At 38.2% G+C, this 576716-nt stretch overlaps 2 protein-coding genes across 4 annotated transcripts; one reads left to right on the top strand and one right to left on the bottom strand.

Moving 5' to 3' along the window:
- Positions 1–112928: 112928 nt before the first annotated feature.
- ANO4 (anoctamin 4) lies at positions 112929–493766 on the top strand. Of its 3 annotated transcripts, XM_044227346.1 has the most exons (28): positions 112929–113185; positions 241897–242088; positions 261166–261270; positions 276939–277075; positions 280114–280272; positions 322813–322913; positions 326940–326984; positions 336987–337118; positions 367208–367314; positions 387492–387547; positions 390194–390315; positions 401296–401430; positions 402436–402532; positions 407954–408014; positions 433987–434069; positions 436496–436636; positions 439789–439953; positions 445993–446029; positions 448340–448451; positions 449444–449501; positions 449640–449737; positions 451477–451619; positions 468719–468871; positions 469837–469984; positions 476556–476675; positions 488859–488964; positions 490612–490807; positions 492996–493766. In XM_044227346.1, exons 2-27 carry the CDS (start codon positions 242034–242036, stop codon positions 490801–490803), a joined length of 2868 nt encoding a protein of 955 aa, XP_044083281.1. In that variant the 5' UTR covers positions 112929–113185; positions 241897–242033; the 3' UTR covers positions 490804–490807; positions 492996–493766. The 3 variants fall into 3 exon arrangements, with proteins under 3 accessions (XP_044083281.1, XP_044083284.1, XP_044083283.1); XM_044227349.1 differs by lacking the exon at positions 261166–261270; XM_044227348.1 differs by lacking the exon at positions 326940–326984.
- Positions 493767–510376: 16610 nt separating this feature from the next.
- On the bottom strand, positions 510377–576392 carry SLC5A8 (solute carrier family 5 member 8). Its single transcript, XM_044226624.1, has 15 exons — positions 575985–576392; positions 570727–570792; positions 569221–569272; positions 562743–562810; positions 561531–561685; positions 558800–558940; positions 555513–555642; positions 551971–552059; positions 550987–551099; positions 546798–546865; positions 526051–526137; positions 522628–522833; positions 515833–515936; positions 512467–512546; positions 510377–512211 (listed from the first exon to the last, which is right to left on the bottom strand). The coding sequence occupies exons 1-15, from the start codon at positions 576333–576335 to the stop codon at positions 512086–512088; spliced, it is 1836 nt and encodes a 611-aa protein (XP_044082559.1). The 5' UTR covers positions 576336–576392; the 3' UTR covers positions 510377–512085.
- Positions 576393–576716: the final 324 nt, after the last annotated feature.

The raw sequence follows: 576716 nt of genomic DNA, 5'->3' as shown, positions 1-576716 counted from the left end.
TTCTTACACTTTCTTTTTTTCCTTTTATTTGGTGATATTATTCTTAAAAAAAAAAAACAAAAAAAACAAAACCAAAAACCTTCCCCCTCCTCCTTTTTTGAGTATCACTATAGAATCATAATTTCTTAAAACTAGTTCATTGCTTCTTTGTCCTTTTGACATAGCCCCATTAATCTTTGAGTACTTCCTTGATATCTGGCCCAAGATGTCTTGGTATCACCTTTTATGTTCCCTGCCCTGGGCCTGGAATCATGTCCATAAGAAACCCTGGTTTCCTTGAATGGGAAACGGCATTACAAACAAAAAATTCAGTGTGAGGTATACTCATTACTCCTGGAGTATTACTGTTTCTGGTTTTATAGAAAAAGCTAGAAAAAAATATTAAATGATGAACCATAATGATTCCTCAACTGAAGTAGAAACCAATCCAAAACCTTAATCCCACACAATATATATGTATTTTCCTTATCTCATAGTGAAAACCTTGGCTTTCAACATTAACATATTTACGTGTTTATACTATCATAAACACAATAACACAATAAACATAATATGGTTTCAGAAACACAACAACCAATAACCCTGTCAATTATGAACCTATTAAGCTCAAGATGTCTTTGCAATTATTTTGATCTTAAAATATATTCTATTAAAAATGCACAATCTTAGTATCATATTTAAAAGTTACTTGAATTAATTTATTATCCTATTTGGTGATCCTATTGTAGATTCATTTCTTTCTGTAGTCAGTGTTAAGGTTTCTTTTTTATTAAATTTTATGGTTTGACTATATAAAGTATTTACACATTAAACTTAAGACTAGTAAAAAGTTCTAATCAGAAGTCTTGCTATCACCCTTATTCCTTATACCCAACCAGCTGCCCCCTATGGGCTCTTTTTAATTTACCCTCCCTGACTTTCTTTTTGCAAAAATAAGGAAATATATACATATACGTTTTAAGTTCCTCTTTCTTATACAAAAGGGCATACTATGAACACACTTGTACTTTGCTTTTTATCAGTCGCCAGTATTTTCTGCAAACTACTCCGTATCAGTTCATAGAGATCTTCCTCATTGTTTTGGATGGCTGCGTAATATTGTGTGGATTTACCATAATTTATTTATAATGCCCTGTAGATGGGTATCTGGACTATCCTTAATGTTTTGTTATTACAAATAATGCAATAATAATGAACTTGCATATATATTTTGCTTTGTGAAGGTATGTTTTTCAAGGTAAATTTCTAGCAGTGAGATTGATGGGTCAAAGGGTTAATGTATATATAATTTTGCTAGCAGATGCCAAAATCCACCTCCTTTTGGGATGTACCATTTTTCTCTCCCATCATCAATATACAAAAGTTTTCTTTCTTCCCCATAGTCTTGCCCTAAGTATATTATCCAGTCTTGAGTTTTTTACCAACCAGAATAGTTGAGAAATGGCATCTCAGTGTAATGTTAATTTGTATCTCTTTTATTATGGGTAAAATTGAGTATTAATATATATTTAAAGGCCAGTTGTGTATCTTTTTCCATGAATGGCCTGCTCATATCTTTTAGTATCCACCAGATTTTTAATGGATATCTTAGCAATCATCAAATTCTATTTATAATGTTGGAGTTTACAAAAGACTTTCACAAGTCATCCTATTTGATTCTAAAAGATTTTGAAAAGCTCAGAAAGAATAAGGACAGCACTGGTGAGATAGAACAGTCTTGTTAATCTGGAAAATATGGGAGTCCCTGCAATTACATATGAACTATCTTGTCTGATGCTGATAGAGCCCTTGAGCAAAATGTTTCATGTAGAAGATTATTAATGCTGCCCAAGGGAAGCTTGTAACATCTGTATAATCATTTAATGATCATCCTAAAACATCCAGAGTGGTCACACAAAGCTCCAGTTGTTTCCTGGTTACAGTATGCCTGAAAGGAACAGTGGGATGGAAAAGTGGGTCGGCAGAGCAGTAGCTACAGCTGGGAAACACTACAGTCTGTGTCTCTGGTCACTTGGCTGATTTTATGGCTGGTTTTTGGAATTTTTGCTTTTATTCTCCCTTTTATTCAGAAAGTAACTTGAATTCTCCTCAATATCTATACAGTTGCTAATCTCCAGCAATTTTCCTTAAGAGGTTCCCTGCTGGGATGCCTGTGTGGCTCAGTTGGTTGGACGACTGCCTTCGGCTCAGGGCGTGATCCTGGAGTCCCGGGATCGAGTCCCGCATCAGGCTCCCAGCTCCATGGGGAGTCTGCTTCACTCTCTGACCTTCTCCTCGCTCGTGCTCTCTCTCAGTGTCTCTCTCTCTCTCAAATAAATAAATAAAATCTTTAAAAAAAAAAAAAAAGAGGTTCCCTGCTGAAAACTTTCTGTTTAGCAAAATGAACCACTAAATGCTATTGTTTGGCCAATATAGAATGAACCACCCTGCTACACTGTGACCCAGAGAAAGGTTTTTGGAAAATAAAGATCATTTTCCTCCGTTGGAATAAAACTGCTCTGCAAGGAATCAAATTGGTCCTCTGTCAGCATGATCTTCTAAGTAAAGAGAAAGATGAATGTGTTCTGTCCACAAATGAAGTTGGCCAGGCAAGTTGGGGGGTGGAGTGGGTGTGGAAAAAGCCTTACTAGCTTCCCGATTGATCTGAAAATCACCTTCTCGAAGAAGTAAGGTGAGAGAGAGAGCACACATCTCTACTTTACAAACCACTTTCACTCATGGGCAGGAAGAAAGATACAATATAGTGTCTCCATTAAGCTTACACTATCCTCAGAAATCATGCCAAAAATGAACACAGCGTTGGAAATGGAGGGAAATGGATGACTCAGGGTTTCTCATGAAGGATGCAAAACAGCTACTCTCAGTTGCTGTCCCTTGACGAAGGCAGAGGTCAGAAATGACTAAACAGAGCACCTGGGTGGCTCAGTTGGTTAAGTGTCTACCTTCGGCAGAGGTCACGATGCCAGGGTCCTGAAATCAAGTTCCGCATTGGGCTCCCTGATCCACAGGGAGTCTGCTTCTCCCTCTGTACCTCCACTCACTTGTTCTCTCAACCTCTCTCTCCCTCTTTCTCTCTCTCATATAAATATAAATAAAATATTTTTTAAAAAAGAGAGAGAAATGACTAAACACAGTTTCCATCTGAAGTTATGCACCACAGACAATGATGTACTTGAGGCTTCCAGATTGCTGTAGGGTAGGTTGTTACAAGGGTAAACACCAGGCCCAATAATAAATATGAGAGACAAGACAGTATACGTAGATCACAGGAGATTAAGAGTTGGGTGCAGGAGAGTTCATATACTTTTAAACTAACTTGGCTAAAGTATCATTCATAAATAATAAAATGCATACATTTAAAGTGTAGTTTCAAGAGTTTTAACAAATGTATATACTCATACCACCACGACTGTCAAGGTATAGGATGTTTCCATCATCCCAGAAGTTTCCCTTTTTTCCCTTCTCATTCCTGGACCCAAGCAACCACTGACCTGCCTTCTGTTCTATAGATCAAATTGAAATTTCCTGTGAGTTTCATGGAAATGGAATTCTGTAGTATTTATACTTTTGTGTCATGCTTTTCACTCAGCTTAACATTTTGAGATCCATCCATGTTGAATTTTGTACCAGCACTTAGTTCCTTTTTATTTATCCATTGTTTGGGTATATGACACTTTGTTTATCCATTCACACATTGATTGACCTTTTACCTGTTTACAGTTTGGGACTATTATAAATAGTTTGGAACTATTATAAATAAAGTTGCTGTGACCATTCACATACAAGTCTTCGTGTGGGCTTTTGTTTTCATTTTTCTTGGATAAATACTAGAAGTAGAATTTCTGTGTCATGTGGTAAGAATATGTTTAACTTTGTAAGAAACCACCAGACTGTTTTTGAAGTGTCTATAGCAGTCTACATTCCCACAAGCAATAAATAAGAGTTTAGTTACTCTACATCCTCACCCACACTTGGTATTGTTACTCTTTTAATTTTAGACATTCTAATGGTGTCTTGACTTGCATTTCTCTGTTAACTAATTATTTTAACATCTTTTCATGTGTTATTGGTGGTTTATATATGCCCTTTACATATTTTTTTGCCCATTTAAGAAATGTGGGGGGGGGTATTTGCCTTATTGTGGTTGTTAAGAGGTCTTTAGAGATATTTTTGATTTCTTGGTACAAATTTTTTTTTCATCTACTTGTATTGCTAATATTTTCTCCTAGCCTGTGTTTTGCATGGAGTGCTATTGGTGGACCAAAACAAAACAAAACAAACCAAAACCAAAACAAAAAAAACCAAAGCACCCAAACAAGAGACAAGAAGAAACACTTACTGTAGGAGGAGGTGACTTTTGAATTTAGACTTGAAAGAGGAGTTAGTGGGTGGCTGAAGCCACCGTGGTGGAGGTTTCTCAAAGGCATCAAAAAATGACCGAACCTTGCGTTGTTCTTTCCTTTCTCCTAGATAAAGCTCCAGTCTGAGCTGATATCATTAAAGTAGTTGATACTAATACTTGAGTCACTATTAAGGATATTCCTGCAAAGAGGTAAATACTAAAAATAACAATCTTCTTGCCAAATTACTTTGTCTACTCTTTTTTTTATAAATCTGAAACTGATGGAATTATAGTGGGGAATTTTGGAGAAGGGTGACTTCTGGCTTTATCTGTAAATGTTTGTCAATAAGTGTCTATCAGTAAACTGAAGAATATGCCAAGGCAACACTTAAACCATTTCTTTCAATTTCCTTTGTCCTATAAGTGGCAAAGTAACCATCCTTTGTAAATTGTCATTGTCAAAGTATTAAAGCAATCTATGAATCACCTGGCCAGGTTATGGCCTTGATGGACAGTTGCTTCATTCCCTTTTCTGTAGTAACAGCTAGAAATACTATGAAGTGAAGAAACACAGTAGTTCCTGGTCACAGAAACTGAGAGATAATAGTGACTGTTTCCCTGGGATAATTGTTTTCTGTTGGTGTTTCCAGGGATTGAACTGGCCCTTTCCTTCAAAATGATGGAGTTTCCTGAGATAGATAATGGGTATATAGGTGAATGGGTGGATAGAAGAATAGATAGAGAATAACTGGGCAGCCAGAGGGAATTTTACCTATCTGTGAGGCTGATAGATGAAGCAGAAGTAGAAAGAGTGTGCATTGAATGGGAAGGAGTGAAAGGAGGAATCAAGAGATAATAGATCACTGTGGTGCTACTCAGGAAAAGCAGAAACAAAAGCAAACAGAAATGGGGCACCTGGGTGGCGAAGAGGGTTAAAGCCTCTACCTTCAGCTCAGGTCATGATCTCAGGGTCCTGGGATTGAGCCCCACATTGGGCCCCCTGCTCAGAGTGGAGCCTGCTTCTTCTCTCTCTCTGCCTGCCTCTCTGTCTACTTGTGATCTCTCTCTCTCTGTCAAATAAATAAATAACCTTAAAAAAGAACACAAAAAACAGAAGAAGCTAACTGTAAGCAGAGGACCACATGCACCTTAAAATACTCATAACTGAGTGCCTGGGTGGCTCAGTCATTGAGCATCTGCCTTCGGCTCAGGACATGATCCCAGAGTCCTGGGATTGAGCCCCGCATCGAGCCCTGCATAGGCTCCCTGCTCAGTGGGGAACCTACTTCTCCCTCTCCCCCTGCCTGCTGCTCTGCCAACTTCTGATCTCTCTCTCTCTCTCTCTCTGTCAAATAAATAAACAAAATCTTTTAAAAATACATATTACTGGAGGGACTATGAAAGGGTAAGATTTTTGAGAGCTGATTCAGCAGTGGCCTTGCCGTACAGTTCATCAGAGGGTGAAGCGCAAGGTTGTCAGGCAAGAGAGAGGAACACCCTTGCTGGCCCCCTTCCCTCTAAACTCCACTCGCTCATATTCCACTGTCTCCTGGTCAAATGAAAAAAAGATGAGATCTTCTTTATACTCAGTACAGGGTTTTGTTTTGTTTTATTGACATATTCAATATGAAATATGAAATGATTTCAATATGAAATCAACCCTTTTAAAGTGTAGAATTTGGGGGTTTTTAGTATAGTCAGAGACTTGTACAAACATTATCACTATCAAATTCCAGCACTTTTTCATCACCCCCAAAAGAAATCCTAGACCCATGAGTAGTCACTCCCCATTTCTTCCTCTCTCCAAACCCTTGGCAACCACTATCTACTTAATTTTTTTTTAAGAGCAGCCTTAAGTTTACTAAAAAAATTGACATGAAGATAAAGATCTTCATGCTTCCTGCCCCAACACATGCATGGTCTCCCATATTATCAACATCATCTACCAGAATGGAACATTTTTTACCAAGGATAAACCTACATTATTACATCATATTCGCCCAAAGTCCATAGTTTACATTAAGATTCACACTCGGTGTTGCATATTCTATGGATTTGGACAAGTGCATAATGACATGTACCCATCATGATAATATCATATAGAATACTTTTGTTTCTCTAAAAATCCTATTCATCTGCTCCCCTTCCATTTCCTAATACACACTATCTACTTCCTGTCTCTATCGCTTTGCCTACACTGGGAATTTCATATAAATGGAATCAAGCATATGGCATTTTGTATCTGGCTCCTTTCACTTAGCATAGTGTGTTTTTTCTTTTTTTAATTAATAAATTTTATTTTTCAGAGCAGTTTTACAGAAAAATTGTATAGAAAAATTAAGAGGAAATAGGGAATTCTTGTACCTTCTTTCCCCACACCTTACACAGTTTCCCTACTGCCTTTACTAATTTTTTTTACCATCTTACTCATTTTTACATGTACAGTTCAATAAAGTTAACTATATCCCAATAGTTGTACCAGTACAGTGATTTTTTTTTTTTTTAAAGGTTGGGAGGGGGCGCACCTGGGTGGCTCAGTGGGTTAAAGCCTCTGCCTTTGGCTCAGGTCATGATCCCAGAGTTCTGGGATTGAGGCCCCGCATCAGGCTCTCTGCTCAGCAGGGAACCTGCTTCCTCCTCTCTCTCTGTCTGCCTCTCTGCCTGCTTAAGATCTGTGTCTGTCAAATAAATAAATAAAATCTTCAAAAAAAAAAAAGGTAGGAGGAAAACAGTCTTTTTTTTTTCTTTCTTTTTCTTCTTCTTCTTCTTCTTTTTTTTTTTTTTTTTAAGAGAAAGAGAATACGGTAAGGGGAGAAGGAAAGGGAGAGCAGGCTCCATGCCAAACCAGGAGTCTGATGCAGGGTTCCATCTCGCAACCCTGAGATCTTGACCTAAGCTAAAATCAAGAGTCAGACGCTCAACCAACTGAGCCACCCAGGAGCCCTGGAAAGTAGTCCTCTCAGTCAAGGAGAAAGAAATTGTGCTCTCCCTAGAACTGGGAGCTCCTGACCTTTATAAGACACTCTTATTATCATGTAGCACCCCAGAGGCAGCCCCATGGGGCTGGGGGTTCACTTCCCCTTGCCAAGCTTCATGAAAGGCCCGAGGAGCAGTGGTGACTCTCCAAGTATGTGCACGTCCTTCCCTGACCTTGTAGCATTGATTTGTTCTCCTCCACTTTAGTAAATATTTTAAGGTATTGAATTGGATTTTAAGTATCAGAGGCTTATTTTTATCTTGAATAAAATTTAACTGAATTCATATCGAAAGCACTAAATGATTCAACTTTAAATACTTGTTGAGTGAGTTCTTCCTAAAGCAACTTCAACTGTTTATTTGTAATATATTTGTCTCTTGGTGCACAGAGGCCGACTGTTCTGGAATATTGATATTGATATAAGTTCTGGAAAATTGATAATATTCTTGAACATTGGAGATTTTTGCATGCATGCAAGGTAATTTAGGAATAATTCCCATAGGACTGCATTACTTTTCTATGAATATCGATGAAAGGATAAATTGAAGAAAAAGTATAAGGGCATAAAGATGCTCTCTGCATTTTTAGTTTATCTATATCCAGTAGGGAAAAAAAACCACCTCACTGTATTGGAAATAATAATTGTTACCATTTTTTGAGAGATTAATATGTACCTGGTACCATGTTAAGCATTTTTACATGTGTTTTCCTTTTTGAAACTCTTAAGAGACATGAGTTAGATGTTATGAGCATTTTTTATTGAAATATATATATATATTTTAAGATTTTATTTATTTATTTGACAGACAGAGATCACAAATAGGCAGAGAGGCAGGCAGAGAGAGGAGGGGGAAGCAGGCTTCTTGCTAAGCAGAGAGCCGGATGCGGGGCTTGATCCCAGGACCCTGAGATCATGACCTGAGCCAAAGGCAGAGGCTTTAACCCACTGAGCCACCCAGGTGTCCGTATTGAAATGTATTTGACATATAACATTTATATAAGCTTAATGTGTACAACATATTGGCTTGATACTTATTGATATTGCAGCATTAGTCAACCCCTCTATCATAAAATAACCACCACATCTTTATGCACATCTTTTTAACAATCTTTTGCATATGCACATTCTCAGGGTGGGAATAATTACAGTTCTGGTCTCTTACAAAATTTAATGTTTATAATATAGTTTTGTTGTCTGTCGCTACTGTACTGTGTATTAGATCTCTAAGACTTAATCTGTGTTCTAATTGCAAGGAAGCACACTTAAACATCTCATGACTTTTGGAGGTAAATTTAACTTCAGAGTCAAAGTGTTCAAGCACTTTGCTGACATGCAAGTTAGATCAAGTAAATTATCATGCTGGTTTTGTGGCTCAGTGTAATTGGGTCTCATTTTCCTCATCTGTAAAATGGCGATATTGGCTTATATCCCTGATTCTTAATCTGTGGTTGCCTTGGAAATGTGCTGAACCATGCAGTAGGGAACATGGTTTACTAACAGCCCCCAGCTACTTCCCCTGTGAAACTAAGGCCATACTTTACCAGGCTGCTTTCAGCCAATGACTGAACATGGCAGGAGTACTAAGGCTGGCCCAATCTGGGCTTCCTCTGATGGGCAGGTTTGGCTCAGGGACTCCCAACAGCTGGGCAAGTGATCCTCAGAACTATACTGCAGTCTGAGTTTCTTCCTACCCAACCCTTTCTACCTTATATCTCCTTCCCTGATACTAGACCAGCATCATGATCTGCAACCTCTCCAAGCCTACTCTTGTCCACATCCCATTATCCTTCCAGAAATATCCTTCAATAAAGGATATTTTTTGCACAGCTAATCTGGTCTTGGTATCTGCTACTCCGAAGACCAACTTCCAACCTGGGTAGAAGGGTCAAGAAAATGTTTCAAAGGGTCCAGAAATTCCACACTCAATAAGCAATGTCTTTAGATTCTATGAATTCTGTGTATTACATTTTATGAACTATTGTTCTCCAAATGAATATGGATAACAAATACAATGTAGAGTCATATAAGAAAATTATTGTATTTATAGTTATTTTTGTTACTATGCATGTTTTCAACCATGAATTTTAAAAGAAAGATAACAAGAGTCTTTTTGCTTGAAAATTTTGGGAGCTACTGGGCTGGAGGCTCACTCAGGGCCTCTCAGATCTCACGTGCTGGGCTGTACAGCACAGTGGTCACAGAGCAGAGCTGAGAGAATAGGCTTTGGCACAGGGCAGACCTGGGTTTGAATCCTTACTCTGTTTCTCATGAGCTGTATAAGCTCAGGCAAATTGCATAACTTCTCCAAATCTTTATTTCCTCCTCTGTGAAATAGAGATCTTAGGATTGACTTCTGCACAGTATGGTTGTGGGGGTTAAATATGAAAAAAATGAGTGTAGAGTACTTTGCCTGGTGCAGAGTAAGTACTTTGTAAAAGTCCACTTGAGTTATTAACATTACTCATTCTTAGTTTCATTTTGTGTATTCTTCTTCTCTTCTAACCAAAAGATCATTTGTAGTGTATTTCATAGGGTTTAACTCTACTTCATGAGAACAGGAGATAGTGTTTCTTATCTTCCTAAATTATGTGTTTCATCCTTCCAAAGAAAGTGCATCTCATGTTGAATATACTCCCACTCCTTTAGGCTTAGACCTTTGAAACCAACTCTGCTTTCATTTAATCATCTGGAATAATATGGATCTTAGTGTTTTCCCCCATGTGGTTTCCTTTCACAGCCAATTTTGTCTTTAATGCTTCGACTGAATAATAACACAGAGAATTGAGGAAATCTATCGTTCACATAACCCCATCTCAAAGAGATGACAATTTCAGGCAGATGTAAGGGTTTGAGGTTTGGAAGCAGGGCAGCTTTTGGAATAATATAAATGATTGCTTATCTGAATGCTGATTTTACATTTGACAGCAAAAAGTCATCTGGGGTGGCTCATTAGTGAAACAGGTGCACGGGCAGCTGTTCTAATTAATGTGTTTGGAATCCCCATTCTTGATTTCTATTAAGGATTAGAGAAAAGCTTTGCTATCTACCTGATTATACAAGACTGGGATGAGGTCATATAACCACTAGGAATGTTGTTAGCTGAAGGTAATAAAATACGTGACTTCAGTGGCTTAAACAAACAAAAGTTTATTTTTCCTATAAAAAACAAGGTCAAGAAGCAGACAGTTGTTTGTGCTGGTTTATCAGCTCAACAGTGTTTATGCATATCTCCCTGAGATTCTTTTGGCCTGTCCTTCATTGTCTCAAAATGGTTATAAGAATGTCCAGTCATCATGTTCACAGTCAAGGCAAGAAGAAGGAGGAAAGAGTGGGGAATGAGGAGGTCCAGCAGATTCCCAGCAGACCATTAGTATGAGCAAACCCCATGCTTATGTCTCATTGGCCAAGACTGTACATGTGGCCATGGCCTTACCTGAAAAAAAGCTGGGAAATGAAGTTTTTAGCAGAGCACTTTGCTGTCTTATACACAATCAGGATGCTATCAGTTAGGGAAAGCTAAAGCAGGTATGTTGGGAGGGTTACCAATTCAAGGAGCTCTCAGAGACAAGTCTAAGAATGTTATTGATATTTATGTCTTAGATCCACCTTGTTTTCTTTGTGGGGAGAATGAGAGGACTAAGAAATGTTGTAGTGAATAGAGATCAAAACATATCACAACAAACCTGAAAGAGGCGTCTGCTGCATTCTATTTAAGCTTCCACTATATTGAGAAATACTTGTGGTAAAACTTAGTCATCTTATTTTTAGTAACGAAGAAATGTTTGCGGTAACAATCTCGTGTCAATAGGATTTACTGCAATCACAGATATAACAGAGATTCCTACAGAATTGCCTTGATTTCTCTGAAACAATGAGATATATTTAGGGGACAGTATATCCTGGAATGTGACAGGCAGTTATAATTCACTGGAATTAGTTGTCCCCAAATTCACAATTTAGTTTTAAGTTATAAAAAAGATTCAAACTACATCAGGAGCTTAAGCAGAATATAAATAGATCTTAGAGTCCTGAGGTGTGCAATATAAAATAGGCCATGCCTCAGGAGTTTCTTGTGAAGATGCCTGCAACATGAACTTTTGGACCCTGATTCTGCAAAAATTACACATCTTCAGAACTAGGTAAAAGTGTGAAAGGTGGGCAAGTATCTATCTGAGCTCTTTCTTGTTTGTATGGTATTTAGCTACCTTTGTCAGAAATTATAATGGATATATATAGTTTTCATTTCTATTTTAAATATTGCTTAAAATTAATTATATATTTGTCATGGGTAAAACCAATGTAACTACTTGACTTGTAGCATTTATTCGCATTGCTTAAATAATCCTCTTTCCTGATATCTTTATTATAACATCTTTAAATGATCTAGGCATCAGATTTCCCTTTAAAAATTAATGATATTTGGAAATTGTTATTCATGGAAAATTTGAAAATTACACAAAAATAAAAAAGAAAACTTCCTATTATTTAAGACACATTTATTTATTTTTTTTTAAAAGATTTTTTATTTATTTATTTGAGAGAGAGAGACAGTGAGAGAGAGCATGAGCGAGGAGAAGGTCAGAGAGCGAAGCAGACTTCCCATGGAGCTGGGAGCCCGATGTGGGACTCGATCCCGGGACTCCAGGATCACGCCCTGAGCCGAAGGCAGTCGTCCAACCAACTGAGCCACCCAGGCGTCCCTATTTAAGACACATTTAGATGTGTTCATTTGATTCACCCCAATGACCACTTGTAGCAGTGTCAAGGATATCCAAGATATACACAGATACATAGTGAGTGATGTTATATGCCTGGAATGTACCAATACCTACTTAAATCTGGACAAATAAAATCATATTCTAACCATGTACCAATTGATGCATTTGGTGAGAGCGGTCATTTACAGTCCAATTTGAAAATGGAAATGAGGTTGAAGATGGCAGTCAAGAAGAGGCAGCTAGAAGAAGCATTTTATTATTTATCATACTATGAGTAGACCTGGTAATTCACTAATTAAAAAAATATATGTAAATACATATAACCAGAGAAGTTAGGTGACATAACAGGACACAGAGACAAAGAATCAGAACTAGAACCTGGGCTTTCTTATCCTTACACTAATGAGTTCTCCCACTAAAAATAGATGTTCAGATCATGCAAGTGAACTACAAACCTATTCAGCTAAATCTCCTCTTTTTTATATTTTCATATTTTGTATATGCTTGAGGATAAGTTTAGGAAATAGAACTATTTTAAAATAATGTCTGTATTTCTTGCTTTGTTTTCCTTTCTCTTCCCTCCCTCCTTCCCTTCCTTCCTTCCTGCCAGGTGAGTGACCAAGAGATTTGCATGGTCTTGGGAATCAGGCTTGGATTTGAATCTTGGGTCAGCTGCTCACTAGATATGGGATTCTATGCAGTTTGTTTAAACTTTCTATGCCTCAGTTTTCTTCACCTACAAAGCTGATGTACGTGCACTTGTCTTAAAGTATTATTTACTGTGTAATGGTCCAATTATCCTTGATTCTACTTCTATCCTTGATTTACTGCAGTAACAGCTCAGGTTTGTTTCTTGTTCCAGCAAAGTCTATTGTGGGTCTGGGTGACCCAACATTCAACATTCCACATTGCCTCATTTTTATGGCACTGGAATATTAACAGAGCCTTGTATGATCACCACAGCAATTAAATACTTCAGCCTAGAAGTGACATGTATCATTTCTGCTCACATTTCTTTTTTAACTAATAAAGAATTTCATGGAAATTCCTGACTTTAACAAACTAAAGAAGTGCAGTGTTCCTCCTGTGCATGTAGAATGGAAAGCACCACTTGTTGGTAAGCACCACTTACATCTACCCCAGCCTGCTTTCCTCATCAAGTTTTCAGTGCACTCTTCTCTGCACACACAATCCATTCATTCTTCCCCAAGTTGACAACCCAGTAGTTCCATCTCTCTCTGAGTCCAGGATGAAACACACTTGAGATCCACATTTTGCTTATCTTAATCCAGAGCCAATGATGTAGAGTTCATGAAGTGCTTCATGCCTGACACAGGGCAAATTCATTATGACTAGCAGTGGGGATAGCAGGTAGACAACAGCAGCAATGACAATATCTTTCCAATCCTGCTATAACATAGCAACCTCTTCTTCATCAGGGTATTTTTGTATTTCAAGATACCTTTTGTTTCAGTAGCTAAGTATCAAGTTCCCCTTCTTAGGGAATTCACCTCTTTTCAATTGAGTCCATGTGATTCATTCATTTATTTATTTATTTAAAGATTTTATTTATTTATTTGACAGAGAGAGATCACAAGTAGGCAGAGATGCAGGCAGAGAGAGAGAGAGGAGGAAGCAGGCTCCCTGCTGAGCAGAGAGCCCGATGCGGGACTCGATCCCAGGACCCTGAGATCATGACCTGAGCCGAAGGCAGCGGCTTAACCCACTGAGCCACCCAGGCACCCCTGAGTCCATGTGATTTAAATGGGAGTGCTCCTGCCCTCCTACCACAAGAGGTGGGCATATGACTAAGTCCTACTAAAGAATCGATTTATTCTTGTCTTACTGGCCATTGAGATAGGTTTACTGAGATAAGTGCTCCACTCAACTTGGTTCAGGGAGTCTCAATCCTTAAACTTTTACTGGAAAGTGGGGAAAAACCCACTTTTTCTTTTAGGATGTTGAGAGGTTGAGATGAAAGTCTGTACCTGCTGAAGGTCATCTTGTGACCAAAGTGAGAGCCTTCTAGAAATGAAATTAAAAAAGAAGGAATGTCAAGGAGTCATGAGAACCAGTTCTGCTGACAGTATTTGAAACACTGGATTCATGCACTACTGATTCTCTGGTATTTTCAATGACTTGAACCAGTAATTTCTCCTTTTGGTTAACTTGGATTGTTTGGGTTGTGTTGCTGATAATGGTAGATTACAAAAATGGCCACATATTCTTCCCCTCCTTATATTCATACCCACTTGCTGTATAACTTTGAGAGTTATTGACTCTGGGCCTAGTTAGGTGATTTGCTTTGGACAAAAGATCCCCACAAACAGGACACAGAAGAGGTCTGAAAACCATGTATGCAACAGTTTTTCCTCTCTTGATGCTTTTTAGACCCCTCATCACTGCTGCTATGTGAATAAATGCAGACCACCTCCTTGAGGAATAATGAGAGATCATGAAACAGAGAACTGCCTTAGCTGAGCCATCTCAGATTAGCTAGCCCAACCAATCTACTAACTAACCACTGACACACGAAAAATACAGCAGAGATCAGCCAAGCTTTGTTCATACCAGAAAAACTTCCCAGAGGATCATGACCCAAATTAATGATTGCTTATTTTAAATTAACAAAATTGGGGGGGGTTGTTAGGCAGCAAAACCTGATTGATACATTTGCCAACAAAAGTGTGCTACCTGCTATAACCACGTTATGATAGTTCCTTTATACTTGTCTTGCCTTTTTGTTTTATTTTTAAAGATTTTTATTTCTTCATTTGAGAGAGAAAGAGAGAAAGAGCATGAGCAGAGGGTTGGAGCAGAGTGAGAGGGAGAAGCAGACTCCAAACTGAGCAGGGAGCCTGATGTGGGGCTCAATCCTAGGACCTTGGGATCATGACCTGTGCTAAATAAAGGTAAATGCTTAACCAACTGAGCCATCCAGGTACCCTTTGTCTTGCCCCTTTTAAAGCATACCGATTTTATAATAGTTTAATGAGCATGTAAGTAAATGCTTGACATGAATAGGGGAACTTAGGGTCAATGTCTTGCCCACAGAATTGATTCCAATGTTGACTGTTTTAGGAAGGGAAGAACTGTGGAGGGAAGAACTGTGGGGATGCTGACTATCTTTTTATGCATTTATTGACTATTTGCAATCTTTTTTTGGAAAGTGTTCAAATAGTTTGCTCATTTGGGAAATAGTTTATCTTATTATTGAGTTGTAAGAGTACTTTATATATCTTAGGTACAAGTCCTCTATTAGATAAAAATATTGTTAATTTTTTTCCAATCTGGGATTTTTGTTTTCTTAATGGTGCTTATTGGATAGCAAATTTTATAATTTTTAAGTCTAATTTATCAATATTTTATTTTATTTTTTATTTTTATTTTTTAAAAGTGGGCTCCACATTCAGTGTGGAGCTCAACATGGGCTTTGAGTTCATGACACTGAGATCAAGACCCAAGTGGAGATCCAGAGTTGGATGCTTGACCTACTGAGCTACCAAGGTGACCCCTAATTTATCAATATTATAAATGGTCCATGATTTTTATATCTTATTTTATAAATTTTTACTTATCTCAAGATCACAAAGATTTTCTCCTGTGCTTTTTACTGGAAATTTTTATTGTTTTAGCTTTTTACATTTAAGGCTGTGATCCATTTCAAATTAAAATTTGTTTTGGTGTGAGATAATTTTTCATCTTTCCCTTCTGCTCCCTTCCCTCTCCTTCCTACCTTCCTTCCTTCCTTTGCATATGAATGTCCAATCATTCCAGAACCATTTGTTGACAAGACTATCCTTTCCTCATTGAATTACCTTGGCATCTTTGTTGAAAATCAATTGGCCCTATACGTGTGGATCTATTTCTGGGTGCTTTATTCTGTCCCATTGATCTTTATGTCCAGGTTTATGCCAATACTACACTGTCTTGATTCTGCAGCTTTAGAGTAAATCTTGAATCAGATAGTATAATCTCCCAGGACGGTTTTTCTCTTAAAATTGTTTGACTCTCCATTGTCATATAAGGTTTAGAATTATCTTATTATTATTATTGTTTAAAAGACCTGCTGGAGTTTTCACATGGATTGCATTTAATCCATTGTTCAATTTGGGGAGAATTCACATCTCAACAATATTGAGCTTCTCAATCCACAAACATAATATATCTAATCCCCTATTTAGGTCTTCATTACTTTCAGCAATGTTTTCTGGCTTTAAGAATACAGATGTTGTACAATTTTGACAATTTTATTCTCAAGCATTTTTAATGCTATTATAAATGGAGCATTAAAAAATTATTGCTGGTATTGAAATAGAATAACTTTAGTTTTGGTAGTTTGTGTCTCTAAAGGAATTTGCCCTTTTCATTTAAGTTGTCAAATTTGTTGGTGTGAAGTTATCATAATATTATTTTATTATTCTTTTTATTTTATTTTAAAGATTTTATTTACTTATTTGATAGACAGAGATTACAAGTAGGCAGAGAGGCAGGCAGGCAGAGAGGAAGGAAAGCAAGTTCCCTGCTGAACAGAGAGCCCCATGCATGGCTCAATCCTAGGACCCTGGGATCATGACCTGAGCCGAAGACAGAGGCTTAACCCACTGAGCCACCCAGGTGCCCCCATTTTGTTATTCTTTTAATATCTGTAAAATCTATAGTCACTGTCCTTTCATCTCTAATATTGATCATTTGTGTCTTTTCCCATTTTTTTCTTCATCAGTTTACCTAGATGGTCTCAATTGTATTAATCTTTTCAAAGAAACAGCTTTTGGTTTTATTGACTTTCTTTATTGCTTTTATGGTTTCTATCCCTTTGGTTTCAACTGTTATCTCTATAATTTCTTCCCTTCTACTTGCTTTGGGTTTAATTTATTTTTGTTTTGTAGTATATTTAGGTGGAAACTTAGATCTTTGATTTAAGACCTTTCTTATTCTCTAATATAACCAGTCAGAGCTGGTTATATTAGAGATTAAATTAAATTTCCCTTTAATTGCTAATTGAGTGTACACCACAAATTTTGACATGCTTTTTGCCAATTTTTATCCATTTCAAAATATTTTCTAATTTTACTGATATGGTCTTTGACCCATAGGTTATTTAAAAGTGTATGTTTCATTTCTAAGTATTTTGAGATTTTCCAGGTATCTATCTACTATTGATTTCCAATTTAATTCAATTGTAATTGGGGCACACACTCTATAGGATTCAATCAATTTTAAATTTGTTGAGACTTATTTGTACCCAGTTGTGGTTTATTTCAGTGATTATTCCATACGCAACTGAAAAGAATATGTATTCTGCTATTGTTCAATGAAATGTTTTATAAATTTCACTTAGGTAAAATTGATTCATGTTTTTCAGATCTGTAGCCTTACCTTTATTTTGTTCTACTTGTTTTATCTTTTACTGTGAATGTCAAAGTAGCCAACTATAATTGTGAATTTGTTAATTTATTTCTTTAGTTCTATCACTGTTTTGCCTCACCTATTTTATTATTAGGTCCACAAATATTTAGGATTGCTGTGTTCTTTTGATGAATTGGTTTCCCCCCCTTTTTTTAAAAAGATTTTATTTATTTATTTATTTGAGAGAGAGAGACAGAGATAGCAACAGTGATAGTGAGAGAGAGTGAGCAAAAGCAGGGAAGAGCAGGAGAAGCAGGCTCCTTGTCCACCAGGATGATGTAGGGCTCCATCCCAGGACTCTGAGATCATGACGTGAGCTGAAGGCAGATGCTCAACTGACTGAGCCACACTGGAGCCCTGAATTGGTCCTTTTAACAGGAAATGTGCATCTTTGTTATTGGCAACAGTCCTGTTTTAAAGTTTCCTTAATCTGATGTTAATATATCTCCTCTAGCTTCTTATTAGTAGTATTTCATGTTATATTTCTCTCACCTTTTAGTTTTAACCTCTCTGTGTCTTTGTATTTAAAACACATTTCTTGTAAATAGTATATAGTTGGGTCTTCCTTTTTTGTTTCATCTAAAAATCTCCTCTCTTTAATTGGTATATATAACATTTATATTTAATGTAATTGTTTTTATTGCTGGGTTTAATTTTACCTTCTTGCTATTTGTTTTCTATTTGCCCAATCTGTTTTTTTTTTTCTTTCTTCTTTTGGATTGAGGTTTTGTTTTGTTTTGCTTCACTTTATCTCCACTATTGGTTTATTAGTTATTATTCTTTGTTGTACTTTTTGCTTGAGAATTAGAGCAGGCTTCCTTAACTTATCATATACCACTATGAATTAATTAATAAAATGCCTCTGCACATATAATGGAAGAATCTTTCAATACTCTGTGTTACATTTATCACCTTTTCTATTATTATATATATCTATTTTATAAATCCTGTAATACATTACTATTATTTTTTATCTTTTAAAGAAATTAAGAAACTATATAGTCATCCTTAAACAAATTAGCTCATGACTAGTTGATTTGCTTAAGTCTGATTAACTGAATTAATCATTGTCCAAGGGAGATGGATTTATCTTTACACCACTCAGACCTATAGAAACACTTGGACACACTTGGACCTATAGAAACCTGGACACACTTTTTCTGACTAGTATAGGGTTTTTAGATAAGAAATAGAAACACGAAGAAACAAATTTTGTCTGTTTTAAAAGGAAAAGGAAGTAATTGATGTGGTCTTGGTAGCCAAAAATGGCCACTGGCTCAAGTTATTTGCTTATTTTTAATGGGTGTGGCTCCAATACTTTAAGTGGCTGTCATCCACTAGAAACTCACACAAACATACTCTAAGAAAGACCAGTTCTGTATGTTTCGATTGATTAGGTTTCATAGGTATCATTTAATGTCATTATTGTACAACACCAATGTCAATGTATCTTATATGAGTTGCAGTTAATTTCAAGGATGGCGGGTATAATGCCTCTGTATAGCACTCCTGGGAATCTATGACATATAGGACAAGAATCTTACCATAAAGTTTATCAAGAAGATTGATTAACAGAAAATATTAAAATGGAATATTTGAAAATCAATTAATGTAATCTATCACATCATTAATCTAAAAAGAAAAGTTACATGATTATATTAAAAATGCAGGTTATACAAAAAATTCAGTAAACAGAAATAGAGAGGGACTTCCTCAACTTAATAAAGACTATATTTACAAAAACCTCCAGCGAATATCACACTTAATGGTGAGAAACTCAAAGCTTTCCCACTAAGATCAGACACAAGGCAAGGATGTCTCTCTCACCATGACTTTTCACATCACATTGGAAGTTCTACCTAATGCAAGAAGAGGACACAAAAGGTATCTAGATTGGGAAAGAAGACTGTCCTCGTTTGCAGATGACATGATCAGCTGTGTAGTAAAGGCAAAAGAATTGACAGCCCACCTCCCTCCAAACAAATAAAGTTCTCCTGGCATTAATAAGTGGTTATAGCAAAGTTGTAGGATATAAGGTTAATATACAAAAATCAATCACATTTCTATATACCAAGATGAACAAATATAATTTGAAATTAGAAACACACATCCCCTAAAAATGAAATGCTCAACTATAAATATGATAAATATGTGCAAGACCTATGTGAGGAAAACTATAAGGCTGGTGAACAAAATCAAAGAAGAAATAAATGAAAGCTTTTCCATGGTCATGGATAGAAAGATTCAATACTGTCAAGATGGTCAGTTTTTTCCAGCAAGTTATTTTGTGGATATTGAAAAAGTGTATGGAGAGGCAAAAGACCCAGAATGGTCAATACAATATTAAAGGAGAAGAACAAATTTGGAGGCTGACATTACTTGACTTTAAGGCTACTGTAAAGCTACAGTAATCAAGACAGTGGTATTGATGAAAGCATAGACAAATAGATCAATGGGACAGAACAGAGAGGCCAGAAATAGACCCACATGAATATAGCCAACTCATCTCTGATAAAGGAGCAAAGACAATACAATGGAGCAAAAATAGTCTCTTCAACAGATGGTCATCTACACATCATCATGGGAAATGCAAATTAAAACAACAATGAGAAACCACTATATACTTATTAGCATGGCCCAAATCCAGAAAACTGACTACATCAAATGCTTGAGAGGATTTATGGAGCAACAGGAACTCATTCATTTCTTCGGCCGGGGTGGGGGCGGATGTAAAATGGTATAGCCACTTTGGAAAATAATTTGGCAGTTTCTTACAAAACTAAATATACTCTTACTATTCATCCTTCGTATTTACCCAAAGCAGTTGAAAAATTATATCCACAGAAAAAAACTGCACATGGATTTTTATTGTAGCTTTATTCATAATTGGTAAAATTTGGAAACAATCAAGATGTCTTTCTGTAGGTGAATGGATAAATAGAAGTGTACACCTAGGCAATGAAATATTATTCAGCACTAAAAATAAATGAGCTATCAAGTCATGAATAGACATGGAGGAAACCTAAATGCATTTTACTAAGTGAAAGGAGCCAATTTAAAAGGGTTACACACTATGTAATCCCAACTATATAATATTCTGGGAAAAGCAAAACTATGGAGACAATAAAAAGATCTGTGGTTGCCAGGAGCTGGGGCAGGGGGTGAGGGGAAGGATGAATAGGCAGATTATAGAGGATTTTTAGGGCAGGGAAAATATTCTGTATGATACCATATTGATGTATATATGTCATTATACATTTGTCCAAACCCATTGAATGTATGCTATCAAAAGACTCTAATCTAATGTAAACTATGGACTGTGAAAGATTATGATGTGTCAATATATGTTCACTGGTTGTAACAACCGCACCACTCTGGTGGAGAATGTTGGTAATTGGGGAGGTTATGTATGAGTCAGAGTGGGCTATATGGGAAATCTCTATATCTTCCCCTCAATTTTGTTGTGAACATAAAGATGCTCTAAAAAAATGAAACCCTAGTGAAAAAAAAAAGGAATTCTTTTTCTTCTTTATTTCTTTCTCCTCTCTTTCTCTCCTCCCCTCCCCTCTGTTCTCCTCCTCTCTTCCCTTCCATTCCCTTCCCTTCCCTTATCTTCTTTTTCTGACTGATGTGCCTAAAAATCAAAAGCAAAACAAATGAAAAATGTTCCATTCCAAAATGAGATGTCACATTTCTCATTTAAAGCTTGCAAGTGACGTGGTTACACACTGGTTTTGCAACCTTGAAAATACAGTATTGAAAATGAGAAGGGTGAACTACCAGAGTCCTGAGGGCTGAGAGATGAAGTACTAGCAGCTAGCCAGAGGAGAAGATTGCCTGTGTCCTGAGAAGTTTAGATGGATATTCCCAGAGGGGAAATCTCTGAGGAACCTACAAAATTGTCCCACCAGGTACAGAAAGATCTAACCTGACATGAAAGGCTGTTGTCACCCAGTATTGGCTCTCTGGGCTTTGGGATGTTTCACCAAATGGAGAACCATGAGTTCAAGACAATGAATGGAGAACCAGGGAGCTCTTTGATTTAACATGTTCTTTTCACTTAAGGATTCTCCTGCCACCGTTGTTTAAATCTTCTCTGGGTTTTGTTTACTTTTTATTTCTTAGTCTGCTTTTCTGCAGTGGAGGCAAATATTTTCCTCCCTAATGACCATATTCTTCTCACATGAAATTTATTCTCAGAAGACAGCTAGCAAAATCCGTTCAGCATTTCTCTTGGTTATTAGTTTTATTTTGAATGAGTAGATGTTATTTTAAGCCACTTTTCCTTATACATGTTGTATCAAAGAGATATTTAAAATATCTTTTTAAAAGTGCTCATAAATAGGGGGTTTATTTATTTACTTTTAAAAAGATTTTTTAAAAATTTATTTGGCAGAGAGAGAACAAGCAGGAAGAGAGGCAGGCAGAGGGCAAGTGAGAAGCAGACTCTTCACTGAGCAGAGAACCGGAAATAGGGCTCTATCTCAGGACACTGGGATCATGACCTGAGCCAAAGGCAGATGCTTAACCAACTGAGCTACCCCGGTACCCCATGGATAGAGGCTTTAAATGTCTCCCCCGAATATCAGTTTGTTATGTACATTCTGATAATCCCATTATGTTTGCTTTCACTTCTCTCAATAGGGACTTAGAAACTTAAATATGCTTCAGATGAGGTCTAATTTGTTCTTCGGAGTCATTAGGGAGTTCAGTGACTTGGATGTCTAGGGTGGGCAGGTGTGAAGCAGAAAGATATGCAACAAGAACACATTGCTACCAGTCATAAAGTATTAAAATACCTCCATCCTTGGTTGGTAATAAACAGGCATTGCCCTCAAGACCACCACTGCTTGGCAGCTTGGTTTCCCTAGACTTCTCCAGCAGCAAAATGGGTAAGCCAGGCAAGCTTGGGGTCGCTGTTTGACTAGTGGTGCCTGCACAGTATTGTCTGTTCAATATTATGAATGCCACCACTTGATGAAAGAAACGGAAAGGAATTACTCCTTGATTGGTATTCTTAAGGGAATCCTGAAAAACTGGACATGATAATCATAGGAGTTAACATCTATTAAAAACTGTTCTGGGGGCGCCTGGGTGGCTCAGTGGGTTATAGCCTCTGCCTTCGGCTCAGGCCATGATTCCAGAGTCCTGGGATCGAGCCCCGCATAGGGCGCTCTGCTCGGCGGGGAGCCTGCTTCCTCCTCTCTCTCTCTGCCTGCCTCTCTGCCTACTTATGATCTCTGTCTGTCAGATAAATAAATAAAAACCTAAAAAAAAAGAAAAGAAAACTGTTCTAAAGGTTTTATACATATTTATACATATTTAAGTCATTTAATGCCCTCAACAATCCTATGCTGTAACTATTATTATTATTACCTGCATTTCACAGATGAGGAACTGAGGCCCAGGATGGGTTATTTACCCAAGGTCACACAACTAATTAGTGGAGGAATTTGGAGTTTGAACTCAGGCTGACCCCAGAATCAGTGTTTTTTGTTTTTTTGTTTTTAAGTCTCCTCATGGCTCTGATCTTCTGTGAGTCTCTAAGCAATAAACTTTTATTGGGCTCCTGCCATGTAAAATACTGTGTAAAGCACCATGGGTGAACTAAAGAAAAATAAGACGGAATCCTATCTTTTCATAGTTTACCATCTAGCAAATTTGGTCATGCTCTTCTTCTCCTGATTGGGACAACACAAGTAGGGCATAATCCCTTTCCGTGTCAAAGAGACCATATGAAGAACAAATTCTAGAGGAAACGTTGGGTGCATAGGACTCTTGTTAAATGGTGTTCACTGAAGATCAGAAAGGTGATATTTTCAAAGGTTATTTTCTGGGACACAGGAAGTAGTTTTTTAATGTGGACATTTTGGTTTTTCACATTGAGAAGGAAATTTGTGATAATGTTTTCATGAATATGAATTTAGAATAAGGTAGATCAAACTGCATCCAACCAAAAGGGTTTGAATAGAAAACATTTTCATCTATCTGTACAGCTATTACAACACTCAGAATTTTAGGATGAGATACATGTGCCTGTTTTCAGAAAAATTTTGTCATTTATTTAACAACATAGAGTATATTTAAGGTAAATGTGATGCGATCCTCCCATCCAAGTACTAACCAGGCCAGACCCTGCTTAGCTTCTGAGATCAGATGAGATTGGGCATGTTCAGGGTGGTATGGCCGTAGACTGTGATACGATCCTATCTTAAATTTTCTCTGTATTAATGCATGGGATTTGATAAAAAGGTAGTGTCCCCTTAAAGCAAGTTCTATTAGGGTGATATGTTATGAAAGGCATTCACACAAGGACAGAATGCCTGAAGCAGATTCCAAACACTTACTACTGGCAAAATTTTTCTGTTTTAAATTGAAGTGAGATCTTCATGACACTGAGAAATGGAGACAAGGAAGACAGAAATAAAATAATCTACTCTCTTCTTCGAGATAAGAACTCACTGTTCAGGGGTGCCTGGGGAGCTGAGTGGGTTAAGCCCCTGCCTTTGGCTCAGGTCATGATCTCATTCATGTCCTGGGATCGAGCCCTGCATCAAGGCCCTCTGCTCAGCAGGAAGCCTGCTTCCCCCCACCCTCTGTCTACTTCTCTGCCTACTTGTGATCTCTGTCAAATAAATTAAAAAAAAAAAAAGAAGAACTCACTATTCATGTTTACTTTTGCAGGGTTATTCAACTGGCTGGCCCTGATATACTTAGGAAAACCTCACGTAGCCTCTTCTAGACCATCACACCTTCTACCTATCAGTGCAGCTTACCTATTTTTTCTTAAGGGAAAAACTATAAATAAAATGGTATTTTAAATAGATTTAGAAAACAAGACAATCAGATGCTTTATATATATTCAACAACATTTGGGAACAGGCTATCATGAGCTCTGGAATCTGGTTTCAAATCTTGGATCCATTCTTACTAACAGTTAATTAGTTACTCTGGGACTCAGTTTCCCTAACTGTCAAATGGTCAATAGTATCTATTTTGTTAGTCTTAATATTTGTTAAGACTATATATATATATATATATATATATATATTATATATAAACATATAGGACTTTACATATGTACTTAAATATATATTAAAATGAATATGTATACACATATGTAATTAGTTATATGTAAATAATTGTACCATTAATTGTTACAAATTTGCCATATTTTATAGAATATGTTATAAACATTTATTTAAAGTCCTAAAACATGAACTTGATGTATCTGTTTCTTTGACATCTTATGTTACTGGGTTTCTGTTTTTGTTTTGTTTCAGAAAAATAGTATGGGGATTTTACATTTCCATTTGAAAACCCCAGATTTAAACATAAAGGATTAAATGCTTTATATAATTTAAATTTATTTAATTTTGGAATTTTGAAAAAAGAGATTGTTATTTCATTTTATCTATATGTATTTTTCAAGTATAACAAATTAAAGCATGGGTCCGAGGGGGTCAGATTGTTATAGCAAAACGATCTAATATGTAGTTATAATTCTCCATTGTTGCTATAATAAGTGATATACAAGTATATTAAGTGTTACAGGAATCCAGAGGAGGTAGGGACATAAAGCTTTAATCAGTCATTAGCAGTGGTATTTTAAAATGTCCAATTTGTTAAATTTTGATAATGGACCAAACTCGGATGATCAACTTGCCCAAGTTGATCATGGGCAAATGAAAACTAAATTATGCTTCATAGTTTAAAGAATGAGTATTTACAGAGTAGCTACTAAAATCCAGAATTAAAATATTATTAAAAATGTTAATCACAGAGAGTCAGTCTCTTCCACTGTCAAATGCAATATAATCACATTCAGGCAGTTAATAGTGAATCGAATAGTTCTAGCTCAGGGCATGCTGAGAAGAAAACTAGTTTTCCTCAGTCTACTATCTGAAAAAAAAGCATTTCCTGGAAAGATTTAGAACACAGCTTTCATCAAGGTTGTGGCAGTTCATACTTTACTCCCCAAAACATGGCAGATGAATAAAACATAAGAAAATCTGAATGACAAGCCTGTCTTAAGAAATTTTCCTGGCAACAACACAAATTCTGAACCTCAGCTTTTAAATTTCATTTCCTTGGTGAAGTCATCTGTGAATCCTGCAAAGACAGAAAGAACCACTTGCTCCTGGTGGCCAGGTATCTTTCATAGCCTATGCTCCATGACAGTATCATAATTCTTTGTTGATATTTGTTACCCTCAAGAATGTTAGATAGGGAGACCACCCCCTCCTGCTCCAGACTGGGAGGCAGGAGGCTGCTTAAAGATGTCAATGTCACCAGACAGCACAGGATTCTTAACAAATCTAAGATGTATTTGTCCATCAATTCCTCAACCAAGAGGCCTGGTATTTTCAATCTTAGTTTTATTGAGGACACTGACTATCTCAAGGACTTGGAGTGGTATTGTTTGGGCAGAGGTTCAGGTGGCCTTAAGAGAGGTTAATTAATTAGACACTACATTTTAGTTCTTGCTAATTAGAAAGAGCTGCCAAGAAGAATTAAAGTGCAATTTGTAACTCATTTTGATTGTCCTTCTTCATGACCCTACCTGAGCTAAAATGTGGAGGTAAAAGGAGAGGAAAGCTGGAAGTCAGAAGACAACTTGAAAATGGCCTTGGGTCTCAGCAGTGACACAGAGAAGGACCAGAGTTGGGACAGGCTGACACCTGCTCCCAGACTCAGGTGCTAAGGAGCTAGGAGGTTGGGGAATAGGGAAGCTGCTGAGGTCCTGGAGGATGAACTGGGGGAGGTCCTTGGGTGCACTGGGGGAGGCAGACCTGCTCTGAAGCCCACCTTCCGGCTACACCGTTGTCCTCATAGAGGATCTGAGGCAGGTTTCCACATGCTCTAGGCCTGGGAACAGCAATTCAGTGTGGGAGCAGGTGAGTGAGAGGTTGAAGAGAACTAAGGGAAGAAGCATATGGCAGCTCTCAGGAGGCAAGTTCAAGGCAGGAGCAATGTCCAAAACAGTGCCTCAGAGGCCTCAGGGATGAAACCACCTGCATTCCACCTAACCCCAGCTGTCGTCCTGTGAGGTGGGCACGGCAGTAACAATGGCTACCCTCACTTTAGGGATGGGGAAAATGAAGGTGGGAAAATGAAGGTTCAGAGGGAGTGTCTTGACTAAGCGTCACACGCTGGTGGTTGGTTGACCTAGCCAGCATAAACTGTCAGATCTATGCGCTCTCACTCCCCAGGGCACCCTTTCCCCGACATAGCTCCACTTATTACAAAGGCGAAGGAAGCGTGGGCACTGATATTTCATCCCTGAGCCTCCACCACCACGGGTCACCTGCTGTCACCTCGCTGCCCTCCCAGAAGAGCAGGAGAAGGGGGGGGGGCATGAGGGTGGTCAGAGCAAAAAGCTGATGATAGGGTTAGACCGAGGACGCCCAGGGTCTTCAGCCGCCAGAGAAGGAGTGTGCGCGAAGCTTCCTAAAGAAACGCCCCGTCTTGCGTTCCATAGGTTTCTCTGCCCTCTCTGTGCCTCCATCCGAATTGGTACAACCCCAAACACAGTTGATAGCCTTGACGTCATCACCAATTTGTTGGACGCTGGTGGATTTCAAGGCCATGATTCCCTTGGTGACCAGGCCAGTGGAAAGCCCTCCCGCCCCGCGGAGGGGCACTCATGGGCTTGTGAATTCATTCTTGGGACTAGCGCCAGTCCTCTTGATCTCAAGGGCGTCACTGGACGGCCTCTCCCTTTTTCCTGTTCTCCCAACTTCTTACCAGTTTGTTCTTGGGAATGGCAAAGCTCCACGTGCTTCTGGGTCATTGGGCGGCCTTCTCTTTTTTCCTGTTCTTCCCTGCCCCCTTACCCGGGATCCCAGGGCTTCCCACTCTCTTTCTCCTCCCGCTTGCCCCTGAGCTGATTCCAAAAGGAGAACCCACCCACGCAGTAGGATGGGTGGGCTTCCCGGTAGGAAGAGCTGGGCGGGGCTAGGGCATTCAGTCATTTAACAACTACTGCGTTTTTGCTCTGGTTGAAGCACGGGTAGTCACTGTGGGACAGGGCACCGGTCAGAGCCTCGTGCGGGAGACAAATGCACCAATGAAAGTGACAGGATGGTGAGCTGCGACAGGTCTGGGCTGTTGGGGTCAGAAGTTTGTACTTGGTAGAGAAGGAGTTCATTAATAAAAATCCACAGGACTCATTTGCCACTCTCGCCTGGGCTTTGGCCTCAGAGGCAAACCCTTCCTGAGACTGTTCTCTAGGCTGGGAATTGCGCCCGAGAGTTATAGGCGGCCAGTGCCACCACCTGCTTCTTTAGGAAAAGAGCTGGAGGCTTGAGGTCCGAGAGGCTGTGGCGCTGTGGCGCGCTCCGGACTCCCCGACCCCAAGTTTGCCCGCGTGACCCTACCGCCCCCACCTGGAGGGGCACCCTGCTTGGACTGGAACCAGTCGGGTCCCGCCCGACGTCTGCCCATAGGGGCCGCATCCGCCGCGCGCCCGGCACCTCCCACGGCTTGCTTCGCTCCTCCTCTCTCCTGGTCGCCAGTCCTGCGCTGCAGGTTCAGTCCCCGCGGACACTGGAAGTGCGGGGACCGAAGCGCGGCTGACCGTCTGCGCCCTCGCTCCCCACGCCCTTGCAACCGAGACCCGGCCGGGGGCACCTGCGAGCCGCGGGCACCTCTCCGGGGCGACCGCGGCGGGCTGACTGGGCATGCTCAGGAGCGGGGCGGCCGGGTGCCGCGGGAGCCAAGCGCATGCACTCGTGGGGCCAGGGGCCGACCGTCCAGGGGCGCGGCGTGCAGGCGGCCGCTCTGGCCGACGCCCTGGCCAGCCTGGGCAGGACACGAGCCAGGATGGCCTCCCTCACGGCATATGGTAACGGCGGGCGGTCGCTGGCTCTCGGGGAGGCTGGAGCGGGCGGGGCCGGGAAGCCGTCCGAGCACCCCGGGGAACTTCGGGGTTCGGCTCCCGGAAGGGTCAGGACGGAAGGGAGGGGGGTGCAGCGCAGCGGGGCGTGGGCTGGGGGGCGGGGTGGCGAGGCTTTGCGGGGTTGGAGTTGCCTGAAACCTGGGAAGGGGGTATTAGCAGAAGGAGTTGATGGAGTAAAAACGCCTGAAATGTAGGTGTCTGGGAGCTTTGGGTCTCCAGAAGAATTCCACTCGCTTCAGACCACAGAAGGGAAGGGATAGTGTGTTAAGTTCGTTTCTAGCGGTGCGAGGCTTGGAATTAGGAGGTCTTCGTTCAGTCAGGGCTTATTCTGTCCCTGACTGACCTTGGGCAAGTTATTTAAACTTTTTTTTTGTTTTTGTATTTCTCCATCTGTAAATTAGAAATGAGAACATCTCTGACAGATGCTATGGGGTTAAAATAATATGTACCAAAATACGTTTTTAATGCAAAAAAAAATCAGCTTGGAAATAAAAGTTCCATGGAAATGGAAGGCATTACCCCCCCCCCCCCATTTTGGCTAAAGAAATATATATTTTTATTATTTCTTTAAAGGCATTGCAGAATTCTAAGGAAAGCAAAATCACAGTATGAAGGTTTCCAGCTCAGCTAAAAATCCCAGCGCACTGGGGAAGCCCACAAGGCTTTTTTATCAATATTACTGCTTGTGTGAAAAAAGCAATTCTGTATAGACCTTTGTCAGAGATGCTGCTGAGATTGGTTATAGGAGGCTGAAACTCAAGTAGACCTCCCCCACCCCCCTTCCGGGCTTGCGATCAGTTGCTGTGATAACATCTAGTTTTGGCGTTTTAAACGTGAAGATAATGAGAATTGTTGGAGAATGTTTTGCGGGGACCTCTCCAAGCCTGGAGTTAGTGGGAGGGAATTTGCTGCTTTTTGGTGTGGATACTTCATCTCCAGGCCAGTGATGTCACCTGCCATTTTCCCAAGGTTAAAGCGGTTGGTCTTTCTTTTGGGGGGGTGGGTGAAGGGTGGGGGAGAATCTAAACTGTTTAAAATGATCACTCAGGTGGTCCTGAGGGTTTGCAGTTGATCTTTGTGAACTGATAAAGAACTGTGAGAAGATTACAAACTGCATACTACTGGTGTGTGTGTGTGTGTGTGTGTGTTTTAAACTTAATGCATCTTCTGCTGGGCTCTGAATTGTTCTTACTCCTCCTGCACATTTAACACATAACGTTGTCATTCTTGGGTTACCATCTAAGGATAATCCAGCATTCTGATAGTCTTTTAGGTATATTCATTGGCGGATATCTATTTTTACACTTTTTTCTATGAGAAGTATCCATTATGTTAGATTTCGCATGGTGCCCTGTGGATACTGTCAGTGATAGTAATAATCAGTTCTTTAAATTTCTAGAAACTTCAAAAGCTTAATTGGGCACCCAGGTAGAGAAAATGAATTCAGAAAGAGTGAAATTGTTTTTTGAAAAGCAAGTATATTTCAGTAATTAAAGGTGTGACTTTTGTGGGGGGGCAACTTGCACAGGTTTCTCTTTAGGACCTTAAAGGGAACTAAAGGAGATTTAAATAAATATATCAATTAGAATTTGCACTATTTTAAATATATTCTTCACACTTGTCTTCCTTCCTCATCCCTAGAGTGGTGAATACATTTGACCACAGAGTAAACATTAATTCTTTGGTCCATAGCGAAGTGACCCAAGACATGACAAGATAAGTTAGTCCATCAGGGATTCCATCCTGGTGAATGAGTTAAGGAAAAACAAATTTGAGCACAGTCAACATATTCCTTATCCGCTGAATGCTGTTGAGATCATTATCTGATGAGAGCTTGGTCCGGCTCTGGAACATTCTACAAATCATCTCTGACAACCGAACTGCTTTAAAAAAATGTTCCCTTTCAGTTCTGTTGGATTTGGGTTTAGCTATCATGATGGGGGATGATCTAAGTTTCTTACCTGGGATTTATAGGTTTCAATTTTTATATTCATTTGACTGACTTAATAAATGCCTTAGTCCTATCTTTAGCACCGGGGCTGCCAGGAGAATGAACAGTTATACTGTAGAGTGTGTGTTTTAGGATCCTGAGGGAGAAATTTGGCTTATGTATGCATTTCATTAGCAGCAGCCTCCAGTAAACCTCATTAGCTTCCCATCTAAATATGCATTTTTGATCCTATATTGGAACTTGTTCTTTCACATTTTAGCATGAATTTTTACTTTCAGACAACCATCTAGACTCCTATCTTCTAGAAATGTGAAATGAAATTCAGGTAGTCAGTAGCTGTAATATGCACTCTAACAAATATATGTTCAGTGGATGATGCAAGTTTTGAAAATTCTGGATTTTTAATGCCTCAACCTTTTGTACTCACTGCTGATTTTTCTTTCCTTGTCCTTTAAATGGTTTGGGTTCTTAACCACTTTTAGCTTATTATATAACCATGTGCATGAGACGAAGGATGGGTGACAAGTCTTCTTTAGAGAGAAATGACTGGGACTTGATTTGAAGGCAGAGGGGCTGTGTTCTAGTCTGAACAAGAAAATGACTTGTGGTTGGACCTGTCAGCTTCGGATCTGAAGATACTTAATATGAGGCTTGAGGAGCTTACAGAACATAGTGGGGCTATTTAGGGAAAGTGTCTCTGAGGAGATATTTGAACAGAAGGGACAGAAACAGAATTTGAAATGAAGGGATGGAATGAACCATTCCATTATGTAGGGAAAGATTATTCCTGGCAAAGGGAATAGTAAGAGCAAAGGCCCTGGGGTAGGAATGAGATTGTCATGTTCAGAGCTAGCTAGAAGGTCAGTGTGGCTTGAGCAGAGACAACAAGTAGAAGATCAGAAGGAAATGTAATCAGAACCAGTATTGTTCTTATAACTATTCTCTCCTCATTTTCCTCCTACCTCTTAAATCGCTTCTTTGTGGAGTCCCTCTGTTTATGTTGGTGTTTTCCTGGGTTCTGTCTTTGCCTTTATAATCTCACTCTCGACCATTTGGAGGACATTAATTAGACACCTACCAAATGCTGGACAATGACCCTAAATGCAGAGCTAGTCCCTTGTTGGGAGACCTTTAAATTAGGGTGACAAATTTTCTGCATTTTAAAGTGGAAGTGTAGGGCATGCTGGGACATAAATAATTGATAATTGTACTCTATATGAATGGCCTTGGTGAAATTTCACAAAAACCTTTAAGAAATTGGTCCAGTGTTACCCTGTTATCCATTTGAAGAAATTGAGGTATGGATAGGTCGAGGAACTTACTTAACCTCACATAATAAATTGGGAGCCCAAATATAGATTTAGAGAGTTTGGCTCTGGAGACTCGGGCTAAGGGTAGTTAGGATGAGGAAGAAAATGAACAAATGTGTGTGTGGGTAATTCCAGACAGAAGGCGTGGCTTAAGCGAAGTTTAAAGACCACTGGTGACCAGAAGTTCAGCATTTATGATTAGAAGAAGGTATGGGAGGGACGCCTGGGTGGCTCAGTTGGTTAGGCAGCTGCCTTCGGCTCAGGTCATGATCCCAGCGTCCTGGGATCGAGTCCCGCGTCGGGCTCCTTGCTCCACAGGGAGCCTGCTTCTCCCTCTGACTCTGCCTGCCACTCTGTCTGCCTGTGCTCGCTCTCGCTCACTCTCTGACAAATAAATAAATAAAATCTTTAAAAAAAAAAAAAAAGAAGGTATGGGAGAGGGGTATAGTAAGAGTCAAGACTAATCATACAGCTTGAGTATGAAATGAAGCAGAGAAGGGATGAGAGCATAGGACACAATTTCTCTTCCTCTGACTTTGTCTTTATTCAGGTGATTTCCCAATGGAAATCGCCAAGTCACCGACTCAGAACTTTTTCGTGTGTGTTAGCTTGTATACCTAGTTGTGGGCTAACCTTCTCTATATATGTCTCTCTAGCATCTCAGTTTAGCTCAGTGTATCCAACACAGAATCCCCGCCCCCACCCCCCAACGTGTTTCCCAGAGAATAACTTCAGCTCTTCAGCTGCTGAGCTCAAACTATGTTCCAGGCTCTAGCCTGGACCTTGGACGGCCTGGATGAGTGAGATTTCATTCTTTCTCTCACAGATGGCGTGATCAGCTGGAGGAGACAGACTTCTAAACTAAGAATTATAATGCATTGCTGGGGGATGGTGGGGACTGGGAGGAGTGAGGGATAGGTCAAGAACAGTTCCCTGGAGGAGACAATGTTAAGAGGCTAATTGGGAGAAGGAAGGCATCCCAGGAGGGAAAATAGTGTGAACAAAGGGGAGAGATGGTAGGGGGCATAAAGGCAGGTACCAGGAACACATGCTGGTAGAGCATGACAACCTGGAGAGGTTGACAGGGGCCATTGTGTTCTCTTTAGGCACCTAGGCCAGAATTCTGGGAGCCCTCTTTGAGTCCTCTCTGGAACATACTAATCATAATACCTTGAGTAAAGGGATTCACCTCCCGTGTCTTATTTGTAAAATGGGGTCATTGAAGTAGTACTGTAGTTGCATATGGATGGTACGTAGTGAGTAGTCAGGAAGCATTAGCTAGTTGTCACTGTCAATGGCTCTCCCAGCCATTATACTCTCAATCACCAAGTCCTGTTGATTCTTCTTCCTTAAAATCTTTCTACTGTATTTTCTCCTCTCTCTGCCCACTGCTCTTACATTAGTTGAGACCAACATCATTGTCATTCTGACTGAAGCAGCAGCCTCCCAGATGGTTTCTCTGCCTCTAGTCCTGTGTCTTTTGGTCCCAACGGCAAATCTCATCCTGTATTCTGCCTATAACATTTTGGTAGCTCCCCTCTGCTCCTAAGTCAAAGTTTAACTTCTCTCATTTGGCCAACACGGTTCTTAAGGAGCTGACCACCCTTCTCTCTTGTGGTCTCAGCATCCCACCTTTTAGGGGCAGGGGTTGTTTAGCATGACTAATTACATCAGGCTTTCTCAGGTGTCTGGACCTTGGCCCATGCCCTGAAACATAGCCCCCTCCTCCCTTACAAGGTTTCCTTTTCTTCCCTTCCTCTTGACTTGAGATGTCTCATGGGAAGTCTTCTCCCACCCAACTTTTCATTTTGTACTATGGATATTCCCCTCAGTGGGCTGTAATATCCCAAAGGACAAGGAACATATCTTGTATCTTTGTAATCCTGCACTGGGCCCTGTACAGTGCCTGAAGCATAATAGGAGATCAATCCTTGGCTGTCTGACTAACTGAATGGACTATATCAGGGGACAGTGCACTGCATACAAGTTTTTAAAACATCACTTTCCTGTGCAACTAACAAGCAAAATGACTTTTATCCTTCAGAAAAGAGGAACAAGCAAAAGACCAAAAGCATTGACACCATGTGGTACAATCAGATGTATGCTAACTAACTGGAACTCATGCTTTATTTACAAAATAAATCCAAGGAGGTATTTGATGACTTCTCTTATTTTTGCTTTCTACCACCTGGCATGCTTGTTATTATGCAATGCAGAGACTCATGGTCAACATTGATTAGGATCCTTTTGATTAAGAAGCTGCAGCAAAACATGTACACATTATTCTTTGACCTTCAGTCTCCACATTTTAAAAGTCTCTTTCTGGGGTAAGATCAAATTAAAATTTTATTTTGATGCTGTGAAGAAACATTTTAATCTTTTCTTTCAAAACACTATGTTCTTGGGGCTCCTGGTTGGCTCTGTTAGTTAAGTGTCTGCCTTTAGCTCAGATGATGATCCTGGGGTCCTGGGATAGAGCCCCATGTTGGGCTCTCTGCTCAGCGGGGAGCCTGCTTTTCCTTTTCCCTCTGCTGCTCCTTCTGCTTGTGCTCTCTCTCACTCTCTCTTTCTGTCAAATAAATAAATAAAATCTTAAAAAAACCCCACTATGTCCTTTGTAACAGTCATGTGAAGTCTTCTATTAGAACATAGTCCTAGACAAGTAGTTCACAGCTACTAAGGACGTTTCTAGAACAGACAATTGAAAATATGTTTTGTGAGTGCTCACTCTGTGTCAGGCACTGTTGTAGGTTCTGGAGGTAAACAAAAACCAAAAACTACTTGTTTTCCTCAATCTTACATTTACTAATAAGAAATGATCTTTACCTCCTGGAAAAGTGAAAATAGAATGTAGGATTTTCAGCACTGAGGCAAATAGGTAAAGGGGGAAAGAAAGGAAAGGAAAGGATTTTCTCTAATTAGGCTTCAAGAAAGGGCTTTTGTAGCTGTGGAGACTGTGAGAGTGGAATCAAAGGGAAGCTGAGATAATGAATATCAGGCACAGTGTTTAAAATTCAGGAACAGTGATTAAAATTTTTGAAAGCTTACTAAAGGCTTTGGCAAACATTCATTGCGCCTTCTGTGCATTAGGCAGAGCTAGGTACTATGGCACAAGACACTGCCGTCTAGGAGTTTGGGTCTAGCTCAGTTCCCTTGGGGGATGCAGAGGCTGCTACTTCCAATATTGTTACAACTAGTGCCTGTCTTGCTTGTCTCCTAGTGCTATTGCCAAAATCACATGAAAGAGCAAATGGAAACATTTATGAAAACTAGAAAGCCCTATAGCAATTTAATATACAGCATTATGTGTTGCTTTTATTGTAGTAATAAAGAGATCTGGTGTAGGATCTGGTATAGGTTTATAGGAACTGCTGTGTTGAGTGGAAACACACTTACTGCACTTTGACTGATTCATCAGCACCTTAGCGAGACCTCCCAAGACACCAGTTCCTGCTGGTGGCCAGCCTTGTCTACTGTATGTGGTGGGCAGTCAACACTTTTTGAATGAATGAATTTCAGTCACAGTGTAAAGGAGGAATTTAAAGCCCAGGGAAGTTAGCTGATGATATACGGGTTATATGGCTAGGAGGAAAGGCTGGGTCTTGAATATAAACTTTTCTGTAAGCCTATAAAATATATAGCAAATGTAAATAAATCACATCAATATTTCTGAGCAATAGATACATGCATATGTACATACACATATTATATATATATACACATACATATATTCTACTAGTAGGTTCTCTAGAGCCTTTTACAAACAACATAAAGTGATTCTTTAAAAATTAAGATGCAGTAGACAGCTCATGCTATACAATGAATATGTATTTTATAAATTAAGTATTTCCAGTGCACTAGTGTGGATAGTTACAAAAGGAATTGTAGAATGTTTGTTTTTGTGGAGCTTGTAGTTATGTATCATTTTTCTTTTTGGTGAATTCTTGTTTCATCTGTTCACATGTATAAGCAGATGTATGATATGATTTAAAGTGTTTGGTGAAAATATTTTCTTTCCTTTTTAAAAAATCCCCTTCCTTTTATTGTTGGCGAGATATTTCCCCAGGCTTTTTGGATTCCAGAGGGGGGCTATACCTGTCTGCAGTCCCTCTACCAGCAACACTGGCACTAGCTGAAAGTCTTTTCAAAATGCAATTGTCAATTTTATCTCAGTAAAACTTAAAAGAAGAAAAAGAAAAGAAATACCAAATTAAAGGCCCACCCAAGACCTACTAAATCAAGATCTTTATTTTTTTAAGATGATTTTAATAAAATGCTCAAGTGATGTGTAATCTTAAATTTTCCTTTTTAAAAGAGATTTTATTTATTTATTTGACAGAAATCACAAGTGGGCAGAGAGGCAGGCAGAGAGAGGGGGGAAGCAGGCTCCCTGGTGAGCAGAGAGCCCGATGTGGGGCTTGATTCCAGGACAGGACCCTGAGATCATGACCTGAGCTGAAGGCAGAGGCTTAATCCACTGAGCCACCCAGGCGCCCCACATTTTCCATATTTTTACTAAATTTTTGCTTGCTTAACCAGTTATTGTGTATTGAAGTCTCTCCATATGATGGTGAATTTGTCAGTTTCTTCCTGCAGTTCTATTAATTTTTGCTTCATGTATTTTGAGGTTATTTTATTTTGGGCACACAGAGGTAATATTTTTCATACCTTCCTGAAACATTGAGCCTTGAACCTTTTATCATTATTTATTGACCCTTTGTATCCTTAACAATGATTTTTGCCATAAAGCCTTTTTTATCTAAAAATAACATAGCTACTCTGGCTTTATTTTGGTTAGTATTTGCTTGCTATTTTTAAAATATTTTTTACTTTTAACATTTTTGTGTCCTTATGGTTTAGACATTTCTTTTCTAAGTAGCATTTGATTTTTTTTAAGAAATCTTTCTCACAATCTCTTAAATAGCAAATATCGACCATTTACGTGTATTGTGATTACTAATATATTTGAATGAATTCTGCCATTTTACTTTGTATTTTCTTTGTCTTGTTTTTTATTCCTGTGCTTTATTCCAATTTATTTCCTTTTCCTAAGTTAACTTTTCAAGAAAAAAAATTTATTATTAAATCCTCTCTCTCATTCTTCCCTACCATCTATCTGTCTCTCCCTCTAACACAATCAACTGGTTTGAAATGCAGTTTATTTCTGTTGTTTCAGTAACTACTCTTCTACTTTCATTTAAATCATGCCTAACAAATCTTACACCTATTCATTACACATTAAGTAACTCTAAATTTAATATGTTGACCTCACCGCTGAATAGTCCTTTGCCTTTGAGTGTCCAGCTTCTGGCTTGTGTACTATTATTATTTAGTATTTGATTCCTATCCTTTGTTTTTAAGTCTCCCAAATTAGACATCATAGTGATCGTTTTACATTGAAAATTTTTGTTTAGGTTTGCCTACTTATTTCCTAGAATTCTGCAGTCAGTGGAAAGACATAAATAGGTGCAGTGCTTTCTTTATCCCCCTGTGGTTAAGATGAAAGTAAAATACAGTAAGTGTTGAAATGGATGAGGTTTTCTTTTGTTATAAGAGGATTCTGTTAATGAGTATGCCCAAAATAATTTGAGACATAAAAGTGTTAATTTTGTCATAAAATTTCTGTTAAGAGAAATATATAGGATGATGTCCACCTTATTCCCTATAGACTCTCAGTGCTGATCACATCAGATAAATGACTCTCAAAGATTTAGCACCAGATACCAGAGGAATCCCTCTAACACAGCTTGTGATATTAGTCTGTCCTCCTCCTGTCTTCCCCTCTGTTCTCAAATATTTGTCTAGTGTAAGACAAACCTGGGTTTTAATTCCAGCCTCATGACTTCCCAGAAGTATGAGTCTGTGCACATTCCCTAATTTTGTGAGCTTCTAGTTCCTCATCTGTGTAGAGGAATAATCAAAGAGTTGTTTTGGAGCTTAAATGAAATATGGATGTAAATTAAATAATCAGTGTTTAGCGTAGTGCCTGGTAAAGAGCCAAGCTCTCAATAACTGGTATTATCTGATTCTACCACCATCTCCTTTTCTTTTTTCCTTAAGATTTTATTTATTTGTCAGAGAGAGAGATACAGAGAGAGAGTGCACGCACAAGTAGGGAGGGTGGAAGGCAGAGGAAAAAACAGGCTCCCTGCTGAACAAGGAGCCCCATGCAGGACTCAATCCCAGGACCCTGGAATCATGACCTGAACCAAAGGCAGTTGCGTAACCCACTGAGCCACCCAGGCACCCCACCATCTCCTTTTCTTGGATTTTTTTTTTTTTTTCAGAATTTTCATTACTGGTTTGCCCTGTCATGATTTCTTATCCTCTTTATTTCTTAAAAATAATTACTGTGAGTTATAACACATATACAAAAGGAGGGGAGAGAAATTTGTAGTTTAAAAAATACTTAAAAAATAAATATTATGTAATCACTACCTAAATCAAAATACAGAACATTTCCAGTACTGCAGAACCTAACCCCCTCCCCATCCCTTTTCCAAAATCAAGGTTGCTTCTTGTCCACCAAAAAGAACCACCATGCTGAGTTCTGTCCTAATTATTTTGCTACTTCTCTTTATTGTATTACCATCCATGTGTGCATCCATAAATGATATAATTTAGTTTTACTGTTGAAATTTTTCATCAGTAGGATCATGTGTTTTGGGGTGGTTTCTTTCATTCAACAGTGTTTGTGGGATCTATCCATCATATTTTGTGTAGCTTTACTTCATTTCTTTTCTTTACTATATGACATTCTGTTTTATGGATATCCTTGCTTTTTTGAAGTATAAAATAAACCATAGCTAACACTAATTGAAGACTTTCTATGTGCTGCCTTACAAAGTAAGTGCCTTTATTATTCTCATCGTACATATAAGGAAACAGAGCTACATAGAGGTGAAATAATGTGCCCAAGGTTTGGAACCAGGTGTCTAACTTAGATATTGATTCCAGAACCCACAAGTTTTATTAATCTCAATTATAGTCTCACATTTTCCTACTAGTTAACCTGATTTTTTTCTTAAGTACAATTATCCCTAAAGGATTAAATGATATTTAGACACAGCCTTCAAAAATTTAGCATTTTTATTTTAATTCCTACACGGGAGAAGTATTTTTTTACACAGAATGCCATAACTTGTGCCGAAACTACCACAGTCTTTATACTTTTGTGCTTTGAGTCTTTTCAGACTATTGCCACCAAAATTATGCCCCAGTTTTACCATTCAGCTTTTATTCAAATTTCAGTAGCTTTACCATTAAGTTTTATTTATGGCCTCTTCCTGAGCATTCATTCCTTATTCAAGCATCCTGCTTCTTTGTTGATTGCTGATTTCTGACTATGCTTTTCTCCTTCATTTCTTTTCTTTTCTCCCCATGCATAGCCACTTCTGGACTTACGAATTTCTCTCTATATGTACTTATTTATATATCAGCTTTGATGCTGTTGACCTTATCCCTGGCAGGTCTTGTCTCTTCCAAAAATCTTTTAAGGACAGATCATTAGCAAAGAGTTTACAAAGAAATTAGGAATGACAACTTTAGAGCAGTTAGGTATGTTTTAGGTCTGGATCTTGTTGATTCAGCTGATTCCACAAATGTGTACTGAATTATTTGCTAACTATGCATTTGTGTAGCCAATTTATTTTTATTAACCATATCATATCAACTCCCCCACCACTAGCAAAAAAAGAAGTGAGATAAGCATTATTGTCACCATTTTTGGGTAGAAACAGCTAACAGTTTGACTAAATTCTAAGAGTTCTTGTGCAGCAGAAATGGGCTTCAAACACAGGCCTATTGTCTCCCAGCCCAGTGTTCTTCCTCTAATGAAGTTACACTAACAGAAAAGGGAAATGGTCATTGGTTTATTTTTTTAAAAATTTCATGCATCCTTTTCTCTTTCTTTCAACCAACAAACAGGTACTGAAGATTCAACTGATGGCAGGCACAGCACTAGATTATGGAAATCACAAACTGAATAGTGCATGGCTATGCCCTTGACAAGCCCACAGTTTAGATCTGTGTAAATCAGTGCAATTTCTCCTGCTCAGTGCTGGGGTAGGGGGGGTGTCTGAAGATATGGGAATACCCAGACATGCTCAGGAAGTACCCTAGAGAGTGCAGATGGTTTGGGAATGTTTCTTGGAGGAGGAGTTGGCCACATGAACTTGCTGAAATTATGTTTCCCACATTAAAAATAGTTCAAAATATTTTCTAGCATCACGTTTGTGGATGTACTGTGGCCTTGACATAGTTTCTGAGGGCCACCACCATTTCTCTGCCCTCTGGATCACCATCTGCTTTTGTTAATATTTCCCAACTGCTTTCCAACCACAGGTATATAGGGATACCCCTGCAGGGGCCTCTCATTTCCTTCCTTCTGTCCACGTACCCGCTGTTCTTTCCTCCCAAGAGTGTTCACGTACCATACCGTCTTCTCTACTGGTCTGCATCGTGGTCTCATTAAAATCTGATTCTCAGGGCGCCTGGGTGGCTCAGTGGGTTAAGCCGCTGCCTTCGGCTCAGGTCATGATCTCAGGGTCCTGGGATCGAGTCCCGCATCAGGCTCTCTGCTCAGCAGGGAGCTTGCTTCCTCCTCTCTCTCTCTGCCTGCCTCTCTGCCTACTTGTAATCTCTCTGTCAAATAAATAAATAAAATCTTTAAAAAAAAATCTGATTCTCAGAATGTATCATTGAGTGCAATTGACTTATTCTTTTTTATTTTTAAGATTTTATTTATTTAATTGACAGAGATCACAAGTAGGCAGAGAGGCAGGCAGGTGGTGAGGTGGGGGGGGGGGAGCAGGCTCCCCGCTGAGCAGAAAGCCCAATGCAGAGCTCAATCCCATGACCCTGAGATCATGACCAGAGCCAAAAGCAGAGGCTTAACCCACTGAGCCACCCAGGCACCCCACAATTGACTTATTCTTAATAATTATGTCCCCTAGCCCCATAATTTTCACCATTTATAGATCAGAGTTTCAAAGTTTTCCTAATATTATATAACTTAATATTCCAATAGTTCCTTTATATCAGTTTGGTAACCATTATTATAATGACTCTTTGTCTCTAACCTATAGAGTTTCATATTAGAAAATATATATTTACTGGGACGCCTGGGTGGCTCAGTTGGTTAAGCAGCTGCCTTCGGCTCAGGTCATGATCCCAGCGTCCTGGGATCGAGTCCCACATCGGGCTCCTTGCTCGGCAGGGAGCCTGCTTCTCCCTCTGCCTCTGCCTGCCTCTCTGTCTGCCTGTGCTCGCTCTCTCTCCCTCTCTCTGACAAATAAATAAAATCTTTAAAAAAAAAATATATATATTTACTTTGATATTTTAAAATCACGTATTTATGCCCTGCTATGTTTCCTAAACAGTTTGAAGTAGTTCTGATCTCCATGTAGGCTCTGTTCTGCTTCATGCTGTGGTGTGGCCCTGGGGGCCAGAGCCGTCTCAGCCTTCCCATCAGAGACTGGGGTTGGGGTGGGCAGGGTTGACGCCTGCTTGTCCTACCTCATGCGTGATGCGATGTGGGTGAAAATGCTGGGATGCTATCTATGTCAGTGGAGCCTTTGGGTTTCTTTTGTCCCGAATGCCTGGAGCATTTTCTGTTCACAGTCATGAAGAATTTAGTGTGGTGTGTTGTCCTTTTAGCTTCAAGGGGAATTGCTTCTATGTCTCTCGTCCCCACTGACCTTCTCCCATGGCTCGGCCACCCTCACTTCCGGTCAGGATGATTGCAGCAGCCCCAGAAAGGAGTCTCTTTGCCTCTAATCTTGCTTCCTCCAGTATGTTCTTCATAGGGTCACAGAGTGATCTTTCCAAAGTGAAAATGGGATCCTGGTCTTTAGGCAAGATCCACACTGGTTAATGTGGTTTATAAGACCTGTCATAGACTAGCTGCTGTTTATCTCTTCTTTTCCTGTGTTCAGCTGCCAACTCAGGAAGCTGCCTGTGGCCTCAGCCTCCGTACATGAGGAAGCCTCTCTGTTTGGATCTTTTCCCTCAGTTCCTCCCCCTTTGGCCTAGTCAGGCAGTACTCACCTTTAGGTTTTAGTTTATTTTTTTAAAAAAGATTTTATTTATTTATTTGCCAGAGATAGAAGGAGAGCGAGAGAGAGAGAGCAAGTGCACAAGCAGAGGGAGGGGCAGAGGGAGAGGGAGAAGCAGATTCCCAGGTAAGCAGGGAACCCCCAATGCAGGACTCAATCCCAGGACCCCGGGATCATGACCTGAGCCCAGGGCAGATGCTTAATGGACTGAGCCCCCAGGCGTCCCTACGTTTTAGTTTAGATGTCACATCCCTGAAGCCTTACCTGCTACCCTCGCTAGATCAAAGGTTCTCTCACCTGTCCCTGCACCTTTGCCAGCATCCCTTTTCACCCCCATCATAGTAACAGTGGCACCCAACTGAAATCGCCTGTGTGGGGCAGTCTAGGTTGTTTGCTGAATGTTCCAAGTGCCTGGCGCTGAGCACTAGCTAAGTATCAGTGAATTGAACAAATGAAGGAGCAGGAGCCTGCCCAGAACTGGGGGCTGGCTCATCTAACAGTCCTATATTCACACTGTGTTCATGGTGTCTACCAGGATATAACCCACCTTCTCTTTTATTTTCTTAACAGACAGAGACGTGAGCAGTGGGAGTTATAACCTTTCCTCTGCAACGACAGGCAGCTTCTACAGTTGTGTCAGCCAGATCACCATAGGTGAGCAATTTTGACATTTTGTTTTATAAAAACTATTATTGCTTGGAAGTGCGTGGGGTGGAGGTGCTGAGGAAGAAGTAAGTAGAAAATGTAAGAGCAGGCGCCTGTATTTTCAGAATCAGAGCAGGTGCTCCCGGCTCACCTTGCTGGAGCACCCTCTTGTGGATTCTTAATGCTTTTGCACAGGTTTTGTTGGAGGAAATGTGGTCCAGAGAGCCAGAAAAATAAAAACAAAAACAAACCTCCATGTTTTCCCAACATTTCATCATTTGCTTTAACTTTTTAATTTGTATATCACCTGTTTTATTATGTATACTTGATATTAAAATTGACTTCCTTTTTAAGGTTTATATTTATCTACTGCTACTGTTGGCCATTAACATGCATTATTTTGCTTCATCAGGATTCTATGAGGAGGACACTGTTACTTTCCCATCTCACAGATGAGGAAATCTGATCTTTTCCACCTAGGCAATAATTAAAGTATCCATGATTTCAATCCAGATTTGTTTGACACTGAACTTCATGCTCTTAAACACTATATAATGGTTTCTCAAACCTCCGTAATGTGGCCTCCAGTGAAAAGAAATAATAACGATGAACCCCTAAAATTGATTTAAATTATTTTATTATAATGATACTTAAGTATGTTCAAACATAAAACTAAGTATAAACACCTTATTCATACAAATATCTATGTAAATCAAATTGAGTTTTAAGTTTTATTTAAATAAATAATTATTATATTTATTATTTATAATAATTATTTATTTAAATAAAACTTAAAACGCTGTCAAGCAAAAAATTACAAATCTATCACATTAATTTACTATGATAAATATTGGTATCTTGCTGATGTACAATTACTTCTTGTAATGCAACGTGGTATTGGCTGCAGCTGTGTGGGATCTTTGAGTTTAGTACAGCTTTATAGCTAATTCATGATATCTCTGCTCTGCCATTTGCTTTCTCTGCACAGCCCACTATGAAATCTTTGCTGCTGAGGTTATTGGATCTTCCTTTGGCATGAATGCTCCTTGACATATCCATCTCTCTTCTTTTCTCATTGAATGTAGCAGTTGGTGCCAACTTGCTGGAAACAGAGAAGAAAATCTAGGCCCTAAAATTAAATGGTAGAACTGAGTCCACAATATGCATCTATTAATTTTTAACTGGCTAAATTAACTTTAAAATGAAAAATAAAAACAATTAAAAAATTCTTGTGGAGACTTCATGGACTCTGGTTTGAAAATAAGCTACAATGACATTCCTAAAGACATTTGTTAATTAGTGGGAGGTTCAGAGGATAAGGGTGACAAGATGAATGCATGGATGAAAGAAGGGATTCTGTTGATGGATTTCATGTGTGTGTGTGTTGGGGTCTGGTGTTATAACAGAGTAAGTGGCTGTGACTTTATCCTTGACATGAGACAGTAATGAACTTGGTAGGTGGGATAAAGAGCAGGTCTGGAGGGACAGATGTGGGAGAGCTGGCAGGACTAGTCATTGACTGGATAGGTGGAAAGACAGGTGTGTTTGAGTCAGGTGACAGGGTGTCTGAGCCATGCCTAGAAATACAGCAGTCAGGAAGAGGACTTGATGGCTATAGGTTAGATACGTTGGGCTTGAGGTGCCTGTGAGACTCCCACCTCAGAATGACCCACAGGAGAGAATGGGCAGGAGATGAAGATACTGGAATTCTCTGCACAGAGAAGTCAGTTGAATTTTTGCAAGAGGATTAGATCATAAGAGTCAGTATGTGGAGTGAGTAGATGGCCAACAGCCAGTCTTTAGGAGAAGCATAATTGGTAGAAATAAGACAGAGATAGGAAGACCAAGTGAGCACATTTTTTGGAAAGCCCAGGGAATTTCTAAGAGAGGATGAAGAGGTTAGATTTCAAGGGCTGTCCTGGTGATATCCCCAAGAGCCATGGCAGTAAGTGGTAGGAGGGAAGCCAGGTGGCAAAGCTTGGCATGAGGATTGAAGAGCTGCAAACAGACACATCTCTTAAGACATTTGTTCATGAAAGTAGAGAGGTAAATAGTGAGGACCACATGGGAGCTTTCTTAGTTCCAAGAACTATTCTACATCCTTTTACTGTATTTACTCATTTAATCTTCACAAAAACCTTGCAAATTAGATATTGTTATTTTCCCCATTTTTCAGATGAGGAAACTAAATTCTAGAGAGGTTAAAAAGTAATTGAAATTACATGGATAGTGACAGAGGGGATTTCAACCTAGGTAATCTAGCTCTCACTGGATGACACTCTTGCTATTTGCTAGAGGCCTAGTGCCCTTTCTTGATCCTTTCTGGGTTCCTAGACCCAAGTCCAGTGTGTGTGGAGGTTCTTCCCGGCCCCCCAGTACTAAGAAAATTTCAGACACCAACAGAGTGTCTGAGATTTCAGTTCAGTTCTGACACCAAAGCCACCTTTGTTAATAACAAGACACCCGTGTCACATTTATGGCTCTGAAACATTTTCAGTAACTGTAGATGAAGACCAAATAGACCTGGAAAATATGGTCTCAATGGCCAAATATATATTTCTTGTATGTCATTTTATTGCACATAGTCAGCTTCAGCCACTATGTTAAGGTATTATGGGTTGAATCGTGTCCCCTGAAAAGATATGGTGAAGTCCTAACCTCTGGATGTGACCTTATTTGGAAATGAGATCTTGGTTGATGTAATCAAGTTAAGAAGAGACTCCATTAGGGTGGACTTCTAATCCAATATGGCTGGTGTCCTTACAAGTAGAGTAGAAGAGGCACAGACACACATGGGAAACATTACGTGATGGTGGAGGCAGAGATCAGAGAGTTATGTGTATAAGCCAAGGACCACCAAGGATGGCTAGTAAAGTCAGAAGCTACGAGAAAAGCATAGAACAGGTTCTCCCCTAGAGACTTCAGAGCACGGCCCTGCTGATATCTTTTCAGACTTCTAGCTCCAAAGCTGTGAGAGAATAATTTTTTTTTATGCCACCCTGTTTGTGGTACTTCATTAACAACCCTGGGAAACTAATAACAGTAGGTCTGTACTATGCAGTCGCCTCTGAAGGGGCGGTGGGTATGACAGACAGTTTTCTCAGAAGATGACAGCATAACTGAAAGCCTCTTTAGTGTTTCTTCAGTTCCCTAACTCAAAGTGGCTGAAATCATAAGGAAATGTATTTCACATAACAGGAAGACCAGAGGCAGGTCCGTCCTCAGGACGGGTTGATTAAGCTGCTCAATGATGTTGTGAAAGACCTTCTCCTCTTTGCCTTCTGGGAGAATTTATCTTAGTGTGGCAGCCAGATGGCTGCCATGGTTCCAGGAATTACATCCAGACACGATCAGAGGGGAAAGAGCTTTAGTGGCTTCCTCAGCCTTTCATTTGAGGAGCTGACACTTTCTCCTGAAGCCCTCAGACACTGCTCCTATCTCATTGGGCAGGATTGGGTCACATGACTCCCCCTTAAACCAGTCATTGGCAGGGAAGATGAGACACGTCAGAGTGGTTGGGGGGAGGGATGGGGATGATGTCAGGTTGCCCTCATTGCTTTGGCGGAGTGGGGGTACGCTGAATTCCCAAAGTAGAACTCTGTTGGGAGGAAGGAGAGGGATGGATTCTGTGCAGGCAACAGGCAATGTCCACTATCCACAGTTTTTTAAAAATATTTTATTTATTTATTTATTTGGCAGAGAGAGAGAGCACGAGCGTGTGAGCGCGCCCAGGCAGATGGAACAGCAGGCAGAGGGAAAGGGAGAAGCAAGGAGAGAGAAGCAGACTCCCCACCCAGCAGGGAGCCCCACATGGGGCTAGATCTCAGGACACTGGGATCATGACCTGAGCCAAAGGCATATGCTTAACCATCTGAGTCACCCAGGGGCCCCCTCACCACCCACAATCTTTCTAGTACAAAGCACATGGGCAATATTTATAGTAAAACCAGAAAATAAATAATTAATAGCCTTATACTCAAATTACTAGAGGGAGGACAGATCTGTGGATCACCAAGCAATTCTTTTTTAAAAAGCTCTTTTTGGTCTCTTTCATCTCCTATATTTCAGTCCTTCTCTTATGGAGTACTTACTCATCCATTCCATTGTAAGAAATAGCATGCCTGTGGAATTCCTATTAATAATAGTTCCTTATAGGAACCTATGTCCTACCAAAACAAGAATTGCTAAACCAAACAACAATAACAAAACAATTAAGAACCAACAACAATAACAAAAACAACTAAGGAACAGAATAAAAAGACTCCTGAAATCTTTCTATATATCCATGAGACTCCTGGATAGCTCCTTATTTTCTGATAGTAAACTCCCACTCTACCTAAGTATGAGAGATTTAAACATGTCGTAGTTAATTAACATTTTCAGTTTACATTAGCATTAATATTAACATTAACATTTCAAAACAGCTTACATTTTGAGTGTCCATTACATGCCTCTTCTCATGATTTTGGGTGATACTTTGAAATAGAATTCCAACGGAACTGAGACCCCTGTTCCTACCCCACTCCTCATCAGGGGACAGGATGGTAGGTAAGGGAGGATGGGTCGGCTACTAACGTGACATTTCTGTTACTTGCTTCTTGGACATTTGGATGCCAGCTGTTCCCCTGGATGGTTGGTTATCCTCTCAAAATACTTTGACCTCATTGCAAATATAGGCTGGTCCATTTATATTCCATTATAATCACACAGATATGATTATAGTTAATTTGTATCAATAGCATGGATTAAAATATTTGCTAATGAACTCCATTTCTGGAGTAAATGATGTGGTAATTTTTAAAACTAAAAAAAGGGCTTGCTAGCTATGTGAATGATGTTTCAAAAATTAACTGTAGGGGTGCCTGGGTGGCTCAGTGGGTTAAGCCTCAGCCTTTGGCTCCGGTCATGATCTCAGGGTCCTGGGATCAAGCCCCGCATCAGGCTCTCTGCTCAGTGGCGAGCCTGCTTCCCTCTCTCTCTCTGCCTCTCTGCCTACTTATGATCTTTGTCAAGTAAATAAATAAAATCTTAAAAAAAATTTAACTGTAACTATAAGTCAGTTCTTTTATAAAAGAAATGGTAAAATCTGAAATTGTGGAGAATTCAGATTTCATTGGGACTTTAAAACATAACACTCTTGCTCTGTGCTTTATTCTGTGCAATGGCTTCAGAGAAGCTTGGGAATGTGGAAAGAGAAGAGGGGTTTAAGTAAGGTTCTGAATGAAGCAACAGGCAAGGGAAAACAATTAAATAATAAAATAACAATAAATAATATGTCGAATATATATGTATAGAATATTATTATTAATAAGTAAACTATATTCTTATAAAAGGATTGTTCAGTGTAAATAGAAGGTACTACATCTTCAAGTTTTTTTTAACAAATCATAATGGAATGTCAAGTTAAATGGAAATCAGGAATTTCATTTCTATGGTCCAGTGAGCTGTGGGAGAGTGTTGGTCATACAATCAACAAATTTGTGTCAGAAATTTAGTCCAGGGCACCTCAGTGGCTCAGTCATTGGGCCCTGGCCTTCGGCTTGGGTCGAAATCCCAGGGTTCTGGATCAAGCCCTGCATTGGACTTCCTGCTCCACGGAAAGCCCGTTTTCCCTCTTCCACTCCCCCTGCTTGTGTTCCCTCTCTCGCTGTCTGTCTCTGTCAAAAAAATAAGTAAAATCTTTTAAAAAAAAAACGTAGTCTAACAAACATGATCAGGGCAGGCCTGGGGTCTGTAGCATTCAGTTCAGTCCTCTGCAGCTCTGGCTCCATTGCAATTCTAAACATTGAGAGTTCGTGTTCCCTTTGATTATCTTCAGTGGCTCCGAAGCCCTCACTCCAGAGAGAAGCACTCACCTTCATCATTACATTCTGCATAGCAGAACTCACCGTTTAGGAAGGTGACCTACCAAGAAGAGTCCAAACAATCCAGTAGGCAAGTTCTCATGTTTGTCACCATTTCCTTTCTACGATCATTCTGTCCATTGGGATTTGTCTAAAGTTGTTGAGGAAGGAATAGATAATCTAACAGTGATTTGTGGGGCTGGGATTGGGGGGATGGGCCCCATTTCAAGCCCCCAGAATCCCTCTTGCCACCTCCTCTCTTAGCATCCATGTTCATCTTTAGCGAGCCTAGCCTTATATCTTAGCTGTTGCTTCTGGAGAGCTATTGACTTTGAGGACATTATAATGTCCTTTGGCCTCATTTTCCTTATCTGTCAAATGGGAATATTAGTAGTATCTGCCTGACAGGGTTATTGTGAGGTTAAATGAGGTGGTAGGTCCCTTAGCACAATGCCAGTAAAAATTAGTTAGTGAATTTATTATTTTATGACAATGATGTTACTTTTTCCTAGGCCTCACCTATGATTTCTATGTGGGTAACTACTAGATTTATGGCTCTGGTCTCAGTTTTCCTGATCCCACTTCCATTTTTCTCCTAGCTACCTGCCAGATGTTTCTACATAGGTATTTCCATGAAGGCTCAAACTCCTCATGTCTAAAAACACACTCAACCTTCCTCAGCCCTTGCAAGGCCAGTCCTTCTGATTGCCACAGTTAGGATGAGGAAGTCTTTGTTTTCGTTTGTCTCAAGTCTTCTCTGATATCTTGCCAGGGAGGGACTGAACTACCCCAGGCTCTTTCTTTGGTCAATATCATGTATCTCTCTGGACTTCTTTTCCTTTCCTGCTGCCAACACTTAAATGTGGTCCCTTAGTAATACTCCCCTAGCCTCTCCCTCACAGCTTTTTGCATTATCTCTTTGATGCTGGCATCGAGGAACTCAGTGAACAGTGGGTATCCATTGAGTGCCATTCCTAAGTCTAGCTTTGTGCTAGGGACTGGTAGAAGAGGAAGGAGGGAAAGAGCCAAATAGACATTGGAAGGGAGTTTCAAAGATGACTAAAACACCCTTGAACCTTGAGGAAGGCTCAGTTCATGAAGGACCCATGTATGGAAAGAATAAAATGCTTGGGTGTAAAGTGTAGGCATTGATTATTTGACACATACCCTGTTCAAGATGGCCCCAGACACCATGTTTGGGCTGCAGAATCTACATAGATGTCCTCCCTTGTTACCTCCTCTGGGCTTTCTTTTATTTTCTTTCTTTTTAAAGATTTTATTTATTTATTTGACAGAGAGAGAGATCACAAGTAGGCAGAGAGGCAGGCAGAGAGAGGGGGAATCAGGCCTCCCGCTGAGCAGAGAGCCCAATGCAGGGCTGGATCCCAGGACCCCAAGGTCATGACCTGAACCGAAGGCAGAGGCTTAACCCACTGAGCCACCCAGGTGCCCCATCCTCTGGGCTTTCTTGATTCTTCAACCTGCCCTCCCCAGTTTGGACTTTCTCTTCCAATACCTCCAGTACCCACACACCAGCACTCTGTAGTGGGCTATCCTTCACAAATGGTTTAAAAAGCTTGGGGGTGTCAGCGGAGGCCTCCCAGAAGAGACAACCACCACAGCAAGAAGGGACGGTTCTGGCTACCTTTGTTTTCGTTAATTTGATTATGCTAGTCCTCACTTCATAGACTTTCAGGAATATTGTTTTGCTTGCCAAAAAATTAAGTTTTCTTACATTGGCATTTAAGACCCTCAACTGACTTGTATCAGCTTACCTTGCCATTCTTTTTTTTTCCCCCCTGGATTATACTTATATTCCTAAATTCTATATCCAGGTTGCAAATGTAAAATCCTGGAGAAGTTAAGAATGTAAGACAAAGGAGTAAAATAGGCTGGGAGTAAGGTATTAGGGAGTGGTGGGGACTGTGGCAGACTGGAATTCCCTCACTCCACCTGAAGAAAATAGCTCTTGGAGTTTCTCCAGCTGACACTTGCCATGTGGTAATGTGGTCCAGTTTCACTTGATCTTGAGGAGAAGATCAAGAGATTTTTCAAGAGAAACTAGAAAGCTGGATTCTCTTGAGAACTCTCTAGATTTTATTGTTGTTAATTTGAATTTGACTATTACTTCACCTTAATAAAAGAGTGGGCCAGATAAGACACATCTGCAGAACCGATCTGTCCCTCTATTTCCTCTGGCCTCTAGGTTGCAAGACTTGCTTATAAGGCCAAGTTTATACCACCTTCTTCATGACCTCGTCCCTTCACCAAGAACTTTCTCCCTTGAGATCCTGAGGGGGTACATTTCTGTCCTACTTTAAACTATCCCTTTCACTTTATTTTGTACTGTAGTCCATTGTGGTTTAGAGGAAAGAACACAGATTTTGGAATCAGACAGATCTGGGCTTAAATTCTGCCTCTGGCACTTCCTGGCTGCTTAACCTAGGGCGAGTTGAGATCCAGTTTCCTCATCTACGGAACTGAAATAGTAACAGTCTCCTTGTACAGTGGCTTCCTAAATATATGTTGAACGGTGAACATGACCCATGAAGTGTGACGATTCCTGCCTCTTTGTTAGTAAGATGCATCCTTATCTCAAGTGGTATTGGGTTTGATTCACAACTAAGACTCTGAGAAATACGAAAGCGGATATGGTAAGAGGCTTTGCTTGCTGCTTCTAACCTGATGTGTTTGTTTTGCCAGGTTATGATGTTGCTGGGCCTGTTGCAATTGGGCTCACCCACTGGAAAAATCCATATGCACAAGGCAGACCCACCCTTCCATCAGATCTGCCTCTCTTTGTCTCCAAAGATGCGGGCATCCCTGTGTACCACCGATCCCTCACCTGCAAGACTGAGCTGGCTACACCTTTGTCTTGTCCAGCCTCACTGTCCATCACTCCAGTGCCTTCTTACAGCAGCAGCAGCCAGGAAACCCTCAGTCAAGACACGACAGGTAATGGTGTTGGCTCCCTGTTGGAGATTCAGGACTCAGTGTATTTAAGGTTCCTTCACCTGTTTGTTTACCTGCTGAACAAATTGCATCTGCATTCCTGATTATATGGTGCTGTGGACTCCCAACAATTCCCCTGTATTCACTGGTCTTTAATAGCTTGGCTGTACCTGAAGGAAAGTTAGATGTGTTTAGAAATATTTGAGCTAAGTGTTAGTTCTATCATCTGGAAATCAACTCTGAATCAGAATTCCAAGTTTTGTCATATGAATTTTTGTTTAATGTCTTTAATCTTATGTTAGTGGCAAGCCATCTTTCTTGGGCTAAACTTTTATATTCAGAAAAGTTATCAATAAGTCATTTATGAATACCTTAGTTACTACCAATTCATGTTGCTCCAAAACTGATCTTTGTCACGGGTCTGCAGACTGCTGCCAATGGGCCAAATCTGAGCCATCCACCCGTTTTTGTGCAGCTCAAGAACTGGGAATAGTTTTTACTTTTTAAAAATGATTAGTGTCTTTGTTCATTCATTATGTCTAATTTCGTCTTACTTAGAGTGGCTGTAACAACACCTAGACCAAGGTAGTTTATAAAGAACAGAAATTTATTTCTCATAGTCATGGAGGCTAGAGGTTTGAGATCAGGGTGCCAGCATGGTCAGGTGAGGGCCCTTTGTCAGGTCTCAGACTTCTAATAGTATCCTCATATGGTGGAAGGGACGAGGGATCTCTGTGGTGTCTCTTCTTTAAGAATGCGAATCTCTTTCTTGGTGGTTCCACTATCATGACCTAAACATCTCTCAAAGGCCTCATCTCCTAATACCATCACTTCAGGTATTAGGATCTTAATGTATGAATTTGGAGGTGGAGGGGGCAAACAGTCAAACCATACAGTTAGAAAAAATTAAAATAATAATAATATTTTGATACATGTGAAAGTTACATGAAATTCACCTTTCTCTGTTCCACATTTCAAAGTTTTATTGGGACATAGCTACACTCATTAATTTATGTATTGTCTCTGGCTGCTTCCCTGTGATAGTGGCAGAATTGAGTAATTATGACAGAGGCTGTATGGCCTGCGAAGCCTAAAATACTTATGATCTGGCCCTTTGCAGAAAATGCTTGCCAGCTGCTGATCTATGTAATCTTTGGGAGTCATGACTTAACCAGTCAGGGCAAGAAAAATTCTCACAACACATTGCCTTAAAATTTATCACTTACATTTCACTTTAAATGTTACAGGAAGCTTTATGCAAGAATAACCAGTTAATTGTTTTTATTTCTAAAGTCTAAGTTGGAACTTTAAATTACGAAAAAATCTATCCTGCCACATTTTTCTTCCATAGATATAGCACTTAGGAGTAATGGCTTAGTTGGACAAATCCACTGTGTAATTCCTGTTCTGGAAATAAATCTTTGAAGTTGACAGACACTCACCAGTCGCAACAACGTGTAACAGTTCACAGATGCTGCCACCTAGAGGTGAGATGCTGATGTTGCAGAAGTTCCAGATCAAAAGCAAACTGAAGCAGTAGATTGCTGACGCAGCACCAAGTGTGCAGGCTCACCATTGAACTTGTTAAAAATGAAGATTCCTGGGGTCCTCCAGGGGATGCTGTGTCCATGACACAAAGTAAGCTTCAGCAGTCTGTATTCGGCAGACTACTCTCTCCTGGGATTTTGGTTTCTGAGGTTCACCCCTCCAGATGTCTTTGGTTAAGTGGCTAGATAGTACTACTCACCATTGAGCATGGAGGGACATTTGCATACCGTTAGCCCAGCCGTGGCAAAAACAAACTATCTTTCTGGTTGTCCTGTTTGAGGATCAACTTGATAGTAGAAAAATTACAATCTGGGCTGAACTTTGAAATCCTCTAGGATTTGAAATTATCATGAATGAAAATGGATTCTGTTTGCTTTAAAATTTTAATACAATCTGAAGTTAAAAAATGAAGTGCTGCCTTTGGCTGGGGTAGCTGCAGCGTTCTGGTATTTCTTGGCAAAGAAGAGTGTGAAATGGCAGCTGCCAGATTAACATTTTATCACGTTTCTCTGTGAGTTGACTTCTTTCTTTCCATAGAGCGCCATACTCAGAAGCAATCCAATTTCTAGAGGAGGTTTCTATTTTTAAACTGCAGATTTTCAAAAACAAATTAAGAGCCCATAGTTTTCTTCATTCCTGGGAATTTTCCATTAGCAATAAAATACTGTATTTTTTCCAAGCAACTGTTTATTATTTTTATTTGTATACTATAAATATTTTTATTTGTAGCCTCAACATTTAAAGATATATTAAACAAGGTTGTAGTATTTTTAAATTAACATATAATGTATTATTTGCCCCAGAGGTACAGGTCTGTGGATCATGAGGCTTTCACATTTCACAGCACTCACCATAGCACATACCCTCCCCAGTGTTCATAACACAGCCACCCTATCCCTACCTCCCTAACCCTCAGTAACCCTCAGTTTGTTTAATGAGATTAAGAGTCTCTTATGGTTTTTTTCCCTCCTGATTCCATCCTGTTTCATTTTTTCCTTCCCTACCCGTCAGACCCCACCTCCGCTTCTCAAATTCCTCATATCAGAGAAATCACATGATAATTGTCTTTCTATGATTGACTTATTTCACTCAGCATAATACCCTCTAGTTCCATCCACGTCTGTTGTAAATGGCAAGATTTCATTTATTTTGATGGCTGCATAGTATTCCATTATGTTTGTGTGTGTGTGTGTGTGTGTGTGTGTATCACATCTTCTTTATCCAATCGTCTCTTGATGGGCATCTAGGTTCTTTACTAGTTTGGCTATTGTGGATATTATTGCTATAAACATTCAGGTGCACGTGCCCCTTCGGTTCACTACATTTGTATCTTTAGGGTAAATACCCAGTAGTGTGATTGCTGGGTCATAGGGTAGCTCTGTTTTCAACTTTTTGAGGAACCTCCATGCTGTTTTCCAGAGTGGCTGCACCAGCTTGCATTCCCACCAACAGTGTAGGAGGGTTCCCCTTTCTCTGCATCCTTGCCAACATCTGTCATTTCCTGACTTATTAATTTTAGCCATTCTGACTGGTGTGAGGTAGTATCTCACTGTGGTTTTGATTTGTATTTCCTTAATGCCAAGTGATATTGAGCACTTTTTCATGTGTCTGTTGGCCATTTGGATGTTTTCTTTGCAGAAACCTCTCTGTTCATATCTTCTGCCCATTTCTTGACTGGATTATTTGTTCTTTGGGTGTTGAGTTTGATAAGTTCATAACAGATTTTAGATACTAGCCCTTTATCTGATATGTCATTTGCAAATATCTTCTCCCATTCTGTCAGTTGTTTTTTGGTTTTGTTGACTGTTTCCTTTGCTGTGCAAAAGCTTTTGATCTTGAGGAAGCCCCAATAGTTCATTTTTACCATTGCTTCCTTTGCCTTTGGTGATGTTTCTAGGAAGCAGCTGCTGTGGCTGAGGTTGAAGAGGTTGCTGCCTGTGTTCTCCTCAAGGATTTTGTTAGATTCCTATCTCACATTGAGGTCTTTCATCAATTTGGAGTCTATTTTTGTGTGTGGTGTAAGGCAATGGCCCAGTTTCATTCTTCTGCATGTGGCTAAGCATGTAGTGTTTTATTATAGAAAATTGAAGATGCTGGGGTGCCTGGGTGGCTCAGTGAGTTAAGGCCTCTGCTTTCGGCTCGGGTCATGATCCCGGGTTCCTGGGATTGAGCTCCACATCGGGCTCTCTGCTCAGCAGGGAGCCTGCTTTCCTTCCTCTCTCTCTGCCTGCCTCTCTGCCTACTTGTGATCTCTGTCTGTCAAACAAATTAAAAAAAAAAAAAGAAAATTGAAGATGCTGGTATAGCTTCTATAAATCTCAATTACGATTTTATATAGGTAAATTATTATATTTATTTGATTTCATACAGTAATTTATTGATTTTATTATGTATTTTCTGTGTGAAAGCATCCAGTTTCCTTTCTCCTTCCTTTTTTTTTAAGTAGAGTTAATGTCTTTATTTTCTTATATTTTATTTTTTGCTTCTCTTGCTAGTTTGAAGAAACCTGTGCGGTGAGATAAGTCAGTTCTGCTACACCAGGATTTCTTAAGCATTCCAGATTTTGCCAGACATCCCTTCACATTTCTAAGTCATCTTTCTTCTGCACAAACTGTCTAATGGGAGGTCTAATGGGAGGAGCTGACAAGTTTTAGTCACAAAATCACTCTACATTTATTTATTGATTGTTGGGATTTTCTTATGTTTAAGAATTTCTCCAAACATACTTAAAAATAATCTTTCCATTTTATAAACCCCACCACTCTACAATTCTAGAAGCAACTAAAAAGACACAGAATGCCTAGAACTTACCTGGGATTGTCATTTTATTGAGCTGTTTTTACTCTTGTCACTGCCCTATGCCATCATCCTTTACCTTCATTGTGGGACTAACCTGTACAATAGCTTCTCTTGATTTGACTTTACTTAAACCTGTTTGCCACCTTGCACAGTGAACAACCTGTGAAACTCTGCATGGTGGCCCTGGACATGGCACTCCTTCCTCATGGTGGAGAATGTTTTAATCGGTAAATCAACTGTAGCAGGTTAAGTTGGAAAAGCAGTCTCCATTGTTCGGCTGGTTCCATCCATTCATCCTTCCAGCCATCCATTCCTCTGAGACATACTAAGTTCCTACTCTGTGCCATGTACTGTGATAAGTCCTTGGAATAGAAAGCTGAGTAAGGCATCACCCCTAAGGGGCTCAGAGTCTACAGGAGGGGGCATATAAGTAAATCAAGTATTTTAATTCAGCGTAATAAGTGCTAAGATAGAAGATTTCACAAGTGAATAACAAAGGAAATAACAAATAAAAATAACAATACACTTTTTTGTTATTGAATTATTTCATTTATATACTATTAAAATACAAATAATAAGGTATTAAAATATACTGTTATGAAAATGTAACATTAAAATATATTTATCAAAATATATTGAGTACAAAAGCTGTTATTGAATTATTTCATCAATGAAAAGAAGGTAAATTTGAGAGAACCATAGGAAGAAAGTCTGAAACTGGCTCTCAGATATTCTGTGTAGGTTTGATACTCAGTTTTTGATGATCCGGCTTTGTAACTTGCTTCGCTACCTGCACATGACTTACATTTTTGGTCACTCTGCCCCCAGCTAATTCTCGGTCACTTTCTCCTATTGTATTCAGTGCCTCGCTGCAAGCTCATGACTCTTAAGTGCTATTACCATGTCTGGTTTCCCTGCCAAGCTTTAAAGATGTATTTACAACTGCCTTCCAGAACATTCAGCCTGGATATATCCCAGACATCTCAAAACTATATGCCACAAAAAGAACTTGCTTCTATTACCACTCAGAGTTGAATTTCCTACTCTATTTAATGGTGGCACAGTCTGTCCAGACTCCTAAGCCAGAAAGTCAGTGTCCTCATGCTCCACTCTCTGCTGGCCATCAGCCTACACAGCCAGCTGGCTGACACATGCATTATGTTCACCTTAGAAATATCTCTAATTAAGAGCATTCTCATCATCCCTGCTGCCACTATCCCAGCTCCAGCTCTTATCATCTCTACCTGCACTAGTATAGCAGTCTTCTTAATTCATAATTGATTATTTAAAAAATTCTTAATTCTTCCATATCCACCGGTGTCACTTTTCCAAATTCATCTGTCTGTCTTTCTCTCTTGCTCTCCTCTTTCCGTGCTCTATTACTGCCCTCTCCTTTCACTTGGGAACATTTCTCCCATTGTCAATTTCATGTATGGTACCTGAGGACTTTTCTAACAAGCTTACCAGACCCCCTAACAACTCTCACTACTCCCTTCAGATGTATCCACACCATGGTTACATGGAATTCTTTACTGAAACTCAGAGAATCATGGCTTTACACATGCTGTGCCATCTGCGTGGATACCTTTCTTTACACTCTACTCCTAGAAAATTTTCTCTTCAAGCCTACCTACAAGGTGGCCTTCTCTGTGAATTCTTTTCCTTTTCTCTCAGCGCATTTAATCATTTTTTTCTGTTTCTGGCAATTTCTGTTGACACTTTGAATTCTGTTCTTGTTAGATTGTAAAATAGTTTTTTTTTTTTTTTTTTCCCATGTTGGCTGGCTTAGTAGATGTAAAGATCTTGAGTTGAGAATTAGTGTCTTAATCATGTATTTGTTTGGTCAATGTAGATCCTGGTATATGGGAAGTATATTTTCTATGACCATTTCAACTGCAGTTTAGACGCATTTGAAGAGAGAACTAGGCCTGAAAGATAGAGCTGAAGGAATTACCCTAAATACAAAATAGAGGGGATGTAGAAAAACAAGGAGGAGGAGATTGAAATATAGAAGACAGAATGAGAAAGTCCAACATACAATTAATAGAAATCCTATTCTGGAGTAAGAGACTAGGAAGAGTGGAGAGACATAGAATATTTAAAAAAAAAAAAAAGACAATGAGAATTTTCCAGAATTGATGAGAGACACAAATATTTTGATTCCTGGAACAGTGAATACCAAGCAGAATAAGTAAAATCCACTATTATTATAAAATAAGTAAATCTACTATTATAAACATATTGTGATGAATTCTGAGGGGGGAACAACAGATTTCTTGCAAATGACAAAAAAGTGAGGAAAACCTTTCCAGTAATAATGATAAAGGCCAGAAGACAGTGGATTTGTATCTTAGAAGTGCTGAAGAAATAACAGTTAATTCAGAATTCTAAATCCAGCAAAATGATTATTGAAGAGGGAGGTCAGTATAAGAACATTTTTGGAAAAAGACTGGGAAAGTATACCCAACACAAACCTAGTGAAAGAATGACTGAAAAGCCCATTATTGAAAAGAAGGAAATTGAACCTAGAAGAAAGATGAAAGAAATAACGAGGGGGGAATATGTATATTTTTAATTCAGGAAGGTCCCTCTAGAAGAATGATTTTCAACCAAAAATAATTTGGTTTCATGGTGGACATTTGGCAATGTCAGGAGATATTTTTGGTTGACACATGTGGATAGAAGGTATTACAGGGTTTGAGGCCAGGAATGCTGTGATACATTCTGCATGTGACCTGGTCCTTAACTTATTGTTCCATTAATTCTTTTTTTTTTTTTTAATTTTGTTTATTTATTTGACTAAAAGGGAACACAAGCAGGGGGAGTGGGAGAGAGTGAAGCAGGCTTCCCGCCAGCAGGGAGCCCAATGTGAGGCATGATCCCAGCATCCTGGGATCTTGTCCTGAGCCAAAGGCAGATGCTTAATGACTGAGCCACCCAGGTTCCCCTCATCACTAATTCTTAATGCTACTTCCTCCCTTTGAGTTTCTCTTTCTGTGTGTTATACCATGACATTGCAATGGGCCCTGCCTTTGTGGCATTTCCAGGACTCTTCTTGCTGTTCTATCTGCGGCCATTCTTAATAAAACACGTCTTTGGCACTTTTGGTTTTCCCTTTTCCATACTTCTTCCTGTCCTCTTACTCTTCCTAAATTTTATTTCATGCTTCCCCTAGGCCTTTTCTCTTCTTGTTCACTTACATCAGTTTCTCAACCTTGGTATTATTGACATTTTGAGCAGAGTAATTCTTTGCTGTGGGAGCTGTCTTGGGCACTGTAGATGTTTAACAGCATCTCCGGTCTCTATCCAACTGGGTGCTAGGTGGGACAACCAAAAATCATCACCAAACGTTGCCAAGTATCCCTGGGTGGGGGGTGCAAAATTGTCCCCAGTTAAGAACCACTGATTTACACCAATTAAATCTGGTCCTATTCTTTGGAGTTCTGCTTAGTAGGAGTAATCTGGTAACCTAATTGTTTAGAATGTGTCTGTGGGTTGTAATGGATTTTACCTTATATTTAATAAGAGCCTTTGCAAATCATATCCTAGTTGAAAGCAAGGAGGGACTTCCTTTCTGAAGACGGAGATTCCCACCCCCAAGTTTAAAGTGTCACGTTTAAAAAAAGAAAAATTTTTATTTCTTTTTTTTTAAAGAGTTATTTATTTATTTATTTTTAAATTTCTTTTCAGTGTAACAGAATTCATTGTTTTTTGCACCACACCCAGTGCTCCATGCAATACGTGCCCTCCTTAATACCCACCACCTGGCTCCCCCAACCTCCCATCCCCCACCCCTTCAAACCCCTCAGATTGTTTTTCAGATTTATTTCTTTATTGAGAAAGAGAGAGAACATGAACTGTAGGAGGACCAGAGAGATAGGAAGAGAGAAATTCTCAAGCAGAGTCCACGCTGAGCACAGAGCCTGATGTGGGGCTTGATCCCACAACCTGGGATCATGACCTGAGCTGAAACCAAGAGTTGGATGGTTAACTGACTGAGCAGATTTTCATTTGTGACAGGAAAGGAAGGTGGGAAATGACTATTGTGTTTCAAATTGGTAATCATTACCCAAGAGTCGAGCTTTTACCTGTGTGCCTACAGTCTAAGCAAAACACTGTGTCTCACCATGGGATGGAAGATGTTCACTTATGTTTCCTAGTGACCTCGTAAGCTTACCAGTGCTTCTGTGTGTGGACTCTGACATCTAGAGATATGCCAGACTTGTGATGCCATGAATTTGTCTGAGATAAGAGAGTACCTTAGAAGAGGTGTCTGTTTGTGTGATTTAATTTCTTTCAACAAATTGTGACCAGATACATTCTAAAGTGATGCTGAAGAAAACAGGGGAGTTTTAAATTTCAGAGGTAAGGTGCCACAAAAAAGTGATTCTGCAACTTGAACTCCTGATGTGACTGCGAGCGTAATCTGACCCAATTGGGAGCTCAGTGGTCTCCCTTTTAGAGATGCCTAGAGATGCTCCTTGGTCTGCCCCTGCTTGTGCACTGTGTGCCCAGTCAGGCAAAACCCAGAATTCTGCTTGAGTGTCAGCCCTATAAAAAACAGGACCATATAAATTAGACATAGTTTTTCTAAGCCATTATATTTTTTAAATATGAAAAAGTTCGAAAGGTAGACATGAAAGGAAGGAAAGAAGAGAAAAAAGAAGGAAAGAAAGAGGATTTCTTACAGACAACATAAAGTTGGGTCTTGTGTTTTTATCCACTCTGACAATTTGTCCTTTAAGTGATGTATTAGACATTTAAAATGATTGCTGATACAGTTGGGTTAACATCTACCATGTTAGTAGCTGCTTTCTACTCATTGCATTTGTTCACTGTTTTTTTTTTTTTTTTCCTTGCCTTCTCTGTTTTTTTGTTTGTTTGTTTGTTTGTTTTTTCCTTCTCTGGTTTTAATTGAATATTTTATATAAATCATAATAGAATGGGTACCCCCTGCTTCTGTCTCTGTTTTCAAAATTTTTCCTCTTGTCAAAATGTCCCTGAAGGAGTGTTTCAGTTTTGTAAAAACGATATTTATCTATTTAACTTTTCAGAGCACTATGCACACAGTGGGAGGGGTAGTAAAAGAGGGAAAAAGAATCTCAAATAGATTCAGTTCTGAGCCTAAGGGCTTGATCTCATGACCCTGAGATCATAAGCTGAGCTGAAACCAGGAGTCGGATGCTTAACTGACTCAGTCCCCAAGGTGCCCCAGGAGTGTTTCAGTTTTAACTTTACACTGTGGAAAAGATCTCCCGGTAAGGGTTACGTGAAATGTGGGTCTGATGATTAACCTATGTAAGTTGGGTAATTGTAACAAGTAAAACCACTTGTCCTGACTTTTTGGAAGGTGATTTGTGGTTTTCTAGAATACTGGTGGGGTAGAAGATATCACAGTAGAAGGGCAGGCGTTTGAGGAGAGGTTGTTCAGTTAAGGGACTGGTGTTTGAGGCAGTGGGACAGTGTACGAAGGCTGATTCCAGAGCAGCTGGGAATAGCTGTATTGTTCTGTTCAAGGTTGAGCACTGAATGCGTTGTCCATAGAAATACTGTTACATGTGCTAGCTGGGTTCTCTCAGGCTACTACTCCGGTATTTCCAATGTTTTTTGGCATTGAGTGAATTAATTGACATTTGTGATTAGGTCCAGAATCTTAATCACCACGTATATGCCACTTCTCTGAGAAAAACTCACATGGAGTTAGGGACTACTTGCACTTTAGGACTAAGAGGATCATTGGAAATATTCATTTGACAAGAGAATTGGCTTAGAGAAATAAATCAGTGAACTACCTTCAAGTTTCTGAATTTCCCTACGTTCTCTTATATTTGGCTGTATTGTTCTTCTCAGAATTCAAGGCCATGCCCTGTCACTTGATTTCTGATTCTAGCACAATCCTTCTCTGTTAATTCCTTCTCTGTGTGTGGTGGTTATTTAGTTTTAGAAGATTGAAGCATCAGTGAATCAGGAAATGATTAATGGCACATGAAGACAAAGTCAATTAAACGATGCAGCTATGAAGTTACTTGAGGATTTCTGATATAAGAAATTGAAAAGCTTGACTTAAAGCTGTGTTAAATCTGATTTGCAAAGAATAATATACTTTAGAATCAAAGACATGCAGATGCTCCGAAAAAGCCATTCATTCATCTAGTCATCTAAACTCTTGCTACTCCCAGTTTTTTCCTCAAGAGATAAGAGGGCCTGATTGAAATAGTTCCAAAGGCATAGAAATGATGGGCATTTTGGAGATAGCTTCAGTTGGACTTGTGATTGATGGATGAAACATGTGAGTGAGTGGTGATCCCAAGTATTTCCATAAAGTTAATAAATAATACTGAAGCTTGGAAGCTTAGACCAGTGGTTCTCAAACTTTAATGTGAGTAAAAATCACCTGGAGATCTTGTTAGACTGCAGATCCTTCTTAAGTAGGGGTGTATGTGGAGGGGGGGGTTGAGATTCTGCATTTCTTACAAGCTCCCATGTGTTGGTTGTGGAGCTTGGAATTTAGTATGAGATGCAAATAACAATATTATACCAAAGAAAGTATGGTTACCAACAGGCAGGTGCTGTGTGAAGAAAAGGATTTTCTTAAAGATCCTTGATAGTATTGTTTTGATCAAAACATGTGTCTGAGTTCCCAAAACAGCACTGCATAACCACCAGTTGTAAGTGGGAGGTCTCTGATGAAGGGGAAATTATTGACCTGTGAGGTATAGATGTTCTCAGTTTTTCATATACATTGTTTAGGTCCTAAAAAGCAAGCCAGTAAACCAACGGCCCTGGTAAGAACTTGAGAGGGAGCTTAGTTATCTTAGTTTGGGTTCTCTGGGAAATGGATTCCGAGCGGGAGATGTACATGTAAGAAATTTGTTAGGGAGAGCCCATGGGATTAAGGGGTGTGTGTGTGTGTGTGTGTGTGTGTGTGTGTTTAGGGGGGATGGAACAGAGGAGGATTAGGCAGAGAGTGGGTCTGGACTGTAATGATGCACAAAGGCCTCAGTCCATTGCAAAAAAAGATCTGGAGCTGGGATGACCCTTCAAAATTGTCCCATCCTGGGGTTTTTGGACACTCCCATCATTGCCTGAATGCACCCTGCTACAGGGAAGGGGGGTGATCTTGAGAAACTTTGTTTGGGAGCAAGGTCTGGAGACAGAGACTCAGCCAAGAGCCATACAGTGTCAACACCGGCAGCAGCTGGTGGAGTAAGAGGACACAGGCTGGCCTCCACCATGTGGGCTGGTTGAAATGAAGGCAGAGGATATAAATAGGAAGGTGAGGTGGAGGAACCTTGTTGCCCTCAAGCTTTGGGTAGGGTAAGTCTCTGCAGATCTTGGTGGGATCGGAAGGAGATGACTTGCTGCCTGTTTGTTAGAGTGCTGGGTGGAATCGGGTTGGCGTTTTTGAGATGAGGTTCATCAGAGTTCATTCAGCAGGTTTGTGCCTACCAGCTGATTTGTAAGTAATTTGGAAAGGCAAGACCAGGTAGAGGATCAGGGCTTAGCTCTGTGGAAAAGAGGTCCAGCGTCGGGGCAGATTTTATGAGCACCTGGATTCAGGTTCAGTCTGTAGCTCTCTCCAGCAAGGAGGCAGCTAAAATATCCCCCTTCTGTCACTGTTCACCTTGTTATGAACCTGTATATTTGGAAACTTTGTACAGTTTTTTTCTTTTTCAGGAAAATAGGATACCACTGACTTAGGGTTGTAATTGGAAAATGGGAGAGTTGGCTGTAGTTTTCTCTTTAGAGGTAGAGTGATTCGTATTTATTCAAGGGCTGTTCCATCAAGTGCCTAATACGCGCCAAACACTGCCGCAGGTACTGGGGATACCGTAGTGAACCCTGGGCAAGGCCCCTTTCTTTATGGAATGATGGTGATGCGGGCTAGTGGATGCGACCGATATTAAGTCATTGCACAAACACGAAAATCTGGTCAGCTCAATGAAAGACAAAGACACTCTCCGGGATTTATGGAGGGCGCTGCTGGTGGGGTGCAGCGCAGCCCCTAGCCCAGGTCCCGGCCTGGACTCGCAGCGGCGGGCAGCGTGGGCGGTGCCTGGGGCTCCGGGGACTCGGCGGTGGCTGCGGCAGGCTGGGGCAGGCTGGCGGACGGCAGAGCGCGGCCGGGGAGCGGAGGCGCGCGGCGGGGGTGTCGCCGGGGGCCCGAGTGATGGAGGCGGCAGCGGCGGGCGGGCTGACGGTAGGTGGAGGCGGCCGAGGCGGCGCAGGTGGAGCGGCGGCCGCCCCGGGAGTCTCGGCGCGGCGCGTACAGCAGGGCCGCCCAGGGCGAGCCCGGCCACCTGGCGGCGCAGTCAGATCCCGGCTCCCACCGCGGGGGCAGAGCCGGCTCGCCCCCAGCAAACAGCAACGAAACCAGACTAGGAGTGTAGCAAGAAGGGGTTTATTTTAGATTTTGGAAACCGGTGCAATCTCTGAGTGTGGCAGCAGGCGGAGAGCGATCTCAAAGATGCACTGGAGCTCGGAAAGTAAGGGTGGGAATGTGGAGACCAAAGACGGGGCTTCTCTCCCAAGCTGTGTCACTTACCATGTTACCTTCGCATGAAGGGCTTGACCTCTTAGAGCTTTGATTTCTTCATCTGTGAAAGGTGCCATTATGAGACTCAGATGAGGTACAGTAGGCAAAAGTGTTTTTAAAATCCTAAAATGTGAGTGAAAGCTGCTATTAATTACCCGGGCTTACTGATTGCTTCTCTTCTCTTACGGGTCTCATTTCTCTTGGGCTGGGCTTGGATGCCCAGTTTGGTGGGCTGTAAAATGTTCTTCAGCTGCCTTCTCTCAGCTTGTGGCTTTCAACTTTGGGGTTTTTTTGTTGTTGGTGGTGGTGGTGGTGGTTTTTGTTTGTTTGTTTTTCCTTTGCTTTGACTCTTACCTAAAGTGAGAAATACTTTTGTATTGTGACTCCCCCCTCCCCTATCGCCTCTGAAAAAAGTTTCAGAAACTATTTAGCCTTATTATTTGTCATGTATTCTGTTATCTTTCATTCCAGTCTTACTTCCCCTCCCAAAATGCTCATCAAGATCTACCAAATCAGGGGCACCTGGGTGGCTCAGTGGGTTAAAACCTCTGCCTTCGGCTCAGGTCATGATCCCAGGGTCCTGGGATTGAGCCCCTCATTGGGCTCTCTGCTCAGCGGGGAGCCTGCTTCCTCCTCTCTCTCTCTCTGCCTGCCTCTCTGCCTACTTGTGATGTCTCTCTCTGTCAAATAAATAAATAAAATCTTACAAAAACAAAAAAAATAAAAAGATCTACTAAATCAATGTCATTCTTACTAATGAATTGCAACTTATAAATTGAACATTATTAACTTGATTCCTTCTGAAACCATATAGGGGTCATAGGAACAGTTTTTTCCTGGGGTCTGTACAAGGTTTATTGTACAAGGAAATTATTTCTTTGAGGACTAATTATTAATGTTCCTTAAACCCTCTGTGATGCCTGTGATGGCGGGACTGTCTCGAAGCCGGATCCCACAAAGGGCCTCTAGGTTCCCTGATGTTTCCACAGTGTTGAGTCAACAAAGAACTGTGGTAAAGAATCCCGTTTCAGTTGATCATTACCATAATATAATACCATATATCAAGGGACAGCAGAACCTCAGTGGCCTACGACACTAAGCATTTACTGATACATCTGTGATGAGGTGGCTCTGTTGATCTGGGTGGAGCTCATTCAGTGTCTTAGCTGACTCTTGGCTGATCTAGGCTGACCTAAGCTGTAGCAACTGGATGACTGTGCTCTGTTCTCTAAGTCTTTCATCCTCTAGCAGGTTATCCCCGGTGTGCTGTCATGAAAGAAAACTTTGCAAGCTTCTGCTGGCAACATACTTGCTCATATCCCATGGAACAATCCATGTTAAATGGCTGAGCCTGGAGCTAAGGATGGGGCAGAATGTCTCTCAGTGGGAGGCACTGCAAAGTTACATGGCAAAAGGATGCGGAATTAGGGAAAGATAAAGAATTAGAGCCAATGACCCCATTTATCACAGCTTATCTTCACACACTTTGCTTCCTTGATTCAAAGGAGGCCCTTTCTCCTTTCAGATCAGACTCCTTGGGCCTGGGTTAATGATATTTGCCCAAAAGAGACCTAGTGCTGTTCTCCTCATACCCTGATTATATTGTTGTCCTTTACCTGAACTTCCTTGTAGAAGCCCCTCTTTTCCAATGCAGATAATCTTAGAAAAGTATGCTTGCATGATCTGCCAACATAAGATGTGCCTGGGGTTGCCCGAGTCCTAGCTATGGACATAATTTAGATGAAGCCATGACCCACACCACTGACTTTACTCATTTTCCCCAGTACTTCCTAGGAAGTAACAGCATATTACTTATGACATTGTTTTGTGGTATTTTGAGTTAATCCATGAAGTTAGATATCAAAATGAGAGATCCTAATGAGTAAGGCTACCAATAGTCTGTTTCAAAATATGGTCTTTTGTCCCATTTTTTTCCCCCTGAGACTTTGTTCTGAATTTCTAGCTGTGTGCTGGACATCCTTACTTCTGTATTTCCATCAGCACCAGTCTAAACCATTTCAGTGTTCCCTGTTTCAACAAAATGTAGCGCTATCCATTCTGTTCCTCACAGAGTAAGAAGTCCTTTTTACCTCCTCATCTACAGTCATGATCTGTCATTTCTCTTACAAATAATGTCGGGTATCCTTATTCAGACAAACACGACATTGTTCTTTGATTATCTGTGGAGCAGCTTCCCTGTTAAGCGCTGGGGATGACAGGGTCACTAAGACATGGCTCCTCTTTGAAGCACAGCATTCATTCAAGGAGGTGAATTGTCAGCATAGAATTCATGCTCTAACATAGAGCTATGAATGATTTCTTCCATCCTTTCCCATATTTAGTTGTTTATCACCTCAGAAATCTACCCTTTTCTCTTCACTCTTGTGGTCACTTCCCCTGCTGAGGATTAAAGTTTTCTATGCTTGACTAGGGCAGTAGCTTCCTGGATGGCCTCTTGGCCTTCACTCTTACCAGTCTCTTCTGTCCTGGCTGGCTACACTGGTTAAAACATCAGTCCCAACGTGCCATTCTTGGCTTGAAAACCATCAGTGGATTTGGTGCTTCTACAAGAACTGTAACAGTGAATTATTGTATGACCCAGGAATCCTCTTAGGTACATAATCAAAAGAATTGAAAAGAGGTGTTCAAACAAAAATTGATACACTAGTGTTCCTAGTGGCAGTATTCACAACAGCCTAAAGGTATAAACAGTCTAAATGTCCATATGCTGATGAATGATAAACAAAATATGGTATATTCATGCAATGGAACATTATTCAGCCATAAAAAAGAATTAAGTACTAATAGATGCTATAATGTAGATGAACCTTGAAAATATTGTGTTAAGGGAAACAAGCTGGACACAATAGGTCATATATTTTTTGATTCCATCTATATGAAATATCCAGACTAGGCAAATCTGTAGAGACAGAAAGCAGATTACTGAATGCCAGAGGCTGGGGGAAGGGGAAAATGAAGAATAATTGCTTAATATAAATAGGGTTTCCTTTTGGAGTGCTGAAAGTTTTCTGAACTGGATAGTGGTATGATTGCACACATTATGAATGTACTAAATGTTTCAGTGATTAATTTTATTTGTCACACAAATAAAAAATCAAACTATCTGTGGTTGGGGACCACCAATAATTTGAGTCTGAACTTCATAGTATGGAGTTTAAGATTCTTATGCTCTTGCCTGGGCTGTTTTCTTATCTATGTTGCCTTCAGATCTCCTATGTTCTGGCCCTGATGGTGTACTGTAATGTCTTCCTGCCTTTACTTATGCCGATCTCTTACCAAGAATGCCCTGTTATTCCTTCTTTTCTCCCTGATAAAATTTAAGATCTGGATCAAATGGCATTTCTCTATGAGGACTACCCCACACTCCTTCCTCTGTGCTCCCATAGCACCACATTCAGACAATTAACCACAGCAAGTCCTAGTTGAGTATATATCCTTACCCTGCCAGATGGTAAGTGCCAGGGAAGCAGGGAAAATAATCTGATTTGAATTTGGATCCCTATGGTCTTGGACAGTAAGTGATACATAATTGTTGATAAATATTTGTTGAATTAAAGACTTGTTTATTAAAGTCTTGGTTTTGTCCTTAAACTAAGGCTGTATCCCTAATCCTTAAAACTCTTTGTAATAATCATTATCTTTGGGTTACAGTCATCCTTGATTTTCTTCATTTAATTACCAGTAATTGACTTAACCTTAAACTTGTTCCCAGTTTACTAGCTCCTGCTCAACACAACGATTGGTTTTCTTGGCACTTTGAGCACTCACTTTGTTTTTGCTGGCTCTCACATTTGCTAATATTGCAGCTGATGTTGTCTTGCTTCCCTTTCCTAGGCACAGAAGTCCTTTTGATATTTTAATATTGAACCATTTTCTCTATTCTAGGATAAGTGTGACAGAGGACAAATCTTTTACTCCTTTATCAGAGCATCATTTGGTCTTAGAATAGCATAGTTTGCAAAGAGGGTCTGTGTGGTCAAGCATGAAAAGGGTGGTCTTCTTGACTTTATCCCAAGTCAGGGTTTCAAGTGTCATTAGTAATACTAGTACCATTTTATGAAGCATTAGATATCATTTCTTTCCTAAATAAAATGCAACCAGGAAGATTTAAAAGTTCCATCTAATGATTTTGAATATTGTGCATTATCCATTATCCATCTGTGCTGCTAGCATTTTCCTCCCAGTTTTGAGATAGAATTGTTGTATAACATTGTATCAATTTAAGCCATACAACACAAGGATTTGATTCATGTATTCTATAGATGGCCTTTTCATTTTGTTGGTAGTTTTCTTTGACTGTACAGAAGCTTTTAATGTGATATAGTTCCACTTCTTTGTCTTTTGCTTTTGTTATCTTTGCAAATCCCAAACACCAAAACAGTCATTGTTATGACTATTAAGGACCTTAACACCCCTCATGTTTTTAAGAAATTTTATGGTTTGTACTGATAGCTTCAAATTACAACATAGCAAAGACAGCTAAAGTTAATATTTTTGAGTTGAAGATTCAGGATGAAATTGAAGGTGTCACTTTAATTTGTGCACAGAAAATTATTTTATAATGAGGTTTAAAGATGGAATAGGGATTCACCAGAAAGTTCCAAGAATTAACAAGGGGCAGGGGAAGAGTTAGGTGATATACCTCATCTCACCTGACCCAACATTTGATTTTTTTTTTTAATCTGTCTTAAATCTTGAGGAAACAATTGCTGTATAAATTCAGTTGTACTACTTACTGAGATATATTCTTATCATTTGACTAAAACACAATAGTAGCCAAAAAATCTGAACTTTCAATTTGGTCTTATTTGCTTTGAAATTTAAAAATAAATTAGGGATGATGATAATACCTACACTATGGTGTTTTTGTAAGGATTCAGAAAGTCACTCAACTTAAAGTTTTTAGAACCAACAGACACACAATTACTGCTATTCTCATGACCATAAATCTAGTTAGGTACTTAATTCATCTAATACTTTCTGGTACCTCCTATGTGCCTGCCATTGTGTAAAGTATTGAGGATGTAAAAATGAAAATGTAGGGTCCCTAGCTTACATTTTGAGGCTTCCAGAAGAGGAGATTGTTACGTAAATAGTAGCGATTCACTGGAATACACTCCTCTCTCATCAACTGCTTTCCTTCCATCCTTCTTTGTTTCATGGCTGCTCTTTATAATAGTGGGTTCTGTTCCTTTGGCCTCTTCAGGTATTTTACCTTTTTGGTTCCCCTTCTTCCCAATTAGCATATATATTCACTAATTCTACACCCTATAAACAAAAAGACAAAACTCAATTCTCAATCTGTTAAAAAAAAATATGCCCCCAAATCCCCCAACAAAATAAGCAACACTCAACTCTTAATCCCCTCCAGCTACTGCCCATTGTCCCGCTCTTCACAGCCAGACTCCATCAGAGAGAAGCCAGCGCTCATTCTCTTCCCTTTTTTGATCTTCTATTCCTTAACTCTGTATTTGACATCCCCTCCACCCCCACATGAAATATAGTCTTCTCAGGTCTTCAGTGACCACCCCACTGCCAAACCCAACAGATATTTTCTCATCCTCACTTTTCCTTCTCTCTGTGTGGGATATTTCAACTCTTGGGATATCTCTTCCTTAAAGTTCTGTTGCTATGAGTTTTGTCGTACTTCTCTGTCCATCACTAGACCTTCTCTTACATATGTCTCTTAACAGTCTGCTCAAAGTCTGCCCTTTGCATCCTCTTACTCCATCTGCCTTTCTGGTCTGTAGCCACTAATCCTATTTCATCTGAGGTCTGTATTCTGTATTTTAGGCTCAGATCTTCCACCTGGTCCTTTCTGACTTCTTTCTGGGCATGTCCATATAGATGTCGCACAGCAACCTAACTCAGGTTAACCAAAAACCATCTTTTACCTCAAATTCTTTTCTGTCTTGTCTGTATTTTCTATCTTGTTGAATGTACTCCATTGTCCAAGGCAGAAAATTAAATTAATCCTAGGTTCTTTGCTTTGTCCTGTTCCCCACATCCAGGTGGTAAGCCTTGCTGAGTCTGTGTCCTCATCCCCACTCTCCCTGCCTTGGTTCAACCCTTTGCACCTTGGTCTGGACTATATTTAGTTTCTGGTCTTCCTTGCAGTCTCTCTAATCCATTCTGTACATGGCTATTGCCTTAATCTTTCTAAAGGGCAAATCTGGTTATGCCACTCCCTTTGTAACTCTACTGGTTTCCAGTTTCTAGAGAATAAAGTTAAATCTCTTTAGCCCTTTATGATTGGGTCTCTGCCTGCCTCCTTTTCATCTTCTCTCTGATTACTGCTATATACTCTTCTTTACCTGGTTTAGTTGCTAAAGTAGGCTTGATTGTGAGAGCCTTGAGTGCTATATGCCAAGAAACTTGACCTTATGTAGGAGGGAGTGACTGAAAACTTTGCATTTAAGGAAGGTGAATTTCAGAATTGAGAGAAACCTTTGAAGCCCACTGAGTCTACTCTGTTAATTCTTGATGAGTAGATGTCTCTTCTCTGAACACAGTTTGGCAGCCTGTCTCCTGTTCTTTGTTCTGATTTATAAAGTGGGAACAGTACCAGCTTCTATTCAAGCATATTATGAAGTCAAAAGTTACCATTAAATTCATCAGAGATGACCATCCCACTGTTTTCTTCCATTCCTTTTCCTTTAGGGTTCTTCAAGAACTTTTTCCTTCTGTTTCTTCCATCCAAGATGTTCTTTCTGCCCATTTACACTGTATGTCCATGAATTTCAGTGAATGTATATCTACTCTCCATTCCCTCAAAAACTGTAGATTTTGGTATAAAGGAAAATAATAAACACCCAAGACACCCTGGATAATGTTATACTTGGGAATGTACTAGATGAGGTTTCTTGGATCTGAGATTGACAATTGAGGGTCTTGCCTTGGGTCTGCCCTTCTTCAGCCTGGAGTTGATTTGCTCTGAAATACTCTGATCCAGATGCACTGTTTGAAGAAAGACTCTGGCCCCAGAGTCACCTGCCCTTGTTCTTGGCTCATTCAGGTTTAGAGTAAGGTTGACATTGAACTATACTTGGATGTGAGTTGTTGGTGCAGATGGTGACCTCCGAGTGGAATGCTTGCCACGTGGTCAGTGTCTGAGAGCAGATGGGTGCCTTCTTTGAAGAGGAGGCAAGTGTCAGCTGGTGCACAAAGGCATATCATACAAGTGGAGTGAGTAGGGCTGGAGCCGGCAAGAAAAGGAGGCAGATCCCAGCTTTCTAACAGTCATATCTGGAGAAGGCTGCCGGCTATCTATCCTTAGGAGCAGATTTAGAATTTGTTTCTTCACAGAAGATAAGTTACTCTTCCAAATTCTGTGACTTAATGACAGCTACCACATTTAAATAGTTCACCATGTGCTTTCACATGCATGATCTTATTTGATGTTCACACTGACCCCAAAAAGTATTGTATCACTTTCCTAGGATTGCTACAAAAAATTGCCACAGACTTAATGGCATAAAACCACAGAAATTTGTTTTCTTCTAATTCTAGAGGTCAGAACCTTATCAGCAGGACTGTGCTTCTTCCAGGGAACTCTAGGGAAGAAATTCCTTTTCCTTTTCCAGCTTTTGGTGACTCCTCTTGGTTTGTGACAGCATAACACCAGTCTCTGGCTCTGTCCTTGCATGGCCTTCTCTGGGTGTGTCTTCCCTTTTCTGTCTCTTTATAAGGACAACTATTACTGGATTTAGGACCCATTCTTTTTTTAAGATTTATTTGAGAGAAAGAATATGTGAGCAGGGGAAGGGGCAGACAGAGAGGGAGAGAACCCCTAAGCAGACTCCCTGCTGATCAGAGCCTGACACAGGGCTCAATCCCAGGACCCTGAAATCATGACCTGAGCCAAAAAGCAGTCAGATGTTCAACCAACTAAGCCACCCAGGCACCCCTTTAGGGCCCATTTTAATGCAGGTTGACCGTGTCTTGAGAGGCTTACCTAAATTATGTCTACAAAGACCCTTACTCCAAGTAAGGTCACATTCTGGGGTTCTAGGTGAACATATATTTTAAAGAGCACTATTCAACTTACTATAATTAGGTATAAATCAACTCCTTTGAGGATGTGGAAACTTAGAGGGTGATTTTGCTCAGAGACACATGGAACATGCTAAGTCTTCGGACAAGAAATCTCTTCCTTTCACTGGGTCTTCTTAGTCCTCCATCTCTCCAAACATGGGCCATCTGTATACAGTGGGGGTACCAATTTCATTCTATGTATTTAAGAACCTACTGCATTCCTTGTGAAATGCATATATCCTTGTCAAATTAAGAACAGACTAATTTAAGAGCTTTTTAAATTTTGGCTAAGATCAGAATGAGGAAAGAATGAGTTCATAATGAATTCCTCTGTCTTGGCTGATTTGTTTTTTCTCCCCTAATTCTTTTTTCCTACATCTTCAGAGCTATCAGGAGGAGCTGGGCAAAGCCTAGCTGCAAAGGTCTGTGATCAGTGTGGCTGAGCCAACTCTGTGAAGACTTGTGACCTTTACAATGTTGCTGTTTTTGTTGTTGTTGTTTCTGGACAAAAGGCACTTACACCTCAAACCTGAAGTATGAAAGGAATGTAAATATAAGTAATGTTTTCTGTTTCTCTATACATTTCTTTGGGCCAGATGAAACTGTGATGGGGTGCAAGGTTGTCCTGTATCCTTCTTAAGCCTGTTTTCCAGGGACCATCCCACTATCCTACCATTGCTGTTCAGGACCCTTCCCCTGGAGCAGTTCCCCATATCCCCAAAGTTTTCCCCTTTTTTGCCCTCTTGCATATAATCTGTGTTCCATGTGCCATTTTCTCAAGGATTTATGTGTTTTACTTAAACAATTCATTATGAAATATTTCAGAGATAAGAAAACACTTTAAAATAGGAAACCCATATCCATGACTTACCTGAGGACCTCAAATATTGCTGGTACATTTGAAGCCCTTATGTACAGTTCCTTTCCACCCAGAGATAAGTGCTATTCTGAATTCAGGGTTTTTTATTCCCATGCATTTCTTTTTTAAATAGTATTTTTTAAAAAGATTTTATTTATTTGACAGAGAGATCACAAGTAGGCGGAGGAGCAGGCAGAGAGAGAGGAGGAAGCAGGGTCCCCGCTGAGCAGGGGACCCACTGAGCCATCCAGGTGCCCCTCTCATGCATTTCTTTACATGGTTACTCCATTGCCTCTATTCCTGTGACACACAATTTTGATCCCATGGGAATGCAGAGCTTCTCTGGGCTTTGAAGGAGGCCATTTGGGGTGATGTATAGGGGAAAGATAAGCTGCTAATATTGGTGCTTACTGTGTATTGGGTCTTGTGTTTAGGGGTCTTCTGCGTGCTCATATCATGACACTGGCAGTGTGGACATCAGCCATCAGCATTTGGAGTCATTATCCTTATTTTATAGCCATGAAAACCAGGAACAGAGATGGGAAGTAGTTGCCCTGAAGTCCAACAGTTAGTATCTGTCTGACTGCACCAGGTTGTTCCTCAAACTGCAGCTCCTCTCTCCATATAGGGTTCTAGTTGGGAGCCTGGCTGTATGACTCTGAATGAGTTTCCTTACCTCTCTGGTCTGTCTTCCTTTCTAAATGAGTTAGCTCCTGCATACCCTCCGGACCTGGTGAAGGAGGATCTACTGGTACCCAGAGTGCTTCATCCTTAGTTCATGGGTCTGGGTGCTTTATTTTAGTCATGAGGGCTTTTGTGAATTGGCCTTGAATTTTACCATGACTTATATACCCACTTCATTCACCAGTCTACCCCACATTTATTAAGCATGGGCCAGCACTGGGGCTTCACCCTGACAGTCAAAGAGGGGTACATACTCGTTAGTTATGTGCTGAGCTTCCTTTCTGGGTTCTGAACAAAAGGCCTAGTAACTCCTTCTTTACTAAACTGAGGACCACCTCTTAGCATCTCAAGGAGAAAATGCAAGGACAGTGTGTGGGGACGTGCATATTTGGGTAAGAATATCCTCTAAGGAGACCTAATACATTTAGCTGCAGACAACTTTTTAAAAAATTTATTAATTTTTTTATTAACATAAGTGTATTCTTTGCCCCAGGGTACAGGTCTGTAAATCGTCAGACTTGCACACTTCACAGCACTCACCATATCACATACCCTCCCCAGTATCCATAACCCAACCACCCTCTTCAAACCCCCCCTCCCTCCAGCAAACCTAAGTTTTGTTTCATGAGAGTTAAGAGTCTCTTATGGTTTGTCTCCCTCCCGATCCCATCTTGTTTCATTTTTTCCTTCTCTACCTCCCAAACCACCCCCTCTGCCTCTCAAATTCATCATATCAGGGAGATCATATGTTAATTGTCTTTCTCTGATTGACTTATTTAATTCAGTCTAATACCCTCTAGTTCCATCCACATCATTGCAAATGGCAAGATTTCATTCCTTTTGATGGCTTCGTAGTATTCCATCATATATATATACACCACTTCTTCTTTATCCATTCATCTGTTGATGGACATCTAGGTTCTTTCCATAGTTTGGCTATTGTGGCCATTGCTGCTATAAACATCTGGGTGCATGTGCCCTTTCAGATCACTACATTTATATCTTTAGGGTAAATACCCAGTACTGCGATTGGTGGGTCGTCAGATAACTCTATTTTTGACTTTTTGAGGAACCTCCATGCTGTTTTCCAGAGTGGATGCACCAGCTTGCATTCCTACCAACAGTGTAGAGGGTTCCCCTTTCTCCACATCCTTTCCAACATCTGTCATTTCCTGGCTTGTTAATTTTAGCTATTCTAACTGGTGTGAGGTGGTATATCACTGTGGTTTTGATTTGCATTTCCCTGATACTGAGTGATGTGGAGTATTTTTTCATGTGTCTGTTGGCCATCTGGATGTCTTCTTTGCAGAAATGTCTGTTCATGTCCTTTGCCCATTTCTTGATTGGATTATTTGTTCTTTGGGTGTTGAGTTTGATCAATTTATAATAGATTTTGGATACTAGCCCTTTATCTGATGTCATTTGCAAATATCTTCTCCCATTCTGTCAGTTGTTTTTTGGTTTTGTTGACTGTTTCCTTTGCTGTACAAAAGCTTTTGATCTTGATGAAGTCCCAATAGCTCGTTTTTGCCCTTGCTTCCCTTGCCTTTGGTGATGTTTCTAGGAAGCAGTTGTTGTGGCTGAGGTCAAAGAGGTTGCTGCCTGTGTCCTCCTCAAGGATTTTGACAGATTCCTGTCTCACACTGAGGTCTTTCATCCATTTGGAATCTATTTTTGTGTGTGGTGTAGGAAATGGTCCAGTTTCATTCTTCTACATGTGGCTGTCCAATTTTCCCAACGCCAATTGTTGAAGATGCTGTCTTTTTTCCATTGGACATTCATTCTGGTTTGTCGAAGTTTAGTTGACCATAGAGTTGAGGGTTTATTTCTGGGCTCTCTATTCTGTTCCATTGATCTTTGTGTCTGTTTTTGTGCCAGTACCATACTGTCTTGATGATGACAGCTTTGTACTAGAGCTTGAAGTTTGGAATTCTGATGCCACCAACTTTGGCTTTCTTTTTCAATATTCTTCTGGCTACTTGGGGTCTTTTCTGGTTCCATATAAATTTTAGGATTATTTGTTCCATTTCTTTGGAAAAAAATGGATGGTATTTTGATAGGGATTGCATTAAATGTGTAGATTGCTTTAGGAAGCATAGACATTTTCACAATATTTGTTCTTCCAATCCATGAGCATGGAATGTTTTTCCATTTCTTTCTGTCTTCCTCAATTTCTTTCATGAGTACTTGATAGTTTTCTGAGTACAGATTATTTGCCTCTTTGGTTAGGTTTATTTCTAGGTATCTTACTGTCTTGGGTGCAATTGTAAATGGGATCAACTCCTGAATTTCTTTCTTCTGTCTTCTTGTTGATGTATAGAAATGCAGCTGATTTCTGTGCATTGATTTTATATCCTGACATGTCACTGAATTCCTGTACAAGTTCTAGGAGTTTTGGAGTGGAGTCTTTTGGGTTTCCCACATAAAGTTTCATATTGTAAACTTGTATCTGCAAAGAGTGGGAGTTTGACTTCTTCTTTGCCAACTTGGGTGCCTTTAATTTCTTTTTGTTTTCTGATTGCTGAGGCCAGGACTTCTAATACTGTGTTGAATAGTAATGGTGATAGTGGATATCCCTGCCTTTTTCCTGACCTTAGGGGAAAACCTTTCAGGTTATCCCCTTTGAGAATGATATTCGCTATGGGTTTTTCATAGATGGCTTTGATGATATTTAGGAATCTACTTGCTATCCCTACACTTTGAAGAGTTTTGATCAAGAAAGGATGCTGACAAAGCAAACTGAGGATTGCCAGGGGGAGATGGGTAGGGAGAGGGTGGCATTGGGGAGGGTATGTGCTATGGTGAGTGCTGTGAAGTGTGTAAACCTGATGATTCACAGACCTGTATCCCTGGGGCTAATAATACGTCATATGTTAATTTAAAAAAAAAGGGAAAGGATGCTACTTTATCAAATGCTTTTTCAGCATCTATCGAGGGTATCATATGGTTCTTGTTCTTTCTTTTATTAGTATATTATATCACATTTATTTTGTGGATGTTGAACCAACCTTGCAACCCAGGAATAAATCCACTTTGGTGAATAACCCTTTTAATGTACTATTGGATCCTATTAGCTTGTATTTTGGTGAGAATTTTTGCATCTGTGTTCATCAAAAATACTGGTCTGTAATTTTCTTTTTTGATGGGATCTTTGTCTGATTTGGGGATCAAGGTAATGCTGTCTTCATAAAATGAGTTTGGCAGTTTTCCTTCCATTTCTATTTTTTGGAACAGTTTCAGGAGAATAGGTATTAATTCTTCTTTAAATGTTTGGTAGAATTCCTGTGGAAAGCCGTCTGGCCCTGGGCTCTTGTTTATTGGGAGATTTTGATGACTGCTTCAATCTCCTTACTGGTTATGGGTCTGTTCAGGTTTTCTATTTCTTCCTGGTTCAGTTTTGGTAGTTTATATATCTCTAGGAATGCATCCATTTCTTCCACATTGTCAAATTTGCTGGTATATAGTTGCTCATAATATGTTCTTATAATTGTATTTCTTTGGTGTTGGTTGTGTCCCCTCCTCTTTCATTCATGATTTTATTAATTTCGGTCCTTTCTTTTTTTGATAAGTCTGGCCAGGGGTTTATCAATCTTATTAATTCTTTCAAAGAACCAGCTCCTAGTTTCATTGATTTATTCTACAGTTCTCTTAGTTTCTATTTCATTAATTTCTGTTCTGATCTTTATGATTTCTCTTCCCCTTCTGGGTTTAGGCTTTCTTTGCTGTTCTTTCTCTAGCTCCTTTAGGTGTAGGGTTAGGTTGTGTCCTTGAGAACTTTCTTGTTTCTTGAGAAAGACTTGTATCACTATATACTTTCCTCTCAGGACTGCCTTTGCTGTGTCCCACAGATTTTGAACAGTTGTGTTTTCATTTTCAGTTGTTTCCATGAATTTTTTCAAATCTTCTATAATTTCCTTGTTGACTCATTCTTTTAGTAGGATGCTCTTTAGCCTCCATGTGTTTGGGTTCTTTACAAATTTCCTCTTGTGATTGAGTTCTAGCGTCAGAGCATTGTGGTCTTAAAATATGAAGGGAATGATCCCTGTCTTTTGGTACCAGTTGAGACCTGATTTGTGACCCAAGATGGGGTCTATTCTGGAGAATGTTCCATGTGCACTAGAGAAGAATGTGTATTCTGTTGCTTTAGGATGGAATGTTGTGAATGTAACTGTGATGTCCATCTGGTCCAGTGTGTAATTTAAGGCCTTTATTTCCTTGTTGATCTTCTGTTTGGATGATCTGTTCATTTCAGTGAAGGGGGTGTTGAAGTCCCTTACTATTATTGTATAATTGTCAATGTGTTTCTTTGATTTTGTTATTAATTGGTTTATATAGTTGGCTGCTCCCATGTTAGGGACATAGATACTTAAAATTGTTCTTCTTGTTGGGCAGACCCTTTGAGTAAGATATAATGTCCTTCATCATCTCTTATTATAGTCTTTGGCTTAAAATCTAATTGATCTGATATAAGGATTGCCACCCCGGCTTTCTTTTGATGTCCATTAGCATGGTAAATTGTTTTTCCACCACCTCACTTTAAATCTGGAGGTGTTTTTGCATCTAAAATGAGTTTCTTGTAGACAGCATATTGATGGATTTTGCTTTCTTATCCATTCTGCTACTCTGTCTTTTGATTGGGGCATTTAGCTCATTTACATTCAGAGCAACTCTTGAAAGATATGAATTTAGTGCCGTTGTAATGCCTGTAAGGTGTCTATTATTGTTTATTGTCTCTGTTCCTTTCTGATCTGTTTCATTTAGGCTCTCTCTTTGGTTAGAGGACCCCTTTCAATATTTCCTGTAGGGCTGGTTTGGTGTTCGCAAATTTTAATTTTTGTTTGTCCTGGAAGCTTTTTATCTCTGCTTCTATTTTCAATTATAGCCTAGATGGATATAGTATTCTTGGCTGCATATTTTTCTCATTTAATGCTCTGAATGTATCATGCCAGTTCTTTCTGGCCTGCCAGGTCTCTGTGGATAAGTCTGTTGTCAATCTAATATTTCTACCATTGTATGTTACAGGCTTCTTGTCCCGAGCTGCTTTCAGGATTTTCTCTTTGTCACTAAGATTAGTAAGTTTTACTATTAGATGACAGGGTGTGGACCTATTTTTATTTATTTTGAGGGGTGTTCTCTGTGCCTCCTGGATTTGATGCTTGTTGCCTTTGCCATATTAGGGAAATTTTTCTATTATAATTTGCTCCAATATACCTTCTGCCCTTCTCTCTCTTTTTTCTTCTGGAATCCCAATTCTAATATTGCTTCGTCTTATGGTATCACTCACCTCTCAAATTCTCCCCTCGTGGTCCAGTAGTTGTTTGTCTTTCTTTTGCTCAGCTTCTTTATTCTCTATCATTTGGCCTTCTATATCTCTAACTCTCTCTTCTGCCTCATTTATCCTACCAGTACAAGGCCCCATTTAAAAAAAAAGATTTTATTTATTTATTTGACAGAGAGAGAGATCACAAATAAGCAGTGAGGCAGGCAGAGAGAGAGGGACACAGGCTACCCACTGAGCAGAGAGCCCAACAAGGGGTTCAGTCCCAGGACCCTGAGATCATGACCAGAGCTGAAGGTAGTGGCCCAGCCCACTGAGCCACCCAGCAGCCCATAAGCCTCCATTTTTTTATTGTACCTCATTAATAGCTTTTTTGATTTCAGCTTGGTTGGATTTTTGTTCTTTTATTTCTCCAGAAAGGGATTTATTTTTCCAGACATGATTTCTCTGATATCTTCCATGGCTTTTTTCAAGCCCAGCTAGCACCTTGAGAATCATCATTCTGAACTCCAGATCTGACATATTACCAATGTCTGTATTGATTACATCCCTAGCCGTCAGTACTGCCTCTTTTTCTTTTTTTTTTAGTGATGAGTTTTTTCACCTTGTCATTTTATCCAGATAAGAATATATGAATAAGGGAAAAAATAATTAAAAGGGTGGCAAAAACCCCAGAAAAATGTACACTAACCAAATCAGAGGAGACCCCAAACTGGGGGGAAAAATGGAGGTAAAAAGAAATTTAAAAAAAAATGTATATATATATATATATCTATATCTATATATATATATATGTTTGTTTATTATTAGACTGGTAAATAGTACAGAGCCACCCACTTGATTTTTCGTGTATTTTCGTCTCTTAGAAGAAACTACCTCCCAAAATTTTAATGAAAGAAAAACATATATATATATATATATTTACACACACACACATATATAAATAAAATAAGGGTAAACACGAGGGTTGGAATATGACTATAAAGATGAAAATTTTAAAAAATTCTAAAAAAGGAATTGATAAGTTGGTTAGAAAAAGAAAGAAGAAAAAAAAGAGAGAATGCATTCAGGCTGGAGACTAGAACAACGCCCTGTGCTAGATTTAAGGTATATTTTGATCTATTAGAAGAAATTGCATCCCAAAATTTTTTAGGGAGAAAAAAAACCCCTATATGTATACAAAAAAATAAGGTTAGATTCAAGGAAGGATTAAATATGACTGTAATAATGAAGGTTTAAAAAGATATTTTTAAAAGAAAGGTATTGTAAAGATAAACTAGTTAAAAAATGTTGAAAGAGGAAGAGGCAAAGTTTAAAAAAAATAGAATATAAGAAAAAAAATTATAAATTTAATTTAACTTTGCAAGACTAAAGGATCATAGGGAGAAAGCCATGAACCCATGCATTGCTTTCCCCTCTCTCTGGAGTTCCACTGTTCTCCTTGATCAGTGAGCTTGGTCTTAGCTCCACGTTCTTGCTGATCTTCTGGGGGAGGGGCCTATTGAAGTGATTCTCAAATGTCTTTGCCTGAGGCAGAATTGCACTGCTCTTGTCAGGGCCCCATCTAAGAAATCTGCTTGAGTTTGCTCTCAGGAGTTTTTGTTCCCTAAATGCTTTCTGTAAAGCTCTGGAGGATGGGAATGAAAATGGCAGTCTCCCATTCTTACGTCCTACCTTTCAGAAAATGGTTGATTTGTTATGCTCCACAAATAAGTGAAACCATATGATAATTGGCTCTCTCTGCTTGACTTATTTCACTCACTTATTTGTGGAGCATAACAAATAGCATGGAGGACAAGGGGTGTTAGAGAGGAGAAGGGAGTTGGGGTAAATTGGATAGGGAGGTGAACCACGAGAGACTATGGACTCTGAAAAACAATCTGAGGGGTTTGAAGTAGCGGGGGGATGGGAGGTTGGGGTACCAGGTTGTGGGTATTATAGAGGGCACGGATTGCATGGAGCACTGGGTGTGGTGAAAAAATAATGAAAACTGTTTTTCTAAAAAATAAATAAATTGAAAATAAATAAATAAATAAATAGGTAAATAGAAAGTTGTTGATTTCCTGTTCCTAGAATTGTTGCTATTCTTTTTTTCTGTCTCCTGTTGAGTTTGTAGGTGTTCAGAATGGTCTGATAGCTATCTAGCTGAACTGGGACCTGATGTCATTTCAGTCTGCTACTCCTCTGCCATCTTGCCTCTCTAAATCTGCAGACTAATTTTAAACTGGAAAACCATCTAATACCCATGGATGGTTGGGCTAATTGTCACTTGATCATTTTTGTTCGTATGCTTCCTCAGAGCATCATTCAACCGAACATGTGTCCTGGAAAGTATAGTGCTGGCAGTGTGTAAAGTGACAGCTAATACTCTTGGTCATACTCTTATTGGGGATGACAAGAGGTGAGTCCAGAAGCCATGGTGATTATAGGTGAGTTAGTGGTACTGCTTGCTTGATTATATACCGTCATTCCCGCTATTAGGGTTTGCAAGGAGAAAGGTGCTTGAGAAGGACTTCAGTTAAAGTGAGTAAAAATGTCAGACTGCTTTGTTTACTTAAAGAAATGTACTGAGAAGGAATGAAAATGTGGTAAAACCTTGTTTTTCTGAAACTGGGAGGAATGAAAGATTTTACTGATCTCTTGAGGGTAGGGACAACAAAGTAAACTTCTCTGGAGAGGGACTGACTGCTAGACAGTTTGCGTTTAGAGTTTAGGCTTTAGGGGGCTAAGTCGTAGCTCTGTGACTGATTGGCCAGAGAATCTTACATCTCAGTTCTTGTTGGATAATGCCACACCTTATTCACATGAAGCTGCCAGAAGGGCCTTTTTTTAATGCTGGAAATGTGACTTAATTACTAAAGTTGTTTAACAAGACAGTAGGTAGAGATATTCAGGTAGGATTGGAGGAATGCGAGGACCCACAGTGCTTGAGACCATGTGGAATGGTAGTGATGGAAGATTTGAGTCTTATTCGTATGTACACTGTGTATAGTGCTCACCTAAGAGTTGTGTTCCCCTCTAACTTGGCCAAAAACGAGGTCCAAACCAAACCAGAGGGACCAGACAGAAGTCCTCATGCTTTGTAATATACATATTTCACACGGTGGGTGGAATGAAGGTTGTGGAGATGAAAAATTCTTTGAAACCCAGGGAAAATATTATGACTCTGACCTTGTACATTTTACATTTATTTCAACCCTCCTCACACTGCATTTTAATTTATGTGCTTACATATCCAACTCTCTTGGGTCTCTGAGTGCTTCTGGGTCACGAACTTCATCTTATTCCTGTATTTTCAGTGTATTTTTAACACCACGCCTCATAGGTCATAGGGCATCATAGGTCCTCAATGCGTTCATTGAATTTAATTGCTTTATTTCGTTTGTTACAGCTTTGAGCTGTAAATGCTGTATTTTTAAGTTCGTTTTTGCTAGTATATTTGAATGAAAGAAGACAGGATATTTTTCTGTGACTGCAAATGCTACAGTTTCCCCCAAATTCTTAAATTTCCCCACACTGAGTTTACATTTTACTCAGATGTATTAAGTGGAATGGGAGTAGCATTAATTTTAAAGGCAAAATGATGTTTTTATAGAATCTGACTTTGACTCCTTTAAATCTAAGTAATTACCAGATATTAAAAATGTCATGTCATGAATCTCTGTGCCTATGATAGCATCTAATGTGTGAGGAACCATCTGTTTAGGTAGCTATTTACAATGTGACAAATAGCTTCTCTCTTGAAACCAAGAAAAAACCAAAATATGTAGATAAAGAAATTTATTCATGGAGTCATTTTTTAAATGAAGAAAATACTCATGCCTTCACACAGGACTTTAGAAATCCATTTTCTTGGGTGTCATTGACAAAATTATGCATTCCTGTCAATCTCACTTTTCTCATCAAAGATGCAGGGATATCTTGAGATGTATTTGTGATTTAAAAAAAAAAACATAATGTATTATTTGTCCAGGGGTACAGGACTGTGATTCATCAGTCTTACACAATTCACAGTGCTCACTATAGCACATACCCTCCCCAATGTTCCCCACCCAGCCACCTGATCCCTCCTACCTCCCTCCCCTCCAGCAGCCCTCAGTTTGTTTTCGGAGATTAAGAGTCTCTTATGGTTTGTCTCCCTCTCTGGTTTTATCTCGTTTCATTTTTTCCTTCCATTCCTCTATGATTCTCTGTCTTTTTTCTCAAATTCCTCATATCAGTGAGATCTTATGATAATTATCTTTCTCTGATTGACTTACTTTGCTTAGCATAATACCCTCTAGTTCCATCCACAGCATTGCAAATGGTAAGATTTTGGGGTTTTGATGGCTGCATAGTATCCCATTTGTGTGTGTGTGTGTGTGTGTGTGTGTGTGCATAATCACATCTTCTTTATCCATATTTAGAATTTATCCATATTTAGAATTTTTCTAAGAACTGTAAAGGAATATACAATAGAATTATCATAAAAGGGCAGGTCATCTGGATTGTAGATTACTTCTAGGAAATCTTTGTCAGTTCTATGGACAAAAGAAAGTACAAGTGCATCTAGAATGATACTCTCATTCCCTATGTCTAATATGACCTCTTTGTTTCCCACCCATAGGACTATGGTAGGGCTCCATTAAGTTTGTTGAAACTTAATGAAACTTAATGAAAGCCATGTCTTGGGGAGGCTTAGGAGCCAGAGCCAGAATTGTAATTGTTATAGGACATTGGCTTCACACATTACTTCCAGGAGTAAAATGAACTTAGAATTTTATTGACTAATACTATTTTTACATTTTTTTCCTCAGCCAAATTATTCAAACTTTTAGGAGATAATATTTACATATTTCAAGTAATTCAGCTTAGAGACTGTTTATTATATAAATAGTAATAAAAACACATTATATTAATTTTAGAATGTATAAGATATTTGGATAAATATAGTGATAGTTACATAATATGTCATGTTTCCCCTTTTTGCTTTGGCTACCAGAAAACACAAAGCTCAGCTTTCAATTATAATGCTCATTTTAGCAAAAGTCAGTTTTAAGAAGGTTGTCCTTAGACTGCTAGCATCAGAAATCACCTGGAGTGCTGTTCATATGGACTCTGGACCTCACCCCAGATCTGGAGTAGATTTCTTGGACCCTGGGCCTTAATCTGCATTTTATTTTAATATATTTTTTTAAGATTTTATTTATTTATTTGACAGAGAAAGAGAGAGATCACAGGTAGGCAGAGGCAGGCAGAGAGAGGAGGAAGCAGGCTCCCTGCTGATCCAGAGAGCCTGACGTGGGGTTCCATCCCAGGACCCTGGGATCATGACCTGAGCCAAAGGCAGAGGGCAGAGGCTTAACCCACTGAGCTGCCCAGGTGCCGCTTTTATTAATTTTTTAATTAAAGATGTTTATTGAGGACGAGAGAGCACAAGAAGGGAGCAGAGGGAGAAGGAGAAGATTCCTCACTGAGCAGAGAGCCTGACATGAGGCTAGATCCCAGGACCCCAGGATGATGACCCAAGCTGAAGGCAGATGCTTGACTGACTGAGCCACTCAGGTGCCCCAGTAATCTGCATTTTAGATGAAACACTGGTTATTCTTAGGCACATTAAAGTTTGAAAATTCGTGGCTTAAGATTTCAGAATCTTGATTCTTCATTTCATTACATGAGTTTTAACTTTTAATAGCCATATTTTATATCTTATAATCACCCATAGCCTTTTTGGAATAGGCAAAGCAGAATAACTAAAAATATTTGTCTGTTTGGAAAAGATTATTCTGTCTTGGTTTTTGTAATATACATTCTGCCAGTTTCCTTGTATTCCCTTTCCTGAGGTGTAAGGTCTTCGGATCAACTCCTATGTTGAAGGAGGTGAGAAAGAAGGCTTGTGGGTAGACTGCTAGCTCCTATTTGACCCCTTTGTTCTGGCAGGAGTGCTGGCACAGAGGATCTAAAAAGGCTGGACATATATCTCATGGTTAAGAGTGTAAGAGTCCCTGTCTTGGGGTGGGTGCGGTGTGCATGTTGCATCAATTAAACTCTTTCTAGCGCAATGCAAGGATCCTTGGGGGCGGGACTTTTTCAGTCCCTTGAGGATGGCACAGAGCCTGGAACTAAGACTGCAGGGGGAGGGAGGAAGGAAGGAAGGAGCAGAGGTGCTGACTGGTGTCCAGAGCCTAAATTTAACCTATTGGTCTAAGTTGCCGAGAATTGTTAGATCCTTGGATATGCCTATTTTTAAAAATATACATTCTGAGCCAAATCTAAATGATTTTAGAATATGATTGATTCTGTAGTACCCCCCACATCATGGACTCTATTGAAAAGGAATTGGTTAAATTAGCAGATTTTGGCCTGAAACCAAAATGCTCTTTGGTTTTCTTGAAATATTCCTATTACTTTGTCTGGCCTGTATTCCTTCACTCCCAAATCTCTGCACTCTTTCAGCACCCAACACAGATGGCATTTGAGTCACAGGGAAACCATGTGGCATAATGTAATGACTTATAGGCCAAGAACACCTCAACTCAGGGATGCCAAACCCTCAGGGAATATTGACACTTGGAAATCTGTGACCAGGCACACTAATTAATTGTAGATTTTTTCCTACCTTGGAGTCCAATGCAGCTGCAGAATCCCAAGGCTGTGCCACCAACTAGGTTGATAAAAAAGAATCCTATTGGCCATAATGACCTCCTTTCCTATTCCTCCCAGTCACAAGTAACCTCTCTTCCTTTAATTCTTTTTAAAAATAGGTTTATCAATTATTAAGTAGATATAAAATATTTATAAAGTATACATAAGGTAAAGAATGACACAATCTTAAACACCTGTTTATCCACTACCCAATTTAAACAAAAGACCATAAACATTGCCTTTGAACACTCCTGTGGCCTCTCCCTGATTGTATTTTTTTCCTCTTCCATATTAAAAGTAATTACTCTAATAAATTTGGAGATTTTTATTTTCTTGCTTTATTTTACTTATTTTTTTACTTTATTTTATAGTTCTACTACACATTCATATCCCTAAACAATACATAGTTCAGTTTCTTAATTTTGAAAATTTCTGTTTCTTAAAATTCAAGGATAACTAGCATGTATCATTATACATAGTTTAGTTTTTGAATTTTATATAAAAAGGAACAGTGTATTTTTGAGACTTTTTTTCACCTGAAGATAAATTGGAGATTCATGTAGGCTGTTATGGACTGGTCTAGTTTATTCGTATCTGCTCCTGTATAGTATTTCAGCGTACTAATGTACTCAACATATCTATTCTACCATTTACAGACAATTGCACAATTCTAGTTGGGACTATTAAGAACAATATTTTTTACATAGCCATCCAAGCCTCACTCAAAAAATTGAAAAATCCCCAGAACACCAGCTGTCTTTACACCTTAAAGAACTGGAAAATCACAACAGATTATTTCCCTTCTTGTGCGTGGGGTTAGCTTAATCAAGATTAGAGCAGAGATCAATGAGTTAGAAACTAGAGATACAGTAGAAGACCTCAATGAAACTAGAAGCTGGTTCTTTGAAAGAACCAGTAAGATCGATAAACCACTGGCCAAACTAGGCCAAAAGAAGAGAGGACCCAAATTAATAAAACTATGAATGAAAGGGGAGAGATGACTAACACCAAGGAAATAGAAACAATCATCAGGTATTATGGTCAACAGTTATATGTCAATAAGTTAAGCAACCTGGAAGAAATGGAGGTATTCCTAGAAACCTATAAACTTCCAAGCCTGAAACAGGAAGAAATTGACAACCTGAATAGACCAATATCGAGTAATGAGATTGAAGCAGTGATCAAAAACCTCCCCAAAAAACAAGAGCTCAGGACCTGATGGATTCCCTGGGGAATTCTACCAAACATTCAAAGAAGAAAAAATATCTATTTGCCTGAAGCTCTTTCAAAAAATAGAAGGAAAACTTTTTCTATGAAGGCTCTTTCTATGAAGCCAGCATTGCCCTGATCCCCAAACCAGGCAAAGACCCCTTCAAAAAGGAGAATTTCAGACCAATATTCCTGATGAATATGGATGCCAAGATTCTCAACAAGATCCTAACTAATAGGATCCAGTAGTACATTAAAAAGATTATCCAACATGACCAGGTAGGATTTATCCCTGGGATGTAAGGGTGGTTCAACATTCGCAAATCAACCAATGTGATAGAACAAATAAGAGAGGAGAGAAGAACCACGTGGTCCTCTCAACTGATGCAGAAAAAGCATTTGAGAAAATACAGCATACATTCTTGATTAAAACTCTTTAAATTATAGAGATAGAGGGAATATTCCTCAACTTCATAAAATCCATGAAAAACCCACAGTGAATATTCTTCTCAATGGGGAAAAGCTGACAGCCTTCCCTTTGAGATCAGGAACATAACAAGGATGCCCACTCCTGCCTCTGTTGTTCAATATAGTGCTAGAAATTCTCGCAACAGCAATCAGACAACAACAACAAAATATATTCAAATTGGCAAAGAAGAAGTCAAACTTTCTTTACAGATGATATCATACTTTATATGGAAAACCCAAAAGACTCCATCCTCAAACTACTAGAAATCATGCAGCAATTCAGTAATGTGGCAGGATACAAAATCAATGCACAGAAATCAGTTGCTTTCTTATACATGATCAATGAAAATATAGAAAGGGAAATTAGAGAATCAATTCCATATACTATAGCACTAAGAACCATAAGATAGCTGGGAATAAACCTAACCAAAGAGGTAAAGGATCTGTACTCAAGGAACTACAGAACACTCATGAAAGAAATTGAAGAAGACATGGAAGAACATTCCATGCTCATGTATCAGAAGAATAAACATTGTTAAATTGTCTATACTGCCTAGAGCAATCTATACTTTCAATGCCATTCCAATCAAGATTCCATTGGCATTTTTCAAAGTGCTGGAACAAACAATTCTAAAATGTGTATGAAACCAGAAAAGACCCTGAATTGCTGAAGAAACATTGAAAAAGAAAAACAAAACTGGAGGGCATCACGTTGCCTGATTTTAAGCTTTACTACAAAGCTGCGATCACTAAGACAGCATGGTACTGGTATAAAAACATACACTTAGACCAGTGGAACAAAGTAGAGGGCCCAGATATGGACTCACAACTCTATGGTTAAATAATCTTCAACAAAGCAGAAAAAAAATATATACAGTGGAAAAAAGACAGTCTCTTCAATAAATGGTGCTGGGAAAATTGGACAGCTGTGTATAGGAGAATGAAACTTGACCATTTTCTTACACCATACACAAAGATAAACTCGAAATGTATAAAAGACCTCAATGTGATGCAGGAATCTATCAAAATCCTAGAGGAGAACATAGGCAGTGAACTCTTTGACATCAGCCACAGCAACTTCTTTTAAGACCCGTCTCCAAAGGCAAAGGAAACAAAAGTGAAAATGAACTTTTGGGACTTCATCAAGATAAAACCTTCTGCACAGCAAAGGAAACAATCAACAAAACAGAGGCCACCCATGGAATGGGAGAAGATATTCGCAAATGACACTACTGACAAGGGCTGATATCCAAAATCTATAAAGAACTCCTCAAACTCAACATTCAAAAAAAGATAATCACATCACAAAATGGACAGAAGACATGAACGGACACTTCTCCAAAGAAAACCTACAAATAGATAACAGACACATGAAAAAATGTTCCTCATCATCAGTAGCCATCAGGGAGATTCAGATCAAAACCACACTGAGATACCATCTTCACCAAATGGCTAAAATCAACAAGATGGTAAACAAGTGTTGGAGAGGATGTGGAGAAAGGGGAACCATCTTATACTGTTGATGGGAATGCAAGTTGGTATAGCCACTTTGGAAAACTGTGTGGAGATTCCTTAAGAAATTAAAAATAGAACTACCCAATGGCCCTGCAATTGCACTACTGGGTATTTACCGCAAAGAAACAGTTGTCGTGAAAAGAAGGGTCATCTGTACCCCAGTGTTCATAGCAGCAATGGCTACAATTGCCAAACTGTGGAAAGAGCCAAGATATCCTTTAACAGATGAATGCATAAAGAAGATATGGTCCATAAAAACAATGGACTATTACACCTTCTTTAGAAAGGATGAATACCCAACTTTTATATCAACATGGACAGGACTGGAGGAGATTATGCTGAGTGAAGTAAATCAAGTAGAGAAAGTCAATTATCATATGGTTTCACTTACTTGTGGAGCATAAGGAATAACATGGAGGACTTCAAGAGAAGGGAAGGAAAAGTGAACTGGAGGAAATTGGAAGGGGAGATGAACCATGAGAGACTGTGGACTCTGAAAAACAAACTGAAGGTTTTGGAGGGGGAGGGTTGGGCGGGAATAGGCGAGCCTGCTGGTGGGTATTAAGGAGAGCACCTATTGCATGGAACACTGGATGTGGTGCATAAGCAATGAATCTTGTGACACTGAAAAAATAAAATTTAAAAAGAAATATACCATGCTACATGATTGTTGGATTTAATTTTATGTTGTCAAACTATAAATTCTTCAAATTCAATAAATACATAAATTTAGTCAAAAAAAAAAAAAAGAACAGTTTTGTTGGGATGCCTGGTGGTGCAGTCAGTTGTGTCTGACTCTTTTTTTTTTTTTTTTAAAGATTTATTCTATTTACCCATTTGACAGACAGAGATCAGAAGTTGGTGAGAGGCAGGCAGAGAGAGAGGAGGAAGCAGGCTTCCCACAGAGCAGAGAGCCCGATGCGGGGCCCGATCCCAGGACCCTGGGATCATGACCCGAGCCGAAGGCAGCGGCTTAATCCCTGAGCCACCCAGGCGCCCCAGTTGTGTCTGACTCTTAGTTTTGGCTCAGATTGTGATCTTGTGGTCGTGATCTCAGAGTCATGAGATGGAGCCAGGCATTGGGCACTGCGCACAGTTCAGAGTCTACATAGAACCGTCTCTCCCTCTCCCTCTTCCCTCTCCCTTCTTCAAGTAAATAAATCTTTAAAAAAATTTTTTTCCCTAGTAAATCCTCTTGTATATGTTTCGAGGTGCAAGAGTTTCTCAAGGGATCTACCCAGGAGTGAAATTCCTGGGCTGTATGTGTAAACCTGCTCAGCCATATTAAAGGCCAAATTGTTTTCCAAACTGGTTATATCCATTTACACTTTGACTATCAGTACATAATTTCGAAGAGCATGATGATGATGGATGGCTAACTCACACAGTTCACTGTGCCTGGTAGTCCTCTGAGCACTTCATACCTATAAACTCATATGGTCCCCACAGCAGCTCTGAGTGTCCTCATTGCACTACACGCCTGCCAGCTCTGAAAGTGTCCTTTATAATTTGCATATCTAGTGGATGGGGATGATAAGTTATTGTGATTTTTACTTAGTATTTCTGTGGTTACCAATGACATGGAGCATCTCTTCCTAGGTCTATGGAGTGCTTGTTCAAGTCCTTCCCTCATTTTTAAGTTGGGGTTTCTTTGGTTATCTTTAAGTCCTAATACCTATACTTTTTCTACTTTCTGTTGTAACTCTGAATCCTATCTTATTTCTTCCAATAAATTGTGAGCTCCCAAAGAGACTGATAGTGTTTTAGATGTTTGCGTTCTCACAGAGCCAAGCATTATGATTTGCACCTGGTCATTGCACAGGAATACTTATTTTTGAAAGTTTGTACCCTCTTACCAACCTCTTCCTATTTTCCTTAGCCCACAAACACCACTTTTCTATGAGTTCCTTCCTTCCTTCCTTCCTTCTCTATATATAAATGCTACCTTGAAGTATTTGCCTTTCTCTGGCTGGCTTTTTCACTTGTGTATTTTACTCAAGGCTCATCCATATTGTAAATAGCAGGATTTCTTTCTTTCTCATGGCTCAATAATATTTGTGTGTGTGTGTGTGTGTGTGTGTGTCTTGGTGTGTGTGTGTGTGTCTTGGTGTGTGTGTGTGTGTGTGTGTATCTTGGTGTGATATTGTGATTTATAATAAGAAATTTGAATTTTTTTTTTGGTCCTTTTTTATGGTACACAGTTTCTAATACTCTTGGAATTTTCTAAGTGATGTGAGCAATTAAGTTATTTTCTTAATGAGGTGACTTTGGTAAAGCAAAACGGGGGCTGGTTGCCAGTGGAGTTAGCCATGTGATTAGAGGGTTGGAACTTACAGTCCCAGAAGGGAAGAAGAGCTGTAGGGTTCATCAGTTGCCAATGACCAATGACTTAATATGTCATGACTATGTAATGAAGCTTTCCTGAGACCCTAAAAGGTCATGGTTCAGAGAGCTTCTGGGTTGGTGAACACATGGAGGGACTGGAAGGGGAGTGCACCTAGAAAGAGAATGGAAGCTCTGTGCCCTTCCCCATGCCTTGCGCCATGCTTCTCTCCCATTTGGCGCTCCCAAGTATATCCTTTTGTAATAACCCAGTAAGCAAAATGTTTCTATAGGTTCTATAAGCTGTTCTAGCAAATTAATCAAAGCCAAGGAGAGGGTTTTAGAAACTTCTTTTTCATTATCTAGTCAGTTAGAAGCACAGGTAATATGTAACCTAGACTTTCAATTGACCTCTGTGTGGAGGATTGTCTTGTGGGGCTGAGCCCTTTTATCTGTGGAATCTGATGCAGTCTCCAGGTAGTGTCAGAATGGAGTTAAATTGAGTTGAAATCTTGGACACCCTGCTAGTGTCTGAGAATTGCTTGTTGGTGTGAGGAAACCTACACACAGTGCTGCAGTGAACATGAGAGAGCAGATTTCTCTTCAATATCCTATTTTCATTTCATTTCATTTGAATATACAGAAGTAGGATTGCTAGATCATATGGTAGTTCTATTTCTAATTTTCTGAGGAACTGCCATACAGTTTTCCATAATGGCTATACCAGTTTACATTCCTACCAACAGTGTACAAGGCTTTCTTCTTCTCTGTCCTTGCCAGTACTCATTTATCTTCTTGATGTAGCCATTCTATTAGGTGTGAGGTGATATTTACATTTTGATTTGGATTTCCCTGATGAGTGATGTTGAATACCTTTTTGTGGATATACTGCTTAGCCATCTGTAGGTCTTCTTTTAAATGTCTGTTCAATTATTCTACCCAGTTTTTAATCAGATTTTTTTTTTGACTATTGAGTTGTAGGAGTTCTTATACTTTGGATATTAAACCCTATAAGACACATGACTTGCAAATACTTTCTCATCTTCTGTGGGTTGTCTTTACATTATGTTGATGGTTTGCTTTACTGTGCAGAAGATTTTAATTTGATAGAGTTCCACTTGTTTGGCTTTTGTTGCTTTTGGTGTTCATAGGAATATTTATTGAATGAAATAAAGACCAGTTTTGCTTTATAAAATGGTAATCCTTTCCCCCAGTCTAGCCTGAAACATTTTCTGTCACAGATTAACTGAATACTTGCCAAGGATGTTGCAAAAGGAATTCCTCCATTGGGAAGGAGGTTGGACTATGTAACATTAACTTTCTTCCAACTCTAAAATTTTTCAATCTCTGTGAAAATCTTTGTCCTGTCTAGGAAAGTTCCCTTTGTATCTTGCTTCTAAGCCTTGACCAACCAGCTTCCTAGATCACTTAGTCACTTACTTAAAAACAAAACCCAACTTTATCATGAAATATAAACACAGATATGCAGACAAGTACATTAAAGTATATGGATAATTATAGTACTCAATTTTTAATACAACCTGTATTGCGATGTTGGGTAACAGGTCAGCCACCCTTAGAAATTCAGCCTCTTGGGATGATCTAGAGAGGGCTGGCAAACTGGTCTGTGGGCCACATGTGGCTCAATGTCTGGTTTTGTAAATAAAAATTTCTTAGAACACAGTTATGCTAATTTGATTTCATATCCTCTATGGCTACTTTCATGGTACAACAACGGAGTTGAGTAGTTATAACAGAGACATATATGGCTCACAAAGCAGAAAATATTTATTCTTTGGTCCTTCACAGAAAGTTTGCCAACTGTTGTTCTAGAGTCTGACTTGGAAAAACGGAACTGCTTCTATGTCCTGTGTGGTATCTTCTTCTCAATAAAAGTAGTCTAGAAAACCTTTGTTTAAGAAGAGGAAGTTAAATAATTATAACATTCGAAAATGTTAAGCTCTAGGATCTATTTTAATGAAATCTTAAGAATAGCCAGAAACTAAACCCAAAGCAAATTACCTCTAAATCTTGACCTCCTTAAGGGTGTACTGAACTGCATCAACAACATTTTATAACGAAAAGACTGGAGCAACCCAATAATTTTTTAGGTCACAGGGTATAACTAATTGAATAGAAAGAGATCAACATCTTGAGATTATATCCCTGGAGAAGGCAACACCTGAAACAGATTGAGTTTTTTGATTAACTTATTCCTCCGTGAGTAGAGGTGCAACATCCCAAACAGATGAAAATACTTGATGGGAAATAGAGCTAGAGCATGCATCATTCTGGAATTGACATTTAGGACGTGCACATGCACACTGCCCCCTTCCCCACACCACACACACACACCACACACTCACACATACACATGATGTGTTTAGTCAAATACAAACCAGGAGGAGAGGATCCCTGTTTGTATGTTTTCTACTTGGACAAAGAAAGTTTTGGCTTTAGTTCTTTTTTACAACTGTCAATTTCACTACAGCAAAATCAGTCTAATTTTCTTTGGACTGTCTCACAAATGAAAAAGTAAGGAATAATTTTTGCTTAACTGCCTATAGGGTAAGTGCAGTTGAAGCCCAATGATTGTGTCAAGTTAATTAAAGAAAAAAAATTCCAGTGTAATCTCTACTCCAAGCTGTATTTCAGTCTAGAGGTCTGATATGCTCAGGGGTGGGATACCTTTCATTGTGTTTCTCTGAGGCGAAGAGTGAGTTGTAATTTGAGAAAGGGCTAAACAATTCAATGCCTGATTATACCACCTTCCTCCTCCTTCCTTCTACAATTAAAATACACACACACACACACACACACACATATATATATGTATCTTTTCAAATTTGCATTTGAAGAATGCTTGTGTAGGGTTTCTGAGTGAAAAACTAAACACATTAAAATAGCTGTCTTTGAAATAGAATTTTTTTCCCTTTCCTCCAGAATAACTATTGGAAGTACAGCTCTTTGGAAATGTCTTTCTTTTTTTTTTTTAAGATTTTATTTATTAATTTGATAGAGCGAGAGATCACAAGTAGGCAGAGAGGCGGGGGGAGGGGACACAGGCTCCCTGCTGAGCAGAGAGCCTGATGTGGGGTTCGATCCCAGGCCCCTGAGATCATGACCTGAGCCGAAGGAGAGGCTTAACCCACTGAGCCACCCAGGTGCCCCAGGAAATGTATTTCTTAAAAATGATGTGTGGAACATAGGTGAGCTGGAGATTAGAAGGAGGCCACAGACCCTCTCTTCTAAGAAGAGGGATCCATGTTCACATGAATACGTATCTTTTGCATTATTAGTTCCTTTATATCCTTCATCAAAGCAGGTGTAAATGACAGGTGGCAGTGTGATACAGTGTTTGGGAGTTCAGTGTTTGTCATCACACCTGGGATCACTTCCTGATTGTGTGACCCTGGGAAAAGCTGTTTGTCCTCTCAGAATTTTAAGGAGCTCAGCTGAAAAGTGCCAGCAATACTGATGTCTACCATAGTGTTGTTTTAAGTATTAAATGAAATAATATTTATAAAAGCCTTAATGTAGTACCTAGAATATAGTAAAGGAGTGAGAGAAAAAATGAGCAGGACACTCACAAGCTTGTTAGTTGCTACTCCAGGGATGAAGCTACTGACAAATGGTATAGATTATTTGTGTGTGTGTATGTGTGTGTGTGTGTGTGTGTGTGTGTGTGTGATTGCCATTATGACATTTTAGAGGTAAGAGCCTTTTGCTTGTTAAGGAAAACGTTTAATAGCTTTCTCCCACCTGTGTTTTTATACGTAGATTTTTAAAAATTTTCAATCCATACTTCTTACCAATCACTGATTAAAAGCAGCACTGAATAAAGGTGCCAAAAGGCTAAATGATGATAGTAAACATTTAGTGAGTGCTTGCTATAATGCCCGGTGCTACTTGTTAAAGAACTAGTTCTCTTAATCTTCATAAGACCTTAGAAGATAAAAGTTATTATTCCCATTATGTAGGAGGGGAAGTAACCTATCCAGGTTACACAGGTAGGAATGGGTAGACCCAGAGCTCAAGGCCCCGAAGTCTGGCTCCTAAGTCTGTTCTGGGCATGCCATTGTGTCCTGGATGCTCAGATTTTCCTGACATCTTCTCAGCAGTGAATACAGTGGTTTCTGGGGCTGAGGCTATTAGAATGAACTCCTGGGAGAAGTGTACAGAGATCTAGACCCATGTTCGAACTCACATAAGTTAATGGTTTGGTTCAAAATCACCCTAGGGATTCAGCACCAGAAATGACTCAGGGCCTCCCTACCTGGGAAGATGAGGTCTTGCTGCCTCAGCAAGATTCCTAGATCTTTCATTATGGGGGTCAAAGAGTATAGACTCTGATATAGTTGTTGGAGTCTGTTGGTAGGATATCTTTTGAGGACTTTTTTAATGTGAAGGGGCTACTTGAATTTGTCGTAAAGAAATACTTGTAACCTTTCAGAGTTGTTTCTAAGGATTAATTTAAGACTGAAGAAAATCCCCTTCATCTTCAGGGCCCACCTGGTCAGTTGATTTTCTTTTCTTTTTTTTGCATTTATTTCTTTTACAAATACTAATCAAAAAAGGAAGAAGGAATGCCTTTTCAAATAACTCCTAGCCTTTTCTTTTCCTTTGGGGTAATTTTCTTTGCAGACTACATTTTTAAGAACTGGCTAGGAATGAATAGAAGATGAACAAAGAAAGATTACGTGGGAGAAAAATATCCAGGTAGTCCTATTTAAGATTATTCCTTAGGGACACTGCCAAATGTCTTAGATGGGACACACAGGTATTCATTTTTTTAATTTAATTTATTTTTTAAAGATTTTGTTTATTTGTCAGAGAGAGAGAGCCAACATGCGCACAAGCAGGCAGAGTGAGAGGCAGAGGCAGAGAGAGAGAAGCAGGCTCCCTGTTGAGCAATGAACGCTGTGCGGGACTTGATTCCAGGACCCTGGGATCATGACCTAAGCTGAAGACAGTGGCTTAACCAAATGAGCCAACCAGGTCCGCCAACACACAGGTATTCAGTCCAGGATTTTAGCATTGTGAGGCACCTCAAAGACCATGTAGTCCTCATTTTTGCAGGTAAGGAAGCTGAGAAAAAGCAATTGAGCAACATCTTTTCGTATTTTGAACTGATTGCTGGGAAGAGCAAAAAGCCATGACAAAGAGGCAGCTCCCAGAATTCTCCCTAGGCTGGCAGATGCAGCCTTAACATTTAGTTTCCCTAAAGTTTGGGATCTTTCACAAAGAGAGTCTATAAATTAGACATTTTCTAAGTTTTATGTGGGAGAAGGAAAATGTTGCCTTTGTTGCATGTAAAACTTGGCAATAAACAGTGCCTTATATTTTGCAATGATATTGCTTGGAATTCAGGCTTATTTAATTTAATCCCTGTCTTTCTACTTCCTTCCACAAAAGGAATCTTTGTGTCTACAAAGATTTTCCAACCTTTTACTTCTACTAATATCCCCCATTCAGAAATTGCGATTTATTCTTTTGATTTTCACTTGTGACTAGGAATGCTCTTTTTAAAATTAACATGTAATGTATTATTTGCTTCAGCAGTACAGGACTGTGAATCATCAGTCTTACACAATTCACAGCGCTCACCATAGCACATAGCCTCCCCAGTGTCAGTAACCCAGCCACCCTATCCCTCTTCCCCAACCCCTCAGCTACCCTGTTTGTTTTGTGAGATTAAGAGTCTCTTAGGGTTTATGACTAGGAATGTTCTTACACAGTCATTTCATTGTCATTCCTCATTGGCTTTAGAAGATAGTGCTTAATATTTTTGAAAATGTCCTTTTTCTGGGGCGCCTGGGTGGCTCAGTGGGTTAAAGCCTCTGACTTCGGCTCAGGTCATGATCCCAGAGTCCTGGGATTGAGCCCGCATCGGGCTCTCTGCTCTGCAGGGAAGCCTGCTTCCTCCTCTCTCTGTCTCTCTGCCTGCCTCTCTGCCTACTTGGGGTCTCTGTCTGTCAAATAAATAAATAAAATCTTTAAAAAAAAAAAAGAAAAAAAAAAAGAAAATGTCCTTTTTTTTCCTCTCTGCCACAGCAAGGAGTTTCAGTAGACTTTAATATTTCTGAAGGCAAATGAGGGTGAATGTATGCTTGAGTTTTCTGTGGAATCTTATAGTATTTGAAGGCAATGGGAGTCAGTAAGGTAGAAAAGTATAATTTAATTAACATACACAAATTAGAGATTACAGCAGCTGAGTTCCAGTTTTGTTTTCTACCACAAGGAAGAATCAAAATACAAGACTCCTGGTTATTTAAAGTCCAGAAAAGACAACTCCTGTGTCTCCTTTCCTGGTCTGCTCTGGGGCTGCCCCCAGAGCTGCCCCTCCTATTGGAGATTACATGGTGTGCTAGAAGGAACACTGGACAGAAAGCTGTACGATCCAGGATTGTGGGCTGACTCTGCCCCCACTATACCCTGTTAGGTTTGGGGTGCATAACATTACCTCTGTAGTCCAAAGTTCTCTCATTTGTCAATTTGGGTTATGGCTTAGACCAGTGATTATGTCCTGGCTTTGCATCTTGATCAGTTGGAGAGATTTTGTTTCCTGGATATTTTATTATGACTGTATTAAAACAATTGTTGGTTGAATTTTATAGTGAACACTCACCACCTGGATTCTACCATTAACACATTATTTTAAAGACCCCCCCACTAATAGATTAAACACAGATTCACTGACCAACTCATACATATTATGGAATAAATACCTCTGGGATTAGGGAAGGTGAAGAGGGGAAATTTCTTTATATACTTGTGTTTGAGATTTTGTTTCATAGTGAACATGTATTACAACTGCTATTATTGCTATTACTAAAAACTTCCATAGCAAAACAAATACCTACACACATTATTCTTGGACTCCAACCTCCAAAGAGTGATACAGCCGGTCTGGGGTCAGTCTTTGGCATCTCTATTTTTCTGAAAAGTAGGCAGGATTGAGATCGCAGAACTATGCAGTCACTGAAGTGCCACTGAAGGTTTAGTATTCTAAGGGGCTATGAACTCCCTTTTTTTGTTTACCAGAAGCCCCCTCTATAGCAGATTGGTTTCAGTTTCCTCTACATTGGTTCCGTATTTTTTCCTGGTTCATACACAGGCATGCAGCTGAGAGCTGCTATTGTCATAGTGATGAGTCTGCAGCATAAGGAACATCCCAATGTAAGTGGAGGAAACCTCAGTTTCAAGCAATGTAACTGGCTTCCTGCCCTCTTTTTTTATTTTTTTATTTTTTTTTCCCAATTCTAACTTGGGACAGTTTGATATCTCTCTAAAGCCCTTAAAACTACCTTCTTTTCCTCTTTCTTTGTAGATGATTGCCGGTTTGTTATGATTCAGACCATTGCTGTTCTAGGTGGCTTCCTATTCTCCTCCATTGGTTCCGTTCAGACATGCTTGCTCCCCAGGGAAACCCTCTTTAACCTCTTAGATCTGGGCTGGGTGCACTAAGCTCCCCAAACATCTTGGCCGTTCCTCCTTTTGAGGTACTTTTCTCAGTCCTGTTGCAGTTGCTTATCTGTGCTTCTTTGTGTCTTCCTTACCATGCTGTCTTATGTATCTTTGTTCTGTCTTTTGGTGGCATGCAGTAGGTGCTTGATATCTAGGTTCCAGACGTTTATCTCTTGGTATCAGTGACCCATGTCAATAGGAGTTTCTTGCTATCCTTGATGAGACTTTTGTGTTTCCAAAAGACTTTGTATTTGTCAGCCATTTAAATACTAATATTTTATTCAAGTTACTAATTTAAAATTCTAGTTTTTCCTTAAACTTTTAAACTCAAACTTTTTATTCAATTTTAAATTTATAAATGTTAATAGTCACAAGGAATCTGGTTATAGTTTGGTCTCATTTAGTTAATTAAATTCTCTTAAACACTCTAATGCATTAATAATTCTAAAATTGTTTTGTTTTTAAGACCTCATTTTCCTGCCTAATAAAAATGTTCTTAATTCTTACAAATATAATAAGTGTATAATGTGGTGAAACTTCTCCTAAACCTTCCAATATTGTAACAAGCTTAGCAAAGTTCTGCCTTACTTTTTAAGTTCAAGTCACAGAATCACGTAATTTACATTGGAATTGCAATGGTCATCTGCTAGCTAATCCAATATGCCACACTCTCTTAAACATTATAAACACTTCAAATATTGAACACGAAAATACTGAGAGATTTTGACAGATTTAATTTAAAACATTATTTACATGAATTTCTAGTTACTCCCAGCCTTAAGGGATGTTTGTCCACCAAAAAAAGGAATTCTACCATCAACCATTCCACTAGGTTTCAAGGTCAGGAGGTGCTGATGTTCAGGTGGATTTTTCTTAAAAATATGGGGGACATGTAGACTGCTCTTTCATAGTTGCTATGCCAGGGAGGTCTCCAAATCCACATGTCCACATGGAATGAATTGTCTTACAGTCCTCATCTGATGGATTCTGGTTATATCTTCTGTGGTCTGCTTTAGGTCTATCATCCTCCATCCTGGTTGCTTCACTGCTAGACTGGTTAAATCCGATCTATTTACTGCTTGATTGTATTCCATTTTCTCTTTTCTCAATCTAATGTTGTAGCTATTTAGATAATATTTGATTGTATTCTGTGTGTTTCTGTAGTTCTGCTGACATAGTCTTTAATGACAGTTAATAATTGTTTTGCTATGAAGGACCCTTTTATTATCCCCTACCATGGATTTTGGAAGACTATGGGGGAGGGAAAAGGGCAATATTTAATAAATGATAATTATTGATCACTTTATTTTGGCTGACCAAAGACAAATTTAACTTTCTATCAGAGCTTCTTATTTGCATGAGTTAATCCGTACTACAAAATGGATTGATAGAATTCCAATCAAAAGGAAAATTGTTTGTTTATTTGTAGCCTGATCAGTGCATATGCCTAACATCTGTTGGGCTTATTGGCAAGTGAAATCATTTCTCAGGTCCTCCTCATTTCCTCTGTAGGTATCAGGGGGTGGACTACAACTAAATCTTAAAAATTTATCTGTTTGTTTTCCTTCCTTTCTCAATGGCTGCTTCATTCTTTCCATCTTTTTGGGACCTTGCTTATTCACTGCCTTTACCCATCACATCTCTGATTTCCACCTTTCACTCTTCTCTTTGGCCCATAAACATCTTGCCCTTGTTAAAGAAGTTCCTGCTTGATTTTGAATTCCTGTGAGCATTTTTTCATCTACCCTGATTTGTTGTTCTGCTTAATTGGCGATTATGTTCTAGTATTTTCTGTACTTCTCTTCTTTCCTCTCTGACCAGTCCTTTGTCACTTTCATTAACTCTTCTCATAGAGGCTGAGGGAGAATAATGAGCACAGGTTTTAGAGTCAGGCAGATCGAGATTTGAACCTCAGCTCTGTCATCAACAGGTATGTGACCTTGGGAAGTGCCGTACTTTGCTGAGCTTCAGTTTCCTTCTCTGTAAATGAGAACAATAACACCTCACTTATAAGTCATTATAAGAATTAAAGGACAATGTGCATATAGTGTCTTAAGTGATGACTGGCATTTTATAGACTCTTTTCGTAGTTTCGTAGTAATGTGTATTAGCCAATCTTCACGGAAGCATTGTCTTTTCCTTCCTTCTTTGTGAAGCATTCAGCTTTTATTTTGTGCAGTAATTCCAAAATTTCTGTCAAATCTATTTCCCAGCCTCCAGATTTCTGTGTCTACTGGTGTGCTAAATATCTTCACCTGGATGCCCCATCTGATCCAAGATTCAACATTATTCAAGAAATACTCAGCCTGTGATTACTTGGTTAACAGAATCTCCTTCCTCACAGTTGCTCTGAGGTTGGAGATTTCCTCTCTCCCTTTTTACCTCCTCCCTTCTATCCAACCAACCGGTATGCACTGAACATTCTTTTATGGACTCTTCATTGTGTTCTGCACTTAGGCTGCAGCAAAGAGCCAGAAGGTCTAAAGCCTGAAGAGAAGGATGAATTTTAAGAAAGTGTGATAGGTCCTATTATGGTGAAGAACAGAGTACAGAGGACCCTGGCAGAATTGGGATGAAGTAGGGCCAAGTTTAAATTTCTTCTCCCATCTCCATTTTGAATCAACCCAATAAACTCTACTTAGGAAAATTGTATTTCCATTCCTTTTTCTCTCTTCCCACTACAACTCTTTTGTTCAGTCTCAGTATTCCAGACACATTGGTCTAGGCTGGACATTCCTAAGAGTTTTGCAAATTTGTCTCCACTTTGTCCTGCAAGCAGCTGCCAAGGTCTCTTCCTGAAGCACGAATCCAATCATCTCTCTCTTGCTTAAAACTTTTTTTGGCTATCTCTATCAGAATTCAGTATAGGAAACAGAGGTCACTCTAGGTATTCTAATCATGAAAGGATTTAACATGGGGGATCAGGGATTATAAAATCAGAGGAAGATTAGAGGAGCAGATACAGGAAGGATACACCAAGAATCTACCTCTAAGGTCTCTACGAAAAGTCTGGAGTTAAAGAACCTCAGCCGTAGTTGTTCATCAGTCAGGAAGCCAGAGGTGCTACTGCCACTCAACTGCCTTTCCTTACCCAGCAAGACAAAGTACCCCAGACTGGTGCTGCTGGAATACATCGTTTCTCTGTAATCTTACCAAATTGGAAAGCAGCCAAAAGAGATCAGAAAATGGTCTCCTTTTAATTTCCACCTTCCAAAGCTCGTGCAAATGCATCAAATTCATGGGACCTGATTTTTCTTCTGGGTCCTGGCTTCAAAGAGTCTGGTAAATGTAGGTTTTAATTTGCTAGCCTCTGTATGGGAAGGGAGACTAGAAAGAGGGAGGGGTTGAGGGTGAGCAAGGCACTCATGGCATCCGTCCTGCCAGGCTCTCTGCTGCCTATAACAAATGCAACCTAATGTTCAAAGCTGTGTGCAGTTTCATACATGCCCATCATATTTTGCTTAACCTCTTATACCACCTATAATGTCTGCCACTGGCAGGTGCTAAAAAGATGTTTGTTGAATGTCTGAATGAATGACTGAATCCATTCATTCTTGATGCAGTTCTCTCCTACTTCTGACCATAACTTTATCAGGTGTGATCTTCATGGCTGGTCCCAACTTCTACCTGCAGAAAGCCTGCCATTTCTCTGAGGCCCAGCCAAATCTGCCCTCCTCAGAAGGTCTTCTAAAATTCCCCTGCTCCCCGCTTGTACCTGTATCTCAGAGCTTATCACCATCTGTCTATGTTGCATATAGCTATGTACTCATGTTTTTTTTTTTTTTTTAAACTACCATGTTGTGAACTTCAGGAGAACAGTTATTGTTTTATTCATGAACATGGCATTCTTTCCCTCCATGCTTCTTCCCTTCCACTTTTCTGACCACCTTCCCCTTTCCTCCTCCTTTTCTCCAGATATAGCCACTCCAAGACCCTTCTTGGAGATTTTCCTTTCACTTTTCTTATTTTCCCATATTGCAGTTGAAACTTGATAATTTATAGGTGTTAAATCTTTGTAGCTGCCTTTCTCTTGTCTTGCATGAAGACCTACATGCCCATTTTTTCTTAGCCTAACACATTTTTCCTGTTTTACTCCAAGGCAGTAATACAGAATAAACCTAAAAGGGAAAGAGCCTTAGAAGGAAAGAGGATAAATTTTAAATTTCTTTTTAGTTTTTTAGTGGAATTCACAATATGTTCAGTGTTCTGGTTTTGTAGGCCTTGACAATAGAAACTGTACTAGTGGAACATTCCAGACATTATCATATTCATAGCTGGGATTCTGAGGTATAAAGACAGAGTCATGTGATTTGTCTGTGTTAGCCACAGTGAAGTTCTTAGAACTTTACTTTGTTTGGAGTATGGGAATCTTCTCACTATTCGTTCAAAAAGTTCATTTTCCAAGGACCTCTACCTCATAAGACAACTGAAATTTGTAAAACAAAAACCTGTAGTCTTCAGGGAAAGTGAGTTTTTCTTTTTGTGCTTAAATAGACTTTTAGAGAAGTTTTAGGTTCCCAACAAAACTGAGCACAAGTACAGAGAATTCACATATACCTCTGTCCCCAAATCCATTGCCTCCTCCCTTATTAACATACCTTACCATAGTGGTACACCTCTTAAAACTTATGAACCTACATTAATACATCATCCCCCAAAGTCCATAGTGAATATGAAGGATCACCCTCAAGGTTATACCTTTGACAAAAACCCATGAAATATATGATGTATCTACCATTACAGTTTTATACAGTAGTTATAGGCCTTAAAATTCCTTTGTTCTCTACCTATTCATCTGCCTACTTAACCTCTGGCAACCACTTATCTTAACTATCCTCATAGTTTGGTGTTTTCTAGAATGTTATATAGTTGGAATTATACGGCATGTACCCTTCTAATATTGGCTTTTTTCACATCCAAGTTTCCTCCATGTCTTTTCATGGCTAGATAGCTCATTTCTTTTTACTATTTAATAATAATGTTCCATTGTCGGGATGTAACACTGTTTTTGGACATTCACCTACTGAAGGACATCTTGATTTTTTCCAAGTGTTGACAATTATGAATAAAGCTGCTATAAATACTTGTGTACTGGTTTTTTTGTGGACATGGGTTTTCAACTCATTTGATAAAAAATGAGCACAGTTTTGGATTGTATGGTAAGAGTATAAGAGTGTGTTTTAAAGAAACCACTAACTTGTTTTCTAAAGTGGCTGTATGACTTTTACATTCCCACCAGAGATATAGATTAATTTTTATTAGAGGTTCAAGGGACCTCTTAAAGATTCATAAATGGAAAAATCCATTCCTACAAAGGTATAGAATGGTTAGTGTATGGCCTGGTTTCATTTTACCAAAATATGAGTTTACCAAAATCATAGTTATTTCAAATGCTCATTCTGTTTCTCCTTTCAACTCAAATAATAGAACTCAAGATTGGTTACAGGGAAAATTATATTTTAAAAAAAGGCAGACTAGATAATCACATCTGTAGCCCTGATACTATGGTTCATTCTTGACTTTTTCTGCTTGTGGATTAGCAACTTTGGAAGGATGAGGAATGCAGGTGTTCTTCTACTCCCCACCCCAGCTGACTTGGCCAGGTGTCTGCAGTCATTTGGGTGGACTTCCTTGCTGATAAGGCTATCACCCAGTTGGTCACACCAAGGGGAAACTAGTTCCTTAGGTGTTAGTGGACATTGCAGCTACAGACAGAGTTTTATTCCTATTCTTTAGATCCATTGTAGCTAACTTTCTGTGAGAAATTAGATAATAGTCTGACTGGGGTGGAGGGTCCATTGTAAGAGATAGATCTTGCCTTACTTCCTCAAGCCACACCACTTCTTGCAGTGGTGCCTTTATACTGGGTGCGGTACTGGATTTTCAAGTAACAGCCGCAGACCATTGGTAGCCTCACTGTTAAGAGTGAAATTCTGCATTCAGGAACACAGGACTCTGTCCCCTCCAAACTTAAAGGCTGGTGAAATTTCTCCAAGAAGGCCCTTCTGCTCAAGAAAATCAATAGCCTTTCCTCTTCCAGTTAATTCAAAGTAGAAATTATGTTTGGAATGCCTTATTGCTCCCAAGGTGCCCTAATTAGTTGGGTTATCATTAAAAGCCAGGAATTTCAGAGGTTGAATCTTTGTGGAGTAAATTAATGCCTGTGGTGTTCTATAATTTCAAGGAGAAGGAGAATTCTTAAATAAAAAAGTGAGCTAATTAAAAATCATCTCAGAGGGATTTTTAAATTTTTTGAACTGAAAGATTTTTTCCCAATAATATTAAAAACAATTCCACAAATACACAGAGTATCCGTATATACCAGTTAGTAAGCTGAGGGGTTACATCCCTCAGGAAACACAGACTCTAGTAGAAGAGTCAGATACAAAGAGGAGCCTAGTCTCCCTATTACCATTTATTTGAGTGTGAAGAGGGAGAGTTCATCTGAGGATGCAAAGGTAAATAAAACTCAGGACTAGGACTTTCCTGAAGGAATCTGCTAAGAGAGAATATCATGGGATCAGTGCCATAATGTAGAAATGGTTAACTCTAGCATGTAGGGAGTGGTGTCTGGAAATGCTTCAAGGAAGAGGGAGATGCTTGAGTTGGGTCTTAAACAGTAGGCGTTCAGGAAGAGGAGGGCAGGGAGAAGAAATTCTCAGCAACAGAAAAAGCTTGTGACAAGACCCTGGAATTTTAAATAGCTTGGTAGGTCTGGAGCTCTGAATATTAAGACATAGATGAATGGGAGTAGTGAAATGGGAATATGAGAGTTAAGGAATACCCTTCATCCTGCACATGGTAAGAAGCAGGGAAGAGTTTTCAGTGGGAGAGGGAAGGTGTTTTCACTTAAAAATCCTCAGGTAGTTGTGGGGGATGGATTGGACAAAGTGAGATGTAAGTCTTCTGAGACCATCACATTAGCCCAGAGGAGAATTGGTAATGATCCTGGGGTGTGGCAGTGGGTTGCTGATGGACAGAAGAAAGAGATGTTTTGGAGTACAGGCAAGATGAGTTAAAGAATGATGCCTGGGGGCTGCCTGGGTGTCTCAGTCAGTTAAGCAGCTGACTCTTGATTTGGAATCAGGTCATAATCTCAGGGTTGTGAGATTGAGACCTGTGTTAGGCTCCACACTCAGTGGGGAGTCAGCTTGTCATTCTTTCTCCCTCTCTCTCTCTGCCCCTCCCTCTGCTTGCTTTTGCTCTCTCTCTAAAATAAATAAATCTTAAAAAAAAAAAAAGAATGATGCTGAGATATATATGTACCCTATAGAGTAGCCAAAATTGTCTTCTACATAAAGGTCAATAAAAATTTTATTTGGGCAACACAGTAGAGTGATGCTCTTAATTGAAAAAAAAAAAAATCCAAAGGAAGAACAGGTTAGGAGAAAAAAATTGTTTGGTATCAAGTCTAGGATTTTTTTCCCCTTTTTAAAAGACAAGACAAAACTACTTGATTCCTGCCAATGACAAATCCATATGCCTGTTTTGTAGATTGGCATGCTATTGCTAATTGAAAATATTCTAATTGAAAACGATGTCCTTCCGATGACCATTGGAAAATAACCTTCATACATTATACAGGATTGCCATGGTTATTTATTTATTAGGCCTCCTCTCAGGCTGGGCTAATCAGAAACAGGGATGATGTGGTCAGGCTCGGGAGGATTTCTGTATTTTGCCTTCAAGACAGCTCCCTGGGAGGGGAGAGAAATTGCCTAGATTCCCGGGCTGCTGGTAGTCTGAAAACCATTTGTTCTAGTTGATGCTTCAGAGATCAAGGACCTTGTCAACTTCTCAGGATGAGCTTGGACCAGAGTACTTTAAACATTAAAGAGAAGGAAAATGCAAAATAAGGATCTAGTAAACCCCCTGATTTATGAAATAAACATAATTTAACATTTTTTCTCAGTTCTTTTGTTCCTGTGTATAGGTGAGGATCAGTATGCCATTCTTGGTAATTCCTGTTTCTCATGGGGCAAGAGTTGGCATATGACATGTAGATGCCCCCATCCCTGAATAATACTTTAATGTCTGTTATACATTATTAAATATCTATATAAACTTGAATATTGTGGTATTGTCCTGAGTATCATATTAAGTGACTTCTGAGATTTCATTCCACCTCAATAATCATGGACGATTAGAACTTTGGATAGATGTAGTTAAACAATATATACATATTGGTCCTGCTGTAAATATTTAAAACATATATACTGAGTACTGAGTGATATAGCATGAGTACTGAGTACATAGCATGTTCTGGATACTTATTTTTAGGCTCTGGCGACATAATAAGCACAAGAGACCATCTTGGCCTGAAGGAAACCTTCTTTATAATGTAGAAGATAAAATGTTAAATCAATAATCATATAAGATGGTTACAGATAGATGTAAATATGTAAAGTCTAGAGAGGAATGTGTTGGAAAATGATTGGCAGAGTTAGGGATCTGAGGTAGAGAAAACCCATACAGAGATCCTGTAGTGAAATGAGCTTTGTGAGTTCAAGAGACAGAAGGAGAGCAGTGGTTGGGGTGTACGTAGATACCATAGAATGATGGAGAAATGGCTTTTTCCAACGAGTAATAGAATGCTTATTAGAGACTCAGATTTATGTATGCTGCATATAAATGCCTATCCCGTCTCATTCAACAGCTTAGTGAAATAGGCATTCTGACTCCCATTTCTGAGATGAAGGACCTGGGTGTGAGGGACTAGGTTTCTAGGACCTGAGTCTGGGCATTCTGACTCTTCCACTGTCCCTAACAGCAGACCCACAGGATTGAGCAAGGCACTTGGAAAGAAATGCTGAGTCACTGGCTTCCTAGGCTGCCTTTCAGAAGATATTTGTCTTAAATTTTGTGATGGCTTTGATGGGCTATTAACGATAATCAAGCAATGATGATAGTGGTGGCAGTAACTCTGCCAACTAGCATAGAGTTTTATAGTTTGCCAAGTATTTTATGTGGTTCCGCATTTGTGGCTCAGAAGAGCCCTCAAAGGTAAGCAGAACTTGTTTTATTCTTCTCATTTAGGTTAAGAGATTACCTGAGGTGACACAGGGGACAGGGCTGGGACTTGACTCCTCTGATTCTAATTCAGGGCTCTTGCCTTAAACCACAGAAGCTCCTGATGGAAGGAGGAGATATATATGGCTCATAAGCCTGTAGTCCTTCAGACTTCCAGAAATCAAATTTGTGCTTTCTTTAGAGTGCTTTTGCCTGTGAAGAAGAAGTATAAAAAAATGGACTCACTCATGAGTTTATTGAACTCCTATTGTGTGCCAGACACTGGGAACATGAAAGGATCTCAAATAGGTTAAAAAATACAAATTATTTTAGTACAGTGTTTCTGGCCCTATAATACAAGACTAGAAATAATGCTATGAAAATGCAGAGGAAGATGTGATTAAATCACTTTGGGGAAAACTTCATCAAGAAAATAACCATAGGGCGCCTGGGTGGCTCAGTCGTTAAGCATCTGCCTTCAGCTTAGGTCATGATCCCAGGGTCCTGGGATCAAGCCCTGCTTCGGGCTCCCTGCTCAGCAAAGAGCCTGCTTCTCCCTCTCCCACTCCTCCTGCTTGTGTTCCCTCTCTTGCTATGTCTTTCTCTGTCAAATAAATAAAATCTTTTAAAAAAATAATCATAAACTGGTTTTAAAGGGTAAACAGTAGGGTTTCTTAAGGGAAGGAAGGTTATTCTAGGAAAAACAAATAGTTGGTGTTCCTCAGATACTCTGTTCCTTTATCATGGTAATTGGGTGTATACAGAGCATGGAATATACAAGAAGGACTCATGGGAAATGAAGAAGTTCAGTTGCAAAAGGCCTTGAGTGCCAGGCTCAGGAAGCTCTGTATTTGGTCTGAACTTCACAGGTGTTTTTAGCAAGGCAGTGGTATGATTATACTCACTGTGTTTTAGAAACCAAATGCTATTAGCAAGGGGATGCCAGGTTGGGACAAGGGAGAAGTCAGAAATTATCGTAATAGTTTGGTAGAAGGAACAAACACCTGAACTGGTTGTCATGCCTAATTATACATTGAGGAGAAATGTAGGAGTAACAGTGAGATTTAAAGATTAATGTGGAGACAAACCAGTTGAGTTTTTGAATGCACACACTGGTGTTTTTTTTTTTTTTAAGATTTTATTTATATATTTGACAGAGATCACAAGTAGGCAGAGAGGCAGAGTGGGGAGTAGGCTCCCTGCTGAGCAGAGATTCCCAATGCAGGGCTCCATCCCAGGACCTTGAGATCATGACCTGAGCTGAAGGCAGAGGCTTAACCCACTGAGCCACCCAGGTGCCCCACACACTGGTTTTCTATCTGAATGCACAAACATTGTTGTTTTGGTCTCCCTAGACTCAATCCAATTCTCTGATTCTTTAAGCCACTGTTGATTTATTTTTCTATCTTCAAAAAGGAGAGAAAAAGTTTTAGGTCTGTGATCTTAGGGATCCTTTCTGTGTGATGTGATTGTTGATTCCATAGGATTCCTCTGGCTGAGAAATGCTGAGTGCAAACACATCCTTGAAAATTTGGATGCTATGACTATATTTATGTATTGCAGATTATTTACCTTTTATGTATTTGGAACTGTTATTGCATATTTGAAAGCCCGCCTACTAAGCACTTTGGGGAAATTATTCTCATCCAGTGACCCCTGGTAGGGAATCATTAGCAGAGCAACATACTCTTTGAATTTCAGGCTTCCCACTGAAGGCTGAAGGAAAATTTAGGTACAGAAGTAAGGGATTATACTGCAGTACTTACATCAGATTCCACACTTTTCTGGAATATTCTCTGCTCTTCTAGTAATTAGGGACCACTCATCTTGGTTTTAACATGTAATGTAGAGTTAGATTTGAGAAAAAGAAATCAACAAATACCAACTGCTTGTTCTTCAAATTCTAAGCATCAAGAATTCATTTCTGTTGTGTAAAAGGGTTACACTTAATCTGAGGTAAAATGAGTGTTTCTCCTTTAACATGGATTTGTCTCATTCCTACTCACCCAAATTTGCATAACACTGTAGGAAGAGTCCCTAAGGCATCTGGCCTGTTCAGTCAAAAAGATTTTAGGGGTTCTCCTATGCCCAAGTCCTGGGTGTCCATGGGGAAGAGGAAGCATTTGAGACTGTTCTGGTTGTTCATATGCTGGTATTAACACCTGGGCAAGGAAGCTCCTTCAACTTCTTGGATTCCCAGTTACTGCACTGAACATAATCTTATTCATGTCCTGGGAATGATGTGAAGACGAAGATATGTCAGTCCACTTGAATGAAGTTGCATACATAGTAGGGTTCAGAATATATTAGTTCCTTCAGACACTGGTTTATGGAAGTTAGGTAAGAGGCAGGCTTTTTCTTTAGGAAGATTTTAACTTTGTTTTCAAAACCATTGATGGGCAACATGTTACTTAGAATTCGCTGGTTCTCATACCTCTGTAAACAGATTCTGATGTCAAAAATGGCGGTTATATGGCCAGTTACCCTCTTGGCAATCAAGAAAATAGGTATGTTTTTACTTTTTTTTCTTTAGGCTGGTTATGGAAAATAGAATCATTTTAGTGTCAAAAGACTGATCTTTAGGAATCCTGGTCTTTCAGACTTTTTAAAGCTCTGTCAGCAGGCTTCTCTAAAGCAGATTTTCTGAAAAAGCTATCTTTTTTTCTTTTAAAACACATGGCAGGTATAGGTACATATTTCAAATTACCTTCCAGCTTTTGAAAAGAAGTGTTAGTAGTCCCAGAAATTGTCCCAAGTATAATTGACTTGGATATTTTGTCCTCCACAAAATTTAATTGGCATTTGTAGTTATCTGAAATGGAAGGTGATTCTATCATCTTTTGAGGAGGGAGGAGTGGAAGACTGGCCAAACTTTAAAAAATTAATTGCATTAGGGTAAGTGACTGGAATACCCATTTTCATTGACCTAATTGTATATAGATGTGCAAGTATTTAATCTAAGTAATTTGTACTTCTGTGCTTTTATCGTTTTCATGCTTCATTATCACCCTATATAGTCAAGCTGTTGAACCTGTTCCATAAACAGTATTAATCTCAATTACTTTGGGAATTTTAAATAATATTCCCTTATTAAATATATTCTTTGTTATGCTGCCCATGTTTTTGCAGTGTCAGAAGCTGTTGATGCTGATAAAAGCAAACATTTATTTAAAAAACCCTTTCATGTTTTAATGAGATTAAAAAAGAAAAACACACACATTTCTATTTTCCCAGGGTTTTGGTTATGGAAAACACCTTGTTAGGCTAATTTAGAACCTTGGAGTCCAAAATCCAACCTCATGGCTTGGTTTTATTTGAGGGACATTAAAATAGTAGATCATTTTCAGTCTTGGCCAGAATGACAGTGTTGATATTTCGAAAAGAAGAATTTTAATTTGGGGCACCTGGGTGCCTGGGTGGCTCAGTGGGTTAAAGCCTCTGCCTTTGGCTCAGGTCATGATCTCAGGGTCCTGGGATCGAGCCCTGCATCAGGCTCTCTGCTCAGCAGGGAGCCTGCTTCCTCTCTCTCTCTGCCTACCTGTCTGCCTACCTGTGATCTCTGTTAGATAAATAAATAAAACCTTAAAAAAAAAAAGAAGAAGAATTTAAATTTGTCCATGAGACTATAAACTTCTTGAAGGCAGGTTCTGTCACTTTCATCTCCCTACCTCTGACACATAGTTGCTTATTTTTTAAGTGTTTGCTGGTTGGAATTGAACTGAAGTGAATAACGAAACAGAATTTGGGACTCTATGTTCCAGATTTTCCTTATTTAATGTACATCAGACTACCCTGCAAACCATCCTTTCTTCATTTCAGAAATTCCATTTTATTATGTTCATCTTTGATGTGGAACATTTTTATGGCGTCCTGCTGTGACTCATTTGAGTGAGTTAACTGCTTCCTTGGAGCCCAGCCCTTCCTTTTAAGCTGTGGTATTCAGGTTCCCCAAAGTTAGTTTGCCCCTGGCTGGAGATCACAACAAAATGTCCAAATGATACTTCAACTTCTAGGTAAAGAAAGAACTAAAATTAAAAACTCTGCATCATGTAAGTCACCTGTAAAACAAAACTAGGAGCATTTGTGTCTTCCCATTAACTCTTTAAATTTTTTTTTTTTTAAGATTTTATTTATTTATCAGAGAGAGAGAGGGGGAGAGAGCAAGCACAGGCAGGCAGAGGCAGAGGGAGAAGCAGGCTCCCTGCTGAGCAAGGAGCCCGATGTGGGACTCGATCCCAGGACGCTGGGATCATGACCTGAGCCGAAGGCAGCTGCTTAACCAACTGAGCCACCCAGGCGTCCCCTTCCCATTAACTCTTAACCAGCACAAGGGAATTAATCTTTTGTGACAAGATAAAAAGGTGACCCAAGGCCATTCTCCCTACATGAAAAAAAAGTTCTGAAGTTTTAGTGTGGAGTCCGATTTGACTGGCATTTAACTTGAGAACCTACTCCTCTATCTAATTTAACTGTACAACCCCAAACAGATTCATATATATGTGCTAAGTTTATAGGTTCAGTATTAAAATTGAATGGGGGAAAAGCAAGAGGGAAAAAGTGTTAACTTCTCTACTCATCCTTTGTCTCCAGAAAGGGGTTTGCTCCTGTGCCTCTTCCATTAGTCTAGCACAGTTTGTCACACTTCATTGTGCCTATGAATTGTTGTACAGGGTTGTTTACCCAGTACCACACATTCTCTCTTACCAGTGATTTAAGAGACCTCAAAGGGAACTTTTAGCTCTCTTCATACATTCATCTCTAACAACTACTTCTGTGCATATATTACACAAGAAAATGATGACATCGAGAGGCAAATTTCTGGGGAGAACTTTTCAGCCTTTTCTGCCTAAATTTTGGACTTGTGTAATAGGGAGACCAATCCCTGGTCTTCTCATCCTGTGCATTGGCCATAAAGAAGCTCATGTCCAAGTTGCCGTCCCCAGACTCAGGGCGACCTCTCCGTGCACATGAGCAGGTTGTCTGGTCTGGAGATGCCAGTAGATCTCATTTAGGGTGGGTTTCAAATCTGGATTCTTGCAGAGATGCTGTGGGATGCACAGGAAACTTCCTGAACGTCTGGGTCTCAATGGGGTTTTAGAGCTTGTTTTTAATAAGAAGCAAATATGAGCAGCAACTGGATGGAGAGCGAGATGCCAATCCCGCCAAACTTCTTTTAGAGGCAGGGGGCTGTCCTGCCCCTCTCAGAACCGGCTGACTTCTGATGCTCTCTTGTCACACTGACACTGACAACGGCCCCGTGGCTGGGCTGATTGGTCGCCGGCAATAACTGATATGGAATACTGATACATTCTCCCTGGCAGTTCCTTTCACTCCAAAGAGGCTCCTTTCCTCCCCTCTTCTCATGTTCCCGACCCCAGCCTGGTGCCCAGCCAACCCCGTCCAACGCCCCTGCACCCGGGGGAGGACAAGTCCTGGGCGTGATGCTCTGAGCCGGCGGTGGTGAAATCCACCCGGCTGCTTTCGCTCCAGCTCGCTCTCCGGAGAGTCCTGCTCCAGACTTCTCAGGGTTTTTACAGCACAAACAACTGCATGCGGGGCAGAGGGGAGGCTGAAAAGGACTTGTGTGTGGTGGTTCTATCGCCTTTCATCACTTTGCTGGCCTCATCCCGAGCCTTGCCTGGATTTCTTTCTGCCTAAGACCCTGAGGAAGGATCCCTTCTCCTTCTTTTGACTCTTTCTATTTTTATGGTAAGTGCTTGCATTGAATGAGCTGCTCTGCTGCAGTGAACTGGAGGCTCTCGCTGGCTCTGTCTCTTCCCAGCTAAGCTTTAGTGACCTTCTCTTTGCGTTGCTCCCTTTTCTCATGGATCTGTGTCGGGGGTGATCCGGTTAACTAAAATGCCGGGGGTCATTGGTCTGGGCTGTTTGTCTTTTAATTTCAGTTTTATTTATTTATTTTTCATAAACCTGAACTGCTCGCTGTGATGGAAACATTAGCACTGTCTCTTTGTCCTTGAAGCAGCAGCCAGGGGAATGTGTTCACGGTGGTAAACTGCAGCAGTGTGCAGGGAGTCTGTGGAGGGTGGCTGACAAATTTGGGCAAGATGAATCCTTGGCGTGCTGAGGGTGCACTCTCAGAATCCGGAAGGGCTAGGGCTGGGCTGCCCACACAGCAAACTCTTCCCTCTTTCCAGGTGAAGATGAGCACCCGTGTGAGTTACGTTGGAGTCTGCCCTCGGCAGCGGCACTTGAAGTACCTGTCCCCCGAGTCCAGAAAGGCCCTGTATCTTGTGGGCTTTACAACTTGGGCAGGAACATTCACGGCAGGCGGAATCCTGCACTGGCAGATGGAGTAATTCATGACCTCATTGCTGCTTTTCCTTTGGAATCTCAGGGTGCCTGTTCTGCAAACCCTATTTTACGTCCTCTTCAGAGGCCGGTGGGGCAGTGGTGATAGGAACGTTTTTTTGAGTTGACAACATAGTTTCATCCTCCTGGGAAAGAAAATGCTTTGAGGCTACTGGAATGGTCAGACTTTTCTAAGTGGAAAATGAGCAGGTTTCTGGGAAGAACGTGCGTGTTGCGGTGTCCACAGGCAGATTGTTTATTCCAGAACATCACTCTTAGAAGAGTGCCCTAATTTTTCACCTGGTCTCCCAAGGCTTGCTGCAGACAGAACCACAACTTCAGGTCTGTTGCTGGCTACCTGCCTCTTGCAGCCCATAGGAAACCAAGAACATTTTGGTATAGTTCTCACTGGTGGTTGATGGGAGTAGCTCTCTTCACAAGGGGGTTTTCTTCTCTTGTTTTTTAGTAGCAGGTGTGTTGAATTGTTTTGGCATTTCAGAAAATAAGCCTTACCATAGTAATGCTGCTTAGTTCTTTTCCAGCCTTGGGCTGGAGCTAGGTTGTCTTATTTGATTTTGTATGGGGTTTCCAGTTCTGGTCCATTTCACTCTGGGGAAGGTTCTGATCAAATGTAATTCAGCCTGTGATTTGTAAGATACTGCACTAAAAAATGTGATTTTTGGTAACAGATGAGAAAAAAAGTGGGATAAAATGTCTGGTCTTTCCCCCTGTTGATTGGGAGTTTGGAATATAAAGTTCCTTAACTGTTTTGCTCATTCTCACCACTTTTATTTCTACTGCCTGTGTGGATTTTTCTTAAAATAGTGGTGATGACATACGGCATATGCTTTTATTCTGTTCCTTGGGTTCAAAGTAGATATATTTGGTGGAAGGTTTTTACATGAAAGCATACATTTAAATAAAAAGCAAGAATTTGTGGATGTTTACATGATAGCCCAGTTGCAGAGTGAAACCCACAAATAGGTTAACTGCAACAACAAAAAAATTAGAACCCTTGCAGACTGTGGTCTCTGAATCCTTAAGTAATGTTTGAAATACTTTCAGCATTGTTTGGATTAGCTGTTCTAATATCTACTCTTTTTCCTACACTCAATTATGGCTCAAAGCAATGTCGTGATCTGACTGGTGGACTTCTTGGCTTCCTTTGATCATTCTTTCATGCTTACTTGTTTACTTTCATCCTTAATGGTGTTTTCTTACATTGTATATTCCTTTTTTCCCCTCCAGTTGTAAGGATTTTTATCAGGTGCCTGGCAACACAATTTCAGGTATTCATCAAGATGGAAAGAGAATCAGCTTGTATGTCATGGAAATAGACTCTGTATTTCACACTGTGAACAATTTTGGATGCATTTAGAAAATATTTCCCTTTAATTAGTAGCAACTTAAGCTTTGGGAGAAAAAGCTCCTTAGGCTTCTTTATCTTGCTGAACAGAATGTTTGCTTATGCAATGAGAATTTTGTGTGTGTGTGCATATATGTGTGTGTGTATATATATATATATATATATATATATATATGCAAACATATACACAAATGTACTGTTGGTCTATTATGTGAACATATTTTTAATAGTTGTAGCATGCCCATTTAGAGAATAGAACAAAATTCCCAAGCTATTGCTTAGCATCCTCTAGCTAGCTTTTTTTTTTTTTGGTAGGGATTTCCCCACTTCTTACACCCCTCCTCCAGATAACGCCTTTGGGAATTTCTTTGAATTGGGGGAATGCATTCTACAGCATTTCCTTGTCTCACAGCATGGTGTGATGTTAATTCCTTTGCAGGGTCTCTGAAGGCAGCCTAGGAAACTACTGCAGGAGAAATTGATAGAAGCGGTGCTGAGTGGAGTCAGTAGCCTCTTGGTGTGATGAAGTCATCACAACATTTTGTGTGTGTTAACTTAGCTGCTTCACCTTGCAATGGATTTTGCTGATTGGAAATGGGTCTAGAATCACCTAGATTGGTGTAGATGCACTTACTCATTTTTCACATTTCTTAATTATAGCTATTGTTAAAACCGTGCTTTTACAGTCTCTGTTAGTGGTGGTTTAATATGAAACCTGCAGCTTCTGTTGTATATCAGTCTTCCATGTTTATCCTCTTCATTTCTGTGTTCTTTCCTACTTCTGCTTTGTGTATGTTTCTGCGTGTGAGCACGCATACGTGTACACATAGGAACTCAGGCAGTGAAAGTTGATGACTAATGAAGAGTTGGTTACAGCTTCTTTTTTAGTAGCTTAACTCCAGAGTTCAACCTGCAGTCCTGTTCACGAGGGAAGAAATTGCCCCCAATAATACAAACTCAACCTCATACTTCTGCAAGCATTCTTGTCATTGAAACTATTTTCCATAGTTGATTACCAGTACCAGGAATAGAATCAGTTTTGCATTTTAATTAATGACATTCTAGATCTGTCTAGGTTGGACTGCCCTCAAATACTGACATGCTTACTACCTACAAGGTCTTTGTATTAAGAGGAGGAGTTTATGGAGTTCATTTTTATAAAGCAAAAAAAATTTTGATTATGTGACACAGCCTTTCTTTGGGAGTTAGATGAACCATATTAAGGATGTTGGCTGAATTTTTCTGTTGCTTTTTTCAGTACAATTAATATACTTCCTTTACCATCTCTTTCCATGAGTCTTTTTTTTTTTTTTTTTTTTCAACAGAGGATAGAGGGGAATGTACAACTCCCACATAAAGCTGTTTAGGGTAAGGACTGTTCTTTAACAGAGATTCAAGACCACTTCTAACACCAGCTATGGTGATCTACTTTGAAAGGAACTTGCTATTCACTTGGCAACTTAGATTTTATAAAATAGAAGAAATGCTTCATGGGCTGTGTCGAATAGTGCATTTTTGATCTGTGCCTCCCTATTGAATTCATCTAGGGCTATAGTCATTAGACAGCTTTGCAGAAGAAAATCATGTCCTCAGTAGCATAATAATCTAGCCAGACTGTCACAAATGTTTTTGTTGCAAGTTATATTTCTTGGGTTGTAGAGGGAGATGGCAGAATTTTGGAGGAGAACCAAATCACAGCCCCAAAATTCTTCCCTTCATTTAGCATTTAATACTCCAGTCAAGCTGTTTGCTCTTAAGTCTGAAGATCCAATAAATTGTTAAAAACACATAATGACATGTTTTGAGAAGCCTTTCCACTAATAGAAATCTTTGACCCTTCATTAGGCATCTGTGCTAAGACATCAATGACCTTTCCGCTTGTGTGAGCCAGCAGCCATTCTTATAGAAAGCAGACATCTTGTAATACAGCAGGAATTTACTTACTTACATTTTTCCTGTTTGTCCCCTACTGGGGACCTCCTGTGAGTGTCAGAGGGAATGAGTGTCTGGAGACAGTCAGAGAAGACAACTAGTCACAGTGGGATGCCTTCAGAACCCAGGGTTCCAGTACAGCCCCAGGCACCAACTGCTGTGAGACTAAGACTCCTATCTGCCTCCTTGGGCTTGGGCCAGATAATCTCAGAGGGCTCTCTTAGCTATTGAAAACTATGAACTGTTATTTTACCTCTGTTTTTTACTAGATGGATGGTACTTTTTAAGGCAGTTGATCCAGATTAGACATTCTTGGAGAGAAGATGGGTTATACATTCGCTCGATCCTAGAAGTTTGACCATGGCACGAGCATCAGTATTATTCAGAAAAGTGTGATCATGGTGAACCGTCACGAACAGAGCTCCTGTGTATGTGATCACTACCAGCTTACCCTGGGATATTTTGAAATGTTTCTTCTTACCATCAATAAAGGACCTTGAGGAGTGTCTTATCAAACCTCTCATTTCCTAGATAAGGTAGCTAAGGCTCAGGGAGGCTAAGTGCCTCCCCAGGGTTGGAGACCTGGTTAGCACCTGGGCAAGACATTTTACTGCAACGTGCATGAATTTACTCAGATCTTTGTTCCATTTCTGGTGTGGGGCCCTTTCCACAATACACAGCTGACACTTACTGTGTCATTCATTGCTCACAAAACTGCTTTGTGGCATCTAACTCACTGGTGTCCATTATTTCTGGGTTTGTTTCATGCAGATTACGTGGCTGTACCAGTCAGAGTGAGTCACATCAAGCCAATATTTATGGTAATTTGTTCATGCTTATGTAGAAATGCATTTTTTTTTGTATTGAAGTTTTGCTTTTCTTTTGAACATTTAAAAAATTTAAAAACACTGTGCTTAATTTTTTTCCACCTGTGCTTCAACTATTTAACTGATGATCAGTTTTGTAGAGAGAGTATTTATGGATTGATTCTTCTATTCATTCACCTAATACTTACTGAGCACCTATTGTGTCCATCCAAATGCCACACGGCAGGGGTCCAGTGGTGAAACAGCTGGATGCTGCCATTTCTGAGGTTATTCAGAGTCTAGCTACGCTTCATGGAGTTTGTCTTGATTCCTAGCCAGTGACCTGTTTCACATCGCTTCTCAAAGAATCCAGCTAAAAAGCCGTTTGCTTGGTCAGTTTCTGCCTTGCGATTATTCCACTGACAAGTTCTTTTCCTGAAAAGGCACCTTTGCTGTCATTGCAGCATGTATCATCCAGTTTTCCAAAACCCTGTTCTTAGCTTCTGTTCTGTTACCTGACTGAACAAAAGAGATTAATTGGCTAAACTTGTTTGTACTATTGTGATTCACAAAATGAGTGTTCCCTTCTTCGGAAAAACTGTTCCCTGGAATCCTAAATGGATAGTCTAGATAGCATGGTGTCTAGGGAACTAATTGCAGGTTAAAGACCAAATCCCTTGGCCTTGCATAGCAAGCCCATTATTATGTACAGCCCATATTTGCTTGTTTTGCCTCTTGTTCTGAAGCTCCTGTAGAATGTTTCAGAAGCACCAAACCTATTGCAGTGCTTAGAGATATGCAGTGTTCTCCCTTGATACAGTGCCTTTGCGTGTGCTGGTTCCTCGGCCTGAAATGTTTCTCTTCTCTTCAGACTCTTTCGAGGCAAGTTCGGGTACCGTCTCTCATGAATGCTTTGTGACATTTACCCTCTTTACTGACCCCTGTTGTACAGAGCTGAGCTAGGTCGACGGTGTCTGTCTTAACATCCCTTAGTACAAAGATCCCATAGGACTTGATAGACTGTATTGTGATTATTTGTCTATTGGTTCTCTTTCCCAAATAGGTATTTTGTTCCTTGAGGGCAGGGACTCTATTTTCATCTCTGTATCCCAAGGCCTAGTTCAGTGTACAGCAGATACCAATAGCTAGCAGATTGGGAATCACCATATGAAGCCTATGGTGCTGGTATTGGCAGCTACTGCTCTATGTGGAGAACTTAATTTTTCAAAATAATGTGACTATATGAATTAGACTACAAAGGATAAAGAGATTGGCAGTCATCCTAATGTAATCCATTAGAAATTTTATGTAAAACCCCCCAGAAAATGATTGTCTCCAAATGAGTTTCAGTAAAGCAAACAAGAATTAAGTGCCTTCTCTAAGCAAAGCATTGTATTAGATCTCTGGGAATGAAAGATTTAAGAAAAGCCATAAGCTAGTAAAGATTTGTTTCTTGTATAAATGGTCTGATAATAAGGCAGAGATTCTGCTAGGCTGGAGATAGGCATATAAGTTTGGAGGTAGAAGGTACATTCCAGAGAGAGGAGCTGGCTTGAGCAAGAACCTAGAGATCTGATGGTCAGCAAGAAGATGTCTTGGGTGGTGGTGGTGATGAAATGGAAAAGGCAGGGAAAGACCAGAGACCTTTGGGTGGGGGAGATGGGGATGGTATCAGAGGAGCTAAGTGATACCTTATTATTTCCTGAAATACAGGAGATAATTAATAGGGCCTGGATAAAGCCAAAAAGGAATCTCTCCTCAGGTTTAATTAAATCAAGTCTGTATTCAGGGAAAGAGAGCAGTTGCTCAGTATATAACCACATAAGACGTTTGCTTCTCCCCCAGCCCGTTTACCCTTGAGGGTACACTTTGACATTCAAAGTCATCACAAGGAAATGAAGCCAGGAAATCTAATCTGAATCAATCAGTTTAGACCTAGAGAGAATTTAGGATGGAGGTCACTGAAGTGCCTGTGAAAATACCGTTCAGAGTGTAAAGAACCCCATGGTCCTTTGGTGCTTCATTACTCACACCTTCTGTTTCTTTTTCTTTGGCAATTAGCTTTGTGCTATTTACAAAGAATACAATCATTTTATTAATTAATGAGGTTATGAATGGAGAAGCTGCTTTCATGTAGGTGAAAGAGTCGCTTATTAAAAAACTATCTGTATTACACTGTTGGTGGGAATGCAAGTTGGTGCAAGCTCTTTGGAGAACAGTGTGGAGATTCCTCAAGAAATTAAAAATAGAGCTTCCCTATGACCCTGCAATTGCACTCCTGGGTATTTACCCCAAAGACACAGATGTCGTGAAAAGAAGGGCCATCTGTACCCCAATGTTTATAGCAGCAATGGCCACAGTCGCCAAACTATGGAAAGAACCAAGATGCCCTTCAACGGATGAATGGATAAGGAAGATGTGGTCCATATACACTATGGAGTATTATGCCTCCATCAGAAAGGATGAATACCCAACTTTTGTAGCAACATGGACGGGACTGGAAGAGATTATGCTGAGTGAAATAAGTCAAGCAGAGAGAGTCAATTATCATATGGTTTCACTTATTTGTGGAGCATAACCAATAGCATGGAGGACAAGGGGCGTTAGAGAGGAGTAGGGAATTTGGGTAAATTGGAAGGGGAGGTGAACCATGAGAGACTATGGACTCTGAAAAACAATCTGAGGGGTTTGAAGTGGCGGGGGGGTGGGAGGTTGGGGTACCAGGTGGTGGGTATTATAGAGGGCACGGCTTGCATGGAGCACTGGATGTGGTGAAAAAATAATGAATAATGTTTTTCTGAAAATAAATAAATTGGGAAAAAAAAAACTATCTGTAATCACTTGTATTCATCCCCAAGGTGTGATATCTCCTATGCCTCTTCCCACTTTCCTTTTTTCTAAAAGAATCAGGGAACATATGTTTAGGGAGTGGTAAGTTAAGTTTTGTGCCTCTGAGAATTGGATCTGGTCAAATGCCTCTCTTCCCTGGATGTAACCTCAGAAGATGGAATTGTAAGGATAATCTCTAGATCCCTTGGCCAGAGCATGAAAGCAAAGAGATTTTGAGTGAGAGATGATGAGGTAGAAAAGAAGTTCATTCACAAACAAGTGCTTATTCAGGCATAGTTCTGGGTAGAGAAACTGTGAACAAAACCACCTATATTTTGCTTTCATGGAGCTAACATTCTGGGAGAAAGGGGAGGAAGGGGAGGGGACAATAGACAAACACATTAGCAGATACAAAGCATGTCACAAGGGTGAAAATGAAGAATGTTTATGCTACTATTATAGTCATATTTGGGGTTTCCATTTATTGAACATGTTCATAATATTTAATTTGGCCCCATGCATTGTTTTTAGCTCACTGCTTTTATATTTACTTTCTGACTAGGCTACATAAACTGCAAACTTGAGGGTTTTTTTACCCACCTAGGTAAGTATAGCTGTTAAAATAATTGGAGTATGGTGAACAGAAGTTATAATCAGGCATTTAGCTCTGGAATTGACTTAAAGAAAAAGTAAGGTGGACATCAGAGCTCATGAGTATTTTTCTCAAGGGTAGAACTGTCAGAATTCAGATGAAGAATATAGGATAGAAACAGACCTGTCTCTCACTTGAGTCTGAGGGGAGCAGATTGGACTGCTCTTCTGGAAGACTGGGAGCTTGAGTTTAGGGAGCTCTGGCCCTGGGAGGGAGGCAAGGAAGTGGTGGACACCACCGGTGAACACAGCTCCTTAGGAAGAGATGAGAGTGATCTAGTAGGTGAACATACAAGAAGTTTAGCAAGGAATTTCAATTTGGGTGGGAAGGAAGAAAGATAAAGTCAGTGAGATGCATGTACCTCAATGAGCAGTACTTGTAAAAATAGGTTCTGCCCAATTTAGAACATTTGGGTAATCAGTTGTTATAGAAATGATGCCTTGAAACAAAAAGCAATATTTATGAATTTTTAAGAATTCCTACACTATTATGTGTGATCTTTAATTCAGTGTCAGTGTTCTATTATATTCCAAGCAAGATTTTGGTCTGTACTTTCTACCTTTCTTCTAAAATAATTAGGATTTAAAGGAGAATTTCTTCTGGTGGTGGAAAGAGACTGGGCTCTGGTGTACACATTCTGGTTCTCATCCTGCCTCTACCACTTACTCACCTTTGGACTTTGGATAGGTTGCATAGTCTCCTTGTATATCATTGTCCTTCAGTTGTAAAACTCAGTAACTAACAGTCCCTACCTGATAGAGTTATTGTGAGTGTTAAATGCAGTAGTACATGGAAAGCACTTGGCACAGTGTCTGTAAGATGGTTATGTTGCCCAACAATTGTTAACTCATTATTTGTCTCTCTGGTGTTAGGAATTTGTTTGTGTGTACATATTTACCTGTTGAGCAGACTCTTTGAATGATCATGATCATACTTTCTTCTACGTGTTTGGATGAATGATTTTATGATGAAGTTTTTTAGAAAGAGCTCTGTTTTTGCTAAAGAGCTCTGTTTTTGCTATTAGTCTTTTAAATGCTGATTCAGTTCACTTGAATTGCAAGTCTGTATCACAGTGACCTATGAACAGGGGAATTGAAGGAGTGAATGACCACAGGGGTCCATGAAGGAGGATCACTAGACATAGTAAGTGACTTTCTGTCAGGAAAAGAGAAAAGTGGGGTTGGGGAGGAGCAAGATAGCAGTAAATAAGATTAATTCCTTTCACTGGTACAGAGGAGTTAGGGATCATTTCTCCTTACATGGTGTGTGGTCTAAGCAAGCCACTGCTACAGTGTAGTTTGCTCTTTCTAGGAGAGAATAAGCAAGGAGATGGGATTGGTATAGATGTGGGGCAGGATGGTCAGGGTGGAGTTGTTATGTGGCGGTTAGTTTGTAGAAAAGATTTCTAAAAGCAGAGTGCTTGGGTCCCAGTGTAGATGGGTTTAAAATGAACTCTTATCAAGTAGCTAGTGACAGAAGTATGCCAATTTATATTCCCACCAGCACTGAATGAGAATGCCTGTTTCATCAAATGCCTGTTGCATCAAAATGCAAACATTTTGATCTCTGCTAATCTGCTAGGTGAAAATTAGTACTCATAGTTTAGTTCGAGCATCTTTTCATGTGTTTAACCCATATTTTCTTCCTCTGTGAACAGTCTGTTAATGGTTTTTGCAAGCTCACTTTTGAGTTTTGGTCTTCTTGATTTGGAATAAAGAAATTAACATTTTCTTATGATTTTACCCCCTACTTTGTCATCTGTCTTTTGATATTGTTTGATATTGATATTGATATTTTGGGGATAAGAAATTAAGTTTTATGTAATGAAAGTTGTCATGTTACTTCTGTTGTTTTTGGATTTTGTATAATAATGAAAAAGCCTAACCCACTTTGGTATCATAAAACTGATCCAACAATGTCTTTTTTGTATTTTAATGACTTTATTCTTATTCACACGAATTTTAGTTTAATAAGGAAATAGAAATTTATTTCTTCCCAATGACTACCTAGTTGCCTCCAAACATTTTTTGAACAATATATCTTCATATCTTTTCTTTGCCTGTGATAGCTTAATTCTTGAGAAAGTTGATATTTACTTAGACCAGGGTGGAGGTGACATGAAAGGGTAGCATGAAAGGGTGGCATCATCTATTAAATCTCCTTCAGCAGTTTGAACTGTTTGGGGAGTTTGCTCTGTTTTATTAACTGTTAGTTTCTTAACTAGCTCTACACTGTTAATTTCTCTATTTTTTTTTCTCTACTTAGCCTTATTATCTGGTGTGGCTAGTCTCCTCTTATTATTCTTTGTTCCAAGAGTTTCCTGGATCTTCTTACATGTTTGTTTTTCTATATAAACTTTAGAAGTTGTTTAGTACTTAAAAAAAAATGATGTTTTGGAGGAAGGGTTAAATGTATAGGTTAGTTTACCAAGAATTTATGAAATTGAACCAACCTGTGCCCAGAGTTCCCATTTATTCAAATCCTTTAGGATCTGACTAGTGTTCTTATAGTATTCTTCATATGTCTTGATAGTAGTTTTTTATTTAAATAATTTGCTATACTTTCATGATAGGTTCTTGTCTAATCTTCATATGTTTCCAGGTATTGAGGGATGAGAAGGGAATAGGAGTGTTCTTTAGGCACCATAGAATGAATAAATAACCTAGGGGGAAAAATACTGAAAATTTGCATAGATGGATATGATTGACTCACGTTTCTTTTACCCCTACTTAAAAACCCCATCTTTTGAATTGTTGTTCTAACTAAAAACATGTATTTGCCTTGAATCTCTAACTGTGTTTAATACATGTTTTTCTCACTCCCAGATTGAGAACACCAATTGCTTGGATCCTTTTGCACAGTGTTCTGAAACATTGTCTTTTACTAATTTATTTACCCATTAATAAATTAATTAAGGAGGCATTTAACAAGTACTTACTATAGGTCAAACATTAGGAATATGCTAATGAGATTTCCCTTTCATCAAAGGGTTTGCTGTTCACTAGGAGACTGGCCTGAAAACAAATAATAATAATGTACTTCTTGAAATTATATGAAGGGTGGAATTGAATCCTGGAGTTGGAGCACTTAAGGCTATCCTGGGACAAACAGGGAATGCTTCACTGAGGAAGTAGCATCTAAACTGGGCCATTTAAATGAGTTGCTGCCAGGTGAGCAGAGCAGGGGAAGCTACACCAGAGAGAAACTAGCAAATACCAAGTCACTGGGATATGAGTGAATTACAAGTAATTTAGTTTGAGACAGGAAGGAAATGACGCTTAGCCAATGTGCAGCTACTGCATTTCAAAAGAATTTATATAACATGTAGAAGAAGTTTTCCTTATTCAAAAGGCATTGGAGAGGATTTTTGAGCAGAAGAGACTAGGTCAGATTGTAGACTGCATCATTTGGTAGCTATATGGAAGATAAATGAGAAGGGCAGGGGTATACACTCAGGAATACTAGTGTGGAGGTTACAAGACTAAGCACAGTGAGAGACTATTTTCTCTTAAACTAGGCATGTGGCATTAAGAATGACAGGGATCCTAATTCAATGATTCAACAGTTATTTATTACATTCACCTATGAGGCCAAGCTTTGTACTAGGCTTCTAGGATGGAACAGCATATAGGATAGATATGCTTTCTACTTCTAATGAGATTACATTCAAGTGGGAGGAAACTGACAAAGAAGCTGATAAATAATCTGATATGACAGGCATTGGTAAATGGAATGGAGCAGAATGAAGGGGAAAGGCAGGGTGGTGTGGAGCATGCTGTTCAGGACACAACTTTCAGCAGAGTGATTGTTGAATACAGACCCAAGGTGGGGTTGAGGAGGGTGTAAACCAGAGGTAGTATGGGAAGGAGGTCCATGCAGAGGGAATGGCTGGTGCAAAGGCCCTGAGAAGAGACCATGATTGGCATGATTAAATAATAGCAAAGAAGCCAGGAGGGCTGGAGCTGAGTGACAAAGGAGGAGCTGGGAGCCAGAGGTCATTGTGGGAATTAATTAGATGTTAGAGTGAGATGGGAAATCCAGCAGTGGTTTGAGTACAGGGGTGTAATGATTTGTCTGGTAGCATTGAAAGCATCTTGTTCGTTGCTACATGGAGAACAATAGCGGATTAGGGTATAAATAGATCAGTCAGGAGGCTAGTCCAGGAATCTAGGAGAGGTGATGATGGACCAGGGTGGTGGCATTGGATGTGATTGAAGGATGGCAGGATTATGGATTTGCTTCCAAACTGAAGCTAAAAGGATGCTGGTAGAAATGCCTAGGAAGTGAAACTGGCAGGAATGGATAAGATAACTACTACTAAGGAAATTTGCAGTCTTTTCAAGGGAGATGAGGAAAGAATAGTTCGGAGCGCCACTGTAGCACAAGCAGTCAACACAGCCAGTGTGGTGAGTGGGCCATGGTGAGCTCTTGCCGCGTTCTTCCATGCATCTGTATACTTGTAAGCCACACTGGAATGTGTGAAATGATTCAATAGAGAGTTCCTAGGATTGCCTTACTCTAAGAGGCTGTTAAATAGGGTTAATTGAAAGTATATAAATGGTGTCTACTTTCCTGGGCAATAAAATTGATGAAGAGACTACACTTAAAGTTAACTTTAAACAATTTCACAGGCTGAGAACTTTCAGCAAACAGTAATCAGAGCTTTGATAATGTAAGAAATTGGCAGCCCATTTGTATTGACATGGGTCAGAGGAACATTGTGGAGGACACAGAAAAGGACCCAAAGATCATGGATCTTAGGAGTGTGGGGGAAAATGAATTAAGTATGGTTGAAAATTATAAATTGCCTAACCTTTTATCCATGTGCTTTTAGCTAAGTGTTCTCTCTAAAGCTTAGGTACTTTTCTTTACTAGCAAAAAGGTTATAAAATGTTCCAGAGAGTTGAGTCAGGGCTAATTCCCTTATCTTTGGACGTTATCTTTGAGAGGTGCAGGGCTGTCTGTTCCAATAATAAGTATATTTCTGTAAATCATGTGGTGTATTCTATTATGAAACAGAAAATACATTCATGAAGGTTTTTTATGGATCTAAGCCAGGTACCCCTTTTTTCAGACCTTATCTTTTGAAGGATTTTAGACTATTCATAAGAATTCAGATTCCCCTTGCAAAATTTAGGATGAAAACCATGCCCAAGGCTGTTGCAGTCACTGTGGATGGGGTAAATTTCCACAGTATAAGACAAGTTAGAGATCAAAGCCATATAGGATTGAAGACTGTTCTCTTGGTCATAACTGATCAAGGGCTATAGTTCGATACATATTTTTCTCCAGTTAACTGTATATACAGTCAACCATGCACAATCCTCATTGAATTGGGTGGGTTCATTCTTTCTTAAATTCATCTGTTTTGTCATTATAAGTCACAAAATTAACTCGTTATTATAGCCAGAGTAATGGATAAAAAGGAATCTCTTAAACCACAGAGGTTAATGTAAAAATCCTTCTTCTGTTAATTGGCTTGTTTTTATAACTTAATATAGGCTTAGGTCGACTTATGTCATTGTGTTAATGATGTACTATGTGTGTGTGTGTGCATGTGTACATGCATGCCGACACATATACATATGTAATTCCTCTCTTTTCCTCCCCAGACTGTAGTAGTCTTTCTGAAACATGAACTCTTCTTATGTTTTTAAATTTCTTTTCATCTAGCTTAGTGTCTGACACAAAGTAGGAGCTCAAAAAATGATTGTTACTCAAAACATAAAAACATTGTATTTTATTGTTCTGTTGACTATACACTAATGTACCTTGTTTACTTTTGAAATACTGATAGAGACTCTAATGATTGTACCCTGTGTTCTTGGCATCTTGGTTTTATGTGACAGTCTATGACATATTCATGACTCCAAACATTAAAAAGGCAACCTTTTTTAAAAAAATTTTTAATTTTTTTAAAAGATTTTATTTATTTGACAGAGATCACAAGTAGGCAGAGAGGCAGGCAGAGAGAGAGGAGGAAGCAGACTCCCTGCTGAACAAAGAGACCCATGTGGGGCTCGATCCCAGGACCCTGGGATCATGACCTGAGTCGAAGGCAGAGGCTTTAACCCACCGAGTCTCCCAGGTGTCCCAAAAGGCAGCCTTTTAAAGGGAAGTGACTCTGTGCATGAATGTAGAAGGAGCATATGAGATTATGAGACAAAACTCTAATACATATGTACATATATAGGTATTATAGGCTTATTTTCTCCTATTAGAAGGAATTTTAGGCTGCTGATAGGAATAGATGATATTTGATGTAGTGAAAGTTCAAAAGCAAGGAGGACATGGTGGGAACAAAATGGAACCAGGTATGCAATTAAATTGCAGGTCAGAATGATCTAACTGTAGGATACAGAGGCCACAACTTTGGCTCTAAGCTTTCTGTCAGCCAGCAGGAAGAGGAAGTTCTTGACGAAGTAAAGAGAAGCCAGTTGCTCAGAATGATTATAACTATTCTTGGCACCAACATCAGACAAGAATTTCTCCCAAGAGTCCCCGTAAAGAGTACACTGTGTTTTGTTTTGAAAATGATCAAGTCTTGTAAGGCTGATTCTCCTGAAACACATTTGTTTTAATAGTGTTGCTTCAAAGCCGATTTTGTAAAAGCAACTGCAAGGTTCTGTCCAGGTACTCCATTCTCTAATGATGTGGTTTAGCCCAGAGATGTGAAGAGCAGATGAACTACTTGTCCTTCAGTATGCCCTGTGTACTGTTTTTCTCAGCTGAGGTTTTGAGAATTATTCATTAACATTGAACTTAAAGGTGGCGTTACTGCCTCCTACATAGGCCTAGATTGCAGCAATTCTGTGTGGCCAATTACAGAGAGATACGGTACCCTAGCAGAGTGTCAAGTTAAAACTGGGCTTTAGCATCCTTTGGAGTGAGCTGAGTTGCTAACAAAGACATTTGCCTGAATAGAAAGTAGCCCTCCTTATTTCCAAGGGTTGCATGGTGGGGAGTCAAACAGCTAGGCCAGGATTATACACAGAATATTCTCTACTGGGGCGCCTGGGTGGCTCAGCTGGTTAGGTGTCTGCCTTTGGCTCAGGTCATGATCCCAGGGTCCTGGGATCAAGCCTTGTATCTGGCTTCCCTGCCTTTCAGGGGAGTCTCCTTCTCCATCACTCTTTGCCCCTCCCCTAACTTGTGCACTCGCTCTCTCTTTCTCTCTCTCTCAAATAAAAAAATAAAATCTTAAAAAAAAAAAAAAAGTTCTTTAGTACCCAGACAAAGGGGATGGTCTACTCCAGGGACTTTAAACAAGTATTCCTGGGGGTGTTTCTGAACAGTCATGAAAGTGTGGGAAGTTCCAAGGGCATCCGTTTCCAAAATCTGGACTGTGTGCTCAGTCTTGTTTCTCCTCACCCTTTCACAGTTACTCTTTTCGCATTTTAGCGAAGAAAGACATCTCTCTTATCTGTCCTAAATTTTGCTGTAATGTGTTGTGCATGGGCGTAGAATCCACCTGGGCACTGAACAGAGCAGCAATTTGAAATATTTTCTTACAAAGTAGTATGGTAGTGTGAGCCATAAAAGACTCACTAACATAAACATATGCTGTCTCGGGATGAACTTCTGTGGGGAAGGTAGACTGATGTTAGAGCTAAAGAGAAAAACTTGCCAGATACGTTTTCCAACTAGAAAGGAGGAAATTGAATTTATTTATAAAGTTGATAATGGTGCTTATATAAGGGTTCTCTAGAGAAACAGAACTAAATAACATACATAAACACACACACACACACACACCTGGTTGTGGATAGGGCAGAGAGAAAAATGATAAGTGAAAAAGAGATTAAGAGATTATAAGGAATTGACTCATGTCATTATGGAAGCAGAGAAGACCCAAGTTCTGCACTTGGCAAGCTGAAAACCCAGAGGAGACAATGGTATAAATTTCATTCCAAACCCAGCAGGCTTGAGATCCAAGAAGAGCCAATATTTCAGTTCTAGTTCAAGGACAGGAAGAGACCAATGTCCCAACTGAGGGCAGTGAGGAAAGAGTTCCCTCTTAGCCTTTTTGTTCTGTTCAGGTCTTCAATTAATTGGAGGAGTCCCACAGGCTTTAAGGAGGACAAACTGCTTTACTCATTCAAACATTAATCTAATCCAGAAACACCTGTACCAGAATAATATTGGACTGAAAATCTGGATACCTTGTGGCCCAGTAAAGTTGAAACATTAAATTAGCCATCATGGTGGGAAATACAATTTATATTATTAAAATTTAACTGTCTACTTATGGCATAAATTATGTTTTTGTAATTCTATATAAGTTTACGATGATGTCAACTTTAATCTTCATGGGGTGAATTAAAACTTTGGGAGAGGATACTTAAGTTTTTGTTTGTCTTTTGTTTTTATTTTTTAGGATCTATATGAACAAGTATTTGAAGACCACAAATTACTCCCTACAGTATGATCAAAATAATTGCTAGCTTGACACATGCTATACCCAAAACAAAATCTCAAAGATAGGTCAAAGTTTAGTTCCCCTTTTTAAGGTAAAGAGAATAGGTTCAAACTATGTCATTGCAGGAATTTTCATTATCACCATCTTGATCAAAGTCATAGTCCTTTCATGACTGGACCATCACAGCAGCTTCCCTGCTTGACCTTGACTGTTACCCTGTGTTCTCAGCACGGATGCCCAGAGTTATCTGGTTAAAACAGAAGTCGTGTCATGCCAGTCTTCTGCTCAAAGTCCTGTTTTGATCTTCTCTGGATCCAAATGATTTCCCCACTCTGTCTTATCCTATTTGCCCCCATACTCAGCTGGCTCACTGTGCTCTAGCCACAGTGGCCACCTTGCTGGCCTGGAGCATGTCACCAGGTGATTTACATTCTCCCATCTTTGCTTTGTTATTCCCTGTGCCTGGGAACCCTCTTCTGTTTCTCCCCTTAGCCAAGCCCTACCCTCAAGTCTTTGCTCAAATTCTCCGTGAAGTCTTGCTCAACCACCCTCTGTACAACTGCATCACCTTCTACCTTTTCATATTCTCTGCATTGCAGCTTAACTTTTTTTCCCATATGCTCACTTCTCAACAATTTTGTGTGTCTTGTTCACTGGTATTCCCCAGTGCTTGGAATAGCACATAGCAGGCACATGGCAGCCACATAGTAGGCATAGAGTAAGTATTTATTCAGTGAGTAGGCCTATATTTTGTGTAGTTTTCATAGATCAAGTTCATTATTTTATCTCCCTTTTGACAACTAACAAGATAGGTAGTAAAAAAAAATACGGAATCTTGAAAAGGCACAATTATTATTTAGTGTTTTACTAAATTTGAGTTGAAAATCTTTACTTACCCCTGTTTTCCCTGTTTCTTGATAATGATTTTTATCTTAAATTATATTTTCTGTGCATTTATCCTGTTTGAATTTTTGATCAAAAAGTGTTTATTTTGAAATCTTGAATACCTGTATTTCTTAAAAAGTCAAATCCATTTTAGATGAATTGATGTGAACATAGCCATGCACAGCTGGGCTTTCTGGATGACTGCAAGGTCAGGAGGGGCTATTGCTCAGAGGTGCTCAGGTGTTGACTCTGTTTCTCCGACTCCTCCCCACTTTCTTACTGTGGCAATATGGCCTTGCACATGTGCAGCTGGGCTTACGAACCAGGAGATGTTTTTAGCACCACTTCAAAAGAAAAGGTAATGTTGTTAGCATAAGTTCTTCCAGAGCAGTAAACTAAACATGAGAAAGGAAAGGGCAGGAATCTGGTGAGATTTAGGTTTCTCTCTCAATTCTGGCAGTACCCTACCCCCATGGAGAAAGAGGGTCATTGGTGGCACCAACAAGCCCCAAAGGGAATCAAGGAAGAAGAGAAACTCTGTGCAAAGATATGCTGCATCTCCCACTACTTCGTATAGGTACCTTTTTTTTTTCTTGTTAAATTCTCTGTGCTTGCTAAATAAATTAGGAATTTATAGCCAAGAAGCGTGTCTATGTGTGTTGCTGGTGGTGATGGGATTGTTGGGAAGGTTGATGGTATTGGAACTGTTGGTAGTAGACTGTTTTGATGGGGCCGGGTGGTGCTGAAGGAGGAAAACGTGCTGGTGGTATGCAGAGTTTTTTCTATCAATCCATAGTAAGACCCATTGTGCCATATGACCTAAATACAATTATTTCCATTTATATATATTTGTATATACATATATAAATAAATTATTTTGGAATAGCTATAAGGAGACTATATTAATGTATCTTTCAAGACATCCTAAGATTTCTAGGAATTTCTTTGAGTCCAATAAAGCCACTTCTCTGTTTGAGGTCCTTTGGACTCTAGCCTTTAAAAAGTTGTTTATCTGGTGGTTGTTCATACACACGTGCTCTCTCTTACTCATAAGGATTCTCTGTCAGGGTAAGATATTTTCAGCCTAGTGTGTTACACCAACCTAAATCCTTCAAAGCAAAAGCAAATCTTTTGTTTCCCCATTAAGCCTGTTTGCAGGGTTAGCATCTTGATGGTACAACATTTTCCAGCAAACTTCACACACTCTGTCCTGTTGTGTCTTTACAATAGTTATGAAAGGTAGGCAAGGATTGCTATTATCTTTATATGTCATTTGAGGGTTCGTTTTATAGATAACAAAAACTGAGACTCAGATAAAATTAATTACTCAGGTCAGTAAATCCCAAACAGAATCAGGATAAAGACCTGCATCTTGCAACTCTTGATCCTTTAAGCAGCCTGTTTTTCCTTTTCTGATCCCCAGTGGTTTCCTCTCATCCTCCCCCACTGACAGCAGACAGGGAACATCCTCCCTCTCAGTATTAGCTCCTTGTCTGGATCATTGAATCCTTGCTCTAGATCAATTCTCCAGTTTGTATACCAATACAGAATGTCAGGTCAGCCTCTAGCTCTACTTTTCCTTTTTGTTCCTATTAATACTTGGCTGTATACTTGCATATAATTCTAACAGATTGGATTGTGTCTATGCTAATTCTCCTACCAAATAGAAATATCTTTAGTTCTAGAAAACTGTATAATATTTCCCAGGAGTTTGTTTTGTTTTGTTTTTGTTTTTGTGACAGCTTATATAATACAGAAAGACATACTTAAAAAACTTTATTGAGGTATATTGTACATAGCATATAATTCATCCATTTCAAGTATGGTTGACCCTTGAACAATGTGGGGGTTAGGAGCACTGATCCCCTCCCTGTACAGTCAAAAATCTGGTTATAATTTTTGAGTTCCTAGAAACTGAACTACTAGTAGCCTAATGTTGATTGGAAGTCTTATCAATAACATAAATTGTTGTTTAACACATATTTTGTGTATTTGTTTTATACTGTATTCCTAAAATAATATTTTTTCTAAATTTTTTTGTATTTCTAGGCTGTGCAGTTCATCTGAGTTTTTTAAATTATTACAAATCTCAATTTTCTAATATATTTCTTGAAAAAATTCTGCAGACAAGTGGACTCACACTACCCAAACCTGTGCTATTTATGGGTCAACTGTAGAGAATTCAATGATTTTTAGTAATTTTTTCAAATTGTGAAATCATCACCATAAACCAGTTTTAGAATATTTTCATCAGCTCAGTAAGACTCATCATGCCCATTTACATCAATATTCCTTTTTTTTTTTTCTTCTATTTTTGAGAGACTGCAAGTTCACATGAGAAATGCAAAGGAACAGTTAGCTAAGGATGGAAGAAAGCAAGAAGGGCAGGACCAATTTTATCATTTATCAAAATATGAATAATAGGATTGCCTTTTTAAAAAAATAATATTTCTACTAGTTTTTCATATATTTTTATAGCTATATATGCAAAAAGATATTAAAGCAGGCTCTATCTCACTTTTGCCAGTGATCCCAAAGACCAAGACTAGTATAATAGGTTTGCCCATACCAGTTACCTATTCAGAAGATAAGAGCCAGAGGTTAAACGTCAGAATTAGTTACTGTCTCCACCATCTTATGCACGAGATTAAAGTTGGGGTCCAGCTGACCATGTGGGGGTAGAAAGAGTGTGCTCATCCTTATGAAGTTCTGGAATCTCCTCTATATCCCAAACCAGAACATGTGAAAAACTGAGTAGAGTTTCCATGAGAATGAAGTGGGAGAGGCGGCCCTAGGTACAGGACCATAAATTGGTGGGGCAGAATTGTGAGATTCTTTTCATAGATCAAGTAGATGCTCAGATTATTTATCTGAGATAAAGGAGTACATGCAAGAGGATTGCCTGGGAGGCTGGATGGGAGAGAGAGTAATATAAATATACTATATATAAATATTTATTAGTATAAGTAAATATTTATGATATATGAATATAATATAAAAATATAAGTGATTATAATTTCCCTCAGTATTCTGAAAAACATAGGAATGTACTCCAAACAGATCATACAAAAAGTGGCCCATTTGCAATTTGACCATTGCGCAGAGCTCTGGAATCTGACACGCCTGGGTTTAAGTCTCTCCATGGTCCTCACCAAATTACTTTGAGCTTTCAGAGCTGTTATGACCAGTATTTGTTGTAATGATACAGTCATTGACTTTGTTAATCCTGAAACTTGGATTTCACATGTTGAAATTTCTGATATTTGACATTGGTTGTTGAAAGGCAAATATAACTATTCTATATAAATAGTCAATGTCCATGATTTAGCTAGAGATCTAAAGTCATCATTAACAGATAACTTGAACATTTAGCATATAGCATATTCAATATTTAGCAAAACCCATGGTATTTCACTTACTGTACTGCCATTTACTTACTTGGATTAAATTTGTTACAAGTTTTTATAAGCTTGTATTCATATATGTTGAAAGTAGAAATAGGGACGGCTGGGTGGCTCAGTTGGTTAAGCAGCTGCCTTTGGCTCAGGTCATGATCCCAGCGTCCTGGGATCGAGTCCCACATTGGGCTCCTTGCTTGGCAGGGAGCCTGCTTCTCCCTCTGCCTCTGCCTGCCATTCTGTCTGCCTGTGCTCACTCTCTCTCTCTGATAAATAAATAAATCAATCTTAAAAAAAAAATCCATACATCTTAAAAAAAAAAGAAAGTAGAAATAAGTAGAGTATAAATAGTAATCCCATTTTGTCTAGACTACAATTCATATTTACTAATTTAAAAGTAAGACTATTTTAGGCATTATTGTTAGTAAGACTTTAGCAGATAATATTACATATATGAGTGTGTGTGTGTGAATTTGAGTGTCTATTTTTTGCCAACCAAGAGAAGAGTCATTTGAGGACAAGACTGAATATTTATGACCATGAAAATAAACAATTGAAAAATTTGGTATATTGCAATAAATAAGCAAGAATACTTAACTATTTATACAATTTGTGTATAGAAATGCATTTTGCACATTGGCAGATGGGATCCATGAATTTTAAGAGGAAAGTTTGGTAAGATTTAGAAGAGAATGAAGTTAATTTTAAAAATATATTTAATTCAATGTTCTTTAATTATCTTCCCAAAGCATTTAAAATATGTAACTCTCATAGCACCACCCACATGGCATAATATTTTTTAATTTAAAATATTTACTGAGCATCTACTGTATGCCAGGCAAACTACTAAACAGTGGGCATACAATACTGAATAATATGGTATAATCTCTGTCTTTAAAGAACCTAGAATTCGGTGTGATAGACATAAGAAATAAACATGTGACTGAATATATAATGGTCATTTCTATGAATAGTGAGAAGAACATTACATGAGTGAGAATAACTGGAGAATCATAATTTGTGGTAGTAGGGAAAGCCTCTATGACAAAATGGTATTTACGTGAAGATATGAAAGATGAGGAGACATTATGCAGTTTAGAGTAGGTTAAGAATAGCTCAGATGGAGGGAATAGCATCTGCAAAAGTCCCGTGTTGGGAGGGAATATGGACTATTTAAGGAGGAGGCAGGGAATGGATATGAGTAGCTCAGTTAGCAGGTTATTACAGTAATTCAGTTGAGAAATGAGGTAGTCTAGAGACTAGACTAGGTTAGTGGCCATAAAATTATAAGTAAATGGCAAAGCAGTTTATGTGCTTATGGTGATCACACTTTCTAACAATACTACTTATTTTTTCCCAAACTTTTCAATTGTAAACTTCTTAGAATTGAGGATTTGTATCTTCTTTACTTGTGAAGTCTTCAGAGTTCTTAGCCCTTTAAACTAAGTTGTTGAGCCAATTTTTTTTTAATGTAGAAAAAATAACATTTAATTTTAGAGAAAAAAAATCTTGATTATTTATTTGGTGGGGGGATGACTTAGGAGTTTTCTTGAAGGCAGAGCTATGAAATGTAAATCCTTTACAATTTGCCTTTGGGTTGTTATTTTTTAGGGATCTGGGAAAATACAAAATTCAATCAATGGACACAATTGGGCATTTATACAATTCCATAAAGTGTATGTCATAGAGACCTTTCAAAAGATAAGTAAAAGGTAAAAATTGCTTGATTATCTGACTCTTATAGAACATGCTTACTTGGTAACATCCAAACAGGAAGGTACAGTTTATATTCCATTAGTAAGTATTGTATCTGAGTAATTTAACTAGTTCCCAAGGGATGGAACGAAGACAAATAACCCCTATTTAGGGATAGCATAGTTAGAGTCTGGTTTAGGTCTTTTTGGTTTGTGTATGACTTGAGATTTTGGAAACAAAATGCTTGAGAAGAATCAAAACAATATTATAATGAAGATGACAGCAGGTTTACTGAAGAGCTCACTTAGCCATATAGCTAACAAATTATATGTAAAATGAAGATTTTATTATAATGTAACCACTACAGATCCTCACTATAGTATGTAACCACTACAAAACCACTATAGGTAAACATTATAGCCATGAGTGACAGAAGGAAACACTGTTATTCGGTTGTTGGGTCCCATATTTTTATCTGCTGAAGTGGCCATTTGACTTTCATACTGTACACTTTTTCTTTCTTTCTTTCTTTTTTTTTTCCAATTTATTTATTTTCAGAAAAACACTATTCATTATTTTTTCACCACACCCAGTGCTCCATGCAAGCTGTGCCCTCTATAATACCCACCACCTGGTACCCCAACCTCCCACCCCCCCGCCTCTTCAAACCCCTCAGATTGTTTTTCAGAGTCCATAGTCTCTCATGGTTTCTTTCTTTCTTTCTTTTTTAAAACATTAAGAGCATTTTTAAGCTCACAACAAAATTGATCAGAAACTATAAAGAGTTATCTTATACCCCTAATCTCACACATGCTTAGCCTCTATCTTAGCCGTTGTCAACATCCCCCATCTGAGTGGTACATTTGTGAGAATTGATAAACCTATGTTGACCCATCATAATGGCTCAAAGTCCATAGTTTACATTATGGTTCATTTTTGGTATTGTATATTCTCTGGGTTTGGACAAATGTGTGATATTATTCATCCTTATGGTATGATAGAGTGTTTTCATGGCCTAAATATCCTTTGTGATAGGAATCCTCTGACTGTTTATATCTTCTCCACCCAGCCCCTAGCAACACTGATCATTTTACAGTTTCCATAGTATTATTTTTTCCAGAATGTCCAATAGTTAGAATTACATAGTATGCAGCTTCTTCAAATTGGCTCCTTTTCAGTGAGTAATATGCATTTTAATGTCCTCCCTCTTCCCCCAAGTCCCCAATGGAATAGAATAATATTCCGTTGTCTAGATATATTATAGTTTACTTACCTGTTCACCTACTGAAGGACATCTTAATTGCTTCTAAATGTTGACCATTATGAATAAAGCTGCCATAATATTTGTGGGCAGGTTTTTGTGTGGACATAAAATTTCAGCTCCTTGGAGTAAATGCCAAGCAGTAGAATTGCTGGATCACATGGTAAGAGTATTTCTAGTTTTATAAGAAACCATTAAACCCTCTTCCAAGTGGTTGTACTGTTTTGCATTTCTATCAGCACTGAATGACCGTTCTTATTGCTCCATAGCCTCAACAGTCATTATTCTGGATTTGAACGATTCTAATAGGTGTGACTGGAACCTAATTGTTTTAATCTGACTATGATGGAATGTACTTTCTTAATATCATCAGAGATAGTTAGAAGGCTTTTTAATCTAAAATGCTTAGGACTAATTTTGTTGGTCAATGGAAAAACGTATTTAGATGAGAGAATAATTAAGACAACTTAATGTATGCATTTTTGAACATTTCACTTTAATTGAGAACACAGATTAGGCTGATTTGCTAGTCTTTTGTGTGCAGCCATAGGCATTTCTTCAAGTAAGAATCTGTTAATTTAATCTGTTAATTTGTTCTGTGCTATCTTGTATAAACCATGACTGTATAATTCATGAATTAAGAGGACTTAAATACTTATGAAAATAATCTAAGTGCATAATTCATTTAGTTTTTATGATTTTCCTCATTATTACCATAGTTTCTTGTTCTATAGCAAGTTTTTATATATATATATGATTCAACTTTATCAACTGTTTTCAAAGCTTTTAACTTTTTTCATAGAAGCACCAACTCTTCTTAAATAAATACTAAAATTTTATTGGCTTACAAACTAATTTAAAAAGAAAAAAATGATCACAGAATTACAATAATTATGAATGGCATAAAAAGTTTTGGGGAGCAAGCACAATTTTTGAAAATTATACAACTCCAAAGGGAGCAGAAGTAGATGAATACGCTAAAGATGAGCTAATTTAAACTCTGATTTTGGTGAACTGTGATATCAGTCTTTTTACACTTTACAGAGACTGAACATTGTTGTTTAAATTGAGGTTAAGTTGGTTAAGTTGGCAATGACTAGAAACCATGACCTTGTAGATTGTGATCGGCATGATTGACTTGTGGGAAACTGAGGAAAACCTAGCCCCCTGGAAAATGATTGATTATCCAAGTTATTTTCTAGCTTCTTCTTAATGGAAGAGTCTGCCAAAACTCAAGACTCAGAACGTAGGGCTATGCTTTATAGGCAAAACATTTTTTTTACTCTTTAACTATGTGTAGGTTTTATAATATACTCAATATAATTCATGTGTATTAAAAACTAATCCTGCTTTTAAATGAGGAAATGTATTCTTTGGAATGTATTCATAAATAATTAGTTTTTGAAAGCCCTTGCATCCTGGCCTCTTTAGTTCTCTAACCTAATCTTTGGTCATTCTTCTCATGGTTTGAAAAATTAAATAGTAAATTGCAGTTCCCACTGTTTCATGGTCCCTTGCCTTTACTTTTGCTATTTCCTTTGTTGATACTCTCTTCCCACTTTTGATTGACTTCCTAATATATTATCCTTAAGAACTCAGTTCATGTGTGGCTTTTCAAGAAAATTTTCCCAGCAACTCAGTTTGGGCTCATTATTCCTGAATTTTGATAATGTGGCATCTTTTTTGTAGAATTATTTTAAAATTGACTGCACATATTGTACATTGGATAGTAGGTCTTTCAAAGGCAAGCACTGTGTCTCTCTTTGATACACTGGATTTAGCAAGTGCACATGCTAAACCCTCAGTGCTTGTTGAACTAAAGAGCAGTGTGCTGAAGCTCATATTTTGTAAAGTTCAAAACAGCCATTCAGGCATAGAATTTTATAACTAGCTGCTGTAAAAGTTGGCTGTAGAGAGCAAACACTCGGTAAAGGACTAAAAAAGGGATAATGTGAAAATTGCATTTTAAAATTGCTGGTATAATATATTTGTATCTTGGCTACATACTGGTATTGTCATGTTAGGATTTGAAAAATCTGGATCAGCTACAGTAGAAAAATGTACAAATGATAGAAGCTTAAATATGTTCATCTGAAGTTGAGTATCTTAAATCATCCAAGGCTAGTTTTTTTTTATAAATCTTAGATTGCCCTCAAGTGGCTAAAGAAAATTGAAGGTGGGAGAAGTTTCTTGTAATGCAGATAGAGTTAATTGATTTTTAAAGTTGTAAAAAAAATTGTTTATTATTAATCAGCTTCATCATTATAAACTGAATGACCATCTAATTACCTAATATGGTAATACCTAATGGGAGAAACAGAGAGGCATTGTTGAAAGACTATTAACCTAAGATTCAGATAATTTGGCTCTATTCCCAGTGATGCTTTATTCTAGCTTTGTGGCCTTGAGTAAATTGCTGAAACTCTGATTCAACTTCCAAATTTGCATACTGGTGGTTTCAAATGTGGACGATTTTGTTCCACAGCAGACATTTGGCAATGTCTGGAGACATTTTTCATTATCATGATTTGGGGGACGTTATTGGCATTTGGTGGATAGAGACCAGAGCTATTGCTAAGCATACCTATAGCACACAGAACAGCTGCCAACAACAAATTATCTATCCCAAATCTCAGTAGTGCCAAGACTGAGAAATTCTAGGTGAGATCACATATCCTAAGAGGGTCTTTTCCAACCTAATTATCTCTTATTCTCAAACTTAGGCTGATAGTGTGGTTTTTTGGCCTGTTTTAAGTGACCTGAATAATATAAAGGTGACATTGAATGAATTCAGTTGTCTAATAGGTCTTTAATTGAGGTTTTAGTGATTTAGAATGAATTAAATAACATAAGTGGAGAAGAAATGTCAAAATTTACTACTCTGCACTTTATGTGATTCAGCATTTTCAAATGTAAGTTAATTATAATTATAGAAACCCCAGGATAGATGAGGATGTTTATTTTTTCTGTAGTGTGACAGTTTTCCAATGTTAACTGTCAGAGAGGTACTATTAGTATTTATAGAAAAGGGGAGAAAACTATTTAATGTTGGAGAGTTTAAATGCTGTAATTTCTTTGAAAGTCATATTTCAGTAAATACAGATTTAGGGATGGATATGCATCCTTATGATTTAAAGTAAAATTCATCAGTGGTATAAAAACATTTTAGTATCCTGAATTTTATGGTGTGGGATAGTTACGAATGAGCATCAGTGCTAGTAGAATTCTAAATTATTTTGGAGGAAATGTGCATTTTGAAATTCTTAGTGGTGATTAGTGGTTATACCCCATCTGCTCCATATTTTTATGACATAAATGTTGGCTTAAAGAGCTTGAGAACAGGTTTCAAAAGCAACAGCATAGGTACTCTCTTTTAAGAAGAGAGCCTTAGCTTCTCTTAAGAAGCACTCTCTTCTAAGGTAGATAGTTTTTCTTCTGTTGTCTTCAAGGTCTTTTAGAGACTGTAGTGAAAGCATGAAAGCCTTGAGGTAGCTATGGAAGGAGAAGTTGGAGGTGGGTCTCTGCCTTTTGTCTTGTCACTTCTCTCTTTATTCTTTGTTCCTGTTTGCCTACTCCAATCCCATGTACACTTACTTACCCTGCCTGGAACCCCAGTTGGAACCCATGCCAAGTTCCTTTGATGGTAGTGCCACGTCTGATTTGTCTTTCTATCTCTAATGTCTGGTATGTGGTGGCTCTAAATTATTTCTCTGTCCTTAGGCTCTTTCCCTCAGGCAGCAGTAGCATAGTTTCTCCTTTTTGTTCTGTCTTCTTTCCCCTTCTACCTATCCCCCACTTCCTTCCTACTTGGCTTGGCATTTAAAATTTGTGTGGTTGTAAAGCTACATTTTAGCATTTGTAGATGTTTAGAGCAGAAGAAAAACCTTCCCACCTGTCTTTAACCTGCCACACTGCTGGAACCCATTCATTCTTCAATCTATCTTACTCCTACCTTTTATTACCAAAGAAATTCTTTCTAACAGCTAACTTGTAGGTCTCCTGGTTTTCTTTCCACCCCAGTAAGAAGATCATTTTTCTCAAAACCAATGTCCCCTTTCCCAACCCTGATTATTATGTAGCAGGAGATTTGACAGAACAATGACAGGGGATGATTACAGAACAATTCTTTCACTGTTGAAATACATTTGTGGCATTACTGTCTCAAGGAAAACCAAACACTTCTCAAAACCGAGAAAAATGTAAGTCAGCAAGCTTATCTCTAACTCCCCATGATAAAAGAAATTGAGTGTGTTAGGGCTGTCAGTAGTACTTGTATAGTTCTTTCTCTACTGCTCTGTCAATTATTTTTCTCCCCCTTAAAATAGAACTGGTATACAGGCAAAATTTAAACTACTGGTAGATTCTGGACTACTTCCACTATTGAATTTAAGTCCACTATTTGGACTTAAATTCATAGTGTATCCCAAGGGCCTGTTCATTCCTGGTTTGCAGTGCAGAGTTGAACTTTTAATCTTTTGTGTGTATGCTGAAAAGGAAAATGATTTAAAAAAAGGGATCCTTCTCTTCCTTCTTCTTTGTCATCCTGACCCTGGTTGTTCTGGTTGACTTCCCTTTTTTTTTTTTTTAAGATTTTATTTATTTAGTTGACAGACAGAGATCACAAGTAGGCAGAGAGACAGGCAGAGAGAGAGAGAGGGAAACAGGTTCCCTGCCAATCAGAGAGCTCGATGCGGGGCTTAATCCCAGGACCCTGGGATCATGACCTGAGCCAATGGCAGAGGCTTTAATCCACTGAGCCACCCAGGTGCCCCCTGGTTGACTTCTTTATTAAAGATGCAAGGTCCACTTAATCTGCATTGTAGTCAGCTGGGCATCGTTTTTCATATCTTACTTTTTATTGGTCAGCACTGTTATGAATAGTGTTGAAATTCATTTACCTAAACACTCTGTCTGACTATGCCATAGCCAGCACATTTTCGAATAGAAGTGCTTGCATTTGTCAGAACTTAAGGGACATACCTGTATTTCTGATTGGCTCCCACATTTATCTGTTGATGCCCTGAAGGTAATTGTCAGCTGTTTTATTTATAGAAATGGTTTATTCAGTATAGTCCTATCTAGTAAACTCCCATATGGTACCTTAGTATCAAATGGGTAATCAAAGCTTAGGGACTAATTTCCAAGAACTAATAAAACAAATGTGAGCTTTATTTGGGATAGTCTAGGCATCAGTGACTGGGATACTGAGAATGGTTTTGCCTTTCTCTCAGCTATTTGGTAGACAGGTAGACAGCAGTTTTTAAACAGGTATGCCCAGTATAGTACTTTAAAATGTTTTATTTTTATCATTAAAAATCTGTATGGACTAGAAGAATAAAAATGAGGTGACTCAATTTATCCTCCTACTACCTTTATATTTCTCTTGGCAATATGCTTTCAGATAATCACAAAAATAGAGATGGAATCATATATATTAAATTTAAAAATAAAAATGAATCTATATATGTATTTATTTATTTATTTATTTATTTCAGTTAATTTGTCCTGGAGCAGTTTACATGTTAGGATATGTAGGTCCACCTCATTCTTTACAACAGCAGTGTGGTACTCCAGATCATAGATACAATGTGCCATAATTTAGGTAACTTTTTCACTATTGATAAACACAAGGCTATTTCTAGGGTTTCACTGTTATAAATAGCAACTTAGGGAACATTGTTGTACCTATATCTTGGAGTAAATTGGCTGATGTTTCTGTAGGATTAATATGTAGAAATGGAATTTATAGCTTAACAGTTATATATATTTTGAATTCTGATTAGGTATTCACAAAAATGCTTCTCCCCAGATAGTCTTTTAATTGACATGTTCACCAGCATTGAATGCAAGTGTTTATTTGCCCCAGACCCCAACTGGTGACCAGTGGTTTTCTTGATGTAAAAAATTTTAAGGTTCTTTGGTGTTTGGCCCCATAATTCTCACCCTGATCACACTCACTAAATAGATTCCTATTGTACTCCATGAAGAGTACAAACAAACCAAAAAGCCAAGGATATGGATCTTTTGAGCAGCTTAACTAAACCTAGGCAAAACAATGAAGTGATTGTTAGCAGCAGAGTCTTCTGCTCACCCTGTGCTAAACAAGCAGGCAGGCTGGATCACATGGAGAATTGCACAAATCAGGATTGTTATGAACCAGTTGGCAAGTCAAAGGTGTTTCTCCATTTCTTCATCCAAATTCCCAGGCTGAGTCTTGGATCTAACAATCTCCTTTGGAAGAAAAAGTCCACACCTACTAGTGTTCAAGTGATAGGAAGCATTTACTTTGAGACTTCACGGTCACCCTTCTCAGATCTTCTCAAGTGAGACAACAGCCCCTGGACCTGGCCGCATGTGTGTGAGAGAGAGTCTGGGAGAACAAGCACCCCCTCCTAACCCCATGCACGCACATGCACACAGAGAGAGCAGGACAGAGGGAAACATTTCTCCAAGGGAGTCCAAAAAATAAGCAAAGAGTATGGATAAGAGAGTGTTAACTGGGCATTATCCCAGCTATACTGGATGGGTGGGGGATTTTTTTTTTTTTTTTTAAGACAAAGTCTTAAATCTTGATCAACTTCTTACTTGATGGACAGAGGAGTGCAGGGGCAGGTGGTAGAAGAACACAAACTTCCAGTGGGAACCATTACACATTGTATTAGATGTGTATTGCTTATCCTCAGCATTCTTACCCATACTACCTTTGTGGCTAAAATTTGAACTCTTTCTATTTGTTATTTCCTTTCAGATCTTACCACTTAGTACATTATGCTTTGTTTTGTATTTTCCTTCTCTTGATGTATTTTTTGCTTGAAAACAACAAATCTACTTGAAAAAATTCCAACTTCAACTTTTTCATTAAGTATGTTTTTTTATTATATTTATGGATAATGTACAGAACTAATTTTATGCTGCAGTTATGTCTAGGTTCAATGTCATCTTTACCACCTATTTATTGCATCATGTAAACATTAAGGCATAGAAATACTTTTTTTTTTAACTGTGCCTTAATAGGAAATTGGCAGCCAAATTATGTCTTCTACTTAAAAATTAATTTACTTATACACATGGTAAATTCTTAGGTAAGCCAGCTCAAATTCTATACCAATTCAGGAAGTCCTCTATAAGTAGGTTATCATGAGAATTGGTAAAATATGTCATATCACTTAAAAGTAGAGGGTCACTCCTTTTTGTTAAACATTTATCCCTTCTTTTCCACACCTCCCATTTTCCCTTATTTCTTGTTGCATAAAAGGCATTTGGGACATATATTGCTGCTACCTTTTACTTCCTCATGTAGGATAGAACTCTGGAAAATTAAAGACTTTGTAGTGTCATCCTTGACTTAAATCATGAGCCAGGTATTTTAAAACAACTTTATATTAAACAATTTAAAAAACCAGTTTATTTGTATAAATCAAGAAATTTCCTTTTTTCATAAAGTTTCTAGTTTTTTTTTTCCCCTTCGAATGGAAGCCACTTGGAATTACAAACTGTATAGTCTGTAAGTATTTTACAAGTCTGATAAAGCTATGTTTTGTAGTTTGAGATTACTCTGCAGGTAGCAACAAAATCTATTTGGAGAATGAGCTATTATACACCCACAGACTGGATTTGATGAAATGGTAGGCAATTAAAGTTTACATAAACATGTACTGTATTAGAATAGTTCACATATAGTAAAGATAATTGGATTTTTTTGGTACAGTAGCCAACCAGTTAGACAATAGGAATAAAAGTGCTATAAAACTTATTTATGAAGAATGCCATTAAAAGACAGCCCTTGTTAATATTGAGAAGTTTGGGGGGTGTGAGTGGGCAGATGAGGAACTAAAAAAATAATGTCAACATAAAAATCAAACCAAGGGCTTCTGAGCTTGTTTTTCACAATTGAGAGCTTTTGAGACTGTGTAGGAGACTGTGCACTTTCAAAAGAGCCCTGTATTAGAAGCAGGAAAATCTGGCATTGGACTTGGCTCTCCTGTATATTAGTCATGTTACTTTCTCCTTCAGGTCTCCAATTCCTCACTTTATTTATTTATTTTTTTCAGTTTCTCACTTTAAAAAGGACTCTGTGCTGCAGAGGAAGGACTTAATAAATGCTTGCTAAATGAAAAGGCTTTTTTTTTAAAGAATCCTTTTCCAAGATTAGGAAATTCCATTAGGAATACAAAAAATAAACATGAAAAGATAGCAACAAAGATTTTCAAAAACCCTCCAACCAAACATTCTTTTTTTTAGCTTAAATTTGTAGATTTTTGACATTTTTCTAGAGAATGCATTTTCTTAGATGGGCACAAAATGACTTCTGGTCTCAGAATACCATGCAATATTAACTGATTTACAACGAGTCTGGTATCCTACAGAAATACAACTCTGGATAACGCCAAATTGTCACAGATGGGAATGAATTAGTTGTCCAAAACATCCAAGTATGTGATACATAAAGCAACATTGGCAGCCTGTGGGAAAGCTCTTATCAATGAAGTACACAAAACAGTGAATGTTTACTTCACAGAGGAAGTGGCTTCAGAGACCAGAAAACTAAGTTGTCATAGAAACTCCCATGACAGATATTTTAATTCTAGTATTGACACATTAAGTTGAGTCAGAACAAAGGAAGTATATTCTAAATACTAAACTTAGATATTGTGGTTTTACTTTTAACTTCCTTAATTGTCCATTTTCAAAAATATTCTTCATATCTAGAAGGGGGTAAAATATTTCTCTGCAACTCATCCATAGATTTTTACAGAAAAGCTTTATGGCATTGAATCTTTTTGTCAAAAATGGTGAGCTGTCTCATGTTTCCCATCATAAATTATCTTTTTACTTGAATTAAAAATAATTTCACTGGTATCAATAGTGACATAGGAAAGAATATGTCCCAACTGTCTACATTTTCATACACAGGATCTTAAAATTTTTTACTTAAGGAATCAAATAGTAGCTATTATTGGTTTACAAGTAAAAAGTATTTTAATCACCTTAATAGTCAGCCATTTAGTAAAACCGACATATGGAATTACTGAATTATCTGGAAAACTAGTATTTATTGAGGGCCTATTATGTGCCTGGCTATGCTAGACTATGTATATAATTCTCATTTAATCTTCTAACTACTCTGTAATATATCTTTTTAATTTTTGATGTATAAGCTGAGGCTAGAGATACACAATGATGTGGCCAAGATCACATACAGGTAGATAAGCTAAGGTGGAATTTAAACTCATTGGGCTTCCAAAATGGCACCATGCTGCTACATATAATTAACTGGATACAAAATCTAAGGAACAGAATGGACTTCTAGAATAAATAATATGTGGCTGAGATAGGGTAAAGATTAGGATAATATCTAGGCTTCACATGTGAAAGACCAAGTTAGATGGAGTTAGACTTCTATAATTGGATTTCCAGCCTGGTGTGAAAATTTGAAACCCTTAATTATGGATATGAACATATTTCCACATAATTTAACTAATGCTACTTTGGTAAATAATCCAAAGTATGCCTTTCTGTGTTTTCAGCTTTTATTTTTTATATTTTTAAAAGATTTTGTTTATTTATTTGAGAGAGAGACAGTGAGAGAGAGCATGAGCGAGGAGAAGGTCAGAGAGAGAAGCAGACTCCCCATGGAGCTGGGAGCCAGATGTGGGACTCGATCCCAGGACTCCAGGATCATGACCTGAGCTGAAGGCAGTCGTCCAACCAACTGAGCCACCCAGGCGTCCCTGTTTTCAGCTTTTAAAAGGGAATGACATGGTTCTAGGTTTTTGATTATTTACAACCTATTGACTGGATATTTTCAGATGTTTTCCTGCAACATTTATGTGTTATTATCTATAACATGTTAGATATTATTAAACAAAATTAGTCCTAAATTCCACAAAATTACTTTATCATAGAACTTGTTACCAACATTAACCATCTTGGAAATATGTATCACTGAGGAATTTGGACCAGTCAAATCATTAGGAAGAAAAATGTAATCATCTGGACCCTAGCCAAGCACCAGTGATGGGCAAATTAGTTGCACCATGCTCTGCTGTGGCTGATGTAATATTTTATACAAATGAACATAGATTAGTTGAAAAAGAGTAACATTTAGAAGTGAAAGATAATGTAATAGAGACTGAAAATTTGAATTGGAATGTGAAAGATGACTGAAGAGGACAGCATTGGTAAATGTATAAGCATATTTTTCTGAAGTATGTGTTTAGACAGAAAAAGTATGTCTGAAGATGAAGTTGGGAAAGAAAGATATGGAAAATGGTGACTGGCCATAGAAAAAGATTGACAGAAGTCATTCAGTATGATATGATCTGACGGATGCAACTAATAAAATGACTACAGATAACCAAGATGATCCATTAATATTGACACATTGAGTTCCACTAATCTAACTATGGATGCACTATGATGAATACTTCTCCTCCACCCCCCAGCCACAATATGTGGGCACTGTCCATGGTGCTGAACTTGTGTTGCATGTGAGAAATGGTAGGGATGTTTTCCTTCTTTCAAGTGCAATGCTGTTTCCTTACCTTGCACTGTTTTTGATTGTAAATGCAATGTATAAATCTTTCAGTAATATTCCTTGTTACTGCCATTTCCAAGTATGGTATTTCATAGAGATTCCAAATTTAACATCGCTAAAAGTTAGATCCTGATATTTTTTCCAAACTAATTCCTCTTGCAGTCTTCCCCATCTCAGTTAATGGCAGCTTTGTTCTGTTACTCAGGCTGAAACCTTTGGCATCATTCTTTACTGCACTATTTCATATACCACATCTATTGGGTCTAACCTTCAGAATAATCTAAATTTAATCAGAATCTAACCAGTTTTCACCACCTTACTGTGACCATCCTTGTACAAGCCACCATTATCTCTCTCACTGTTCAAACTTTTCACTGGTCTTCCTGCTCATGTCCTGCTCCCTCTTCATTCTCACTTTCAAAGTCTGTTCTCATTCCAGCAGCCAGAGTAATTTTGTAAGATGATAAAGTCAGATCATATCACTTATTTTCTGAAATCCTATGATGGCTTTCTGCTTCAGTCAGAATAAAAGCCAAAGTCCTTCTGGTACACTGTGGCTTTCTTTACTGCTGTGTATTTAACTTATCTACTTTTCACCACCTCATGTATCCTATTTCAGCCACACAGAAACCCCTCCTCTATAACAGTTTGTCTCCTCTTCCTTGATTTTTTCCCCTTTAGCATGTTTATAATCCAAGAAACTATATATTTTAATTAAATGTATTGTGTTTCTCTCTTAGATGTAAACTTAATGAAAGTAATGATTTATTTTTGTGCTTTGTCTACTCCTATGCCTAGAATAATGCATGGCACATAGTAGGAGCCCCAGAAATATTAATTGAATGAATGGGATTCACAAATGATTGGTTTGGATGATAATTAAATGTCAGTATTTGATTATATACTTGGATACATCTCATTCTGTAAGATTATTTAGACAATAAAATGTTCTTAATATTGATTGTTTTATAGTTTAGATTCTGGTTTCTATGTGTAATAAACTAGGTATGAAGTCCAGCCATTTAATATACAAAAGATCTTAACAGAAGTTCCAGAGCTGGTCAGTTCTCCAGGAGAAATCTTACATGACATCCCTTTATCCTATATATCTTGCCTTCATTATTTACCCTATTTCTAACATATATGTCTTAGAGAAACTGAAGGTTTCTAGTGGTATAGGGCTAAGAGGTGTATTCTTCTGAAACGATTTCAGGTGGAAAGAGGTAGGTTGTATCTAGTCTTACTTTTAGAAACAAGATTTAATTTGTGATCTTACTAAAAAGAAAAAGAAATGAATGTGCACCATCCACTAGGGGGTGCTGAGTATTTATATTCAGAGTAGGGTCTACAGTCTCATTTGTCTTGGCCAGTTAGGACGTCTAGTCTAACTTCAGACCATTTCCTTATTTGTGTTCCTTTTAGTATTTTGTATGAAACTTACATATATTTAATACTTAACCCACTCCCCTCTTCCCCAATATATTCTCCAGTCGGAGAGAGCACTCATGGGATTGTTTGTCTTTTCACTTTTAGTACTGTGTATAATTACTGATAATCTCATTCTCATTTGCCTGGTGGCAGTGGCTCATGCAAGGAGGCTTATGGCACTACAGGTCTGCTATGGCCTTCCCACCTTTAGTAATCCTTCACTTTCCTAAAAATTGGCAAAATCTTTTAAGTGATTTTTGCCTATGCATGTAGGAGACTTCAGTAATATATTTATGAGTCCATGTTTTTTCAAGTTTTTGGTTTTGTGCTGTTTTAATTTAGGAACATAACAGCCCACACAGCACCACCCTACTCTTAGTAATTTCTATACATAACTGATTGTAAAGGAATGGGAAGACCAATATCCCATTGCCAAGAGTTAAGCAGGAATCAGATAAGAATAGGGGCAAAAAGTGGAGGTAGAAATACATATACGAATAACTTTTTTCTCTCTAATGTAATATAGCTTACTAGGTCCTTAAGTTAAACTTTGTTCTTCTTTAGTTAGGACAAAGTACCCTTATTCGAGTGCTGGTAGAGATCCATGTGTGAAAAATGTATCTTGATTTCTTTCAATACATTACTATATGGAAAAAATGAGTCAATGTATGTTGTAATGCAAAGGTTAAAATCAAGTTCTTTGGTGTTATAGACCTTGGCTTATAACTAACCCTGTTGCTGTTGGTGCACCTGCATGGCTCCATCAGTTAAGCATCTGACTTTGGATGACATCATAGGTCTTAATCTCAGGGTCATGAGTTCAAGCCCCACACTGGGCTCCACGCTGGGCACAGAGCCTACTTAAAAAACAATAACAACAAATAACTAACTGCTGCTTATTAGGTGAGTTAATTTAGGCCTCAATTTCTTCACCAGTCCAATAAGTTTAATAATCTATACCCCATAAAATAAGTATGAGAATTCCTAGAGACTTATGTATCTATATCTATATCATCAGTAGTGCTTGTGTAGTCCTTTATATATGCATATAAAAATGCACGAATGCACATGTATGTGTATAATGGCCAACACACAGAGTATAGCATACAGTAGCTGCTCTACAGAAGGTAGTCCCTTTCCACTTTCATATTAAGATTCTTAATTTAGTTTTTAGATTATCCCAGTCCTAGCAGAAAAGTTAAAAATTGGCTTCGTTCTCCCTTAACACAGTAGAAATCACTAGTAGGAATTCTGTCATTAGAATTTTTAGAAAGTAAGTACAAACCAATATTTTGCTTTATGAAGATATTTTTATTACTCCTGGGTGGAATTCAGAGAAGAAATCAGTACAAGGTAATTCACTCAATATTAAAGTCATGCCTGTTGAGTTATGCTTGATTGCAACACTGCAGGAAGAATCAACTTTAAGTACAATGAGCTACACAAAAAACTCTGTATGCAGTCCTTTCTTTGGCATAATGAATCCCCAGATCTATTCCTTTGTGAAATGGGTGCCATAGCTTTCCGTGATGCAGTGTCCCTGTAAAATTACCTGTCACTCCTCCATATTTTGTATAGTTTTCACAGGTCATGTGTTGACAATTTGTCTGACATGATGCACCATGTTAGAGAGAATTAACAGTATTATATTTAGTCTTGCCTCTTCTACTCAATATTTGTGTAACATTGGACAATTCCATACAGTTCTTGTCTATTAAGTGGAATAGTAATTTTACCTATTGCATATCCTTGTATTGGGGCTTAAGTAAAAATGTAGACATAAGGGCTTTTATAAACTGTAGAATGCTCTCCAACTGTAAGGTGGTTTTTATTGCTGGACTGGTGGCTTCTGCTTCCACTTGCCAACCATGTTTCTGAAGCAGTATAGAGTTGCTGTTTAAAGTAAAGAATATGTAAGAGGCCCCAGGTGTTGGGAGGAAACCAGCATTTCTACTTATTTTTTCAAATGGCAGTGGTAAGAAGTCTGAGATAGAAAATCAGGGGATTAATTAGGAGATGATTCTCTATCTGTTCAGGGAAATGAATGGTCTTTTTAGGATGCTTTGGAAATTAAACTTTTTTTTTTTTTTTAAAGATTTTATTTTATTTATTTGAGAGAGAGAGACAGTGAGAGAGAGAATGAGCGAGGAGAAGGTCAGAGAGCGAAGCAGACTCCCCATGGAGCTGGGAGCCTGATGTGGGACTCGATCCCGGGACTCCAGGATCACGCCCTGAGCCGGAGGCAGTCGTTTAACCAACTGCGCCACCCAGGCGTCCCTGGAAATTAAACTTTATTTAGGATTCTGTTACATTTCCTGCGTGAGTGTTTCCAAGTATTCCTTGAGTAGATTCTCCTACCTAATACCAACATGCTTTTTCCTTTACTTGGAAGGACACCATAGTGTAGGTCCTGTTACCTGGGATCATCTGATCTCAGCCTTGACAGCAGATGACACATAAGGGCCTGCTTCTTGGGTCATAATGCACATCATGTGGGCTCTCCAGCCTCTCTTTCAGGGCTCCTATTTTCGTTCTTCCTTGCTTGAACAAGGGTTTCAGACAATGCTCTGCTCCTGTCATCAATGGTGACCTGGCTGCTGAGATCATGTTTCTCACATTTTATTTCACTACTCCAGCATATTTATCTTAAGACATAGTTAACGCTAGTTGTATTTATTGGTGGCTTATGTATCTACTTTGAGCACAAAAGTCTGGATTTTAAAAAAAAATTTTTTTAAATTTTCATTTTTGGTTGTTTCAGTGATAGAAGGCTTTTATAAGTGCTATCAGAAACCTGCTTCATGTGGAAAGTAGACTAGAACCTATGCCTTAGTAACATAAAAATATATTTCCCTTTCATGAAGAGCTCAACATGTGTATAGTACATTTTAAAATTTTAATGTTTACAACTTGTGTTTTTACAGTGCCTTTTCTATTGCATTGTAACTTGGCCAAATATACCATTTTAAACTGATATTTAAAACTGTAAGAAGAAGGGGTGCCTGGGTGCCTCAGTCGTTGGGCATTTGTCTTTGGCTCAGGTCATGATCCCAACGTACTTGGATTGAGCCCCACAGCTGGCTCCCTGCTTGGTGGAGAGCCTGCTTCTCCCTCTCCCTCTCCCCCTGCTTGTGTTCCCTCTCTCACTATGTCTCTCTGTGTCAAATAATAAATAAAATAAAACTGTAAAAAGATCCTGTGGCTATTGATAAAAATACTTTAGTAGAAAACACTCACATTTAAAACATTGCCATGCTGTACTGGTTGACTTTTCTTTGACATTATTGCAAACATCCCATTGTTGATATTTAGCCATTTTCCTGATGCCAGGTTCCTTGCATAAGGCCTTCTGAGTTTATTGATGCTTGTGAATTATGCATTTCAGAGGTCCAGAGAGGGCCTCCTCCAAAAAGAAAATGTTTCTTCCATCAGTTTTCTGATGGAGATTTGCTATAATTCCAGATAGTTTCCTTTTGAGTTTTTGTTTTTGAACAGGTAGCTTCACAAATAAAGTCACTCAATGAATATTTGATTAAATGAATATTTGTGTGCCTACTATGTGATATGTACCATAATTAATTGTTTCTGCTCATGGGAAAAGTGATGAGCTGGTTTTGATGGGAATGGAGAGGAAGAAAGCAATCTAAGAACACTGGGCTCCTGAGTCTAGTAATAAAGAACTGGCACAGAAATAGGGTATAGGCAAGTTTGACCAAAGGATATGTTTAATAAACTTAAATAAAATGTAGTTACTGAAATAATTCTGTGATCCTGGCATCATCAAGTTGTCCTGTAGTGGAATGCCTAGTGACCTCGTTGTAGGTAAACATGGGTTTTACATGGCTGTCTGCCACTAAACCACTTATTTGTGACCCTTGAGAAAGGCCCCTCACTTCTCTGGGCTATAACTTATTAGTGGAGTAGTGGAATGGGACTAAATAACTTATAAAATGAGTCTTTCTTCTTCTCTGAATGCTGCACACCTGAATTTTAATGCTGGTTAATATTTATTGAGAAGTTAAAATATAGCAGTCACCATCTTTATTCCCATATGACAACGGATATGATTTGTAAGTTATCAGTCCAATACTCGGTTCTGGTGTCAGAGCCAGGATTTGAACGGAGACCCATCAGTCTCTGCAGTCCTTGTGCTTAGCTCTTACGCTCCACAGCCTCTGAGTGAAGACTGAAGAAGAAAGGGAGCCTCTCCTCCCCTGCTCTCTAAGATTTCAAGATGCAACTTACCATGAAAGATTGCAGATGATCTATGCAGGAGAATTATGTTCCCTTATATTTCAGGAAGCCCAGCAGGCCTGCTAGGGTCCATACTTATTTTTTTGGTTCAATGCAGGAATCCTTTATATAAAATCTATGACCAAAACTATTTTTGCTAAAGGGTGTGTTGGGATCAATTGGCAAAGAAACAAGGCCAATAGTTTCTCTGAAACACCCATTAGGGAGAACTAGCAGTGACAGAAGAATATCTCTTTAAGTAATCCCTCTTCTAATTCACATAGAACAGATGACATTTGTCCACGTTCACTTATCACCTCAGGAGTCAGTCATTCTGATTTCTCAGAAACTTGTGTAAAGTGTCAACTTAGGTAAACATTATTTTGTGTTGCTGGTGTTGGAGCATTTGCTTTAGTCAGGAATATTCAGCTAATAGTTCTTTTTCTCGCTGTGCTTATTGCGTGTGTGTGTGTGTGTGTGTGTGTGTGTTCAGATCTACTGATCAGTGATTTCAGGTAGTCACCTGCCAAGTCTAAACCATTTGCCTCTCAAGATGTGCTGAGTTAGTTTTATCTTATCACAGCAGAAATGAATTTATTGGATCATTTTCTGCTACATGATCTTAAAGATACCATCTTAAATAAAGAAAAGGTAAAGAAAATAAGATTTCAATCCCAGCTTTCTTTCCCAGATCTATCTCATTGCCTTTAGTATATTGTTCATTTCCTGCTAATGCTTTTAACATTTAAGCTCAATAAATATTTAAACTCATGTGTAAGCAACTGATTTTTAGACTTTTAGAAGACTGATTGCCTGGGACTGACCCTTCCAACCAAGTAAAAAAATTTTTTTTCTCAAAATAGTCTATAGTTGGGACACCTGGGTGGCTCAGTTTTTTAAACATTTGCCTTCAGCTCAGGTAATTGATCTTGTGGTCCTGGGATCAAGGCCCATGTCCAGCTCCTTGCTCACTGGGGAGTCTGCTTCTTCTCTCCTCCTCATGCTCTCTCTCTCTCAAATAAATAAAATCTTAAAAAAAAAATTCTGTAGTTTATTGTCTCCATTTATTTGTGAACACCAGAACTGAGCCCAGATGGGGGAAGGTATGCATGTTTTCCAGAAAAGTATTGAGGAACTAGATAGTGTAATGAAAATGGAATATGTAGCTTATGGTGGCCAGTCTCTATTTTTAACCAATTGAGAAATGAAAAACTAACATTTAACACTTTCATTCCAGCACCTGATTAGTCATTGGGTTTTGTGGTAGCTCAAGGAAAACATTGTATGAAAAGAATAATAAACAAATGGAACATATTGTTAGTAATATGCATAATTACATTTGTTTATTGTTTTAGATAATTCATTTACTATTCCATGAATAAATATGATAAGAAACACATTGTTTTCAAATTTGTGTTTCTTAACAAATTTGTTTCTAACCTCACTTTCATTCCTGAATCCTATTCAAAGATGAGTAGTCATAACCTGAAGATTTAAATTGAGATGTTCTACCATTTACTACTTCACACTTAATTTCAGATCTTTTTTTAAAAATTTTTTTATTTTTTATAAACATATATTTTTATCCCCAGGGGTACAGGTCTGTGAATCGCCGGGTTTCCACACTTCACAGCACTCACCAAAGCACATACCCTCCCAATGTCTATAACCCCACCCCCCTTCTCCCAACCCCCCTTCCCCCAGCAACCCTCAGTTTGTTTTGTGAGATTAAGAGTCATATATGGTTTGTCTCCCCTCCCCAATGTCCATAACCCCACCCCCCTTCTCCCAACCCCCCTGCCCCCAGCAACCCTCAGTTTGTTTTGTGAGATTAAGAGTCATTTATGGTTTGTCTCCCTCCCAATCCCATCTTGTTTCATTTATTCTTCTCCTACCCACTTAAGTCCCCATGTTGCATCACCACTTCCTCATATCAGGGAGATCATATGATAGTTGTCTTTCTCTGCTTGACTTATTTCGCTAAGCATGATACACTCTAGTTCCATCCATGTAGTTGCAAATGGCAAGATTTCATTTCTTTTGATGGCTGCATAGTATTCCATGGTGTATATATACCACATCTTCTTGATCCATTCATCTGTTGATGGACATCTAGGTTCTTTCCATAGTTTGGCTATTGTGGACATTGCTGCTATAAACATTCGGGTGCACGTGCCCCTTTGGATCACTATGTTTGTATCTTTAGGGTAAATTCCCAGTAGTGCAATTGCTGGGTCATAGGGCAGTTCTATTTTCAACATTTTGAGGAACCTCCATGCTGTTTTCCAGAGTGGTTGCACCAGCTTGCATTCCCACCAACAGTGTAGGAGGGTTCCCCTTTCTCCGCCTCCTTGCCAGCATCTGTCATTTCCTGAGTTGTTGATTTTAGCCATTCTGACTGGTGTGAGGTGATATCTCATTGTGGTTTTGATTTGTATTTCCCTGATGCCGAGTGATATGGAACACTTTTTCATGTGTCTGTTGGCCATCTGGATGTCTTCTTTGCAGAAATGTCTGTTCATGTCCTCTGCCCATTTCTTGATTGGATTATTTGTTCTTTGGGTATTGAGTTTGCTAAGTTCTTTATAGATTTTGGACACTAGTCCTTTATCTGATATGTCGTTTGCAAATATCTTCTCCCATTCTGTCAGTTGTCTTTTGATTTTGTTAACTGTTTCCTTTGCTGTGCAAAAGCTTTTGATCTTGATAAAATCCCAATAGTTCATTTTTACCCTTGCTTCCCTTGTCTTTGGCGATGTTCCTAGGAAGATGTTGCTGCGGCTGAGGTCGAAGAGGTTGCTGCCTGTGTTCTCCTCAAGGATTTGGATGGATTCCTTTCTCACATTGAGGTCCTTCATCCATTTTGAGTCTATTTTTGTGTGTGGTGTAAGGAAATGGTCCAATTTCATTTTTCTGCATGTGGCTGTCCAATTTTCCCAACACCATTTATTGAAGATGCTGTCTTTTTTCCATTGGACATTCTTTCCTGCTTTGTCGAAGATTAGTTGACCATAGAGTTGAGGGTCTATTTCTGGGCTCTCTATTCTGTTCCATTGATCTATGTGTCTGTTTTTGTGCCAGTACCATACTGTCTTGATGATGACAGCTTTGTAGTAGAGCTTGAAGTCCGGAATTGTGATGCCACCAACTTTGGCTTTCTTTTTCAATATCCCTTTGGCTATTCGAGGTCTTTTCGGGTTCCATATAAATTTTAGAATTATTTGTTCCATTTCTTTGAAAAAGGTGGATGGGACTTTGATAGGAATTGCATTAAATGTGTAGATTGCTTTAGGTAGCATAGACATTTTCACAATATTTATTCTTCCAATCCAGGAGTATGGAACATTTTTCCTAATCTCAGATCTTTTCAGCTCTTCTTTAATTAAGCAGTTTTTCTGTTAGTCACTTAATCTTACATCCCCCTGAAACCACACTTTGATATTACCTCCAGTCCAAGTTCCACCACTTTCTTGCTGGTTGTGGGTTCTTGTGTCAGGATTGAGCAAAGTACCTGGCTCATAAGAGTTCTTTAAATCATGGTTTTGATTCCCTTGCCTCAGAGCCTCACCCTTTTTAAACACCAGACTAGGTTTGGTCACATCTCTTACATGAAGCCCATGGGACTTATATCCTGCTCTGAGCCAAATAAGGAAAGTTATTTGTCACTAAATAGATACCACTGTGAATTTTTTTTTCGTGTTGTATCAGTTGGGGCTCTTTGGCTAGAAGTATTAAAAATGGATTTGGCTAACTTGAGTGAAAAAATAAAATTTGGGAGTAAGCTGTGCATAGCCCACTAAATTCACCAGAATCTGGAGAACTAGGGCTGGAAATGAATGGAAACAACACAGTATCACATGGATGAAGAATGAAGAATCAGGTGAATGGTCTCATAGCTGGAACAGTCTGATCAGCAAGCCACTGCTGAGATGAATGAACTCTAACCACTTCTCCCACTGTTGTGGCAGTTTCTCAGGATGCAAAAAGGAAGAGACCATGTAATGAGCTCAGCACAGCCACACCAAAGCAATGAGTTAAAGGATTTGTCTTTTTCATTGCCCTAGAAAAAGGCCAGGTGCCTGAATTTACCATCCCCAACGACTGCACGTAGTGGGAGACAATAACCCCCTTAAAAGAAAAAGGTGATGCTGTTAAGAAGGAGAAATAGATGGTTAGTGACCAAATAGGATGTTCTCCAGCAGTTTTGCCCTTCAATCTCCAGAAATTTTTATTTCTTTGAGAGCACAGATTGTATTGTACTATTTTTTTTAGCATTCCTACAGTTTATTCATTACATATTAATACCTTATGTGTGCACCAGTACCTATCTTAGGTGTATATACTACTATATACCATATATATATGGTATATACAGGCGTATATACTGTATTCAGTAGTATACACATTAACACTTCAGAAATCTTGCCTTTTGGTGAGGGAGTGAGACAGTGAGCAAAATGAGTAAAATTTGGGTTGTGTTAATAATGTCAGTTATGGAGGAAAAATAAGGCATGGCAGGGTGGTAGAAAATGCTTTGGTACAGAACTTGCAGTTTCCAAAAAGAGGCCAAGGAAGGTCATACCAGGAAGTTGACCTTTGAATAAAAACTGGTTTGCACAGGTAGCAAGCAATGCAGATATGCAGGGGAAGAGTGAGACATCAAAGGGAACAACAAATGTAAAAGGACTGAGACACGTGTTCCCTTGGGAGGCTGAGGAATAGCCCGGAGGCTGGTGTGGTTAGAGTGTAATGAAGGAGAAGGAGTTGAGATCAGAGATGTAGGTGAGAACTAGACCACCCTGGAGGCAATACATGAACAACACGTGGCCTCTGTTTCCATGGGCCTTATGGTCTAATAGGCACAGATGCGTGAAGACCTACATTACAGTGAGTATCCACATTAGACATATGGGTGGAATTCACTGCACCCAGGCAGCAGGACAGGCCTGGCGAGGTGTCTACGAGCCTGTGAACTCTTTCATGGAAAGACCTATTTTATTCATTTTACTTCCTTAACTTCTTACAGAGTGCCTGACATGTATCTTTTTTTTTTTTTAAGATTTTATTTATTTAATTTAGAGAGAGAGAGCATGTGCAGGGAGGAGCAGAGCAGGTTGGAGAAGGAGAAAGAATCCGAAACAGCCTCTGCACCCAGCACGGAACCCATGCCCAGGTGGATCCCTTGACTGAGATCATGATAGACTGAGCCACCCAGGTGCCCTACTGGCATATACCTTTTATGTATATATTTTAAAATTCATTTTGAGTTACTGAATAAGAATAGTTTGGGCATAATACTCTAGAAGGAACTTATTTTCCTTAATCACACATAGGTGAGGCTTACAGAGATGACTGGGAATAAGGAAAAGTCACAGAGGATGGAAAAGCTGGGATTTGAATCTCTGCAATTTATTCTCTACTCAGTATTTTTCCTTTCCCTGGCATCATTGCTTTGATGTTATGAAATACTGAAAACAAAAATCACTGAAAAGAAATTTTAAAAAGGGGGGGTACTTTCCAAAAAAATTGCTAAAAAAGATTTTGGAGAGAGACACATAATATTAGTTGTGTGATTTGTAATGCCAATGTAGTTAACTATTTTACTGCAAAATAGGGATTTGATTTATTGGTTTATTTTTGCTGTTTTATCTCCATGTGGAAATTTTTGAGATTGTTATTGTAATTTTTCTCTGCAGTGTACCCAACGAACATCCAAATGTAAAATGAAACACATCCCGTATGGCTGCAGGCGGCTATCAGGCACCTGATAATTTGAATTTTTCTATTGCAGCTGGTGCTGTCAGTATCTTCAGCTATTTAGTATTATTTAATGCTGAGTGGCTCCTTCCACCATGGCCCCTTGAATTGTGAAGTGGAAGTTTGGTGCCCTTATGTAACCCAACACTTGTATTATTTAATTAAGCAAGGTGCTACATTAATCAACAAAATAATCCAAGCAGAAATCAGGAAAACACATTTCAATTAGTGACAGCAGGACCACTGCTTGAGGGCCCCATTCATTCAGCAAAAAATATGACAATGCCAGAAAAATATAAAACATTACTTATAATATTGTCTGCTAAACCAGTATTTATTGGAGTTGATAATTTTTGCAACATATCTCTCGCTTACTTCCCTTCATATTCCATCTGTCATTAAATTTTTGGAGTCCTTACAGATAAAAATGTAAATTTGTGTTAAATATTTAAAACTCCTAGTAAAGGCTTGTCTGGGTTCAGAAGCCTATTAATTTGAAAAACATTTTGTGTCAGGTATTGTGCTAGGCATTAGGGGTACAAAAATGAATTTAAATACAAAGTCTTTCCTTAAACTTTTAACAAGAAAGCGAGAAGCCATTAACTAACATACCACGTGAAAATGGCTATGTTAGAATATTTGGAATAGAACACTTTGAGAGTCTAGAGGAAAGAGAAGGTATTCCAGCAAGGCACAGAAAATGCTTCCAAGAAACTTTTATGATAAAATGGAGAAAAAGGGAAGAGATTTCCAGGTGAAGGAAACAGCATGAGCCAAGATCTAGATCATTGTTAAAGTCTAACATTGTAATAGAGCCATATGAGATGCATACAAGAAACCTGGCTGAAGGATTGAGATTTATTCCGTCGGTCAAGGAGAGAGGTTATATGTGAAATTCTTGTGGAATGTATAAGTGAAGATGTCAGAGGACCTTTAAGAGACAATAGGTGTGGAACTCCTGAGGGAGTTGGATTGATATCCCTAGAGAAGAAATTCACACTGAAAGTGAAAAGGGCTGGTAACAGGAGGTCAGAGAAAAAAGTACTCTTTGTGGGTGGGATGAAGAGAGGATATCAGAGGAGCAGGCTTCGCCTTGTGTTTAGACCTGGTCTGCCAGCTATTCTTTTAGTAGTAAAAGATAATAACAATAACAAAAAAAATGATAATAGTGATAATGGTAGCTAATATTCATTGACTACCTATTCTGTGCCAGGTATGTTCTAAGAAGTTTTTGCTTAATCCATATAGCAACCCTATAAGATAAGCAATATTGTTGTCATTCCCATTTTACAGATGAGGAAAGCCAAACACAAGGGTTTAAAGTCATTTGCCCAAGGTCACTGAGCTACTAAGCAGTGAATCTGGGACTCCAACAGAGGCAGCCTGGCTCCAGATTCTGTACCGTATTATATCTCTGAATTCTAACCATTTTTTGGAGAAGAATTAGGAATAAAAATTGGTTTCTAATGCCCAACAGTCAGCGCCCAAGAGTTTTAGTGAAGTTACGTAAAAGTATGGCTTTTAACAGATTTTTATCTTTAGATTTCCAAGTCAGCATGTGATTGTCTGATAGAAGCATCGTAGACATATTGAAGCAATTACACTTCTCAGAAAGTCCCCATGCCCCCTTGTAACTCCCCTTCCTTTCTAATAGACCAGCTGATTCTGTTCAACATGAGTGAGGCTTGGGTACTCAGTATTGCACTGGAACATATCTGACCTGTTGGTGGTCAGGGTAGGCAGCATGTCTGATTAGCTGATCCCTGTGATATTAATTATGGATAGAAGACACAGTCATGCCAGCTGGCTGAATTTGGTGGTGGTGAAGATGAGGGGATACAGTAGCAAATGGTTGGAAGGAGCATGGAATAAAAATGAGTTGGGTGCCAACTTGATAGATGACTGAGCCCCAAGATTTTTAAAGTTTTTGATGATTCTAAGACGACAGTCTCCTAGGGAAAAGGAATAGAGTGCATATTCAGTGTAAAACCAAGAAATACCATTAGTGTAACAGGGATACAGAAAAAGAGGAAGTTCACAGGGCCTGAAAAAGTCAAGGAATTCTTTGCCAAGAGAAAGGGATTAGAACTCAGTAAGTGTGCAATAGCTTGAGCAAAGAAATGCTGGGAATGCATATGGTGGCCACAAAAGTTAGAACAGCCTAAGTATCAGGTCACATGTGTGATGAGGAAGGTGGGAAATAATTTGAGTGAGATCAGATTATGGGGGCCTTCAAGGGAGTTTGGTGTTTGGGCATCTCCACTGGCTCCCTTTTTCTTAAACAAAGAGTTAATAAATACAAGGGTGTTTTAGGGTCATTGATTCTAATACATTGCATTACAGAGAGACTGCAAGAGGGAAGGGCAGTTAGACTGAGATCCTAAAGTATGTGTGAAATGGATGGAGGCCTGGAAGAAGTTGTAGCTATGGGACTAAGGAGTAATGTACATGTCCATCAAAGTGAGGATTGAAAATACAGTTAGAGTAGATGGAAGAGAAGGGACATGATAAGTACATTCCAAACCCAGCCTTGAGGAGTGGAATTCTGAGAACACCATGGATGAGGTACCTGGGAAGATAAGCCTATTGCATTATCAGAAGATTGTTCAAAATTGATTCTCCCAGGAATTATATGCTGTAGTTTACTGATTCCAAGGTGTCTATCTTTATCTTTCTGGGATTAAGATGCATCCTATATGGAGTATTGGCCAGTCTGCAGTTATGATGTCCTTGCCTTTATCTGTAGGTTTGTACCAGAACTTCCAGAATTCATGTCACTGCCTCCCATGGGAAAATTTGAGACAACATGAGATCCTTCTCAGTGACAGAATGATTTTGTATGTAAAGCCCTGACACTGGAAACACCTAGTCAAAACTGATTGGGCATTCACACTGTGCAGATGAGCAAAAGTTTAGGGATAACTTAACCAATCTATGTATTTTTACTCTATGTACGAGAATAATATATGATGAAATACCAGACTTAGTAAGTTTAAAAGAGCCTTTCAATAGAGATAAAATAAAAATTATGAATGGTAAGAAAGCATCATTTCATAGTTGGTGGTAGTTTGTTGTTGCTTATTTTTTAAAATTATTTTTATTAACATATAATGTATTATTTGCCCCAGGGGTGCAGGTCTGTGAATCATCAGGCTTACACATTTCACAGCACTCACCGTAGTCCATACCCTCCCGAAGGTCCATAACCCAACCACCCTATGCCTACCCCCCAACCCCACAGCAACCCTCAGTTTGTTTTGTGAGATTAAGAAGCTCTTATGGTTTGTCCCCCTCCTGATCCATCTTGTTTCACTTTTTCTTCCCTACCCCCCAAAACCCTCTGGACTGCCTCCCAAATTTCTCATATCAGAGAGATCATATGATATTTGTCTTTCTCTGATTGACTTATTTCATTCAGCATAATACCCTCTAGTTCCATCCACTTTGCTGCAAATGGCAAGATTTAATTTCTTTTGGTGGATGCATAGTATTCATATATATATATATATATATATATATATATATATATCACATCCTCTTTTTAAAATTTTTTTAAATTTTATAATTTAAAAACAATATTTTTATTTATTTATTTGACAGATCACAAGCAGGCAGAGAGGCAGGCAGAGAGAGGGGGGGAAGCAGGCTCCCTGCTGAGCAGAGAGCCTGATGTGGGGCCTAATCCCAGGACCCTGGGATCATGATCTGAGCCGAAGGCAGAGGCTTTAACCAACTGAGCCACCCAGGTGCCCCTATTTTATAATTTTTTACTTTTTTATTAACATATAATGTATTATTAGCCCCAGGGGTACAGGTCTGTGAATCGCCAGGTTTACATACTTCATAGCACATAACTTCCCCAATGTCCATAACCCCACAACCCTCTCCTTACCCCAGTAACCCCTCAGTTTGTTCTGTGAGATTAAGACTTTCTTATGGTTTGTCTCCCTCCCAATCCCATCTTGTTTCATTTACTCTTTTCCTACCCCCCAAATCCCCAACAATTCCTCTCAACTTACTCATATCAGGGAGATAATATGATAATTGTCTTTCTCTGACTGCCTTATTTTGTTTAGTGTAATACCCTCTAGTAACATCCATATCATCACAAATGGCACGATTTCATTTCTTTTGATGGCTGCATAGTATTCCATTATATATATATACAACATCTTCTTTATCCATTCATCTGTTGATGGACATCTAGGTTCTTTCCATAGTTTGGCTATTGTGGGCATTGCTTCTATAAACATTTGGGTGCACGTGCCCCTTCGCCTCACTATGTTTTTATCTTTAGGGTAAATACCCAGTAGTACGATTGCTGAGTCATAGGGTAGCTCTATTTTCAACTGTCTGAAGAACCTCCATGCTATTTCCCAGAGTGGCTGCACAAGCTTGCATTCCCACCAACAGTGTAGGAAGGTTCCCCTTTCTCTGCAACCTCTCCAACATCTGTTGTTTCCTGACTTGTTAATTTTAGCCATTCTGACTGCTGTGAGGTAGTATCTCATTGCAGTTTTGATTTGTATTTCCCTGATGTTGAGTCATGTTGTATATTTTTTCATGTGTCTGTTGGCCATCTGGGTGTCTTCTTTGCAGAAATGTCTGTTCATGTCCTTTGCCCATTTCTTGATTGGATTATTTGTTCTTTGGGTGTTGAGTTTGATAAGTTCTTAATAGATTTTGGATACTACCCCTTTATCTGATATGTCACTTGCAAATATCTTTTCCCATTCTGTCAGTTGTCTCTTGGTTTTGTTGACCATTTCCTTTGCTGTGCAGAAGCTTTTGATCTTGAGGAAGCCCCAATAGTCATTTTTGCCCTTGCTTTCCTTGCCTTTAGTGGCGTTTCAAGGAAGAACTTGCTGTGGCTGAAGTTGAAGAGGTTGTTGCTTGTGTTCTCCTCAAGGATTTTGATGGATTCCTGTCTCACATTGAGGTCTTTCACCCATTTGGAATCTATTTTTGTGTGTGTTGTAAGGAAATGGACCAATTTCATTCTTCTGCATGTGGCTGTCCAATTTTCCCAATACCATTTGTTGAAGATGCTGTCTTTTTTCCACTGGACATTCTTTCTGGTTTTTCAAAGGTTAGTTGTCCATAGAGTTGAGGGTCTATTTCTTGGCTCTCTATTCTATGCCATTGATCTGTGCCTCTGTTTTTGTGCCAGTACCATACCATCTTTTTGATTACAGCTTTGTAATAGAGTATGAAGTCTGGAATTGTGATGCCACCAAGTTTGACTTTCTTTTTCAACATTTTTCCTCTGGCTATTCAGGGTATTTTCTGGTTCCATGTTAATTTTAGAATTGTTTGCTCCATTTCTTTGAAAAAAAAAAGGATGGTATTTTGATAGGGATTGCATTAAATGTGTAGATTGCTTTAGGTAGCTTAGATATTTTCACAATATTTGTTCTTCCAATCTATGAGGATAGACTGTTTTTCCGTTTCTTTGTGTCTCTCTCAAAAATTTTCATGAATACTTTATAGTTTTCTGAGTACAGATTCTTTGCCTCTTTGGTTAGGTTTATTCCTAGGTATCTTATGGTTTTGGGTGCAATTGTAAATGGAATTGATTCTTGAATTTCTGTTTCTTCTGTCTTGTTGTTGGTGTATAGAAATGCAACTGATTTCTGTGCATTGATTTTATATCCTGACACTTTACTGAATTCCTGTACAAGTTCTAGGAGTTTTGGAATGGAGTACTTTGGGTTTTCCACATAAAGCTTCATATCATCTGCAAAGAGTGAGAGTTTGACTTTTTCTTTGCCAATTCAGATGCCTTTAATTTCTTTTTGTTTTCTGATTATTAGTGGTGATAGTGGATATCACAACTAATAATTTTTGTGTTCTTGACCTTAGGGGGAAAGCTCTCAGTTTTTCCCCATTGAGAATGATTATTTGCTGTGGGTTTTTCATAGATGGCTTTGATGATATTGAAGAATGTACCATCTGTTCCTACAGTTTGAAGAGTTTTGGTCAAGAAAGGATGTTGTACTTTGTCAAATGCTTTTTCAGCATCTATTGAGAATATCATATGGTTTTTGTTCTCTCTTTTAATAAAGTATTATATCACATCGCTCTGTAGATGATGAACCAAACTTGCAGTCCAGTAATAAATCCCACTTGGTTGTGGTGAATAATCCTTTTAATGTACTGTTCGATCTTATTGGCCAGTATTTTGCGATAATCTGTGTTCATGTGAATCTGTGTTCATCATGGATATTGGCCTATAATTCTCCTTTTTGATGGGATCTTTTTCTGGTTTGGGGATCAAAGTAATGCTGTCCTCATAGAATGAGTTTGGAAATTTTCCTTCCATTTCTATTTTTTGGAACAGTTTCAGGAGAATAGGTATCAATTCTTCTTTAAATGTTTGGTAGAATTCCCATGGGAAACCATCTGGCCCAGGGCTATTGTTTTTTGGGAGATTTTTGATGACTGCTTCAATCTCCTTACTGGTTATGGGTCTGTTCATGTTTTCTATTTCTTCCTGGTCCAGTTTTGGTAGTTAATATAGGTCTCTAGGAATGCATCCATTTCTTCCACATTGTCAAATTTGCTGGTGTATAGTTGCTCATAGTATGTTCTTATAATTGTTTGTATTTCTTTGGTATTGTTTGTGATCTCTCCTCTTTCATTCATGATTTTATTAATTTGGGTCCTTTCTCTTTTCTTTTTGATAAGTCTGGGCAGGGGTTTATCAATCTTATTAATTCTTTCAAAGAACCAGCTCCCGGTTTCATTGATTTGTTCTACTGTTCTTTTGGCTTCTAGTTCCTTGATTTTTGCTCTGATCTTTATGATTTCTCTTCTCCTGCTGGGTTTAGGCTTTCTTTGCTGTTCTTTCTCCAGCTCCTTTAGCTGTAGGGTTTTTGAGACCTTGTTTCTTGAGCAAGGCTTGTATCGCTATATGCTTTCCTCTCATGACTGTCCTTCCTGTGTCCCACAGATTTTGAACAGCTGTGTTTTCATTTTCATTTGTTTCCATGAATTATTTTCAGTTGTTCTTTAATTTCCTGGTTAACCCATTCATTCTTTAGTAGGATGCTCTTTAGCCTCCATGTATTTGAGTACTTTCCAACTTTCCTCTTGTGATTGAGTTCTAGCTTCAGAGCATTGTGGTCTGAAAATATGCAGGGAATGATCCCAATCTTTTGATACTGCTTGAGTTCTGATTTGTGACCCAGGATAGGATCTATTCTGGAGAATGTTCCATATGCGTTAGAGAAGAATGTGTATTCTGTTGTTTTGGGATGGAATGTTCTGAATATATCTGTGATGTCCATCTGGTCCAGTGTGTCACTTAAAGCCTTTATTTCCTTGTTAATCTTTTGCTTAGATGATCTGTCTGTTTCAGTGAGGGGAGTGTTAAAGTCCCCTACTATTGCTGAATTATTGTCAATGTGTTTCTTTGATTTTTTTATTAATTGGTCTATATAGTTGGCTGTTCCCATGTTAGGAGCATAGGTATTCTTGTTGGACAGACCCTTTAGTATGATATAGTGTCCTTTCTCACTCATATTATAGTTTTTGGCTTAAAATCTAATTTATGTGATATAAATATTTCTACCCCAGCTTTCTTTTGATGTCCATTAGCATGGTCAGTTTTTTTTTTCCCTCCCCTCACTTTAAATCTCGAGGTGTCTTTGTGTCTAAAATGAGTTTCTTGTAGACAGTATATTGATGGGTCTTGTTTTTTTTTTTTTTCTATTCTGATACCCTGTGTTTCTTCATTGGGGCATTTAGTCCATTTACATTCAGGGTAACTATTGAAAGATAGGAATTTAGTGCCCATGTATTGCCTGTAAGGTGACTGTTACTGTGTGTTGTCTCTGTTCCTTTCTGGTGTGTTACTTTTAGGCTCTCTCTTTGCTTAGAGGACACCTTTCAATACTTCTTGTAGGGCTGGTTTGGTGTTTGAAAATTCTTTTAATTTTTGTTTTTCCTGGAAGGTTTTTATCTCTCCTTCTATTTTCAATGATAGCCTAACTGGATATAGTATTCTTGGCTGTATATTTTTCTCATTTACTGCTCTGAATATACCATGCCAATTCTTTCTGGTCTGGTCTGCTGGGTCTCTGTGGATAAGTGTGCTGTCAATTTAATATTTGTACTTTGTACATTACATATCTTTTGTCCCGAGCTGTTTTCAGGATTTTCTGTTTGTCACTAAGATTTGTAACTTTTACTATTAGATGATGGAGGTATGTACCTATTTTTATTGATTTTTGAGGGGGGTTCTCTGGCCTCCTGGATTTTGATGCTTGTTTCCTTTGCCATATTAGGGAAAATCTCTATTATAATTTGCCCCAATATACCTTCTATCTCTCTCTTTCTCCTTCTTCTGGGATCCCAATTATTCTAACACTGTTTCATCTTATGGTATCACTTATCTCTCGAATTCTCCCTCATGGTTCAGTAGTTGTTTGTTTCTCCTTTGCTCAGCTTCTTTATTCTCTGTCATTTGGTCTTCTATATCACTAATTCTCTCTTTGCCTCATTAATTCTAGCAGTAAGAGCCTCCATTTTTTATTGCACTTCATTAATAGTTTTTTTAAATTTCAACTTCATTAGATTTTAGTTTTTATTTCTCTAGAAAGAGATTCTTTAATATCTTCCATGTCTTTTTTCAAGCCCAGCTAGCACCTTGATAATCGTCATTCTGAACTCTAGTTCTGACATATTACCAATGTACGTATTGATTAGGCCCCTAGCCATAAGTACTGCCTCTTGTTCTTTTTTTTTGTGGTTCATTTTTCTGCCTTGTCATTTTATCCTGATAAGAATATATGAATGAGAGAGTAAATTCTAAAATGGTGGCTAAGACCCCAGAAAAATATATGCTAACCAAATCAGAAGAGACCCAAAATGGGGGGGGGGGGTCGCAGAAGAACAGGGGAGAAAAGTAAAAATAAAACATATATATGTGAATGAGACTGGTGAATAGAAGAGAGCCACCCATTTGATTTTGGGTGTATTCTGGTCTCTTAGAAGAAACTACCTTCCAAAATTTTAAAGAAAGAAATTTTATATATATACAAAAATAATGGTAAACATGATGAAGAGATGGAATATGATTGTAAAAATGAAAATTCAAAAAGATTCTAAAAAAAGAATTTATAAGTTGGTTGGAAAAAGAAAAAATAGAAGAGAGAATGAGATCAGGCTGGAGCTTGATTTAGGGTATATTTTGATCTATTACAAGATGTTATATCCCAAAACTAAAAATAAAAAACCTATATGTATACAAAAAATAAGGTTAAATAAAATGAAGGGATAAAATATGACTATAACAATGAAAACTTAAAAAAATTTTTTTAAAAAGCTATTGATAAGAGAAAATAGTTAAAAACATTAAAAGAGGAAAGAGGAAAAGTTAAAAAAATAAGAAAAATAATTTTAAAAATTTAACCTTGAAAGGCTAAGGGATCATGGAGAAAAAGCCATGAATTCTATGTGTTGCTTTCCCCTAGCTCTGGAGTTCTGCAGTTCTTGGTGAATGTAGTCTTGTTTGGATGTTCTTTCTGATTTTCTGGGGGAGGGGCCTGTTGCAGTGATTCTCAAAAGTCTTTGCCTGAGGCAGAATTGCACTGCCCTTGCCAGGGGCCAGACTAAGTAATCTGCTCGGGTTCACTCTTGGTAGCTTTTGTTTCCTGAATGCTTTCCATAGAGCCTTGAAGGATGGGAATGAAGATGGTAGCCTCCCAATTTCTAGCCTGGAGAAGCTGAGAGCTCGGGGCCCAACTCCTCAGTGCTCCCTCAGAGAAAAGCAGTCAATCCCTCCCATCTCCCTGGTCTCTTGCTGTACTCTGTGCTCACCCAACCTGTGACCGAGCATTTCTATCTGGTGCACAGCCCCATTTGGAGTATCCAAACCCAGCAGATCCCTGCCACATGCTCCCGCACCAATCCTCTAGAAGGAGAAGGACAGGGTCTCTCTGGATCTGTCCCTCATGGGGTCTCTGTTCAAAGAGCAGTGGCGCAACTGTGCCTTGGCTCATGGTTTAAGGTAACCCCAAACTGAGAGCCCCCACCTCAGCTCTGTCTCTGTAGCTAGCTTCCCAACTTGATACCTGACAGCTCTGCTGCACTCAGACATCCCCAGTCTTTCTGTGACCCTGCAGGTCCTGAGACCATGCTCCCCACAAGGACTCCATCCCTGCTTAGCCTCTGTAGCAATATCCCTCAGTGGAACAGACATTTAGTTTTGTTCTGTTTTTTGCTCTACTGCTCCACCACTTGCCGGGAGCCAGCCCCTCACCCTGCGGTTTATCTTCCTGTCCTTTCGTATTCACTTCTCTGTGCATCCTACCTTCCCGAAAGTGGTTGATTTTCTGTTCCTAGAATTGCTGCTCTTCTTCTCTTCTATTTCCTGTTAGACTTGTATGTGGTAAGAATGGTTTGATAACTATCTAGCTGAACTCCTGGGACCTAATGCTATTTTAGTTTCCTGCTCCTCTGTCATGTTGCTTCTTTTTGTTGCTTGTTTTTAATTCTCAGTACATATAATGGGCATCTTAAAATCAGAGACATTTTCTGTTCATTGAAATAAGGTAAAATATCCAGGACCCACTGCTTGTTTGATATTTGCTTACTGTGGATTTAAGATAAACATTTTAGAGACTTCTTTAGGCAGAACTTTGTTTCATTTATGTGGATTGAGTGGATTTGGATGCTGTCCACTGGTTAATTTAGGGTGTCAAGAAATAATGATGCTGTGTCTATGAGCTTGAACTTTGAGAAAACTAGTGAATTATTATAAAATATACAGTAGCTACAGTGTGTATTGGTCTTCTCTGAAGTCTGAGTAAGTAGTGCTTTGCACATTCCTACACTGCTTCTTTTCTTCTGAACATGGATCCATTGCACTTTTACATAACATTTCTAGTACTCAAGAATAGGATAAATGACTTCTCAAGGATAAATTATGTTAGCCACATTGATAATCTGTGTTGTCAGTTTCTGTTTGAATTTTCCCAGTTTGAAACAGTTTGTACTACTGGGTTAGTTCAGGAAAAAACAGGCATTATGCCACTTACATTTGGGGAGGTGAGACCCAGAGAGGGTAAACAACTTGTTCAGGTCATGCTGGTTAGTAGGAAGTGTCAGAGAAGAGATGGACCAAAGTTGGATGGCTCCTTGTTCAGTGCTCTTCTTCTTCTTTGTTCCTATTGAGTTGTTCTAGAGGCTGATTTGAGAGCAAAATAAAACCAAATCCCTTTTTCTGAGTCACAGCCCCGCAGGTATGTGAAGGCAGTCCTCACAAGTTGTCACTTCATTTCTAGGCCACACATATCCTTTTTCCAAACTGGAAGTATCAGAACTCCCCCAAAGATCATTGAAGTGACATTTATGTAGGAACAGGTCAGATTTACTCAATTGTGGATTGGCCAAGGGGGTATGTTGGGCTATGAAATGTTATTTCCTACATTTGTCTTTATTTAGCCTCCACTCAATATACTATAAAAGTACCTTCAAATCTACCACATCATGTCATTTTTTGACCTGGGTCTCCAGACCCTGTTAGAATCCTTTAGGTATACATACAACACTGTTTGACAAAATCCAATGAAATGACCATCTCCATTTGTCTAGCACTGGTTCTTAAAGGAAAGTGAGCAATGACAACTCTCTCTTAAAAAACAGCAAAAACAAAACACCCTTACCACATAGCTACTGGAACAGAAATTTGGGGAGAGCAGCCCAAATAAAGGTACCATTAAAGTAAATACACTTGAGAGATTCTAATGTATCTTTGAGATATTACTGTTATACTAATAAGTTCTAAAATGACATTTAAGAAATGCTCCCACAGAAGTTTTTTTGCTTATACTAATCTCGCCATTATTTGATAACATCATGACTTTTTCCATAAAAACTGTTACTGAGCTAGGTATCCCTACTTATGCACATATTCATGTATTTATTCCTTCATTCAACAAATACACAAAGAGTAAAACACATGTTTTAGGTATGGCAGTTAAAGAGGTAAATGAGAAAAATACATATTGCCATGGAGCTTATATTCCATTGCAGAGGCAAGCAACAAATAGGTGGAAGTCTCTTTTCAGAAGTGGTAAATGCCATGAAGAAAGATATAGCTGTGTAAGAGGATAGGGAATAATGGATAGGAGGTTGAAACTATACAAATAGAATGGTCAGAGAAGGCTGAGGTGGTATAGTGAGGAGAGTCTGGAATAATGTGAGAGAAAACCATTAGAAGATCCAGGGAGAAAGGTAGTCCAGGCAGAGGGAATAGCAAGTGCAAAGGCCCTGAGGCAAGGAAGAATTTGGACTGTTACATTTCATCTTAGTATACAACTATTTTTGATTCTTCAATTCAGTTGGGCTAGTCTTTCAGAAACTTAGGATAAAACTTAGCAGAGCCTTGTCAAAGATTAGTTGACCACAGAGTTGAGGGTCCATTTCTGGGCTCTCTATTCTGTTCTATTGATATGAGGAATTTGAGAGGCAAGGTGGGAATCATAAGGGGAAGGGAAGGACAAAATGAAACAAGTTAGGATTGGGAAGGGATAAGAGGCTCTTAATCTGAGGAAACAAACTGAGGGTTGCTGGGGGTGGGGAGAGAGGGATAGGGTGGCTGGCTTTTGGACATTGGGGAGAGTATGTGCTATGGCGAGTGCTGTGAATTGTGTAAGACTGTTGATTCACAGACCTGTATCCCTGAAGCAAATAATACACTATATATTAATAAAAAACAAACAAAACAACAACAACAACAAAAACCTAGCAGAGCCTGAAGGTTGAACTTATTGAAATAGTTTAGGGGTTTCTCATTTTCATTTTCTTATCTTAGTCAATGTCTTTTAAACAATATTTAGTCTACTTTTTTCTATTTGCTCTTTGTAGAAGATAATAATTGAAGTTGGATGATGGTGTATCTTCAATCACAGTTTTGTTAGTGTGTTTTAAGAAAGGTATGTTGCCTTCTTGTGGATGTCTAGAATTTTCCTGGTAACTGAGTCAACCAGACTGGTGGATATGACACTAGCATATATCTCAGCCAAATATACTGTATATCTTCTGATGTATGCTTATACTGTAGTGTCCCTCCTCCCTGCCCGCCCCAACCCAAAGCCAAGGACATAATATTCTTACTCATTTTCTGGCTCTGAATGTCTTTGTTTTTTCAGCCTAACCTTTTGTCATCTTTGGCATTTTTCACAGGCTCCATATCATTCCTGGCTTTAGTTAAACTTTACTGACATTCTTACAGATCAGTGCTTTTGTCTATTTCTTTCCTTGATACTTGTTTTCCCTTCCATCTTCTGTGTGCTTGTTTTAAAATCTGATGTTCTCAGAAAGTTCTCTTTATGTTATTTTCTTTAGAATTTTGCTGTTTTGTCTGTTCTTCAGAGCTGTTTGTGCATGTGTGCATACCCAAGCACATCTGTGTTATGTGGATGTCATTCTTAGAGTCTCTGGTTCCTTTTGAGGGAGGTGGGTTTCTATTTAGAACATCCTGAGTATAACATCATGCTTACTTTACTTCAAAGGTTGATGAGCACTTTTGTTAAAATCCTAAGTACATGTCTTAACTCAGGCTTTATCTTCTTTTGTGAACAAACTCATATGATACAATTTCTTTTTCCCAAAGTTCCTGTTTCACAACAGCATCACTAGCCAGAGATTCTTTGTTAGAATTATGGTAAAGGAGCTGTTGCTCTTCTGTTAGCGTAGTGATTAAGAGCAGGGCCAAAATATGGGTTCAAATCCTTCTCTGTCACTTACTCTCTGGGTGACTCTAAGAAAGTTGTAAGGAAAACAGAAGTAATGCACTCTAGCTGCTTTGGACAGTGCTTGGTACATGACCATCACTTAGTAATTTTAGTGATCTCTGAGGCCTGGGTGCCTCAGTCGGTTGGGTATCTGACTCTTGATCTCGGTTCAGGTCTTGATCTTAGGGTCATGAGTGGAGCCCACTTAAAATAATAATAATAATAATAATAATAATAATAATAATAATAATAGTCACTACCACCACCACCATCGTTATCCTCCTCCTCATCAAATCATGTTTCTGAGAAAATGAATTGTCATGGCCAGTCAAGAATTAAGAGGTTCTCTAAAGAGGTGTCTGGATTGATAAAATTTCCCATCACCATCATATTTTAACTCTATAAAAATATTTCCCATCTACATTAAGAAAATATACTTCACACCTCTGTTCCTAAGAACTTCAATTTCTTTTTATATAGCAGTTTAATTCTCCTCAACCTCTGGTCCCAGACTTATAAATCCAAATCCTCATCAAAGTGTTCAATAGAATTGGAGGCCTTACTGGTGTCAAAAGTACCCAGTAATGTAGAAGGCAGAGAGATAAAAGGAGATTCTGCTACTGTTAGGAATAATTACCATCCCTCTAAAACAGACAAATTACTTTTTAACTTGATTAGAATTTTGAACCAGGAGAAAGAAAGAGCTTAATTAGTCATTTTAGGGTGAATAATTCAACCATGCTGATAGAGTGGCATGTAATAATCTGACAGTGGTGGTAAGAATTTAGAGTTTCATCTGAAATACATAATGTTGTTCATATTGAAAAAGTGGTCAGGGGGCACCTGGATTGCTCAGTGGGTTATGCCTCTGCCTTTGGCTCAGGTCATGATCCCAGGTCATGATCCCTGGATCCAGTCCCCGGTTGGGCTCTCTGCTCAGGGGGAGCCTTCTCCCCTCCCCATCCCACCTGCCTCTCTGCCTACTTGTGATCTCTGTCAAATCAATCAATCAATCAATCAATCAATCTTTTTTTAAAAAAGTGGTCAGAAGTAAAGAATATTGATTATTAGACACTTCTCTTTGGATAGAATTTAAGCTAATAAACTTACTACTTTATTTCTGTTTCTTCCACTTAAAGTCAGAGACAAGACAAGGCACATCAAAGATGTTAATGCTGCATTCATTCATTCGTTCATTAGTTACCTATTGGGTGGCCTCTGTACATCAGGCACTGTTCTGGGCATTAGGGTTATAGAGGTGAACAAGATAAGGTGCCTGCCTTCACAGAGCTTATATTCTGGAGGCAGGAATTAGATGTTAAATAAATCAGAATGATAATTTCAGCTGGTGCTAAGGGCTGTGAAGAAATAGACAGACAATATAATGGAATGGGAGTACTACCAAGGGGAAAGAAATGCAATACTTAGAAGAGAGATAGGAAGGATGAAAAGTTGCAGTTCTGTGTGGGGGTAGTACTTATAGGTGCAACTGGGTTTTCTATTTTCTCCTGTATGGATTGGGAAGCCATTTATGGGTTTCTGGCAGGAGAGTAACATGCTCTGAATTTCATTTCACAGCAATTCCTCTCTCTCTCTTGTCAATAATGTATTAGAAAGAGATGAGAATGTATGTGAGGAGACCCATTAAGAGTTGGGACTATAGGAAGGAGGATGGTGGTTTGGACTCAGTGGGGGAAGTGGACTTGGAGAGAAGTGAATAGGTTCAAGATATATTTTGGGAGCTGAGTTAACAAGACCTGCCAGTAGACTGGCTGTGTAGGATGATAAGACAGAAGGATGTTTCTGGCCTATCTAATGGGTGGAGGATGGAGCAAGCCCTTTACTGAGAAAAGCGGAAGAGAAGCTGGCTTTGGAGAGAGTGGGGATAGAGAAAGAATGATGAAAATGAAGGTGGGTTTTATTATGCTTGAAAAGCCTATGAGGCATCCACATGGAGGAATAGATAGCTCACCAGTAGAACGATCAAGAGAAGAGTTAAATTTGGGAGGTTTAATACTCTGGGAATGGGAAAGAAAAGAGCCCTGGACAAACGTTGGTGAAATCCAATTTGGTAGATAGAGGAAGAAGAGATTATTAAAAATAGAGCTTTTTAAAAAACAATAGCAATCTTTTTTGTTCCTCATGATTCTGAGGGTTGAGTGGGCTCATCTAGGTAGTTCTTAGTTGTGGTTTCAAGCAGCAGCTGGGGTCTGGGGTCCCCTCAAATCTTTTCTGTCCCACACAGATTGCCTGGCTGGAAAGACTCCAGTGACTGGGGCTCCTCAAGCAACTCTCTCTTTGAGGTCTATCCATATGGCAGCCTCAGGGATCTGATCTCCTTACACGACAGCTGAAAGATTGAGAAGGAACAGCCTGAGCGGAAGGGGGAAAACCAAGAGAATATTTTATTGCTGAATCCAAGAAGAGAATTTTGAGGGAGGTAGTTGTCTGTCATGTCAAGTTCTACTGGAAGATTAAGCTGAAGGCACAGAAGGTGCATCATATTGGCAAGATGGAAGTCCTCATGCCCTAAGCATAAGTGGTTTTGGTGGGATATGTGGAGCTGGGGAAGATTGGAGGGATTAAGGAGTGAACAGAAGGAGGGAAAAACAGATGGAGATGGTGAATGCATTTGATTTCTCTAAAGAAGCTGTAAAGGGGCCCAAGAGAGTAGGACCCAGAGGGGGATGTGAATTTAAGGGAATCTTAGACATTTGAGATGATACCTAAAAGAAAAGTTCATCTGGGCAGAGGACTGGCTGGCATATGGTAATTCTGGGGCTTATAGGGTGGAGATAGCTTGGAGTCAAAGTCTCTGTTTCCTTTTCAGCTTAAGGAAGTCTCTCTCCCTCTGTCTCTTGCCAGGGGCTTTTTGAGTATCCATCTGTGACCTGAAATTAGCCTGTCCCTACACATCTTAGTAACATGAGCCAATAAGTCTGCTTCTTTTTTCATGGCTTAAAAATACTTGCTATAGAATCTTTTTATTGTCTATATGGTACATATATCTATATATGAAACATGTCTATATGATGAACTTCCAAAGAATTTTAAAAAGCACACTGTATAGTTCCCTTTCACAGCCATCCAGACTAAAGAAAGGGGGGGGTGGATAGGAAAAAGTATATTTTATTATAGAGTTGTTTTTTGGATAGCATATATAACATTTACTTTACCATTTCAGTGTAAGTTACTAGGTATTTAGAATTGGAAATGAAATCTGACACCATCTGGTTCAAATTCTTCACTGAATAGAAGACATGGTTGCCTCAAGTGAGTGAATGACCTGTGGAAGAAAAAAAGCTAGGACCTGGGTTGTAACTAAGAAACCAGATTTCGGGGTCACACAGATATGAATTTGAATATGAATTTGAATATGAATTTCCTGGCACTGACCCTCACAAGTCCTGAGCTTATAAAAATTATTTAACTGTTCTGTTTGTTTTCTAGTATTTACTTTGAGTTAGTTAATACATTGACCTCACCATTATTGTGAGGCATAAATCAGATTGCAAATTAATTAGTAAGGCATCTCGCACCTACATAACCTTTGTTTAGTGTTGGCTCTATATAGTCCCAATTTCTTGAGTGAATTAATACTCTAAACACTGAAAAATTGAAGATCACAATAATAAGGGTCTGAATTTTCTCTTGTCAGTTTATTGTTTGCTTTGGCTAAACCAGTAATTTGACTTTTCACTTGAAATTATTATTCAGATAAATTGTAGATTCACATGAAATCATAAAAAATAATACAGAGAAAACCCACATACAGTTTATTCAGTTTCCCCAATGGAAGGACTTTGGAAAAATTATATCACTCACAATTTGGTGTTATAAACAGAAAATTCTTTAAAATTCTATTTTGTTTTTTTTTCAGTGTTCCAAATTCATTGTTATGCACCACACCTAGTGCTCTATGCAATACATACTCTCTATATACATACATACACCTGGCTCACCCAACCCTCCATTCCTTCCCCTTCAAAACCCTCAGTTTGTTTCCAGAGTCCACAGTCTCTCATGGTTCATCTCCCCCTCCGATTTTTTCCCCATTCACTTCTCCTTTCCATCTCCCAATGTCTTCCGTGTTATTTCTTATGCACCACAAATAAGTGAAACCATGTGATAATTGACTGTCTCTGAAAATTTTTAATTGATGCTAATATCTATTAAGATACCAGAAGTTATTTCTTAATACACAACCCTTCAATAGAAAACAAAAATTATGAAGCTTCCAAATTCTATCATTGTTCAATTGGAATTGTGGATAGCATGCATTTTGATACTCTTTTTTTAAAGTTATAATTAACTTTACTTAATTTGGAGCTAAAACAATGTCCTGATTTGAACATCTGATAGGACCATTTGACAAGAGGATTTATTGCAGCAGACTTCTGACTTGGCTTTCATTTGGTGACCTTGGCCAAGCCATTTAAATTTTATATTCTAGAGCTAATTATAAACTTGGGCAAAAGTATGTATCTCTGCCTGATTCATGGGAATATTCTGGAAGAATTAGATACCATGTTTATCTATCCCCTGCCTATCTTTTCATCCTCCTTTCTTGATACTCTCCTTTTGTCTTCTATACTTGGCCATAAGAATGTTCTCAGTTCCTCAAGCACAGCATGTTTTATCTCATTTGCACTCATTTTCTTATGCTTTTCCCTTTACCTGGAATATACCCCCATTCCCTCTCTGCCTTGCCTCCCAATCTATTCATACATGCATTTCCTCCCTCCTCCCCTCTCCAACCTTCTCTAAACCTACCTATTTTCCTGATCATATCTTTAACAAAGTCTATAGGGGAAGCTCCCCATGACCTCTCAGCTGGATTAGGTTCCCATATTGTATGTTCCCTTAGCATTCTGTGCCCTTAGCATTCATAAGAATAATGAAATTCTTATTTCATGGGACTTAAGCCCATGTCCTTTCTGTGTTTTGTCTGGTGCCTATTTTCACCAATATACAAAGGCAGGAATCCATCTGTGACCTGAAATTAGCCTGTCCCTACACATCTCAGTAACATGAGCCAATAAATTTTCTTTGTTGCTAATCACACCTATCATAGTACCTGCTGCAGAGTGGGTTTTCAATAAATATCCATGGAATGAGTAATTAAATAAATTTAATAAACATAGGCTTAGCTTTTTTTTTTTTTTTTAAGATCTTATTTATTTGACAGAGGGAGATCAGAAGTAGGCAGAGCAGCAGAGGGGTGGGGGGGAAGCAGGCTCCCTGCTGAGCAGAGAGTCTGATGGAGGGCTGGATCCCAGGACCCTGAGATCATGACCCAAGCCAAAGGCAGAGGCTTAATCCATTGAGCCACCCAGGTATCCCTAGGCTTAGCTTTTTGGAAGAAAACACCACACAGGTCAGGTGGAATTATGGGTGGTATTTATTTAGTATGTGATCATCTAGATTTAAGACCATTAAATGTTTAGAACTCTATCTTTATAGGGTGGTTTGGTTTTCCCTTTTCTTTTGTTTCATGTCAGAATTGTTGTGTAATTATCATGCAAAATCCTCAAAGTGTGGCCAAGATGAATTTTAAAAAGGAAGACTAGCCCAAAATAGAAAGGAATGTTTACTTTAATGAATTAGAGTTGTGAATGTGAAGCTCTTGCCAGTCCTCAGTAAAACACATACAGTAGCAAATTGCTGCTTCTCATTCTGCCTCAGATGGTGAAAATACCTTGCAGTTTTCAGGCCAGTTGAGGTTGTATGTGCTGTGTGCATCCGATTGCCAAATACGATGCTGTAACTAATTTTGTTGTTGAGATAAAATAATGTTAAAGTGTGCTGTGTGCTTTGGTGTCTTGTACTGACTTAAAAAATAATCAAAGGAGAAATTTTTGTGTCTCTGTCAACTGAAATCTCAGTGCTTTTTTTTTTCTCTCCTTGTAAGAGGTGGTAAATGTTACCTTTTGCACTTTGATTTGCGCTTTGATTTATCGCATTGTTCCTACTTTCCATTTTCTCTGTCTTAAGTCTTGGGAAAATCCCAGTGAAGCCAGCTTTCTGCTTACTCAACACTTAAATTGGAAGGGGGGAGCCAAAACATCGCTGTGTCTCTTTTTCAGTCTTCAGCAAAGTATTTTGAATTTCTGCCAGGAGATCCTAGATCCCAGTGGTTCTCATACTTGGTTTACCATCAAAATCACCAGCCAAACATCTTAAAAACTTAAATTTTCAAAGCGTCATGCTCTAAAATCCTCATTCAGTATGTCTGGAGTGGAACCTGAAAATCAAACTCTTTGATGATAGTCATGAACAATCACATTTGGAAACTGTGGGAATCCCAAATGCTTGAAGATGTTTCTGACCCTTTGATACTTTGGGGCTAACATCTCAATGCATGAACTTGGTCCTTTGTGGTTTTTCTTCTCCTGGTCTCTTGCTCCTAGGTTCATTTCTCTTCATGACCTTGTACTTTCTCTCAAACCAAGCCAACCACTGGTAGGCTGCAGAATGTACCACAGGTTTTGTCTACATTTGGACATGGTAGAGAGTTCTTATCCCCTCCATGCCCTGGGTAATTCTCACTTACCTCTTAGACTTCTCTCTCACCTCCTTTGATTGAGTGGAGCCCCTTGTCTGGGCTGTCCTTGGCCTTTGTTCTTCCCTTCCCTTCCATGCTTATCACATTGTATTGATTTGCCCAGCACAATGTAGATGCTTAATAAATAGTTATGGACTGATTAAGTTGGCCTGTTTGCTTCTGTCTTTCCTACTGTATAGTGAGTATCTTAAGATATGACCTGTGTCGGGAGGGCTGGGTGGCTCAGTTGGGTAGGCTTCTGACTCTTGATTTCTGCTCAGGTCATGATCTCAGTCATGAGATCAAGCACCGCATCTGGTTCTGCATTCAGTGGGGAGTCTGCTTGACACACTCTTTCTCCCTCTCTGTCTGCCCTTCTCCCCGCTAATCCCTAGGCTTGTGTGCGCACGCATACTCTCTCTCTTTCTCTCTAGAAGGAAAGAAGGGATGGAGGGAGGGAGAGAAAGAGGAAGGAAGGAAGGAAATCTTAAAAAAAAAAAAATAAGACCTGTGTCTTTTCCACTTTGTAACCCTAGGACAGGTGTTGGTTAGCTCATGGGGAGTACTCACCCAATCATAGTTAAATCAATGAATGAATGAATTAACTGTTAAGGAAAACAGAATAATCCTGACCTTTGGCTAGAAAGATATTTTGATGTTTGTCATTGTTCTGAGTTGGAGAGCATTTGCCTATTACAATACATATATATTTTAGTGGAATAAAAAAAGACCTTGGGCTGTTAGCAGTATTTGTTTATTGTGCATATTGGAGAAACAGGAACATAATAGTAAATTGTCTTGTATTTTTCAAGTGTTTTATTTTTATAGATGTAACACCTATATAAGCTGTTAAAAATTTTAAAGATACAGGTAAGTATACAGAAAAGTTTCCTTCCTGCCTCTGTTTCCCAGCTACCAATTTCTTCAACCCAAGACAATCAGTGTTGCAGTTTTATGCCTCTTAAAAGATAAATGATACCATATGCTACATATTTGTTCAACTCTGAAATTTTTTTACTTACGGCTGTGTTTTAGTAAACATCTCATGTAAATGAATACACAAGGACCTACTTTTTATCTCTTTTACAACTTCAAACTAATCTACTTTATGAATGTATCCCAATCTACACATTCACTTTAGTACCTTATTGATGGATATTTAGGTTCCTATTTCAAACTCCCTATCTATGAATTAGTTTCCTTATACATGTTATTTGGGGTATTCATATGTATATGCAGGAAAATTTTTAGAGTTATATTTGTTGGATCATTGAGTACATACCTTGTAATATTGGCAGTGCCAAAAATAGGGATCGTCTTAATTGTCCTGTTAATTGTCATCACAAAACTCCTACAGTACCTTGACTATCCAGGCCTTGTGGCTCTGACCATTAAGCACATGGTCCTTTCTTAATAAATAGAGTTGGTTGAAATTAGTTGGAAGTATCTGAGGGCAGTGGGAACTTGGGGAGCTTCCTGTAAGTTACCTTGAGGCTGAGTTTTTAGAATGTTCATGTTTATAGATTAAATATTTAATAATTTGAGGATACTTGTTTAAATACTGTTAATAACTATAATTAAACATGTTCTCATCAGAGTTTCAATACTGTTCTGCCATGATTCTTAGAGAGGGGACTGTGTGTGTGATTAAAGGAAGGAATTTGGAAATGGTAGTAAGTAATAGCAAATAGTTAAAAGACTGACCTGGATGGATATGGTTCTTCCCTGTATATGTACCATCTTAACCACTAAAGAGAATCATTCTTCTTCTATTCTTTCCATTTTAATAAGAGATCATGACAATAGCACTTTCTGGTAGGATTTCCCATAGTACTCATGTTAGGTTCAATATCACTTTCTTTTGTTTTTCTGTTTTGGAGCTATTGATTTTGTTTTAGGTGATTTTTTCTGGCATTACAAAATGTGAGTCTATTATTCCTTATATCTAAATGATAAGCATAAATTTTACCTGAAATACCCAATGGCATGATTAATATTTACTATAACTCATAATTGCACTGGCAGAACTTAGATCATGAGCATTGTATTTTAAAACATGCATTTTTATTATATTTGAAGTAAGATTCATTTGTTCTGATTTTTTCCTGATCATTGATCAAAATTTAGGAAATACAGAAATCTATTTTAAAAAGGAAAAATTCCTAATCTTGTAATATAAATGCAGAAATTATCGATATTTGGTCTATTTCCTTTGACCTTTTTGATGATACATTTATTTTCAAATACTCAAAAGTTTACTCTGTGTAATCTATGTGGCATCCTGTATTTTTCAACCACCATAATATTATAATATACATTTTTCCAGATTGTTAAATTTCTATAAATTATTTTAATAGGGCACCAATAGTCCATCATAATTGAAGTCCATCAATTAACCATCATATGGTTAATATAATTAACCATTCTCTTATTGTGGGATATATGTTTCTGATTTTTAACTTTTATAAAATACGCTACAGTAACATTATCTTTGAATGTTAGTCTGCATATACAATTATCCTAGATATACACCTGAAAATCTCAACACTGGATCATAAGATATAAATATTTTTTAAACTCTTGATACAAACTACCAAAATGTTTCCAGCAAGAGTTTATTAATTTATAGCTTCACTATCAATTGTTGAGATTGCCCATATCACTGTATTCTTTCAATACTGCTATTTTTTAAAACCATGCAAAATAAATCTTCCTGATTAAATTTTTAATTTTATTATTAAATAGAGTATTTTAGAAGTTTGTGACCCATTTTTTTTCTCCCTTTTTGTTAAATATATATTCTTACCTGTCCTTTTGTATTTCTGTCTTTAGGTGATTTATACTTCATAAATTTTTAATGTTATTTTCATGTGAACCCTATTTCTATGTCACAGATTTTTTTTCAGATAATTCTAGTTTGCTTTCATTTAACTTTTCTTGAACTAGGCAATTTCAAGAAATTTTATTTAGATCAAATCTATTGGTGTTTTTCTTTGTGAATCTTCCCTAGTTTTTGTGTTTGGAAATCATTTCCACATCCACAGTGCAGACAGATATTTAGCTATATTTCCTCCTATATATTTTAAAAGTTTCATTAAAAGTTTGAAATTTCATAAAGGAGTAACTCTGAAATGCATCAGGTGGTGTGTAATAAAAGAAGCAGAGTATAACAACCACAAGGGTGGGTAATTCAAGGCTAGGCTGTTAGGGAAGGCCTCACTGCTATGTACACATTTGAGCTGAGACCTGAGGGGGCCTGGGAGTAAGCCAGCCAGATGTGTGGATGTACATGTTCCAGCAAGAAGGATTAGCAAATATGAGGGTTGTTGATGGGAACATGCCTAGCATATACACTGAAGGAATATTAAAAAGGCTAGTGTGGTTGAAGCAGAGTGAGTGAGGGGGAAAGAGCCCGAAATGAGGTCTGAAAGAGAATGGGCTAAAAGCAGGAGTGGTCCAGCGCTCATAAACCATTGCGAGTACTTGGGGTTTTACTTCTAATAATATGGGTACTATTGCAAGGGCTTAAATAGAAGAGTGCTTTTAAAAAATTACTCTAGCTGTTTGATAAAGCACAGATACCTAAATGAACACATCCAGGAGAGGGAAGGTCCTAGCACGGACCCTGAAGTGGAGCAACCTGGCATGTGTGAGGAATGGCAACAAGTCTAGTGTGGCTGAAGAGGGGGCGAGAGGAAGGTGAGAGCAAGGTCAGAAAATGTGGGAGGTCAGTGAGGAAAATTTCTTCCTTCCATTTCTTATTTTCTTATTGGTTATCTAGTTTTCACTCCTTTTTGGGTTGATTTTGCTGGTTTATAGTTTATCAGAAAATTGCTTACATTTCTACTGTTTTCAGTACTCAACTGCTTAATTTTCTCTAAAGAACTTTTCATCCACCTGTATCTACCATACCTTTTCTTTTGAATTTGGTGTTTTCTTGCTTCTCAACTTGCTAAAATCCATTTGCAACATTAATTAATGAAAAGAGTAGTAAATTTTTAAAAAAAGCTTATTCCTATCCCCTTTTTTTCCTTTTTAAAGTTTTTTTCCCAATTTATTTATTTTCAGGAAAACAGTATTCATTATTTTTTCACCACACCCAGTGCTCCATGCAAGCCATGCCCTTTATAATACCCACCACCTGGTACCCCAACTTCCCACCTGCCCCACCACTTCAAACCCCTCAGATTGTTTTTCAGAGTCCATAGCCTATCCCTTTTTAATTCATCTGTAATATCAGGTTGCATTCACATGTATGTGATAAACCCTATTGCAGAGGTTCGATCTAATGTGGCTTTATTTTTCTCACATTAAAGAAAGCCAGGAGGTGGGTAATTCAAGGCTAGGTCAGAAGTTTCTGGTAAGGCATCAAGGATCTAGTCTTCTTCTATCACACTAAGCATGTATGTGGCTGCCATATTGTTTACAAAATTGTCCTCTAGACATGAAGTTCTGATTCCAGACAAGGGGAAGAAGGGGAAGGACAGAGGGCAGGTAAGACTGTCCTTTGTCATTAGGAAACAACTTTCCTATAATATCCAATAGTAAGCATCTGATTATTTCATGGTCAAAATTGGGTCACATACCTGCTCTTAACTTTAGGGGAATCTTTAGAAGGAAATATTTTGAATTGGGTACTTTGCTGCTTTGACTACAAGCTGCACTTTCTTAGTTAAGAAAGAGGGAACTAACAGTGTTTGCCACAATGGATAGCCTATAGCAGAAGCAATACAGATAAGTCTCAAAAGAAAAATATACATGGTCTGGTCAATATATGTGTAAAAATGATAAAATCTTTAAAATTCCAAAAATGCAAGTTAAAACTGTGATCATTCTGGCTCATTAAGTTGTCCAAATTAATCATAGTTTGCAGTACTCAAACTTAGTGAGCATAAGGTGAAATGACACTCCTTTAGGAAGTATAACTTGGTATAACCTTTCTGGAAGCAATTTAATAATACATGTGCTGTGTCTGTAAGGGTATCTTAGTGAGGGTTTGTTTTGCATTTTCCTGATGGCTAATGAAGTTGAGCACCTTTCATATGTTTCATGACCATTTGAATTTCCTCTTTGGTGAGTTGCCTGTTCAAGTCTCTTGCCCATTTTTCTACTTAATTGTTATCTTTTTCTTATTAATATGAAGTTCTTTTTATTTTCTGGATACAAACCATTTGTCTGGGATATGTGTTGAAAAACATCCCAGTCTGTAGCTTAATTTTTCAGAGCTTTCCTAATAATATCTTTATATACAGAATTTCTTAATTTCAATGTTGTCTAGTTTAGCAGTCTTTTTCTTTATTGTTAGTTTGTACTTTGTATGTCCTGTTGAAGAAATTTTTCCCTTACTTCAATTTAAGATATTTTCTTATAAGATGTTCTGGAAAATTTACTGTTTTTATCCTCATATTTAGATCTAAACATACTTATTTAAAAGGTTTCTTTTTCTCAATCATTATCTTTGCCATAATTTAAATATCTTTATTCACATCCATCTTCTTCTGAGCTCTTGCTTCTGGTTGGTCTATTTATCAATCTGCACTAATACTATTCTTTCTTATTTACTGTAGTTTAAAAATAACTTTTGATATCAAAGATTTGGCAAGTTCTTCTATGGTTTTTTCCCTGTTCATTTGAAACCTATAAAGTCCTTCATGTGTCTTTACTATAGAAACTGCAGTATACTTCCTTGACCTATTAAAGTCTACTGTTAATTGAGGTACAAAGAAGTGTTTTATATGTACACTTACTGAAGGTTAAAGATAGTTAGTGTCTCTATCCCAAACAACATAAGATTCTTGTTTATTTTTTTCAAGAAGGCCTCCTGTTCTGCCTATTGAGTTTACATATCAATTCTAGCATAATCTTGTCATAAAAAACCTGTTAGGATTTTGACTAAGATTGCTTTATATTTAGAGACTAATTTGGAGAGAATTGATATACTTTTAATCTGTAAACACAGTATAGCTCTTTATTAGATTAAGGCTACTTAGATGTTTAGGCATGTTTTTCAGTTTTCTTTATAAATAATAATGCATAATATTAATTTTTAGCTTTATTTGTAGATATATGTTATTTTGATGCTCCTACAAAGACATTTTCTTAATTTTCATTTTATTACTGGGATTAGAAATACATTTAATGCTTAAATTACTAACTTTATATTCAGCAACATTGCTACATTTATTTGTAGATCCTTGGATTTTCTATGAACATAATTATATCATCTATAAATAATGATAGTCATGTTTGTTTCCTTTCAAACATTTTATCTTTCTTGTGTTACTGTCCTGGCTAATTTCATCTGTTCAGTGTTTAACTGGTGATAGCATGTGTATGTATTTTGTACTCTATCTTAAAGAAAAACTTTCAGTAATTCACCAGTGTGATGTGTGTTGCAGATTAATCATCAGATTAAGGAATTTCCCATTTTCCCCTAGTGTACATATGATTTCCCTTTCATTCTGTTGACTTTTAAGACTTTTTAATTCTGAAAATTTCAAACTTACAGAAAGGTTGCAAGAATAATGCCATGTATTCCTTAATATTCTTTATTTAGATTCACTCATTGTTAATATTTTCCTCATTTATTTTATCACTGGCTAGTCACATTTTCATTGTAACTATTTCTGAACCATTTGGGAGTCAGCTGCACTTATATGACCCTATAATTCTAAGTATCTTCTAAGAAAAAGGATATCCTTTTTTAAGCCTCTGTATAAAGATCAAATTTATGAAATATGACATTAGTTTGATTCTATAATCCAATGTGCAGTCCATAGTCAAATTAACCCAATTGTCTCAATAATGTCCTTACAGCAAAGTTTTTCCTCTCTGGGATCAGGCATTGTATTTAGTTGTCTTATCTCTTTAGTTTCCTTTAATCTGGAACCTCAACTCTTCTTTGTCTTCACTTTTATTATGTGCTTTCTATTCCTTTTCGGTATTCTTTCCCCAACCCCCCCTCCTTTCCTGCTTCCTTTTGGTTTGGGCATTTAAATAAATTGTTTTTTTATTGTTAGTAAAGACTGTAGTCTTTCATTTACCTTTACCTTATATATGAATTATGTCATTTTTCCTTGACTTACTAAAGCCTAGTGTTAATAGTAATATCCATAGAGGTTTAACATGTATATTAGTCAAGGGCTAAAGATAATATTTCTTTCCTCTTTCCCAATAGCACAAGGATCTAAATACTAAATCTTCCCACATTTTTATGTAATACTTCGGTTTAGTATTTTACATACACCTGCTTTCTGGTCCTCTTATTATATTAACTATTATTTCTTGTTGTTTTTTATACTCAGTAGTTTTGCATAGTTTTACCAGCATAATAACCAGTTTATTTCCTTACTATTGCTTTCTGCATCTCACTTATGCCTCTGGATTCTGCTTGGTTCTTAACAAGGAGCATCTTTTTTGGCTCTATGCATGGTAAAATCGTTCATGTTTGCTTGAAAATGTCTCTTTTGCTTCATTCATGAATCATAGTGTTGCTGAGTATAGAATTCTAAAGCGAGTTATTTTTCTTCAATTCTTAGAAGATAATTTCCTAGACGTTCTTAGAAGATATTTTTTCATTGCTTCCTGCATCTTTTGTAGCTGATGAGAAATCTGTCACTCTACTCATGCTTTCTTTGTTATCTATTGTCTTTATTTGCTTTGGCTACTTCCTCTTTTCTTTGAAGGAGTTTAGTTTTAAGTTGTGGTAACTGTGGTCAAGTTAAGAAGTATTAGAGACCTGGGGCGCCTGGGTGGTTCAGCGAGTTAAGCCTCTGCCTTTGGCTCAGTCCTGATCTCAGGGTCCTGGGATCAAGCCCTGCATTGGGCTTTCTGCCTAGCAGAAAGCCTGTTTCCCTCTCTCTCTGTCTGCCTACTTGTGATCTCTCTCTCTCTGTCAAATAAATAAATTAAAATCTTTTAAAAAAAGAAAAAGAAGTATTAGAGGCCCACGTCTTCTTTCAATTGTAAACATTTTTCAATTACTAGTTTGAATTTTCTCCTTTACTATTGTCTTCTTTCATTTTAAATCTTGTGTATACACAGGTTGACTATTCTGTGCTTCATGTTTCCTAATGGATCCTGTATATTTTTCATTTCATTTCTCTGTGCTGCATTCTGCATGGTTTCCCCAGTACTATCTTCTAGTTTATTAACTCTCTCCTAAGTTGGCTTCTTTTTTGGTTCTTTTTCAGAACAACATTTTATGTCCATAGAACTACATCCTAATCCATTTTACTAATTTGATATAGTAAAACATTATCTCTTTAAAACTTTTCTATTTCTTTAGTTCTTGGGTCACAAATTATTGTTTTTTATATACTTAATTTTCCTCATCATGTTCCATTTCTTTATGTGTTTTGTAGCTTTCCTTTGTGAACTGATCTTCTACAGGAGTTTTGACTGTTGAGGTTGTTTATGTGTGCGTTAGTGAAGGGGTTTCATATGTCCTGGCTCCTACGTGGGTCCTTTCAGAAACATTTGATGTTTACCCCTAACTGACTAGATCTTGAACCAGTTTCTCAGTTAATTTCTCAATTCAGGAATCTCGATCCATGCAAATATGAATTTGAATTCTGTACCTATACATGATCAAATCTAGGGTTTGGATTTCTCATAGGTGGCTTTTCTTTTTTCCCTCTCTCATTGTTCAATCAGCAGGATTCCTTGCTACTTTCTTGAATGAGTGGGCATAGTTTATCTAGTGCCTTTTTCATGGACTGGGTGACATTTTGAGTTCCTGGGGTTTGTTTAGGAAGACTTAATACTCTTACCTCATGTAGTACCAAGCACATTTTCTTTTACCTCCTTTTATGGGCTATGACCCAAGTTCCTAGGTTCTTATGTCTTAATTTGAACTCCATTTGGACCACAAGTGTATCAGTTTCTGCTTTCTTATCAGGAATTGAGTTCCTTATTTGTTTCTGTAGCTTGAGTATTCCATTTCTTATTTTCAGACGCAACTCTGATCACTTTGTTATATCTGTATGCATAGCTTCTCTGTATGAATAATGTCAGCTTGGTTCAGCATATGCTTTTTTATTTTTTATTTCTGTTTTTTAATCTTCATTAACTTCTGCTTTCTGTCCTTAAGCTTTTTATTCTTATTATTATTTACCAAAACAATTTTATGTTAACATTGGAGGAGATTTTCCCCATAATCTCATAATTGGGGCAGAATGGCTAATTTGTAGTATCTGGATATTCTTCAAATCTTTATTCATAGGTTTTTTTAGTTACGACTATGCCACATATTTAATTTTGTGTTCTAACTCTCTGGTTTACACTTTTCCCCACATTTCTAAGTAATCCTCAAATTACCACTTTTAATGGTTCTGTGATACTTTCTTGAATTGATGTACTCTATCATGCTTAGGGAGTTTCTTATTTTCAGTTTTTCATTGTTTTAAATAATTTTCCCAGAATATTTTTTGAAGGCATAACTTTTACATTATTTTCTATTTCCTATTTCCTATGGCTGAAATCTCAGTTAGGAAGATGTTCAAATAAAAATCATTGGTCAGGCATTGCCAATTTGTCCTTTGAGTAGACCTTCTCATCTTATAGTAACATTAGGGATACATTTACATAGCAACCACAAGCATTTATTTAACACCTACTGTGAGGACAGCTCTGGTTTTTGAACACCATAGTGATGAAAAAGACCTACGTCATGTTTCAAGTAACTTACAGTGAAGTCAAGGATGTAACTGTGTTAAGTTTTATAATATTATGGCAAAAGGAACAAATGCTATAGTCAAATCTAATCAAGGAAGAAATTTCACAGAAGAGCTTGCATTACAGTTAAGGGTAGAGGAGAGAGTGGGATCTCCCTGGGCAAGGAGAGGCTGGACAATGTTCCATGCTGAGAAAACTTAATGGACAAAGCCAGAGGCATGGAAAATTCTACAGTGCATTTAGAAAACATTGAAATTGATGGTGTGGCTGAAACAACGGGTGAGATAGAGGATCAGGTGGCAGATAATGTTAAAGGAGTGTTGTTGGATTGTAAATCTTGAGTACTTTGCTAAATGGTTTTGAATATAATCAGCCAGAGTGTTCATTTCTGCCTCTAATTGCAAATGCTGGGTTTAGAAAAGCATGCACTGTAGAATCATGGTACCTTATGGTATGCAGAGGTCTTAGCCAGTTCTCTATTTTTTAAATGAGAAAAATGATTGCTATAGAATTTAGGAAACTTTTTCAAGTTTATACTGATACATTGAGGTATATCTGAGGGTAAGCTTATTTCCCTTTTCCATGAAATATTTGTTGAATTATCTGTTCATGGCTCTATACTAAGCACTGCTTCTGAAGAGAAGAAAGTGAATAAAGTATATGGCCTGCTGTCATAGTTGGTCAGGGAAAACAGAGTGGGGACAATGATACAGATGGGTAGAAGGTATTCAAAAAACATAGAAGAGGGGCTGCTATTTTAGCTTGGCAAGGTGGGTGGGAGAGAAATTGTGGAAGATGATGTCTTATTATAACATATCATGAAGATGATGTCTATATTGTATCATAAAGAGTGGGTAGAAAGAAGTTTGCCAGTTATATAAAGACCGTGGTGAAGGAAAGGTGTTCCAGCATGAACAAAAGCATGAGGTTGGAAATAGCAAGGTGAATATGGGAAACAAGGCCATTTCTTATTGTAGGAGAATCTATTGTGAGGCAGAGAGTGTCAGGATCTAAAGCAGTGACTAGATGGCTAGATTGTACTTGTCATGGTAAATAGTATGAGCTTTATCTTTCAGGATAGCAGAGGATCTTAAAATACTTAAGAGGGAAACTTGGCAGGACTTTCTGACTGATTGGAGGTAGGGGCAAGGCTATGGGAGAGATGAGCAGAATATGATTCTCATGTGAACTTACGTTCCTTCTCTAGTTAGTTGGGTTCATCAAGATTTAAGGTGATGGTGCTTTTGTTTTAGTAGAAGCAGTGGTGTGGTGGTATGTGAGGTCTACGGCAGTGGAGCAGGCTTTATTGGGCATATGGTGGCTCAATCATTCTTGAAATACCTGAAAGGACAACCAGGTACATTTGGAGGTCACTGCCAGGGGCATGGACATTATCACATTTTTAAAAACCCCTCTTCATTGCTAAGAAGTTTGCAGGTATTAAAAAAAAAAAAAAACAAGATTCAGAAAACTTTAAATGGATGATTTCAAATGTACAACAGACAAAGCAGAACTAGAAGTTCTTATGGGTAGAGCAGCTCCTCGTTATAGAATGACAATGCTAAGTGGTAATAGTAACTAATATTTATGGGACACTCATTTTCTACATGTGGTGCTAAATGCTTTGCATTCATGATCTTATTGAATCCTTACTACAGCCCTTAAATGAGGAAAAAAGAGCACAGAGAATGTAATTACTTGCTCAGGGTCACTAATTAATACACATGCTGAGGGATACCAACTCTAAGCCCCTCACTCACAAACTAACTCCAGGCCATCCTTCTTCCCTGTGAAGCTGATAGGCAGACACGTGTGGTTCCACATCGAGATTTTCAGGGTTCAGCTGTCAAAACAATGGCATCATTGGTTCACCCATGTGAAATAAGAGGTTGAGTGCTTTACATCAGCTGTTTGAGAAGTGGTAGATGTGGGATGAAAGAAAGACATTAGATGATCTCTGAAGCTGAGTCTGTAGCAGAACTACAACCTCCTTAAACCAGAATTATAAAATCTATGTCATTGCTTCTCTTATGAAAGATTTTTCTTACTAAATAGGTCAATGGGAGAAGACAAAATGAAACAGATTAAATATTAAAGGCCTCCATTTGAAATCAAACCATTAGAACCAGCAAAGAAAATTAAATATAACCATTCCTTAATTTCTTGGCAGGGATATATGTATGAAAAACATAAATTCTATCATCAGAGATAGAAGTATTTGAGATTGAGGACTTCATGGGTTGAGGAGAACAATTTTTTTAAAACTGCGCCTCTGGAAACCATATATATAATTTATATTTGCTAAAATAAAGCCATAAACCTCATACTAAATATAGAAAATAGACATTTTCTACATTTACATGGGTGTGGATTATATAATTAATTTATTTATTCTTTGCTTTTTAGACACTTTATGCTCCTCCATAGTTCATAGTTCCTTTTAATTTCCTCTGTTTACATAAAACATAAAACATTTGCACATAAAAAGGCTTTTGTCTTATTTGAAATGGAGAACCAGGCACAGAAAATGTGACTTACCTATCTCTCTTTTTAGAGATAGAAGTGGAGTTTCAGGATTTGGGGTCTATTTTCCGTTAGCTTCCTGTTTCTTGCCAATAATTTCATCACAAAAACCACTTCTCCTCTGCCATCTGCCCTGCTTCCTTTCTCTATTTTCCACCCCCGTTTCCTCTTTTTCTAATTGCTCCCAACAGCAGTGACTCAAACATGTATTAGAAGCAAGTGTCACACAATTGCCAAATAGGAGTAAGAATTTCACAAAAGGAGTCATTGTGCATCTGGATTTTCATCTCCCAGAGAATAAGAACAAGGACCCTTAAGGAAAGATAAGCCTTAGTGTACAAAGTAACATTATAAACTAAACATATTCAGGAAGAACACTTTCCTATGCTTCCACTTCTGTTACATCTTTAAGGTAGCCTTCCAGGCTGTTTACAGTTACTTGATTCTCTCCCTCTTTGGGATACAGTATCATAGAGTGGCTCTTCCTTACTCAACTGAATTCAAATATGGCCATATACTTGTCAGAGCCAGCTAAATTCAAGTGGTAGTGGCAGATGTCATTTCTGAGCAGAAGATTCAAGAGTCAGTGCATGCTTTGATATATTGTAGTTTTTTTTTTTTTTAAAGATTTTATTTATTTTTTGACAGAGAGAAATCACAAGTAGACCGAGAGGCAGACAGAGAGAGAGAGAGAGAGGGAAGCAGGCTCCCTGCTGAGCAGAGAGCCCGATGTGGGACTCGATCCCAGGACCCTGAGATCATGACCTGAGCCGAAGGCAGCGGCTTTACCCACTGAGCCACCCAGGCGCCCCTATTGTAGTTTTTTTTTAAGATTTTGAGAGAGAGAGAGTGCACACAAGTGGAGGGGAGGGGCAGAGGCAGAAGGAAAAGCAGATTTCCTGTTGAGTAGAGAGCCCCAGCGCACTTGATACCAGGATCCCAGGATTACTGCCTGAATCGAAGGCAGATGCTTAACTGACTGAGCCATCCAGGCACCCCAGTGTATTCTGATTCTTGACAGTAGCTCTTTTCAGCTTGAGTTTCTTTAGGGATGATATGAACAGTCCCGTAGCTGACTCACAACAGGACATGTAACTTGATCAAGAAATAAATCATTGTTGTTTAAAGTCACTGAGATTCTGGGGGTTGTTTCTGTGCCCAAACCCAATCCATCTTCATATACTAAACTCTTCCAGGATCTTAGGCGCATTAAAAAAAAAGTATAACCCTGGGCACCTGGGTGTCTCAGTCAGTTAATCTTCTACCTTCAGCTCAAACCATTGATGCCAAGGTCCTGAGATCTATCAATCGATCAAGACCACATGGGGAAAAAAATCCCTGCTCAGTAAGGAGTCCCTTCTCCCTCTTCCTCTGCTTCTGCCCCTCCCTCCTGCTCGTTCTCTCTCTTTCTCTCAAATAAAAAAAATCTTTTTAAAAAAATGTATACTCTTGGGAATACAAGTTGGTGCAGCCACTTTGGAAAACAGTATGGAGATTCCTCAAAAAATTAAAAGTAGAGCTACCCTATGACCCTGCAATTACATGGATATTTACCCTAAAGATAGAGATGTAGTGCAAAGAAGGGCCATCTATACCCCAATGCTCCTAGCAGCAATGTGCACAGTCACCAAGTTGTGGAAAAGGCCAAGATGCCCTTCAATAGATGAATGGATAAAGAAGATATAGCCCATGTATACAATGGAGTATTATGCCATCATCAGAAAGGATGAATACCTAACTTTTGTATCAACATGGACAGAGCTGGAGATTATGCTGAATGAAATAAGTCAAGCGGAGAGAGTCAATTATCATATGGTTTCACTTACTTGTGGAGCATAAGGAATAACATAGAGGACATTAGGAGAAGGAAAGGAAAGGTAAATTGGGGGAAATTGGAGGGGGAGACCAACCATGAGAGACTGTGGACTCTGAGAAATAAAGTGAGGGTTTCGGAGGGAAGAGGGTGGGAGGCCTGGTGAGCCTGGTGGTGAGTACTAAGGAGGGCACGTATTGCAGGGAGCACTGTGTGTGGTGCATAAACAATGAATGCTGGAGCACTGAAAGAAATAAAATTAAATAAAATGGTAAAAAAGTGTATAATCCTATATGTAAATCACAGATGATTTGCAGACTTAAAAATTTAAAGTATTTTTAGAGCATTAACTTTGAGAATGCACTTTTTCTGCATTTCTACAGTAGTGACTAACCTATTGCATGATAGTTTAGTGTTTAGAGATCCAGAGGCTTCTTAAGGACAGGATGATGTCTCATTCTTTCTTAACCCTAGGCATCTAGCATTATATGTGACATTTAGTGGGGACTAGATGATGATAGATTAATGAAAAGGACTAAAAAATTGCCTGGCACCTAATAGGTGACCAATAACTATTTGGTGTTAAATATCTTTGTATTTGTGGTTGCACAAAGTTCATTCACCTCCTTGGTGGTAGCTCCTTGGCTCATTTTCCAGGCACAAAGGAACAGTGTAATGTGAATTCTCAAGTTGTATTTTCCATGCCACCAGGGCCTTTAAAAAGCTTTATTTAAAGAAGTACCGTTAGTGCAGCTTTGGCTGGAGGGCTGATGAATTTGCATACAAACTTGTTTGGAGCTGGATGCTGAGCTTCCATCTTGACCGTCTTTCCACTGGGCATTATAATTAGGAGGAAATCCTGATGCTAAAGCTTGACTAGTGCATAGTTTTTGATTCAAGGTTTGTTATTTCACCAGGGATTGTGAAGAATTTTATCTGGTTCAAAATGTGCCTAATACATGTTATTCTGAATGTTGAGGGACTATCAACATTCTGCTTTATGTGCTTGTCTTGGTCCAGTGAAAGCTCTGCCTCAGTCCCTTTGCTCCTCCCACCAGCCCCATTTTATTTGTTTCCTCTCCAGAAGGATTTCAGGCATCTGGGAGAACATGCATACACAAGCTGTTGTGATCAGGTTCCTACTTGCCTACCCTTCCATTCTCTCCCACCTCTCTAAATTTAAATTCCCTAAATGGAGCACACTTGGTTCAGTTGCCTTTTTTCTAAGCAGGTTCTCCAGTGTCCAAAAAGCCATTCTCCAGGTTTGTTCATTTATTCTTAAATATTTATTGAGAGCCTACGCTATACCAGACATTGTTCTAAGCTTTGTAGAACAGCTTCTTGGGAGCTTACATTCTGTTGGAAGAGACCAATGACTAACAAATAAGTAAATATATAGTATGCCAGGTAGTGATAATGAAGAAGATAAGCGAGATCATGAATGTGGGCGTGGGGCAGGACAGTGCTGCTAAATTTTGCAGGGAAAGGAAAGCCTAAAAGTGCTTATTAGGTGCCTTAAGCAAGGAAGAAAGCTGTGAGTGCAGGGGATAAAGGGGAGCTGGAAGGGTTCACAGTGATAAATGCAAATACAAAGGCTCTGAGGTAGGAGCATGCTTGCGGGGGAGACACAAAGAAAAGGAAGGAATCCTTGTCAAAGTCAGAGGGGTAGGCTGGAGATGGGCTGCACAAACCACGTAGGGCTTTTTGATCAGTGTATTTTTATCTTTTTTTTTTTTTTAAGATTTTATTTATTGATTTGACAGACAGAGATCACAGATAGGAAGAGAGGAAGGCAGAGAGAAAGGGGGAGGCAGGCTCCCTGCTGAGGAAAGAGCCGAGGATATGAGATGTGGGGCTTGATCCCAGGACCCTGGGATCATGACCTGTGCCAAAGGTAGAGGCTTTCACCCACTGAGCCACCCAGACGCCCTAGTGTATTTTGATCTTTAGTCTGAATGAAGTGGGAAGCTATTGGGCATTTTTTGGGCAGAGGTATGTCTTAAAAGGATGGCTGGTGATGTGATGAAAATAGATTGTCAGGTGGGTAGAAAGGAAAAGGGTAACCAGTTAGGAATCTCTTAGACTTATTTAAACTTGATATGAAGGCATTGACCTTCAATACTCAACTTAAGTGTTGGGTTTTCTAGAAAGCCTCTCCTAATTTCCTTAGATTGAGTTGGGGCCACTTTTGAGGTCCCATAATGAATTTATTTTTGAAATGAAGGTGTGTACTTGAGTTGGCTTAAGTCTGGAAGTCAACTGTAGAATTGAGAGTTCTCTGAATTCATTGCCAATTAAACACTACATTTATTTAAAGATAACAAAATAAGGTAATTTAAAACATATATGTTTGGTATGTTATCATACTTTACAGTAACTGCCATAAATATTTGGAACTTCAGGGAAGGAATATTTTGGTAAGGTTTTAAATTACCAGTTAATGGTAATAATAAAAAGCAGACTGACTCATAGTGGGTTCTATTATTGTTCTTAAATTCTTTATAATCTACTCTTTCTTTTTTTTTAATTGTCTGAAGCTGAAAGCTACTTTTTTTTTTTTTAAAGATTTTATTTATTTATCTGACAGACAGAGATCACAAGTAAGCAGAGAGGCAGACAGAGAGAGAGGAGGAAGCAGGCTCCCTGCTGAGCAGAGAGCCCGATGCAATGAGGGGCTCGATCCCAGGACCCTGAGATCATGACCTGAGCCGAAGGCAGCGGCTTAACCCACTGAGCCACCCAGGCGCCCCTATAATCTACTCTTTTAGTGCCTGTACCCAGGGTCGGCTTTTTCCACCATGTCCTTCATTTGTCACTGATGGTAAAAATTTTTTCTATTGTAGGTGACAGGGCACCCAACTCAAAGTGCCTTGAGCAAAACAGAAGTCCAAAGGACTATCTAGCTTTAAGCATGATTTAGTCCAGGGATTCAATTTTCCTCTGGGCTGGCTTCCTTCTCAGGCAGGCTGTCTACTCTTGGGTACAAGGTGGCTGACAGTGTCGCTCCAGCCCTGTGAATCCCTTGCTCTGGGTCACTGCAGCAATAGTCCCAAAATATCACTCTAATACCATTATATGCTCACCATCGAGTCAATCACAGTGGCCAAGAGGATATGAAATTCTAACTGACCAAACTGGTCTAGGTCTCTTTTCCCCTTGTCACTGTAACTTCCTCTTCCTTTAGGGTTAGGTTTACGAGTGCAAACCCTCCCTCCCTCCCTCCCTTCTCCTTCTCTCCCATCCTCTCTCTCTCTCTCTCTCTCTCTCTCACACACACACACACACACACGCACACACACACACACCCTTTCCTAATCTCTGCGTTTCCCTCAAAGCCTTTACTTGAGCAGATCTCATATTTCATGTGTGTGTGTGTGCATGTGTGTGTGTTCAGAAAAACAAAATAATGCCTCACAAAAGCTGCATTTTGTTTTACCCTGTTGATGCTATATAAATCTGAGTCTCAGCATGAAACAGATGGAACACTCAAATTAGGATAATTTGAGAAGAATGTAATAAAGGGACCATTTGCAAAGGTGTAGGCAGGGTGTAAGGAAACTACAGGAACAGTATAGCACTCTGGGGCTTGTAAGTACAGCTCTATTTACCTCCCGTAGGCCTGAGGGGGCAGAGGTAGATAGAAGCCTCTGGCAGACTTGTGCAAGGGGACACACCAGTTGTTGCTAGAAATTAGGATGTATGTCTGAGTCTGTTTAGGTCTAGAGACCATCTATATAACTGGCCTCCCGATGGCAGCAATTAACACAGGACCTTTAGTAACCTGACATCGCTCTCCTTTAGCTTTCCTGTCTTCTACTGGTGGCTCCCATTGGCAGAAACCTACCAGAAGCCACAGGGCAGAAGAGCCCATTGATATAACCCATCCAGGTCAGCTCTTAGTGCATAGGACAGGATGGAGAGGGTGGAGGGAAGGACAGAGGGTGATACTTGGCACAGTTCATGCCTTTGGCCTCTCTGTATATCTGTTTATCTTTTGTCTAAGTGTAATGTTCTTGTGACTTTCACAGGGTTCTCAGCGAGTCTCATCCTATGGTTCATTGTTGAATAATGTCACTTCAGTGATGCTCCCTCCTCAAACCAGGAGCAAGGGAATAAAGAAACAACGCAAAGCACAGCTGCTGCAGTGCTGGATTCTGTTGCTTGAGTTGTCTTTCCCCATGTCATGCTTTCTGACCCTTATTTCCTCCAGCTTCTCAGCTATATAGGATAGGAAGAGGGAGACCCAAAACTTTTATTCCTGCAGAATCTCAGTTTTGGCCGTCTGTTTTTTCTTGGGTTGCTTCAGTGTTCCCTGGTTCCATGGAGGAGCACAGTTCTCCGTGTTATATTAACAGCCCAGTTTCTACCCACTAATTGGGATTAGTCAGTGAGTCCTTCTCTTGCCTGCTTAGTCATATGGCCAATTCAAGTGACCCAGAGCCACCTCAGCTTCCAACTCAGTGGAACTCTGGCTGTGTTTCCTGATTAGAAGCGTGTCACTAGGCACTAAGGCTTCCCAGGTCAGGTAGTCAAAGTTGTGGGGATGAAAAGCAAAATTTCTATAAGTGGATTTTTCGGTATTAGGGTGAGAGTTAGGATAAGAACACTCTCACCTCTCTTCCTTGTTTCTGGACCAGAATATTTTGGTGGAGGAGGAGATAAATTATGTAAAATGCTGTTTACATGGGAAACATGGTAAGATCAGTAGATCCACGGATGAGAGCGCAATGCTGCCCTTCTTTTGTCTCAAAATACATTCCTGGGACATAGGCAATGTTGGATAAGAGAACACAGCAATGGATAAGTCATGCTGCAAGTCCATGAGAGGTGGTACCGGCAGAACTGTTCTAGAGAAGAAAACGACAGATCTGCTGCCACAGTAAAGGTATATACTGTTTTTCCCAATAACTGAAAGCAAATTAATTCTGATTTTTTTACTATGGGGATGGAGGGAAATAGCATTTTCCTGGTTAGTAACTGCATACCATATGCCACAGTCTGTTGATTTCTACAATAAAATACTGCGGCTAGAGCCGCAGTTGTGATTGGCAACGCCACTTGGTTCAGTTTGTGATTGTCTCCCAATAGTCTCCACAAACCATCTGGCTTTTTCTGAGTTAAATAAAGATAAGATAGGAATCCCCACCCTTTAATTCTTCCAGTCTTGGGTAGTAGCCCCAATCCCTGCAGTTCCCCTACGTGTATGATTTTAGTTTATTCTTTTGGATGGAGTAGTTCTAGGAGTGTCTATGTGGCCCTCACTCAGTGAGTCAGTGAAACAGTGTGAGGGTTTTGCTAATTGATAAATATATCTGTCTCTGCTATACATTCTAGATCTGGGGAAATGGCCCTGGGATAAGTGTCTGGTCCACTGGAGCTACTGTGAGGTAGACTCAAGCCAAGACTCTTACCACGTATCTCCCCAAGCTGCCTTACTTTGAAAGGGGCAGTATTTCAGAGAGTGTTGTAATTCAGATCTGGTATCTAGTTTGTGGAAGTTCTGAGTATTTTTCCTTTCTTTAGTGCATAGTCACCTTAGAAACAGCCACAGGATCCTCCAGCGGAGGTCAAAGGGATAACTGAGGCAGCATTGTAGGGTTATCCTCAAAAGGACTCAGGCTCTCCATCTGTTGGGAAGCTGTGTGTTAGTGAATCTTGGTAAGAGGGTGAGAAGCCCTATAGTGACTGTATTAAATCTCAGTCGATCAGACCTAGAATTTTTCCTCTCATATGTGTCAAGTAGCACCTTCATAGGTTGATCTGATTTTCTTATATTTCTTCAAATCTTGATCCTTGTGGATCAAGGCTCTAATTACCACTCATTACTGCATCCATCTTGTCACTCTTAGTCAAGTACCACCATCTGGCTTCTACCATTCTTGGATCCCTTTATCTCCATTGAGATCAAAGAACTTGATTTCTTTTCAGCATTATCCCTGCCACTTTCTATCTTCATCTTCACAGGACAGTCACCATGAGCTTTTAAAGGGTGCCTCCCTTCCCAATCTTGGTGAAGGGTGGGAGTTCTGGTTAGGGATTGGTGATTGTTCATAACAAGGACACTTTAGCATCCCATCTCTTTAAGGTTTTAGACTCTTTCCCCTACAGTAGAAATAAGCTCCTTCAACTTGTCTAGGGCCAGATGGTATGTATTTTCTCAAGACACAAAATTTAGCAAATGTTTTTGCCAAAGACTAATAATTTTTGTTGTTCTGGTGGTGGTGGTTGTGGTGGTTTTTACGCTTATATTTTAAGATTAAAACAACTAAAAATTATTCTTAGGTTGTGGACTATACCAAAACAGACAGAAGTCCAGATTTGGCCCAGAGGCCACAGTTCACTGACCCTTACTGTACAGGATGGCAGGGAGATTTAAAGTGACATCATAAACTTAGGGCACCTTTGAGTCCAGGATTTAATTTGATGATATGTGAAATCACTGATGCCACTCTCTGATGCTCAGACAAAAACACGAAATCCTAAACATTGAGTGAGTGTACACTGTTGCTGATTTAAACCAGACCAATGTCCTTAGAAACTCAAATCCTCCCCTGGTTCCTGACAATACAGATTGGCAAGGTTCTAGGAGTGTTAAGCCATGTAGGCTGTCTGATACTCCTCTCTCCAGGCTTTACTAGGTTAGGTATAGACCTAGAGGTAATAAGAGGTGGTAGAAATGGGTTCTGGGAGAGAATGAACCATATACGGCTTATTATGGAGGGAGAGGCTGATTTTGTTAGGGAGGAAATATCTATCCCCATGTGCAGAAGGATTTTGTGGGTTCAAAGTTTTTGCCTTTGTCTATGACCATTTATCAGGGTCACACACCCTGACCACCAAGACCTTACCTTAGTATCAAACACCTGCTGGAGCTGATTGTGTGATTAGAACTGCAGTTGTACAACCTTTATAATCTGGCCCTAGGCTTGTTCCTCAGCCATGTCTGTCCTGTGACTCTAGAAGATGAGTGACTGCTGTACTGTAGGAGATGAGTAGCTATGAGAAATTTCTCTCTTATTCACTTATGCTCTTGATTGTATAATCACAGATTTCAATTTCTCATTTTCCATTTATATACCTTCTAGGACTGCGAGAAGAAGCAAGAGACTTGATAATATTTATAATCACTGCCATCACCATAGTAATAAAGTGCCTTGACTTCTTAACCTCCCAACACCTTCCCTTCCACCTGTATTTCATCTCATGCCACCACTGGTGACAACTTGAGTAACTGATGTCACCCTTGGCCTGTGTTGTTGGCCTTCCCTTTTCTCCTGCCAGGGAGGTTTTGCCTGCATTTCTCAAATACACAAGAAATCTGATGCCAGAATCCCACTTCACAGTCTTTGTAGAAAGCAAATAGCTTGTTCTGATTAGGATAATTTGAGAGGAATTTCATAAAGGGATATGATGGGAGAGAGCAGTTGCTGGAACCTAATGCAGTTGTCACTATGTAGGAAGGGTTCCCAGAAAGGAAATAAAAAGATCCTAAGTTGAGAGATAGAGTCCACACCTTTGACATTGTCCTGTAATATTTGATGCAGTTATGCAGCCAATCTCATTTTAAATGTACCTTATATATAACTCCAGAGCGTCCTATGACTCCTGTTTCTAAAAGTTCACAAAATAATTTTTTCACTTTCTTTAGACATCCTTATCAGGTTTTTTTAGCTGATGGAATTCAGTTAAACAGCCTTGGCTGTCTATTGAAAAACTAAATGAATACAGTGAGGATTTTTCAGTTTTCATTAACTTTTTTTACAGCATAGTCCTTGAAACATGACAGTTTGTCATTCCATAATTTGTAGGAATTTTTTTTAGAAAACCATCCCGATCTATTTTCTTCAAATACCATCATAGCATAGTTTATTTTAATCCCTTAGCCTGTGGGTCATTTTTATCTGATGATTACTTACATTTAAATTTTAATTAGGGTTTATAAGCTCTTCCCTTAGATACTGCAGGACAATAAATAAAATTTTATAGTGTGGCAGTGTGATCCATAGCTCAGGAAATCAATATCCTGGCTTCTGTATGCATTAGTTCAAAGCAAGAAATATTTTTTCATTTGTTCTTGAATTACTTTAGATTTCCAAACATAAAGTTCTACATTCTGTAAGTTAAAGATGTAGGTTCATTGGTTCTAAAGAAGTCTCCTTCTTCACAGTGTTTTTTTTCAGGTATTATTGGGATATGTTCTTATTTGTCTGGAGAATGGGTCCTCTTAACTCTTCTGCATATCTCCTACCCAGTACTAGGAGATGACAAAAAACCTCATTTAATAGGTGGCATACAGGCCTCTTAACATTATTGTCCCCATATAAGGGGTTATTAATTATTTCCTGGAAATCATTTTACTAGGGCAGTTCCTAGTCACCTATCTCCATCCATCACTTTGTGATTACTGAGTTTTTATATCACCTTAAATTTTGATGAGCTGTTGCTAAAAGAAAGAAGGTAATTTATCATGTCTGTTTTATTGAAAGGACTAGACAAGACAAAGAGGAACTACCTAAACTATTATGCCCATGAGACTTTCTAAGCCATGTTCTTCAAGAGATGAGAATTTCTTTAATCAAACTTTGTACAAAATAAATGGGGGTTTTGAAGGGGCGGGGGGTGGGAGGTTGGGGGATCCAGGTGGTGGGTATTGGAGAGGGCACGGATTGCATGGAGCACTGGGTGTGGTGCAAAAATAATGAATACTGTTACGCTGAAAAAATAAAAAATTAAAAAAAAATAAATAAATGGGGTGTTGTTTGTGAGAAGCCCCTTTCTCTCCATGCCAAACTTTTTTGCACCTTTCAATATATAGCTTAAAAGTCTGCTTCTCTATGAAGTGTTTTTTTTCTTTCTTTTTTCTTTTTTTGAGCCTGCAAGAAGCAATTAGCTGTTCCCAGAGCTGTGCCCCAATGCACCTTGTATGCATTTCTGTTATAGCACTAAACACCTCTTGGTTTGTTAATGTATGTTTTTTTTTTTTTTAAAGATTTTATTTATTTATTTGAGAGAGAGAGACAGTGAGAGAGAGCACGAGCGAGGAGAAGGTCAGAGAGCGAAGCAGACTCCCCATGGAGCTGGGAGCCTGATGCGGGACTTGATCCCGGGACTCCAGGATCACGCCCTGAGCCGAAGGCAGTCGTCCAACCAACTGAGCCACCCAGGCGTCCCTGTTAATGTATGTTTTTACAAGTCTTTCTCCTCCTGTAGAGTGAGTGCCCTGAGAGCACAGACTGTTAATTATTTACCATTCTGTACACAGGGCTGCTCAGTGCATGATGCCTGGCTGAGTAAATTTTAGAGCAGCAAGCTTAGCTGACATGTCTTTGCATTTATGTGGGATTGCTATTAATAACTCAACAGAATTTATGATGCATTGAGGATGTTGTTTTCCTAGTCTTGGCAGCCAAATGGTTACTGGATGAACTTTTTCAGTATTTTGCATTCATTCATTCATTTAGCATTGATTAAGCACCTATTAAACGCCAAGCTCTGACTTATGCTTTGGGAATTATTGAAGAGTAACTCCTTGTGCTGACTTGCCCTTCTTTTAGTTAGGAAGAAAACATAAAAACAGAAAAGTTGTATCACTGCACTATAGATGCTGTCACAAGTCAGAGTGGGAACAAAGAAGTTGGAATGGAGCAGGGCAGCTGAAAGATAGGCACCAGCCCCCAAAGGAGAGTAAATGCATGATCATGAGGTCAGTTCCATTTTCTGAGCAAACCTGGCAAGCTGGTATAGTCAGGAACATGGGCTCATGTGTCCAGGTAACCATTTATTTTTCACTGTATTATGCCAAGTGATAATGAGGATTAGCTGCAGAATTAATACATATTATCAGCTAAGCAAGTCATTAAACATAAATGTAAATCCAATTAAGCTACTCTTTTAGCTTTAATAAACTAATATGTTACCGTAAGAACCTTGTTAATTTGTATGTTGATAGGAAAAAGCTACAAAAATGACCTGATTTGCACTTTAATTTATATTCAAGAAGCAGTGATTTTATAAAAATGGGACACATTGGCCATCTTCAAAGTACTTAATATATGATTTCTACAAGTCATTTAAAGTGATTTTCATATAATCCAAATGTTTCCCTGAGGTTCCCATAGGTAGTAAAGAATATTTAGTACTAAGTACATAGGTCCTTTTTCCCCCCATCATCTATTAATGTAACAAACACTTACTGAGTGTTCACTATGTCCCAGCAAACAAAAAGACAAAAATCCTAAATTTACTCTTGACCTGACTCCTGAGGTCACATAGAATAATTACTGGAAAGGATACTTTCAGAGGCTCCTTCCAACATGCTGCAGCTGGGACTCCTAAGCCAGTCTTTTGTGGGGCTCTCTCCTCTTGAAACTACATACACTCCAGAGGTCTGCTGCCAGAGAAGTGAGTTTGTGTTAATTAAAGTAACTGGTGTGGCTGTAGCAGATAAACATCAAAATCCCTGGCAAGATGGTGGAGAAGGAGGAGACCCTGTTTCAATTGGTCCCCTAAAGTGAGCTAATTATCTACCACAACACTCTGAACACCCATGAAATCAGCCTGAGATATAAGATTATACACTTCTGCATCTCTATGGGGGCAGAAGACGTCAGTGGGGAGTAGTGATTCTGATTACTCAGAAGTGTTTCAGGGTGAACCTTGCCAGGATTGCAGTTGATATATTCAGCTACACATCCCCTCAACCACCTTTCACCAAAATCACTAGGGGGAGGAGCACCAAACAGGAAAAATTCAGCAACTGTGCCCTCTCCATCAGAACTATTGGATATGGACATAAACAGTATGTCAGAAAGGGAATTCAGGGTAACAATTATCTGGGCAATGGCTAGGTTGGAGAAGACCATTAGTGACAATATAGACTCTCTAAGGGCAGATGTGAAAACTGCCTGGGAAGAAGTTAAAAATGCTATCAATGAGATCCAATCTAATCTAAATACTCTTAACAGCTAGGGTAACTGAGGCAGAAGATAGAATTAGTGACCTAGAGGACAAACTGATAGAGAAAAATGATCAGGAGGAGGCATGGAAGAAACAGCTTAGAAACCATGAAAACAGAATTAGGGAAATAAGTGATGCCATGAAACGTTCCAATGTCAGAATTATTGGGATCCCTAAGGGGAAGGAGAAAGAAATAAGACTAGAAGATAGTTGGACAAATTCTAGATGAAAATTTTCCCAGTCCAGGGAATGGAACCATTCTTCACATCCTAGAAGCAGAAGGATCACCCCCCAAGATCAACAAATATAGAAAGACCTTGAGACACTTGATTGTCAGACTGATGAATCATAATTTTAGACAAGAGCTCCTGAGGGCAGCTATGGGGAAGAGATTCCTTAGGTACAGAGGAAGGTCTATCAGAACAATGTCAGACCTGTCCACAGAAACCTGGCAAGCCAGAAAGGGCTGGCAAGACATATTCAGGGCACTAACTGAGAAGAAGATGCAGCCAAGAATAGTTTATCCAGCAAAGTCGACATTCAAAATGGATGGAGAGACAAAGAGCTTCCAAGACCAGCAAGGTTTAACAGAGAATATAACCACCAAGCTGGCACTACAAGAAATATTAGGGGGGGGGTCTATAAAAGAAGAAAGAACCCAATAGTAACATAGAACAGAAATTTACAGAGACAATCTATAGAAACAAGGACTTCAGAGGCAACATGATGTCAATAAAAAACATCTTTCAATAATTACTCTCAAGGTGAATGGCCTAAACACCCCCATAAAATGGCACAGGGTTGCAGATTGGATGAAACAATAGGACCCATCCATATGCTATCTACAAGAGACCCATTTGGAACCTAAAGATATATCCAGACTGAAAGTGAAGGGATGGAGAAGCATCTTTCATGACAAGGGGCCTCAAAAGAAAGCTGGTGTAGCCATTCTTATATCAGATAAATTAGATTCTCAACTAAAGAGTGTAGTCAGAGATAAAGAAGGACACCACATCATTCTTAAAGGGTCTATCCACCAAGAATATCTAACAATTGTAAATATTTATGCCCCTAAAATGGGAGTTGCCAACTACATAAAACAACTGCTAATCAAGATAAAGAGTCATATTGATATGAATACATTAATAGCAGTGGATATTAACACAACACTCTCACTAACAAATTATCCAAGCAGAAAATCAATAAAGAAACAAGAGCATTGAATGACACATTGGACCAGATGGATTTCATAGATACATACAGAACATTCCACCCTAAAACAATAGAATACTCATTCTTCTCGAGTGCACATGGAACTTTCTCCAAAATAGACCACATACTTGGTCACAAATCAAGGCTCAACCAATACCAAACGATTGAGATTATTCGCTGCGTATTCTCAGACCACAATGTTTTGGAACCGGAACTCAACCACAAGAAAAAGTATGGAGGGAACTCAAGCACTTGGAAGCTAAAGACTACCCTGCTTAAGAATGTTTGGATCAACCAGGAAATCAAAGAAGAACTTAACAATTCATGGAAACCAATAAGAATAAAGACACGTCAGTCCAAAACCCGTGGGATACAGCAAAGGTTGTCCTAAGGGGGAAATACATAAGCATCCAAGCCTCACTCAAATAAAAAGGAAAAATCCAGAATACACAGCTCTCTTTATACCTTAAAGAACTGGAAAATCAACAACAAATTAAGCTAACCCCACACACAAGAAAGGAAATAATCAAGATTAGAGCAGAGATCAATGAGATAGAAACTCGAGATATAGTAGAACACATCAACAAAACATCAGAAATTATTATCATCAGAAATTATTATGAAGTCATATGCCAATAAATTAATCATCAGAAATTATTATCAACAGTTATATGCCAATAAGTTAAGCAACATGGATGAAATGGATACATTCCTGGAAACCTATAAACTTCCAAAACTGAATCAGGAAGAAATTGACAACCTGAATAGACCATTATCTAGTAACGACATTGAAACAATGATCAAAAACTTCCCCCTAAAGAAGAGCCTAGGACCTGAGGGATTCCCTGGGGAATTCTACCAAACATTCAAAAAAGAAATAATACCTATTCTCCTGAAGCTGTTTCAAAAAATTGGAGCAGAAGGAAAAATTCCTTTCTTGTTGCTATTATTATTATTAATTACATTATCCACAATTACCATTTATTGAGCACCATCTTGCAATAAGAATTTTACACTAATTGCCTCAAAATTTTCACAACATCTCCATTTACTCCTTGGTTCACTGGCACATATATATTGTGCTGCTCTCATTAGCCAAGTATTAAGCTAGGGTGGACACAGTAGTAAAAATTTGATCATATTAGGGATATATATTTTGATAGGATTTTTTTTTTACATACTACATCTGCTATAAACAGTAGAGGAATCAAGAATGACTTTCAAGTTTGGGCATGAGAAACTGGAAGAATGTTGTCATTTGCTGAAATCAAGGGATTGAGGCAGGGGCAGAATATGGGGAAATGCAGAAGTTGTTTTTTGGGGGGGGGTGCTTATCAAGTTTGAGATATCTCCTAGACATGCTGCCAAGGTGGCAGCTGGATAAAGAAGTCTGGAGCTTAGGGGTGCCTGGGTGGCTCAGTTGGTTAAGTAACTGACTCGATTTCAACTCAGGTCACTGTCTCAGGGTTGTGAGATCAAGCCCCGCATCAGACACTATGGTACTCATGGAGCCTGCTTAAGATTCTCTCTCCTTCTGTCCCACCCCCACCCCTGCTTACATCCTCTCTCACTCTCTCTCTCAAAAAAAAAAAAAAAAAAAGAGGAAAAATTCTGGAGATTAGCAAAGGTTGGGACTAAGGATTTAATTTAGATGTCATCAACATAGATATGGTTATTAAGCCAAGAGAGCAAATGAGAGCCTTAGAAAAAAGGCATAGATAGAAGAAAATGGTTTGAGTTGGTGTTTAGGGATCCTCTAACTTTGAGGAAGAAACCAGAGCCAGCTTGGGGCATGTGACTTTCGCAGGTGTGTACACAGGGCTCCTAAGCTTTAAAGGGTCCATGTTTGGTTTAATGGTTTACTATTGCTATCTGGGAATTCTTAATTTTTTAAGGACCCCACATTTTCATTCTTCAGTGGGTCAAATAAATTATATATAAATTCATCAGTCCTAGGAGAAATTCCTTGTGAAGCAGAGGAAATTGAATATGGGGTCCTGAAGACAAGGCAAGAAATGGCTTTTAAGGTGGAAGATGTTGTGAGAGAATCAAGGAAAATAAAGACAGAGAAGTAACTATGGGATTTGACAAGATGGAGATTGCTGGTGACTTTGACAAGAGGGTACCGAGTGGAGTGAAAAGGGCAGAAATCCCACTGATATTGGCTGAGAAAAGAATGGTCTTAGAAGAATAGGCAGGTATCTGATTCTACCTGCAGGTTTGTGGTGGGCAGGGTGTAGGGAAAAGTGATGGTAGCTGGAAGGGGATGCTGAGTCAAGGAATGTTTTTGAAAGTAAAGGATGTTTATCTGCAATGTGAAGAACTCAGTAGACAGGGAGACACTGGTGATGCAGTGAGAAAGGGAAGAATGGTAGGGGAAAGTTCTTGAGTAGGTGAGAGGGAGCATGTGGAGGACAGGTAAGGGGTGATTTTAAGAGTAGACATCTTCGGGGCACCTGGGTGGCTCAGTGGGTTAAAGCCTCTGCCTTCAGCTCAGGTCATGATCTCAGGGTCCTGGGATCGAGCCCCACATCGGGCTCTCTGCTCAGCGGGGAGCCTGCTTCCTCCTCTCTCTCTCTGCCTGCCTCTCTGCCTACTTGTGATCTCTCTCTCTGTCAAATAAATAAATAAAATCTTAATAAAATAAAAAAATTAAAAAAAATAAGAATAGACATCTTCATTTCAAAAGCAGAGAAGGCATAGCCCATGGATTCAGGTAGGTTGTCAATTGAGAGTTGGTTCTAGGCTGAGTGCCTCTTTTTTTTTTTAACAGAATCTGTGGTAAGGTTAGTAGCTGAGGTGTTGGTAGAAGGTGTCATGGGTTTGGTGAGTCACTTTGGAGAACTGACAAGTTAGTTTACTATGAAAAAGTAGGATCTGGGGGAGGTCTTGTGCTGAGGTCCCATTTGAGATTTTGCAAACATCCCTGTCAGTCAACATGGTTGAATGACATTTTTCAGCATCTTTCAATTGTTCAGGTGCAAGTCTAGAGTAGAAGAATAGTGGGATTTAGACAGAATTGGTTCTGTTATTGTCCTTGTTTTACAGATGAAGAAACTGGGATTCAGAAAACTTGCTAGTGATTGGCAGAATTCAAATGTAAATCTCTGACTCCAGACCCCAAGTTCTTGAGTACTATGCCATATTTCAGAGCTCTTCTTGTTAATATGCACTAATCAGTATAGATTCTATAATATTTTGCTCCTCCCCCAGTGGTGAGTAGGTGGGTAATAGCATAGTTTGTATCTCAGTTTTTTTCTAGTGTTATCCAAAATGTCATGCTTGGGTGCCTGGGTGGCCCAGTGGGGTAAGCCTCTGCCTTTGGCTCAGGTCATGGTCTCAGGGTCCTGGGATCCAGGCCTGCATCAGGCTCTCTGCTCAGCAGGGAGCCTGCTTTCCCCTCTTGCTCTGCCTGCCTCTCTGCCTACTTGTGATCTTTCTCCCTCTGTCAAATAAATACATAAAATCTTAAAAATAATGTCATGTTTTCCAGCTAGTCAACAAATCATGGGCTTTAGAATTACAAATTAATATTGTCCTTTAGAGATATGCTGGTGGGTGGGAAGAGTTTGAACAAATTTGTGTAATACATCTCCTATTGGCCATGTTATTTGCAGGGTTGTAAAAGGATCCATTCAACATTTATTGAGCACCTGTGGTGTGCCAAGCGATATGGAAGGTGCTGAGGAGATAGTAGTGAATTAATCTTAGTCTTATCCCCATGGAATTATAGTCCATTGAATTCAGTGATATAATATATGGACAGTGTTGTGTCCAACACAAGTTGGGCACTTGATACAAGTTACCCTTTGCTTTCTTTATGTGGTTGTCTTCAAGTAACTGATGATACTTCTTGTTGAGAACGTAAACAACCAGGGGGAATTTGTTCCATTTTCTGACAGATACTAAGTGAGGGTCCCTATTATATGTAAATATCCAACTGTGTTACCACTTAAAAATTGGTTCCCTCCCAGCCAGATCATAATCAACAATTTGGAGCCAAGGCAAGACTCCTACTGAGTTGATTCTTTCTCTCTCTCTCTCTCTCTATATATATATATATATATATATAAATATATATATACACATACACACACACCCCTATAATATATATTATATATAAAAATTATATATATTATATATATAGAATATATGTAATATATATAATTGTTATTTTGTATATTATATATAAAATAACATTTTTTAAAGCAATAGGAATAAACACAAGTTAGCATGATTGCCTGTTGGCAGTAATCCCTGAATAGTGTTTTTGTCTAGTTGGCAGTTAGGTATTCTATTGTATTTTATTTTATAATGAAAGAAGCATCAACTTTTTGTGGTTTATTTGATCTCTAAGCCCAATGAGAATTCTTTAAGTGAAGTGAATCAACCATCGATAGATCTTAAATTTTACCCTCTCAATGATGCATGCTGTGATTCACCAGTCAATATTATTTCTGAGCTCCAGACCTTGAAAACTCTGTGGTACTTGAATTTATGTTTCCCAAGAAGCCAAGCCTTGGGATGGTGATTGTTTTATAACACAAATGAGGGTAGATTTTATACTCCTGGAGGAGGAAGTATTTTGTCTTTCAGCCCTGCATCAAAGGGTCTATTGCAGGAAAGTTTGTAAAATGAATGAAGGAATGGACTCACAGTGGGGAAAAGAGCCCATTTGGTATTAATGTTTTTGAGTTCAATGCCATAAATCTCACTTTCTAACATTGCTAGTACTGTTAAAGTTTCTGATAGAGAAACAAGCCATTGAAACATAACTTCATCAATATTAGAAGTATTATTCACTCCGCTTAGCTTCTTATTTTATACATTCCTGTCCTTGTAGAAATCATGTCGTAGATAATGTATTAAGAAATTAAGAATTTTGGAGACCTATAGATTAGTCTCAACCTCCTCTAGTGGAGCTGATGCTGATAGTTTTAGATAAATAACTGTGAGCTCCAGCTTCGTTTCGGAATCAGGGGTTGGATTAGAGTGCATGAATGTATTTGTGCTCTACCTGTAAGATCAGGCGTCCCTCTGGGCTGAGATCAGATCATCTTCTTTTGCATCTATTATAGCACTCAGAACAGTACTAGGCACATTATAAATATGTAATAAATATTTGGTGAATTAAAAGTTAAGTATTTTGAGAAAGATATATATATATATATATATATATATAGAGAGAGAGAGAGAGAGAGAGAGAGAGAGACTTTTTGTATACTTGAAAGTTGCTGAGATCTTAACCATTCTTACCACATGTTAACTATGTGATATCATGGATGTGTTAATTACATCTTGGTAATCATTCTATAATGGGTAATATTTATTGAGTGCTTACTACACACAGGTACGGTTGCAGGCACATGACTCATCTAATCTTCATAATAACTCTTTTGAGGTCGATTTTTTCATTATCTTTTGTTGACATATGAGGAAACTGAGGCATAGAAGTGCCAGGCCACAGTCCAGACTTGAATCCAGAAAATCTGGCTCCAGAATTTTGTCTTAATCATTATGCTCTATTGCTTACCTCCTATGTTTTCTTCTAGGAATTTTACAGTGTCAAGTATTCCATTCAAGTCTTTAATCCATTTTGATTTGATTTTTGTGTATGGTTTAAAAGATAAAGGAACAGTTTCATTCTTCTGAATGTGACTATTTTGTTTCCCTAGCACTATTCATTGACAATATTGTCCTTTCCCCCATTTTCCCCCCATGAATTTATTTCTGGATCCTCTTTTCTGTTCCATTGATCTATGTGTGATTTTTGTATCAATACCATATTGTATTGGTTACTATAGCTTTGTTATAGTTTGAAATCAGGAAGTGTGATGTCTCCAGTTTTGTCCTTCTTTCTCTAGATTGCTTTGGCTATTTGAGGTTTATTGTGGCTCCATACAAATTTTAGGTTTGTTTATTCAATTTCTATAAAAAATTCCACTGGATTTTTAATAGAGATTATATTCAATCTGTAGATTATTTTGGATAGTATGAATGTTTTAACAATATTCTTCTAATTCATTAGCACAGAATATCTGATCACTTATTTGGGTCTCTTTAAATTTTTTTCATCAGTGTTTTGTGGTTTCCAGTGTACAGATCTTTCACCTGCTTGGTTAAATTCACTTCTAAATATTTTACATTTTTGATGTTACTGTTAATGAGATTATTTTCTTACTTTCTCTTTCAGATAGTTTGTTAGTGTCTAGAAATGTGGCTGATTTTTGCATGTTGTTTTTGTATCCTGCAACTTCACTGAATTTATTCTAACAGTTTTGTTGGAGTTTTTAGGGTTTTCTATAAATAATACATCATTCAAACTGAGGAAATCTTACTTGTACTTTCTCCTTTCCACTTTGAATACCTTTCAATTTTATTTCTTACCTAATTGCTCTAAGACTTCTAGCACCATGTTGAATAAATGTGGTCACAATAGGCATCCTCATATTTTTCCTGTCATATGGGAAAATCTTGCAGCTTTTCACTTTCAAGGATGATGTTAGCTGTGGGTTTGTCATATGTTTTTATTTTTATTATGTTGAGGTACATTTCTTCTATGCTCAGGTTGTTGAGAGTTTTATTATGAAAAGATGTTGAATGTCAGATGCTTTTTCTGTATCTATTGAGATGATCATATCATTTTTTCTTTCATGTTGTTATTGTGGTGTGTCACATGTATTGGTATGTAGAGCTATCTTTGAATTCCATGAATAAATCCAACTTGATCTTGGGTATGTATGATCCTTTTAATATGCTGTTGAATTGAATTTGCTTATATTTTGTCTGAGGATTTTTGAGAATGTTCATCAGGAATATTGGCCTATAATTTCCTTTTCTTGTAGTGTCCTTTTCTGGTTTGTTATCAAAGATAATGTTGGCCTCATAACATGAGTTTAAAAGTATTCTTTCCTCTTCAGTTGTTTTTTGGAAGCATTTGCAAATGATTGGTATTTTTTTAAAAAAAGACTTTTGTTTCTTAGGAGGTTTTTGATTACTAATTTTTATCTCATTATTAGTATGTATGTATATACTCATTCATTCATGCATTCAGATTATTTGTTTATTCATGATTCAGTTCTGGTAAGTTGTACATTTCTAGGAATTTATTCATTTTTTTCTAGGTTATCTAATTTGTTGGCATACCACTATTCATACTAGTGTTCTTTTGATTCTTAGTATTTCTGTGTTATCAGTTGTAATCCCTCTTTCATTTCTTAGTTTTCTTTCTCTTCTTCTTAGTCTAGGTTTGTCAGTTTTGCTGATCTTTGCAAAAAAACAGCTCTCCATTTCATTGAACTTTTGAGTCTTATTTCTTTTCAGTCTGATCTTTGTTTGTCTCTACTTCTGCTAACTTTGGCCTTAGTTGTTTTTCCTTATCCAGTTTCTTGATGTGTAGAGTTAGGTTGTTTATCTGAGATGTTTCTCTTTTCATCTTTTTAAATTAAAAAATTTTTTAAATTAACATATAATTTATATTTTGCCCCAGGGGTACAGGTCTGAGAATTATCAGGCTTACACATTTCACAGCACTCACCATAGCACATACCTTCCCCAGTGTCCACCACCCAGCTGCCCAATACCTACTCCGTCCCCAACAACCCTCAGTTTGTTTTGTGAGATTAATAGTCTCCTATGGCTTATCTCCCTCCCGATCCCAACTTGTTTCATTTTTTCCTTCCCTACTCCCCACCAACCTCCATCTGCCTCTCAAATTCCTCCTATCAGAGAGATCATATGATAATTGTCCATCTCTGATTGACTTATTTAGCTTGACATAATGCCCTCTAGTTCTATCCACATCATTGCAAATGGCAAGATTTTGTTTCTTTGATGACTGATAATATTCCATTATATATATAAACCACATCTTTATCCATTCATCTGTTGGTGGACATCTAGGTTCTTTCCATAGTTTGGTTATTGTGGACATTGCTGCTGTAAATATTTGGGTGCACATGTCCCTTCAGATTACTATATTTGTACCTTTAGGGTAAATTACCCAGTAGTGCAATTCCTGGGTTGTAGGGTAGCTCTATTTTCAACTTTTTGAGGGTAGCTCTATTTTCAGCCTCCATGCTGTTTTCCAGAATGGCTTCACTAGCTTTCATTCCCATCAACAGTGTAGGAGGGTTCCCTTTTCTCCACATCCTTGCCAACATCTGTTGTTTCCTGACTTGTTAATTTTAGCCATTCAGACTAGTGTGAGGTGGTATATCACTGTGGTTTTGATTTATATTTCCCTGATGCTGAGTTGAGCACTTTTTTATGTGTCTGTTGGCCATTTGGATGTCTTCTTTGCTGAAACGTCTGTTCATGTCCTCTGTCCATTTCTTCACTGGATTATTTATTCTTTGGGTGTTGAGTTTGATAAGTTCTTAATAGATTTTTTTTTATGTTTTTTTTTTTTTTTTTTTTAGATTTTGGATACTAACCCTTTGTCTGATATGTCATTTGTGAATATCTTCTCCCATTCTGTCAGTTGTCTTTTGGTTTTGTTGACTGTTTCCTTTGCTGTGCAAAAGTTATGATCTTGATGAAGTCCCAATAGTTCACTTTTGCCGTTGCTTCCCTTGCCTGTGGTAGTGTTTCTAGGAAGGAGTTGCTGCAGCTGAGGTCGAAGAGGTTGCTGCCTGTGTTCTCCTCAAAGATTTTGATGGATTTCTGTCTCACATTGAGGTCTTTCATCCAGTTTTTTTGTGTAGTATAAGGAAATTGTCCAGTTTCATTCTTCTGCATGTGGCTGTCCAATTTTCCCAACACCATTTGTTGAGGAGACTGTCTTTTTTTCATGGGACCTTCTTTCCTGCTTTGTCAAAGATTAGTTGACCATAGAGTTAAAGATCTATTTTTGGGCTTTCTGTTCTGTTCCATTGATCTATGTGTCTGTTTTTGTTTCAGTACTATACAGTCTTGATGATTATAGCTTTGTAATAGAGCTTAAAGTCTGGAATTGTGATTCCACCAACTTTAGCCTTCTTTTTCAATATTCCTGTGGCTACTCAGGGTCTTTTTGGTTCCATATAAATTTTAGGATTTTTTTTCCATTTCTTTGAATAAAGTTGATGGTATTTTGATAGGGACTGTGTTAAATGTGTAGACTGTTTTAGGTAGCATAGACATTTTCACAATATTTGTTCTTCCAATCCATGAGGATGGAACATTTTTCCATTTCTTTGTGTCTTCCTCAATTTCTTTCATGAGTACTTATAGTTTTCTGAGTACAGATTCTTTAGCTTTTGGTTAAGTTTATTCATAGGTGTCTTATTGTTTTGGGTGCAATTATAAATGGGATTGACTCCTGGATTTCTCTTTCTTCTATCTTGCTGTTGGTGTATAGAATTGCAACTGATTTCTGTGCATTGATTTTATATCCTGACACTTTAATGAATGTGCAAAATGTGCAATTGCACAAAAATGTGTAGAGTCTTTTGGGTTTTCCACATAAGGAATCATATCATCTGCAAAGAGTGAGTTTGACTTCTTTGCCAATTCAGATGCCTTTAATTTCTTTTTGTTGTCTGATTGCGGAGGGTAGGACTTGTGGTACTATGTTTAGCAGTGGTAATAATGGACATCCCTGCCACGTTCCTGACCTTAGGGGAAAAAAGTTTTTCCCCACAGAGAATGTATACTCGCTGTGGGTTTTCATAGATGGTTTTGGTGATATTGATGTATCTACCCTATATTCCTACACTTTGAAGAGTTTTGATCAAGAAAGGATGCTGTACTTTGTCAAATGCTTTTTCAGCTTCTGCTGAGGGTATCATATGGTTCTTGTTCTTTCTTTTATTAATGTACTGTATCTCATTGATTGATTTGCAGATGTTGAACCAAACAGCAGCCCAGGAATAAATTCCACTTGGTTGTGGTGAATAATCCTTTTAATGTACTGTTTGATCCTATTGGCCAGTATTTTGTAATAATTTTTGAATCCATGTTCATCACAGATATTGGTCTGTAATTCTCCTTTTTGATGGTATCTTTGTCTGGTTTGGGGATCAAAGTAATTCTTTCCTCATAGAATGAGTTTGGAAATTTTCCTTCCATTTCTATTTTTTGGAACAGTTTCAGGAGAATAGGTATCAATTCTTCTTTAAATGTTTGGTAGAATTCCCATGGGAAACCATCTGGCCCAGGGCTCTTATTTTTGGGGAGATTTTTGATGACTGCTTCAATCTCCTTACTGGTTATGGGTCTTTTCAGGTTTTCTATTTCTTCCTGGTCCAGTTTTGGTAGTTTATATGTCTCTAGGAATGCATCCATTCCTAGAGACTTATTTCCACATTGTCAAATTTGCTGGTGTATAGTTGCTCATAGTATGTTCTTATAATTGTCTGTATTTCTTTGGCATTGTTTGTGATCTCTCCTCTTTCATTCATGATTTTATTAATTTGGGTGCTTTCTCTTTTCTTTTTTGATAAGTCTGGGCAGGGGTTTATCAATCTTATTAATTCTTTCAAAGAACCATCTCCTAGTTTCATTGATTTGTTCTACTGTTCTTTTGGCTTCTATTTCCTTGATTTTTGCTCTGATCTTTATGATTTCTCCTCTCCTGCTAGGTTTAGGCTTTCTTTGATGTTTCTTTCTCCAGCTCCTTTAGGTGTGGGGTTAGGTTGTGTTTTTGAGACCTTGTTTCTTGAGCAAGGCTTGTATCGCTATATGCTTTCCTCTCATGACTGCCTTTGCTGTGTCCCACAGATTTTGAACAGTTGTGTTATCATTTTTATTTGTTTCCATGAATTTTTTCAATTGTTCTTTAATTTCCTGGTTGACCATTCATTCTTTAGTAGGATGCTCGTTAGCCTCCATGTATTTGAGTACTTTCTTTTTTTTTTTAAGATTTTATTTATTTATTTATTTGACAGAGAGAACTCACAGGTAGGCAGAGAGGCAGGCATAGAGAGAGGAAGGGAAGCGGGCCCCCTGCTGAGCAGAGAGCCCGATGTGGGACTCGATCCTAGGACCCTGAGATCATGACCTGAGCCGAAGGCAGTGGCTTAACCCACTGAGCCACCCAGGCACCCCTATTTGAGTACTTTCCAACTTTCCTCTTGTGATTGAGTTCTAGCTTCAGAGCATTGTGGTCCGGAAATATGCAGGGAATGATCCCAATCTTTTGGTACTGGTTGAGTTCTGATTTGTGACCTAGGATGGGATCTATTCTGGAGAATGTTCCATGTGCATTAGAGAAGAATCTGTATTCTGTTGTTTTGGAATGGAATGTTCTGAATGTATCTGGGATGTCCATCTGGACCAGTGTGTCACTTAAAGCCTTTATTTCCTTGTTAATCTTTTGCTTAGATGATCTGTCCGTTTCAGTGAGGGGAGTGTTAAAGTCTCCTACTATTGCTGTATTATTGTCAATGTGTTTCTTTGATTTTGTTATTAATGGTTTATATAGTTGGCTGCTCCCATGTTAGGGGCATAGATCTTCTTGATGGACAGACTCTTTGGTGTGATATAGTGTCCTTCCTCATCTCTTATTATAGTCTTTGGCTTAAAATCTAATTGATCTGATATAAGGATTACCACCCCAGCTTTCTTTTGATGTCTATTAGCATGGTCAATTGTTTTCCCTCCCCCCACTTTAAGTCTGGAGGTGTCTATGGATCTAAAATGAGTTTCTTGTAGATAGCATATCAATGGGTCTTGTTTTTTTTATCCATTCTGATATCCCGTGTCTCTTGATTGGGGCATTTAGCCCATTTACATTCAAGGTAACTATTTAAAGATAGGAATTTAGTGCCGTTGTATTTCCTGTAAGGTAACTGTTACTGTATGTTTTCTCTGTTTTTTTCTGGTGTGTTACGTTTAGGCTCTCTCTTTGTTTAGAGGACCCCTTTCAATATTTCCTGTAAGCCTGGTTTGGTGTTTGCAAATTCCTGTAATTTTTCTTTGTCCGGGAAGCTTTTTCTCTCTCCTATTTTCAATGATAGCCTAGCTGAATATGGTATTCTTGGCTGCATATTTTTCTCATTTACTGCTCTGAATATATCATGCCAGTCCTTTCTGGCCTGGCAGGTCTCTGTGGATAAGTCTGCTGCCACTCTAATATTTCCACCATTGTATGGTATAGATCTCTTGTCCCGAGCTGCTTTTAGGATTTTCTGTTTGTTACTAAGATTTGTAAGTTTTATTATTAGATGATGAGGGTGTGTACCTATTTTTATTGATTTTGAGGGGGGTTCTCTGTGCCTCCTGGATTTTGAAGCTTGTTTCCTTTGCCATATTAGGGAAATTCTCTATTATAATTTGCTCCAATATACCTTTTGCCCTCGCTTTCTTCTTCTTCTGGGATCCCTATTATTCTAATACTGTTTCATCTTATGGTATCACTTATCTCTCGAATTCTCCCTCATGGTTCAGTAGTTGTTTGTTTCTCCTTTGCTCAGCTTCTATATTCTCTGTCATTTGGTCTTCTATATCACTAATATATCACTATATCACTAATATAATCACTTCTGTATCACTAATTCTCTCTTCTGCCTCACTTAATCTAGCATTAAGAGCCTCCACTTTTGATTATACCTCATTAATAGCTTTTTAAATTTCAAATTGCTTAGATTTTAGTTATTTGTCCAGAAAGGGATTTTATTTCCCCAGAAAGGGATCCTGTAATATCTTCCATGCCTTTTTTGAGCACAGCTAGCACCTTGATAATCATCATTCTGAACTCTACTTCTGACATATCACCAGTGTTTTTATTGATTAGGTCCCTAACCATCAGTACTGCCTCCTGTCATTTTTTTTTTGTGGTGCATTTTTCTGCCTTATCATTTTATCCACATAAGAATATATGAATGAGAGAGTAAAATACTAAAAGGGTGGCAAAGACCCAAGAAAAATATATGCTAACCAAATCAGAAGAGAACCAGAACTGGGGGGGAGGATAAATGGGGAAATAATAAAAATTAAAATATATATATATATATATATATATATATATATTAGACTGGTGAATAGAACAGAGCTACCCATCTGATTTTGGGTATATTTTGGTCTCTTAGAAGAAACTACCTCCCAAAATTTTAAAGAAAGAAAAACTTATATATATATACAAAAAATAAGGGTAAACAATATGTAGGGATAGAATATTACCATAATGATGAAAATTTAAAAAGAGTCTAAAAGAGGATTTGATCATTTAGTTGGAATAGAAAAAAAATAAAAAGAAGAGAGAATTTGTTCAGGCTGAAGCTTGATTTATGGTATATTTTGATCTATGAGAAGTTGTATCCCAAAATGTTAAAGAATATAAAACCTAGATGTATACAGTAATAAGGTTAAAAACAATGATGAGATAAAATATAATAATGAAAATTTAAGAAGTTTGTTTTCAAAAGGTATTGATAAGAGAAAATAGCTTAAAAACATTTAAAGAGGAAGGAGGAAAAGTTTAAAAAAAAACAGAATAAGAAAGAAATAAAATAAAAAAAAAATCAACTTTGAAAGACTAAAGGAAAAAGCCATGAATTCTATGTGTTGCTTTCACCTACCTCTGAAGTTTCACAGTTCTCGTTGATTGGTAAACTTGGTCTTGATTGGATGTTCTTGCTGATATTCTGTGGGAGAGGCCTGTTGCAGTGATTCTCAAATGTCTTTGTCCAAGATGGAGTTGCACGGCCCTTGCCAGGGGCCAGGCTAAGTAATCTGTGAGATTTTGGTCTTGGTAGCTTTTGTTTACTGAATGCTTTCTGTAGAGCTTTGGAGGACAGGAATGATAATGGCAGCCTCCCAATCTCTTCCCATAGGATCTGAGAGCTTGGGGCCCCACTCCTCAGTTCTCCCTCAGAGAAAAGCAGTCAAATCCTCCAATCTCCCTGGTCTCTGGCCATGCTCTGTGCTCACCCGGCCTGTGACTGAGTGTTTCTATCTCTGGTGCCTAGCTCCATTTGGGGTCTCCAAACCCAGCAGATTCCTGCCACATTCCTATGCTGCTCCAGAAGGAAGAATGAGGGGGTCTCTTTGAATATGCCAGTTGTGGGGTCCCTGCTTGAAGAGCAGTGACACGACTATGCCTTAGATCATGGTTTAAGGTAACCCTGAGCTAAGAGCCCCCACCTCAGCTCCATCTTTGTAGCCAGCTCCTCCGTTTGATACCTGGCATCTCTGCCACACTCAGACACCCCCAGTCTTTGTGTGACCCTGTGGGTCCTGAGACCACACTGTTTCCACAAGGGCTCCATTTGTGCTTAGCTTCTGTAGTGATGTCCCTCAGTTGAGCAGACTTCTCTAAAAGTTCTGTTTTTTACTCCACTGTTCCTCTGCTTGCTGGGAGCTGGCCCCTCCCCCTACAGTTTATCTTCTTGTCCTTTCTGATTCACTTCTCTGCATGTCCTACTTTCCCAAAAGTGGTTTATTTTCTGTTCCTAGAATTGCTGCTCTTCTTTTCTTTGATCTCCTGTTGAGTTTGTAGGTGTTCAGAAGGTTTGATAACTATCTAGCTCAACTCCTGGGACCTGATGTTATTTCAGTCTCCTATTCCTCCTCCATATTGCTTCCTCTACCCCTGTTTCTTTTTCTTAATGTAGGTGTTTATCACTATAAGCTTCTTTTCTAGAACTGCTTTTGCTGCTTCCTATACATTTAGTATGTTGTGTTTCCATTTTATTTGGCTCATATTTTCTGGTTTCTTTGTTGATTTCTTCTTTGACATATTCAGGAATATGTTTTTTAGTCTTTACATATTTGTGACTCTTCTTTTTTTCATAATTTGTTTCTAGTTTTATATCATTATTTTCAGAAGCGATGATTGATAGGGTTTCAGTATTCCTAAATTTATTTGGACCTGTTTGTTGCCCAGCTTATGATCTATCCTGGAGAATGTTCCATTGCTTTGGAGAAGAATTTGTATTCTGCTGCTGTTGGATAGAGTGTTCTGTATATATCTATTAAGTCCCTCTGGACTAACATGTTATTTAGGCTAATATTGCCTTTTGAACAGACTTTCAACACTGTGTAACAAATGACAAAACAGTTTTAAAAGATCCTTTAGAAAAACTGTATCTTGCTTTGAGTTATCTCAAATCCTTTTGCTAAATATTTTTGCAATGTAAGGAATAGGTTATATTAAATGTTTAAGGAAAAAAAAACATTTACAATTTAAGGTATCTCAGATGGGTCTTAAAATATAAAAATTGTCTCCTAGGCAAATTTTCATTAATTATTAACTGTACCAGAAATTAATACTAAAATTAGTCAAGATCAATTTTATAACTCAAATCACGTAAATAACTTTCACTGTTCTTGGAAATAATCATTGTAAATTTGATTTAAAAGTTATATTTCATAGTGCATGTAACTTATTGTCATTTTGTTCCTGTTTTTCAAACATTCGTTAAACCAAGTGTCTATAGAAGCACATTATATAGTTAGAAATCTAATTGCACCATTATTAGCATAGAGCTATAATCAGTAAATAATTAGTGGGTTGTATTCTGAAGTTAGTTTTGATAAATTTTTAGACATTTTTGAATTAACATTTGTTTTATGGTCAGTTAAATTAAATATTGATTAAGGAAATTGAGACAGAGCCATCTGTCTCCTTTCCTGTTCCCTCAGTACACTGCCTTGAACATCTGGGAGGCCATACTGACTCTGGGGAAGGCTCATCATCAATGGGGGTGACCTGGGATTGGCCGGAGGACCAGGGTGTTGGAATCATTAGCAAAAATATTAATCAGATTAAGAAGAGCTGGGGACCTGGATTAGTGTTTTATTGCTATGGTAACAAACTTCCACACACTTTGTGGCTCAAAATGACACAAATTTATTAACTTAAAGTTCTGCAAGGTAGCGGTTTGATATAGCTTTCACTTGCCTAAATTAAATTGTTAGCAGGGCTGTGTTTCTTTTGGAGTCTCTAGGGAAGAATTTGTTTCCCTTCCTTTTCCAGCTTCTAGAGCTGCCATATTCTTTGCTTCATGTCCCTTCCGTGAGCCAACAACTGAGCATCTCTCTCTGACCCCAGCCACAAAACAGTCTCTGTTTTTAAGGCCCGATGATGGGATTGGGTTTCCTTATTTCACCCAGCATAATCTCCCCATACAAAGTCCTTAATCAAATTTGCAAACTCCTCTTTGCCACGTGTATGGTTCTGCCTGCCGCAGGACTTGAATTCAGTGTATTGGATTCACTGTCTTCACTTTCTGTGTTTACTGACCATCTTCTCATTCTTTAGCATTTTGTGTTTTAACTTCCATTTCTGTCTCAGTGTACTTTGAACTCTTCTCTTCTCCGTTCTCAATTTCCTCAACATTTCTTTAGCAATTTGGTACTTCTCCTACTTTTCCTTAGAGCAACATTGCTGTGTAGGCTAGTCAGGTTGCCTGGGTTCAAATCCTGGCTGTGCCACTTATGTGTGGCCTTTGGTAAGTTACATATTATTTCTGTACCTCAATTTTCTCATTTATAAAATGGAAATAAAGAATTTGTATGTCTCATGTGTGATTGATATAATGATTAAATGAGTTAATGTATTTATTACTCATAGAATGGTGCCTGGCACATAGTAAACCCTCTACAAATGTTAACTATTGTTGCTTTTATTTTGTTTACTCCCTTTCTAGAAATTCCATTAAGATTTATCTGAGATTTCATTTCTTTTCTACAAAAAATATAGTCTCTCTCAGAGCTTTAGCATTAATCTCTCTCCTTCACTCACCCCCTCAGTGCAGTTGTGGACAAAGAACTCCAGCCAGAAACATTTCCAGACTCCACACCTCTATTTCTGGCAGTGCTGGGTGAACATTTTATTTGGATGTCCAACTCCAAAGTCTGTGGCTTAAAATTAATACCTTGGAAAAAGTTATTTTTCCAGGGGGAGCCAGAAACCTAACATATACAAAGCTTAACCCAACATCTTGCCTATCAAATATCCCATCTGTTTTTATTTCTGCTAACCATCTTCAGATCCAAAGTTAATTTTGATTCTTTCCTCACACCCCTAAACCTCAAAAAGTTTATCAAATTCTACAGAATCTACTTTCAGTCTCTTCTGAATCTGTTTGAATCCTTATTGCCACTGTTCTGATCCAGGCCTCTATGGTTCTTAGCCTGATCTATTTCCCCAGTTGAAGTAGTCAATATCTTCTTAAATCCCTGTTCTGATGATACACCCTCCCAACCTTGCTCACATAGCTTCAGTGATTCCTTGCTGTCCTAAAATGAAGATTATACTCAGGGGCGCCTGGGTGGCTCAGTTGGTTGGACGACTGCCTTCGGCTCAGGTCATGATCCTGGAGTCCCGGGATCGAGTCCCACATCGGGCTCCCAGCTCCATGGGGAGTCTTCTTCTCTCTCTGACCTTCTCCTCGCTCATGCTCTCTCTCACTGTCTCTCTCTCAAATAAATAAATAAAATCTTTAAAAAAAAATGAAGATTATACTCAGTGCAGTGTTCAAGGCTCTTGACAAATTGTCTAAAAATTTTAAAATTCCATGTAAAAGTCAGTTATCTCAGTCTAAACAGCCAGTGTTACTGCTCACATATCTTAAACATGCTTGAAACTGGACACCTCTTCCTCCCATGAATTCACTCTGTTCTTTCATACCCTCAATGCCCTTGTTTCCAAGAATGCTCTTTCCCTCCATGTTTGCTGATTAGAAACATACCCATCAGTCTAGACTTAGTGACACCATGTACGGCCCTCTTCACTTGATCTTAGCCAAAAGGCTGAGAAGCGATGTACTGCCATCTTCATGAAGACTTTCCTTGATAGCCTTTCCCCCATAATTCTGGGTGGGAAAAACTATAGCCCACGGACCAAATCTGACCTCCTGCCTAGTTTTAAAAGTAGAACTTCATTGGAACTGAGTCACACTCCTTTTTTTATAAATTATCAGTAGCTGCTTTGGAGCAATATGAGCAAAGTTGAGTAATTGCAACAGAGATCATATGGCCTGCAAAGCCAAACTATTTACTATATGGCTCTTTATAGGAAAAGTGTGCTTGGAGTGTATATATTTTGAATCGTACCTCCCTTGTGGCCCTTTCACCTCCCCCTTCTTTTAGAGTTACTTCCACATACTTTTTTTCCTTGCCAGAACACAGATTCTACCTTCATCATCCTTATTTCTGTCATTGGAGGGTGTAGAGCTCAGTTACTGTCAGTAGAAATGTTATTTTGTAAGAAGGAATTCTTTTTAACTAAATTTTTGCTCACTTACTTAAATGACCAAAATCTTACATAAAGCACTGTTCCTTTTAGGGGGTTAGTGCTTATCATTTGATGTTTTTTTTTCCAATTTATTTATTTTCAGAAAAACATTATTCATTATTTTTTCACCACACCCAGTGCTCCATGCAAGCCGTGCCCTCTATAATACCCACCACCTGGTACCCCAACCTCCCACCCACCCCCCGCCACTTCAAACCCCTCAGATTGTTATTGGCAATAAACCATTTTGTTTCACTTTTAGAAGTGTCTTATTGATTGCCAAGATAAGTTAAAGTTGAGTCCAAGGATCTTAAGGAATAATGTTCTTAGGCTATTTAAGTTGCTCACTTGGAGATACCACTTAATAAGTGATTCCACTGAAATTTAGCAATTGCAGTGTTTACTGTTTCACAATGTGTGAATTTTACCATATAAAGGAGATACCTAGTTTCTTCATTATTTTTGTTGCCTACTGCGAACTGTATGTACTTGGGATGTGGTAACAGTTGACTACACCACTCTATTATGAAAAATGCCAAATTGTTAAATTTGTTTTAGGAAAACCAGAGATGCCTTTTCACTGGTTGCTTAAGGAAAGACAAAATGACCTGATCTTTTTTTTAAATCCAAGAAGTGTTGCTATCTTTCTCCAGATGACATTGGAATCCCTAGCTCTTTGCTTCTTTAGGACTGGGGTATGCCTCCTCTATCAGACTCTGAGCTCCATGAGTGTAAGGACTTTATCCTTTAATCTTTGAATTCTTGAATCCTCAGTGCTTAGCAGAGTGAGCTCTTAACAAATGTTTGTTCCATGCATCAATCAATAAACAACTGAAGGTCTCACAAAGAGCTCTTTCCCAAAGTATTAATTTTAAACCATACTCTTGTAATTGCCTACTTCCATCTTGTTTATATCCTTAAATATAACCTATGACAAGTTTCTGGTTAGAAGTTTTATATCTGTGTGTATGATGGCAGGGTGGGGAGAAGGTACATTTTGTCTAAGGCCACACAACACAAGGAAAACCCTTAAACTTTCATGGAATGACAAGAATTCCATAGCCTTTTTCTCAGTGCTCACCAGTGTGAGAATGTAAAGATTTAGGTTAAGTTAAATATTGCTGGATGAAGTGAAGTGAGAAATCCAGGTCTAGATTAGCATTGAGTAGTGAAGAAAAAAATAAAGATGACCAAAATGTCACAAAATGAGAAAATCTTGGGGAATAAAGATGAAGGATAACACACATGAAGTTTTTGAGAACCTTCCAAGGAAGTTCTCAGTGATATTGTTGTTGACTTACGAGGGTGTAGTACCTTTACATGTTAAAATTGAAAAGGATGGATTTCCAAGTCTCTGATAACCAAAGTGCAGGAGAAAACAGAATTCTAACAAATGAAGAGACCAATAAAGGTGATACTTTGCATGTTGCATAGGAGGGATTGTGTTAAGGAAATTAAGAGATACAGAAGCACTCAGGGTCTAGCAACTGTGAAGGCTTAACTAATTTTTTTTTATTATGTTATGTTAGTCACCATACAGTACTTCCATTAGTTTTTGATGTAGTGTTCCATGATTCATTGTTTGTGTATAACATCCAGTGCTCCATGCAAGATGTGCCCTCCTTAATAACCATCATCGGCCTAACCCATCCTCCCACACACCTCCCCTCTAAAACCCTGTTTGTTTCTTGGAGTCCATAGTCTCCCATGGTTCATCTCCCCCTTCAATTTCCCCCTCCTTCATTTTTCCCTTCCTTCTTCTAATGCCCTCATGTTATTCCTTATGTTTCACATATAAGTGAAACCATATGATAATAGACTTTCTCTGCTTGTCTTATTCCACTCAGCATAATCTCCTTCAGTCCCAACCATGCTGATGCAAAAGTTTGGTATTCATCCTTTCTGATACCTGACTAATAATCCATTGTGTATATGGGCCACATATTCTGTATCCATTTGTCTGTTGAAGGGCATCTTGGCTCTTTCCACAATTTGGCTATTGTGGACATTGCTGCAGTGAACATTGGGGTGCATATCGCCATTCTTTTCACTACATCTGTATCTTTGGGGTAAATACCCAGTAGTGCAATTGCTGGATCAAGGGTAGCTCTATTTTTGATTTTTTGAGGAACCTCCACATGGTTTTCCAAAGTGACTGCACTAACTTGCATTACTGCCAACAGTGTAAGAGGGTTCTCCTTTCTCCACAACTTCTCCAACACTTGTTGTTTCTTGTCAATTTTTTATATTAACTGGTGTGAGGTGGTGTCTCAATGTGGTTTTGATTTGAATCTCCCTGATGGCTAATGCTGATGAACATTTTTTCATTTGTCTGTTAGCCATTTGTATGTCTTCTTTGGAGATATGTCTGTTCATGTCTTCTGCCCATTTTTTGACTTGATTATTTGTTTTTTGGGTGTTGAGTTTGAGAAGTTCTTTATAGATCTTGGATATCAGCCCTTTGTAGTATCATTTGCAAATATCTTTTCCCATTCTGTGGGTGACCTTTTTGTTTTGTTGACTGTTTCCTTTGCTGTGCAGAAGCTTTTGATCTTGATGAAGTCACAAAAGTTCATTTTTGTTTTTGTTTCCTTTGACTTTGGAGACATGTCTTGAAAGAAGTTGCTGTGGCCGTTGTCGAAGAGGTTACTGCCTATGTTGTCCTCTAGGATTTTGATAGATTCCTGTCTCACATTGAAGTCTTTCATCCATTTAAAGTTTATCTTTGTGTATGGTGTAAAAGAATGGTCGAGTTTTATTCTTCTGTACATAGCCATCCAATTTTCCTAGCACCATTTATTGAAGAAACAGTCTTTTATCCATTGGATATTTTTTCCTGCTTTGTTGAAAATTAGTACCATAGAGTTGAGAGTCCATATCTGGTCTCTCTCTTCTGTTCCATTGATCTATGTGTCTGTTTTTGTGCCAGTACCTTGCTGTCTTTGTGATCAAAGCTTTGTAGTATAACTTGAAATTAGGCAATGTGATGCCCAAGCCTTGTTTTTCTTTTTCAGCATTTACTTAGCAATTTTGGGTCTTTTCTGGTTCCATACAAATTTTAGGATTGTTTGTTCCAGAACTTTGAAAAATGCCATTGGTATTTTGATTGGGATGGCGTTGAAAGTATATATTGTTCTGGGCAGCATGAACATTTTAACAATGTTTCTTCTTCTTATCCAGGAGCATGGGATGGTTTTCTATCTTTTTGTGTCTTCTTTGATTTCTTTCATGAGTGTTCTGTAGTTCCTAGAGTATAAGTATTTTACCTCTTTGGTTAGGTTTATTCCTAGGTATCTTATAGTTTTTGGTGCTATTGTAAATGGAGTTGATTCTCTAATTTATCTTTTTATAGTTTCATTATTAGTGTATAAGAAAACAACTGATTTCTAGGCATTGATTTTATATCCAGCCACAGTACTGAATTGCTATATGAGTTCTAATAATTTGGTGTTGGAGACTTTTGGGTTTTCCACATACAGTATCATGTCATCTGTGAAGAAAGAGAATAGTTGAACAATAGTGGTGAGAGTGGGCATTCTTGTCATGTTCCTGGTTTTAAGGGAAAGGCTCTCAGCTTTACCCCCTTGAGAATGATGTTTGCTGTGCGTTTTTCATAGGTATATTTCATAAAATCAAGGAATGTTCCCTCTATCCCTATAGTCTAAAGAGTTTTAATCAGGAAAGGATGCTGTATTTTGTCAAATAATTTTTCTGCACCTATTGAGAGGATGGGCTTCTTGAGAGACTATGGGTTTCTTCTCTCCTCTCTTATTTATGTGTCCTATAACATTGATTTGTTTGTGACTGCTGAACCACTCTTGCACACCAGGGATAAATCCCACTTGGTTGTAGTGGATAATCCTTTTAAAGTACTATTGGATCCTACTAGCTAGGATCTTGCTTATAATCTTGGCATCCATATTCACCAGGGATATTGGTCTGAAACTCTCCTTTTTGATGGGGTCTTATCTTGGTTTTGGGATGAAGGTAATGCTGGCCTCATAAAATGAGTCTGGAAGTTTTCCTTCTGTTTCTCAGGACAATAGTTATTATTTCTTCTTTGAATGTTTGGTAGAATTCCCCAGGGAATACATCAGGTCCTGGACTCTAGTTTTTTGGGAGGTTTTTGATCACTGCTTCAATCTTGTTACTGGTTATTGGTCTATTCAGGTTGTCAGTTTCTTTCTGTTTCAGTTTCAGTAGTTTATAGGTTTCCAAGAACGCATCCATTTCTTTCAGGTTACTTAATTTACTGGCACATAGCTGTTGATAATAATTTCTGATAATTGTTTCTGTTTCCTTGGTGTTAGTCATGATATCTCCCCTTTCATTCATAATTTTATTAATTTGGGTCCCTTCTCTTTTCTTTTGGATAAGTCTGGCCAGTGGTTTATCAATCTTATTAATTCTTTCAAAGAACCAACTTCTAGTTTCTTTGATGTGTCCTACTGTATTTCTGGTTTTAATTCAATTGATCTCTGCTCTATTTCCTTATTTTCCTTCTTGTGCATGGGTTAGGCTTAATTTGTTGTTGATTCTTCAGCTCTTCAAGGTGTAAAGACAGTTTGTGTATTCAAGATTTTTCTGTGTTTTTGTGTGAGGCTTGGATGGTTATGCATTTCCCCCTTAGGACTGCCTTTGCCATATCCCATTTGTTTTGGTGTTTTTGTTCTCATTGGTTTCCATGGTTCTCTTCATTTTCAGTTTGGGTATATCTTTAGGTTCAAAATGAGTCTCTTTTAGATAACATATGGATGGATCCTGTAATTTTATCCAATCTGCCACCCTGTGCCATTTTATAGGAGCATATCGGCCATTCATGTTAAGAATGATTTTTGAAAAATATGATTTTATTGTCATCATGTTGCCTGTGAAGTCTTTGTTTCTGTAGTTTGTATCTGTAAATTTCTGTTCTATATCATTTCTGGGGTCTTTCTACTTTTAGAGAACCCCCCTTAATATTTCTTGCAGGTCCAGCTTAGTGGTCACATATTCTTTCAGTTTCTGCTGGTCCTGGAAGCTTTTTATCTCTCCATCCATTCTAAATGACAGCCTTGCCAGCTAAAAAATTCTTGGCTGCATGTTCTCATTTAGTACCCTGAATATGTCTTGCCAGGTCTCTGTGGACAGGCCTGACGTTATTCTAATATTCCTCCCTCTGTATGTAAGGAATCTCTTCCTCCTAACTGCCCTTAAGATGGTTTCCTTGGTTCTAAGATTTGTGAGTTTTACTATTATGCTGGGGCATTGGTCTGTTCTCCTTGATCTTGGGAGGGGTCCTCTCTGCCTCTAGGACATGAATGCTTCTTTCATTCATTCATTCTTGGCTATGATTTGTTCAAATGTATCTTCTAATTCTTTCTCTCTCTCTACCCTCTCAGGAATCCAAATAATTCTGACACTGGAATGTTTCATGGCATGATTTATTTCTCTAATTCTGTTTCTATGGATTTTATGCTGTTTGTTCCAGGCCTCCTCCTGTTCCTTCTTTTCTATAAGTTTGTCTTCTAAATCACTAATTAGTTCTTCTGCCTTGTTTACCCTAGCTGTTAGAGTATCTAGATTAGATTGGATCTCATTGATAGCATTTTTAAGTTCTGCCAGATCAGCTCTCACTTCTGCCCTTAGAGAATCCATGTTGTCATTAATGGTTTCCTCTATTCTAGCTATTGTCTTCATAACTGTTACCCTGAAGTCTATTTCTGACATCTTGCTTATATCCATATACATTTGTTCTGTGGTAGAGGTCACAGTCTCTGAATCTTTCCTATGTTGGGGGTACCTTCTCTTAGTCATTTTGTTAAGAGGTGGTTGAGGGAATGTATAGAGTCCAAATTATTGACCACAACCCAAGCAAGATGCACCTGTTTGTTGGCCTCTTGTTCTTCTAGCCTACCTTCTGGGGGAGGGCCCTGCCATGCTATTACTTGGGCAAACCTGTTTGGGCAGAGTTGCCCTGCCCCCAGTGGGAGTGGGGTGGGGAATGGGCTCAGTAAAAACCAGTTTGGGGGGCTTTTGTTCCCTGAGGTCTTTCCCTGGTGGTTTTCTGTGTCTCTTCTGAGAGTCAGAGGAGAAGTGACTGTATCTAAACCTGTCTCAGAGCAGAGAGATCGCAGTCTGTTCTTCAGTGAGCTCTCCAGGCCTCACTGTCTCCATTTCCATCTGTGCTGCTAAAAACTGCAGTGTCCTGGGTTGTGCACCCCACAGCAGCATTCCCAGCCCTTGCTTCCAGGTCTGGGCATGTCTCTGGCCTTTGTGCTTCTAAAACTGCCAGCTACCCCCTGTTCACATGTGCACCCTGACAGCTCCAGGTTTCAGTCTGGGAGGCTGCCTTAAAGTCCTTTTCCCGTGGTTACTGGTCTGCGAGTCTGTGCTGGGTCCCCAGTGCAGGAGGCTTTTGGGCTCTGGTGGTGCAGGATCCCAGATTCCACCTCCCCCTTCCATTTATCTTCTGATATCTGTCCGCAGAATCATAGCTCCCCACTTCATATCTTGAGACCAACTGTGAGGTATCCCATTTGTAGAGATCCAGGTGTATCTTTTTACATCACAGGCTGATTTTGTGGGTGTTCAGAATGGTCTAGTATATATCCAGCTCAATTCAGGGGACCTGTTGAAATAGGATGCCTTACTCCTCCACCTCTTTGCCTCAGAGGGGCTTAACTATTTGTAAAGAAGCAAGGGCCCAGCAGAAACACAGCCATGTAAAAGGGGCCATCCAATAGGAGTAGATCTTGTAGAGGATCCTCAGAAGTGCTGAAGTAGGGAGGGAGCAGGGAATAAGTAACTCGGGCAAAGCAATGCAAGCACATTTCATGTCTCTGCTTTCATTATGTCCCATAGCATCTCATTAACTGAAGCAAGTCATGATGACCAAGTCCAAAATCAACAGAGCAGGAAACATACTTTCTCTCCCTACTGGGAAGGACTGATGGATCACATGATAGAGAGGAGGTATGAACTGAGGACAATCATTCATTGTGTCACCGTGATTTCCTGAAATGAAGTGCTTCTGGTAGAATTCTGTAGTGGGTCGGGGGCGGGGGAGAGAAACTCTTAATCAGACCCAGGCACAGGAAAGAAAGTAGTTACAAAAAAGGTTATCTAGAATCTTTATGTGGGTTTGAGGGAGAGAAACCTGGTAATTTATCTCCAGCACTTTATTTGAATTTAGTAATGCTGGTTATACATTCTTATAGTCTCCTATCCTTTCTGGTTCTGTAAATTCTTTATGTAGACATTGAGCTAAAAGTTAAGTCTGGGTAATATCTAATCCTTAGCATTTTTGTCTTTTACCAAAGTGCTTGAATGCCAAGTACATGTGGCTTTAGATAGAAAACTGTCAAAAATTTCCAAATAACAGTGTCTTGGCAATTTTGATATGTTTTGATGTGTTGGTGCTACTAGATTTTTGCAACATGTTTATGCCAATCCGTCAAATAGCCTGCTACAAGGCAGGGAGACCAAACAGGTGACATGACAAACACAAGAACCTGGTATGATGGAGGAAGGTTGGGTTGTAGCAAATCCTGTCATCAGGTCTACTAAGACTAAACAGTCCTCCATCTTCAGGCCCCCAGAGAGGTCTCATATGGGTTACATCTCAGCATCTGTGATTGCTCCCTATAATGCACCCACATTCAGTTGCCCACCATTTCTGATACTCAGAGCTCCTCAGAATGTTTGCTGTGGGTCCACCTGAGCTCATCTGACTGAGGTTGCACAAATTCTGCCCCTGTGATGGGATTTGGCCTAAGCTAAGAATAATTGGGGTACATCCTTGGCTATGGGCAATCTATGTGTTTGAATTTTCTTCCTCCCTAGGGTATGGGAGGATATCAGCCTATTTTATAAATATTTTGTAAAATGTACTTTGAACCCAAAAAAGAGGATATTAGAAAAGCTCCAGAAGTTTGGGAAAGCAGTTCTAAGCCTGAGAAGCAGCCAGGAGAATTTTCATATCTGTTCTCATAACTGTTTTGGTAAGAGGAAGTGTTAGATTCATTCTCTACTTTGTAGTTAAATCTGAGAAAAAAAGAGAAAACTAGAAATAAATATCCCCTTGCACAAATTACTTTTTTTCTTAATTAGGAATAGGTGAGTTTCATGTTTTGCTCATGGTAGTGACATTCAAAACATAGGTTTTCAGTGGTTTGAAAAGTAATTTATCTAAGAAATGACAAGGAGAGTGATGCAACACAGAGATGCTCTGGCTGCAAGTTGTAAAACATCGACAGAACTGCAGATGTTCCCATGGCACTGAGCTCTTCTGAATCACAGGAGTGACATTTAGATGAAAGCAAATCGCTTTTACATGGGTGTACTTCTACTGCGCAATGCAGCCAGAGCTAGTGAACCTTGGAAGTGAGCCAGAAAGAAGGAGCACCAAAGAATTTTATTTTATTGAAAAAAATATTCACATTTTAGATAAGATTTTAAGGAACTGTGAGGTACTTAAAAGAAATCTGAGCTTGTTTTCTCTTATCAAAATATTAAACATTTATTGTATTTCTGTGGACTCCTCGAATTTCTCAGGGGAAGGCAGCCCAAGTAAGAAATATGGGCTTGAAATTTGGGAGACAGAGCAAGAGTGACTTTGGGAGAGGACCACATGAAGACAAGAGCTGGAGACATGGAATCATGGAAGATTGCTTGGTTAGGGGATAGAGAGAAAGAGAAGATCAAAGTCAAAACCTTGGGAAACAACCCGCTGTGGTAGACTGATAATAGTCCCCAAATATACATCCATGTTCTAATATGCAGAGCTTGTGGAGGTGACCTTATTTGGAAAGAGTTTATAGGTGTGATTAAGGACCTTAAGATGAAGAGATTATCCTTTCTTACAGGTGGCTTCTAATACCATCATGCATGTCCTTATAAGAGAAAGGCAGAGGGAGATAGGAGGTGATGAGACCATGGAGACAGGTATAGGAGTGATGTGGTCACAAGGCAAGAAATACCAAGGAATGCCAGAACCCATGAGAGGCTGAGAGAAGCAAGGAGAAAAGGTCACCTCCACAGCTTCTGGAGGGATCACAGTACTTCTTGACTTCAGATTTCTAGCCTCCAGAAGAAAGGAATGATATATTTTTGTTGTTTCGAGCCACCAAAGCTGTGGTAATAAGTTATGGTAGCCCAAGGAAATTAACACCCCCACCTTTGGGAACAAGTTAGAGAGTTTCCAATTAGGAGAGGGAGTGGTAACAAGCATGAGTGTCATGGAAACCAATGGAAAAATTTAAAAACAGATGAGCAGAAGCAATGGTGTTAAATTGTAGGGCCTAAGGAGTGAGAGAGGAAAGTGCAGGGAAGTCACTGATATGATAGAGGCAATGATGACCTTTGCCTTGCACTGAACACTTGCTGTATGCTGGGCACTGCCCTAAGCACTCTGTAGGTATTAACTCATTTTCATGACTCTGTGAGGTAGAAACCGTTATTGTCCCCATATCACAGGTGATTAAACTGAGGCACAAAAGACTAAATAACTTGTAGTAAGGAAAATAGGTAGAATATGGTATGACCCACAATCGAACCCAGAAATCCTGATTCCAGCACTCACATTTTAACACCAAATATGCTTGCCCTCTTCATCCCTAATGGATGTGTTTCTCAAGGCTCTGCCTGCATATCTTTTATCAAGTAAGGTAGATGCTAGGTCTCAAGAAAAAAAGGTACTTTTTTTGAAAGGTATTTTGAGGTAGAAAGGTGGTAAGATTAGAAACTTGACATTGCCTGGGCTCCATCTTCTCAGCTGCATTGGGGAGGAAGCTGTCTGCTAAAGCTGAGGAAAGCAACCAAGTTTCAGGCCTTAAGGTGTCTGAGAAAGATGATGAATATATAATGATACAGGAAACATGAAATTAAAAATTTGTTGCACAGGTTGACATACTCAGTGTCATTTCCTTGGCTGGCTCTTAACTCTGCTCTGCCTATTCCTGAGGAGTCTTTGCACCATGTAGAATGCAACGTGCAGAAGAAGAAGGAACTGAAGGCAAATTGTCATCCCACATCTCTGTATGGAGTGTACTTTTTTCAGAGCTGAGGAAGGACTCTGAGAAGTACACAATAAGATCCTTGCTCTTAGAGACTCTTGAGCTAGTTGGAGAAATAGGATAGCCATGTGCTGACAGGTGAATGAGAATATAAGAGTACTGGCTCTTACTAAGGTATTTGGTAGATGGTCGAAAACCAGGAAGACATTTCAAAATGGATAGAAAAGAGAGAGAAGAGATGGTTTCATAAGAGTTTGTGTCCAAGTCATGTCAGCATGACATACATTCTAACGCTGCTTTGTTAAATTATTTAGAACCACTGTAGACTTAAAACAGCCTATTTAGGGGCACCTGAGTAGCTCAGTAAATTAAGCATCCAATTCTCAATTTTGGCTCAGGTCATGATCTCAGGGTTGTGAGATCAAACCCCATGCCACGCTCTACACTAGGTGTGGAGCCAGTGTAAGACTGTTCCTCTCCCTTCTTTCAGCCCCTCCCCCTCCCTCTCTAAAAACAAAAACAGAAACCCACACACAAAAAAGCCTATATATTTGTATATAATTAATTAAATTCATCAGATTGCATGCTACAGTGGAAAAGATGAGGGTTAAAATTTCAGTTACTCACTCGTGTGACATTGGACAAGTAACTTTGCCTCTTGAGCCTCAAGTTTCCTATCTGTAAAGTGTGGATATGACTTCTCTGTCTTGTAGGGTAGGGGTGAGGCATTAATGGTATAATGATCGATATTTAGCACAGTGCCTACATTTAATAGATGACTAGCATCAACATTTTTTCCCAAAGTAATTAAGAATTAAATGGACCATGTAATTTATTGACTGATAATTCATTTCTGAAGATGTAACTGCTGAGTCTTCAGTAAATGTTAACTTTTCATATCTGTAGTATATTTGATGTCTTATGTGCTATTTGTTTACATATCTCTCTCCCCCATGGACTTAGCCATTCTATGAAGAGACCTCTGGTGGACCAGGTCCTTTATCTATACCTCTGAGAAATCTTAATTTTTTGGAGGACCATATGAATTTGCTGAGCCAGTAAGGATTCCTCATGAATTTCCTTATAGCATACCATCTTCCCCATATTCATCCTCTCATGGCAATACTCATGAATTTCTTTGACATTTTCCCCATGATCTACATTTTATATATTTTAATATGGAATTCATCATTCCAAGTACCTATGCCATTTATTTCCACAGTGTTATTTTTATTATCATTTATTTTATATTTATTTATTTATTATCATTTACATTTTATACTTCCTTGAAAGGAGTTTTATAAGAGCTAGAAGTGCCACACTGACTCATAGTTCTGGTTCCTTTACCCCAATAATCCTCTACAAAAGGGACAAGGAGAAATGTTTTTTCAAGAGTGGTCTGTTTCATGGTAGCAGACTCAGACTGCATGTACTGTCTGATGTTGATTTAAAGCATCTCCTAGCCCTTTCATTTGTCACCTGAAAATTGTCTACATTCTTCTGGAGTCTTGTGGGTCTACAGATAATTCATTTTGCATCTCTCTGGAAGTATGGAACATATAGCCATGGTAGGGAGCATGACAGAGTGGAAGAAAACCAGCTTGATGCTGTTATGTTAGTTCTGCTCACAAACACCTAGGAGCAAAAGACTCACAATTGGCCAGGCATCTGAGTGTCAGAGTGGGACAGGCATTGTGAGGGAAAGGCTGCCTGTGGTCTCCCAAGGGGTTACCCTGCATGGCTGGCCTTACCTCGGTGAATTTCCCGAACAAGACTCGGGCTCATAGCATTGTGGGCTTAGAAACCAGATCCGTGGGCAGATTCATTCTAAGCCATCATGAGGAGATATAAGTGTAGAAAGAAATTCTGGGTGCCAGTTTGTTAGCCCACACTGAGAACCTTGGTCTCTGGGTCCGTGGGAACATTAGTATGATTATTTTCTCCCTGCAATAGAAACCAAATCCTAATCTGAAGATTGTCTGGTGAGTGCTGTTAGAGCAAGGGCAGTTAAGTGGATAAAGGAAAGTAAAATTGTGTCTCAGGACTATCTGGCTCTTGGTATACTTGAACTTTCAGGCTGTTGTCTGGATGGGCACTACTCATATTTGTTTATTATGAGCTTTATTGTTGTTTTTGTTGTTGTTTTGCTTGGCTGACCAAACCTTATTCTGATTTGAATCATCTTTTCTTAATATTTATTAGAATTTACAGTTTGGCCCAGTTCACATCATTTTGCTTTTATTTCCCTCATTTCTGTGGTTTTTTTTTTTAAGATTTTATTTATTTATTTGTCAGAGACAGAGAGCTCAGGCAAGGGAACAGCAGGCAGAGGGAGAGGCAGGCTCCCCACTGAGCAAGGAACCAGATGTGGGACTTGATCCCAGGACCCTGGATCATGACCTGAGCCAAAGGCAGACACTTAACCAACTGAGCCACCCAGGGTCCCATTTCTGGGTTTTTAATAGACTTCTTACTGTGGCCTTCCAGTACTGATAAGTAGACTGATTGTTTTTCTTTGGCAGGCTCAGTTTTCTAATCAATATAAGGCACCAGATTAGTTACCCAACCACTAAGGTAACTTCCAACTCTAAATTTCTACCTTCAAATTATAAGATAATTCTTCTTCTTAATAAAAAAAAAAATTCTGCAGTTGGGTGAAGCTCAGCTTTTCTCCCTCAGATAGCATAATTCCTGACCATGTTCCACTCCCCTGGCTTGTTGGCATTAAATAAGGCTAACACATTTCTGTGGCTTTTTTAAAGATCTGGATTCAGTTTTCCATGAGTCTGAATTCTACTCTGTCCTCGCAGTGCTCCTTTAGACAAAATTTATCCTTCATATTTCAGTGAGGCCTCTAAAATTATTTTCCAATTCTCTTTTTCATCAGTAATTTATTAGTTGGAAATATGTAGTGAAAATTTTATCAACTATTTGGTTACCTTCAAATATGGCTAGTAAAGGAAAAGCAGGGATAAATATTTGCTTCTTTCTCTATATCAATTTTCTGAGTAATGAATTGGTGTTTTAGCAACATTTAATGATCAATGAGTGTTTTTTTTTTAAAATCTTGGAGTATTAATAATTTATTATTTTAAAATATCTTCAATATGTTATATGGTTCATATGTATCAGTAGGTGTAGTCCATATTGATATAAACAACACAAGTCAATACAGTCAATATTGTTTTTTATGAGATTGACATAATGTCTAGAGTTTGCTTTAAACTACTTTAGCACCTAAAAAGCATATCAACAACAGAGGGAGTGGAGTATGTTGAAACAAGATTAGAAAAATCTTTTTTTCTCTCCATCTTTATGAAAAAATCTGGATATTTTTTGAAGTTAAGTGATGGGTACATAGAATTTATTATACTAATCTTTTTGCCTTTGGTATGTTTGAAATTTTCCTGGAAAAAATAGCTCTTAAAAGGTACATAATTCGAATATTATCAGAGGTACAAATCTGAGTTCAATCTTCAACTCTGGTCTATGCATGAGTCCTATGGAAAAGTTGCTTTTTTTTTTTTTTAATTAAAAGTTGCAAAAAAAAAAAATAGAAGTTGCTAGGGGAATCCTAGGGAAGATGGCTAAGGACCCTAAGTTCACTTTTCACAGATACAACTAGATACTACTCACTTCAGAACAAACAACCCAGAAAAGGAACCAAAGACTGGCCAAACCACAACTAAATGTAGAGAAGAGGCCACATGGAGAGGGTAGGAGAGGAAAGGACTTGGTAGGAACATAAACCCCATGAATTTAATTTCTTGAGGGAGGTTAGCCACAGGTACAGAGAAGGGTGAGAAACCGATTAGCACACTGGGGAGCCTATAAGCGGAAGAGGAATCCCCACAGCATTTGGCTCTGAGAATCAGGGACTGAATTTCATGAGTACTTACAATCAGCAGGACCTAATGTTTAGAACTTTAAAAATCAGCTGGCTGAAGCTCTCAGGGTCCCAGGGGCAAAAGGAAGCTGAGCCCCTATCCTTAAAGACAGCAGAGCAAACAGCCTCTGAAAATGCCACTTGGAAGAAGCAGTTAGAAAGACACCTGGAACTTAAAGGAAGGAAAGTTAATTACTAATTCAAAGTTCGCTGAGAGATTTTCCAGGAACAAAGGAGCTGGCAGGTGTCATTTTCCTCCTCTACCCCTCATGATAAACACACAGCCACCTGTGGGAACCAGCTGGACACCAGCACATGCTACCTAACTTGCTTATACTGCTTCCTGCCCCTCCATCAAGTCCTCCTTCAGTCCTGGTGATGTAGATCCCTTCCCTGAGAAGAACCATAGAGACATCACCAACACTGTATCTCCCAGCCACCCGTGGAAGATGTGGGCACCTTGTTAAGAATGCATCTCTCACCTGTGGGTTAAGAATGCATCTCTCACCTGGTGCTGTAGATACCTTCCCTGAGAAGAACCATAGAGACTTCACCAACACTGTATCTCCCATCCACCTGTGGAAGATGTGGGCACCTTGTTAAGAATGCATCTCTCACCTGTGGGTGGTTTGTGGGGTGACCATTCTAACCCAGGTCTCTGCTAAGACTGTGTATTCCCTGTGGAGGAGGACCAGCACTACCTAGTTAAAAATGCACAGCTGGCCCACTACTTTCAAGAGCAAGAGATGTAGCTGACTTCCCAAACACACAGAAACAGACACAGAGAACCAGACAAAAATGAGGAGACAGAGGAATATATTACAAATGAAAGAACAGGACAAAATCAGAGCAAGAGACTTAACAGAAACGGATATAGGTAACATGCCTGAGAGAGAATTTAAAATAATTATCATAAAGATACTCACTGGACTTACGAAGAGTGGAGGACATCAGTGAGGCCCTTAACAGAGAGGGAGAAAACATAAAAGAACCAATCAGAAATGTAGAACACAATAAGTGAAATTAAAAATAAACTTGAAGGAAAAAATAGGCTGGAGGAAGCAGGGGAATGAAATCAATGAACTAGAAGACAGAGTAATGGAAAGTAATAAAGCTGAAAAGCGGAGAGAAAAAATATGCAAAATGAGAATAGACTTAGGAAATTCAGCATAGTTCCATCAAGCATAACACTGAATTATAGGGATCCCAGGAGAAGAGAGAGAAAAGTGGTCAGAAAATTTATATGAATAAATTGCTAAAAACTTCCCTAATCTGGGAAAGGAAATATATCCAGATCCAGGAGGCACAGAGATCCACCAATAAAATCAACCAAAGGTGGTCCACACCAAGATACATAGTAATCAAAATGGTAAAAAGCAATAATAAAAATTTTTAAGAGCAACAAGGTAAAAGAAGTCAGTCACATACAAGGGCATCCCCATAAGGCTATCTGAGGATTTTTCAGCAGAGACTTTCCAAACCAGAAGTGGGTGGCACGAAATATTCAAAGTACTGAGAGAGAAAAATCTATAACCAAGAATACTCTATGCAGCAAGCCTATCAATCAGAATAGAAGGAGAAAGAGAGTTTCACAGACAAAAACTAAAGGTGTTCATGACTACTAAAGTAGCCCTATAAGAAATAATATAGAGAGGGTATCTGGGTGGTTAGGTTGTTTAAGTGTCTGCCTTCAGCTTAGGTCACAATCCTGGAGTTCTGGGATGGAACCCCACATTTGGCTCCCTGCTCAGTAGGGAGCCTGTTTCTCCCTCTCCCTCTGCCCGCTGCTCCCCCTACTTGTGCTCTTTGTTTCTCAAAATAAAATCTTAAAAAAAAAAAATAATAAAAGGAACTCTTTGAGTGGAAAGGAAAGACCATAAATCAGAGTGTGAAAAGTAGGAAACACAAAAGCAGTAAAAATAAGTATTTCTGTAAAAAAAAAAAATCAAGGAATCCATAAAATAAAAGGATGTAAAACATAACATCATGTAAATAAAACATGGAGAGGAATAAAGAATGGGTTTGAACTTAAGTGACCATCAACTTAATATGGACTGCCATATGCAGAAGGTGTTATCTACAAATCTAATGGTAACCACAAATAAAAGCCTTCTAATAGAGATGTAAAGAATAAAGAGAAAGGAATCCAAGCATATCACTAAAGAAAAGTAGCAAGCCATGAAAGAAAGAGAAGGATCCGAGAAAAACTACCAAAAAAAGTAACAAAATGGCAATGAACACATATCTGTCAAAAATTAACTTGAATGTGGGTGGGGTTATGGACATTGGGGAGGGTATGTGCTATGGTGAGTGCAGTGAAGTGTGTAAATCTGGCGATTCACAGACCTGTACCCCTGGGGATAAAAATATATTATATGTTTATAAAAAATAAAATAAAAATAAAAAAAATTACCTTGAATGTAAATGGACTAAATGCTCTAATCAAAAGTCATAGGGTGACAATAGATTATAAAAAACAAGACCCATCTACATGCTTCCTACAAAAGACTCATTTCAGATCTAAAAATACTTGCAGATTTAAATTGAGGGATGGAAGGGCACCAGGGTGGCTCAGTGGGTTAAGCCTCTGCCTTCAGCTCAGGTCATGATCTCAGAGTCCTGGGATCCAGCCCTGCATCAGGCTCTCTGCTCAGCAGGGAGCCTGCTTCCCACTCTATCTCTACCTGCTGCTCTGCCTACTTGTGGTCTCTTTCTCTCTGTCAAATAAATAAATAAAATAAAATCTTTAAATTGAGGGGATGGAGAAACATTTATCATGTAGATGGGTGTCAGAAGAAAGCTGGAATAGCAATACTTAAATCAAACAAAATAGACTTTAAAATGAAGACTTTAAAATAAAAACTTAAAAGAAGGGCATTATATAAATAAAAACAAATATAAACTATTGGGACTACATCAAAATAAAATATTTCCTCACAGCAAAGGAAACAATCAATGAAACTAAAAGGTAGCCTACTGAATGGGAGAAGATATTTTAAAATGCTATATCTGATAAGGGGCTACTATCTAAAATATACTTAAAAACTCAACACCTGAAAACCCACAAATAATTCAATTAAAAATGGGCAGGAGGCATGAATAGGCATTTCTCCAAAGAAATAGGCACAAGAAAAGATGCTCAACGTCACTCATCACCAAGGAAATGCAAATCAAAACTATAATGAAATATTACCTTACACTTGTCAGAATGGCTTAAATCAATACAAAAACAAGTTTTGGTGGGGATGTAGAGAAAGGGGAACCCTTTTGCACTGTTAGTAGGAGTGCAAACTGATGTAGCCACTGTGGAAAACAGTATGAGGGTTTCTCAAAAAGTTAAAAGAGAACCATCATATGATCCAGTAATCACACTTCTGGGTATTTACCCCCCCAAACAAAAAAACACTAATTCAAAGGGATTCATACATCCCTATGTTTATTGCATCATTATTTACAATAGCCAAGTTATGGAAGAAGCCCAAGTGTCCATCAGTTGATGAATGGATAAAGAAAATGTGATATATCTATATATCTATATAAATGAAATAAGTCAGAGGAAGTAAAAATATAATGTGATTTCACTTATATGAAATTTAAGAAACAAAACAAATGAGCAAAAGTAAAAGAGAGACAAACCAAGAAACAAACTCTTAACTATAGAGAACAAACTGATGGTTAGCAGAGAAGAGGTGCATGGGGGATGGGTGAAATTGGGGATTAAGGAGAGCATTTGTTGTATTGAGCACTGGATAATGTATGGAATTGTTGAATCACTATACTGTACACCTGAAACTAATATAACACTGTACGTTAACTCTACTGGAATTAAAATATTTTTTTAAAGATTTTATTTATTTATTTGACAGAGAGAGATCACAAGTAGGAAGAGAGGCAGGCAGAGAGAGAGGAGGAAGCAGGCTCCCTGCTGAGCAGAGAGCCCGATGCGGGACTCGATCCCAGGACCCTGAGATCATGACCCAAGCCGAAGGCAGCGGCTTAACCCACTGAGCCACCCAGGTGCCCCAGAATTAAAATATTTTTAAGAAAGGGGAAAAAATGCTCGATTTTTATTGAAATTCCAGATACCCCAATAGAAATTTGTAATCTAAATGAGTGCATATTTTCCCAGGATTCTGGTAAGAATTTTAATATTTGACTTCATTGGATCTCCATTCATGAAACTCTTGTCATGATAACCGAGGATGTCCACTTTTGAATGAAATAATGTTCAGTGAATAATCCAATGTGAAAGTCAATCAGTGTCAGAATTCCAGTGTCATTAACATCCCTTAAGAATTTGAACCATTGTTACTTAAACTGTCTGTATTTAAGTCAGAAAGTAATTTGGTATTTTAACCATTCAGAACTGACTTTTTTAGATAATAATTGTGCTATTTCTCATTCCAGGTTTAAGTTTATCTATTCATGGGGCTGAAAAGCATTTGCAAATCCATCAACGGCGAAGTGTGGCAAGACGCCCAGGGTCACGTCGCCTGCCTGTTGTCAGGCATTCCTCACTTCCACCAGGCAGGAGGTCAATAAATATGGAGGCAAGCTCTTCTGGAATCACTAATGGGAAAACCAAAGTCTTCCACCCAGGTAATGCATGGGAAATATTCAACAGAGACCCATTTTAGTAGCAACGTAGTGCTGTCAACATTATATTTTTATTCCAATTAAACTTACATTTTATTTTTATGTTTATTTTTTTAAACTTGTCTTTTAGAGTCTTGTTTTTTTCCCTCCTCTTTTCCCTTTGGTCAGTGGTAAATATCTCCAAGACCAATAAGAAGAGAAAGAGCTCAGTGTGTCAGAAAAAGGTTAAGGCTATATTCTACCTACCTAGTGGAATCTAAGTGAAAATCTGAGTGAGTAAACTCTTACTCAGTTCAGAAAAGCTTACTGTATAATACAATAAAATAGAAATGTGGCCATTTTCTTGATAATTTGCTCTAAGATAGTCCAGGTCAAAATTCAAGCTAAAAATGCCCACTTCAAAGCCTACATTACCTGACTTGCCTTGGCTATATTGTCTGGAGATTAGGAGAGAAGACTGGAGTTATATTGAGTTATATTGAGCTTTAAGGCTCTGGAAAACATGATTTCTTAAAAATATTAAATGAGTCTATGTTAAAATAGGTAATCTCAACTAAAAGGTTTTATTTGCTTGTTTATATGAGAAGCTCATCTAAGCTTTTAGTCATTCATTCATTCATTCAGCAGATTCTTTGAGTGCCTTCTATATGCCAGGCATTGTTTTGGGTATTGAGAAAACATCAGTGAATAAGGCAACATTTCTGCCCATCTGATTCATAGAAACACTGAACTGTGAGGCAGTTCAGAAGTCCTTTAGTATAACTGTCACCTGATCCTGATTCCTCTGAGTTATGTACTGGCTGTTGGCTACCCAGCCCCAACTAAAGCCAAACCTCCATCTCTAGATCTATCACACCATCTCTCTCTCAACTGATAACCTTGTTTCCTAACCTCACTGAGCTACTCCAGGGCCCCTGGGTATGAATTACTGCAGATTCCTTACCCTCCTTCTCCAAATTTGTCTCTGCTTACTTTCATCCTTCTTCTCTTTCCTCCAGTTTTCAGAAAGTGAAGGTCCTCCCACTGTCCTTGACCAAGCCTTTACCTGTGGTCTTGGCCACACTCCTCTCTTGAGCCTCACTCAGGAGAATGTGTACCCTTATTCTTGTCTTTTCTCCCTCTCTTGCTTTTGACTTAAGAAGACTTAAAATTTCTCCCATTCTAATCATTTTTATTTGAAATTGATCTTTTCTCTCTTCTGCCATGTTTTCTTCTGTAAAAGAATAATCTACTCCTATTTTCTCTTTTCTCTCACTTCCCAGCCATTCTTGAACCTAATACAATCTAGTTTCTGGATTCTCCACTCTAGCACAGCTGTGTTGTGGTCCTTTGTAACCTTTTATCACAGAATACTGAGTGGCAGACTCTTCTGATGCACCAGATCAGGGTGGACCACCACTTCTTCCCAACACTGTTCCCTGGTTTCCATGATGACCTTCTTTCTTGGTTCTCCTCTTACTTTTCTCACAGGTAACTTGGATGGTTTCCCAACCACCAGCATCTCTCTCTTCCCCTTGCTTCCTATCCCATTATATCCTTTATATCAAATCCAGAATGATTTGTCTCAACCCCTAATCGTGTCATTCACCTTGCTGATCCTACTGATTTTGAGGTAAAGTTCAACTCTCTGAGCATGTTAAAAACAAATGCCTTTTTTGTTCTAGCTCTACTACATCTCATCCTTTAGTTTTGCCACCTTCTGCCTTAAGCTTTATATTCTAGTGTATCAGTCCCAGTTCAACCAAAAAAGCAGAACCCGTAGAAGATGGATATTTAGAGATTTTTATTATAAGACATTGGCTTTCATAATTGGGAAGGCTATGTAGGCAAGTCTGAAATCCATAGAGCAGGCCCATATGAATGGCATTCTGGAACTTTTGGGCACAGATGAAGCTTCTGTCTGTAGGAGGAATTTCTTCAGAGAAGCCTCAGCTCTGCTTTTGAGACCTTTCAATTGGTTGAATCAGTCCTACCCAGATTATTTAGGACAATCTCTTTTACTGAAAGAAACTAGTTATGTACTTTAATTATATCTAGAAAACACCTTCACAACAACACTTAGATTAGTGTTCATTGAGTAACTGGGGACTGTAGTCTCTCCAAGTAGTCATATCAACCAGACCATCACATCGAACCAGACTGACTTTCTTTCAGCTCTCCATCACATGATGCTATTCCATGTCTCCCAACCTTTGTTTATGCTGTTCTCTTTAGGGTGCCCTGTCTTTGTTCCATTATATTTAAACATTTTGAAATTACCTGTGTATCTCTCCACTATAAGGTATTCAAGGGCAGAAATTCTGGATTATATATCTTTGTCCTTTCAATAAATATTTGTAGGGTAGAATTGAATTGAGTATCCATTACTTATTTACCAGACTATTAAAGTAGTTTTATTGTACATTTTTCCAGCTTTATTGGGATATCATTGACACATTACAATTGTTTTATAATTGTTCTACCTGACTTTCTATCAACAAAGGTTTTTGGAAGCCTATTATGTTACCAGGTACTCTTCAAGTATTTGGGATACATCGGTGAGTGAGGTGAGGGATGAGTCTGTAGTTTGAGGAACAGCACAGAGACCCCTGAGCCTAGAATGAGGGGAAACACCAGCCTAGATAGGTCAGATAGAGCAGGGCCTTGTAGGCCACTGTAAGGACTTAGTTCTTATAGGTTTTTGAGCAGAAGAATCCCATACTCTGACTTACTTTTTTTTTTTTTTTCTGAATTTACTTATTTATTCGGGAGAGAGAAAAAGAGAGCACGAGAGTGTGTGAGGGTGTGGGGAGGGGCAGAGGAAGAAGGGGAGAGAATTCTCAAGCAGATTCCCCACTGAGTGCAGAGCTTGATGCAGGGCTTGATGCTAGGACCCTGAGATCATGACCTGAGTCAAAATCAAGAGCAGGATGCTTAACTGACTGAGCCACCCAGGTGCCCTGATGTGACATATTTTAAGAGGCCCACAGTTGCAGCTATGTGAAAATACATCATAGATGGAGAGGGTGAAAGGAGAAAGGTCAGATAGGAGACCATCATAACAGTCTGGTAAAAGGGAAAGTGGTAACCCTAACTATGTGTGGCAGAAATGGTATTAAGAATTTGGATTCTGGAAGTATTTTAAAGTTGGACCATCAGGATTTCACAGTGGATCAGATGTGGGGTAAGAGAGAAAAGAGAGCTAAAGATGGCTCTAAGGTGTTTGGCCTGAATAAATTAGATTGGTATCAACTGAGATGGAGAAGGCTGCAGGTTAAGTAGATTCAGTGGATTTTAGGGAGGAAGGAGGGAAAAGATGAGAAGACCAATTGTAGACATAATAATATTGAGAACTAATGAGATCATATGGGTCAGTGGAATAAGCATGTCTGGAGTTTGAGAGATTGATCTGGGAAGGAGATATAAAATCAACTTTTGTTGACATATAAATGGTCTTTAAAGTCATATGATGAAAAGAGATGACTGAAGGAAGAAGTAAAGATGGAGAAGGGGAGAGGATGAAGGACTAGAATCTGGGTGACTCTAACAGTAAAGGTAGGAGAGAATGAAGACCAAGAACGAATGACTGTCAAGGATGTAAAGAAACTAGAAATAACATGTTTTGGAAGTAAAGAAAGTTTATCAAGAAGAGAGGAGTGGGGGCACCTGGGTGGCTCAGTAGGTTAAGCCTCTACCTCCAGCTCAGGTCATGATCTCAAGGTCCTGGGATGGAGCCCCACATCAGGCTTTCTGCTCAATGGAGATCCTGCTTGCCCCTCTCTCTCTGCCTGCCTCTCCCCCTACTCTCTCACTGTCAAATAAATAAATAAAATCTTAAAAAAAAGAAGAAGAAGAAGAGAGGAGTGATTATATAGGTTAAATGTTGCTGAAACTCAAGGAAGATGAGAGCTAAGAGTTGGCCATTGATTTTAGTAAAGTGGCAATCAATGATGACTTTGATAAGAACAGTTTTGGTGAAGCAGTGGGGATGAAACCCTGATTAAAGTGAGTTAAGTGGAGCCTGGGTGGCTCAGTCCTTACGTCTGCCTTCAGCTCAGGTCATGATCCCAGGGTCCTGGAATTGAGCCCCACATCAAGCTCAACATCAGGCTCCCTGCTCAGCGGGAAGCCTGCTTCTCCCTCTCCCTTTCCCTTGCTTGGGGTCCCCCTCTCGCTGTGTCTCTCTCTGTCAAGTAAAATAAATAAAATCTTTCAAAATAAATAAATAAAGTGGGTTTAAGAGAAAATGGAAGGACATGAATTAGATATTGTGACTATTGACGACTTTTTAAAAGCAGTCTTGCTGTGCAGGCTCGTGAAGAAATAAGGCCTGGGCTGAAGATGAAGTAGTCAAGAGAGAATTTTGTTTTTTTCAAAATAGCACATCTCAGCAGATAATTTATGATGTTCAGGAGAGGGGAGAATTCATGATGTGGGTGTCAGTGAGAAATGAGAGTTATACACAATAGAATTATGAATAATTTATCCGTGATAACAGATGGGAAGGGAGAGTGTATGTGGCTGTTGTCAGTGCAATGAGGGTCTAAAAGGTTCTTTCCTACTCTATCAGTTTTATCTGTAATGTGGGAGGCAAGATCATCACTGAGAATGAGAATGAAATCTTGCTCAGAGAGGGAGGGAGAGGGAGATGGTATAAAGATAGGTTGTACGGATGGGGGAAATAAGATTGACAGCCAGCCTACAGTAAAGGACTATTTGAAATTCATGGTCATGAAATTAGGACAAGTCATCATGGTTGTGTGTTTTTCTTTAACTCTGTTTAGGTATATGCATGAAGACATAGAATAGATGCACAGCTATATGTAGTCAGGGTTGTGATTTTTGCCAACGAAGTAGGAAAAGAGAGAGAGAATCAAAGGTGTATGAGAGGGAATGATGACAATTGGTTATGTGATTCAAATGTGATAAAGAGGAGAGTGAAGCCAATAAGGGAATGAGGGGGTAGTGGGAAGTTGAGAGAATCGGTTGAAGGTTCCAGATGGGTTGAAAGCATGTCAGGTTAGGGTAGGGAGAAGTAGAGCTAGAACATTAAGAGGTGGTTGTAAAAGAGTGAGTGGAATGACTGGCACTGATATTATGGAGGATTTTGTTATTATTAGTAATGACAAGGTCTGTACTAGGGTATGAAATGAATGGCTGTAATAGAGTGGAAGGCAAGATCATTGGAGGAAAGAATTCATAAGGACTGAGAGGCCAGGGTTTGGGAAAGATCATCTGTATAGATATTGAAACTGTCAAAGATTGAATAGTATTTAGAAGAGGAATAATAAACCATGAATTGAGCTCATCCAGAAATGAGGGAGCATGACTTGAAAGTGATGTAAAAACCTGAGATTCAATACTAGGGATGTTTAGAGTATAGGGAAAATTGGTGGTCTGAAGGTGTCATTAATATTCAAGGAAGATACCTCTTCCTCTCCAGGTCCATTGGTGTTAGGACTATAGAAGAAAAAATAGTACCATAGGAAAGAGCCACAGGGAAGCAGTGACTTCTGGAACAGTCAGGCTTTGATAAGAGCAAGATGATGAGAAAAGTCTGAGAAAGACTGATGATGGGAGGAGAATTCTGGAGGGCCTAGTGGAAGGGATTTAGATGCGGGGGAATTGCATTCAACAGCTTTCTTTAATTATTTTTCTGAACCATCCCAAAATTTTCCTCCAAAGATCATTAATATTATCCCTCTTCTACTTAATAGTCTTTATGGCTGTCCAGAAGAAAGTGCAACCTTATGAATCCAGTTTCTCAGGCCCTCTACAGTGTAACCTCTCCCCTTTTTTCCTGGCTTATCCTTATACCCCAGTCTCCCTTATTCTACTTTAACCACCTATGGCTCTTCATTATTTCTCAAATAAGCTCCTCCCACTTTTGGAAATGCCCCTTCCCCCAGTAAATCTCTACTTAGCCCTTCTCATTCCGCAAAATGTAACCCAGTTCCATATCCTCTCAAAAGCCTTCCTAGATCTCATTGGTCAGAAAGCCCACTTTCTTGTACTTCTACAGAATTCAGAAGCCTTATCAAAGTCCATATTTTTTTATATTTCATAGTTCTCCTGGAAGTCAGGAACTGTATTCAATTTTTCTTTGTATTCTCCATCTCCACTAACCCCGTGCTTTATTCAGAGAAAGTTTACTAAATGATTATTTGCTGTTTGTCGAAATCTATTCCACCTACTGCATACAGGTTTGCATACTGAAGTTACACAGGCTAAATCTAGTTCCTTCAAGTGATGTTCCTTTAAAAACTCATCTTGAGCTATTTCCCAACTGAAACATTTCCTTAAGTGTCTTCAATGCTTCCTTCAATGATATTGTATTCAGATTGTTTACCATCCTACTCACTCTGCTATTAGAAACCATCTTATTTCAATTACTGCCTCTTTGACTATACAGTGCCCAGAATTACATAGAGTATTTTGTTTATGTGTGACCCAGGTAGAGTCAGTCAATGTTCGGTTGACATCCTATGCTGAAATAAATATAATAAAAATTTGAAAAAATGTTTAAGTATTTGCTAATGGTATAATGTCAGTGTGAGATAATTTAGCAGATCTCAAGTGACTGATATCACCTTAAAAACATGACTATGTTTATCTCTACTTCTATCACAGATATTGAAACCTACTTGCATTGGGTAATGGTAGAAAATATAAATAAAGCCAATTCTTTAGCAATGAATTATAATTAAAAATTATTTTGAATTATAATTAAAAACCCATTTTTAAATATATATATTTTAAACTATTCTGCAAGTTAGATGTAACTTCAGTTACAACCTTTTATTTTTAGTATACTTACACTAATGCATCATAGCTCTCTGTTGGGAGATTATACAAGAGCTCTCAAACTTATTTGTAGTGAGTCATAGATTTTAGAAGCATCATGAACATTTTAGTAATATTGAGGCCTATTATGTGATCATCATCTTTTTACAAAGTTAATAATCCCAGTTCTCAAAGTGCTCTCTAAAAGCTCACTCAGACTGGTTGTGGAGTACAAAAAGAAAAAAATAAAGAGTCTCGTTAATATTCGATGCTATCATCCCTGAACAATTTCAATTCATTTATTCCCCTTTGAGATTACCAAAATTGCTGAGTTCCTACTATGTACAAACAAATATTTATTTGGAAGATAACTTGTTGGGACTGGAATGGTGTAGAACTCTATTATACATGGACCTTAGGAGGCTTACAGTCATGTCCAGAGAGAAATCAGCCTGGGTTCTTTGGTTATAAACAACTGAAACTAATTATTTAATCCACACAAAGAATGAATTTAAATCTGGAGGAAATGTATGGAAATGGATGGAAACAGCCTTGGAAAAGGAAGAAAAATCAAGAAATGAATTATTTGATTATCTGGAATAAATAAACCATTTGTTTTAGTTTTGCATTATTTGGCTAAAGTTTTGAAGACTTGGGAAAGCCAGTCTTACTGGCCATGCACCTTTCCCTTGGCTGAGGTGGTGATGAAAGAAAGAATGGTACAGAAGGAGACTTCTCCCTTCAGCTGTTATAATAGGATTGTAGGACCAGCTGGGCTACATATTGTAAGGGAAAGACACTGCCCCAAAAGTAGAGGGGATGTTAGAAAAGAGAAATGAATATACAAGAATGTCCACTACAAGGACCTGTATGTAACCTGCTGTATTAGAAGCCAAACTGTTTTAAGGGCTGGAACAAAGATATAAATAAATCAATGGGAATATTCTTAGTGAGAAAAATTTAAGAATTCATAAGGTGTAAAGTCTACACATTGGACTTTGAAGTCAACTAGAATATCAACAGGAGAATGGAGGGCTGGCCATTCATATGTAGGAGAGTTATTATTCTAATAACAGAGAATGTATTGTGCTGTTTATGAATGTAGACTTTGTTAGAGATTTTTGAACCCAGATATGTTAACTGATAGCTATGCAGACTTAGGCAACTGACTTAATTTCTATAAATCTCAGTTTTCTGACTAGCAAAATGAGGATATTAATACCTATTTCATAGTGTTAGAGTTGCCAGCTGAAATACAGAGTTCACAGTTAAATTTCAAATAAACAGCAAATGCTTTTGGTGTATTTCTTGATACTACATGGGGCACCTTATAATAAAATATTACTAGTTATTTATTTGAAATTCAGATTTAACTGGGTACTCTGTATTTTTATGTACTATAGCTGGCAACTCTATATAACAGTGTTAGGACAAGTTAATAAATTCATCAATGTAAAATGCTCAATATGGTCCTTGTCACGTAGTAAGTGCTCAGGAATAAATAGTAGTGATTACTTTTGTTTTCATCATCACAGACAAAATTCAGAAGCCTGAAAGTGAATATGTCACAGGACATTTTCTGGCTCAGTCACTGTACCATAGAGCAGTTTTTCAACTTGGGCTAGAATGAATATTCTCATTGTGCTTTACAACACAGGAGCTGTTTGCCTTTGTCTTGTATGTGTGTGGTTTTGTTTTTCTTCTGATTGTTTCAGATTATTTCTCTCGTGTGTTGATTTCAATTTGACCTTATCTTTTAGCCACTCATATTTAACAAATATTATTTTCTATTCCCTTTTATAGGCCAATAATAGAAGTATTAAATGGCACCAAGCTTGGGACTATAATTTAAGGATCAAGAGCAGAGTAAACTGAAGTATTGACTGCAATTTTTTTAATTTGAAACTGTAAAACTTTGTGGGTATAGATCACATTATCCCAGTTTAATGACTATGCCACATAAAATAGAATTAGAAGCTTTCTGCAATCTTAAATACTTCTTCTATTGCTTTTCCTTTATCTGTTAGGCCTATCATATAGTCCCAGAGGAATATCATCAATCCCAGAATTTGTCCATTATTCTCTTTTAGAGTTTGTAAAATGGCGTTTTTACTGATATGTTTAATGGTTTTCCCAAGTAATTTCTGACACAATTCCTTTTATCTTTTAATTTAAAACCTGAGCAGCCCTTTAAGCTTGATTATTATATACATATGTATATATATGTGTGTGTGTGTGTGTGTGTGTGTGTATGGTAACTAAATGCTGGGACAAGTTGATTTCACACAAGAGACACTTAGTTCTGTCTGTATATGGAGGTTTTAAGTGTTTGATAGAAATAAAATTATAGCTACAATTTATTAATTACTCTACCATATTCTCAATCTCAAGAACTGTTAAGCTGCTTGCATCATTCCTTATCTCATTTAATTTCCCTAATATTTTTATGCAGTTATCCTTATTTTTCTGACTGGGGAAACTAAGGCACAGAGATGGTTAAATAACTTGTCCAAGGATGTATATCCAGTAAATGGCAGAAGCAAGATTCCACATCAGTTAGTCTGATTCCCTTATTCAATGTGCTTATGTTACCTTCTTCTTTAAATGATGTGGTGGCAATGTATTTCTAGCAAGTTAGTATAACAAAGCCTTGGAAAACTTAAATTACAAGTCCCATAATATTTCACACTTTAACATAAGAAGACTGTACTGAGGAAGGGATCAGTAAGATTCCATTGGAAAGTGATGATCCACTTCGTGGCTTCCTTTTTTGTTGTACTTACTCTGCATTAGGCCTTTATTTATTTATTTATTTTTTTATCCTCCCTTTTTCTGGTTCCAATTCTGGTTCTGATTATAGAACACATTCTCATTTCCCTGAGTTTTAAAGATTACTTTCTGGCCCTCATGTCAAGTTCTGATCTCAAATTAGGGAACAGATTGAACTCAGCAAGTGCCTTTCATGTTCTCTTTCACCCCTTAAATGGCAGTACCAGGAGCTATGCGGAAAGGGACAGGGAAAGACAAGGAGCAAGTAAGGAGAGATTTTTTTTTTTTAAAGCCAAGAAAGACTTGTGTTTTTCCTAAGAAGCCAAATGAAGGTTGACTTACCTCTAGTTCTGCCAAAATGAGAGTGGAGATTCAACTCGTTCTTTAGGGAAAGAGTAAGGAAAAAGCAAATGGATGGCCATTCTTTACCACAGTAAGGATTATAATACAGCCACCTCACATTAAATGATGCTTCATTGTTTCCAAAGGGCTTTCACAAATATTTCTCCTACATCTCATTTAGTTCTTCCAGCAGCCCATGAGATGGAATTATTCCTATTTTACTGTGGCTCAGGAATTATTCCTATTTTACTGTGCCCAAATGCATAAAATTAGTAATTGGTGTACCCTATGACCTATGTCTTTAATTTCTTATGAGTGGTTTTTTTTTTCCAGCTATGCCCTTTTCCCCCCTTGAAGATGAAAATTAGTTGAGTGTGAAATTTTAATGTTTTTCTCATCACTTTATCTGGAAACAAACATTGAGAATTGTGGCTGAAATTTCTTTACTGAACCTAAAGAACCTGGCTACTCTTCCTGAATAGATCTGAAGCTGGGTAAAATTACATGTTTGTTTTATCTGTGAAGTGGGTTTTTCATGTGACTGGAAGTTAAGATCTTCCACATGGCTTTGAAATTATGTGGTAGAAAAACTGTAAGAGTTACTTTGGGCTTCTCTTTCATTTCTCGTTGCGTTGAAGGTGAATGCGGTATCTTTCACAACAGTCAATGGTATGATTTGGAAATAACCCTAATCATCCTTCATTTGAATCTCTTCTGCTTTAAGTGTTTTTTTTTTTTAAATGTGTGATGTGAGTTTAGTAAATATGGGGTGCTTAGGAAAACAAGCTATTTTGGGCTTTGTTATCTGTGTTCCTTGCCCTCACTTGCTGAGTAACAAAATTGTGTTTTCTAAAAATATGTGCCAGATTCTTTCCTTAGATATTTACATTTTCCTTTCTCTTTGCTGAGGGACATATGCACATCTTTTGACTTATATCATGCATGTAGAGTGAATTTTCTGAGGTATCTTTTCACAACCATTTGAACACACGAAATGAAGAAAGTTGAAGAAAAGCCAGCTACAAGGAAAGCCAAATGACTAATTTCTGGAACAAGGATTATATTTTGTGGAACATAAAACTCTATCTTCTGCCCAAGGTTACTTCAAAAATTTTATATTTAAGAAGTAGAGATTTAAATTATAATTTAGCTCAAGACCATACAAATATAACTAGTGACCTTACCCCAACCTAAGCCCTTAATTGTGGTATTTAATAATAAACTTCCACTATGCTTAATTTCCTCAGTTAGAGGTGAGAATCATGTACAAAATGCACAGAATCTTAGCTCTCAAGAGACTTGTCTTTTAAGGCCATGCTCTCATACATTCATCTCAAGTTCTTCTGTAGATTTATTGTGCAAGTTAAGAAAATAAGCAACATTATAGTAATGCTGAAGGTCTCATGGTTTCTATTCTGCAACCTCTCCTAAAATCCTGAGGATTTTTCCTTCCCTTCTTCTATAAGAACACATTTCATCATAGCAACAGAACTCAGTGGCTAGGAGATAGGAAGACACCCCCCCCCGCCCTTTTGCCCCCCACCCGCCACGGAGCCCTTTCTATAGGACTCCCAGATCCTTCCTGCCCTTTGGAGCTTTGCAGCTCTGATTTCTAAGCCCTCTTTGGAACATCTAGTGCAAGGATGCCCTATAATTTAGGAGACACTGTTTACCAATCCTGAGAAACATGAAAACAATTTTGTTGAAAGTCAGCCATTACTGGCTCAAGTATTAGAATTATTCTTTCCATTTTAGACCTGAAAAACATCTATCTGCTATTAGCCAAATGTGGTTCTCTGTCAGGACCTAGTCCAGAATTAAGTCCTTAGAACTGCTCAGTGTTAATCATTTTGGAAAAAATATCTAGCTTTTATAGTGACTGGTATCAGTGAATCTGTCTGTTTATTCCTTCTAATACAATGCTGGGCTTTCTTTTGTAAGACAATAATCTTGCAATATTACTAGATTTATAGTTATACAACACTCATATGAAAGAGTGATTCATGTATCTTTTTACAATAGCATCTATGAAGCATCCTCTCTTGCGAAGCCTTTTTAGCTTACAGCATGCTAGATAGATTATTGGTAAGCAATATAAATGAAATTAAGAAACAGAGATAGAAAGTTTTTCTAGAACTGGTGGAATATCCCACATGTGAATCTAGGGTTTCCAATTTCAGATTCTTCAGAAGAACTGAATTTATTTACTTCCTTCTTAAAAGATGTATCTTGAGCATTGTCTGATGCAGGGAAAGTTTGTAAAGAAGACAGAACGTACCTCCCCCTCCTTCTTAATACTGTGCTTCATCTTAACACTGTCATAAAAACACTGAATTCACTACAGGGAATTGAAAACAAACTCTCAATTACAAGAATGTTGGTTTTTTTGCAGCCTATTAAGTCCAAAAATATTCATGTGAGGATTTATTTTAGATTTTGTTATCATGTTTTGATATATCACTATTTGCTATTCTGTAAAAATGTTGCATTTGATAATTTGTACTAAAAATACCTCTTGGGACAGGAAATACCAATTTTTATTTGCAGAATATAAATAGAATGTAGACAGATGCTCAGATCAAGCATCATTCATTCTGAGGAAATCATAGAAAATATCATTGTCCCTTTTAGCCCACTTTACAGGGTTCCCCATCTTGTAGGTTGTATGTCAAAGGTAAGATTTAACTTGTCACACTTCTCTTTATTTCTGTTTCAACATGAAATAATTATCTCAAGTCTAATTAGAGGTTTTTAATGCATTTTTTAATTTAATCCAGACCCTAAACTTGGAATTGGCCTTCATTTTTCAGAGAACAGAATTTGTCATTGTAAAATTAGACAGTTGAGACATAGAAAATAGATCATCAAAAAAAAATAAAAAGAAAATAGATCATCACTTGATGATCTAACACTATGAACCATATTTGCATGCACGTAAACAATTGTCAATAATTTTTAATAGAGCTTCTCAAAAATTTCCTCCTTTCCATTTTATAAATGAGAAAAATAAGGCTCATTATTTAATGGTTCAGGGTTACATACAAAAGGAATTCAAATCCAGGTCAATGTAGTATCAAAATCTGCTTTTCTATACTGCTATGTATAAATTTGCAAATATAGGATCTATTTATATTTGAACAAGATATTGAATTTAAAGTCATTTAAAGTTATTGACCTAAGACAATATAACAGAATAACTAAGAATAATGATTGGATGGGTGGGTGGAGGGCAAGAGGAAGTGGCAGTCTATCATATAACTTATATTGTCTTGTATCATAGCAGGAAGTAATAAGTAATATATAAAATTGATCAAGATACAATGGCATAGGGGCGCCTGGGTGGCTCAGTGGGTTAAGCCGAAAATCTTTAAAAAAAAAAAAAAAAAAGATACAATGGCATACCCACATGGAAATAGCCAAAAGAAGTAAAAACAAACTCTTGAGAGTATTGATGCTAAAGGAATGGGTTTGGGGTTAAGAAGGGGGTAAGGTTGACAACTGTTGACTTTCATTATAAGATTTAAGATGTTGGTACCTTAGCCTTTTCTTTATTACTTGACAGGATTTGAGAAGAGTTCACAAAAAAAGTAAGTGTTTGATTTAGAACATGTCTTTCACAGTTATCTATAGATAACCTATCAAGAAGTCTTAAAATTATGTACAATGAAAGAAAACTGGGATGTTTTCTCAGTCTGTTTCCACTATTACTAGTAATATAAAATTGCAGTGTAAGAACTTTAATTGAGAAATTAATATGTTCAAGGCATTGATCTAGATTCTGTAGGAGATAAAAAGGTAGATGCAGTTTGGTCCCAGGCCTCCATCATGTTATAGTTTAGTTGAGGGTGCTAGAGATTTAGAAGAAAATCTAGATGGAGAGAGATAAGAGCTCACATGTTGTCTGTGTCTACTCCATACTGTGCCAAATACTTTACCTACCTGATTTTTGATGGAAAACATGTACCATAGAAAAGATAAAATATAAGTAGCTATAGAAGTTCAAAATAGAAATGCAGGAAATGGTATTTGCTTGTTAGGGTCAAGAAATGCTTCCTAAAGCAGAGGATTTAGGCCATGAGAGACTATGGACTCTGAAAAACAATCTGAGGGGTTTGAAGTGGCGGGGGGGTGGGAGGTTGGGGTACCAGGTGGTGGGTATTATAGAGGGCACAGCTTGCATGGAGCACTGGGTGTGGTGAAAAAATTATGAATACTGTTTTTCTGAAAATAAATAAATTGGGGAAAAAAAAACAAAAAACAAAAACAAAAACAAACAACAACAACAACAACAACAACAAAAGTAGAAAGGGAGGAGAAGGGAATTGGGGGAAATTGGAAGGGGAGGTGAACCATGAAAGACTATGGACTCTGAAAAACAATCTGAGGGTTTTGAAGGGGCAGGGGGTGGGAGGTCCGGGTACCAGGTGGTGGGTATTATAGAGGGCACGGATTGCATGGAGCACTGGGTGTGGTACAAAAACAATGAATACTGTTATGCTGAAAAAAAAAAAAGTAGAAAGGGATTTCTATGGGCAGAGATGGAATGGGAGAGGTATTGACATATGTGTTAATTGAGACTCCTATTTAGAACTTTTTTTTCTTTTTTTGATTCCTTTTGTATATAACCATTTAGCTAAATCCATGTAAACCAATTATAAATCTAAAATGAATTTTTAACATTTTTTTTGCTCAGCTGAAAATCTTTTATTAAATGTAAGCACTGTTATCATGGTTCCTTTTTATTAGAACTACTTTCAACTTGACTCACACAACAGAATCACAATTAAGATTTGAGTATAATCATTCAATCAAGTGTGAGAAAAGCTCAAGACGGATTTGGATCACATGACATTTGTGGCTATTTTTGATTTTTAAAATTGTTCATTATGTTCTCCACATCATCAGGAATCTTTTTAAAGTTTCCCCTCTTTAATATAACTTATTGGTTTAGTTTCCTAGGGATTACATTTGGTTGCATGCCAATGACTGAGGCCCAGTGTTGTTACATTTTATTTTAAAACTTCATCATTTTGAAACCATGACATTTTCACCATCTTGCCTCTGAAAAAGAGCTTTGTGTTTTGACTCAAAGTCAGAGGCATCTCTGACTGTAGAAAGAGCTTTGATTCTTTACTTTTTAGAGATCACATCAAAAATGTGGGACTAATAATAAACAAATATCAGAAGTTCAAAATAGACATAGAACTTTCTGTATTGAAGTGTTTTGTCTTGTTCACTGGGCAGTGTGTGCTAAAGGTAAAGATTGTCACCTTGAAGGATTCATTTGAAAATGTCCTTGAACAAGTGATCACTTTCTATTTAGAAAAGTTTACAAAAGTCCTTGTTTTATAACATCCCCTACTTTGTCATGTTGGGCTTTAATGAATGACTTCTTGCCAGAAGTTTCAGACCCTTATATTACAATTTAAAGTGTATTTTATATTTTTTCGAGAGTGGAGGAAGGAAAATACCTTGTATTTTAGGGATTCTAAATGTGATCTTACAATTTACCATGAAGAGAATGTTGCATCCCGCAATTTGGAGCTATTTAAATTATATATTTTAAGAATTAATGTATTCATTAATTTACATTTAAGAATTTAGAAAATTATATGTTAGATTTTATGTTAGATTGATCCCTTATTAGCAACTGTAGTTTTTAAGTCTTGAATCCTGAACTCTCGATATTTAATGTTCTCCAGTGCCACAGTCTGAATTTAATGACTTCAAAATTATGAAAATATTTTGTTTATTGTTAAAAAAAATAGAGAAGATAAAGAATTAAACAAAATATATGAATATTTTACAGGTGAGAGATAACTTCTGTACCCATTTGGACTATTTCTTACTGCCTTTTTTTCTAGTATATAAGGATAATTTTAAAAAAAATTTATTTTTTATTTTCAGCATAATAGTATTCATTATTTTTGCGCCACACCCAGTGCTCCATGCAATCCGTGCCCTCTATAATACCCACCACCTTGTACCCCAGCCTCCCACCTCCCCGCCCCTTCAAAACCCTCAGATTGTTTTTCAGAGTCCATAGTCTCTCATGGTTCACCTCCCCTTCCGATTTCCCCCAACCCCCTTCTCCTCTCTAACTCCCCATGTCCTCCATGCTATTTGTTATGCTCCACAAATAAGTGAAATCATATGATAATTGACTCTCTCTGCTTGACTTATTTCACTCAGCATAATCTCTTCCAGTCCCGTCCATGCTGCTACAAAAGTTGGGTATTCATCCTTTCTGATGGAGGCATAATACTCCATCGTGTATATGGACCATATCTTCCTTATCCATTCATCCATTGAAGTGCATCTTGGTTCTTTCCACAGTTTGACGGCCGTGGCCATTGCTGCTATAATCATTGGGGTACAGATGGCCCTTCTTTTCACGACATCTGTATCTTTGGGGTAAATACCCAGGAGTGCAATGGCAGGGTCATAGGAATTTCTTGAGGAATTTCTTGAGGAATCTCCACACTGTTCTCCAAAGAGGCTGCACCAACTTGCATTCCCACCAACAGTGTAACAGGGTTCCCCTTTCTCCACATCCCCTCCAACACATGTTGTTTCCTGTCTTGCTAATTTTGGCCATCCTAACTGGTGTAAGGTGATATCTCAATGTGGTTTTAATTTGAATCTCAACAAATCCATTTATCTCTATCCCTGTATCCATTTTCCTTACATTTTCTTGAGATCTTAAGCATTAAATATTCTTCAAAAACAGACTTTAATGGCCTGAATGCCTCTTTTATGTTGTTTTTTTGGTGACTTTTATACTTCTATACTGTTCTCAAACCAAAATAATTACTAAAAAATTGTGGAATTTCGGTTATTAGAAACTATAGCTATTAGTCAAAACTACTTCTACATGAATTTATGAGCTCCTGACTAAGACAAACAAGATAAACAAGTTGGGCTTCTGTTTATTAGCCTCTTTAGCAAGTCATTTGTTTTTTAGTTTATGTAATGGTATTTGTCATGATCTGAAGCACTAGAACATGGGACTATTGATAAATCCATTTCCCTTATTTCCAATAGCCTATATTTTTGACTGCTTTGATATGAGGGGTATTCAAGACTGGTAGGAGCATGTGTTGAAGTTGCATCTTGAAAACTTAGTAGATGTGTGACTTTGGGCAAATTATTCCTTTTCAGTGCACCTTCATTTCAAAGGTAAAGACTAAATGAGATGATAAAATACATAGCCCAGAGCCAGCCTATAGGCAGTATTGAATATTATTTATTTTTTGTCATTGTCATTATAAGGCCTTTGATTATTGAGCAGAACAAAGGCAGTTAGCCTTAGCAGAAGTTGAAAAGCAGTAGACCATCTTTGTACTTATGCACATTAGCTGGCCATTGGGGGAAAAACCAAATAACCCATTTTAATTCCTGTTGAGAAGCTTAGTCTCAACTGTTAACTTCAGTGAGGCAACTGCATGCATGCATTTGAGAAGTTCACTATGTCTGCAGTGCTTGACAATGCTTGATAGTCACTGAAATGCATGCTGGTGTCCCAAAGAACAAGCTTGTGGCTTCCTTCTCATTATTCAGTAGCTAGTTTCTGTATAAATGTCAATGTTCCTTTAATACATTATTATGGATGATAATAGTAGTGGCTTCCATTTAGTGAGTGCTGACTATTTAACAGCTAAGAGCTGTTCATGCATTATGTCATTTAGTCTTCATGGTTGTTTTGTGAGACTGTTATTATCACCCCTATTTTTTTTATTAACCTATAATGTATTAGTTGTTTCAGGGGTACTGGTGTGTGATTCATCAGTCTTACATCAGTTCACAACACTCACCATAGCACATACCCTCCCCAGTGTCCATAACCCAGCCATACCCAATTCCTCTTCCACCCCCAAACAACTCTGTTTGTTTCCTGAGATTAAGAATCTCATAAGGTTTGTCTCCCTCCCCAGTCCCATCTTGTTTCATTTTTCCCTCCTTTTCCCCCACAGCCCCCTGCCCTGCCTCTCAAATTCCTCATACCAGAGATATAATTTTATAGATGAGAAAACGAAGATTTAGAGAGACGCTGTTCCCTAATAATTATTTGAATGCTGGTTTGCAGGACTCTAGAATCTAAGTTTATAGATTTATTTAGAACTGTTATGGCTTTTGTTTCAAAATTATCATTTTGGCTTAGTCATTTGTTCAGCCTTCCTTTGTTTAGGGCCTGCTGGGCACTGTTCTAGGTACTGGGTGATAGCTCTTCTAAAGCGTACCTTCTATTATATTAAGCTACTTCTGTCCACGTCCCTCCTAGAATGAGTGTCCTTATACAATAGTGACTGTGCCATATTCTTTGAGTTTTAGGGTTGTAACTAAAATCTATTAATTCTGGGCTTATGAAATAATTATTTCTACAAAAATATTAGAAGCTTAGGCATGCCCTACTCTATTTATCAGGCTATCTTTTTATTTTAGCACTGGCTTTTTAGCTCTTCGAGACTCCTCAGAGTTAAAGATGTTCTTAGTGATTATTTTAAGAAACATTTAAAGGTTTATTATTATTAGTGATAAAACTACTTTTTGAGGTCTTGGTTTCTTTGACATCTTTAATGTTCTATAGATGTGTGGAACAGCACACACACGCAAAAATTCTTCTTTAGAGCACACCAAAGATACACGAGACAAATGTAGTACAACAGGTTTAATTATATCATAGAAAAAAATAAAAGTATTCTGATAGAATTGAAAAATAAATGATGTAGCAGGAAAGTCCAACTGTGAGGAGAAACACGATGTCTATTTTCCTGTATTATCAAGAATATTAAATCCTTTTCTGTGAATGAATCATAATTTTAGAGAAGATGATATGAAGTATTTGTGTTGAATGTCCCTTTTTAGCCATATGAAGATGAAAATAATTTTAAACGACCTTGGGTGGAGGCTAACATATATCTTCACCTAGATCAGTAAATACTGTGAATACTGTGTATGATATTTTAGTAGAGTAATTGCCTTATTTTTTACTTTGGAAATACAGTTAAACCTTTTTGGTCCCATAAGGAGCAAATGGTTGGTAGTGTTTCTCATTTTTTTTTTTAAAGTCCTTTTTCTAAGAGGGAGGATCATTGGTGAATCAGCTGGCTATTCGTTTTAGATTTTGACATTGCTTCTCCTTGGGACCCTAATGCTGGGCTCTCTGATAACCAGTGCAAACTCCATGAATATCTTTCATTTCTCTAGAAGGAGGTGTGGATTTGCAAGGCTACCAGCTGGATATGCAAATACTACCTGACGGCTCAAAGAGTGATGTGGACTTTTCAGAGATTCTTAATGCAATACAAGAAAGTAAGTTTCCCTCAAATTTTAATTTGACCATGAAAGGAGAAACTATTCTAATACTTAGGAGGGATGATAAAACTAGAAGCCTTAGATGCCAAGTTTAAAGAAAATGTTGTAAAGGAGATACTGTGTAAAATAATTTTGAGTCCAGAAGAGATGGTTAGTGAAATGCAGGTTTAGTTTGTGAAACTAAGCCACACAGTATTGGGGCCTTTGAAGAGGCCTGATGGTAGAACTGGAGTTCCATATTTAGTATACTATAATACATCGTGAATCACTAGATACTATATTTAGATTCATTGATTCATCATAATAAAATAAATTTTCAAGAATACTATTATTAGAATACTATTCCTTTGCTCAGATGTATGAGTAGTAAGAAGTAAATGTTGATGTAGTGGTATCATGAATTTATTCTCCAAAAGTGTGTATTTCAAGTCAATGATGATAGGCTATAACTTGAGAAGTGACCTCTCTCTTCTAAGCATTTTGATTAAGGTTAACTCTTCTTACATTACTTTGTTTTATAGATTTTACTAAGAATTTGATCTTAATACATTTACTCAAGTTGTAGATTTAGCATTGAGGATGGATGATGTGGTATCATAGACTAAGTCATTAAAATTTGTGTTTCATTATCAGAGCCCTAATACTAGATAATGATACTCTTTTAAGATCAAATAGTATTCTACAGTGTTGTGCTTGAAGGGATTAGATCTGAAGAGCACTCCAGGAAGAACCACTATAATTTTTTGCTACTTTTTTTGACATTGAATTTCTATACTAAATTTTTAATGAGAAAATTTAAGTATTTTCATAGCAGTTATCCCCTTTTGTCATCATACTACCCTCCCAACCTTCTGAGATAATTAATACTTCCACTTTACAGGTAGAACTGAGGGTGGAAGAAGTTATGTGCCAGGCTAGTATGATCAAGAATGGAGACCAGCTGGAATGGAGGGTCTCCTACCCTTCATCTAATTCCTTTCTGAATGTGCTCAGTATGGGGTTGAAACACATCAAGCGGAAGGATCCTAAAATTGAAGATGAGGCTGGTTCTAAGAGAAATATTTTTAATGAGAAAGACAAAAGGACCAGCTATTTGTTCTGCTTGGGTAATCCCTTCATATAAGGTTAATGAATAAAAGAGAAAAAAATTTCCCCAGGAGATTAAAAATCCAATTAATAGACATGGGGGAGAAAATAATTTTTTCATGGAAAGTTATAAAATTCTGTAATTACTTCATCTGATTTGAAAGATGATAGATTATAGAGTGCCGAAAGGATTTTTTAAAAAATTTTAATAAGTGATAAAGTTGGCTTCTATGCAAGTGCAGATGAACCTAAGGTTTTTTTAGGGCTGCATAAAATGACTTTATCAAAGTCCTTTATATCAAAATGACTTAAATGGTTATAAGACTATTTTTAAATAATTTTTTATTTTTTTAATTAACATATAATGTATTATTAGCCGCAGGGGTTACAGGTCTGTGAATCGCCAGGTTTACACACTTCACAGCACATTAAGAGACTATTTTTTTAAAGTAATTTTTATTAGCATATCTTACTAAAGGCAGAGTTGTATATGATGACTTTTATTGTTTAGAACAGTGAGCTCTTTGTGAACTAATAGAAGCATATAAGTTTGAGTAGTTAATATTTAAGTTTAAAAATAAGAAAAGGGAAATATTCTTTCATGGTTTGTCTCCCACTCTGATATCCCCGCATTCATTTTCCCCTTCCTTCTCCTAATGTCCTCCATGATATACCTTATGTTCCACAAGAAGTGAAACCATATGATAATTGACTTTCTCTGCTTGACTTATTTCACTCAGCATAAACTCCTCCAGTCCCATCCATGCTGATGCAAAAGTTTGGTATTCATCCTTTCCGGCGCCTGAGTTATATTCCTTTGTGTATATGGACCACATATTCTTTATCCATTCGTCTGTTGAAGGGCATCTTAGCTCTTTCCACAGTTTGGCATTTGTAGCCATTGCTGATATGAACATTGGGGCGCATATGGCCCTTTTCACTACATCTGTATCTTTGGGGTAAATACCCAGTAGTGCAATTGCTGGGTCATAGGGTAGCTCTGTTTTTGATTTCTTGAGGAACCTCCACATGGTTTCCAAATGACTTCACCAACTTGCATTCCCACCAACAGTGTAAGAGCGTTCCCCTTTCTCCACATCTTCTCCAACACTTGTTGTTTTTTGCCTTGTCAATATTTGCCATTAACTGGTATAAGGTGGTATCACAGTGTGGTTTTGATTTGAATTTCCCTGATGGCTAATGACGATGAACATTTTTCATGTGTCTGTTAGTCATTTGTATGTCTTCTTTTTTTTTTTTCCAATTTATTTATTTTCAGAAAAACAGTATTCATTATTTTTTCACCACACCCAGTGCTCCATGCAAGCTGTGCCCTCTATAATACCCACCACCTGGTACCCCAACCTCCCACCCCCCCGCCACTTCAAACCCCTCAGATTGTTTTTCAGAGTCCATAGTCTCTCATGGTTCATCTCCCCTTCCAATTTACCCAAAAGCACATACCCTCCCCAATGTCCATAACCCTACCCCCCTTCTCCCAACCCCCCTCCCCCCAGCAACCCACAGTTTGTTTCGTGAGATTAAGAGTCACTTATGGTTTCTTTAGAGAAGTGTCTGTTCGTGTGTTCTGCCCATTTTTTTGACTTATTTGTTTTTTGGGTGTTGAGTTTGAGAAGTTCTTTATAGGTCTTAGATATCAGCCCTTTGTCTATAGTCTCATTTGCAAATATCTTCTCCCATTCTGTGGGTGGCCTCTTTGTTTTGTTGAATGTTTCTTTTGCTGTATAGAAGGTTTTTATCTTGATGAAATCCCAAAAGTTCTTTTTTGCCTTTGTTTCCCTTGCCTTTGAAGACGTGCCTAGCAGAAAGTTGTGGTTGAGGTCAGAAATGTCACTGCCTCTTTTCTCGTCTAGGATTTTGATGGATCCCTATCATACATTTAGGTCTTTTGTCCATTCAGAGTCTATTTTTGTGTATGGTGTAAGGAAATTGTCCAGTTTTATTCTTCTGCATGTGGCTGTCCAATTTTCCTAACATCACTTGTTGAAGAGACTGTTTCTCCATTGGATATTCTTTCCTGCTTTGTCAAAGATTAGTTGACCACAGAGTTGAGGTTCCATTTCTGGGTTCTCTATTCTGTTGCATTCATCTATGTGTCTGCCTGTGTACCATGCTGTCTTGGTGATCACAGCTTTGAATTATAGCTTGAAATCAGGCAACATGAAGCCCCCAGTTTTATTTATTTATTTATTTTTCTTTTTCAACATTTTCTTTGTGATTCAGGGTCTTTTTTGCTTCCATACAAATTTTATGCTTATTTGTTCCAGCACTTTGAGAAATGCCATTGGTATTTTGATCAGGATGGCTTTGAAAGTATAGATTCTTCTGGGCAGCATAGACATTTTAACAATGTTTATTCTTCCAACCCATGAGCATGGAATGTTTTTCCATCTTTTTGTGTCTTCTTCAATTTCTTTCATGAGTGTTTTGTAGTTCCTAGAGTATAGATCCTATAAAACACTGGGTGTTACATGCAAACAATGAATCATGGATCACTATATCAAAAACTAGTGAAATACTGGGTGGTGACTAACATAATATAATAAAATAGAAATATATTATTTCACCTTCAAATGCAAATCAACTCTTTTTAGGTTTAAGAATTTTCTAATACTTTGGAACCAATCTGTTTTTTTGTTTAAAAAAAATAAGTTTTTTGTTAAGTAGTTTTAGGAAACTGCCTACATGGCTTTGGTCATTTCTGGTAGGAAAGATTTGGGCCATTTATCTACCTTCAGTTTCACCCTAGATTCCAAATGTGATTCATATATTTAACAAATTAGTTGAAACTTCTAAGTATAAATACACATAGTTTGGTTCTTAAAGGGACTGTGCCTTAGACTATTATTTATAGGAAGCTTTGAGAGACCAACTTACAAAAATGTAAAAATACATAGGATTTGGACATCAGAAAAACTCCTCTCTCCTACAGACATTTTTGTTGAGATGACAGAAAATTTTATTATTTTCTTGGAATTTTGTGAATATATATATATATATATATACACACACACACACACACACATACACACACACATATGTTACATATATATAAAGGTTATATATATATATATATATAACCTTTAAGATCAAGCTAGGAGAGAGACAGAATTTGAAACATTTTTTGAGTTTCTAAGACAAGCCAGCCATTGTAATAAGTGCTCTTCCCTTACTATCTCTTTTCTTAAAACAACCCTACAAGAAGTAGTAGATGTGTTTTCTCCATTTTAAAGATGAAAAAACTGAGTATACTTCCCCAAGGGTCTATGGTTAATATTTGACAGTCAGTATTTAGTCATATGCTGACCCTTATTCTGATAAATAAAAGATTAAATAAACATGATTAGGAAAAGTGAGCTACTCAGTATTTTTTTAATTTATTTTTATTTATTTTCAGCATAACAGTATTCATTATTTTTGCACCACACCCAGTGCTCCATGCAATCTGTACCATCTATAATACCCACCACCTTGTACCCCAACCTCCCACCCCCCCACCACTTCAAACCCCTCAGATTGTGCTACTTTATTTTTAATAAAATTATTCTTATTTTGTTGTGTCTTGTTGCAAGAATTCTTCCCCATGCTTCTATACTGTAAAATACTTTACATTTTTTTTCCTATACTGCTTCAGCCCTAACAATGGCTTCTCCTGTTCAAAAGATATCTTAGAGTGGCTAGCCACCTACAAGTTGTTTCTCAGATTTCCCCATAACAGATGTACAGCTTATAAAGAAGGAAAGTTATTTCAACCATTCATCCATCTCTCCACCTGACCTGTCATGTACCAGGGCACTGTGTTATGCGTAGTATCTTAAAGCAATGGTGAAAGTTTTTGTGCACAGTTCAGTTCAAAAGAAATTAAAACAGAGATCACATTTGTTTTATTGTTCAAAATGAAAGCAACCTGATTGTTTTCTAAGAGGAAAACATTCCTATATGACAGTATAATGTAAGGGTGTATGTGTATGTGTTTTCCTTGATGTAATTTTTCCCTCTCTCTCTTCTGACCCATTGTTTCCCCATCTCAAGGTGGTATCTAGGTGCCCTGAACTCCTTTGTTTCAGCAGAGTTCTGTGTTACCTAAAGTTCCTGGCTTTTGTTTTCTGAAAGTCTGAGCTTCTGAGAGGCTAATCCTTGGTAAAAAGAGACAGACACACAGAGAAATACCCAGACAGTGGGAGAAAAGGAATTTCCTGTCCTTAGACTGTCCTGCAGTGGTAGCATGGCTTCCCATGGATGGGGGAAAAGGCAATGAATGGCTGGGTTGTATGCTAGGAGCCAGCACTTGAGCCGCCTGAAAGCCAGCATTGGCTAAGATTCTCCAGGCTGAGGAGATCTTCCATATTTCAGCAAGCTTTGGGGGTTCTGGAAAGGGGGCAGTCTCATCTTCCCGTTTCATTGTTGCGTATCTAGTACCTTAAGCAGAGTACAGAGTATAGTAGCTGCTCAACAAATTTCGTTAGTGAGTGAATGAATGAATTTTACTCTAAACTTACAAAGTGAGTGGCTCAGCAGTAGCAGTGTGGCTTGAAGACCTGAGTGGTCTCTAAACATCCTTTAGATGTTTAGAAAACCTTTGTCAAAATCTTTTACAGTCCTACATATGGTGGGTAGAGGAATGTCAACAATGACTGAAATTAAATGGTCTACCAGGCCAGTTGGGGGAGGGACTTAGACAAAGATATAACTTAATGTAATGATGACAAGGTCATGGGGGCAATGCTTACTCTTGAGTTTGTCTAATAAGATTCATACCACCTTAACAGTCCAAGGATTTTAGTGCCTACTGTATCATGTACAATAATAGCAATTAAAACAAAAAATCCTGCTTTTTTAGTCACTAAATTTTTATAATCTGGACATTTTTTTGAAAATCAGACATTTAGAAATATTTCATTGTGACATCAGATTGAGAATCAAGTCTTAAAGCCCTGTAGTCCATGTCTATGTGTATGTACATTTATTATATTAGCAAACAATTAAGAAAGATATTATTCAAAGGCTATACTGAGCCTTTAAATTCTTGCTTTAAATTATTACCAGAGCCCAATCTTTTCTAGGGATCAGTTCTCTCCCCTCCCCCACTTCTTGTTGCCCACCCCTCCTGCCTTGTCTTTAGTTTTTCTTTTCTGGATTCCTAGTATATGCAGATACAGATTGTGAGGACTGTCAAGTGGCATTCATACCATAACACGTTATTGTGTTATGGTCTGTTAGGTTCTAAAGAAGGAAAGAGAGCAAAAAGCAAAGTGTCTGAAACGAGGACTTGCAGGTTGGAAGGATCTTGTTATCCTGTAGTTGGACCCTCTGCCCTTGCACGTGTGTCTATGTAATCCACAGTGCTGTTCCTGCACTGTGCTTCTGCGTCCGCAAGACTGAGTCATTTCTTGGTGACATCCAGTGAGTCATTTTGAATCCAATTACTTGAGCCCTGATTTCCATTTTTTTTTTTTAATTCATATGGTCATGCTGTTTCAAAGGAGAAGATGGGGAGGGTGCTGACATATATTGAAGACATAATCTTGCCTGACAACTCTGTGGTTGACCTTTTACCCATATTACTGTATTTAGTCTTAGATTCTGATTGCCTTAATTTCCACATCTGATGAAGGGGGGATAGTTCTAATAAACTGTGCAAAAGCCCTTAGTGTGGTGCCTGGCACATGGCAAGTGCTACATTAGTGTTGGCTGCTGTCTTGTCTTCATTCCTATCAAAAATCCTGTGTGAGACATTGTATTACACCTGCTGAAAATATAAAGACATTAAACCTTAAATAAATTAAATAATCCAATCTAAGAGCTAGTAGGTATGAGGACTAGCATTTGAACCTAGGCTTGTCCAAATCCAGAGCTTGTCCAAATCCAGAGCTAATGTTCTTTCTGAAGAAGAGACTCGGAGGATCTTTAATACAGAACATCATTGATTTCATTTCACATTGTGAAAAGGTAACCAAGGCTATTGAGCAAAACCTGCATTAGGTACTTGGTTCTTCTCTAAATATCATTCCCAGGTAGTTAAGAGGTACTATTATTATCTGCCTTGTTATAGAATCGAGATGTCTGTCCTTTTCTTTAGAACAAAGTTAATAGCAACAGAAGCTCTTCCTAAGAAACATGCTGTCCCAGGAATAAGTTAATGATCTTTGCCCCATTGCACAGTGTTCTGTGGATGCCCCATGCTGTGGTCTATGCTCTGTTTTATAAACTGTATCATTACTGAGCCAGGAGATGCCAATGAAATTTTTTTAATGACCACAAATTCAAAAAAAATATATGAGTTTTTTTCTTTGCAGAGATCTATTTTCAAACTTAAAATATTTCAAGTAAACTTCCCATTGCAGAAAAAAGTGCCTACTCTCATAGCTAGAACAATTAGAACCCTAGCTTTCTCTCCTCAGGTTTTCTTTGGGGAGATGTTAGTACAATCATATAATTGTTGTTGTACAACACTAGAAGAGATTTCCAAAAATTTTAAAGCAGTAGAATCTATTTTTTCTTCCTCAACTATATTTTCACATATAATCTCAATATATAAAAAAGGTAGCTGAGTTGTTTGGGGTAGCTGGGAGTGGAGGGTGCAGTGCTTTTCCCACTTAGTTTCCTCTTTGTCCCTTCCATTGCCCCTGAAACTCCCCCAAAAGGATCCTGCAGTTCTAGGGAACACACTTTAAAAGCCACTGACCTTTGGAAAGGAATAAAACTAGCTAAGGAGGATTTATATCTTTTCCAACTACTTTATTTATTTTGAGTTTTCCAAATTGGGCTCTTTTTTTTCTCTCATTGGCAAACCAGATAGTCTTTGCGTTAGGGGTATTATAAGATTCACTTGAAGCATGTTGAGCAGAGTCCTAGGCTTGCTGTTATACACATGTTAAGTGGTGTTTGGTCTTTAAAATCCCAGCCTAAGGTGCTCAAAACTGTGCTCAGTCTGTGTGTTTCTCTGACTTTTTAAAAACATTGAATCTATCTGTTAAATTTTTAAAAGTGTCAGACCTGTTCAGCAGCAGATGTAAAGTCTAGCTTTATTCAGATAAGTATTACAACAGTGACAAGATAGTTGGTTGGCAACTAAAGGACTTACTGTGATTGAAAGCCAAACATGATTTTTTTAAAGATTATTTATTAGGGACAGAGAGAATGCGCATACACTATGCATCCATGAAAAGGGATGGTGGAGGGAACAGAGGGAAAGAACTGGCATACAGACCCACTAAATTGGAAACCCAATGCAAGGCTGAACTCCAGGATCCAAGACCATGACCTGAGCTGAAACCAAGAGTTGGATGCTTAACTGACTGAGTCATACAGGTGCCCCAAGCCAAACATGATTTAGGAACAGTAGTATGCTTTCCACAGAAACAAGAGGCCAGCTAGAAACAGCATAGATGTGAGGGTCAGAACTGGGTTAGATTTTATCTCTGTCACTTACTAGCTTTGTGGCCTTACTTAGTGTCTCTGAACCTGAATTTTTTTCTCATAATGCCCTTTTCCTAAGGTATTTTGAGGAAGAAAAGGGAAAACAGACCCCAAAATTCTTAATACATAGTCAGCTCTCAGTACATTGTACTGCTCTTGTTTTTGTCTTCCTTTCCACTGCTTCATATTCAATCTCTGAGTCTGGGAAAGAAACAGACACTTTATTTATTTTTTTTGGTGGGGGGGTGTCTTGTTTTTTTTTTTTAGTTTCTTTTCAGTGTAACAGAATTCATTGTTTATGCACCACATCCAGTGCTCCATGCAATACATGCCTTCCATAATACCCACCACCTGGCTCCCCCAACCTCCCACCCCCTGCCCCATCAAAACCCTCAGGTTGTTTTTCAGAGTCCATAGTCTCTCATGGTTCACCTCACCTTCCAATTTCCCTCAACTCCCTTCTCCTCTCCATCTCCCCATGTCCTCCATGTTATTTCTTATGCTCCACAAATAAGTGAAACCATATGATAATTGACTCGGTCTGCTTGACTTATTTCACTCAGCATAATCTCTTCTAGTCCCGTCCATGTTGATACAAAAGTCAGGTATTCCTCCTTTCTGATGGAGGCATAATACTCCATAGTGTATACGGACCACATCTTCCTTATCCCTTCGTCCTTTGAAAGGCATCTTGGTTCTTTCCACAGTTTGGCGACCATGGCCATTGCTGCTATAAACATTGGGGTACAGATGGCCCTTCTTTTCACGGCATCTGTATCTTTAGGGTAAATACCCAGTAGTGCAATGGTGGGGTCATAGGGAAGCTCTATTTTTAATTTCTTAAGGAATCTCCACACTGTTCTCCAAATTGGCTGCACCAACTTGCATTCCCATCAACAGTGTAAGAGGGTTCCCCTTTCTCCACATCGTCTCCAACACACGTTGCTTCCTGTCTTGCTAATTTTGGCCATTCTAATTGGTGTAAGGTGGTATCTCAATGTGGTTTTAATTTGAATCTCCCTGAAGGCTAGTGATGATGAACATTTTTTCATGTGTCTGATAGCCATTTGTATGTCTTGATTGGAGAAGTGTCTGTTCATATCTTCTGCCCATTTTTTGACATGATTATCTGTTTTGTGTGTGTTGAGTGTGAGAAGTTCTTTATAGATCCTGGATATCAACCTTTTGTCTGTACTGTCATTTGCAAATATCTTCTCCCATTCCATGGGTTGCCTCTTTGTTTTGTTGACTGTTTCCTTTGCTGTGCAGAAGCTTTTGATCTTGATGAAGTCCCAAAAGTTCATTTTCACTTTTGTTTCCTTTGCCTTTGGAGATATATCTTGACAGCTATATGTAGAAGAATGAAACTCGACCATTCTCTTACACAGTATACAAAGATAAACTCAAAATGGATAAAAGACCTCAATGTGAGATAGGAATCCATCAGAATCCTAGAGGAGAACATAGGCAGTAACCTCTTTGATATCAGCCACAGCAGCTCCTTTCAAGAAACAGATACTTTAAAGCAATCTCTAAGATAACTAGAAAAAGAAAACAAATTGGTGGGTATTAAGGAAGGCATGTATTGCATGGAACACTGGGTGTGATGCATAAACAGTGAATTTTGGAACACTGAAAAAAATAAAATTTAAGTTAAAAGAAAATTACAACATATAAAAATATTCTGAGTGAAATAAGTCATGCAGAGAGAGTCAATTATCATATGGTTTCACTTACTTGTGGAGATAAGGAATAACACTGAGGATATGGGGAGATGGAGAGAAATGAGCTGGGGGAAATTGGAGGGAGAGACAAACCATGAGAGACTGTGAACTTTGAAAAACAAACAGGGTTTTGGACAGTTGGGGGGTGTGGGTGGGATGAGCCTGGTGGTGGGTATTATGGAGGGCACATATTGCATGGAGCACTGGCTGTGGTACATAAACAATGAATTTTGGAACACTGAAAAAAAATTAAATTAAAAAATATTGACTAGAAAAATCTTTTGGGCACCAAGATTTATAATAGTTCTAAATCAAAATGAGCTAGGACCCTCAATATATGATTTCTATAAAATTTGATCTTTAGTTTAGCATTGTGAATGCATAGTAAAAAAAAAAACCAAATTGATAGACTCTTACAACTAGTTTTTATTTACTTAAAAATGGGCACCAGTGCCTCCTATTTGCTAATCAGTTTTAGAGAACTGCCTTGGGCTTTTACCTGGAAGAGTCCCTAGGGCTAGATGTAAAGAGAACTTATTACAAAACAGACAGCTAAATGTTCAAATTAAGATGTAAGCAAGTTTTTTGTTTTGTTTTATTTGCATTTTAAATCATTCCTGAAGGTTTCCTTTTTTGTGTGTGTTTTCTTTTTTGTCTGTGTTTAAAATCAATATGCAATATTTTCAAAGTTCTGAATATCGGATGTAATAATTTGGAACTCGGGACAAAAATAGTAAAATGAGCTGGCACTCTGGAGGACAAATATAGATAACCTGCATTACACTACACAGTCTTATGTTGTCTTCAGTGACCTATAATTTCACTTGATTTTCTCTGTATCAGAAAATACTGAGATTAAAGTACTCCTGTGCTGTTAATGCTACCGTGGGATTTTTCTGCTGCATTTGAGGAATAGGAGAGTTAAAAGAGCAGTGAGTCGAGTGCTTTGATTTTTTGGTATTTATTTCTTACTCTCTAAAAGATACAAGACTCCCTTAGTGTTTGTTTTTCCTGCCTTTATAGTCCTGATTCGATTTTATTCACTCATGTCTTGTTCATGTTCGTGCCTCTAGCACCTAACATAAATGTTGGCTCAGTGAACAAATGACAGAAGATAATTTATTTGCTTACTTATTTGAGCCCTTGAAATACATTTGTGGCCTTTTGCCCCTAGAGGTGAATAATGGCTAATAATCCAAGTGATTTTCACTGAATAATTTAAATAATTACAAATATTTAGTCAGAAGATTCAGTGCTGTCAAGGTAAACTTGCCTTCCCATAAAGAATGTCAGAATTGCCCTGTCTTCTGACCCTCTGCCTCCTCTGCTCCGTCTCTATTCTGGGATAACATAGCAAGTCAGCCTACAGAAATCTCTTACCTATTCTGAGTTTGATGATTTACTCAGATTCTAGCAGGTTTTTGGTCTCCCAAAATTGCCTCCCAGGCAATCTGAGGTTCTTGACTCTTGTGTAGCTATTATATGTGAGTTTTTGCTACTTTGTTCCCTGGTCTTCTTAGGCTGAGTGCCTGCTTTTTGTGAAGGACAATTATTTGAGCCTCTCTCTTGCTTTCCACATGTGTGGTATCTATTGTGACTCACCTTCCCAGTTCTGTTCGCACAGCCCTTCCTGAGTTTATGCAGAGCAGGTCTGTTACTTGGGCTGGTGGAATCCATTAAAAGTAACATTGTTTGAATGTAGAGTATCTTTGTGACATCCTTGCCATGGATAAAAAGGCCCCACTGTCTCCTTGGCTGGATGGTGAGCTCTGTGAGGACAGGGGCGATGGTTGTCGTGTCTAGTACTTGACCTAACCCAGCACAGTGCCCGACCAAGATAGGTAGCTAAGTACTTGCTGAATAACTAAAGTAACTTGCTGAATAAACAGATTTTTAAAAATTGATTAACTCTGGAAGTTGGAGGTTGTTTTTCTCCTTAAAGAAATGATGTAAGTTTGCTTCAAAGGATATTATACTTTGTTTCTAAAACTTAGCTTGTACAGCTGATCCGTCAGTAAGAATGGTGGATTATTGATAACGGACAGGTGTTTCTTCTGTCTGTATAGCTGTCTACTTGTTCTACAGTCTTCTTACTGACCATGTGTTCAGCTGAGAATTTTGACAGATCAGCATTTTTAATCCCTGTTAAAACTCTTGGGAGGCTGGCAGGTGATAATGAGGTCTTAATATAACTTAATTCTCTAATAATTCTCTAAAATTCAGATTGTATGACATACTGATTTCCCTTGAGCTCTCAGGTAGCATTAGCCGTATCACAACTTCTTCAGCAATAATGATGGGCAGAAGTGGGGAAAACAGACTTCTCTTCCTTTTTCCAAGTGATCTGGTCCCTTTAGAATCAAAGAGTTGCACCTTTAATAGAGCATAATTTTTCAGTGTCGACATTATTGATATTTTGGACTAGATATCTCTTGTAGGGGGCTTTTCTGACATTGTAGCATGGTTAGCAGTACCCCTGGCTTTCACCTGCTGGATGTTAGCACTACCCCCTCTTCTTAGCCATAATGATAAAAAATGTCTACACACAATGCCATATATCTTCAGGGTGACAACAGAATCCCAATTGGGAGCCCCAGAATATAGAGGGCTTTAAAGAACTGGTTGTACCAACACCAGAAGGTGATACCAGCAGAAGATCTTGTAGTTTTCTACATTAGCAAAAGCAAAGGGGCAATTCTCATGGATGGATGAATGCAAGAGTTTGTCCCCAAGGAGAGCCAGTCACTTGGACATGAATCTCATTGTCCTCTTTAGCTTCTTTATTTCACACCTTACCCCAGTCTACCCTTCATAACAACCATTCCAACTTGTAAATAAATGCCTGACCTGTCTTGTGCTGCTGAGACCCAAGTGCTGATGTAAGGTCCCAGAGTCTAAAATTGGTAAGCCAGCATTCCTTGCAGCTCTGCTGTGGGTCAGACTAACATTTATATGATCTCACTGAATCCTCCTTTCAGCTACCCTGAGAGAGAAGTTTCCCATACCTGCCTCACTAGTGAGGACATGGGAGCACAAGTTCACACAGCTGAGGGGTGGAATTTAGAATCGTAAGCAGATCTACTTTGTTGAAATATTTTTATGCTGTTGTTCAAATCTAATCAATATCTACTTGAAATTTAATCACTATGCACTTAAAATTTAATCAGCCTCTACTTGAAACTGTGGAGCTCCTGGCTCGTGAATAAGAATTGTGTTAGGAAAAATATATATACAATGTCCTAGAACCATAGGATATTGGAGAAAGGGGTACTCTCAGACATCATTAGATGTGTCCACCTTGAGATCATTGTTCTGTCATTAAATATGTGTTGAGGGCTATGCCAGGACCTCTGTACACCAATCAGGACAGAAGAGGTCCCTTATGGAACTTCTATTCTAACAGAGTAAATATCCATCACACAGTAAACAAATGAATAAACATTTGAATGACCATTTGAATAAACAAATGAATAAACAATATATTTACATGAGTGGGCCCAGTCACAATATATTTACATATAATATAATATAAGTGCTGTGAAGAAATGAGCAGTGAGAGGGGTTGGAGAGTAAGTGGAGGAGAGGGACTTTCCTTATGTAGGCCTGTCAGAGAAGTTGTCTTTCCTCTTGACATCTCCCACAACACTGGACAGACTGTGCTCCTTCAAAACTGTACCTTTCCTTGAGTTCCTGGCCCATCAGAGGTGCTCCTAAATCCCAGTTGTAGGAAAAGACCATGATTTTTTTTTTCTTTGGATCTACAGAGTCTAAAAACCTGTAACAAGTGTATTGGTTTACTCTTACTGCTGCCACAAATTGTCACAAACTTAGTGACTTAACACAAATTTACTTTTCACTGTTTTGAAGGTCAGAAATCATCATGTTCCTCCTCAGGTATCGGGGAGAATCTGCTTTCTTGCCTTTCTCTACTTTCTAGGGCACCTGCATTCCTTGACTCATGGTTCTATCCTCCATTTCCAAAGCTGACATCATAGCATTTTCCAATCTGTCTCTCTGATTCTGACCCTCTTGCCTCACTTATAATTATACTGGGCCCACTCATGTAATCCAAGCTAATTTCCCATTTTAAGATCCTTGAATTAAGCACATCTAGAGTTCATTTTACCATAGAAGGTGACATATTCATGTGTTCCAGGATCTAGATCACCTTTGAGGGGCATGATTCTACCTGCCACAGTAAGCAGTAAGTGTTAATTTTATTGCCATGCCGATTTTATTTTACAGAGGAAAAACTTAGATGTTAAATGAATTGCTTTAGAACCTGGTCACACCAACTAAGTAGATGATCTCTATTCCCACTGTATCCAAACTATGTTCTTTTCTTTATAGCACTTGATGCAATTTATAATTCTTTGAATATTTGTTTTGTTTACCAGTTACCACAAAGGCAGGAAGACATGTCACTTTTGTTTATCAGGGTATGGCTATCACTCAACTCTGTGCACAAGATAATGTGCACCTCTCTAAAATTTTTCTGAATGAAAGGATGAATACTCTTGTATGTGATAGATAAATAGTACATATTGCCTACAGATTATTCTGCACAGAGGCTTGTGGTGGGTTAAAAATCCTTAGCAATTTCTAAAGCATCAAAGGAAAAGGTGAACTTCAATGTTGGTCTGCCATTCGAGTTGCTAAGGAAGGGTCCTGTACCTGGTACTGTATGTCTTCAGCCACTAGTGCTGAACTTTCATGTCTGGTCCACTTCAAGGTATTATGTATTTGAATGGTAAAGCCTTTATTTGGAAGTCTGATATATAGTTCTTTATGTATTGGCATCAACAATCTCTTGGGAAAGCCCTTGAATGGGTACCTTCATGATTTCAATTCATGATTAGAGAAAGAGAAAATGCAGAAAACCTAACTACATGCTTTATTACTGTATAAAGTTTTCTTTATTAGACCTTGGGAAGGAACAAAGGAATAAAATTACAGATCTTACTGAACCTTGACAGTTGGCACATAATATGGGTTCACTTAGCAAGTTGTAAGGCACTTTCATGAAAAATAAAATGAGATAAAGTAAAAGAGGTTAGGTCCAACACAGAGAATGAGTTCTTAGAAGTAATAAGTGAAAGTACTTGATGCTAAACAAGTAGGTGAAGGAAAACTAAACAAACATAACCCCTCCTCTTGTCATGGAAGGCAAGCTATATTTATATTATGGAGGTACTTCACTTTGCTTCACATTTTCCTTGCCTTAACAAGATACTGTTTGATCAACATGTTTTACATCTGACATTATTTTCTCAAACAAAATAATATACCTATCATTCAAGGTGTTATTGAAACAATGAAAAAATATGAAGCCAAAGGGAGTGTCTTCCATTTTGGTATTGATTTTAAGATCCCAAGTTCTTAACCCCACTTCTAATGAATTTATTTTGGTTTTAGTGGCCAAGGATGTCAATATTCTTTTTGATGAATTAGAAGCTGTCAACAGTCCTTGCAAAGATGACGATTCTCTGCTTCACCCTGGAAACCTGACCAGTACTTCAGATGATGCTAGTAGATTGGAAGCAGGGGGAGAGGTAAGTGTATGATTTCTTAAAAATACAATATTTCATCCAGGTAGAAGCCTGTGAAGCATATTCCAGTGGATTGTGTAAAGTCATCATCTCGTTGAACTGTGGGTTTCCAGAAAACAAGGGACAAGTCTTATAGTCTTTTGATTTCCTCCATAGGTCTAGCAGATTTTAGGGATCCTGAATCTACCTATGCTTAAAACAGACTTTCACTAAGTGATATATTTCCCTTCTTATACCTAGAGACATTTCATTTATATAAAGGGAGACACTTAAAATCACTTGTCATTTTGTGATAATCTACATTCTGAGTGTCACTATTAGAAAGAAAGATTTACAAGCATGGACTTCCTTGTATAAATCTCCCAGCACATAGAACAGTGATTAAAAATGGACCAACTTTCAGTAGAATATGTTGTCCAAAGCTGCCCCCAGTTTCTGTTCGCCTCTGTAATCTGGAAACATTGCAATTGTAAATAGATCTATCTGTTCATATGTCATTTTGGAAGAAGAGTCTTTTGTTAGGGGCATTCACTATTGCTTAGATTTTGTCTCAGTGGAGTTTAATACCTTCTTTGTATATGCATTAGGTATAGGTAATAGGAACCAAAATCAGTCATTTATGCATATTCCTACTGTTATTATTTGAGAGGCAGTTAACCATTGACAGGATAACACCTTTGAACAGAAAAAATTGTTTACTTCTACCAAGCTTCCCGGACTTCTTTCTACCAACACCATATGCTACTATTCATGTATTAAAACAAAAACAAAAACAAAAAACCTCATTCCTTTCCATCTCTTCACCTAGTTACCTTGAGTGCCATGATGTGACATAAAGGAGGACTCTCAAAAGGGACCTTGAAGAGCACCTAGTCTTATCTCCTTAACTTACAGAAAAGGAAACAGTCTCAAGAGAGTTAAGGCTTTGGTAACCCAGCTCCTGATGCTGTGGCTGAAACCTTATTTTTGCAGACAGATACTGTTGTGCTAAGTCTACAGAGTAGTTCCCTTTTCTGGTAAATAATTGTGAAGAAAGTGTTTATTTGGATAGACCTCTGAGTACCTCTTAAAGCAAAAGTAAAATCATCATCATCATCATCATCATCATCATCATCATCATCAGTGAGGACTGGTCATCCATTGAGAGTGTCTGCACCAAGACATGGGATGTGACATTTCCATTGCTCCTAGCTGACACTTTCCCTTTTGATGAGACAGCAGGCATTGCACTTGTGCAAGAAGGTACATTCTAGCAATGACCTTGGAGGCCTGGCATGTTTGCCTCCCATATACCACTATTTGAAAACTGATGTAAACTGGGCCTAAAGAAAAGACAGTCAACCCCCATGCCCCCATTTCCACTTTCTAGGTTCATAGACATGTTTTCGAAATCTATCAGCCTGAGAAACTGGGCTAAAGCCTAATTGTCCTGTACTTGATGCCTCTTTCAGTGTTGCACATGATTATAACAAGCCTAGGGAGCCTGGAAGAAAATTACAACTACTGTTTTGTTCTTTAATTTTTTATGTGTGATGACTACTAAATAATATTTGTAACTTACATGTAAGTTTTGAAAATAACAATTGAATTACCATCCAAAGGATGAACTAAGTATTTTTCAAATTATGATGGCAACCTAGTTTTGGGTTACTAACTCCCAATTATTTTTAGTGGAATGGAAAATTAATATTAGCATGTATGCAAATAGAAAGGATAAGTTCTTGTGAACTTTTGTCTCAGATACTTGGTATATTTATATATGCACACAGATATCACAGAATAAGCTTTTTTTTAAAATTGTAAGCAAAATTTCTGAGGAATGTAGGACTAGAATAATCCTAAGACCACCAAAGCAACTTTAATCCCATCCCTCTACCATATTCCTGAATCACTGCTTTTTTTATTCTCTTGCCCTAAAAATAGTTTTACTATGTACATATATAGCCTTAACAGCTTCTTTCTAGATTCATTTTATTTTGTGCTTTATTAAAAATCATGTAGCATGAAGTCTTCTGTGATTTTTTTTCTGTCAATATTGTTTTAAGATATATGCTTGCTATTAGATGTAACTGTAGGTCATTCATTCTTTTTTAATTTTTTTCAGTGTTCCAAAATTCATTATTTATGCATCACCCCCAGTGCTCCATGCAATACGTGCCCTCCATAATACCGCCCACCAGGCCCACCCAGCCCCCTACACCCTCCCCTCCAAAACCCTCAGTTTGTTTCTCAGAGTCCACAGTCTCTCATGGTTTGTCACACGCTATGATTCCCCCCCGCCACTCACTTCTCCTCTCCATCTCCCAATGTCTTCATTTTTATTGTTGTATAATATTCCACCATATGACTGTCCTATAATTTTTTTACCTCTTTGCCTGTCCATAGACATTTGAGTTGATTCACATTTTTTATTTTCTATTCTTATGAACAGTGTTGCTATAGATAGTCATATACATGTCTCCTAGTTGCTTTTTTTTTTTTTTTAAGATTTTATTTATTTATTTGACAGGCAGAGATCACAAGTAGGCAGAGAGGCAGGCAGAGAGGGAGGAGGAAGCAGGCTCCCCGCTGAGCAGAGAGCCCGGCCCTAATCCCAGGACTCTAGGATCATGAACTGAGCCAAAGGCAAAGGCTTTAACCCACTGACCCACCCATGCACCCCTCCTAGTTGCTTTAATAAGGGTTTTTCTTGTTACGGGTTGTATGTTATGTAAATGTTCAATTTTACAAGATAATGCCAGTGTGTTTTCCAGAATAAGTATATCAGTTTTCACTCTCACTTTTAGAATATGATCATTTTCAGTTGTTCCACATCCTTGCCAACATTTGGTATTATTGTTAGGTGTCTTAAGTTTTGTCTATTTCACTCAGCTCTTTTTCCAATTTTTATTTTCTCTTTCCTGCTGTTTACATTTTTCATTATAAAGATGTGATCTTGGTAAAACATAGTGAAAAATTCACATTTACTTATAATTCTTTAATATTACTTCAGGCCCATTTTTATGAATGTCTTAAATTGATTTCTTCCTCTCTGTGTGCAGACAGTGCCAGAAAAACACAAATCGAATGGACTTTACTTCAGAGATGGAAAGTGTCGAATTGACTATATTCTTGTGTACAGAAAATCCAACCCACAGACCGAAAAGAGAGAAGTATTTGAAAGAAATATTAGAGCAGAAGGATTACAAATGGAGAAAGAGGTAATCTTTCTTGGATGAGAATCTCGTCTTGGATGAGAAGAAACACAAATGTATCTATTCATATTGAGAGGCAATTTATGTTATGTTTGTTATGTTAATTGAACATTTCATTTGGTTGGAGTTCACCAGTCTACAGTGTTTGGGGATGTTCCAATAGTTAATTTTTTGAAGCACAGTTTGACTTTGAGAGCATTTTAATGCCAAAAGATTCTATGAAAATCAAAATACTCTATTTTGATTAAATGAATTATTTCAAAGTGTTATGATTTACTTGAGTTCCTATGCCCATTTTCTCTGTCTTTGGGAAGGGAGGGTTCTATTACATGGATTTAAGAAAACTTTGGATAAAGCACAATCATCCTACTCTGGAGCCTCTTTTGACATTTCAGGAAACATAATGAGCATGGGCATCACGTATCAGGAGAGACTGTCTCGCTGAATTGGCCAAAAACAGCTGGACTTTAGAAAATGATTCCATTTTAAGAGACATTCAGGTGTCTACCAAGTTCCATAACTCAAGATTTAACCTTACCAGTGCTTTAGTAAAACACTCCTCTTTCCTTCTCTGTATTGGTATTTTTAAGAGAAAAATTACTAAGGTCCAGCCACACCTCTGACCCACAATGAGATTATTGTGTACCCCAAAATACTGCACATTTATAGAACTTGGCCCTGTTAGCTAGATTATATAACTCTTCTTAGATTTTCCTTAAACAAGTTGCAAAGCTTCTGGAGCTTTTCATAGTCAATGAGAAGAACATATTGGCAGTTAAAAATGTTTGCTTCTGATTCTGCTCCTCAAGGCTGAGGGGATACATTTTGAAATCAGACATCTACATTCTTCTTTGTATGGTACACATGGGTTGCGTGCTGGTCTTAGGGAACTTTAGGTATGTGGGATTTTTCCAGATCTGTTTGACCTTAACTCTTGAGCTTTTATGAAACAGAGTAGTATTTTTCTGGAACATCTCCAAAAAGAGAACTAGAAAAATGGCAAGGTTGCCAGGGTGGCTCCATTGGTTGAGCATCTGACTCTTGCTTTGAGCTCAAGTTGTGATCTCAGGGTCCTGAGATTGAGCCTCATGTCTGGCTCCTCACTTGCTTCAGAGTCTGTTTCTCTCCCTTTATCTATCTCTCCCTCTGCCCCTCATCCTGAGAGCATGCCTTCTCTCATTCTTTCTTTTTTGACTTCTCTCTCAAATAAATAAATATTTTTTTAAAAAATGGCAAGATGACAGTGGCCCTAAGAGGTTCTCCTCAGGAAAGTGAATCTGGGTTTCTCCAAAGACTATCTCAGTTGGAGGCTTTTTTGGAGCAACACACAGGGTTAAATATGTTGTTTCCACTTTTGGGGGGCTTCAAGAAATCTTTGTTCTACTCATAGAACATATGTTTGATAAATCTTGCTCTTTAAGTGCTTATTGAGACAACTGTATACTCTTTTCTTAACATGGTAGTGCATTAATATTTTTATTTTTTATAAGATTTTATTTATTTATTTGACAGAAGGAGAGCACAAGCAAGCAGAGGAGCAGGCAGAGGGAGAGGGAGAAGCAGGGTTTCTGCATTGGGCTTGATCCCAGGACCCTGGGATCATGAACTGAGACCAAAACAGACACTTAACTGACTGAGCCACCCAGGCACCCCTTTATTTTTATCCTTGGAAATCATTCCTTCATCTTTTTGTTTGTTTGTTTGTTTGTTTGTTTTTTCTTTTATTTATTTATTTTTTATTTATTTTCAGCATAACAGTATTCATTATTTTTTTCACCACATCCAGTGCTCCATGCAATCCGTGCCCTCTATAATAACCCCGCCACTTCAACCCCTCAGATTGCTTTTCAGAGTCCATAGTCTCTCATGATTCACCTCCCCTTCCAATTTCCCCCAACTTCCTTCTCCTCTCTAACTCCCCATGTCCTCCATGCTATTTGTTATGCTCCACAAATAAGTGAAACCATATGATAATTGACTCTCTCTGCTTAACTTATTTCACTCAGCATAATCTCTTCCAGTCCCATCCATGTTGCTTCAAAAATTGGGTATTCATCCTTTCTGATGGAGGCATAATACTCCATACTGTATATGGACCACATTTTCCTTATCCATTCATCCGTTGAAGGGCATCTTGGTTCTTTCCACAATTTGGCAACCGTGGCCATTGCTGCTATAAACATTGGGGTAGAGATGGCCCTTCTTTTCATGACATCTGTATCTTTGGGGTACATTCCTTCATCTTTTACTCTTTTTCTTTATTCGGAATTTTTATATAAAGAAATGTGAATTGCCGTCTGATCCTAAATAATGAAAGTCCTTCTTCTGATCCATTCTGACTCTGTCAGACAGTCTTAATTCCCATTAAAACTAGGCAGCTTTGTTCAGTTACTGAGAGATTTCTATTTTAAGCTTCATAGCTATGTACTTCATTCCTGGGGTTTCTTCTGCCTAGATCAATTTAATGCCATTTTATGACTTATTAGTTAAAACTCAAAAAGCTCAATACTTTTCTGAATAATACCCAATACTACAGAGATTGAAAATTTTCTGTGTCTCCTAAAATATCTTCTGTGCTACAGTATTCATCTACTGGAATTAACGCAGGTAGCAGAGAATTGTTCTGCCTTTTGATACCCAGTTGTGCTGACCATGGTGTGCTGGATGATTGCTCTATGATTTTGGTTGCATACAAGATAATTTTATTTGGTTGTAATTTTTAAAAATTTTAATAGCTAAGTATTTGTTTACTGTATACTAGAAAAAAAATAACAATTAGAAAAATGGTCATGTCACTATATGGAAAACTTCATAAAAACTTATCTAAGCATTTCTTCTTCCTTTTCCCTCCAAAACTACTTCTCCAGATGGCAACTTTCCTATATCTCCTTTTCCCCCACAATCCTCCATCCACTACCAACAGCTAGGTTTTTCCTTTTTCTGGAACCTTTGTTCTGAACAAACTTTCCCACTCCCCGGCTCCAGTCTTTTAGACACATGGCACAACTGGCTCTAATTCAGCTCTGAGCTCTGCTTTGTGTTCTCACGGCCACAGCAGGCTCAGCAAGAAGAGTCTTTACAGGTTCTTCTCTGCCTGAGAGGTAGCAGGAAATTATAGATAAATTAATTTTTCCCTGTCACAAATAATTAAATAAAATATCCCTTAGTTGAACAATAAACTTGCATCTACTTAGTGTTATTAGATTTAGAAGCCTTCAAAAGCACTCTTACTTGGGGCGCCTGGGTGGCTCAGTGGGTTGAAACCTCGCCTTCGGCTTGGGTCATGGTCTCGGGGTCCTGGGATCGAGCCCCGCGTCAGGCTCTCTGCTCGACGGTGAGCCTGCTTCCCCCTCTCTCTGCCTACTTGTGATCTCTCTCTCTCTCTCTGTCAAATAAATAAAATCTTAAAAAAAAAAGAGCACTCTTACTTAAATCAAGTGTTTTATAAAGAGCTACAGCCAAGAGACAATAATACTCATAGCTATTTCAGCTTCTGGAAGTTACTTCACTCTTTCACCCAGAAAACAAAGAACTTAGCTCAAGGTGGAAAAGAAAAAAAAAAACCTGTAAAGCTTACTATGAATCCATTTACATCTGAAATGATTAACACTACATACATTTTATGATTAGTGGTTTTTCTTCATTAGCTGTGTGTCATGATGCCCAACAATTACAGAAAACATGTCTCATAAACTTAGAGGGTTTTGCCTTCAAATGATAAAGACAGGCTCTGTAGTTAAACATTTCGACACTAAGAGAATCGTTATCTCTTTTAACACTAAATTTCAAGAAAGAACTAGGAGAATCTTTAATTCATGATAAAAGTGAAGACATAGTCAAATTTAATTTCCCCTAAAAAACTTTGCCACTGTCTGATTAGTCAGCAGCTCAGTGCTTACTTTTGGCACCCTGGGTCTTTAATATTCTGTAGCTCATCTTTCATATTTGACCAGAGAAAGCAGTCCACAGCAAAATTCCCAAATAAAGTATCATTAAGTCCAAATCATCTGCTTTTTTAGTGTGTATTTAAGGAAATCCCCCCTTTAAAGGTAAACTCATATTTACTTACTCACATTTTCCATTTCACATTTTTTTCATTTAAAATTTTATATCCATCATTGGCCATTAGTATTTGAAATGATTTTGAAATGATTATCATCAATAAGTTTATCTTTTCCTTCATATAAATTATCAAATTGTGGATGATTTTTGAATTTCTTGGAATGTGTGAGTAGTAGTTATATTAATGAAGTGCTCTTTCTCTTTAGACTGATGCAGAACTTGGGGGAAAACCTCTATCATTGGTCATTACAAAATAACTATAATTAGATAAATCATACCATTTTGATGATACTTAATTCATTCAATAAACACATACACTTTCTCTTTGCCAGGCACTGCTTCAAGTACGAAGAACTTAGCAGTAAATAAAACAGACAAAAACCCTTTTTCTGTTGGAACTTAAGCACAAAATAAAAAAGTAAATATATATATAAAATATCAATAAACATCATGTGGGAAAAAGTAAAGCAGAAAGTGTTGGATGGGATTTGTAGTTTTGTAGAAGTTGCTAAGGGTAAGCCTCTCTTTCATAAAAAGAGAATAGTAAGTTCAAAGGCACTAAGGCAGAAGTTTTCCTGGCATGTACATGGAACAGTAAGGAGGCCAATATGACTGCACTAAACAAGGTGCAGAATAGTAATAAATTACTCCAGAGAGACAATGGAAGACATATGACATCAGGCCTTAGTGGTCACTGGGAAAATTTAGCTGTTTTGAGTAACAAGAGCATCCCTGAACAGTTTTGAGCAGAGGCATGACAAGATTTGTTTTCTATTTTATTAGGGTCACTCTGGTTGCCTGGTGATTTTAGGCTATGGAAAGGGGAGTCATGGCAAGGGCAGAAGGAGGGAGATCAGTTAGGAGATGTGTTGCATGGATCCTGGAAGGAAGGATGGTGGCTTGGTCAAGCACACGACAGAGATGTTGGGAAGAGTAGAAAGTAGACCTTATGGGAATTTCAGGTATGTTGGGTGAGCGATGTGAGAGAGAGGGGCCACAGGCTGTTTATCTGTTACATGCTATTTAAGGAATTGGAAGAAAGGAACTATCATTTATAGAGATGCAGAGAACCTATAGAGATGCAGAGAAGAGTGGATCGTCTTGTAGACAGATTAAGCTTGATCTGTTCCAGTGGTAGAGATGTTGACTAGGACAGAAGAGCCTGGAATATGGAGAGCTCTGACTGGGAGATACACACTGGAATGAGCTCACTGAAGGAATGACTACAAATGGAAGAGAGATTGAACTGTGGGACACACCTGTGTTGTAAATTTGGAAGATAGAAGAGTCAGCAGAAAGCCAGAAGGGAACTCAGAGGGTGTGGAGCCTGGAGGAGAGTGTTTCAGGGGGGAGCAATTGTGTCATATGCTGCAGAGAGGGCTGGTAAGATCAGGACCAAAGTCAGAAATTGAATATAGCAACATGGAAGAGTTTGGTGAGCTGGGCAAGGGAAGTTTCTGTGGGGAGGTGGAAGCAAAAGCATGACCAAGGTATATTCAAGAGAGAATGGGAGGAGAAAACTTGGAGAGAGAAGTTATAAATAGCTCTTTCAGAAGAGAGAAATGGGGTGAAAACTGGAGTAAGAAGGTGGGTCAAGAAAGAGTTCTTTCTATTTAAGATGGGAGAAATAACTGCATGTTTTCATGCTAATAAAAATTACTTACTTTCCAAAATTAACATTGTAGGAGAGTGAAGGAAGAATTTACAGTGCAGTGCCCTTGGAGCAATAAGAAAAGAATGACCACAAGTTCTGCCCATTGCAGGGATCCACTTGCTTTCATCTGTGCCCAGAAATGCAATCTTCCCTCTCATGATAAGGGTATCTTGACCATGTTCCTTGCTAAGACCAACTCTTAGCTTTGGGTTCAAGATCCTATCCACTCAGTCCTATTCAACAGCATTGCCCCTAAATGTCATTAATTATAGTAAGCTTTAAAAACACAACAAAAAATGCAAAATAATGCATTCTGTCAATTTTTTTTCCAGTTTTCACTTATTTCTAGAAGGATCGAGAACCTAACTGCAATAATCACATACACAACACTTAAGGTTAGGCACCTTGGATATTTTCCTTTGAGATTATAACAAAAGCAGTATTAAAATTTTAACTCTTTAATTTATTAAGCACCTACTATTATCATCCCCATTTTATAGATGAGACAATTGAGGCAAGGCAATAATTTGCCTCAGGGGATGAGGCCAACAAGAAATAAAGCTAGGATTAAAACCTGAGCATACTTGCTCTTCATTTTTTATATATAGTGTTTATTTCTGGTATTTGAAGATGGATCTCAGAGTTGAGGAGATTAGGAGAAAGGCTGAGGGGACAGGTGGACTTAGGAAAAGGAACCAGGAAAGCTGGGATTCATAATGAAGTTGGGTGCTGTTTAGATTGTGCACTTTGGCTGCCATTAGCCATGGACTTGAATCTTGTTACAACCATTTACAAGCTGCATCATCCTGAGTGGCTAACCAAGCTTTTCTGGATCTCAGTTTCCATATATTTAATAAGGAGGATGATATTGCTTACTATGAATTGTGTGATGATTAAATGAGACCGTATAGGCAAATACATAGTACATTACAAATCTTTGGTTTTTTAAAATATTATTTTACATTTTACTTTGCTTTGGTTTTACCTTCTATTTATGACAACTAATATTGATTTTCCTATATGACTGTGTTGTAAAAGTTTTTTTATAATTATTTAAAAAGCGAGTCCATTTAAGGAAATATAGGAAATTAAAATATTGTAAATAACATGTGCGCTTTCGGCCAAAATTGAGAAGTTGGCACAAGCATGATTCCATTTTGTTACTTGCCTAGTGGTTGTGGTGGAAGAACCTAAAGCCTCTTGGTTTTCACACCTTTGTATAATTTCCTCCCCTTGAATGCAGGCAGGATTTGTGACTTGCTGTTAACCAATAGACTATAGCAAATGTAGTAGAAATTCACTTCTGTGATTATGTTATGGTATTTATGACCCCATCTCAATCAACTGACATTAGAAAGACTCTTGTTTGTTGATTTTAACGAAGTAAACTACCAGGTTGTAAGACAGTCTGTGAAGGGGGCCAGGTACAAAGAAAGATGGGATGGCCTCTAGGAATCAAGAGTTGCTCCCAGTTGACAGCCAGCAAGAGAACAGGGACCTCAGCCCTAAAAACATGAGTTCTGCCAACAACTGGGGGAATTTGAAAGGAGATCTTTCCTCACTTGAGCCTCTAATGTATCTGTAGCCCTAACCATGAGTTGTATTGGAACCTGGTGAGATTCCAGAGCAGAGAAGCCAGCTATGCCGTGCCAGGGTTTTGACCTACAGAAATTCTGACATCCCCAATGTATGTTGTAAGCCTGTAAATTCATGATGTGATCTGCTATACAATCATAGGTAGCCAATAGAGGGATTAAAAGTCTGGGTCTAGACATTCTCAGTGCTTGTTTTTATTTTCCAACATTAAAAGCTGTGTGCTCCTGGGGAAGTTAGGTCAACTACATAATGAAACTAATGAGATACACTTCATGGTTATTATGACAGTTAAATGAGATAATTCATATCAAGTGTTTAGCTCTATACCTGTCATATTTTAAGCATTTAATAAATATTTATTATTATATCATTATAGTTATAATAGCTGAATAAAGTATATTAATACTTTAAAAATAGTTTTTCAAGGCAAACTTTAGAAAATTTTTCTTACAGTTTATAAGTCCCTTAAAATATAACTATTAGGAATAGTAACATCAACTGACCATTTGTTGCTAATGTATATACATTAATGAGCTTAATGGTTATCTGTAATGCTCTTGGAAAAACTCAATACGTTAGGCAACAAGTTTAGCATTCTCAAGGTTCAGGTATTTATCTCCTTCCAGAGGATTTAGTTTTGGATTCATCAGGGAATGAAGTTATAGATCAATCCAGAGCTTTAAAAAACAAACACCTAGGGGTGCCTGGGTGGCTCAGTGGTTTAAGCCTCTGTCTTCAGCTCGGGTCATGATCTCAGGGTCCTGGGATCGAGCCCCATGTTGGGCTCTCTACTCAGCGGGGAACCTGCTTCCCCCTACTCTCTCTCTGCCTGCCTCTCTGCCTACTTGTGATCTCTCTCTATCAAATAAATAATCTATAAAAAAATCATTAAAAAAAATTAAAAACACCTAAACCTAAATATTTTTCGCCCATCCTAATCTTGCTTTACTCTCTTCAAGGGAAAATTTCACAAAGATTTCCCCACTTAAAACTAATTTCACCCAGAAGTTCTTGCCTACAGAGGCTTCCTGCCCATACCACATTTTCTCTTTTTAATCCCTGTTTATGTTCTACAATCACATCCAGCTAGTTGCTGTAAATGCTCTCTCAGGATCCAGAGCTCTGAGATATGAGGAGAAGAGAAACAGGGGCTCCTTCCTTCCTTCATAGTTAAAACTATGATGATGAGTGTCAGGACAAATTGAACTATCCAAATTCCTGTCCTCTAGTGCTTTCTGGCCTTAAAAGAGAGATTTACTTTACTTAATAATCTCTACTTCTTTATATGTCACATATAGGTATTACCAAGGATCTCAGGTTGAGGAAAAGGGAAAAGAAATTTAAGGGCAATCGTAAGAGCAGAGAAAACAGATTTTCTCTGAACATCAAAGCCCTAGAGATTCCTTATAGTTCTGTGTTAGTCCCTTCAGGCTGCTGTAACAAACTACCACACACTGGATGGTTTATAAACAGTAGAAATTTCTCACAGCTCTGGAGATTGGCAAGTCAAAGATCAAGCAATCCACAGATTTGGCTTCCGCTGAGGACCCACTTCTTGGTTCATAGCCATTGCCTTCTCACTGTGTCTTCACATGGCAGGAGGGGTGATCTAGCGCTCTGGTGTCTTATTTATAAAGGCTCTAATCCCATTCATGAAGCCTCCACCTTTCTGACCGAATAACCTTCCAAATACTCCCATCTCTTAATATCATAACATTGGGGATTAGGATTTTAACATATTATGTTATTCAGACCATAATAGTGTCTATCAGGGGTTACCATTGGCTTTTTCATTAAGTTTTTTAATTCCACCATAGTTGACATACAGTATTATATTAGTTTCAAGTATACAATGTAGTGATTCAACAATTCTATACATCATTACTCAGTGCTCATCATAATAGGGTATTCTTAATCCCCTTCACCTATTTTACCCATCCCTCCACTGACCTCACCTCTGATATGCTTTGTTTTAAATGAGTACCCTCAATTAAATTTATTATTTTTTCAATGATAATATTTTTTACTTGAAGCATACTTCAGAACACATGGTTCTAAAAGATATATATAAACATACCATCCAAGAAAAATAGAGTACAGATTTTCTCCAAGTACACGCTGAAGAATCCCCTGGTTAAATCACATAAAAAGAGGCATAACAAATACTACAAATTTAAGAAGACTGAAATCATACCAAGTATGGTTTTCAACCACAATTCTACAAAACAAAAGATCAACAATAAAGAAGGCTGGAAAATCTACACTGTAAATATTAAATATTTAATATGTAAATATTAAACAACATACTACTGCACAAGCCAGTGGTCAGATAAGAAATCAAATGCCAAATCAAACTATGTTTCAAAACAAAAGAAAAAAAATATAGTATTCCAAAATCTATGGGATACAGCAAAAGCAGATGTTAGAGTAAAATTTATGCTTGTATTAAAAAAAAAAGTTCAAATAAACATAACACCACAAAGAAGTAGAAAAAGAAGAAACTTAGCTGAAATTTAGTAGAGGAGAAGTAACAGAGAAAAATCAGAAATAAAATAGAGACCAGAATAAGCAATAACATAACATTGAAAGTAATAGCCAGTGCCCCTCCAAAAAAAAAAAAAAAAAAAAAAGGCAGTGCTTTAACTACATTAACTGAGGAGAAAAGAGAAGTCTCAAAAACCAAAATGATAAATAGAAGAGGAAACAATACAACAGATAACTATAGAAAATACATAGTGTCATAACAGATTACTATAAAAAATTACATATTAACAAATCAGATGACTTAGAAAAGAAAGGATAATTCTTAAAAATGCACAAGTTACCATGATTGAATCATGAATCTTGAATCTAAGAAATAAGAAATCTTTTTAGACCAATAACAAGAATGAAAGTTGAATTTGGAACCAAAAATCTCCCAGGACTGGAAAGCCTAAGACCACATGATTTCATTGGTAAATTCTACCAAACATTTAAAAAAATAATTTATGACAGTTTTTACCAAATCTTAAACACAATGGAATAGAGGGAACACATTCAGAATCATTCCATGAAGCTAGTAATACCCTAATACCAAAGCAGGATAAAAACAAGGACAAGAAAGTCTATTTTGTCTGATAAGTGTAAGTATATCACTCTGACTTTCTTTTGACATCCACTTGTGTGATAAATGTTTCTCCACACCCTCACTTTCAAGCTGCAGTTGCTTCTAGGTCTAAAATGAGTTTTTTATAGGCAACATATACAGGGGTCTTGATTTTTTTTTTCCCCAATCTATTTTGACACCTGGTGTCTTTTGATGGGAGCATTTAGTCCATTTACATTCAAAATAATTATTGATAGGGATGTATTGATTGCCATTTTATTACTTGTTTTGTGGTTGTTTCTGGACATTTTTTTCTGATCCTTTCTTGTCTTTGACACTTTTGGTCTCTCCTTTGCACTCAAAGAGTTCCATTTAACATTTCTGGTAGAGCTGGTTTAGTGCTCACAAACTTCTTTAGGTTTTGTTTGTCTGGGAAACTCTCTCTCTCCTGCTATTCTGAATGATAGCTTTGCTGCATAGAGTACCCTTGGCTGCAGATTTTTCCCACTCAGCACTTGGAACATATCATGCCACTCTCTTCTGGATTGCCAAATTTGTGGTGGGAAATCTCCAGCTAAACTTACAGATTTTTCCTTTTAAGTTAAGGACTTCTTTGGTCTTGCTGCCTTTAAGATCTTTTTCTTTATCACTATGTTTTTAAATTTAATTATAGTGTGTCTTGGTTTTAGCTTACTTTTGTTGATTTTGTTAGGTGTTCTCTACCTCTGGATCTGGCTATCTCTTTCCTCCCCAGGTTAGGGAAATTTTATGCCATTATTTTTTGAAATAAATTTTCTGCCCCCTTTACTCTTTCTTCTTCTTCTGAGATTCCTGTAACATGAATGCTGTTGCATTTGATGGAGTCACTGATTTCCTTAGGTCTATCCTATTGTTACTAAATTCTTTTATTTCTCTTGTTCACTTCATTTTTCTCCATTATTTTGTCTTCTAGGTCATTCACTAATCAGTTCCTTCACTTCTTCCATCCTGCTGTTCATTGCATCAAATGTGTTTTCAATCTTGCTTATTGTATTCTTCATCTCTAGATGAACTCTTTTTTAACTCTTTTATCTCTGTTGTGTTTCACTCATGTCTTCTTTTCTCAGGCCCAGTGAATATCCTTATGACTGTTACTTTAAATTCTCCATCAGTCATGTTACTTATACTTGTTTCACTTAGATCTCTGCCTGTAGCCTTATCTTGTTTGTTCTTTCTTCTTTTTAAAAAAATTTTATTTATTTGACAGAAAGGGACATAGAGGCAGGTAGAGGGAGAGGGAGCCCAATGTGGGGCTTGATCCCAGGACCCTGGGATCACGAACTGAGCCCAAGGCAGACCCTTAAACAAGTGAGCCACCCAGGTGACCCTCTTGTTGTTTCTTTTGAGATAAATTCCTCCATCTTGACATTTTGTCTAAGTCTCTGCCTTCTTCTCTGTGTTAGAAAAACCAATTGTGTTTCCTACTCCTAAAAGTAATGGCCTTATGAAGAAGAGATCATGGAGTACCCAGAACCTGGGGCTTTAGGGAGTGTCTCTGGTATGTGCTGTGTGTGCTCTGCTGTTGTGTTTTGACTGTTCTATCCTTTATGCCAATCATCCGCAGAGACTCTCCTTGCCAGCTGCAGGCAGTGTTTGGTTCCTGGCCTGAATGTGGTGAGTTTTAACTAGGTGTGCTCTTGTCTGCTTGTGAAATGAGGCCTGACACAGACTCCACCAGAATGGAGGCCCTGCAGAACTCTCTGGGCAGGAGACATGGTGTAAGCAGAGTTTTGTGCTGGTCTTCTGGGGAAAGGGGTCCACCATGCTGGAACTGATGCAAGCTTGACTGAGAAGGACTGTTCCACAGCAGCATAGGGGTGGGTGGGGTGTGTGTGTGTGTGTGTGTGTGTGTGTGTGTGTGTGTTGGGGGGATGTTGATGTAAGCAAGTTAGGCAGCCAGTATCTGGGCTGAGCTGCTTCCCTCAGGTGACTCTGTTTATGCTCAGGGCTTGGAGACAGAAATGGCACCAGCCAGTTCCTTTGTTCCTGGAGAGATGTCTCCTCCAATGCTGCCTCTAGATTAACAAATAATCTCCCCACACGTCCCAGGCATTTTTCAGATCACTATTTCCATACTGTCTGCCCCCAATTTATTTGCCTGCCTTCTCTCCAGGAACAAGACTGGCCTTTTGAGCTCTATCCCAGCCATGACCACTGACCTTTAAAACTCCAGATTTTAAGCACTATTGGTTGCAAAATCTCACAAAATTCAGTCCCTCTCTTTTTCCAAACCAGTGGCTTTGGGGAAATATTCTCCTTGTGTGTTCCCTTGTGTGCTCCTTTTTCTCTTTCCTTTCTCTGCAATCACAGCTCCCTCCCCTCTGCAGCACCTATGATCTGTTTCTCTCTTTCTCTCTTTTTTATTTTTATTTTATTTTTTTAAATTTTATTTTATTTTTATTTTTTTCAGTGTTCCAAAATTCATTGTCTTAAACCACATCTCCACACCTACTTTCTTCATGTGGCTTCTTCTCTCCCTTTAGTTGTGGACTTTGTTCTGTCAGTATTCAGGCTAATTTCTGGGATATTTAGGATGATTTCATAGTTATCTAGTTGTGTTTGTGGGATGAGGTGAGCCTAGGGCCCTCCTACTCTGTTGCCATCTTTGATCAGGGGTTACCATTGTTGATGCATGCTTTCACTTGCCCCTTTTTAAAAATGCTATCTTAGGGGGCACCTGGGTGGCTCAGTCTGTTGAGTAGCTGACTCTTGATTTTGGCTCAGATCATGATCTCAGGGTCCTGGGGTCAGGCCCCATGTTGGGCTCTATGCTCAATAGGGAGTCTATTTAGGTTTTCCTTAGCAGAAGCGGAACCCGAGGTGAGGATTTTGCTAAAGTTGATTGGCAGAGTACTCTCAGGAGAAAGGGAGGTGAGGAAAGTAGAAAAGGGCAGGGAGTAAAGCTAAGACAAAAATATGTTCTTTGATTCAACAGGGAAGCTCTGCAGCAGAGAGTGCACCACATAGCTGGGTGACTTTTAAACCAAGGGTCCCCATGTTAGTCACTGGCTGAGGTTTGTGGAGGTGGTAGGAGGTAGATGGTATTCGTTTTTGACAAAAGATAATTCTCCAACATTCATGGAAACTTGACTTCTGGGCCAGGCATCATTAGCATTCACTACCGCTGATAATGAGTTTGTAGTTGAGATTTTAACAAGTCTCTGGGGTTCAGATGGCCCACTTTGATATCCCAGTAACCAGGGAATTCATGAGGGTCCTTGATGGAAATAAAGAAAGAAGAAATTCACACGGACATTTTAATTTTGCCCAGTCAGTGAACAGCTGATTTCCATGGCTGTGTCTAGGTAACACCAATCAATTTAGGTCTAGGGTTTCTCAGCTTCTGCACTATTGACATTTTGGGCTGGGTAAGTCTTTGTTGTAGGGGCTGCCCTGTATACCAAGGGTTGTTTAGCAGCATCCCTAGCCTCTGTCCACTGCTCCTAATAGTGCCTCCCCCAACGTTATGATAACAAAAAATGTCTTTAAGCATTGTCCTATATCTCCAGGAAGGGAAGCACATGAGTGCCAAATCATTCCTTGTTGAGAACCACTGAGTTAGACCCTTTGATTCAACATCAAATAGTTGCAGGGTTCATGAGGTAGCTAGAGGAACTAAAGGCAGCTATTTCATGTGGACTAACTAATTTAAATACTTTTGACATCAGACTCTTGAATCAGAAAGAGGCCTATGTATTTGAGTGGGAAAATAGGGTAACATTGGCCTTTCAGGGATTGTGGATCCGGTTACTACTTTATCACTTGTTAAATAAATAACTAGATATGGTTCCTAACCTCTTACTACCTCAGTTTCTTCATTTATTACATCGCAGATAATTCTCTCTTTTTAATCTTTTTAAAAGATTTATTTATTTGTCAGAGAGAGAGAGAGAGAGAGAGAGCGAGCACAAGTAGGGCACAAGTAGGCAGAGTGGCTGGCAGAGATAGAAAGAGAAGCAGGCTCTCTGTTGAGCAAGAGGCTGATGCAGAACTCGATCTTAGGACCCTGGGATCATGACCTGAGCTGAAGGTAGCCGCTTAGCCAACTGAGCCACCCAGGCATCCCAAACATGGGAAATTCTAATGGGGTCATTAAAAGAAGCAAAGGAGTTAACACACTATAATATGCTTAGGTAAGAGTCTGGCGCTCGTTAAGTGCTTGGTAAATGCTCGCTACTGGTATTGATAATGAAGGGAGTGACTTCAACCACTGGTCACCTGTTAACTTATCTCAGGCAATCAACCCTATCACCTCTTGGCCTGAGGGTCCTTGCCCTGATCTGTTAAGAAGCAAAGATACGAGTGGTAAATCCTACCTCATTGCCAGGACTCAGTCCTTTTTGGTGTCACCTACAACTACAAGCTCCGTATCAGTCCATCAGAATCATGTCCTTATTCTCACTGTTCCATCTTCTTAAGACAGTTCTATCAGATTGTGGGAGAATTCTCTCCTCCTCTATCTCTGTCTTATTCTGTCTCCCCCTCTTCTCTCTCTTTTGTTTCTCTTCCTCTCTCTCCTTCTCCCCACCAACCCCTTTACTTTTACTATACTTTTTTGAGACCAGTTAAAGATCTGAGGGCCTAATTATTATTGCCTCCATTGCTTTTGCTTATTTAGGTACTTCTGTTGCCAGGTCAAGATGACCAGTACAAAGTTATCTTAAACTGACTTACTCAAAAGTTTATCTAAATAAACACACATTTCTTACAATTCATGCATATTCCTTTGCTAGACACAGAATAATATTAACAGAGAAAAACACCCATTATACAACGCACAGCTGAAGAACTGAATTGGTATTATCCCACAAGACAAAATAATCTGAAAGACTTCCTAAGTGATCTAAACTGAACTTGTCTGATATAAAACAAAATTTGCATTGTCATCCCTTACTTTGTACCAAATGTGCGCATTGCATTGTTGCACTCCTGAAAGGAACTGAAGCCCTTTCTTTATGGTGTTATTTTTGTTCCTGTTGTTTTTACTGCATGTTATATGAAATTGCTGAAGGTGACTCATAGTATATACTGGAGATATGGCATACTTATTTATTAATGAGATAGAGAAATTTCAAAGCTTTGAAGCAGTCCAGAGAACTATAAGTTCATGGTCTCCTGCCTATAATCCATGTAAGTGGAAACTTTGAAAATGATGAATTATATGCTGAATTTCATTACCCAAGCCTGATATACTTTGGTTGCAAAAAGGATGATGCAACACTGTCCCTGGAGGCAGGGACCAAGGTTTAACTCATTTTCTATTGTGTTTTAGGCATATTTTAAGAGCAATTGTTGGTGTCTGATGACTTCATTTCCAGATGGATTCATTCTTTATTCATTCATCAAATAACTAATGAGTATCTGCTCTTATTTAGGGAAGAGAAGCATAAATAAACAAATATGTCAGATGTGATGAGTACTATGGAGGAAATAGGCAAGAATACTGGGAGGGAGTCACTAGTTCATTCCAGAAGTTCAGAGAAGTTCTCTAAAATACTGGGAGAGCTGATAAGCACAGAGAAATTGGTATTTGCATTCCTAACTTCTATGCTCTGAGACAGTTTAGAGGTTTCCACTGTTTTACATTTGTCTTGCGTTTTTGCTTGTGTGGACAGAGATGAGGTTGGGAAGACTAAGTTGAACTGACTAGGGAGGGTATACTACAGGAAGGGGAACCAGCTGGATTTGGCTGGAGGAAGGACCTGGAAGGACCACAGTGTTTTGCATCTAAATGGGTTCCCCAAAAGTTCATTTTCGCTTTTGTTTCCTTTGCCTTTGGAGAAATACCTTGAAAGAAGTTGCTGTGGTATCAAAGAGGTTACTGCCTATGTTCTCCTTTAGGATTCTGATGGATTCCTGTCTCCCGTTGAGGTCTTTTATCCATTTTGAGTTTATCTTTGTGTACGGTGTAAGAGAATGGTCAAGTTTCATTCTTCTACATATAGCTGTCCAGTTTTCCCAGCACCATTTATTGAAGAGACTGTCTTTTTTCCACTGTATATTTTTTCCTGTTTTGTTGAATATTATTTGCCCATAGAGTTGGGGATCCATATCTGGGCTCTCTACTCTGTTCCACTGGTCTAAATGTGTCCGTTTTTATGCCAGTACCATGCTGTCTTGGTGATCACAGCTTTGTAGTAAAGCTTGAAATCAGGTAATGTGATGCCCCCAGTTTTATCTTTGTTTTGCAACATTTCCTTAGCGATTTCGGGTCTCTTCTGATTCCATACAAATTTTAGGATTATTTGCTCCAGCTCTTTGAAAAATACTGGTGGAATTTTGATTGGAATGGCATTAAAAGTATAGATTGCTCTAGGCAGTATAGACATTTTAACAATGTTTATTCTTTCAATCCAAGAGCATGGAATGGTCTTCCATCGTTTTGTGTCTTCTTCAATTTCTTTCATGAGTATTCTGTAGTTCCTCGAGTACAGTTCTTTTACCTCTTTGGTTAGGTTTATTCCCAGGTATCTTATGGTTCTTGGTGCTATAGTAAATGGAATCTATTCTCTAATTTCCCTTTCTGTATTTTCATTGTTAGTGTATAAGAAAGCCACTGATTTCTGCACATTGACTTTGTATCCTGCCACATTGCTGAATTGCTGTATGAGTTCTAGTAGTTTGGGGGTGGAGTCGTTTGGGTTTTCCATATAAAGAATCATGTCATCTGTGAAGAGAGAGAGTTTGACTTCTTCATTGCCAGTTTGTATACCTTTTATTCCTCTTTGTTGTCGGATTGCTGTTGCTAGGACTTCTAATACTATGTTGAACAAGAGTGGTGAGAGTGGGCATCCTTGTCGTGTTCCTGATCTCAATGGGAAGGCTGCAAACTTTTTCCCATTGAGGATGATATTTGCTGTGGGTCTTTCATAGATAGATTTGATGAAGTTCAGGAATGTTCCCTCTATCCCTATACTTTGAAGCGTTTTAATCAGGAACGGATGCTGGATTTTGTCAAATGCTTTTTCTGCATCAATTGAGAAGACCATGTGGTTCTTTTCTCTTCTCTTATTAATTTGTTCTATCACATTGATTGATTTGAGAATGTTGAATCATCCTTGTAGCCCAGGGATGAATCCCATCTGGTCATGGTGGATAATCTTTTTAATGTGCTGTTGGATCCTGTTTGCTAGGATCTTGTTGAGAATCTTAGCATCCATATTCATCAGTGATATTGGTCTGAAGTTCTCCTTTTTGGTAGGGTCTTTGCCTGGTTTGGGGATCAGGGTAATGCTGGCTTCATAGAAAGAGTCTGGAAGTTTTCCTTCTGCTTCAATTTATTGAAACAGCTTCAGGAGAATAGGTGTTATCTCTTCTTTGAAAGTTTGGTAGAATTCCCCAGGGAATCCGTCAGGTCCTGGGCTCTTGTTTTTTGGGAGGTTTTTGATCACTGCTTCAATCTCGTTACTAGATATTGGTCTGTTCAGGTTGTCAATTTCTTCCTGGTTCAATTTTGGGAGTTTATAGTTTTCCAGGAATGCATCCATTTCATCTAGGTTGCTTAGCTTATTGGCATATAACTTCATCAAGATCAAAAGCTTCTGCACAGCAAAGGAAACAGTTAACAAAACAAAGAGGCAACCCACAGAATGGGAGAAGATATTTGCAAATGACAGTACAGACAAAAGGTTGGTATCCAGGATCTATAAAGAACTCCTTAAACTCAACACACACAAAACAGACAATCATATCAAAATATGGGCAGAAGATATGAACAGACACTTCTCCAATGAAGACATACAAATGGCTATCAGACACATGAAAAAATGTTCATCATCACTAGCCATCAGGGAGATTCAAATTAAAACCACATTGAGATACTACCTTACTCCAATTAGAATGGCCAAAATTAGCAAGACAGGAAACAACGCGTGTTGGAGAGGATGTGGAGAAAGGGGAACCTTCTTACACTGTTGGTGGGAATGCAAGTTGGTGCAGCCAATTTGGAAAACAGTGTGGAGATTCCTCAAGAAATTAAAAATAGAGCTTCCCTATGATCCTGAAATTGCACTACTGGGTATTTAACCCAAAGATACAGATGTAGTGAAAAGAAGGGACATCTGTACCCCAATGTTTATAGCAGCAATAGCCACGGTCGCCAAACTGTGGAAAGAACCAAGATGCCCTTCAGCGGACGAATAGATAAAGAAGATGTGGTCCGTATACACTATGGAGTATTATGCCTCCATCAGAAAGGATGAATACCCGACTTTTGTAGCTACATAGATGGGACTGGAAGAGATTATGCTGAATGAAATAAGTCAAGCAGAGAGAGTCAATTATCATATGGTTTCACTTATTTGTGGAGCATAACAAATAGCATGGATGACAAGGGGAGATGGAGAGGAAAAGCAAGTTGAGGGAAATTAGAAGGGGAGGTGAACCATGAGAGACTATGGACTCTGAAAAACAATCTGAGGGTTTTGAAGGGGTGGGGGGGGTGGGAGGTTGGGGGAACCAGGTGGTGGGTATTGGAGAGAGCACAGATTGCATGGAGCACTGGGTGTGTGCAAAAACAATGAATACCGTTACGCTGAAAAGAAATAAAAAATTTTAAAAAATGGCTTCTCCCAGGGCACAGAGCAGGGATAAATCAAATGCTTGAAACTACTTTCCTTGGGGAGACCAGATCTGGTTGCAAATCACCTCCTTAACTTTTTCTTTGCCATTCATCAGTTTAGCTGTCACCTCTGTTGGTGCAACCTCTTTTGAGTTCTTTCACCCTTTTGTCTATACACACACCAAAATTTCTTCTTTTCATGTCTTCCCTACTGCTTGTAACTGCTTAGAGTTAGGGTTCTGCACGAGGACAAGCCATTCTGTGTCTTCCAAGAATAAAGTGTTCAATATTGATGCTTATGGCACTGCTGATAAGGCTACTGAGTGAAGTACAAACTACTTCCTGAAGTACCATAAGGGTGGGTCTAGGAGCTTGTCTGGAAACCACTACAGAGATCTCAAGAATGTCTGACTATGGGACAAATGAGTCTCAAAAAACTCACTGAAGCTGTCTTTAACTTACACCAATAACTTATACAACTGCCTCTAACTCCTTACCTGGGGTGGAGAAATAGCTGCTTCTTTTCCATCTTCCAGATTTCACCTAAGCATCATTCATCTTTCTATAGGGAAGGGGATTCTGTAAAATGTAGTCCTAGCTTTTTTTTTTCAGCAATAGGGAGGGGGCCTTAGGAAGGGGCAGAGGTGCCAAGTTGACAAAGAACATTACAGGGCGGCCATCAGCCCTACTCCTGACAGGATTGATTAGCCACCTGTCCCTTCACTTAGGGCTATGCCAGCACCCCCTCTGTCATATCCAAATAGTTTTACAGTTGTAAATCATGAACCTTAATACCACCCCCACCAAGATGGTGGGGGGATAGCCCTTTCTGGTGTTTCACATGGGCATGGCTGAGTGAATTGTCTACAATCACAGTGCCTTCCTCACACCCACACCCTTGCTTTGATACTAACACTAAATAGTTCTGTTTGTTCAAAACAGAGCTAAGCTCATTAAGACCAAATCTTTAATTTGAGAAACAGTAACTCAAAGCCTGCATAGATATCCATGTATTTGTGATGCACAGGAAAGTGAAAGAACAAAGCAAAGACAAGCTGAAAACTCCTTCTCCCACAACTGCCCACAGGTGGAATAAAAGAGGAAGGTCATCTGCACCATGTCAAACTCTTGTGATGTGTATTGATCATCATGCATATATTTATTGAGTGTCTATCATATTTTAGGCACTGTGCCAGGCAGTGGAAAATCAAAAATAAAAAAGTGTTCTAGTTACCTATTGTTGCATAACAACTCTAGAACTAGTGGCTTAAAATAACACTCCTTGGAGCCTGGTTGGCTCAATGGGTTAAAGCCTCTGCCTTCATCTCAGGTCATCATCCCAGGGTCCTGGGATCGAGTCCTGCATTGGGCTCTCTGCTCAGCAGGGAGCCTGCTTCCCCCTCTCTCTCTGCCTGCCTCTCTGCCTACTTGTGATCTCTCCCTGTCAAATAGATAAATAAAATCTTGGGACTATGGACTCTGAAAAACAATCTGAGGGTTTTGAAGGGGCGGAGAGGTGGGAGGTTGGGGGAACCAGGTGATGAGTATTAGAGAGGGCACGGATTGCATGGAGCACTGGGTGTGGTGCAAAACCAATGAATACTGTTATGCTGAAAATAAATTTAAAAATTTAAAACAAAAACAAAAAAAAAGAACTCCTTTATTTTACTCTCAAATCTATGCTTGAATAGAGCCAACAGGAATAGCTTTTCTCTGCCTCTTGGGGTATCAGCTAGAACAGCTCTTTGTAGGGGTCTGGTGGATCTCTTTTCAAGATGGCTTATTCACAGAACTGGAAAGTTAGTGCTGGCTGTTAGCAAACAGTTCAACCTGGCCTGTGGGCTGTGGGCCTTGGCTCCTTTCCATGTGATCTCTCCACAGGCTTTTCTGAGGCTCCTTTGGTTCAGGCTTTTCTGTCACATGGTGGCTGGGTTTCAAGAAAACAAGGCGGAAGTGCATTTTTATGACCTAGACGCAGAAGCATTTCTTCTACTATATCCATTTGCAGAAGGAGGATCAAAGGGAAGGGACAGATTCTACCTTTTGATGGAGAGTGAAAATGTTCTAAAAGATGTGTGGAATGAAGGGTACTGTCAGGGCCATCTTTGGAATATACAACCTCCCATAATATGCTCAGTGTGTTGAGAGGTCGTTGATTGCTGTGAAACAGATGGTTGGTCTACAACCTGAAAAGTTTCTGTGAAAGTGCTAAGGGAACTTCAGACTCTGTCCAGAGGTTTCAGGAAGGTTCAAGGAAGTGACTTGGGTCTTGAAGGATGAATAGATGAATAGGTATTTACTGAGCAGGGAAGTAGAGGACATGGCATTGCAGAAAGGGAGCAGTTAGAGCAAAGGCATAACTTCTGATTGAGGCCTCAGGGCTTCTTTGTGCATCTCTGCTTCCCCATGTAATGTTCATGGAAATCTCATGAGGACTGCAAGGGTTTTCCCCACAGAGCCTAGCATAGTGCCTGGATCATCATTTCTTCTTGACTTTCACATTATTTATGCTCCTTCAGCAGTTTCCCCTGAATAAAATTCATGTCAGATATAATTGTTTTCCTAAGCCTTAATAACTGGACTGATACAAGCCAGATATGCCTTTTTTAGTTATTTTTTTAAAATATTTTATTTATTTATTTGAGAGAGAAAAAGTAGAGTGAGAGAGAGCATGAGCAAGGGTGAGGGGTGGAGAGTGGGGCGGGGGGTTGGGAGGAGCAGACTCCACAAACAGGGAGGCCAATGTGGTGCTTAATCCTAGTATCCTGGGATCATGACCTGAGCCGAAGGCAGACACTTAACTAACTCAGCCGCAGAGGTACCCCTAGTTATTTTTTTAAGGGTCTAACTTAGTATTATTTAGCTTCTTTGCAACCAAATCCATCACATTGTGCTTCTGTTTAAATAGAGTAATCTTATTGCTGGATTTCTTGCTGGCCCAGAGTTTTAGTAAACCAATGGTGCCAGCTATTATCTGCAGATTTAATTTAAATGAAGACTGTGATGGTCTTCTAAGAAAATGATGTTTGTTACTCACTAGAGTTCTTTTTTTTTTTTTAACTTCTGTTCTCCTCTGTTTTGACTTTTTCTACATGCATTGAAATAAAGAGCTTTATGGAAGGCTAGGAGTAGAACAGGCAGAAGAATGAAACTGTACTACCAGCTACTTCCCTTGACCTTAGCAGTCCAGCAGGCAGGAAAGAAAATTACACACGGTGAGACCTCATGTCCATTAGTGTTTCAGAATTGCATTATGTCTCCTCTTGGGACCTCTCCTCCTCCACAGTCTGTAGGTTCCTTGGTTTATCCAGGATATTATTTTGGACTGCACAGCAGTACATCACTTCGGCATTCATTTGAAGCTGCCTTGATTCAGCTTTTCAGACTAATAAGTGCCTTTGGGTTCTTCTGAAATCTAGTTCTTCATTCAACACCTCATGGATAACACAGTATACATTATGTTTGAGGCATCTCCTCTTACTTCTGATGGCTGGAAGGGCTCTCCCACCCCGCAGTTCTCTGTACAAACTCCAGTAGAATGAAAACAAAACACAACACAACAAAACTACTAGTTTTGATTCATTATGTCATACAGTACTCTGTTTAGTTGGCAATACAAAGAAAAGTAATCAACATTTCAGTACTGAATTTTAGTTTGTGATTTTCCTTTTTTCCCCCCTGTTTATACTCAGTGAAGTTGTACCTCTACCTCCCTTTAAAATCAAGTCTCTTAGGGCTTCTGGGTGGCTAAGTTGGTTGGACATCCAACTCTTGATTTTGGCTTAGGTGATGATCTCAGGGTCCTGATATCCAGCCCATGCCCCATGCTCAGCGGGGCATCTGCTTGAGATTCTCTTTCTTCATCTCCTTCTGCTCCTCCCACCTCTAAAATAAATAAATAAATCTTTTTAAAAAAGATAAAATGAAGTCTCTTTAGGGAAAGAGAGGTCTAAGTAAACTCTTAAATATTTGGAACTGAAGCTTACTGTGAATGAATGTAAATGTTCTAAATTGTCACTGGGAGGTACATCAAATATGATAATGAGCCTGTTGAGTAATTGTCCCAGTCATGTTTTTAGCATCATTTCATCACCATCATCATGAACATCAGTGAACAAAACAAAGAAGCCCTATCCTCATGGTGCTCACCTTCTAATGCAGGAGACCGTGAACAATAAACACAATAAATAAGAAAATAGCATAGTATATTAGAAAGTAATAAATGATACGGCAAAGGGAAGAGTAGAACAGGATAGGAGAGTCCTGAGGATGAAGGAATTCTGATTTTAAATAGGGTATTGAGTAGGAGGCTTACTGAAGGTGACATCTGACCAGAGACTAAATAGATGAGGGAGTTGGCTACTTTTCACCCCTTGAGTGTCTCACCTTTGTATCTCCCCCTACCACCACCACCACTCACACAGGCTTCCCTGATAACCTTGCTTATGCTCTGATAAGAGAACAGAAGCAGTTGAGCAGGATCTTCTGCATCTGTCCCTATCTCTGCCTTCCCTCTGTTGCTATGCATGAGTGTCTGCCGCTTCCCAGGAGCACTTTTATTACGTGCTATGTCCCTTCCCATTTCACCTTCTCAAGGACCTTGCTCGTGTAACCATCTCCTCTCTCTTCAACATCATCAGTTTTTTTTTTAAGATTTTATTTATTCATTTGACAGAGATCACAAGTAGGCAGCGAGGCAGGCAGAGAGAGGGGGAAGCAGGCTCCCCACTTAGCAGAGAGCCCAACGTGGGGCTCGATCCCAGGACCCTGGGATCATGACCCGAGCCGAAGGCAGAGGCTTCAACCCACTGAGCCACCCAGGCACCCCAACATCATCAGTTTTTGCTCTCTTCTCAGTCATTACAAACATGCTCCCGTTAACTCACATCTTAAAGAGAGAAATCCCTTAACCCCCTATGTTCTTCTCCAATGAATGCCTCATTTTTCTTCTCCACCTCACAGAAAATCTTCCTGAAAGATTTGTCTGGTATCACTCTCCCCACTTTCTCACCTACCATTTTCCTTTAAGACTACTCAGACTGAGCTTTCTCCTTCATTCAATAGAAACTGCTTTCATAAGTGTCAGTCATGACCAAATCCAGCCGTCATGTCATCTGTTATCTTACTGACATTGTCTCAGCATTGTTGCTTATAGTTTGTTTGTGCCTTAAAAAAAATGTTCCTGGCTCTGGAGTATGTCATGCTCTCCTTGCTTTCTCCCTTCTTGATTGGTTCTTTCTCAATTCCCCTCTCTTGCCTACCTCTTCTCTTTGATCTCCAAATGGTAGAGCATCCTCAGTCTTGCTCTTGAGTTCCCTTTGCTTCCAGATCTCCTTGTGATCTCGTGAAGTTCCACGCAGATCTTTATATAACTTCTACATGTCACTCCAGGCTTTGTCATCTTAGAGGCATAAGGCAACAGCATTTAGTTCTTGATCTCCAGATAATAGGTGAGGGTGAAAAAGACTGCTTTTATAGTTAGCAGGGAAGCTTCACACAACAGTGTTCAAGGCTCTACACACAGCTCAATGGCCAGAGCTCATGATATGGTTCTAGCCTACCACAGTGGGCCAGGAAGCTCAGAAGACCATTTTCCCTGAAGGAGAAGAGAACCTAATGTTAGGGACACATTAATGGAATCCACACAACATTATTTCAAATGTATTATTTAATATATTAACATTTATATCATCTAATATTTAATCTATTTAATATTTATATATTATATAATACCTAATAACATATATATCTCTATAGGCCAGAAGATATATATATATATATATAGATAGATAGATAGATAGATATAGATAGATATATAGATATATAGATAGATAGATAGATAGATACCTTAGTTCTATAAAGTGAGGCAAAGATATATAGATAGATAGATAGATAGATATATATATATAGATAGATAGATAGATAGATCTAGAAGATAGATATCCAGAAGATATATATATATATATATATATATATATAGATAGATAGATAGATATAGATAGATATATAGATATATAGATAGATAGATAGATAGATAGATAGATAGATAGATACCTTAGTTCTATAAAGTAAGGCAAAGATGTTACATCAGTTCCTCACTGGCATAATGTTGATATGAGTTAGGTAAAACGTATCAGGTACATTTCTTTGTTGTCAAAACTCATATGAACCTCATTATTGACAAATTTTTCATGACCTTTAGGTAAAAATCACTTTGAAAGCTATACAGCCTTGTGCCCTATTATTCAATCCTCCAATTTTGATTAGCATTTCTACCAAAAGATAAATAGAACAGGCCTAGGAAGGATGTCATAACCTTTCCAAGCTCATTAGAAGGTATTTCCAAAGTTAAATTGCTTCTTCACTGGCAGTAGCCACCGTGTGCATCTGTCCTTTCTGGGTCATGGTTATTTTATGACTGTTAATCACTGTAATTTAGTAAGGGCATAATGATACATGGCTTATTGACTAAGTCATAACTGTAAATAGTTATCAGTGGGTTGATCGTTGATGTTAATATAAAGCATAATAGTGATGATATAGATGTTTTCATGTTCAACTTATCTAATATGCTACCTTGAAGGAAGAAGGAGATGTTATGATGATCTGTAACAAGTGAAAGGACTTTTCAGGGTATGTAGAACAGAAATGACATTGCTTATTTCCGAGGAGAGATTTAGTGCTACACAGGGAGAGCATCCACAAAGGGAGCGTTTTCACTCCTGTCCTCCCATAGGACATTAAACCCACTTCTGTTCATATCCATCAAATTATTTATAGTTAGTATAATAATGGCTCTGCTAAAATGTGAGTTCCCTGAGTTGCAGGAATGTGTCTCAGGTTTCTCTAAATCCCTAGGGTCCAATATAGTGCTTGGGATGTAGTTAAGATTAGCTTTTATAATATTTGTTTGAATGACTTTATGATTCATTATGTTGTGAGGAAGAAAGGACATTTGCTTTACACACTTGGTTTACTGTGATCCTAAGTAGGTGATGGAGGAAGGCTATTCCATACCAGTGTGTATTAATTAGCACTACTCATCAGATATAATCCCTCTTCCTGATGGTCTTATAGACAAATGGATCCAAATGACTATTTATGTCCAGTGGGATGGGCACAGAAGTGGCATGTGTCCTTATGAGATCCTTATGTCCTTATGAGATTTTATGAGATCCTTATGACCTTATGAGATCTTCCTTCCCTCTGGCACAGTGACCCATCATCATGAATCACTGAATTATTAAAGTGAGCTGACCTGTAATGAATAGGTAGCAAAAACAAATTAGCCTTTATCATTGCACCAGCCAATAAAAATTATGTAATTTAAAATTTTCTAACAGTCACATGTGAAAAGTAAGGAAAAAAAACAAATTAATTATAATCATTTTATTTAATACAATAGATTTAAATTATTTAAACATGTAAGCCATATAGAAATTAGGCATTTTACATTCTTTATTTCAGATATTCAAAGTCTTTAAAGTTTAGTGTATATTTTCTACAGGCAGCACATCTCAGTTTGGACTAGATATATTTTAAGTGCTCAGTAGGCACACGTGGCCAATAGCTACCATGTTGACAATATAGCTCTACCATTTTAAGTCACTGATATTTGGGGTTATTTGTTGTTGCAGCATCACTTAGCTGATCTTGACTGATAGACCAGACATTGATTTTCTTCAGATATGCTGATGAAGTATGTTTCCTAAGCTTGATATAGAGATCACCAGGATTGATGCAGAGTAACCAAGAGTAGGTTGCATTGGTGTTCACTTAATGGCAACAGAGGGAACTTTTGATGAACTGTGTAAAGATCAGACTTTAGCTCCTTAGTGCTGTATCTCCTGATTATGACCTAGAGGAGTGTTTACTTGAGCTCCTCATGTGTTTAAGCCGGAAAAAGATGAATTTTTTTTGATAGGGTTTTTTTTTCCAATTTATTTATTTTCAGAAAAACATTATTCATTATTTTTCACCACACCCAGTGCTCCATGCAAGCCGTGCCCTCTATAATACCCACCACCTGGTACCCCAACCTCCCACCCCCCCCGCCACTTCAAACCCCTCAGATTGTTTTCCAGAGTCCATAGTCTCTCATGGTTCACCTCCCCTTCCAATTTACCCAAATTCCCTTCTCCTCTCTAACGCCCCTTGTCCTCCATGCTATTTGTTATGCTCCACAAATAAGTGAAACCATATGATAATTGACTTTCTCTGCTTGACTTATTTCACTCAGCATAATCTCTTCCGGTCCCGTCCATGTTGCTATAAAAGTTGGGTATTCATCCTTTCTGATGGAGGCATAATACTCCATAGTGTATATGGACCACATCTTCCTTATGCATTCATCCGTTGAAGGGCATCTTGGTTCTTTCCACAGTTTGGCGACCGTGGCCATTGCTGCTATAAACATTGGGGTACAGATGGCCCTTCTTTTCACGACATCTGTATCTTTGGGGTAAATACCCAGGAGTGCAATTGCAGGGTCATAGGGAAGTTCTATTTTTAATTTCTTGAGGAATCTCCACACTGTTCTCCAAAGAGGCTGCACCAACCTGCATTCCCACCAACAGTGTAAGAAGGTTCCCCTTTCTCCACATCCTCTCCAATACATGCTGTTTCCTGTTTTGTTAATTTTGGCCATTCTAACTGGTGTAAGGTGATATCTCAATGTGGTTTTAATTTGAATCTCCCTGAGGGCTAATGATGATGAACATTTTTTCATGTGTCTGGTAGCCATTTGTATGTCTTGATTGGAGAAGTGTCTGTTCATATTTTCTGCCCATTTTTTGACGTGTTTGATAGGGTTTTAACAAGGTAATCAACAACGTGAAAAAGCCACTTGTAGTTTAGATCCCAAGACGTTCATAAATTAATTTAGGGAACATTCACTTTCAATGACTCTGTGCTAAGTAACATACTGTGCTAAGTAACATACAGCTGTAGAGAAGATGAACAGTCTCCTAGAGACAACAGGGTAATATGTAATTACAGAATTAACTTATTGAAATGTGGCCTGTATTGGTTTTATATTGCTGCATAAGAGATTACCTCAAATTTTAAAAACTTTAAATAACCTATGTTTATGCTTTCATAGTTTCTGCAGGTGTCAGGAGTCCAGGTATAATTCAACAGGGTCTTTTGATCAGGATCCCATAAGACTGACATCAGGTGTCAACCAGGCTGCATTCCTTTCTGGACCTTAAGATTCTCTTATGGTTTTTAGCAGAATTTAATTTCTAGAGGTTGTAGGACCAGCACCCCCATTTTCTGAGGGACTTCTCTCAACCACACATGATTCCTTCCCATCATAGACCCTCTTAAACACAGTATCTCACTTCCTCGAAACCAGCAGAAAAATCTCTCTGATCTTGAGGATAATCTGTGCTAGTGATTAACTTAAAGTCAGTAGATCAGTATCCTTATCCCTGAAGTGATAGCCCCTCATATTTACAAGTTCCACACACCCTCAAGGAAAGGAGTTTATGCCAGATGAGTACATTGGGAGGGTGGGAATCTTGGAAACAATATTAAAATTCTACCCACCAAACAACTTGATACCTGAAAGAGTTGGAATCTATCAGGCAGAGAAAGTAGCATATGAGAAAACCCTGAGACTATCAGAAGCTTGGTGATGAAGAAAGAAGAAGAAAGGCCCATGGGAATGTAGAGAAAGAAAGAGTGGCACTAAATAACCACTTTAGTGATCTTCTGGAGAGCCATGGGAAACCATGGATCACAATGCATTTTTAAAAGCGTTTCTGATGCCAGTGAAAATACACAAGGAAGAATGGAAGTGGGAAGGGGGAAAAAAAAAGAATGGAATCGGAATGAGCCCCCCTAAGAGGCTGTTGCAGTCTTTGAGGAGATAGATGATGGTGGCTCAAAGGAGGATGGTGGCAGTGGAGATGGAGAGAAGTGGGCAGATTCAAAGGCATTTAAAGAGGGAGAATCAATAAGACATAGTGAGTAATTTTATGTGGGGTAAGGAAGGAGTCAAAGACAACTCCTGGACTTGAACAATTTGATGAGTGGTTTTACCATTTCCTGAATCTAGGGATACTCAGGAGTAGAGCAGTTTTGCCAGAGAAGTGGATCCATTTTAGATACTTTGAGTCTTATGTGCCAATGAGACAGCCAAGGGCAGGTATCATGGTGATCATTGGCTAGGCTGATCCGGAACTCTGAAGAGTGGTCTGGGCCAGAGATAAGAATGTGGAAGGTTTTATATGGTAGGTGACATTGAAAGCCATTGGGAAGGGATGAGATCATCCAGGGAAACAAGGAGATGAGACTAGAGCATGAAATGGACAACCCCATTTAAAGGTCTGCTGAGGAGGAGTGAGCAGTCCTTTCACACATATATTTCCTGTTGCTGATTCTAACATCATTCTTGGGGAATGAACATTGAGGCCATTTAGGAATAGATACAGTACCTCAGAGGTTTCTCTCCATCAGGGCATAGTGACAGTGTGTATGTGCATGAGTTGTAGAGAGAGAATTACATCAGAATCAGCTGAAGAGCCTTTTTGAAGTACACTCACAAATTCTCCTGTGTCTGTAAGGGAATCAAGTATTAAAAAAAATGCAAAAAAGGAAAAAAATATCTCCTTAGAGATGTATGCCCTTATTTTTCAGAGAAAATGGGAGCTCAGAAAAGTGCAAGTAGCTAGATGGCATGACACACAGCTGGCTAGATGGCAGACCAGCTGAGAGGAGCAGAAATTGCTTGGTGATTACCTCCAGCCCTCCACCTCTCCAGAAATGTACAATTCTCCAGCAGTTTCAGAGCATAGATTACTGATCCATCAAGAACTTATAGCATCAGCTAGGGGTTAGCAGAATGTCCACCAAGCATTCAGGAACTCTAGGAGCAAGAAGAAATCCTTATTCAGCAATTTACAGCACAACCTTATCAGTTTTAGAACAACCCTGCAAGGTGTGTATTGTTCTCCCCATTTTACAAATGAGGAGATGGACGCTCATGAGCTAAGTAATATGCCCAGAAATACACATCGTGAGGGGAAGAACTGGGTTTCATATTTGTTTTTACTATTGACCCTACATTCATTTTAAGATGTATAGAGGGAACTGTATGCACTATTCGCTGGATTCCAATGTGTCTCTAAGCATTTTTTCCAAAAAATAAAATGATGTTGGAATTGAATCCATGAGAAAATACATTCACATGAGCCCCAGCTCTCCTTAATCCAGCTGCCTGGATGAGAACCTAGGCTCCACTCCTTACTTACTCTGTGAGCTTAGCAAAGGTACTCTACCTCTTTGTGCTTTGGTTTCTTGTGTGCAACAAATCAGGATAACAGTAATGCTTGCCTCATAGGGTTTGGTGAAGGTTATATTATTTAATGTGTGCAAAACCCTAAAAATATTTCCTGGCATGTGGTAGCACTATGTAACTGTTCCCACCTCTACCACTGTTGTTTTTTTTTAATTGAACTCTAGTTGACATACAATGTTATATTAGTTTCAGGTGTGCAACATAGTGATTTGACAACTCTATACATTATTCTGCGTTCACCATAAGTGTAGTTACTATCTGTCACCAAAGAATGTTATTATAATATTATTGACTGTATTCTCTTTGCTGTACTTTTCATCTTCATGACTTATTTTACAACTGAATGTTTTTACCTGATTATCCCCTTCATCCTCCCCCCAGCAACCACCAATTTGTTCTCCGTATTTATGATTCTGTTTCTGTTTTGTTTTTTAGATTCCATATATAAGTGAAATCATGTGGCATTTGTCTTTCTGTGTCTGACTTATTTCATCTAGCATAATATCTTCTAGGGTATAATATAGGGTCTCACACATACACACACAGCCCACATCTTCTTTACCCATTCATCTATCATTGGACACTTAGGTTTCTTCCATAACTTGGATATTGTAAATAATGCTGCAATAAACACAGGGCTGTGTGTATCTTTTTGAATTAGTGTTTTCATTTTCTCTGGGTAAATACCCAGTCATGGAATTATTGGATTGTATGGTATTTCTATTTTTAATTGTTTGAGGAACCACCATACTGTTTTCCACAGTGGTTGGACAAATTTATATACTTGAGTCCTCTCTTTTTGTCTTGATGAATCTGGCTAAAGGTTTATCAATTTTATCTTTTCAAAGAACTAGTTCTTGTTTTCATTGATCTTTTCTGTTGTTTTCTTCTCCATTTTATTTATTTCTACTCCGATCTTTAAAAGATTTTATTTATTATTTGAGAGAGAGAGTACAAGCAGGGCAGGGGTACTAGGAGAGAGAGAGAGAATCTCCAGCAGACTCCTTGTTGAGTGCAGACCCTGACGCAGGGCTGTATCCCACAGCACTGAGATCATGACCTGAGCAAAAACCAAGAGCCAGATGCTCAACCACCCAAACACCCAGGCACTCCCCTATTCTTATCTTGATTATTACTTTCCTTCTATGAACTTTGGGCTTTATTCCTTTTTCTAGTTTTTTTTATATGTAACGTTAGATTGTTTGAGATTTTTCTAGTTTTTTGAAATAAGCCTGCATCACAATAAATTCCCTTTCAAAACTGCTTTTGCTGTGTCCCAAACATTTGGGACAATTACATTTCCATTTTCTTTCGTCTGCATGTATTTTTTTTTTATTTCCTCTTTGATTTCTTCACTGTTTGTTTAGTAATGTGTTGTTTAGCCTCCATATGTTTGTGTTTTTTCTGTTTTGTTTTTTGTTTTTTGTTTTTTCTTGTGATTGATTTCTAGTCCTGGCATTGGCATTTTGCTCAGAAAATATCCTTGGTATGATTTCCATCTTCCTAATTTATTGAGACTTGTTTTGTGGTCTAACATGATTTATCCTGGAGAATATTCAATATGCATTTGAAAAAAATATGTATCCTGCTGTTTTTGGACAGAATGTTCAGTATACATCCCTTACGTCCATCTGTTCTAATGTGTCATTCAAAGCCACTGTTTTCTTATTGATTTTTCTGTCTGGATGATCTACTCACTGATGTAACTGGGGTGTTAAAATCTCCTACTATTATTGTACTACTCTCAATTTTTACCTTTATGTCTGTTAATATTTGCTTTATATATTTAGGTGTTCCTATGTTGGGTACATAGAGATTTACAGTTGTTACATCCTCTTGTTGGACTGATCCCTTTATCATTATGTAATGCCTTTCTTTGTGTCTTCTTATAGTCTTTTTAAAAGTCTTTTTATGTAAGGATTGCTACCCTGCCTTTTTTTTTTCCATTTCTATTTACACGGAATATCTTTTTTATCCCTTCACTTTCAATCTGTATGTGTCTTTAGGTCTGAACAACTGTGGTCTTTTTCTTCAAGAGGCCTGAGGTCCTTGCTGAAATTAATATCATTTTTATTTGACCCAGCATTTTACGGGTTTGCTTTGTTTTCCTACCAGTAAAGTTATGAGAAAGTGACATCCAGCTATTTGCCTAAGGGGATACAGAACAGGTGCAAGTGACTACCCTGATTTGACTCTTTGTGCTCAATAAAATGAAACGTGAGGCATATTTATGCCTCAGGCCTTTTGGCTTTGATTCTTCTTGCTGCCTGGAATGTTCTCTCCCTGGATAATGAAACTGCATTCTTATGCACTTTCTTCAGGCTTCTGCTCAAATGTCACCTTATCAAAAAGCCTATTCATACCACTGTATCTAAAATAATATCTTCTTCCTACCATTACTTTCTATTTCCTTACCCTTCTTTTTTCTTCTTCAAAGCATACTATCAGATATATTATATACCTGTTTACTGAGGGTCTCTCTTTCCTCCTGATACCTCATAGGCTCTCAGTAAAATTTTGTAGAATACAAGAATGTGTAAGTAAGCGAGTGTTAAATTATAGTTCCCAGGATGAGATTTATGGTCATCTGCAAAGAGCACCATGATTTTCAGGTGCACTTCCCCTGCACATGTTTGGAACAAACTGAATGATTCCAGACCTTCCTTCTGCAGGTAAGGAAACTGAGGGCAGAGGGGAAGAGGCCTGTTTCCAAATCTAAGGTCCAGTCAGAGACAAGGCCAAGACTGTTTTCAATGTGCTTTCACAGCTTATGCCAATCAATGCCTCAAAACAGCCCTGGAAGTTGGCAGCTCAGGGCTCATGTTATCTCTGCGTGGTCAGGGGGGAACTGAGAGAGGAGCAAAGTGATTTATCCTGGTGTGCAATGGAGAAAGCTGTGGCAGGACCTGCACATGTCTTCTTTCCACTGCACAGCACCACCAAGCTGGTTGTTGGCCAATGGTTACCTTTCAAGAGAAGCCAAAGATACTTCTGGATACTTTTAGAAAGTATGCCTTGGTCTTCTTTAGTCTTTTGTGTCCTAAGTTCCAGCTCTGTTAAGCCCATTTCCTTCAAGTTAAAACAAACAAACAAAAAAGGATTTGGTGTCATCTTTTGAGTTCAGTTAATCTAAGATGTTAAAGGGGCATTTTTAACTTTGGCAACCACTTGTAGAACCCCCAGGACTTCTCAGGTACTGTGGACAGTCCTAGACCTATGGAGACTCTTTCCAGTCAGACCTCCATTTCATTTTTCCCATTCCACCTGTTCCCTCTTCCTTTTTGGTACAGACATAACCCCAATCTTACTTTTTATTTTAGATGAAACCAGAATCTAATGAGCTTGCAAGTAAGAGAGGCAGGCTCCCTTGAGCCAACCATTCACTCTATGATATCCATGGAGAGGAACAATCTTCAGTTCTCACATGCAGGTGCCTTTCCTAGTCCCTCCAAGCAAATACCTCTTTATTCCTAATGTTCCATCACTATATATTCATGGCCAAAATTTGCAAGCCAGGTTAGAAGAAAGTGACCGTTTTTTGTTCCTCAGTCAAAGCTTTAACTATGAAAATATTTTCAAATGTCTTTGATGATGCATCACATACCCTCTTCCCCATTTAAAGAGTGCTTTCGTGCACCAGGGAGTAACTAAATACTTGCATGCATTAAAACTTGTAGCCCTCAGAAAAAATCTGAAGTAAATTCTGTTATTCACACTTCACAGATGAGAGAATGGAGGCTTACAGAATGAAATATTTTGCCCAGCCTCACCAGCTGCTAAGGTAGCATTTCTAGCTGTTGAACCTTGGATTCCAAAGCTTAGGGATTCCAAAACCAGGACTTTTAACCATTACACCATGTGGTTCCTCTACTCTATTTTTTTTTTCAATATATAGAGAAAGGTTACATGTCATGCCTTGTTTATTTCTTATTTTATAATTCTCCTCTAATTACACATGCAGTTATTATATCTTCATGGCTAGGATACTAGTTTCTCATGGATAGGAACTCTCTCCTTTTTTGCGTAGGCCAAGGCACATCAGAGTTAGTTGCCTCATTAGAACACAAATGACCCTTTCTTAATGCAAACCTAGTGATTAACAGACATGTAATAAATGTTTGGTAAATAAGTGATTAACCAAATCCTTTTAAATTACTTTTCTTTCTCCTGCTACTTTTTAAGAATTACCACCATCCTGTTTTAATATAAACAAATTAGTGAACATGGACCTGAAATGAAAATAAATGGATAAAAATTTCTCAGAATGAGATTTCTATGGCAAATGTGATTTCTGGTATGTTTCCTTTATGTAAACACACACACACACACATACACACACACACACACACGCACACTATCCATGTGTATAAGATCATGATCTCATTCAGACCTGTATCACAGATGTAAAATGAAACTCAAATTGCAATGAGCTTTTTCTTTGAAATCAGCATATGTGTGTGTGATGAGGGCATGGAGGTAGAGTGGAGGTCAGTCTGCATGTCCATCTCAGAAATCCTAGGAGGTCGTCAGGAGTTTTTGCCTGAGAATTCCTGGGAGAAGTGTGGAGAGCATGCAGTCGGAGACCGGGAACTCCAGGTGCAGTGCACAAACTCAAGTCACTACTGACTCCTTGACAAAGTTCTCTGAGAGGACTGACAGCTGTCCCCAGTGGGAAAAGGGAGCCGTTCATGGGCTTCGTTCTTTGCTGTGGGCAGGGAGAGGCACTTGGGAGAGACCTGACTTGGTACTGGTGTGCCCTCCTTGAAATTAGCTCTAACTCCTCATGAAAGCTCCTGGCTTCCTTTCAGGAAACCAGCTGAACGCTGTTGGACACAGTTCCACCCGAGCTCTGCAACCTCTTCAGGGCCAGGGCCAACAGCAGTGTCAGCAAGCACAAAGAGGAAGCTGCAGCAGCAAAGAAGAGACAAATGGCACTACTGAATAAGACCAACTTCAGGCAGCAGCCTGGGGTAGCTGAGGGAAGGGCTCCTGAGTGTCATCCTTCTAGAAACCTCCATTCTTCCCAGCTTCTATTTTGTCCCTCTTCTTGTTGTTTCCCATCTACCTTTCAGGCAACACTTTCTTAGTCTTCTTTGATGGTTGCTTCCTCCTTTCTCAGACCTTCTAAATGTTGATGTGCCCTAGTGCCTAATCTTTGTTACTTCCTTAGGTAACCTCATCAAATTCTGTGCTTTTAAATATCAATGGTGTGTCTGTAATTCTCAAGTTAATAAGTCCCATCTCCCCACTCCCACCCTGAGCCAGATTTATATACTCATTTGTCCACTTCACACCTGTATGTAAATATCTCCCAGGGATCTCAAGCATAGAATATCCCAAAGTAAACAGAAACTTTTCCGTGATTCTTTTCTAATTCATTGTGTTGTACTACCATCCATCTACTTCTCATCTGTGAAATTCTCTCATCCGTGAAATGTGAATAACAAAATTTACTTCAGATTTCTGAAGAAATAGCATGCATACTAATCTGGACACTGGATTTTTTTTTCTCTCCTCATTTGACCAATCCTAAATCCTTTGAAATCTACCTCCACATTAATCTCTGCGCTGTCCCATTTTTTCCTCACTACATCTACCTTCGGGTTTCAGCTACCATCTTGTCTCACCTGACCTACTGGAATAACTTTCCTATTAACCTTCCAACTCTTGTGTTCCCTCTGGGACATTTTTCCACAGCACATTCAGAATACACTTTATAAAAGAAGAAATTTTCTTCTCTTTCTGCATTTAACCCATCGGTGACTTCTTAGTAACCTTACAAAATAAAATCTGAACTCCTTACCCTATTGAACATAGCCAGGCATAATCTGTCCATAGCCATTTTCTTTAACTCCATCTCAGGTAACTCTCCCAAACTCACACTACAAAGTCCAGTCACCTGAGTCTTTCAATTTATGGTACAATCTCCGTGTCTTCCTACTTGCTGTTCCGTCTGTCTGAAATGCTCTTCATTTGGTTTCTCCATGGTTAGCACTTTCTCATCTTTTGGATCTCAGGTTAGATGCCATACCTTCAGAAGTCAACCAGGCAATCTAAAGTCAGGGGCCTCCAGTTCTTCTCTCCCACAGCATTATATATTTTCCTTTTTGCCACTTCTCATAATTTTAAATCATATATTCATTTGTTGTTTAATGTTTGTTTACTGCTCTAAATTCTGTCTACTTGGAGATTGAGCAGAGTATCTGATATGTAGTAGTCAATGAATGTCTGTTGAATCTTATTGAATGAATGGATGTTCTTAAAGGTACATGTAAGAGACTCTGGGGACCATGGAGCCACCTGAGACAGGAATTGGGGGCTTGAGTCTGTGGGTTTCTTCAGACTTAGACTTGTCTTTCTAGACTGGAAAATTCTCTTCAGGTATTGGTTCCTTATTTATCGGTTGTAACTTGGATGATTAGGAGTGCTGTGTTCTTCCCAACATCATCAATATGACTTGGCCCTTCTGGAGATCATGATAACTAACATGTGTTACCTATGCATCTTATCCATATTATGCCATTTAATATGATTCCATAGTTAGATTTTGTTATTATTTCCTATATTACAGTTGAACACACTAAGGCACAGAGAGGTTAAACAGCTTGCCCAAGATCACAGAGCTAGTAAGAGAGACACATAAGAACATGAATATGTATAATCTGACCTCAGAGTCTGCATTTTTTTTAGCTTTTTTCCTCTTTGAATTTATTTAAATTCAGTATAGTTAACATATAGTGTAATTTTAGTTCCATAGGTAGAATTTAATGATTCATAGGTTACATATAACACTCAGTGCTCATTCCATTCTGTACATTCCTTAATTCCTATCACTCAGTTACCCCATGCCCCACAACAACCCTCAGTTGTTTCATAGAGCTAAGAGTCTCTTATGATTTATATCCCTCTCTGATTTTGTCTTATTTTATTTTTCCTTCCCTTTCCCTAGGTTCATCTGTTTTGTTTCTTAAATTCCACATATGAGAGAAATCACATGATAATTGTCTTTCTCTGACTGACTTATTTCACTTAGCATAATACCCTATAGTTCCATCCTTGTTGTTGCAAATGGCAAGATTTCATTCCTTTTGGTTGCTGAGTAATATTCCATTATATATAAACACCACATTTTCTTTATCCATTCATCTGCAGATAAATATCTGGGTTATTTCCATAGTTAAGCTATTGCGGATATTGCTGTGATAAACATTGGGGTACAGGCACCTTCTTACACTACTGGTGAGAATGCAAACTAGTGAAGCCACTCTAGAAAGCAGTATGGAGGTTCCTCAAAAAATTAAAAATAGACTTACCTTATGACACAGAAATTGGACTACTAGGTATTTACTCCAAAGATTTAAATGCAGGGGCTGCATTCTTAAATTAACCTCTGATGTTCAACTACCCATGTAGCCCTGTACTGGCTCTCAAAGTGACCTCTTCAAATCCCGTAGATTTAAATACCATCTATGTCCTGGCCATGCTTGCTTTATATCTCTGGCCCAGACTGCTCCCCTGCACTCCAGACCAATTTATCTTAACTACCCACAGGCATCTTTTCATAGGTAACTGAAAGTTAACATTTCCAAAACTGAGTTTGTACTCTATCTCTATCCCCCACTTCCAAACCTGTCACTCCAGTAGCATCTCCTTCTCAGCAATGGTATCAGGGGTCATGAGATGTAAATATGTGTACATCCATACATGTGTCTTAGAGAGATGGCCTGAATTAGAAAATGGCATGATATTTCTTCTTTTCCTTGCTATTGATTGATCTAAACTTCCCTTACTAAATCATGGCATACCCAGGACATACCCAGGACCAGGACATATATTATCCTGCATTCCTAGCATCAAGTGCCTAGAAGGTGTTGAAAGGATCTTGTTGAATAAAGGAAAGAAAGAAGGAATGTTTTCTGTGAATGTTATCTATTTCTACTGCAGGTAGTTTCTATTCTACTTCTTAATTTCTCAGGATGTTTTCTTCTTCCCATGTTTCTAACCTAAGATGGGATATTAATGAAACTGTTTCCAAAAATCATTTTCATTTCTCTTCGCTTTGTCACTTGCACCCTTGGATTTATGTGGAAAGGAATGCTTAATAATGAGGAAAAACCTATTTAGAAATGTAGTGTAATCATTCAGTGGTAGAGAAAAGAGTGATATATGAGCCATATAATTAGCAGTAATCTATTTCATATTTATTTTTCTGGGCTGAAGTTCAGTTCCTCCTTGAAAAATTGAATGCAAGTAATAAGTTACACACACACAGCCTATGAATAGACATCCATCGTCATCCAAGGGAATTCAGCTAACATTTTCTCAAGATTATAAAAATAACTTTTAATTGTCTCAAATAAAATTTCTGTTCTTAATAGCTTAATATTGCTTCATTTTTGTTGCTTTGTTTTCTAAGATATAGAACTCAGTTTATTTTTTATAAACTAATAAAAGAACAGTTCAGAAATTAGGTATCTTCAATGTATGTACAAAGCCATGGATTTAATTATTTATTTATTTAAACCTCAGAATTTATTAGGTAGAATTGACAAGGGATCCAAGGGATGTGAGTGTTTACTGTATCTGGGATAAATGTTCAGTTTGGCTGTGAGTGAATTACTTGGCCATTCTCTCTCTCCGCCTCTAAGTAATTGAAAGAAAAAGCCTCTCTTTACAAGGTTTATGTAGGAATAAAATGAGGTAACAATGTCAAAGTGTTTCCAAAATTACAAAGGTCTGGAAGATAATAGTAAAGTGATGGCTTTATAATTATTGTTATAATTGAAATAAGCAAAATGAAGTTGTTTTTATCATGCTGAATAAATCAAAATAGCTATACTTTTATGCAGAAAATGGAAGAGATCCCACATTAGAATTTTAGTTGATTTTGTGTGCGTTCAGATAATGAAGTTGGCTTTTCCATGCACAGAACTGTAGCATTTAAAATGTGCCCTAAGTAGAATATTTTAATGATTTCTCTTTAATATTTTAATATATTCATGGAGATATACAAAATGATTTGTCTTCTACTATATTTACTTTCTGTAAACCTAGCAATTACAATAATTTCATGGAGAGAGTATATCCTAAGATGATATTCTGCTATAAGTAGTTGATACCAATTTGATTTTCATAATATCTTGACGAATTCTTATAAATTAAGTTCAGTTTGAGTCTGTGAATCATTCACGTTCCCATATTCCTTGTTGTGCAGTTTCCCTCTTTAGTATCATAGGAAGATGAGAGAAGAAAGAACAAGTGAACGTAGAATCTTGTGGGAAATCTGAGTTTAAAATCCCATTACACAATTAACATTTTTAGGTGGGAGAGCCGCAAAACCTTCCCAGACTCTAAAGTATGTCTTTAATATAAACAATAAGATCCTTTTTTTTTTTAAAGAAAATAAAGTCTTTCTTTTGTTTTATAACTTAGATAACTATACTATATATTGGAAAACAAGTGTCAATATTTTCTTTTTTTTTAAAGATTTTATTTATTTATTTGACAGAGAGAAATCACAAGTAGGCAGAGAGGCAGGCAGAGAGAGAGAGAGAAGCAGGCTCCCTGCCGAGCAGAGAGCCTGATGCGGGGCTCGATCCCAGGACCCTGAGATCATGACCTGAGCCGAAGGCAGCGGCTTAACCCACTGAGCCACCCAGGCACCCCCAATATTTTCTGATGTACAAAAATACTCAACTTATAAGCAGAGACCATCTCAGATCTGCATCTGCAGACATGAAAGGGACAGGATGGAGATTTTCATGGGTGTGTGCTATTTCTCCATGTTCTGTATGGACACGGACACCTGTGAGCTCATGCCCACTCACCCTGGCTACAAAGCTCTAAGCACCCAGTACAGAAAGGATTGGATATAATGAGTTACTAAATAGAAAACCAGTTCATGCAAAGAGACCCAGCACTGGTCCATTACATCTTCAGTGTGTACTAGCTTGTCTGTGCTCTGGCTGGGCTCCTCATTTGCAGTTACCAGATATGTTGGTTCTAAGAGTCACTTCATCTGCAGTTACTCCTTGCTTCACACGACAAACAGCTTTCATCGGGGCCAGGACTAACTGTTCACATTTCACTAACCATATTCTGAATTAGAAAAGTATTGGTTGTGTGCTCCCTCTGGACCAGGCATTGTGCTAGACCCAGAGGATTTTACTGTGAATAACAGAAACTTTCCTTGTTTTTAGGAGACTTACAGTCAGAAGTCTGCTTGTCCCAAGCTAGAATATACAACTTCATTTCAGCCTGAATTGCCAGAATGTTTGGTTTTTTTGTTTTTGTTTTTTTTTTTTAAAGATTTTATTTATTTGTTTGACAGAGAGAGATCACAAGCAGGCAGAGAGGCAGGCAGAGAGAGAGAGGAGGAAGCAGGCTCCCTGCTGAGCAGAGAGCCCGATGCGGGGCTCGATCCCAGGACCCTGAGATCATGACCTGAGCCGAAGGCAGAGGATTAACCCACTGAGCCACCCAGGCGCCCCAGAATGTTTGGTTTTTTAGACCAATATCAAAGGGTGCTCTTCACCATGGTGGATTTGGGCCCAGGCCCTCCTCCTTTTGGGAAATTCAGTCCTGTCAGAGTCCCTGGGAAGTTTATAGTTGATACCAATTTGATTTTCATAATATCTTGAAGAATTCTTATAAATTAAGTACAATATTTATAAGCCCAGCAAGATGACTTTGAATGAGAATTTGAGCAATGAATTGTAATTGCACATCATCTGGAATTTAAAAACAATTCCCTATAGTGCAAATTTACCCCATAAATTTGGGCTTCTATTTTTGCCAGCGTGTTAAACTATTGGACTGTTTATGAATACAGTTACAAGGAGAGGTTAATTACAAAAGCCTAACACATCTGTTGACATTCTTATACTATAAAAATTTAAATTGCATGCAGTCCAGAATGAGCCTGTGTGAAAAAGATATGGATAAATAATAGTCCATTTTGCTGGTTTAAGCTGGTTTGGCTCACTATTTTCTCATTTTTCTTCTACCTCCTTCCACAACCCAGCCCTCCCCCTGGGAAATAACTTCCAAAGAAAATCTAATTGGAGAAGTCCTTTTGGTCTTGTTGGGTGGTTTTTAAAATGCAAAGTCCTTGGTGGTTTGGTGGCTCAGTCAGTTAGGTGTCTGCCTTCAGTTGAGGTCATGATTCCAGAGCCCTGGGATTGAGTCCCACATCAGGCTCCCTGCTCAGCAAGGAGGGCCGTCTCCCTTTGGCCCTCCCTCGGCTTGCGCTGTTTCTTGCTCATTCTCTGTCTCTCAAATAAATAAAATCTCTTAAAAAAATAAAATGCAAAGTCATAGTTTACTTCCCTCTCTATGTGTTGTATTGATTAAAAAGCCCAAGAGGAGGCAAAAGTTTTGGGCCAAAGAACACAGTCCTTTGAAAAAGCCTTCCCTGACACTGACCCAGAGTCAAGACCCACATCAAGTCCCTCCTTCTGCACCACCACCAATTTTTGGCTTTTGCCTGGTTGGTTGAAAGCATCTTTTCTCTCTGATTTTGCTGTGCCTCTCCTCCCTTACATTATTTTCTCCATGCAGCAGCCACAGTGATCTTTGAAAGCCTAACTCAAAATGACTTCCCAGTGTTCCTAAAATAGGGTTCAATTGTTCTGTTGGGGCGGGTAAAGCACTGCACAGACTGACTCCTCTCACCTTTTTAGCCTCTTATGCTAATTTTCATGATATATACACTCCAGCCACCCTGCTCTCCTTACTGCCCCTAGAACATCAGACACACCAAGCAATTTCCCAGCTTAGGGTCTTTGTACCTAGATCACTCATCCCATGCCTTCCCCCAGTCCTGGCTCCTTTTTGTCTCAAATTTGTATGTCCTCTTTGCAGAGGAGCCTGAACCCCTTGCCCAAAGTAGTGTGTGACCCCATCCCTATAACTTCTCCCATTAACTTCATTATCTTCAGAACATTCATCACTACCTGAATTCATCCCTTTCTTTTAAACTTCTTTTGCCTATTTCTTTTTTTGTTTGTAAGTTTGCAGAATGTAAATGCCATTCATATCTCTTTTGTTCACAGCTGGGTCTCCAGTGCCTGACACACAGTGGTATATTTTTTGAATGACTAGATGCACATGTAAGGACCCAATTTTTTGCTGAAGAATGCCCCAAATCTTAAACTCCATATAGGTTCATGTGTTCTAAGTTCCAATTCAATTTAAGCCATAGGAAACTTGGATATACTTTTCAATTTAGTTTCTTTTTTCTGTTTCAGTCCTCTCTAATAAATAGTGACATTATCTTTGTGAAGTTGCATGCCCCATGGGAAGTGCTTGGAAGATATGCAGAACAAATGAATGTAAGAATGCCTTTCAGGTAGGTGTAAATATGTATTTCCCTACTCTCTGCTGCTTCCCTGTAAAACTAATATGCTCCTCTCTTGAAACAAATAAAACTGAAAAGCATACTGGAGTAGTATTAGAGAGGATTCTTAAAATATCTAGGAAATGCGTTAAGTCTTCATGACTTCTAATGACTTCATGACTTTTTGTGAAAATTCCTGGCTAATTCAGTCCTTAATAGGTAGATATGTCAAGTGCCTGTGAGAAAGAAGCATTTTCCAAGTAGGATTTTCATTTCCCAAATGCCATTTTCAGAAGCCCTGTGTGTTGTTGCTTTGAATGGCCACACTCCAGACGTTAATGGTGCAGGTCTTTACTGACATTCAAATCTGCTTCCAATAAAGCAAGTTCAAGAAATTTCATAAAAATGTGATACACTTTTAAAATTTTTTTAAATTTTTAAATTTTTTAAATTTTTAAATTTTTAAAAAGTCAGGTCATAAATACTGTATAAGCATAAGCATTGGTATTTTTCCCAAGGGTAATTAGAAAATACTTTATGTTGATTGCTTAGTTATTTAAAGTATTAATTTACCTTCATCTCATAGTGAATATTCATATTTTCCACAAAGATTAAGGGAAAGTGATCTGCATTTGCTAAAGTATTAAACTTGAAATTATAAATGCCAAGATATGTGGGAAGTAAATAATAGAATCTTCTAAAGGAGATGGAGGGATTTATTACCAAGGACAGTTCTAACGGAAATAAAGAATTAAATACTTTTGATTCACAATTTGCCCATAAGAACAAGTCAGATGACAGAAACCAGGCAAACTGGTGCCAATTCTAAAATATACCTCCTAATGAGCTGTGGAAAATTATAGAGACAGAGAGGCGCTAGGGACACATTTAGAGAAGGGCAATGTCCATTCAGAGGTCTGTAATGTATCTCCCTGGTGTATCTTGTTTTCTTTGTTTATTGGCCTTTATATTCTAATACCAAGTCAAAATACAGGCTGGGATTTCTAGCATCTGTTTATGTTGAGGCAAAATTCTCAAGGGAATTGAGATAGCCATAGTTCTGAACTTTTGATTTATTTATTTATTTATTTATTTATTTTCAGCATGACAGTATTCATTATTTTTGCACCACACCCAGTGCTCCATGCAATCCGTGCCCTCTCTAATACCCACCACTTGGTTCCCCCAACCTCCCACCCCCAATCTGAGGGGTTTGATTTATTTTTGTATTTAAAATGTAACAAAGAAATCTGAGAATCCAAGAATTAAAAAATATATAAAATCACTTGAGTCATTTATCAATTTAGTTTTCATTGAAACTTATTTACTATAGTTATAATTAAAGCCAGTTATTTATCAATTCTATAACTGTCCACTATGGATTAATGCTATATTACACATAAAAGCCAAAAGGAAAATGAAATCTGTGCTTAGTTACAGTCATATATATCAGACCAACATCTTATAGCCAACAATCAAAAGTCTACATTCTGATGTAAGTGTGATAGTAAAACTTAGTGAAATTGATATATTATCCCTCTGAGCAATCTCACAAAACCTTCTGCCAGAACACACTTTTCAAGCCAAGAACCCAAGCAGATTGTACAAACTTGAGCAGTGTTAACGCACAGCAAGTTCCTTATACCTGGAAGCACATCATATATGAAGGGCCTGACTGTATCATAGCTAACACTCCTATATGCTCATTACATAGCAAGGAAGTGCTGCCTTCAAGCAACATTAATACTTCCCTTATTAAGAGAATGTGATCCAGGGAATAAATGATAACCACAATAACTATGAATAATGTTCTTTTTAAATGTAGGTGTTTCTGCAAGACAGTTTTAGGAGACAGTACTATTTATGTGTGGACACTAATTGCTCTCATAAATATTGATGTGATTTTACCTAAGCATAGCTTCACTAGCTACAACCTGATGTATTTAAAGTGTGTGCTATTATTTTATCCAGTGTTTCAGATAAATAACTCTAGCCTAAGAAGATCTATGTATTTCCAAAGGAGGAATTTTTATGCCATATCACTTCAACAAAATGTACAAATATCAGTTTGGCTACATGTAGATGCCTCAAAGAATGTTCTATGTATTTATTTTTTTTCTGTAGATTACACTTTTGAATCCCAGGTATAGTCTTCTTGGATTTTTATTCCTATAATGTTTGAAACAAAGTTGAAGAATAATTTTCTTATGGGAAGTTGTAAACAAAATTTGCTTCTTAAATACCTGTATGTCCATGGATATAGACTCTTTTTAATTAATAGACTGATTTTAGGGCATTTTTAAGTTTACAGAAATTTGAGTTGAGAGTACAGTGTTCCTATATATCTCTTCTCATCCCATTCACAGTTTCCTTATTGTTACCATGTTGCATTAATGTGGTATCTTTGTTACAATGAATGGACCAATGTTGATGTATTATTATTATTATCTAAAGTCCATAGTTCAGTTTAAGGTTCACTCTTTGAGTTGTATAGTTCTGTGGGTCTTGAGAAATCCATAATATCATGTATCCACCATTATGTATCACACAGAATGATTTCACTGCCCTAATTTCATCTGTCCATCCCTTGTGCTGCCCACCCCAGAACAAACCCTTAACAACCACTGCTTCTTATTGTCTCCATTGTTTTACCTATTAAAAACATGAATATATTTTTAAGTTTTCACAGATATACAAAGAAAGTTGTATGTAGACTTCCCATTTTCCATAAGTATCAGAATACATATAAACCACATCAGTTTCATTACTACTCCATTGGTGAAAGCCTTAACTATGGAAAGGCTGACTGCAGTTTTTTAAAAATATCTAATCCATACACTCCCCATTCAAATTACATCCTAAATTTTATCTGGAATGCTTTAAAAATGCAGATATAAAGAAGTACAACACATCCTTAATAGTCTCACCTTTTTTAATGATTTTTTATTTTTTTATTAACATGCAATGTATTATTAGCCCCAGGGGTACAGATCTGTGAATTGCCAGGTTTACACACTTCACAGCACTCACCATAGCACATACTTTCCCCAATGTCCATAACCCCACCACCCTCTCCTCACCCCTCTCCCCCCAGCAACCCTCAGTTTGTTTTGTGAGATTAAGAGTCTCTTACGGTTTGTCTCAGTCTCACTTTTAATAGAGTCTCACTTTTAACAGATTTTTTCCAAGATTCTCTGTTTTGTTGTTGTTGTTGTTGTTTTTTAAAATAAATTTATTTATTTTCAGCATAACAGTATTCATTATTTTTTCACCACACCCAGTGCTCCATGCAATCCATACCCTCTATAATACCCACCACCTGGTACCCCAACTTCCCACTCCCCCGCTACTTCAAACCCCTCAGATTGTTTTTCAGGGTCCATAGTCTCTCATGATTCACCTCCCCTTCCAATTTTCCCCAACTCCCCTCCAAGATTCTTTGTTTTATCTATTTAACTCACCTATATTAGGGCCAGTGTTTAGGTAGTATTCACTAGTGTGGTTATTTGCAGCAGGATGTTGATCCTGATTAGTGTTCTTCCCATACTAGTTGTAAAATACATCTTTTTATATTACCTTGTCTATATCAAAGGAAAGAAGGCTTCTGTAAACTAAAGTGCTCTGTAAATATTAGCTAATATAATAGTATGTCCATTAAATTGTGCATGTTGCCAGCCAGCTGGCAATCCATTTCTTCATTCCTTGAAAAAAAGCTGACCTCAGCTAAATTCATACAAATACCAGTTGCCCCAAATCATTGCTCTGCACTGGCTATGTAGATAAGGAGTGACCCAAAAAAAAAAAAAATGATGATAATGAGATGAAGAAATATCAATGGACAGTATTTCATAAGATTTCATGACTCAAATGCATGCCCTATGTTCCCACTACATTTCTCACTGTTAATCTCTTTTTAGTTTTTTCTTCTTCACCTCTTACAGGCTTCTATCTTCAATCTCCTTTCCTTCCTTGCTAGTTCAAACTGTAACTGACGATGGGTTTTCTTCTCGACTGGCTTCATTTTTGCTGTTCTTCCAGGAGAAAAATCTATTACCTGCCCCGCCGGTACAAGTTCATGAGCAGGTTAGTAGCATGCTTTGTCATAATGTGTTTGATATGCTGGCCTGTTTGTCCCAACAATGACAAGGAATATGAGCTGGGGAGGATGAGCTTTTGTCCCATGGCAAAAGGGGTTTCCAAGGGCAATCCAAAAATCGCTATTTCAGGTTAGCCTGAAAAGAAAAAAAGCAAGATGGGAATGTTTCTCTCAGAATCTTTCCTATGATTTCTCCACACTTGGAAGGACAGCATTTATCTGCAGTTCTGTCGGGGCTGCTTTTTGTCTTTAGCCTATTCTCTTAGACAAATTACCAAAAAACCCAGATGTTCAGCACATCTTTGGTCTGAATGTTATTTTTTTCTACACAATCCCACCCTCCACCATAAGTAACTTGAAATCTTGAAGTGTAGATAATCAACATCTCAAAAAGCTGATAGCTGTCTAGCCCACCCCCATGGGTGGGGCCCTCCTATGTTAGTAACATTTTGTTAATAAAGTATGCAGATGTATTACCTTATCAGAAGCCCTTTCTACCCCCCTTTTTTTTCTTTTAGCCTCCCTCACCCACCCAAAATTCTACTGGCTAAAGATTGCCTTTAATGTACTATGTATCTTTATAAAATTTGTTTCTTAATTTTTTGAGACATTAGGGAACAAGGGGGAAGCATCAATGATGTCCTATAATTCAATTCTATTGTGATCACTGGAAATCTAATTTTAAAATTTTAATTGGTCTTATGTAATCATTTACCCTGAGCTGAGCTAATGGTTAAATTTGGAGACCATTGCATTTCTCTGAAAATCCTTCTCTTTTCAGTTCTGTGAGAATTAAGATTTATGTTTTCTCTGTTTATGTGCTGTGCAAAATATAAGAGTAATTGACATATTCTAGTGGGTTTACTCAAATGCATGTACATTCAATAAAGTATGATATAAGAATTGACATCCAAAGAAACCAAGATGTGTTTTCCAAAATTTCCCTCTGCAATATCTTTACTTAGCAGTGCTTCTTTGCTTAGACTGTAGCCATGGCATTTGGATTCACCATGATTTAGATTAGTCCCTTGTCATATAATGACCCTCTATAAAATCCCAAGATAACATATTAGCCTATATCAGTAGTCCTCTATAGTTTTCAAACTTTAACCAGCATTAGAATAACTTGGAGGGCTTATTAAAACACAAGATTGATGGACCTGTCCTCTAATCTATGGTGTTGATGTCCACCTCTCCACCTGGATGGTATGTGAAGGCAAGGATGGCTTATCCAATTCTATATTTCTGGTACCTATCACCTAATAGATGGGGTGAATAGGAAAATGAATCTCTACACATGTGAGAAGATTTGAATGAGGAAAAAGGAGGTCACAAAGAAAAGCATAGAAAAACCAGTGTGCCTGAAGTGTCAGACACAGACTTGGAACTGAAACATTTGCCCTCACTATGGAGGAGGGGTAAGCAATGAGGGCTTGAAAGAAAATGGTGTAAAAGGAACCAAAAATCTCAAACTTGGATTGGACATCAAATATCATCAAGTCCAGCCATTCAGCAGATACCTGAACCTCTGCTAAATGGTCAGCCAGCCCGTGTTTGAACATCTGTGGAGACAGGGAATTTCAGAACACAACTGTGGGTACCTGACTTTTAGGAAATTCTTTCTTAAAATAAGCCATAATATCTCTGTCCCTTCAGTTTTTACTCCAAAGAACGTTCAGATTACAGTTCTCCCTGGATAGATGAAAAATAATCTACAGAGCAAAAAAGGCAAAATGTATGAGAAAGATTGTGAAATTATAGGCAAAAAGACTTATTATTTGGAAATTGGGGTGGGGGGAGAGAAAGAGGTTTCCATATCTAAGGAATTGGGAAAATGTTGAAGGTAAAAGGAGAGTGGAAATTCAGAAGAGATATGGCTATGGTGAGAAAGATGATGATTTTTGTTTTAATAATCTTGTATTGTAACTCACAGTAGGTCTTTGACACATAGGTGTCCTGAGGCCCTCTGGAAATGATGGCAAAGCAATTGAGAAAAACAAGGCTATTGATGGCAAAGCAATTGAGAGCAAGGCTAGAGAATCCAATTTGGGAGTCTGAAGTATAGAAGTCATGACTTGAGTCAGAGGAGTGGATAGAGTTCCCCAGGGAAGGACTAAAATGCAAAAAGAAGGCCAATGGCAAGTCCTTGGAAAATCTCATTAAGAAGGCAGGAAGAGATGGAAGGAAGATGAAAAATAATAATTTAAGAAAGAGGCAACCTAAGGGAGGACAATGTCAAAGGGACCAGGAAAGAGTTCCCATAAAAATGGGTGTTCTTCAACTTCTGATGGAGGCTGAGAGATGAGAATTGATTTTTAATATTTAGAAGTTAGTGATAACTACCATGATAGCAGTCTCCGTGAGAGATTGTTCTCAAAGTTGAGTGGACCTCAGGATTATCTTCAGGGTTTTTTAGTACTCAGCTTATCTAGCCCATTCCACGAGTTTCTGAGATGAGGCAGAATATTTTGCACCTCTATCAAGATCCTAAATGATGCTAATGTGGCTGATCTGGGACTACATTTTGAGAATGAGGGCTGCAGAGAGGAGGGTAATAGAAACCAAATTACAGCTGGTGGGGGATGGAAGGCCCTGATGAATTAGAGGCAATGAGGGATCAATATTACCCTCATAAATTTTGAGACAGAGGAAAACAGAGAAGGGACAGGCTTAAGAACAGTAGCCAAGAGAAAGGAAGCAGAGGAGAGGAGACTGTGTGACAAGGGACCAATCACATATTCTCCATGAGCAGCAGAGAGGTTTTGAATGAGTAGGAGTTTGGGACATCCTCGTTTCTTGAACTGAAAGTACAATTTACTGAACAGTCATCTTTGGCCTGAAAAAGTCAGGCCATAAGAGTGCATAAATCATAACTATAAAAGAATTCGGGCATTGGAAGTCACTGGAAGACTCAGACAAATGAAGGGAAAAGAAATCCTAACTGGTAGTATGACCCATCAATTCAGATTACCTTTTAAGACATTCATTGCTTACCACATCACTGTAGTGGTATACCTTAATGAAGCCCAGTGTACGGTGTCATTTTTAAAGTGCAGTTTGTCAGAAATTTTGCTATCTATTTTAAGTCTTGTTTCACCTCAGGACAGATTTAGACAATGGAAAGTATCTCTTTGTAGACAGCTCTGATAGGCCAAATTGAAGGGCATATCTATATCTGGCTGTCCTGGTTGTACACCAGTAATAAAACATTGACTCAGTATTCTAAAATTCTCTTGTCATACTAAATATGGATATTCAATTTAGGCTTTAGTTTCATCCACTTAAATAATAATTTCATTGCTTCGCAAAAGCCTCCCTGAAACAACCTTATCTCCTTTAAAGCCAAGGGAAATTATATTATAAAATTTCTGAGCAGGCAGAGACATAAAGCATCTTTTCACAAATATCTTTATTTTTGAGAATCACCTGACTCTCATAAAATACACTCATGTAATTCAGATTTATATTTTTCGATTAAATGCTATTTTCATCACGTACTTGGTCCATTAAATGCTCCTTTGACTCTTTGGGAAGATTTATAGGCCTTATAAATTGTCTATCCAATAAAGAAGGGAATTTATCATCCGTCTTTCGCCCCCCTCCCCCATTTTTGCCTTTGCTAAATATTGCAAATAGAGTCAGTAGAAGATGTGATTACAAAGGAACAAATTGGATTATGGTCAGTGGTTTGTAGCTAATGTCTCATTACTTCTCATTCCTTTTCCATCCATTCCCCCATATGCACCTGCCTGATGTTATCCTTTGCAGTCATTTGGCAAAATGTCTGCTGCCCCTGCTACATGATACATTCAGTGCAGTTGCAGTCTTATCAGTTGCATATACAGGTAAATGACAAAATGACTTATATTTTCTATCCTAGTATTAAAAAATTAATATATGTAAATGTTCCAAAGCCTTTGGAATCTGCTATGAAATATTTAGGTTGTGCCCCAGTTAGTAGCCTTGTGACCTAAAAGAATCCTAACTCCTATCCAAGGAGAGGCTATAAATATAGGAGACTTGGCTCTCAGAAGAGGAAAAAGAAATTCAAGGCTCCTGCTGTCTAACTGTTATCAGTCCAGGAGGGCTTCATTTATTACAATGTAGGGCTCTGTGTGGTGCCTCCACTTTAAAAAAAAAAAGAAGAAGAAGAAGAAGAAGTGGAAGAAAGAAAGAAAGAAAAGTTTATCTGTATGTTCCCTCTAGGTATATCATCCCTGAAAATGTAATCTGTTAGAAATGCGATGCTATTCTAATATTCTGGTCTGGGAAAAAGCAGATGTCTCTGAAGTAGCCTATTTCATTTCATTTAGCCTAATTAAGTTGTCAGTACAAACTCCCTCCTGGGTCCTGGTGGCTCAAGGGAAAGGCCTTGTCTTCTTCAGGGTATACCCACAGCATCCAGGTTGGGGCTCTGCACACAGCAGGTAATTTATAAAGGCCTATTGATGGCTTAGTATGTGGGGAGTGAAGCCCTTTGGCATGTGGCCTTTAATTATCACCACTCCTAAGGTGAATAGGATAGTCTTCCCTTTGCAGCTGAGGGAACCAAAAATCAAAGAGGTTCAAGCAGAACCTTCCCACAGCACATTTCCAAGGCACAGCTTGGGAAGGTACAGCACACCCAAATGGGCAGTCTGTGCCCATCTGCCTGTGCTGGGCTGCCAACTCTTTACAGCCACGCTGGATCTGACCTGTCATGAACCAGAACTTGGCAGGGGTGGGGTGGTGGGGTGGTGGTGGCTGAACTTACTGTAATGCTTTCTATAAAAATATCCATCTTTTAGTCTAGATACTAGCTTGACAAGTTAAGGCTAGAAATGCCCAAGTGGATGACTGATCCATTGTCTCCTTACTGATTTGCCTATATAGTCTATAAGACTCAATAAATGAGCCTCTATAAGGCTCAATAAATGGCAGAAATAGAACAGTGACAATGTGTCCAACCAAAATCAATACTAAATCAATAAGCCAACATTTTCTCTTTGCTTTTCCCAGTCAGTGAAGACTTTATTAAGTATGGCCAATTCCTATATTTAAGAGACAAATTGGGTACTTTCTAGTTAGCTGGTTCCTCAACTCTGTAACTAAGAGAATTTCAGGATTGCCTCTTTAGGGAAGTTTATTAGATGGAGATGGGGGCACAGACCTCAATATAGAAGTGAGAATCTTAGTTCTTGAATTCCCATTGATAACTCTACATAAGAGTTTATCATCCTCATCATCTTCTTCATCCTAGACACCACCACTGAACTGAGCATTTTGTACATATAAGGCAATGAGCAGACACCTGATATTTGTTATCTTGTGTAAGTCCTCACCACTGACTCATGAAACGGGTGCATTCACTCAAAGAGGTTTAGTCACTCACTCAGCATAGGACTTCTCACTAGAGAGATGTACAACAAATTGTGAACCTACTTTAACTTCAGAGTCCTTCATCTGTATGAAAGGTTATCCATTATATTGTGAAAAGGAAAGCTCTCTATTAACTTACGTTTGTTTAGGATATAGCCAAGATACTATTGCCCAAATCACCAGCAACATGTAGTATCTAAAAAACAGCAGAATCAGAAACCCAATGTGGGTCTCATGCTTTCCAGCCTGGTGGTTCTTGCACTATGTGTTTTTATCTTGCACTGTTGAAGAGGATCCTCAGTGATTCCTAAGTAGCAAGTTTGGTATGAGAGTGTTTGTTGAAGAGTGGCCAATAGTCATCCAGCCACAGAGAAACAGATCCTTGTTCCCAGAGCCACTGGACTGGCAGGTGGAGTAGCATGTGGAGTGTTAGCCTCAGCATAGGGAGCCTGACCAGCCATGGCCAGGTCTCAAGGAAAAGATCAGATCAAGACTGTTTTCAGAGGTGTATTAATTTCCTATTACTGTTGTAACAGATTCCTGCAAATTTAGGTGCATAAAACAACACAAATTTATCATCTTATAATTTTGCAGGTCAGTAGTCTAGGGGAGGAGACTTAACTGATTTCTCTGCTCAGGGTCTCTCAAGGTTAATGTCAAGGTGTTGGTTGGCTAAGGCTCTTCTTGAGGCCATGAGGGAGAATAATCTTTAGGCTTGTTCAGGTTGATGGCACAATTCAGTTCTGTGCAGATTCTTTAGGATTCTTAGACAAAGGTCATTTTCAACTTCTAGAGGCTGCTCGCACTCCCTGGCTGCTGGCTTTTCAAAGCCAGCAATGCCCAGTTGAGTCCTTCTCACACTTTGAATCTCTCTGCTATCCCCTTCTCCCTCCTCTTTGCCATGTCTAGATAGAGAAAGTTCTCTCCTTTTATTTATTTTTCTATTTAAAATCAATTTAATTAACATATAGGGTATTATTAGTTTCAGGGGTAGAATTTAGTCATTCATCAGTGACTTACAACATGCAGTGCTCATTACATCAAGTGCCCTCCTTAATGCCCATCACCCAGTCCCCATCCCCCCCACCCACCTCCTGCTTATTTCCTAGAGTTTAGAGTCTCTTACAGTTTGTCCCCATCTCTGATTTTATCTTGTTTTATTTTTCCCCTCCCTTTCCCTATGTTCACCTTTTTTTTTTTTTTAAGTTCCACACATGAATGAAATCATGTATTTGTCTTTGACTGACTGACTTCACTTAGTTAGAGGGTATTATGCTAAGCAAAGTTCTCTCCTTTGAAATGGCTCATATGATGAAGTTGGGCCCACCTGAGTAATTTAGGATGCTCTCCCTCTCTAAAGGTTTATAAACTTGCTTACATCTGCAAAGTCCCTTTGCTGTGTTGCATGACATATTCACAGGTTCGAGTGATTAGGATACACACATCTTTCAGGAGTTGTTCTGCCAAACAGAAGAGGGTACAAACTGCTATCCACATTTGAGTATTTGTTTCTGTCATTTTGAAGAGCACACAGCATGGACAAGCATATGTGGTAGAACCTGTACAGTCCATGATTTGTCCTGCTTCATGTAAAGGCCTCCATGTGAAGGCCTATTCACCTACCCCAACCCTCAGCCAGTGTCTCAGGGGTTTTGTTTTTAAGATATTTTTTGAATATCTTTTTTTCCACCATAGTGTTTTAAAAGCCCAGGTCCTCTGCTTTTTATCACTTTTATATTAGCCTCCCTTGTCCTTAAGAAGTTGTTAATGACACTGTTTGCCTGGCAGTTTCTCCAAAGCATTGCGTGCACACCATGTGTAGGCTTCCTAACAACATCAGTAAGATGGTTGATGATGATGATTAGTACATTTTAAAATAAGGTTTAAACAGGTGAGTGATTCCTGGAAGATCACACAGCTGATAAGCAACAGATCCAGGGTTTAAGCACCCCATTTCCACACCCCAGCTTCTTTTAGGAGCATCCCTTCCCTTCCCTCCACTTCTGGCCCCTCCTCATTTTTCAATGAATCATTTTCATTACCCTGTTCCACTCTCTTTTCACCATCTCCACATTTCATTTAAATTGTGGTGCTATAAGCTGTTGCTAAAAGCTGCCATTTCATTCCCATGGAGTATTGATGCCTGCTTTTTCACAGCTTTATTTGTTTTTATCCACACTGAGCGCCATACCCAGCTAGATTTAATTCATAGTCGTGGCACGCAGAGCCCAGATTCTGTAAGAATGTGAACCTTGCAAAGTGTAATCCGATTAGTGCTGCAGACTGGAGATGTGTGGGAGTAAAAGCTCTATTATGAAAAGCTCTGGGCCAATGTCCTTTTTCTTGAATGAGTTTAAAGGCAATCAGATGAAATAAAGCCAGGAGTTACGGGGAAGACCACCAGCTTAGCCTAGGAAGTATAGTTTATGAGTCAATTTAAGGACTAAATCATTGAACTTAGACAAGTTGTAGATGCCAGTGAAGCACAATTAACTTTGAATTGAAAAAAAAAAAAAAAGAAAGAAAGAAAGAAAAGAAATGTCAAGAAGTTGTTCAATTCTCATTGGGGGGGGGGAAGATCGTAATATTAGCAGGTACTCAGTGTACACCATACTTCTGGAGATTTTATGTATATACTGATTAATCACCATAACCCTATGAATTGGGTATTATCATGCCCACTTTTATAAAAAAGGAAATTAAGGCACAACAAAGATAAATAACTTACCCAAGGTCACACTGCTAATATTTACAGAACCAGGATTTTTTTTTTAAGATTTTATTTATTTATTTGACAGAGGGAGAGAGGCACAAGTAGGCAGAGAGGCAGATGGTGGGGGGGGCGGGAAGCAGGCTCCCGGCTGAGCAGAGAGCCTAATGGTGGGGCTTGATCCCAGGACGCTGGGATCATGACCTGAGCCGAAGACAGAGGCTTAGCCCACTGAGCCACCCAGGCGCCCCCAGAACCAGGATTTAAATTCAATCACTGCAACCCCATGTTCTGAGTCACTGTGTTCTACTGTGTGTCTGATGCACATTATGTCACTATACTTCAAGTTTTTTTAAAGAGTGGTGAGGGAGGGAGGACCAGGAGAAGGAAGGATGGAGGAGATGGGAATTGTTTCCTCTCATCCCACTTAGGGCTCTTCCAGTTTGCTATTCTTTTCTGGGCACATGACCTTTAGTAGAATCTTGATTTCTGTGCATGTATATGTGGTAGCTATGAGTTGTCTTTGAGAGGAAGGGCCTAGAAAAGTTGTGAGAATCTTTCCACTTTGAACTTTCAGGGGTTCTGAAGAAAGTCCAGCCACCACTGGGCAGAAGGGGGTTATAGTGAGACTGGAACCCTGCAGAGAATAAAAGAAGTGGTAAAAGAGTTACCTATTATTGTTCATCTTGGAGCTGATTGGTTATAGAAAAAGCAATTCCTTAACCTGGAAATTTCATTGAAAATGATAAATTGCCTTGTAAATATTTTTTTGAATTGGAAAAAAATCCACCCAAATTCCATGTGTAATTAATAGACTTAGAAGGCATTTAGATATTTTCTTCATTAGAAGACTCCATCTAAGAACGACAGAAGTTCTAGTAGTTCTAGTATCAACTGTTTTGATGTGATCACTAACATCAAGAGCCCCAAACCTGCATTCCATTCCTGGCTTTATTCACTGGCTGGGTAATTTGAGCTGGATACCTAACCACCATGGATTTCTTCTGTGATGTGTAAAATGAGTATGGTACCTGTTCATTCTGCCTTACTGAGATGCTATTTGATATGCGCTCTTGGAAGACACTTGCTTCAGTGGATATAGATACCTGATATAGCACAGTTGTTTTTAAGTATGCTGTGCATTTTGCTCCTTCTGGTGGTTTTCTGTGAATAACTGACAATATGGTCACTTGGAAGTCAGATGTTTTCATAAGCAGAAGCCAGAGGAAATCAAGAGGGGGCCAGGGGAAAACTGTCTTGTAAACCACCTTCACAACACTGTTGTTTTCTGTGACTTTGCATCCTTGTGCACCCTGGCCAGAGTGACACATGCGTCATCGTGCCCCTGTACCTTGAGAGCCATGGAATCAGCTTAAAAGACAGAATGAAAGCTGAACTGCCTGGTATCTGAAGAGAGGCAGCTCAGTGAAGGTGTGAGAGGCAGGAAGCAAATCATGACATCATGCTCTGTGCACACAGGCAACCCATTGGGATGTGCTGTCAGCTGCCCTGAGCACTTCCCTAACCAAGAGAAGATGGGGAAATTTTCCAAATACAGAATGAATTTCTAGAACCTGAAGAATGTAAAAAGTTAAAGTCTCTGCTGCTTTGCTTAAGGGGCTGTCCAATTCCTTTCCAGAGCCTTCCAGGCTTGGTCATTTATTGGCATGTTGGTGAACATATAACACTTGGCCACTATTTCATAGACAATAATTTTGAGGTCCTGTGATGAGACTGAAAAAACACTGGAGTTGAGACTCTCTTCTTTCTGTCTGTGAAATGGGGTGTCATGTACTCATGTTCAGTGGGAGTGTCTGGGGTGTCTGGTGTTATAATTATTGCTCTGTGGAGGCTTCCCTCTTATATTTTGGGGCAATGCTGACATGCTGTACCCTTTGGTCTTGCCTTTCATGTACCACAGGATCGATAAACAAATAAGCAGGTTTCGGAGATGGTTACCTAAGAAGCCCATGAGGCTGGACAAGGAGACACTGCCAGACCTGGAGGAGAATGACTGCTACACTGCCCCTTTCAGCCAGCAAAGGATCCACCAGTGAGTGTTTCGTGTGAAAGCCTTTGTCTTACTAAGGACATGCAGCTGTGGTAGACCTTCTCCTGCACGCCTTTGAGTCCTTGGCATGTGGAAGGAACAGCTTAGTGCCCTTCTTCCCTGAAAGTCCTGTGAGTGTTCATATCCCTTTTGTATTTGGGTAAGCTAACTATTCTAACGAACAATCTCCATATCTCAGTGGCCTGACACAGTAGAACATGTGTTCATATATTTGTTGGGTAAATGACCTTCTCCACAGTGATTTAGAGACCCAGGCTCCTTCTATTTTGTGGCTCTGCCAGTCCCCATGTTCAGAGCCCCTTCAGGCTCATCATCATCTAACCAGCAGACAGGGAAGTTGGTCTACCCTTGACCTTATTGAAAAGAGGTATCATCGGTTTGTTTTAATCAATATCTGTTCACTTCTCTATTTCCTTTTCTTCAGCAACTCACCAGGTTCCCCAGGAAAAACCACATTCCTGAGTAGCCCACCTGCTGGCTCTTCCATCAGACAGTCTCTGAACAGTGATTTTTCAGTTTTGACATGCAGGGGGAAAGGTTGACTGAGTAATTGAGCCTTTGGAGTATTGCAAAAGTGATAGAGAATTGACTCTGAAACTTCTGCGATGACAAGAAATTGCAATGGCGGGGTCAGTGGTAGGAGAGAAAAGCATGCCAAAAACTATAAACAACTAGGCAAAAACAGCCTCTCAAAAGACAAATAAGTAAGTTTGGCCCAGCCTTGCTCTCAGCCAGACTTCCGGAATTCCTGGCTCTCCCCACTCCAGCCATAGAGACAGCCTCAGTAAAAAGGACTTCCCCAAGGGGAGGAAGAGGGTAACAGATTTTTTGAAAAAAATAGGTTGCTAACTTTGAGGGAAAAAAACCCAACAACAACAAAGGGCAGTCATCAAGTTGCAGGGAATATATGGTTGGGGCATGTTTTGGCAACAGAAAATCAGTTAATGTCTTTGGACTTCTAGAAGGTGAAGGAGAAAAGAAAAATCAAGGAGTAGATGTTCTGCATCAAAATATGTAATGTTTAACGCAAGGGAAACAACTTTGTAAGCCTCTAAAATAGCCAAACTTTTGATCCCCAGAAGTCAGATTGATGCCAACCCAGCCACATTATGGGAACATTGAAAAAGGTCATTGAAAAAGACATGAAACTCATAGCCTGGCCCCCAAATCCTAGTTAGATCCTCTGCAGGAAATAAGAAATGGAAAGGTTTCACGTTAACTCCAAGATCAAGACTGTGTTGTTTATCATAAAATTTCTTGGACAAGTGATTGGATGTTTTAAATTTTTCTGGAGTAGAGTCTGGTTTACATGCAGAATTTTCTCTTTGCCTCTCACCTGCCCAAGAGAACACCTAGCACAGTACAGGAACATCTCACAATTTTCAGATGAATAGGTACTTATCAGATGGATAAGTGGGTAGTTAGAAGAATCAAAGAAATATAGGGTATGTGCATAGGGTTTTGCTTTGCTTCAAAGGGATATATGTAAATAGAAAAGGAAGATTTTCTACTACTCATCTTCATGCTGGTTACATTTCCTGATGTTCTTTCTTGCTTTAAAACAAATTTCTTAGCAGAATTCTCAATGTCAGAAGCATCTAGGCACCCATCAGGATTTCTAGAAAATAGAACCAAGATTCATATCTCTATAAGTATTTTAAAATATTTAATAAATGAGGAATGATAGCCTGTGAGATCACAAAAGTACTCAGCCATCTCCATCACAAATTTACGAGGTCCTTTTTTGTTATGTCTGGGCATTGGTTCACTGAATAATTAATTCATTTACAGTCTCTGATTTGATGTCTACTTCTTTTTTTTTAATTTGAAAATTCGTTTTCTACTTTTTTTTTTTCTTTTTTCCAATTTATTTATTTTCAGAAGTCTACTTCTTGCCAGGTACTGTCTGGATACAGAGGATATAAAGATAAATGATAAACAGTCTTTACCCCAGCCTAAAGACAGAAAGACCATTTTAAATAATTGTATACATTATGATGAGTGTTACTTAAAAGAAAGAGTGTTCCATACTGCAGATTTGGGGAGAGGTTCTAAAAAATAAGAAGTGAACACACTCAAAAATGCTTGAGACGGGTCTTAAAGATAACATTTGTCCAGGAAGGTAGTGAGGGGAACAGATATCAAGAGAGAATAATTTATGTGTAAAAGTGTATGGGTATGGGGCGCCTGGGTGGCTCAATTTATTAAGAGTTCCATTCTTGATTTTGACCCAGGTCGTGATCTCAAGGTCATGAGATCAAGTCCTGCATTGGTCTTCACCCTGGGCATACAGCCGGCTTGAGATTCTCTGTCTCCGTCTACCTCTGCCCCTCTCTACCCTCACTCCCTTCACCACTGCCAAAAAAGAGTATACAGGCATGAAACAGAAGGGAGTATCTGAAGAACTACAAGTAGTTTTCTGCGTATAGACATAGGGTATGAGAAAACCTGGCATTATTGTTTGAAATAGGAGAGTGATCAGTGAAAGATGAGCTTTCAAGACAGGAGAACCAAGAAGGATAAAGCAAAGGGATAGCTGGAAGGAAGGAAACCTAAGAATCTGGCCTCGGGCCATTATACAATTGGGTGGTGAAGAATTAAACAAGGGTCTTGAACATCATGGGCAGTGGGAATTTTTTTCGCTTTGAGAATTGTCATGCCACATGAACATGTGTAGAAGTAAGACTTGAGGAGTGCTGTCTCTCCGTTTGGAAGTGATTGGTGTAATCAGAAAAAAAAAAAAATCCCTAAAGATGGATGTTTCCCTAAGGTGACACTAATGGATTTAAAGTAATCAGAAGTAGCTGGTTAATGAGCTCCAGGGTTTATAATATGATTTCCTGGTTTTCTAAATGCAATCCAAAACCCCATGTGACTTCTTGGTTTTGCAGAATGGTTGATATTGTGTTTGTCTAGGAATAAAAGTGACTAATATATGTGTGTGTGTGTGTGTGTGTGTGTGTGTGTGTGTACATGAATGTAGAGGAAAAAGAAAAATTAGGAGTTCAATAAATACTGACCAAAGTGGAAAAGAAGTCTTAAAAAATACTTTGTGCTCAGGATAAAGCCCAGAGTCTGAAGCTGGCTGACTAGTTTCTACTTGCATTCTCTGTTGAGTGCTTCATCCACAATGAACTGCTTTAACCTTAACTCACAGCGCCCTTTTGACTCCTGTTGTACAGAGTCTTCCCTCTGTCTGGAGCACTCTTTCCCTTAGACTCCTTTCTTTCAGGTTTCATCAGAGGCATTTCCTTCAGAAAACATCCCAAGATTTCCAACCTTATATGTGAATTTCAAAAACATCATTCTGTATGCACTTGGGAGAATGGGTTGGAGGTGGACAAGTATAGAACCAGGGAGATTTGTTATATTATTTCTAGGTTTTAGAAGTACCATCTTTTTTTTTTTAAACATTTAATTTATTTATTTGACAGAGAGAGATCACAAGTAGGCAGAGAGGCAGGCAGAGAGAGAGGAGGAAGCAGGCTCTCCACGGAGCAGAGAGCCCAATGTGGGGCTCGATCCCAGGACCCTGGGATCATGACCTGAGCTGAAGGCAGAGGCTTTAACCCACTGAGCCACCCAGGTGCCCCTCTAGGTTTTAGAAGTAAATTCTGGGTGAGGTGCATTCTTCTGTATCTTGATAAAATTTATTTTTTTTCTATCATAGCTCTCAATATAGAACCGTATAGGCAGTAAAGTTCTTGAAAATCTATGTCTACATCATCATTTTTTAATCTCATAGTTGGTGCTTAATAATGATTTGTCAAATGAGAAATTAATAGATGAAATAGAACAATCATGTGAAGAATGAATAGAGATGGTGTGAAGTTTGCTCACTGCACACTCCTCTCAGGCCAAATTCAACCCATTCTCTCTTCCAGTGTGGTCCACTTCCATTGTTCCTGGTCTAGTTAATGGCGCTTATATTTGTGCAGTTGTTGAAACCAGAGTTAGGAAGGTATTCTAGACCTCTCCTTCACCTCCACTTTCTGCATTCACTACATCTCCAAAGTCTGATGATTTTCCAAGCTAAGTGTCTCTGTAATCTAACAATTTCTCTCAATGTCCACCATCATTATCTCATTTCTGAAACCTAGAAGTACTGTTACAATCCTTGCCCGTCTCCAATCCATTCTCCCATGTGCTAAAGAATGATGTTTTCGAAATGCATTTCTCATCATGTCACTTGATCTTGTTTAAAAACCTTAGAATTAGGGTGCCTGCATGGCCCAGTCATTAAGCATCTGCCTTTGGCTCAGGTCATGATCCCAGGGGCCTGGGATCAAGCCCCACATTGGGTTCCCTGCTCAGCAGGGAGCCTCCTTCTCCCTCTCCCCCTGCTGCTTGGGTTTCCCTCTCACTGTGTCTCTCTCTGTCAAATAAACAAGTAAAATATTTAAAAAAAAAAACCCTTAAAATAAATACCAAAATTATTGAAGTGACAATAAGGTCTTAGATGGCCTGACCATCTGGCCACTCCTCTCCAGCCTTATCTGCCTTCACTGTCTTCTACCCTCTCTTCTTATGGTCTAGACATATACAGCCTCTCTCAGATCTTTGGATGCACTCTCCCTCAGGGAATAAGCACATGCTGTTTTCTCTCTTGGAATTCTCTTCCCACTTCTTCCCCCTTCCTCTAGTTTACTCTTATTCAGTCTTTAAAATCCAGATCCAGAACTATTCCCAGGGAAGCCCTTCTCTACTCCTTCCAAAGACCAGGTATCCTTGCTGTATTCTCTTTAAATCATGTTTCCTATATAACATTTTTTATTTGAAATTCTATAATTTTTTAATTATTTGGGTATTATATCATAAATCCTTCAGCCCTCCTCCAGCCCTAAACTCCATAGAGGCATATACCGTGTCTGTTTTTGCTCACAATTATATCTCTAATACTCAACACAGTGCCTAGCTTACCATAAATGTTCAGTATTTGTCTATTAAATGAATGCCGTAAGGATGAGAGTAATAAAGACAATATGGGAAAATCTAATTATAAATCTTTATGCTCTGAACTACATTGTACAAAAAAATTTAAGTTGAGAATCAATTAAAAAACAAATAGTCTAGCATTATATTTGAACATATATTAATGTTTGAGAAGCAGTAGAGGGAAACCAGTGAGTACACATGTCTGCAAGTCCACATATGATGCCATTGGTCATTTTATATGGTACCATCAAACATTTGCAGATAGAAAAACTCTCCTAGATGTCAGAACCTTAATACTTAAAACAACCCTATGGCAGAGGGAAAATTATTGTTATCATTTGCAGATGAGGAAAGTAAAGCACAAAGAGTTAGTAGGTCATGTAGTTAGGTTAGTCCACCTACTGAAACAACCCCCAAATATCAGTGCTTTAATACTATAGAAGTTGATTTGTTGTTCACATCATTGTTTAGTGTGGGTTACCATGAAGAAGGAAGCACAATGTCTCTGCTCCATAGAGTCATTCAAGTACCCAGGCTGCTTCTGTTGTAACTGCCATCCCTTAGGTCCCTTGCTAGGATTGACATGAAAAGAGGAATGAGAAATTTTGTGGGAAGTTTTTAATGGGCCAGGCTAAGAAGTGGTGAACAACACTTAAACCCACATTTCATGGACCAGAATTCAGTCCTGTAATTGTCCCCACTCAAGGGATGCTAACATAACTAGTCTATCTCTGTGCCCAAGAGGGAAAAGTTAGCAGGTTTTCTGAACAACTCAGCAGTCTGTCTCAGTGATGGAGCAGGAATTCAAATTCAGACAGGGAGGCTCCAGATTCCACATTCTTTTTTTTTTTTTAATTATTTTATTTATTTATTTGACAGATATCACAAGTAGGCAGAGAGGCAGGCAGAGAGAGAGGAGGAAGCAGGCTCCCCACAGAGCAGAGAGCCCGATGTGGGGCTTGATCCCAGGACCCTGGGACCATGACCCGAGCTGAAGGCAGAGGCGTTAACCCACTGAGCCACCCAGGCGCCCCCAGATTCCACATTCTTAAGCATTACACTCTACTGTGGGATTTTTCAACTTTTCTGCTATTGACATTTTGAACTGAATAATTCTGTTGTAGGGAGCTGTCTTGTGTGTTATAGGGTGGTTAGTCGATCATTGTTCTCTATCCATTTGATGCTAGCAGCCGTTCCCTCCCCACTTAGTTGTGAAAATTAAAAATGTTACAGACATTGCCAAATTCTCCTAGAGTGTGGGGGGGATGGGCTCAAAATTGCAGCACTCTCACCACTTGAAAACCATTGCTTTACTGGCTTTTAATACATGATACCCTTCGGGGCAGGACCACTCACTTTTTGACATCAATTAAACTCTAGTTGAATCTGATAATTATGACAGAATTCTATTTAAGATTTAAGCTTTTTCCTTGTCACCTCCTTGCCTGTGAATGTTGGCCTGCTTAAATATCATCACCCTTCATTCTTAAAATGGCATTTACAGTAATATCCTTGAGGCAGTTACTTTGTAAGGCTGATACTCAAAATAAAGGTTTATGCTGGTAGGCCGAGGAGAGGAAATGTAGATAAGATGTGTGCCAGTTTTTATAATAGATATGTGATATATTCTTTCAAGAACTAGATCAATTCTGAATTGCCCTTCAGGAAATGTTTGTGGTAGATATAAGCATGAAAATGTTTCTCCCTGGAGTTTTATTCCTGTTATTATCATTAGTTTATTTATATGAAAACCTATAAAAATGAGGTGAAATTAACCATTGACCATTTCCTAATAGAAGATTCTGAAATTTGTGTTTGTTGTAGATGCCTGTGATTAAATAGGTACTCATTCATGCACATGCCCCATGATTATTGTTGTTCTGAGTGCTTGGGAATCAGCCGTGAACAAACAGGCCAACATCATTGTTCTAGAGCTTACCATATAGCTGGGCTAAGTGACAAAAAATTATAAACCAGTGGTTCTCAATAGGTGAGTGATTTGGCAAGGTCTGAAAATATTTTTGGTGGTCACAACTAGAAGCCAGAGTGCTACTGGTATCTAGGGGATGGAGTACACAGGCAATTCCCATAACAAAGAGGTCTCCAGCCCTGGATATTTGTAGTGTTGAGGGAAATGTTTAAAAAAAAATCAATCATAGTACATGTTAGAATGTGTTAAATATTATGGACAAAGAGAAAAAGAGGAGTAGGGGTTAAAAATGAAGAACCCTGGCATGGGATGTGTGTGCAGGTTAAATTTTCAAAAGATGGTGTTTATATTCTTCTTTGGACCTCAGATAGAAGGTGTGATTAGAAAAAGACTTAAAGAAGGTGAGGAGGGGAATGGAGAGGGGAGTTCAAGATAAGGGAACAGCCCTAATCTGTGAGCACATGTGGTTGAAAGTAAGATCTTTGTAGATGGAGAGGAAATGATGAGACTGGCAATACGGATGAATTAGAAGGGAAAGAAGGAGGCTGATTATATACAGTCTTGGCTTTTACAAAGAGAAGCTAGCTATGGTCTAATTTAACTATTGAAAATATCATTGCAACTCTTTGGAGAACAGACTGTAGTAAGCAAGAGTAGAAACAGGAACTAGTTAGGAGGCAACTGCAGACATCCCAGTGAGAGATGATGTATTTATTTATATATGTATATGTATTTTTACATTTCTACTTTTTAAAAGTCTGTAGTAACAATAGATATCACATATAACTCAATACCAACCCATTTCCTTGCAAAGCTTAGTTATGCACAAAACATTTTAGCTAGTGTCCTGTGAATGTATGAAGTAAACATTATACAAAGACCTCTTAAGATGACTTTTGCTTATATGCCTTTCTCCCCCTGCTAGACTGTGAGCTACTGAGGGCCAGAAGTTCCTGCCTGGCAGCTAGTGACACCCAGGGTATGATTATGATCATAGACCTAAGAGAACAGGAAAGAGCACAGCAGAGTTGGCACTGTTGACACTGTGGGAAGACAGAGCCAGGACTCCAGAGTCTGGTTCTCTCATTTTAAACCCAGAACATCCATATGAAAAGTTGAAAACCATAGTCAATTAGTCAGTTGTGATCTCCATGTTCTACTTTAATTTACCCCTGACATGTTGACTTATTTTTGGTCTCATTTTTACTAATAAACTATCTTCCCTATCCAGTTTTGTGGCATTAAATTCCATTCTCAGGGCTAATGCCTGACCCCAAGACACTTAACTCCTACATCATACATTTTAATGCATATGTCATGTGCATGTGGGAAATGTCAAGTGTGTATATCAGAAGACAACTTGATATGGAATTGGCTTACATGCTTTTTTTCTCCCCTTCCAGACCATGATCTAGGGAATAACAAAACAACACAGCTCTTTGTGCCCAAGAAAGAACTGACCACGGAAATCTTGGTGCTGGGATCAGTGAGGGCTGATAAGGACAGAAGAAAGTTGCTGAACGATTGTTAGTGGGAGGTTCTTTGGAAACTCTCCTTGATTTCCTTCTGAATAAACCAGCAAACCATGGCAATGAACCATGGACAGCAGTAATCAGTCAATTCACTACCTAGCAGCTGTCTTCAAGTAGTGGTCACAAGAATTGTAATGATAAAAAGTGGTAGTAGCCACCATTTTTCTGTTATTATATTCCAGAGTTGTGTCATAGACACATTTCAACTCTGAGGGTACAGGTGTATGATGAAGGTCAGAGAGACTGAGTGGCTTGTTCATAGTCACTCTAATCAATGGCAAATTAGCCAACAGAAGTGTATATTCTCCACAGTGCTGACACCTCAGGTATGTGCCGCATGGGCAGAGCCAAAGAACAGTTTACTTTCCAGCTGTATTACACTAGCATGAACAGGTGCACGTAAATATACCTGATTACCTTTGGAATTAGTTAAAGCATTTGAGGTGGGATAAACAGATAAATAAAATAGTAAAATATAAGTAAATATTCTGAACTAAGGAGAATATCATTTCTTCGGGGTGGGGAGAATGGGCTTAGATTTGCAAACTTCAGTGGCCTATCTGTCTGTAAGGGTTGATAAATGACCCAACAAATTTGGCTTTAAGCATAGTAGGTAGAGCAGAGGGAGAAACGCAGTTAAGCACATATTTCTGATTGCCCGAGAGGAAGAAAACCAACCGCTTAGTAAAGCAGGACTTTTCTTAGCATTTTCCAAGCATTTTGCAAGAAATAAAATTCTTTTATAGAGAAAGGAGGGAGAGTTGTGAATAAAGCAGTTAACAATTTCCTTAGCAACCTCCTTAGAGCAAACATCTTGTAGGGCTTTTCCATGGGCTGTTTTTTGTAGGTCCCTCAGCATGGTTCTGGAGAATTAATTGCTTGGGGCTCTAACATTTTGGAGGAGTTTAGACATCAGCAAAATACTGCAGTATATTCTAAACTAACCTCATGCAAATCGTTTTTGTTTGAACTACATTCTGCAAGAATTATAGCTGTGAATTGATTAAAAAGCAAATAAGCTCATGTTCCATTTCAATGTATATTTGTATTTGAGAAACAAAAGCAAACCTGTGGGTACACATTTTTATAAATTATTGTGCAATACCATTTGGCCATTTTACATGGTATCACCCAAACTGGATCTACACATTGTTTATCAGCCATAATTGTATGGGAGCCTAAGAGCCCTATCTCACAGAAAGCTCTCCTGCTCTAGCCAACTATGGGTCCCAAAGCTTTCAGCATTAGGATCAGTCATTCATTGGAGCATTGTAGTTCCAGAAGGCCCCCTCAAAACTCAGAAAATTTCAGAGAAAGTAATTCAATACAACAGTAGGGATTCTGTTGAATAGTAGGTCTGTGAATAAGGTATAATCATTATTCCTGTATTTATAGAGGAGGAAACAGACAGAGAGAGTAAATACCTTGCCCAAGGAAACATAGTTGGTAAGTAGTGGGACTTGGATTCTAAGGTAAGGCACTCCAGTCTTAGCCTCAAACTATATATTGGTTCTCTATGGCTGCTATAAAAAAACACCACAAATTTCGTGGCTTAACACAACACAAATATACTAGGTTAGAAGTCTGCCGTGGGTCTCACCAGGCTAAAATCAAGGTGTGGCAACCTGCCTTCGATTTTAAAGGCTCCAGGGGAAAACCCATTTCTTAGTCCTCTCCAGCTTCTGGAAGGTTCTGCATTCTTGGCTCTGGGCCCCTCCCTTCAACTGCAAAGCCAGTGACGGTGATTGAGTTCTTCTCACATCACATCATTTCACTCTGACCCGGCTTCTGTCATCTCACCTCCTTCTCTGACTCTTCTTCCTTCCTCTTCCATTTTTAAGGACCCCTGTGAATACCTGGGACCTGCCTGAATGGTCCAGGATAATCTCCCTACCTTGAATTCAGTTGAGAAGTAACATACTTCTATCTGAAATAATTCTTTTTTTGCCATATAGCTTAAAATAGTCGTAGGTTCTAGGGATTAGGATGTTGACATTGTTTTGTCTAGCACAACTATATAAACTGGCCAATCTGCATAACCCAAAGGGTCCAGAACAGAAGACAGGTAAGTTTGGGCAGAAGGAAAATAAAGAAGGAAGAAAGCATTGTGGCAATAGGATTTAGGGACATTAAATGAAATGACTTGTGCAAAATATTTAGTCCAGTACCTGGCCCTTAGAAAACACTCAATAGTTAGTAGATATGTTTGGGAATGATGATGAACCATGAGAACAATGAAAATTCTTAGGAGAATCTCTGAAAAGTTGCAGTTAGTGCATAAAGGGCAAGTTATATAGTGAATAAAGGACAAAGACTAATTTTTGCAAAGTTAAATATCTGATCTGAACTGGAGTAGCATTCCTTTCAATCTAAATGTTTTTTAATATTGTAGATACGTTATGGACTGAAATTTATGTGCCTTCCAATTCATATGTTATATCTAATCCCCACTTTGATAGTATTAGGAGGTGAGTCCTTTAGGAGTGATTAGGCCATGATGCTGGAGCCCTTATGAAAGGGATTAGTGCCTTAAAGAAGAGACCAGAGAGCTAGCTTACTGTCAACCATAGGAGAATACAACCAGGAGTCTGTAACCAGCAGAGAGGACCCTCACCAGATCTTGACCACACTAGCACCATGATCTCAGATTTCCAATCTCCTGGAAATAAATTTCAGTTGTTGAGAAGATATCTCCCAGTCTATGGTAATATTTTATAGCTGCCCAAACTGACTAAATGCAGGATACACTGCCGTTTCACATTTATTAGTAATATATGTACATTTGTTTTCTAACTCCTGTTAACATGGATGGCTGAAACTACAGATTCTTTCAGTATGTGCTTTTTTTTTTTTTTTCCCCTGTTTGGAGTTTTTCTGGTGTTTTCATCAATCTGAAATCTTTAGAGAGTCCTTCAGGCAAAGAGATACTGATATTGATTTAGATAGGATTAATGTTCTTTTAGTGCCCCTATGACTTACAACAGGTCTCACAACACATGTTTTATTGCAATCACTTATTTGGCATTAGGATCCTCAATATGCATGTTGTTTTTATTGATCCATAAAGTCAGGGGAACCTTATCTCTGTCCTGGAAAGTTTTATACTGAGTTGAAAATGAAACAAGCTGCACAGCCTGAGATTTATGTTTTTGAAGATGACGTGGCTTCTTTTAAGTAGGACATAACTTAATGAGTTCAGTTTAAGAGGCAAAAGATGCACCTAATCTTGTGGGAAAATGTAACTTTGGGTGCCTGGAGACCCAGTAGTTAGTTAGCTATGTTCTTTTAGTATCTGTAGGACCAACTATGAATAAACCACTGAGAAGGTTGTGGTTTTTTTGTGGGTTTTTTTTGCCATTTATCCATCTGTAAATAGTTTTTTTCATTTGCTAACTCATTCATTCAACAATACATTTTTACCGAAGTATAATTAGCGTACAGTGTTAGATTAGTTTCAGGTGTACAACATACTGATTCAACAATTCTATACATTACTCAGTTTTCACTATGGTAAGGGTAGTCACCATCTGTCACCATATAACATGATTACAATATTGTTGACTATATTCCCCATGTACTTTTCATCTCTGTGACTTATTTATTTTATAACTGGAATTTTGTACCTCATAGTCCCCTTTAACTATTTCATACATTCCCCCAGCCCTTCCCCTATGGCAACAACCAATTCATTCTCCATACTTAAAGGTCTGTTTTTTGGATTGTTTCTTTGTTAATTTGTTTGTTGTGGTGGTTTTTTTGTAGATTCCACATATAAGAGGAGTCATATGGTATTTGGCTTTGTCTGACTTACTTCATTTAGCATAATACCCTCTAGGTCCATCCATGTTGTCACAAATGGTGAGGTTTCATTCTTTTTTATGGCTGAGTAATATTCCTGTGTGTGTGTGTGTGTGTGTGTGTGTGTGTAGCAACTCTACTCATCTATGGATGAACATGAGTTGCTTCTGTATCTTGGTTATTGTAAATAATGCTGCAATAAACATAGGGGTACATATATCTTTTTGAACTAGTGTCTTTGTTTTCTCTGGATAAATATCTAGCAGTGGAATTACTTGATCATATGGTATTTCTATTTTTAATTTTTTGAGGAAACTTCATACTGTTTTCTACATTTTTACCAAGAGTACATGAAGGTTCCTTTTTCTCCATATAAACCTCTCCAACACTTGTTTGGCTTTTTTTTTTTTTTTTTTGGTCATTTTGATTCTAGCCATTCTGCCTGGTATAACATGATATTTCATTGTAGTTTTGATTTGCATTTCCCTGATGATGGGTGATGCTGTGTACTCTCAGATGTGTCTGTTGACTATTTGTATATCTTCTCAGGAAGAATGTCTGTTCAGGTTCTTTGCCCATTTTATTTTATTTTTAAGATTTTATTAATTTATTAATGAGAGACAGAGAGAGAGAGGCAGAAGAAGAAGCAGGCTCCCCACTGAGCAGGGAACCCAATGCAGGACTCCATCCCAGGACCCCGGGGTCATAACCTGAGCCGAAGGCAGACACTTAACCAGCTGAGCCACCCAGGCACCCTCTTTGCCCATTTTAAGATCAGATTAGTTGGAGGTGTTTTTTTATTTGTTCGTTTGTTTGATTTTGCTTTGGGTTTCTTGTTTGTTTTTTGGTGTCAAGTTGTATCAGTTCTGTATATATTTTAAGATATTAATCCCTTATTGGATGTATCTTTTCCCATTTAGTGGATTGTCTTTTTATTTTGTTGATGGTTCCTTTGCTGTGCAAAAGCTTTTTGTTTAGGTGTAGTCCCAATTGTTTATTTGTGAACTTGTTTCTCTTGCCCAAGGAGAGATATCTAGTAAAATGTTGCTAAGGCTAATATATAAGGTATTACTTCCTGTGTTCTCTTCTAGGATTTTTATGATCTCAGGTGTCACATTTAGGTCTTTAGTCCATTTTGAATTTATTTTTGTGTATGGTTGAAGAAAGTGGTCAAGTTTCATTCTTTTGTATGTAGCTGTCCAGTTTACCCTGTATCACTTAATTGAAAATACTGTCTTTTCCACTGTCTTTTCCCCCATTATGTCTTCTTGCCCCCTTCACTGTAGATTAATTGACCATCTAAGCATGGGTTTATTTCTGAATTCTCTGTTCTATTCCATGGACCTGTGTGTTTATTTCTGTGCCAGTAACCATACTTTCTTGATTACTATGGTATATCTTGAAATCTGGATTATGATACCTCTAGCTTCATTCTTTCTCAAGATTGCTTTGGATATTCAAGGTCTTTTGTGGTTCCATACAAATTTGAGTATTATTTGTTCTAGTTCTATGAAAAATGGTGTTTGTATTTTGATATGAATTGCATCAAGTCTGTAGATTGCTTTGGGTAGTATGGGCATTTTAACAATATTAATTCTTCCAGTCCATTAGCATGGAATATCTCCATTTGTTGGCGTCATGTTTAATTTCTTTCATCAGTTTATTCAACAAATACTTTTAGTGTATTGTGTGCCAAGTATTATACTGTAGTAGAGAATGTTATTTTGTGATCATATATATATTTATATATGTGAACATATTTTTTAATTTAAATTTTTAACTTGAGCATAGTAAATGTGATGAGAAAGATATTATTTAATTCATAAAATGGTAGAAAGACAATTTAAAGCATTCATAGGAAAAGGGAAGTTTTGCCAAATATAATGTAAAATAAAATAAGCAAGGGTTAACAAAAAGGGAAGCAAAGGGATGAGGACTGCTTTTGTGGATGGATTGCATGTTGAATAATCACACTGTGCGTTACGTCATTTGGACCAATGGTCAGAAATAACAAGGGAGATCAGTGGGGGAATTCTGTGCTGCCCATTCTCCATTCATTGTCTTATCTGACCTTTGCAATAACCCTGCAACATAATTTCATTATCCTTACTTTATAAAAGATAGAACCCAGGCTCAGAGAAGTTAAGTACTTTACCCAAGGCTACACAGTAACAAGCAGACTTTGGGGTTAGAACCCAAATCTGCCTGATTTTAAATCCATGCTCTTTCTAAAATGCCACAGCTAACATTCATCACTCACAGATATCAGGTTACTCATGAGACTAGTAGTATTATTATATCCATTTAGAAATAAAGAAATGGAACAGAGAGGGTTAGCCAGTTATCTGAGTTACAGAGCTGGCAGAAGCAGGAAATCCTCCTGAACAATGAGATTCCATGAGCTCACTCTTACCTACACTGTTAGCATACTCAAACCCAGGCTTTCATATTTATCTTCATTAGGATTTGGGGATGAAAGACAATAGATTTATCTCTTTTAAACTTACACTCTTGAATCTAAGGGAAGGACTGTCCTGATTCTAACAATTGTAAGGCTTGGGGCAAGAGTACAAATGAAGCTTATAGACCATATATCTAAATAATTAAAAGTAATAAATCATTTTTAACAAATACAGCAGTTTCTTTTAAACTACCTTGACAAATACACCTGCACAAAGACCTGAAATTCCAAGTTCTCAGAATTCTTAGAAATCTGTTCCATTGGTGGGGTGTGGGGAGAATGATTTCCCCCCACCCTCCTTTTCTCTTCCTATCCCTGGCTCTGTCCCACACTGAGGGGCCTCAGGCTCATGTATGTGAATACCCAGACCCCCTGTCCAGGTGCCATCCATTTCCCCTGCAAACATCTTGGCTACCTAGTAAGCATAGAACTGTCTTTAGGAGGTAGGCCTTAGAGGCCCACAAAGACCAATAAGTGGCCTTGGTGATTTGGGAAAGGCTCCAGGTGGGCACAGCCTCTTGGCCTTGCCAATACTCTACCCCATGGGAAGAAATATATCTGGGATGGCTGTTGTATGAGTCCTCTAAAATCCAGAGTCTGGACAGGGTACCTCTTACATCTGAGAATGGCACTGGTGGGGGAATTCAGGAGTTAACCTGTGGCCTTTGTGAATAGTACTTTATTCAAATGATTGCTAATTCAGAACCATGTCTTAGAAATATCTTTCTCCTTGGAAACAAATTTGATTCTTCTCATTTTCCACTTCTCTCACCCCCAGTATGACACCCACAATATCAATTTTGTATTTTTCACTCCTGATTAATGGTATCACCACTGCATGTTGACCAAACTTGACACTACCCTCTTCTTCATTGTCTACCATCACCGCTTAGCTCCTCCTTTCTGACCTCATTGCCACTGCCTTAGTCATAACTGGCCACCAACTCTTACATGAAAAATTGTAAGTCTGCTGAACTCCTTCATATTTCCCAACTCCCTTATCCACCACATCCATGTAGCTGGAGCAGATGCAAGGCTCCTACTCATAGCTCACATAGCACCTTTGTACCATTAGTCCACTCTTCCTCTAAGAATTCACAGCCCACAGATTGACAAGCAGAGTATCTTGGTTTTCCACCCTTCCTTATCCCTTAGCCAGGCACTCTTCCTCATCTCTTAGCAGTGAATAAAACGCACTGCCACATGTGGTAGCATTGCTTTCTTAACAGCTTTCAAAAGATAACCTAAGCCCTTTGGGATCAAGTTCAAACTCCTTAGGACATGGCACACAAAGCTGTTTCTCCCCTCCTCCCAGTCTCCGAGGCTGAATATGCCGAAAGTTCTTACCACACAACACTGGAGGCTACCCTGTGACTCCTGTTACGTGTTGCTAAGGTGTGCTCTTCCCTCTCACTATCTAGTGAAAGCCTGTTCTTCCCTCAGGATCTAGTTCAGACGTTGTCATCTTTGTGAAACCCATTGTATCTCATGCAGATGGTGTTAGACTTCAGGGCCCAGTAGCCTTTGTAAATACTGTGATTACAGGAATGATTATATTGTACCACAATTATTTGTTTCTATATCTTGCACAAAGCACAATTCAGCAGCCAAAAGTAATTAGAAGGGATTTCCAGTTTTCAAAGTTTCTCAAAGGACACAAAACAGCCAAGTACACGGTCTCAGCAACCGCTTGTTATCCTTTCTTCTTCCTTCACACCCTCCCTTACTGCCTCTGACACAAATTTCTTTCCTCCACTGAAGCCTTCACAGCCTTTCACTCCTCTCCTCCCCATAAGCCTTTCCCCTCTCTCCCATCACTTTGTTACTAGGACTGGCATAGCTTTTCCACAAGGAAGAAAAAAAAATCCACCCTCTTCAGGACAGAGTAAATTAACTCATAAATTACAGGATTGCCTTTGTTAGTTTAGAGACAGTGCCGGTCAGATTATGCTAGGTTCTGCTACAGTAACATCCCTCAAACCCCAATGTCTTATTCAAGGCATCTTATTTATTTCTTGCTCACATAATATGTTAGCTATGGGCCAGCTGAGGCTCTGCTTTACATGTTTTTTTTCTTATGAGATACTGGCTGAAGATGCAGCCTATACTAGGACATACATTCTCATGGCAGAGGGAAAAAGTAATGGTAGAGCCACACATTGGCTCTTAAAATTTCTGCTCAGATGTGCCATAAACATTTCTGTTCATATTCCATTGACCAAAACACGTCTTAGGGCCAAGCATGGAAATGGAATGGGAAATGGTACTTCTCCCAAGAAGAGGAACTACAAGTCCATGATAATGGGTAAGGATATTTAATCTTCACAAAGAAAAGCAGCAAATTGGGAATAATAAAGGATTGTGCCTAGGAATACCTTATGTTAATATTATTTTGTTCTGTCACATTTATATAGCACATTACTCTGTAGCTCTACTAAGGTTCAGATGATCTCTTACACTGTTTTTGCTTTGTTTTGAACATCCTGCATATTTTTAGGAAATAAATCCCATACAAGTAAGCAAAGACAGACAGATAAGAGAAAAGCTCTGTAGGGTAGAAACCAGACTTGGAATTAAAATATTTCAAAATTCAAATTCAGAAAGCACTGTGATATTGCAGGTGATATTCTTATCAAATTAACAAGCAGGATAGGTAGATGGTTGTTTATGTTGTGTATGATTTCAAAGAGAGAGAAAGCCTTTTCCCTGAAGGGTGTTTCTCTTTCTAGCTCCCTGGACAGCTCAGGTCCCACTCAGGAAAACTGAAACCCAGCAGTTTTTTAAGCATGGAGATTAATGCTGGGAATCCATAAAATAGGTGTCAGAGAACTAATATGTCATAAAAGGAGCACTGAGTCCACACAGTTATTAACTGCAGGAGGTGTGGGAAGAAACTACTGCCTCTAGGGCTAGGGTGTCTGAGGGAAGAAACTGATTTTATTAGAACCTTCAAGCTGGAACTGACCCCCATACCTCTGAGGAGGAAATGCTACCCTGCTGGTGCTAGTACCTCTGGGTTGTGGGGCAATGTGGTGGGTCTATTCTGGGGTGTTTTGTTTGTTTGTTTGTTTGGTTGGTTGGTTGGTTTAAGATGGAAGTTGGAACCGGGACGCCTGGGTGGCTCAGTTGGTTAAGCAGCTGCCTTCGGCTCAGGTCATGATCCCAGCGTCCTGGGATCGAGTCCCACATCGGGCTCCTTGCTCAGCAGGGAGCCTGCTTCTCCCTCTGCCTCTGCCTGCCATTCTGTTTGCCTGTGCTCTCTCCCCCTCTCTCTCTGATAAATAAATAAAATTAAAAAAAAAAAAAAAGATGGAAGTTGGAACCAACTGCCACTTTGAGATTGAAGAATCACTGCTGGGTCAATGTTGTCAGGACACTAAGCAAACATGAAAGACCAGATCCTTTCACCTGCTGTTGTTCCCCTTCCAATCCCCTTCTAGTGCCCCCAAGTAGCAGAACGTATCAGAGAGCCAGCCCCAAGGAAAGCTGTATTTGGCAGAGTCCTTGTTCCAGCATTACGGAAGAGGGTAGAGAAGAGGGAGCTAAGACAGTAGCATCCGTGATGGTACAACTGGAGTTTAACAATGTGAACTTTAATCCTTTGGCTAAAGTCATCTGCATTTAAAATAAATGTCCCTGGGCAAGATGGAAGTTTTAACGTATTCATTCATAACCCATTATGAGTAAGCTCATCAGCTCTTTTCGAAAGATTTAAAAAATAAAGAAGAGGAGGGGTGCCTGGGTGGCTCAGTTGGTTAAGAGTCTGCCTTCGGCTCAGGTCAATAACCTCAGGGTCCTGGGATCCAGACCCGCATCAGGCTCCCTGCTCATTGGGGTGCCTGCTTCTCCCTCCCCTCTCCCTCCAACCCTCAGTCCTGCTCACTTGCCCCCTCACCCTCTCTCAAATAAATCTTTAAAAAAATAATAATAATAAAGAAGAGGAGGAAAGAAGAGCTAAGACAGAGTGCTTTGGCTGGAGCAGGGATAGATAAAGGATCTCACTAAGATGGAAGAGCAGGGGAAACGTCAAAAAAGAAAAAAGACCAAGGAATTATGGAGAATAAATTTTTACCAACTATCAAGTTTTGTGGATGCTTGGCAGGGTTTCTAGGTCTTTGCTGACCACAGCAATATAGATGAACTGCAAGAAAGTAGATCGATCTGTCCCTTTGGTCAGCACTCAGTCCTACTTAGCTCCAGTAAAGGAATATACAAATAAGACCCATGACCAAGACCAGACTAAGACAGTAGCCACGGATGAGTCACTGAATGATCAATTTATGCAGTGATAATTGCCTCAGTAAATCAGGCAAAACCTTACTATTGACTCAATTACTATAGCACCCTAATTAGTAGAGAGCTGAGGCCTGGGTTATTCTAAATTGGATTTTTTCTGCTCTGAGGATTAATTGCGAAATCACTATGTTTCCAGTTTTTTTATAGGTTTTTAAAAAATGATTTCCTCTTCATTCTGGCTCACTTTTGAATGGGAAATAATAGTGATCTCTACTAAATGTAAATGCTGCTGTGCTTTCATGTTTTCATCCTGACTATCCATTCCGGTTTAGTCAGCATCAAGCACCAGTTTTGTGACAGGCATCGTGCAGGGCTGGACAAGGATGAATGAATCAGAGTGTCTGTCCTTAAGGCTTAGTGGCTGAGCTCACACGGGCTCTGGAGTCTGTGAGACCTGGGCCCCCAATCCCAGCACTGCAACTCACAAGCTGTGTGGTTCTGAGCATCAGTTTCTTTATCTCTAAATTGGGATTCATAATACTACCCATGTATTGTGAAAATCAGCACAGTATATCAATGGCCATGGTAAATGTTCAGTAAATTTGCCTACAGTAATACACGTACCTGGTATATGAATAGATAATTTTGCTATATGTATGTTCTACATATATTGATTTTCTCAGTTCATTGCTAACGATGGAGATAATTTAGGACTGCTCTGAGTTGCTAGCAAGTACAAGATAATGCTTTTTTCCTCTCATCCTCTTTTCTCCTCTTCCCTGCAGCTTTCCTTGCCCTTTTCTTGCCTGCAATCTTTTGGGTTTATGAGAAGAATTTCCATCTAGACTTGAGACAGCTTCTTCCTCCAGAACTAGAGAAAATTAATTTCTTTTGTTTAAGCCACCCAATCTGTGGTACTTTCTTATAGCAGCTGTAGTACAAATATTTATTGTTTCTCTCTTCTTGATCATTTGATCATAAATACTTTTCCCTCAGAATTTTGAAGGTCTTCCTCCTTTCATTCCAAAACTCAGTATTGCTACTTGGGACTTCAAAAATATTCCAGTTCTTATTTCTATTATAATGTGAGTTTGTATGGTTTTCTCTTTGTCCCCAGTGTTCTGAAATAATCACAGTAACATATCTTGAGGTGGCTCTGGGTTCATCTGTTTTAATGAATCATCAGTGGACCCTTTCATCTTGAATACTCTTTTTCAGTTCAGGGAAATATTCTTGAATAATTTCTGAATTCTCTTTCTGAATTTATCCGTTTTTCTTTCTTTATAGAATTCTTAGCTGATCCTCTCATGTCTGTCTTTTCTCTCCTTTTTGTTCATCTGTAAATTTTTGCTCTAGGAGATTTTTCTCAACTTATTTTCTGGAAAATTTTAACTTATTTTCAAATGCTTCTCTTAAGTTTTTAAATTATGCTATAATTTTGCTTTAATTTACAAGGGCTATTTTGACTTTCATAATGTTCTGGTTTTTAAAAGTCATATTTTGAGCTTTTTTCACCATTATAATATCTTAACTTTCTGAGCATAATGATTTTTTTAATGTTTCATCACTCCACATAGCCTAATATCCTCTAACATGTTTCTGTTTATTTTTACTATCTTTATTATTCTCTTTCATTAATGAATTTCTTCAGATATCCAGTAATCTTTGGCTGACTGTCCATGTGGAAGAATAGGAGATGTAAAACTTGAGTACAGTTTCAGAGTAATGGGTGGGGTTGTCAACTGGTAGTTTTGTTCTAGGGAAATGGCTGGGGGTGGGTGGGGCGTTCATTTTGGAGTCTCCAATCTCTCTGTCTTCAGATCTGTCATCTGACACTGGTCAGATTCCCCAGAGAAGTCTCTGCCAGTGTCCTGCCTAGAAAGTCAAAACTTGGCTGCCAATGTTTTGGAGCCTAACTGGATGGAGACAGGAATCTCAGCTTCCAGGATGCAAACATTCAGTTGGTCCTCCAATTTTCACTGATTCCCCTACCCCTACCCATGTCTGAGGTTTTAAAGTTCAGGGGCTGTATTATTACCCTATGCGAAAAAAACAAAAAAAAAAAAAACAAAAAAACCCCAAAAAACAAAACACAACTCTCCAGACTTCTGTGTTAAAGTACAGGTGAAGATCTCGGGATCTAACTTCTTCCTAAGCAGCTTTCAACCAGTACTTATTTCAGCATCCCCTTCACCCGACTTCTAGAGGCCACTGATGCCCCTGTTCTAAAATTTTGTGAGATATTATAGTATAAATATGATTGCTTTTGGTCTTGCACAGAGCTGGTTTGGGAATCTGCTAAGTCTGTTACTACCTGTTCATCTGCTTCTCACATTCTAACAATTTTTTGCTGTTGCTTTCTGCTCTTTGTTCCTTGAGGGTTTATACCTGTATGTCAACACATGCAGCCCTGCATTGGGCACCCTGCTCACGGAATCCGCTTCTCACTCCCCCTCTGCCTTTCCCCCTGCTTGTGTGCTCTCTTTCTCTCTCTCTCAAATAAATAAAATCTTAAAAAAAGAAAAAAATAAGCATACACACACACACACGCAAACATGACTGTTATTTTCATGGGGTTTTGAGAGCCAAATTAAATACAAGTGTTTAATTTCCCATCTTTATCTGGAAGTCTCAAGAGCGAGTATTTCTTAATTTGGATTTAAGGTTCAAATAGAAAAGACTATGACATGAAGTAGAATTAGACATGACCAATGGAACAAGAAACATGTTTCACTTTGCCTTATATTTCAGCAGCTTGTCACCTTAATCCTATGAAGAGGCTTTAAAATCTTTACCAAAGGGTAAGAACTCTGAATACTACATGTATTATATGTTTGGTCTGATAGTTATCTCGTCCTTTTAGTCATAACAACCATACTTCAGATAAGAAGCTAGTTATTGCACTACAGTGCCTGAAAACCAAAAAAAAAAAAAAAAAACAAACAAACAAACAAAAAAAAAACCTCTCAAAATAGGCCTTGTCACATAAAAAATTAATTGGTTACTTTGTTCCTACTTAGATTTTCATTAACTTGAGGACATAATTTAAGTGACAGTTAACTGTATCACCTCTGCTTCTCCTTGTTAAAAAATAAATCTCTATTTAAAAGTCTAATTGAGAAAGTTTTCTGAAATATTTTCAAAGCATTAGCTTTCACTTTTCTTTTTGAAATAATGTAATTCTAACCATCAGAAAAGACTGGTATATTTATAGGTCATCTATTGCTACATAACAATCTATCACAAAATTTAACTTAAAATACATCTTATTTGCTCATGATTTTTTTATTTCAGCAGTTCTGCTGCTTAAGCTGGCCAGTTCTTCCACTGGTTTCATGTGGAGTCAGTATGTGGTTGCAATCACTCTACAGAAGAAGGTGGGCAGACAATGAACATGTAGATACATATCTCCCACCACCACCACCAAAAAAAAGTTCAGAGAGTAAAACATAGGAAAAACAATAAGGTAATGAGAGAGAAAGAGAGACTTGAGGGACAGGTGAGTAACTATCCTGGCTAAGGTATTAAAGGTGACATTTAAATTGAGACCCAAATGTTGGAAAGAAACAGTTGTACAAAAATCTAGGTGTTGTATGAACAAAAGCCCTGGACAATGTCAAGCTGGGATTTTTCAGGGCAGAAGAAAAGACAGTGTTTCTGGTTTATAATGAGCAAGAGGAGGAGGAGAAGAGATAAATGCATTGGTGTAGGCAAGACCAGACCATGTAGCAGGAGCATGTGGACCATGGAAAGGAGTATAGGTTTTATTCTAAATCCATGGGAAGTTGGTGAAGAGTTTTAAGCAGAAGAGGGATGAGACTTAACTTGTTTTAAAAGATCCTTGCTATGTAGAGAATGAACTGATGGAAGAAAGTGAAAATGGAATAGTTGGGAAATTATTATTGGAATAATAATTGTATTATTATTGGAATAATAATTCCAAGTGCTCTTGGAAACAACTTCAAAGGAAAGAGAGTAATAAAGATCAGATTCAAGATAACATTTGTGAAGAGGAGCTCAAAGAATTTGATTGCATATTGAACATGAGAGAAAGAGAGGATAGAGGATGCATCTAAGTTTATGACTTGAGAATTTGGATGTGTCACATGCTGTTTTTTTTTTTTAAGATGGAAAAGGTGAAGGGGGAAGCAGATTTTTACCTTACAAGGGTATAGATCAAGAATTCTGTCTGGAACATGTTTGGTTTGAGTTGCCCAGTCATCTACCAACTAGGTTTGATGATCTGTCTCAGTACTTTATAGTCTCACTTTGTGATCCCTGTCCTTGGGCAACTAACACACCATAACCCTCATTTCCTGACAAGTTACTATGTCCCAAAGAAACTCATTGGCTTCCCCAAAGCCACACAACTAAAATGAAGAGGAAGACTTGAATCCAAGACCTTTACACAGTCTTATAGAGCATTTTCACCCTTACTCACTCTCCTGCTCCAGTTTTGTAGGCAAAGGGAGATGCAGCATAAGGATCCCATTATTGAGGATTTGCCCACATGCTCAAGTTATCATTCACGTTCGAGGCAATTGTCCATCTACTAGCCACATGTGGCTATTTATATTTTAATTTTAATCAGTTAAAATTAAGTAAAAATTTACTTTCTGATTTGTTCTATCCCCATTATAAATGTTCAGTAGCTACATGTGACTAGTGGCTACCATATTGGATAGCATAGATAATATTTTCACTATCTCAGAAATTCTTACTCAATAACACTGGACTCTAGGTAATTTGTACTAAATGTGAAGAAAGTGTAGTCATATCTTAATATGCCTAAAAGGAAAGTTAAAAAAAAAAAAAGAGCTTGTATTTGTTTAAAAGTAACACATTTAATTATAAGCTGATTTTTTACCCAGCTCTAATGAATACCTTTCCCCAATTCACACCCTCAAATGTTTGTGTGTTTCTCATTTTATCTAATAAGAATAGATGCTCCTCTGAGGAGAGAAACTAGATTGGTTCCACCTTTGCATTATCCTCATTCGAAATACATACATGCATAACACCCACATTCCTTTGTACCCACTTCCCACCTCCATATGAAACACTCTCAGTGATCAGTTATTTGCACAGAACAAGCAGAACATTTACAGAATGTTTACAGCCAGCCTATCACAGTACTTGACAATGCTGCTGTGGGTGGTTGGCTATGGGAGAACATATAACTGAGTGCAAATAACCACAGCCTCAGAGTCTGTAGCTAAAACATCATTTCATCACATATTCTCTTCCAGTGTTTGCCCTTTGTCTTTTGGAGGAGATCAGGAGGCTCACCAAGTGAAAACTGAGGGCTGCTGACCTCCAGAGAAAGCAGGAGAGTAGAGACCCTAGAGGGGAGTCTATAGGAACTTCAGGCTCAGGTTTGCCCGTTACTTGGTGACAAGTCAGCAGGGTCTTCCTAATGGGGCAAGATGAAAGCATCCAGAAAGTGCCATTCACACACACATGCATATAGGCAGGCATGTGATCTCAGCAGTTCCTTTTACAAATGAATGGGAAAATTTGGAACTGACAGATGGGTTTTGAATCCTTCCTCAGTTGTGTGACTTTAAGCATATTATATAACTTCTCCAAAGGGTCGAATAAGGAGACGTATGTGCAGAGCTTCAATCACAAAATTATTCCTCTGCCAATTCAGTGTATTCCTCTCCTTATCCTCTAGGGTGGAGGAGAGAACAAACCTAGAACAGAAATTGCATTTTCTCTTTAAAATTTTCATGTTTTTTTTTTTTCCTAAAAGGTTTTATTTATTTATTTGCAGACAGAGATCACAAGTAGGCAGAGACAGGCAGAGAAAGAGAGAGGGAGGGAGGCAGGCTCCCTGCTGAGCAGAGAGCCTGATGTGGGGCTCGATCCCCGGACCCTGGGATCATGACCTGAGCCGAAGGCAGAGGCTTTAATCCACTGAGCCACCCAGGTGGGTGGTTTTTTATAGGTAGTACTTAATGTATGATAAAAATTTCCTAAATGTGTCAGTGAAGTTTCCTTCCTTTCCAGCCACCTAGTTCTCCCCAGAGGCAGTTAGTATTTCTGGATGTCTATATGTCCTTTCTGTAGCCACCTGTGCATGTGCAAGAAAATAAATACATCATTATATTTATATGTACTTCCTTCTATGTGTATGTTTTTCTCTTTGTTACAAATAGCCATGAGGCACCTGGGTGGCTCAGTTGGTTAATCATCTGCTGTTCCCCCAGATCATGACCGTGGGGTCCTGGGATTGAGCCCCAAGTCTGACTCCCTGCTCAGCAGGGAGTCTGCTTCTCCTTCTGCCCTTCTCCTGCTTGTGTACTCTCTCTCTCTCTCTCTCAAGTACATAAATAAAACCTTTAAAAAAAAAAAAAGCAAATAGTTGTCTATTTTGAACCTTGTTTTCCTCTGTAGTATCTTGAAGATTTTCTTATAACTACACTGAACACCCTTAATCTCTTTACAGATACAGAGTATTTCATTGTGAAATTGTACTATAATTTGTCTTTACTCTCACTGGTAAATTACTTAAGTCATTTTTAGAATTTTGCTATTATAACCCATGCCATAATTTTATTATTTGTCATTTTGCACATGGATAAATATATTTGTAAAATAATTTTTTTTAAGATTTTATTTATTTATTTGTCAGAGATCACAAGTAGGCAGAGAGGCAGGCAGAGAGAGAGAGGAGGAAGCAGGCTCCCCCCTGATCAGAGAGCCTGATGCGGGGCTCAATCTCAGGACCCTGAGATCATGACCCGAGCCGAAGGCAGAGGCTTAACCCACTGAGCCACCCAGGCTCCCCTGTAGAATAAATTTCTAAAAGAATTGCTGGTCAAAAGATATGTATATATGTATATTATACATAGTTATTAATATTATTATAAACACATATATTTATATGTAATATATAATTTTGTTAGACTTGGATAAATGGCCATTATAGAATTTGTACTAGTTTGCTGATCTGCCATTAATGTATGAAAGCAGAGTTTCTAAGCCAGTACAGAGCACTGACACCTCAGAGACTGAGCCCCCAAGTCTTTTTTTTTTTTTTAAACTATTTAATTTTATTTCTTTTCAGTGGAACAGAATTCATTGTTTATGCACCACACCCAGTGCTCCATGCAATATGTGCCTTCCATAATACCCACTACCAGGCTTCCCCAACCCCCATCCCCCACCCCTTCAAAATCCTCAGATTGTTTTTCAGAGTCCATAGTCTCTCATGGTTCATCTCCCCCTCCAATTTCCCTCAACTCCCTTTTCCTCTCCATCTCCCTATGTCCTCCGTGTTATTTCTTATGCTCCACAAATAAGTGAAACCATATGATAATTGACTCTCTCTGCTTGACTTATTTCACTCAGCGTAATCTCTTCCAGTCCCGTCCATGTTGCTACAAAAGTTGGGTATTCATTCTTTCTGATGGAGGCATGATACTCCATAGTGTATATGAACTACATCTTCCTTATCCATTCGTCTGTTGAAGGACATCTTGGTTCTTTCCACAGTTTGGCGACTGTGGCCATTGGTGCTATGAACATTGGGATACAGATGGCCCTTCTTTTCATTACATCTGTATCTTTGGGGTAAATACCCAGTAGTGCAATTGCAGGGTCATAGGGAAGCTCAATTTTTAATTTCTTAAGGAATCTCCACACTGTTCTCCAAATTGGCTGCACCAACTTGCATTCCCACCAACAGTGTAAGAGGGTTCCCCTTTCTCCACATCCTCTCCAACACATGTTGTTTCTCGTCTTGCTAATTTTGGCCATTCTAACTGGTGTAAGGTGATATCTCAATGTGGTTTTAATTTGAATCTCCCTGATGTGAGCCCCCAAGTCTTATGTTTGCCAGAACAGCCCAGCTTACATGGTGCTTATGAGTATGCATGCGCATGTGTATGTGAATCATTTGAAGAAGGTTATTTTGGCTAAGTGGCTAAGGAAAGCTTGAGAACAACGATGTCAAGAGTCATCACTCTGCCTTCTCTTAGCCCTTCAGTTTGAAAGAGAAACAGAGAAAATAAGATTGTTCCATACCCAGTACAAAAATCCTTTGGCAATTCTTTCCTTTGTGGAGAGAATGATTCATGTGGTAGCTGAAAAGATGAAATGGGTAGAAATATTTCCAGGAAGAAGAATTAGATGCCAAGGTATAACGAGATGATATTTAGTCACGTAACCCCCAGTGTTCGCAGGTGTTCTCCAGAAGGTCCGTTCATTTGAGCCAATTGTAAGGTCTGATCATGAGCCAAGACCTGTGCTAGAATACAGAAATGAGCATGGCTCGTCCCTGCCCTCAAGAAACTCATCCAGAGAAGTCAAGTATGTAGGCAGACAGTTTCTATATGATGTCATAGAAACAACAACAATGATGACAGCTAACTCTGAGAGCTTATTAAACATCAGACAGTGGGGCTCTGCAATGCTTGTCATCTCACCTGATTCTTTCAAACAAAAATGCTATGAAAGTAATTACAGTGTTATCCCCATTTCACAAATGAGAAAACCAAGATCTAGGGAGGTAGAGGGACAGTCCAATACCCATAGTAAGTGACAAAACTAGGGTCTATTCTGTGGACTGTCTCACTTCAAAGTCTTAAGGGGGAAGGAAGGGTAATGTTAGAACTTAAAACGGTTTTATCCCTCCTTATCTTATTGTAGCACCACATTACTTTTCAGGGGGAGGCCCGGGGGCTCAAAGAAGACCCTTAGAGGGAGATGTGCCCTGAGCTGAGGCTCAAAGAATTAGTGGAAACAAGGAAAGTATTCCAGACAGAGCAACTCTTGGGCTGATCTCAAGGAGAGTCAGCCTCCAGGAGTCAGGAAGTTTTAGCACAGGGAGACAGGTGAGTGGAGTGGGTAAGAGGGCAACCTCTGGAGTCAGACTGCTTGAGTTGAAATCCTGGCTCTCCTCCTTAGTTGAGTAACTTCGGGGGCATCACTCACCTTCTCTGATTCATCACCTGTAAGATGGAGCTATAAAATACTATGCCCTGTGTTATTGCAAGGATCTAATGAGTTAATAAATCTGGGGTGCTTAGAATAGTGCCTGGCACGTGCCCTATATATTTGTTCCCACTGTAGACTCTCCAGGCTCCAGGTACAACCTAGATATAAGAAAGAGGAAAACAAAATTTTGAAGCTCATCTGCAGTGCTTATTATAGAGAATGATTACATGAGCTCACAAAATGTAATGTGGTGCTATAAAAGGAGAAGAAAGCAGAAAACCATTTAATGGAGGAGGCACATGGGCTTTTAGGCCAGAATTGTCCTGTCAAGCATAGTCATACTTATCAGCTTTCAGTTATCATCTGGTATTGTGAGTCAAAAATGGACTTTTTGATTTGTCTCTTTTTTTAATGGCACCTTTATTTGGTATTAAAGTAGAATGGTCTGTCTTAAATAAGGTGAAAAAGTAGAGAAGGATAAAATAAAAGGAACTGCATTCAGTGTAACTTTTGGTTTTCTTCTCTCCCTCTTTGGTGCAATAAAATGTTTTCAGAAAACCCTAAAGAAAATACCAGCTAAGCTCTGCAGCTTCCTCATTCACCCACATATCATTTATCTCTCATCTACCAAGTCAAATTACTTTTTCTGAGAATAGTTTTCTATAACAGAATCCTAGGGAACCAACTCATGTGATTTACATTTTATTTTCACAGTCTCTGGCCTTTATCCCCTTTTTATGTTATCTCAAACTCACATTCCCAGCTTGTTCCCAAACCAGATCCCATGCCCAGACTGTCTACTCTGGGTCAGTTTTCTCTCTTCCACCTGGCATTTAAACAACTCTTGGGAATCTATCTTCTTGAAGAAAAACCTTTAATAGCAATTTCCCTAACATAAACCCAATGGCCCTCACTTACTGCTATTCAAAAATATATACCTGTATTTGTATGAGCCACTCACTAGATACTGGGGCTATAGAAATTAGTATGATGCAGCCTTTTGTCCTGAAGGAGTTCAGTTTTGTGTGGTATACAGACATGCAAAGGGAGTTTGATTCTGCCATCTCTTCCATACAATCATGTTCACTTCCTTTATGGTTTGTCTTTCCTGTTAGACTGTAAGCCTCTTCAGAACAAATATTTTGTGTTTTGTTTACTACTGTGTAACCAGTACCCTAGACAGAGCCCTCAATAAACATTTGCTGAATGACTGAGTGGATGAATGAATGAAAATACAGAATAATTGATAAATCAATGTACTCACAAGATAAGAAGTAGCACAGAGGAGGGCATACTGAATTATTTGTGGGAAAGGAGTGGAGTTGGAGTGGTGAGGAGACCTGTTGGGGGAGGTGGTTTCTGAGCTGGGTTTTGAAGGCAGTGGCTTGCACATTGATAATCCTTGCACAGTATCCCCACTCTTAGGAGGTACCTCATAAAAATTTGCTGAGTTAATAAAGTTCACAATTTATGAAACAATTATACTTACAGTATGTCTAATATTATACCATTAAACACATTCCTGGGAAGGGAAGACATGGCCTCTTCATGCTGGATGTTGTGGTCCTGGAAGCTCTGTCACCTAAAACCTCTTAGTTCTCAGTAGGGTAGGGGTATCCACTGGAGAGCCCAGTGTCTTGGTGTGTGTGTATGAGCTCTGTGAGAAACTTTAGAGGCTGGGTCATCCACTGGCTGATAAAGAAAGCAAATTCAAGTTCATGCTTTAGGAGAGGAGTCCCATTCAGCAAGGAACATGGGAAAGGAACAGACAGAGGCCCTGAGCTAGACCAGAGCTTATTACCTAATTTTCATATTCACCACCCAAATCAGTTTCACATCTTAAAATTTCTTTAAAAAACCAGGTGGTTATGACATGGAGGGGGTTGAGGTGAGAGACGAGAGGAGATAAAAACAAAATACATTTTTATTTGAATATATCTGATGACCTTATTGAGGAAAACTTTTATTTTATTTTATGGTTTTTAAATTGTATTTAACTCCAGCTCCTTCCTGGCATAATTATGTTAATGCTCAGGAGACTTAAGAACCCAAACTACTGAGGTGTGTGAACCTCCTGCCCCTGGTGTGCACTCTGGGCTCTCTCATGCTGTTCCAGACCTACCCTTTCTGTGATCGATTGAAGACACCTCTATATGAGTAACACCACATTATGTCAAAGATTAGATTCAGCACCTCCAATTAACCTTCAGCTTGTGTTTTCAATATGTGTGTGCAGCTTCATCATACACAACAAAGACACTTTCTTCAACAACGCCACAAGAAGTAGAATCGTACATCATATTTTACAAAGAATAAAGTATGAAGAAGGAAAAAACAAAATTGGTAAGTAGTTTATTAATATAACAAGCTATATCTAATTTCGGGAATGACAATTTTTTTCTTGGGCTTTATAAAGTTTATATCAATTCTAGAACTGTTCCTCATTTATAAAATCTCTCCTCCCTTGGTGGGTAGCTCACAAGTTGTAAAAATCTTAATATCATCCTTAGATCTCTTTAAAATAGCATGTTACCTCATTTGCCTAAGATCATGGAGAAATTCTCTCAGTTCCAACAAATATTTATGGAATGTTCATTGTGTGCTAGGCACTGGCCTGGATGTTGGGGAGATGGGCATGGTTCTCTCCCGGGGCGTATATTCAAGACGGTGAAAGTTTACAATAAACAAATAAGTAAATACAGTGAATAACAAGGTAAAAACTGAAATGGTGGGTTCAAGTTGAAATGAATTGATCAGGGGAAGCTTCATTGAGAAGCCAGGGTTTGAACTGAGACCTGATGAGAAGAAGGGATTGATGTAGGAAGATGGTGGTGGCAGGGGGATGGGGAGTTGTTCTGCGCAAGTGCAGAGATGAGCTGTCACAAATAAATAAATTCTCCAAATAATCACCTTCGCCATTAAACAGCTTTTATAATGCACATGTATGTATTTTTACTTAACTTGTTATTTAACTTGTTAAAATTCAGCATAATTAATATACAATGTTATATTAGCTTCAGGTGTACAATATAGGAATTCAACAGTTCTGTACACAATGCTCATCCTGATAAGTGTACCTTAATCTCCTTCACATATTTCACCAACTCTCACCTCTGGTAAAAATGAGTTTTTTCTCTTTAGTTAAGAGTTTATCTTTTGATAAGTGTACCTTAATCCCCTTCACATATTTCACCAACTCTTACCTCTGGTAAAAATGAGTTTGTTCTCTTTAGTTAAAACTTTATCTTTTGGTTTATCTCTTTTATTCATTGTTTTGTTTCTTATATTCTACAGAGTAGTGAAATCATATGCTATTTGTCTTTTTCTAACTGACTCATTTCACTCAGCATTCCATTTTCTAGATCCATCCATGTTGTTGCAAATGGCAAAATTTCATTCTTTTCTATGGCTGAGTAATAGTCTATTGTGTGTGGGGGATGGATGTATATATACCACATCTTTACCCATTCATCTATTTGTGGACACTAAATTTATATTTGGAGGATTTTTTTATGAGAAACTTTCCATATTACCAAATTGTCTCCATTTTTTTATTAACATATAATGTATTATTGGCCCCAGGGGTACAGGTCTGTGAATCATCAGGCTTATACATTTCACAGCATTCACCATACATAGCACATACCTTCCCCAATGCCCATAACCCAACCACCCTATCCCTACCCTCCCATCCCCCAGCAACCTTCAGTTTTTTCATGAGATTTATGGTCTCTTATGGTTTGTCTCCCTCCAGATCCCATCTTGTTTCATTTTTTCCCTCCCTACCCCCCACGACTCCCTGCCATGCCTCTCAAATTCCTTATATCAGAGCGATCATATGATAATTTTCTTTCTCTGATTGACTTATGTCACCTAACACAATACTCTCTAGTTCTATCCATATCATTGCAAATGGAAAGATTTCATTTCCTTTGATGGCTGCATAGTATTCCATTGTGTGTATGTTTACCACAACTTCTCTATCCCTTCATCTGTTGATGGACATCTAGGTTCTTTCCATAGTTTGACTATTGTGGACGTGGCTGGTATAAACATTTGGGTGCAAATGTCCCTTCAGATCATTACATTTATATCTTTGGGGCAAACACCCAGAAGTGTGATTGCAGGGTCATAGGGTAGCTCTATTTTGAACTTTTTGAGGAACCCCCATGCTGTTTTCCAGAGTGGCTGCACCAGCTTGCATTCCCACCAACAGTGTAGGAGGATTCCCCTTTCTCCACATCCTTGCCAACATATGTCATTTCCTGACTTGTTAATTTTAGCCATTCAGATTGTGTAAGGTGGTATCTCATTGTACTTCTGATTTATATTTCCCTGATGCCAAGTGACGTTGAACAAGTTTTCATCTGTCTGTTGGCCATTTGGATGTATTCTTTGTCAAAATGTCTGTTCATGTCTTCTGCCCATTTCTTGATTGGATTATTTGTTCTTTGGTTGCTGAGTTTAATAAGTTCTTTATACATTTTGGATACTAGCCCTTTATCTGATATGTCATTTGCAAATATCTCTTCCCATTATGTCAGTTGTCTTTGGTTTTGTTGACTATTTCCTTTGCTGTACAAAAGCTTTTGATCTTGATGAAGTCCCAATAGCTCATTTTTGCCCTTGCTTCCCTTGCCTTTGGTGATGCTTCTAGAAAGAAGTTGCTGTGGCTGAGGTCATATAGGTTGCTGCCTGTGTTCTCTTCAAGGATTTTGATGGATCCCTGTCTCACATTGAGGTCTTTCATCCATTTTGAGTCTATTTTTGTGTGTGGTGTAAGGAAATGGTCCAGTTTCATTCTTCTACATGTGGCCATCCAATTTTCCCAACACCATTTGTTGAAGAGGCTGTCTTTTTTCCATTGGACATTCTTTCCTGATTTGTCGAAGATTAGTTGATCAAAGAGTTAAGGGTCCATTTGTGGGCTCTCTGTTCTGTTCCATTGATCTATGTGTCTGTTTTTGTGCCAGGACCATACTATTTTGATGATTACAGCTTTGTAATAGAGCTTGAAGTCTGGAATTGTGATGTCACTAACTTTGGCTTTCTTTTTTAACATCCCTCTAGCTATTCATGGTCTTTTTTGGTCCCATATGAATTTTAGGATGATTTGTTCCATTTCTTTGAATAAAGTTGATGGTATTTTGATAGGGATTGTGTTAGATGTGTAGATTGCTCTAGGTAACATAGACATTTTTACATTTGTTCTTCTAATCCATGAGCATGGAATATTTTACCATTTCTTTGTGTCTTCCTCAATTTCTTTCATGAGTACTTCAAAGTTTTCTGAGTTCAGATTCTTTGCCTCTTTGTTTAGATTTATTCCTCAGTATCTTATGATTTGGGGTGCAATTGTAAATGGGATCGACTCTTGAATTTCTCTTTCTTCTGTCTTGCTTTTGGTGTAGAGAAGTGCAACTGATTTCTGTGCATTGATTTTATATCCTGACATTTTACTGAATTCCTGTATGAGTTCTAGAAGTTTTGGAGTGGAGCCTTTAGGTTTTCCTCATAAAGTATCATATCATCTGCAAAGAGTCAGAGTTTGACTTCTTCTTTGTCTATTCAGATACCTTTAATTTCTTTTTGTTCTCTTTTGCTGAGGCTAGGACTTGTAGTATGATGTTGAATAGTAGTGGTAATAGTGAACATCCCTGCCATGTTCCTGACCTTAGGGGAAAAACTCTCAGTTTTTCCCCATTGAGAATGATTTTCGCTGTGGGTTTTTCATAGATGGTTTTGGTGATATTGAGGTATGTACAGTCTATCCTTAACTTTGTTGAGTTTTGATCAAGAAAGGATGCTGTACTTTGTCAAATGCTTTTTCAGCATCTATTGAAAGTATCATATGGTTCTTGTTTTATCTTTTATTAATGTACTGTATCACATTCATTGATTTGTGGATGTTGAACCAACCTTGCAGCCCTGGAATAAATCCCACTTTATCTTGGTGAATAATCCTTTCAATGTACTGTTTGATCTTATTGACTAGCATTTTGGTGAGAATTTTTACACCTGTGTTTATCAAGGATATTGGTCTGTAATTCTCTTTTTTGATGGGCTCTTTGTCTGGTTTTCAGATCAAGGTAATGCTGGCCTCATAAAATGAGTTTGGCAGTTTTCTTTCTTTCTTTTTTTTTTTTTTTTTTGGCAACAGTTTCAGGAGAATAGGTATTAGTTCTTTAAATGCTTGGTAGAATCCCCCTGGGAAGCTGCCTGGCCATGAGCTCTTATTTGTTGGGAGATTTTTGATGACTGCTTCAATCTCCTTACTGGTTATGGGTCTGTTGGATTTTCTATTTCTTCCCAGTTCAGTTTTGGTAGTTTATACATCTCCAGGAATGCATCCATTTCTTCCACATTGTCAAATTTGCTGGTGTATAGTTGCTCATAGTATGTTCTTATAATTGTTTGTATTTCTTTGACATTGTTTGTGATCTCTCCTCTTTCATTCATGATTTTATTAATTTGGGTCCTTTCTCTTCTCTTTTTAATAAGTCTGGGCAGGGGTTTATCAATCTTATTAATTCTTTCAAAGAAGCAGCTCCTAGTTCTGTTGATTTGTTCTACTGTTCTTTTGGCTTCTGTTTCATTGATTTCTGCTCTGATCTTTGTTATTTCTCTTCTCCTGCTGGATTTAGGCTTTCTTTGCTGTTCTTTCTCTAGCTCCTTTAGGTGTAGGGTTAGGTTGTGTACTTGAGACCTTTCTTGTTTTCTCTAAAAAGGTTTTTGCTGTATTGTATTGTATTGCTATGTACTTTCCTCTCAGGACTGCCTTTGCTATGTCTCATGGATTTTGAATAGTTGTGTTTTCATTTTCATTTGTTTCTATGAATTTTTTCAATTGTTCTTTAATTTCCTGGTTGATCCATTCATTCTTTAGTAGGATGCTCTTTAGCCTCCATGTATTTGAGTTCTTTCCAACTTTTCTCTTTTCATTGAGTTCTAGCTTCAGAGCATTGTGGTCTGAAAATATGCAGGGAACAATCCCAATCTTTTGGTACTGATTGAGACCTGATTTGTGACCCATGATGAGATCAGTTCTGAAGAATGTTCCATGTGCATTAGAGAAGAATCTGTATTCTGTTGTTTTGGGATGGAATGTTCTGAATATATCTGTGATGTTCATCTGGTCCAGTGTGTCATTGAAGACCTTTATTTCCATGTGATTCTTTTGCTTAGATGATGTGTGTATTTCATTAAGAGGGGTGTTAAAGTCCTCTACTATTATTGTATTATTGTCAATGTATTTCTTTAATTTTGCTATTAATTGGTCTATAAAAATTGGCTGCTCCCATGTTAGGGGCATAGATCTTCTTGTTGGACAGACCCTTTGAGTATGATATAGTGTCCTCCCTCATCTCTTATTATAGTCTTTGGCATAAAATCTAATTGATCTGATATAAGGATTGCCACCCCAGCTTTCTTTTGATGTCCATTAGCATGGTGAATTGTTTTCCCTCCCCTAAAATAAGTTTCTTATAGACAGCATATTGATGAGTCTTGTTTTTTATCCATTCTGATACCCTGTGTCTTTTGATTGGATTATTTAGCTCATTTACATTCAGGGTAACAATTTTAAGATATGAATTGAGTGCCATTGTATTGCCTGTATGTGGTAACTGTTACTATATATTGTCTCTGTTCCTTTCTGGTCTACTACTTTTGGACTCTCTATCCTTAGGACCCCTTTCAATATTTCCTGTAGGGCTTATTTGGTGTGTAAATTCTTTTAAATTCTTTTAATTTTTGTTTGTTCTGGAAGCTTTGATCTCTCCTTCTATTTTCAGTGACAACCTAGCTATTTGTAGCTTTTTCTTATTAACTGCTCTGAATATATCATGCCAGTTCTTTCTGGCCTGCCAGTTCTGTGGATAAGTCTGCTGCCAATCTAATATTTCTACTTTTGTATGTTACAGACCTCTTATCCCGAGCTGCTTTCAGCTCTTTGTCACTATGACTTGTAAGTTTTACTATTCGATGACAGGTTGTAGACCTATTTTTGTTGATTTTGAGGGGGGTTCTCTGTTTCTCCTGGATTTTAATGTTTGTTCCTTCACCAAATTAGGGAAATTTTCTACAATATTTTGCTCCAATATACCTTCTGCTTCTTCTGTCTTTCTTCTTCTTCTTGTACCACAATTATTCTAATATTATTTCATCTTATGGTATCACTTATCTCTCAAATTCTCTCCTTGTAGTCCAATAGTTCTTTGTCTCTCTTTTGCTCAGCTTCTTTATTCTCCATCATCCATTATGGTCTTCTATACCACTAATTCTCTCTTCTGCCTCATTTATCCTAGCAGTAAGAGCCTCCATTTTTTATTGCACCTGATTAATAGCCTTTTTAATTTCAATTTGGTTAGATTTTAGTTATTATTTCTCCAGAAAGGAATTCTCTATTACCCTCCATGCTTTTTTCAAGCCCAACTAGCACCTTGAGAATTGTCATTCTCAACTCTAGTTCTGACATCTTACTAGTGTCCATATTGATTAGGTCCCTACCCGTCAGTACTGCTTGTTTTGTTTTGTTTTTGTGGTGAGCTTTTCTGCCTTGTCATTTTATCCAGATAAGAACAGATGACTGAGAGAACAAAATACTAAAAGTGTAGCAATGACCCCAGAAAAATATACACTAAGCAAATCAGAAGAGACCCAAAACTCAGGGAGAAGAAAGGAGAAAAATTTTTAAAAAATTAAAAATCAAATGTATATGTATGTGTGTGTGTGTGTATAAATCAGACTGGTGAGTAGAACAGAGCCACCTACTTGATTTTGGGTATATTCTGGTCTTTAGAAGGAACTAGCTCCCAAAAATTTAAAGGAAGAAAAACATATGTATACACAAAAATAAGGGCAAGGACAATGAAAGGATGGAATGTGACTGTAAAGATGAAAATTTAAAAAGATTCCAAAGAAGGAACTGATAAGAAGTTGGTTGAAAAAGAAAAAAAGAGGAAAAAATGTGATCAGGCTGGAGACTAGAACGAAGCTATGTGCTAGATTTAGAGTACATTTTGATCTTTTAGAAGAAATTGTATCCCAAATTTTTAAAGAAAGTAATTCTGTATGTATGCAAGAAATAAGGTTAAATACAATGAAGAGATAAAATACTACTAATACAGTGAGAATTTTTAAAAAATGTATTGATAAGATAAAATATTTAAAAACATGAAAATAAGAAAGAGGAAAAATTTTTTTAAATGGAATAGAGGGGCGCCTGGGTGGCTCAGTGGGTTAGGCCACTGCCTTCGGCTCAGGTCATGATCCCAGGGTCCTGGGATCGAGTCCCACATCGGGCTCTCCGCTGAGAGCCTGCTTTCCTCTCTCTCTGCCTGCCTCTCTGCCTACTTGTGATCTCTCTCTGTCAAATAAATGAAGAAATAAAATCTTTAAAAAAAAAAGATTTAAAAAAAAATGGAATAGAAAAAAAACAAAATTTTAAAAATTTAACTTTGAAAGACTAAAGGATCATGGGGAAAAGGCCATGAATTCTAGGTGTTACTTTCCCCTAGCTCTGGAGTTCTGCAGTTCACATTGATTGATGAACTTGGTCTTGGCTGGGTGTTTTTGATGATCTTTTGGGGGGAGGGGCCTGTTGCAGTGATTCTCAAATGTCTTTGTCTGAGGTGGAATTTCACCACCCTTTCCAGGGGCCAGGCTAAGCAATCTGCTCGGGTTTGCTCTCAGTAGCTTTTGTTCCCTAAATGCTTTCTGTACAGCTTTGGAGGATGGGAATGAAAATACTAGCCCCCCAATCTCTGGCTCTGTAGGAGCTGAGCACTCAAGGCTTCAATCCTTAGTGCACCCTCAGAGAAAAGCAGTCAATCCTTCCCATCCGCCTGGTCTTGGCTGTCTCTGAGCTCACCCAGTCTGTGACCAAGTATTTCTAACTCTGGTGCATGGCCCTCTTTGGAGTCTCCAAACCCAACAGATTCCTGTAGCTCACTTCTGCGCTTCTCCTTCTCGAGGAGGAAGGACAGAGTCTCTCTGGATCTGCCACTTGTGGGGTCCCTGCTCAAAGAGCAGTGGGCCAACTGTGCCTGGGATCATGGTTTAAGGTAATCCTGAGCTGAGAGCTTCCATCTCAGCTCTGTCTCTGTAACTGGCTTCCCCACTCTGATACCTGGGAGCTCTGCCACACTCAGGCACGCCTGGTCTTTCTGTGACCCCTCAGGTCCTGAGACCACACTGAGACCACAGTGTGGTTCCCTGCAAGGGCTCTAACCTCCACTTAGCCTTTGGAGCGACATCCCTCAGTAGAGTAAACTTCTAAAGGTCTGATTTTTGTGCTCTGCTGCTCTCTCACTTGCTGGAAGCTGGCCCCTCCCACCATGGTCTGTCTTCCCATTGCTTCAGATTCACTTCTGCACATGTTCTACCTTCTGGAAAGCGGTCTATGTTCTGTTCCTAGAATTGCTGCTCTTCTTCTCTTCTATCTCCTCTTGAGTTTGTAGGTGTTTGGAATGGTTTGATAACTATCTAGCTGAACTCCTGGAAATCATCAGGAGACCTGATGATATTTAGGTCCCCTACTCCTCCACCATCTTTCTCCTCCTCCCAATTATCATTGTTATTAAACAAATTATCACATATCATGAGAATTCAGGTGGCTTTGTCCTTATCTCTGTCCAATGAGATTTTTATCAATAGTTTGAATAATGACCTAGTCAGGAGACAAAAAGCATACATAATTTTTACAGAGAGAGTTTAATATAAAATATATTATTAAATATCATTTATAGTAATATAAAAACTATGAGAGAGGATTGGAGTAATCAGGAATTGGCTAGTAGAGGTTAAGGAGAACTCTAGAGAATAAAGAAATAGCAGATATTAGGGGCAGCTACCACTTCTAGCAAGACTCTCCTCACAAAGCTGAGACCTATATTCTGTTGGAAGTAGTATAGCTGTGGTTTAATAGTTGGCATAGCCAAGTTTTCTGAGGGTAGAGAGGGGAACTGCCTAGAGGGCAGTAGATTCCAGGGAATCCATTCATTGAAGGAGTTGCACTAACAACATTGCTCTGTGAAGCTGTTCAAAGAGACATCTGCCCTTGGAAAGGTCCCATGTGCTACTGACCACCATGCCCTGTAGGAAATTGATGCCATAGAAGCCATGTGTTGTAGAAGCATGCTGAGGGGAACATATTGGTACCAGGAAGACATACTTATTCCTGAAGGGTCTTTCCAGTGCCTTCTACTGACAAATCTTAACATTGTACAATCTGGTAAAGAAGAAATATTTACAAGGTCTAGCTCCATTCTTGCAGAGAAGGCAATGAAAGTGTACTTGGAGCAAAGGGACAAATATATTGATAACTGGTACTTGGCCTAAACAGCCTGCCCATCATGCTTTCAGGTGGGGTGGACTTTGAAAGAATGCATTAAATATGTTTGCCACTGGAGTCAGGAGCATAAAAGATCTCAGTGATCTGGAAATCTCAGCCAAATCCAACAAGATGACATTTAATAGTTTGTAAATGTAAAGTCCTACACTCGAATTCGGCAAAACAACTACCCTGGTACAGTGTGGGAGAAATGTTGCTCAACAACATCATGAGAGGAACAGACTTGAGAGACTTAGTTGAATGCAAGCTCAGTGTGAGTCACTCATATGTGAAGCTGCCAAAACTACTTTGATCCCAAGCTGCATAAATTAAAATATAATAGAGAGAAAATGATGGCTATCTAGTCCAAATATGGATACACCTTAAATAATATGTTCAGTGAGAGTTTATATAGGTGGTATGGTAAAATGAGACCTGATTTAGATCCTTCTTAACATCAACGGAGTTGTAGATTGATGTATCTTCATATTCTCTGCATCAGTCACTCATCTTTGAGACCCATTCTCTCCATAAATTCCTCCATGACCATTCCAGCTTGAAGGAATTCTGCCCTCTTCCTGTGAATCCCTATGGCAATTACTTTTAGAGTTTATTTGATAGATAATCATAAACAACTCTTATTATCTTGAATTCTTTATTTTTCTTGTCATTATGAAAATTCTATCCTTAAAGAGAACTACTGTTAAGCTTTGGTGTATTAAATAATTTAATATTACTTTAATTACTTTTTTCACATTTATCCCGCATTTGCCCATGTAATTTTAACAGACTTAGAGTATACTACACTAAATTTTAACATACCTTTTCCAGTTAACATTATATCATGAAAATGCTAAAAAAAAATGAGTGGAAGTGAAATGGTTATGGCAGTAGCTATTCTCAATTATTTTATAAAATGCACATTTATTAAAAAACAAAAGTGAAAATGAACTTTTGGGACTTCATCAAAATCAAAAGCTTCTGCACAGCAAAGGAAACAGTCAACAAAACAAAGAGACAACCCACGGAATGGGAGAAGATATTTGCAAATGACAGTACAGACAAAAGGTTGATATCCATGATCTATGAAGAACTTCTCAAACTCAACACACACAAAATAGATAATCGTATCAAAAACTGGGCAGAAGATATGAACAGACACTTCTCCAATGAAGACATACAAATGGCTATAAGACACATGAAAAAATCTTCATCAATACCACCTTACACCAGTTAGAATGGCCAAAATTAGCAAGACAGGAAACAACATGTGTTGGAGAGGATGTGGAGAAAGGGGAACCCTCTTACACTGTTGGTGGGAATGCAAGTTGGTGCAGCCACTTTGGAATACAGTGTGGAGATTCCTCAAGAAATTAAAAATAGAGCTTCCCTATGATCCTGCCATTGCACTCCTGGGTATTTACCCCAGAGATAGAGATGTAGTGAAAAGAAGGGCCATCCATACCCCAATGTTTATAGAAGCAATGGCCACGGTCGCCAAACTGTGGAAAGAACCAAGATGCCCTTCAACGGACGAATGGATAAGGAAGATGCGGTCCATATACACTATGGAGTATTATGCCTCCATCAGAAAGGATGAATACCCAACTTTGGTAGCAACATAGACGGGACTGGAAGAGATTATGCTGAGTGAAATAAGTCAAGCAGAGAGAGTCAATTATCATATGGTTTCACTTATTTGTGGAGCATAACAAATAGCATGGAGGACAAGGGGAGATGGAGAGGAGAAGGGAGTTGAGGGAAATTGGAGGGGGAGATGAACCATGAGAGATTATGGACTCTGAAAAACAATCTGAAGGTTTTGAAGGGGTGGGGGGTGGGATGTTGGGGGAACCAGGTGGTGGGTATTGGAGTGGGCATGGATTGCATGGAGCACTTGGTGTGGTGCAAAAACAATGAATAACAGTTTACGCTGAAAAGAAATAAAAAATTTAAAAAAGAAAAGAATTTAAACAGGAGTATTATTGCAGGACTTTGATTATATAGGGATGGAGTTGCTTAGTTGAACAGGGGTTTTCCAGAGACTAACCACATCACAAAGCATTACCATTTTGGGGTGGGTGGAAAAAGAAAAAGTGCCTTCACTAATATTGATGCTATAGTTTGTAGCACACCTCAAAATTTATTGTAACACGCTAGTGTGTTGAGTATCTGCAGCTAAAAATCACTAGTTGGACAATAAGCTCCTTCATTGTAAATAAGTTGCCTTAGTCATCATAGAGAGAGAGAATGTATCTTTCTTATCCATTCATTACTTCAGTGCTTTGAAAATTGGTAATGATGATCTGGAGTAGTATCTAATTAGAAATGGTCAATTACAGAGTAAATTACTAACCTAGGGTCAGGCATTACACTAAAAAAATAAGGAGTAAAAACCACAAATGCTTGGTTTACCTGATGTTTCATAGTCATCTTTGGTTTCATAAATAAAAGAGATAACATTTTAGAAGAAAATTTAATTTGTTGATAGAATAGTATTTATCTAATATTATTTCCTACCTGAAACTCTTTCTGAAAGTGACATCTTCCACAAAACCAACATTGTTTAGAGAGAACACCGAAATACTGATTTGTAAATGTGACTTGTAAGGACATTTTGCTGGAGTATATACTACCACTATGTAAGTTTTCTGGATTCACTCTGAATTCATTACAACTGTGAAAATCAAACCTGTTGAAATCCACTTTCAAAATAGAGCAATTAATAGATCAACATAGATTTATTTAATAATATAAGTGCATAAAATAAATTTTAAGATTGACTAGTATTTTCAAAATTGGTGCTCAAGGGGGAAGTTTCGTGAAGTGGTAGACTTCAAATATTAACTACTTTCTCACTTTGCAGGACTTTCATAAATTATGATAAACTTACTGGGGTCATCATCAGAGTCTCTTATTGGGTTCCTGTGAATTCTGTTTCTTTCTAATATCTGAGATGTTTGAAAGTTTATTGACAAGATATGTGTATTTCTCAATAGAAACTCCAGGCAATCAGACCTTGCCACATAATCATTTATTCATTCATTACAAAGGTATTTATCGAGGGCTTCCTGCATGCTAGACAGAATACAAAAGCTGTACAAGTATTTGCATTTCAAATGTTTTTCTTAGACATTTATTATTAATGTCAATCATCTTAATACACATTACTGTATTACTGTGATTAAAAGTACATAAACAATGATTGACCCTGCATCAATAAAAAGTAAATCAATGCATGGTCCATTTCCCAGTGAGGTTAAGCCTCTGGACTCTAATCAGGGTCTAAAGCATAGGGAGCATTCCTCTATTAGGCACTTGAGAGACATCCTGTTAGTCATTGTCTTTGAGGTACATTTTAGGAAGCAGCATAATTCTTGATTTGAAAGATACTTTAAAGACCAACACATTCGATTTCCACTTTTGGCCAAGACAGAGAAATAGGCACAAGATTTACTCTCCCACCTGAGATAATCAAAGGAAAAACAGAAAGAAAAAAAAAAAAAAAAAAAAAAACACTGCAGGAGACTATGCTTTTCAAGACACCGAATGTTGGGCAGTCAAGAATAGAGATCCCTGAGAGACAGAAAACAAATGAGGCGAGTGCTATGATTACATCAGCTTAACTACTTTGACATAGTTTCTAGATGGCAGCCCAAGGAGGGAGAACCCAGGCAGAACCCAGTAGACTCCTTGAATTGAGAAGATGTTGCTAAGAGTCCAAAGAAACCAATGCAGTTAGAGTTCACAGAACAAAGCAATGAAAAGCAGAAAGTTTTGCCAAGAGAGAACCCTGAAGATCATCAGACCCCTTTAAGTATTGAGCAGAGTACTAATTACTGCCTATGTATTAGGAAACTACCCAAAGGCAGTGAAAACACAGCCCCAAAGGATTTCCAGTGAAATAGGAACACCTTATAATTCACAGAGCATTAAACATAAATGTTCTAAAGATCCTAATCCAAAATTGAGAAGTTAATACATTGAGTAAAAAATCGATGCCTAAATTCTTTGCTGCCTACAAGAAACTTTAAAGATGCAAATGGGTTAAAAGTAAAAGGTTCAAAGAAGTTATAACATGCTTAATCAAAATAAAGCTGAAGTGGCTATATTGATATCAGACATAATAGATTTCAGAGCAAAGAATATTATCAGGGATAAAAGTAAATTCAGGCAATTCATCAGGAGGATAGAACAATCCCACAAGCCTGGAGTTTCAAACTACATGAAGCAAAGCCTGACAGAACTGCAAAGAGAAATAGACACCTCCACAATTATAGTTGGATATTTAAATACTTCTTTGTCAGTAGTTAATAGAATAAATAGAAAATCTGTAGGGGTTAGAAAATCTGAACAATATTATCAGTGAACATAACTGATCTTTTAGATCACTCCCCAAAACAGCAGAATACCTTTTTTTTTTTTTTCAAATGCACATAGAACATAACCAAGATAGGCCACACTTGGGGACATAAAATAAGACTTAGGAGATCTAAAGGGATTCAAATCATACAGAGTGTTTTTGACCACAGAGGAATTAAATTCAATGTTAATATGAAGGTGATCTCTGGGAATATTACAGATATTTAAAACTAATAGCTTTTAAATAACTCATCAGTGAAAGAAGCAGTCAAAAGAAAAATCAGCATGTTGTACTCAATGAAAATGAAAATTAAATATCAAAATTTGCAGTATTTAGGGACTAATTTATAGTGCTATGTGCCTATATATGAAAAGAAATATCTAAATTAATTACCACCACTTCCACCTAAACAAGAAAAAGAAAGTAGGTAGATGAAAAGGAATAATAAAAGAGAAAAAATCCATGAAATAGAAAACAGAAAAATTAATACAGAAAATAAATGGGACCAAAAGCTGTTCCTTTGAAAAACTTTATAAACTTGTGACCATACCCAAGGTGACTTACCAGTGAGTCATGCCCAGTGTAATTTTTTTCCCTTAAGTGTAGGTAGAAACTGTAGCTTAAATTTAGCCAACAGAACATTGCAAAGCTAATGGTGTCCCTCCTGTGATTATGTCACACTATATGGAAAAGTTTAGATCTTCCAGATGTGAAAGAGTTCTTAACCAGTTTGACATCAACTTAATCAAAGGGAAGATCATCCTGGATGGTCCCGACCTAATCAGGTAAGCCCTTTAAGAGTGTGTAGGCCTGCCCCCAGCTCAGAAACTTGCGGCAACAGAGACTCCTCTCTGTTGCTGGTTTTGAAGAAGCAAATTGTGAATATAGCAACTGCAAGGAAATTAATTCTGTCAATAATCCGTAAATCCTTTCCTAGTTGAACCCCCAGGTAAGAATGCAGTCTAGGCCAAACCTTCGCTTTGGTTTTGTGAGACCCAAAACAGAATGTAGGTAAAACATGCCCAGACTTCTGATCAAAAGAAACTGTGAGATAATAAACGGCTATTGTTTTTAGCTACTGCATTTCTTGTGATTTATTACAGTGACAGAAAACAAATACAAATTTCCAACCAGGCTTATCAGAAAGAAGAGAGAGAAAACAAAAATTCTTAAATTTCCAGGAATAGGAGAGATGCTGTCACCAAAAATGTTGGGAGTATATTAAGGGAATATTTGAATAATCTTTTGTCAATAAATTCAACAGCTTAAATGAAATGAACACATTTCTGGACAGATGCAAATAATCAAAACCCACTCAAGAAAAAAATAATCTTGTGTTGTTGATTTTAGCCTTTCTGATTAGTGTGAGGTGATATCTCATTGTAGTTTTGATTTGCATTTTCCTGATGATAAGTGTTGTAAGGATCTTTCATGTGCCTGTTGGCCATCTGTATGTCTTTGCACAAATGTCTATTCATGTATTCTGTTCATGTATTCTGTTCATATTCTGTTCAAAATAACTGGGTTATTTTGCTTTTTGGGTGTTGAGTTGTTTAAGTTCTTTACATATTTTGGATATTAATCCTTTATCAGATATGTCATTTGCAAATATCTTCTCCCTTTCTATAGGTTGCCTTTTACTTTTGTTGTCCTTTGCTGTGCAGAAGCTTTTTATTTTGATGTGGTCCCAGTAGTTCATGTTTGCTTTTGTTTCCCTTGCCTCAGGAGACATATCTAGAAAGAAGCTTCTATAGCTGATGTCAAAGAAATTACTGCCTGGGTTTTCTTCTAGGATTTTTGTGGTTTCAAGTCTCACATTTAGATCTTTAATCTATTTTGAATTTATTTTTATGTATGTTGTAAGACAATGGTCCAGTTTTCTCCAAACCAGTTGTTGAAGAGACTTTTTCCCATTTCATATCTTTTCCTGCTTTGTTAAAGATTATTGACCATATAATTGTGGGTTCATTTATGGGTGTTCTATTTTGTTCTATTGCTATTATGTATCTATTTTTATATCAGTTTCATACTGCTTTGATCACCACAACTTTTAAAAAAATATTTTATTTATTTGAGAGAGAGAGCAAGTGGTTGAGGGTCAGAGGGAAACAATCTCAAGCACACTCTGCACTGAGTGCAGAGCCTGATACAGGGCTCAATCCCACCACACTGAGATCATGACCTGAGCCAAAACCAAGAGTCAGACACTCAATCAACTGAGTCACCGAGGCACCCTGATTACTACAACTTTGTAATATAGTTTGAAGCCCAGAATTGTGACGCCTCGAGGTTTTCTTTTCCTTTTCAAGATTGCTCTGGCTATTTGGGGTCTTTTGTGGTTCCATGTAAATTTTGTTTGTTCGAAGTCTGTGAAAAATGCTTTGGTATTTTTATAGGGATTGCATTAAATGTGTAGATTGCACAGGTGTTGGTGAGGATGTGGAGAAAAGGGAACCGTCTTGCACTTTTGGTGAGGATGCAAACTGGTGCAGCCACTCTGGAAAACAGTATGAAGTTTCCTCAAAAAATTAAAAATAGAACTACCTATAATCCAGCAATTGCACTATTAGGTATTTAACCAAGGAATACAAAAAATTCTAACTCAGAAGGATACACAAACCCAAATGTTTAAAGCAGCATTATCTACAATAGCCAGCCCAAGTGTCTATTAGCTGATGAATGAATAAGGAAGATGTATATATGCACAATGGAATATTACTCAGCCATAAAAATAGAATGAAATCTTGCCATTTGCAATGATATAGGTGGAACTAGAGAGTATTATACTAAGCAAAATAAGTCAGAGAAAGACAAATACCATATGATTTCACTTGTGTATGGAATTTAAAAAACAAAACAAATGAGCAAAGGGACAAAAAGAGAGAGAGATAAACCAATAAACAGTTAAAAGTTTACAGTTATAAACTTTTATATATGTAAACAATATATAAAAAGTTATAGTTAACTATAGGGAATAAATTAATGGTTACCAAAAAGGATGTGGGTGGAAGATGGGTTAAACTGGTGATGGGAATTAAGGAGTGCACTATGATGAGCACTGGGTGATATATGGAAGTGTTAAATCATTACATTATACACCTGAAACATAGCTCTGTATGTTAACTGGGGGTTAAATAAAAACTTAAAAAAATAAGCTTATATATATAAGCATGAAAAATAAGAAGAAAGAACCTAATTAGATCCATATGGATTAAAGAAATTGAATTTGTACTTGAAAATCTTCTCACAGAAATATGCCTGCAGGCCCAGATTATCTTACTGGTAAATTCCATCAGACATTCAAGAAAGAAATAATACCAGTTTTACAAAACTCTTTCACAAAATTGAAGTGTGGAGAATATGAGAGCTGTTTTACTCAGGTACCTAAACCAGGGAAAGACTGTACTAGAAAACTGCAAATCAATATACTTCATGAATATGGAGGCCAACATTGTAAACAAAATTTAGTCAATAAAACACAACAATATGTAAAAAGGATAATCCATCATGATCACGGAGGGCTTATCTAGGTCTGCAAGGTTGGCTTAGTGTTTGAAAATTAATCAACATAACTCACAACTTTGGCAAAGTGAAAAAGGAAAATAATATGGTCATCTCCACAGATACAGAAAAAACATTTGGCAAAATTTTGCATCTTTTTGTGATAGAAATTCAGCAGACTATGAAAAGAAAGGAACTTCCTCAACCTTGTAAAGTACATCTGTAAAATACTTATAGTTACTTGATGGTAAAAACCAAAGCTTCCCCTGAAGATAAGGAACAGAACAAGTATGTCTTCTCTTATACTCATCATTTCACTAGCCAAAATGCAGTAAGACAGGAAAAATAATAAGCATCCAAACTGAAAAAAGAAGTAAAACTGTATTTAGTCTCAGATGACATGATCATCTGTATAGAAGCTCCAACAGGATATACAAAAACACTAGTAGAATGAGTAAAGCTATGTTGCAAGAAACAAAACAAATACAAAACTCAATTGTAGTTCTATAAACTAGCAACTAACACTAAGGAATTAAAATTTTAAAGACCATACCATTTATAATAATATACAAAAAATGGAATACTTATCTGACGAGAGATATGTAAGGGGTGTCTGGGCAGCACAGTTTGTTGAGCATCTGACTCTTTTTGTTGTTGTTGTTGTTTTAAAGATTTTATTTATTTATTTATTTGACAGACAGAGATCACAAGTAGGCAGGGCATGGGGGAAGCAGGCTCCCTGCCGAGCACAGAGCTCCATGCGGGGCTTGATCCCAGGACCCTGAGATCATGACCTGAGCTGAAGGCAGAGACTTTAACCCACTGAGCCACCTAGGTGCCCTGAGCATCTGACTCTTGGTTACAGCTTGGGTCAGGGTCCTCAAGGTCCTGAAACTGAGCCCTACATTTGTGCTCTGTGTTCAGTACAGTCTGCTTGAGACTCTCTCTCCCTCTCCTTCTGCCTCTCCCCATATCTTTCTCCCAAATAAATAAATATTTAAAAAAGGTATGTAAGGTGTGTACACTGAAAACTGCAGAACATTTGTGAGAGATATTTAAGATTTTAATAAATATATCTTGATACACTCTGTTCGTAGATCAAAAGACTCAATATTGTCAATTCTACCCAATTTAATCTATAGATTAAATTTGTAATCTCAGACTCCCAAGGTTGTGTATGTGTATGTGTCTATGGTAATTGACAAGCTGATTAAAAAATTCATAACCTAGAATAGCCAAAATAACTCTGAAAAGACAAAAAGCACAAATGGAGGGCTAACATTACTTGATTTCAAGAATTATTATAGATCCAAAGTAATCAAAAGAGTGTGGTGTTGAGGTAAATATAGACAAATAGATCTGTTGAACAGAATAGAGAATCTATAAGTTGATCCACACATCTGTGGACAATTGATTTTTGACAAATGCTTAAAAAGAATTCAGTAGACAGAGGATTCTCTTTTCAAAAAATGGTGCTGGAACAATTCGTACCCATATGCAAAAAAAAAAAAAAAATGAACCCATATATAAAAGTTGACTTAAATAGATCATAGATCCAAATATAAAACCTAGGGGCCCCTGGTTGGTTCAGTCAGTTAAGCATCTCCCTTTGGCTCTGGTCATAATCCTAGGGTTCTGGGATCGAGCCTCACATTGGGCTCTCTGCTCAGCAGAGAACCAGCTTCTCCCCTGTCCCTTTCCCCCACTTGTGCTCTCTCTCTCAAATAAATAAATAAATAGTATCTTTTAAAAATTCAAAAAATAAGTATAAAAACTAAAATTATAAAAACCCTCAAAGAAAATTTTCATGGCCTTAGGTTAGTTTGGAATTTCTTGAAAACAATTCATAAAAGAAAAAAAATGGATAAATTGGACTTCATCAAAATTAAAGCTTTTGATTTTTGAAATATATTTTTGAAAGAATGAAGAGAGAGTCCACATACTATGAGAAAAAAAATTCAAAGCATATGTCTAATGAAAGACATCTAGAATATATAAAAAATAGTCATAACTAAATAAAACAATTAATGGACATAAGATTTTAACAGATATTTCAGAAGACAAGATATACAGATGGCAAATAATGTTAAATATATACCCACCCACCAGATGATCTAGTTATTCCATTTCTCAGTATTTTCCTCAGAGAGCCAAAACCAGATATCTATACAAGGACTTTTACATAAATGCTCACAGTAACATTATTTGTAAAGTTTCAGGACTGGAAACAAATATCAAGGGGAATACGTAAACAGTTATAGATCCATATGATGGTACACTCAGCAGTAAAAAAAAAAAAAGAGTTACTACATGGATGAATCTCAAAATAATTACCTTAAGTGAACGAATTTGGATAAAAAGGAGTAATGTTGTATAATTCCATTTATATAAAACTCTAGAAAATGCAAACTGATAATGACAGAAAAAAGATCAGTGTTTACCTTGGAGATGGCCTAGGGAGGAGTGCAGTTATGAAGTGGCATGATAAAACTTTGGGGTATGGATATGCTTACTATCTTGACTATGCTGATGGTTTCAGGTATGCATATATAAGTCAAATCTCAAATTGTGTGTTTTAAATCTGTGCCATTTATGGTATATCAGTTATGCCTCAATAAAGCTATTAAAAAAAAATAATCCACATATCCAGGGCATCTTGGTGGCTTAGTCAGTTAAGTGTCCAACTCTGGATTTCAGCTCAGGTCATGATCTCAGTCAAGGTCGTGAGGTCGATCCCTGCATCAGGCTCCATGTCCAGCTTGCAGCGTGCATGAGAGTCTCTCTCTGTCTCCCTCTGCCCCTCCCTTCCCTTGTGTGCCTGTGCTCTCTCTCTCTAAAAAAAAAAAAAAAAAAAAAAAAAAAGTCATATACCCAGCACCCCTCCCCCCTTTTATGCATGAGAAAATTGAGGCCTGAGGACAAGAAGACTTTTTCAAAATCATACCGCTAGTCCACTGCGGAAGGGCTAGATTTATCCACATTAAACTTCTGAATAAAAATATAAAAAGAACTGGTAGAAAACCTTTTGGGGGGGGTATGATAAATTCATCCACTTTCTCAGTATATTCCCATCTTTGTGCCAGACACTGTACTGAGTATGCTTCACTGTTTTGTTTCTACTTGAAAATCCAGTTTCCCAGCCCTTGATTCCAATTTCCTAGCAGATAGAAAAACTTTCTAAACCGTTGGAGTCCCCAGCTCGGTTTGAATCATATTTGAAAGTTTAGATTGTTTTCTCCAAAAGTATCACCCTTATATTAGTCATAAATGTTGTGAGAACTCAAACTCAGTATTAATTCAAAGTGAATTTTTTTGTTGTTCTAGGTCTGAATCGTTTGCTTACCAATGGCTCCTATGAAGCTGCATTTCCTCTGCATGAGGTATTGTCCTGCCTTTCCTCCCTCAATTTCTTGTTATTAAATCAGCTTCTGGGAAGAGTCATTAATTGAGTTTGTTGATATGACATTTGTTCAGAATGAATTGAATTTTTTCAATGGATAATTAGGGAGGGCCTACTTGAATAGTGATGTCTCTCCCCCAGCATAAGTTTATTTCTGTATATTTTTTTATGTAATTGTAAGAATACTTGAATCAAGAGTTACTCAGCATGAATTCAGAGGAATCAATGAGGTACTCCAAGTCATAAAATAAAAAAGCATTAAAATTTGCATGAGGCAGCAGACCTGTGGGGAAAATGTTCCTGAAACATATAGTCTCTGTAACAAAGAAGTTTATAGCTATTCCTTAGAGAGTAGGAGGGAGTCATCTTGAAAAGCCTCTGGTAATCAAAGGGTGGTGAATGGAAATGAATAATATTGTACATATTATTTCTCATTTAATATACATAAATTTTGATATTCTCTTTTTTGCTACATGGGTATTGTCATATATAAGGACTTTAAAAATATAACTCTGGTTATCCTTAACCTTACTTTCCCCATTTAATTTTGGGTTATTTAACCCAGAATTCTCTTGTACACATAGGTTTTTAGGTATATAATCCTTGCCATTGGTGAGAGTTTGTTGTCATCTTCGTGGTGTTGAACCCCTACTTTGTACCAGTCATTGTGTGACAAAGAGAGCACAGAGATAATTATCCTTGCCCATCGCCTGTAGGACCTCAAAAACTAGTGAGGCTGGACCTCCTAGGAGTTATTTCCAGAAGTCTTCTACTGGAAACAATGTTAACAGTTTGCCAGTAAACTTTGCAGAACAGTTCCAACAATTTACAAATGGCAAGTCTTTCCAAAACATACCTTTTATTTGGCTTACAGTGCTGTTCCTGTTGTTTTAAACACCACAAGGATGCAAAGACAATGGGGAATTTTACAAATCTTGTTCATTAAGAAAACTAGAAGCTTTGGCCTCACAACTTATTCATAGACTTCCATGAAATATTTTTGGAATGACAAAAGCAAATTTTCATTTGCTTTTTTGTCATATGAAATTTTTAATTTTCATTTGCTTTTTTGTCATATGAAATTTGTCATGTGAAAATTTTCATTTTCATGTGACAAAAGCAAATCTTTTCACCCAAAGGTTTTCTAAAGACACACACAAGTGATTCTGAACTTTCAAGACAGATTCTCACCCCCACATACACACACACAAACATCATGTGGCTTCCTGTAGTTATTCATTGGATTGGCCGAAAAAGGTTTCAGTGACAACTGCATCACCCCCACCACAGCTGGGCCCTTGCCCGTAGTGAGGGCAGGGTCTGAGCAATGGTAGGTGAGCAGAAATATCTGTGCAGGTGAGTAGGTGGCAGGTATGAGGATGTCTGAGAAGATGCAGCTCTGTAACCACATAGAGTAATTCAAGGCCTCTTCTCTTTGGCTTGCACATCTCAGTAAAGCCCTGTATTCTGTGAGAAGAGACCTTCCAAATTAGTAATACCAGCAATAGTAACATAATCACTTCTGAATCTTTACTCTCAGTTTAACATAATTGTATTATTTAACATCCTAATGACCTTCAAAAGCAGAAAAGCAAGAAGGGCAGATATTGTTGCCCTTGTTTCATGTTACAAATTTAAATAGAGTTTTAGAGAAAAGTTGCCCCCTCTAGTTATGGTGGGAGTTGTTTGTTGAGCTGAGGCTAGAACCTGAGTTTCTTGTCTCTCAGCCTCATTCACCTTCCACTAAGAAAGACCTTCTCAGGTTAGTGTTAATAAGTAGTCCACTTCGAGAAAGTACTTTTTCTGTTTATGAAGCTAACATCACCACTAACTGAATGCAGAAAAACCTGTACCTGTCTGGCCCTTGGTCTCCTCATTTGTCCCATGAGGTGGCTGAATTAGATTTGAACTGTTGTAATTTTAAGGTTACATCCATCTTTTTTTTTTTTTTAAGATTTTATTTATTTATCTGACAGACAGAAATCACAAGTAGGCGGGAGGCAGGCAGAGAGAGAGGAGGAGGCAGGCTCTCCGAGGAGCAGAGAGCCAGATGCAGGGCTCGATCCCAGGACCCTGGGATCATGACCCAAGCTGAAGGCAGAGGCTTTAACCCACTGAGCCACCCAGGTGCCCCTGGTTACATCCATCTTTTATATTTTAGGGGTTTTGTATGGATAATGTAGAGATACAGCTGTGACTGTTTACCAACTGCCCTGTCTTGAGACAAATGGAAAAGAGTGCTAAGTTTTGGGCATGGCCTCTAGGCAAGACACTTTATTCACTCAAACCATGAAAGAAACCTAATGAGGCAGAAATGATTAGTTCCATAATGAACTAGAAATCTAAGGCTCAGAGAGCTTAAGGTCTCCTACCTAAAAGTAGTGGAACTAAATTTGAACTCAGCTCATACCTGCCTGATTCCTAGCAAGCATGTACTTTTTACTACATACCACCATCAGCAAGATTATGTCCACAATAACTGTTTTCCTTTTAATAGTATGGATCCATTTCTTTCTTATATCACCCCTACCACAACTCCTTCCATAAAAGACTAGTGTTACTATCAGCTTTTCCTTATGGCTTTTTTGGCTATTACCTTACGGAAGTGGTTTTTTTTTTATCCCAGGGAAGTTACAGAAGTAAAAACTCCATTAGAACCCATGGAGCGGAAAACCATAGACATCTGCTCTATGAGTGCTGGGCCTCCTGGGGTGTGTGGTATAAATACCAGCCTTTGGATCTTGTAAGGTGAGTTCTTAACCAATTGCAAATGTAAAACTTGCACAGAATGGTTAAGACAGGCTGCCAGCTGGGACAAAGAAAAATTCTGAGTTACAGAGCTTTTACGCAAATCTAGCTTCATCTCAAGAAGGGAACTCATAAGAGGACATTGGTCATTCTCGGTAAATTAGATCTCACTCTGATGAGGATAGTGCTTCCTCCAGAAAGGTCTCAGGAAAGGACCTGTGAGATCAGTTGGGCCTCCCACAGGATTTTATATGGAGCAGGCCATCCATGTGACTGTTACTGACAAATTATCTATAACAATTGCAGAAATGTGATGTGCTTACATATATTAGTGAAAAATGGACTATTAGTTACTATCTATGTAAGTAGGAAAAATGGAGTTCTATCACTCTAATAAATTTCAGGCTTATAATCTTCAACTAATAACCTTTAAAGATTATTTTAATTCTGCAAGTCAAATTAGTATATCAGCTTTTAGCTGATGATAATTGTACAGTGGAAATGTATGTTTTTTTAACTATTTATGTCCAAATTTCTGCCATGGCAGCATTGTAGTCCAACATTTCGTTGCTTATTTAGAGACTGGTTTTTAAGATTGGGTGGCAACAATCCATACTTCATGGATTCCTTGTAAAAAAAGAAAATCATGTCTCGTTTCCTAGACTAGATGGATTCGGCTTACTTTCTCTAGTGCCCTTAATAAAATGAGCCCTGAGGAAAATGAAATAATACAACAACTCACTTTACATTTTATCTCCCTGGGTAGTCATTCTTCCTGCCAGAGTCCTAGTTACTAAGTATTTATTCCTACTGACCTAGGGCCATTGATGAATTGTGTACTTTCCTTTGTATTAGTAACAAATAATCCAGATAATCTGGGTGAGTGGAAAATATTTCCTGAGATGAGATTTTTTTCTTTTGGCCAGTCTCAATGCATGCTAAAACAGTGGAGGAAGAAAAAAAATAAAAGTAAGTGCACTTCCCAGCCTCAGTCCCAATATTACAGGATTATACTGATCAAAAATTATAGAAAATTACTGCAGGCAAAGTATCCATCCTCCTTGACAGTGTTTTGATTAAGACTTTATGAATATTAATTAATGAGAATTAATTAACTACCCATTGTGTTTTTATTTATTTATTTATTTATTTTATTTATTTTTTTTTCCCAATTTATTTATTTTCAGAAAAACAGTATTCATTATTTTTTCACCACACCCAGTGCTCCATGCAAGCTGTGCCCTCTATAATACCCACCACCTGGTACCCCAACCTCCCACCCCCCCGCCACTTCAAACCCCTCAGACTGTTTTTCAGAGTCCATAGTCTCTCATGGTTCACCTCCCCTTCCAATTTACCCAAATTCCCTACTACTCTCTAACGCCCCTTGTCCTCCATGCTATTGGTTATGCTCCACAAATGAGTGAAACCATATGATAATTGACTCTCTCTGCTTGACTGATTTCACTCAGCATAATCTCTTCCAGTCCCGTCCATGTTGCTACAAAAGTTGGATATTCGTCCTTTCTGATGGAGGCATAATACTCCATACTGTATATGGACCACATCTTCCTTATCCATTCATCCGTTGAAGGGCATCTTGGTTCTTTCCATAGTTTGGCGACTGTGGCCATTGCTGCTATAAACATTGGGGTACAGATGGCCCTTCTTTTCACGACATCTGTATCTTTGGGGTAAATACCCAGGAGTGCAATTGCAGGGTCGTAGGGAAGCTCTATTTTTAATTTCTTGAGGAATCTCCACACTGTTCTCCAAAGAGGCTGCACCAACTTGCATTCCCACCAACAGTGTAAGAGGGTTCCCCTTTCTCCACATCCTCTCCAACACATGTTGTTTCCTGTTTTGTTAATTTTGGCCATTCTAACTGGTGTAAGGTGATATCTCAATGTGGTTTTAATTTGAATCTCCCTGAGGGCTAATGATGATGAGCATTTTTTCATGTGTCTGATAGCCATTTGTATTTCTTGATTGGAGAAGTGTCTGTTCATATCTTCTGCCCATTTTTTGATGTGTTTGTCTGTTTCGTGTGGGTTGAGTTTGAGGAGTTCATTATAGATCCTGGATATCAACCTTTTGTCTGTACTGTCATTTGCAAATATCTTCTCCCATTCCGTGGGTTGCCTCTTTGTTTTTTTGACTGTTTCCTTTGCTGTGCAGAAGCTTTTGATTTTGATGAAGTCCCAGAAGTCTATTTTCGCTTTTGTTTCCTTTGCCTTTGGAGACGTATCTTGAAAGAAGTTGCTGTGGCTGATATCGAAGAGATTACTGCCTATGTTCTCCTCTAAGATTCTGATAGATTCCTGTCTCACGTTGAGGTCTTTTATCCATTTTGAGTTGATCTTTGTGTACGGTGTAAGAGAATGGTCGAGTTTCATTCTTCTACATATAGCTGTCCAGTTTTCCCAGCACCATTTATTGAAGAGACTGTCTTTTTTCCACTGTATATTTTTTCCTGTTTTGTCGAAGATTAATTGACCATAGAGTTGAGGGTCCATATCAGGGCTCTCTACTCTGTTCCACTGGTCTATGTGTCTGTTTTTATGCCAGTACCATGCTGTCTTGGTGATCACAGCTTTGTAATAAAGCTTGAAATCAGGTAAGGTGATGCCGCCAGCTTTATTTTTGTTTTTCAACGTTTCCTTAGCGATTCGGGGTCTCTTCTGATTCCATACAAATTTTTGGATTATTTGCTCCAGCTCTTTGAAGAATGCCGGTGGAATTTTGATCGGAATGGCATTAAAAGTATAGATTGCTCTAGGCAGTATAGACATTTTAACGATGTTTATTCTTCCGATCCAAGAGCATGGAATGGTCTTCCATCTTTTTGTGTCTTCTTCAATTTCTTTCATGAGTGTTCTATAGTTCCTCAAGTATAGATCCTTTACCTCTTTAGTTAGGTTTATTCCCAGGTATCTTATGGTTCTTGGTGCTATAGTAAATGGAATCGATTCTCTAATTTCCCTTTCTGTATTTTCCTTGTTAGTGTATAAGAAAGCCACTGATTTCTGCACATTGACTTTGTATCCTGCCACGCTGCTGAATTGCTGTATGAGTTCTAGTAGTTTGGGGGTGGAGTCTTTTGGGTTTTCCATATAAAGAATCATGTCATCTGCGAAGAGAGAGAGTTTGACTTCTTCATTACCAATTTGGATACCTTTTATTTCTCTCTGTTGTCTGATTGCTGTTGCTAGGACTTCTAATACTATGTTGAACAAGAGTGGTGAAAGTGGGCATCCTTGTCTTGTTCCTGATCTCAACGGGAAGGCTGCAAGCTTTTTCCCATCGAGGATGATATTTGCTGTGGGTCTATCATAGATAGATTTGATGAGGTTCAGGAATGTTCCCTCTATCCCTATACTTTGAAGCGTTTTAATCAGGAACGGATGTTGGATTTTGTCAAATGCTTTTTCTGCATCAATTGAGAGGACCATGTGGTTCTTCTCTCTTCTCCTATTAATTTGTTGTATCACATTGATTGATTTACGAATGTTGAACCATCCTTGTAGCCCAGGGATGAATCCCACCTGATCATGGTGGATAATCTTTTTAATGTGTTGTTGGATCCTGTTGGCTAGGATCTTGTTGAGAATCTTAGCATCCATATTCATCAGTGATATTGGTCTGAAATTCTCCTTTTTGGTATGGTCCTTGCCTGGTTTGGGGATCAGGGTAATGCTGGCTTCATAGAAAGAGTCTGGAAGTTTTCCTTCTGCTTCAATTTTTTGAAACAGCTTCAGGAGAATAGGTGTTATTTCTTCTTGGAAGGTTTGGTAGAATTCCCCAGGGAATCCGTCAGGTCCTGGGCTCTTGTTCTTTGGGAGATTTTTGATCACTGCTTCAATCTCGTTATTAGATATCGGTCTATTCAGGTTGTCGATTTCTTCCTGGTTCAATTTTGGTAGTTTATATTTTTCCAGGAATGCATCCATTTCATCAAGGTTGCTAAGCTTATTGGCATATAACTGTTCGTAGTAACTTCTGATGATTGTTTCTACTTCCTTGGTGTTAGTTGTGATCTCTCCCCTTTCATTCATAATTTTATGAATTTGGGATTTCTCTCTTTTCTTTTGGATTAGTGTAGCCAGTGGCTTATCGATCTTATTGATTCTTTCAAAAAACCAGCTTCTAGTTTCATTGATACGTTCTACTGTATCTCTGGTTTCTCCCTCATTGATCTCAGCTCTAATCTTGATGATTTCCCTTCTTATGTGTGGAGTTGGTTTGATTTGTTGTTGATCCTCCAGTTCTTTAAGGTGTAGAGACAGCTGGTGTGTTCTGGATTTTTCAATTTTTTTGAGCAAGGCTTGGATGGCTATATATTTTCCCCTTAGGACCGCCTTTGCTGTATCCCATAGGTTTTGGACCAAAGTGTCTTCATTCTCATTGGTTTCCATGAATTGTTTCAGTTCTTCTTTGATCTCCTGGTTGATCCAAGCATTCTTAAGCAAGGTGGTCTTTAGCTTCCAGGTGTTTGAGTTCCTTCGGAACTTTTCCTTGTGATTGAGCTCCAGTTTCAAAGCATTGTGATCTGAGAATATGCAGGGAATAATCTCAGTCTTTTGGTATCGGCTGAGTCCTGATTTGTGACCCAGTATGTGGTCTATTCTGGAGAAGGTTCCGTGTGCACTTGAGAAGAATGAGTATTCTGCTGTTTTAGGGTGGAATGTTCTGTATATATCTATGAGGTCCATCTGGTCCAATGTGTCGTTCAATGCTCTTGTTTCTTTATTGATTTTCTGCTTCGATGATCTGTCTAATTCTGAAAGAGGCGTGTTAAGATCACCTACGATTAGTGTATTCATATCAATATGACTCTTTATCTTGATTAACAGTTTTCTTAAGTAATTGGCTGCTCCCATATTGGGAGCATAGATATTTACAATTGTAAGATCATCTTGGTGGATAGTCCCTTTAAGGATTATGTAGTGTCCTTCTGTATCTCTGACTACAGTCTTTAGTTTGAAGTCTAATTTATCTGATATGAGAATCGCTACCCCAGCCTTCTTTTGAGTCCCATTGGCATGAAAGATGCTTCTCCACCCCTTCACTTTCAGTCTGCGTGTATCTTTAGGTTCAAAATGGGTCTCTTGTAGACAGCATATGGATGGGTCCTCTCGTTTTATCCAATCTGCAACCCTGTGCCGTTTTATGGGTGCATTGAGGCCATTCACATTGAGAGTGATTATTGATAGATACGTTTTTATTGACATCGAGTTACCTTTGAAGTCTTTCTTTCTGTAGACTGTCTCTATATTTCTGTTCAATGCTATTCTTGGGATTTTTCCTCTTTTATAGAACCCCCCTTAATATTTCCTGCAGTATCGGCTTGGTGGTTGTATAGTCTTTTAAGTCTTGCCGGTCTTGGAAACTCTTTATCTCTCCATCCATTTTGAATGTCAGTCTTGCTGGATAAAGTATTCTTGGCTGCATGTTCTTCTCATTTAGTGCCCTGAATATATCTTGCCAGCCTCTTCTGGCTTGCCAGGTCTCTGTGGACAGGTCTGACGTTATTCTGATGGGCTTCCCTCTGTAAGTAAGGAGCCTCTTTGCCCTGGCAGCTTTCAAGAGATTATACCTACAATTATAATTTCTCAATTTGACTATCAGGTGTCGTGATGTTTTTTTGGAGTGTATAATCTTGGGTGGAGACCGTTCAGCCTCTAGTACATGAACGCTGGTTTCATTCGCGAGATTCGGAAAGTTTTCATGAAGGACTTGTTCCACGACATCTTCTAGACTTCTTTCTTTCTCCTCCCCTTCAGGAATTCCAATAATTCTGACGTTGGAACGCTTCATGGCATCACTTATTTCCCTAATTCTGCTTTCGTGGGATCTAAGCTGTTTGTTCCAGGCTTCCTCCTGATCCTTTCTCTCTATCTGTTTGTCTTCCAGATCACTAATTCTATCTTCTGTCTCAGTTACCCTAGCTTTGAGAGAGTTTAGATTGGATTGGAACTCATTGAGAGCATTGTGGACCTCCTCCCTGGTAGCTTTAAGCTCCGCCCTAACATTGTGAACATCCTGTCTGGTCGCTTTCAGTTCGGCTCTAATCAATTCTGTTTGGTCATCCATGGCTTTCTCCAACCTAGCTATTGCCTGGATAATTGTTAGCCTGAATTCTCTTTCCGACATATTGTCTATGTTGATAGCCGTTAGCTCTGTTGCGGAAGGTCCATCCTCTGTATTTTTCTTCTGTTGGGCATTCCTCCTCCTAGTCATTTTGGTGGGAGAAGACTGAACAGATGTAGCTGGATGTATCAACTCTGGTGCAGTCAAGGTGCACCCTGGAACACTTCCTGATCTCCGTCTCAGAAGCCTCAGTCTGGGTGCAGAAGCTGAATAAATTCCCCCTTGGATGCTGGCAGTGCAGGTTCCAAGTTAAAGACCCTGGGGGCGCAGGATCTTTTGCTCGTCCCTAAAGCCAAGGCAGTGGCGGCTGTCTGGGAGCTCCTGACCGCCAGAGAGGTTCCAAGCAGCGATCGCACACTGAGATTTTGCCGCTGGCCGGGGCTGGGAGTGCCCGGCTTGCGCGCACCTCTTTTCAGAGGCGGCTGTGGGTCGGGCGCGCGTCTGGGGCACTGAGAACGGGGCGCTGGTCCGTAAGCCGCAGGCTGGGCTTTTGCGCGCCTCTGTCCGGGGAAGAGTTTCGCGGGCGCGAGGCTTAGACTTTGAAACAATGGCCCGGGTCAAGAAGCGCCCCAGGGCCTTAGAAACCCAGGAGAGCTGGAGCGACGTGCACGCGCATCTCAAGCTTTGTGGTAGGGCTAGCGCGCGTTCTGCAGACCGGCTCCCATCCCCTCACAGGAGCCGGAACCCCGCGCTCTGGGGCACGCTGGCGGCTTAGGGACCAGGAGCCGGTTTCTCCGCCGCACTCTCTCTGCCTCCGCGCCGGGGAGGCCGTCTGGGACCGGGGACTCAAGCCCCTGTCCCTAGCCGCCCCGATTCCCACAGTTTGCCCCCGCGATCCTTTGCTCTTTTGGAGTGCTTTCAACCAGTCTCCGAGTTAATGCTGGTCCCCAGACGCAGGGCACTCTCGCTCGTATCGGGGTATTACTTTTGCACCGGTCGCCTCTGGTGGCTCCCTCCCCCTTTTGTTTATCTTCCGATATCAATCCGCTGTTCCCATTCCGCTTTACCTGCTCACTGGCGTCTTCTGCCCCTGTAGAGATCCAGACGTGTATAATTCTGATCTCAGGCTGATTTCATGGGTGATCAGAGTTCTTTGGTAGGTAATCAGCTCACTTTGGGGTACCAGCTGAAAAGACGCCTCTTCCTAGTACCCCGCCATCTTGTCCCCCCTCCCATTGTGTTTTTAGTATGATGCTAAATGATCTTGACAAAGACAAATGGAAGCCACATATCTGAGAAACTCAGTTTCCTTCAGTAAAACAGGCTCTGCATACTTGAAACAACTAGAAAACAATACAAGGCTATGTACAATTAGGTAAAATGTGTGATTAGTTTAATAAAAGTTTGGAAAAATGGAAAGGATAGATATGGGTTGGCACTTCTGTGGAAGGTTCTGTAGAGCTGAGCCTGGAAGAGAGTAAGATTTGTATAGGCCAAAGGAAGGAAGATGAAAAACATAAGCAATTTTCCAATAGAACAATGCTGTGGAGTATCTAGGAAATATCAACTCTTAAATAGCTCTTGTCCTACAGATTTCGCTTCCTCCATGACTCTTAATTCAGGCCACACCCCAGAAGCTCCTCAACCATACAGCCTCCTTCACCTAATAACCTGGATGATGGCTGTTGTCCCATAATTGGTCTCCCTTTTTCTACTCTGGTCCCTTCCAATCCATTCTCTACCCTCCAAATAGAGTGATCTTTTTAGTATCAGGGAAATTCAAATCAAAACCATATTGAGATACCACCTTACACCAGTTAGAATGATAAAATTGACAAGGCAAGAAACATAAATGTTGGAGAGGCTGCAGAGAAAGGAGAATACTCATACACTGTTGGTGGGAGGGCAAGTTGGTACAGCCACTTTGGAAAACAGTGTGGAGGTTCCTCAGAAAATTAAAATTAGAACTACTCTGTGATCCACCAATTGCGCTACTGGGAATTTACCCCAAAGATACAGATGTAGTGAAAAGAAGGGCCATATGCACCCCAATGTTTATAGCAGCAATGTCCACAATATTCAACCTGTGGAAAGAGCTGAGATGCCTTTCAACAGATGAATGGATAAAGAATATGTGGTCCATATATAAAATATATACACAGCCATCAGAAAGGATGAATACCCAGCTTTTGTAACAACATGGATGGACTGTAGGAGATTATGCTAAGTGAAATAAGTCAAGCAGAGAAAGTCAATTATCATATGGTTTCACTTATTTGTGGAACATAAAGAATAGCATGGAAGACATTTGGAGAAGGAAGGGAAAAATGAAGGAGGGGAAATCAGAGGTGGAGACAAACCATGAGAGACTATGGACCCTGAGAAACAAACTGGGTTTTAGAGGGGAGGAAGTGGGTGGATGGGTTAGCCCAGTGACGGGTGTTAAGGAGGGTGTGTATTGCATGAGCACTGAGTGTTATATGCAAACAATGAATTAGGATCACTACATCAAAAACTAATGATGTGCTGTATGGTGACTAACAGAATATAATTTAAAAAATAGAATAATTTTTAATTAAATCTGATTATTTCCTTTGAATGTTAAAACTCTCTTATGATTTTTCCATTCTCTCAAAACAAGGATCAATGCATTTAGCATGGTTTATAAGATTCACCAAGGCCCAGCCTCCGCCTGCCTCATCAGCCCATCTCTTGTTATCGGTGCACTGGACACACTGCCCTTATTTCACCTGGTCCCTTCTGCCACAGAGTCTTTTATACTTATGGTTCCTCGGCTGGAAACACTTGATCCTGTCCCCTGTCTACCTAGTTAATAGTCACCTCCTCATAGAAGTCTTCCCCATGTAGGGTGGTCACATGGTCTTGGTTGATACACTTGGGGAATTGTGTTCCTCTCCTTTTGTAGCCCTTTTCCCAGTGTTCTAATTATAAACTTATTTCTTTAATTGATTGATGTCTGTCTACTCTGTCAGCCTGTGAGCTGCACAAGAGCAGAGACCAAGTTGATTTTGTATCCTCAGTTCCTAGCACAATATTTGTCACATGAAACTTATATTTTTATTTGTTGGATGAATAAAAGAATATATCTGTTTATTTGAATGTACATTGGAAAAGTCTTCAGAGAGTGGCAAGTTTCTGTTGGGTCACAGTGGAAGATAGGATAAATAATCTTTAGTCCACCTTTCAGAGCTTTTGGGAATTATTGGACATTCTAAGAGGAAAGCAGAAGCCAGGGTTTGGAAACAGGTGGTCAGCAACATTTATTTAGAATGAGAATGAAAAAATATTAGAATATTCTTATATTAGACTAAAAAGTAATTAACTTCTAACTAATGAAATCTAGCACTTGAGAGGCATAGAAAGCACAACTTGGGTTGTATTCTAACATAAGTCAATTATATTATTAATGTGTTTGAGAAAGAAAAAGCAAAGAATTCCCCAAACATTCCTTAACTTTGTACACTTCAAGGCACTAGGCAGACTGGTTAGTCTCAGAAAAATATTTACTGAGGTAGATGTTGAAACTTGTGAAAAATCATCACTTAGAAAAGTTGTTCTCCGTATCAATCATTTTGAATCTCTGTAGAGTTCTTTTCTTTCTAATATCTTGTGATTCAAGTGTTGTAAACATCTTAAAAAGATTCAAATTAAAACCACATTGAGATATCACCTTACACCAGTTAGAATGGCCAAAATTAACAAAACAGGAAACAACATGTGTTGGAGAGGATGTGGAGAAAGGGGAACCCTCTTACACTGTTGGTGGGAATGCAAGTTGGTGCAGCCTCTTTGGAGAACAGTGTGGAGATTCCTCAAGAAATTAAAAATAGAGCTTCCCTACGACCCTGCAATTGCACTCCTGGGTATTTACCCCAAAGATACAGATGTCGTGAAAAGAAGGGCCATCTGTACCCCAATGTTTATAGCAGCAATGGCCACAGTCGCCAAACTATGGAAAGAACCAAGATGCCCTTCAGTGGATGAATGGATAAGGAAGATGTGGTCCATATACACTATGGAGTATTATGCCTCCATCAGAAAGGATGAATACCCAACTTTTGTAGCAACATGGACGGGACTGGAAGAGATTATGCTGAGTGAAATAAGTCAAGCAGAGAGAGTCAATTATCATATGGTTTCACTTATTTGTGGAGCATAACAAATAGCATGGAGGACAGGGGGCGTTAGAGAGGAGTAGGGAATTTGGGTAAATTGGAAGGGGAGGTGAACCATGAGAGACTATGGACTCTGAAAAACAGTCTGAGGGGTTTGAAGTGGCAGGGGGGGTGGGAGGTTGGGGTACCAGGTGGTGGGTATTATAGAGGGCACGGCTTGCATGGAGCACTGGGTGTGGTGAAAAAATAATGAATACTGTTTTTCTGAAAATAAATAAATTGGAAAAAAAAAGAAAAGAAAAGCTACAAAATATTGAAAGAGGTGTTTACAATTTTTTGTAATAACTGTTTCCTATTGTTAAAGATATATGTAAGGATAATACATGTGTTACAAACCAGCACACACTCAGAAACAGCAAAGATGAGATGGTGTGTTGTCACCACCACTTCAGATTCTCCTGGTTCTGTAGTCGTAAGTGTTGTATCTTCCCGAATGGGCACAGGTTTATTCTGTGTTCTCAGAACAAGCTTGTATAGAATCATGTTCTTTTATGGAAGGGTGCATTCTATTTCTGATATATAGTGATAGGAGAAGAAATTAAAGCCCGAGCCTTAGTTTGGTCAAGTGCTCTCTTCTCTTGGATGCCTGTGTTATCAGCAAGGCCACTACAAAGTAACATGACTGAGCAAAGTATTATAATGCCTAACTCTACACACTTCACTTTGATTTGTGAGGCTCCTGTGTCTTAAACAGGCGGTACTTTGGAGAGAAGATTGGGTTGTATTTTGCCTGGTTGGGCTGGTACACTGGCATGCTCTTCCCAGCGGCCTTCATTGGATTGTTTGTCTTCTTGTATGGAGTCATTACTCTGGATCACTGCCAAGTCAGGTACGGGGAGCTCTGGGTAAGCCTGCCTTTGCTTCTATGTAGTGGTGGGTGGTGGTGCTTTCGGGATGTTCCCAGATTGTAGGACTTCTCTTCCATCTAACTTCATTCTCAGTCACTCCTGGGAAAAATTCAGAAGGCTCGTACTAGATCTTCCATTTATTGCCCATGCTGCTGTAATCTTCTTACCAGGGAAGCAAAATTTACATTTATGGACATATAAGCCACTGTGTGTCCACTTTCTTTTTGCTAATCCTGCAAAATAGTGGGCTAATAATCCTTTTTTATGAATTCTGTGTTTTTACAAGGACCCTTTAAACCTGAGCCAGAAAAACATCTTACCAACTTGTTGATGTCTTGAGAATGATTCAGTGTTGAGGATTATTTCAGCTCTCTCACCAGAATATAGTTTAAGGTATTCATAGAGATTTTATTGCCAGGCTGGACAATGATCTTAAATAATAAAAGTAGCTTTTAAAAGTGATTGCAAAAGTAAAAGTGATTGATTGATTTACCCACTTGTAAAAATATTTTACTCTGGTGGAATTGTTAATAGGGATGTAGTTTTCCCATAGAACTAATGCATCACACTTTTATTTATCCCTCCATTATTAGTTTTCACTTATCATGCACATGGAGATTGAGGCAGGCACTTTTAGGTACCTGGTTGTTCCTATAATTCAGAACGAAATTGCTTCAAATTTCTACAGTGTTGTGAATGACTTTTGTTTCATTTAGGGTATAGCATCCAGTGTTATGCTTCATGTATTTTTCAGTGTGTAACTTTTTAAAATGTAAAACCAAGAAACAACCTCATAAATAAGTAGGCTTATCAAATTATTAAAATGTGCAAGCACTTGTTTACTTTAATAAGAGATAAGGCTAGGAAGATTGTAAGGACAATAATCTACTGAGTCTTATTTAGTGATTAAGGACTCTGGTGAAATTGGAGGGGAAAACACGCTCTTCTGTCATTAAAAAGCAGTCCTTTTCTGTTCTCTTTTCCAGTAAAGAAGTCTGCCAAGCTACAGATATCATCATGTGTCCTGTGTGCGATAAATACTGTCCATTCATGAGGCTGTCAGACAGCTGTGTTTATGCCAAGGTAATTTCAAATCTGCAGCACTTTTGGTACATTGAATTTTTTATACATTTTCCCAAGGAACAGAGGGTAACTATATTCTCTTTGTCATTTCTAGTCTGTGAGTCTCGAGTTTATGTTGTAAGAGAGAGTTAACGTTACCTCTATCATTTGGCATTCTAATTCAAATATGTTTTTTACTGTATATGTATTTTAAATGTATTAGCTCTGATCTTCATCAGAGGAGGCTGCAGTGTGCACACTGAAAAAATACAGTTGTTGGAGTCAGAGAAAGACTCAGATCTTGACGTTGCTCTTTACCATTTGTCAGTCCCAGAATAAGTTATTGACCTCTCTGAGCCATTGTTTTCTTATCTGCAAAGTGGAGAACATGATGCTTATTTCACTCGATTGTTCTAAAGTGTATACTGAGCAAAGTACTCAGCAGATGGTAAGATCTTAGCAAATGAGAGCCACCATCATCTTCCTCTTTCATTATTGTTATTGTCCAAAAAAATTTAGATTCAGGACTAGTTCAACTACATGCCTCCCTGACCGTGCACATGGACAGTTTCTTTGAGGCTGAGCTTTCTCATCTCTAAAATGCGGGCAGTGACACCTGCCTTCTCTGTCCCATGGCTTGTCATGAAGACTGAAAAAGATACTAATATAATACATATGTGGAAAAAATAATTTGAAAAAAAATACATAGCATCATTATGTCATATTATATCATATATCATATTATATGTTACTTCATGTTATGCCTTATTTTATTAAAATTTTAGACACATTCATAGAATTCCTTATTTTTTACTTATGGGCTGGGTCACTAATACAAAGCAATAGCTGGAGTACAGGCTGTTGAGGACTTTTCCAAGACCACTACCTGTCAACTTGCCCTGATTTCAGATACAAGAAGGGTTGGCAGACTTTACTGCATGTCTGCAATCCCTGCAGCTTGGATCTATTTAATTATACTGTTGGTATGGCAGAGTTTTGCTTGTTTTAAATGAGAGAACATTTGAGAGACAGCCCAGGAGCCCACCCATCCATGATATCTATAGCACTGCAGGTGGCCAGTCTACGCGTGCAGAGCCCAAGCCACAGCAGGCAGCTGTGATCTTAGAAAGATGTGCACACCTGCTGCGGGAGACCAAAAATGCACGAAATACTCTCCCCACCTTTGGAGAACGTACAGATAGACCCGAGTGAGTGAGGAAAATTTAACAGAACGAGCTTGGGAAATACAGATTTGGTGAGAATCAAAAGAATTTTCTCAGTAATATAATCTTGTTTAAAGATCATGAGATCATCATTGAGCTTGAATGACTCAGGTGCAAGAATTCTGCTTTCTGGAATCTCAGAAACCCAGTCTTTTGTTGTTAGTGTTGTCTGGGGCTCTTTGTTTTTTACGTGGAAAGATATGCCTTGAATGAAGTTCTCTCTTAAGAGATCCGCAATAATTCCCTAAAAGGATCATCATGGATAGTTCAGAGTGCTCAATTTTATAGGAGGTAGTTAAGCAGTTATCCTAACGAATGTAAGATCTAGAATAATCATGATTATAATAATAGCTAGGCTATAGATACAAAAGTAGCTAGGCAACCTACATTTTATTTCTAATCCTTACAGCAAGATAGATGTTATTACTCTCATTTCAAGATAGATGTTATTACTTCAAGATAGATGTGATTACTCTCATTTTATTCAGAGGTAAAATTACTCATCCATGGTCACACAGAAACAGTTGGCTAGGCCTTGGTTTATCTGACTACAAAACATAATCATTGTGCCATACTGAGGCTACAAGATGTTTATATTCTGGATTTTAGAGTTGGTAGTACCTTAAAAAACTTACTAAAATAAAAGCTAAAAAAATGTCTCAGATGAAAGAATTGAAGTTCTATGGAGTTTCCTTTAGAAGCTCTTATTAGAAATGCTAAACAAACTTCACGGGGTTGAGGATACATAGGGATATTAGATCCAGTCAGAGCCCAGGTCCAATCAAACAACGGCTGTTCTGCTGGTCAGGAATGCTTTATCACCACCTTTTACATTTGTTAGGTCAGAAACCCACCTCAAATTGGCATAAGTGGAAAGGGACTTATGGGCTCATTTCACTGGAAAATAGACTGGAATAGCTCACGCTCTCTGAGAACAAGGGCCTCCAGGCTTAACCTGGTCCTCCAGGCCTCAGATGTCCCTTTTTGGCCCCCTGTCCACATGATCCTTCTGAAGAGAAGTTCTCCTCACATGATCGGGAAGCTGGCTGCTGACTGCCACAATATGAGTCTTCTATCTTCTTCATCTCTTTAAGCATGTTTTTTTGCTTTTTAAAAATGCTTGGTCTGTTGAATGAATGGATAAGGAAGATGTGGTCCATATACACTATGGAGTATTATGCCTCCATCAGAAAAGATGAATACCCAACTTTTGTAGCAACATGGACGGGACTGGAAGAGATTATGCTGAGTGAAATAAGTCAAGCAGAGAGAGTCAATTATCATATGGTTTCACTTATTTGTGGAGCATAACCAATAGCATGGAGGACAAGGGGTGTTAGAGAGGAGTAGGGAATTTAGGTAAATTGAAGGGGAGGTGAACCATGAGAGACTATGGACTCTGAAAAACAGTCTAAGGGGTTTGAAGGGGGGGGGTGGGAGGTTGGGGTACCAGGTGGTGGGTATTATAGAGGGCACAGCTTGCATGGAGCACTGGGTGTGGTGAAAAAATAATGAATACTGTTTTTCTGAAAATAAATAAATTGGAAAAAATATATAGGTAAAAAAAAATGCTTGGTCTGCTGGTTACATTGCTGTAACACTGGTTACAGAATGTCTGTTTCAAAACATGTGCATTGCCTAGTTTGGAATTCTTTGGAGTCAGCTGTCTTCCCCCCATACTTCATTATTTTGACCTGTGCGTGTTTGTCCCCTGGAGGTGTCAGCCACTTTGGGTAATGGTCAGAGGCCAGGCATTCAGCTCTCAGACCTGGAGAGTTTAAAGAAAGGAGAAGACAGTGTGCCCAGGCACCACCGTGCGCTGCACTTTTCCAGAGGACTTGTTTGGTCAGTGTTTCATTTTTAACTCAGCCAGGAATAAAACAGAATTAGGTGAAGCCACTCTCCCTTGACTGCAATCTACCAACCCTGGAGTTTAAGAGGAGCTGGAGTGAGGAGAGAATACCGGAGGACAGCTTATGGCCATGCTGCACCTTCTCATCTCCTCAATAAGGCAGAAGTCTGAACATCCACGATAATACCCCAAGAACCAGCCCCTGTGGTTTGGCCTGTTGTAGCTGATTTGGTGGGAGACACTAATTTTCCAATGACCACTGAGGGAGAGGCTGGAGTAGGACTTGTGTATTGCTCCAAGCTAAGTTCCCAGTCTGCTTGGAAACTGCCACTAACTCTCCCTGTATACCACCACCTCCATCACACACACACACATACACACACACACACAATCAAGGCAACTTTCCATCTCCCCTGGGGTTTCTCACAGTCTTGTTTTTGTGTTTTGCTAGTTCCCAGAATCTACTATATTGCTTCTCTAGGGTTTATTTTGGCAAAGGGAGCCCTCAATCTATTTTAACTTACCATTTTATAGGAACCAGAAGTCCTTACTAACTCACCCCTCCTGATTCACATATTCCCAAGTAATTGCAGCAGAAAAAATGTCTCTCTCCAAATGTTTGTCTGTCAGTCCCAGGAAGGACTCTAATTAATTCTGTTTGAGCCACTTGCCCCCCAGTGACCTACATGAGAGACATCTATTACCAAGATAAGGAAGAAAGGTAAGGTGAACAGCCAAAAACAATGACCACCGCAACTCATTCCATCATCTCCACTGATGGTACAGGCCACAACTTCCACCAACTCCCTGCAAATACCCTGATAGAGAGCACAGACCAGCCATATACCCTGGAACTCTCAGGCTTGATTTAATGCTTGGTGCATTAATACAATATACAATACAATTTAACACTCCCTCTGGCATATGAAATAAATTAGCTTTTGCCTTCTGTCTACATTTGGTATTTGAATGCTGCTCATCTCTCCTATGTTCAGATAAAAAGAAGGCATAAACTTTTGGAAAATTTTGAAATACTTCACACTCTGATATAACAGGAAAAGACCTGTTTATAGTTGGCACACTCTCCAAGGGACGGTAAAGTATGTTTTATAGAGAGCTATAGAGCATCCAAAAAAGGTTGTGCTTTATGAATGTATCAATCATCATTTCAATTTAGTATGGCATTGGTGTGATTTATCCTGAAATGAGCATAGCAGTTTTGCAGGATGAATATCTTTGCTTTCTGCTGTGGTGTTTGTGATAGAATATATTATCTAGCAATAAAGTTTTTGATAGCTGTCTTTGTGTAATGTATAATGGGTAAATACAGTGATTACCTGAAGCTTTAATAAATGTGGAAATGGATTTTGTTAATGATCCACTCTCTTTTCTTTGTAATATTAAAATCCAGAGGGCATCCCAGAAAATGTTTGCCCAAAAATACACAAACAAAATAGGCATGTTTTCAAAGTGAATAAATGAGCCATTAAAAATAGGAATCAGAAGTCTTTAAAGCAGCAACAATAATACCTCCCTAGTCTTAAATATAGTAAGTATAACCATATGTCCACTTATAACAGTATTTATGGTGCATAAAAGTAAGTTCTTAGCACTATTGGGGCTACTGATAAATGTTCAGCCACGTGATGCCCACATAAAGGGAACAAATTCTCTTTTGCATATCCAAACTACTTCATAGTTGGATGAACCCCCTTCTCTTTTTTTTTTGTATTTTTTTTCCAATTTATTTATTTTCAGAAAAACATTATTCATTATTTTTTCACCACACCCAGTACTCCATGCAAGCCGTGCCCTCTATAATACCCACCACCTGGTACCCCAACCTCCCACCCCCCCCGCCACTTCAAACCCCTCAGATTGTTTTTCAGAGTCCATAGTCTCTCATGGTTCACCTCCCCTTCCAATTTATCCAAATTCCCTTCTGTACCCCAATGTTTATATCAGCAGTGGCCACGGTCACCAAACTATGGAAAGAACCAAGATGCCCTTCAACGGATGAATGGATAAGGAAGATGTGGTCCATATACACTATGGAGTATTATGCCTCCATAAGAAAGGATGAATACCCAACTTTTGTAGCAACATGGACGGGACTGGAAGAGATTATGCTGAGTGAAATAAGTCAAGCAGAGAGAGTAAATTATCATATGGTTTCACTTATTTGTGGAGCATAAAAAATAGCATGGAGGACAAGGGATGAACCCCCTTCTTGATTATGATCCAAAAGGAATATCTCCCAAAGAAACCCTGCAAAACTCATTTATTTTTTTACAAAATCTGAAAAAAAAGTGAATTGAAATATAGTATATGAGAAACTAGTTTAACTGTAATTCATAATGTTCCTAGGTAACCCACCTCTTTGACAATGGAGCCACTGTCTTCTTTGCTGTTTTCATGGCAGTCTGGGGTAAGTGTTCTGTATCCATGTAATTTGAGTTCCCCTTATTTTCTCTATAATAAGTTCCTTCAGAAATCTGACTTTGTCATGTGGCTATGAAAGGAAAAGTCTCAAGTAATTTCATCTGGCCATTCTATTAGATATGAGCTGATAAAAAATACACTTAGTTTATTTAAAAAGTAATGTCATAGAGGAGAAATACATCTGATTTCTCTTAAACCTTCAACAGTTTCATCAACATCCCATTATTAAAGTAAAATTCACCTCCTGTTGGAGAAAAAATTAACCTTATAGTATGTCAAAAAGTGTGGTAAAGATCTAAGTACTCATAGAAGTATACAGGACTTTCTGTTGTAAGTGGAATCTTTTCATCCAGCGAATGTATGAGTGCTCACCACTGGCTTCCTTCCAGTTTTGGCTAAAATGACCCCCCAAAAAATAAGGGCTACTTAAAAAACAGAATTGAGTTCTTCTAGATCAGCTAAGGTCCAGAGCTCTCATAATAACAAGGTATGATGGAACATTCACTTAAAGAATTTCTTAACCCAAAGAAAGTACTTACCCTACTTCTTTGTAAAATGGGTTTCTTAGTCTCTTTCTCATCAAATCATTATAATGTTTTGATTTAGTAGTACAAAAAAGAGTCTGGACAAAGTTAGAGTAAACAGTTAATGGTGGTTACTTTTGAAGAGAAGTTCCCCTACCAGTTTGGAAATGGTAAGTGAGCAGGGATGAAAGACAGATTTTTACACTATATATTTTTACTTTGGTTTGAATTTTTCACAATTATTATGCACTTCTTCTAGAATTTAGGATGCCAGAACCTGTTTTGATGTTGCAAAACTCTGCTAACTCAAGGGTTAGGCTCATGTTGCTTTTTAAGTCTGTTCTTTATGTTTGAATATCAGATCTTCTCTATCTTTCAAATACCAGCTGAATTGTGATCTTCATCCTTCAAACTTTGTAACATTTTATTTCTGGCATTCTTTGGACACTTAAAATGATATGCATACACAATTTATCTTCCCTAGTAGGTTCATGTTCCTCAAGGATCGTTACGGTTATTGGCAATTTCATACACTTATTTTGAAGACAGATTCATATTTGTTGGATGGATGGATGGATACATGGATGCATGGATGGGAAAAAGAAAAGAGAGAAGGGATAGAGAAGCAAATTATCAAAAGGGTTTCTTTCTAAGACAGGATGTATAAATGGTCTCTTTGACAAGTGAAAATATAAAAACCTTGTTCCCTCCTGAGGTGACTTGTTCTAGGTATATTCTGTCTTCCCTGCCTAGAGATCTTCAAAGGAAAATTGCCTCTCCCACTACAGCTCTGTTGAAGGAACATGTCTTGAAACCCATGACTCCAGCCCCTCTCAGTCAGTGGGCATTGAACCCAAGACCTTAGTCAAACCATAATATAGTAAGTAGCTTAGAAAAAGACCTGAGATTCTATATGAAAAGACACTGGAAAGATCACCCACAGCCTATTCTCAAACATGTGTATGGAAAAGTGTGAAGAGAGACAGGGAGTTAACAGTAGGAGTTGACACAGAAAAAATCCAGACAGAAGAGGAAGGGGGCTGAAAGAAGGAAATTGAGATGGACTGTGAGGTAGAAGCAGGGATCAGGAGAAATTAAGAACAAGTTGAAGTTATGAGAAACCAGAACCTAGACATAAGCAAAAGCAAACTATAAAGGGTCCAGAACTCACTGGTAGCCAACCAGAAGAAAAATTCAGGACAGTCCCTCAAAGAGAAAGAAAGAACATAGCTAAGTCATGTTATTAGTATAATATCGGGGTAAAGATTTAGAATCTCTTATGGCTGGAGTCTCTCAAACTGCTAGCTTCTGCATCTTTTTCTAAATAGGCTCAGTCTTTTAATTCCCTTGGGGTTCTTGCCTCCCTTGACAGTACTTGTGAAAAGTCTTCATTATCTGTGCTATACCTTAGCGCATGTGCATTTCTTTCCCTTGCAAACAAAGGAAGCTAATCATAACGGAATTTTGATTATGGGACTGAGCTCTCAGATTAAGAACGTATGTAGGATTTTTCTAGAACATCTTCGTATTTGCAACCATGATAGAAGTATAATAAGCCACCCAGTGCTGAAGTTTTGCCATAGTTACAATTGAGAATACTTTATAAAATGTATTCATTTACTAAACCAGTGATTCTCAAACTCTTCCCAGTCATGGCACGCATATGAAATACTATTTGCACAGCATACTGATGTACATTATGTGCATGATACTGTCCTGAGTACCTCTACCTTACCTGTCCCATGAGATGAAGGTTTTACTACCTCTTACATATCTATAATCATCCCTCACATACCCACTGGGCAGATCTGCTTTAGGCCATGGGTCTACTATGTAATGAGTTTATTCTTATGTATAGAGAGTAATTTATTGGAAGAATTAATACACTAAACTCCTTTCCCCACTTTAGTATTTAACCAATTTTGACTGAAATAATGTTTTCTCCTCCCGGTTTATCTTCTGAGACTGTAGAGAAATGAAATTCTGGTATAATGAATTTGTCTAAAGGGCAGAGGTCATCATCTCCCTTACTCCTCATCCAGTACCACCATCATAAAGGAGATTACAAACCTTCTTTAAAGGTTGTAGTGTCTTGTTCTGGTGATAACAAATTGCTGTATTTTATCCTTACCAACCTCATTGATTGGTGGTGGCTGCGTGGAACATGAGGCTGAGTAACTTCTGAGTTGCAAGTGGGTGGATTAGAGATTTGACAGTCCTTGGGCCTTGGAGAGTATCCAGTAAGAATCTGATGGATGTACTGTAATAACCTTTGGGCAGAAGGGAACATTTTAGGGCCACTCCAGGCAAGGCAAGCCTGGAATAATTCATCCTCTGAATTGCTTTGTCTTAGTTGACAAGTTACTGCTTAAATCTTGTATGGTTCCCAGAAATGTGATAGTTTGAGAAAAAAGGACGAATTACCCCAGATGTTTCATTTTAGATGAGTCTATGCTTTTTGCAGAAATCTGGAATGGCGAGGGGTGCCTGGGTGGCTCAGTGGGTTAAAGCCTCTGCCTTCAGCTCAGGTTGTGATCTCAGGGTCCTGGGATCAAGCCCTCCATTGGACTCTCTGCTCACCAGGGAGCCTGCTTCCCTTCCTCTCTCTCTACCTGCCTCTTTGCCTACTTGTGATCTCTGTCTGTCAAATAAATAAAGTCTTAAAAAAAAAAAAATCTGGAATGGCCAATAATAACAGCTGTAATAATAGCCTACTACTTATTAAGGGCATACTATCTGCTAGATACAATCCTATGCATTATATAGAATCATCTCAGTTAATTTTTATAGCAACACTTGAGGAAGATACTATAATTATCTTTATGTGATAGATGAGGAAGCTGGGAAAGTAGCTTGAAAGTGGCAAAGCCAGGAGTCAAATTGGGGAATCTTAGCTTCTACACTCTCTTGCTAGTTCATGTACTGTTTATAACCCTATTTACTTCTGCTTCAGAGATCTAAACTTAAAGGACTATTAAACTTGTCCCAAGCTCCATTTATGCTGTTTTGCAATGGTGATATTCTATAAAAGTGTGTCAGTTCTAATGGATCTCAGTTTAATGGTCCCAGATTCATCTTTTATGATTGACAAGTTACATTTAAGAAAACAAATGCACTTTATTTGGGGGAAATTGCCGGATACAGAGATGTTGAGAACAGATGTGAGTGGTTTACAAGACTTCTGAAGGACAGGGTTGATGTGTTTGTTTTGTTGCCTTTTGCTTTGTGTGTTCACCAGAGAAAAACTAGGGCTCCACTTGGAACCAGTCTGCAGCAGCTGGGAAGGGCCTTTGTATGGGGTTAAAAGCGTGACAAAACCCTACTACTACCTTTGTGATAGAAGGGCCTCCCGGGGACCCTTAAGGTATACTGTGAGCCTAGGGCTGTGGGCCCAAACTACAGTGTGGCTCTTTCCTCAATGTTCATTTTTGCTCAGAACGATTCAAGAGACAGAACAATTATGGCCAAAATTAGCTTTTCTCCCTAAGGGGAAAAAAAAAAATGAGTCATTAAGGAGCTAGATGTTGGCAGAGACTTGTCAGGAATCAGATTATCTTTCTCTTTTCTTCATTTCTGGGTTTTTTCCTCCTTTTTCTTTTTTCTTTTCCTTTTACTTTCATTGCCAAAAATTAAATTGCCTTCAGTAAATAAACATATCAAAGTCCTCAATTTTCTCCTATCAAACTAACAAGATTGTGGTTATTTTAATGGAAATTCAAAGATTCTTTAATGCTTCTATCAGTAATTTGTAAGTGAAATATATCTCATTTTTGAAAATAAGTTTTATAATAATTTCCTTTTATTTCTAGATATTTACACTAATTTTATCTTTCTAGACTTATATATATGTCCAACAAAATATAGTGATTATATAATTTAAAATATATCTATATTTACTAAATGGCTATTAGTTCTGTAGGTGTAGTCACATATGACACCTAACCTATTTCTTATAACCCACCAGAAAGAAATTATAATCTCTGTCTTATAGATGAACATTTTGAGGTTCAGAGAGCTTATGCAATTTGGCCAAGATTACCCAGCAACTGCTAAGTGATGGAGTCTGGATTTTAGTCCCAACCTGGTCTGCCTGACTCAAGTCATCCCAAAGTTTGTATTCTATGTCATGAACCTTTTGTAGGATGTGTTAAGATTTCATGACTCAGTAGAGAGTGCATTCTCACTATCACTTGGTAGTGGGTATACAAAAAGGAGTAAGATGTGATCTCTGCTCTCAAAAATCTCATTGGATGTTGAAGGAGAGTTGGTAATTATAGAGTAGGATATCAAGTCCTATTTACAATGGGAAAATGAGGATCCATGCTGCCAGCTTCCTGAAGCCAAAAGGAAAAGCAGAAATGGTTTCATCCAAAAGGAAATCCTGAAACCAAGTCTTAAGTTTGCCAAGCAAAGGAGTGGGTTTGGAGGGAGGTGTGGAAAACATTCTGAACTGAGAACAGTGTGGGCTAGGTTCTGAAAAGGAAGGCCACTCAGTGTGATAGGGACATGTAGTATATATTAGTTTCCTAGGAGTGCTGTAACAGAGGACCACAAGTTGGGTGGCTTAAAATAACAAAAATTTATTCTCTCACTGTTCTGAGTCAAAAATCAAAGTATGAAAAGTGTCAGTTCTTTTTGAGGGCCCTGAGGGGTCAACTGTCCCATGTCTCTTTCCTGGATTCTTAAGACAGTGAGCAATCCTTGATACTCCTTGGCTTGTGGGTACATCACTCCAATCTCTGTCTCCATCTTCACCTGCATTCTTCCTGTGTTTCTGTGTCTTCACATAGCCATCTTCTTACAAGGACACTAAATTGCATTGGATCAAGAGCCCATCCTACTCCAGTATGATTTCATCTTAAATAGTTAATCTGCAATTACCTTATTTCCAAATAAGGTCATATTCTGAGGTTAGGGCTTTGTTGAAACATCAACATAACTTTTATGGGAGACACAGTTCAACCTGTAACATAGAATATGTTGAGGGCTGAGGTTTGTTTATCGTAAGACATTTGTATTTCAACAGGGAACCATGTCTTCACTCTGTAGTCAACAGACGGCCAACTGAAGTTGTAAGTTGGAGAATGACATCATCAGTTGTGTTTGGGAAGTAATTCTGGCAACAGCAAGAGAGGAGTGAAAATGGGTCACTTGGAAGGCTGTTCCAATATTCAGTCAAAATATTATGCAGATTCAGCTTTAGAAAAGATCTAAATCACAGAATAAAAACCTTATACATAAAGGTGTTTTCCTAGTTTCAGTTATTTATAATAGGCAAAATAAATATCCAATAACAGAAGAATCACTAAGGAAATTAGAAGCAGCCATTAAAAATTAGTCTTTCATAGGGTGTCTGGGTGGCTCAGTCATTAAGCCTGCTTCTCCCTTTCCCACCAACCCCTGCTTGTATTCCCTCTCTTGGTATTGCTCTGCCAAATGAGTAAATAAAAATCTTTTTAAAAAATGAGTCTTTCAAACAAGTAATAGAACACAAAGATTGTATTTTACAAATTGGTAAATACAGGATATAAAGTACATAAATAAATATGACTTTGGGTATAGTAAATACAAATGAAAACAAAGTGATTATGCCACGATAGTAATGGTAGTTTTCTCAGGGTGAGGGGATTATGGGAAGTTTTATCAGCTTTATTTAGGTGTAATTTTCATAAAATCCAGCAACTTTAAATATACATTTGACATAGCCTGTAAAATTGTACGTAGTCACTTAACCATCACCATAATGATGAAATAGAACATTTTTATCCTCCAGAAAATTTCCTCATGACTTTACAGTGAGTTGCTTGGCAACCTCTAACCTGCTTTCTACCACTATAGTTTCACCTGTTTTAGAATCTCATGAAAATAGAATCATTCAATATTTAGCAATTTGTGTCTGGCTTTTTTCACTAAGGTTAATGTGACTGAGATTCACTTATGTTGTTGCATATGTCAGTAGTCTATTCCTTTTTAGTACAGAATAGTGCATCACTGCCTGGATATACTAAAAGGTATATACCTATTTACTAATTAATGAATATTTGGATCCAGTCCAGCTTTTAGCTCTTAAAAAATAAACAGAATCATTGTATATTAAAAACTTTTTGCATATTTGCATAAGTCTTTGTATCTATTTCTCTTGGGAAAATAACTAGGAGTAGCATTGCTTGATCTTAGGATAAGTTTCTAAATTTATAAGAAATTGTTTTTTAAATGCCTGTATCATTTGCACTCCCAGTAACATTATGTAAGAGTTCAGGTGTTCCACATTCTCACAAACTTGGAATTATCAGTCTGTATCATTGCTATATTTCTAGTAGATGTGTAGTATCTCATTGTGATTTTAATTTGCATTTCCCTAATGACTAGTGATGTTGAACATGTTTTCATTAGTCTATTTCAAATCTGCCCATCTTTGGTGAAGTGTTTGTTCAGTTTGTTGCCCATTTGTTATTGGTTTTCTTATTTTTAAGTTAAAAGCGTTCTTTATATATTTTTTTCAAATATTTTTTCCCAGTTTGAGGCATACATTTGTTTCTTCTTAATGGTGTCTTTTGAAAAAGTAAAAGGTTTTACTTTTTTTCTTTTCTGTCTGTGCATTTAATTTTTTATTTAAGATGTCTTACCCAAACTCAAGGCCTCTAAGAGTTTTTCTGTGTCTTCTCATAAAAAGGTCATAGTTTTAACTCATGTATTTAAGTTCATGAGTTATTTCAAGTTGATTTTTATATAAAAAGTAAAGGCCAGATCTTTTTCTTTGCAAAAAATGGATAGCCAGTTGTTCCAGTACCACTTGCTGAAAGATTATCCTTTTCCTCCTCAAAATCAATTGTTCATATATGTGTGGATCTACGCCTGGAATTTTTTTTTATCTACTTTTGTACTCTTAAAAAATCATTTTTATTTTTTTTTGTTTGTTTTTGGTTTTGTTTTTTTTGGTTTTTTTTCCAATTTATTTATTTTCAGAAAAACAGTATTCATTATTTTTTCACCACACCCAGTGCTCCATGCAAGCCGTGCCCTCTATAATACCCACTACCTGGTACCCCCAACCTCCCACCCACCCCCCGCCACTTCAAACCCCTCAGATTATTTTTCAGAGTCCATAGTCTCTCATGGTTCACCTCCCCTTCCAATTTACCCAAAAGCACATACCCTCCCCAAAGTCCATAACCCTACCCCCCTTCTCCCAACCCCCCTCCCCCCAGCAACCCACAGTTTGTTTCGTGAGATTAAGAGTCACTTATGGTTTGTCTCCCTCCCTATCCTGTCTTGTTTCATGGATTCTTCTCCTACCCACTTAAGCCCCCATATTGCATCACCACTTCCTCATATCAGGGAGATCATATGATAGTTGTCTTTCTCCGCTTGACTTATTTCACTAAGCATGATACACTCTAGTTCCATCCATATTGTCGCAAATGGACATTTTTATTAGCTATAATTGACACATATTAGTTTCAGGTATACAACATAGCGATTCAATATTTATATATGTTACAAAATGATAACCACAGTAACACTAGTTAACATCCATTTCCACACATTGTGACAGATTTTTATCTTAAAACAGTCTGAGGGGTTTGAAGTGGCGGGGGGGTGGGAGGTTGGGGTACCAGGTGGTGGGTATTATAGAGGGCACGGCTTGCATGGAGCACTGGGTGTGGTGAAAAAATAATGAATAATGTTTTTCTGAAAATAAATAAATTGGAAAAAAAAATAAAGGATAGGTACTACATCCCTAACTTAAAAAAAAAAAAAAAGAATTTTGAGATCTACTCTTTTAGCAACTAACAATACATACTGTTAATTATAGACACCATGCTATATATTATATTCTTGGGACATTTATTTTATAGTTTTATATTATATAGTCAAAATATGTATATTTTATAGTAAAAATCTATACCATTTGACTCATTTTGCCCACCTCTGGAAACCACAATCTGTTTTCTGTACCTATGAACTTGGGGGTTTTGTTTCTTTCTTTGTGTTTAGACTCCATGTATAAATGAGATCATAAACTTATTCTTTTTTTTCCTATTTTATTTTTATTATTTTATTAAGTTTTTATTTTTTATAAACATATAATATATTTTTATCCCCAGGGGTACAGGTCTATGAATTGCCAGGTTTACACACTTCACAGCACTCACCATAGCACATACCCTCCCCAATGTCCATAACCCCACCCCCCTCTCTCTACCCCCCCTCCCCCCAGCAACCCTCAGTTTGGATCATAAACTTACTCTAATGAAAATTCAGAGTTTCTATATATGGTAGTGTGAGGGAGAGCAATGCTTCTATCCTTGTTCTTCTTTCTCAAGATTGCTTTGTGTATTTAGGGTCTCTTGCTATTCCTTATTATTTTAGGAGTTTTTTTATGTTTCTGTGAAAAATGCTATTGGAATTTTGATAGGGATTACATTGAATCTGTAGATTATGGACATATTAAAAATAGTATTTCTTCCAGTCCATGAACATAGAATATCTTTCCATTTAGTTGTGTCTTCTTCAATTTCTTTCATCAGTGGTCTTACAGTTTTCAGTGTACAGATTTTTCAAACTCCTTATATATTTATTCTTACCTATTTTATTCTTTTTTATGCATTTATGTATTTATATAAATTTTATATGTTGATTTTATATCCTGAAACTTTACTGAATTTGTTTATTAATTTTTTTATTAACCATTTTTTACTAGAGTCTTTGGGGTTTTCTGTACATTATATTGTGTCATCTGCAAGTAATAATAGTTTTATTTCTTCCTTTTCAATTAGGATGCCTTTCATTTCTTTTTCTTAACTAATTGTTATGGCTAGGACTTCCAGTACTATGTTGCTAAAAGTGGTGAGAGTGGGCATCCCTGTCTTGTTCTTTGTCTTTGAGGAAAAGCTTCTAGCTTTTCACCATTGAGTATAATATTAGTTGTAGGTTTGTCATCCATGACCTTTAATAAGGTGAAGTCCATTCCCTTTATACTCACTTTGTTGAGAGTTTTTGTCATAAATGGATTTTGAATTTTGTCAAATGCTTTCTCCATATCTATTGAGAGGATCATAAGATTTGTATCCTTCATTTTGTTAATGTGGTCTATCATGTTGATTGATTTATGGATGTCGAACCACCCTTGCATCCCTGGAATAAATCCCACTTGATCATAGTGAATGATCATTTTAGTGTAATGTTAAGTTTGATTTGCTAATATTTGTATTTTTTTTTACTTTTTTTTTTGAGTTTTTATTTAAATTCTAGTTAGTTAACATATAGTGTAATATTGGTTTCAGGAGTAGAATTTGGTGACACATATAACACCCAGTGGTTTGCTGATATTTTATTGAGGACTTTGCATCTGTGTTCGTCTCAATATTGGCCTGTAGTTTTCTTTTATTGTGGCATCCTTGTCTAGTTTTGGTATCAGGGTAATTCTAGCCTCACAAAATGAATTTAGAAATGGTCCCTCCTAGGGGTACCTGAGTGGTTCAATCGATTAAGATCTGACTCTGGATTTCAGTTCAGGTTATGATCTCCAAGTCATGGGATCAAGCCCCACATCTGGCTCCACACCCGGCATGGAATCTGCTTGGGTTTCTCTTCCTTTGCCCCTCCCCCCACTCACTCATTCTTGTTCTCTCTCTCTCTAAAATAAATAAATCTTAAAAAAAAAAAAAAAGAAATGGTTCCTCCTCTTCTATTTTTCTTCAAGAATTTGAGAAGGATTATTATTGATTCTTTAAATATTTGGTAGAATCCCACAGTGAAGCTGTCTAGTACTTGACTTTTGCTTGTTGGGATATGTGTACCTTTATGGCAATAAACACTCTCTCTTGATTATTGTAGCATAATAATGGGCCTTGAAATGTTATTCTTTTTAAACATTGTTTTGGCTATATTAGGGACTTTGAATTTCCATACATATTTTAGAATCAATTTGTCAGTTTCTACCAGAAAAGATGTTGATACTTTGAGTGTAATAGAGTTGAATCAAGAGATCATTTTGGGAAGGTTGAAAAGTCAATATCAAATATGTCTATCTATGAACATTATTTAACTTTTTATTTATATGATCCATAATTTCTCTGGGCAATTTTATATTAGTTTCAATGTATAGTTTGGGATATTGTGTTAAATTTATCACTAATATATTTTTAATTTTTTCATAAATAGTTTTATTTCTATAATGTTAATTTCCAGTTGCTCATTGCTAATATGTAAAAATACAATTGACTTTTGTACATTTGCCTCATATCCTATAAATATCCTCACTTATAAATGCTGCTAGCTCTCATAGATTCCTTAGGATTTTCAACATAGATGATTGTGACATTTATAAATACAATTTCGCTTCTTCTTTTCTAATCCATATGGGCCTAATTTTTTCTTGCCTTATTACAGTGACAGAATAATGTTAGATAGAAGTTATAATGTCAGACATCCTTTCCTTATTCTCAGTGTTGAGGGGAAAATATTAAGTCTTATACTATTAAGTATGATAGAAAATATAAGTTTTTGTAAATAACACCTTATCAAGTTGGGGAATTTTACTTTATTTCTCGGGGCTGAATTTTTATCATGAATGGGTATTGAGTTTGTTAAAAGCTTTCATCTGTATTAATAAGATAATCCTGTTTTTTAAAAAGATGGTTGATATATTCATTAAATTGATTTACTTTCAAACACTACAGTGACACTGAATTACAAAACAAACCCACTTCATTGTAATATACAGTTGACTCTTGACAGTATGGAGATTAGGTTCACCAACACCTTTGCAGCTGAAAATCTACATATAACTTTTGACTCTCTCAAAACTTAAGTACTGATAACCTACTATTGATTGGAAGTCTGACCAATAACATGAAGTGTTAATTAACACATATTTTATATGTTATATATATTATATGTTGTATTCTTATAATAAAGTAAGCTAAAGAAAAGAAAACATTATTTTAAAAATCATGAATTGATGGCTTCGGCAGCACATGTACTAAAAAGTCGTGAGGAAGAGAAAATATGTTTAGAGTAACTGTATCCAAAAAGCTATATAGGTGAACCCATACAAATCAAACCCATGTTGTTCAAGGGTCAACTGTATTATCTTTTTTCTATAGTTGTGTATTTGATCTGCTAAAATATTTTTAGGATTTTGCATCTATCTTCATAAAGGTTGTCTGTAATTTTCTTCTGGTGTTTTTTTGGCTATGAGGTAATGTGGCCACATAGAATGACTTAGATGTTCTTTTTTCTGTTTTCCGGAGAGGTTTATATAAAAATGATATTACTTCTTTCTTATGTTTGGTAGAATTCACCAGTAAAGCCACTTGGGCTTAGAATTTTCTTTGCAGGAAAGTGTTTAATACAAACTTAATCTCCTTAACAGATGGAGCTCTTTAGATTATCTATTTCTTCCTGTCTTCAAGGATTCTGTCATTTTATCTAAATGTGTGAACTTACTGGGATAAATTTGTTCATAATAATCTCAGATTTTACCTTTCGTGGGACAATCTGTGATCTCATTTTGTTCATTCCTGAAATTATAGTTCATGTCTTTCTCTTGTTTTCCTATTCATTCTGCATAGGAATTTATCAGTTATATTGATCTTCCATGAACAAGTTTTTGATGTTAATGGTGTTTTTATATTGTCCTTATGTTTTCTTTTTTATTAATTTCTGCTGTTATGTTTCCTTCCTCATGCTTACTTTGGGTTTAATTAGCTCCTTTTTTTAAAAATTTCTTAAAGTGAATGCCTAGTTTGCCAATGTGAGATCTTTCTTCTTTTAAAATATGAGTTTAATGTTATAAACTTCCTCTAAGTTCTGCTTTAGTTGCATCCTCTGCATTATATTTTCATTTTTAATGAGTTCAAAATATTTTATAATTTCCATTCTGATTTTCTCTTTGACCCCTGAGTTATATAGATGGGTGTTGCTTAATTCCAAAAAATTGGGGAGATTTTATAGATATCTGCCTCCTGTTGATTTTTAGTTTAACTCAGAGAACATATTTTACATGATTTCAATCCTTTTAAATTTACTGAAATTTGTTTTATAGCCCTCAATATGGCATCTCAACAAATGTCTCATGCCCATTCAAAAAGACTATATATTATGCTCTTGTTAAGTTTTATGTTTTGTAAGTTTCATTTGGGTCCACTTGGTTGATTTTGTTTTAGTCATCTATATTTATACTAATTCCAACTTTATTTGTGGATTCTTCTAGTTTGCCTTTCAGTTATATCAAGATTTTGCCTCATGTATTTTAAATATAGGATGGTTATGTCTTCTGAAGGCCCCTAGTCATTATGAAATTTTCCTCATTATTCCCAATAATATTTCTTATTTTCAAGTATACTTTGATATTAATACTGCCATGTCAGTCTTTCTTGATTTGGATTTGTATGGTATCTTTTTCTTTCATTTACATACATACACAAGTAATAGGAAGTCTTACTTTTTTTTTTCCAGTCCAAAGATCTCTGCTTTTTCTTTTTTTCTTAAAGATTTATTTATTTCCTCATATCAGGGAGATCATATGATATTTGTCTTTCTCCGCTTGACTTATTTGACAGATCACAAGTAGGCAGAGAGGCAGGCAGAGAGGAAGGGAAGCAGGCTCTCCTCTGAGCAGAGAACCCAATGCGGGGCTTGATCCCAGGACCCTGGGACCATGACCTGAGCCGAAAGCAGAGGCTTTAACCCACTGAACATTAGCATTTTTATACCAGTACATTCAATGTAATTATCAATATATTTGGTTTAAATACATGTTCTTTTTATTCATTTTATATGTGTCCCATATGCTGTTGTTTTATTTCCCATCATTTTCTCTCCTTTTGAATTAGATATTTTCTTGATTTAATTTTATCTCCACTGTTGATTTATTAGTTATACTTCTTTGTTTTACTCTTATAATGGTTTCAAGGATTTATAATATACACCTTTCATTTATAACAACCTATTTTCAAATAATATAATACTATTTCACAAGTGGTATGAGCACTTTAAAATGGTATGCTTCACCTTTTATTTTTTTGTCCCTTATATTGTTATTGCCAAATATTTTACTGCTATTTTTGTCCTCTATCTTACTGCTATTCTTGTTATATATTTTATTCTACATGTTATAAACCTCTTGATACATTGTTATTATTTTGGCTTTCAGCAGGTAATTATCTACTAAAGAGATTGAAATGAGGAAAAAAGGGGCGCCTGGGTGGCTCAGAGGGTTAAGCCTCTGCTTTCAGCGCATGTCATGATCTCAAGGTCCTGGGATTGAGCCCCGCATCGGGCTCTCTGCTCAGTGAGAGCCTGCTTACTCCTCTCTCTCTCTCTCAGCCTGCCTCTCTGCCTACTTGTGATTTCTGTCTATCAAATAAATAAATAAATAATCTTTTAAAAAAAAAAAAGAAATGAGGAAAAAATTCATATACCCATATATTTGTTTTTATGTGCTTTCCCTATTTTTATATTAATCCAGATTTCCATCTAGTGTCATTTCCTCCTTCCTGAAGAACTTCCTTGAAAGTTCTTATAATGCAGGTATATTGGTAATTAATTTTCCCAGATTTTTAAGGTCTAAAGATATTTTGCTTCACTTTAATTTTTTTTATTAAATTGATTTATTTATTTTCAGAAAAACAGTATTCATTATTTTTTCACCACACCCAGTGCTCCATGCAATCCATGCCCTCTATAATACCCACCACCTGGTACCCCAACCTCCCACCCCCCCCCCGCCACTTCAAACCCCTCAGATTGTTTTTCAGAGTCCATAGTCTCTTATGATTCACCTCCCCTTCCAATTTACCCCAACTCCCTTCTCCTAACTCCCCATGTCCTCCATGCTATTTGTTATGCTCCACAAATAAGTGAAACCATATGATAATTGACTCTCTCTGCTTGACTTATTTCACTCAGCATAATCTCTTCCAGTCCCGTCCATGTTGCTACAAAAGTTGGGTATTCATCCTTTCTGATGGAGGCATAATACTCCATAGTGTATATGGACCACATCTTCCTTATCCATTCATCCGTTGAAGGGCATCTTGGTTCTTTCCATAGTTTGGCGACCGTGGCCATTGCTGCTATAAACATTGGGGTACAGATGGCCCTTCTTTTCACGACATCTGTATCTTTGGGGTAAATACCCAGCAGTGCAATTGCAGGGTCATAGGGAAGTTCTATTTTTAATTTCTTGAGGAATCTCCACACTGTTCTCCAAAGAGGCTGCACCAACTTGCATTCCCACCAACAGTGTAAGAGGGTTCCCCTTTCTCCACATCCTCTCCAACACATGTTGTTTCCTGTTTTGTTAATTTTGGCCATTCTAACTGGTGTAAGGTGATATCTCAATGTGGTTTTTTTTGGGGTTTTTTTGTTTTTTTTTTTTCCTGAAAAGAAATTGCCTTTATTAAGTTATTTTTAATTAGAAGATGGCTTTATTTTTCCCACTGTAGAAAGTTTACACCTGGCAATAATAAGAAACAGATCAAATATAGTATATCCCCTTTAAACTAAGGGTGCACAGTGCCATTGCCAACATCATTCCTAAAATTACACTACTTATTTTGATTTTTTTTCCAATTTATTTATTTTCAGAAAAACAGTATTCATTATTTTTTCACCACACCCAGTGCTCCATGCAAGCCGTGCCCTCTATAATACCCACCACCTGGTACCCCAACCTCCCACCCCCCCGCCACTTCAAACCCCTCAGACTGTTTTTCAGAGTCCATAGTCTCTCATGGTTCACCTCCCCTTCCAATTTACCCAAATTCCCTACTCCTCTCTAACGCCCCTTGTCCTCCATGCTATTTGTTATGCTCCACAAATAAGTGAAACCATGTGATAATTGACTCTCTCTGCTTGACTTATTTCACTCAGCATAATCTCTTCCAGTCCCGTCCATGTTGCTACAAAAGTTGGGTATTCATCCTTTCTGATGGAGGCATAATACTCCATAGTGTATATGGACCACATCTTCCTTATCCATTCGTCCGTTGAAGGGCATCTTGGTTCTTTCCATAGTTTGGCGACTGTGGCCATTGCTGCTATAAACATTGGGGTACAGATGGCCCTTCTTTTCACGACATCTGTGTCTTTGGGGTAAATACCCAGGAGTGCAATTGCAGGGTCGTAGGGAAGCTCTATTTTTAATTTCTTGAGGAATCTCCACACTGTTCTCCAAAGAGGCTGCACCAACTTGCATTCCCACCAACAGTGTAAGAGGGTTCCCCTTTCTCCACATCCTCTCCAACACATGTTGTTTCCTGTTTTGTTAATTTTGGCCATTCTAACTGGTGTAAGGTGATATCTCAATGTGGTTTTAATTTGAATCTCCCTGAGGGCTAGTGATGATGAACATTTTTTTCATGTGTCTGACAGCCATTTGTATGTCTTGATTGGAGAAGTGTCTGTTCATATCTTCTGCCCATTTTTGATATGTTTGCCTGTTTTGTGTGTGTTGAGTTTGAGGAGTTCATTATAGATCCTAGACTCCTAGAGGAGAACATAGGCAGGAATCTCTTCGACATCAGCCACAGCAACTTCTTCCAAGATATGTCTCCAAAGGCAAAGGAAACAAAAACGAAAATAAACTTTTGGGACTTCATCAAAATCAAAAGCTTCTGCACAGCAAAGGAAACAGTCAAAAAAACAAAGAGGCAACCCACGGAATGGGAGAAGATATTTGCAAATGACAGTACAGACAAAAGGTTGATATTTACTTTAATTTTTAAAAGATATTGTTGCTGGATGTAGAATTCTAGTATTCTAGGTTAGCAGGGTTTTTTGGTTTTTTTTTGTTTTTTTTCTTTTCCCTTTCAATACTTTAGAGCACAGGAGTGCTCAATCAGGAGTGAAGTATGCCTCTCAGGAGATATTAGACAATGTGTAGACACATTTTTGGTCCTGAGAGAAAGGAGTGATGCTAGCATCTGAATTTAGTTGGTAGACATCAGGGATGCTGCTAAATGTCATACAAAGCACAGAACAAAATGCCCCCCAAACAAAGAATTAAATGGTCTACAATATCAATAGTGTTGAGTTTGAGAAACATTGCTAAATTTACAGTCTTCCTTTGCTTGAAGTCATATGGCCTATGGCCTAGTTGAGTTTCTTTTGGAAAATCATCTGACAATTCTCTCAGATTCTCATTTAATCTGAAGATTAAAGTATCATCAACATATGGAATGTTTTGGTGTTGAAAAATAACTTATTTTTCAAGAGAGTTGACACAATGTTAATTGTGTTAAGATTGAAAAACCCTGCCTTAAGAGATGCGTTTTCATTGTGTGGAGACTTTCACAGTTTTTATAAGATGTCTGCATTTCTTCTTCTATAAGATGTCTGTCTTTTCTTTCTTCTTCTTTTTTTTTCCCCCCCTATGTAGGATTTTCCTCCCTAGTATCTGCTTTGAAGATTTTTACTTCTTATTCTTGGGAATTTGACTGAGATGAGTTTTGATATAATTTTCTTTGTGTTTCTTATAATTAGGGTTTGTTAAGTTTCTTGCATCAATAGTTTAATTTTTATCAAATTTTGAAATTTTTCCAAAATCACTCAGTATTGTTCTACAGGTCACTTACTCCTTTTTCATATTTTTCATTTTTTTTTTTTTTAGTCTTTGTGTCATCTGTAATTGTTTCTATTGATTTGCCTTCAGATTCACTGATTTTTTTTTTCCTGAAATGTCTAGTCTTCTGTTAAACCTATTCAGTGTACTTTTCTTTTTATAACTTTCATTTTCCAATATCAAATCTCGGTCAGTTGGGGCTTTTTATGCCTGTATTACTATTCTCATTGTATTTATGTTTTCATCTATCTTCTTGACATACAAAGCATACTTATAACAGTTGTTTTATCATCCTTGTTCTATCATTTCTGTCAGTTCTAGGCTGTCTCCCTGGGATTGAAATTTTCACCTGTTTATAGGCTTTATTTTCCTGCTTATTTGTATGTCTGGGAATTTTTTTATTAAACACAGAATAGTGTTGAATTTCATTTTTTGTTATGTTTCCTTACTGCTAGACTTTGTTCAGGTATATGATTAACTCTCTTGCAGCCCTGTTAGATCATCTCCAGACTTGTCATTAGCTTGTTAATGTAGGTCCAGAACCACTGCTAGGGGATGATCTTTATGAGGCCTCTTATAAGTTCTATGTGTTACAATATCTCTGTACTCTGACTAGTGGGATTGGAAATTTCTTTTGGCCCTCTGTGAATTCTGATGATTTTTTAGCTACCATCAAGCAGTTTCATGTAGTTTCACCCCATATGCATAAAAAGCAGAAGGCACTTCATTGATTTTGAGTTTTCTTTCAGTATAGTTCCCTTTTCTCTGGTACTCTGCCCCACAAACTCTTGCCACCTCATTCTCCCCCACTTTAATCTCCCAAGCTCAGTAAGACCACTAGGCTCTGTTTGGACTCCTCTATGTGAATTGTAGCCTGTAATTGGCCTCCAAATAATGAGACAGTGTGATCCTAAGGCTCACCTTACTTATTTCTTTACTCTCAGGGATCACAGTCCTGTACTATCTCTTGTCCAGTGCTGAAAACAGTTGTTTTTTTATATTGGAGCAGTTAATCCTTATGGGTAGAAGCAAGAATCCTTAGTCTTCTGTAGCTTGATGGCTTTTTATAGAAGGCAAGCGCACACTCAGGCAGGATCTCAGAGCATTGTGTTTACTTGGGGAAACTGCCATTATCCACAGTGTCTCTTCCAGTTCAGAAGCTCTTTTGGAATACCCAAAGCTAATTGGAATTGGGCAAACAGAAACCTCTTTTAAACTGTGCAAGCATTAGGGCATAATCCAGAATATGAAAATGCAAGTATATGATAGAGAATATTATTTTATAATGACCATCTAGAACACCTTCTTCCTATGTCAGAATAATTGGGAAGCCAAATTAATCATCATATGTTGTTTGAGCTTGGAAATCAGTGCAGCTAGTGAATCCCTAGCACAACAAAGGAATGCAATTAATAACTTAAATGAATGGGAAAAGGGAGCAAGAACTATTTTTTTCTGCTGAATACTTAGTCATCTTGATTTCATTTCATGGAGTACTCCTAGAGACTGGTTTATGTCCAAATGCCCATCTAATAGTCAACATTAGATCAAACTGCAAAATTTGTATTCTTAGACCTTGATTTTCCTAAGTTACAAATTGGCCACCCCCATTTGGATATATTTACTTTCTCCCAAATGGTTCTAAAATTAATAAATTAAGCTTCAGCTTCTTAAAATATAGTCACATTCCTGTTTTTTCTTGGACCCTGAAACTAACTTCATCTTGGCATTTTGGGGTGTTTCACAAACTCTCTAGTCACTCATTTACATTCACTTGTATTATTATTGCCAAAGTCCATCTCAGATGTTGCAAGTTAGCAACCAGTAAAAATAATCTGGTCCTCGCTAATTTAAAAATATACAAATAAGCTATTATTTTTACACTGAGATAGTTCACATGAAGATATATTTTTATGATTTCTCTTGAATAATTTAAAGATCTGGCCACAGTGCAGTCAATGGAAACTGAAGAATACCTATCACTTTATTTTGAGTACATACTCCCCAACTGATCCTATTCCCTACCACTCCTTATCTTGCAGTTTCCTCTTCTAGGTTTTGTACTGCTGTGGTTGTTTTGGCATTTGAGTTTGTGATTCCTCACTAAGCTCATTCATTATGTGTAGATTTTATGAGTTAAAGTCTTGGGAGGTGACCTCATTTCTCTAAGTTCTTAGGAAGCACATCTATGTAACTTCCCAGTACATTCTCCAAATGAAAATTCTCAGAAAGTTATGAAGAACGGAAATAATGAAATCTGTTAGTATTATTCATTTCACTTTCTAAAAGAAGGAAATTAGAATTGGGAGAAAAATGACTATGTGTAATTTCCTAGGAAGAGAATCATGTTGACTAGATTTCTGAAAATGCTTTGAATCATCAGACAGCAGGACACTTTTCTGAAATAAAAATCACCTTTCCTTTTCCTATATAGTGCCCATTTTATTTCTGGCTCAATTCTTATTTTTATATAAATAGAACATAATCTTTTGACAAGTTAAGGAAAAAAGCCTATAGGGTCTTTAAAAGCCTTTGGGATTTTTTTTCAAAAATAAGAAATAAACATGTCTTTATAATTAATTTTCTAGCATTAGACACAATTCTTTTCTGGACTCCCAGGCTAGAAATTTTCCAAATGAAGAACAAATTAGGCTTTTGAATACCTATTGTGTTATCAAAGGGCAAAAATTAGCAGCATGTATTCCTAGCAGCTTTGGGAATAAATGTAGGTTTTGCCCACATTTATTCCCACAGGCCTCCAAAGAAAAGTATAGATCTAAGGGAAGGATAGAGAATAAATGCCAGGTTCTCACAGGGAACATATAACCTGGGGTACGGTACTTTGGTTTTTATAACTAGTTTAAGCAAAGTGTTCTTGTGGTTCAAAGAGTAAGCTTTCTTTTTCTTTTTAGCTCTTCCTTATTCAGTAGAAATTAAAGGCCCCAGATTAGACTGTGACCTTCTAGCTACAAGGTAGATAGTACCCCTGGCTCTTACCCTAAATGCCATTTGCTCCTACTCATTGTGATAGCCCAAATAATCCTGTTATGGGTTGAATTGTGTCCTCTGAAAGATATGTTTTAATCATAGCTTCCAGTACCTGTGCAAGTGACTTTATTTGGAAATAGGGTCTTTGAAGATGTAATCAATTTAAGACAATGTCATACTGTATTCCCAGTGTGGCTGGTGTCCCTACAAGAAGAGAAAATGGAGAGACTGGTGTCCCTACAAGAAGAGAAAATGGAGAGACAGCCAATCACAGAGTGGAATGCCTTGTGAAGATAGGCAGGGAGATTGGAAGAGTGTTTCTGCAAGCCAAGGGATGCCAAAGATTTCTACCAACTACCAGGAGTTAGGGAAAAATGCATAGAAGATAGTCTCCCTCAGAGCCTCCAGTAGGAATTAACCCTGTCAAAACCTTTATTTTGAACTTCTAACCTCTGGAACTAGAGAATAAATTTAATGTTGTAAGCTCCCCCACCAAATAATAATAATAATAATAATAATAATAATAATAATAATAAATAAAAGGCATATTAGGCCCAAATCCCAGTTGTCATTTACTAGCCATGTGACTTCTCTGGACCTCAGATTCTTCATTCATAGGATGATGAAAATAATACCGACCTTGACAGACTTTTGAAAAAATAAAACATAGTACCTAAAATGTAATAAACTGTTACTATACAGTGACTAAATAGTACCATATTTCAATGCTGCCATGGAACCCAAGCTATACAGCTTAAAAGGGATCTTTTTCCTGCATAAAACTCTTGAAATGCCTTAGGTAGATGACAAAAAAGAGTAATTCAGTGGGTTTTTCCTTCCTGTTTGCAAAATGTTAACCATAGTTGTACTTTCAAAAAAACCTATATTAGTTAGGATGACTACAGTTAACTGTGTAATACACAAAAATCCAAACCTGAATGTTTAATAGAACTCGTGCACATGGGGGGCACCTGGGGTGGCACAGTGGGTTAAGTTTCTGACTCCTGGTTTTGGCTCAGATCATGATCTCAGAGTTCTGGGATCAAGCCCCACATCAACTCCCTTCCTATACTCTCACACTCTCTCAAATAAAGAAATAAATCTTGAAAATAAAAAAAAAAACATGCACATGAAACCCAACCAGGTATTTCTGGTTGTTAGCCTTCTACATGGTCATTTAAGTACCCAGGTTCCTTTTATTTGGTGGCTCTATGCTCTTCTGGATCCTTAGAATCTTCTCCATTCACCCCGTCAAAAGGAGAAAAGAAGCATGGGATGATGTAATTACTTTCTAATTTTTTTTAGTCCAAAACTGACATACATCACTTGTGCTTAATTTCCATTTATCAAAATGTGGTGACATCTAATTGTAATAAAGGCTGGAAAATTCAATCTATGCTTAGAAAGATAAGAAGTGGTTTGGGCAAATACATAGAAGTCTGCTACAAATTGAAACTAACAATAATTGTTCAACTTAAGAAAGTGATAGTAGAACATGTCCTGCTGAACACTCTGTCATGTCCTTTTTGTGTACTTTATGGGATATATGTCACAACCTTCTCAACTGTGTACAATTCTGAGCCAGTGGTGTCCTGGTATTTGAACACAAACTTACCTGAACACTTAACCTTGACCCTTCTTATACTTAAATTCAGAAGTCTCAGGTTTTTCTTTTCCTTTTTTTTTAATTGACATTTTTTTTCAGTGTTCCAAGATTCTTATGTACCACACCCAGTACTCCATGCAATACATGGGTATTAAGGAGGGCACGTATTGCAAGTCTCAGATTTTTCCAATGCTTCCACTAATGTTGTGAGGGGCTTGCTATTTGGCACTGATGGTAATACATGGGATGAACTTCATTTGTACATAGGTTGGGTAGTAGTATGGGGTAGTATAGTAGAAAGGGGAGAGAAGAGAGCACACAAAACTCTGTCTTAAAACTAAGGACTTGATATTGCCCCATCTAAAATAGGTAAAGGAAGTAACTCGTAAGTTTTTTCACCTTCATGCCTCATGCAATGTCTCAGTGAGTAAATGGGGTGAGCATTCCAGGTTGGGAGATAGCTCTGCACACAGGGTCATTCAGGGACTCATAGTCCTACAAACAAGTTGTTTGCAATCCTCCCAGGCCTTGACATCATTTGCATAATATCAGCTGAGTTACTGGGGCTCCACCTATCCAAAAGGGTAAAGAGAATGTGGAAGAAGCACCCTCACTGCCTTAAGATATCAACAGGCAAGTGGCATTTATCACATTTTTCTGTTCACATTCCACTGTGAGAACTGTCTTGGGCCATATATATCCAACAGCAAGGAGATCTGAGTACTACAGTACAGGTGGGCAGCCACCTTTTACTGTGGAACAAGGCAAGAATGCATCTTAGAGGTAGGTAGTCCTTGCCACAGGATTCATGCAACCAAGTAATAATTAGAATGATACTGGGGTGCTTGGTGGCTCAGTCCATTAAATGTCCAACTCTTAATTTTGGCTCAGGTCATGATCTCAGAATCATGAGATTGAGCCCAGTTTTGGGCTCTCTGCTGGGTGTGGAGCCTACTTTGGATTTTTTTTTTCTCTATCTCTCTGCCTCTCCCCCTCCCCCAGTGCTGTTTCTCTATCCCTCTCTCTAAAAAGAAAGAACAGAGTGATATTTTGTGGCAAAGCAAAAGAGAAGCATAGTACGTTTCAATTTTTCATGTTTGTTATTATTTTACACTGCTGTATAAAGCATTCACAAGATATAATTAGATGTTTTTCAAACTTATACCCTAATTTTTTATAAGATTTAGATAAATAAGAAAAGAATAATTTGCCATATTGCTTTCATTTTCATGACATCATGTCATTTGTACATTTACTGTGCCTCTTGGATACCAGTCATTGTGCTAGACCCTGAGGATATAAAGACAGCTAATATATATAGCCCATATTCTCAAGAGCCCACAACTAGTGATAGAAATGATCAAGTTTCTCTATTGTTTTTTAAGTGCTGAATGCTATGCTCAGCACTGACCTAGAGGTATCTGCACAACTCAGCATGGGTATAGAGAAGGTTCAAAGGGAATGGTTGCAGAACACACAGAGCCAAATCTGGAAACAAGAGTAGGAGTTGGCCAAATGGACACAAATAGGGAAGAACACTATAAACCAATGAAATAGTGTGGGCAAAGCTAAGAAAGTCACACAACAGCTCACCTGGGAAAACTGCTAGTGAGGTAGCCTGGAGTCTCGGGTACAAGTTGGGACAGAGAGAGTTTGACACAGGCAGAGTCATTAGGAGCCTTGCATCCTGAGCTGGTAGTGGGGATTTTTCTGTAGGTGGTATGGTTCCTTGATACCCAGACATGGCCAGACCTTGTTTTCAAAAAAGCATTTTCTACATAGATAGATTGGAATCTAAGGACTCAGAATGCTGGCAGTAAGGTTAAACCTTCTGATACATTGAGAAAAAGATATTTTAGACCAAATTCTTGTGGAAAGAATTCCATATAGTAGAAAATCTTGCCAAACCCTTAGGAATTTTAAGTCTTTTGAGAATCAACCCCTGAAAGAAATAACTTTTTTTATTGTGCTGTTAATCACCTCATTAGTTTTTGATGCAATATTCCAAGATTCATTATTTACGTATAATACCCAGTGCTCCATGCGATATGTGCCCTCCTTAATACCACCACCAGGCTCACCCATCCCCCCACTCCCCTCCCCTCTAAAACCCTCAGTTTGTTTCTTGGAGTCCACAATCTCTTGTGGTTTGTTTCCACCTCCATCCCCCCTTCATTTTTCCTTTTCTTCTCCTAATGTCCTCCATGTTATTCCTTATGCTCCACAGGTAAGTTATACCATATAATTGACTTCCTCTGTTTGACTTATTTCACTCAGCATAATCTTTTCCACTCCCATCCATGTTGATGCAAAAATTGGGTATGTGTCCTTTTTGATGGCTGAGTAATATTCCCTTGTCTGAGTAATATTCCATTGTCTTCTTTATCCATTCATCTGTTGAAGGGTATCTCAGCTCTTCCCACAGCAAGAGATAACTTTCTAATCAAACTTATAGTACTGAGTGGTTTAGTGGTAGAAGACAATTATATATATTAATGTAAAGCCATCTTCAAAGGAGACAAGTAGGAAAATGTGAATTTGTGATGTAAGGCAGCATATAACTAGACACATTCAAAGTGCAGTGGGCTCTGAGGGCTGTGAGTATTTAAGCAAGGGAATTTAAATCATGAAGTAATAAGGGTATGGGATTGAATATTTGCCTTGAAAGGAGACAATCTATATTGGATTATATCCTCACTCATGGTTAGAGATAGCATTAGATTCTTCCTCAAATGCAAAACACAAGACAATAGCAATTATACAAGCAACTAATTTCTTCCCATCCTCCCAAGTCCTGGAAGGGAGGAAGATGAGTATTAGCCACAAAAGGGAATTATTGGTTAGAGCTTCTCTCTCCTTCATGTAGGATTCTGCACATGCTGGGGAGAAGAAAGGTGGTGGAATGTTTCTGACAGCCACTGGTCTGTCTTAGAAGTCAGTTCCTTCAAATGAGACCTACAAGTGGGTTGGTAGGGCTTGCTGGGAGCAGCAGCAGTCAGTGATACAAACGGGATGCTTCTCCTGTGTCCTCAGGCTGTCCCAGAATGGTCCCCCTCAGGCTTCTCTGAGGTCACAGGCTACAGTTCTGACTTTTCATGAAGAATAGCCACACATTCTCTGAAAATAAAGAAATTGGAAAAAAAAAAAAAGAATAGCCACACATTCAAGGACTAGCTGCTTTGTCGATTTAAGGCCAGGGGAGACTCTGGAAACAAAAAAGAAAGTCTTTAGAAAGCACCATTTTCTCGGGGGGGCCAGAGAGCCTTATGTAATAATTGTCCCGGGGGCCCATGCAAAGACAATTGGTAAGGCAAAGTTAACATAGCAGGCTTGCTTTAGAAAATCCTGCCTACCAGATTGGCCCTGGACTCTTGCCTCTGTAAGTCTAAGTACCATAGCAAGGCCCAGGAGAGATGGATCTATCAGTTCTGTCTCCTGGGTGTTTCTGTGATATCTTTTGTTGCAGTCATCCTCAAAGTTTGAGTGTGCATGTATGTGTATATATTGTGCGTCCTATCGTTTGGCTTGTGACTTCCAAGACAGCAAGGTTATGTCTTGATTATTTTTTCCCTTCTGTCATTTGTATAATAATTGAACTGTAGAAAGTTACTTTGGCTGAATGAGGATAAACTTCCATAATTCCCTGAGTGGGAAAGCCAGCTACCCCATACCTCATTTAAAAAAAAAAAAAAAAAAAAAAAAAAGGATCTTAACAAAATTTTCACACGATTTTCCCTTTAATGTGACAAAAAAAGAAATAGTTTGAGGAAAATATTAAAATAATAAAATTATTTCTTTCAATGAAATAGTAAAATATGTTTTACATAGATATTTGTTGGGAAGAAGATTTGGGAGACAATCTCTGCTAGTCAAATACATGTAAACTGCTAAGTTTTATTTTGGCCTTTCTGCCCTTACCACCCCCTCACTTTTAAAAATAAATATTCTATCAATGAGAAAGATGTTGGTAACCTAGTTTTCTATATTTTTATATCCCAGGAGCTTTGTTATTGTAAGTCTTTTCTGCCTCAACTTGCAAATCAGCTTAATTTAATTCTAAATGAAATCTCGAATTTTTCATTATGTTTGACACAAGCTTAGTAATTCTCTGAAAAGGTCTTTGTTAAATGAAGCTTAGCTAGAAATTCTGATATTCAGGGATGCTTACACAAACAACTGTCATTCTCTGCAATGAGTTCATTATTCAGTGACAGTTAACAGCATTGTTTTATTTAAAAATGTCTTTGTGTTTCTCTTCTTGTTCCAGCGACAGTTTTCCTGGAGTTCTGGAAAAGACGGCGAGCTGTAATTGCTTATGACTGGGATCTGATCGACTGGGAAGAAGAGGAGGTTTGTATTATTTACCTCAGAATTTTTCAAAAAGCAAATCAATGAATACACAGTCCTCTTGAGTTATCACTCTGCTCTGTGACAGAAGTCAGGTTTACTCATAAAGCATTTCAATACCTGTGTTTGCAAAAAACTTCAGGTAGTATAAAAAAGAACAGACTATAAAAGAAAGAAGAGACAACATTGTGATCGCTTAGTAGATTAAGATTCCATGGCTAAGTAAAGCATTTCACTTGTAGGTGGAGACATCAGAAGCATTAGTAGTAAGATTTGTTTAGTTTTCTTTTTTTTTATTTATTTATTTTCAGGATAACAGTATCATTATTTTTTCACCACACCCAGTGCTCCATGCAATCCATGCCCTCTATAATACCCACCACCTGGTACCCCCAACCTCCCACCCCCCCCCGCCACTTCAAACCCCTCAGATTGTTTTTCAGAGTCCATAGTCTCTCATGATTCACCTCCCCTTTTTTAGTTTTCTTAAATAGTGTTCTTTACTTTAACAGGAGAGTATTAATTAGTCTTATAGCTCTAAGTATATGGAAGGAAACGTAATGAGAGAATTCCAGGGAAGTGTTTCTGAGAGCTCTCCAGAACCCTGGACAGTGCTCAGAGCCGCAAAGGCTCAAATGCATGACCTCAAGTCCTTAAATACTGAGTAGAAACTACTCCTCAAATGTCCTCCATGGTGGAAGGGTCTAAATGCCACTTATTCTAGCCTGTGGCACTCAGATGGCTGTGCAGAAAAGCCCAAACTTGCTGCAAGCCTTCTTTATGGAAAATCCAGGGTATTAGGTTGCTGGGGCTCCCATAACAAAGGACCACAGACTGGGTGCCTTAAACAACAGAAATTAGTTGCTCACGTTTCTGGAGGCTAGAAGTCTGAGATCAAGGCATTGGCACAGTTGGTTTCTTCTAAGGGCTGTGAGGGCAGGATCTGTTGCAGGCTCCTCTCCTGGGCTTGTAGACAGCTGTCTGCTCCCTCTGTGTTCTATCATCATTTCTCTGTGCACGTCCATGTCTAAATTTTTTATAAAAAGCCAGTCATATTAGGGGTCACTCTAATGATTTCATTTGACCTTAATTACCTCTGTAAAGACTGTCCAAATCAGTCACACTCTGAGGTACTGTGGCTTAGGACTTCAACAAATGAATTTGTAGGGGGAGGGGAGACACAATTTAGCCCTTAACATGCAGAAACATAGGTCTAGCTCCTGATTCACCACAAATCCCTGGATAGTTAACTCAGTGACTCTTAGATGACACTCACAGCCTGATAAATTCAGAGTTTCCTAAAGAAACAGAAGATTCCAGGTCCTATTCTGTTTATATCTTCAAGTGCCACTTCCTAAAATAAGTGAAAGAAGGCAGAACCTGTTTATTACTGTATCTCCCCTCTCTCCTTCCCCATTACCTGTCACTAAGTGAAGTCCAGCCTTGGGTTTATTCTGAAGCAGGAGTGAGGCTGCCCTTCCTTCTACACACACAGGCTACTGCCAAACTGTGCCCATTGTCCGGAACCCGTTTTCTGTCAGCTTCTTCACTTTCCGTCAGTGTCTCCATCTGAGTCCTGAGTTTCTGCCTGGGTTAACTTAATCTCCATTTCACCAGACTTTCCTCTCATTTTCCCTCCTCTTGCAATACATTCATGTAGAATAGGTACTTAATTAACCAGAACCACTTTAGCATACCCTCTTGCTGATTTCCTGTTTCTAATCCCATAATTGCTTTTTAGTCAGAAGCTTTTCACATTAGATGGAGCTCAACTAAATGAAACAAAGCCTCAGCTTGATTTAGAATTAGAGCTGCCTTGATTTTAGCTGGATTTGAAAGATGTTTACCTGGTTTTCAATAATGAGTAGTACATTTAAAAATCTACTGGATAAAGGTGAATGACTCTTACAGGAGCTTATTAAAAAATAGGTTTACCATATTTCTGGCTGCCTCAATTAAAAAAAATTTAATTGTAGGAGAAAACTAAGAACTATATTTGTCATTATAACTGACAACATGAATTCTAGACATTTTGCTGTTCAGAAACTTTCTTTGCCCTTTACATTCCCTGGCAATAAAGTAAAAGTTTAGTAGTTATTTCAAACTGCTTAGAATACTAGAGTCGGTCCCTTTTCTCATTCTCTTTGTTTCTTTAAGCACAGTTTAATAAGATAACATAGACACTTAACTACTAGTCTAAATTATACCGCCTTGGTGATAATAAGTCTGAATCATTACCCTTTAGATTTTCTTCAAGTTGCCAATGCCCAGACATTTAAACCTGGGTCTCTGAGCCCACCTCACTGATTGATTAGTGTGGTAGCTGTTGATTCAGTTTATAATAGAGTAAAAAAAAAATGTCCTTTTATTGTGTGTATGTATTTCTCCAGTGCTTAAAAAAAAAAAAAATGTGTCTGTCTGTTCTTCAGGAAGAAATACGGCCCCAGTTCGAAGCAAAGTACTCCAAGAAAGAGCGAATGAATCCTATTTCAGGAAAGCCAGAACCATATCAAGCATTTGCAGATAAATGCAGCCGACTTATTGTTTCTGCATCTGGGATATTTTTTATGGTTTGAAACTTTTCTACAAAACTCTTTGTTTCATAAAGTACAAACTTGTAGCACGGTATCAACAATAATTATATCGGGTATTTGCATAATTTTACAAAACATTTTTACACATTCTTTTATTTACTCCTCACAAAGACTCTCTGAGATGGTCAGAGATAGTACCGCTGTCTCGTGTTCCAAATGGAGCCACTGAGACTTTAGAAGGGTAAGGGGCTTGTTCAGGATGAGCCAGGAAACAGCCAAGAGCTCCAGTTCTTTCTGCTGGCCTCTCTGTGCCTTGCTGAAAGGAAGTAAGAGTTGAGATAGGACCTGCAGCAGTGTTTTTCGAAACTTTTGCTCACCATGCCCATATAAGAACTACATTCTCTGTCATAACCCAGTGCCAGGAGATGTAGGAGAAGAATAAATGAAACAAGATGGGATCGGGAGGGAGACAATCCATAAGTGACTCTTAATCTCACAGAACAAACTGAGGGTTACTGGGGGAAGGGGGACCGGGAGAAGGGGGTGGGTTATGGACGTTGGGGAGGGTATGTGCTATGGTGAGTGCTGTGAAGTGTGTAAACCTGACGATTCATAGACCTGTACCCCGGGGATAAAAATATATGTTTATTAAAAAAAATTAAAAATTAAAAATTTAAAAAATTTAAAAAATTTAAAAAAACTAAACAGAGTAACTGAAACAATGCTCATCTTTGCAATATGCAATACTCTGATTTTTTTTTGTTTTATTGTAGTCTGTTTTTTTTAATACCAACCATAACCTCCTAAAATTGACTTCTAGATTCACTAATGGTTATGTCAGTTTGGAAAACACTACCTTGAACCTGGGTTGTTGGCTTTTCCTAAAAAGAAGTCTTTGGTGATCAACTTTGACCCTGTTAACCACCGAACAAAACTTATGCAAATTTTTCAGAAATGTCGTATTTAGAACCTTAAATGGTGGTTACGATTCTCCTTTCCTATTTTCAAATGATGAGTGTGTAACAGGTGTTGTAGATCAATAGATTATGAAGGACAAGATGGTGGCAATTCTAGACACATTACCCACCCTTTAGCCAAAGAAACTGGAGAGATGAAAGGGTAGGCAGCATACCCAATCTTGGCTCAGATCAAGATTCAAATCCACACCTTTCTGTAGACACTGCTCTGTAAGTAATTGTGTCGTGCTTCGACTTTCATAAGTATTCACATTTATTGTCTTGCTTTTTATTTTTTTACAAGACCTGTAGATGTAGAGTCAGCTTCTCTTACTTTGCAGATGGGCAACCTAGAGCAAAGGAAGCCAAAGCCACAAACTATGTGCCCACAGTCACAGTGCTAGGTAGAAGCTGAGCCATGACCCAGACCTGACTTCTGAGTCCAGTGAGCTGTCCATTCCACCACATTGCCACCCTGTCTGAAAGTCAGTGTAGATTTCACTGATCTCCCCATCAGTGATGGGGATTAAGATGTAGGCAATTGTTGTTGTTGTTGTAATTTTTGCCAGTTCCAGCTCAAGCTTTATACTCAAGCTTTTAGAGCATGTCACTCATAGAAAGCCAAAAACAGTTGGTGTAAAACAGAAGAATGCTTCTAGCAATCTCTAAGTCAGCAGAGTGCATGCTGGCTCTCAGCTTGGTTTTTGATAACTAAGTAGGTAAAGGTCTTTACTCTGATATAGTGAGTCATCTAATGAAAGACACAAACATGTTGAGGTCTCATATTGCCAGTAGATAGAAGACATGTTGAGTTCTCATCACATACCATGAAATCTTCAGAGAAAGATAGCTCAGTTCAATGTCCATAATTGATTAATAAGAGATTATGTACCTATCACAGAGTTGGCTTATTCAGCAACAAATAGCTGAACATTTACTATGCACCTGTAATTATGATAAGGCACTATAGAAACTATGGTTTGAGCATAACAGATACCGTACCAGCCCCGATGGAGCTTATAGTGCCCCCACCCCTTGATCTGAAGTTTTGTTATCTGGAGTTTCAGTACCTGCAGTCAGCCCCAGGCTGGAAGCAGACAATCCTTCTGACATATCATCAGAAAATCAGTAGTAGCCTAATGCTATATCACAGTACCTATGCCATCTGCCTCACTTCATCTCATCAGGTAGGCATTTTACCATCTCACATCATCACAAGGAGAGTGAGTACAATACAATAAGATATTTTGAGAGGGAGAGAGACCATATTCACACAGTCTTTCTATCATATTGTTGTTCTGTTTTATCATTAGTTACTGTTGTTAGTCTCTTACTGTGCCCAATTTGCAAATTAAACTTTCTCATCGCTATTTATCTATAGGAAAAACCATAGTATATGTAGGGTTTGATAGTATCCAAGGTATCAGGTATCTACTGGGGACCTTAGAAATATCCCCCATAGAAAAGGGGGAGGGTCAACTATACTTTCTAAATGGGGGAAATGGGCAACAATCAAACTGAAAAATTGTTAGAAATTATAAATTGGATACTAAAAGAAGAGTACAGGTATCATATAGCAATAACAAAGTCTGAGGGTCATTAAAGCTTTAGTTTTGAAGTGGTTCTTGAGGTGTGAAAGAAAAGTAGGTGTTAACTAGGCTCTGTGTGTGTGTGTGTGTGTGTGTGTGCACACATGCATACACACATATGTGTGTGTTTGGCATGGGAATGGGGGGTGGTCAGCCTTTTAGGCAAAGGAAATGGTCCTGAAGATTAGCCTATTTGAAGCCAGGAGAGAGGTTCTTGAGTCCCCAGACTTAAAGGAAAATGTCATTCCACAAGGTGGAGAAAGTCTTGCCACCATGAAGACTTTGCTTTTGTCCTAAGAATAAAAGAAATCAATAGTTTTACACAGAAGAGTGACATCATAAGATTTCCATAATAATAATGCTCAGTCGAATACCCTGCTTAATAAAATGTTACCCCATAGCTTACACAGTTTATCAGCTTTCAAGCACTATGGTTGTTCTATTTGAATAACAAAGAAAATACAGGCAAGAGAAAGTATTAATCACAATGAAAAGTTAGCATTTTATTGTGATTTCTTGAGTCCGTTCCGCTGTTGGTTTATTTCCTTTTCTTGTTTTCCAATGGTGGAATTTTATAGTGGTGGGGACTCTCCTCCTGGGACATTCCATCAGGGTGCTCACTGGCTTTCCGTCTTCCTGCCAGATCTGCGTGGTGATTGCTGCCGTGTTTGGGATCGTCATTTACCGGGTGGTGACTGTCAGCACTTTCGCTGCCTTTAAGTGGGCGTTAATCCGGAATAACTCTCAGGTGGCAACCACAGGGACTGCCGTGTGCATCAACTTCTGCATAATTATGCTGCTGAATGTGGTAAGTGAACTATAAGGTAACGAGCCTGATGGGTAAAAACTATGTGGGCTGTGGTTTTCTTCTGTTGCTAAAGGGACCCAACCTTGGAGGGGTGAGTCTGTTATGCAGCACTGATGGCTGGGCAGCAAACTGCCTGGCAGGTCATGTACTCAGGTCTGGGGATTGAGAAGGCTTGAGTCAAATCCAGGCTCCAGGATTTTCTCCAGTGGAAGGCACTAGCTCTCTCCGAGTTTTAGTTTCCTTATTTAACCAGTAAGATAACAGTGTGTGTATACCCCTTAGGGAAACGTAGAGAAAGAACATATTTTAAAGGCCCAACCTAGAATCTGTGACATAGTTCAACAGTGTTAGTTCCCATTTCTTTTTGATTCTGAATGTCAGGAAATTGGTCAGTACCCAAAGCATTGTTTGAGATAACCTTGCAAGGCACACATCAGGATGGAACCTGTTGCTTGTGTTCATTTCGGGTGATTTTCAGTTCTATATTTCAGCCCAGGTGTCTCCTCTGAACCCCAGACATCCAGCTGACTACTCCACCATCCGCATCCAAACCCTTCTCTCCCCTCCAGAATCAGTTCCTCCACAGCTGCCTCCCGTGGTAACTGCTCAGGCTGAAAACCTTGGCATTACCCTTGACTCCTCTGTTTCTCTCAGTGTCTGTTTCCAGAGTTTGATCACTTCTCACATGTCCCCAAGTCCCACCCTGGTCCAAGAGCGCAGTAGCTCCCGCCTGGGTTATTGCATTGCCTCCTACCTGGTCTCTCGGCTGCCACATTTGCTCCCTCAATTTAGACTCATCACAGCAGCTAGTTCAAGCTGCTTATGGTGAGCGAGCTCCTGTCCCTGTTCACTCATCATGCCCGGTGGCTTTCCTCTTGCTCAGAATAAAAGTTCACATCTTCATGTGGCCTCCAGGCCTCTCCTTCTGGCCCCAGTGACAACTCTGATCCTGTCTCCTACCTACTCACCCTATTTCTCCTGCTCCAGCCTGGCCTTCCCTTTGTTCCCTGGATGTGCCAAGCATGCTCTCACTCTAGGGACTTTTACTTGCTCTTCTCTATGCCTGGAATATTCCTCCCCATGTGGTCTGCATGGCTTCCTCCCTCACCTCCTTCATTTCTTTGTTCAGAGGTTACTTTTCTAATATAAGATTTCTGTGGTCACTCAGGTTTAGAATCGTAACTGCCTCCTGCCATCTAACAACTTCCTATCCCCTTGCCTGCTCTATTTTTCCCCGTGGTATTTATTACTATGTACTATGCTGTTTTTAATTTATTTTATTATCTGTCTTCCCCATTGGAATGTAGATCCATTAGGGCAGAAACTTTTGTCTAGTTGTTTTTTACTTGCTATTTCCCAGTGTCTGGAATGGGATCTAGCACATGGTAGACTCTCAGTAAACTGTTTTTATTTGCAGAACAAATAGTATTATTTGCTGACATTGCTAGATTTGAGATGAACCTATGCATAAAATTACTGACATTAGAGATTTGTAGCAGGGAATAAATAAGATAATATATGTGGAGTAATAGACAGGGAGTAGCTGTTATGGTTCCCTTACACTTAGTTATGTGCATCTTAAATCTGGGCCATAATGCTGAAATTCTCTCATCATTAGAAAAGGGTTTCCAAAGGCCAAGTAATTTAATATTGTTATTAATACAGTTTAATCCATTGGATTATCGTTCCTAGCTCTTTAAATAATCCTAAATTCTATAACCAACAAACTCAGAGTGATTCTTAAGAGAATTCAACCTACCCAATAATAAAAAACTTCATTTAGGATTTTTTAAAAAGATGTTATTTATTTATTTGACAGACAGAGATCACAAGTAGGCAGAGAGGCAGGCAGAGAGAGAGGAAGGGAAGCAGGCTTCCTGCTGAGCAGAGAGCCTGACATGGGCCTTGATCCCAGGACCCTGGGATCATGACCTGAGTGGAAGTCAGAGACTTTATCCCACTGCGCCATCCAGGTGCCCCTCATTTAGGGTTCTTAAGTGAACAAGTCATCACTGAACTAATGAAATATAGCTGATTTATTATTATTACCACTATTACTATTACCATTATTACTAAAATACACAGGAACCTCTTTATTATTTTAGAAAAAAAGTTTCAGAATACAGAAGTTCTAAAAATGAAACAAAAGCAGTTGTTAATCACCTGACATGAGTGTAAAAGTATGTGGTCAAGTGGAGGGCGAGAGTGGACATGCGGCGCCCCCTGGCCCTCTCTACTCCAGGACTCTGCTCCTCTCAAAGTTAATTGTGGAATATATTCATTTGGAGGGGGAGTGATTGATGGTGAAATTAACCAAACAGCCAAAGTAGTGAAATAATCTGCGTCCAGGTAGTTTGCAATGAATTAATGACCTTTTTCTCTCAAATACCATATTAAAATTAAATTTATCCATCTTAAGAAATATATACGTGAGTCTATAAATACATGGTTGCTCATATTATTTTGAGCAGTTGTCAGAGTAAGACTTTGTTGAACTGGGAATAACTTATCCAGCAATCTCTACTTCATGAGACACAGCCAAGAAAAGAGAAAATAAACTAAAAATGAAGAAGGTAGCATAGGAAGTGGGAAAACCATATAGTTATGGACATTGCAAAGCACCTACTATGTGCTGAGAACTAAACTACTAGGCATTTCGATGCTTTATCTAACAGGCATTTCAGAGTTACCAAAATGGATAATGTAGACTCTACACACTAAAGCTAACATGTTTTATTTTCAAGAAGGCCCTTAATGAGTATTTTCATTTATTTTAGATACATGTAAACACCTTTGCTGTTCTCTCATCAACATCAGACTAGAAAAACAGAAGGTCAATAAGGCAAGAATTCTTGCAAGAGAAGGAACTGATAAACCATAGCAAGGGGAAAAAAAGAAAATAAGAAACACATGTAAGAACTTTCAAAGCAGCATCATCCAAGACCTACCGTGCAGGAAGCAACGCCCATGACATCCCCATCCCAGAAAACACATTCCTAGTCCTGTCTTATGCCCTGAGGTCTTACAGGTTCCATTACAAAGGCAACTGAGTATGTAATATAGTTTGGAAAGATTTACATCAGAATATCCAAAAAATAAAAACATAACACATATATAACAGATGACACATAACACATAAAACATAACACATAAATAACAGATGACAGACTAATAACTATGAGGTAGCTTTGACCAGTTCAGAACTAAACTAGCTAATGACTTCTGAAATTACTCAATTTAAGGTATTTTCATGACCCTACAATATACATTTTTTATAGCTACATAAATTATTTCCAACTACTTAAAATTTTGGTCATACTTGTCTTGCAAAAAAAAGTCATTATTTAGACATGAATCATTAATACTTTCCATTAATTGAATATTAAAAACCTTGAGAGCTAGATTGGTTTTTAACTTCTGTTCATTACAGCCTCTAATTTTTTAATAATATTGTTATAGATCACATATCCTGTTTCTGACATTCTGCTAGAGTTGTCCAACCTTAACTAAAGAAGTAGACCTATAAGCTTATTTTCCAGATTTTATGATGTCTATTTACTCTGTTTTGTTTTTGTTGTGTATTTACTCTTCTGTAGTGTGTACTCTAAAAATAAAATACAATATATTTTATAAAAAATTCTGCATCTTGGGGCACCTGGGTGGCTCAGTTGGTGAAGCATCCAACTCTTGATCTCAGCCAGGTCTTGATCTTAGGGTAGGGAGTTCAAGTCCTGTGTTGGGCTCCCAGCAGGGGTCCCTCTTTAAAAAAAATATTCTGGACCCCAACAAATTATACTAATTTGTTGGACCCCACTAATTATACTTCTTAGTGACTGGTTAAGGGACATAATAGTTTTCATTTTATTTCTTCTTGAAAAATAAATACCTCAAAGATGGAGTAAATAGGGAGGATTTTCTTGCTTCTTGACGTACTATTTTAATCCCATTCTGCCTCACTAGTGAACTAGGAACATCTCAGTGTGGTGGTCAGAAACAAACGATGCCAACGAAGAATACATTCCAAGAGGAGATATAACCATCCTTTTTATTCAGCCATACCAATATGAATCTGATATTTCATTATACTCTAAACACTGAAGACCACAGGGTCTTATTCCCAAAATAGGTGAACCAGAGAACATGGGATGCATCAGAACAGGTCCACATACATTGTTTGGGTGGACAAAATCAAATTAGAACTACTCAGAGCTTCTTTGGACATATACTTCAGATCAGAACACTTTCTGTCAGTTATAGATTTTAACTCTCACAATTTGTGGCATCCAGTTTGGAAACAGATTTTCTACTGCTTTTATCAGAACAAACAATCCATGATATCTATCTCAACTTCCTAATGACACATCAGACATTTTCCAGAAGCCACTCATCAGAAGATCTTTCAGTGGCCATCAGGCCCTCTGCTTACGTGTCCTTTCTCTTTGTATCCTGCTCAAAGTTTCACTGTCCATTCCCTTTCATCTTCAACATTTATAGAATGGTCACAGATGCCATGGATCCTGACTGTGGATCCCCATATACTTTGCCTTATTTTTCAAAATGTTAATATTGATCATATTTTGATTACTATGCTGTTCCTTTTTTAAGTTTCTTTTTTTTTTTTTTGCGTGTCTAAGCCGAGATAACATTGTCACCAGCTACCAAGACCTTTGAGACAGAAGTGCAAAGTGAGCCACTTGGATAAAAGCATATCAATGTGAAAGATCTAAAGGATAAACTGGACAGTCAAAAATTGTATTTTGAGAAAGATGATCTCAGTCAAATCTAATTTTCCTTGAAAATCACATAACTGACTTTAATAATAGAGTGTATTTGTAAAGCAAAATATATTTTATTAAAACATCTGTCCTAATCTGTACTTAACCAGTACTTTTAAGATAAAATGTATGACTATACCACTGGATTTCTTATTGAAAATTACACCAATCTCTTAACTCTGGACTCTTAAGAGTCTGTGGCTTCTGCACACAAAATATGATACTATGGCCATATTAGTTATATTATTATAGCAAATCATAGTCATTGTTCTAAGTTTTGAGTCATACAATCAGTACTTTACTTAATTCTGTAGTTAGCAGAAGTCTTGGATAAGAAAATTCAGAAGTTTGGAAGGACCGCAAGATAAATGGTCCAGTACCCATTCTCAGTCACAGAAAAGAAAAACAGTGGTCTGAAGAAGAGATGAGGTGATGTGCCCAAGCTCTACAACTTGCTGACTGGTAAAGTCATAATTCCAGCCTGGGGAACTTTAACCAGGGCATTTTTACTACTTTAAATATTATCTTAATTCTCATGTTGTTCCAATCTTTTGACTAGTTTTCCTTTCCATTTTACTGTCTCATTTTAGAGAAGACACCTGTTCTTTTTCTCTATTTAGCCCTCTCTGGGGAATTTCCTAGATCTGGGTTTGCTCTGAACTGTGGCCTCTGCACTTCCATATACATATGCATACATGGGTGTGCATACACACACACACACACACACACACACACACACTTTCCCTTCCCTCTCGGGACTCTGCATTTACCAGATGGCTAGGCGAGTTAAGGATGCATCCAATGTACTCATGGAAAAGCAGAATACCAAAAGCTTAGGGCTCCTAGTAAGTTTTCATCATCTCAGTATTTATGAATGCTCTAATCTAGAAAATACAGCAAGTCCATAAACAATGAGATTACAGAATCTTACCATCAGAATCAGTCTTAGAGATGCTAAGGTCCAGGAATGTTGTGATTTGCCCTGCATCACTTAGCAAGCTAGTAATTAGTGGCAGCTGGCCTTGTTGCCAATTATTTACTCCAACATAGGAAGTGAGATTTTAAAAATAGTAAAATGGGATCTTGTGCATTTCTTTCTTGCCTTGAAAGGACACAGCTGTTTGTTTACAGTGTGTTCATTGTTGAATAATGTGTGGTTAATGAAATTATTTTTACTCATGACTTGATTACCTATTTCCTTTATAACTATGGATTTTATAGCATCCACAGCTTTATTATTCAATATATGAAATTTGTTTTTCAGCTCTATGAGAAAGTTGCACTTCTTCTGACAAATTTAGGTAAGTGAGACCCTTTTTATTTCATAGCACAATATTGCAGTTTGGGAAGTATCTTTTCAAAGACTGATTTCCGAAACACTGCTGAAGAGAAATATTCTTTTTGTTTTGAATTGCATACAATTATTTGCTCTTTGCCCTCAACAGGGCATTTTAAATATGTCTAGTAATTGGGGGGTCATTTCTTTTTTTTAAACCTCCTTATTTTTTTCTGTGTTCCAAGGTTCATTGTTTATGCTCCGTGCCCAGTGCTCCATGCAATACATGGCAATACATGGCCTTCTTTAATACCTACCACCAGGATCACCCCCTCCCCTCCAAAACCCTTAGTTTGTTTCTCATAGTCCATAGTCTCTCATGCTTCGTCTCCCTGACCAATTTACCCCACTTTACTTCTCCTTTCCTTCTCCTAATATCCTCCATGTTATTCCTTATGCTCCACAAGTAAGTGAAGGGGAGTCATTTCTACTTAAAGCTTTAAAACCTGTCATAAACATTACCTATCATGGGCTAATGTAATTTAAAACAGGTTTTCTCTTAATGCACAAAAAAATATAGCATCATTAAAGTAGTAGATAAAGTGCCCAGAATCATTGAAAAAAAGTGTAAATTTGCTTTGCTTATAATTTTTACTTAATTAAAAATGTATCAAGCTTTTGTGGTGTATCTAAACCACAGCAAGATGAGTTGCTTTGAAGACTGGGGGCCTTCCACCACAAATGTAGGTGGTCTAATCATTACTTATATTTATAGAAATAACAATCATCTGGATAAGTCATCCTTAAAGGTGACATTTCTCTGAATCCATAAAACAGACCAATCTGCTAACTAACTGTACACTGTACATTTTCCATGTTTTCAAGATAAAGAAATTGTCCCAATTTTATTAATGAAACATTGGTCATTTTACTCTATGCAATTTAAGAAAATTACATACTCCCACATATAAACCTATTTAGCACATTCTCATATGTAGCTAATCAGGGGGGATCAAAAAAGTGCTTTTATTTATAATCATTATAATACATGATGACGTTTATTGAGCCTTCCAATGTGCCAGATACAGGGCTAGATACCTGGTATATCTCCTTTAACGTCATTAAAATCCTCCGTCATTACCACCCTTAGCCCAGAAACATAGAAAGAAGTTTATATCCACTAAAGAGCTAAGTACATTGGCAGATTGCGTCCAGTGGCCCCTTGATCCAGGCTGGCAAAGACATCAGGGAGATACAGCCCTGGCCCTTCTGTGGTTGGGACACCTGGGCCCTACCCAGCTGGCTAACAACCTGGGAGACCTTCCTATGTAACCAATAGTTCAGGAGCAGAAGTGAAGTAAAGATAAAAACCCTTTTAAAATCCTTTGTCTTCTCTTTCCTCAACAGCGGTACAGCCTTGTTAAATATGATTCTCCTCCCCCTTTTCAGATATGCCCTCAGCAAGCATTTTGAGGAATTAGTGGGAAAGGAATTGATGGAGTGAAATGGCAAAGAGCAATTAGAAGCAGGGAATATGGAAACATAGAAAGTACAATGGAATTAAACATATTCGCATTGACATTACTTGGGATGAGGATGCAGCTCCTAGGGAAGGATAGGTACATTTGATATGAGATGTCAAGTTGGAAGTCTGATTCATATTTTGATTCATATCACAGTGTCCAAAGAGCACTTGCTTTACGGAAGTCAAATATAAGGAGATGAGAATTGGCACCTGACTGAGGTCAGAACACTGTAAGATGTAAATGGTGACATAGGTTAAAACTCTAAAATAAGGTCATCTCCTTGGTATTTGTCCATGAGAAAGAAAAATGATGCATGAGGGTGACAAGCAAAGAAGTCAGATACTCACAGCATTCTGAGAGGGGAGGGGTCTGACTCTCTCTTGTGCAGCAGCACCTGGCATTTCACCACAATAGAATTGAAGAACAAGGAATTAATTAGTAGATGGGAGGGGACCTGACCCCACACCCTACCCCACAGACAGAAACTAAGAACAGAAGGGAAGGAGGCTCCTTCAGCCCTAGCTTTCTCTACTCTAGGCTCTCTGTCACAGCAGAACAAACTGGATATTCCATCCCCTCAGAAAGGTCAGTAGCTCCTTCCCACCACACCCTGGTTGGGGCTGGTCTGCAAGCTTGAGGATCTCATGGGTGGTCTATTCCATCACCCACCATCTATAGGAAAACTGGGGTCTCCTGAAGCCTTCTCAGGGCACCTCTGCTCCTATCCTGTGTGTATAGGGAGTAGGGCAGAGGGAGTTAAGAAGGGGTCAAAGGCAACCTCTCAAACTCTACTCCCTTTTTGTCCACAGAACAGCCTCGCACAGAGTCCGAGTGGGAGAACAGCTTCACCCTGAAAATGTTTCTTTTTCAGTTTGTCAATCTGAACAGTTCCACATTTTACATCGCGTTCTTCCTTGGAAGGTAAGGGCCTGATCTCTCCACACTTCTGCAGGCCAGGGATAGAGCACTCAGAGGTCACTGACCAGGGTGACAGAGAAGCACCTCCTTTAGAGTAATTTATACGAATAGTAGAAAGAGATTAGACTCCTCATTTCCTTTCCTGTTCCCTTCCTAGGGAATGGTCACTCCACTCAAAAGTTACCTGTGTGCCTTTTCTTGCTAAGGTACATAGAGGAAAAACATTGGCACAGTGAAGGATGGATTTAAAACTTGTGGGGCTCTATCCGCACCTGAGTCAGGCCCCCAGATCTCACACTTTTATGAGCAGTTGACCCTAAGAGGTGGTGGAGAGGGTGGAGAGGGTGGTCTGCAGCGTGTCCTGGATGCCCACCTTCATAGAAGAGGGAAGGACATCCAAATGGGAGAGGGGGTGACATAGGATGCCAGAGAAGAGTGGACAATTTCTGAATCCAGCAGTTACAAGGATTTGCAAAGGCTCCTGTGTTAAGTAGTCCTGTCCTATGAACTCTTTTGTGCCAGGAAGTAGTCTCTGAAGAGAGAAAAACCAGAGACGGGTGAGTGTTGGATTTGGGTGGGATGGGTGTAGCACTTCTCAGTATCGAGCCACTTCAGTGTGGAATTCTAGTCAAACAGTAAAGCTCGTTATTTTTTTTTTTCAAATTAAGCTTCTATTCAAAAAGATCAGAACCTGTTTCAATCCAACATGCTGTTTGTTATATAGGCCAGAGTGATTGATATTTAGCAGAAAATGTTCAAAGTCACACAGAGCAGCAAGAGCTGGCCTCTGTGGTCAGCAGCCAGACAGTCCAGAAGGGAAATATTCCCTGGAAAATTCTAGAAGTTGCAGTCATGGCAGCTCTGTAGAGTTTCCTAATTCTCTCAGACCTGAGTGTACCAGTAATTTTCAATGGAGATGTGCTAATCTGAACACAATAATCACAAAAAGCTTAGACCTATAGGGTGCTAATGGTTTGTTTTTCTGTGTGTTGAAGATTTACAGGACACCCAGGTGCCTACTTGAGACTGATAAACAGGTGGAGACTAGAAGAGGTCTGTATTCTTCCATCACTCCTTATTTCCTACAGTCTTATATTAAATAGCCTAGGGCAACTTTGTGCAGATTAGAAACCAAACACTCTTTCTTCCCTGCCATTGATTCTGGAATTTCTATGTTTGCTTACCTCACAGTGCCATCCTAGTGGATGCCTTATTGATCTCTGTATGCAAATGGGTATTATAATGGTGCTAAAGCAGACATGGAATAATTTCATGGAACTTGGCTACCCGTAAGTACCTTAGATTTCTACAGTTGAGTGGGAGCATTGCTCATTATTGGCTTTTCTAGGTGTGGCAAGTAAGATAAGCAGTGCAGACTCAGCCGTGCTGATACCTGGAGCTAAGTGTTCATGCTCAGTTATTCAAAGGCAGTCATGAAAGTAATAAACATTGGCTCTTAGGAGATTTAGTACAAGAAGTGTGAATGATAGTGAATATTCTTTAAAAAGTCTCTTTGGGGCCCTAAACATTGAACACTTGCTTGCAGCTCCTTTAAATAATGCTTCTGACCCTCATGCTGTAGCATTTCAAGGCTCTCACCAGTTATGACCCATTAACTAGAGCTCTACTCCCCCACCCCCATGGTAAATAAGGAATGGTAATTTTTTTCAAACTACCTTAATTTCAAACTGTATAGAAAAGGAACTTCTGGAAAAGAGAAAAGTTTAGGGATGCAGAAAAGAAACTGGAATATTTCTAAGTCAATATATCTTGACAAGTAAAAATAGGATCACCTGATGGTAATAGTAGATGTTGATGACAATAGACAAAAACTTGCATCACTTGTGTAAGGATATCCTTGAATTCTGCTATGTTTGCTCAGCTCTAGTCAGTTAAGTTTTAAAGGAACATAAATCAACAACTTCTATTTATGCTTTAATTCCCTACCTACTGATTTCCATGTCAGCTTGGTGTCTCTCTAGAGAACTCCAGGTTTCAAGGAGGACCACTCAGCCAGAACGATTAGCTAGAACTTGGATCACTTTGAAAAAGTCACTTCTTGGCTCTTAGTCGGAACCTAGGCCAGTAATTTTCTATCCTTAGATTTTTAGAAAACTTATTCCAAGTGCTTGATGTTGTCTGTGAAACTTTTTTAAATGCATAAAATTTAAAAATTAGGAGCATTATATGCTACTTTAAAGTATAAACCATAATTTATCAAAATGTCAGACATCAACAGAACTATATTTTATCTTCTAGTAGTATGGACAGAGAGCAAAACTGCAAAGTAGGCCGTTTATTTTTTATACCCATCCCATTATTTCCTTATTCTGCCATTTGTTTGGGGGTTTTTCTGGCATATCTACTCTTGGATACCCCGCCATTTTTCCTTGTCCCCTAAAGCACACAGACCTGGCCCTTTCCCCCACTTTCTCAATCCTGTTCCATTTCATAAGATGCACCCCTGAACATTACTAAGGATTAATGTGCTAATCTCATCAGTGTGAGATGTATTTTACTGGGAATCCGAGTCCCTGTTGAGCTCAAGCTAAAAGCAGGCAAGTCCAGTTGTGGATGTGCAAGCTTCCGTGTGCTAAGAGGGGAAGCATTTAATGGGTCTGTAGAGCTTCCAGGCCCTCAGAATATATAGGCCAGCACTCACATGATTAAGATTGCCCATGCATCCTAAATTAAGTCAGCTAAGCCAAACCTTCCTCTACTCTGAGGTCTGGGTGTTGCCTTAGTGCTAGAGGAAAAGTTTATAGATGTTGTCCTCCATCCTACCCTCTGAGGCAACACAGAACGTGAGATAATTTCATGAATAGTTAAAAAGTCATTCTGTTCATTTGCAAGTGCAAATGCATGAAGTACAGCCATTGATACGATCTTCCTAATCCAAGGTTTTATTTCCTTGGCAGCTGATCCCAAATGTTTTTAAACTATGGTTCTGTATTTGAAGTCTGTCTTATTGCTTAAGTCTTATGAACAGTCATATATTTTTTTTAAAGGAATTGATCTTGTTGTGCAGGTTAATTCAGAATTGGTGGACCAGAAGAAAAGTACGACAAGAACGTGGACCCGAAAGAAAAATAAGTTTCCCACAGTGGGAAAAGGACTACAACCTTCAGCCCATGAATGCCTATGGACTCTTCGATGAATACTTAGAAATGAGTATGCAAATATCTTATTTTATCCTACTAATTCTAAATGCCAATTCTAGAACTCAAGCTATATTCAGCTAAACAGGCATCCTCTATCATTGAGGCCAGCCATGTGGGAGAATTCTCCAGCTGAATGGAGAGGGGAGTTTCTTGCTTTAAGAAGCTCAGTCCATAGAGATGGTGTCAAAAGCCTAGGCACTTTGAACTCTTCATGACATTGTGCCCTTTCCCTTGTAATCAATCACCAGGAAACAAAAATGATTTGGAAAACTTGGTGAACCAAAGAAAAGGGAGTTACCATGGCATGATTGATTCCCTCATTTAGCAGACATGTATTGAGCTATGTTATGTCCAGGCAGATACTATGCTTGCCACAAGAGCTACAAGAAGGAATAAGGCACAGTCCCAGCTTTCAAAGAGTACATGAGCTAGTGGGGGAAAGCCAGAGATATAAATGCATGGATGCTGCAGGATGCATCAGTAGAGGGGATCAGGGGAACAGCCATTTCTCTTGGGGAGGATGGCAGGAAGCTGGGAATGCTTAAGCTATACTTCACTTACATTTAAGGACTTAAATTTGTCTATTAATCAAACCCAAGTTATTTATCTTGTATGTTGTACATGTACCCAAGCATGTATTCAAGAGCATGGGCTATGGAACCAGATTACCTGGGTTCAAATCCTAGCCCTATCACTTATTAACTATGAAACTTGCACAGTTAATCTCTGTCTCAAGTTTTCACCTCTAAAGCAGGGAAAATAATGAGAGTAACCACTTCATAAGGTCCTTGTGTGGATTAAATGATTTAATCAATGGAAAGGGTTTAGAACAATGACTGGGCTCATAGGATACACTTGGTACATGTTATTTGTATTATCGTTATTATTTTCCTGTTCTTATCTCCCAGGGGAGAAAAGCTAACAAATTTGCTTAACAGATACATTGAGTGTATATGGGTTGCTGGTTTTTTTTTTTTTTTTCAATTATGTCCAAGCTCTTTAACATTGGGGTAAAAGTGGGGTAGGGATGAGGAAGATGCATTACTTCTGAAAGAAACAGTTCTTTCTGGGAAAATCTGAAAATTAAAGGAGTAGTAGAATTGATGCTTAATGTTCTTAGATTGCTTATATCTTAAGTATCTACTGATGTTTTTGGAGTTTCAATTATAGAATGGCAGGATAATATAACTTAGAGGAAAAAATCAATGTAGGCATTAATAATAAAACTTAATAAAGGGAATTCGTTAAGAGAACTAACCATTTTGAGGTCTCTTAATAGACTTTTCTCCCATAAAGAAGGAAATGAACAATAATGTTGGTATATTGAGTGCTTGAAAAGAAGTTTTTATGTGGTTAGAATTAGTAGTGCTCCAAATACTGCAGTATCTGCAGCAAGAAACAAATCTCAGAAACATCACAAGCAGACTAGTGAATCCTGTTTCCTTTCATTCTTCTCATTTTATTTTCTTAATGATTTCCCTGCTTTGTTATTTATATTTTTAATGTAATCGTTGCAGTATGATAGTGCAGAAAGTATATAAATAAGTGTACAGATCAATAAATTTTTACATATTTACCAATCTATGTAGGTGAGAATTTTGCAAATTACAGCACCCAGGTCAAGTTGAGTCCATTGTCTGTTTGGTTTTTTTTTTATTTTCACCATAACAGTATTCATTATTTTTGTACCACACCCAGTGCTCCATGCAATCCGTGCCCTCTATAATACCCACCACCTGGTACCCCGACCTCCCACCCCCCCACCCCTGAAAAACCCTCAGATTGTTTTTCAGAGTCCATAGTCTCTCATGGTTCACCTCCCCTTCCAATTTCCCCCAACTCCCTTGTCTTTGTCTGTTTTTATAAATAAGGTTTTATTGGTTCACAGCAATATCCAGTTATTTACATATTATCTATTGTTGGTTTTACACAGTAGTATAGTTGAATAGTTTTGGCAGAGACAGGCCTACCAATCCTATAAAGTTTACTGTCTGGCTCCTTAAAGAAAATGTTTGCCTTTCTGTATGGTCAATCAGGAAATAGGATATCTAAGAATCTACCTATCAAAGAAGATTCTTCGACTTAAAGAAGGCTCTTTGTTTTCTCTCCAAGTCCTAACATCCTCACTAATTTCTAACACCATAGATTAATTTTTCCCCTTTTTTATCTCCATGTGAGTGAAATTGTACAATACATACTATTTTGTAGCTGGCTTCTTTCACTAAATATCATATTCATAAGATTCTTGTACACATAGTAAACTTTATTTTCATTGCCATATAGTATTCCTAGAATGTATACCTGTAGCAAAATTATGAAGCTGGTGGGGTTTCTCTTTTAGTATATGTGCTGCTGAAGCGAGCACTGGAGTTTCTCTTTGATACGGATCTCCATCTTGCTAATGTGGTTGTTGTGTGTGTGTGTGTGTGTGTGTGTGTGGTGGTGTGTTTTGCATTTCTACTCCCAGACACTCCCCAACTTTCTCTTCTCCCCTCAACACACAGACCCCACCACCACCAATCCTTCAGTTCTCTCTCATATCATAAAATGCACCTCATGAGTATGAAACTTCATGAGCACTCCTAAGGATAAATGTGCTAGATAAAAGGGAGTTGGGGTAAATTGGAAGGGGAGGTGAATCATGAGAGACTATGGACTCTGAAAAACAACTGAGGGGTTTGAAGTGGCGGGGGGGTTGGGAGGTTGGGGTAACAGGTGGTGGGTATTATAGAGGGCACAGATTGCATGGAGCACTGGGTGTGGTGCAAAAATAATGAATACTGTTTTTCTGAAAATAAATAAATTAATTTAATTTAAAAAAATTTTTTAAAAATGTGCTAGAGAAATGCTTTTTAATAGGAATCAATGCCTCTGTCAAGCTTGAGTCCAAAAAAGGGCAAATTTACTTGTGGAAATGCAGAGGTCAGTGTGCCAACAGATGAACTATTTTGTGAGTCTACAGATCTTCTAGGCTCCTGAAAATAGGTATGTGTCATTATTTATCCATGCTACGGGTGATAGACATGTGGCGTATTACCAGGTTTGGGCTCTGACAAATAGTATTGTGAACATTTTTTACATGTGATTTGGTTAACATATATGCATATCTCAGAAGGGAACTTATGGTGGGGTGGACTTAATAGGCCATAAGATAGCATTTGTTGATCTTCAGATACTTTCAGTTTTCAAAACTGGGTTGTACCAGTTTACACTCCAACCAGCAATCTTAGAGCTTCAGTTAATTCCAAATACTCACTGAAACTTGTTAGGTCTTTGCAAATTTTAGCCACTCTGATTGTACATAGTAGTATCTCGTGATTTTAATTTGAAATTTCATGGCAACTAGTAATGCTCAACACCTTTTCATATGGTTATGGCCATAAGACTATTTGTTTTTTTGTGAATTCCCATTTAAATCCATGTTCTTGTTTTGTTTGTGTTTTTTTTAGTGATTTGTAGAGGTGATTTACCTATTTTGGATATGAGTCTTTTATCTAATAGCTATGCTGCAAATTAAATATCCTTTCCTGGTTGGCTAATTGACATCTTACTCTTTTTTTTTTCATTTATTTATTTTCAGCATAACAGTATCATTATTTTTTCACCACACCCAGTGCTCCATGCAATCCGTGCCCTCTATAATACCCATCACCTGGTACCCCGACCTCCCACCCCACCCCCGCCACTTCAAACTCCTCAGATTGTTTTTCAGAGTCCATAGTCTCTCATGATTCACCTCCCCTTCCAATTTACCCCAACCCCCTTCTCTCTAACTCCCCATGTCCTCCATGCTTTTTGTTATGCTCCACAAATAAGTGAAACCATATGATAATTGACTCTCTCTGCTTGACTTATTTCACTCAGCATAATCTACTCCTCTTTTATTCACTTTAATACACCAATGTAAAAGTTTCAACTTCATTCTTCAGAATTGGTTCCCTATAACTTTTAGAATCAGATTTCTAATTTCTATACAAAGCTCACTTTTCTATTGGGATTTTCTTTTCTCGTTGATTTTTTTAAGACTATTTTTTTAAAGCAGTTTTAGATTTACCACAAAATGGAGAAGTCTCAGGATTTCCCATATGCCTCCTATCTCCACACATGCATATCTTCCCCATTATCAACATCATTCACTAGAATGGCACATTTTTTTTAAGTCAAGGATAAATTTACATTAACACATAATCACCTGAAGTCCAGAGTTTACTTCACACCTGGTGTTTTACACCCTGTGAGTTTGGACAAATGTATAAAGACATATATCTATCCTTACAATATTAAATGAAGTATTTTCACTGTTCTAAAAAGCCTCTGTGCTCTGCCTACTCATTTTCCCCCCAACCTTGCCATGTACATACCTTTTGTCAGGTTAAAGCAGTTTCCTTATATTCCTAGATTGCTGAAGTCATCATGAATTATAATTAAATTTTATCAAATCATTTTTCTAAAGCTACTAAAATGTGAGTTTTTCTTTATTAAATGTGGTGAATTTCATTGATGATTTTGTTGTTGTTAACATTGTTACAACAACCTAGCAAACTTGGGGGAAAAACTCACTTGGTCGTGATACTTTTTTTTTCTTTAATTGCCAAATTTAACTTGCTAATATCTGTGTATAAGATCATGAAACATATCCTACTACAGTATTTCTCTTCTGTAATGTTTCTTTCAGGGATTGGTGTCATTGCTATGATGACCTCTGATTTGGATAATTTTCCCCTCTGTTTCTCTTCTTTTAAACTGTTTATGTAACATTATTATTTCTTACATACATATTTGGAAGAGCTCAATGAGGTTGGTTAGACCTCAAATTTTCTTTGTGGGAAGATTTCTAACTGTAGATTTAATGTATTTAATAGATATAGGACTATTTAGATTTTCTGTTTCTTCTGGTATCCTTTTGATAGTTGGTTTTTTATTGTGTTTTTCAAGAAATTTATCCATTTTGTCTAATGTTGAAATTTAGTGGAATAAAATTATTTATAATACCCTTCTATTAACTTGTTATATGTATAAGGTCTGTAATAATATTCTTTTTCATGAATAATTCAATAGTTAGTGCTTTTCTCTTTAACAGTGTGGCAATAAATTTATTAATCTTTTTTAAAAAAATAGCAATTATGTTTTTTAAATTTTTTTCTCTATTATACATTTGCCTCCTATTTCATTCTTTCTGCTTTTATCTTTATTTCCTTTCTTATGTGTTCTTTGGCCTAATTTTCTCTTTTCCCAACATTTTAAGAAAGAAATGTAAATTACTGATTTTCAGCTTTTCTTCTTATCCAATATAGGCATTTAGAGCTGTAATTTTCTCTATGAACACTGCTTAGCTGTATCCCATAAGTTTTGACATGTAATATTTTCATTTTCAAGATGTATTCCAGTTGCCATTCATTTTTGACCTATGAATTTTTCTAGTGATGTGTTGCTTACCCTCAAAGCATGTAGGTATTTATAGTTATCCCTCTGTCACTGATATCTAATTTAATTCCACTGTAGTTAGAGGATATTCTCTATGTTATGTCAGTTCTTCATTATATGTTGAGATTTGCTTTATGTCCTGGCATATTTTGGTGAGTGCTACAAGTATATTCTGCAATTGCTGGATATAATGCTCTATGGATGTCATTAATCAATGTTGTTTGTGCTGTTTGAATCTTCTATGTTCTTATTCAACTATTTTATCTACTAGTTACTAAGTATATTACAATTCCCACATATGATTATGAATTTAACTTTTAGTTCTGTCAGATTTCCTTTATATATTTTGAAGCTGTGTTATTACATGCAAACCTTTTAGGATTTTTCTAGTTTATTGTCAAATTGACCCTTTTATGTAAAATCATTTTTTATCTCTAATAATGCAATATATTGAAGATTTATGAGCAATAAGCTATGGAGCTAACATTAAAACCTTCCAAAGGACAGAACTGAGCCTCTTGCTGTCTTTTAGGACTGAGGAGATAAGGATCCACCACGTTCTCAGTCAAGGCCAAGAAACAAGAAAAAAAAACAGAGATGGACCATGTCTTATACAAACTGTCTCCAGCACCAGCACAGCTTAATCCATGACCAAATTGAAGTGATCATCTCCTTTATTTTTTTTAAGATTTTATTTATTTATTTGACAGACAGAGATCACAAGTAGGCAGAGAGGCAGGCAGAGAGAGAGAGAGAGAGGGAAGCAGGCTCCCTGCTGAGCAGAGAGCCTGGTGCGGGACTCAATTCCAGGACCCTGAGATCATGACCTGAGCCAAAGGCAGCAGCTTAACCCACTGAGCCACCCAGGCACCCGATCGTCTCCTTTTTTTATCTAATAGCAGCACAAGGAACACTTTCTTGTAGATAAGAACATAACTGAGAGCAGAGATCAAGAAACTTGCCCTTAAAAAGCTAGATAGTAAATAATTAAGGTTTTGGGGGCCAAGAGGCAAAATTGAGACTATTAAATACTTTATATTATATAAATACTTACAAATAAAAACACTTCAAATATTAAAAAAATCATTTTTAGCTCAGAGATGATTTTAAAAGAAACAAAAACTGTATCTGGCCAGATGTGGCCTGCAGGCTATAGTTTATTATTTCTTGATTTAGGGCTTCTACATGTCTAGCCAATAATAAAAATTATTGGGCATGTGGCCTATTGAGTTATAGAAAAAGTAAACAAATTCATAACAAAGAAAGGTGTCTATACTTCAAATGCAAAATCATAGTTGCATACCATCAAATACTATGGAAAATCAAGCAAATATGGTATCACAAAAAGAAAATAATTCTCCAACAATCAAACTCAAAGGCACAGAATATCATGATTTAACTGATAGAGAATTCAATATAGAGATTTAAATGCAGAGAGTTAAATGCAGATTTAACTGATAGAGAATTCACAAAAACTCAGAAAGGCAATTCAATGAACTTGGGAATAAAATTAATGAACAGAAGTGGTTCTTTACCAGAAAGATTAAAATTATTTAAAAAAGAACCAAACAGAAATTCTGGAGCTGAAGAATTCAGTGAATGACATGAAGAATGCAATAGAGAGCATAGGTTAGGTGACAGAGCAAGTCAGATGGAAGAAAAAATAAATGACTGGGAGGAAAGGAATATAGAAATAATTCACTTAGAAGAGGATAAAGAACTTGGACTTTTAAAAAGTGAAGAAACCCTTTGAGAGGTATCAGATTCAATCATAATAGCAAATATAAGAATAATTGGTATACCAGAAGAAGAAGAGAGGGAGAGGGGGTCAGAGAGTTTCTTTAAAGAAATAATAGCTGAGAACTTCATAAATCAGGGGAAGGCCTTGGACATACAAGTGCACAAAGCTAATAGAACACCCTGTTATCTCCATGCAAAACAAACGAAAAAACAAACCAACCTCCTCCAAGGTACATTATAAAGAAACTCTCAAAAATCAGTAATAAAATTAAAGGAAGCCAGGGGAAGAAAAGCAACCTACAAAGGAATCCTCATTAGTCTATAAGCAGATTTCTCACAAAAGTTCTACAGGCCAGGGCACCTGCGTGGCTCAGTTGTTGAGCATCTGCCTTTGGCTTGTGTCGTGATCCCAGGGTCCCGGGATTGAGCCCCACATTGGGCTCCCTGATCATTGGGAGGCCTGCTTCTCCCTCTCCCACTCTCCCTATTTGTAGTTGCTCTCTTGCTATCTCTCTCTTAATAAAAAAAAAATAAAATAAAATAAAAAAATCTACAGGCCAGGAGAGCAAGGAATGACATTTAAAGCACTGAAAGATAAAAATTATCCACTAAGAATACTTTATCTGGCAGTTATCTGCCAGGTATGAAGGAGAAATTAAGACTTTCCCAAACAAAAACTAAAGGAGTACATCACCACCATACCTGCCTTGCAAGAAATGCTGAAAAGAAGTCTTGAAGCTGGAAAAAAAAAATGCCAATTGAGGACTTAAAAATATATGAAGGTACACAAAACTCTAGTAGAGGTGAAAAATGTATTTAGAACAGAAAAACCAACTTTATAATGGGTTGGTGGATGGTGTATTAACACCTTAACTATTGTATAAAAGCTAAAGGATCACTGGATTCAGAGTCCAGAATGCTCACCATTACACCATATGGTTTCACTTATTTGTGGAGCATAACAAATAGCATGGAGGACATGGGGAGTTAGAGAGGAGAAGGGAGTTGGGGGAAATTGGAAGGGGAGGTGAACCATGAGACTATGAACTCTGAAAAACAATCTGAGGGGTTTGAAGCGGCAGGGGGTGGGAGGCTGGGGGAACCAGGTGGTGGGTATTAGAGAGGGCATGGATTGCATGGAGCACTGGGTGTGGTGCAAAAATAATGAATACTGTTATGCTGAAAATAAATTTTAAAAAATTAATAAAATATAAAAAAATTAAAAGAGAAAAGAATAAATGTTATAATTAGAAAAAAAGTTAAAGGAAAAGAGCATTAAAAATAACTATAGCTACTATAATTTTTTAGTGAATTTAAAGCATAAAAAGAGGTAATTGTTACACCAAAAATATAAAAAGAGGAGTAAAAGTGTGGAGGCTTTATAGACAAAGATTAGTTGCTATTAGCATAAAATGGACTGTTTTATATATTATATATTTTATGTAAGTCAGAAAGAAACCACAAAGCAAAAATCTATAGTAGATTCATGAAACCAAAAAAAAAAAAAAGACTGAATATATTGTGATGGAAAACACCAACTTTAGAGGTAGACAGAAAGAAAAGGAAAAACATATATAAATACAAAACAACCAGAAAACGTATGCTAAGATGACAGTAATAAATCCTTACATATCAATAATCACTCTAAATTTGAATGAATTCAATTCAACAATTAAAAGGTACAAAGTGACTAGATGGATTAAAAAACAAGAGCCAACTATATGCTGCCTGTAGGAGACTCATTTCAGCTCTAAAGACACACAAAGGAATGGAAGAAGAAACCAAAAGAAATGCAAGTAGAAATCAACAGAAAGTGAGATTAGCCATACTTGGTCAGACAAAATAGAATTCAAGGCAAAAAATGGTAACAAGACAAAGCCTTAAAAGGATACTTCACCTTGACCAAGGGAATTTATTCCTGGGCTGCAAATTTGGTTCAACATCCTCAAATCAGTGTGATACAATACATTAATAAAAGAAAGAACAAGAACCATATGATACTCTCAGTAGATGCTGAAAAAGCATTTGACAAAGTATAGCATCCTTTCTTGATCAAAACTCTTCAAAGTGTAGGTATAGAGGATACATACCTCAATATCAAAGCCATCTATGAGAAACGCACAGCAAATATCATTCTTATTAGGGAAAAACTGAGAGCTTTTCCCCTAAGGCCAGGAACATGGCAGTGATGTCCACTGTCACCACTGCTGTTCAACATAGTACTAGATGTCCTAGCCTCAGCAGTCAGACAACAAAAAGAAGTAAAAGGCATCCGAATTGCCAAAGAAGTCAAACTCTCACTCTTTGCAGATGATATGATACTGTATGTGGAAAACCCAAAAGACCCCACTCCAAAATTGCTAGAACTCATACAGGAATTCATCAAAGTGTCAGGATGTAAAATCAATGCACAGAAATCAGTTGCATTTCTATACACCAACAGCAAGATAGAAGAAAGAGAAATTAAGGAGTCGATCCCATTTACATTTGCATCTAAAACCATAAGATACCTAGGAATAAACCTAACCAAAAGCTAAAGAATGTGTACTCAGAAAACTATAAAGTACTCATGAAAGAAACTAAGGAAGACACAAGGAAATGGAAAAACGTTCCATGCTCATGGATTAGAGGAACAAACATTGTGAAAATGTTATGCTACCTAAAGCAATCTACATGTTTAATTCAATCCCTATCCAAACACCATCAATTTTTTTCAAAGAAATTCTAAAGTTTTTATGGAACTAGAAAAGAACACAAATATCCAGAGGAATGTTGAAAAAGAAACCCAAGCTGCTGGCATCACAATTCCAGACTTCAAGCTCTATTACAAAGCTGTCATCATCAAGACAGTATGGTACTGGCACAAAAACAGACACATAAACCAATGGAACAGAATATAGAGCTCAGAAACAGACCCTCAACTCTATGGTCAACTAATCTTTGACAAAACAGGAAAAAATGTCCAATGGAAAAAAAAGAGTCTCTTCAACAAATTATGTTGGGAAAACCGGACAGCCACGTGCAGAAGAATGAAGCTAGACCATTTCCTTATACACACACAGAAATAGAGTTTAAATGGATGAAAGACCTCAATGTGAGACAGGAATCCATCAAAATCCTTGAGGGGAACACAGGCAGCAACTCCTTTGACCTCAGCCACAGCAACTTCTTCCTAGAAACTTCACCAAAGGCAAGAGAGGCAAGAGCAAAAATGAACCATTGGGACTTCATCAAGACAAAAAGCTTTGCACAGCAGAGGAAACAGTCAACAAAACCAAAAGACAACTGACAGAATGGGAGAAGATATTTGCAAATGACATATCAGATAAAGGGCTAGTATCCAATATCTAGAAAGAACTTATCAAACTCAACACCCAAAGAACAAATAATCCAATCAAGAAATGGGCAGAGAACAAGAACAGACATTTCTGCAAAGGAGACATCCATATGGCCAACAGACACATGAAAAAGTTCTCAATATCACTTGGCTTCAAGGAAATACAAATCAAAACCACAATGAGATACCACCTCACACCAGTCAGAATGGCTAAAATTAACAACACAGGAAACAACAGATGTTGGCGAGGATGAAGAGAAAGGGGAATCCTCCTACACTATTGGTGGGAATGCAAGCTGGCGGAGCCACTCTGGAAAACAGTACGGAGGTTGTAGTCACACCAAACTGCAGGATACACTCCCTCTTTTGTCCCGAGAAGGTTTTGTTGGTGGGCAAGGCCTGAAGTCAGACCAGATGTCTGCCCCAGCCCACTGCTGGGGTTGCAGTTGGACTGTTCGGTGTAGTTTAACTCCCCCTCCCCAGAGAAGAGCATGAGTGACTTTGAAGTCCTGCTGGCCACTGTGGGGTCTGCTTGCACAATGCCACTGCTTTCAATGGCTTCCTGCCAAGGGTGAATTGAATGGGGTATGTTCATAGGAGAGTGTGGAGGCAGGGTGAGTTGTTAGCAGGCTAGATGGAAGGTGTTCAGGATGATTTTCACAAGTGTCCATGTATCTAGGCTAGGGGACAGGGAGAGAAATGACACCCACCAGTTCTTTTGTTCCTGGAGAAGTCTTCTAAAGATCCCTGCCCTTCCAGCACACATTTTGAGATTAGTAAATAAATCCTCCCGTTTACTCCAGGTGTTTTTAAAACTGCTGTTTCTATGCTATATCTCAGTGGGCCGTTTATTGTCCTGTCTCTTTAAGGATAAGAACTCAAGGTGGTGGGTATTAGGGAGGGCACATATTGCATGGAGCACTGGGTGTGGTGCAAAAACAATGAATACTGTTACGCTAAAAAGAAATTTAAAAAAATAAATAAATATAGCTTTAAAAAAAAAGGATAAGAACTCAGTTTTTTATCACCCTCTAAGTCTCTCAGATCTGAGCTGCTAATTTTTAAAAGTTCCAGGTGTTAAGCTCCACTGATTGAAAATCAGAGACATTTAACTTCATGAATTTTTAGAAAGCCAAATGTTATGGGGATTTGTTTCCCAAAACTGGTCACCATTTTTGGGGTGCCTCATGTAAGTTCTGCTCTTCTCCCTTCTCTGTGCCTGTAATGTTTCTCCCTCTAGTAGACAGTCTCACAGGTCAGTTTGGCTACCAATTGAGTCTTCACCCTTCCTACCATTTTTTGATGTAGACTTTCCTCTATTATTAGCTGTGGAGAGTCTGTTCTTTCCATCTTTGGGTTATTTTCTGGGTTATTTACACTGATGTGGGTGTTGACTAGACATAGCTAGGGACAAGGTAAGCTTTAGTTCTTACTCTGCCATCATCCCCAGAAGTAACAAAAGCAGTTTGAAGTATATAGCAATAAATGTATTATTAAGAAATTTAGAATATTTTGGGGTGCCTGGGTGGCTCAGTGGATTAAAGCCTCTGCCTTCAGTTCAGGTCGTGATCCTGGAGTCCTGGGATTGAGCCCCACATCAGGCTCTCTGTTCAGTGGGGAGCCTGATTCCCCCCTCTCTCTCTGCCTGCCTCACTCCCTACTTGTGATCTCTGTCTGTCAAATAAATAAATGAAATCTTAAAAAAAAATTTAGAAGATTTCAAATACCCTAACTTTATACTTCAAGGAACTGGAAAAAAAAAGAACAAACTGCCCAAAGTGACTAGAAGGAAGGAAATAATAAAGATGAGAGCAGAAATAAATGAAATAAAGACCAGAAAAAAACAATAGATAAGATCAGCAAAATAGGGATGATTTGTTAAAATTGACAAACCTTTAGCTAGACTAAGAAAAAAGAAAAGACTCAGATAAAATTAGAAATAAAAAAGGAGATAATACAATGGATATTGCAGAAATGGTATAAGAGGCTATAATGAATAATCACATATCAACAAATTAGATAACTTAGAAGAAATGGATAAATTCTAAAAACAGACAACCCAGAAGAGTACATCAGGAAGGAATAGAAAATATGAACAAACCAAAGACAAAGAGATTAAGTCAGTAATAAAAAATACCCCACGACAGTGAACCTGAGACCATATGGCTTCACTGTGAATTCTACCAAACATTTAAAGAAGAATTAATACAAATCCTTCTCAAACTATTCCAAAAAACAGAAGAAGAGGAAACACCACAAGGCCAGAATTACCTTGATACCAAAGCCAGTTAAGGATACTAAAAGAGGGGTGCCTGGGTGGCTCAGTGGGTTAAAGCCTCTGCCTTGGGCTCAGGTCATGATCCCGGGTTCCTGGGATTGAGCCCCACATCGGGCTCTCTGCTCCACAGGGAGCCTGCTTCCCTTCCTCTCTCTGTCTGCCTCTCTGCCCACTTGTGATCTCTGTCTGTAAAATAAATAAATAATTTAAAAAAAAAAGAATACTAAAAGAAAAGTATAAGCAAATATCCTGGATGAATATAAATGCAAAAATTCTCAATAAAATATAAGTAAACTAATTATTTTAGTGTCTTCCTGAATTCAAACACTGTAACCAAATGGGATTTATGCCTGGGATGTAAGCTGGTTGAAAACAGACAAGACGAATGTAATACATTAGTAGAACAAGAGATAAAAATCGTATGATAATCTCAATAGAGTCAGAGAATGCATTTGATAAAACATGACTTCTTTTAATTATAAAATTCCTCAAAAGGTTGGGAATAGAAGGAACATACCTCAACATGATAAAGGCCACATAGGATAAACCCACAACTAATATTATACTCAGTGGAGAAAAATTAAAGACTTTTCCACTAAGATCAAGAAAAAGACAAGGATGCTCACTCTCCCTACTCTTATTCAATGTAGTACCAGAATTCCCAATTAAAACAATTAGGCAGAACAGAGAAAAGGCATCCAAATCAGAAAAGAAGTAAAATTGTCACAATTTGCAGATGAAATGATTTTATATACAGGAAATCTCAAAAAGAGTCAACTAAAAAAAAATGTCAGCACTAGTCAACAATTTCAGTAAAGTTGCAGGATGTACTGTGCACTAAGATTGAAACATCTGAAAGAGAAAGAAAGCTACCCCACCTAGAATAGCATCAAAATCTACACCTCGGAATAAAATTAACGAAGAAAGTGAAAGATCTGTACAGTGAAAGCTATAAGACTTTGCTGAATGAAATTGAAAAGACACAAATGGAGAAACCCGTCCTCTGTTCATGGATTGGAAGAATTAATGTTAAAATGTCCATACTACCCTAAGCCATCTGCAGAGTCAATGCAATCCTCATTAAAATAACAATGGCATTCTTCAGAGAAACAGAACAAAAACCAAAATCAGACAAAACAAAACAAAAGAAAACAAAAAACCAGGGAGCCTGGGTGCCTTTATCAGTTAAGCAGCTGCCTTCAGCTCAGGTCATGATCTTGGGCCCGTTATGAAGCCTTGTATTGGGTTCCCCACTCAGTGAGGAGTGTGCTTCTCTCTCTTCCTCTAATCTTCTGCCTGCTTGTGCTCTGCCCCCCTCAAAGAAATAAAATCTTTAACAAAAATAATAATAATAATAAAAGAAAAAAATCCTGAAATCTGTATGGAACTAAAGAAGAATTCAAAGAACCAACACAGTCATGAGGAAAAAGAACAAAGCTGGAAATAGCACACGTTGCTGATTTCAAACTGTATTATAAATCTGTATTAACAAAAACAGTATCTTACTGGAGTAAAATAATACACATAAACAATCAAATATAATAGAAAAGCCAGAATTAAATACCTTCATGTTTGGTTAACTAATATTCAACAAGAGAACCAAGAATAACTTAATGGGAAAAGGATAGTCTCTTTAACAAATGGTGTTAGAAAAAACTGGATAAACACATGTAGAAAAATTAAATTGAATCCCTCTCTTACATTACTCATGAAAATTAACTCAAAATGGATCAAAGACTGAAACATAAGAGTCAGTACCATATAGGGAAAGAGCCATAAAATCAAGACAAAATAAGTTCTCCAATATAAGCAGAGTTGTAGAAGCTACTAAGGAAGCAATAGTTAATTACAATTATGAGAGGTTCTAGCAGAGGCCACGCTGAGTTTAGGCTTGAAGGAAGAATAGAACTTCACCAGGATATGAGTAAAAATGCTAAGTATATGACTCCATAAAACCAGAAGTTTGGTGTGGCCAAAGTAGAGGATCGCTTGGGAAACCTGGTTAGGCATGAGGTATGTTTGGACATGAGGCTTGGAAGATCCTTGAATGACACAGTGAAAAGTTTGGGCTTTAGTCTATAGGCAATGAGAACCTTCTGAAATGTTCAGAATAGAGAGAAGATTGATGATTCTTTATGGGCTTTAACCAATATTGACAGAAGTGAGATGTGGGAAGGAGGTGAAAATCTGACAAAGAGAAGTCAGTTAGAACAGGAGTGTCTGAACTCCAGTAGGGAGACTGGAGACTTGGTTTTTGTGCAAGACAAATCTGAAGGGAAGGAAGACATGAAGGGAGAAACAGATTTAAGGATGAGGGATTGAGGTTTAAGATTGAATCAGAGTTTGGAGAGTGCTGCTTCTATAGCATAATAGCAGACAACTGGAAACTCCCTGATAAGACTCAAGGTGCAAGGTAGAGAATTGAGAATCCTTATCAGAGAGATAATAATGAAGTCGTGAAAGAAGAGGTACTGACCCAAGGAAAGAAGTCAACAAAAAGATGACACTAAGGGGAAAACTAAGGAGATGGCTATTGGGGAGTGAAGCATAGGCATGGAGTATGAATGTGACCCAGGACAGGTGACACCCTGAAGGTGGCAGTGCCACAGTGATGAGGTAAATGGACTGACTCTTCAGGACTCTGGAACCACATTACCCACGTTGGAATTGCTTCTTAGTTGTGTGTCAAGTAAGTTATTTGACCTCTTAGTGCCTCCGTTTCCTCACCCGTAAAGTAAGGGTAATAATAATGCCAATACAATGGGTTATTATGAAAACTAAATGAGCTAATACATGTGAAGTAATTAGAACAGTGGCTGTTACATAGAAATGGTATATAAGTGTTAGTCATTATTAGTTTCTAAAATACTCTAAAAAAGCAAAAACAAACTATACAGTCATTCATTTAGCCAAGTACTTTTTTGCAGTCCACAATACCCAATAAATTGTATTTTTAAATTTTCATTTATGCTGTCTGGTTGCTTTGCATCAGGGACTGCCTTTTTGTTTGTTTGTTTGTTTGTTTGTTTGTTTGAGTTTGTTTTTAACATTTTATTTTGCAAAGTTGCAAAAATAATAGAGTTCCCCTATACTCATCACCTTATTTCCCCTAATATGTTATATATTTATTGAAACCAGAAAATAACCATTAATACACTATTAACTAATCACAAACCTTGTATTAATATTACCAGGGTTTGGTTTTTTTAACTTTTTCTTGTCCATGACCCATCCTGGATCCAACATTGCATTTAAATGTTGTATCTCCTTAGTTTCTTCCAACCTAGGACAGTTCTTTGTTTTTCATGATCTTGATACACTTGAAGAGTACTGGCTAAGAGTTCAGTAGAAGGTCCTTCAGTTTGGGTTTATCTAATGTTTTCTCATGATTAGGTCGAGGTTATGTTTTTTTGGCAAGCTCACCACAGAAATGGTGTATGCTCAGTATTATCATAACAGGGGCATGAGATGTCAGTATGTCTTATTACAGGTAATATTGACTACCAGGTTTTTCCACTGTGAAGATAATGGTTCCCCCTCCCCAAAAATGTGTTTTTTTTTCTCTGTAATTACTGTCACATAGGGAGATACTTTGAGAATATACAAATGTCTTATTTTTTTAACTATAATTGCTCTATTAACTTTAGCATTCTTTGGTGGTTCTTGCCTGTAATAATTACTGTGATGTTTTTGACCAACAGTGATATTGTATCTTTATCATTTCTTTTATATTTATTTTTGTGCATTTATTTTCTAATTTATTAATTAAAATTCTACCATAGGGAGGAGCAATCCCTTCTCCCTCATTTATTCAGTTATTTATATCAGCATTTTATTAGTATATTAGATATTTAGTCTTTAGATTTAATGCAATACTATCATCTATTTTGTTGTATATATTGTTCCCACTTTTGCCATTGGTAGCTCCTTCAGGTTTGTCCTGTGTCCTACTGATATGCTCCCCATTCCATTTCAAGGACTTCCTAACTTTCTGGCATTATGAGATATTCCAGCCTTCCCTTGTATTTTCCTGCCATGGCTCTGGAATCAAACTTTTTTTTCAAGGAGCTGTGTACCTTTTATTAAACAATGGTATTTAGAAAACAAGATCTGAATCCTAGGTATGATCATTGCTCCTAGGATGTCATTCCTTCCAGGTCCAGTAATGCCCCTTTTTCCAGCATCCTGGCCATCTTTGTGAAAGAGATGTTTCCTGGGCTTCTATATTGGAAAAAATAGGGTGAAGACAAGGATACCTTCAGATTATTATCCTTTTGAAAATAGTAATGGAAAACCAAGACTCTGTTCTTTTTCCTTTTTTCTTCTCTAGTTCTTCAATTTGGATTCACAACTATCTTTGTGGCAGCTTTTCCCCTAGCACCACTTCTGGCCTTACTGAATAACATAATTGAAATTCGACTTGATGCCTACAAATTTGTCACACAGTGGAGGCGACCTTTAGCTTCAAGGGCCAAAGACATAGGTAAGTTGGATTTGAAATGTTTTAAAGATATTAACCATATGGTGGATAAAGTAAAAACAAACACCAACTCTAGATTTTTACTTATGGTTTCCAGGTAAGATGACTTAACTTATTCTTGCAAAAGAATAATTATGTTAGCTTTAAATAATATGAGACAAGAAGTAAAGGTGCCTATTTGGAAATTCATAATTTCCAAAACTAGAGAATTTGTGCTTAAATAGATTTTCAATTTTGTTATTTGAACTTGGAATCTAGAATTTTTATTTATTTTCGCTTATTTCCTTTTTAAAGTAATCTTCCATTTGCTTTATTTTGCCCAAATGTTTCCCTGAGTCACATAAAGCATAATCCAGCCTTTCTAAAGACAGAGATGGACTTCAGTCTTTGACAGGAGAGGCTGAGTCTAATCAAACGCAGCCTCTTGAGCACTGCCTGAGATCAGAGATGATCTTTTATTTACTTCTGCATCAATTGCTTAGAACAGAACCAGCAGGCACTCAGTGTGTATGGAAGAGAATTGAATATAGATGTACATGGCTCACAGCAGTATCTAACCTCCATATGAAAGAAACCACATTCAGTGAGCACCTATCCCAGGTCAGTGCAATAGGCACTGGGCCCACCCAGATGTCAGCACCCTTCAGGAGCTCCCATTCTCGTAGTGGCTTGACAGTGGAAGTGCTCATCTTATTGGATAATGTATTGGTGCCTTATCACTGACTAGAACTCTCTGACTTAAGTCTGATCCTGACTGACTCATTAAGTCATGAGCATTGACACTTTCCCAGAAACTCCTTCAATGCCAAGGTGTTTGCAAGTACAAATTCTTACTCTTGGTGACAAATGTATTTAGGAATTTGAATGGACCCATGGAAAGGACTATTGAAATGAGTTACCCCAGATGTTTTCCTATTGTTATTCCTGCTGTTGTGTCTGGAACTAATATAACACTTCTCTTTGAATAGGAATTTGGTATGGAATTCTTGAAGGCATTGGAATTCTCTCAGTTATTACAAATGCATTTGTCATAGCGATAACATCTGACTTTATCCCTCGCTTGGTGTATGCTTATAAGTATGGACCTTGTGCAGGCCAAGGAGAAGCTGGACAAAAGTAAGTTTGTCATAAAATTGTCATGAAATCCCCATTTCCTATGCACTGTGTGATGCTGGTACACTCAGTCAAAAGCTTCTGCATTGGAGCAACCCAGGATGAGAAGGACAGTAGTGGGGGAGGTGAAGTTATGAGGACACTTGCAGCTAAGGAAAACACATCCTGATTGACTGAAGAGTTGGGGCTCAATACAGGTAAACTTTAGGTGGAATTAATAATTTCCCCTACCCCTAACCCCTGCTCACTATGAATTCAGAAATGTACAGTATGCTAATATGTGTAAGCCAAAACAAGTAGCACATGATATAGTATACAGTTATGTCATTTTTATAAGTTTGTAAGAGGACAGTTACAATCTGATTCCTCTTGTGACATCATATGGAGACTTTACAAATTCTGCACCAAAAATGTGCAACCATGTGATAAGTATCCTGTAGATACTCAATAACCCAGTAACTGAATGATTCTTTCCTGGCTATTGACCTGACAAAGGTACATATTACCTCAGGCAAATTCAATTCTGTAGCATCACCTAAGTGATCCCCAAAAGTCATGACTTTCTGGGTATTTCTGGTCAGGTAAAGTCCAAGCAAAATTATAACACATCCCCTAGATTTCATTTCTATATCCTTTTTAATAGGAGAAAAAATTCTTCTTGGCTAAAGTAAAAATAATCCAGTTCTAATTGTGGAATTTAGATGTCTGTAAGTCAGAGCAGAGTATGTTTTGGGAGACTTTTCAATGTCCCAGAAATCATCCCACATGGGCTATGACTACTCACACAGGCAGCCCTGCTTCCTGGTTTACCAGTCAGAACAAAACTAATCCATATAACTACTGTAGTTAGATTAGCCCCAAGGGATAATGTGCTACCAAATCAATTCAAACAAATTCATGTACCCCTCCCTAGGTCCAATTTCATTATTAATCCTACTTAACTGCTCTAAGGCATGAATGGTTGAAAGCAGTAAAGCTTACAATCCAGCTATTTGAAGAGGCTTCTATAAAGTTCTTTACTATAATAACCATGTGGCCATTAGACACTAATTATCTAGCAACTTCAAGTGAACCATCCCATTTTAAGAGACTTAAAGACATACTATATTACTCATGTAGTCTTTCTACTTTTAACTGTTGCCAACATCCTCTGTTTGACTGAGCCTAGAAAAGCTTGCCTTTGTTTAAACCATTTTCCCATTTGTTTTGCATTTGATTCTCAAAACAACCCCAGGACTGGGACATGCATTATTACCCCCACTTTGAAGAGCAGAAAGAGACTGAGAGGTTAAATCCAGAATCACAAGGTGGAGTAACTGATGGAACCCCCATGAAGGCAAAGCTTAGACTCATACAGTTCTCGCCATCCTGAACCACACAGCTGTGGGGGCTATTGCCACATAATGTTTATCTAGCTTACCCAACAGGAGAAAATTTCCTGGGGGTTTAAGTCCCAGTGATTATTTAAATTCTTCCTGGACCACAAATGTAATGAAACCTGTTTTGGTTTGTGGGGAAAACCCGAAACCTGAAAATAATATGGGAATATTTACATGCAGTTGATAGTGAATCAAAGCTTTAGAATGTTGACAGCTTATTAGATTTAAGACAATGTTCATGGAGACCTAAGAGTCTCCTTGATTTAGGTTTATTGGACTCCCTGGGCTATTTGTTTTAGATCATCTTCATGTAAGAGCCTTCTGGCGCTTTGAATATTTATAGTTCTACCTTCTATCTTCTAATCCATTGGTCACTTTTCTTGTTTGCAAATAGTTGCTTTGGTATAAGTTTCTTCATGAATCTTGTGTTCTGCCCCACCAGCTACTTTATTATCCTTTTTAAGGTTTGTTTGTTGTTGTTGTTGTTTTTCCAATTCGGAAATGCTTTAGAAATGAACTCATAGAGGAGCAGCATTGTCAAATTTTAGAATGTTACAGGCTTTTGAGGTAGCATGTGCATAGTCAAATTATACTTATTATTTAATTCACCCATAGAAATGCTCAATTTCAATTGAGGCTGACTCTAAATCAAAAGTGCTCCAACCAAACCAACCTCCAAAACTCCAGAGTACCTCAGTGCCTCCTTCTGTTTTTTCAGCTTTCCCTGGCTACTCTAAAGATGAGAATTTCATGCATATGTCCAGAGTGACTCAGTTCATATGCCTCTATCCCTATGAAAGGATGTATCAGCCATTCCTGACTGTATTTCCATACTCTCATGAGTGCTCAGTGAAAGCATCTTAAAGGCATAGAGGAGAAGGTTTTCTCGTTGTCCAGACAGATCTGAACATGGGAGGAATACTGTGAGTTGAGGCAGTGTTCTCCACACAGTGAGTTCACAGGAAATTTTTAAGTGTTTCATCTGTCTTCTTAAGATAGTTCTTTTTGGCTGCAGCCTGCCTAGGTAGATTCCTGAACCAAGGCCCATGCTCAGAGTGTTCACTGTTTGCAAAATAAAGTGACTTCCTCTTTCAGGAAATCGTCACATAAGCCCTCTAGAAAAGCACTTGGAGAACTAAAATCAACTTTGGATATGCATCAGGAGACAAATTATGAAGTAAAATTGAAGGTGTATACTATGAAATTTAACTCTGATTGACAGAATAGTTTTAATAAAGAAATTAAAATTATTTTTCAGATAACACCAAAAAATCATTTTGAGCCCCCCCCCCCACTGAACATTTTAATAAACCAATTATTTTGTTACCAGGCTAGAGTTGGGGAACATTCTCTAAGAATATGTGCAGGCTTTAGGATTACAGTGAGATATATATCTGATTTAGTGATCTAAATCAAAGCTGGTTTTCATGTAGAAATAGTGAAATCATGAAGACTTAGAGACTTGATGAAGGACACGATGCTCAAACTGTCACAGAATGAACCACAAATATCTTAATAAATATATTTTTGTAAATTGTAATCTAATCAATAGATCAACAGCATAACCAATTGTAAAATTGTATTTAAAAACATAAAGCTGACTGTATAGAGATTTAATCTTTCTTTTTTCATAATGTCTGGCATTTTTATTGCAGTAAGTCAGGAGTCCACTTTCTTCTGTCTTTATCTCATTAGCCTAATTATCTATAGATAAGTTTATAAATTTGTCATTTATTATCTAAGGCACATTTGACTTTAAATGCATAAACCAGATCTTATTTCTTCTAGCTTTTTCATTTGAGCCCTATCCCATTCTCTTAGTGAATGATCTAGATCTAAAATCTCAAAGGCAAATTTAATAGCAAAATTCACGACACTCCACAGTAAGTCTGATCTGGAATCCACAAATTCAAAAGTCAACTTCACATTCTTTTCTTTCCCTTAAAACTGACTAGTAATGATCACTAGTTCACTTTTTCCCTTAGAGTAAAGGATTAAAACAGTAAGTCATGAGTGGTTTTAAAACCAGAATTCTCAATGAATATGGTCTTTACAGAAGTTCCTTGGAAAAGGCATGCATCCTAATTCAAACAATACTATCCTTACGTAACATATTTTCTGAATCTCCTTTCTTGGAAATGCCTTCGGAGGCCCTCTACTGGCCCCTTAGGAAAATTAACTTGTTTTATATTTACAGAAACCCTTCCTTTGTCTGATAGTTTTTTCTATCTCTTACTGCCTGATCATCAGTATAGCTTCATCTTTCCTCTAACTTGGAGCTGGTGGTGTGCCACATTGAGGGTGTGGTGATCTCCTGCTAGCAGATAGGGAGACATGGGATCTGCCGCTGTCTATGGCCTCCACATTGACACATGAATGCCCTTACCTGAACTTCATACAGGGAACTGTGAGAAATCTCATTTCCCTGAATTGTGACTACCTTAACTATTTATTGTGGGCAATAGCTAAGATTCTATCACAGTGGAAAGGCTTTGAGAAATGCCCAGGCAGTTTAGTATTAGCAGCCCCTCTTCTTCCCTGATTATGGAAAGGATATGGAAGGAAGACTTCTGCAGTGAATAACTGTGTATACATGTCCTACGCCCATGTGTGATGCTTTGTACACAGGAGCACAGAACCAAACACACATTTTCAAGCTGGATTTATAACTGACATTACATGAATGTGCTTAATAAATAGTTCAAAGATACATCCTCTTTTTTTCAAAAGGAGAGTGTTGTCCATGAGATTGATATTTTACTTAAATTTAGATTTTTCCTCAATTGAGTTTTTGGACAGAGCAGCCATTAAGCCACAGTTTTAGTCTCAATAAAACTGCAGGGCTGCTTTGGGTAGTAAGAAAGAATGCAGGAGGCTTGTGAATATTTCATTTCAATGTTGGGCCTGTTTTCTGCAAGTTTCCAGAGCACCTTTCATCTCTCACTGTTTGGCTCCTGAGAAGACTCTGCTATATTCTATAGTTCACAAAAACTGCCTCCCTCTCTATGACAGCTAATAATCATCAAAGCACTCATTTGCTTTCATGTCATATTCTAGGCAGTTCAAAGACAAGGGAGACATTATTCCAAATTAGCTTCTAAGGAGTGGTAGGGGAGACCTGCGGCCAGTTGGATTAAGGCATATTACACACCCACTGACCATGGGTTTCACCCATGAGTGACTTGACAAATGGGTCCTTCTACTTGGTTCATTTTTTTAAGGCCCTGATAAAACCATAGTTATTTGTCTTGATCAAGACAACACACAGAACTTATGTCCTCTCAGAACTACCTGTGTGTCACCATTTTGGTGTTCAGCAGCTTGGAGTAATCATGCCAGACAAGTTAATGAAGAGAATTTGAAAGCTATGATTTATTCATTAAATCAATAATTATTTATTGACCTTCTGCAAGGTACAAGAAATAAAATTAATAGTAGCCACTCACGTTTAATTAAGATCTTGCTATATGCTAGACACTCTATCACTCACTTTACCTGTATTGTTTTGTTTAATCCCCACAATGACCCTAAGAGGTAGGCACGTCTGTTACTTAATGAAGTTACATAACTTCATGGCTAGAAAGCAGAAGAGATACAGTTTGACCCTCAAACCCAAGTTTTTAGTATTGTAATACACTGACTTCTCATACAGAATAGAAGATATGTCCTCAAGAAGCTTATTAGCTGTGGGATATATAGGTAATAATTTTATTCCTGGTCCATTCTTAAGACCTTGATAGAATCTCTGATGCTTTAGTTTTCCTCAAATGAAATGAGTTGAATTTGACATTTATTGGATTCCTACACTACACAAAACATAAAAATGCTTATGACACCTGCTCTGCTCCAAAAAGTAAAGGAGAAGACCTCCATTCATGCAGGCACCTCAAGCACAGGTTGTATGGTAATGGTGCAGTTAGGTACAGCAGCACCATACAGAAGAGGGAATGAGTCTTTTTCTGGTGGGATTAGGACATCTCCCCAGAAGGAGTGCCATTTTAGTTGCTCATTGAGAAATGAGCACTATTTCTTTCTCTTTTTTTTTAATTTATTTTCAGCATAACAGTATTCATTATTTTTGCACCACACCCAGTGCTCCATGCAATCCATGCCCTCTATAATACCCACCACCTGGTACCCCAACCTCCCACCCCCCCTGCCACTTCAAACCCCTCAGATTGTTTTTCAGAGTCCATAGTCTCTCGTGGTTCACCTCTCCTTCCAATTTCCCCCAACTCCCTTCTCCTCTCTAACTCCCCATGTCCTCCATGTTATTTGTTATGCTCCACAAATAAGTGAAACCATATGATAATTGACTCTCTCTGCTTGACTTATTTCACCCAGCATAATCTCTTCCTGTCCCGTCCATGTTGCTACAAAAGTTAGGTATTCATCCTTTCTGATGGAGGCCTAATACTCCATAGTGTATATGGACCACATCTTCCTTATCCATTCATCCGTTGAAGGGCATCTTGGTTCTTTCCACAGTTTGGCAACCGTGGCCATTGCTGCTATAAACATTGGGGTACAGATGGCCCTTCTTTTCACTACATCTGTATCTTTGGGGTAAATACACAGTAGTGCAATGGCAGGGTCATAGGGAAGTTCTATTTTTAATTTCTTGAGCAATCTCCACACTGTTCGCCAAAGAGGCTGCATTAACTTGCATTCCACTATTTCTACTTAGAAAGAAATGAAGAGAAAATAGAAAAGATAGTCTGAACAGAGGCATGAAAGCATATGGTATATGGAATGTAGCTTAGCATGACTGTAGCAAGGGATGTGATTTGGAGTGGGAGGGTCATAGAAACACCAGTCACACTTGAGGGATTATGACAGAGTATAGATATTCATTAATAAAGGAATGTGTCTGTGTGTGTATGTGTGTTTACACCATCAAGGAAAGAAACAGTGACTTGGCCTACTATTCATGCAATGCTGTCTTTCTCCTATTTCACTGAAATATTGATTGGGGTAGTGATGTTCTGGATGATGATTCTGAACAAGAAGAATGGAATAAAAGAATCACTTGTTCCTGATTCCACATACCCGGGGTTTTTCAGTATATCCTAACTTGAGTGCTTATAACAAAGCTAAAGGCATTTTACAAGTGCAAGAGCTTCTAGGAAGAGCTTCTAGGAATTGGATGCAGAGGTGATCAGAGAACTAATTATAGAATTCTTTTTCTCTTTTAGGTGCATGGTTGGCTATGTGAATGCCAGCTTATCTGTGTTTCGAATTTCTGACTTTGAGAACCGATCTGAGCCTGAGTCTGATGGCAGTGAGTTTTCGGGGACTCCTCTCAAGTATTGCAGGTGAGTATGGCACTCTTAGCCAAACCTGGGCTGGCTCTGCCATAGGGAGGTTTTGCTCAGACAGCTCTTTCTGACTGAGTGGATTGAAAGCAGTGGTTCTCAACCTTGATCGTGCATTAAAATCCACTGGAGAATTTTAAAATCTCCTCTTGACCAGGCTGTGACCTAAAAAAATTACAACAAATCTCTGGGGTAGAAGGCAAACATCCAGATCCAGAGAGCCATATAAGAGTAACCCAAAGAGACCTATACCAAGACTTTATAATCAAAAGAATATTAGAAGCAATAAGAGAAAAACAACTTGTTACATACAAGGGGAACCCTCCCTCATTAAAACTATCAGATTTCTCAGTACAAGTTTTATAGACCAGAGGAAGTGGCATGATCTATTCAAAGTGCTAAAAGGAAAAAAAAAAAAAAAAAAAAAACCAACTGCCAACCAAGAATATTCTGCCCAGGAACAATGTCCTTCAAAATGAAACAAGATAGGATTGGGAGGGAGACAAATCATAAGTGACTCTTAATCTCACAAAACAAACTGAGGGTTGCTGGGGGGACGGGGGTTGGGAGAAGGGGGGAGGGGTTATGGACATTGGGGAGGGTATGTGCTTTGGTGAGTGTTGTGAAGTGTGTATACCTGGCGATTCACAGACCTGTACCCCGGGGATAAAAATATATTGTATGTTTATAAAAAATAAAAAATTTTTTTAAAAAATTGAAGGAGAGATGAAGAGTTTTCCAGACAAGCAAAAGCTAAAGGAGTTCATCACTATTTGACCAGCCTAACAAGAAATGTTAAAGGGACTTCTTTAAGTTAAAATGAAGGCGGCACTAATTAGTAAGAAAACAGATGAAAATATAAATTGCACTGGTATGTATATAGAAAAGAAGTGGGAATGATCACTTACAAAGTTAGTATGAGATTAAAAAACAAAAGTGGAAAAAATCATTATAACCACAATAATTATTTGAGGGACACACAAAATATGGACATTGTGACATAAAAACAAAATGGAGGGAGAGTAGGGGCACCTGGTGGCTCAGGTCATGATCTCAAGGTCCTGGGATCCAGCCACACATTGGGCTCTCTACCCAGCGGGGAGCCTGCTTCCCCCTCTGTCTCTGCCTGCCTCTCTGCCTACTTGTGATCTCTCTCTCTGTCAAATAAATAAAAATAAAATCTTTAAAAAATGGAGGGAGAGTAAAGATACAGAGAATAAAGATATAGAGCTTCAGAATGTGATGAAACTTAAATAATTATCAACTTAGACTATTAGTTGTTATAGGTTAGCCTTGATTAACCACAAAGCAAAAAACCTAAAGTAGAGATACAAAAGAGAAAGGAATCTAAGCCCACCACTAAAGAAAGCCATCAAATCATAAAGGGAGAGAGGAAGGAAAAAAATAAACAGGAACTACAAAACAGTCAGAAAATAATTTTAAAATGGCAGTAAGAACATACCTGTCGGTAACTACTTTAAATATAAACAAAATAAATTCTTCAGTCAAAAGACATAGAGTGGCTGAATGTATAAAAATCAAGACTGATCTATTTCCTACCTATGAGACTCACTTCTGATGTCAGGATATAAATAGACTGAAAGTTAAGGGATTGAAAAGATATTCCATGCAAATAAAAACCTAGGAAAGCTGGGATACCTATATTGTCTCCTTTAAATATAGACTTTTTAAAGAAAAGAATATAATAGACAAGATCATTATATAATGATAAAGAGGTCAGTCAATCCAACAAGATTTCTCAACATACCCAACACAGGGGCACCTGGTATATAAAACAAATATTAATAGACCTAAGGGAGAAATAGATAGCAATACACTAATAGTAGAGAACTTTAATACCCCACTTACATCAATGAATAAATCACCCAGACAGAAATTCAATAAAATAATATTGGCCTATACAGCATGTTATAGATTTATACAGAACATTTCATCCAAAAGCAACAGAATACATACTTCTCAAGTGCACATAAAACATTCTCCAGAATACAAATCAAAGCCACATAAAATAACACTTCATACCAGTCAGAAAGGCCAAAATCAACAAGTCAGCAAACAACAAATGTTAGCAAGGATGTGGAGAAAGGGGAACCTTCTTACACTGTTGGTGGGAAGGCAAGTTGGTAAAGCCACTCTGGAAAACCATAGGAAGGTTCCTCAAAAAGTAAGAAACATAGTTACCCTACAATCCAGCAGTTGCACTACTAAGTATTTGCCCAAAGGATACAAACATAGTAATTTGAGGAGAACCTGCACCCCAGTGTTTACATACATATATACATATATATATACATATATACATATGTATACATATATACGTGTATATATATATACACGTATATATGTATACACACACACACACACACATACATACATACATACACAATGGAATTTTTCTCAGCCATCAAAAAAATGAAACCTTACCATTTGCAACAATGTGGATGGAACTAGAGGGTATTATGCTAAGTAAAATAGATGAATCAGAAAGACAACTATATGATCTCATATGTGGAATTTAAGAAACAAAAGGGGATAAATAGAGAAGGGGGGAGTAAAATAAGATGAAATCAGAGAGGGAAACAAACTATAAGAGAATCCTAACTATGGCAAACAAACTGAGGGTTGCTGGTGGAGGGGAGGAAGTGGGGGATGAGGTAAACTGGGTGATGGGCATTAAGGAGGGCACTTGATATAATGACTGCTGGGTGTTATATGCAACTGATTAATCACTAAACCCTGACTCTGAAACTAAAATACATTGTTAACTATATTGAATTTAATTAAAAAAAGAAACATTCTCCAGGATAGATCATTAAAACAAATCTTAATAAATTTAAGATTGAGGTCTTTTATCCATTTTGAGTTTATCTTTGTATACGGTGTAAGAGAATGGTCGAGTTTCATTCTTCTACATATAGCTGTCCAGTTTTCCCAGCACCATTTATTGAAGAGACCTAAACATGAGACAGGAATCCATCAGAATCCTAGAGGAGAACATAGGCAGTAATCTCTTCGATATCAGCCACAGCAACTTCTTTCAAGATATGTCTCCAAAGGCAAAGGAAACAAAAGCAAAAATAAACTTTTGGGACTTCATCAAAATCAAAAGCTTCTGCACAACAAAGGAAACAGTCAAAAAAACAAAGAGGCAACCCATGGAATGGGAGAAGATATTTGCAAATGACAGTACAGACAAAAGGTTGATATCCAGGATCTATAATGAACTCCTCAAATTCAACACACACAAAACAGGCAATCATATAAAAAAATGGGCAGAAGATATGAACAGAGACTTCTCCAATGAAGACATACAAATGGCTATCAGACACATGAAAAAATGTTCATCATCACTAGCCCTCAGGGAGATTCAAATTAAAACCACATTGAGATATCACCTTACACAAGTTAGAATGGCCAAAATTAACAAGACAGGAAACAACTTGTGTTGGAGGGGATGTGGAGAAAGGGCAACCCTCTTACACTGTTGGCAGGAATGCAGGTTGTTGCCGCCTCTTTGGAGAACAGTGTGGAGATTGCTCAAGAAATTAAAAATAGAACTTCCCTATGACCCTGCCATTGCACTTCTGAGTGTTTACCCCAAAGATACAGATGTAGTGAAAAGAAGGGCCATCTGTACCCCAATGTTTATAGCAGCAATGGCCACGGTAGCCAAACTGTGGAAAGAACCAAGATGCCCTTCAACGGATGAATGGATAAGGAAGATGTGGTCCATATACACTATGGAGTATTAGGCCTCCATCAGAAAGAATGAATACCTAACTTTTGTAGCAACATGGACGGGACAGGAAGAGATTATGCTGGGTGAAATAAGTCAAGCAGAGAGAGTCAATTATCATATGGTTTCACTTATTTGTGGAGCATAACAAATAACATGGAGGACATGGGGAGTTAGAGAGGAGAAGGGAGTTGGGGGAAATTGGAAGGAGAGGTGAACCACGAGAGACTATGGACTCTGAAAAACAATCTGAGGGGTTTGAAGTGGCGGGGGGGTGGGAGGTTGGGGTACCAGGTGGTGGGTATTATAGAGGGCATGGATTGCATGGAGCACTGGGTGTGGTGCAAAAATAATGAATACTGTTATGCTGAAAGTAAATGAATCTAATTTAATAAATAAATAAATAAATAAATTTAAGATTGAAATCACATGAAGCATCTATTCTGACTCTGGTGGTATAAAATGAGAAATTACTAAAAGAAAACTGGAAAGATTCACAAGTATGTGGAGATTAAACATATCACTGAACATCTAGTGGGTCAAAAGGGAAATAAGACATAGCTTGAGACATTTGGAAATAGAAATACAGCATAAAAAATACATATGGGATAAAGCAGTCCTAAGAGGGAAGTTCATAGCAATAAATGGCTACCTCAAGAAACAAGAAAAATCTCAACCTAACTTTATAGCTCAAGCAAAGATAAACAAAAAGAACAAATGAAGTTAGTAGAAGGAACAAAGTAACAAAGATCAGAGCAGAAATAAGACTAAAAACAAATAGAAAAGATCAATGAAACTAGGAGGTGGTTCTTTGAAAAGATAAATAAATTGACAAACCTTTAGCTAGACTCCCCAAGAAAACAAGATTCAAATGAATGAGAAATGAAAGAAGATGCTTTATAACTGACACCACAGAAGAACAAAGGATCATAAAAGACTAGTGAACAATTATATACCAACCTAGAAGAATGGATAAATTCCTTGAAACATACAAATTACCAAGACCAAATCAGGAAGAAACAGGAAATTGGAACACACCAATTACTAGTAAAGAGATTGAATCGGTAATCAAAAACCTCCCAACAGGGGCTCCTGATGGCTCAGTCGGTTAAGCCTCTGACTCTTGATTTCCACTCAGGGCATGATCTCAGAGATGAATCCAACTGGGCATGGAATTTGCTTAAGATTTTCTCTCTCCCTCTGCCTCTCCCTTTCTAAATGAACAACAACAAAAAAAAAAACTCCCAAGAAACCAAAGTCCAGGACCAGACAGCTTCACTGGCGGGTTCTACTACCATACATTCAAAGAACTGATACCAATTCTTCTCAGAATCTTCCAAATAATAGAAGAGGAGTGAATACCTCCAAACTCGTTTTACATTACCCTAACTCCAAAACCAGACAAAGACACCACAAGGAAAAAAAGAAAAATTACAAGCTAACATCCTTGGTGATTTTACTTACAAGAGTAAGGATGAATCATAGTAGCATGGTCGTAAAAGAAAAAAAAAAAAAGCAAGCCTCAGAAGACTATGTACAGTATAATATCCTTTCTAGAAAGTTCAAATCCAAAACTAAACAGTATAATATTCAGACAAATGAATATTGATACAAACTTTTGTTAATAATAACAATGAAATTCAGAATAAGGAAAGCAAGGGGATGAGGAGAAGGAGGAGAATGGGGGTAAGGTATAAATTCCTGATAAGGTTTTAATTCTTGTGTTACATGGTAGATATATGAGAGTTCATCATATTAAGTATTAAATAAATATAAAGGTTAGAGAAAAGAACATGAATAGATCAATGAGATTTGTTTAAAAAATTAAATATGATTAGGCCAATTCTGTGTACCTTAGGTTGAAAATAATGTTATATGGAAATGCAAAGGATGAAGAATAGTCACGATGCTTTTGAAAAATAAAGTGGAGATTTACCTTACATTAGAATTAGTATAAAATTATAATAATCAGTATAGTGGTATGACTGGATGAAATAAATAGAAAATGGAATCGTTTTGAGAACTTAAATATTGCACATTAAAGATATAATCACAAAATAACACATACAGTATGATTTCATTTATATAGAGTTCAAAGCAGACAAAATGAAGCACTGTTTTGTTCAGGAACACTTGTGTAAGTAGTGTAACTATAGAGAAAAGCAGAAAATTAAATAGCAGTTAACTTTCTGAGTGTCTGGGATTGCTTTTGAGGCATTTCTAAGTTATTGACTTCTGTTAATATGGTTAAGACACATGTTCTGTGTTTTAACTTGGATGGCGTTTATGTGAAGTTCACTATCATTCTTTTTTTTTTTTTGCTCTTTCTTTTTCTTTTTTTTCCAATTTATTTATTTTCAGAAAAACAGTATTCATTATTTTTTCACCACACCCAGTGCTCCATGCAAGCCGTGCCCTCTATAATACCCACCACCTGGTACCCCAACCTCCTACCCCTCCACCACTTCAAACCCCTCAGATTGTTTTTCAGAGTCCATAGTCTCTCATGGTTCACCACCCCTTCCAATTTACCCAAAAGCACATACCCTCCCCAATGTCCATAACCCTACCCCCCTTCTCCCAACCCCCCTCCCCCCAGCAACCCACAGTTTGTTTCGTGAGATTAAGAGTCGCTTATGGTTTGTCTCCCTCCCTATCCCATCTTGTTTCATGGATTCTTCTCCTACCCACTTAAGCCCCCATGTTGCATCACTACTATCATTCTTTTAAATGTATATATACTCTCTCACTTTTAAAAATGGGAGTAGAGGGGCGCTTGGGTGGCTCAGTGGATTGGGCCTCTGCCTTCGGCTCAGGTCATGATCCCAGGGTCCTGGGATCGAGCCCCGCATTGGGCTCTCTGCTCAGCGGGAAGCCTGCTTCCCCCCTCTCTCTCTGCCTGTCTCTCTGCCTACTTGTGAGCTCTCCCTCTCTCTGTCAAATAAAATCTTTAAAAAAAAAATGGGAGTAGACTTACTATACCTGTCACTGGGAAAAATATATATATTTGTAAACCAATAATCCATTTCCTGAGAAACAAAAGGTGCTTTAAAGAATGCACTAACTTAAGTGGGAACACCCTGACTTTCCCACATGTAAAATTGAAGTCAGGAAATTACAAGTGTTACTTTGTGAAAACAACTCTGACTTTCTTGAAAAAAAATTCCCCAAACATTAATTCCACTCGACCACTCAGTTTCTTTGAAGGTATTAAATGAAGATTAGAGAAGTAGCACATTGATTCACTTAGCTTTGAAACTTAGCTTTCTGTCTGTTTCTACAGCAGCACCAGGGTAGTGTTTTCTTTGCATAAATAAATAAATAAATAGCACCGCATCAAAATAAATATTTGACATTTGGCAAATAAATAGCACCACATCAAAAACAGAGACGAGCACAAAGACATCTGAGCACCTCTCAGACCTCTGCCTCGTTGGGAAGTCCAGTGGGATCAGTAGTAGGCTGGCACATCAGCTGAGAGCTCTACCTGAAGCATTCATCTGCAAACTCAAAGAAGAGAGGGGAGAGTTCAATATTTTAGCACCTGGTGAGATGGAGAACATAAATGTGTTACTGGGGAAAACCAATGTCCAGAGAAACTTCATGAATTACCTAAGATCATAAAATGAGGCAGACCCCAAATACAGTTTCAGTGTGCTTTCCTGTGCATAGTTCTGGAGAGAACTGAGGGCAGTGAAGCAGATGACAGCCAAACTCATTAGCACACTGCAATTTAATTGTCTTAGGGTAGCAGTGAGGAGTCTTCTAAGGAGAAACTGGATTTTCTGATACAATGGCTTAAGAGAGTAGGAAGGCCAGAAACCTGCTGCTTCTGAAAACTGAAACTTCTTAAAAATATCATAGATTCTGAGAACAAGACTCAGAAGTGCCAATGTAGGCACATTGCATCCTTTGTGCACAAATTAGCAGAGCTCTGTGACAGATCCACAAATGGTTGTATACTATACAGAGGTTGAGCCAATAGATGCATATTCTCAACCACTGAATCTCTGTATAGAAATTATCTGAGATTGCCATCTCACTGTAGCCACCAATGTAAGTGCTTTCTAAATATTAATAGTGTGTATTGCATGGAGCACTGGGTGTGGTGCATAAATAATGAATTCTGGTACACTGAAAACTAATTTATAAAAATACAAAATAAAAAAAAACACTGTACATTTCATGTAGTCTGTAGTTAAAAACTCAAAATAAAAATATGTTTTACCTTCAAAAAAAGAATGTTAATTTTTAAAATATTTAAAAATCCATTAATTAAAATGTAAGATCACCACCTAAAAACAAGTGTTTTCTTCTTTTTTGCATATTTCAGTAGTCCTTGCTTATCTGTGGGAGATACACTCCAAGACCCCAAGTGGACGCTTGAATCTGTGGGTGGTACCAAACCCTGTATATGTTATGTTTTTCCTATACATACTTACATAATAAAGTTTAATTTATAAATTAGGCATAATAAGAAATTAGCAACAATAATATAACAATTATAACAAAATACTATAAGAAAAGTTATGTAATATCTCTCTCAAAATATCTTCTAGTACTGTACTCTCACCTTTCTTTTGATGATATAAGATGATATAATTCCTACATGAAGAAATGATGCAAGGAGAATGACATAGACATTGTGACCTAGCATTAGGCTGCTATTGGCACCATGACAATAGACAGAAAGAGGACCATCTACCTCCTGACTGTGGTAGGGAAGGTGTGGTAACCAAAACCACATAAAACCAAACAACAGAATGGGGTGGGGGGGCAAACTATTACCTGCATAAATGTACAGTTTTATAAAAAGAGTCATGTTTGGTACTCTCTGTCATCATTGGGTCATAAAAAGTATTTCAATCTTTTCAGTCTTCATACTTTTATTTAATGAGTGTTTATATTTGATATAAATGAATTCATTTATTTGCTACAAATTTATAGCAGAAATTTAAGAATGATATGTCCATATTGTGTGTTTGGAAACAATCAAGGGAAAACCATGATTTTCCACCCAGTGAATTTAGGAGGGATCTGGGGAGGAAGAGATTTACTAACATTCTTCAAATGAAAAGCTGAACAAGGTCTAAGAAGGGAAGAGCTGAGGCAATCACAATGAAGGGCTAAAGAGCAGAGTAGAGGCATTAATAGGAAAGGAGCAGTATGTTCCAAAAGTAATCTTGTTGTAATAAATGCTGTCATGTAAAAAAAAAAGTTTAAGGAGTTAATGAGGGTAACTGTTGAAACAATTTTTATAAATTTTTTATAAATACAATAAATAATAATATAATAAAAGCATAGTCATTTTTCTTCTAGAATGTTTACTCAGACTACATTTGAAATACAGGTAGCTAAAGAAACACAGAAATCACGTTTGTTATCTTAATTGAAGAAAGCACAGTTCCTGATTCTTGTGCTCTGCAAAAGGTTAAAAAATAATAATAATAAAAAAAGAATAGTTCATGTAGACTTTTAGTCCTGAATAGTTTAGATCTTTGACAGGAACCATTTATATAACCATATATTAGAATAAAAATGTTCTAGACAATTACCTAATCGTCATAATTATAGAGGGAACCAATGGCTTAAAGGCACTAATAGATTAATTCTTAATTTCAATATATATGCACTATAAATATAATTTTACTGACAAAATAGATAATTATTATATACCATAAGCATTAATGATAATTAAGATGATGATTTTGAAGATAATAGTGACAGTTCATTTCTACAGTCCTCGGTACTTTCCAAAGATGCTCTGCATAGGACAAAAATTGACATATTGGCCAATGGACTAGGATAGGTAGCCCAGAAATAAGTGCACACCTACAGGGTCAATTAATCTGTGAAAAAATCGAGAAAAGACAGTCTTTCAAACAGATGGTATTGGGAAACCTCCAGTTATAAAACTGGACAGCTACATGCAAAAGAATGAAACTGGACCACTTTCTTATAACCATATAAAAAAAAATAAAGTCAGATGGATTAATGACCTAAATGCAAATCCTGAAACCATGTAACTCTTAGAAGAAAACATGGGCAATAATCTCTTGGACATCAGACACAGCAAAATATTTATGGATATGTGTTCTCAAGCAAGGGAAAGAAAACCAAAAATAAACTACTAGAACTACATTGAAATAAAAAGGTTTGGCATATCACAGGAAATCATCAATAAAACAAAAAGGAAATTTAAAAAATGGTATCCTAGTAAATGGGAGTAGATATTTGCAATAGATCTGATAAGAGGTTTATATCCAAAATATATAAAGAACTTAACACCAAAAAAATTATCAGATTAAAAAATAGAGTGAATAGACATCTTTCCAAAGAAAACATACAGATGGTTAACAGACACATAAAAAGGTGCTCAACATCACTATCAGGAAAATGCAAATCAAAACCACAAAGAGGTATCACCTCACACCAGCCAGAATGGCTAGTATCAAAGAGACAAGAAAAAAGTGTTAGCGAGGATGTGGAGAGAAGGAAATCCTTGTGCACTATTAGTGGGAATGTAAACTGATGTAACCACTGTGGAAGACATTATGGAGGTTCCTCAAAACATTAGAAATACCATACAATCCAATAATTCTACTACTGAGTATTTGCCCAAAGAAAATGAGAACAAAAATTCAAAAAGATACTTGCACTATAAACATTGGGGTACAGATGGCCCTTCTTTTCACTACATCTGTATCTTTGGGGTAAATACCCAGGAGTGCAATTGCAGGGTGGGAGGTAGGGGTACCAGGTGGTGGGTATTACAGAGGGCACAGATTGCATGGAGCACTGGGTGTGGTGCAAACATAATGAATACTATTATGCTGAAAATAAATAAAAAATAAATTAAAAAAAAATTTTTTAAAAGATACATGCGCCCTTATGTTTATTGAAGCATTATGTATAATAGCTAAGGTATGGAAGCAACCTAAGTGTCTGCTGATAGATGAATGGATAAAGAAGTGGTAGATTGTATGCTTGCAATGAAATATTACTCAGCCATTAAAAAGAATGAGATCTTGACATTTGTGACAATATGGATGGACCTAGAGAGTATTGTGCAAAGTGAATAAGTCAGAGAAAAACAAATACTATATGATTTCACTTATGTGTGGAATCTAAAAAACAAATCAAATGAACTCTTAAACACAGAGAACAAAGTGGTGATTGTCAGAGTGGAGGTAGGTAGGGGAATAGGCTAAATAGATAATGGAGATTGCAGACCTCCACTTATAAAATAAGTCCCAGGATGAAAAGTACAGTATAAGGAATATAGTCAACAATGTAATAATGTTGTATGATGACAGATGGAGGCTATACTTGTGGTGATGAATACTAATGTTTAAATTTTGTCAAAGCAATGTGTTCTATACCCGAAACCAATATAACATTATATGTCAATTATACATAATTTAAAAAGATACTCCACATAGGAATTGTCTTGTATCCTCATATACAAATTAGTGCCAATCCTGATGTTAGGTACTATCTTACTTGAGAGCCTGAATAATCATAACTTTTCCTCAGAGAAGGGAATTTGGTATGTTTACACACAGAACTGTTAGAAGAATTACCATCTCCAGACCTTTCCACATTTCTGGGGCTAATGAAAAGAACACTGGGTTTAAGACATGTGAAAACTCTATAATATTGAGAGTCATTTTTCAGTTTTCCTACCTGTGATAATAGTAATGATAGTGGCAAAGATAAAATGGAGTCAAATGAATTTAAGTTCCTAGGACAGGTGCCTGGTTCCTAATAGGAACCAGGTATTTCACAGATGTTTATGGGATTTGATGCTGACCCAAAAGTTATAGTTGGAGCAGATATTAGGAAGGCCTCCTCAGTGGCAAGTGGCAGAAATCCAGTATAAATGGACTTAGAAATAAATTCATTCGTTCAGGTAACTGGGAAGTTGGCAGGATGATAACTACACTAGTAATGGCTGGATCTCAAGCCTCCAGCTGTGTCAGGAAGACAGTGCCTCTGCTAGCTCTGTGTTGTTCAAATGACTTCCTTCACAAGCAAGCTTTCTCCACACAGTCTGTGAGAACCAGCAACAGCTCCAGGATTTTACCTTCTGTGGACTTGTTATAATTTACTAAATGTTCATTCTAGCAGAAGTCCTGGTGAGGATTCTCACTGATCAGGTCTGACTCATCTTTTGAACTGGGGTCAGAGGTCAGGGGTGAACCCTGCCTAACCCACATGGATAATTCCCCAGAGAAGAGATATTCTTTTACCAGAAGAAGAAAAGATGGACAAGTGACAGATAGGGATAGAGATAGACAGTCTGGGATAGAGAAACTTTTTGAACTATCTATGATGAATGAGAACTACATAGTGGGAATTGAGGAGATCTGGGAGTCAGGAAAATAAGTTCAGAATATAACATTTGTTCTCCTGTATATTTATAGATACCGAGACTACCGTGACCCTCCTCATTCACTGGTGCCCTATGGCTACACACTGCAGTTTTGGCATGTCCTAGCAGCTCGATTGGCTTTTATCATTGTGTTTGAGGTATGTTATTTTAACCTATTCCTTTGCCATAATTAAGTAACTAAGAGTAATGCATAAATGTAAGTGTGAGAACTTTTAATGGGATTATGTATGTCCAGAAGTATTACAGTGATTTTATATAGCCTCTTAAAAAGTCTTTTTCTGGGGCGTCTAGGTGGCTCAGTGGGTTAAACTGCTGCCTTCAGCTCAGGTCATGATCTCAGGGTCCTGGGATCAAGCCCCACATCAGGCTCTCTCCTCAGCAGGGAGCCTGCTTCCCTTCCTCTCTCTCTGCCTGCCTTTCTGCCTACTTGTGATTTCTGTCTGTCAAATAAATAAGTAAAAATTCTTAAAAAAAAAAAGTATTTTTCTTCCCCTTGAGTTGTCCAAGAAACAACTGAAAGTCTATTCTTGATTGTTTATGGGTAGGTCACAAATCATCAGTCCTAATGTTTAGGGCCATTGTTCTTCATCTTTAGGAAAACTGCAGCTTTTTCCATCACTACTTCTGGAGACTCAGATACATCATGTCTGTAATTTGCTTTTCACAAGCCCTCCAAGGTGATTCTTTCTTATGTAGATGTTCAAGGACTATAGTTTGGAAAACATTGAACTGGCTCTTGTATAAGTGGTAGCCTCTGGTTGTGTGTCATCACAACATTACTCACACTCAGGACACAAGTATTATCTTAGACTCAAAATTGACTTTAAATCTACCTAGCAATTACCTATATTACATATCAGTAAAAATACATCATCTATTTTTAGTCTTTAAGAAAATTGCTACTAGAAATCATTTGCATTTCTGTGACTGTACTTACATATGGAAATTCCATCTCCTGTCACATATGTTAAAGTCAGATTGATGCAAACCAGGACAACTTCTTGGCTTGGACTGGACATTTCCTGTACCTCTTCTTCCATCATTTTTTCCTTCATTCCAGGTAACCAAGAAAAGATAAGCTGTTCTTCCCTGGGAATTCAGTTATTTAATACTCTAGAATAACAAGAGTCTTTAAATTATCATCTAGTGCTTTACTGGTCATCATATAGACAAACAGAAATGACAGTGTTTCTAGAGTTTCAGCTTTAAGTAAGTCAGGTAAAGAATTTGTGGCAGTTTACCAGAAAAAAAGTTTCTTCCTGAAATGATCACTTCCTTTAGGCCTACTGGTCATTTTCGTAATCAAAATTTACAAAGCAAATTTGGCAATCTGCAAAGCATTTTGAAATGTTTTCTTATAATCTTCCACCATAATGCCCATTTTATACATAAGCAAATTGAAGCTCAGAGTGACTTATTCCCAGGTAAGCAGACACCTCTTCAGTAATAAAAGCTACAGAGCCAGGATTCAACCCCGGGTTTCCTGACTCCATGGTATAGGCACTTCTGGCTCACCTTTACATTCTCTGACCACTCCTTCTCTGCATTCTTTCCTGATTCCTTTTCTCATTCCCTGTGAATTGTCATCAGACCAAGTTTAGTCCTCACCTATCCCTGTGATCATCTTTCCTCACATACTTCCCCTGGCCTCCTTCCACCCTCCAGACATTCAAGAAGCTCCACATCCCTGGAGTGAGAGGAGTTCTTGCACCAAGTTCCAGAGCTCTTTCCAGCTAAGGATGGTAAATAGAGCTAACTTATTGTATTCTCCTTTATGTTTTTAGCACCTCGTGTTCTGTATAAAGCACCTCATTTCATATCTGATCCCAGACCTCCCAAAAGATCTAAGGGATCGAATGAGAAGAGAGAAGTACTTGATTCAGGAGATGATGTATGAAGCAGAACTGGAACGTCTCCAAAAGGAACGAAAGGAGAGGAAGAAAAATGGAAAAGCACACCACAATGAGTGGCCATGACCAGGTAGGTGAGAAGTGTGCTCATGGTCTAAAACCTCTCCTTGAGCTGAAGGAGGTGCTTTAAACTTCCCGAGTCAAAGCTTGTCATGTCCTACTGATAGAAATCAAACTCCTTAGAAGTTTCCCAAACCAGCCTGTTTCTAAATTGCACAATTTAACTTTATCTTCCCTTTGCACATAATTCCTGCAACTCTTCTCTATCTCCATGCCACTCTTGGTCTGGCAATCAAGGTCTTTAGGAGTTGGCCTCAGTGCTCCTGAAATAAACCTCCCTCTCACCCTTCCACTCTAGTCTGGAGATTCTCTTTAAACAGAAAGAAGAGACATGTTGCCTTGGGGATGGAAAGTCAACTTTTTATCTGACCCAAGATGGCCTTCCCTTCATCACCCATTTATTGTTTCCTACCAGGCTGGTCTATGTCACACCATACCCTCTAAGTTTTCCCCAGACTCATCAGCTCACTGAGTCTCACTTCTTATAAACTTCCCTGGTTATTTCATCAGTGTTACATGTATTGACACATATATGGATCTGTATTATTAATTTATGATTTTCAAATAGTTAACAGGCTTCTCCAGGACAATTTTAAGCATTTTCAGGAAAGTCCTTATGGATGGTAATTTTTATTCTTTCAACTAGTTAGCATAGTGTTAAGTACAAGGCACCCTTTGAACATAATTAAGTTGATAAAGGTTAGGTGGATTAAAGCTGAAAACATTGTAAGACAGTTTCATAATGTTCCCACATATCTTATCAGAAAGTTTTTCTGAAACCTTCTCTCTGACAATTCTATTAGCTGTGTGTCCTTGGGCTAGTTAGCTAACCTCTGGGCTTCTGTTTCTTCAGTGATGAAATGATAGATGAGCTCTCTCTTTTGGTATTCTGGCATCTAATACAATAGCATTTCTTTTGCCTTCCTCACCCATCACTCCTCTGTCTCCACTTGTTTGAAGACTAACTTTGAAATCATTGTTCAAAATTTGACCTCCAAAAGAAAAATGAGGTATACATGGGGGAAAAATTATGTTTTTCACTTTATGTATTGGTTAAGATGTAGCAGATATCTGCAGAGATGTTAGTGAATTTGTGTCACACCAGATCTGTGTTAAGAAGTCCAGAAGGCTATTATGAGTTGGATATGAAGGTAGACTTGGAGGAAATCACCCAAATCCCGGACACAGGTATTATAGTGGTATATAGATATTGAACAATGCTCTAACCCTCAATTCCAAAGTAGGCCTTTCACAATTCCAAAGTAGGTTTCACTTAAAGTCAAGACATTTTTTGCAACATAATAATTTTGCCATTTCCCAAATTTGCCATTTGGTTCTGTGATTTGGGAAAAATTGCTTAATTTTTCTAAGACTTCTTGTTTGGCAGAGCTGATATGCAGTTCAAATAAGGCAATGTATGTGAGACACATATTAAGCAATAAAGTGCTATAGAATACTGTAGGGGATTTGTATAGTTAAACATTTTGTTGTAGTCTTTCAGATTCTAGATCTGGTTTTTCCATTCTCTATCTGTAGGACCTGGAAGGGAATATTCATGTGGATTCGATTTCCACATTTGTAAAAGTAAAGTAGTTGGACTGAACAATACTTTAAGAGCCTATCCAGCTTTAATATTCTGAATCCTAGAATTTGTTCCAAGCCCTTGGTCCTGATACTCATTCAGATCACCTCTTCTGTGGCTCTGGTCAGCTGTCAGAGGAGAAAGACTGACTATCCAGATGACTTTGTTTGGGGGTAGGAGGCAGACATTAGTGAAGAACATTGCTCCTAGGAGCTCCAGTGGCTAGAGACCAGGGTGAAGCAATGACATTACCTATACCCAGGGGCAGCACTGGTCTGTAGGGCTGGTAACCAACTGGGAGCTTCTTCTAGCCTCATCACAATGGGATGCTCTCTCCCCAGAGGCCATTTTTTGCTTGAAAGCATAGTGTTTATCCGTCTGACTCTATGCCTGCAACAGTTGGCAGGATGTCACTTTGCTTCAGACTGCCTTTCTGACTCAGTCTGTTCATCTGTAAAGCAGACATAATAATGTTTGTACCATACCTGACTCTATTTGGGGTTACAAATTCTTTAAATGCTTTTGATGCATAGTCAATACAAAACAACCAGTACACACTGTGTTCTTAAGCCATCACGTGTACATAGGGTTTTAATGCCTTCTTTTCTCTTTCTAGGTAATAGTTTATTTCCAAACCAAGGACCTGAATTCTGTTTACTTCTCCTAGCTGTGCAAAAGCACATTCAAGTGAATGACTAAAACGCAGCCGCAGTGCATGTTGCAGACATTGGCAGCAGCAGGGGGGTCAGCACCCTAAAGGACTACTGGAAAATCATGCTGCTGTGAAATCCCATTGCAGCACACAATTGCTATCTATCCATAGACCATTCTTGACCAAGCAAGCATGCACGTCATGGGCAGTTACATTCTCAAGTTTTTAAAACCAAGGGGAACTTGTATACTGGGCCTGTTTTTCAGCCTGTTTGCTACCTTTTTTGCATTCTACCCCATGTGAATTTTACAGACACTGGGCTAATAAGGGTATTCAAACACCTGGACACACATTCTTAGAATGTCATCATATGGTCCTAATTCCATGTCACCAAACAATAGAGACAAGACCCTGTTTACAACTTTTTCTTTTTTTTTTTTTAATTTCAGATCTTTCTGAGGAGATTATTATATATGACATATCTATAGCTATGTGTATGGCCATAGATGTATTTCTCTGTGTACATATGTATAGTCATGTATTCTTACATATGTACATACAAATACAGAGATATATAAAGTACATAGAAATTCCTTACTTGTAAATAGCCAAAGGGTACTGACATGAATGATAAATTTTCACATTTAAATAGTCATCAACATGAAGCCATGTTTAATGCTTGTATAATGTGATGCAATAAAATTTAAAATAAATTTATGCACATGAATATTTTCAGTTGGGTCTTCTGAAATTCTGTTGTATTTTTTTTCTCATAGAACAAGAGAAATCAGAGTGGGATCTTTAAAGAAATGTTTATTACTCCCACATACTCCTGAGAAATCACTTCACCCTTCAGGGAGACTATTTTTTCTAAATCCATTTTTTCCATCTTGTTTCTGTACTACCTTTACAGAGTACAAAGCCACCTAATTAGAAATTTCAAAGAAGAATATGGAAAATGCCATTGACATACTTTGTTGAAGAAATATGAAATATAGCCAATGATAATTGATGCTGGTTTGATTACCTTGCTTACTAGTCTGGTCTGCTACTCATAGGAAGAAGCCATTCTATCTGGGGAGAAAAAAAAGTTTCTAAGCATGCCTGTTGTGGTAACTCTTTTTCTAGAGATAGCAGAACTTGTCCTTGAACTATGTTATCATCTTGTCTATGTCAGGGAGATGAGAGTGCTCCCATTACCATGTCTAACAAACACTGTCCTCGTTCAGATCTGTGCTCTCTTAAGCTGATTGATTCCCAAAGACCACAGATGTTTTCTTAGCTTTTATAGAAGCAGGCAGTCAGAGTGGCTTTGGGCAGGCCAGAACTTCAACCATTTCTTAGTTTTGTTTTTCCATGACCTGATGTTCATAGGAGTGAAATTCTAACCCCACCAGGGCTTAAACTGTAGAGAAGTACTTTATGGAAACTGAAGACAAAAGGCCATTGAAAGAGTTTTCTTTTCAATCTTTGGCTAAGAAGTCTGTGAAATACTTCATAGCAGCCCCTGGGACAGGAACTTCTATGAAAAGTCTTAAGAGATGAAATGCAAAGAGACATTCCAATAAAACAAAACTTGCTTTACTGACTTAGCTTGTAACTTCTGTTTGCTATGCCTCTTCAAGCTCCAAACATCATAGCCCAATAAATCCTTGAGGCAGGGAGAGCAGCAAGGATAAAAGAAAGAATTGCAAGTCCTTTTTTGGGTTTGGAATGGGCCATGAACATTCAAAGCTAGGTAGAGGACTATGAAACACACTTGTCGGGACCAAGAAGTAAAACATTTAAGTACCACTTTCTACTTGTCTGAGCATAAATGAACTTAAGACAGCACTATAGCCAGAATTTTTTTCTGCCTGTGGAATTCTGCCTTTGCTATTCCAAGTGCTTCAGACAGTCACAATTCCTGATATGTTTCTGGCAAACAATTCTTTTCTTCCTTTCTTCCTCTTATACTCTCTTCCTCCCTTCCTCTTTCCTCCCACCATTCTGCTTGCCCACTCTTCTCGTTCTTTCTACAAATGCAGTGAGTATACTTATTCACCTTCCCCGTTTGGGGTACAAGGAAAATGTGGTGGATATCTTAAGGTGTTTTTAGGTTTGTTGTGGGGAGAAAGGCAAAGAAGGTTATAGAAGAGAATTTCTGATAGTTTATAAGAAATTAAGTTTAAGGAGTAACATCACCAAGACAGAGACATAGTTTCCATTTTGTGAGGAAGAGCAAAGTCAGGAACCTAACAACTATTCATGGATAAAGCCACTGAGAAAATTTAGAATGCAGGAGTGATGCTGAAGCACCCCCGTACAATGGAGACCAAAAAAAACCACATTAGAAGAGCAAGAGGAACAGCTACAGGCTGACGGTGTTGCCCCTCCTCCAGGCTGATACAGTGCTATGCCAAGGTCTTTCCTGAGCCTCAGTTCCTCCAGGGAAGAGATGAAGAGTGCTGTGTGGACATTCAGCACCTCCAGCATTATGGGCCACTTTTTAGCAGTTCCCCTTCTAATTGTCCCCCACAGAAGTTACAGGAAAATCTGCAGGACTTGGCCACTGGGATTCTGATTATGATGGAGAGGAGAGAAAGTGCTTGCAACAACCAATAGTCAGATCTTGGAAAACTGAGTTCTTAACTCTAATGCCAAAGAAGTAGTCCCAGCCAGTGGCTTTATCTGCATGGCCATGACTGGGGAACTTGGATGTAGATCTGCCTGATTCAGGTCCCTAAAACACACAAAATGGCTGAATGCATCCAAAAAACCCCACAAAATCCAATGATATGCTGCCTAAAAGACACATAGAATGGGTGAAGAGATGGAAAAAGATATTTCAAATAAAGGTAGCCAACCAAACAAAACCCAAGTATAGCTCTAGTTCCAGCAGACAAAATAGGTGTTAAGCTAAAATGGTAAAAAGAGGCAAATAGGGTCATTATACAATGATAAAGGGGTTAATCTATCTATAAAATGTAGCAATTGTGAATATTTGCACCCAACATCAGAACACATAAATATATAAAGTAAAAGTATGGAGTTAAAAGGAGAAATGAACAGCAATACAATACTAGTTGGGTACCTTAGCACCTACTGTCAAAAGGTAGATCATCCAGACAGAAAATCAATAAGGAAATGGCAGATTTGAATAACACTATAAACCTAATGGAGCTAACAGACCTATAGAGAACATTCTATCTGACAACACCGGAATACACATTCTTCTCAAATGCACATGGAACATTTTCTAGGATAGACTATATGTTAGCAAATTCAGAAAGCCTGAAAACATACCAAGTATCTTCTCTGCCCATAATGGTATGAAACTAGACGTCAGTAAAAGGAGGGAAACTGGAAAGTTCATGAATGAATGGAGATTAAATACTCTCCTGAACAACCAATGGGTCAAAGAAGAAATTAAAAATATCTTGGGACAAATGAAAATGGAAACACAAAACACTAGAACTTATGGGATATAGCAAAGCAGTTCTCAGAGGGAAGCTCACAACAGCAAATGCCTACATTAATATATAAGATATAACTCAAACAACCTAACTCTACATCATAATGAACTAGAAACAAGAAAAACTGAGCCCAAAGGTAGCAGAGGAAAGAAATAAATATTAGAGCAGAAATAAGGAACAAAAAAGTTCAAAATATTATCTTTTCATAAAACCAACTGTTGTTGGGGGGGATGAGCAAGATGGTAGAGGAGTAGGAGACCTAAATTTCATCTGGTCCTAGGTATTCAACTAAATACTTGTCAAACCACTGTGAACACCTACAAATTCAACAGGAGACTGAAGAGAAGAATAGCAGCAATTCTATGAACAGAAAAGCAACAACTTTCTGGAAGGTAGGATATGCAGAGAAGTGAATCCAAGGCAATATATGGGAATATAGACTGCATGGGGAGAAGGGTCAGCTCCCGGCAAGCAGCAGAGCAGCAGAACACAAAATTAGAAATTTTAGAAGTCTGCTCCACCGAGGGATGTGGCTCCAGAGGCTAAGCCAGGGTAGAGCCCTCACTGGGACAGTGTGGTCTCAGGACCCATGGGGTCACAGAAAGACCAGGGGTATTTGAGTGTGGCAGAGCTCCCAGGTATGGAAGGGAACCAGCAGGGGAGGGTACTTGCAGGGAAGCCAGCTACAGAGACAGGTGTGAGGAGTGCACTCTCAGCTCAGGATTACCATAAACCATGATCCAAAACAAAGTGTGGCCAATGAACTTCAAGCAGGGACCCCACAAGTGACAGATCCTAGGAGACACCCCCCCCCACCTTCTCCACCAGGAGGAGCAGCACAGGAGCTTGCTACAGGAATCTGCTGGGTTTGGAGAGACCGAACAGGGCTGCGAGCCAGAGAAAGAAATGCTCAGTCACAGGCTGGATGAGCTTGGAGTGCAGCTGGAGACTAGGGAGAGAGGCATGATTGACTGCTTTCACTGAAGGGGGGAATGGTCCAAGCTCTCCACTCCTGTGGGGCTGGAGATTGGGAGGCAACTATCCTCATTCCCATCTTCCAAAGCTATATGGAAAGCTTTCAGGGAACAAAAGATACTGAGAGCAGAACCAAGTAGATTACTTAGCCTGGCCACTGGCAAGGGTGGTACAATTCCACATTGGGAAAAGACATTTGAGAATCACTGCAAGAGGCCCTTCCCAAGACCATCCAACCAAGACCAAGTATACTGATCAATGAGAACTGCAAAACAACAGTGCTAGGGGAAAATACATATAGAATTTATGGGAATTTTTCCCCATGATTCTTTTGTCTTTCAAAGTTAAATTTTTAAAATTTGTTATTTTTTCTATTTTTAAAAATGTTTTCCTCTTTCCTATTTAAACCTATTCAACTATTTTTTCTTCCTAATGCCTTTTTTTTTAATTTTTTAAGCTCTGAAAGTTTTTTTTTAAGATTTTGTTTATTTATTTCACAGACAGAGATCACAAGTAGGCAGAGAGGCAGGCAGAGAGAGAGGGGGAAGCAGACTCCCTGCCAAGCAGAGAGCTCAATGTGGGGCTCGATCCCAGGACCCTGGGATCATTACCTGAGCTGAAGGCAGAGGCTTTAACCCACTGAGCCACCCAGGCGCCCCTCAATACCTTTTTAAAAACCTTTTATAATTTTAACTCTTATAGTCATATTCTACCTCTTCATTGTATTTAATCTTATTTTTTGTATAATTTTTTTATTTCTTTAAAATTTGGGGTTACAGTTTCTTCTAAAAGACCAAAATATACCCTAAATCTAGCATATGCCTTTGCTCTAGTCTCCAGCCTGATCACATTCTCTCTTTTTTTCTTTTTTCAACCAACTGCTTGTCTTATCAATTCCTTTTTTAAAATCTTTTAAATTTTCATCTTTACAGTCATATTCTAACCTTTCATTGTGTTTATACACACACACACACACACACACACACATTTTTTTCTTTCTCTAAAATTTTGGGAGGCAGTTTCTTCTAACAGACCAAAATATACCCAAAATCAAGTTTGTGGCTACATTCTATTCACCAGCCTAATAATATTTTTTTTCCTTTCTTCTCCCCCTGGTTTTGGGTCTCTTCTGATTGGCTTAGTGTATATTTTTTCTGGGATTGTTATTATCCTTTTAGCATTTTGTTCTCTCACTTGTCTATTCTTCTCTGGATGAAATGACAAGGTGGAAAACTCACCTCAAAAAAAAAAGAATAAGAGGCAGTACTGACTGCTAGAACCCTAATCAATACGGACATTAGAAAGGTATCAGAACTGGAGTTCAAAATGACAATTATATTAACAAGACAGGAAACAACATGTGTTGGAGGGGTTGTGGAGAAAGGGAACCCTCTTACACTGTTGGTGGGAATGCAAGTTGGTGTAGCCTCTTTGGAGAACAGGGCGGAGATTCCTTAAGAAATTAAAAATAGAGCTTCCCTATGACCCTGCCATTGCACTCCTGGGTATTTACCCCAAAGATACAGATATCATGAAAAGAGAGGCCATCTGTACCCCAATGTTTATAGCAGCAATGGCCATAGTTGCCCAACTGTGGAAAGAACCACGATGCCCTTCAACGGATGAATGGATAAGGAAGATGTGGTCCATATACACTATGGAGTATTATGCCTCCATCAGAAAGGATGAATACCCAACTTTTGTAGCAACATGGATGGGACTGGAAGAGATTATGCTGAGTGAAAGAAGTCAAGCAGAGAGAGTCAATTATCATATGGTTTCACTTATTTGTGGAGCATAACAAATAGCATGGAGGACATGGGGAGTTAGAGAGGAGAAGGGAGTTGGGGGAAATTGGAAGGGGAGGTGAACCATGAGAGACTATGGGCTCTGAAAAACAATGAGGGTTTTGAAGGGGCGGGGAGTGTGAGGTTGGGGTCCCAGGTGGTGGGTATTATAGAGGGCATGGATTGCATGGAGCACTGGGTGTGGTGCAAAAATAATGAATACTGTTATGCTGAAAAAAATAATGAATACTGTTATGCTGAAAATTTAAAAAAAAAGGAAATCAAAACCCATTTATCCTTCCCTTGTTGATTCAGTGTCAGCACTCTAAATATATTATTCAAATGTACAGCAGGGACAGATTAAGAATGTAGTGAAATGCCCCAGCAGACCCTTCTAGATTCAACACTCCAGAACCTCAAATGATTCTCAGGAAAGTGCTAGTAAAAAAACTTATATTGCATCTTGGCCTTCAGAGCTGGCCACCCTACTTACACAACTTTCTTCACTTTAGTCCAATCTCCATGCTAGCCAGGTCTACCTCCTCATATCCCCAAGAGGAGGAAGTGCCTTCACTCTTTCCAAAGCTTTCCTTATACTCTTTGTATACCACACTCCCTGACGAAACATATTTCCTCTCTTCTTTGCATATTCAAATAATCTCTAGCTTCAAGATCTAGCTCAAATTCCAACTGTTCCACAGATACGTCTCTAAACAAGTCCTATCCCTCTTTACCGAAGTCTCCTATCAAACAATCTGCAACATTCACTCAGACTTTTTCCTCAGCTAGTACATGTATGTCTATCTTATGTCCTCACGTAGCATCTAAGTGATAGAGGTCAAGAATCATACCTTCACCTTCCTAAATGCCTAACAGAGTGGGATGCCGACAGTCAAGTGATCAGTGCTTCTTAAAATAAATGAAACTAAAAGGGAGCCATTGTTATTATAACATGCAATCAATTTAAACTCACTTCCTGTAAACACATTTCATCATGAAGGGGACAAGTGTAAGACATTAACTTTAATACTCTAGTGAAGAAGTTAAAGTCACCAACATTTAAATGACAGCTATTGATTTTCCAACAGAGATACTGAGTAATTTCTCTAGATTTCCCATTGATTGTCCAAATTTGGATACCAGTTTTATAATATTTAACAAAAAAAATTTTAAGAAGGCTTGTTTAACAACATTTTCATTATACGAGTGGTTTTGAATACTTGATATACTCAATCCTCAACTAGAGAAGGGCAAATACCAAAGCCGTTATTTTTTTTTTAAGATTTTATTTATTTATTTGACAGACAGAGATCACAAGTAGGCAGAGAGGCAGGCAGAGAGAGAGGAGGAAGCAGGCTCCCTGCTGAGCAGAAAGCCCATATGCGGGGCTCAATCCCAGGACCCTGCGATCATGACCTGAGCTGAAGGCAGAGGCTTTAACCCACTGAGCCACCCAGGCGCCCCCTACCAGAGCCGTTATTAATGGTAACTCTGTAGAGCTGCACTACAACTTGCCTAGACCTCAGCCCCCAACGAGGTAATCTTTAACTTTCGTTAATTCAGACCTCACTAATTAGGAAGTTGTGATGATATGGAAGGGCTGAAGTCAAATATGCCAAGAAATTACTGTGAACAAAATAAATATTTGAACAATTTTCAAAGGTATCATTCATACACAGTTTATTTACTAATCATAAACCCAGTTTGTTTTCCCAATTATCATTATCATCTAGTTCAGTAGTTCTCAAACTAATTCTAGTATACATCAGAATCACCTGGACCCTACCACCACCATTTCTGATTCAGGTGAGCCAGAGAATTTTAATTATTATAAGTACCCAGGTGGTAGTAATACTGTTAGTTGGGGAGCACTCTGAAAACTACTGATCTGGTGAATATTTTGCTAAAATTTGAACTCCTTTAATATACTCTACAATTCAAGCTGAATTTAATCAGTTTTCTCTGTGTAACATTTTAGAGAACATCTCTCTGGTGGAAAGTTCAGTGGGTAGCAATTTTAAACTCGGGTCTTAGTACCCTAGCAGTTACCAGTTAATTGTATCATTCAATACAAAGCACTGCTACTACAGCTTCCTAGCTAAGCAGAGCACTGGGCATTTCTTGAAGGATTGATCAGTGCCACAAAAGGTCTTTCACCTTGACCTGCACTTTGTATCAACCCAGGAGCCTGAGAATAAGTTCTTCCAACTCCAACCCCTCACCCTCACAAATTTAGGAATGATCTTACATTAATATGCACAATGAGGAAAAATATTAAGATTATAGGCTCTGGAATCAGACAAAACTAAGTTCAGATACAAGGTGTATGAACTTGGGCTACTGATTTAACTTCTCTACGACAAAGTTACTTCATGAAGTTCACACTGTAGTACACTGCTGAGATCCTCCTTCAGGAAGGACTTCTTGCCATTGTATTGGGAGTGGTAAAGCCAGACAACCTTTATACCTTGGCCCCTTCTTAATTGCCTCATTGCAGAGGATCACCTGCTCCATGACCACACTCCTTCCCGTGACAGCCCCACTCAGTGACTAACTCAGTGAATATGAAAGTCTGGCTGCTGGCTGTCTTGGCCCAATGTGGGGTAAATTCTCCTCACTTCAGAATCTCTGGCGGGAACTGTCTTTGGATCAATGCTGCAGCTCAAACTCCACCTCTGTCCAAATCTGCATTTTCAGTCTTCCTTACACAGGTGTTAATCCTAGAGGCTCTCCTTAATGAACATTAAACACAGTAACTCAACCTCAGACTCTACTTCTCAAGGAATGAAACAAGTGACATTCACTTAAAAACAAAACAAAAGGTGGATGAAAGTTATAAGAAGTAGGAATTGTATAGATCCATTCATTCAACAAGAATTTATTGGGCCAGACTGTTCTGGATGTTAAGATATAGCAGTGAACACAGATGACTAAATTTAAGAAAAGAGATCATGAAAAGCATTAAGAGACTGAAATCAAGTTTTAGCAACAGTGTTGACTACTTGCTATAAAAAGAGAAAGGTATTTCTGCCTACCATCACCACTTCTTCACCTGCTTAGTTGTTTTTATTTAATTGTCGAAGCTTATAATATTCGTGTTCTGTTCAGAAACCATAAAATCCTTTATTTCTAGTCTAAGTAGGTCTTAGCCTATTTGAGCCTAATTCCCAAAAGTGTTTCCTTCCTTACCTCCTTGTTGTCCTTGGGAGCTTAGAAATCATTATGTTACTTTTCTACTACACTAGATTGTAGGAAATTGGGACACTATTTAAAGTCCTATTCATCTGGACACCTCATACAGTAATTCCTGCTTCAGTGCTTAAAAAACATGGTAAAGTTTTTTTTTTTAACACTCCAAGGCCCCGTGCCTGCCCAGACATATCAATTAGCTAAGTATGTACTGGGGTCTTATGGCTCTAAGCTCTAACCAGGAGCTGGAGCATGGGTTGTATTTGTTTTCAAACTACATAAGCCTATGGTGGTTTGCTGCTGCCATCCCTGGCTCAGCACAGAGAGTAAAATAGAGAAACCCTTCCTCCAAGGCTCATCAATATATTAATTCTCATTGCTTCCTTCTGACTGTTGCAGCCCAGGGGGTCCATTTGTACTCTAGGAATTCCAGAACCAAGCTCTTACCTTCTAGGATATTTTATCCTTATCAACCTAAGAGGCTAGAGTTCTGACACTCAAAAGCCAAGAAGAAATACCTCTTTTCTCTGGTATTTCCTGAAGCCTCCCTTCCCTGAGTTATAAATACCAAAGACCTGATTATTTGAATGGGAAGAAGAGCCAAGGAGGCAACAGAATGCTCCAGGGAATAGGGGAAGTCATTGGTTAATTTTCTGAATAACTCACCACTATACTTCCCTCAGAACCTCCTCACATGCCTTTCTTCTTTGATTACATCCCCTGTAGATGGCCTCCTTGAGCCAGACCCTTGCCTCTCCAACATTGTTTTTCTTTTTTTTTTTTTTAAGATGTTTATTTATTTATTTAAAGAGAGAGAAAAAGAAAAAGAGAAAGAGAGCATGAGCAGGGTGAGGGGCAGAGGGAAAAGCAGACTCCCCACTGAGCAGGGAGCCTGATGTGGGGCTGAATCCCAGGACCCGGAGATCATGACCTGAGCTGAAGGTAGACACTTAACTGACTGAAACACCCAGGCATCCCAACTCTCCAACACTGAAACCAAGGAACTCCTTGATTCTTGACCACTTTTTTTTTTCAATTTATTTATTTTCAGAAAAACAGTATTCATTATTTTTTCACCACACCCAGTGCTCCATGCAAGCCGTGCCCTCTGTAATACCCATCACCTGGTACCCCAACCTCCCACCCCCCCCCGCCACTTCAAACCCCTCAGACTGTTTTTCAGAGTCCATAGTCTCTCATGGTTCACCTCCCCTTCCAATTTACCCAAATTCCCTACTCCTCTCTAACGCCCCTTGTCCTCCATGCTATTTGTTATGCTCCACAAATAAGTGAAACCATATGATAATTGACTCTCTCTGCTTGACTGATTTCACTCAGCATAATCTCTTCCAGTCGCGTCCATGTTGCTACAAAAGTTGGGTATTCATCCTTTCTGATGGAGGCATAATACTCCATAGTGTATATGGACCACATCTTCCTTATCCATTCGTCCGTTGAAGGGCATCTTGGTTCTTTCCATAGTTTGGCGACTGTGGCCATTGCTGCTATAAGTCTTGACCACTTTTTTGCAGCCTTGCCTTTGCCTAGGTATCCCAGCTTCTCCCCAGTGTTACACAGTGATGCCATGTCTCTCTACCTCTTTTCTCCTCTGCCCCCGCCATCTATCTTCACTACTGGGTGTATTATAAATTGCACTGTACTCTACAAGCCTTACTTATTGAAACATCATGTTTTCCTACTCTGCCTTAAGTATACGAATAGGAGGCTTTATGTTTTTCTAAAATCATATTATATTTACTTCTTTTTAGCTCGCAAATGACTTTTCTCTGTAACTCACTTTCAATTAAAATAAAATTCCCCTAAATGAAACAAGATGGAATTGGGAGGGAGACAAACCACAAGAGAATCTTCATCTCACAAAACAAACTGAGGGTTGCTGGGGGAGAGGGGGAGGGAGAGGGTGGTGGGATTATGGACATTGGGGAAGGTATGTGCTATGGTGAGTGCTGTTAAGTGTGTAAACCTGGCGATTCACAGACCTATACCCCTGGGGCTAATAATACATTATATGTTTATAATAAAAATTTTTTTTTTAATTTCTCCAACCCTTGGAATGGAAGAAATGTTTGCAAATAATTTATCGGATAAGAGACAAATCTTGAATATGAAAAAAAAAAAAACCTCTTACAACTCAATAATAAAAAGACAATCCACTAAAAAATGGTCAAACGGTCTAAATAGACATGTCTCCAAAGAAGATGTACAGATGACCAATAAACATAAAAAGATGTTCAACATCACTATCAAGGAAATGCAAATCAAAACCATAATGAGATACCACTCCACACCCACCAGAATGTCTACAATAAAAATATAGTTAATAATAAGCACTCGTCAAGATGTGGAGAAGTTGGAACCCTCAGATAGTGCTGATAAAAATGTAAAATGGTGCAACCATTTTGGAAAACAGTCTGTCAGTTTCTCAAATGGTCAAGCGTAGAGTTACTATATGACCCAGCAATTCCACACTAGGTACATTCTCAAGAGAAGTGAAAATATATGTCCACACAAAAACTTGCACACAGTGTTCAGAGCAGCACCATTGATAATAGAAACATATTGAAACAATATGTATTTCAACTGAGAAATGAATAAATAAAAGGTGGCATAGCCATACAATGGTATATTATAAGGCCACAAAAATGAATGAAGTATTGATATATGCTACAACATGGGTAAGCTTTGAAAACATTCTATGTGGAAGAAGCCAGTCACACAAGACCACATATTCTGTGATTTCATATATATGAAATGTCCAGAATAGAAAAATCTGTAGAGGCAGAAATTGGATTAGTGGCCACTTGGGCTAAGGGGACTGGGAGAAAATGGGGAGTGATTACAATGAATATGTGGTTTCTTTTGTGGGTGATGAAAATGTTCTATGATTGTGACAATGGCTATATAATTCTGGGAATATAGTGGCCTCTAAATTGTATGTTTCAAATGGATTGAATACCATACCATCAAATGGTATGATGTGTGAATTATATCTCCATAAAACTTTTATATAAAAACAAAAGACTCTCCATGTACTTCATGATTCACGTGTTCAGTTTATAACAGATTATCACATTTTTCAGATTCTTTTGGCACTGCTATGCATGATGAACATCTCCTCATGCCTCCACAGCCCAGGATTAAGCAAATGAAAATAATAATAATAATAATAATAACAAAACCTTCAAAAACTTTTGCTCTGTACTCACACAAATGGGGCCCCTTCCTGCTAGAAACATACAGAAATACTGGATAAAATATCACAAAATAAAATTTTTTTTAAAGATTTTATTTATTTATTTAGCAGAGAGAGAGGGAGAGAGAGCGAGCACAGGCAGACAGAGAGGCAGGCAGAGGCAGAGGGAGAAGCAGGCTCCCTGCCGAGCAAGGAGCCCGATGTGGGACTCCATCCCAGGACGCTGAGATCATGACCTGAGCCGAAAGCAGCTGCTTAACCAACTGAGCCACCCAGGCGTCCCACAAAATAAAATTTTTAATATCATAATCACACTTGTAAGAATGAGAGGGGCACCTGGGTGGCTCCATGGGTTAAGCCTCTGCCTTCAGCTCAGATCATGATCTCAGGGTCCTGGGATGGAGCCCCACATTGGGCTTTCTGCTCAGCGGGGAACCGCTTCTCCCTCTCTCTCTGCCTGCCTCTCTGCCTACTTGTGATCTCTCTCTCTCTCTCTCTCTGTGTCAAATAAACAAATACATAAATTTGTTTTAAAAAGGATGAAAAGGGAAACACCAGGTACCAATATTGAAAAGAAAAATGATTGACGGTTGTCAGACAGGAAAGGGGTTGGGAGGTGGGCAAAAAGAGTGTTGGGGCAAAAAGGGTGTCGGGGTATGGTGACAGAGAGTAACTAATTCTGGTGATCGCTTTGCAGTATAGGCAAATGCCAAATTTGGTACACCTAAAACTAATTATAAATCAATTTTATTTCAATTTAAAAAAATCAAACATGTGTTGAATAACCTATGAAGGTATAGTTCCTAATGAGTTTATGGGTCCTCATGTGGACTAAGATGAGGTTTCTGATGGAACTAGAGCGTATCATGTTTAGCGAAATAAGTCAAGTGGAGAAAGACAACTATCATATGATCTCCCTGATATGAGGAAGTGGTGATGCAACATGGGGGCTTAAGTGGGTAGGAGAAGAATCCATGAAACAAGATGGGATAGGGAGGGAGACAAACCATAAGTGACTCTTAATCTCACGAAACAAACTGTGGGTTGCTGGGGGGAGGGGGGTTGGGAGAAGGGGGGTAGGGTTATGGACATTGGGGAGGGTATGTGCTTTTGGGTAAATTGGAAGAGACTATGAGAGACTATGGACTCTGAAAAACAATCTGAGGGGTTTGAAGTAACGGGGGGGTGGGAGGTTGGGGTACCAGGTGGTGGGTATTATAGAGGGCACAGCTTGCATGGAGCACTGGGTGTGGTGAAAAAAATAATGAATACTGTTTTTCTGAAAATAAATAAATTGGAAAAAAAAAAAAAAGATGAGGTTTCTGCCTCCAGAATGTGAGAGTGAGAACTCTATTGCAAATATCACCAAAAGCCTGAAGCCTTGAAGAACTACCCCATTATTTAAAAGGGAATTTTAAAGAAAGTTTGCCTCTTTCCATGTCTCTGATGGAGAACAAATTACTTGAGGCTCCAACCCTAAACCCTGTGTCATCTATGGGTAGAGGATGAAAACTGATACTGTGAACTTAAGACAGAAGTCCTAACCTGAGATAATGAAGTAAGATTGGTAGAAGGCAATTAAAACATGGGAACAGCCAAAGCTGATCTAAAACTTCTCTGTAAAGACTTTCACTAACTGGAGCCCAAGGAATGCTCACTAGAAAAAGTACAACCCCTACTGAAGATAAACTTTCAGTTAAATGTTCAATTATATCAGGAAAGGAACCACCATGATGGAGAGTAAGCAAATGAACAGTAGAAGAATTAGCACATCAAGAATTTCAGATAGATGGGGCGCCTGGGTGGCTCAGTGGGTTAAGCCGCTGCCTTCGGCTCAGGTCATGATCTCAGGGTCCTGGGATCTAGCTCCGCATCGGGCTCTCTGCTCGGCAGGGAGCCTGCTTTCTCCTCTCTCTGCCTACCTCTCTGTCTACTTGTGATCTCTGTCAAATAAATAAATAAATAAAATCTTTAAGAAAAAAAAAAGAATTTCAAATAGCATAAGAGAAATAAATATGGTTAAAATTATTAGAGATAAAAGAATAGTTTGGGGGGCACCTGAGTGGCTCAGTGGGTTAAGCCTCTGCCTTCAGCTCAGGTCATGATCTCAGGATCCTGGGATGGAGCCCTGCATTGGGCTCTCTGCTTAGCAGGGAGCCTGCTCCCCCCACCACCCCCGCCTACTTGTGATCTCCCTCTCTCTGTGTCAAATAAATAGATAAAATCGTAAAAAAAAAAAAACCAAAAGAATAGTTTGGAATCACAATGAAAGAATCCAGTTAGGAAAGAATAGGAAACTGAAAAATTTGAAAAAGCACATCCAACTCTGAAAATGAAGAAAATAAAGTCATTGAAATGGAAAATTCAATGGACAAATTAAATAGCAGAGTAGGGAAAGCCAGAAAGAAAGTGACCTTTCATATATATGTATGTGAGGCATCCTGAAATTTTTAAATTTTATGTAGAAAATATGAACCAGATTAGGAGACATGGAGGATAGGATAAAGAGGTATGCTGTTCCTCTAATAGGAGTTAAAGAGTTACAGGACAGAGAAAATGGGAGGGGGAGAATATTCAAAGAAATAATAGCTAAGAAATTTTCAGGACTGAAGACGTGATTTTTTACTTTCAAATACAGTGTTAATTACTCAATGCATAAAATATTCTTCAGCAACAAAATTTCTGCATGTTTACTTGCTTATTCTTTTATAAGTTGAATGTAGTATACAGAAAGAGTCCTTTTGTGGTAGAGTGGAAATAATTCTCTGTAAAAGCTGATAAGCTTAATTATATTCATTTTGACATTTTCTTCCCCAAGAACAGACAACTGCAAAGACACTTGTGGAGAGTTTAATCAGCAAGCTGAAAAATCAGAAATGCAAACTTGTTTTACATTATAATGTTCAATTCCCTCAAGATTTTTTTTTACAATGGGCAAATAACTTAAATATAAAAGTAAATTTTACAGTAACTAAATTATGTGGTGAATTTTCAGTAACTGCATGCACTCAGTTGACTCTGTATCAACAACTATTATTGGGAAAAACTAAGAATTTTCTATAAGAATTGACACAGTGAGTCATTCTCCTGATCTTAACCTTATCCCTATCCCTTGTGTGTATATCATGGATAAGTTGTGAACAAATAAATTACTTTCTGGGATATTCACAGGTAAAGCAAAATTATGAAATCTTCATATTCATGTATTTAATATTTCCTTCATCCTAATGCATGTTAATGTTGGAAATCATGTTGCAAAATGAAACCTTCATAAAAGTTGTTTTCATAATTATTCACATTTTATATTCCTTAATACTTTCAAAATACTATGAAAATATATGGTTATTATCCTGTATCCTAACATTGTGTATGCCAGTGACACTTTAATCCTCCCCTGTAGATGAGAATGATCAGATAGAAGAGTCAAGGCAATTTCCCTAAAGGAATAAAACCATCATGTGTGACTTCAGGAAAATCAAGATTGCAACCCTAACCTCTAGGGCAGGATTTCTTAAACTCAACACTATTAATACTTGGGGTAGGATCATTTTTTGTTGTGAAGAGGGGTTGTCCTATGTATCACAGGATATTTAGTAGTAACCCTAAATTCTATCCACTAGATGCCAGTAGCACCTCATCACCACTGTGACCACCAAAAACGTATCCAGATATTTCCAAATGTCCAAATGCATGTGTAAAACTGCCCCATTAGAATCACTGGTCTAGAGAAAAAATTAATGCATAAGCAATCAAATAGAAGCATATATATTTATACCATTTATATCCTACATGTAAAAGTTTCATTTCTCTATGGAGTGAATATGATTGGCCATTTCTCTATGGAGTGAATATGATCGGTTGCTTTTTTTAAAAATAAAGTTTCCATTCTCTCTGAATAATCCTGCTGATTCCTAAATATAATTCAGTTTTTCTACAGCACATATTTTTTAGAGATGGAACTATAGCCACATCATTACATTGCAAATTCTTAACAATTTGTCTTTTTTTTTTTAAAAACAAGTGACCTTTGTCTCAAATTTTTATTTCTAATCATATTAAAATTTTAAGTAATACTATTTGAGCTAATAAAGTACTATCTAATCTTTTATACTCACATTATTTCTGTGAGGTAGTTAAGTGTTTAGAGTTCCATCATTAGAGATTAAGGATAAATTCAAGGTCATATAATCTGTCAATGACAAAATGAAAATAGAATACTTATGTCGCTTTTCCCTGCTGTTGGGACTGTTGTGATTCAGAAATAATTAAGAACATTAGATTATTGGGCGCCTGGGTGGCTCAGTGGGTTAAGCTGCTGCCTTCAGCTCAGGTCATGATCTCAGGGTCCTGGGATCGAGTCCCGCATCGGGCTCTCTGCTCAGCAGGGAACCTGCTTCCTCCTCTCTCTCTGCCTACTTGTGATCTCTCTCTGTCGAATAAATAAATAAAATCTTTAAAAAAAAAAAAAGAACATTAGATTATTTCATTCACACTATGATATATTAATGTTTTACTTCTTTGTGGTTTTATCCAAAGATTCAGATAAGATAAATGATTTTTTCATAATTAATAACAGCAATTTGATTTCTTAAGAATGTGGTCTGGCACTCTTATGTGTTCATAAAGGTAAAATACCAACAGTTCCCAAAGTCACAAAGATGTTTTTGGTTAAATAAAGTGCACAAGAATAGACGTATCATCTCATTAAGAACACGTGGCATAATCTTTGTAGTTAGATAAGGAAAAATTTATATAACTGGACTTTGATTTCCAAAACTGAAGCATTCTACACACGTGTGCATTTACACTTACTAAATAAATAACAACAGTTCAAATCACACTTGCATGAAACAAATAAGATATTGATTAAAAAAATAACGTCTATACACATATGAAATATATTAACACATCATTAATTTAAATGTTACATAAATCTTTCTTTAGATAAATGCTACTTCCTATTTTTTTATTGCTTCATGTTTTCAGTTGGCAACCTTTAAAAGTACAGAGCATACTTACCTAAATATCAGAAAATAAGCAAAAAAGTATTTAATTCTAAAATCTATTTAATATACCTAAATGTTTCTCATTATTTTAAAATATTGTAAGGCAAACAAACAAACAAAAGAAACACATTTCCAAACGGTATCTAATGCAAGACCTGTAGAAAAAAATGTTATTGATAAAAGTCTGTGACCAAACCCTTAGCTGGAAATGTAGCAAGATAAACAAAATAAACTTTGACATTTCTACTTGAAATTTTAAAGCATGAAACAAAGCATATAGTTGGTAATTCCAAACATTTAAAAAAAAGTAGTGTGTTTACTCTTTAAATGGGTGAATACACTAGAATTCCAGACTTCTAAGACTTCTAAGCATATGTATGTACCCTAAATTCAAATTAGTATCATTCAACATAATCATGCAATTCCATGGAACTTAACCATTTTAATCATGTAAATGTTCTTGGGTGACCAAATCCATAAGTACTTATGTTGTAAATACTTTAGTCAGTATCAAGTTCATAGGATTTCTAATTTATAGTCTGTGACTTCGTAAGCCAGAATCTGGGGTAGCATGATTCACATTGGGTGTTTCAAGACATATGTAAGTCCAAGGTAACATAGTATTTTGAAAACTAAGAGAAGAAAAGTAAAGTGTACAACAAAATCTGAGCTGATGGGTCAGAAATTGGGACTGCATATAAGAACTGGGGTGTAAGGCAATATAAACAGCCAATGGCCAGGAGTTGTAGATAATTAGCAAAAAGGCACAAGAATAGATAAGTAGAAACAAAAAGACCTTGATCACTGGGCCCATGTTCTCTCCCAAACAGGATGCTTCTTGATTACCACCTTTTTGAGCCAGAATTGGTTCCAGATAATAATAAGCTCCCTGATAGGGCTGATACGGATCAGTGAGAAGCAAAGATCTAGACAACATGGATTTGTCACCTCACTGTTTCCTAAAAATACAGTATGTTATAGAAAGACAAAAGGTCTTTTCAGTATTATATCTGATTTTGGGAAACCCCAAAACTTATATGCTAGCAACAAATGCATGGAAAATATTTTTAATAATGCCCAAATTTAAAATACTCTTTTTTGACCGTCAAGTATGTGTGTATATGTGTATATTAATCCTTTAGCAATATGTGGTCATAACTTTCACAATGACATCTTCATTAAAATAAAAAAGAAATAAAGGAAAATGCTGATGCTGAAATTCTTAACTCCAGAGTAGCACCAGTTAATGAATATAGTAAGTGAAGAGTCAGTACTTTGCTTCAACAAAATTTTACCCCCAAAGTTTCCCCCAAAACTTCACTCATTATCAAACCCTCCCCCCAAAAAGAAATCCAAATCTGGTCCAATTATCTTAGGAAACATATGTAACTGAGTCACTGTTTAAGATCATCTAGTATCACAGACGCTTCACAAACGAGTCCCACTCATCTTGCCACTTTGATCTGGGAAGTTCAATTCAATATGGTTGAAGGCAGGATTATCAGTTCCACCATCTTCTACCGGGTGAGATTTATAGTTTAAAATATGCTCCTTCTAAAAGAAAATGTTAACAGTGATTAGCAAAAAAAGGAACTATTCTAAATATTCTAAATAATTGTTTCTGCTTTTTTCCCTCTAAATCAGCTTTGCAGTCTATTGAAGACAAGATATACAATAGAAATCAAAGAATAGGGCAAATATTTTCCTTGCCCATAAGAGTTCAAAAGAGAGTCCAAGGACTAACTAGTATGCTATCCTGGTAATAAAAGCACAGTCTTACTAATGTAAGGAGAAAGAAAGCCAACTTACTTTCTTAAAAATGTCAAAATTGGATAAAAAGTCCTCTTTGGTTAATAGGAATCTGCGGTCTAAGTTTTGTTTCCTTCCTCCTGAAAAACATTTACATCATTTATAATGTTAAAAGGTATCTCTAACTACCCAGTGACGGCCCATCATACAAGCATTTACCTTGTGCACATTCAACTCTACACACTCATAAAACATGCAGAGAAAGAGAATCTTTTATGTAGTGCTGAAGACTTGGCTCACCATTTCCCTTCTCTTGGTCTTAGATTCTGCAAGCCTCTAACTGTGACAAATGAGTCTAGTGTTTGAAGATGAATGAGATGGTTCTTAAAAGCAAGCCACCTACCTCATATGGTACTTAACCTAAGAGCCCAAGACTCATAAGGAAACTGATTAAAAAGCAACCTCTTTGATCTACCAATAAAATATCAAGCCATCTGCCTCTGCTGCAGACAGAGGAGTTGCCTTTCCCCAGTTTAATGGCTATGAATGTAGAGGTGCATGAGGAAATGCAGATTATGCAATGCTGAATACATTAGTTAAGTGAAAATCAATATAATGATTGGTATTTGATTCAACTCTTCTTCTCTAACATTCTGTTTTATAAAAATTATTCTTTGTTTTGGTATTTTATTTGTAGATCAAAGACAAAGCTTTTTAAAATTGTGTGGTTCTCAAACTACTTTTACACAAATCATCTAGCAGACATACATCAAATGCAGATTCCTAGACTTCAACCTGGACCAACCCAGTTTGAAAGTCTGGAGCAAGGCCACTGAATCCTGATTTTTACCAAATCTCCAAAGTGATCTTCATGCTCTCTAATATTTGGGAACCACCACTTCAGTACAAATATTAGGCTTTTAATTACGGGAATCTCTGCTCTTCTGGAGATGAAATCAACTTAAAATTAATTCATTCGACATTGTTGAGTGCCTACCATCTGCTAGAGACTCTACTAGGTGCTGTTGAGACAGACATGAGTAAAACAATTACTATACTCATAGCTTATGGTTTATGTAGGGCCTTATTTACCCCATTTTACTGATGAGGAGACAGACCTACTCATGGTACACAATACATGGTAGGGTGAAACTGAAATGCCAACCCAGTCTGTATGGCCAGACTTCTTACTGAATCTTCCTATTTATTTCTCAAATAGTGTTAGGATTTCATGTTTCTAGATTATTTTCTCAAGGTGCTCGTTGCTGCTATGAAGTGGAAATAAGTCATTTATGAAATTAATGAAGTTGAATTGTTTTTTTAATCACTGGATGCCTGCTCACCTAGGTAAAGCATGACTTTATAAAACAAAAGAAGCAGGCATATATGGTTATCAGAATAAAAATTTTAAGGGAAAAAGGGGGGCATTCTCAAAGAGAATGCTCCAATACTCCATTTTCTTAAAGAAAAAGGAATGTGTTAAATAGGATCTGAGGTCAAATAGTACAAGGAGACTGTTTAGGTGTATTCCTGACCTGAATAATTGGGTTACCGGTAAGAAACTTTAAAATCCATCTTAAAATATATCAAAACAGACAGAAGAATAAATCTACTGTGTTGGTAATTTTTTTATGAAGAAAGGCACAGTCATTTTTGAAATGAAAGAGAATAGTTAAAAATGTGTTTAAGAGGTAATAAATAACTACAAACTTTATTTATAAATGTGTAATTATGCTTTGAATATATAATAATTATAATTAATATAATTGTTGATGTCATTATATTAATATCACTACTAATTATTAATATAATTTGTTAATTGTAAATACAAGTATCACAGAAGTGTGAAAAGCAGTGCTATTCAGGAGCCACAAAACAATGACTGACAGAATTCCTTCAAGTGGCATAGTGCTGGTAGCTTTGTAGCATAAAGCAAACAAAGACATCAGACATACTAGGACAAAGTATAGGATTTCTGACTAGTGACTGCACCTTTGATGAAGAGGGCAGTGCAGCTGCCTTCCCCTCCTCTGGTTACTACAAATGTACATGGGTGAGGGAATACAGGAAATCAGGAAGTCTGGCACTTCTCACTAGCTCTATACGTCTACCCGGCTTTGAGCTACCACAGTCGCTCACCTGGATTACTGCAATAGCCTCCTACCTGCCCTCCTTCCCTTATAGACTATTCTCAAAACTGGATCAGAGTGCTCCTTTGAGAATTATTGGAAAAGTAATTGGAAAAGTATCCCATGTAGTAGACCTAAAAGACGTGATGGAAAATACGAGAGAAAAGAGAAGAAAATTAGAATAACTGTCTGAAACTAAAACATTTGACTAACAAGAGTTTCCAGAAAGTGAAAACAGAAAATCACAGGAAATTACAAAAATAATAATATAAGAAAATTTCCACAAACTGAAGGACACAGGTCTCCAGATTGAAAACACCATAACAAGGGCTTAGGGCAAAGCAATCATTGTGAAATGAGTCCCATGCAAAGTGCCAAAAGGTAGTATGGCACTGGCATTCTCAGTAAAAATATAATCATTTATGAGAAAATTAAGACATCCTTTCAGAAATAAGAAAGCTATTTTTTTAGGATTCTCTACTCAAACAATCAATCAAATATAAGGGAGAATTAAAGACATTTTTTCAAAAGACACCACATCTTTAAATCTCTTGTCTACACTTTCTCAAGAACATGCTAAAGGATGTGCTCTATTCAATTAAGGGGATAAACAAGAATTATAAATAATGGAATACTGGCAATAGAGAATCCAACATAGGAAGGAGACCAAGGGAATTCACAAAATGAGGACAAAATGAAGTCCCAGGGTAACAGCTCTATAGCAATCCCAGAGAGCAGTGTATAAAATGTGTATTATCAATATGTTTTTTAAAATAACATTTTTAAATTTATGGACATGTGAAAAAAGCCTCACACTACGTTCAGATGTAAAGATTATAATGATCATTCCTATTGTATACTTCTTCACAGTTTACAAAAAGCCAGCATAGGACAATGAAAATATCATGACGCAGGACTGTTGTAATAATACATGTAGAATCCTAGCATTGCAGTAGCTACATACAAGTTTGTCAAGCACTTTATTTTTTCTTACAGTAACTTATGAGAAAGGCAAGTCAATTGCCATTATCCTCATTTACACATAAGATAGCTAAGCCTCAGAGTAGCCATATGGACTTCCCTAAGTTTATGCAGCTAGTAAGTGGTAGAACAAAGGTTCAAATAGGATCTTCTGCTTTCAAGTACAGGCATTCAAATTTCCCACGAGGAAAATGGAACAAGTAATTAACCTAGTTGTTAACAGGACTATAGAAAAATAACATAAATAGCTATAAAAGAGATATAGTAAAAACTGATATCTAGGTAAATACAGCAATACTAATGTTTAGATATCTACCTGTTGGTAAACTGATTAGCATTCCAATGAATACCGTTACCAAAGTTCCAAGAGTGCTGAAGTATAGATATGATAAAGAATACCAGTTATCCATCAGTGGAGTCCTAAGAAAGAACAAAAGCATAACTGTAAGATTTTATGTAATGCTACTAGCAACTAAAGCAGTGCCGATAATTTTCATGCATGGCAAAGTCAAAATAAAATGTTTAACAATGTTTTTAATGTTTTAACAAATGTTTTTAATGTCATAAACTATTGTTCCATCTTTATCTTATTGGATCAAGAATTAAAAGCCTGACTTATTCTTGACCATACACTATAATACTAAATGTCCATCTGTATTCATTCACCTCTGCTTTATGTCCCAGGCACTGTTCTTGTCATTGGAAAGTCTACCATAAAAAAAGCTAATAAGGCTCCTGCCCTCATAAAATTTGCATTCTAATGGAGAGAGAAATACAGTAAATAAGTAAACTAATAAATACAATCATTTCCACTGGTGAAAAGCACTATAAGGAAATAAAACAAGGTAACATGAAACACAGTGGAAAGAACGAACTATACCCTAATGTCAGAGAAAGCATTTGTGAAACGACATTTGAACTGAGATATGAATAACAAGAAGTTTTTGAGGAAAGCATCCCAGACAGAGGTAAACACCAGCTGACTAAATCATAAGTAGCAACATAAGGGTAATACAAGACGAGAGGAAGGCAGAGGTCTTTTTTGTTGTTGTAGTTAGATTTGTATGAAGTTTGGGTTTTTCTCTGGGCAACGGCACTTGTGGCAGTATTTTAAATGAAGGAGTAACATGACCTGATGTTTCTAAAATGATTGTTCTAGAATCCCACTTTTAGCTTTAATAGAGTAGCTTGATTTAGAACACATCTGTCTAAGAACAATGGATAAAAAGTGGAGGAATGGGGCAGGCAGGCAATTAGAAATTGAGAGGCCAAGATCCCAGAAAGAAGGGAAACACATTGAGGTAAGCTATTGAAATTAAGATCATGCAGTATTACTGGTGGAAAAACAAACAAAAATAGAACAGAATAGAGAATCAAGAAACAGACCAAGAAGATAGTATCTGGTTTAGTTAAATTTGATACTCATTTGCAATGCAGCAAAGGGAAGGTCTTTCCAATAAGTGGTGTTTAGTTAACTGAATATCCATATAGGAAAAAAATGAGTCTTGATTACAGCACCTACAGAAATCAATTACAAAGTAGATTACATTTCATGAATGGAAATAGTTAACAATAAAGCTTTTAAATGAAGAATTAGAGGAATCTCTTTATGACCTCAGGATAGGCAAGGATTTCTTTTTTTTTTTTTTTTTTTTTAAGATTTTATTTATTTATTTGAGAGAGAGAGACAGTGAGAGAGAGCATGAGCGAGGAGAAGGTCAGAGAGCGAAGCAGACTCCCCATGGAGCTGGGAGCCTGATGTGGGACTCGATCCCGGGACTCCAGGATCACGCCCTGAGCCGAAGGCAGTCGTCCAACCAACTGCGCCACCCAGGCGTCCCAGGCAAGGATTTCTTAATTGAAACACACAAAGGACTAACAATATAAGAAAAGACTGATAATTTATTCTTTAGTAGGATATTCTTTAACCTCTATGTATTTGAGGTCTTTTCAAATTTTTGTTATGGTTGACTTTAAGTTTCATAGCATTGTGATCAGAAAATACATGGTATGACCTCAATCTTTCTATACTTATTGAGGCTTGATTTGTGACCTAGAAGATGATCTGTTCTGGAGAATGTCCCATATACACTCAAAAAGAATGTGTATTCTACTACTTTAGGATGAAATGTTCTAAATATATCTGTTAAGTCCATCTAATCCAGTGTGTCATTCAAAGCCATTGTTTCTTTGTTGATTTTCTGTTCAGATGATCTGTCATTGGTATAAGTGGGGTGTTAAAGTCCCCTCCAGTTATTGTATTATTATCAATGATCTCCTTTAATTTGTTATCAGTTGTTTTATATATTTGGGTGCTCCTGAGTTGAGAGCATAAGTACTTATAACTGTTAGATCTTCTTTCTGGATAGACCCCTTTATTATGACATACTGTCCTTCTTTATCTCTTGTTAAAGTCTTTGGTTTAATTCTCAAATGACATGATACTCTATGTAGAAAACCTGAAATACTCCACCAGAAATTGATAGAACTAATACATATATTCAGTAAAGTAACAGGATACAAAATCAATGTACAGAAATCAGTTGCATTCCTATATACCAATAATGAAGCAGCAGAAAGGGAAATCAAGGACCTGATTCCATTTAAATTGCACCAAAAACCATAAGCTATCTAGGAATAAACCTAAACAAGGAAGTGAAAGAGATATGCTCTGAAAACTACAGAACACTTTTGAAAGAAACTGAAGATGACACAAAGAAATGAAAAAATATTCCATGCTCATGGATAGGAAGAACAAATATTCTTAACGTGTCTATAATTCCCAAAGTAATCTCACATTTGATGCAATCCCTATCAAAATATCACCAGCATTTTTTTTTTTACAGAGCTAGAACAAACAATCCTAAAATTTGTATGGAACCGCAAAAGACCCCAAATAGCCAAAACAAACTTCAAAAAGAAATGCAAAGCTGGAGGTATCACAATTCTGGACTTCATGTTCTATTACAAAGCTGTAGTGACTAAGACAGGATGGTACTGATATAAAATGACATATAGATCAGTGGAAAAGAGTAGAAAACCCAGAAATGGACCCACAACTATATGGCCAACTAATCTTTGACAAAGCAGGAAAGAACATCCAATGGAAAAAAGACTGTCTCTTCAACAAATTGTGTTGGGAAAGCTGGATAGCAACTTGCAAAAGAATGAAACTGGACCACTTTCTTACACCACACACAAAAATAAATTCAAAATGGATGAAAGACATAAATGTGAGACAGGAAACCATTAAAATCCTAGAGGAAAACACAGGAGCAACCTCTTTGACATCAGCCGTAGCAACTTCTTACTAAAGACAAGGGAAACAAAAGCAAAATTAACTATTGGGACTTCATCACGATAAAAAAGCTTCTGCACAATGAAGAAAAAATTGACAAAACTAAAAAGCAGCCTTTGGAATGGATGAAGATATTTGCAAATTACATATCTGATAAATGACATATCTGATATATATCCAAAATCTATACAGAATTTGTCAAACAACACCCCCCAAAAAATAATCCAATTAAGAAATGGGCAGAAGACATGAATAGCTATTTCTCCAAAGAAGACCTACAGATAACTAACAGACATGAGAAGATGTTCAACATCACTCATCATCAGGGGAATACAAATCAAAACTACAATGAGATATCACCTCACACCTATCAGGTTGGCTAAAATTAACATAGCAAACAACAAATATTGGTAAGGATGTGGAGAAAGGAGAACCCTCTTACACTATTGGTGGGAAAGCAAACTGGTGTAGGCACTCTGGAAAACAGAATGGAGATTCCTCAAAAACTTAAAAAGAAAGCTATGATCTAGCAATTGCACTAGTGGGTATTTCCCACAGGATACAAAAATACTGATGTAAAGAGATACATGACCCCCTCAATGTTTATAGCAGCATTTTCTCTCTCTTTTTTTTTTCATTTTATTTATTTATTTGACCAAAAGAGATCAGAAGTAGGCAGAGTAGCAGGCAGAGAGAGAAGCGAAAAAACAGGTTCCCCACTGAGCAGAGAGCCCAACGTGGTGCTCCATCCCAGGACCCTGACATGAGCTAAAGGCAGAGGCTTCACCCACTGAGCCACCCAGGTGCCCCTATAGCAGCATTTTCAACTAAATAGCCAAATTATGGAAAGAGCTCAAAAGTCAATTGACCGATGAATAGATAAAGATGTGGTACATATACATAACGGAATATTAGCCATAAAAAAGAATGAAATCTTGTCATTTGCAATAATATAGATGGAGCTAGAGTATATTATGTGAAGCAAAATAAGTCAGCCAGAGAAAGACAAACACCGTATTCAGTCAGATGTGGAATTTAAGAAGCAAAACAGATGAACATGGAGGGGGAAAAGATAGAAGCAAACCGTAAAACAGACTCTTAACTATATAGAACACTGAAGGTTGCTAGAAGGTAGGTGGGTGGAGGGATGGGTTTAATGGGTGATTGCATCAAGGAGGGTACTTGTGATGAGCAATGGGTGTTCTATGTAAGTGATGAATCAATAAATTCTACTCCTGAAACTAATATTACACAATGTGTTAACTAACTGGAATTTAAATAAAAACTTGAAAGGGGAAAAAAAAGTCTTATAAGTTGAACTTAATTAAAATAAAGAAATTCTGACCACCAAAATAGTATCATTACAAGAGTAAAAAGGCAACCCACAAAGTAGGAGAAAAATATTTCAAAATATGTATTTTATCTAGAATATATCACAAATTCTCAAATAAATGAGAATCCATTTAAAGCTGGATTAAAGAATTCAACAACCAACTCACAAAAGTACATATCCAAATGGAAATGGCAAACAAAACTAACAAACAAACAAAAAATCCACCCCGTGTAATAAAAAAGTATTGAATAGGGCCACCTTGGTGGCATGATTCCAGGGTCCTGGGATCCAGCCCCTCATCAGGCTCTCTGCTCAGCAGGGAGCCTGCTTCCCCCAACTCTCTCTGCCTGCCTCTTTACCTACTTGTGATCTCTCTCTGTCAAATAAATAAAATCTTAAAAAAAAAGGTATTGAATGTAGTTGATCATAAAAGAAATGCAAATTAAAACTATGATGGGCTACCAATGTATACCCATCAAGCATTAAGGAATTTAAAGAATAAAAACTGTATCTAGGTAATGGAAACATGTTATCAGGCAACCAAAGAATATTTTATTTCATCTTTAGCTATGTAGTTTATTCCCCTTGTACTCTAGGGACACTGAACTATTTATGATTTCCTTACATACCATGTGGCTTCAGACCTTCGTGCTTTTGGATATACTGTTTTCCCACTGTGCAATATGCACCACTTCTGTCTGTCCCTTCTGTCCAACCCTGGTCACCTGATTAATCTTCCTCTAAGAAGGTTTCTTTGACTCTACCAGGAAGGGTGCCTCTCTTGATCACCCATGAATACCACTTACCAGAGGATATTGTTTAAGTGTTTATTTTCTTGTCCAACTTCCCTTTTGGTCATTTTCTGTGACTTTCCAAACCCTCTCCTTCCAGCCAACCTCTGTATCCTTCAAGTAGTACTACCTCTCTAAAGTCTTGATGCTAATCACTCCAACTTTGTTTATATTCACTCTTTTAACAGATCTTCATCAAGTATTTATTACTATTTACAATGTGCTAGTTTTATACTTACTGTGCTTACTGAATTAATTGTTTTGTGTATATTAGCACACCCTCTCCAGCTAGACTATAACTTCCTGGAAAGCAGGAATCACAGTGAATAAGAGGGGACGACTTTCTTGTGATACTACATAAACGGCCAGCCCAGACCTAAGTATGTTATTTACTCTTAGAAATTCTTATTTATTACCTGTTATTTTATAAACAAGCTAACATATAAAAGTAATCATTATGGTACCAGGTACATACTAAACTTCAGCTAATTTATTTGTTTCAGAATCCAAATAACTATTTTGTCTCAGACTCTTAAATTAAGAGAGATATTTACATAATCAGTACAAATGCTAAGCAAAATTGTGAAACAAGAAGTATATCCTGAATGTCCTCCCACGTACCCTTCAATTATTTTTTTCTCCCTTTCTGACTCTAACAACTACCCCCTCCACACACAAACATTAGCGTTTTCATGCTTGTCCAAACCACTTTTGGCATTTCACTGTCCATCACCCCATGGCACCCCACCTAGTCAAACCTCCCTCCAAAATGTCTCAGGTTCTGGAACTACCAACATTTATCAGCCTTGAATTTCCATTGGCAAGCATTCTCATAGTTAGGAACTCATGATTTGAACATGAATCACTAATAGTAAGTCACATTCCTTCTCTCAGGAGTGCTTCCAGTTTAAAAGGGAGACACAGCATGTCTTGACCCAAAGGGAATGAGTCTTTAATGATTTCATTCCAGGAAAGCTGAAACTGGGGGCAATAATTTGGGGGCAGCAGCCTCATTTTTGTATTCCTTGCATATCTCCATAGGGTTTAGGTTTTAAGGCTAGACATTTAATTGTTCACTAAAGAAATCTTGCTCTTATATCTACTGTATTATAAAACACTCACCTACCTATAGATCTACATTTCATTAAATCAGATGAAATAAGGACCCAGAGCCCCAAAGTATACCGCATACAGAAAATTCCAGCAAGTGAGTTGATCACAGCTGCAACTCATTGCCAGTGCTCTAAAGATCAGGAATATTTAAATCTAAACAAACAGCAATGACCTAACATATTTAGATGATTGTAGCTTTAGACTATAAAGGCTATACTTAAAGCCTATATAAGCAGTCTTTCTTTTATAATTTTGCTTTTCATTTTAAAACACTTTAGTTCACCAAGATGATTTTTTATTCAACTAGAGCTGATATTTGGTAGCATTTAACCATAACAGAATTTTTTGGTTATTATTCAATTTTTCTCCAGATCTGTAAGTGAGGCAGCGGTTTTTATTAAAATTAAGAACATACATCAATTTTTGCTGTTACCAAATAAAATACTATAGCCAGAAAGCCACAAGGGCTCTACCCATTTCAGAAGTAGGGAAAATTGCAGCACCTGGGCAACTGGGGTTCTCTACCTGTCACATGCATTTCTTTAAAATATGACACTATAAAGCTTAATTCAATACCTTTCCACACTGTGTACTTGAAAAGCACTAGTAGAAAATGGCATTTCTGTGGTTGTCACCCAATTTGTCACATTGTGTGTGCTGTTACAGCCATAGGTTTCAAGGATTAGTGGCATCGTTCTCTCAGGCAGTGGAGGATAAAGTTGAGCTCCAATCCCAACCCACAGAGAAACAGCAAATCCAGCCATCAAACCAACAATTGCTCCCTGTAAAATAAGAATGTTTTTAAAAGAAAAATAATGTAGTTTTCTTTGAGACAGAAATTAATGTCAGAAGATTAAGCTTAGCATGGTCCAAGCCAGATTTACCAGCTTCTCTCCTAGAATCATTCTCTCCCCCAAAATCCTTGCTTCTTGTCAAGGGCAGCATGAGCCAGCGGTCCCTCATCTCAGAGCCCTGGGGATCCAGTAACTCCATTCCTTTTCCATATCCTTATCTCAACCTGCTCTTTTTTTTTTTTTTTTTTTTTTTTTTGCTAATCTCATCATTCTATTCCTTCTACTCTGTTTCCATGACTAGCAGTCTTTTCTGGCATCCTCCTTTCTTCACACCCAAAAAACTACAACAATCACATGGTTGACCCCAGGCCAACTGTCCCCTTTATGTTTGCTTAACCTGTAAACAAACAGTATGCCAAATGCACAAAAGACTATGAAGGGGAAAGGAGACACAGAGTTTATTCCCATATTTAACAACATGCATGATTGTAATTGTGCTTCAGGGTAGCTAGGAGGAAAATAGGAAGCAGTTTTCACAAATGACTGCAACGGTGCATAATACCACACCAAGTATTTCTAAAGACAAAAAGAGATGTCTCCTCTGAAGACATTTGGTTTCTCAATCTTTGGAAAATGGGTTCCTTGCTTCTGCTTTTCACCAGCAGTCTAGATGCTCTGCTAGACCTTGAATAATTTAAGCCCCAGTTCCAAATTACGGGGAAAAAGCAAATTTGAGCTGGTGGGCCTCTTCCTCTGTGGTGAAAATTTCCCCCTTCTTTTAAGAATACTGACCAGAAGGGGTGCCTAGGAGGCTCCGTGTGTTAAGCTTCTGCCTTCGGCTCAAGTCATGATCCCAGGGTCCTGGGATCAAGCCCCACATTGGGCTTTCTGCTCAGTGGGGAGCCTGCTTCCTTCTCTCTCTCTCTGCGTCTCTCTCTCCCTACTTATGACCTCTGTCTGTCAAATAAGTAAATAAAAATCTTTAAAAAAAAAAAAGAATACTGACCAGACAGGGCAGCCTGTGCCTTGGGCTTCCCATAGAGAAGACAGGGGAGAATACTTGAAGTAAGGGAAAAAACAAGCAAAATCATAGGGTAGGAAAAAAGAATGGTGTATTGATAGGATAAGATGAAGGCTGATGACAAGATCAGAAGGTTTATGTTGGGGACAAACACTATGAGCTCTTTCATTAAGTTGTGAACCTTGAAAGCAGAATTAGATTTTTTTGGTTTTGGTATCTCAACACTTACTAGAGTGCTGGACATATAGCAGGCATGCAATAAATATTTTTTCAATAATATGAGATTGGAATAGTAGTGTGGCCAACTGTTGACAAGCCAGACTTGCTTCTCAGCATTGTACATGGCTTGATCAAAGATCCACAAAATTATAAAGCCCATGAGTGTAAAAACATTCAGAGTTCTCTATTCCCAGGACAGTGCTTAGCTCAATATTCAATGAATGAATGACAGGAGGAAAAGCAAAGGAAGGGAAGGAGAAAAGGGGAAGGAGAGGAAAGGAGGGAAGGATGGAGGGAGAGAGGAAGGCAGGAAGTCCATTCCAAAGCAAGGGTAGATACTCTGCTGATGAAAAATGTGAGTATAGTAAAAAGAGTTACCTCCTATGACAGGAATAATAATATCAGACTTCTCCCAAGAAAAGGTTATATGGAACCAAGTCTGCTATAGCTATTCTGGAGGCAACCCATGGTGGCAGTAAATGTCAAAAACCAAATCAGTCTTTCTTAATGTTTCAGACACTCAGTAAACCACTGTGCATTTAATAATGCAAAGAGTCTAATCAAAGCTTCAACATTCTGAGATAAATACAAACTATTTTTTCATTGTGATTAATTTCTACCAAACTAGTTTTTCATATGATACTTCAATGACAATTATTTGAGATTATTTTTAAAAAATTTTCATTTGAGTACAGTTGATACACAATGTTACATTAGTTTCAGGATACAACACAGTGAGTCAACATCTCTATACATTATGCTATGTTTACCACAAGTGTAGCTACCATCTGTTAAGAATTATTTTCCTTAAGAATTATTATTTTTTATTTTTTTATTTATGTTATGTTTGTTATGTTAGTTGCCATACAGTATATCATCAGTTTTTGTTCCATGATTCATTGTGTATAACATCCAGTGCTTATTAATAATAATAGTAATGGCCTTTATGAGTAGCCATCTTACCAATCCATAATGCCTCATGAAGAAAATGGAATTCTAAATGCAAATTCATAGTTCTGCAGTTATTCTATGGCTGTATGAAACAACCATACATACATTATCAATTTTTCCTGAACTTCAGCTTATAGCAGGACTACCCAGTGGAGTTTCTCCTGGCTTTCAGAGAAATAATTTCAATTTCATTTATTCCAAACAAAATTTAGTACTTTAAAGCCCAAAAATGTCTGTGTAGAAGAGAGGTGTTACCTCATTCTGGATACTATTCCAATTATGATCACCCCTTTAAGGACAGAACCATGATATTGGAACTATTGCTTTAAATATCAGGAATACAAACTCTCTGGTCAAGATGGTGAGGAGGCTTATCTTATTACTTCTCTTTGCTGTACTCTGACTATTCACAGGTATCCTCAGCTCTACTGCTCTTAACTCTTTCACATCTGAGCCTGTTGATCTCCTTTCTTTAAATCCTAGTGATTTTTAGAGGTAGAGTTTAGTGACCTCTGAGGCTAATAATACACTATATGTTAATTAGCTTATTTTAAATTTAAAAATGTTTATAGAAATCCTAATGACTTTCAAGAAGGGCAAAAAGATAAATCCACAAAAAATATTCCTTTAGTTATGTAATATTCATAATATATATTACATATAATGTATAACATAATATGTATTGTTTCATAATAAATATCCTTTATTTATATTATATATTCTACTATATTATATGCTTAGTTGTATAGTTGTATTGTAATACTATATGATTCAGCTACATAATATTCACTATATATATTATTTTGGCAGTTTCCATTTAGTTTCACATATGTAGGATCCCAGTGCATAGCACTTTATTTTATGTTCCAGCAAAGTCAGTATGAGTAATTTAAGCCATCAAGTCACTAATGACAGATATCATAGGAACTATATCTTTCAAATTAAGAAAAAATTAGAAAGCTGCTACTATAGTTGGGCAAGTAAGCTTTACACATATTCACTCTTTATACTTACAATTGAGTTGGCAAAGGGAACCAAAATGCCCAAAGCAAACAAGCCCAGAAGTGGTCCACCAACCATGCCAAATATGCTGAGTGCTGCCTACAAAAATAATAAAAAGTCAGTAACTAGCAATCTCAAATACCAAGTTAAAGTGTTTCAAAGTAATTTAATCAGAATGAGGATTTAAAGTTATCAATCTCCTCCCAAAAATCATGGCAGCCTTGTCATTGATAAATAGGTAATCAGAACTTGAATGCTTCTGCTTCTCAGTCTCAACTATTCATTTGTTCATTCAGGTATCCTCAATAAAGGAAGCAGAATATAAAGAAGGTAGAGTCACGACAAGACAGCAGGAACAGCTATATGAATTCATAAGCCCAGAGGGACACTACTTCTCCCAACTGTTCCTGCAAGTGATAATAATCAATCACACCACTCCTTTGTGCTTTGACAGTCTCAAAATCTTCTGTAAAACAAGACTGTGGATAAATACTGCTAAGTGAGCAGAGATGGCAATGAAACACAATGCCATCCTTGATTCCCTAGGAATGGAACTAGAATGAAGAATATGATTATTTTAAAAAAAAGATTGCTCAAATCATGTTGATTTAAAATCTAACTGGCTAATTGAAACCTTTGCTTTGGTGTATAGATGCCAAAATCATGCTAGTGGAAAAAAAGTTACAATGTGAATAATGGAGAAATGCAAAACCTGAAAATTCCAAAAGATGTGAGCTCCCAGTAAGTCAATGGTTAATTTTTAAGAGTGGACAGAAGCATAAAAGAAGGATTAAAGGACATATTGTCTACAGAGTAAAGGGGCTTGATAATAGAATCAGTAAATCAAAGAAAAAATATCAAGTCAAGAAAATTTTATAGGATATAGATGGCAGTTCTAGGTTAAAAAAATTAAGAAGTCTACCTTGTGGTAGTGGTGTGGATAGAGTTGACAAAGAACTAGTGTTGGAGGAGGATATGGGTTCAGAATATAATCCTAGGGAGTGATTTCACAACTTCTCTTGACCAAAGCCCAGTAGGAAAGAAGACAGCCTTCACTGAAAAATATGAAATAAGTCACATGGCCCATGAAGCAGGCTGTGACAGTATGACCTGTGAGCCAGCTTTAGAGGTATAAGGAATATACCCCCCCAAAAAAAACAAAAAGCCTGTTTCCGGAAATAATACCTTGATTAGAGATGAAGTAAGGAAGAACTGGCTTGGAGTTATGATGACACTATTAGGACACCTCACTACAGATACTCAGACAGAATTGATATATGAAAAAGAAGGGAATCAATCACAATAAGAGTTATAAGCAATAATGCAGACTATGGAGAAAAGCATATTCAGAGGAGTTTTATTGGTTATGGCTTAGATGTGTTGGATAAGCTTAGAGCTTCTGGATATCATTCATTCATTCATTCATATACTCGGGATGAGATCAAACTATTTTAACAACTGGTATGCCACAAGCAAATAAACCAGAATGGACCCAAGCCTTAGGTCTAAAGCAGGAGTTTGGAGGACCTGCTTTGCTCAACAGTGACCTTCGACTTTCTGGATCATGGGGAGGGCCAGGTGTATCAGAGAGCCATGATAAAACTGCTTCAGTAATTAACACATGCTTGAAATAAATTAAAAAATAGAAAGACTTAGAGAAAAAATAAATAAAATGTCTCAACAAGAACACAGCAGATATAAAGGACTAAATGGAAATTATTAGAACCGAAAAATACTAGGTGAAATCTTAGTAGATGGGTTCAACAGCAGAATGGAGGAAACAGAAGAAAGAATTAGTGAGCTGGAAGATAGGCCAATAGAAACTACCTAATCAGAACAACAGAGAGAATATGTACTTTAAAAAAAGAAATGAGTTTCCAGGATCTGTGCAAGTATACTAAAAAAAAAAAAAAAAAAAAAAAAAAAATCTAACACAAGTAATGAGAGTCCTAGAGGAGAAAAGAATGAGGCTAAAAAGCATTCAAAGAAATAATGTATGATATTCCCAAATTTTACAAGAGATATAAACCTACAGATTCAAAAGCTGCAAAATCTCCAAATAGGACAAACACAAAGAAATAATGCCAAGACACACTGAAATAAATTTCTGAAAACAACAAAGAGAAAGTTCTAAAAGTGATCAGAGAAAAATGATACCTTTCCCGTAGGGGAAAATAATTAGAATGCCAGCAAATAGATCATCAGAAATACTGGACCAGAAGAAAGTGGCACATGTTTTTCAAGTGCTGGATAAAAAGAACTGCTGACACAGAATCCTACATCCAGCAAAAATATCTTCTGGGAATAAAGGGAAACCAATACATCCTCAGATGAAGGGAAATAAAGAATTTTTGCCAGCAGACATATCCTAAAAGAATGGCTAATGAAAGTTTTCTAAAAAGAACAGAAATTATTAAAAGAAGGAAACTTGGAACATCAGGAAGGAAGAAAGAATACAATAAGCAAAGATATGGCTAAATATAATGGGCATTCCTTCTTCTCTTGAGTTTCCTGAGTTATATTTGATTGTTTAAACAAAAATTATAATACTTTAATGTAATTCAAAATGCATGTAGAGTAAATATTTGATAACTGTATTAAAAACTGGGTAAACAGGCGGGGGGGTGGGAGGTTGGGGTACCAGGTGGTGGGTATTATAGAGGGCACAGCTTGCATGGAGCACTGGGTGTGGTGAAAAATAATGAATAATGTTTTTCTGAAAATAAATAAATTGAAAAAAAAAAAAGAAATAGGAAATATGAATAAACCAATAATGAGTAAGGTGATTAAAAAAAAAAACTGGGTAAACAGACATAAAGGGAGATAAAGGTTCTATACTTTCCTCAAATTGGTAAAATGACAAAACAAGTAGATTGTATTATGTTTATGTAATACCTAAAGCAACAGTTGAAAATGCTATTCTAAGAGGCAAACTCAAACAATACAGATAAATAAAAATGGATTCTAAAAAATGTTTATCTTATAGAAAGGTAGGAGGGAAAGAGAAAGAACAACATAAAACAAAAAATGGCATACATACTCCCTAACATACCAATAATTACATTAAGTGTAGAAGATAGTCTAATACACCAATTAAAAGACAGAAATTGGCAGGATATATTTAAAAACATGGCCCAATGTCGGGGACCGCCTCTGGCCGGGAAAGTCCCCACCATTACAAGATGGCGCTTGGCTCACTGCCAGCAAAATATGCTGCAAGTAAACACTGAACTTTCTGGTGAAGCCCACCTGAAGGAGGACATAGTCATTGGCTGTTTCAAATTTAATCAGTATGATAACAGGACTCTCATTGGCTCTCCCCATTGTTTGGCCCCTTATTGGTCACCCTGACACATATAAGCTAAGAAAGTTGTCGAAATAAAGAGACGAAGCATTAACACCATGCCAGGCTGGTTGTCGTTCTTGCGGGCCGAGGGCGACAAATGGTGCTGAGACCCGGGAATAGTTAACGAGTAAGTAAATCTTGCAAGGAGAAAAACCGCAGGTAAGCGGGGAAGGAACCACGATTAAAGTGGTGGCAATCTTGTACAAGACTGCAATAAGAAGCGGGCGGCCATAGAGCCGGGATTTTCTTAAGGGACCACGATTAAAGTGGTGGCAATCTTGTACAAGACCGCAATAAGAAGCGGGGCGGCCATAGAGCCGGGATTTTCTTCCGCGGTAAAGCGGGGAGTAAAGGTCGACTGAAGTATATGCGTGTAAAAAGTCAATGTGTTGGTTAGTGTCTTTAACGTCTGCGTCTGTTGTCTTTGTGTTCATAATGGGATCTGAAGTATCTAAAGAGTGGTCTTCTTGTGCCTCAGAGGGGGGTAGTTCTAGTGAAGAGGAAGAAGAAATGTCAGGGGAAAAGTTAGACTGTAAAATGTACTCCAAGTTTGAACAGTTGAAACTGTCGACTCCAGCAACGCCTAGTGCCCCTCCGCCGTATAATCCTATGGCGTGCCAAGGAGCTTGTAGCTGCTGCACCACATGCAGTAGTGGCAGGGCTTCGAGCTGGAGAGATCATGACCTGACCTCTGCCTTTCCGGTTTTAGAGGACCAAAACAACCAGCGGTATCATCAGCCTCTTGATTTTAAACTAGTTAAGCAATTAAAGGAAGCAGTCATGCAGTATGGCCCTCAGGCAGCCTTTACAGTATCTTTGTTGGAGACCATAGCGGGAATGAACTTAGTCCCTGAAGACTGGGGTAATCTAGCCCGCGCAACCTTGTCAGGAGGGCAATATCTAGTATGGAAAACAGCCTGGCAAGAATACTCACAGGACACTGCCCGCCGTAATGCAGTGGCTGGAAATCCTCAGTGGGACCTAGAAATGTTAATGGGAATGGGACCGTACATGGGAAAGCAGGCCCAAATACAATACAACCCTGCAGTGTATCTGCAAATAGCTGCGGCGGCCACTAAAGCATGGAAAACCATTCAAGGCAGTGGGGATTTACAGGGTCAGCTGTCTAAGGTAATACAAGGACCAAATGAGGCATATGCTGATTTTGTAGCGAGGCTGATGCAAACAGCTGGTCGAATATTTGGGGAGGTAGAGGCAGCCATGCCATTGATAAAACAGCTGGCTTATGAGCAAGCTAATAAGTGGTGTAAAGAAGCCATCAGACCTTGGAAAAGCAAAGACTTGAGTACATATATTAAAGTTTGCAGGGATATCAATGACAGTGTTATTCAAGGGCAGGTTATGGCTGTAGCTATCACTCAAGGTTTACAAGGATTACAGGGAGCTCAACAATATAAACATAGGGGTATTCCTGGAGTTTGTTATTACTGCAAGGAGCCAGGACACCTTAAGCATGAGTGCCCAGAGATAAAGGTATCTTATCAGGAGCCTAAAAAACCAGGTATCTGCCCAAGAGGTGGGAGAGGTGCCCACTGGGCAAATGAATGTCGCTCAATAAGGGATATACGAGGAAACTCTCTGCTTCCAAGAAGGTCAAAAAACGGGAAGGGGGGGCCCCACACCCCAGGGCCCTCAAATGTATGGGGTGCTCCAACAGGTGGCTCGCTCGCATTATCCGCCGACGAGCCAAGGCGAGCCCAACAGGGAGTGCAGGATTGGACATCCGTGCCACCACCAGACTCATATTGACTCCAGAGATGGGGACCCAGGTAGTCGAATCAGATTTTAAGGGTCCATTACCTGAGGACACCGTGGGCCTCTTGCTAGGACGGAGCTCCACGGCGTTATCAGGACTCATTGTTCACCCCGGAGTTATAGATGCTGATTATAAAGGAACAGTGAAAATCCTGGTATCTTCCCCACGTGGAATTACAGCTATTAGTCCAGGTGATAAGATAGCTCAGATCCTGGTATTGCCTAGTTGTCACAAGCTTTTTGGAAGCCATGAGGTTACGCGGGAACAAAAGGGGCTCGGTTCATCTGGAGCTCCTCTAGCATGCGTCACGCTAGGCATGGAAAATAGACCCCTTTACTCTCTTTGGATAAGAGGCAAGAAATTCATAGGCTTATTGGACACTGGAGCGGATCGCAGTATCATCAATGAAGCTGATTGGCCTAAGGATTGGCCTGTGCAAAAGGCTGATCAAACACTTCGAGGATTAGGGATTGCTCATAGCCCCATGTGCAGTGCAGCTACACTGCCATGGAAGGATGATGAAGGCCACCATGGACTTGTGCAGCCATATGTCCTTAAAATTCCCATTTCATTGTGGGGACGGGATGTTTTGGCCCAAATGAACCTGAAGTTGACTACAGAATTATTCTATAGTGAGGAAGCTCAAGCCTTAGTGACTAAGTCTGGTTATCCTGGAACGGGAGGCCTAGGGAAACAGCTGCAGGGCACTCCTGAACCTACAAGAATAGGTGGGCCGGGGCTGGGTTTTTCTTAGGGGCCACTGAACCTCTAAAAATTCAATGGAAAAACAGTAAACCCGTGTGGGTTTCTCAGTGGCCCCTGCCTAAAGAAAAATGTGAAGCTGCCCACACGTTGGTAAAAGAGCAACTTGCCGCCGGGCATATTCGGCCCTCCACATCACCATGGAATACATCTATTTTTGTGATTAAAAAGAAGTCCGGGAAGTGGCGATTGTTAATGACTTACGAGCTGTTAATGAAAGGATGGTGGCCATGGGAGCAGTACAGCTGGGGCTGCCTTTAGTCTCAGCCCTGCCCTCTGGTTGGCCCTCTGTGGTAATCGATGTTAAAGATTGTTTCTTTTCCATCCCATTGCACCCCGAGGACACCCAATGTTTTGCTTTCACAGTACCTACCATTAATCATTCTAGTCCGGATCAACGCTATGAATGGGTGGTATTGCCTCAGGGCATGGCCAACAGCCCTACAATGTGCCAATTATATGTAGATCAAGCCCTAAAGGAGGTGAGAACACAATTTCCCCCACTCATTGTGTATCATTATATGGATGATATTTTGCTGTGCCATAAAGAAGAACAGTAAGGTCTTGCCTTGGTACCCAAGCGCCGTTGCGCAAATTATACTTAAAGGGATTAAACTTAGTATAGCAGCGTTTGGTAAACAACCAGATACTATAATAACACCATATACGCAGGAACAAATAAAGTGCCTAGCAGCCTGTGATGATGACTGGGCCATTTTGATAACTATAACGTGCGCTCAATTTGATAACCACTACCCATCACATCCATGGCTACAGTTCAGTTTATCCAATCCAATCATATACCCTAGGATCACTCACCATAAACCCCTCAGTAATGTAAGGCTTATATTCACTGATGGATCTAAGCAAGGAGTAGGAGCTATAGTTACCAAAGAAGAGAGTTGGACTTTCCTATCTCAAAGCTCCTCTCCCCAAGAAACCGAGCTGCTCACAGTGATAAAAGCATTTCAAATGTTTCATCAAGAACCCTTCAACCTTTTATCAGATAGTAGATATGTGGTGCAAGCTGTCTCTATCATTGAAAATGTGGGTTCTATTAATGCCAGGTCTACTATCTCTAAGGCATTACAAGAAATCCAAACATTAGTTTGGGACAGGAAGGTTCCATTTTATGTTGGCCACATAAGAGCTCATACAACCTTACCAGGCCCCCTGACACAAGGTAATCGGTTAGCAGACTCCTTAACCAGAGGAGAATTTGTCTTTGCCATTGAGGACCCGGTGCAACAGGCGAGACATTATCATAAGCTGTTCCATGTGAATGCTTTAACTCTTCGCCTCAAATTTAACATAACAAAATCACAGGCACGGGACATAGTAGTCTCCTGCAGAAACTGCGTGACTTTACTACCTACACCGTCTTTGGGGGTTAATCGTAAGGGTCTGTTACCTAGTCATATATGGCAAATGGATGTCACACATGTTTCAGAATTTGGAAAGTTAAGATATGTTCATGTACCTGCTCTGGAATAATTTTCGCCTCAGTGCATACAGGGGAAAAATCCAGAGATGTTATTGCCCATTGCCTACAGGCTTTCGCGGCATGGGAAAAGCCATGCCAGTTAAAGACAGATAATGGTCCAGCCTACACCTCACAACCCTTTAAAGCCTTCCTACAACAACTTGACATTCACCTGATACATGGAATACCCTATAACCCACAAGGACAGAGTGTTGTGGAGCGCGCGCATCTTACAATAAAAAATGCGCTTTATAAAACAAAAAGGGGGAATAGGGGACACCTTCAGGTCCCCTAAAGATAAGCTCAACACCATTCTCTTTATTTTGAATTTTTTAACGTTGGATAAAACAGGTAAATCAGCTGCAGACAGACATGCAAGTGCTGTTGCTGCTCCCCCTAAGCCTTTAGTACTTTGGAAGGACATCCTCACAGGAAAGTGGAATGGACCAGATCCAGTGTTAGTATGGAGTAGGGGGTCTGTATGTGTTTTTCCACAGGAAAAAGAGGCTCCAATTTGGATCCCAGAGCGGCTGGTGCGTGCAGCCTTGCCTCCAAACACCAGTCATGATGCTGAAGATGCTGATGATAACGCTGGGGATGCTACACCTCCTGCGGCAGACTCAAGCCAGAGAGCTGTGAGCAGTGGTTAAAGCATGGCTATATCCTTTACCAGTGACTAATTCTTTTCTCATATTCCCTCCTCTCCCTTTGATGCATGGCAGGTCTGTAACTTGTTAGGAGCATGTACTTATATCTCAGCAGTGTCCATGTTAAATGGTGGCAAATTCCTCAGCTGTTCTTATAAACAAAATGACTCTGGTACCTTTGAGACAACAGTTAATGTGTCTTGTCCCAATAATATTATTTAATTGCTATCTTTTCCAGTGCTGGAATGTCACGGCCTTCAAGCTGGCTGTGATTATGCGTATCCCTACTCCTATCCCAGTTTTCATTCCAGATGACAAGTTACCGGTGGTGCTATCCAGAAAGAAGAGAGACTTTGGTATCACAGCCGCCATTGTGACAGCATTGGCTATATCTACAGCAGCTGCCACGGCAGCAGCAGTCTCGCTTGCTGCAACTAGACCCACTGCGGAAGCTGTGAACACCCTTGCAGCAGGAAAGGCGGCTGCCCTTCGAACACAGACTCAGATCAATGCACATCTGCAAGCAGGAATCCTGATAGTCAACCAGAGAGTGGATTTGGTTCAAGAACAAGTGGACATATTGGGGGCCCGATTGGGACTGGGATGTATAGCACCCTTCCCGGCAATTTGTGTAACTCCCGTAGCCTATGCTAATATGAGTAACTTACAGAATGTCTCCCGACAGCTCTCCCAGTATTTGCAGGGTGCTTGGTCTGACGATTTTCTGACGATTTTCAAAATTTCACACGAGTACGTGTGTGCAACCAACTTCCCTCCCAGAGCTATTTCAAACATTCAGCAATATGTTCCAGTTTACCAAACAATGGGCTGGCACAATTGGTCTTCTTGTCCTCCTTATTGGCATTCTGCTTCTATTCAGAAAAGTTCGCCAATGGAGAACACAGCAGCGAGAGCAGAGCCGAGCTATAGTACAAGCCCTTATGTCAATAGAGGCTGGGACATCTCCCCAGATGTGGCTAAGCATGCTAGATCGGTAGTCAAAGACGGGTAAGATCAGTAGAGAAACATACCAACCTAAGACAGGACAGAGATCATCGATATCTTGTGTCTGATGACGGGTAAGGATGTTTTCTGCTACTGACAACCTAAGACAGGCACGATCTCCGCCATAAAACAAAAAAGGGGGAGATGTCGGGGACTGCCTCCGGCCGGGAAAGTCCCCGCCATTACAAGATGGCGCTTGGCTCACTGCCAGCAAAATATGCTGCAAGTAAACACCGAACTTTCTGGTGAAGCCCACCTGAAGGAGGACATAGTCATTGGCTGTTTCAAATTTAATCAGTATGATAACAGGACTCTCATTGGCTCTCCCCATTGTTTGGCCCCTTATTGGTCACCCTGACACATATAAGCTAAGAAAGTTGTCGAAATAAAGAGACGAAGCATTAACACCATGCCAGGCTGGTTGTCGTTCTTGCGGGCCGAGGGCGACAGCCCAATTATATGCTGATTCCAAAAAGCTTACTTAAAATTTAATATAAGCAAGCTCAAAGTAAAAGGATGAAAAAAAAGGTGTATCATGCAACCATTAATCAAAAGCAAGTAGGAGTAACTACATTAATATCATATAAATTATACTTTAGATAAATAAAATTATCAGAGAGAAACATTATAAATAACAAAATAATTAGTTCACCAAGACACAGAAATCTTAAATATACATGCACCAAATGAGAACTTCAAAATACATGAAACAAACACGGAAAAGAAATTTAAAAAAATTTTTTTTAAACTGATAGAACTAAAAGGAAAATAGACAAATACACAATTATAGTTTAGAATTCACCATTCTACTGTCACCAATTGATAAAAACAACTAAACAGAAAATCAGAAGATGCTGAAGAACTCAATGACACCATCAATGAGTAGGATCTAATTGATACTTATAGAACACTGCACCTAATAGCAGAGAACAATTTTAAGTGCCAATGGAACATATACCAAAATGCCGTATCCTGGGCTATAACACAGACCTCAACAGATTTAAAATAATTAAAATCATAGAGAATGTACTCTTTGATCACACTGGAATGAAGCTAGAACTCAATAGCAGAAAAATAATAGGAAAATCTCTGAACACTTGGAAACTAAGTAACATACTTCTAAACAATTCATAGGTCAAAAGGACATCTCAAAGGAAACTTAAATAGCCTTCAGGGAGATTCAAATTAAAACCACATTGAGATATCACCTTACACTAGTTAGAATGGCCAAAATTAACAAAACAGGAAACAACATGTGTTGGAGAGGATGTGGAGAAAGGGGAACCCTCTTACACTGTTGGTGGGAATGCAAGTTGGTGCAGCCGCTTTGGAGAACAGTGTGGAGATTCCTCAAGAAATTAAAAATAGAGCTTCCCTATGACCCTGCAATTGCACTCCTGGGTATTTACCCCAAAGACACAGATGTTGTGAAAAGAAGGGCCATCTGTACCCCAATGTTTATAGCAGCAATGGCCACAGTCGCCAAACTATGGAAAGAACAAAGATGCCCTTCAACGGACGAATGGATAAGGAAGATGTGGTCCATATACACTATGGAGTATTATGCCTCCATCAGAAAGGATGAATACCCAACTTTTGTAGCAACATGGACGCGACTGGAAGAGATTATGCTGAGTGAAATAAGTCAAGCAGAGAGAGTCAATTATCATATGGTTTCACTTATTTGTGGAGCATAACAAATAGCATGGAGGACAAGGGGCGTTAGAGAGGAGTAGGGAATTTGGGTAAATTGGAAGGGGAGGTGAACCATGAGAGACTATGGACTCTGAAAAACAGTCTGAGGGGTTTGAAGTGGCGGGGGGATGGGAGGTTGGGGTACCAGGTGGTGGGTATTATAGAGGGCACGGCTTGCATGGAGCACTGGGTGTGGTGAAAAAATAATGAATACTGTTTTTCTGAAAATAAATAAATTGGAAAAAAAAATACAAAATATGAAAAGTCGTGGGACACAATTAAATTAATACTGACAGGAAAACTTTTGCAATTAGTACACACACTATAGAAGAGGAAAAGTCTCAAATCAATAATCTAAGGTCCTATCTCAAGAACAGCAAAGTAAACCAAAAACAAACAGCAGAAAAGACTAAAGAAAAGAACAAAAGGCAATAATTGTAAATAGAAAATAGAGTAAATCAGTGAAATAAAAAGGTAGGGGGGTGCCTGGGTGGCTCAGTCGTTGGGCATCTGCCTTTGGCTTGGGCCATGATCCTGGAGTCCCAGGATCAAGCCCCACATGGAGCTCCCAGCTCAGAGGGAAGCCTGCTTCTCCCTCCCCCACTGCCCCTACGACTGTTCCCTCTCTCGTGGTCTCTCTCTCTCTGTGTCAAATAAATAAATAAAATCTGAAATAAATAAATAAATAAATAAAAAGGTAGATTTTTGAAATTTTTATGAAGTTTACAAACCTCTAGCAACACTGAAAAAAAAAAAAGACAAAATTACCAATATTAGGAATAAAACAGGCAACAACACTACAGACCCTGCAGACACCAAACATAGAATAAGGGAATACTATGAACAACCCCCCATACACAAATTTTACAACTTAGATGAAATGGACCAATTTTTTAAAAATACAGCTACCATAATTCACCCAATATGAAACAGATAATTTGAATAGCCCTATAACTTATGAATATTTAATTCATAATTTTAAAACATCCAAAAAAGGAATACCCAGGCCCAGATGGTTTCACTAGAGTGTACTACCAAACATTTAAATCATTAACACCAATTTTATACCATCTTCTAAGAAAATAGAGATTAATTATTCTCACTTTATTTTATGAAGCTAGAATGTCTATGATACCAAAAACAGACAAAGCCATTACAAAAAAAGAATAACAGATCAATATTTCTCATGATGCAAAAATCCTTACTAAAATATTAACAAATAGAATCAGAAATATATAAAAATAACTATACACCATGACCTAGTTTATTCCAAGAATGCAAGGCTAGTTAAGCATTTGAAAATCAATCAATGTAACTCATCATGTCAAAGGACTAAAGAAGACTATCTTATTACCACATCAATCAAGGCAGAAAAAGCACTTGACAAAATTCAACATTCATCCATAAAAAAAAAACTCTCAGAAAGATTGAAATAAGGAATTTCCTCAACTTTGTAAAGGGCATCTACTAAAATCTTACAGCTAGCATTATATCTAGGAGTGAAAGACTAAATATTTTCCTCATCCAGACTGGGAAACAAGTAAGGGGTGTCTACTCTTACTACTCTTATTCAACCTGATTGGAAGTTAAAGCCAGTGCAATAAAGAAATAAAAGCTATACATACAGATTGTAAAGGAAGAAATAAAACTGTCGTTTTTTGAAGATGACATGACTATCTGTGTAGAAAATCCCAAGAACTAATAAATAAACTCAGCAGGGTCTCAGGATCCAGCACAAATATACAAATAACAATTATATTTCTACATATTAACAAGCACATGGACACCAACATTAAAAGTAAAATATCATTTATAATCACTTTGAAAAAATTAAATATTGGGATAAGGAGGGAGATGGTAGCTCAGTAGGAGGACTCTAGGCTCCCCTTGTCCTTTGAATACAACAAGATAACTATCAAATCATCCTACATACCCCAGAAATTGACTTGAAGACCGGCAGAACAACAAATGCCACAACTAAAGATGAGGCCACATGGCAGAAAGTAGGAAGTGTGGGGAAGTGGTTTGGGAGAGATAGATCTTGGCCACTGTGGTAGAGAGAGAGCTGTGGTCCCAGGGAAGGGCAAGAGACAGATAAGCACACAGAAGAGTGCACAGGGAAGATGATTCCCTACAACGATTGGTTTGGAAAGTAAAGGGGCTGAGTGTCATGAGTTCTTGCAACCAGCAGGGCTTAAAAACTAGAGTTTTAAAGACTAGTGGGTTTGGCTTGAGGTGAACCCAGGGGAATCAGGGCTACTCTTGGAGAGAAGGCAGGGAAAATAGCCTACGAACATACAGCATGGAAATAGCAATCTGAAGAGTGCCTGGGGCACATAATGGGGAGGTTATTTGCTCTTCTTGGAAGCATTCATGGAGAGATCCCTCCAGGAACAAAGATAACTGGCCTCCACTGCCCCTCAGCATAAGCACAGGGCCACCTGTGGTAACCAGTATGGTCCTGACACTAACTACCTAACTTGCTTACACCAAGGCCCATCCCCCACCCCAACTCCAGTGGAACTGCCCATCTCAGTCACACTTGTTTTGGTGCCAGCACAGTGGTCCCTCTCCCCTAGGAGACTGGCCCAAACCTCTCCCCACACCATGTCTCCCTACCCATGAATTCTGCAGGGCTTCAGTTTTGGCAGCTGTGACAACAGGACTCATTTCATAAGCAGAGTAGAGTACCAGTAGTTAAAATTCCCTACATTCAGGTCAGGAAACAAATATTACTCACAATAGGCAAAGAAAGCATCTGTAGACAATTGATCTGAAGGATAAAGTGGCCAGGGCACAACAGCAAAGTAAGCAAAGTACATGCAGCACACCGTGGAAACATTCTCTGGAGTGCAGGCCCTGGAGAGCAGGTGACATTATACTGCCGGGCAGTATATAACCTCTTCTTCTTCTTCAAGGGGAGGAAATATAGCTGACTTTTCTAACACAGAGAAGCTAGCCCAGAGACTTAGACAAAAGAGAGGATAGAGGAATTTGTCCCAAATGAAAGAACAAGACAAGCCCACAGCTAGAGATTTAAATGAAACAGATACAAGTAACATGACTGATAGAGAATTTAAAGTAATGATCATAAAAATACTTGCTAGACTTGAGAAAGTGGAAGTCCTCAGCAAGAGCATTAATATGGAGATAAGGAATAACACAGGAGAAATAAAGGGCCCAATAAACAAAATCAACAATATGCTCTATGGAATGAACAGCAGACTGGAAGAAACACAGAAATAAATCAATACCTAGAAGACAGAGTAATGGAAAGTAATCAAGCTGTACAAAAGAGAGAAAAAAGAATGAGGAAAAATGACAATAGACTTAGAGAACTCAGTGACTCCATCAAACAGAGTTACATTCATATTATAGGAATCCCAGAAAAAGAGAGAGAAAAGAGGGCAGAGAATTTATTTGAAGAAATAATAGCTGAAAACTCCTAATCTGGTGAAGGAAACAGATATCCAGATCCAAGAGGCACAGAGAACCCCCAACAAAATCAACAAAAGCAGATCCACATCAAGACAGATTGTAATTAAAATGGTAAAATATAAAGAAAAAAAATCTTAAAAGCAACAAGACAAAAAACAACAGTTACATACAAGGGAAACCCCATAAGGCTATCAGCAGAATTCTCAGCAGAAACTTTCCATGTCAGAAAGGACTGTCATGTCCATTGGCCCACCTAAATAAATAAATACAAGAATGGGCATGATATATATTTAAAATGCTGAATGGGAAAAATGTGAAGTCAAGAACATTCTATCCAGCGAGGCTATCATTCAGAATAGGAGAGATAAAGAGTATCTCAGAGAAACAAAAATGAATGGAGTTCACGACCACTAAACCAGCCCTGCAAGAAATACTAAAGGGAACTCTAAGAGTAGAAAGGAAAGACTATAAGTAATGGTATAAAGGTAGGAAACACAAAAACAGTAAAAATGAATATTTCTATAAAATATCAGTGAAAGAACTCACAAAATAAAGGATGTAAAATATGACAACATATACCTAAAACTTGGGGAGTAGAGGAGTAAAGAATAGGTTTAAACTTAAACAACCATCAACTCAATATAGACTGCTATATGCAGAAGATGTTATATACAAACCTAATGGTAACCACAAATCAAAAACTGGTAATAGATATGCAAAGAATAAAGAGGAAGAAATCCAAATTTGTCACTAAAGAAAACGAACAAATCATGAAAGACAGACAAGAAAGGATCAGAGAAAATCTTCAGAAACGATCACAAAACAAGTAATAAAATAGCAGTAAGTACATATCTATTAATAATTACTGTGAGAGGTGCCTGGATGGTTCAATAAATTAAGCCTCTGCCTTCAGTTCAGGTCATAATTCCAAGGTCCTGGAAAAGAGCCCTGTGTTGGGCTCTCTGGTGGGATTTGCTTCTCCCTTACCTTCTGCCCCACCCCCCTACTTGTGTTCTCTTTCTCTCAAATAAACAAATGAAATCTTAAAAAAAAATAATAATTCTTTAACTATAAGTGGACAAAACACTACAATAAAAATACAGGGTGACATAATGGATAAAAAAACAAGATTCATTTCTATGCTTCCTACAAGAGACTCATTTTAGACCTAAACACACCTGCAAATTAAAAGTGAGAAGGTGGAAAAGCATTTATCATGCAAAAGGACATCAAAAGAAAGCTGGAGAGGCAATACTTGTATCAGACAAATTAGACTTTAAAAAAAGATTCTAGGACACCTGGGTGGCTCAGTAGTTTAAGTGTCCGACACTTGATTCCAGCTCATGTTCTCAGGTTTGTGAGATTGAGCCCCATGTCAGGCTTCATGTTTAGCACAGTCTGCTTAAGATTCTCTCCCTCTCCCTTCCCAAATAAATAAATTAAATCTTTAAAAATAAAAATAAAAAAATTCTAACAAGAGACAAAGAAGGACACTACATAATAATAACAGGGATAATCCAACAAGAAGATATAACAATTGTAAATATTTATGCATCTAACATGGAAGTGCTCAAATACATTAAACAATAACAAATGTAAAGGTACTAATTGATAGTAATACAGTAATATTAGGGGATGTTAACACCCCCTGAAATCAATGGACAGATCATCTAAATAGAAAATCAACAAGTAAACAATGGTTTTGAATGACATACTACCAGATGGATATAACAAATATATTTAAATCATTCCATCATCAAACAGCAGGATACACATTCTTTCACGAGCACATGGAACATTCCCCAGAATAGTTCACATATTAAGCCGCAAAACAAACCTCCACAAATTAAAAAAGATCGAAATTATACCATGCATCTTTTCTGACCACAACACTATGAAACCAGAAGTCAACCCAAGAAAAAAATCTGAAAGACCACAAATACATGGAGGTTAAATAACATGGACCCACGACTCTATGGTCAGCTAATCTTTGACAAAGCAGGAAAAAATATACAGTGGAAAAAAGACAGTCTCTTCAATAAATGGTGATGGGAAAATTGGACACCTATGTATAGAAGAATGAAACTTGACCATTCTCTTATACTATACACAAAGATAAACTCAAAATGGATAAAAGACCTCAACGTGAGGCAGGAATCTATCAAAATCCTAGAGGAAAACATAGGCAGTAAGCTCTTTGACATCAGCCATAGCAACTTCTTTCAAGACATGTCTCCAAAGGCAAAGGAAACAAAAGCAAAAATGAACTTTGGGGACTTCATCAAGATCAAAAGCTTCTGCACAGCAAAAGAAAGAGTGGTGGAAGGAAAGAGGCCACCCATGGAATAGGAGAAGATATTCACAAATGACACTACAGACAAAGGGCTGACATCAAAGATCTATAAAGAACTCCTCAAACTCAACACACACAAAACAGATAATCATGTCAAAAAAATGGGCAGAAGACATGAACAGACACTTCTCCAATGAAGACATACAAATGGCTAACAGACACATGAAAAAATGTTCATCATCCTTAGCCATCAGGGAGATTAAAATCAGAACCACATTGAGATACCACCTTACACCAGTTAGAATGGCCAAAATCAACAAGACAGTAAAAAAACAAGTGTTGGAGAGGAGGTGGAGAAAGGGAAATCCTTCTACACTCTTGGTGGGAATGCAAGTTGGTGTAGCCACTTTGGAAAACAGTGTGGAGACTCCTTAATAAATTAAAAATAGAGCTACCCTATAATGCTGCAATTGCACTACTCGGTATTTGCCCCAAGGATACAGATATGGTGAAAAGAAGGTCCATCTGTACCTGAATAGCAGCAATGGCCACAGTCGCCAAATTGTGGAAAGAGCCAAGATGCCCTTCAACAGACAAATGAATAAAGATATGATATGATATGATACATATATACAATGGAATATTATGCCTCCATCAGAAAGGATGAATACCCAACTTTTGTATCAATATGAAATGGACTGGAGGAGATTATGCTGAGTGAAATAAGTCAAGCAGAGAGAGTTAATTACCATATAGTTTCACTTACTTGTGGAGCATAAGGAATAACATGGAGGACATTGGGTGAAGGAGAGCAGAAGTAAGTTGGGGGAAACTATAGGGGGAGGTGAACCATAAGAGACTGTGGACTCTGAGAAACAAAGTGAGGGTTTTGGAGGGGAGGAGAGTGGGGGGTTGGGTGAGCCTGGTGGTGGGTATTAAGGAGGGCATATATTGCATGGAGCACTGGGTATGGTACATAAAGAATGAATCTTGGAACACTGAAAAAAAATTAAATTAAAAAGAACATGCTACTAAACAATGAATGGGTCAACTAGTTGACTAGGAAGCAAAATGAGAAATTAAAAAGTACACAGAAACAAATGAAAATGAAAACACAATGGTTTAGAGCCTTTGGAATGCAGAAAAAGTGGTTCTAAGATGGAAGCTTATAGTAACACAGGCCTACTTCAAGAAGCAAGAAAAGTCTCAAATAAACAACCTAACCTTACACCTAAAGGAGCTAGAAAAAAGAAAAACAAAGCCTAAAACTAGCAAAAGGAAGGAAATAATGAGGATCAGAACAGAAATAAATGATACAAAAACTTAAAAAAATAGTAGAACAGAGTAAAAAAAAAACCACGAGCTGGTTCTTTGAAAAAATTAATAAAATTGATAAGCCTCTAGTCAGACTTATGAAGGAAAAATAGGAAGGTCTCAAATAAATAAAATTACAAATGAGAGAGGGAAAAATAACAACCAACACCACAGAAATACAAATAATTATAAAAGAATATTATGAAAAACAACAAATTAGATAATCTAGAAGAAATAAATTCCTAAAAACATGTAGTCTATGAAAACTGAAACAGGAAGAAATACAATATTTGAACAGACCAATTACCAGCAAAGAAACTGAATCATTAATCAAAAACCCCCCAAAAAACAGAAGTCCGGATGGCTTCACAGGTGAATTTTATCAAACATTTAAAGAAGAACTAATACCTACTCTTCTCAAATTATTCCAGAAAATAGAAAAGGCAGGAAAACTTCCAAATTCACACTATGAGGCCAGCATACCCTGATACCAAAACCAAATAAAAACACCACAAAAAAAAAAAGAGTACAGGCCAATGTCTTTGATAAACATAGGTGCAAAAATATTCAAAAAAAATACCAGCAAACTGAATCCAACAATACCTTAAAAAAATCATTTACCACAATCAAGTGGGATTTATTCTTGGGTTGCAAGGGTGTTTCAATATTTGTAAATCAATGTGATGCATCACAGCAATAAGAGAAAGGATAAGGGGCGCCTCGGTGGCTCAGTGGGTTAAGCCGCTGCCTTCAGCTCAGGTCATGATCTCAGGGTCCTGGGATCAAGTCCCGCATCGGACTCTCTGCTCAGCAGGGAGCCTGCTTCCCTTCCTCTCTCTCTGCCTGCCTCTCTGTCTACTTGTGATCTCTCTCTGTCAAATAAATAAATAAAATCTTAAAAAAAAAGGAGAAAGGATAAGAACTATATGATCATTTCAATAGATGCAGAAAAATCTCACATATATGAGAATACTATCCAGTCATAAAAAAGAATGATATCTTGCCATTTATAATGACAGGGCTAGAACTACAGAGTATAATTCTATGCAAAATAAATCAGTCAGAGAAAGACAAATATCATATGATTTCATTCGTGTGGAATTTAAGAAACAAAACAAAGGAGCAAAGGAAAAAAAGTAGAGAGAGAGATATGAACCAAGAAACACTCTTTTTAAAAAAAATTCTATTTACCCCCCTTCTCCCAATACTGTTTTTCTGAAAATAAATAAATTGGAAAAAAAATTCTACTTAATTTTTTCAAGGATCTAAAATTCATTGTTTATGTACCACACCCAGTGCTCCATGCAATCTGTGCCCTCCTTATCAGAAACAGACTTTTAACTATAGAGAACAAACTGATGGTTCCTAGTGGGGAGGTGGATGGCAGGATAGATTAATAGGTGATGGGGATTAAGGAGCACACGTGTCATGATGAACACCAGGAAATGTATGGCATCATTGAATCACTATCATTATATTGTACACTTGAAACTAATAGACCACTGTATGTTAACTAACTGGAATTAAAATTAATACTTTAAAAAATTTTGGAGCACCTTGGTGGCTCAGCTGGTTAAGTATCCAACTCGTGATTTTGGCTCAGGTCATGATCTGATGAATTGTGGGGCTGAGTTCCACTTTGGGACCTGTAGTCAGTGGGGAATCTTCTTGAGATTCTCTCCCACTGCCTCTTTCCCCACTCATGCTCACACTCTCTTTCAAATAAATGTCTTTTTAAAAAACTTAAAACAATTTATTAATTGTAAGGTATAAATATCACTAAATATACACAGAACTTATATACTGAGAATTAAATAACGGTTATAAGGAGAATCAGAGATCTAAATAAATGAAGAGATATACTATATTCAAGGATTCAAAGATTCAATATAGTAAAGATGTCAAATCTCCCTAAATTGATATATAGGTTTAGTGCAATTTTATCAAAATCTAAGCAAAATTTTTTTAGGTATACAGAAGATTATTCTAAACTTTATATGGAAAGGCAAAGGAACAAGAATAGTTAACATATTTTTGAAAGATAAGAATAAAGTGGAAGGAATTAGTTTACCTGATTTTAGACTTATTATAAAGCTACAAAAATCAAGACTGTATACTACTGGCAGAGGGACAGACACACAGATTAATAGGACAGAAAAGAGAAACCAGAAATAAGCCCACACAAATATGCCTAACTGATTTTTTTAAATATTTCATTTATTTGAGAGAGAGAGGGAGCATGTGCATGCAAGCTGGGAAAGGTGCAGAGAGAGGGGCAAGCAGACTCTGCACTCAGTGGAGTCTGACAAGGGGCTCAGTCCCTGACCCCAAGATCAAGACCTGAGCTGAAATAGTCACACACCCAACTGACGGAGCCACTCAGGCACCCTCCCTGATTTTTTATATAGGTGCAATTGAATGGAAGAAACACAGCCTTTACAACTGTACATCTATAGAGAAGCAGGGGAAGGAACATCAGTCTAAGTCTCACACCATTGAGGAAAACTAGGTAAAGGGTATATGGGATCTTTTTCTATTATTTCTTTTTTTTTAATATTAATTTATTTATTTTCAGCACAACAGTATTCATTATTTTTTCACCACATCCAGTGCTCCATGCAATCCGTGCCCTCTATAATACCCATCACCTGGTACCCCAACCTCCCACCCACCTGCCACTTCAAACCCCTCAGATTGTTTTTCAGAGTCCATAGTCTCTCATGATTCACCTCCCCTTCCAATTTACCCCAACTCCCTTCTCCTCTCTAACTCCCCATGTCTTCCACGCTATTTGTTATGACTCTTAAAATTGCACATAAATCTACAATTATATCATAATAGAAAGTTTAATTTAAAAAAATTTTAAAGAATTTAGGCAATTCAGTTCCTTGCGATTGCTTTGTATAGACTAGAGAAGTCTGGAAGGATAGTCACATCAACATTTTAAAAAAGGAAGAATTCAGTGTTTGTGATTCAAACCTTGCAGAATCAGCTCTTACCTGCAACAAAGCTCCCATTAGTGATGCCAATGCAGCCATTCCAATGCAGAGAACTCCAAACAGCACACCTAGATGGATGACATAAAAGCCAGTGTAAATTCTCAATTCAGACCGAGAGGATTAGAATTCTCAATAGAACAAGCTACTTTGTCTTTGATTCAAAGTAATTGATATGATTGTGGTGAAAATTGGCCACATACATCAGAGTCAGCCAAAAAAAGGGAAGGGGTGTTTTCCTACAGGATCAGCAGTGTGCAAAGGGGAAAGAAAACTCTGATATTGTGTACCGGGATTAGTGACAACATTAGGTTATATAAGTAAAAAAATCCCTAGCGTTAACCATAGAGACTTTTAAGCTAAGAACTATTATGTTATTAATCTAATCCTCCATAAACATTTGTTTTATAAAGGAAGGCTCAGGTCTCTGTTTCCAGTTTGCCAGAAACAGGACACAATCTGTATGACACGATGGGGGAGGGGAGTAATAAACATGAGAAATTAGAGTTGTCTGATCTGAAGTGTTCATTTCTTCTAGGAAGTGACAATCCACACCAAGGGATGGTTTAGGACCTTTAGCCCTCTTGTAATCTCCAACAACATCACTAAGCCTTTCCTGTTAAACTAGCAAAGAAAGATAATATCAAGTCTGACGTTATCCATTCTACCAACTTGTTTTCCCAAACTTTATAAGAATTCTCAAGCCACCACTGTTGGTCAGATTATAATTATAGGGTTTTATACTTTCCACATTTTCTCCAAATACATGTTTTACATTTTTTTTTTGAGATTTTATTTATGAGTGCTGTGAAGTGTGTAAACCTGGTGATTCACAGACCTGCACCCCTGGGGCTAATAATACATTATATGTTTATAAAAAATTTTTTTAAATTATTTAAAAAATTTAAAAAAAAGATTCTATTCATCAGACAGAGATCACAAGTAGGCACAGAGGCAAGCAGAGAGAGAGAGAGAGGAGGAAGGAGGCTCCCCGCAGAGTAGAGAGCCAATGCGGACCCAATCCCAGGACTTTGGGATCATGACCTGAGCTGAAGGCAGAGGCTTTAACCCACTGAGCCACCCAGGTGCCCCTACTTTTTAAATTATAGGAAAATTTACACACATGCCCCCAGATTTTTATTTTTGAATATTTTCATTTAGCACAAATCACCTGGAATCAGTCAATATAATTTCTCACACAAAAAAATCAAAATAGGGTGCCTGGGTGGCTCAGTGGGTTAAGCCGCTGCTTTCAGCTCAGGTCATGATCTCAAGGTCCTGGGATCGAGTCCCGCATTGGGCTCTCTGCTCAGCAGGGAGCCTGCTTCCCTCTATCTCTCTCTCTGCCTGCCTCTCCGTCTACTTGTGATCTCTCTCTGTCAAATAAATAAATAAAATCTTTTAAAAAAATCAAAACATAAAAAGAGTAATAACTTTGCTCATTATAAAATCAGTGCATTCATTACATCTAATTTACACTAGAAGTCACATCTTTGTTAAGTATATTGGGTAAATAACCTTATTGTACCTGAATGGAAAACTTATAATAAGTTTTTACATAGAGCTCATGTCACAATGATTTTTTAAGCCTCTAAATCCTAGTGTAAATAGTATTTCCAACATACTTAGTTTGATTTTTCTATATCTGATAGCTCTTGAATGGTCACCACTATGGGGTTTTGGTATTCAAAGTTAATGGAAACACATACAAATTACTTTCCATGTTCTTCTCTATGATGTCCCTACTGTTCATACCTCAAGATAATGACTTTATATAATTCTTCAAAGTCAATGAAAACCTCATCTACACTAGTAGAGTTAATTTGTTATTAATTACCATCAACATCCTTCCTTGAGCACCAGCTAGTGCTTCTTATTTTATACACATTATCTCTAAACCTCATAGGACCTGCAAGATTAATACTTTTGCAACATTTTTCATACAAAAAAATTCAAGCTGTATTGAGTTATTGGGTTTGTTTGAGGCTAACAAATTGGTAAAGCAAGACTGGGTCTGTCTGGCTTCAAAAGTTTTTATTTAAAAGCATATAGCTTCAATAATCCTATAATGAAGAAATCTAAATACTCTTTAGGAAGCATCGTATTATACTGAAATTACGCTCCAGGATGAAAATTAGGCACATAATAAGATGATGCAATGTTATTTAAATTTAAGGGACACCAAAGAATATAAATTAAGTGTTTATTCCAGGCTATAGTCAAGATGATTATACATAGAATTATGGTTCAAAATAGAATATTATTAACTATTTCTTTGACAGTCTATTAGTGTTACTCAGTTGAAGTTAAACATTCTTTTTAAAAACAAGTTTGTTACTCATTCATTCTAGAATACATATAACCAAAATGTCAAACACAAAGAATGAAGTACAGTAACCAGATTCCTTTGAGTCCAGTTGGTACATTTGGGACATCTGGGAACTGGGGTCTTTAAACCTTTCCATGCAACTGATATTTAACCCCTAATAAGATCCTGTAGCCTCTCAATAGATGTTGAACATTTCTTGTACAATATAATTGACTATCTCCAGGGCAGTCTACATGTACAAATAAGATAGACAACCAAGATGCGTCAAAAATCCCAATACTTTGTTTCTTTATCTTCAATTCATACACACAGACTCTTTACTCTATTTTGGGGGGGGGTTAGGTCTTCTTTTTTTATTTAAAATCCATTAGCTAACATATAGTACCTCATTAATTTCAGATGTAGTGTTCGATAATTTATCAGTTGTGTACACCAGTGTTCTATACTTTAAGCTGACGGTGCTCTCTTATGTAATAAAGAAGAAAAATGTGGTTCTTGGCTCCAAACTAAGGGTATTTCTTAAAACTGTTGGCTAAAGTTTGGAAAGGAAAAGGGTTGAATTTTTTCTGTGGCTAAGAATTTTAACATAGATTTGAGATAGGAAGAAGTGAAAAAAGAAGGATAGCCAAATAAGGACCCTGAAAAGATGCTCAACATCACTCATCATCAGGTAAACAAATCAAAACCACAAGGAGATATCACCTCACACCTGTCCGAATGGCTAAAATCAAAAACGAAAGAAACAACAGGTGTTGGCAAAGATATGGAGATAGGCAAACTCTCCTGCACTTGTGGTGGAAAAGCAAACTGGTGCAGTTGCTGTGGAAAAGAGTATAGAGATTCCTCAAAAGATTAAAATTAGAACTACCCTATGATCCGGCAATTGCAGTACTAAGTCTTCACCTGAAGAATACAAAAATTCTGATTTGAAGGGATACACGCACCCCAATGTTTATAGCACCATTGTCTATAATAGCTAAATTATGGAAACAGCTTAAGTGTCCATCAGCTGATGAATGGATAAAGACAATGTGGTATACATACACAATATTAGCCATAAAGAATGAAATCTTGCCATTTATAATGACATAGATGGAGCTAGAGTATATAATGCTAGGTGAAATAAGTCAGTCAGAGAAAGACAAATACCGTATGACTTCACTCATATGTGGAATTTAATAATAAAATAAACAAGCACAGAGGGGGGAAAGAGGGAGGCAAATCAAGAAACAGACTGACGGTTACCAGAAGGGAGGTGGGTAGAAGGATGCATGAAATAGGGGATGGGGATTAAGGATTGCGCTTGTCATGATGAGCACTGAGTGTTGTATGGAAGTGTTGAATCACTGAAACTAATATTACACTGTATGTTAATCAACTGGAATTTAAGTTAAAACTTAAAAAAAAAAAAATAAGGACCCCTGGATATTGTTCTTCGTGGTCCCCTGACAATTAATTGCTTGAAGTGTCTCTCAAATCTTGATTGCAAATACAGCATGACTACATTTAGGCATGCATATATATATATATATATATATACATTAACACTCATAGGTTCTTACTCTATATCTTCCATGGAAAAGATTTCTGGTATTTCTTTTTTATTTTTAAATATTTTATTTATTTATTTATTTATTTGAGAGAGAGAGAGAGCCAGCATGAGAGGGGAGAAGGTCAGAGGGAGAAGCAGACTCCCCAGGGAGCTGGGAGCCCGATGCAGAACTCAATCCCAGAACTCCAGGATCACAACCCAAGCAGAAGGCAGTTGCTTAACCAACTGAGCTACCCAGATGCACAAGATTTCTGGTATTTCTAAAAATCATCTCCTCAAGGTCAAATGGGATTGTGAAAATGGAAACTCACTCATTCCTTGGGAAATCCAAGAGAGAGACCTTTCTGAAAGCGATCTGAAGTGAGGTTTAATTAGATCTTCCACAGTTACTGCTGCTAAAGCATTAATACTGGAGGACACTGTGCTGTAAGAGAAAAATCAATCTTTTGATTTACAATATTTTAACTTTGATAGTACTTTAAGTAGGAATAAGAAAGGGGGAACCAAACTGTCATTATAACCAGATTTCTACTATATTTTTAATGACTACAACACCCTCTTTCTGGAAGCTGCTATCATCCAAGAATGATTCAGGCAACATCCAAAGGGTTGATAGTGAGGAGAAGAATTTTATGTTGCTTCCACTTTGCAATAAACCCTTAGTGTCTATGGAGAGAATTTACACAGACTACATAGTACTACTATATAATGACTTTATATAAAGTGCATAGAAAGGACTGTCATAAATCCTCAGAAACATATGCCATAAATATTAATACTATTAATTTCCTGGATCCTCACTAACAAACACTGTACATGTTAATAATAAGAATTCATACCCTGGCACAAACACTGGAAAAAAGTACAATGAGTAAGCTGAAAGGCAGAACAAGATTCTTTGGACAGTGTCTATTATTCAGCATGTAATAGGAGATTTAATTCTAATTTTCCATTTGACAATGTATAGATATACATACAGTTTAAACTAAGACTGTAGGCATCCCTTTTTGATAATCAGTGAACACTACCACCAATTGATCATTTTTATGATCACCTTACATAGTATGTGATGATGTATTACAGTAGAGCCCAAGTTAAAGGTGGAGACTGAGGTTAATAGACTGATAGTTCACACGAATAAGAGTGAGACCAACAGAGAAAATACATGGAGTAGATTACCCACTTTGGGACACTGGTGCTCATATACAGAATTCAGCTTTATCCCCCAAAATATCCAATAACAAAAGAAAGATCCCAACAGGAAAACCATGTATTATTAGAGTCATAATTTATACCTTAATGTTCCACTATAAGCACAGGCCACAAAAAGTCCAGGAAGTCCCGGAAAATCTTGAAGAATGTCCAGCACCAAATAAGGCATGAGCTGAAAAATTCCAAAATTTACTTCTGAGTGCTATTTGCTATCAAATAAAATTAATTAATGCCTCATTTATCTTGTGTTCTTCAAGAACTAAAGGAACCTATTCCATATAATTTAAATTTCTAAATATGAAAAATTAAACTCTTTTATTGTCAATACTTAAAATAATAGCAGAGTAGTTAAGAACACAGGGTCTGGATTCAGACAGAAGTGGTCTTTGTTACTTCTCTAAGACTTAGTTTCTTCATCTGTAAGGCAGGGGTACTAAAACTAACCTCACAGACTTGTTATAAAAGTTAAATTATATCATCTATGTAAAGCTCTTAGTATAGTACATGGAATACAGTACATGCTTGATAAAAGGTAGCTGTTCTCACTCTTTGGAATAATAAATCAATTTAAAGGAAATATTTTACATACTTCTATGCTTAAGTAATAAGCAACATTCACCTAACTTTACAGATGACTCAAAGACCTTTGTGAACTTTAATCACTGCCCGGGACTGAAAGTGTAATTATAACTGCATATAGTATGAGACATAGTGACAAGTAGAGAGTAACCTCAGGAAGTTCCTGAAATTTGCTTCTTTTCATAAAGGTCCTGATACCACAGTCTCTCATGGTGAGGGTTTGAAAGGGGAGGGGGGTGGGAGGTTAGCTGAACTTGGTGGTGGGTTTTAAGGAGGGCACGTATTGCATGGAGCACTGTGTGTGGTGCATAAACAATGAATCTTGGAACACTGAAAGAATACAGTACAATACAATACAATACAATACAATACAATACAATAAAACAAAACTATTAGCCCTATTTCAATTAAAAAAAAAGTTCCTGATACCAACTTACTTTCTGATAAGTTACTTTTTAAAAGATAATATTAAATAAGGATGGGAAGGTTTATTACTTCAGTACTATGTCACATGATAGTCTTCTGGCAAAACTGATTTTTAAATTAAAAGGATCCTAGGAGGATAATATTCTAGGAAAATTCCCCTCACTTGCACTGAAACATTCTCAAGTCCTTCTCCAATAGTAAAGAGTGGATGTCATGTCCTATCTCATCAGCCTCTTCTGATTTCATTTGACAAAGTTTGTTACAGTATGTGGACAAACAAGCTCCAATGTTACAAGGATCAGTGTTCAGTCATTTTAAGAATGTTTCCACTTCATCCAAAACTCACTAATTTTTTAGTCTCAGAGAGAACAGAACTTATCTCTATTTGAAATCAAGACCCAATATTCCCAAGATATCTTAAAAGTGTAACTTCAAGCAGTATTCCATACTTAAACATTATTTCCATTGTTACTGTGATAACAAGATCTAAAATTCTCTACCCTAATATCAATTTTCTCAAAAGTCCTCGGGGGTGATATTTCATATTCTGACTGGCCCCTTCAGGTATAGGTCCAGCAAGGAAGACTGATAGATAGAAAAATAGTAAAACTCTATCTAGACACTAATCTTTCTTCCTCAGGGTGAGCTCCAGCAGAGTGTCGCAGAAATACATCTTGGTTCTCCTTGGTTAAGATTTTGACCTGACTTTCTACTAGTGGGCCTTATGTGCATTGTATCCCTAGGGAAATGTTAATTGCATTAACTCCTCAATAATCAATACAATACTGGAATCATCCAATCAGGAGGAAACTTTCTTTTTCTTTTCTTTTTTTTCTTTTAAGATTTTATTTATTTACTTGACAGAGACAGCTAGAGAGGAAACACAAGCAGGGGGTGGAGAAGAAGAAGTAATAAATAAATAAATAAATAGATAGATAGATAAATAAGAAGTAGGTTTCCAGTTGAGCAAGGAACCCTCCCTATGAGGGGCTTGATCCCAGGACGTTGGGATCATGACCTGAGCCAAAGGCAGAAGTTTGACAACTGAACCACTTGGTGCCCCGAAACCTCTTTCTTTTAAAAAAATTCAGTACAGGGGCACCTGGGTGGCTCAGGGGGTTAAAGCCTCTGCCTTCGGCTCAGGTCATGATCCCAGAGTCCTGGGATTCAGCCCCGCATTGCATCAGGCTCTCTGTTCAGCAGAGAGCCTGCTTCCTCCTCTCTCTCTGCCTGCTTCTCTGCCTACTTGTGATCTCTGTCGAGTAAATAAATAAAATCTTTAAAAAAAAAATTCAGTACAGGCTCTCTAAAAGTGGATGCATGCAAGTCACCCCTGAATGCATTCTAAGGCAAGGAGTCTCAAGGGTAGGAAGCTATAGATATTTTTTGTTGTTGTCATCTAGGGATAGGGAAAGATATATGAGAAACATTTTTAACATCCTTATTATCTTCATGATATAAACTACAGACAAAACATTCTTCACTAGAGAGCATATGAGGGAAGAATGCATCTACCTTCAAAGTAAACGTGATTCTTAGATTCTCTGAGCAAATAGGAAAGATCTATTTATTGACAGGAGGACACATGTGAACATAGGGTTGAGATGCACAGCTCAAGGAGGTTCTCATTTTCTAGCCCCACAAAACTGCATTATTTTTCTAGGAGTATGTGATGCATTTATGTCAACACAAAATTCAGTCTATCTTCAATCTAATGAGTCTTCTGGTCACTTGATTTACAAGCAAGTCTTAGAACATAATTTTGGCAAGAACCCAAGCTTTGGAGTCTAGTGGTCCTGGGTTTGAATTCTAGCTACACTTTCTGAAAGGTGGTATACAGCATAGGGGTTCAAAGTTAGGACTCTGGTAGCAGCCTGCCTGAACTTGAATTCTGGTTCCAGGTTTACTAGCTATTACATAGCTTGTCTGTGCCCCAGTTTCCTCATCTCTGAAAGGGATATAATCAGAGCCTCTATCTCAGTGTGTAGCTTTAAGGATTCAAAGTTGAAGTTTATATAAAGCACTTATGACAGTATGATGAATTCTTGCAGCTATACTTATTTATCAGCCCTATGACCTTAAGCAAGTAATATAACCTGTCTGCGAGTCACTCATTTCCTCATCTCTAGATTTAGAATTACTGGGTTATGAAAATTAAAAGAGATAAAGCACGCAAAGCTCTAGACACATTCTCTCACTGCTTGGTTGGTATTCTATAAATGCTCGCTCATTAGATCTGTTTCTCTATCATTTAAAAACTGGAAGGTAAGCTGTTGATAAAAAAGTGATCGAAGAATATTCACAAAATGTTTTACACTACCATGGTTTGTATATAGTTTTTCTTCTTTAACTGTATTTACATTTCTATTTCCAGTGTTGACCTAGTTCTCTTTAACACTTGGCTTGGAATTTTCCAGGTATTTCAATATTTTAATAAAATTCTTCCTTCTTGCTATATATGCTAAAATAAATTTTTACCAAATGCTTTCTAGAAAATTAAAGACAATTATATTGTACTCATTTGCTCTTTCTCTATAAAAACATGAATACTCTTTCCTCCCAAACTAATAAGCTTTCTGGATAACATTAATACACATGTAAGAAAGACATGGTACTAAACCTGGTCTGGTGCAGATACTTTCTTGGCTGTCCAAGGATCACAGTCATGGTACCTGGAATACAGGGCAAGCCCACATAACACTGAGCAGACAAGGATTGCCCAGAGTCCCAGAAGATTGATGTAGAGAGACCTAAGGAAACGAAAACAAACCAGCAAATGATATTTGTAATTTCCATCCCAAAAATAGGAAACTTGTTACATACACAGAAGAGACCTTCATGATTACTCAATAAATGCACAGAATCTTTCAGTTATCAAAAATGCTATTTTATTCTAGCCTAACCTTCTGCTTGTGCTGTCAATCAACAATGTATTTCAAAATACTTGGAATAGATAGATGGAGGCTTCTCTACTGAATAGATGTGTGTATCCTTCTGGTCAGAGTTCCACGGGCATTATCAGCTTTATAATGATATCCAGTTATACTACTTCAGGGCTTCCTGTCATGAAGTAAAGATTTTTAATGGTCATCAGACCAGTAACTATTACTCATTTTTCCTTTTTAAGGTAATGGAGTTAAAAACTGCTAACCACTGTTAGCACCCACATAGAAACTCATTGAACTTGTTTAAATATGGTTTGTAATATCACCTAGTAAGTATGAGAGGCAAACCTGCATTCCTTGAACAGGTATCTTCTCCAACAATGTTCAGCATCATAATACATGGTGCGTGCTCCAGGAGAACAGTACTGGACTCAGACCTGAACATAAATCTTGGTTCCATCTACCATATATGACCCTGGACAAGTAATTTAGCTTCTCTGATCCTCAGCTTCTTCATTTATACCTACAGATAATGATGCCTACCTTGCAGAGTTTTAACATTAGATGAAATAGTATGTATTACATAGCACAGTGCTTGGCATGTAATAACATTTGTTAAATAGTAATTATTGACATTATGAGTGCTAATGGCACCGAATTCTATGCCTTAATAATCAAGTGAATAGTAAACATTGTTCTCACTATGATGTCCTCATTTCTTTTTCCCAGTAGTGCTGTAGTGAATACTGTAAAACGCTGCCTTAGGTGGAAGAGAGGTACCATCCTCAAAGTCATGCCTCCTTCCTTGGGGTACCTGTGTCCAGTGACTACTAGATTCAGAATTTTAAAGAATCAGTCTCCTTACCCTAACCTAGGACAAATCTGGAGTCAGTTCAGCATTAGGGCTTCCCCTAAGGCTGGGCTGAGAAACAGCATTACAATCCAACTTCTCTCTTTGGCCAATTCTGCTTCCTTCTCTTCTCTTTCTTCTACAGGTGGTGATTCCCCCACAGTCTCTGGCATGCCAACCTCCATTTCAGAGTCTGTTTCAGGAGAATGCACCTTCAACAGGTACCAAACAACAGATTGCTAACCTTTTCCCTTGATTGACTAAATTTACTCTATGTCTTGCTATTGGCTAAAAATAGTCTAAGTAACCACAGCTCATCTCCAAATCACCAGAAAATATATCCAGACACTTTCCTGCTCACATACCCTTGTTCACAAAGGAGTTTAATACTTTACTATATAGTTTTATTTGACTTTAATACCACTCAAATAGATCACTTATCAATAATATCTGATACTCTCTGTAGTTGATCAATGTCAGTAGGTCTTAACTTTTTGACTGGGATTCATTCTTCTCATGGAGCCACAGTTAAAAAGTAGGAGAAAATGGGGGCGCCTGGGTGGCTCAGTGGGTTAAGCCGCTGCCTTCGGCTCAGGTCGTGATCTCAGGGTCCTGGGATCGAGTCCCGCATCAGGCTCTCTGCTCAGCGGGGAGCCTGCTTCCTCCTCTCTCTCTCTGCCTGCCTCTCTGCCTACTTGTAATCTCTCTCTGTCAAATAAATAAATAAAATCTTTAAAAAAAAAAAAAGTAGGAGAAAATGGTTCCTCTCAGCTCAGGGAGTCAGCTGAGGGCCATTCCAAAGGAAACTGTTTCTTATTAAGAAAGCTCAAGGCTCTAATGCTGGTCTCTTAGTTATAAAATTGGGCCTTTGAGTTTCATGTTCCCAAAGAAACAGAAGAGCATATGTATAATTAATTTTGGAGACACATTAGCTCTAGTATAGATTTAAAGTCCAGTGGATCACTGGATGTATAAATTACATTCCTTCAAAGTTCCTTAAAATACCAGAACACTTAAGCTCACTTTTGGGGGACTCTATATTCAGTTACTGTGCTGATATTTGTGTAGATCTTTTACTATTGGATTTTCCAAACACAGATAATGTCTAAACCTATTTACTCTCAATATATTGGGTTATGACATGTGACATCACAATATTTTCATGTTCTTTGAATAGAAATTTAATTGTCATTCCTTGTCCTACTCCGACCACCCAGTTACTCTTAATCTATTTATAACTTTTAAGGTCTTAAATGCATGTGGGCCAGTAAGCTTTATCTATCAGCATGGGGAGCAGGGTTCACCATACTGATCTAAGGCCTCCTGAGATAGAACCAGCCACTATTTATAGTCATTGCTCAAGCCAAGACTGGATTTAGAATTCCCCAATCACGTCATCCTTCTGACCTCTGGACTGTGTCCAAATAAATGTTTATATGGAATGCTCTCCCGCTATTCTCTACCTGCCCATATATGGTCATTATTCAGGATCTGCTTGGTTGACAAGAATCTCTCACCCAATCTCTGCCTTTACATCCTATGATTTGAGGTCACATTTACTGGACCACTACCAAGTATGTGCCAGGCACATTTTACAATACCTCTCCTGAGATATATAATATTTCTAATGCTCATTTTGTAAATTTGGAAACTGGGACTCAGGGAGACTAAGTAACTGGCCACTCAAATAGCAAGTATTAGAGCAGAGTTATAAACCCATGACTATGTCTAAAAATAAAATATACCAGCATATCTGGCAATATAATGCCCTTGACCATTTCTTCTATCATTATATTGTTCCATAGAACTGTGATACTTTTCTAGGGTTATTTCACTTTTTGCATACTTGTATATGTTTTCATAACTAGATGTTAAGTTCCTTCATTAGAAGAGCGATATAATTCTAATTTTTATCCTCCATAACTCCTTATACAAATAGATACACAATAAATGCCTACTTAGTTAATAGGATTTATTTTACTTAGTAATTCATATAAATATTTCAAATATCTGATTTAAAATACACTTAATTCTTTTATAACTAAGTATATAATTTATTTCTTGGAATTTCATGATACAAAAGGCTTAAACCTGAGCAAAGCTTGACTAATTAACAAGTTTCGATAAAGACACTGAGGTTATTAATGATTTCCATACCAGAGTTTGGCTTACATTTTTGCCTGGAACCTGCTTTTACAAGAAATATATCTCTGTACTTGGGATTGGTTGACACCATAGATGCTGGTCCATGTGAAGGTCCCTCCTATAATAATTGTCCAGAATGTATGTCTTTGCAAAGGATTGGGATCAAAACTAAATGAAAAGAAACAGAAAACAAATTTTAACTATAAGCAAAAAACTACAGAAAATCGTAGAATATCTTTTGGAAGCAAGCAATGTGTATCTATATAAGTATGCATACAGATATAAATACGTACAAATTTATTAAATAATAAAAAAGGCAAAATATTCCTAACTTAAGTTCAATGAAATAAAAATGGATACTTTCAGAGAATTGGAAAATCTGGATGGGACTGAAGGAAAACAAATGTTCTAATTATTCTGAGCTTTCATAAAAATTGTTCTCCAATGGCCTTAGGAAATTGTTATTTAAATAAGTCTGCTGTGCTATAATCAGAGAAGAGCATGAAGCTAAAAAGAGAGAGAGCAATAAAGGGAGTAAGGTTTTTTAAGTGCATCATAGCAATAGATACGGTACTGAAATGAACATAAAATCTACCTACTTTGCATATATAATTTCTCTCCTAACACATGTACAGTCATATTTCTAATTTATATTCAAGCTCAAGAACTCAATTAATGCAGTTTAAAGGCTTTCATCTTCTAAAATTACCATGTCATTATAATCATACTTTCTTAAATGCTGTGTGCACAAGCTAAATGGTAATAGTGAAAAGTCACTAAATGCATGTACTTAAGTCCAAAATATTGTCACAAAGAAAGCTCAACTTCTGTATTGAATATGTGTTTTAACTCTTCTTAATGCATATCTTAGAAGGAATGATTTCGTTCATCCATGATATACAAGTTTGACAAATTTCTGCAAAATTGGCTTTCATAGAAACTTTCTAAAAATTATGAAATTCTGCAATCCATTTCAATCTTATATTTAAGATGAGTTAAGTGTTAAGATTTCATGTATATCCCAGCATTCCTATGGAAATATAAGAGCCTCTACTCCATTCTCTAACACTTCATATCAAAGTTAAGTGTTTCAAGGGTGTTGACCCTTTAACCCATAGAGGAAATAGCTACTATATTAGCTAATGGAAGTCAAGAGCCAAAAGGTTTCAGGAATCTACTTGAAGGAAGTAAGACAAGATTTAGAATACCCAATTTAGTGGTTTTAGGCCATACAAAATATGTATGACAACTATAACCATACAGACAATACCAACACAAAATCCTTCTCTTTCTTTATCACCACGAGAGCAGGTATTTTGCCCACCAACATTCTCAAACATATCAGACACACAAGAGATACACAATAAGGCTTTTCATTATTATGTAATAGTTGGCATTCTCCATAGTGAAGGTCATAAAAGTGTCTAATCTTTTACTTTTAATAATCTATTATTGGTGTATAACTCGTCACTTCAATGAAGCAATATGGGCTGCCTTTGTACAAAGTGAGAGTTATCTTGCAGAAAAATTAATGATTCTACATCCTCTCCCCTCAGCCTCGCCTACTAGGAAATTTAGGAGTAAGCAAGATCTTCTGAGTGCCCGTTAGTTGTTTCTGCTTCTCTGTATCCATTCTCTTGTCCTCTAGTAATGGCAACCCAATCTGCTTTGGCGAAAAGACCATTTCACCATAAAGTAGTCTAAATGGTTGTCAATAATACATCCTTTTCTGCCACAGCTAAGGGATGGAATAATGCCCAGGCTAGGATAACTGGAGGTGCTCTTCTTTGGAATCTCAGTCTTGAAGTTAAAAAGCAATTATTAAAAATAGTGGAACTTGACACATCATAATTCAACTTATCTCTGCAATTAACACATTGTCCTTGACCATTTTCTGAAAAGGCTCTTCTCAAACATTAGCACCATTTTCAGAAAACTAGAAGAGAGTCACCAAGTAAGAAATGCTTTTTTATTTCTTCTTGCCAGTGATTTCAGCTTGCCTCTCTCAAAGTAGGACTGCTTGAAGAGGAAATAAGCCAGTCCATATGAAAATGAGCCCCTCCCACATTGAACATGATAACAAGAATGGCACTACTGATCCACACCAAAAGGTGTTTTAAATATTCCTCTAAGCTGTGTGGTATATTTCTGATGAAATATCTAGTTTCTCCACTGGTCTTTCTCTAGGAAAACTAAATAGCTGTTGAGGATATGCTATATTGTACAATATACTGACACTTGAGGCATTAGTCATAAATTTTCTAGTCAATACTCTAGAAATAATATATAATATAAAATATTTGTACATATATAATTATGAAATATAATAATATATATTGGCAGGGCAATATCAATAGAAAAATTCTCTAGGCTGCTCAAAACAAAGAACTGTCAGAATGACAGCATGATCCTTTAGTGTTTTTCTCTTAAGAGGTTTCCTTTTCTTATTTCTCCACTCCCTCTTCCCTAATTACACTACCCCACCGTTTGACCAATTCCAGATTTTAATATCTAGAAGAAAAATGCTCTTTTTCTATCAATCCTTTCTCAGAAGGAAGTTACAGTCTATGTAATTAAGCAGCCATCTGACTGCTTTAACCCCTTAAAGACCTGGTAGAAACCCCTCACACATTAACATACCAGCTTCAATTTTTCATACCACATTCTTAGCCATCTACTTCAATGATGAGATTATTTTTATAGGAAAGAAAAAAACAAAAGGAGTGTTCTATTGACCAGGAGATAAATAGCAACTTACTTCCAGAAGTTTAATCTTCCACCATTATAGCAATCATTTAGAATATTGCTGATTCCACCTTGAATCACTACAGCCCGTATAATCACAGATGCAAATCCAGCCACCATGATCCCAACTTGAAAAACATCTGTCCAGATAACTGCTTTAAGACCACCCTTTGAGGGAAAAAAATATTAGGATTAATGCTCTTATCAGACATTATTATCATCTACATGCTTATATATTATGCTGGACAAGAATAATGAAAACATAGATCTTGGCCAAAGAATACACTTAAGGTAATAGACAGTAAGGTTGGGAGAACCTTCGAAAGAGGGTGTGATTTAAGCCAACCTTTCAGACAGAAGCAGAGGTGAAGATGGAAGGTCATCCCAGAAGAGAAAACAGCATGGACAAAAGCACAAAGAATTCAAAGTCCATGACATGTTGAATGTGGCCAGAATGAAACTGCAAAAGGCAATGTCATAGATTTTATCCTATAGGCAAGGCTGATATTCAATCAAGTATGCACACAGAAGGTCATACCAGTTGTTGACATACTAAAATTGTTTTGTACTAGCCACTGACACAAACTTCCCAGTGTCTCTCTCCAGTCCCTATGTCCTTGGCTGAACTATCCCCTCCCTGAGATCCCCATCTTCTAAAAGAAATCCACTGAAGTCTTAAGACTTATTATGTCAGATATGTCATAAGAGTTGCACCACTTCTAGAAACTAGCATCCATTATAATACCAGTGCCCATACTATCTGGTTGTTACATATTTTCACTGCGATTCCTGCCTTTAGGCAATGGGAAACTATCTTACATTTCTTTTCTTTTCTTTTTAATTTAATTTAATTTTTTCAGTGTTCCAAGATTCATTGTTTATGCACCATACCCAGTGCTCCATGCAATATATCTTAGGTTTCTAAGCTGAGAAATAGCAAGAACACAAAAATAATAATTTAGCAATAGTAAGGGTAAATTAGGAGACAAGACTCAGGACCACTGCAATGGTTCAAGTAAAAGAAAAAAGTTTCAGTTATAATAAATGCTCTATAAAGAATCAAATTTTTCCCCAGCTGGACTCTTTCTTATAAAAAAGTTACACTGTGGGTGGTAAGAGTAGGAGAGGACATACAAACAATCTAGTCTGCAGAACACAAGTATTGGAATTTTCAACTTTGCAAAACAGTGGTAGAGTGAAAGAAAAAATAAGGTTCTTGACATACCAGTGTGCAGTAGAATGTACAGACCACCCCTGTTGCCACTACCGCACCCCACAGATCAAATCCCGTGACTGTAAAAAGGAAAAAAGAAAAGAAAATGCATGTATAACTGTGAAACATGTATAATAAAAATATTTCTTAAAAAATCATCAAAAGGAAGTGATATTATTTACGGGGCACCTATCTTTCCACCTACTTCTCTACTCCTGCCTAAAACTAGATCCAAATCTCATAAAATGCCCCTAAACAAATGAAGTTTAAAATTTTACTTGGTAAGTTAGATGGAACTAGTTTCTGCCCTTAGAGAGCATACCTGGATCTACCACTGCCTAAATTAAGTACATGAAAAAGCATTTATATTGTAATGAAGCTAAGAAACAACTTGATTCTGTAAGGTAGTTACCCAGACTGAATGGGGTCAGAAAGTGTGTGTCTTCATAGTTCAAATAAACACACTATTCTACCAGTCCTTGAAAGACAAGTTGTGCATGTTACTAAGAGGAGACCAAGAAAGAGAAAAGTCATATAATTTGCTACCATTTATCTAAGTGGAGGGGCATATTATATTCTTTCTAAATGGAAGAATAACAACTCTGCCCATATATGTGATAATCTATATAAAATGGACTAATTCCTTGAAAGACACAATAGGCTAAAACACTCATGCAAGAAGAAATGCACTATCTAAATAGGCCAATAGCTATTAAAGAAATTGAATCAATAATTAAAAACCTTCCAAAACAGAAAGCTCTAGGCCCAGATGGTTTGACTGGTAATTTCTACCAATTTAAGGAAGAAATTATACCAATTCTTTGCTATATCGTTCACAGAATAGAAGAAGAGGGAATACCTCCTAACTCATTCTAAGAAGCCAGGATTGCTCTAATACCAAAACCAGATAAAGACATTACAAGAAAACTACAAACCAATATTTCTCATGAACACAGAAGCAAAAATCTTCAGCAAATTGAAAATTAACAAGTGGAATCCATAAGAGTATAAAAAGAATTATATACCATGACTGAGAGGGATTTATCCCAGGTATGCAAGGCTGGTTCAAAATTTAAAAATCAATTAATGGAATCTATCATATTAACACACTAAAAAAAGAAATATCACATGATCATATCAAAAGATGCAGAAAAAACATCTGACAAAATGCAACATCCATTTATTATAAAAACTCAGTAAACTAGGAATAGAGGGGACACTTCTCAACTTGATAGACTGTGTACAAAAATCCTACAGCTAACATCCTACTTAAGACTGAGAGAGTCTGGGCGCCTGGGTGGCTCAGTGGATTAAGCCTCTGCCTTCAGCTCAGGTCATGGTCTTTCAGTCCTGGGATTGAGCCCTGCATTGGGCTCTCTGCTCAGCAGGGAGCCTGCTTCCTCCTCTCTCTCTGTCTGCCACTCTGCCTACTTGTGATCTCTGTCTATCAAATATATAAATAAATAAAATCTTTAAAAAAAAAAAAAACCACACACACACAAAAAAACCTGAGAGAGTCAAAGCTTTCCCACTAAGATCAGGTCCAAGACAAGGATGTTCCCTCTCATTGCTCCTTTTTAACTGGAAGTTACTGGAAGTCCTTGCTAATGCAATAAGGCAAGAAAGGCAATAAAAGGTATACATATTGGGAAAGAAGAAATGAAACTCTTCTTTTTTCACAGATAACATGATCATTGATGTAACAAAAACTGAAACTAGTAAGTGATTACAGCAAAGTTGTAATATACAAAAGTCAATTGTTTTCCTATATAATAAATTAGCCTCAAATGTGAGTGACATAATTGATAACGTTAAGATGTACCTTGATTCATTTGCAATGACATGGATGGAACTAAAGGGTATTGTGATAAGTGAAATAAGTCACTCAGAGAAAGATAATTATCATATGATCTCACTGACAAGAGGAATTTGAGAAATGAGACAGAGGATCATCAGGAAAAGGAAGGGAAAAGTGAAACAAGATAAAATCAGAGAGGGAGACAAACCATAAGAGATTCTTAATTTCAGGAAACAAACTGAGGGTTGCTGGAGAGGGATGGGGTGACTGGGTGATGGACATTGGGGAGGATATGTGCTATAGTGAATGCTGTGAATTATGTAAGACTGATGAATCACAGACCTGTACCCCTGAAACAAATAATATATTATATGTTAATTTCAAAAAAAAAAAAAAAAGAAGATGTACCTTGATTCAAAGCCAGGGCAGAAGCACAACTGGAGTAACTTGGACATGCACACATTGTGGAGTGGGCATGTAAAATGATACAACCATTCAGAAAAATTGTTTTCCAGTTTCTCTTAAATTTTGTACATGCACCTGCCTTGTACTAGGTTATCATGGGTTTATGTTTAACTATACTGCTTCCAGGTATTCAACCAATAGAGATAAAAATATATGTCAAAAGCAACTCCTCAGGCACATGCTACCAGGATCTACAGGATGACCAAATCTGGTCTTGGTATTGATGAAGATGACGCTACTGCTGATGTTGGCAATGTTGCCATAACCAAAGAGATGTTGCCCCTCAAAGGAGATGACAACATATCACATATGGAAGAAGCAGACTAAGTGCTGCCCCAAGAATTATTTGTACATGTATTCAATACTTTATCTTTATTCCCTCTGGTAATATATTTTCTTTTTGGGGGGGGATAATATATTTCAAGGATGTTTTTCTTTATTTTTGTTACTATTTTAAAAATCTCTATGACATGGCAAGAACTATTTAAGGGGAAGATAAGATTTCTTTGTGAGTGAGATGCTGTGATATTTAGGAACTAAAGCCCAGCTCCTTTTTCATTCCTAGTTCCACACAGGCTTATTTTAACGGAACAAGGTAACATTTGTTTTAAGATGTATGTAAACTAATGTTGACTGTGTGGTCTAAAGTGTTTAGCAATCAGGGACCCTGGGTGGCTCAGAGGGTTAAAGCCTCTGGCCTTGGCTCTGGTCATGATCCCAGGTCCTGCCTGGTATGGAGCCCTGCATCAGGCTCTCTGCTCAGCAGAGAGCCTGCTTCCTCCTCTTTCTCTGCCTGTCTCTCTGCCTACTTGTGATCTCTGTCTGTCAAATAAATAAATTAATTAAATCTTAAAAAAAAATAAAGTATTTCGCAATCAAGCAGATTCCTTAGTAAGGACCAAATTTTTTGTCACTAAAGTGTTCTGAGTTATACCTTGATGTTTAAAAGAAAAATATTGGTTAAAACAACTTTTACCTTCTAGGATCTATTTTTTAAATCTTCTATCTCCTATAGTTATCAGCTGCATGTACCAGGCACCTAGAAACTCGTATGTTAAACTGAACCAACTTGATGGGAATAACTATCTATATGGCATGTTTTCCAAAGAAGAGCATTGTTTAGCAAAATTGTAAGCCTATTTAGGTGTGTTGTAAAGCTGCTCAAAAAGTAACTCAGCAAGTTCTGTGAGTGGAAATGCAGTGTTCAAGTCACATTCTGCTTTAAAAGTTTGTAACAAATGCAAATGAACTTAAAAAAAGCAAAGCGAGACAAAACAAAACCTGCACAAGAATGATCTTAGTAGTCTTAATTCATAATGGCCTAAAAGTGCCCAACGTTGTTGATGGATAAACAGACTGTAGACATACAGATGATAAAATATTAGCAATAAACAGGAATGAACTCCTGAAAAATATTTTGTTGAGCAAAATAAACCAGTTACAAAAGAGGCACTACATGATTCCATTTATATAAAATCTAAGAAAAGGGAAAACTAATTCATGGTTGACAAAAAAATCAGAAAGTGGCAGCTTGGGTTGGCAGTTCTTTCTTTATCAGAAAAAAGCACAAGAAAATCTCCTAGGATTAAATGGTAAAAATAGTCTGTATCTAGTTGGGTGGTGGTCACATAACTATGTACAATTGTTTAAAACTAGTTCAACTGTACACTTAATTTCTGTATATTTTATTGTGTATAAGTTGTGTTTCAACAAAAAGTGGTTTTTAATTTTAAGAAGCAAGAGGGGGGCCACCTAGGTGGCTCAGTGGGTTAAAGCCTCTGCCTTCGGCTCAGGTCATGATACCAGGGTCCTGGGATCGAGTCCCACATTGGGCTCTCTGCTCAGTGGGGAGCCCGTTTCCCCCTCTCTCTCTCTGCCTGTGTCTCAGCCTACTTGTGATCTCTGTCTGTCAAATAAATAAATAAATGAATATTAAGAAAATAAGAAGCAAGAGGGGCGTCTGTATGGCTCAGTTAGTTAAGCATCTGACTCTTGACCTCAGCTCAGGTCTTGATCTCAGGGTTGTGATTTTAAGCCCTGCATTGGGATCCATGCTAGGTGTGGAGCCTATTTATAAAGAAAAAGGTTTTAAAAGTGAGAAAGAGAAATTTATCGAATCAACTAATTGCATCTGCATAAACTTATTTGAGTCCTGATTCTAACAAACACTGAAAAAAAAAATCAAGGAAAGCTGAACATTGACTTCATATTGATTTTTTTTAATGATTTTAATATTTTATTTATTTATTTTTTCAAGATTATTTATTTGTCAGAGAGAGAGAGTACAATCAGTGGGAACGGCAGGCAGAGGGAGAAGCAGGCTCCCCGCTAAGCTGGGAGCCCAATCCCAGGACTATTGGGATCATGACCTGAGCCAAAGGCAGACACTTAATCAACTGAACCACACAGGCATCCCAAAAATAATGTTAATATTTTAGATATGAATATGATATAATTGTATGTACAAAACATCCTGGAATGAACTTCCAGTTATAAAATACCCAAGTCACAGAGATGTAAGGTACATGACTATAATTAATAATCCTGTATTACACATTTAAAAGTTGCCAACAGAGTAAATATTAAAAGCTCTCATCACAAGAAAAAGAGCTTTTGTAACTTTTATGGAGACAGATGTTAACTAGACATTGTGGTAGTCATTTTGCAATATATACAAATCTTAAATCATTATAATATAATACAATGTTATAATTATACCCCAGTGAAAAAATTAGCACATCATTATTTTTAAAAGATACTGAATTCAGATGAAATGAGGAAATACTTCAGATGTACAGGAAAATCCTCTAGTGAGGTAAACAGAGTGAACTGAACCAAGAGTTGATAATTTTTCGTGTAAAGTATACATTAGAGTTCAATATACTATTTTCTTTTTTCTAGCATATATTTATTTAAAGTTTTCTATATTTTTTTAAAAGGTAAAATGAAAATGTTTGGACCTAGAGAGTGTTAAGATTCATTTCAGTTAAACAAGTTTCTATGGCACATCTGTTGCATACCAAGTACTATATTTATCTTTGGTCACAGTAATATATGCAACTGATATTCAAGTGGTCAAAATTCAGCAGCTTCTTGGGCCCTAATTCCTATGGAATAGCCCAGTAAACTGATAAGATCAGAGTCCTTGATTTCTTCATAGATGGAAGACAGAACTCTCTTACTGCCAGAACTGCACTTTAAAACCCTAAGGCCACATCTTTAATTATACTTACTGCCAATAGGTAACTTATGAAGTTTATAAGTTAGCTCTTTACACATGAAATGGCTCGATCATGATGTTGGTAATACTGACTTGGAACATGCCTGACATTCAGAATTGAAGAGCATGTTATATAATGGAATACTTTATAATGATACTGTTGTACTTTATAGACTTAGGTAATAATTATTATCCACCTGCCATGAAAGCAGGAAATTAGAGTGTGGGTTTAGCAGGGCTTTCCATTTTATATTAACTTCAGGAATTGCATCACATTTTCCCGTCAGAGTACACCTGTACATTTCATAAGGAAGCATAAATGATAAACTAACATCTGATTGATAAGAATCCAAAGGATATGGGGTTTTCCCAAAGCCTTTTAAGGATATGACTAACAGGCATCTTTGCCTCAGGAAACTATTCCAGTTCCATGGCTTTTATACACCCAAAACCAGAGAGTACAGGAGTGTGTCAATCAGCACCATTGTCATATATTTGTTTAAAGAGGACACCATAGCCACTTTCATTGTGTCACTAGGAGTGAGCTGATACTTCAAATCACACAGATCTCCTTCTCTTGCATTTTGGACAACAATAGAAATGGAAATAAGGAAAGCTCTCTCTCTGCCACATTTTACGATGGAGCTGAGCTGAGTAACACAGAAGCCTCTTGACTAAGGACTTTCACCAAGGAAGAAAGTGCAGCCATTCATGATTTAGACTATAGGGGGCCTTCATTCTGAAGGAGTGGAGCATGATGGGTTGGCACTTCAGAGATTCACTCCTCTGGGAAGTCTGCCCTTCTATTAATCATAGATCTTTTGGAGCTATCAATCCAGAAATGCAAAGAAGCTGCTAAACACTAAGCCCATCTTGCTCCCCTCAAGCTGATGAAGGTTACTGGAAACATCCCTCCAACTCCCTCTCTACTCCTCAAAGAGAGAATAAGTTCTATTAAAAATGACCCCCAAAATGTAAGTGACATAACTGGTAACTCTAAAATATACCTTGATTCAAAGCCAGGGCAGGGGCATAAATAACAATTCCAGTATACAAAATCTACGAGAAAAAAGAAACAAACTGTATGAATTATAAAATAAATAGTCAATTTTTTCTATAACCTCAACAATGAATTAAAACAGTAGTTTCAATATAGTTAATAAAATATGTTTGTAACTTGAAAATGTTATTTAAGTGGAGTTGATTCTCCTGTTTGTGGTGTAGTCACAGTTTACAAAAAGCTTATATGACCCATTTTGTTAAAAATTATGGACTTTTCACATGGTGCTTAGTGCAGATAGTCACTGATTCATCCCCTCAAGCTTGAAATCAACTCTCCTCAATCTAAACAATTAGGAAGAAAAAATACAAGTTTAAAAGGAGATGGTTCCCCATTCACATGATTTCAAACTATTTTAATCACTACATAATTAACAGGGAAAACTGAAAATTTTGTAAACTGGTTTTAAAAAGTTTTCATGCTCACTAATTAAACAAAAGTATGTATTTACACTAAAAAAATCCTAAGATCCAACAAAAATCATATTCCATCTTTTCTATATATAATTTTTCATTCATACACCTAACAAATATTTATTAATCCAGGGTATGATAAATATGGTCTTTTTTCTCAGAACATCATTTCAACTGCATTTGATCTTTCAAATATATCATATATATTGTATGTGATTTTCTTCTATAAAAATGTATTATGGTTCTATGATTCTCTATGAGTCCATGTTTACTCTATAAAAACATATTATGAAAAAATCCATATTACAGTATTTGAATGATTGATTATATTACATGGGTAGATCAACGGAAGTAAGTCCTTCAAGTGGCAGATGCTAAAGCTTTCCTCTTTTTTGCAAGAAGGAACCAGACTTTCACAGTCATTATCCTGACCAAGTTGAAGATTTGAAAACAAGGCCATGGACCATCTTTCTAACACCTGTTCCCCACTTTTCATTTCTGTAGGCATTTCTAAAAATTATACAAAGAGGGTCCGAACAGTGGGTAAATGCAAGCTACCAGCTTCAGTTCTTTGTCAGGATCTCTGCCAGACCCCAAAGGGCTCCTTTCTTTTACCAATGACCAATCTAAGTTACACGATTTACAGAAACATAAAATGGAGTCAAGTTAAACAATTTACAAAGGCACTCTGGGACACTGTTGCAAATGCTTCGGTAGCGTGTGATTGGAGAAGTGACTTACAAATAAGGATGAGAATGAAAAGTCCTTCCTGGACTTCCATGATCAAAGCCATCCCTAAAGCACTCAGCTGCCAAGAGGAAGATGGATATAAATGAAGAGACAATAATCATGACAGGCCTCCAGCAACGTGGATGAAGAATGGAAAGTAATGACAAGTGTTTTCCCTTTTTAGCTTACTCCTACTTTCAACACCTCTTTTCTATCTTTCCTGTGTTTACCAAATAAGTTTAGCCCGGGTGCCTTGGCTGAAAACATTTTAGACAACGGAAGGTAAAGCAGACTGAGGGAGAGTGACTTACTGTTTGGACAATGAAGAGGACTGTTCCACAGAGACGGACACATTTGTTAAACCGGAGCTCTAAATACTGTTTCCAAAAAAAGAAGAAATGGTTAATATGTGAAAACTTTATATACCTTTTAAAAAATGATCTGCTTAAGAAGTAAAGGGGTTAGAAATTCAAAACAACTTCAGTCATCAAAAAGAATGAAATCTTGCCATTTGCAACAATGTGGATGGAACCAGAGAGTAAAGTGAAAGAAGTCAGTCAGACAAAGACAAACACCACAGGATTTCACTCACATGTGGAATTTAAGAAGCAAAACAGATGAACATAGGGGAAGGGAAGAAAAAATAAAACAAGATAAAAACATAAAGGGAGGCAAACCGTAAGAGGCTTTTAACTATAGGAAACAAACTGAGGGTTGCTAGAAGGGAGGTTGATGGGGAAATGGGGTAACTGGATGATGGGCATTAAGGAGGGGACGTGAAGTAATGGGCACTGGGTGTTAAATGCAGCTGATGAATCATCAAATTCTACCTCCGCAATTAATAACACATTCACTATATGTTAACTAAATTGAATTTTTAAAAAATTTAAAGCAACTTCATAAGTGATTTGTATTCTGTATTCCTATATTAATTACTACTATTTTTCTTTACATATACCAAAACTGGCTCTTGCTTTAAAGTACAGTTCATTGGATTTTCACACATACAGAATAGTTCCATCACCCTCAGAGAACTTTGTTATGTTGTTCCTTTACGGTCAAACTGTTCCCTAAACCCTAAACCTTGGCAATCACTGATCTGTTCTCCATCCCCAGTTTTGGCTTTCCCAGAATCTCACCTAAGTGGATTATATTCTGCAACTTCAAAATGAGTGAAGTGCTCTTCTCCCCTTTTCTTGCTATCTACTTCAGACATTTCCCTGATTCACTTGGGAATCAGCCCTTTCCCAATGCAGGCAATTGTGATGGACTTGTCCATCAAGGTGTCCTGCCTCTTTTGACTATGGAATGATCACATGACCTAAGCTCAGCCAATCAGTTCCTCTCTCCAATGGGTATTTGGCTCTTGGATGTATAATATAAAGACAGAAAATGATTGAAACAGAAGCAGACTGATCTAACAGTGGCCTAAAGAGGCTTCACTGGCTTCTGTCCTTTTCACAGGCTATTCATCCAGCTTTTCACTCTGTTCTATGGGCTACCCCTATATCCTTCCAAATAAATTATTTTTTACTTAGGTTGGCCTAAGTCAGTTTCTGTTCAGAGCCAACAACCCTGCCAATTTTTCATACTCTCCTTGGTATCTGCTACATCTTGAAATATAGTCAGCTCATCTCCTATATTATATGTTATAATATAGAGTTAAAATCATAGAATTTTGAAGTTGGGAAGAAGCTGGGGTCTCAAACATTCTTTAACTAGAATCCTATTACTCACGTAGAGGGAATTTTAAAGCTGACAACAGTCTTCATACCAGAAAAAAAGGAGGAAGGAAAAACTGACATTAAGTAATAGTCTGGAGAAACGACACCAGATATTTTTGCTCCATAATCACAGGTAACAGTTATAGACTACTTGCTGTGTACACTGTCCTCTCAACAACTCTCTGAGGCCAGAACTACCTATTAGAGGAAAGGGCACCGGAGCTAAGAGATAACACCAGAGTTGCAACCTTATAGCTCTCAAAGCCGCAGTGCAAGTCTAGGACTATTTAATGCCTAAATCTGGACAGGGAACAACTATATTATTCCAAATAAGTAAGCAAGGAAACCAACCATAGCTTTGAGTAGGTGGCACTGACACATAGTAGGACCTTCTAAAACAACTGACAGGTAAAAAAATATGCAGCACATTATAGTTTTGGGGAGGAGCTCCAGCCCTCAACCCAGTCCTACTTGTGACTGCACAAGCTTGGGGCAGTCACTGGAGATCTTGGGCTTCTCTTCTTGAAATTGAGGATCACAGTATTAATTATTTTCCCTCTTACTTTGCAGGAGTTTGGAAACTATTGAATGATATAAATGGATGGGGAAATATTATAAACTGTAATTCAAAACTAAGACATTAAGAAGTTGGATCTAAATCCACAGATTAATATAATTCACAATTATAAGCATACATACATATTCACAAATAAATGTATATGAATAATAAAGACAAATATAATCCAAAAATACATATTTTACACACACACACATATATGTACACACACAGATACATACACACACACATATATTCTGGATAATTCAGATCCAACACACAGATTACATGGATCCAGAAAGATCCTGAAAAAGTGGGGAATGAAACTGGATCCCTGTATTTTACTTCTTGTCTGTGAGTCTGGAATTGGCCAAACACCTATCAGGCCTATACTTTGAAGGCAGGGATAAATAGATAACAAAAGTGCTTCTGAACAGCCAATTCTAGTAAAGAAATGTAAGCAGGAAGAGATTTCACATTTGAGCTAGAATGCCAAGGTATCCCTCGATGCTGGACTTCTTATTCTGTGTAGGTGGTTCCACCTCTCAGCAGAAAACGTGCAAAAAATACTTACAAGAAAGCGTTTGTTATGGCCAACTGTCAGGGACAAAGCATGTTACCTAATCTCCCTGACCCCTACTGCTGGGCACCCGCAAGTCATGAGCACCCCCAGCACTCCCAACCCCTTGGTGTTTGGTTCTACTTCTCTTGTTCTCTCTGCACTCTATTAAGCCCTGCCTGGGTGTATAACAGACTTACCAGAGCTTTCAGAAGCAGACAGGAGGCACCACTGCATAGTCCCAGGCATGTGTCTACTTTGTCTCACAGTCTCTCATGTAGCTTAATTTTGTCTGCCAACATGGGGCTCTCATAGTACCCCCCTCATAAGGATTGTTTAGAGTACTGATTCAGATAATGCATGTGTACAAAACATGCAGCCCAGTGCCACACATGTATTAAACATTTGGTAAACATTAACTTTATGTCATTTTTGGCTGGAACCCTGCTAACAGGCTCCACCACGGGAAATGTGTTGGAAATCTGTTTCTGGTTGAGTTAATGTTGCTGCCCCTTAGGAGGCATGGGTCAGTGCTTATTAGAGGAGCCTTCCTCTCTGGGGACTGAAGTCCTCTTGCAAGGTTCTTGAAACCTCTTCTGAGTTCTAGAGTTGGTTAACTACACATCAGAGCCCGTGGATGCAAACTGCCCAAGGGCTCATCAGGTAACATACACCAGTGGATCAGCCAGGTGTTCATATATTAAAATGTTGAAATATTCCTCATATCCATTAAGAAATATGTCATCTCATCTCTCTCTCAAAAACCAAGTACTCCCTTCACCCCTGTCCCTTTTCTCTTTCACACTTTTGAGGAAGACAAAAATGCAGATAAAGATTTCTCTATCATAAGAAAGTAACCATGCACCTATAACGATATAATGAGGCCTCAATAAAGAAACTGACAGGAGGTGAAATCAATGGCTTTAAAACGAGTTCCTGCATCACAGGGAATGTGAGCCCAGTGTCATCACTCTTCTAAATTTTTGTAAAGATTTTATTTATTTTTTTGACAGAAAGAGAGTGAGAGCACATAAGCAGAGGGAACAGCAGAGGAAGAGGGAGAAGCAGGCTCCCCGCTGAGCAGGAAACCTGACGTGGGGCTCAATCCCAGGACCCTGGGTTCATGACCTAAGCCAAAGGCAGACACTTAACTGCTTAGCCAACTGAGCCACCCAGGTACTCTCAGGCTTCTAATTTTTCAAAAGAAACTAGAATCTGGAATTTTATTTGACTTCTTAACATCAGAAATGCTAAATTAATTTTCTTTCAAAACACCCTAAGGGTCAAAAGAAAAAAAAAAAAAAGAGAAAGAAAACAGTTTGGTCTGGGACAGCCAGCTTTGTTACCTTTGAGCAAAACAGAGAAATTCTATCCTGCTCACTTCTGGGATGATGACTGAACTCTCCCAAACACAATGGCCAGTGAGTGGAAGGCATGCTGCCCCAGGGGTGCCTCGCCCTGGATGGCGTCACTATAGCCCAGGCGTTTGTCACCAACACTTGTGCCATTGAGGCCCTGTAACCAGCACCAGTTGAACCAGCCTCACTAGGAAACCACCTTTCCAGTAGCTCTGGATTAGAGCACTCAGTACCTAAGCTCAAGGACTAGGGAATGAGTGTAATCACCCTTTGGATCATGACCTGTGAAAGAGGAAACTCTGCCCTGTTTATCCATGTTGCTCATGGGATAGTACCTGGGAAAAGGAGACCAGTGAGGGCACTGAACAGGCCCCTCCACACCCCAGAGCTTTTATGCCCCACCCCCAATCCCGCACTCCCATTCAACAGCTCTTGAAACTAAACCAAACATTCCCCATCTTTGCAAGGCCCTTTCCTGCAGACAACCGAAGAACACCTATAACCAGCGGAGCTGTGCGTCAGGAAAGATCTTTTTCCTTAATCATCTTTTCAGATACAGAGAAGGTAGGCCTGTTGGATAACCTTGCAGCCAAGTCTTCCTAGTGACCCCAAAACAACCACCTCTGCCCCTACCACCACAAATACTTAGGGTCAGCGTTCGTCCAGGACTCACCCTGCTCCAGACACTATTCTGAATGCTATATTTGAATCATCTCATTTAACCCTCCCAACAAATGGATAAGGTAGTTGGTATCGTTTTCATTTTAAGATGAAAAAAAAAAAAATAGGGCACAAAAGTTAAATTAATCACCCAAGTTTACCCAGCTAGTAAATGTAGAATCTGGTCTCAAATGCAGGTACTGAGACTCGTTACAGCACCTTAACCATTGGGGAATCTGTCTCTCCAGGGAACATGCCTGCGTGGAAGCAAAGAGGGGAGAGTGCAAATTCTTCTCCAACTTTCCCGGAAAAGCGAATGGTGTCTGGGAATCTGGGACAAGGCCATTCCTTTCAAGGAGGAGGGGCTGAGATTTGATCACTTGCCCTCCCCAGGATAAAAAGTATTAAAATCTTTCCCCTTGACTCCGAATCAAAGATGCTAAAAGTAGAAAGGGCCTTTGTGAGCACTAGTCCAAATCATTGCGTTTACTTTGGAGATTTCTCCTTTTCACTGAGCTCATGCCAGTAACCCCAAAGATTCTGTTGCCTTCAGTGGACAACTCTCCCCCCAAAAGGGGACCTCAGGGGAGGTCATGGACCTGGACAGGAAGGGATTTCGATATGGTGCGGAGTCTGCCATCAGGAAAATCCCTCCAAGACCCTGAAAAGCCCTGCACCTTTTTCTCCCCAGCGTCCCCTTCCCCCTTTTTACCTCGTAGGTGCTGGTAATTCCCAGTTTGTAGAACACCGGCAGGAAGACCTCCGCGCTGATGGCCACCACAAAGAAGTAAGTGATGGCAAAGATGCTGAATATGGCCCCAAAACGGTACACCTCCGTGGGGGTGCCCAGGACGGTGACTGCCGACATGAAGCTGGCGGTGAGGGACAGCGCCACCGGCACGGCAGTCATTCTGCGGCCGCCCATCAAGAAGTCCTTGGAGGTCTGCTGGCCACCCCCGGCGAAGGCGTAGTAGATGCCAATGGCAGCCGAGATGAGCAGCATCCCGGCGAACACCACGTAGTCCCACACCACGAAGGTGCCGATGCCCCGCGGCGGGTCCATGGTCGCTCGGTCGTGCGGCTGCCCAGGCCGTGCGTACAAACGGCGGCCCTGCGACGCGCTGCCCGGGCCCGCGCTTAGCTCTGCGGCCCGGCGCTCTCTACTTATTCCCGCGCGGCCGCCGGCGCGGCGGGCGTGGCGCCCGCGGGGATTGGAGGCGTCCTCCAGGTATCCGTCCCCCAGCTGGCCGCGAGCGGCCCGGAGTCGGTGAGAAGGCGCCGTCAGTGGCCTCTGCGCCAGGGGAGCCAGCGCACCTCCTCTAACTGGGACTTCGGAGGGGAGAGGGGCCCCTCCCCCACGCTAAACCCTCACCTGGTGCAGGGCTCGGGGTGGCCGCGGACACCTGGGAGAACCCGAGTCTTCAGCTGCGTTCCGCCGCGAACT

The sequence above is a fragment of the Neovison vison genome, chromosome 12, assembly GCF_020171115.1.
Source record: "Neovison vison isolate M4711 chromosome 12, ASM_NN_V1, whole genome shotgun sequence".
In the NCBI taxonomy this organism is placed as follows: Eukaryota; Metazoa; Chordata; class Mammalia; order Carnivora; family Mustelidae; genus Neogale; species Neogale vison.
Note: the sequence above shows the minus strand (reverse complement) of the source record. Positions and strands in the feature narration are given on the sequence as shown.

Excerpts from the sequence above, each read along its gene's own strand:
- ANO4 (XM_044227346.1), top strand. The coding sequence starts at position 242,034 with ATGGAGGCAAGCTCTTCTGGAATCACTAATGGGAAAACCAAAGTCTTC. Across the intron at positions 277,076-280,113 it reads GATTGGAAGCAGGGGGAGAG|ACAGTGCCAGAAAAACACAA; the intron begins GTAAGTGTATGA and ends CTCTGTGTGCAG. Across the intron at positions 488,965-490,611 it reads CTTTTATCATTGTGTTTGAG|CACCTCGTGTTCTGTATAAA; the intron begins GTATGTTATTTT and ends TTATGTTTTTAG.
- SLC5A8 (XM_044226624.1), bottom strand. The coding sequence starts at position 576,335 with ATGGACCCGCCGCGGGGCATCGGCACCTTCGTGGTGTGGGACTACGTG. Across the intron at positions 562,811-569,220 it reads TGCCCTGGCTTTGAATCAAG|TCACGGGATTTGATCTGTGG; the intron begins GTATATTTTAGA and ends TCCTTTTTACAG. Across the intron at positions 512,212-512,466 it reads ATTTTGACATTTTTAAGAAA|AAGGAGCATATTTTAAACTA; the intron begins GTAAGTTGGCTT and ends ATTTTCTTTTAG.